A 576,716-nucleotide genomic window follows, 5' to 3' on the forward strand; every position below is an offset into this window, starting at 1 on the left:
TGCCCTGGGGATGGCTGTGGCAGGGCAGTGGGAGCCCAGCCCAGGAACAGGGCTGCTGCAGGAGCCACAGGGAGAGTTGGCAGAGCAGAGGGCAGGGAACACAGCTCCTGTGTGCTCCTGGCAGCTGTGCTTCATCCCAAACAGGGTCCCTGCTGCTGCCTCTGTGGGAGAGAGGGGACAGGAACACCTGGCAGAGGGCACAAAGCAGTGTGCCTGGGGAGGGGAATGGCTGAGGAATGCCAGAACAGGAGGAGGGGTGGTGAGAGGCTTTGCTGTGTCCTGCTGGAGTGTGCTGCTGTGCAGAGAGCCCCGGAAGGCATTTCCAGATGGTTTCCTTTTGGCTGCACAGCCCCCAGCCCACGCTGTTGGAGGCTTCCCATGCCAGAAGCAGAGTGCCAGGGAGCCCCAGGGAGCCACCAGCCCCCCTGTGGGGCAGTGGAGCTCTCTGGAGTGGCCGAGGTGCTGCAGTCCTGTCCTGTGCTGGCACTGTGGGCAGAACCCATGGGGTGCCAGCTTCTGGCCAAGCCCAGCAGAGGGGCTTTGCTGAGGGCTGCATGCGGGTGCCAGGGGGAAACAGGGCGGTTCTGGAGTGCTCCCTGCCAGGGAGGCTGCAGGTCTGCACAGCTCGGCTCTGGGGGGCTGACTCACATCAGTGAGGGGTTTCAACCAGGGCTTGATGAAGCCAAAGTTGTGAAACAACCCAGAGTTTCTAATGGGTGAGGTTGGGCTGTGCTGCTCTGGGCAGGAGTTACTGATCCGTGCTCTGGGTTTATCACACTCTTCTTCTTGTCCTGCTGTGCCGGCCCTGCACAGCCCTGCACGACCCTGTGCAGCTCTGCACGGCCCAGCACGGCCCTGCACAGCTCTGCTCGGCCCTGCACAGATCTGCACGGCCCTGCATGGCTCTGCACAACTCTGCACGGCCCTGTGCAGCTCTGCACGGCCCAGCACGGCCCTGCACAACTCTGCTCGGCCCTGCACAGATCTGCACGGCCCTGCATGGCTCTGCACAACTCTGCACGGCCCTGTGCAGCTCTGCACGGCGCAGCATGGCCCTGCACAGATCTGCACGGCCCAGCATGGCCCAGCCCGGCCTGCACAGCTCTGCATGGCCCTGCACTGCTCTGCACGGCCCAGCATGGCCCTGCACTGCTCTGCACAGATCTGCATGGCCCTGCACAGCTCTGCACAGATCTGCACGGCCCTGCACAGCCCTGCACAGCTCTGCACAGATCTGCACGGCCCTGCACAGCCCTGCACAGCTCTGCACAGATCTGCACGGCCCTGCACAGCTCTGCACAGCTCTGCACAGATCTGCACGGCCCTGCACAGCCCTGCACAGCTCTGCACAGATCTGCACGGCCCTGCACAGCTCTGCACAGCCTGCACAACTCTGCATGGCCCAGCACAGCCCTGCACTGCTCTGCACTGCTGTGCCCGGCCCGGCCCTGCACGGCTGCCTGGGACCCTCAGGGATCTCAGCTTTGCTTCTCCTGCCCCACGAGCACAGGCCGCTGCCACTGCTGCCAGGAGAGGAGTGTGCCCAGTCTCCTGCCCTTTCTCAGAGAAGAACCCTCATTGTTCCACAGCCCTGTTCCTTTCCTAGTAAATAGCAAATGACTCAGAAGCACTTCTGTTACCCCTGATCTGACATTACGGATCAAAATTTCGCCTTTTACTGCATTTCCTGTGTGTGCAGTAACAAGTGAAGAGGGAATTTTTGCTGCCTTGAACGCTGGGAGGAGTGGTAGCTTGCAGAATGTTGTAAACACTTGGCATTGTATCTTCATAGTGATGGTAGTGGCTCTGTAGAAATGTCAATTTCTACTTTCTGTGTGGTTGTAGACTGATGATGTGTTTTGGCAACAAGTGACTCAAAAATGTTTAACCTCATAAACAAGATTGAATTTTTGGAATAATGATTAGTGCTAACTGGATGACCCAACATCACCTATGTGAGATAAACACAAGGATCTTTTTGATGGTTGTAAATTAATGTAAAATGTTTCAGACTGTTACTCTTGATAAGAGAAATAAACCAGTGAACTTTTAGCTGCATTAAATTCTTGGGTAATATTTTTAGTTATCTTTCTGTGCTAAATAATCGTTTTGACAAATTTAATGGTTGTTTAACAAGTTATTGCACATCAGATACACTTTATCCTGGGAACATCTGCTTACCACAGCATTCTGTTTCATGCAATACATTATTAGCCTGCATCTATACACATAAAGATACAGTTCTTCACATATTTAATGGTGCCCATAATTCTGGCAAGTAAAATACCAGAGTTATCCTGATATTAATTCTAAAAATTATTCTAAAAATGTCTCATATATGATGAGCTGGAGTTAGTTAGTCTGTTGTAACAAGCTGCATGAAGACAAGATAAACAACTTAAAGTAACTCCAAAGTGTTTTATTACTTTGTAGATTCATCTGATTATTTCTTCTAAAAAACAAAACCAAAAAACTCCACACAAACAAACAAAAAAAAACCCAACCCCAAACTGCATGGCTTAAAATGAAAAATAATTTAAGAAACCCCCAAACCAAGGAAAACAAGGTGAAAGCCTGTGTTAAGACACAAGTTCCCAGGATGCCTTTAAGATGATACCACAGTGTCATGAAATTCACTGGCTTAATTTCTTGGAATTGCAAAGTAGAATTAGGTTGTAGGAAATTGAAAATAAGTCAGTCTATGATAATTCTAAAACTGCTTTCCTGTTTGTTTTCTTTTTTTAATATTATGTTGAGATTTTTAGGTTTAGCCAGTCTATCAAACTTTTATAAAAGCAATCCCAATATCTTCTCCTGAATTTATTCAAGTGCCTGTTTGACCCTTAGCTTCCTTTGATCACAGTGACAAGAACTGATTTGTATTTCACTGGACATGTCCAGCCAGGCTCATTTGGTGTGGTTTTGAAGACACAACTGTGTCATTAGCTGTTTGCTGGGGAAAGGTGATGCTGGTTTATGTGGCAAGGAGTAAATGGCATACAGGAGTACAGAGGTCCTGGAGGAGTGTGGTGGCTGCAGGCTGATCACACAGAAAACTCTGTTATTTAAGTATTCTCCCTGGTTCTGTGAGTGCTGCCAGTGCTGCATTGCAGTGATGGACACGAGTGCTCAGATACCCCCTGGGACAGAGAATGTCAGGATGAACCATCCTGGGAACTCATGAAATTCTGACTGGGACCTTTGGGTGTTCACATAACAGAAGTAATTAACAGGGAAATATGGAGAGCAGGGTTTGAAGCTTATTTCAATCCAAGGAACCAGAGGAGGTCTGGTGTGGGTGAGCAGGAAAGAACAGCATTATGATAATCCTTTGTAACAGAATGCTGCAAGGATAGTGGCCCACAAGTATTTCTGAATTAAACAAGCTTAAATGCAGATGCTTTTCCACTCATGCATATAGATGGCATCCGGTAAATGCAGTAGATGTGGACTGCAAAACCTGTCACAATAAAAATGTCAGCTCTCTTCCACTCCTCCTGTGGATGCTGCTGCACCCAGACCATGCTGGAGGAGACAAACAAGTGCTTCTTAAGGAACTTGAGCCAAACTTGGGGTTGTTCCTGGCCATCCCTGGAGCCAACCCATCCCACAACACCTCTTGCTGCTGCCCATTGATTTTGCACAAATCTTTTGCTCACAGGCAGATTTTCACTCTCCCTTGTGGAAGTCTGCTTTGAACAGCACATGTGCTGCTGGGAGTTTGGGGAACAGCCAGGAGCAGCAGTGCAAATGGGGACAGCAGGAGTCACAGAGCTCAAGGGACACATTCCACTTAGGAGATAAGTTATCTCATTTTTCTCCAAGTCAGAGCAAATCACGTGTGACATTCTTATGCTACTCTTATTAAGTCACTTTAGGTGTTAAAAAAAAAAAAAAAAGAAGTATCCTTCTCTGTTAAAATATATGTGTGTTAGTAGAGCTTTATCTCTGATTAAGCACATTTTGAAGAGTAAGTTTTTTGAACTCCATGAAGCAAAGCCTGTTTAGCACACAGTGAGGAAAAAAAAGGTCAGGAAAGAAGACCTTGAAATCTTTCTTTCTTATTGGAGATGTGTATAAATACATAATTCATAAAGGAAACTCGCTCATGCTATCTAGCTACTAAACTTGATCTGATGCAGTCCAAGCCCTCCTTTCTTTTCCATTGGGAAATTTATTCCTTAGGCAATGTTGGCTTAAAATCATATGCCATGAAATCTCAGTTTTGTGATGATTCTGAGGATCAGGAAATCAAGGGATCACAGTTTTAAGGAGAGAAAAAGTTACTTTGGAAGCTGAAATATTCCAAAGTAGTCACTTGAGGTGCAATTTGTTACTGAGTAGTTCTTAGTTCAGGTGTTGCCTGCTATGCACACTGCAAAGAGCCCTGAAACTCTCCTGTGCTGGACAAGTTGATGCCTGACAGGAGGAAGCTGTGACAGTGTTCACAGGGGTCCCAGGATGAGGGAAGAGACAAGAAAGTTGACTCCATGTTCAGAAGGTTTGGTTTATTATTTTATGATATATATTATATTAAAACTGTACTAAAAGAATAGAAGAAAGGATTTCATCAGAAGGCTTCTAAGAATAGAAAAGGAATGAATAACAAAGGTTTGTCTCTGACTGAGACAGTCTGGGCAGCTGGACTGGGACTGGCCATTAATTAGAAACAACTAGATGAGACCAATCACAGATCTACTAGTTGCATTCTACACCAGCAGATAATTATTGTTTCCATTTTGTTCCTGAGGCCTCTCAGCTTCTCAGGAGGAAAAAATCCTAAGGAAAGGATTTTTCATAAAACACATCAGTAACAGGAAGCCTCCTCCTCCTCTGTGCCTCAGTGAAATACAGGAGTGGCAGCTGTCACCTGTGGCAAAATGCCAGCTCACCTGGCTCCTGGAGGTGCTGCCCAGAGTAAAACCCAGCCACAGAAAGCAGCTTAGGGCAAGGGAGGGGATGGTGATTTTTGAGAGGTTTAAAGTGGCAATCGAGGAAGCATTCCAGAAAAGTGGGAGTTCGGGATCTCTGTGTCCAGTGCACAAGCCTGTGTGTGCCACAGCACTGCTCATAGATTTTGGGTGGCCCCAGTTTGCTGTTCCTGGTGCAGTGCTGGTGTGAGGGGCTGTGTGGGAAAGCTGAGACCAGTTATTAAAAACAGGAGGACAGAAAAGTGCTCAGGGGCCTGTCTGGCTCACATAGCACGGCTATTGTGCCCTGGCTCCTGTAGGTGCTAATTCTCTCAGCAAACCTACAAAAATAAAACCCTGAAAAGGCTCATCCACGCTGAGAACAGCAACTTCATTCAGTGGGAGAAGGAAGCTTAGCTCTAGGAGCGGAGTGCTCAACACTGCAGGCATTGCTGCCTTCCCCTGGGCTGTGCAGAAAGCCCCGCAGGCAGTGCCCTGCAGTGCTGTGAGAGGGATGCAGCAGTGCTGCAATAAACACATCACAAATGCCTGGCCCAGCCCTGTGCAGGACACAAGTCCAGCGTGGCCATCTGCTCCTGGAGGGGATAAAAGAGCCCCATCTCCCCCAGCAGGATAATTCCTCCTGCTGGGCTGGAGAAACCAAAGCCGATGAAGAAGACAGTCTGGCTTAGGAATGCTCTGGACACATGCTCTGGCATAACTTCATGTGAGATGCTGGAGGCTCATCCCTCCCTCAGACACCTCTCTTCTTGCCTGTCACACCGGGAAGGGGCTCAGATTAGGATGTTTTGGGGGGTTTGAGGAGCTGAGCAGGGAGGCTGTGCTGGTGTTGGGGGAGCTGAGCAGGGAGGCTGTGCTGGTGTTTGGAGGGTTTGGGGAGCTGAGCAGGGAGGCTGTGCTGGTGTTTGGGGAGCTGAGCAGGGAGGCTGTGCTGGTGTTTGGGGGTTTGGGGAGCTGAGCAGGGAGGCTGTGCTGCCTGTGCAGCTCCCTGCGGTGCTGTGCCCTGGCAGCGGGGCTGTGCCCGGGCACCAGAGCAGGGCTTCCCACGAGAGGGCAGCATCAGGGCAGCCTGTGGCCCCAGCAAAGGCAGATCCTGCTGCAATCCCTGCTGGCAAACAGCGGGGGAGGGGTTTGGGGGGTTTCTGCAGCAGTAGCCCTAAAGCCGAGGGTCGGCTGAAACTGGGGCTTTGGTACCTCGGCAGCTCTGGGGCCCCATAGCTGCCTCAGAGCAGTTGTTTTGGAGGGGATGGAGTGATTTTTAAATGACCTTGTATTTTGAGTTAATCTGTTATTACAAAATGCAATTATGGTGCTGCTGGGCCAGGTATTGCTGCCACTTCAGGCTGGGGTGAGAGGAGACCTCCTGAACTGAGTTCTGACCATTGGTAAAGGCTGCTCCCCTGTCTCTTCCAAATTCCTGGTGAGGAAATGTGTGGGTTGGAAGCTGTTGATTTCCAGGCAGAATAAACCTCAAAGGAAGCTGGAGGAAATGGGCCATGGATGTGTAACATCAGTTGCTGTTATTTGCTTTGAGAACAGTGAGTGATTCTGGCACTCTGCCTGGCCCCATCTCTCTGGTGACTCAGTCCTTACAGGTGTCAATAATGGACTTTGAACATTTGTCTCTGCAAATGAAATTGTGAGTGTAGTAGTCAGCTACTGATTCCTCCATTGCTTGGCTGCTCAGCTTGATCACAGTTTGGCTCCTGGACGGTGGTTGGACGGATGATCCTGCAGTAAATGATGTCCAAGGCAGGGCAGAAACACCTCCAAGTGCTGTGTGACTCCTCTTCCTGCCCACAGTGCTCATGCTCCTGCTCCCCTGGGGCAGCTGCCTTCCCTTTGGGGCACAGTGTGAGCTCCAGTGTTCCTCAGCTGCCCAGGCTGGAAGGTGGAGGCATTTAACCAAATCACAACATGGCAAACACAACCTCTGTGTTATAAGAGCCACATTGAAGCCCTGTTGATGATTTTGTAGGTGAGCAAATATTAGCCCTGAGTATCCAGTAACATTTCTGACTGACTCTTGGCCAGCAGGAGCTGCTGCAGCTCTGCATGGGCTGTGGCAGGAGGGTACAACGGGAGCTCACTTGGACTGGAGAGCCCTGGAGCCTTGACTTCATAAAATAAACACAAGGGCTCCACAGTGGTGAGAGATCCTGTGTTTGACTAACACTGTGGTGACCCTCCCTCTAATGCTGGTGAAAATAACATTTTTATCTTAAATGGGTGCTGTAAATATCTTGGGTTCAGATTTGGATTGATCTTAAAAGTGCCAAAATAAAGGGATTTCGATGCTTTCAATGAACTTAGGATTAGAATGTTTTAAATTCCAAAATTTATGTATCTTTTACTTCTAGCATTCAAACCCTGAGTTCATTGAATATTAGTCTGTTGTGAAACCAGATCAATTTTAGACTCCATATACAAAACAAACTACCCCCTTCTCTTCTCCCCTGCAGAAAAGGTGCAAAGCTGTCCTAGATCCAAGCTCCATAAGAAGGTGGAAATATTTGTCAAATGAAACCCTTCTATGAATACTCCTTTAACTGGTAGTGGCAGGAAAGGTTCACAGTCAGTCTTTTAAAGAGCATAGTAAGAATGTTGTTCCTTGGTGAATCCCACATTGGCATGAGTTTAAATAAGCACCTGTTCTTGGGGCTTTTGCAAAAGAGCTGGGAAATTCCAGTTTTGTTCAGCTCGCTTGCTGCATCACTGGACTTTGTTATTTTTGTCACAATCACCTGGTAAACTGGGTAAGCCATAGAGGAACCCTTCAAAAAATGGCTCTGTTTCAGAGCTGACCTGAATTCATCCTGTTCCAGAGGCAGAGTGATCTTATTTTTGCAAGGTTTTAAATTATGTTCTGAGATTTGTCTTCTCCATGAGGTAAATTCCACAGAGTTTGCTTGAGGAGTTGCCCCTCCCTCTCCCCAAGCACTGCTGTTTAGGAATCATACCACTCCAAAGCATCTGGAACGAGAAATACCTCTGCAGCAGATTTATGCTTGGCCAGAGGAAAGCAGAAGGCTTTTAAAGAGTTTGCACAGCTCCTTTCAGCACTAAGAGTTCCCCCCGTGGCAGGGAGCTTTCAGATACCTGTGCCAGCCCTGAACTTGTCACCCAGAGACAGGAGATGTAGAAGGCCCTTTCTGCTTTGTCAGCTGCTGGACTGTCCTGATCTTGCTTCTGCTTAGACTGCCTTGGTTTGCTCTCACTCCCAACTCTGGTTTCAGCAGCTTCTTCAGTCCTGTTTGTGTGGGGAGAGGGCAGAGCACTGAGTCTGTGGCCTCACACACTCCACAGCCCCCATCTTTTATCCTAGAGCCAGGATTTCACACTGATGAAGCCACGGGGTTATGGAAGAGAAAACCTTGGATATGAGCACCTGGGCTAACAGGATCCCAGTAGAAAATGATTGTGGTGTGTTCTTGTCCTGGTTCACTGTGGGCATCTGCTCATGGCACCAGATGTTTCTGAGAATAATTTATTGGTTTGAGGAGAAAGTAAAAGGGAGAAAATGACAACCAGTGTTCCATGCTTGTAACAATCAAGAGGTAATTATTTAAAACTTCTTGCTGCCAAGTTAGGACTGGGTTAGGGAACTACTTCCATGAATGCAGCTAGGCACAGATGAATTGAGGGAACCATGCATCCTCACTGTATCTCCACTAGTGCTCAAGGTGTTGACTCAAGGAAAAATTTGGCCAGCTGCCTTATGATTGATTAGCCACAGAGATGTAAAAGCCAACATGGATGTTCCAAGTATCCAAGGGAAATGTGTACCTACTGCACATGATTTGGTGTGATATTTTATGCAATAAGGAGTGACTTTTCACCATGCTGGGAAGGAGAAATTTTGTAAGGAAGGAGAAATTTTCGTATTCACAAAAGCATTTAAGCAGGTGCTGAAGTGAGCTGGTGAATAGGAATGGATTGCTGTATTGGAGCATTCAGACCAAGACTGGACTCCTTTGTATCCAGAAATCACTGGCTGCTAGCATGGCTGGGCTTTGTCCTGAGTGCTGTGCACAGCCTTTGTCCCTTAGGCAGAAAAAAGGGCAGAAATTACTAATGGGCCAAGGAAAAGATGGGTGAAAACAATGGCACATCTCTGTTGCAGAAAACAAGTGCTGTTCTTGCTCCTGCAGCAGCTGTTTCTGCATGTCTCTCGTAAGGTGGCATTAGTCCAGTGGCTAATGACAGTGACAGCATCCTGCAGCTCCCCTGATGGGGGGAGCCCCCAGTCCCTTCATTAGGGACAGCTGGGAACTGTTTCAAGGAGAAAACAGGAGCAGGCTCAGCAGGATTCTGCCTGTGGGGTGCTTGCTGTTCAGATGGTTGGGTACCACCTCTGGCTTTTACAGCTCGTTCAAGCTCTGCTTTGTCCAGGTGCTCTGAGCCGGGTCTGGGGAGGGACACTGACTGCAGCGATCCCACAACAGCATTCTTGGCTCCAGGATGAGCCAGGAAATCCCAGCCCCATTGCTAGATCCCACCTGTGATCTTTTTCACAGCAGAATCCAGCGGTGAGCCTGTGTCTGCTGTGTCTCCCTGCCCTGTCCTACCGCTCAGAGCCAGGATCTCAGCCCGGCAGCTCCTGCTTTTCCAGAGCAACACCCTCAGGTTGTTTCTTAGCAGCTCTTGCTGGACTGGCATAGAAGCTGATGGGAAGAAGAGCAGCGCCCTCTTCCTCTTGGCTTTCAGAGCTCAGAAATCCCGAGCAGCAGAGGCTTTCCTGCGTGTCCTGCCTTGCTCTCCTCGGTCTCCAGATGTCAGGCTTCTGGAAAGTTAGAGAGGAGCGAGAAAACGGTGTTTGTGTAGTGTGAAATGACTCGCCCTGCTTTAGCCTTAACAAGATCCCTCCTATATATTTAATGACCTGAATGTAAAATTTATGGCTTGGAATGCCCCAGCAGCAGAGGAAGCCTTCAGCACACAAGCTGCCTTTTGCAGGGCAGGAGAAGTGAAATCCCCTGAGGTCTGGGAAGTCTGAGTGATGTAGTTATGGTTGGCACTTTGAATATATGTGTAGACTACTTCAAAATAAATATTTGCAGTTCAACTCTAACATACATCTGGGAGGGTGAGAACTAGCATGTACTAATGTTTCTTCAAATTAATAATTTTGAAAATTTTACACTGAAATAATTTTGCTGTTGCACATAATAAACAGAGGCTGGTGTGGGTACATACTGGGGAAAGAATCACCTGCCCTCTGTGCACACCATTTCCTCCTGTTTTGAAGGGAACCAGCCCTTCTCACGTTTCAGCCTCTTTAAAGAAGGGAAAACAAAGGTAAGGGAGCTCTTGCAAGGCTTGCCACTTTAATCTCTTGTTTCGACATGTGCAGCTTTTGTGTTGCTGAAACTCTCATTCACCTGCTGCCTCTGTGTATGAAGAGAACCAGACAGAAAAATTCACTTCATTCTCCTGGGGGAAGCTGTGCAATGTCTGATTCCTCTCCCTGTGTCATCCGTGCCTGTGCTTTGTGCTTGATGCCACCAGCTTGGGCCCTGCCCAGAACACACACAGGGGAAGGAGCCTGGAGTTGCACCCAGGATAAACACAGAGAGATGCCCTGGGAATAGTTGAGTCCATGGAATGCCTGTGATGGGGCCCAGGAGGTCCTTTCCCTTGGTCAGCACTGGAAACACAGAGGGTGAGTGTGGAGCTACTGGACAAAATGGGTTACCTTGCTCAGGAACCTCAACCTGCCTCTACCTTTGTATGTTAGAGGATTTCTCCAGCTCTATCCATAGTCTTTGTCTAGCTACAAATGATAATTAAGTATATCTTATAATTAAGTAAATCTTCCTGGATTTTTGTATCCAATGTTTTTAGAAAAGACTGGTTTGTAGTCTCTACATTATTCCAGTTATTTTCCTGATTATGCTAGAACTGACCCTTACTAATGCACTGATGGACAGAAAGCTTATTTCAATATATCAATTATTGTGATTTTATTTTCTTAAGCTCTTCACGGTCTTTTCTCTGGAAATGGATTCTCTAAAATTTTCTCTTTGTGCTGAGTAAATTATTCCTTTCAGACCCACTGCCTGCTTCTGTTTCTACTCAATTATACCACTCTGTCCTTTCTTCAGAGTTTTCTGGGGCATCTCTGCGTTTCTTCAGGATATGGCAACTACTAACAAATCACTTCTTTTTAGGGAAAGATGAGAAATCAAAGAAAAGGAGGGGAAAATAAAAAAGGATCGACCCAGTTCCTGGGTTTCCTGCTGCTGCTCTGCTGCTTTTCCCCTCACCGGGAGGGGCGATGGGATGGGGGTGTGAGCCGAGGGTGCAGCTCCTCTTCCCTCACGCTGATCAGCTGCAGGCGGGACTGGAGACTGAGCCGGCTGAAAATGGGGATAGAACCATGCGAGGTAAAGCAAATTGCATCTGAAAGGCAGGGCAGCTGTGGCACTGCCTGCACTGCAGAGTGGCTGAGAGCTTATCAAAGTTGGGCATCCTCCCCCCTCCCTCCAAGGGCAGCCGCGCTGCCTTCCCTGTGCCCAAAGGGCTCGCTGGAGAGGCCAGGGAAAGAAAGCACCGTGTCCCTCTGTCTGCTCCTTACAGTGCCTTGGGCCACCGAGGACTTGGCTGGGCCAGCAGAAAAGCTCTGGGGAAGATGCCCGGGGCACAGGACAGAGCCCATTGCACTCCTGCAGCTCTGCTGGCGGCTGGCAGAGCCAGCAGGTTCCGCTGTCCTGGTGTCCTGCAGTCTGTCCCTGTGCTTGTCCTGGCACCTCGGCTCCCTGCACAGCCAGCCTGCCCTGGAGGGCAGGGCCAGACCCAGGCTGGAGGGGTTTCCTCCAGCACAGCCCTGAGAAACCTCTTTTTGACGGGAATTGATTTTATATGGAGGTGAGGAGGAACATTCCGTGCTGCTCTGGAGGCAGGAAAGAGCAAGAAAAGTGAGTTTGTCCCTTGGAGCTTTTCTTGGGTAGGGACAGTTGTCACACACAGGCTTGTCTAGGGTGAGAGGAAGGGAATTTTTCTGAAATGTGCCCCTATTTAGATACATTGTATAGGAAGGAGGAGAAATACCACCAGCTAATCTGTGCAAACAAATTATTTAACCACTTAACCCCAGGATTTGAACTGTCCAAAACGAGCCCCTCCTTCAGGGTGGATCCTGCACCATTTGAGCAGATGATTTACTACTCCTTCCCCTTTCCTCTTTCTCAGGATTAAAAACCAAGAGAGGAATTAGGCTTTTATCTCGTTTGTTACTCTTGAGTATTTAGCAGATTTTCCTCAGAGCTGCTGGCACAAAGTGCATTTGTAACATACAGCAGGAGTGAAATTGCAGGGCTCAGACGAGATGCTTGTGTGCTGAATGGAAGCAGGGGCTGCAGCCTCGGAGCTGCACTGTGAGGGGGCTTTTCATGCTCCACCTGGGCTTGCAGCTTTACTCTTTGTGAAATAAGCCAGAGCTGACTGGGCATTTGTTAATACATTGGGCAGAGTGCTGCTACTCCATGAAGATTTTATACTAAAAATTGCCTCCTGGTTTCAGTGTCAGCCCTTTTGCTTCCTCCTTGCCTTCAGGAGAGCGTGGTGCAGTCGTATATCTTTATTTAATCAGCTGGAAAAGTGCCAAAGAGCTCCCAAGGTGAAAAATAAGGTGCTTTTATCCTCCTGGCCCTGTGGGCCAGAGTGGAGCAAAGGTTCTGTCGTGTAATGAGCTGAGTCAGCATAGGGAATACAAATTACATCCCCCTTCAGACTGTCAGCCCTGCTAACCTTCTGCCTGCTGACACATTCATGGAGCTGGGCTGGCTTGTGTGTTGTGGCCTTTCTGTGAGGCTGTGAAATAATGTGCTTGGGTTTTATGGCATTCTGACTCATCAGCTGATTTTTTTTCCCCTCCTCTCTCCCTGGTCACATGAGAAGGGGCTGAACATACATGGTCTGTCCTGGCTGCAGAACTCAGATGTGTAAGTTTACTCACAGGGGGTTGCTGTTCTGGCATCAGCCCTGCTCTGTGCCAGCCCCACTCCCCAGGCCAGGAGCAGGAGCTGCAGGGTGCCAGTGGTGTTTTGGTGAGCAGAAAGTGTGAGCCCAGGCTCTGTTGGTGGGGGACAGCAAAGGAGAATCAGTGCCCCAGCCCTGTAAGTGTCCTAGAAGTCTGGCTTGCCATAAATCCTGGACTAAGCTGTGCTTTTCTTGTGCTTTGCCTAGCACATCAAAGGTCTCTCTCAGTTTAACAAGAACCAAACCCATGTGGAGTGTTTACAGATCTGTACTGTCTCTCTGAGACAGAGCTGCATTTTTTCTGCACCTAGTCCGTGCAACAAATTGCTTGGAAAGCAGAAAGTTCAGGGAAGTACCTGCTGCCCTCACCTGCTGTTACAGTGAATGAAACCCCAGTATGCTATGGATCCTGATAAGAAAATTACCTTCTGTAACTGTTACATTAATCAGTGTCTATAGTATGAAACTCTATTAAGTTTGTTAATGTGTATTAGTTCATATGGTACAGTGTAATAGAAAGAGGTATAGGAATTTTACTGGAGACCTTGTTCATGCTTAAATAAAACGAGTTAAAGGACAGCCCAGCCCCAGAAAAAAGGACTTCACTTCTTGGAAGCCTAGAGCTGCCTATGAAGAATAAAGGACACCTCTACTGAACCAAGGTAATGCCAGCATCCTCTACCACAACTCCCTCCCAGCTTTGTCTGGGATCAGAGGTAAGTAACTACAGCAAGACTGGCTCCAGCAACAGCTGGGTCGTTAGGCAAGCAGCACAAAAGCTGTAAAACCACAGCTGCTTTGTCAAGTTTTGCTCTGATTAACAATCAGTGGGGTGTGGGTGTTGGTGATTAGTCCCATTGGGCTGTACCTGGACATTCGATGGGGACAGAAGCCCTGTGTAAAACCACATTTAAGGTGCCCCAATTTGGCCGGGACAGCTTTTGAGACAGTTTTCCTGGGCACTTGAGAGGACAGCGATGACGCAGACTGCTGCGGGCTATCCTGTGATGAGACATGGGCACCCCGGGCACAAGGTACCAACCCTCCCTATGGCCAGCGGGGCTGCATCCCCCAGCCCGGGGGGGAGCGCAGGGTGTCGGGCAGTGTCCCCTGCGCTGTCACCAGCTCTCACCGCTGTGCAGCTCTCACAGCTCGGTGCTCCGCTGCTCTCCGCCGTCCGTGCAGGCTCTGGGAGCCGCGCCGTGCCCGCGGCCAGTGGGGAGGGAGAGCGGGGATGTGTTCCCCGTGTGTTATCCCTGGAGCAGCCCAGCTCCCCCCGCCGGGCGCCGCGCTGTGCGCAGCCCTGGGGCCGCGGTACCTGCCGCCCGCCGCCCGCGTCACCGAGCCCGCCGTATAAAGCGCGGCCGGCCGCGCATCCCCTGCGCCGCTCCCGGGACGCGCAGCTCGCCCAGCCAGCCGCTCACAGAGGCAGCAGAGATGTTTTATTCGGGCATCCTGACAGAGCCGAGCAGGAAAGAAGTGGAGATAAGAGAAGCGGCGTCTCTCCGCCAGCAGAGGAGGATGAAGCAGGCGGTTCAGTTTATCCACAAGGATTCTGCAGATCTCCTCCCTCTGGACGGGCTGAAGAAGCTGGGCACGTCGAAGGATACTGTGAGGCTCTATTGTGTTTATTGGAAGGGGACTTAAGGAGCTGGTAGGGCAGCGTCCCTGTCTTTCTTCACGCTGTTTTTCTGTTAGGAGAAGTTGGTTGCGTGAGGGAACTGATTGTAAAAAATGGGACTTGGGTATGTAAAAGGAAGGGAGTAGAAATATGATGGTAGTTATAGCATGTAAATGGAAGGGAGTAGAAATATGGTAGTTATAACCACAGCTGTTTTCTTCTAGTATGTACTTTTAGATACATGGCATTCAGAAGTAATAGCATTTAATTTTTTTAAATTATTTTTTTAACTTTTGCATGAAAATGGCATTCTGTTTGAAGGACAAAATTCCTCTCTGGTCAGAGTAAGTCAAAATGGCTTCATACAATGCATACATACACACACATGTTGGCCTGTGATCTATATGTATGCACAACACATATTCATAGAGATTCAGTGAAGTATAGTCACTGGTATTTCAAAATATAAAACTCTCATGATCACGCTTCAATAAAGGCCAGTGCATATATGGGGTTTCTTAAACCAAAGAGACATAGTTTTAGGTTTAAAATATTTCCATATGCAGTGATCTATGTGGTCCTGTACTTCGTGTTATTCACCGTGTCTGGGGGCTGGAGAGCATTTCTAAATACTGTGCAAATGTTTCAGCTTTCTCTATTAGAAAGGATACTCCAATGTAACATCCAAAGTTCTGACATAAGGAGAAAAATTTAGAAAACATATCTACCAGGGAAAGCTCCTTTAGGTTTTTGCCCACGTGTTGAAAATATATTGCACCTTGCACAGTATTTGCTTTTCTTCGTATGCTTGATATGGGTTTTATTGAAAACCAAAGTAAATATTTTTATTTTTAGTGTTTTGTTTTGTCAGAGCCTTCTTGCTCAGCTGAGTTAGGCTTGGCTCTGCCTGCCTGAGATAAGTGGAGTGAGTTGGCTGTTCTCTGCAGAGCACATGGAGGTGATTTTTTTTTATATCCAAAGGGTTTTGCAATTGTAGGAAGTGAAGCTCCTGCCCAGGGAAAGGGCAGAGCAGGGGCTCCTTGACACCACCTTGGACACAGAAATGTCCCTCCAGGTGTCCTTCCTGCACCATCCCTGCTGCACCCACAGCCCCTGCAAGGAGGGTCTGCCCGGGGGGCTCTCTCCAGGGATGTGCCAAAGCCCTGGGGAGGGCCACTGATCTCAGAGGCCTCCAAGAACAAAAAGAAGGAGCAATGTGGCAGAGGTGAGATGCCCATCTGGCTGCTGGGGCTGGGGTGAGACCCCAGCTGGTCTGGGCCACCTCACTGCAAAATGCCCTTGGTCCCGATGGCACAGTGGGGACATGTGGCCAGGCTCCCTTGGCCACAGGCTGCTGCCCCATGGGGTGTGCAGGGAGTGCCCAGAGTGAGAGCACTGGCACTGGACTGTTCCCACAGCAGCACAGAGGATCCTGTGGATTTCAGAGACGTGTCCCAGGGGTGTGTTACAGTGAAATGATGCTGCCACACTCACCCCTCACTCAGCCAGGGTGGGAAAGGGCACTGTGAGAGGACACACTGTGTGTCCCCACTACTGTGGCTGCCTGGATGTCACAAGGGCTGTCCCCAGGAGGAGTGGGAGATTCTGCATCTCTGAGACTGGACACCATCCAGAATACGGGACTTCGCTTTGGCATGGCCCCAAATTGAGAGGCCCATGCCCAGAGGGACTGAGCTGCATGATCAGGAGGCCCAGGGCACCAGAGCTCTTGGCCAAGGTGTTTGCATGGCCTCCTTGGATGTGCATGTCCTCCAGAGCAGCAGGTTTCTGTGCTGGAGCTGTGTGGCAGCCGTGGTGACGCGGGCACTCGGGGCTCCTGGCGTGCCCAGCGTTATTAATGCAGGGTTTCCCCTGGGGATCTTCCAGCAGCCTTGGCAGGAGCAGAGACGAGGGAACAGCTCCTCAGAGATGGTGACAGGTGGTGAGAATAGATCCTGTCTGTCACTGTGGCAGCTGGCAGCAAGCACTGCAGCTCTGGGGAGAAATCCTCTTCCTTGTGGCTCTGGTGGGGGGGTGCTGTGCACAGCCAAGCTGCAGCAGGTCAGCGGGGTGGGTGTGCTGGCATCCCCACCTGTGTGCCATCACTCAGCTCTCCTGGTGATGCTGTGCACAGGCAGGTTTGATAAAAGCTTCTTGTGATCATCCATTTCAATGCTCTCATCATTCCCAGTGAATTACTCTGGCTCAGAGAGAACTCCAGCTCCTCGTTCCCTTTATGTACTGCCCTCTGTCCAGTATGACATCAAGCTATAGCAAAGCATACACTGAATTTGGCAAATGTTATGCTGGATGTAGAGAACAGAAATGGCTTTTTTTTGATGACTCTTCCCTCTATTAGTCTCTTTCCTGAAGCCCAAAAACTGGCCTGAGATGGTCTTTAGCTGGGATGGGATGTTTCCTGACAGGGTAACCATGGCCCCCTTCCCAGCCTGGACAGGGTGTGCTGGCTCTTGCAGCTCCTCCTGGTGCTCTGACACTTGTCCCTTGCCCCCAGAGCCCCCAGACCAGTTTGGAGCTGCTTTCTCTGGAACAGCCCTGGGAAGGGGCATTTGACAACCTGGGAAGCAGAGTTATGAATAGTAACAAAAGCAGCAACAGCAACAAAAGCATTTCCCATTTCCATCAGACCTCCCTTGGGCACCCTCAGCACAACCCTGGGTGCCCCGTGGCCCCAGCCCCAGCTCCCCACAGCTGGGGCAGCACTGGATGAACTGCAGCACATTCTGGTGTCCCCAGTCCCCTGCTGTGCACACCCCAGAGCTCGGCATGCCCTGCCTGAAATGCAAAAAGCTGTGATGCTGTGTGCTCTGCCTTGCCCAGGGAGCTCTCTGCTGCCTGGGCACACAGTGGGGCAGGGGCAGCTCTGTCCCCCCTCATCACCCTGAGAGAGGGGCTGACTGCTCAGGATGCTGTCAGGGACATGTGAGTTTGGAAGAAGGGTGGGAAGAAGAGAGAGAAATTGATAATTTCTTGGGATTAGCTCTGTCAATGATTAAAACTCTTCTGTCCCTCCCCCTCTACTGTCTAGGTACAGAAGAAAGGGCAAACCTCCTGAGATGGGTTTGTGGAGGAGGGGAGCTGGTGTCTTCCCTGACTTTCATCTCCACCTCAGTGAAATTGTTGATAGGTCTTGTTATCCCCAGATCTAGAAGCCAAATAGAGGGAAACCTGCCAGAGAAATGCATGCTGCAGGCTGCAGCAATGCACTTGCTTACACATCACAGAGGAACAAAGCTGGGCAGAATTATCTGTGCTTTTGACAGATAGTGGTAAATAAGGTTAGCAATAGACGGTGTCTCCACTTTCTCCTTTTGGTTTCCACTGTGACATTTTTAGGGGATCATAGCTTTTTGCAAATACTGGGGTTGGAAATGGACCCATCTTATGAAAAAAATCCTGATTTGTATTTAAGTAGTGCTGAATGATACTAGGAAAACTTATTTTTTTGCTGACACAATGAAATGTAACATTCTCTACTTTTTTTATAAAACCTTCAACAGTTTTTTGCAATGCAAAGAAATATTGTGTCAGGTGATTTGGGTTCCTTCAAACACTGCCAGGCCCACACTGTGGGGAGAACACAGCTGCCTTCCCCACTGTCAGGAGGAGGTATTCCTCCTCTCCCTCCCTCCCAGCCACGGTCTGCTTGCAGTTTTCCAGCAGAATGTGCATTTGCAAATGTCCCCTGGCACATCATCCATTTACCAAGTACGTATCCATCACTGGAGTCATCTCTGTGACAAACATCCCTCACTCTGGTGCACACAAGAGTCAAGGGAAATCCAAGTTAAAGCAAACTAATTAATAGCCTGAGACAGGATGGTGCTGCAGGGAACCTTTCCAGCCCCCTGCTGCCAGATTATTGCTGTATTGGAGCACAACATAAAGAATATTTGTCTCCTCAGAGGCAGGATTTGCTGTGGTTTTCAGAAGGGCAAGTGTCAACAAAAGACAATCCCATTTGTGCTGGTAACTTGTGACTCCTGAGAGATGGATTTTTTTCCTTTTGGTGATGGATCCCATGTAAGATTCATAAGAACCAGGGCTTGAGAAAACCCATATATGTTACTGATTAACAATCCATAGGAGAACTTGTAGTTAAAAAAATTGGTTGAATTCAATGGTAGATGACAATTAAAACAGCAGTGAGGAGTGTGTTGGAAGTGGAGGCCAGGCAGATCAGAAGAGCACCCAGACTGTCCTGGATGATGGCATTCAGAAATTTCTCTTGGTCCTGCCTGAGTAGGGCTGGGCAAAAGGAGGTGCCCACTGTGTGACAGGCTGTCTTCTGGCCAGCTGGGTGAACCTCATCCGCTTATTTCTAAATCTTTTCTTTTGCTGTTTTTAAATGATGTGAAGAATTAGTGTTCCAACTGTGTTCCTGAGCTGCAGTCAAACCTAAAGGGTGAAAAGGACATTCCATCCACTGTCAGAAAACCCTGGCCTGCATTTTTCTCTGGTGAGGAGCACTGGAGGTGATCACAGTGATCACAGTGCTGACTGCACCTACGGATTCTGTCTCATACCTCGCTTCCAAAGTGATCTGCTTGTCCCCCCCCACAGGGCCCAGTACCAGTGCAGCCAGTGCCTGCCTTTAGTGCAGTTAAGGAATGCTGGTTTCTGCTGTTTGGTCTCCCTGGGAAGGCATCATGTCAGATGTGATTCCCCCCCAGCAGGAGTTACTGCTTAGACTCAGGATGTGCTCTGCAGCAGGTTGGTCAGACACAGCACCTGCAACCCCAAATGGCCATGGGATTTTATTTCAAGCAGGAGGGTGGAAAGGGGGGACACAAGGAGCTGACATGTCCCAGTGCCCCCACTGGTGCTGCTGCAGCTGCCCCAGCCCATCAGCCTGATCCAGCCCCGCTGCCCGCGCTGCGCTCACAGTGCGATCTGAAGCACCAGCGTGGCTGCAGCTACTTTAGGATGATGCCAGGTTGCATCAGACTTCTGGAAGTGGTGTTACTGAACATGCTGTGCACAAGGTGTATGCTGGCAACTCAGGGAGCCACGGCCTGAGGTTTGCAAAGTTATCCCGACTCTGATATTCCCTTGGGATGAGGAGGTTTGCTGGTTCAGATGTCTCTGCAGACGCACAGGCAGGTTTAACATCAATGCAAAAATTCAGGGATAAGCCAGTAAAATGTCTCACCATGGAGAAATTAAAATCAGAAGGAAAGGCGTTAATGGGGAGGGCAGATAAGTCGGGCAGAGAAATGAGCAGATCATCAGGCAGAGTCATTTCACCTCCAGCAGAGTGTGTGCATCCATCTGAGATGAACATTAAACATAAAAAGGCTTTTGGGAAAGAGGTTGGAGGAGATCTTGAGAGGCAACAATGCTTCTCCCAGAGCAAATGGAAAGAACAGAGAGAGCAGTGCTGGGAATTCTGGGAGAATACCTACCTCTCTCAGATGAGCTTACGTCTTTCCTTCCTCTCCCTTTCCTCTTGTGGTATGGCACTCAGGATTGGTCCCATTTTAGCAGCTAAATAAAAGTACAGGGGGAAGAGGCACAGAGGGCAATTTTAGACATTCTTCGTACTAAGGTGGTGTGAATATCATTGGAAAGGTGGTCTGTTACATCCTAATTTTTCACATCATTATGGAATTCCCTTCATCAAGAGATGAAGGCAGTTGTGGTTGAAACACCAGCTTGAAAAGGCTGGACTTGTTTGGATTCCTACATGCAATCAAATCTTGATTTTGAGTTTGGTAAAAGATAAGGCATCCCTCCAAGGTCTCAAAGGTTGATAGTTTGAAAGTATTATTCTCTTTGCAAAACAAAGTTCTTTTCAGTCAAAGACAGGTAAGCCAGAACTAGCTGGGAAGAATAGCTGTAGTCTGGGAATTAGGGAGAGTGAGACTTTAGGAGCTACTTCCCATGACAGCAGTGCTGGCCCATGGGCACCACAGGCAGTCTGGTGGCACAGGCCACTGTGTGGCTTTCCTCTGACTTCAGCCTGCTCTTCTGTGTGTGCTCTCCCTTACAGCAACCACATAACATCCTGCAGAAGCGCCTGATGGAGACAAACTTATCCAAGTTCCGAGGCAGCCGCGGCAGCTGGGCTCCCAAGGATCTCTCATCACAGACCAACAAGCTGAACCAAACCAAACTGGACAGCCTGGGGAAAACTGAGGATGAAGAGCTCATAGTGGTGAGCTGCCAGGTAATCGTCCCTCCACAGACTTTTGGGGTATTTTTGCCGCAGACTTTATTTCCCATGGTCTCAGGCTGTGCTCTTGCTCTCTGTGTTTCCCAGTCAGGTTTGTGCTCCCACAGGACTGTCACAGCTCTGGGGATACACTCCCTCTGCAGCTCCAGGCTGCTGTGGCAGAGATGCCCACCTGGGAATCACAGAGAAAAATGGTGTGATGGGTGTTTTCCCTTGCACATCAGGGCAGAGGGGATAGCTAAGCTGGGGCAGCATGCTGAAATGCTGGGGTATAATTATCCATGGCAAATCCTTGTGCTCACAGCCTGCTTGTTTTCCTCAAGTGCCATCCCTATTTTCTTTGCACAGGGGCAATTTCACATTTCTCTTCCTTAGCCCCATGCTCATTTGTATTTCCCACCCTCCACAGCATTCCCTCCTTCCTGGGCTGCCCCATCTTCTCTCTGCAGGGGCAAATTGTGGAAACCCAGGGCACAAGGAATGTTTCTTTGTCTGCTCTGACCTGCAGGGGAGCACTGACTTTGACTCTCATTCATGGAGAAAGTTTCCTAGATTTCAAGATAGACTAGAATCCACAAAAGTGTGAAATAGATTATAGAGAGTAGTGTAGGTGCATCACTTGGTGAGAAATTTAGGTTTAGGGATTTTTAGTATGTTGTGGATAGAAGCAAGATGGATGGCACAGGGTGTCATCCTGGGTTTCCTCTTCTTGGTTCTTCTCCATGGATTTGGGTGGCATTTTGTAATTGGGCAGAAAAGTCTGCATTGCAGCTCTTTGGGGTCAGTTATTGGGTTAAAAGGGAAAATAATCCAGGTGTCAGTTCTTAATTAGATAGTTTAGTCTTAAAAGACCTTGGAACAAGAGATTGTTGGCCATTTTGTGCTTTGCTAATGAAAAGCTGCCGAACTCACAGTAGTGAGACTGTTTTACTGATAAGAAATAATAAACACCTGAGTCCAAACATGAACTACTGTCTCAAGTGCCTTCAATCCAGACACAGAGAAACTGATACAAATGAGCCAGGAAGGGCTCAGGACCCCACGTGCATCTGAGCATGCAGGGGAGGAGGGATGAGCTGGCATGAGGAGAGTTCCTGGGCACCAGAGCTCCTGGACACTCTGGTGCTCATCCTGCATCCCAACATCATTCCCCATCTCTTCTTGCTCTTGCAGTGTGCGGGGAAGGAGCTGAAGGCCATGGTGGACACCGGCTCACAGCACAACCTCATGTCATCTGCCTGCCTGGACAGGCTAGGGTAAATATCCTGGGTTTCTGCTCTGCAGGAGCAGGGCACCTGGCAGCACAGGCAGTGTCCTGGGGCTGGGGCTCTGCCCATCTCAGTGATGGTCATTCTAGAAGGGCTGGGCAAGCCCCTCACCCTCCTATTACAACCAAATCCTGTCCTAGTTTAAATGGCAGGGAGGTGGAACAGAAGAGGGTGCCACCCTATTCGCCTCTGAGGGAACCCCTTCAGAGGGTTGGATGTATTCATATTTTTTCACTGCCTGCTTGTCACTCAGTGCCTCACAAACCAGCTGAACCTTCCTTCCCCAGCCTTCTGTGCCCCCAGGGCAGCCCAGCTCAGCTCTGCAGGCTCCCATGGCAGGGCAGAGCAGGGACCAGGCTGCTGGACATGCCCCCAGACTGCTGGCCCAGCAATGTATTTACATTTTCCAATGTAAAGAAGATGTGTGCATGCATGTTCTCAGAACTGGGTGTCTGATGCTGCTCTCAGTTACAAATTTCTCCCGGTTAAAGGAAAAGGAAAGGTATTTATGGATTATTAGAGGTGTCTGACAGCCAGTTGCAGCAAAACTCGGTCATCTTTGAAGAACAGGACCAGGCACCAGCTCACAGGATATCAAGGAGGTTTTGGCACTTTATTCCCATGGAGTCATTGCTTTTTGCAGCTAACTTGCAATAATTATGAATAAAAAGAAAATTACACCTGCTCACTGAGCACTTCTGCATGGCCCTGATTGAACGGTGCCTGTTCTCTCCTAACATTAATTACTTATTTGCACAGCAGTGCTGAGTGACTGGAAGGTGGCTGTGCTTAATACAACCTCATCACAACCTGTGGAGCTGCTCAGGCAAGCTCAGGATGGCCACACGATGGCATTTGGAGGCATTCCATGCTCTGGGGCAGTTCTTCTGCTCCCTGTGTTTGTTCCATGTGCCCAGTGCAGTTCTTGCAGCACTGCTCTGCTGCAGCAGCCCTGCCCTTCAAAGAGCACTGAGGAGAGGTCAGAGCCTGTTTCTGCTGCAGGTCTCAGGGTGCCTCAAAGCAGCACTTGTGTGTCTGATGCTCAGGCTCAATTCCCCCTTTCTTTTTCAAAGACTTTTTGTGTCTTGTCATGATGCCAGTCACTCTCTCCCCCTCACCCTGAGGAAAGCAGCAGAGCAGGCTCACAGCTTGCCAGTATGAGAAACCCCCTGTGGAGCTGTAGGAGGAGCAGGAGGCAGCCAAGGAACTCACCAACTTCTGATTGATGTGGTCCTGCTGAGTTTTAAGGCCAGACTCCAAGAAAGCAGCAGAGGGGATCCAGCTCCTTTTCCCTGCTACCCCTCACAGTCCTTGCACCTGTGTTAAATGGTGTGGGCAATGCCCACCTCAGCCCTGGAGCCTCTGAGGAGGCTGGCCCCCAGGACAGATGGACAGACAGACAGACAGAAGCAGTGCTGCAATGCGGCTCAGCAGAAAGGCACCTCAAATAGCTGAAATTCGATCTGGCTTTTATCTGAGGGAGAGATCTGCACCTCAAACAGCCTTTCCATTAGATCCTAGTTCAGTTTAAAAGAGAAACAGAAACTAAATATTTAATTAGTATTGTCAGACTGCTTCAAAGGGTGTAGATAGAAACTGTACCTGAGGTATCTCTGACATCCTTTTTTCTTTGGGCTGAATGTGATTGATCTGTCCCCATTTCCTCAGAACAAAGCACTTAACAAACTAAAAAACACGGACTGGGCCACCCTGGATGTGAGGCATGTTTGGCATGGAGAAAAGGGGACTCAGGGGGTACCTTATTACTTTCTACAACTCCCCAAAAGGAGGCTCAAGTGAGGTAATGAGTGACAGGAGAGAGGAAATGGCTTCATGTTGTGCTGTGTGAGGCTTAATTTGGGTATCAGGAAAAATTTCTTCCCTGCAAGGGTGGTCAGGCCTTGGAACAAAAGCTGCTCAGTGAAGTGGTGGCATCACCATGCCTAGAAGGGTTCAAAATATGTGTGGGTGTGGCATCTGGGGACACAGCTGGACTCGATGACCTTAGAGGTCTGTTCCAGCCTCAGCATTTCTATGATTCCATGGGGACACAGTGTCAGCTCCACTCATGGAAGCTGGAGTGAACTAACCCTCCCTTACACCCACACTGCATTAGAAGCAATTCTGTATTCCCTGAGTCTCAGCAAAATGTAGGGAAAAGATTCCTCTGGTAAAACCCAAAATGCAGCACAGAGCTGTGCTTGGGCAGCATAGTGGGTCATGCTGAGGTCTGCTGGCTGCCTGTAGAGCACCCACACAGAACTTGCCAGGGAAGCAGCTTTCCAACAAGAGCATGGTGAATGAGCAAGCTAAGAGCACTTCAGGTGTAAGCATCCTCCAAACACCATTTGCTCCTTGCTGGAACAGACAAGCCATGGCCATTTGATGTTAGGAGGATTTTCAATGCCCACAGGTTAAAGGAGCACCTGAAAGCACTCCCTGTGGAAGAGGAGATGGTTTCCTTGCCAAACAAGGTGAAAGCCATCGGGCAGATCGAGCGTCTGTCGCTCACGGTGGGAGCGGTGCCTGTGGAATGCGCGGCCCTGGTCGTGGGTGAGTGCACAACCCTCTGCTCCTCCTCCCTGGGCTGGGGTCTGCTTCCTCTCACCCCAGCAGGAAAAACAGAGCTTTAGGAAGATGTTAAAATCCAAACAGAGTAAGTTCTTGTTTGGGTCACCAGAGGGAAGGGGGAGGATGTGTTCACAAGCTTGGCTTTGCAATGCTGATGGAGCAACCACTGCAGGCACATCTGCCTGCCCTCCTGCCCTCCTGCTCTCCTTTGAGTCAGTCCCTTTATAAACAGGGTTTTGTTTAGCAGGGCAACCACGAAGGAAGGATGGAGTCACTGACAAAAAACCCAGGAGGGCATTTTGAATGTATAAATCTGAAATGTCCTGGTTTTTTTTTCAGAAGACAACGACCAACCCTTTTCCTTTGGGCTGCAGACACTGAAGTCTCTGAAGGTAGGAGTTTTCCAGCAGGATGTTGATGGGGGAGCTGGGACCATTCTAACTTGCAGTTTTCCCTCTTACCTAAAGACATTTATTCTCTCCAGTGTGTCATAAACATGGAGAAGCACCACCTCGTTCTGGGGCAGATGGACAGGGAGGAAATCCCGTTTGTGGGCGTTGACAGTGCTGAGGCAGGAGAGCAGTAAGTAGCCTGGGGAGGTGAGCTGCATGTGCATCTCTCAGCCTGCTGGCAGTGCCCCCTGGCAGGGCCACACAGAGCTGCCAGACCCTTTGCTGGAGGTGACTGAGAGGTCAATGGCCCCAGCAGAAATTGTTTGCACCAGCTCATCAGATTTTGAAACGGAGTCCCGTTTTTTGGCACATTTGTCAGCTTTTGCTGCTTTTTTCTCCCAGTAAACATTGTGCATCAAAGCGGGTGTCTGACAAGACATGCGCAGGGGAATGCCTCAGGAAATGTACTTTTTGGAGGTCACCAAAAAGACTCCTTGAGGCTGCTTTGACAGCATTCACAAACAAATCTTTGTCTGGAAAATATTTATGAAGCGAGGCCAACAAACCCACATGAAGGTTTGAGAGAGAGATCCTGCCTGCAGATAATGGTGTTGCCACTTCTCCCCCATTACCCCAGCAGCCCCCCTGCCAGTTCCTCCTGGTGTCCCAGATTTTTCCAGCCTTATCTCACTAAAGAAAGATAAATATGTGCTGCACCTTCTAAATGTGTGGAGCCGTGGTGGCTGGCCCTGCAGGCAAGCAGGCAGGGCTACCCCCCTCCTCCCAGGCACTGCATGGGGCTCTCTCTTGCAGGGTGCTGTGAATAAGAGATGTTTCACTGATTGCTGCTTTGACTCACAGCACCGGCGGGCACCGAGTGCCTGACAGGGCGTTTGCACTTGGGTGCCTTGGCAGGCAGCGCTTGCTGCTCAGCCATAAGCAACCTAAAAAACCTTTGCTTACCGCTTAAGAAAGTGTGTCTGCTGGGCGATGTAGGTCAGCATCTTCTTTAGCTGCCTGTTGCGACCAGCCCGGGGGTTTGGGATGTTCGCAGCCCCGTGCAGCTCAAACCTGCCGTGCTGGGAGCTGCCGGGCTCCAGGCGCCTCGGAGGGAGCGGGCACGGAGCGTCCCTCCCTCCGCTGGTTGTGTCCATGGGGAGGCAGCCGGGATGTAGGGGCTGGTCCATGTCAGGAGCACAGCGCGGGCGTCCCTGCTTCGTGCCCAGGTCACCCACCTGCCGTGTGGCCGGGACAGCTGCTGGCCCTGGGGACAGCGTGTGAGCCCTGGGGACAGCGTGTGAGCCAGGCACACACCGAGGGGGAGCCACAGCCCGCGCTCCGTGTCTCCTTTGGAACACAGATGGACAGACACAGCGTGGCTCTGTCACCACTGCACTGATAAATTATTTCTTAGAACTGCTTTCAAGGCAAAATTATGCTGCCTTTTTTTTTCCCCCCAAAAAATGCACCTGTTTTACTAAATGTCTTTTCCTTCTTGTTTCAGTTTAGAGGCATAAAGAGAAATTGAAACACCATCCCCACGCAGGAGCTTGATATCAAAGAAATCCTGTGCAGCTGTTCCAGATGAAACAGCAACGTGCTGCTTTGAAAACATTTATACTAGGCTACAGCTTGAGTAGAGCTAAATGAAATCCTGTTTGTAGCCAGTAATTTAGAGATATTGTCATGTTCATCTATGGGTTTTGAGAAACAAACGTGTGCTTATTTTCTGGACTTTTCTATATGGTGTCCTCTTTATTACAAACAGTTGGGAAAACCTTATGAATTTCTTCTGATGAGAAAAATACTTTTTATAGTGGCCTCGTATGAGTAATTGTACTTAGCTGTGATTAGAGGCTATCAGAATGAGATTTTTATTAATGATTTTTCCAGGGGCTAAGCATTTATATTCACTTAATTGATATTGCCACATTCAAATGGCCATTACCAGGAAGTTACTCAGAGTAAAATAACAATGTTAATACCACCCAGGAATTATAGCTCATCCTGTTAGCATAGTGTTGTTGCCATGTAATTAGGGATGCAACTGCTGGCTTGATGACAAAGAGCAATTGAAGAATTATTAATGGGTTATAGGCTTCTCTGCAGTGGCATGGCAGAAGCACAGGAACAGGGTCTGGAAGGGCTCCCAGGGTGATCTGCCAGTGTGGGGCTGGCACCAGTGCTGGGGCTTGAGATCCTCTGGGCAAGTCTTGGCTGGCTTCCTGCGGGGGTAGTCAAGTAAATCAATCATTACACTGGGCCAAAAAGCAACAAAGGAGCACAGAAGTGTGCTGTCTGGAAAGCAGCAGTGCCCTTGGCTGCCCCTGCCACCAGGACCTGTGTCACTCCCTGCCCAGCCAGCACCCAGCCTGAAGCCCCTGCAGCGCCCTGGCCACGGCCGGTGCAGGTTATTGACTCCAGCTGCACTTCGGTGCTGCTGCCAGAAATGCCATGTTTTTTATACCTGTCTACAAACTCCTTGGGTTCTTAAGTGCAATCCTTGATGACCCTCAGGGGAGGTGGGAGTTTTTGCCAGGCCAAGCACTTCATTTGGTGTCACTGTCCTGCTGCTTCCCATGCCACACGGTATTGCCTGGGGGAGCCTGGCCTTGCACAAACGCAGCTTTCTATGTTTTCAAAACCTTTTGGGAATGAATTGCTGTCATCTGCTGAAGAGGCATCTCTAAAATTCAGAATAATCTGCTTGTGATGTTGTGCATCTGCTGACAGCCAGTCCTGCTGCAGCTGGATCCTCAAGGGATGCAGTTGTGCTGCTCTGGTAGCTCTGACTTTCCAAAAGCGCTTTGGCCCCGCATCAGCTGCAAGCACCGCCAGCATTCCTGCTTCGGAATCCTCTTGATGGTTCTGGCTGAGAATCAGGAACTTTTGTCATCTCATGGCCTTTGGCAGCCAGGCTCCTGCCAGCTGATCCAGTGTGTGCCCACCCTGCCATCCCATGCCTGCCAGAGCATCTCAGCTGCAGCTTTATCTCCTGCAGTGGGTTTGAACCTCTTTTCGATATTGGGTATATCCAGCAAACCTGAACTATCTGTATTTTGAGCTATTTTCTATTTTGGTGATAAGTTTCAGTGCTTTCTCTACATACAGTATTTTATATAACACAGCTATAAATATATATATATTTACAGGGTTGGGCTGCCCAGGGTAGTCCCACTGATGTGTTGTAGAAATATTTAACTAAATATGAAATATATTTGATTATTTTATATGCTATGAGTTTGGTATTTTGGTACTTTTTTCTTTCTGTGCATATTACTGTGCTAAATGTCAAGATAAATCTAAATAAAGTTACACCATTATCGCTGTTTATTTGTGAGCACTTGAAATCCCAACCTTCTGTGGCCATGGCTCTCCCTCCTGAGGGAGGAATGAGATCTGAGATCCTGCTGTTTCCAGGTTTACCCTTTGGACAGCTGTTTTTGTATTTATGCTGTGTTCAGTTAGCTTATAGAATGGATAGGAGAGTCCTTTGTAAACTCTGGAAAGCTGGAAAAAGGAAGGGGCCAGAACACGAGAGGTGAGGCGTGAGTGACACAGCTATGTGACCACAGGCAGAGGTCAGGGTCTTCCCCAAAGCTTTGAGTCTGGATTTAGGGACACTTGTCTCTGCCTGGATGGTTTCAGGATGCTTCAGCAGTAGTTGAACTCTGTCTTATTATGAGAAATTATCCTTTCACCCATTCCAAGTCCCACAGCAACAACCTTTGGTGGAGCAGCAATATTCCATGCCCAGGGAAATGGGTTCTCCTCCATGCTGGGCTGGCATTTTCTCTGAGCATGGAAAGAAACCAGGCTCCAGCAATAAAATTGAGAAAAAAAATGAGAAGAATCAATGTACAGGCAAAAAAAATGTCTCATGCTTCCTAGAGCTGCTGTAGGATTCTAGATTTATTCGTGGAGCTAGAGAGCAGAGTCACAGCACATGCAAATAGAAAATCATTGGGCAAAATTCCATCCCTTCTGCACAGTGGGGCTAGCCCTGGAGCTGGGGGCCCTCCAGAGGTGGCTCCTGTAAACAGGATAAGGCAGGACAGCTGCTATGGGAAAAGGCATTCACCTCAGTCCAGAGAGATTATAGAACAGGGGAGGTAATATCAGATCTCTGTGTCAAGCACTTGCATGGTCCCAGGGCTAAATGGCACAGCAGCTGAGGGTTGCAGACCAGCTCCACAAGCCCTGGGTGCTGCTCCTGCTCCTCACCAGCACAGATGTGTGCCTGTGCCCCTGTGGCAACCTCTCCCTGGCATGGGTTTGCAGGAAGGCCTTGTAATCAAGAGACCTTGGCAGGAGGTGGGGGCAGAGAAGAGGGCAATGCCTGCAGCCATGTGGGATAAGGAGGACTCAGAAGATAAAGAAACAGCTGTGAGAGGATATTATGAGAAGGCTCTGGGGTGGGAGAGGGTTTTGTTGAATGTTTTATTCAGCTGGTTAATGTCACCATGCAAACATCTCACAGGGGAGGGCAAGCACAATCCCCTTCCCAAGCAGCCTCAGGGAAAGTGAGCCAGCTGCTCCTTGGCCAAAGCACTGTCCCCTGTGCTCATGTGGTCAGCAGAACGTGGTGGCACAGTATGCCTTTGCTCCCTCCAAGACCACATCTTGTCTTTGTTTTGGTCATGCTTAAAGGCAAGACAAAGCACCCAAAGAAGAAGACATTAAACCCCGGTGAGCCCATTGCAGAGCTTCAAAAGCTGCTGGAACATGCAGGATCTTGATGCTTAGGCCCTTGCAATTAAGATGGCCCATGTGAGCAAGGCATCAACACTTGCTGAAAATTTCAGACCTGGAGATGTGATGGAGAGTGGCTGTCAGGCTCCCAACTCACGTCTGTACCTCATTGCAAGTGATGCACCCCAGGGCATGTGGGCAGGCAGCAGCAGAGGAAGAGCACCCTGGGGCTGCAGAGAGGGGGTCACCCCACAACCCCACCTCCTTCCACCACATTTGCTACCTAACTCCTTCTGGGCTGGCCACTCTGCAGTGGAAAGTCAGAGGCCATTGCCAGGAGCAGCCCTAGAGCCATCACTCACATGCACTTTGGTCCTGCTGGGATCCACCAACATTTGCTCATCACCAGCAGAGCAGCTGATTAGATGAGAGCTGCTGGGGTGTCTCTTCACAGTTATCTCCAGGGTAATCTGTTATCTAATAGCTCTCCAGGGAGGTCCTTTTTACAGGCTTTTCTATTACTGATGATGAAGTGATGCTCAACATGGTGTGGAAACAAATCTAATTCTTATGTCTCAGAAGCAAATAGCTTGATGACTTATTTCTATATAAACATATGTCTTGGGGCTGTATATTGCTGGGTTTATTTTGTGGGACAAACATCAGCTGAGGCCCCTATTGCTTTATCACCTGCTGCTTAATAGAAATAGATGGAGGTGAAGTATCAGGTTTCCATTAACTGAAAGTCTGCTGCTTTTCCTAAGCTGAGATTCCTCTTTTTTCTCTTTTCCATGGGCCCTGCACTGCTGGCAGTAGCTCAGCCGAGTGCAGGTCTCCTCCTCCTCATCCTCTGCTAACAACCACATGGCTGATGAGAGGCTACAGGCTCTGGAGATGACACTGCAGGTATCAGTGACATTTCACCAGAGATGGCTTTGCTGCAAAGGCAATTGATTTAATGATTTTGTTACTAGAGCGCTGCTGCAACCACTTCCCCAGGATGAGATTTCATCTCTCCCAAAGTGGGTGAGAAGACAGTCGACAACCTAAAAATATCGGGAGTTTAGGAATAACAGGAAGGCACGGCGCAGGAGAACTAGCTGGGGGGAAAGCTGCAGGGACTTTCTCTCCTCTTTTTGGCTGCTGTAGGATCGATGGACGCCCGGGGCTCGTGGCTGCCCCCGCAGGGAGACGCGGCTGGATCCTCCAGAAAGGCGCCTTGGCTCGCTCAAGGAGAGGTGTGGTGTGAAGTGATGTGCTTATTAAGCCTAAAGCCGCCCAGAACCCAGACACAGGTGGGGGATCTGCAGAAGGTGGGGAGCTTTTAATGCTCTTTCAGCCTGTGGTATTCACATGCCCTCTGAACAGAGAGATTTAGCTTTCTCAGATCTCTCCTGAGAGAAGCTGTGAGAGAAGCAAAGAATGATCAAAACCATCCTTATCTCGTTTGCTGCTCCTGTGTTTGTGCCCATGTGGAATGTGTTCTGGAGATTGTTTACCCAAGGTGATTGCTTGATTGGATTCTGGTGAAGGTTGTTTGGATTCATTGACCAGTTGGATCCACACATGTGTGTGTCAGGACTCCGGCAGAGAGTCAGGGGTTTTCTAGTTAGTTAGTTGAACTATCTACTATCTACTGTCTATCTAGTTAGTAGACAGTTCTCATTAGTGTAACATAGTTCTAGTATAATAAAGTAATTAATTAGCCTTCTGATATCAGGGAGTTCTGTGCATCATTCTTCCTGCCCATCGGGCATCATAGCACCAACATCAGCCCCTTGTGTCTCCACCTGCTCCCCCTGGGCAGTGCCAGGGCCAGCATGGGTTTACTGCTCAGCACCTTCACCTCTCTCAGAGACCAGGAGAAACAACCTCCTTCCTTCAGTGGAGCTGCTGCAGGTGAGGAAAACACTGCCTAACACCTTGAGGTGCCTCTGGGGTTTGACTGTCTGTGGGGTTGGCACAGCCCCTGTGTTGTGGTACCCAGCCAGGGCACAGGGACTGTGCTGGGGCCATGGGCTGCTGTCCCCATGCTCTGGCTGGCAGCAGCCCACCCAGGTGGCTGGTGCCCTCCCTGGGGGCCAGATGCTCATACCAAGGGATGAAGCACTAAGAGAGGACTGTCAGGAAGACTGGGGAAGGAGACCAGGACCCAGCTACCTAAAAACTCTCTCTGCAGTAAGGAGAAGGTAGGATGGTCAAGTCCCTCTGTTACCTGCAACCCAGGGAGGCACAGCTGGCCATGGAATTGTCCAGGTGTTGCCAGCTGGGAAGCATCTCAATGGCAATGCTGGCAAAGGCAACATTGAAAAATACTGTGTAAGGGAAGGAACAATATTGAGATCTGTGACCTCAGTGAGAAAACCAATATATTTAAAAGTGTTGCTATAAACCTCAGTCCTCTGTTCCTCTACAAACAAAATCACATGGGGAGATCAGGAGAGTGATCAGGCACTTGACAGATGCAAAACATACTGAGTCATGGAGAACAGGGGCAAAGAGAAACTGTGCAACACCAGACAGCACTGGCTAATAATTTGAAAATAAAAATGCAATTGGGAGTTAATCACTGGTCTTTCCTAGATCACAAATCAAAAGACCATTTCAAAATCCCTGGGTGGAAGCCCAGGATGAATGAGCTGCAGCCCAGTGACCTGGTTTTATCCAGGCCAGCAAAGATCAGGACACATGAAAATGTTCAGGACTTTGTCACTAGCTTCTTTGATTGTTGGTGGGGAAGTAGAAATACCATAATTGGGCAAAATGGGGCTTGGAGCTGGTGTAAGAGAGAAACTGGGCCTCAACAGTGCAGTTATATGAGAAGTTATAGTGAAGTGGGTCTGGTGTGAGAGATGCCCTGGAAAGGTTGTTCAGCCTTCTGGTTTGGCAGGCTTAGAGAGGAAATCTGTGGATTTCAAGCTCCTACTCACAGAGACCTTCTCTGCTGAAAGCATCGTGATGCTTCTTGGTTTAGACTTCAATGGCATTTTTCAGATTGACTTTTAAGCCTAACAGAAGGGGAAATGGGCTCTTGTTCCTTCAGGAGATGACAGTGTATTTTTAAAAACAAATTATGCATGAGGGCTAATTAACTTGGCATTTACAGCTTAGCATTCTTCTGGTTAAATCTGCTCCAACTGAGACCACGTTTTGTTGCAAGAAAACTTCTGCCTGGCATTTCCTTCCTTCCTTCCTCCTGTCGCTTCGTATGCTGTGACATCAACGTCATGAGCCACATTCCAATGTCCTGTTCAGTGACTTCAAATGAAGGAGTGAGTAGAATAAAGATTTCAGGTTTTGCTGTGTGGGCTGAGACATGTCTCAATGGGGACATCTCTCTTATGGTCCTGGTCAGTGCTCTGACAGCTAGGAAGTGCCTACTGAGCTCACCTGTACGTATCCAGAGAGCATCTGAGCGCAGCGGCAGCTGCAGAAAAGCTACTTGGAGAAAGCTCCAGCACAATGAATCCCTGCAGTCTGTACAAAGGGAGTTAATAGGATGCTCTCATTCACAAATTGTGTTAGAAGACACTGATGACAATGAGTCCACATCAGCTGCTCACCCTGCACTTCTGCTGTCTGTCATCCCAAATCAAGTTAAGGTGATCTCAATGTATCTCTTACTGCTTCAGGAGAAAAACGTGTCCTGCTTGCTGCTGGGGGTCACAGGTAACCAGTGCAGCAGAGGCCAGACAAAGGCACAGCCCATCCCTGGCACTGTGAACTGCCATGTCTGCAGGGAAGTCAGTGGGTCAATCCCAAGGGCCAATCCCCGCTCTGTTGCTATGGAACACAAAAGAACACAGGCGCACACCGCTGCTCCCAAGGTGAAGAGCAAAAAGGGGAGTTTGTTTTCTGACTCCAACATTTATAGTTTTCTAAAACTGACAGTGGATTGGAGGGTGACAGTGCCACCTCTCCAATGACACTGGACAAACTAACCAAATTTCTCCTCTTCTATAAAAGAATGCAAAACAATGTGTTATTTACAGAAAGTGTGTGAAAAAGTTCTCTACAAGAATGTCAACATCAGAAGGCTTAGAAAATATTAAAAAATCAGGGTGACACAGCTCAGGAGAGAAGCTCTCAGGGCTCTGCAGGACAGGATGAAGGGATAACATGCCCCAGCCTTAAGACTGGTTTGTGGGAGGGCTGCATGCCTACATCACCATGTGCTCATGTGAAAACACAAACTTTGAGCTTCTCTCACTCCTTTAGATTCTTTTCTCTTGATTTTTTAAGCCTGAACTGACACATTTTTGTCCAGCAAGGTGGGTTATTTATCTTCCCTATGACTCCCACAATATGAAACTATAAACATAAATGGTGGTGGTGGGAAAACAACCAGATCCAAAGGACACCAACACAAGTCTCAAACAAAGCACTCAGCTGCTGTAAAGCTCAGAAGCTCTAACCAGGGGTCCAGTGTGTTAAACACAATACAAATGGAATGGACTCAGTGTCCAGCTTTTGAGGCTTGTGAGTTAAAATTAGGGCACCTTGGACAATTAATAAAAGGGCAAAAGGAAGGACACGAGGTTTTAGCAAAATTACCTGTGTGCTAAAATAATTCTTAGGAGACTGGTATTAGTAACCAGCTCTCCTGACAGCTCCTTTGCATGGAATATGCTGCCCACCCATCACAGCTGCATTTAGGTGTAGAAGCAGCCTCCCAGGGAGCGCTGCTCAGAATGGAGGGAAGTCTCCAGGTGAGTCCCACTCTATGGGAGGAAAGGCAAGGCTGTGTGTTTGGTAGAATCACCTGCATGCATTCATTGACCTCCTCAGAGATCCTGGCTGCTCATCAGCACGAAGCCACAGGCTGGCCCAAATGGCTTGCAAAGAAAGGCACCCAGCTCTCTCTGAATAAGGCCCCAGGTTTTAATCTTTCAATTGATGCAGAAAATCTCTTTTCTGCCCTTGAGCTGAGAGAAGTGGGTGCTCTTGTCAGGCAGAGAACAACCAGAAGCACATCTCAGAAGCACATGATGTACTGAACTCTCTGGAGACTGCTAATGATGTTTGATTAATTTTCATTATCAGTGTGAGCAAGCTTTGAGCTCTCTCTGCATCTGTCTTATTTAGAGTTGTCTTTTCTTTCTTAGTTAAATAGCAGCTTATACAGACAGTGATCTAATTGTTCCTCAGCACCTGCTTGAAGCCATCCAAGTTAAAGATGGACATTGTGTAATTTGCAGTACATGTGATTTGGTCTTTAAGGCTCAGATCAAATAAAATGGAATAGCAAATGAGGCATTAATTGAGTTAAGTGGAAGGTTCTGTGCAGGCTGATGCTGGGGTTACAGAAATCCTTGGGGTGGACCAACACTGACAATGGAACAAATCAAAATACGTGTGTTGTGGCCACCCAGCAGCAGGATGAACAGCCTTCTTCCAGAGGATAACCTGAACTCAATAACCCACAGAATGCTTTCTGTCTACCAGGGCAACTGGCTTTTGCAGTGGATTTTATTCTGAGTCTTTGCTGTGTTGCAAAACTCTTCAGCCAGGGCCCAGTGAGTTCAGGTGCTGCTGTTAAGTGCCCAGGATGAGCTGTGTGCTGTCACCTGTTACAGGATGCCTGTTACCATCCTCAGGTGCAGTGCAGGGAGCCCCTGTCACTCACACCTCCCAAAACCTGTCCTGGGTAGGGCCATGGCCATGCCAGGACAGAGAACTTCACAGTCACAGAGCTGTTCATGTAGCAGAAAGGGGATAGATAACCCTATCAGCATTCAGCTGCAAGCTCCTCTTGGTTGGGCAGCCCTGGAAGAGCCCTTTTGTGGGTCCTTCGGTGACTCCTAGTAAGGATCTCAGCCATTTTTTGGTTATCAAGTGTAATTTTGATTCCCTCCTAGCCAGATGACAACATGCACCCCTTGAGGCAAATACTGAGCAATTGGGTGTGCTACAGCCAAAGCCACAGACTGAGCTCTTGGTCTATGTATAAAAGATTAGAATCTTTACAGGAAAAAAGCTTAAAAAAAATAATATCATCCTCTACCTCACTATAGCATTATACTGGACTGGCAGGCAGGAAAACTTATCCTACTTTTTTCCATCCAGCTTCAATGCCCTGAACTCATCTTTATGCTCCATACTTCTCATCTGCTCCTGCTCATTTGACTGAAGAACTGCTGGCTTGATCAGTCTCAAGGCTTTGCTCATGGAATGACAGGAGGCACACAGCTTTTGGAGGACTGGCAGGACAAGGCCCACCCCCAAGAAAAGCAGATTGTTTTATCCAGAACATTAGTCCAAACAACTATTTGCCATCTACTACATGAAATCAGGAGTCACTTGAAGTGCTGTTAGATATTAATTCACTTCAGCATGCAAGAAGAAGCAGCACTAATGAAGAAAAGAACATAGTCCTGGAGCCAACCCGCAAGTCATTCCAGATGACACTCCCGAGGAGCAGGGGGCAGCAGGAATGGCAAGCCAAACTCAGCCTTTCTCCCCGTGTCTGGCTGCTGGGGAGCTTAATACCTCTGCTGTGCCCATCAAAACACCATTTGCTATTTCCAACAGATCTCTCCTCCTTGGAAAAAGCTTTTGGCAGTTGAAGGAAGAGGCGTTGTCTGGGTTGAGAGCCAGAGCCTGGGCACGCTGTCGGGCACGATGAGGCAGTCAGGGGGAAGCTGGCAGGAGCTGCTTTGCCGGGTGTTGTCATGGGAACAGAGCAAGTAGGGCAGGAGCTGCTCGGCATCCTCCTCCAAGCGCGGCGGCACAAAATCGATGCTGTTTGCAGCGCCGGCAGAGCCAGCTCGCCCATTGTCTCCAGCAGAGACTGAACCTGAATGAAACCTCTAGCAAAAGGCAGAATCTCCCTTTGTGTGAAAGTGGTGTCACTCCTGATTCGAGTGGAAGGCTTTGGTGCACATTTTAGCGGCCTGTGAATCTGGCATCCATAATGGTCAGTGGCAGCAAAGGGCTGATCTTGGTCAGCAAGAGCATCACCATGGTGGGCTAGCTCAGAATATAAAATATTGCCATAGTGTCAGTGTTTGTGGTCATCTGAAGTATTGGACTCACCTTGCACAATGCTGTCTTTGCACCTTACTTCCTCCGTGCAGGTCTGTGAATGTGGAATTGTTGGAATTTTCTTTATGAGAAATATGTTTTTGTGATACTGTGGTTGCTAGGGACAAACAATGGTAGTGAATGGTTTCCTGGATAAAGAAGAATACAGAGATTCCTGCTCTTTCAATTATTAGGAATATGTATCTAAAAGGAAAAGAATACTGTTAATGTGGCACCACAGAGACCAGTGGAAGTAGAATTAAATTCAATGGGTAAGAAAAGATCTGACAAAGGCTGAAAATGCTAACAGGAAAAAAGAGCAAAATGCAATTCGTTGCCTCCAAGCTTTCATTTTGCTTTGCCCAGGTCTGCTGGCAAAGAAAAGATCCCCTAATTAAAGCAGGCATTGCAGAGTAACTGCATTGCTGCCACTGACCTTGGCCAGCAAGGTGCTGAGTGAACACTCCTCATTTCCTATCCACAGTAAAGTGTGAATGAGGGGCCCGCAGCCTTCCAGGGCTTGCTTGATTCATGCTTTGGAAAAGTGACCAAAATAGCAGGCAGGGAGGAAAATGGAGCCAAAGCATGGAGGGGTTCCCAGTTTGCTTGTTGAGGTCATTGAAAGCCCCCTCTGCTTAGCAACAAGTTTGAGGCAAGTAATGATGAACTTAGACATAAAAATACTTTGCATGGTATCATAATCATGATCTTACCTTGCCTTTAACCTTTCTCTCCCTGGCTCTGGTGTTTCCATGCAGGCTGCAGCAAAGGCTGGAATGAAATGGCTGGCACTGGGTAGAGCACATTCTGGATTCATAGTGACTTTATTTTAGTGATAATCCCTTTGAACATAAAACAGGAAGCATGAATGTATTAAAACAATCCTTGGGGATTACTCTGTATGAGGGAGAAACTGTGGTTCCTTTTTGGGCATGTTTGCCTCTGTGCCTCTAGCAAAAGCTCTCTGGAGTAGAACACGGAGCAGCAAAGTGTGTGGAGCAGCACTGACCTTGTCTCCCCCATGAACAATTCATGCAGGGCATCTGAGGTCTTGCTGGGTCAGGGCTGGCAGAGGCTATTTATAAGTTTTGGATTAAACAAACAAATGCAGAAGCTGTTCTTCGTGCTGCAAGGGATGAAGCCACAGTTGTGGACTCGTAGACCGTGGCTAAAGAGCTGAAGCCCCTGTCTCAGCCACAGGCTGCTGTTCCTTGTATTTGCAGCATGGTCCTTTGCTGAAGGAAGGGGCATGAAGCAGGAATTGCCCTGATAAGAGCATGACATATGTCACTAATTGAAACCATACAGAGAATAGGGCATTCTCCCCATGTATGTATGTGAGGACCCAGCTGCTGCACTGTGTGAGAGCCCTGACTGACCTTGCATTAGCAGAGAGGGACCTTGAACTCTCACAGCCTGCAGAAAAGTCAGGAGTGTATTCACTGAGACAGAAAGATAAAATACATGCACAGCTCTTTCAGCACTTCCCTCCATTTGCTTTATATCATAAATATCAATACAAATATAGAAATACAGAGGTAAACAGCTTGCCCAGCCTGCCCTTTCCATATGCATGCATTTCTGCTGTGAAAGGCTTTATGTAACTCCTGACAGCAGATTGCAAAATAATGCCTCGGTTGTGGAAGGAAGCCACGAGCCATTACATTGCATTACTGTAATGTAATGGGTCCCTGAGATGAGCCAGATTTTGAGAGCTTGCTTTGATTGCAAACCTTGTACCCCATCCAGCCCACTGGCATTGATTTCTCTTTGTTTTCTCCAGAGATCAAAGACCACGAGGCCAGAATAGCAGCTAGACCGGAACTGAGCCACTGGGGTTTTGGCCCCAAACAGAAACTCAGGAGTCAAAACTGTGCTGTTTATTTGAAGGGATGCAATCCCAGTGACAGAACTTCTTCAGATGGATGCTGATGACCAATCTGCTGAAAGGTGAATTTCTCATTAGCCTAGAGAACTGACATTGTAATTAATTTCTTCCTATGTTTCTTTGTTAAGTAAAGGCTGTTGTGACAAGTGCTGCCATCACTTAAATTTTTTAACTGAACTTAGGGAATAGACAAAAAAAGAATCTGCATTTACTTTGTTTTTCTCCTGTGCAAATGTCACACCACTTTCATGTTGGCATTAAGTGCAGAAGTGCTGATTCAATTACTTATTTACATAATCCCCTCAGATTTTTCTTTTATATCACTGTTGATAATGAAAAGATTTTCTCAGCTGGGAAAACAAAGGGAAGCAGGCAAGTTCTGAATGTGAATAGGCTGAAGTGACATAAAAAGATGGTAATTTGCATTAGTAAAAATAATCAGAATGTGAGTGATTGAAATGATGGTAAATAGCATCTATCCCTACCTGCCCTGAGGAACATTCACCCTCTGACAGTCCAGCTGCAGTGTGAGGAGCAGCCCTACACCAAATCTGACACAGCACAGCAGAGTCCAGTGTAATTACCACAGAGCACAGAGGAACATTGCAGACAATACTTTTAAAATACCCACATTCACATGTGAATCAGTGCAGCCCAGTAAGGAGGAGCAGAGGCACAGCTTAGAGCTCTGTTGGCTACAGAGAACGTGTGGCTCTGGGAAGGCTCCTGCAACAGGGAAGGAAATGCAGGAGCTGCACATACAGTGCCTGGAAATATAGAGCTCTTGATAAGCTATTTTTGTGAGATGACTGAGCATGAAAGATGTGGCCCTGGAGCAGCTGCCCTGCCTAGAGAGGCACAGTCTGTGCTGTGTATTTGTTGCACAGCCTCAGTTCTTGTTCCCAAAAGCCCGGCTCAGGCTGTGTCCAGCAGCTCAGGGGGCTGCACCCCCTCCATGGCTGGGGGGACCAGGGCTGCCTCCACCCCAGAGCCTCAGAGGCAGAGCCCTTGAATAACCAAAAACACCTCCAGCAGCTCTTGGGGGCACTTGGTATGTGGGTATTGCTAATGGAGACAAACATGAGAGCGAGCACAAAACTGTCAAACCTGTCATTCGACACAGCACATTGACAGCAAAGCGCAAGGCATAGCTTAGAGAGGCCAGCGTAGAGCTACAACCCTCAAACAAATCTTGTTATTAAAGCAGGGGGTGTGTGGTTTAAAAAGCAAACTGGATGAGAGAGCTCAGCTTCATTAACCTGAAGAGGATTGGTCCTGTAAGGACAGAGTTAGCAGTACAGAGAGCAGTCTGCTGGCACTGAAGCTCAGACTCTGATAATCCAGTGAGAGCTCTCTTGAAGATGAAACACATCTTCAGCCCTTCTGGAAGATCAGCAAGCTGAAAAACAATTATAGTCATGGGAATAATTTAATAATTTCCTTAAAATCAAACTTGTATACGTTTTTTAGCTGTCTTTCCCCTTTTTTAAAACTGCAGTTTTGCTTCTGATACTGGTGTGCTGACAAATACATTAAAAAAATTAATTGAAACAAAACTGAAAAGAATCTGAATGTTAAGACAGAAACTCCCAGTGTTCTTTTCTTAATAATTCTTTTAGGAGCTTTGCTTACCTAATCACTTATTACTGTTTTCTAGAGGAAGAATGGACTCATCCTCTGGAAGAAGTAACCTTTACCTCCTGCAGCACCAAGTGCCTGTGGCTAACAAGGTCCTGTTTAGTTTTTTTAGTTCCTGGCTTTGAGGAAGCTCCAAGACTGGGCTTGAAGGTCCCAAAGGCTGTTCCAGCCACCTAAATAAAAGCACATTTTTTACCTGTGTATCTGAACTCTCTGAATGGGTAAAAAAAAAGTTAGTTTATTAGGCTCTCTTTTCCTACACCAAACTCTTCCAAAGGCAGTGATGCCTCTGAAACTGCTTATTGTTTACTTCAGCTCAAAATGTGTTCTGTGTTTTTCTAAAGATTCAGCATGTTTTTCAACTCAGCAGTCAATCTGCCCATTGTAGGCTATGGCTGTGGGTGGTGGGGAAGACACGGAGCCACCTTCACACTTCAAAACACTTCCATTGCAGATCCAGCCATTAAACAGACAAATTGTTTGGCTCAGGCTGAAAACTGATGTACCCTCATTAAAGTCTGCTGGCAATTTCCCCTGAAATTTAAAGAAAGGTGTTTTGTGTTTCCATAGTAACTCCAGCTCCTTTCCTGAGCTGTCTGATGCACTGCTGGTATTACACAACCTATTGTATGAGGAGGGAGTGAGGAGCAGCATTGCAAAGTCTACTGAATTTAAGGATTATGAAATTACAGCCACTGAGTGGGGGCTGGGGAGGCAGAGGGCAAACAGAGCAGCTTTTGGCCATGTGCAGTTTTGCTACTTGGGAGTTTAGACAGAGAACCATGGAATTGTAGAATGGTTTTGGTTGGAAGGGACCTTAAGGATCCTCCTAGTTCCAATTCCTCTGCCATGGGAAGGGACAGCTTCCACCAGAGCAGGCTGCTCAGAGCCCCACCCAACCTGGCCTTGAACACTGCCAGGGATGGGGCAGTCACATCATCTCTGAACAACCTGTGCCAGCCTCTCTATACCTTCACAGTAAAGAATTCCTTCCTGATATCTCATCTAAGCCTGCTCTCAGTCTGAAGCCATTCCCTTTGTCCTGTCACTGCTCCTGTCAAGAGCCCCTCTCCACTTGGTGTGCAGGCTCCCTTCTGCTACAGGAATGGCTACAGAAAGGCAGGAGGAATGGAAAGGAGGAGAAGGAATAAACAGGCTGAGTCACACTGCCTGCTGCTGTTCCTCTGTGGAGCTCTCAGAGGAGCTGAGATGAGCCCGAGCTGTTCCCCAGGCTGGGCTCAAATCCTTATTCAGCAGTGCCAGGGACAGGCTGGGCCCAGCCCTGGCAGTGCCAGGCGGGTTTGGGGTCCCTACACAAGGAGGGAGCTCACAGATGGCTTCACCTGCCAGCTCCTGGGGAGCACAGCTGGAAATGCTGGGGAGCACAGCTGGAAATGCTGCTTCTCACCAAGGCTGGCTGCCCTCTGCAAGAGGGTGATCACAGCTCTTGGGTGGAAATAATTAATCACTGACAAATGAGGAACATTGCTGGATTTTAATGGTGTCTTCTCAGAGAAACAGCTGTCTGTAAAAGGCATGAAGATTTACACAACTGTGTGTCCAGATGTGTAAAAAGTGGATTATATGCTGCTCACACACTTCATTTTGAGTGGTTCTAATAATCAGTTCTTGGATTAAACCCATTCCAACTGGGCCAAGATCAGGGCAGCTACAGGCCAGTCAGCCCCACCTCTCTTTAAAAAAGGACATGTTGATACTAAAGTGTGTCCAGAGAAGGGTAACAAGGCTCCTGAAAGGCTTCGAAAATGTGTAAATGTGTTTTATGAGGAGTGGCCCAGCTGGGTTTGTTTAGCCTGGAGGAGGCTCAGGGGAGACTCCATTGCTCCCTACACCTGCCTGAGAGGCTGCCGTGAGCTGGGGGCTGCTCTCTCCTGCAGAGAGAGGCAAGGCCTTAAGCTGAGACAGGAGATGTTCGGATTTCACACTGGAAGAAATTCTTTCGCCCTCAGTGCGGTCAGGCACAGGAACAGCTTGCCCGGGGAGGTGGTGGAGTCACCACCCCTGGAGATGTCTAAGGCGTTTGTGGATCTGGCGCTGGGTGACACGGTTTAGTGGTCACAGTGCTGTTTTGGTGCTTGCACTGGATGACCCTGGAAGTCGCTTCCATCCCTGACGATTCCACCATTCCAGGACCATTTCTGTGCCGGCCGGCCCGGAACCATGGTGCGGCGCCGCCGTTCCCGCAGGGCCGGCGCCACGCGCGGACGGCGCCCCACGTGAGGCGGCGGCAGGCGGAAGTGATGGCGGCGGGGGCCCGGCGGCGGTAAAGCGGCCACAGAGCGCCGGGGCCCGACATGGCGGCCCGCGGGGCGCGCCTCTGCTCACTGCTGCTGCTGGCCGCACTGGCGGGGCTGGGCGCCGAGGCCAAGGTGAGCGGGGCTGGGGGGGACGGGTCACGGTGGTGCTCCCGGTACCGGGCCCTCCCTCCGTCCGCCGCCCCCGCCGGGCGCTCGGTTCCCGCGGGTGGTCCCGCCTTCCCGGCCCCACTGCTGCTCCGGGCGGCTGTGGAGGAAGGCCGGAGCAGGTGGTTTCGTGCGGGCGCTGCCCTGCCCCGCTCGGCGGAGCAGCAGGGCCCGCCAGCCCGGCCTCGGCGCCGGCCCCGTTTCTTGCGTTCCCCGTAAGCTCGTAGCCGTTGATGTCGCTTTGCCGTGGTGCCCAGGGACACCGGCACACAAAGCTGCGAGTGGAGATGGAGCTGCTGCTGCCGGGGCTGGGTGGGGCTGAGCTCCGCTCGCTGCCGGCTCAGCCGCGCTGGGTGCGAGCGCTCCGCTCCTGGCCCTCCCTGGTGCCTTCATTGCCGGGGCTGTCCCCGCGGGTCTCTGCGGCGGGCAGGGACACCGGCACTTCGACAGTCACAGCACCGCCTTTGAATTTCTCCCAAACTCCTGTGGATTTTCTCCTTTTTAATGGTAATCAACGGTTTGACTCCTCCGCGGGGAGAGCAGGTTTGGTGTAGAGTGTGGTACGTGGGGTGGATTTACACTGCTCTCCTGAGACCCCCCCTGCCCTGCTGCACCCGGCTCTGGCTCCCTAGCACAGCAAGGACGTGGAGCCAGTTCAGAGGAGACCATGGAAGGGATCACAGGGCTGGGGCACCTCTGCTGTGAGGAAAGGATGAGGGAATTGGGATTGTTTAGTCTGGAGAAGAGGTGACATAATTGCAATACCTGAAATCCTCCCAGTACCTGAAATCTGTAAGGGAGATGGAGAAGAACTGACTGCATGGGCAGGTAGTGTCAGGACAAAGTTTTACACTGAAAGAGGGTAGGGTTAGGTTGGATATCAGGAAGAAAGTCTTCTCTGTGGGAGTGGAGGGGCATTGGCACAGGCTGCCCAGAAGTGTGGATGCCCTAAGCCTGACAGTGTTCCAGGCCAGCTTGGACAGGGCTTTGAGCAGCCTGGTCTAGTGGAAGGTGTCCCTGCCTGTGGCTGGGGAGCTGGAACTGGATGATCCCTTCCAATCCAGAGCTTTCTATGATTCTGTGCTAGTGCAGTCAGGGCTTTCCAACTGACCTGTGCTCAGTGTTACTCTGACTTGGCTGCTCAGTGTAGGAATTCATTACCAGTCCTTGTTCACACATTCTTTTGTAATGCCACCAGAAATTGCCTTGAACTTTAGATAAGCCACATTTATCCTCTGTCTCCTGTTATTTGCTCAAATAGCAAATAACATTAGCATTAGCATTCTTAGCATTCTTTCGTTTCTTTTAAGCTCATCACTGTATCTGACAAGCAGCTGTCCTTGTAAGCTGAGTAGTTGAGTAATCAACATCAGCAATTTCTGCGTGTGTGGTTTTTCTTGGAAAGAGGAATGAGCTTAAACTCCATTTTCCCCCCTCAAGAATGTGTTTCTATCTCAAACAGTAGTGTTACTTGACAAATTGATCTACTTCCTTAGTAATTCTGAAATAATTCTTGTTCTTAAACTTGTAGGAAATCCTGGGTAAGACCGTTCAGAGATACTTGCAAGTTATTTGTGTTAAATAACAGGTCCTATATGAAGAATGCCTTCTGTACCCCTGATAATATAAATTACATAATAAGATAATTTGTTTCTAAGTGTGTTGTTTGCTTCACTTTTAGAACTCTGAGGATGTCCGGTGTAAATGCATCTGCCCTCCTTACAAGGACCACTCAGGCCATATTTACAACAAAAATGTTTCACAGAAAGACTGGTGAGTGTGTGTGGCACATACAAAATGAAAATAAATAAATAATCTTACAGGTTAAAGCCTTGTTCTGTAGAGATTACATATGAATCTCCTGTGGTGGTGCCAGGATAAAGCAGGGTATTTCCATAACTTGCTGGAGCTTTTCTTTCAGAAGGACTCCAGAATTCAGCTCAGAATTCAGTAAGGGATAAGGCTTAAACCCTGTAGTTTTTACCCTGTCTTCTGTTTTGGTTTGCTTGCTTGCATGTTTAATTGTTTATTTAGGCTTTGAAGTAGTAGAAGGGAAGAAAGTGATGTGTTTTGAATGCAGTGACTTGATATGGTGTAAAGGCAAGGGAACACCAACCTGGAACTGGGACTTGGGAGTATTGTCTTTGCTTGCTCTACTCTTGGAAACCATCCCATCATTTAGGAACTATTGTTTCTGGAGTTTTGTGAGGCTCCAGTAGATTTTGCCCTTTCTAGCAACTTGTAGAAGAAAAAATGTTGATATTGATCTTTCTTATATTCTCAGTGACAGCCTTTCTCCTGTACTTAACCAACATATATGATTTCTGCAGTACTTGGGCAGTGTGTTGACACAAGCTGTCAGTCACAGGAACAGCAATTGTACAGATTGTGCCTGGCTTGTATTTTTTGATTTTTGTAGCTTGAATGCTGCATTCTTCCAGAGAGGGAAATATAGCTCTGCTTTCACATAAATGAGACAAACCCTCCAGAGACTGTGAGGTGGCACTCAGCAGCTGCAGCAATGAAGAAGTACAGAGAAGACATAAGAGATGGGCTGGTGTCTGGCTGAGTGTTTGCAGCACTGTAATTTAGCCCAGTACAGTGTTGAGTGCCAGGCTGCTGCTCTCACTTCAGGCCTTGTGTTTCACTACCTGCTGCTGACTGTGCCAGCACTGAGGTAACCAGCAGAAAGGTGAAATAGGATTCTGGTTCTGTCAGTGCTCTGCAGGGACCTGGGGGTCTGAGCTCTGAATAACAGCCTGGGTCAGCAGAAAGACCAGCATTATGTAAGTTGTTGTTGGAAGCAGTTGTCTCATGGCAGCTGGGTTTTAATGCTGTGCCATGGAGAGCCCATAATATTGTCAACCACACTTTTCCACAGGGGACTGACTTACATTTGGTAATCTTTTAAGTCAAATGCTTTTGCTGAAAGCTGAATGTTCTTTATTCGCTGTCTTGGTGCTTAGAGAAACAACCCAACTGACTTCCTTTTTTATTTCCCCCATGTCTGTACCTTGTGATGACAAGAAAAAAGAAATTCAATTCATGAATGTCAAAGAGAGGCTAATCTCCCTTCAGACAGTGAAAGGATGGAATAAGGCTCTTTTGAGTATGGTGAAGAAAGAAGGGGAATTAGTAGCTGAAATTTACTTTTATTCATGATGTCAGTGTCAAATGATCCATTTGTGCTGGATTCATATCCTTGGACTTGTTCTGCTAACAGCTTTAGTACCTTCTCTGAAAAATGAAGACATTGTATTGAGTTAGATCTTAAAACTTGTTTAGCAGCTTATAGGTAGCTGAATTTCTCATTTAAGTGACATAACTGTGCTGTAGTGATTTATTTGTACCTGCAGTTTAGAACAACTGAACTTAAGCAAGCTGAGCTTCTCAGTTCCTGCAGCAGAGTGGAACAGCTCAGCTAAAGCCAGCTCAAAACTGACTGGGCAATTTCTGTGTTTCCTCAGTGATTGTCTCCATGTTGTGGAGCCTATGCCTGTCCCTGGACCTGATGTAGAAGCTTATTGCTTACGTTGTGAGTGCAAATATGAGGAGAGAAGCTCAGTCACAATTAAGGTAAGCAGTGTTATTCTGTTGGCATGTATCAAAGACTTCAGCTGTTTAGTAAATATGTCTATTGTCTTTTAGAGGAATGCTATTTTTAAAGGGAAAACTGTTCTAAGGCAGCCTAAAATATAACTTTTTTTGTGGTAGTTGTTCTCAATCTTGAGCAGTAACAATAGCATCAAACTTTAGTTGAAGAAGTGAACCTGAGACCTTTTATTGAAATCTCCACTTTTGAGATCAGACTTTACACCTTGCTAAAATTCTGAGTGTTCTAAGACATTTTATCAAGCTTTGTGCTTTGTTTTCCTTATTAATTCAGAGGGCCTCTCATTACACAACTGCCTTACTTTCTTACTATAAATTTTCTTTTTCTGTGTTTGTACTAACAGATGTTTTGTGTGTTCTTCACATTCTTGTCCCATTGGAGTCATTGAGGCCTGGACTGCTGTGAATAGACTGCAGAATGTCTTTTTGGTTTTGACAACACAGACTGCTTTATTTTGGGATTTTAGAAGTTAGGTGTTTTCTTTTGCTTGGTGACTGAATTTGGGCCTGTGCTAGACAATGGGAGATCAGTGGGGGATGCCCCACATTTGTCACCTGTTTAATGGCCAGGCTGGACAGTTTTCTTGGTGGAAGTGAGAGTTGTAACACTGAATTGTTTAAAGAGGCATAACCTAAGATTCTTTGCACGGTCTCACTGTTTCAAGCTGCCCTAAACCCTTTTACTACCATGTTGTGGTTAGTTTTCCTGTCTTTCTGGGTTTTAAATCATTTGGTGACACTACCAAAAATCAAACTTTGCCTTTTGGTCTTTGCTTTCTGTTGTGAGACTTGGGGGGAAATGTCACAATCTTGGCATAAACTGTGCTTGCATTATGTAGGTGACAATCATCATATACCTGTCCATTTTGGGCCTGCTTCTTCTGTACATGGTGTACCTCACCCTGGTGGAACCCATCCTGAAGAGGCGCCTCCTTGGACACTCACAGCTCATACAAAGTGATGAAGACATTGGGGTGAGTCCACCAGAGTCTTTGTGCATTTGGTTAGCATGAAAATTGGGATGGTTGGTTGATAATTAATTATTTGGGGTGAGCAGCTTTTTTTGCCAGGCAGTGTAAATGCTTTTCCTGCTGGGAGAGGAAAAGAAAGGTGTGTGATGACTTCTGTGAAACCACTCTATCATTTTTCACTGGGCTGGAAAGCAGTGAGAACTGCTTCAGTTATGCCAGCTCTAGGCACAGATTGTTTTCACAGAGAAGAAACAGTGTAGGAATGGATATAAGAATACAGAAGAGTACAGCTTTTTAGGAGTTAATGATCCAGTCTTGCCAGGGATCATTTTTATGGGAAGTTTCTACTGCATAGATTGCTCTCTACAAAAAGAAAGTATGGGGGTTGCATCTTCTGTTGTTCCAGTTTGAATTTCTTGAGGCTAAAACTTCAAGAAGAAATTGCTATAATGAAGCAGAACAGTAATGGATGCTGAAATAATTTCTTAGTATTACAGCCAGAAATCAGAATGTGACATTATATTCCAACAGGTCAGAAGAGCTTTTTTTGGGAGAAGAAGTAATGACAGGATTTTCTGTCATTACTGGCCATTCCAGTCTCTAGCACTGGGTAATAATCCCATACTTTTGTTGTGAAATCAGGTTACATAAAGCATAGCTGATAAAAACTATTATCTAGGAAAATGTTGAATTTTGAATACTTGATTATCCTCTTAGCAAACAGAAACACCTTTTTAAGTGAAGATGGCTGAAGATTGTCCCCCTGTTTTGAATTTCCCTGTGTGGTACATGTAGACATGTTTCAACTGTCCTTGTATTGACAAAGTAAGATTTTCCCAGTCATCTCTAGAAGGATTTTGGGCTGAGTGTTTGTTGATTTTATTTTTTTTTTTGAAAGGAAGTATTTGAATGACTCTTCCTCTTTGTGCATTCTTGTAGCAAATTGGGCAGCTCCTGCTTGAATTAAGTGAGCTGGTGCTGTATGCTAGATCTCGAACAAATTTATAGCTCAGATAAATTATCTTAATGCCTCCAAATGTGAGTTAGTCTTTTGATTTAGGTGGAAGAAGTGAAATAAGTCCTATGTCAGAGTTCAGGTTAACTGCAGAATGAATTTACCTCAAAGTCTGGGTCCATCTTAAACAATGTTTTGTTTTGCTGTAGCTGTTCTGTGAAAGATAATTTAAGGTCCCTTATGAATTATCCCCATTCTTGCCTTCCCTCTTGCAAGTTCTTGAGATATTCTTGTCACACTTCAAAAATACCATGTTCATGGATTTTGTGGCTGAATTTCAAGGCAGTGTGTTCATTCTTTGTTGTTGCCCACTGGTGGCAGCGGCAAATGATGAGAGTTAAGCCACTTCTGTAGTTCTCTTTCCTCTTAAATTCTTTTTTCCCCTTATTGTCTACATAGAACTTGGCAGTATCTAAGGCCAGTATGATCTAGACTGTCCTGTGTTCTCCCACCATGTGTTTTACAGTAGCAAATCATGTGTTGCTATTATGACTTTTTTTCCCCCCCTGTGAATGAAATGACCTGTCTCCTGTGAAATGCCCATTCTAGGTATATGCAAATATCTTTGGTGAGATGGTAGCTCTTTTGATCAGGGATTGTCTGTTGTTCTCAATGGGAATATTTTTTTCATGCTCATTGTGGCTTTGGGACTTAGAGCAATCATTTTGATAGGTATCATTAATGATAATCTATGTGCAGCTTATAGTTGTCATTGAGCTGCTCTGCACAGAAACATCACAAATCAAGTATCCATTAATGTGAATGTCTTCAAAAGTGTTCTGGAAAAAAAAAAGAATGTGAAATGTAGGGATACAAAAAGACAGTTATTTAATATAGGACATAACTATGTTACTTTTCATTGTGCATATGATGCTTTCTGATGTAGCTTTAGCAGCATGACTTTGTCCAAACAGTTTAATAGCCAAATGAGAAGTTCAGTTCAAACTCTTACTGTTTATGACTTGGCTATATTTGCTAGCAGAAAATAAAGCCTTGCAGGTACTGTTAGAAAACAGAGAAAGTAAATGTTAAACAAGCACTGGGTTCTTTTTGAGCTGTGTCACTTAAACAGCTGTATTGACACTGTGCTTTCAGACAGCTCAGCACAATAGGCTTAGTTTGGTAAACATCAGAATGTGTTGGTTTGATATAGAAGCTGTGCGTGAACATCCTGAACTGCCTGGCAGGAAATGGCCAGGAGCTGGCAGGGAACTGACCCCAGTTCAGTTGTGGGGTGCATTCATCAGTTATGGGGCTGCAAATGGATGCAAGAGTGTTGTGATCCTGCAGCTTACCTAGGCAGCAGGTAATTGGCAGTACAATGAAGTGTGGTCTGTTTGGGAAATCTGTGGAAGTTCCTGTGAAGTACAGTTCAAACAATTCCCAAACCTGCTTGGTCATTGTTACCGGGCAGCTTGTTGGGACATCCCATTTACCTCAAAGAAAGACCAAGGCAAGCCAGCCCCACATCCTGAGGAGTGTGCCAGCCCAGCAGAGCTGGAAGCCGTGAGCAGTGACGGTGGTGTTTTGCCCTTGCAGGACCAGCAGCCCTTCGCCAACGCGCACGACGTGCTGGCGCGCTCGCGCAGCCGCGCCAACGTGCTCAACAAGGTGGAGTACGCGCAGCAGCGCTGGAAGCTGCAGGTGCAGGAGCAGCGCAAGTCCGTCTTCGACCGGCACGTCGTGCTCAGCTAAGGGGGCTCAGGGGAGCAACTCCAGGCATGTGGACTAGTGCAAAGAGCTGACAGAAGTCTTCCTCATCCTGCCAATTCAGAAGTTTTCTTGAATGATTTGTTATTGATTGAAAAAAAAAAAAAAACAAATTAAAGAAGTATTTGAACTTTGAAGGGATGTACTGGAGTGGAAGGAGTTTAAACAGATTAGTTAACCAAAAGCTTAAATCTTTACGTTTTCAAATGGCTTTTACTAACAAAACTGAAAAGAAAACAAACCCTGAGATACCTTGGGTTGCCACTGTGGTACATTATTTACAGTTGTGACTTTATGGTAGTTTTTAACTATATATTTCTCTCTACTATTTATGTGGTTAAAAAGTACCTGGGAACACAGTAATAACTTACAATTCACTAATCACTTTATGTAAAGATCTTTTGTAAATATACTTGGATTTTCTGCTGATTGATGCTAGGTACTGGAAATCAAAGTCTTGCAGTGTAGTTTTGGTCTCAGAGAATGAAACCCTGCTGGCTGTGTTCATTTGGTTTCTTGCACTCGTACTTTCAAGATGCTTGTATGGCAAGTGATGTCTGCAGACTTGAGGCAAAACATAAGTGGACACTGACTCCTGGAGCTGCATATTTCAAGTACTGTGATGTAGATAAATTCAAATGCAGTGCACATTCAAGACAGTGTTGACGTTTTGTTCTATTTTGCTTTAACAGCTTAATATATTGTAGGTGTATGATAGCTCTTATAAAATCTTTCCCTTTCTTTTAATGGGTAAAGTCTCAGGAGTTAGTATATGATGAAATATTTATTACAGAAATCTTCCTGCATTTGTCTGGATTGATGGTGTAAGGCACATACTTTCTCTAGCACCTGTCATCTTGGGAGTTAGGTGTATTTTTTTATCTGTGACTCTGTACTCATCTCTCTTCAGAGGTTATACAGTTGCTGGATGACTAACTTTCATATATCCCCTTTGGAATGTAACAATTAAAGATAAAACTGATTTTTGAAAAATGGATCTGCATTATCAGTTTGTCATCATTTTTGTCCCTCATTATGCTGCATGTAAATTCCATCTATAAAAGTACTTTAAACACACTTCAGAGTAGAAATGTGCACTTCTTCAGTGATTAGGTAAGGAAAGGCTCATCAGATTGTTAATTGAAAGAAGTTTTTAATCCCCAACTCAGATGTAGCTGTGCATATGTAGTTGCATTATTGTGTGACATTTTTCAGTTCACTGGAAGGAGGTGGTCCATGGAAGAAAACTGTTTCTGGGGACAGTTTTGCCTTGCTTAGTCCATGCCTGGGGGCCAGCCAGGTACAGGGCTTTGTTTTCATGCCAGTCCTGTAGGCTTCCAAAACTGAGTTAGCCTGGAGTGATTTAAAGCAGGTGGTGAATTGGTGAATTCACAGAATTCTTTAAATTAAAAAAAATTGCACAAGAATTAACAGGTCAAAAAGAAAAAAATTCAGACTTGGGTTCAGTTTTTGTGTTCAACATGGCCCCAGTGAGTGGGAACTTGTTCAGTTGCTGTTGTTTGGTTACTGGTTATGACACCTAGAATCTACTAAAGAAAAAGAATGCAACTTTTTTGTGGAATACATGCCTTGATTGTTGAGTATCTCCCTGTCCCCCAGTCCTGGAAGTTGTTCCACCTCTTGACTGCCTTTCCTGTGTGGCCTGAAGCTGGTGTGGGAAGGGGGAATTTGGATACAGCACTGTGGCTCACACAGGGGCAGCAGAAGGTGAAGCTTTCTTTCCTTGATGGGTGGCAGTCACAAGAAGCAGGGCTGAATGCATGTCCATCTTTTGCTAGTAAAAGTATTTCTGATCTTACAGTTTTAAGTTAAAGTGGTTTGGGTTTGGATTTTTGTGTGTGGTTATGCTCTGATTGATAGAAGGGCCAAACCATGAGATAGTCCTAAGTGTCAATCCTGTAAAAGGTGGGAATTTTGAAGAAAGGTGTCCTGTTTTATTGCACCTGTGCAATTGGACAGCTATATATGATACGTGTAGCATTTAAGTACATGTATACATTGCATTATAGATTCTGTACTGTTTCTCTTTTTAAGCAAAACTTATGTTGCTGTTGTTGGCTCACGGTTTTCAAATCTTCTCTTATATATATTCACCTTTTATATGGTGTTGCACTCAACACTAAAAGAATTTCCCAAAATTACAGGTGTACTGATTAAATTTAAAGGCATTAAGGTGGCTAATAATATATGTCCTCACCTGTAGTGGAGAGAAATCCATCACAAATTTCTAAATAAATGCTGTGTTTGAAATTTCTGTGTTTAAAATGAAGCTGTGGAAACTAGTTTGCTTATGCCTTGAACGGTGAATGTTTACCTAAATTCTGGCCAATTGTTCTATTCAGATATTGGAGCACAAAATGCCAATAAATGAAAATACTGCTTTATATTTTCATTACTATACTGTAGTAGTCTGCAACAGAAGGCAAACGGGAAGTGAGCAAACCACATTCCTGATTACTTTTTCAGGTAATCTGGATGTGTTCAATAGCAGTTTCAAAATTTCTAGCCCTTAATGCCAAGTTTTGTTGCCATCATAGCTGTGGTGTGGGTGGAAAAGCCCAACCAGAAATGAGCAGATCTAACTGTAAGCTACTTTGCATGTTGTCAATTGACTATAAATTGCAGCAGTCATTGACTCAGTGGAACAAGCTACATAATTCAGGTAAGAGACTTGCATGTTGCTGTATCTAGCCACAGATCTTCACTGAATATCAATGTTCTTGTAAATCACTTCTATCAGCCATTTAGCAGTGCTTAATGAATCCTGTTTAATGTGATCTCTTATTTAATAAGGTGTAAGAAAAATGGAACATTAACATCTTTTTTTTTTTTTTAATATCATTCAGATATTTTCAGGTATTCATCACTCTTTTAGGAGCACATCTTGTTTTCCTGGATTTTACTTTCATCTGAAGATTGGTGAGTCTCTAATCTAAGGGGAAAATGTTCCTAACACTTTGTGCAGGTGTGGAGGCAGCAGGTAACTGTTTTATGTAACCTTGTTAGACAGCAGAAGTGTCAGTACCAAGCAACAAATACGGCAAGTATCTATTTTTGAGGGGTTGTGTTGGTTTTGGTTTCTTCTCTGGAGTGATGTTGTGCCATAATTCTTTTTTTTTTTTTTTTTTTTTTTGCTATGTAGCAGACTTTTCCTCAGTGTTTTTAAGTTGTAGCAGCAGAAAGTTTTTAGGCAATAAGCCAATCTTCTAAGTAGAAAAGGGAAAGTTGACTGTCTACTAATTTCATTTTATGAGGAGTAAAAATATACACATTCACATATGTAAAAATAGATGAGTTTTTTGCCTACGTATTAATGTGAAATGGATGTGTGTCCATGCTTTTAGCCTACCTACAGAAGTACCTGTTTAAGATGCCTAGGACTCCTACTCATGCCTAACAGCTGTAAATGAATTCTTCACTCACAGGATTTCTGTTGTGAAACCTATGTGCATTAGAAAAAGAGACAACTCTGCATACTGAGGCATTTTCATAGAATGTGTTGTAAGAATAGGTCCATACCAATAAATATTCTCTGTGTAAATGTGGCAGGTATTAAGTCAGTAGAAAATATTACATTATCCCCATATCCTTGTGATTGATTTGTGGTATGGAGTTGTGATTGGAACATCTGAAGCTTTGCCAGATTTTTGTGAGTAAGGAATCCAGCAGTTTCTGGTAATCTAGTTTAATGTTCAGCTGTGGTTTCCATTTTAGAGGATGCAATAGAATCTAAGTGCTTTGGACAACAATGTATGGATGTACAAGTGGATGGTGAGTAAGAGCATTTTTGGATCAATTCTGTGTAGGCAAGTATTGGTTGCAATCTGTGAGGGTGGCTCACAGTGATTCTTTAAAAATTAGCTGGTTATTTAAAAGGTATTTAAAGAAGCTATTAGGTAACAGTCATTACATTCTCAGCAGTTAGGCTGATGTTTAGCTTTTTGAATAATGATATTGGGAAGGCACCATAATGCAGCTTCTTATGAACCACTGCAAGAGTATCTGTGTGATAAATGTGTCAGGGTGATTTGAATAGTTAGACCTGCTGTAATGCTGCTCTGAAGGGAGGGAGTGAGAGTAGGTCAGTATGACTTACAGGTTTCCAGCAGGGCCCCAACAGCTATGTCCCATCCCTTCTTTGTATTACTAGGACATGTATTTTTCCTTTAATAAAGTGTTCATTTCGTAAATATGAAATATTTAATATTTAATTTCTAGCAGTAGGATTGTTTTTAGTATTTCGTGTCTGTGTTTAATCTGCAGGTAGGTGGAGAAGGAATGTGAGGACCCAAGGAGGTGTTAGATTTAGTGGAAATTCTCTCATCTCAAAACTTCCTGTAAATCTTTGTATGAGTGGATGTCATACCTGAGAGATGTGGAACTTAAAGATTGAAATCCATTCTCTGCGCTGGTTTTCCATTTTGTTAAGATGATATATTGAATGTGGCATCAAGCTAATAGAGAGAAAAATAATTTGTCTTTGAAGGCTCTTTGGTATGAATAGGAAGTCTTTTACTGGAAGTGTAGATTTAGGTTTTTTCAGAGAGGGGAGGGTAGGGAGTGGGGAGAATGCCAGGGGTGTTGGCCTACTTTATTTGTTGTCTTGTAAGTTTTGGTGGATTTGGAGCAAGCTAGACAAACTAGAGCTATGTGGAATACATATAGCTAGAGTCTCTTAATTCCTAAACCTGAGGTGAAAGGAAGCTGCTTTCTCTTTCCTTTAGGAAACTTTGATGGCTTTATATTAATATCTGCTGTGTGTTAATTTAATCAGTGTGACTGACTTGCACTTTCTTGTACTTTTCAAATGGGATGTTGTCTTGTTCTTCCTGATCTTCCAACATCATTCTGAAATGTCACAAATGCATTATAAAAATATCTTCTGGAAAATGCCAGCAAGGCCTAGAGTTGGTAAGTCCGGGTGAGTTTTCTGTACTGTTCAGTGTGAGCTGTTTAAAGTATTCTGTGGTTATATGTTTCCAGACTAAATGCAGAACCTGATGGATAGCAAAAGCTACTGTAACCTCTTCTGTGCTGAGGCTCAGCACATCCAGCTGGCAAGGCCGTTCTGTGCAGACCCACTGGTCGCATTTCACGTGTACCCAGAAGCACCAAGCCAGGTCCCTTTGGCTGAAGATTTGGCATTCCTGCCTTTCATGTCAGAGCACCTCATCACAGAGACCCTCTACAGCGAGCCCTGCCCCTTTCCCTACCCAGTGCCCCATTCCAGTCTCCACAAGAGTGAGTACTCCTATGGGTCAGCTTTCATCAGGAAGAGGAATGAGAGGGAAAGGCAGCGTGTTAAGTGTGTCAATGAAGGCTACGCCAAGCTGAGGCACCACCTGCCCAAGGAGTACTTGGAGAAACGGCTCAGCAAAGTGGAGACCCTTCGTGCTGCTATAAAATACATCAGGTACCTCCAGTCTGTGCTGTGCACTGACTCCGTGGGGGCAGGAAAAGGTGTCACAGAGCCAAACCAAGCACCCAAAGCCACTAACAGACCAGCCCAGTTTTTGGAGACGATCTGAAGCGTTCCAAAGCCAGCCAAAGGTATCCTGCCTGGGAATGTAGTAGCCACTCTGTCAGTGACGTGTGTGTTTCTGGCACTTCTTGGGAGCAGATCGTGGCACACGTCAGTAGCTGCCCACACAAGAGCTTTAATGTTGCAGATAGTTACTACACTTAGATATGAGAGGGACAACTGGGAAAATCTCAGCTGAATGACTTAAGTTAATTCATGAAAATCAGAACGACTTTCTAAATTTGTCATCAAGCTAAAAATGTGACACCTATGTGTGTGAAGTAGCTGTATGTATCATCATAACCTGCATGCTTTAAAATAAAATCTCTCTACTTATGGGACTGAGATTCTCATTTTCTGTCATGTTATTGGTTTAATCTTACATGCACTTTCTTAAAATATTTGCTCTAATTGACAGTGTTTCTTCTAAAATGCATTTTTAAAGGTTCCAAGGAGAGTTTTTGGATGTCAAAAGAAAGGATAATTTAATTTAAAACAGAAAAATAGAGTAGGGTAGAAGCTCTCTGAAGCACAGTTATTGAATATAGGAAGACCATAAAGTTTTGTGAGTGCTGCTCCATCATTTTCTTATTAGTGAATATTTTAATCACATTGAAAACTTCTTGACATTTCATAATTTCTATTGAAAATTGGATTCTTGTACAGAAGTCAGTGCCCTTTAAAAATTACTAGGACTGCTTAAAAAATACACAGTATAAAGAGGGCTGGCAAGGTTTTGGCCATCAGCATAAAAATTTATGCAAACCTGCAATAAAATTTTTTTTTTACTTTGATAATAGTTGAGGTCTGGAGTGGTCTTCCCCAACCTTCCAGTCTGTGCCTCTGTACTGCTGATGGTTTCATTTAAGTGTTATAAAATAAAACTGTGTGGAGATGATTAAGAGAGTTTAGCTCAAAACCAATAAAGTGTCTTAACATTTACTTTGTGTAAGGGAATCATTGATGCTAAATAATTCTGCTGACAGCATGAGAGCTTGTAGGCTGTCTGTGCAGCAGAATGGACAAAAAAATGGTTACAGACTTCCCAAGTGATGAATTCTACCTAACTGCACTTATCCCACCCTGTTACATTATTTCTGTAGCAGTGAATTAAAGCATGCCTAATAAAAGGCAATAAAGTATTCCAACAACCCCTCCCCCCAAAAAACCACAAACGAAACTAACCAAACGAAAAAATCAACAAATGTCAACTCTGTCTTTCTTTTAAGAAGGATGTGAAAATCAGGGATCTCAGCAGAGATTAACAGGTAGGTTTCTGTGTTATGACATATTGTTGATAGGCACTTTGTAAGAGAGGGGTACAATTCATTAATCTTTCCCCCTTATTGTGAAAGGAGAAAGTTGTAAATTGATTTGACCTTGGTTTGACTCAGCTTCAACCTTTCTGTGCACATTTCAAACATGTTTATTTGTCACACCCTGTGGTGGTGAGCTTTTTAAAAAATTTTCCTTAACCTGAACTGTAACTTCAATGCTGTTTTTTGCCCTGCAATCATAGGCAGAAGCCTAGAGGACACTGAGCTCTCTTAAAATTCCTTCCCTGTGGTGCAGGAGATCCATGGGGAGTTGAAAATAGAGCAATTGTGTGGCAGTCAAATGGTCCTCTCTGAAGTCACGTTCTGCTGGGTTTTAACCAGTCAGGTCAGGATGTCCAGTCCTGGGAGTAACAGCTGTGGCAACCTCCTTAGCAACTGGGAAACACTGGCAGCAAAAGGTTCCCTGTGTCCAACAGGAAAAAGGGTGACATTTCTGCATTTAGACTAAATCCAAATGGTGTATTGTTACCAATAGCAGGTAAGTCTAAAATACTGCTGTGCCTTTGTCAATGCACTGTTGTGTGTAGAAACAGGGGTGTTAAAATGTGCTTTAATGTAGAGGTGATGGTTACCTTTCTTTGTAAAGTATTACTGATTGTATCTTGTTTTGGTTTGTAACAGCAGTTTGTGCAGTCGTGAAATACATTGATATATTGTGCTGATTTCCTGACTTAAATATGAATTTTGTAGCAGTTAATCCACTCTTCTTGCTGGGTTTGCTGTGCTAGTTATCTGAAATTATGTGTCTATCTGGGAGTCTCCATAAAAAAAGACTTTCAGATCATATTTCTTAGATAAGAGACAAAACATCATCTAAACACGAGTGCTTAAACTGCATTTTGTAAAATAAATGAAGCACTTAAATTTTATAGGTTGTTGAGTTTCCATGCAAATGGAATCATAAGTGTTTCTAAGCAATATTTAAAAAGAAAAAGAATAATGGAAGCTTGTCTACTACATCCTTTGAAATTACCAGAGATAGCATCACATCATTGATCTTACTGTGACAGCCTCTGAATAGTTATCACTTGTCACATCTGAGCATCTCATTCTTTCTTGTTGCAAGCCATAATCCTACTGTTAATAAAAAGTGACAGGGCAGCTGAAAGATCAAAATATTTCCTCTTTATACATCATTATAAATAAATAACAGGGAAATGTAATCTAACATCAAGTTCAAAACCTGTCACGTTTACTCAGCTTGTCAACTTCAGCTATAATTTCTATCTCAGCTTGTAAAACAGGGAAGGTTTGGCTGTGTCTGCACAAGAAAGCTTTAGAGGAAGAATGTAAGTGTAAGAAAAGAGAGCTGGAAACAAAGAGGGAAACAAGTGTTGGAGGGAGGTGAAATTTATTATTTTCCTGGGGATTTTCACAGCATTTAAAGTTTCCTTGAGTGTTTCTGCCCTTTTTCCAGGTTAGAATTTGTGTGAGTGAAGATCACTGAAGTCAGTCATATGGGCTTATCTGGCCAAGTGCCAGTCTGAATATTTTGAATTCAGTGTTTTTAAACAAAAATAAATGATTAATCAAAATTACTGTGTTCTTGAGGTACACTGGCCAGCACTTGCTTATTGTCTCTTCTTCCAACAGGTCACGGCCGAGTCCTGCAGGCAGCACCTTTTCCATTTATGGCTCATTTGGAAAGGTCCCTGCCCAGGGGTCACAAGTATTGCAGTGTGAGGCCAGCTTTGGATAAGCTTTCATGTTCCACTGCCATATCCACAGTTAATCCCTGCTGCAGGAGCTCTTTTGTTGTGTACCCTGCCTGGATCACTGAGCACCTCGCCCCCCAGAGGTAAAATCGAGTTCCTGTTTAAGTCGGGGATTTGTTTTTTGTTTATCTAAAAGAATAAACCAGGCTGGTGTGTCAGATTAATAAATTAGCAGCTTGAACATCATTTGAGCTTTCCCACCCCTGCACTGGCAGTTTTTTAGATGTATTCACTAAAGTTATTTGCTGCCTTGGAGATTATGAAGAGCAAAGCCTGAGTAAGCCTCCTATCAAAGAAACATTCCTTTAATATTATTGGGATAAATAAAAGCATCTTGCCTTAGCAGTCATCTTCCATTAAATGTTGCTAATGCTTTGTGACAGGAGATTATTTTCCCAGTTTTGGGCTAGAAGCTGTCATCAACCAGCAGCTTTCCTGTTTACTTCTCTGCTTTGCTGTTCCCTGAATGCTTCAGTGTAAGCCATCAGCTCCAGCACTCTGGAGTGCACCTGTGCTGTGCTCTGTGCTGCAGATGGGTCTTTTCTCCTGATCTGAAGGGTTGCATTGTCTTGCCAGGTAAACAGCAAAGGGGCTGGTACAGGTAATGCTGGCCCAGGGTTCCAGCATCCTCCTGGTTCACTTCCTGTAAACTCCAAAGCAAAAAAATCTGAGTAAAAGCAAGCACTGATGTGCTTTTCCCAAGATCAAGGAATTATCCCAGCACAAGCAAGTTTTCTGTTTCTTCCCACATTATTTGGCCTGTGGGAGTGCTACAAAACGAAGTGGAGTGTTCCAGTTCTTAAACCTTACAAGATTACTTTTTTCATGACCTGCAGAATCTATTTCTTTCCAGGCTGACCCATTTTCTTTTCTTCAAGGTGCCAATGGATCAGCCACTGCCTCCCTTCCCCTGGCCCAGCATGGAAGAACCTGGGGAAATCATGGGGCACAGACAGCAACGTGCCTGTGCTGGCTAGAGGGGAGCAAGATGGATTTTATTACCTTGCTACAGTAAAAGAGGAGATAGAGGTGAGTGATGGTTGCTGTGTGGTAGCTGGGGGCAGTCCTCACACACCACCTGAGTTCAGTGTAGCAGTTTTTGGTTCTTCAGTGTAGCAGTTTTTGGTTCAGTTTTTGATGAGATTAGAGAACAGGCACCAGGACAGCAGGTGCTTGAGCAGCCTTGTGCTGGTGCTGGGCACTGAGCCAGCCTGAGGCAGCCCCAGTGCTGCTGCCAGCGGTGTAGGGGCTGCTGTTGTGTGTAGACACAGAACCATCAACAGCACTGGGAAAGGGTTTGTGTTTTATGTACACATGTCCAGCTTGAGTCAGCCACAGACCAGGCTCAGGGTCTTTCCAGAAAGGGTAGTGAATGCTTTAATTCATTGGTTTGTTAGCACTTCAAACTTAACACAAAAAGGAGATTGTTCTTTCTCAAGAACAGGGAAGTACCTCATCTCATTGTTGATGGAAAGCCTCTTGACAGGCCTTAATATAAAAGAAAATAAAAGTTCCCAACAACCCCCCAAGAAGCAGAGCTAGTAGTGTATGTAATGAGGAAGGACTTGGGCATGAGTGATGAACAGGTCTGAATGGCTTCAGTGTCCCTTGTTCCTTGGCACACACAGCATGGTTTGTGAAATACACTTGTCTATAGCTTTTTCTCTTGGGACAGAAAATACAGATCCTAGTGGCAGTGAATCTGAGCATATGCTTCACTCATCTAGCTTTCAGGTGAGCCTCATGGAGTTTTTCTGGGCTGTCTCAAAGCTGACCTAACACCCCACACCCTAGCTGCTGTTCAGGCTTCTTTTGCCCTAGTCATATAGGCACACAGGATGGTCTCCCAGCAAAAGTTGCATTGCTTGGCACATTGTTGACTGTTTTTCAGTGGAATTGTTATTTTGTTCCTGCTAACAGAGTGAAAGAGGCATGTTCCTGGTAGAGTTTGCCAAACCACTTGTGTCACGTGGAAGGCATGCAGTGTGTGTGCAGAAAACAGCACAGGGTGACATCCTGGACTATGTGAATGGGATGAAGCACTCCTTGCTCCCTGGAGACAGAGTGCTGGCACCCTGGGAGCCAGATAGGGCCAGGTATGGCCCAGGAACTGTTCTCAGAGGCATTGAGACAAGGGATCCCTTACGAGGTAAGAAAAGTGCTGCTCTCTTCCTCCTCTTGTTCCTCTGGAACACCAGTGAGGCTGTCAGGATAAATTCCTGTCAGGGTGCTGCTGCCAGATAAACAACAGGGCACAGACTACAGCCCAGTGTTGCTCCAAGCTTGCAGGAGCTGATGGATATCTGTGTGTAACATCACTAGTGTGACCCTAAGGAAGTTGTGACCCATAAAAATATCATCATCTGTGTCTGTGAGTGTAGCTGGCACAAGGCTGTGGTTGCCATGAGCAGGACTGTGGCCTTCTCATGACAGACACAAGTGAGACAACTTCCAGGAAGCATTCATCTGAGCTTAAATGCTCACATTTGTACCAAATGGTACATCTGGGGGTGATTTTATCAGCCAGACGTAGGAGATTTCAGCAGCTCATTCATTTTTCCTGTGTCTGACAGTCAAGCTCCACTGACTTACCAAAATACTATTCTCAGCAGTACTGCTAAATTTGGCAGCAACAACAGAAATTACTGTCACAGTTTTCTTGTTCCTCTGATGACAAACTGGGAGGAAAGATGCTGCCAGGCCTGTTGTTTAAGTGATGGTGTCCAGGCTGCCCACTGACCTCTGTGACACTGTGGTGAGGTGTTAGAGAAGGGCAAGAATTGATCCTGCCTCTTGACAGGAGTAGAAAGTGCATAAAGCTGCAAAGCCTGATCTGTCTGTGTGCACTGCCCAGGCAGGATAGCTGCTTAAGGCTGCTTGCTGTTTCTCTTAACAGCCTCAGAAGATGAAGAAATTACAGTCCAGTTCTGGAATGACAAGCAAGTGAAACTCCCCCGTGGTGTGGCTCTGTGGATCCCTCCTAGCCTGTGGGAGAGGATTGTGGAGATGATCAACATGCCCTTCACCAGCAGGATGAAGCCCAGACCAAGCCAGGACTCTAACTCTTGTATTTTTCCCTGCAGTCCTAAGGCAGCCCTGATTCCTGTTTGTGCTCTGTGTAGCCTTGCTAAGCACTGCTTGCTCTGCTCTCCCTGCTGGCCACATTTCCATCACCACTGTGCTGGTGGTATCTGCTGTTCATCAGCCTGGGTAAGGTGCATCTGCTGCTGCCATCCCTGTGCTGCTGGCTGGTGGCCTCTTCCCTCCAGGTCTCTGGTCTTTCAGGACAAAGCTGAAGAGGCAGAGTCCAACAGTGAGCTCTCTCCAGGCCTTCTAGAACTGAAATGCACGAAACAAGGAGAAGCTGCAGCTGTGGCAACATCTTCTCTCTCTTCTGATTCAGAGAGGGACCTGAAGCCATCCCCCACTAAGGGTACTGTGGGTGACAGTGTTGTTAACACAGGTTCCAGCTGTCTTGAAAAGCCCAGGGTAAAGAATTCTGCAAGACCTGACGGGGAATACTGGGGAAGAAGCCACCACAAGTCTCATTCCAGTAATTCAGGTACCTTCAAACAGCCCCACAGGGAAGCAGCTGTCAGAGGGAACAAAACCAAAAGTCTTCTGGGCAGGACAGTCACTTTGCCTGGAGATTATTAGTATTAATACTGTAAATTTGCATATCAGACTCTGATATAATTCTTCCCCCTCCCCAGTGTTTCTGCTGCCTCATTTGGCTCTTCTTTTGCCCACTCATCCCATGGAAAATGACCAGAACAATTAATTTCATTTGGAAGCCAGATATTCCTCTCTCTTTCCTGTCATTTTCGTATGCCTTTTATGATGCTAACATATTCATTAATCTGCATAGTTCACCCATTCAGAATAACTTGAAAGAATTCCTTTCAGACCTAAAGTGCATTTTTCTCTCTTCTGAAATGAATGGTTCTTCATTTCAGTTCTGGTTTCACTCTTAGACACAATTTTACTCCTTCCCAGGACCTGGAAGTTGTACAGAGGGCCAGCTGGAATCCAAAGCCATCTGCACTGAGGACATGTCCAGTGTGGCCCCAGCTCAGCAGAGTGCAGTGTTTGAAACCACTGAGCAGACTCCCAGAGGGCAACTCACACTGAAAAAAATCCTAAGAGGCCAAGATTTCAAGCCATCATTGAGGGTAAGATAATCTGTATTAGTTCTGTGGTTATGTAAGCAGGAGGTTTGTTTGAATGGAAAAAATATTCATGTAAATGGTTTGAAACATGGCAAGAAAAAGACATTGTTTGTAACTGCTTCCTGAGGCCATCCACCAGTTTTGTGATAGGTAAGAAAGTTCTCCACTAATGAAACCAAAACAGAAATCCCCAAGCCTTAAGGAAGGGCTGGAGCTACGTGGTAAAATGGAAACAAATGCCATGTGAGCATTCAGTAATGCAGATTTCAATTCAGAAACCTGCCAAATGCCCATTGACATCTACCCAAAGAAGTCCAGTGTTAAATCCATGTAAAAGTGCTGAGCTCTGTCTATCAAATTGTGATAGTCACAATTTCTGTCTCTGAGAGACAAAAGCAGATTCTTTGGTAAACAGTCTTTGCTGAGTTTCTTCTCAGTGGAGACAAGCAGTTTAGACAGCAGATTCCTGCTGTGAAGCTAGGGGGTACAGAGTAAGCAGACTGTGTCACAGCTAGGAACAACACCACTACCCTGCTTTTTAGGCCTGGTTTCCCTCATGCTTTAGAAAAACTTGAAAAAAAAAATAATCAGAACATAAATGCTAAAAAAAGCAAACACAGAAATGAGGAAGAAAAACTTACAGGAAGAAGGAAAAGATGAAAGAGTATGTCAGGATGAACAGAAACAGTGCTCTGCACAAAAGCATCAGAGTAGGATTAATAAATTATATACATGAAATTAAAATATTATCTTTGTACCTTCATGCTCTTGCTACTGTGGGCTGACTGCAAAGTAAAACTTGAAATGTTCTAAACTTGCATGTTTAAAGATGAATCCATTAATAACATGTCTTGGTGAACAGAGAATATACAGGAATACATCTTGTATTCTCACAATTGTACTCATTCATTTTAAGCAGATGCCAACTTATCAACTGTATGGTTCCTACTTTCTATTTCTATTCTACTTTATTGGTTAAATAATCATAGTTACATAACCACACACCTTTGTAATTGATTTCCTAGGAATTTTCAGGCCATTGTGGAGCTCCAGGCAGGCATGCTCCATGTAAGCAGTGTCAGAGCTGTGCACTGAAGTGACATGAGTTGCCTTTTGGTAAAACTAACAGGAAAACAGAATTGTTTTATTCCAGCCCCAGAGCAGCAGCATGAATCACAGTGGTGGGTGCAACGTGGCAATACAGGGTATAATAACAGAATTTCATTCCTGTAAAATAGCCCCTTGGTGATTCAAACCCCGAAGATCTGTTGCTACTCTGAGATAGCTACTGCTACTCTGAGAAGCAGTTTTATCACATGCTGCAGGCTGCATCAGAAGGGGCTTGCAGCAAACAAGTGGAGTGAGAGGACAGGCTTCCCAGAGGTACTCTCTGGGGGGCTGATGTCTCCTCACTGAAGTCAACAAAATCCTCCTGACTTCTGAAGTAGAAAAGTTTTTAATCAAAGCCTAGCAGCTTCTGAAAATCCTTTGGTCTTGCTGTCCAATTGTGTGTTTCAGCAGTAAAGTTTGTGCTAGCCCAGAAAATAGACCAGTATTAAAGCTGTGTGAGGCAGAGGTACAGCCAGCAAAGCAGCAGTTAACAAAGACACTGATGCTTTTCTTAGCCCAGACTTCTGAGGGATTTGTTTTCTGTCCTCTAGGAAGAAGGCTTTGCAGCATCAGAAGAACAAAGCTACAAAGCAGCATCAGATGATAAATGTGAAGCCACTTGTGTTGGAGATGACAAACCTGATGTTACAGACCCTGCCAGAGCTCACTTGCAGCAAAGCAGAGAGAGACATGATCAACCAGAATTCAGTACATGTACAACTGATCAAGGTCAGGGGCTGAAATTTCAGGTAAACTGCTTCTACTCTATCAGTATTATATTTTTTAAACAAATCAAGTTCTGCTTTAGGTACTGTCTCAATAGAATATCTTTATGGATGACTATATAATTTTAATAAGTGAGAAACTGCTTTCACCCACATTAAACTTGAGCATCCTCATTCTTTATTCCAAAGTGCTACAGTAAATTCTTAACTATTTGGACTTGACTTTACAATTCTGAAGAGATCAGATGAGCTAGTAGAAGCACTAAAAGCCTGAACAGATGCACAGCAGGAGTCCAATAAACCTCCCATTTGTCTACAGTTCTCTGAAATTCATCAAAGCAGTTTCTGTTTGTAGAAAGCCAGGAGGAATGAAGAAACAATACAACCTGACAGCTGAAAGATATTTTTTTGGGATTAAAGCACAAGCAAAAGGAGCCTGAGGGTAAAGGGCCTACTACTGTAGATACAAACAACAAAATGATTAGCATTCAAGCCACTGATTTTTATATTCTGAGGAAAATGAATGGAAACCGTGGAAATACTATCAGCTACAGGAAGATGACAGATCACATCACTAATTCTAAACATGGAATCTGATCCTTTGGCAAGGTTAAGCATCCAGGGAGTTTTGTTAGTGGGACTGCTCATGTTTGAAGCTATGCACTTGGCCATAAGCTGCAGTGTGCAGTTAGTTGCTCAGCAGTAAATTGGATAATTTAGGGTACCCCACAGCCCTCAGAAAAGGGGTTTAGCATGGTCTGCAAAGAGACAGAACCTGAATCAATAGCTCATGTGCCTAGACTGAACACCTGACACATATTTCAGCACATTTCTGAGTTGGGGTTCTAAGTAGGGAATTTCATTTGCATTTCATTTCTTTATCAGCCTATCAACAGTACAGATAGGAGAGTGGCTTCTGAGCCAGCTGCTCCAAAATCAGTGCTAGCCTACAGAAGCTAATGTACACCCATATTTACACCACATGGATCATGCTCTCTGGCCAACACTGTGACATGGAAGCTCTCTCTGAGGATGGTACAAAAGAAGCTGTCATCACTAAGGCTTGATCATATATTTTATTTCACTGATTGTATCTTTAATTGTTTAGAGCAGAAGAATCTGGAATTACACAGTCACATAATTGGATTTAAAAGGCACACAATGTACAAATATTCATAAAAATCAATGTACAAAGTGGGCTGCATATAATTGCATTAACTAGAAAACAAATATACAGGCCATAAAAATGGAGTCCCAGAGAGGAAGCTACTATTAAAGTGCTAACAAGAAAAAGATATTTATAGCTCATTACACACATTAAAAAGAGCCTCATGTTTTATTCCTGCTATTGCCAGGAAACAACAAATATCAGAGGACAAAAGTTAAATCAACACTTTGTCCTGCATTGACATCTACTACATGGGTTTGTTCCACCATGTCTTCTGAGATTGCTGTGACAGAATAAATGCCAGGAGAAACTTCAATGTAGAAATCTTTGGAAGGTCTTCTGGGCTTTAAGAAAAAATAAAAAAAGAAAAAAAGCTATGTTATTGGTTAGTTATTCTAGATTTCCCAAAAAAAACCCCCAAAACCCTGTGTTTGGGTAAAAAAACAAAAGCACATTCAGCTGCTATATAAATATACTAAGAGTTTTCTAAATATATGGAAGGCAGTGCAAACAAAACTGTAAAATGTTTCTGTCAGTACAAAAATTAAGTGCCATACTCAAAGTATTCCATCTAATGTTTCAATTGGTGGAAATAATCACTGTGCTGTAATTTACGTCTTACAAAACTGAAATTTACCGACCTAGACAGTTCTGAACATAAGCCTGGGAATTCCTGTCCCTATACCAAAGGTGCTCTCACTAATTATTAGTGTGGTACAGATTCAATGTTTCTCATCTTTTGTGGCTTAGAAGTTCCTGAAATTGATTTGTTGAGGTGTGAGGCTTTGAAAAATAAAACCAGTTTTCTTCTCCTTGAGAAACAGGAGTCTTCAGAGAGCCTGTGGGAAGGCCAAGTGCAAGAATGCCACAATCTGGTTTCTAACTAATTGTGCAAGTCTCTGTATGGCCATTTGACTGCCTATACATATATTATGATTGATTGTGAATGCACCACTGGTTAATCTGCTGTGCCATCAAGGTCTCCAGATCTGTCACAATTTATAACCAGCTTGATTCAAAATGATAAAAGAAATGCTAGCAAATACCTCCACTTAAAACCAAAGTATTCTACACACTTACCCTTTGCTGGCAACTTCGAGCTTGGGTGGGTTCTATAGAATCTTCAGTCTCCTGGAAAGAAAAAGAAAATAATTTTCTAATGAGCCAACAAATCCAGGCCAAGAAGAGGGGAAGCTTTAGGTGCATGAAGTTTTCCCCTCCACAAAAGGATGGATAGGACACTGACTGGTGCCAGAAGAAGTAACTCTGCCTTCCCCCAACTCAACACAGGCTTGGATCAGTCCAGGTGTTTTTATGTCATAAGGTCAACCTACATCCATGAGTGTGAGTGTCACAGACATCAGGTGGATAACAAATGCCCCACAGCAAGGGAAGGAATAATCTTTCATCAAAACCAGAAGTACCTACTTACCTCTTCTTCTGTGGGATCCATCTTTCTTTCTACTGACTTGCCATGGTATTTGCAGAAGTGTTTGATTTCATTCTCTTTGCACTTGTTGGTTGCCATAGCCCCATAGCACTTCTGGACAGCAACAGAAACAGAAAATATCATGTGGGAGGTATCAAACCATACTTGCAGCCACTGCAGATTTACAATTGAAAGCAGAACTACCCAAATACTGATGCTGTGTACTAGTTGGCTGGTTTGTTCTCTGTGGGGGTGAAAACAATGCTTGTACCTCCAAAGGCCACCTGCCTTCTGCTACAGGACTCTCTCAGGCAGGCCTGATTTTGTGTTCCTAACACAATATGTAGGGCAGGGACTCTGACACCTCAGAATTGAATTCATGAAAATGTCAGAAGGAATAAATACTCTGGAACTGCCTGCCTGATCAGGCTGGTCAAGAAAAGCCCTGGTGGAAGAAGGCTTAGTTTGTGGGTCCTTAAGAGGCCATGTATGCAAGCCAGGTGCTCTGCAAGCCAGTCAGTGAAGATGGGTTCTGCAGGCCATGTGCAGCAGCAGTGCTCTAAAAGCAGAACATGCTAAAACTGAAAAATGAGTCAGCAAAGAAGCTGAAGTGTCTTCAAGGCTGGTACCATTTCTACAGCAGTTTTGGGAAGTGTATTTTAGCACACAGCAGCCTTCTTCTGGTTGCACTGCACATGTGCTGGCATCTTCCCCACTGCAAATTAAACTCTTGAGTACAGCTCTGCTGCCATCTGTTGTCACCACAGAACTCCTCCCAAGGTTACCCTTTTGATCACAGGGACCAAAAAGATCCAAAATATCTCTTATTTCACTGGTGTTCCTCTTATCCCTGACTGTCAAGACTAAATGTAACAAAATTAAGGCAAATAGAAATTCCTATTTCCAAATCTACTCCTGTCCTTTATTCCTTGAGCTTGTGCACATATCAACAGAGCTGGTTGCTTGTATTGCAGTTTTTGTGAAGCTACAAAATATAATCAGATGCTCTGACCTGGTGCATAATGCTTCACAGAGCATCTCTTACATGGATGGCACAGAGCAAAGAAATGAAATCCAACTTTTGGTGAGAAATGGGTAAATTTTGATCCCTTAGCAACCCCAAACATCTCGTCTTAAACTACAAATTTGTTTTCATTCAAGTGCCTAAATGGTTGTGTTCGGCTGTAGATTTTTATTTGCACTTTGTAAAATTTGCCCATGAAATTATGGGTCTGACATTTCCCCCCTTTTATGACTCTTTTTCTCCACAGAAATGACTGAAGCAGTATTGTCTTGGCTGATGCATAAATGTGGAAGTCATCCATTGCTTGTTCCAACTTTAATACTCTTAACAGGGCACAAGATAAACCCAAAGAATAATTTAGGTTGGAAGACACCCTTAGCATCGTAGAGTCAAACTGTAAACCTAGCACTGCCAAGTCACTGGTAAGGATGAGCCTTACTACTTCTTGGTTTTGTCTTGCGTAAAACTCTATTCTGCCCCAGTTGTTTTAGGATTAACTGCTTACTGTGTAGGTAGTGCTTTGAAATTATAAAGGAGTTGCTTAAGAGCTAATCACTTGGTGTGTTGGAGTACTGTTTTCTCTAATTTAATTGCAGACATGGGCTCTGTATTAGCCCTGCAGGCAGTGAGCTCCATGCTGAGTTAGCATAACAGATCCCTAAGGGCACAAACTGAATGGAATTCTCAGAGTTTGGTGCAGTAGCTGGGCTGCAGGGCTGTGCTCACAGGGAGGGGCTGGCAGAGGTTGGCTCCAGTCTGCCCACCCAGCAGAGCAGTGACACCTGCCAGCCAGAGAACAGTGGAGCTGTGCACCTGCACGCCAAACCTCTCCATTTCTGCTCAGCACACACAAAGAGCTGAGCCCACGCTCCTTACCCAGTAGCAGCATCCCAAATCCAGTTTGGCCTGGTTTTGTCTGGGATAGAGCAAGTTTTCCTCCTAGCAGTTGGCAGAGTGCTGTGTTTTGGAGTTAGCAGAGTACAGTGTCGATAACAAAGTGGTGTTTTGGTTATTGCTGAGTAGTGCTCACCCTAAACCAAGGACTGTTCTCATGCTCTGCCAGTGGGGAGCTGCACAAAAAGCTGGGAGGGAGCAGGGCTGTGACAGCTGACCCAGGCTAGCCAAAAGAAAATTCCATAGCATAGAATGCCATGTATATAAACAGGGAGAGTTGTCTGAGGGGCTGACTGCTGCCTGGGCACTGGGTGGTGATCAACTGCATCGTGCATTACTTGTTCGTCTTGGGTTTTATTTCTCTCTCCCATTTTCATCACAATTATTACTGTTATTATAATTTGTATTATCATATTTTACTTTGTTTCAATTAATAAACTGTTCTTACCTCGACCCACGAGTTTTATTTTCTCCAGATTCTCCTCCCCATCCTGCCAGGGGAGGAGGACAGGGAGGGAGTGAGCTGTATGGTACTTATTTGCTGGTGGGGTTAAATCACAACAGCAATGCTAAATTCAAAACAAACACAGGACACAAAGCATCTCTGCACTCGAGATTTAAACTCTCCCTTATTTCCAGCACCCAGAATAGGCTATCAGCCAGCAGGAGTGGCTCACTTTCCCCGATAACAACAAAAGGTTACTATGTCACAAGGCCATTTCCCAGCAGAGATACTTTGGAGCACTGGAAACATTCCATACCTTGTGACATAATGTATTTTGTGATGCCACCTGACATTTCTGTCTCTCTAACCATACTGCGTTTCTACCAAGAAATGGAAAAACATTCTGCTAAAATCTGTACCGGGCTACTGGTACTGTCTATAGAAAATGCAGATAGTGGTGTTTACCAGCCAAGGTGGAGCCAGCTCAGCCGGCCAGGACAACACCGCTGAGATGTACCCTGCCATATGATGCTGAATGCCCCAAACTTCTTTATCTCGGCCGGCTCCCCAGGCTCACTGCCTGAGCCCTTGCCATACAACGAGCAAACCTCAAGCCCAATTTTTGCAGTAAAAGTAGCGAGGTCTCTGGCAGGTACATCCTGAGCATTCATTCCCCTTCGGGCGGGTCCGGGGCTGAGCCCTCACCTCGCATTCCTTTGAGACTCCTCTCATCAACTTCACAATCGAAGCGAACGCTGCATTGAGGCGTTCCCGGTCCTGGTCCTGCAACGAGAGACATTCCCGGTCACCGGTGCCGCCGGTCGCTTAGAGCCACAGGGTGGCGGGGCACGGAGCCGCAGAGCCCTCGGGGGCACCGGGCGGCGCGGGTAGCTCAGCACGGCGGTGTTTCCGGGCGGGCCCGCGGCCCGTACGGAGATGGATCTCCGTGATCTCCCGGTCTCTGTCTGTCTCTGTCTGTCTCTGTCTGTATCTGTGCGGGTGCGCGCACGGCACTGACCGGGGCCGGGACCGGGGCCGGGGCCGCGCCCGCCGCGCGCCGCCGCGCCCGCTCCAGCACATCGCGCGCCACCGCCATCCCGCCAAGCGCCGCCGCCGCACTGCGCATGCGCCCCGCCCCGCCCGCCGGGGGGCGCCACCGCCCCGGCCCCGCCCTCAGCCCGGCCCGGGGGCACCGGGGCGGCTCCTGCCGGGATGCGGCCCCGCGGAGGGCTCGGGGGGCTTTGTTTGTCCTCAGGCCCGCGCTTGCCCTGCGGTAACGCAGGAGAGGCGCGTCCGGACAGACTCTCCCGGAAAGGGTCGGTGAGGTCCCCCGGCTGCTGTCCCCCGGATGTCGCCGCTGTGCGACAGCGGGGCAGAGCCCATAAAAGCCGGAGGTACGAGCCCCGCCATGCCCCGTGCGAGCCGGGGTCTCTAGGGAGGGAGCGGCTCTCCCCGCTGCTTTTTGGTTAAAGTTTCACGGTACGAGCTCACGGTGCCGGTAGGGGGCGATGGCCGGCCGTGTGACGCCGTGTGGGTCACAGCCGGGCCGCGCACCCCGGCACCCCTCCCGAAGCAAAGCCCGCCCGCCGGGGCGGTGAGGGAACCGCGCCGCGCTCGGGCCCCGCGAGCAGCACTTGGCAAACAGGCCGGCTCTGCCCGCGGGAGCTGGGTCTGTCCCAGGAGGGCAGCGCCAGGCTACGGGCACCGCTCGGATTTACCGGAGCGGCTCGGGAGGTGGCTGTGGCTACGTGGGAGCAGAGCCACTTGAAGCATTCACTATCCTCGTGTGCACCGAGGTGACAGCAGTAAGGAAAAATGAGCATAAAAACTTTCTTTAAGTCCCATATGGCCAAGGTTAACATGGAGGCCCTGATCCTTCAAGTCCTTCATTCCTGCTGAGAGCTTTGCTAGCTGTAATCTCTTTGACCAGCAGGAAAAAGAATCCTCTCCTAGTTTACATTTTATTGTCATCTCCCAGTTGCTTAAGCAGAGCAGCAGCCAGCCCCCGCAATAAACAAGCTCTTCACAGGCTGCTTGCTCATTAAGACATTGAAAGCCACCATTCAGTGCTCAAATCCAGCTTAATTTTAAGTTTGGTCTCCTGTACTCCAAAGAAAATTAGGCAAGCTGCTGGAGTGCTTGAGGTCTGGGGAACTGAATGCAACATAAAGGGGGGGAGAAAAATAATATTTGATAAAGGCAATGTTAGTGTGTTTGATGTGGTGGAGAAGCAGCCAGAACTGACTGCTTCCTGCTTAATTTAAGTTGAACGTCTTTGCATCATGCCTTGTTAGCAATGGTCTCCTGGAGAGGTGAGTGGGTTTGCTATGTTGCTGCTCTTGTGAAATAGACTTGGAAAGGCCCTCCTGTGTCGTTTTCATAACACTGAGAGAAAATTGCGTTCATTTCTTATTCCTGCCAGGTACTTGTAGCAGTAGCTTGTTGTTCAGGAGGTAAATTATTCCTGTTGTGTTGAAATTTAAACTCCCACCATTTTTTGATGTTTGGTGACACAGAACTCCTTTGCAGCTGAGTAAATACATCTGTCCCAAGAAGGCTGACAGCTGAAATAGCTTTTGCTTTGAAACACACATTCACATCAGAATCCAGATGAGAGTTACCCTTATTTCCTGTACATTCATTCTTTTGAAATATAATGGAGGTTTGTGAAATGCTGGGCATTTCCACCAGATTCCTTGTTGTGTGGGTTGATGGATCAGAATATGCGAAGACAATGTATTTCATTTTGCTGGTGAGGTGGCAAAAGGCAGGAATAGTTTATCTGAGCACTTGGCTCTGGGCTCAGGGAAGTATCCTTGAGTATAGCATTTGCCTGATGCTATTTTGCTTCCATTTCAGTCAAAGGAAAGAAAGTCAGCAAGTGCTTAAAAGTTCCAGAAATTTGTAGTGCTGGAGTTTATGTTTCAAATTGCAGAATACATGCTGCTCTTCATTTTTCTTCTGTACCTAGAATCATTTGGTTAACCTATTGTGAAGTGACTTGTCTCATCAATGCCTACATAACACTTCAAGATCAAGGAGCAGTCTCAGCTGCTAAGAGCTAGCATCTTGCCTCTTCTATATTGTTTTATATCAAACGTTTTGGGTGGGTTTCTCATCTGCCAAACCATCAGAAGCCGTGGACACGTGTGCCAGGGAGGTGGCCCGCACAGACAATGTGCCGTGAAGGGACTTTCTGCCCTCCAGGTACGCGCGATGCCCTGGCTGGGCCGTGCCAGCGAGCGGGACACCTTGGGCTGCGCTGCCCCGGGAGCTGAGCATTGCACATTGCTGCCAGGAGCTGCTCCGGGGGGCTGCATCGGAACCCGGGTACCCGGCACGGAGTTCAGAGGCAACCCGCTCCTCCCTCGGCCTCCACAGGTGCTGTTGGTGCCCAGAAAGGCCCGGGAGCTCCCTGGCTCGCAGCTCCCCGCTGGGGGCCATCCGCCCCGCGCCTGGCGCAGGAAGCGCGCCTCCCGCACTCCTCCTTCCTTCCGCTCTGCCCCGCAAGCGGCTCTGCCCCGAGAGGAGCCCAGCTCTCGGGGTGTTTTAAATAAAAACCGAGCGGTATCGCCCCTCCGGGCTAGGGTGAGGAGGAAGGCTGTCAGTCGGGGGGCTCAGTCCTCTCCTCCTCCTCTGCCCATCGCATCTCCCCGCGGAGCAGCCGGCCCTGCCTGGCTGCTCCTCTCCCTCCCGCCTGTCAGGGACCCGGGTTTGGGGCTGGGGGAGGCGGTGCCCACCCCTCCGCGGGGCCGGGGCAGGGGCGAGCGCTGCCGGCGGGAGAGGTGGCTCGGCAGCCCGGGGCTGCAGCCCGGGCCGGGCTGCGCTGCGCTGCGCTGCGCTGGGGGAGCAGGTTTCTTTGTTGGCTGCCGGGTGACTGGTTCCCATTAATCTCCCGCACTGGTCGTGGCCGTCTCCACTTCCTGCCTTTGCATACTTTTCTCTCCCTCGATCTCAGTCCCTTCCCACCCCCTTCCCTCCCCCCTTTCTTTCCCTCTTCCCAGCTTCTCCAAAAAAGCTACAATCTCCCGGGCTGCGGGACGGGGGCTGCAGGCGGCCGGCGGAGGGAGCGCATCCCCGCGCACCTCGGTAAGGGCCGGGGAGGCGCGCTGCCGGGCGGTGATCGCCTCCGGGGACCCGGGCAGGGGAGCGGGACTGGGGGGGAAAAACGATTGCTTGTGCTCCGGGTGGCCGTCCCTGCGCGCCGAGAGCTTCCCGCGAGCGGGGCGGGCCGGGGATGCGCGGCGGCGGCGGGGGCTCGCCGGGAGCTGCGGCTCTCCGGAGCGCGGAGCTCCCGCAGCAGCGGAGCCGCCGGAGGCCGTGCCGGTGCGGGCCCGCTCTGCCATCCCTGCGGGACCCTGCCCTGCCCTGCCCAGGGGGAGCGCAGATGGGTGGGGGTCCTTGAATACGGGCGGAGCGGGTACTCGCTGCTCCCGCGCTGGTGCCACTGCCGTGCCTCGCGGGACACTGGTGCTTGCGGGGGTGGCGAGGGCAGAGGCACCGCGGGACGGAGCCCGCGGGACCGCTTCGGCCGGAGAGGGGTAGCTCCGGTCCGGCTGGGGAGCCAGCGCGCCGAGCGTGGGGCTCTGAGCTGGGGAGACAGGAGCTGCTGCACTTCTCTCCCAATGCCCACTCGCATCGTCGGTCCGGCCGGCTGCGGTGGTTGTGTGCATGCTGAAAAGTGTAGAGGAGCCACCTGGACTCCGGCGGAAGACTTTAGGATCCCAGGACAGATTTGGCTGAAGAGCTAAGGGAGTTGTGCCGCAGTTCATTTGGTGGGAAAATCAGATGTCCTGATCTTGGCTTGGTACCAAACGTTTGCGTTACTAAGGTCACTGCAATCAAAGAGTAGCGGTTACATATGAGAGAGCCTTCTTGTGTTTACTCCAGTTTTATCACTCAAATGTACTTCGAATTTAGTAGTCAAGCTGAATGAAGCTGGGTGCATAGTATAACTGCATGGAATATGTCAGTAGTAGCATTTTCTACACTCTGTGCTGACTTGGGGAGTAGGTTTTCTTTCATTTTTATGCTGATTAGACTTAACTTCAGGCATACATTAAATAATCCAATAAAATTGGAGCGATCAAAACCCATGGAAGATGAAGGACGAAACTGCTAGTTGTAGTCCGGTTTTTGATGATAGGATGAAGTGAGGCTGATTTGCCTTTAAGACTTAAGGATGTTTTGTTAATACATGACTAATTTACATTGGTGGATGAAAATTTCCATATAGTGGAAGGATAAGTTAACAGGGCAAAGGTAGGATTATCATGCATTTAAAGTGAGGTTTGAGGAAATCATTTATGTTTTCAAAGCACCAAAATTTAACTTTCATTGTGGTGGGAAAGGTTATGCAGGTGACATAGTGGAAATCTGTCCCAGGTTGACATGTAAGAGTAAGATTTATGGGTTTGACCATTTATTTACCTCTTTCTTTAAGATTAGTTATTTAAAATAAAATGCAACATATTTATAGCAATGGTGATGACTTTATTGAGTTATCCAGGAGTACAGTCAAGCACCTTTTAAAATTAGCTTCAGTCTGTCCGCTGTTAAGGGTGACAGGACTGACATGGAACTGATATCTTGCTTCTGGGGTGGAACCAGTTTCCTCATGAGTATGGAGTGAGGAAAGGGGCTTTTGAGAAAGGTTGACAGGGATGGTGGTGCTGGGCTTCACTGGGGCATGGAGGCTGTCCTGCTCCTAGAAGGATGTAGTGTGTGTTCTCCTCTTGTGTGCAGAAATAAGAGAGCCCTGCCTGGCCTGGCTTTCTGCTGCTCCCTTCAGGGTGCTAAACTCCCCCAGCCAGCTTGTGTGGCATAGTCACTGCCCTTCCTGGCACAGGGGGAGAGGTGCCTTCTGTCCTCTCCTACCCCTGCAGCATATTTGTGCTGTGGCTGCCAGGATGTGTTCCAAGAAGCTCAGGATCAAGCATTGCTCTTTCCCTGTAAGCAAATGCCTTCATGTACAGTGTATCTCTTTAAGGAGTGTGTGACCCCTTATTATTGGTGACCCTGTAAACCATTGTGTAATCTGTTGACTGTAACATACCATGCCAATTTATTCTTGGTTGGGAAGTCTTGCCAAGGACTTGATGGAATAGCATGATTTTGTCCACTTTATTGTTTTCATTGTGTTTCATAAACATCTAAGACCCTCTGGGAAGAATCACTGGGGCGGCTGGGCCTCCTTTTTTTAAATTGCTGGTTAAATAAATGTTGCCAGTTTAAAAAAAATTAAAGTGGTATGCAGAATCTCAGAATGCCTGGATCTGCCACATACTCATGTTTAGGAAGCAGGACTATTTTTAGTGTAGGGGCATTTAAAGAAATGATACAAGCCCATTGTGAAGAGGTCACTGTGAAGTACACTGAAGAGCCTGCTTTTAATTGGAAAGTAAACCCAAGGTTCCCACAGCTGAGTAAAGCAAAAGAACCAGATTCATGCTTTTCCTGTTTAACTGAAGAAGGAAAGGATGGGTTTTTTTGTTAGTCTACTGTAGTGGAAGTAAGGATGCCCAAATTCTTGTCATACAACAACAACAAAAATGCTGGTCTTAATGACACCTTCAACTCTCTGATTTCCTCCATCAAGTATGTGCAATGGAGATGTAGGACTGAAAGGCATTTGACACTTTTGAAGAGGGGCTGGGAACTGGCAGCTGAGAATACGGTGTATCCCTCGGGATCTGTGTTTGTGGGAGGTCAAAGTTCCCTTGCAGGAATCCATGGTTGCCATTCTTATCTATACTGAAAGAACAGGGGTAAAACTAGGGAAGAAAAGATAATGTGTGTTGAGAACTCCAGAGATCCAGGTGATCTGGGCTCCTAAATCACTTCTGAATATGGGACTGAGGTTGTCAAATAAATTACTGTGATTTCAGAGATGTCTTTCCTCAGTTCATCTGCCTGAGAAATGGAAGTCCTTGATTTGGATGGCTTAAGAGATTGTGGTTTAGGTCAAAGTTACCACTATGTGCTACAAACATCATGTTGCCTATGAGGTCTTGAGTAACGTTTAATGTAACCCAGGCTCCTGCAGGGCAGAGGACCAACATCTGGACTGATCAGACTTTCAAAATGTATGAAATGATAGCAGAGTTGATTTTTGGTCCAAACTTCATTGCTCTCTTGTTTAGAATAAGTTTAGTTTAGATTATGAATTGGGGGTTTTTCCTTCTTTTTCTTTTTTTCCCCCTGTTGCTGAGTGCCATGTGTGTTAGTTTTGTCTGTGTGCTGTAAAGTGCAACTGTTGCTTTTCAGATTTTTTGGTCTGCAGTTGGGATTTAGTTGGCAGTGCAGACAGAGACAAGTTTGGGGAACTGAATCCAAATATTTACATTCTCAATTTGGCCTAGTTTTTGTGCTTGTAAACATTCTTAGTCAAATTGAACTTTGGTGAGGTTATAAGTGGCTTTGCCAAGCCTTGGATAGTCACACCCTACAAGACCTGAAATTCCCCCTTTTGGGAAGAGTTTTGGATGTTTTTTGGGTGTACATCCATCAGCTGAGAGTTAGTACTCATCATTTTTATCCCTTATTCGACTGCAAAATCTTTTCTGTTTGTTGTTTTTTTCATGTAGAAATGCCTCATGCTGATGAGATGTGTCAAGTTAAGTGTCATGGAGGAGAAGTCCTGCCCACTTATGAGGTCCTGTGCAAATGCCATAAATCCTGCCCGGATTCCAAAAATCCTTGTCTCCTGTGCTGCTCTAGAGCTCTGCCCTGATAGAGAGGGGCCATGGTGGAGATTCCTCTCTCTCTGTAGCTACCTTTTTTGTGGTTCTTGTTGTTTCATTGTGCAGAAGATTTTAAAACTTATTTGAGCAATGGGGATGTTGCTTATGGAGTTTCAGATTTAAATCCTCTTTTAATTCTTGTAGGCTTTGAGCAGCTGTCAGATTTTACTAGAAACTTTTTATTCACTGAGGACTGAGCCTAAAAGATATGTTCTCCATTAGCAGTTGAACTTTCTGAAGTCAACACTACTACAAACTATAGGTCTAGGCATCAGCTGCTACATTAACACTTCATGGCCAACCCACCCTCTTGTGTGGGGATTGTGTATTCCTATTTGGGGCTGTTGCTGATAATCAGAGTTTGCAGTTAGGATAGTTTAGTTGCAGAGAACTGGAGACTATTTTGGGCTAGAGGTGACTGCAGTGAGTTACAGTAAGATTCTTACTCATCAGTTGAGGTCTGGAGCTTGTTCTCAGCCAGCTGAGTCTGGCCTGCCTTAGCTTAATCCACAGTGAACATGTTTAAAGTAATGTAACTTGGAGTGTATTCTCAGATAGTTCAAGCTGTTTGGGGAAATGAATGGTCTAATTCCTACAGCCAGTGCTTTTGCTACGTTCTGATGTGAGCTTCTGACCTTGGAGATGTGCTTGGTAGGTTGAGGAACACAGGACAGGAGTAGGTGTTCACTTTTAATGCCGCCTTCACCCCTTCTTTGAAGACATGTTTGGTGGAGCTGTGTCTGTAGGCTGAGAAGCTGTCAGCTGCTGCAGTGTAGTTGGGAATTCAGTGAACTTGTGCAAGTGGAGAAGTCCTTAAGGACTCAGGGAAAGCACAGTGGGTTTCTGTCGGAAGTGCACCCTGTGTGTGTTCACACACACAGGAACGGGATGTTGTTCCAGTGTGAGTATATCTGTTTCCTAATTGCTCTTTAAAATGAAGATGTAAGAATGCTTAATGTGTTAACATTTAGTGTTAGGACTGGTGCCAGCACAGGAAACCAAGTCTTTGAGTTGAAACTTTTAACATTATTCTCTAACTCCCACATTATTAAAAACAGTCACTGGATAAAGTTTTAAAGCCATAATTCATTTTATCATTTTGATGAGGTTGTGACACTGAATTACTGGTTTGCATTTTTTCCCCTTAGGAAAAAGATTAGTAGTCTTCATGGGACACCTAGTCACAATCACAGGGGACAGATGCTAACTGACTAGCACTGTGCAGAGCACTCTGCTCAGCCTGCTGTTCCAAGTACTGGGGCAGAGACCAAAAATTTTGGGAGGGCTGGCCTGGAAGATCTTGCAACCCTTCTTCAGCTAGAAGCAGATGTTTCAGACACTGACTCTGCTCATTTTTCTGGGAAGTCCTTCAAATTAGGAGATGAATCTGTCTCTTGGCATTTTTCCTTTCAACTTGAGGGAGTACAAATAGTTTTTGCAATATGGGGTGAAATTAATGAGGAATTGTAATGATTTTGATCCTTTGTCCTGATGAAAACTCCTATCACTTGAAGTCACGGGAAAGGGCCTAAAGTCATGTTTCTTTTTATGTGGGCACAAAGAAATGGGATGTATTGATTGACTCACTGTGTGTGAAAGTGCTTCTTATTTGGGCTACTAGGGCTGTAATGGTTGAAATTTCCAGTTTGCCTCATATCTTAATCCTGGCTCCAGGATTACAAAATCCTGTTATCCAGTGTTGTTCAAATAAGCTTTACGAGCCAGGAATATTGTTTTGAAGATATGGCAAATGAGTAAAGTGCCAAATCAGGTTGCAATTCCATACCATAGCTTGCATTTTTACTGCTATATTCCTACTATATTGTTAACTTAATCTTTGAGCAGGACATCACCTGTGCTCACTCAAACCGCATAAGAAATTGCTGACTTGAAAGAAAACTGAGATCAGGATAGGAAAGGAAAAAAGGGATCATAAGGAAGAGGCATAAAATCATCTGCACCTCCCTGAAGGCTCTTTGTGAAGATTACTTAACAATCTCCAAAACCATTAACACAGCATTCAGTTCTCATCAATACAATTCATGCAGCTTTAGGTTGGTGTGCATATTTCTGTTGTAGTTTTATGTATGTATCCATCACCATTTCTCCTGTGGAAATGAGTAAATATCTGGAATAATTTAATTGTAGTATAAGGAAAAACAAGGACATGCACAGGGAGCTCATGCTGTCTCCTTCTTGTCACCTGTCTTGTTTGAAAGCCCTTGGGACACTCGGGCATACTTGCAAGTTTTAATGGCACAATCCTGATTGCCTGGGTTTTGTTATTACTCAGCCTCAGGGTATCTTGCAAGCCTCCCTCCCTGCTTTCACAGGTGCTGTGCTTCAGCTCTTCCCTTCCCAGTGCTAAGGATTGGTGCAGAGGTGTTTCCTGCTGATTGGCCCAGTGTTTATTAGCCTCTGAAGCAGCACTACTCTAGCTGCTGTAGTTGCAGAGCATCTGGCAGAGGTGCTGCTCTTTTTCTCCAGAGGTGTCCTCGGGCCTGGGAAGCAAAGGGGGATGTTGCCAGGTGGCAGAGCTACCTTCTCATCTAGTGCCAAGGTGAGCTGGGGATAATCTTCTTTTGCCTGCTCTGCTTTTCCTGTGGCTGCATAACTTGGATAATGCTCGTAGGTAACTCTCTAGAAAAAAATCCATTCAGGAGAGGTAAGGGCTTGCAGACTCTTGCCATTTTACTGGTAAGTAAGGCTTCATCTAAATATTTGTGCTTTGGGGAAGGTTGTCTTTTCCTTAGTGTTCTGCTTTTCTTTTTTCTCCTTTTAGCCCTTAGCTTCCCTCTGAAAACACTCCAAGCCCAGCAGCTGAGCTGTAATGAACTCTGTGTGTGCCATAATCTCTACTTGCGCTGCTGTTTCCAAGCTGTAGATGGATGTGAGGCTTATATTTTGTTGATGGCACTTCCACTGTGGCTTGGGATTTGTTGAGCCCTAGAAAGGGGATAAATGGTGACAAATTCTTCATCCACTTGAGAGCATTGAGGCTTCTTGTCTGCTACAGACAATCCATGATAGCAGCTACCTGAGCTGCTGGTGACATATTGCTTTGTTTGTCTGTTCTGATATTGACATTTGTATTTAGTGAAATGCCAAGAGAGGTATCAGACTGCTTTGTGCTGTTAAAGAGTATCCCATAAGATTTAATTGTGATTTCAGCTTTAATTTTGTCATTGTTTGCCATTGAGTTGTCTCCCTGTGAGACAGTTATCTGTGAGCTGGCGAAACCAGCAGGGAAGGTTCAGCTAAGGCTCTGTCTCCCAAGCCAAGCAGTGAGAGAACCATGGAGTTTGCAGTGACAGGCACATGCTCCAGAGAAAATAACAGTGGAAGGTAAAGTTGAGACAAATGCACTGTCTGCCTATTCATCTCCAAGAGATTGCATCTGGAGAGGGGGAACACTCTGGGATATATGGCTGAGGGGACATGTGTGTCTTATCTTTTCAGTTGTGTAGATCATTGTATATTGTGATATTTCTGGCAACGGAAAAATGACAGGAGATAATGCCTAGCTTAAAAGCACAGTCTATGAAAAAGATGGGAGAAGTTTCTTGCTGCTCTGAGTGAAGGCAGCTTCTCTTTTGACGGTTAATGGTTCACATTCAATCCATTATCATTTTTTGTAATAGAGAGCATTTTTATGTACAGAGAGCATGAGATTAATCTGACTTATTTTTGGCATATTAGTGTTGACCCAGAACTACTGTGGGTAGACTGATGTGATAAGGAAAGAATCTGGCCTACTCTTAAATCTGCAGAGACAGTAGAATGTTTTGCTCTGTAGAAGTGCAGCTGAGCCACTGGGCTTGGAGGTGTGCTCTGGAAGCAGGATAATTAAGGTAAGTGGCATACTCATGTGAGAAATTCGAATGTGTAATGTAGATCCATGAGCCTATGGATAATGGCTAAAACAGCAGGAATCCAGCCCTGCATAGCCAAGTGCTTTGTCTTGGACTAAAAACTTCCTTTTCCCTTTCCCATGTGCTTTGCAGCAGGACAGGCTGGCAAGCCCATCTGCCTGTCCAGCCCAGACAAACATGTAGTGGGAAGGTCAGCTGGGGTGGAGACCACACAGAGCAGCTGCTTTGGGCCACATGAACTATCCCAGCAGTGTCTGCTCACCTCTTCCTCACCTGGCACTGTAGTTCTGGCTGCAACTTTTCAAATTGTTTTTGAATCTACTTTTTTTTAAAATTAACTTTCACCTCCTAGTTAGGCAAAGAGTAAGGGGCAAGTACATGCTAACTTTTTTTGTGGAGACTTAACCCTAAGTATTGGATAGTCAGTGAGAGATGTTTTGACCCAGGGTTCAGTGACATAAATGAGATTTATATATATATATATATATATATATATATATATATATATAATCTATATATAAAATTTGTTTTCAATACACAATGAAGACTTGCCTTCATACCTTCTTCAAACTGAATGGAGTATTCCTATACTGGGTCTAATGGAAAGATTAATTTCATCTCTAGGTTTTATCATGTGGATTTAAATAACCTGATTGATGAGGGCCTCTGAATCAAACTCAGATTGGTGGTTTTTTAGGAGTGCAAATGACAATAAAAAGCAGGAGCTGAATTCAGATAGTAGCAGAAAGATGGGCTATAGCAACAGAGTAGCATCTTTCATTTGGAATTTCAAAAGCTCTGAACAAAATGGGAACAACTGAATAAAAGAATGCATCTGACTTTGGTAGATGAGGGAAACATCAGTGCAGATGACAAGAAGATAATTCTGGGAGCAGATAAACCCTTTTCTTTTTTTTTAATTTTCAGTGTAAGTCTTAGGAAAATCAGAAATATATTGTGAGGTAAAACATTTTCTTTTGTATTGAAGTACAAGTACCCAGAGTAGTGCTTTTGAGATGACAATATTGATGCTGCCCTTCAGTGCTTCCACCTGCCCCCACAACATAAAATGTGACTCTAAGTGGAATTACTTTTCTTCAAGAGGTGTATGATCAGGTGGTAAGGCTATCAGGAAAATGTAGGCTTTTAATACCATTTCTTTTCTGTGCAATCTCAAATATTTATAATGGACCATATATAGAGATATGGTGTTAATACATTTTTGTTTTCTTGAAAAGGATGAGTTCTTCTTTCTCTACCTATGTCTGATTTTTGAGTCTTAGTTATAACCATTATTTCTGGTTACAAGGAGGCAGTTATTTTGTGTCTGCTATCCCCATGCTCCCCCTCATTATAAACCTGTGCCATTAGGCAAAGATGACTCCTGGTACATCAGTGTGCAGCTCAGGTTTACATCTTATGTAGAGTATATTTGTCATGGTTATTCAAAATATATTAATTTACTCATTTCTTTTCACAAATATTTCAAACAGTGCTTTCTGTATGTGGATTAAATTAGCCATTTTTAAGGGATGGAAATAGAGATTTGCTTTGACACACAAGTTATCACAGCAGATGTTTCATTTATTGCTAAACTTCATTTTGACCAGGGAATGGAGGAATAAAGACCCCTTCTACCTTCACAGTTTCTGATCTTTATTAGTAAGTCCTCAGCTCTCTATAAAGCCTTACTAGGTTAGATTCAAATAGAACAAAAAATGCTCTGGCTTTTTATACAACCCTGCTGAGATTTTCTAAGTCACTTATGATAATTAGAGGCTCATTTTCCATTAAAGTCAGTTTGAACCAAGTACAAAAATCCTCAGTGTGGCTTTGGCCTAATTGTTTAACAATAAAACATCCACATGTTCCTCTTAGAGGGAATTTGGGACCTTCACATTAGGAATGTACAAGCAAAGGCAGCAAGTTATTGTTTCAGTGTTTTCCTTGTATTAAAGATACTTCTATGTGTCAGTATATATCTCTGTTGAAACAGAGAAATACCTCTTTCTTAAAACAATCTGGCCTAAAAATATTTTCTTCTGTTCCCACACTTGGAAGAAGAAAGGTTTACAGGTTTGCTCTGTAATGTTGGTATTTCTGTAATTTTCTTCTTTTGATTTTTAACCACTCTGGGAATAATCACCCATGAGGAAGAACATGTTGATCTATTTCCAAAAGGGAATAATTTATTTTTCATAACAACTAAGTACAATGTCTGTGGAAAGAAAGAAATATGGTAAAGAATTCCTACATAGCAAATCTCTTGTCCAGTTGCTGCTTTTTTGCTCACTCATTCAGAAGTCCTCTAAGTCATTCCATTACCTGGAACCTGTTTCCCTGTGTGTTCAACAGTAAGGCACAATTTAATAATAATAACTGATTTCTCCCCATGTATTCCTGAGTTCTGCACATTAAAGAAGCAAAAGCCACCAGATGTTTGTATTTAGCTGTTTTTTATGACATGTACCTTTGCAGTTTGCTGCATTTCTTTGGGAACCTGGAAAGGTTGTGATGGGCTGAAATTGCCTTTGAAGGGTGGTGGCAATGTTCCTGTAGAGTTTCAGTGAGCCTGAGCAGTGCATGTGGCACGGGGAGCTCTGAAGCTGGGAAGGCTGAAACTCGTGTTTGTTCTGCGCCGACACCTCTGGTGAGCAAAGAGAAGGTGTTGATGTTGGAAGGAGCTGCAGCCCTGCTCCCTTGCCAAGTATGGGGTGAAGCCCTGAAGGGAGGAATAGCAATGATGTGTGACCCAGCAAAGGGTGTTCAAGACTACTCCCTCTGAGTAGCTGGACCCTCTGAGGCACGTGAGGACTCACCGTCTGCCAGCAGGCACTCTTGGGAGAGGCTCAAAGCATCCAGGTTTTATAGACCTGTTAAAGCAGTGCTGTGCAAGATGCTAGTTTTCTGTGATGCAGCAGGATTTCTGACTTTTCTTTTTCTCCTCATATTTCCCATTGTCCAGGAACTGTAGCATCTATCAGGTTACCCTTTCATTTAAGCAAAATGCTACCAATATGCTTACAGTTAAACATGCTACATAAATACCTTATTTTATTGCTTTATTAAATGTGTAACAAATCTGTTTGGCAGGCACCTAATAGGAAATGTTGTATAGGTCTCTCTTGCACATTTACTGAGCTCTAAAGTTTTCAGGTTCGGGTTAAATTGGGTTTTGGATATCACTTTCTTTGAAAAAACTTTTCAAATAACCTTATTTCTTTCTCAGTCCTCTGGATTCTGTAGGAGCTCTACTAGCTTTTTATGTTTGCTGCCTGTTTGAATTGAGTCCCCTGAAGCAAACCTTGCTGCAACTTTTTCAAATTTCACTTTTGTGTAAATGGATTGCATTTGGGTCAAATATTTTTAAGTTACATAAAATACAAAAGGGGGAGAATAAGCAGGTAACAGGAGATTTGTTTACATCCTTAGCTGTGCTTTTGTTTCACTGTATCTTTTTGCAGATGTTTGGTACCACAACCACAGTTTTTCTCCTGTACCTTCTCTTGTGGATGGGATGCAGGCTGGTGAAGTGAACTGCTCTCTTTTCCTCCTTCAGTATTTTTTCTGGTCTTTTTCTACATTCCTGTAGCCATTTCCAGAGCTTGGATCACAAGCTGGGTTAGCTGATCTTTCATGACAGTGCTTTATTTTATTTACCAAAAGTTTCTTTCAGTATCATACTAGATTTGTTGCTGCTCTGGAAACCTCTTTTTACCTTGTGAACTGATGGTGGGAGATAGTTTCATCAGAAGGCCAGGCTGGCTGGCAATTTCTGGCTCAGATGGAGGAAGAAGCAACATTAAAGGGACATAAAGTGCTTTCAACTTGTATGAGAGTGAATGGAGATGATTTAGTGTACTGGCTGCTTGTTTTCCTCAGAGCTAGTCTCTGTCCTAAGGGAGTCCCTCCAGTGGAGTATCCTTGGTTTAGGCAGTTTGTGACCTACCCCTGGCCCCACAGCTGCTCCATCCTCAGGCAGTTTGGGCATGTCTTTACAGTGGGCCAAATGCCAATTGCATATTTGGGACTGAAACCCCATGTGGGTTTCCTTTTTTTTTTTTTTTTTTAAAGCCAGAAAAAGGAATCCTGAAAATGTCTGTTTTTTGTATTTTGCAAAGGATGTTGTTCACAGTAAGGGCAATGGAAGTCTAAACCTTCAACTGCATTAACACACTTGCATTTTGCTGAGGTAACTCAAGTATTTGAGTGCATGCAAACAGCATGATACTGTGTTTCTTAGAAGAGGATCATGAAGTAATCATAAAAACTTCCAACAAGGTGAAAGTGGACTTAGGCCTTTCCAGTGGTTTTGTTTCCCATTTGGAAACCTAATCCATTGATTGTTTTCTCTACTGTGCTTAGTGCAACAGCAAGTGAATTGAAAGCAGGGGCAAGTATCTATTTTCCCCTAGCTGATGCTTAACAAGATCAGATTCTATATCCCTCTGTAAGGCTGAGTGATGCCCAGTTTGTGCCACCTGGGACTGTAGTTGTGAGGAAATCAATGCCTTTGATACACTGGATTTCTGCTCCATTTGTTTAGAAAGCTGGTCCTGGGGGCTTGCTGCAGAGTGAGGATTGTGCTCCTGGCTGGAATTTGCCGTGCCCTTCCTTACTCTAAGACTGAATGTCAGTCTTTTCTGCAGTGCTGTTTGAAAGACCAGTGAAGGAAAGTAGCCTGTACCCTGCTTCTCAGGGTATTTCCTACTCCACCTAATGTAAAAGGGTGAAAATATCCCAGTATGATAGTGTGTTACCCTTGCTTGGAGAAGGACATTTTCCAGCAGCCTTGGAAGCAGAGTGGAATCTGCCTTTGAATAGGACTGTGGCTTTGGCAAAGCAAAGTGTGTGATATGAGACTGGCTTTTGTCTCTAAAGTCCTCTAAAACATTCTGACTAAACAGTTTCTCCTAGGCTACACAGACTGGGAAAGACTCAGTCTGTGGGCAGGAGACCTCCCAAGAGCCTGCTTGGTTCTGTGATTCAGTTCATGGTATCTGTCCCCTGACCAGAGAAGGTGTGTGCCAGTGGTCCAAGTGGACCAGAGAAGGTGTGTGCCTCAAGGAGCTGAGGGCACAATCCTCTTGGACATCACGGTTTTCAAATGAGATCTGGATCAGGTGCTGAGCTCAACACTTGTGCCTGTCTGCCTGAGGAGTTATTGCATCTCTTGGATCTAAGCAATTGTTCAAGGCACCCTGAGCTCACCAAAATGTAATAATGATTGCCCTGCAACATTAAAGTGTCATCTAAAGATAACACAAGACCAGCCTACCAATGCTGTTAAGCAATCACAAACAGAACAGATGAAGTTAGCCACTAAATCAAACCAGGAAAACCCTCCCTTCTACCCTTACCAACCCCTACAAAGATTTGTTGCTTTTGACTTCTCCTTGGAAGATTACCAAATTTGGAAATGGGAGCTATTTCTGACCAGTTTGGCATTGAGAATAGGGTGCTATTTAAATACTTTTATTTTATTTTGCTTTACTGTACGTCTGCCTCCACAAACTTACCCTCTTGCTCTAAATAGATACAACATTTTGTCCTTTGTGCCCTCTATGTTTCTGTGGCTTTGCACTGTTGAATGAGTATTATGTTTTGCTCCAGAAACAGCTGTATTCCAGATGAAGCAATATGTGTGAGTGCTCAGTTTTTACTATTTATTTTTCAAAGGTGTTGCAAGGTTCCTAATTGTTTAATGACTTGAAATTCTTCCTTGAGGAATATGACTTGAAGCAATGTTTAAGTCAATGAAGGCATAAAGATGTTGCCTATATGTATTTTGAAGTCTTTAGCTCATATTTATGTTGGTAATAATACCTAGCTCTGATACAGCAATTTCAATGCAATTCTTCAAAGTGCTTTGCAAGGCTGAAGGGAGCTATTACTAGAGCTAATTAAAAGGTTTTTGATTCAATGAAACATGATTAAAATATGCTGAACATTTTCTGGAATTCATTTGATGCTAGGAGATCTTCCTGAGGAGCCAAAATGGGCTAAAGACCTAACTGAAACAGAAACAAACCCTGCAACTGCATTCTAGGGAAGATTGGACATATCAGCACAACTGGCTGATTGTACAGCATCAAGTCTTTTTGCTTCATTCAAACATGAGATAAAAGCAAGGAATGACACTGTGGATATTATAATGTCCTTGAATAATTTTATCCAGTATCTCCATTTTATAGGTTAAGAAATCAAAGTGGAGGAAAATAAAATTACTTGCGTGACTTGAATTGCCCAATATGCCAAAGATGGAGCTGGGGCTTTGAGTCTTCTGGCCACAAAGCTACCTCTGATGCTTCACCATAGTTTAAGAAGGCATTTGCTTTACCACTTTTGCATAAAACCCATTATTTCCAGAAATTAAAACTCCAAGCAAAGTGAAATGTGTAGATAAGTAGTAATAGTGAATTTCTCCTGGTCAAAGAAAAGGGAAGCTAAGTCTACCAGTAGTGTTAAGTGCTTATGCTGCAAATGAGAACAAAGCATCCAGTGTTTCACTGCTGATATATTGCAGTATGCCTGGAGCTTCTTGGAGTTTGGGAGCGGAAATGGAACTGGAATTAATTTCCTCAGAATTATAGAAAAATAAAATGGATTCCTTCTGTTTATCAGTGTCTCTAACAACATACCTGTTATGACATCATCTAAGAGATGACAAAAGAATAGTGAGATATACCTGTGGCAAGGTGGATTTCAACTAGAAATTGTTGAAGGTAATTGATCCAGACAAGTACTGCTGTGCTGCCTCACTCTTTGTTGAGGTCATTCTGAAGACAACGCTTACCCTGCAGTGCTTTGCTGTTGGGAAGTGAAAAGAAGGTACTGTCCTAGAGTCAGAAAAGGCCTTCCTCCAGCAGCAGGCAGAGATTCAATGCCCCATTTATTGTCTTGACATTTTGTTGTATTGTTCCAGTTTGCAGAGCGGTCTCTAGAGGTTTCTAAAGTATACATGAATAAGAGAGAAATGAACTCTTAGTTTCTTTTGGGAATTTTAGCTTGGAGACAGCCTTGTCTATTTAAACACATCTCTTGCTCCTATTGGCTTTGGCAAGATTCTGGGTGGCACAGTACACTCCTACTTCATCTTCTAATTTTTCTCTATACCTGCCTTTATTGTTTATGCTATGCTGTTTGCTAACAAGTCTTAGTTCTCCTCAGATTTTTTTTTTTTTTTTGCATTGACTGTCCTTTATTACCTTTATTCATATTCCAATGTAGGCTACAGCCACCAGTTGGTGATTGAAGCCAGATTTCTGCCTTTCTACATGCACGAGCCATGCCTGTAAGCAGTATCAAAGATCCCTTTTTGATGTAATAAAAGCAGATATAAGAAGTGGACAGGAAGCAGAGAAATACATGTTGGCTTTAATTCATTTATTGGTAGTTTACTAAAAAGAGGTCAAAGATGTCACCCACTAAAAATTCTCAGAGGTTATGGGGTGACTGGCTATAAGTAGTTCTATGCAGCATTGGTCTTGAAAAATTATGTAAGGGAATCTTCATCACATATGGGAGAGAAGTTATGTTTATATCCCAGAATATAAATGAGATGCTAACTGGAACAGCTTTGTAGTGTGGAATGCCTCTCTTTCCTTCACAGCTTTACACAGTTCAGTGCTTCCCCTTCTTAATGTCCTCATGCCTAAAGAATGCAGACAAATAGCTGGAAAAGGTTTGTCTTAGTGCTGTTGGGTCATTAAGGTTCTTGGCCAAAATATATCCCTGACCTCCCTGGTCAGAGGAAATGTCATCAATGGCAGTGGTTTCACTGAGACTTTAGCTAGTGTCTCAGCTGTTGGGGATGAGGCCTGAGGGTGCTGAAGGGGATAGATCAAAACCTGCTATAACTCTTGGCAAGTGCGTCTCTGGTGAAAACCTTTATGCCTCATTTCATGCAAGGAGAATGCCTGCAGACAGTACAGAGAGGCATTCCTCATGTGTCCATATTTTTGTAAAACTTCAGGACATTTCTCATCAAAATCCTGGTAACAGTGGGTCTGTTGGCCTCTCCAGCTGCAGAAATTCAGCTCTTAGAAGGATCTGGGCATCAATTCATAATTGGTGGGTAATTAACACTGAACTGATTGTATCATAAATTTTGAAGCAAACTGCTTCCAACAAATCTATGTGCATGGACATGAGGCATTTTAATTTTTTCCATAGAGGAGCAATCAGCACAGCTTTCTGTTGTACAGCTCATGCCTCCAGCAAGCTCTCTCTGAACTGGAGCTGCCTGCAGCCTTGCAGCACAAATGGATCTGAGCAGCATGGTCTGAGACAATGCCTATGAAAAACACTGGAAATGTTGTCAGGCTGGAAATGTTGTCAGGCTGGCATCAGGAGGAATGGCAATACCTGAGCAAGGAGAAGCACCAAGAGCCAAATTCTAGGATCTTGAAATCCAGCCAGCAAATTGGAATTCTGTAGAAAGCAATACAAAAATCTTGTGGAATATTCTATATATTTTTTCTTGCTTTACAGACAGCTGTTTCTATATATCTGAATATAATCAAATACTCTGAATAGACCATAGAATCCTTAAGGTTGCAAAAAGCCTCTAAGATCAGTGACTCCAACTGTTAACCCAGCACTGGCAAGTCCACCATTAAACAGTGTCCCTAAGTGCCACATCCACATGGCTTTTAAAAAATCTCCAGGAATGGTGACTCATCCACTTCCCTGGCAGCCTGTTCTAGTGCTTGACACCCTTTTGGTGGAGAACTTTTTCCTTATACCCAAACTTACCCCTGGTGCAAGTTGAGGCTGTTTTCTCTCATCCTGCCTGTTCTGACCTGGGAGAAGAAACCCACCCCCACCTTGCTCCACTCCTCTACAGTCACCCGAAAGGAGGTTGGACCTTCACATCTTCATTAAGAAAGGTCACATCAAAGCACTTTATCCTGTGGAAAGTGGAATACCCTGACTGTATATAACCTGAGCCCTCAGTAGATATTCCTGTGATGCTGGGAATCCTTCCCCATTGTCCCTCTGAGGAATGTGAGTAATTGAGGAACATGTACCTTAAATGCAGATCAATGTGCAAGTCACATCTGTTATTTGACATGCAGTGCTTCACCCTTTCTGATAAAGAACCCATACATGGGGAGTTGACATAATCTTCCTCAAATCATTAGTAACTGATTAGTTTCAGATAAAGTTTATTTTCTTGCCGTTATTGTTGTTCTTAGTCCCAGCCTTTCCTGTTTTGTGACCCTTGTGGGAAGGTTAGGTCTCATGATGGGGCCAGGCTAATTTTGCCATCCAGAAACCTAATGATTTAAACTTCTGGATTCAGTTCCAAATGACCTATGTTCCCATAAGGCTTGTACTCATTGCTGAGCTTTGTTTTATGTATTTTCTTTATTATATTAAAACTTTATGAATGTGGTTGCTGTTATGTACAAGTACCTGCAGAACTGAGTGTCTTTTGGGGAAGCTGAATTTTGGTTTTTTGAGCAAGCCTGCAGTATTGAAACAGAGCAATGCAGACAATGTTAGAGCCCTAAAGTTGTCCTTAGGGGGAGAACATACAGGATCTCTCTTCTTCCTCCAGGTTTCCCTCCTGGAAACCTGGACTACCTGTGGGACTCCCAGGACATTCATTCCAGCCCAGTTTTGCTCTTTATTATCTCATACTGTCCTTGCACATGTTCTCAGAATATGAGAGTGACTTTTGTAGGCATCTGTACCTGAATAACCACTAAAGGCTGAAGGGCAAAGCCTCCTTTTTAACTTCAGGGAAATAAAAAACCCAAACACAATTTCTCCCTGCCAAACCCCCAATTCTCCCTGAAAAAAAAAAAAAAAAAAAAAAAAAAAAAAAAAAAATCCAACAAAGATACCCAGAATAGGCAGTGATACTGCAAGAGCTTTTGGCTGGTTAAAGACAACACTGTTTAGGGGTGGGGTGTGGGTGGAATCAGACAATGCAGGTAGATGATTTAGAAACTAGACAGCTGTATCTAAAATGGTACCTATCCCAAAACAAAGTAATCTGTCTCCAGAAATTCTATCTTGGTTTGCTGGTAGCATATAGCGTAGGATGTCACCTAGGAAGATGCCTATACATTTGTTACTAGTTTGAAAAAAAACCCAGATTTGAAACCTGCCTGTGTAATTTCTCTGTTGATCATATACTTCATTTTTGGCTGTATTAGTTTTGCACATCACTGTGCCACTTTGCAGAACCTGCAGTAACTTCTGAAGTTCATACAGTGCAGCTGGTTCTTGGTGTCTGCTCTTAGTGGAAATTAGCTCTCCTGATTTCTGTCTCTACTTATGAGCAGGAAAGAGAGAAAAAGTTTGTTTATTTGTTTTGTTTGAAAGGATGATATGTAAGGAGGAGGAGTGACTGTCCAAGACCAAAATTAAAACAGCACCAAAACTGGACTCCAGTTTTTTTCCAGTGCCTCCAGCCTGCACTCACAACAGACAGAGAGTAAGGTGAGGCCAGAGTGCTCACAAGGATTGCTACATATCCTGAGGAAAACTCTCTGGTGCAGTTCCAGTTTTGCTGTGGGGCTGTAAGGATGCTCCCTGCCACATGGCATTTAATGCAAATGGCAGAAGCTTTTTTGATCTGGGAATAAAAAAACCTTATTTTAAGATTTTAACTTCAGGCTAGCTCGGGAAGTCTGGATAGTTGAGAACCTTGTTAAGTGTAAATAATTGAATTTATCCATCAGCCCTTTTGTGAGCAGGAAATAGTGTGTTTCTGTGATGCATTATTTCTGTTTGAAGCGAGATGATTGCTTGCAAAGGTGCCTTTCCTGTTCATGCATCTGATTGTATAAGCAGGGATGTTTTGAACTCTGTCTGAACCAGATCAGTATCTTAACCTGGAATTAATCACCAGGAAAACCAGTGACCCAGTTTCCTAAACCTGCTCTGATACAGGTTAGCTGCTGCTTCTTCAGATTTTCCATGGGTTAAAACCAAGGTGTTGAATCCCTCTGAAAAGGTGTTCTGATATTTCTCCTTCCTCCAAAATTCCCCTTGCTTGTCCTAATCATGCTCCAGGGTCTGTCAAGCCAGAGAGGGTGACCAGCAAATGGAAATAGTGTGGGGCGTCTGGCACTCTCAGGGAGTAGAGAGCAAAGGCTGAACCATGAGAAAGGATGAGCCAGGAGCTGAGGGTGACCCCAACACAGGTAGGACACTGCTCCCACTGACCTCAGCAAAATCCCATGGTGCCCAGCTGGGACCAGCTTGGTGACAGTGACAGATGTCACTGGTAGCCCAGTGATCACTGTGTAGATGCAGAGGCCAGAGCTGGGACCAAGCTAAATCCATGCAGCAAATCAGGCCCAGCAAGGATAGAGCTGGGGGTGGTCAAACCTGCAGCATGGCTCAGCCTGAGCTTATCCCAGGCTTCTGGTCCCTTGGGCAGTGGCTTTGGGGATTCAAGTCCCAGGTCTTGCTGGACAGGACATTTAAGGGTTGTTGGTGCACTTGGGGCCCTGACAGCTGCTCTGATGTGGACCAAGCACTGACATAATTAATGGCACATGTTATTTACTATGTAGGAATTTCTTCTGAGACAGCTCAGTGACTAAAGTGCTACTGAGCATGAGTAAGGATCAGTAGAGCTTCCTTTCTGGAGGCCAAATAGTGAGTTATGAGTTTACCCCAGGGCAAGGAAGGGTCTAACATTTCACTTCCTGAAGAGCAGACTGAGAAAGTGGTTGAGTCTTGATGGGCTGGGGCTCCTGCCTGTTGATGTCCCAGGGTAAAGCTGAGGTGGTAAGTTGTATGCTGAAGAGAGGGACATTTTTGTGTTCATGAAGAATTTGGGTGAATGTAATTTTCTCCATATTTCTAGCCTAACTTCATGGCCAGTTTGTCTAATTTTTCTCTGTGTTGGTGAGAAGAAAATGAGCACAGGGAGTGCAGCAAATAAGGTCTGCCTTGAGGGCTTGTGGAAAAAGCTGGCTGAGCAGGTCACTCTCCTGGACTTGCAGCAGTAGGGTGGTGACTCAACACTTGCCTGAAAACACTTGGTGTGGTTCTGATGTCCTTTAAAATGAAGGAATGTGAGTCTGGCCTCAAGCTTGAGAAGCCTGTGGAAAGGCCCATGTTGACTTCAGTGGTCTTGAGAATGAAGCTGTGCAAGGTTTGCATAGAGCTGGCGCCAGATGCGCCTCCCACCCACAGCTCCAGCAATGAACATGTGTGCACAAGGTCGCTGCAATTATGAGAGAGTTCAAAGGAGCTCTACATCCAAGGAGAAATGTTCACAGGCTGATCTGTGCCTCAACAATGTACTTCCACACAGTAACCATCGATAGCAAGGGGCCTCCCCACAGAAGGGAACCTCAGACTCACCCTGTACCCCAGGGCTGAGCTGCACATGTGTTCTCTGGGAGGTGAAGTTACTGCATGTGAGGTTCACAAAATAAACATGCAAGAAAGATGTGCAGCTTGCTTGCTTGCAGTTTGATCTGTAAGAAAGGTCTGTGGTAGCATGTTTTTGCAGTCAACACAGATATTTTTGGGGTGTGAGGCTGAAGTGTAGGCAGCACGTAATGATTCATGTGGAAACAGTAATTGCAGGAGTTGCTATGGAGGGGGTTACAAGAAGAGCTAGTGAATGAGAAGAAGATGTTCTTAACTATCACAGCCTCTTGAGATGAGCCTGATGTGCAGATGAAAATGCTGATAATGTGCACATGAATATGCTGATATTTGCTCCAGGAAAATATTGGAAAGTTTGATGGTGTGAAACCTCTTCCCCTGGGTTGGTGGATCTCATCTAAGTTGTTCTTATTTTCTGTCTCCAGAAGTGCCATTTTTTTGGGTATGAATCCCTCTGGTGGAGCAGGGCAGAGTTGACGTTCATTAGGTAGGATGTGGTGGGTTTTGTCACATCCTTGAATCCCTGTAGGGACACTAGAACTGTGTCAAACCTGGTGGCTGCATCCTGCAAGAAGTAACGGTCAACTTTCACATAGAGAGACAAAGCTATAATTGGAACACCTGATGGTTATCAATATCTCTTGTTTGTGTCATCAGAGGTAGCATTGCTCACATTGGGTCAGGATTTGCTGATCTGACCCTCCAGTTATTCAATTTCCAGACTGGTTTATTTCTCTCCTCTTCATCTTTACACATCCTGTAAGGCTGCCATGTTGTGGTCCAGGGGCTGCTGTGTTTTGCTGGCAAATGAAGCAGACCTTGTTTGCTCTGTATGCAGTTACAGTGACTAAGGAATTTTAAAGTAAGACCTGGAAGTGCTGTCACAATGTGCTCTTACCCAATGTTATTGTGTGGGAGGCAGTGGGTGGTAAATGCAAAAGAAAAAAATCAACAGCTTTTCTTCCTTACTCTTGTCAACTCTGCGAATTTTAATGTAGGATTTTTTTTTGTATTTGGGTTTTTTCCTACCTTCTTTTAAGGCCATAGTTCCTGGAGCTAAGTGACTATCAGAAATCTTTACCTTCTCTGGCTTTTATAGCTGCACAGGAAAGCTGTAAAACATGAGTCCCAGAGGCTCAAGGTCTGTAAACCTAATAGGAGGAGTACCACCTTTATTTATTCCTAAAATTTTGAGATTTATTTAGGTCATCTCACAGCATCTAAGTAAATTATTTCAAGGCATGAAGTACTTAAACCCAGTAAAGTGAATTTTGTCTTATTTTTCACTCTCCACTTGCTGTATGGTGTTGGAGGGAGAGCAGGAGATGGGTCTGTGACTCTGTCCCTCTCCAAGCCAGCTGAGGTGTGACAGGAGAAAATTGTGTCTACCTGGCATGGTCAGAGATTTTGTTCCCTGAAGGGAAAGGAACTGGCACTTTGCTCAGGGCTGGGGTGAAGAGAGAACTTCCATTATTATCTTTTACACTGTGGAGTATTGGTAAGGGATGGACAAAACCACACTTTTTTCTTACTTATTATTTACAGCACTGTTACTTCCCTACTGATGTCACTGGAAATATCTTTAATTGCTGTAACCTCCAAGCATGGCCAGAGGTCAATGAGAAGAGAATCTGGTACTCCAGAATTCCAGCTTTGTGTAAATAAACAAATATTTTGGTAAATCCTTGAGAATGGAAGCTGGGGGCCATGACACAACAAGCAAACCCACCAAAACGATGTTTCTTCTTGTTTGTTTTGTATTTGGTTCTATTAGCAGACTGAGTTTTCCAAGCAGGAGGATTGCACAAACTGTATGCAAGTTGTCTGAAAAGTACCTTCTCTAGAAAGCTGGGGGAAAGGGAAGAGGAGGAAAGCAATAACTTTTCAGAGGCATTCTCTTACTGCATTTTCTTTCATTGAAAAAGAAATGCTGATTCATTCGTTTGAAGCTTTCTCCTGCATCAGGATAGTACAGCCTTATGGCCATGCTCTCTGCTTTGCTCCCCTTTCAGGAACGGCACTGAAGGTGAACAAGGCTTTTTTTCAACCCAGGCACTCTTCTCCTAGAGCATCTGCTTTTCAGAGCAGAGCTTTGCAGGAAATCAAATGTGATTGGGGATTGAAACTTTTTATCTTCCTGCCAGCCACACAGATGAGGCTAATTTGCTTCCAATGTTTTTAATTGGGAAGAAAGCATTTTGAGATTTGATTGGTCCTTGGCATCTTGCACTGCCTATCCAGTTCTATTAGGCAAAATACAAACAGGTTGGAAACACTGAACCATTAAAAAAGTAAATCGATCCAATCTTCCACCAACCCCATGCCTCCAAAACCCTTCCAGGATTTGAAGTTGCACAGAAACTCACCTGTTGATTCTGACAGCATGGCATGTGGGAGGAAGGTTTCCTAGCATCAATGATAACCAAATTGTGTGGGGAGCAGCTAGTCACTCTGCTGTATGATTTTTGGGTGTCCTGTAATTTGACTGCACTGTTGCAGCTTTAAAACTGGGCAGATTCCCAGGCTCCTGTATATATTTAAATAGCTGTATGCTCCTGGTCAGCTTGGGAGCTCAGTGGCTGGTGCGGTGTCTGTATTATTGGGGGCACTTTGAGGACAGGAACAACCATTCACCTTCAGGTGTCTGTGGATGGAGTTTCTTATCAGTTATTTCAGCTCCTGACTAGCAGGTGCAAGCAGATACTTGTTCATCTAAAACTCTGCCTAAGTGAACTGTGCCTTCAAAGCTATGTACCCCACTTAATGAAGCAGCCTCTGTAGAACAGGTGCTATGCTTTTGTAGAGGACTAGCCCAATTTACCTAATTTACCTTGTACTACCTTAAATTTACAAGCTTAAACCTATATTGCCTAATACGTGTTTGCTTTGTTTTAAATACGTTTTACAGGGCATAATTTGTTTCCTTGATGATCTCAGTGTGAAGGTAGTGGTTACAACTCTAAGGCATCAGAGGAGCATTAATCATCTGCAAGTGATAACAATTTGGTTATTCTAAACTGCATCTTTATGATAACCCAGGTATTAGGTAAACTGTTATAACCATGCACTGAGACATTGAGATATTCATGTGACTTTGGGTAAGTCAGTGGTACCATGTTAAAATGAAACTTAGGGTTTGGAAGGTCTTAATCTGTCCATGCTGTCACTGGCTGACTCCTGGCTCTGAGCTCACCTCCAGGTGACCTTTCTAACTGAGGATTGCAGAATCTTTTTCTTCTGATGTCTACCAGTTTTTGTTTTGAGGAAAAGAGGCAGAAAATCGGGACAGTTAAAAATAAGTTAAATATAGCATTGTCAGGAACCAGAATGGCTTTATTTTGCCAGAGGAGAGTCATACTTCACATGTGAATGATCTTCTTTTGACCTAAACTTAAACCATGAGTTCGGGGAACTGCCATTTATAGAATTGGTTAGGTCTGTGATTCACTGTGTGAATAACAGGATGGTCTGAAAGAGAAAACAAAGATCCTTACTTCTCAACAATGAACAGAATAAAGACTATCCAATTCTCTTGGGTTTTCTTTTTGTTACTTGTGCTCTTGTGCTTTTTTGGCTTGGGTTTTTTTTTTTTTTTCCGGAAGAAGAATTGATGGGGTTTCAGAAATAGATTCAATCAGTGCAAATCAGTTCCTATTGTGGCTGGCAGCTGTTCTGTGTTTCAGATGGTGGGCACAGCAACACTTCTTAAGAAAAAATTGCTTGCAAAGAACAGATGAGTCTGAGGTTATGGTTAAGGGACCATAAATGCACCCCCATAAATTACTGCATTATTATATATCAAGAATACTTTTGTAGTCTGTCATTGAAGCAACCGTTGAGTGGGATTCTGCAACGCACACTTGAAAATGGTCCCAGCTCAGCCAAATACTTGAGCATATGCTTGAAAGCTGAGGTTCAACTCAGGTTCTGTGCTGGTCTGGAAGGCTGATGGAATTTTCACAACAGCTCTCATGTGGTGTTTCCTCTGGTGAGAGTGGACAGCAATACTTGTGTACTTCCTGTGCTTGTGAAGTACAATGATCACTCCTTCTTTTGCAAAGTTTATTACCTGTCTGGATCACTGGGAAGGTGGGTGGGTGACATCCACTGGGGTGGTGTTGATCTGGACTGTGAGCTGCTCAAAGCTCACCTGTTGTGAGATATGGAGTTGCATGACACAGGGAGCAAAGTTGACATAGAACAAGCAACTGATGTTAATTGGTGTAGCTGCCTCCCATTAAGGAAGGAAAGCCAAATGAAAAGATTTGATTGGTCAGGATTGAAGATGATTGCTCAGGCTTGACTAATGCTCTTGATTTTCCGTGCTACCATCTTGACTTCTGTAGCACATGGCTATGCCTTAGTCATGATGTCTCACCCTGAATGGGACAAGATGTGGGATTACTGTGCTGGGTATGGATATTCCCATAATGATGCTATTCTTTTCCCTTCACAATATTTTTTATAGTTTCCTTTTATTTATTTATTTATTTTTTTAAGACAGCACTAATCAGAAAGTTACTGTGTCAGGTAAGCAGCTTGTCACATGCAGTTGTAGGGTAGGATATGGGCTTTAACCTCTTGAGCATATCCTGGCTCAGTTTTTGTACAGATTGCTGGGAGACCAAATTCACCATGCTCGTCTATTCCTTCTGTATTGATTCAGAGTTCTAAAGTGAAGATAGTTCAATGCCAAGATAATAAAGAGAAAGCAAGTCTGACAGACATTTTGTCATTTTTGGCAAAAGTAAATAATGAATTTGCAGAGCTGTACAGCCCTGCCTTTGTGTTTGGAGAGTGCACATGATTTACTGCAGGAATCAGTTTGGCATAGCATAGCTGTGCCGATTCAGCAGGACCTACCATTATCTTGTCATGTTTTTTAGCAAATTGACTTTTACAAGGCAGCAATTCAAAAACATGAAAGAGAAATGTGCTAAGCAACCCATCCCTTCTTGTCCCCCCCCATCCAGTGTGTGCTAGCAAATCTGCCACAGCTGTGCCCATGGGCACGAAGATGCTCGGCTCCTCACTCGCTTGCAGGCTTTGGGTGTTCTGTGTGCATGAGCTAGTGTGGGTCTTGCTTTTATTGTTGTGTTCTCAAGCTCCCAAGTTGCTGACTTTTCAGCTAAGTGCAACAGTTCACACATGGCTTTCCGTTGTGCTTCGCTTTACACTTAATAGGATTTTAGCGGTACAGCAGGAATAACAAAAGCACCGTTAGCAACATTTTGTAAATCTCTCTGCTTTCAGCTCTGCTCACCCGCAGCTTGCAGTCTCCCACGGACAGAGAGAAACGGGCAGAAAGCAGAGAGGTTCCCGGGCTTGTCCTGACTAGCACTGCCTTTCACTGCCTCTGAAGACAGTGTTGAGCTAGAGGCATTGCTGGTCAGACCCTGAAGGGCATTTTTGGTGTTTTAAAAGAACCTCTCTATTCTAGTCTTAACACTGAAGTAGCTGTAGACACAGTATTTCTGTATTCTTATATGATTGGCAAATGTAAATGGATTGTGTTTATTTTTAAGGTGTTAATTTAAAATCTGTAAAACTTTCCTACCTTCTGGGAATTTGGGATATTCAGCTCCATCTATGCCTCAGCAAATGCCTTCTATTTAATAACACCTTTGTATATTACCATTGAGAGATGGCTATCTTGGAGACCTAGTCTGTGGATGTGCCCAAGGGTGAAAAAAGAGCAAAAAAAGTAAGACTGAGAGGAGGGGAGATGGGAGAAGGAACATTCTTTGTTTGTGCAGGTTTTTTGAATGGATAATGTGTGGGGTGAAGAGGGGCAGAGGTGCTCCAAGAGCACTCTGAGATAACAAAACAGCTTGTTTAGCTAACGAGGAGGGAAACGACAGCCCTGCTCATCCTTCTGTCTTGCTCTCCTGTGAACTAGCCAGTGCTTAAGCAGCACTCTTCATGCTTGGGGCAGGACTGTGCACAGCTAGTTTTTCTGTTCCTTTGGGTTTTGAGATGACACTGCAGAGCTGGTGGGGATTTCCCTCCAGCTCCTGAGCATAGCAGCTTCTGTCTGGAAGCTGATGTCACTGCCAGCTCCTCGTGTTTTGACAGGTCCTCTGGCACCACTGTGTGCCTGGGTGTCACCACACTCCATGAACCTGCTCCACAAACCCTGTCTCAAGCCACAGTGCTCTTTTTCTTGAAGGCATGACTCTTTCCTCAATAGAACTTTCCTCTGTAGTAAGTTCTTGTTGCCTTTCCTTTCCTCTGCAGAAAATATTTGTTACTCAAAAGATCCATTCTGAGGATTAGCCAGGCACACAGAGATGCCAGTGAGGGAGACCCATCCTGAAGCAGCAGATTTTTGGATCACTCTGCAACCCATCACTTGTGTAGGTTTCCCTTTCTCTCTCAAGTAAGGTCTTAAAATCTTTTGAATGACTCACTCAATAGGAAAAAACTCTACTCTGTACTAATGGTTAATGGGTCTTTCTAGCAGATGTAAAATCCAGTGAAACATATACAGTTTCTTTAGTTTTAAGAGGAACAGATGATTTAATAAGCAGCTATAAATCTCTTGGGAATGTACAGACATAGTCCAAGAGCAAACTTCTGCCAGATTTTTCACTGACTAGACTTATAGCCTATGAGTCATCGCAGTCTGCTCCACTCTCCACCTCGATTGCCTGTTGTTGTTTTGGCTTTTAGGGGTGCTCTGTGCTGCATATGGATTTTTTATCACCTTCTCCTGTTAATGGGCTTGCTCTTTCATCCAGGAGACAGCCTCCAAGCAGTTGACTCTTATTCTCTGTTTCTGCATGACAGTGCATGATGTTTCTTTTCCATTCCCTAGCTCACAGTGTGACTTTAAAATTGTATAAGGAAAATGTTTCTGAGGAATGTATTAATACAGCCTCCTAAATGGGCTTAATAGTGGGAATCTAGTTTAATTAAAAGAGATATAGCCAGTCTCTTCTTAATATAGTAATGCTTTCCTTCCAGCAGTCTGTGGCCATCTTATGGAGGTTAAGAAGTTTATTCTAAGAGTATTTCCAATAGATTCAGTTATTATCAGCTCTTTAGAGATAAGGGAACAGGCAGAAAGCAGAAAGTTGTTTCAGTTGCCTGTGTCTCATGCTGAATTGCAGGGGCTGGTTATATCTTCTAAAGTGTTGAGCTGCTGTTCCAAAAGGATGTAAAATGACACACTGTGTTTTACAAACGTCTTCTACATTGTGCTGGCCTGCTGGCTTTCTGTGAGTGTCTGAGATATCTGGGAAGAGGGGCTGCAAGCTCTTGTTTTATTTTACAGCTGGTTCACAAGCCCTGTGAATTATACTTGGGAGCCACACTAGAGGAGGGCAGGAATTAAAACTACTAAGACTTGCTCCAGGTCACACCCTAATAAACTAGAGATCAAACTAGTGATAAGACAAGACTTTGTGAGAAATATTTAACCATTGTGGAAGCTTTTACAAGACAGGTGCATTGCAGCTTATTTTGAATGCAGCTGGATGGAGGGGATTTTAAAAATGACCCTCAGCATCGTTTTTTGGGTTTTTTTTTTGTTAGTTTTAAATCTCACAATGTAACTACAAAAATCTAAGAAAAATTGTCCAAAATTCTCACTTTGTCAAAATAAACAGTTGGCAGTAAAAATCAGGTTCTAATTCTTTCATGTGTGGCTCAGGACAACATTTGCATTACTTGCTCTCTAGGACCATGTAAATGGTGAGGAAAAATTCTTTTTTCATTTGTAAGGATGATGAGGAAACCCTGTTAATGCTTGACCTTTTTCAGGCTGGAGTGAATATCAAAAATACATAGATGTGAAGCAGGTTAAGAAATTGGAAACAGCTTAGAGGCTGTTTAATGTACAGAATTGCATAATGTGACCAAAAATAGATATTGTTTGAAGTTCATAGTGGAATTACAATTTACTGCATTGTTCCAACACCTTCAGAAAGCCAAACAGGCCTCCTGTTACTAGGCAAAGAAAGCTATCCAAGGTCATATACCTGCATGGTGTCAAAAGCAAGAACAACATTTGACTCCTGTGACTCCTTGTTGGGCCTCTCCACACAGTGCAGGAGGAAGCACAGAGGTTTTCAACACCATGCATATGTGCAAAACCAGCCCTTTCAGCTCTTTCTGGCAAACTGAGAGAGTTGCTTTATGCTTTCAGTAAGCACAGAGCTCTCATGTTTACTGATGGGACTTTCACACGTCAGGAAATCAGCAAACTGGAGACGTAACCAGCGTGTCTGTTCTTGAATGAGGAATTTTCCCCAGAGCAGAGTTGTGATGTGCGCTCTTAATGATTTGCATCTTACAGTTCAGACTTTCCATGAGCTGCTTCCAGCACTGTAGGCACTAACTTGTGTTTGAGTGCACACACACACACCCAGCTGCAAGGGTAACAGCCATAGCTTCCATGTTTAGATCTTGGCATAACTCTGAGTGGGGATGTTCAGTTCCTTTGGCAGCCTGGCTCAGCTGTGGGGTTTAGGTGGAGATGTTGGTGCAGCATTTAGTGCTACCCCAGGTTAGAGGTTAGCTAGAAATTGAGCCTTTTAAGAGAGGTTTTACTTGCCCTTCTTCACTGGCAGCATGATCTTTTGCAAACTTTCTCTTGTGTGGTCTGTGCACACTGAATGGCTGACACTGAGCCTGTGTTGTGGGATTTCACCACTTCTATAGTATGAACAGCAAGCAGCAGCAGTTCCAGGGAGGGAGTTTTGTCCCTTCCCTTAAAACAATGTACATAGCAATGGGGAACATCATGTGATTGCATGGACCTTATCCAGTGTTTTAAAGGGAAAATATCTCTAACAGTGTCCTGGCCTATGTAAACTGTATAGTTTTCCCAGACTTGGAAGAAAAGCACTGGTACTTTCCCAAGTTCCGCCCTTTTCAGCTTGATGTGAAACAAAAAAAGGGTTGATTCTTGCTTTCCTTCTGTCTCTAAAATGGGAAGTAGTTTAATGAAAATAAGAAATTATGCTTTTTCATGTCAAGAGGCAAAATCTTTTCTCTGAACCATCTGTTTTTATGAGAATGAAGCAGAATGTGTACTTTTGTTTTTCTTTAAGTAATAACCTCTACTCTTAGTGGTGAAGAAAAGATATGTAGGTGTGTGATTCTCCAGCAGCCTAAATGTAGATGTTGGGACAGTCCACCCCTGGATATGGGGATATTTTCAGAGATCTCCTAGCTTTGTTTGGAAGAATGCACAGAATTTAAGGAGGAAGGATGACCTTGATTTTAAAACATTCATCTGGACCTTGGATGCTGGGAGTTGAATTTCCAGTGCTGGAACTGGCTTCCTCTGTGGTCTGCAGTGTGATGCTCTGGGAATGTGTGTGCCACACAATGGATTTCAGCACAAAGGGCCCTGGAGCTGACCCCAGGAGGTCTGCACCGCCCTACACTGCAGTGGGGCACTGCGTGGTGCCAGGCCCCCCTTCCCAGAAAAGGCAGCTGCACCAGTTCAAGCACTGCTTTGTGCTGTTGGAGCTGTGCTGCTTCCAGTTCTGGCATTCAAGTGGTTGTGGCTCATTTGAACATCTCTGTACCACACTCCTATTGTAAACCCAGGAAGCACTGAGGTACTGAGAAACAAACACAGAGTTCATAAAATGTTTTTGAACTGTCTGCATGGTCTGGTTTTGGATTTCTTTTGTTTTGCACAAGCTTGTCCTAGTCACTCTAATGTCACTGTGGCAATTGAAACCAGCTAGGAAAAAAGCCTCATTTTGGCTGTTTCCCATACCCAAACTATTTTCCAGAAAACCCCAATTTTGACTGACCCCAACTGCCTTCCAGGTTCTAACTCTGGCCTTGGGGCATGCAGCAGAGCCTGGTGTTTAGAACACTGTTGGTCACACAGAGTTTCCAGAGGGCCAGTGTGCAGACTTGCACACAAAGCCATTGAACTCATTTTTCTGAGCAGCCACTCTGGAGCGACATTTATGCGGCTTTGCAAAGCACCCTGAGGGCCTTGAATGAATGGATCTCTGCATATTCAAAGCAATATTATGTTTATCTCCTCTATCCAAAGTAGAGAAGAAAATGCTTTATTGTCTGTGGCTTGAGATCTGCCTGCTATGATGTTTATGACAGTACAAAAGACAAACTCTTTGTGTCCCTGAGAAAACACGCGCTGCCACCGGCTTTGATTTCCATGGGGTGAAGGTGGTGGGAATAGCACTGGGCCAGTGCTTGCACCATCCATCCTCCCCAGAGATGAGAAGTGGGGCTCACAGGCATCCCCCTATCATGTTAGCAGCACTTCACAGGGTCTCCAGGCCAGCTTGGAAGTTCAAGTCATGACTAAATAAAGGAAGCCAACTGTGATAGCACACAGAGAAGTCATTGCCTTTTGTCCAAAGGAACATCAGGCTGATGTTCCTTTCTTCTTGGAGTTTCTTGGCTCCTAGCATTCTTCACTTTCTTCTTGGAGTTTCTTGGCTCCTAGCATTTGGAAGATAAGATCTGTCCAGTCAAGGGGGGGCTGTATAAACTTCCTGTGAACTTTCATAGTTGATGATCAAAAGGAATCACAAAACATGTTGTCATTATTTATCTATTTATTTGTCTATTTAGAAGTTCAAAGACTGTACAGTGCTATTGGTTGTGATATTTTTTTTCCCTCATGTAAACAAGGTGATATCATACTGGATGCACAGCCTTAGGCCCACATTTTCCATTTTGAGTTTAACTTAAGAGCTGTTTTGCTCTGGAAAGCATCTTTGCAGGGGAAAAATGTGAAAAATGCAACCACTACCCATATTCTGCTTCAGAAGTCATCACTGCAATGTTTTCTGTCCTTGTGTCCCTTGCTTTGCTAAAAGATTCTCTTCCTTCTGTTAGCTTCATCTAGCCAGTATAACAACAGAGACAGTTCCCCAACAGCATCTTTTTCTTTGTCCCACTACCTGGGACAAAGTACAGGGTAGTGGCATGCCTTGACAAGAATTTGAAGAGTTCCCTTCAGCTGGGGATTTGGCTTATATGACCTGTAATACCATTATTCACATGCTCTAAGAAGGATTCTGCCCCTCTGTTCCCATAAAGTCAAAGCTTTGCAGCACTTGCTCGGATTCACACAAGATTTAGTCCTCCCAAAGTTATATTCTTGTGTGTTCTGCTTCAGTGCAATTCCAGGTGTGAGGGGATCTGGTTTTTGCATTGTCTTCTAGTCCCATGTGGAGCATCTTTTGTCACAGGATGTGAACGGGGGCAACAGAAACTTGTCCTTTCACTTCTACTTGAAAGAAACAGTGGTGAAAAGAGACAAATGGAGATTTTGCATTCATGTGGGGTCAAATCAGAAATCCTGTGGTGTTTCAAGCAACTCATTGACATCTCTCCTGATATGGCTGGCTCCCAGAGGAAGCCTGCTTGTCTCATTTGCCTTTCTGCTTGGGGCATAAATCCACCCTTGATGGGGATATACAGACAAGACAAATAAGCTCTCCTGGGGGGCCTCTCCCCCTCCATCAGTTTTGGACCTACAGCTTCCTGTCTCTCCCTTTTGGGCATGCCTGGGAGGCAGCAGAGCCATGCAAGGAAGGGTGTTGACTGGAAGGAAGATGGGATGCAGACAGGGCTGGCTCTGGAAAGTTAAGGAGGAGAAGGACTTATTTACATGAAATTCCCACCTTTCGGTTATCCCTCTGACTTGGCTTTTGCCTTGGCCTGGCGCCATCTGACACAGTTTGCAGCACTGGGATGTTGAGGGCTGGATGAATTGGCTGCCTGGGCCCAGAGCCAGTTTGTATGGTTTGTTTGGCTTTGCACTGCTTTTCTAGCAGGGTGAGCTATAATATGTGTCTCCTGTCATGAATCAGAGCATAGGTATGGATAATTCTCAAACCAGGCATTCACATGAGTTAATTCCACGCTGTTCATGTTTAAAGTTGTTTTATTAAGGAATTATTCAGCTTATTGCTCAGCAAATTTTCAGCATCATTAGTAGGCTTAGAATGAGGGTTGTGTCTCAGTATGACCAAACAGTGTCTTAAAGCTTTAATTGCCAAATAAAAACTCTTTCCACCTCTCTTTTCTAAAATATATGACATTACTAAACCTCCACTTTGGTAAAATATTGTAGCACGTATATTTAAGTGTATTTTAAGTTCTTTTGAAGTCAATGTTTAAGTGCTTTGCTGAATCAGGGCCTAAAATAATAATACCCACAAAGTTAAGCCACTTTATTTTTGAATGAGTGTTTGCACAGTAACTGAGTGCGTGTCAGCTTCTTGTCATGACCCCCAGGTACAGATCTCCCCTCAGTTTCAGTGAATTAGAAACTTTTTCAAATTGCTGTCTTGCACACAGTTGCAGTGTCAGGGTCAGACCCAAGTATGGCAGGCTCTCATTTGCAGAGTGAGATCAAACAGAAATGGGATATAGGGCCATAAAGGGATTGGCAGCATCTCAAAGAGAGCACAGCTATGATTAGTCATTTCCTATATACATACTGTATAAATACTGGGGATATACACACACAGTTTTTTCTTTTCTGGGTTAGTGAAACCAGTACTGTGCTGCAAACCTGATCCTTGCTAGATCATTGAGGAGGTCATGGAAAATTAATTCTCCTGTTAGAAGAGAGTTGTGCATATTCTATAAGTAATGGATCTGCAATGGGGGAAGAAAACAAGTTCATAGCTGACTGATCTTATTTTTTCACCTCTGCAGCCCCCTTGCAACTGGGGAGTTCCTATGTTGAGTCAACTCCTTTGCTATTATTTACAAGGCTACAATCCACTTTTGCGCTCCTTACTGGGATACCACAATCCTAGCAAAACATGCAGTGGGGCGAAATTGAAGTTAACATGCCACTGAAGGCAGAGGAAGGCTTAATCACTTTGGTAGAATGATACCTTAAGGGTCAGAGGTGTTATCCTGTGCCACTTGCTTTGTTGTTGTTTCATGTTCTTACACCATCACGTTGGAGTGTTACCAATAAGGGCCTGTGCTGTGCACTGTTAATTTAAAGAACTCAGTGGTGCTATGGGACTGCTTCAGAGTGTGTGGTGGCTGCTGCCCTGCCTGTCATCACTTTGCCCCACCTGCTAGTCCACAGAATTCCCTATGCAAAAGTATTGACTGCTGGGTCTCTATAAACAGAGCAGAGAACACAGTTTTTGTAGTGCATGTGTGCTTTACATTAAGAGCTGGCTCGGGCTTTTCCCCTTATTTCCATACCTCTGCAAGTCACTGCCTGGTGATGAGGAAGTGCTGCTCTCGAGCTCCCTGCCTCTCCCAGGGTGAGGTCAGCAGGAGCTGCAGGCACTTTCAGCAGTATTGGGTTAAAACCATACTAGGACAGACTAATTAGGTTTCACTTTTGCTGTTGAGTCTTAAACAAGTACATATTTGTTGAGGTCACGGGGAAGATGGTCAGTAAATGTGTGGGGATGACTCAAAGAAGAGCAATAAAATGGCCATCTTCAATGGGAAAGGGGCAAAAGCCCTTGTAGAGTGGAGAAAGTTGTTTGAGGAGTGGAAAAATCCTAAATCATTTTGCAGAAGTGTTTCTCATCTAAAAAATACAAAGGAAAATGTTACTAAAGTTGAAGCAGTGAGTAATTTGAATTTATGCCTACCAGAGACTTGTGCTGCTGTTGTGGCTGGCTCAGTCTGGAGCTCACCTCTGTTGTGTTTTCACCTACTGAAAGTGATAAACTTTCACGAGGAGCAAGTCTGATTTTTGTTTCCTCTCCTGTTGCTGCTGATGGCTGCTTGGAAAGCATTGAGTAAAGGATCTCAGACTGGGCATCTCACGTTTCCCTTTCAGGGAGAGACTCCAGGTGTGCCTGGTGAGGGCTCCTGCTGTGCACTCACCCTGCTCAGTGCATGTCTGCTCCTGTGCCTCACGTGGCTGCTCCATCCCCATCCCGGGGCCAGGCGTGTAGGAAGGAGTGTGCTCAACCAGTCAGAAAGGGGAAGCGTATCTGAAATAAGAAACTCAGCATCAGCTGCATGTGAGTAATGGGCTGTCTGTCTCCTGCAGGGAGCTAAGGGTGCGCACTCTGATGCCTTTTGATGGCAGGGTAGTTGTGATGTTGTAATTAATGCAAAATCAGCTGTTCACCATGTCCTCTGTTTATGACTTCAGAACCTAAATTGTGTTCTGATGTGCTCAAATAAAAGCTCAGTGAGAAAAAAGTAGGATGTGGGAATGGCTCTTGTTTCACTGGGATCAATCTGAGCTACATATGTCCCCTTTTGGTGAGGAACTGATTTGGGGTGTATTGATGGGGCTTAGAATAGAAATGTGCTTGTCTGAGGGCTTCTGTGGTAGTCACCTGCCCAGGGCCAAAGCTTGGGTCATAGTTTTACTACTGTGCCTTGTTCCTACATATTTGTGTATGCATGATATATTTTAACAACTTTACTTGCTTTGCTTGGAATTTTAAACTGTAACAGAGTGTGCACGTAATGCACACAGCAATTTCCATGATTTATGAATGCCAGCTTGCCTGCTCCCCCAGATCCTTGCCATATATGCAGATGTGGTCACAGAATGAAGTGCCACAGAGCCTTGCCATGAATACTGGAGTGAGATGTGATGCAGATGGTTAGAACACACTCCAGTTATGTTACCAGTAATGGGCTCTATAGAAGAGTAGGGCATGATCAGCCATTTCACTTCTGTTTTGTCACTCACATTCCTAGGGTGTTTTTTTATCACTTCTGTGTCTTTGAACAGTCCCCCTGCAGTGATGCAGTGTAAAATGTTACTTTCCTGTGATGAGTTAGCAGTCACACTGTTAGACTCTTTCCCAGTCACACTGCTGAAATTGTGCCCACTTGCAGCATGTGATAAATTTACCGTAGTCATACACCAAAAGAACTTTTCAGGACAAAACCAAGTCATAATTCCTTAATATTTGGCTCTCATGGCTCTGGCTGGGCATTACTGATGTATTCTTAGCAGAACTTAGTGTGAATTTACAAAATTAGCATATGGTGCTTTCATATCTAGGAACTATTTGTTGTGATGTCATTTCAACATCTTCTGGACCCCTGACAGCTTAAGTAGCTGTTTTATGTTTATCTACCTCTGAGTAGTCTGCATGCAGTTTTTGGTAGCAGTGTAAAATGTGCCTCATGTATATGTTTTTGTGTGATGTTCTTGTTAGAGAGAGAGGGGTGGTTTCAGTGTGCATTCTGCTGGGAGCCCTGTCACTCACAAAATGCAGAGTTTTCCAAAGTACAGGCAATAACATGCTCTGGTGTAGTTTATATGTAAGAATGGCTATATGGAGGCAGGTGTTTCCCTGAAACATCTTGGCTATCTCACACAACCATAAGAGTAATAGATTGGAACTCTTTCATCTCCTGATGTAGAAACCTAGTTATGGTGGTTATATCGTATGTTTTCTTGTGTTCAACTCCCAAAATAACATATAAAGGATCTCATATGCTAGTGTTGAGTTTAAAATGCAGGAGTGGAGCATCATAACAGCACAATGAAGTGGTTAATAGGTACAGAAGAAATTGATTTCCTATTTAGCTTGGCATAGGCAGCTTTGCAATTTTCTGTCCGCTAGAGGGACTGCTGCTTATACTGCTCATTGCAGAACACAGACTCATGAAGTCCCTTCAGTATCTTCCAGGAAGTTTTAAAACTTTAAATTACTGACTTCAATTAAATCCTCTCAAGAGTAAGTCTCCAATATATCTCTCAAAGTGTAAAAACCTTGGGCCCAGTACTCTTATTCTGAGTCCAAATATTTTTAAACTGAATTTTCTTAATAAACGTTCTTTCTGTTTTATAAAGTATTTTCTGTTCTCTTGATTTATCAGTCCAGACTTTCCTATATGACGTTGGTGGGGATTAATTTGGATTCTTTTTGTCAAGGAAAAAATGTTGTATGTCTTTATTTATGTTTGGTGTAAGTTTTGTTTTGCAACCATGGTGCCAGTGAATATGGTAAACTAATCAGTTCTTGTATTCTCAAATGTCAGTGAAATGGGTTTCTCCTTTAACTGGGAGATAGCAAGCTTTGGGTAAGCAGCAATTAAGCTTATAGTCACTATGAGAAAACTTCCAGATGTATCTCTGTGTTCTTGTTTAGCTGGGGGATTTTTTTTCTGGGTTTTTTTTTTTTTTTTTTTTTTTTTTGAGCTGAATGTTTCTGACCTGCCCAATTTTCTTCTTAATTACAGAAACATGAAAGAATACAGGAAGTCCTGCATGACCTTATGAATACCTGTGCTAATTAAGTCACTGGCTTGGTACTGGGAGAACAGCAAGGTAAGCAGTCAGGCCATGCCAGCAGAATTTCTTGTAATCTGCATGATTATATTTCAACAAAGCTTCAGTGCTTTCACATATCAAATTCATAAGTAGTCAGGCAAAGAGAAATAGCCTGCAGGTCTGAATGTGATAGATTTACTTTTAGTTCAAAGCTTTGGTGAGTAAGCATCTCTTTTTTTTTTTTCCTTCTGGGAAAAAAAGTACAAGTTTTGTGATCGTTTTCTCTTTTTTAGAAGGCAATATCTCTAATTTCCACAATCAATTCCTGCCCAAATCTCAGCTTCCTGGGCTGACTCTGGGGAGGGGCTGGAGGAGGGGTGGAATGTTTCAAAACTTAGCTGATGAAAAGGCACGCTGTTTTGTGGATGCCTCCCAGAATTGTTTAAATCTGTGTGTGTGTGTGCGCGCGCTTATGAAAAGGGGGGGAGCGAGATCTCCATGACAACTGGCCTGGCCAGTCTGTGTTCTCTGCAATCATTGTAGCTGCAATCAGTGCTGAGAGAGGTCATATGAAGGAGTTATGGGAAGCACAGCAGGTATTAGACACTAAACGACTGGTTTTCTGATTGCCTCAGATAATAACAGAGTTTTGTCTGGGAAATACAAATCTGAGAATGGAGTGGAAAGGGAAATGCTCCAAATTTCAGGTAACAAAAATTGCCTTTTTAATGTTATGTCCTCCCATTGTAAAGTTTGATGATTTTTAATTTTTTTTTAATTGGTGGTGGTGTTTACTCCCAGCCGAGAGAGCCGGAGTGAGCTTGGATTCTCTAACTCTGGGGAATGATGTCATGCAGCAACAGTTGGATTCTATTAGCCAGGGAAAGAGGAAACATCCTGCGTTTTTTGTTTTTGGGGTGGGAGGGGGGGAAGGGAGTTACTTTGGCTCTTTGTTGAATCTTGTGTAAAGGCTACAAGAAGTGTTTTAAAAAGTTTGTGACAAAATAATTCCCAGAAAATACCATTTAGGACCCAGACAGCACCAAAGCTTAAACCCACTGCAATGATTTCTCCTATATGCAAGAAAATTATTATGGAAATGTTACAGAAATCAGAGGACTTTTATTTCATATTGAATGCTCCTATGTTAATCTTTAATGAAAAAAGGAATTAAACCATAATTAAGCAGAGGATTTGGAGCCTCCCTGCACTTGGGATCCTTTAGTAATTGTTTGGAGAATGTGCTGCTATAGAGTTTCTTTTGGGCTGGGCCCTCTCTCAAGCGGCTGCTCATGAATAGATGATGCTGGCAGCATTGTCCTTAATAAGGTTTTCAGTCCTAGACTGTGTATTTCATAGCTGTAGACCAGCCTTTTAGGGAGAAGACAGTGGGGAAAGAAAGCAAAAAAACTCATAATTTCAGCAATTTGAAAAGGACTTTTCTTCCTAGCTTTCCTTTTGCTAAATGCTGTATTAAACACTCGATGCTAGGGCATCATGCATAGCATTTTAAACAGGAAAAATACCTAATGGGTGTACAACTGTTGTACCCTAATGAAAAGACTTAAAAACTCAATATAATCCTACTTTGCCAAACATCACAAAACCACATTGTATCAGCAACCATGATGAATATATTAGGTCACCATTGTGCTGTTTAAATTCCATTTTGGAGATGCTCATTTCTACTTTTATGCTGTTTTGTTCCCTTCAATGTATTTCAGACATGATCCTAAGCTCGATGGAGTCCATGGGAGTTTTCCCGTCAGCTTCAAAGGGCTTGGGATCAGCCTCAGCCTGAGAACTTCCCAGCCTCTGTGTCAGTCTTTTGACTGCAGGAGCAGGCCACAGGCTCTGCCTTTTCTTTCTTGAACTTTCCAAACAGAAGGTCTTTTGTGTTTCTCCAAACAATGCCAGATGCTGCTGACTGGCTTCAGCGTGGCTGCTAATAACACAAGCTGGAGATGATGGTGATGCTGATCTCCACTTTCTCCTCAAACCTTCCTAGAGGGGAAAGAATGGAAATCAGATCCTTCTATCCCACCTCCCTCCCCACAAATGGCTTTTGTTTACAAGTATGTGTGTGTGTGTGTGCAAATTGTTCCTCAATTATAGGGCTGTGCTTCAGAGGGGAGTTCCAAGAAGACTTTAGGGAAAAAACGCTGTCATTTTTGTGACCTTCCCCAGAGCACTCATGCAGGAGCAGCAGGCTGTGTTGGAGCAGAACTGACAGCTGTCATCTGCAAACTGAGGGCTTACCAGCACTGCCTAACACTTTGTGTCCACCTCTTGCCTACCAGCTTGATTCCATAAATAAATAATACTGTTAGCAAATATCAATAGCCTGGTTTGGGGAAAAAAAAAATCATCTCTTGGATGGCTGGGACCAGTTTAATAAGAAATCCTTGTGCTATTTTTGACTAGGAATTAAATATCTGTGGAGCTGGTGTGCTAATTTGAACCATCTCCTTCCTTAAGAAGGAAAACTGTGATTATTTCCCAATTTTAAGGTTCATTTGAGGGGAAAATGCTATTAGTCCCTGAAATTTCTAAGACAGACAAATCTAAGGATTTTCAATGTTAGAACTGCTGCTTTTACGTGCTTTCATTTTACTGATGATTATCCTGGGAATCCTGAGAGATCTCTGCAAGGAGTTCAAACTGGGTTTTCCAAAGGCAGCAGTGGGTTTTTGGTGTGTATCTGTGTGCTGTGATGCAGCAGGAAGCCTGGTGGATCCTCTCCTAGAGTTTCTGGCTGAGTGGCATTTCCTTTAATGGTCTGTGTTGTAGCATTTGCAAGTTACTTTGAAAAGTGATACAAGGCATCATTCCCTGGGTCCTTTAAGAAAATTTCCATATGTTCTAGCATTCTGAATGGTTTCAAATGAAGTTTTCATATGTTATGCTATGTATACCTTACAAGTAGGAGATAATAATAAAAATTATAATATATTTGTAACTACAATTGTAACAAGATTGACCCATTGTTTTTTCATCTATTGAGGGAGTAAGCAATTCAGGAAGGCTGCTGGTATAGCTGGTAAGGCAGCTGGAGTCCTTGCAGGAGTCTGTGCAGGTGTAACAGCTCTGTTTCAACACAGCACCTCTGGACAGGTCCTTAGCTCAGCATTTACAGCTTTCTGTGGTTGTCACGTTATAAATGCATTCATGTCTGCATTTCAGAGACAGTTGCTTTGTGTCGTCCTGCTATAAATCTCCTCACTGGTTCCAGGTGTCCACCATGTTTCTGCCAGTGGCTGAATGCCCATATTCTGTCTGTGGATAGTCAGTGGCTCTGAGCTTTCCAGAGACATTGGTGAGATCCTTTGGTGGGAATAATTGCTTTCTGTCTCACTTTACTTAGCAAGAAAGTGAAGGGACACAGTAGAATTTTTTTCTCTGTTCTTTACTGTCTACAGAGTAATTTTTATTTTCTGAGGTAAGTGTTTTAATTGCTTGTTTCATCTTGCATAGATCCTGTCTTCTGTAACTCCTTGTACACCCTCTACCTATAGGCTGACAGCAGATGTTTGTGTTGTCTATTGAGGTCAATTCCAAGTTAACTGCTTCTCTGATGCATTTGTCTTTATTACTTAGAAATACACTGCTTTGCAAGTGAGCTGAGGCTAGCTAGAAGCATAGGACTGACTTTGTCTGTACAATTCAATACTAGTTTCTGCTCTTATTCCTTTCTCTAGATTACTATAAAGTCCTTTCTATTTTTCTTCTCAGGGAAAGTCTGTGAGACATTGGAAAAACCCTGTAGTTTTCTTTGTTTCTGCTGTTTCTGTTGAAGGTTGATCTTCAGAGCACCTGGTTGTGGACAGATGTACCATTAAATTCTTGAACACGAGATCAGTGTTCTTCATCTGTAACCTTATGCCCATTATAGGTAGAATTAATTAAATGAAAAAAATGGTGCTGCATGTTTGGTAGAGCTGCTCATGGTGATGCTCAAATGTTTCCTGATTTTCTATAAGTTAACTTCAATTCCAGCAGTATGAACAATGAGTTCAGTTGTTTCCTCTCAAGTTCTGTTTTCTGGTCATGAGTATTTCTGGTTATGAGTGACTTCCCAAGGTGTAAAATATGACACACAAAAAGATCTGTTCAGTGCACCTCACACTGGAGATGGGTATGGCTGCCTTTAATTACAGCAAGAGCCTCGACAGGATGGCACTGTCACTCTGCTCTGCAGTGCAGGCTCTCATTAGTGCTAATCAGTGATCTTTCTTCTGGCTGTGCATCTTTGACCCAGTTACTTTGCTGAACTTAGCACAGTTGCTAGTGTGACACAAAGCAGACTCTTGGCACAGCCCTGATCACAGAGCAGGGCAAGATCTGGCAACTTTCACACAAATCCATTATAATTAAGGTTTCCGGTCTGGGATTTAAACTGTTTCTTTCTCTTAAAAGCCTGAGAGGCTTTTAAAAGTATTTTTTCAGGCTGAAAATAGACTCACTGCTAGTAGAAGCCAAGTCCCCAGGTGGTACTAGCTTTAGGCAGACCTGGAAGAAGCAGGTGCTGCTCTTGTTCCTTCATCAGGCTTTGCAAACCTGAGTGCTTTTTGAACAGAGCCTCCCAGTTGTTCCTCATTTTCTTGTGACAACAGAGTCCCCTAAGCAGTTCCAGGAGTGTTGTACGGTTGGCTTTTCTCCAGTGCCAGCTCTTATTCTGAGTTCAAGCCTCATGTAACATTAATTTTCTCTGCCCCCTTGGAGCCAAACTGCTGTAGTCAAGGGGCTGTTCAAAGGAGTCCTGTTTCCCAGCCCTCTCAGAGGCAGGGCTTCATCCTGGAACCCTTTTTGCCCATCCTGTTGTAGTTTGATGACAAGAAGATGAATTGGAGGCTAAAACTTCTGCCAATGGCAAGAGCATGGTCTGGCATCCCCTGTGCAGCTGGCATCCAAAGGATACAAGCCATCAAATTATCTGTGCTCCTGGGCCAGCTGAGCCTGTTGGTTTATGACCAGAACATCCCTCCTGTCTTTAAAGCTTCCTTGAAAGTTAAAAGGTGTCACTAAACATTTACCACATTTATGGGGCGTGCTGAGGACAGTTGGGCAATTTGACAGTCCAGAACCTGTTCCCTACAATGCTGTTTCATGCCTTCTTGGTAGAGAGCAAAAAGCAATTTGAGCTGTAGCAGTATAGAAACATTTGCAGCTGCACAACTCACATTCCTGTGTTTCAGTCTCTCACAGGCTCATGCAGACCTTCTATTATTAGTTTTAAAAGAATAGCTGACAGCTGATTAATTTGAATGGCGTATTCCAGAGAGAGCTGTTTTATGACTGTCAAGAGTAGCAAGCCAAGAAAATATTGACTGAAGTTAAAAAGAGATTTCTGATGTAGAGCACAATCTTGTTTATCCAAAAGATTTGTAGGGGACAAAGCCATCTTCATACCACCCTGCTGTCAACAGGTTCAAGCTCATGCTGGGGGAGGTGAGAAGCTGAACACCCAGCCTGTTTTGCATTCATTCCCTCACAGTTTTCTGGGAGAGTTCCCAGGGGTTTCCTGGCATGCTGTCACAGGGCAGGGGCTGTATTGCAACTCAGCCTTTAAAAACCCACCTAAAAAATAATTTCAAGTGACTCATTCTGGTGCTGGTTTTTGGAGAAAAGTCAAGTTGGTTTCAGGGAGGAAGAGTGAAAATAAAACTACTTTTGGACAATGGATATGCTCTGTGTAATCAGCTGATGCTCTGGATTAGAGCTGCTCTCCTGTGCATCAGACTGGGTTTCACTGCTGTACTGACCCAGCTGCACTCAGGCTCAGGGCAACAGATGGGCTTTTGGGAAGGGTGTGAAGATCTAAGAGCAAACATTGGTTTTTCAGTGGTGTCTGGTCACCCTTTTTGTTTCCTGTGGAAAGCACTGCCCTTGTGTGCCACTTGTGTGCCCAGGCAAGACACTGCTCACAGCCTGGGCAGCTGAGGCACAGTTGCAATGCTCTTGTCCTGACCTTTGGCTTCAGTGGAGAAGGAGAGCCAGTCCTGTCCCTGGAAATGATCCATTTAGGCCTTCTGCCTCCTTCAGCATCAAGCCTCTGCTATAATATTGAAATGTCACTTCCTTTCATGGGTCTGTTCCCCCTGACCTTCCTGTGGGAGACTCTAGTGTGGCAGGAGTTACAAAAGGTCAGAGTGAAGAGAGGCACAGGACAAGAAGGCAAAATCATGCCCTTCTAAATGAGATTTGTTTAATGTAAAGGCTGGATGAAGGCAGAGGTTGAACCAACTGCATTTAGAAACACTGACTTCATGCCCACGTGTTTGGAGCTCTTTTCATGGTGAGGGGGCTGCTATCCAAGCTGGTTGAGCAGAGAACCCATCAGCCAGTTTTACTCTTTTCTGCTCCAATCTCAGTGCACAGTAGAATGTGCTGTCAGATTTTGCGTGCTCTCCTCTCCTCTGAACACATTATCCAGGTTTCTGCTGAAACACATCATGAGCTGAGGTCCCTGCTGTGGTTTATTTACTATTGGCTGACGTGTATGACAGCAGAAAACAAAGGTAGGCATGACTCAGTAAACAAATGTCAGCCTGACTTGGTGCCATGTACTGCAATGGCACAGGATGCCTCCTGGGATCAATCTGCAAGAACTGGGCATTCAAAAAGCAGCCTGAGGTCATCAGCCTGCAGTACCTTATCAGCAGTTCCCAGTGCAGGTCCTGTGCTTGTGACTCTGATAATGGCTGTGCTACCTGTTCTAAATGTGTGGTGAGATCCTCAGGTAGAGGAAGGCAGTGGAATTATGCTAAAGGCTTTCATGATGTTTCTGGAAAATCTGTGTTGTTCTTGTTCTAGGTAGGGCAGGCTCATTGAAAAGTGGCCACTTATCCAGAGACTTCAGGGAGTCAGGGAATGGCTGCTCCAGTCAGGCTGTCAGATGTCCTGAAATCCTGAACAAATTCCTCTTTCTCCACCTCAGTACTTCCATGTACAAAACCAGGCTGCATTAGGTGAATTCTCCTGTGTACCAGCCTCTTGCTGAGCAGTATCAGGTGTGTAATGTCATTTTGGCAGCTGCATTTCTGGTGAGATCTTGGCTACAGCAGCAGTGCCCCTGGGTTGACTTGTCTTCCAAGACCTGGCATCACGAGTCCCTCAAGGTCACAGTGACAGGACAGGCTCCAGAGTGAACTGCCACTGGTTCCTGAGAAGGCTGAGTTTTTACCACCTGTATTGGTGCCAAATGATATGCTGGCTTCTGGAAGCATTAAAGTGTTTACTATTAAAAAATGATTTGTCAGAGAAAAGGAGAAACCTGTTGCTTGCAGTGAGGGAGCAGTCAACTGCTCCTGAGTCTGAGTGGAAAAGGGAAATGCTAGGAAATAGGTGGAGGAACAGGGCAGGAAAAAAAGCCAGCTGATATTGTGAAGGAGTTGAGAGAATGTTAAAACATAATTTATTCTTCTGGCTTTTCTGTGAGGTGAGCAAAGTCAAAACCCAGGCTTCTGGCTCAGCTTATCATTTCAACACTTATCATTGCAAGATTTGCTTATGATCTGATTTAAAAACAAACTTTGTAGATGGGGAATCCTGTAAAAGATTTTTCCACTATCACATTTTGGTGCTCCCAAAACAAAGCAGTCCAGGGCACTTGTGGCAGTGGGTGATACTGGGACCTGCTGGGCTGTTTCACTGCTGAACTGGAGCAGCAGCTCTTGCCTTGAACAGATTGCCCTTGTGACAGTGGCTCGTTAAAGATTGTTCCATCAGTTATGTTTCCATGACAGCCTCAGGTCTGACAAATGTGACAAAGTTGTGTTTTATCAGCACATCCCCTGTGGGCCCTAGTCAGGAAAGCACATGGATAAGGAGAGAAAGTTTTTCTTCCTGCTCTTTGTTACTGACCGACTGCTGTTTGTGTGTGAAGCAGCCAGCCATGACTGGCTACATTTCTCTGTAATTTGCAGTTCCTCCTGTGTGGGGCTGAACCAGTGCTGACTTGATATATTTTCCATTTGTTAAGAAGTTTTATTTGTTGTTTTGGGGACCAAATAAGCTCTAAAGGTCAGATGAAAGTTCTGGAGATCGAAGCAGCAGTGGAGCAGTGCTACAGGGAGGCTTGGGCATTCTTGAATCAAACTGACTTTTTTGCAGAACAGTTACAGAAAATCAGATAGCTATGTTGGCCAGGGTTGAACCTGGGAGGTGAGCAGTCAGACTTGCTCTCTTGCAGTTCATTAAAAAAAAAGAGCAGGAGCATATAATTTATATTCAACTAATATCTCCCTTTGAAATTACTCAGTGAGCACTACAAGATGCAGCAGTCTGCAACCACTTGTTATCTGTAGGTTATCTATTAATATGTTGTAGGCCAAATCACACTCATACATAAAACATGGAGGAAAAAAAGCCTAAAATTATAGACATGGAGAGCTCTCTTTTTATCATGTACCTTATCAATCTTGATTCCTAGAAGGATCTGTAATACCAGTATTTTCCCCTCCTATGCAGGGAAGATAAAAGAAGGGAAATAATAGTTGTATAAATAAGATAATATGACATAACTAATAAAAAGGAGAAGGGCTTTTTGAAGTAGAACATAATTGTAGGTACACAGTTTGTGGGAATTGGGAATGGGGCTGTGGCTGAGCCCCATCCCCAATGGGCTCCAGCTGTGAAAAGCAGGTGAGCAGTGTTGAGGGCAATGAGCCATGGAGTGCTGAGGTGTTACTGACCTGTCACCAAAGGGAACAGAGGGCACACAGGTGCAGTGCATGAACATGAGGGGTGTGAAAGGTTGGGCTGAAGGACAACATCATCTCACCTCAGAAGGCTGCAAGCATCTGAGGTGAGATGATGTTACTCTGTATGGGCAGACACCTGAAGCCCTCTGATGTGGTGAGAGGTAATTGTCTATGGGTTGGAGCTTTCTGATGTTGTATGGTGATACTCTGTGTAGGGTGGCCCTCTCATCTGTGATATGTGCTGTGGTGTATGCTGTCACACATAATTGACCTTTTCTGAATAGAATCAGATCTGCTTAGGAGCATTCAGTCCATCTCTGAGGAGAATTGCAGCCAGGATGGAGCTTTGCTATTATTGGCAGGTATTGGAGCTTTTTTTTTAACTGAAGTGATAGAACCTAGGTCCTTCCATCAGAAGGTCATGAGTTGAATCCTGGTGCTACACTCAGAACACTAAAGAAAAAGGAATCAGGATTTCTTTCAGACAAAGTTTTGTCATGTACAAATAGCAAATTGTAGTTTCTGAGAGAGTGGTGAGACACTGTAGCAAGTTGCCCAGAGAAGATGGTCCAATCCCTGGAAGTGTTCCAGGCCAGGTTGGATGGAACTTTGAGGAACCTGGGATAGTGAAAGCTGTCCCTATCCATGGCAGGGGAGTTGGAGCTAAATGATTTTTAAAGGTCCCCTCTAATCCATACCATGTGATAATTCTATAAACTTTTTGACACACCAAGCACAGTCAGTGGGAAGATGAAAGACCAGGATGCAAATGGATTTGTTCTCAAAGGATGCTGTACACCTCAGCACAGCTGGGTATTTGGTGAGGGAATACCTTTGTTTTACTTTTTTAACAAATTCAAATCTCTATTTTGAGAAAGAGGAAAAAGACTTCTTAAGGACAAGGTGTTGCTTAATGAATGAAGTACTTCTATGCAAGGTTGAAATTCTGTTGTGTTTTTTGGCATTGAAAGTACAAAAGGCAACATTTGAGGACAGTCAATCAAAAGGAGCTGACAACCATTTTATAAGGCATGACCTGTGTATGTAGGCTCTGCTGGCAGCAGTGGTGTGCAGCATTACCAATCATGTTCCATGTTCTTTTGCAGAACTACAGCAAAATGAGGCATTAGGTGACTCATGAAGTTTACTGCAAAGTTTTCTTTGTCTCCTGGTAACAGCCAGTCCCAGCAATGTACCTCTTCCATTGCACCTTTGCAGGGATGGTGTAAGAAGCTGTGTGGGTGACATCACAGCAAACTCCAATTGCCTCAGTGTTTGAAGAGAAACTACTCAAGTGAGACCAACATTTTCAGTTTTGTTTGTGTAGTGTTCACTATGCTAAGCCTTACTGTGTTTCTGAGGTAATGGGTGTAATAATAACTGGGTTAGTAAAGCTCAGGCCTGATAATCACCACTGTTAAACTGAGTAGAATATTGCCTTTTTCTAGATGCAGCTCTTCTAGAGATAGTTAGTGGCTCTTAAGAATCAAAATGTGTCTCTCTTTTGGTTAAAAGGAAAGGTGAATGAATCAATGCATATCAGTTTGCTCACCACTTTCTCCCAGACTTGTTACAAATCTGTGGCTAAAAATGCAGTACTTAGAAAATCTCTCCATCTTGTGTCTCAATGGAAGTTTGCATTTCTGTTGTTTTTCTACAACCAGCACGTTCCTGTTGGCAGTTTGGGTGGGGAAGTGGAAATCCAGAATTGTGGAAAAGTGCTTTGTTTCTCAGCTGGCTGAATCCTACCTTGCAGTTTTCATTCTACCTTGAAAATCTTCCCCCAGAAAAATGAGTCTGAACCCTCGACAGTATTCCTGTAAAAGCAACTGAGTCATTGCATCTGTCAAGCAACTGTCTTAGTGCCTGAAATGAACAGATAGCTAGGAATTTTCTGTAAATCTGTGTTACACTATTCATTATTGTTTCATTTGTGTTTAGTTACACAGGGAGAAAGCAGTCAACATTGCTCTGGAACTGTGGTTTTTTTTTTTGTTTTGGTTTTTTTTTTTTTTTTTTTATTAATGTAGTAGTAGGCAAAACAAAAAATAGTGTGACTCATAAGGAGTAAGATGGAGAATAAAGAGATTTTTCTCTCTTTTTCCCCCTCTTTCCTCATCATCAAAGCCTTCCAACCAATATATTTTTGAAGCAGTTCATGTTTCACGGCTAAGTGTTAAGTTTCCCCCACTTACACTAGCTAGGTGGAACATCTATTTGCAGTTTCATAGCTGAGGCTTTATTATGCATTCAGGTGAATAAACATGACAAATATCTTTGTGAGGGAGTTAACTTGTAATAAATCTGTGGTGTACACAAAGCAGCAGATCAGGTCTCAGCAAAGTGTGTCTGAGTAGATGATTATACAGATTTTTATTCTTTCTCTCTCCCTAGGTAAAAAGGACAATATTCAAAGGGGATGTGCAGGATGCTGTATTCAATTCTCTTCTTAATCTGAAAGCTGCTATGGGTGGGAAGGAAATTGCCTGCATTTCCAGTTGTGGGAAAGACATGTGGACAAATGCCCTGAAGGGCAAGAGGTGTGTAAGGCTGTCAAGAAACAAGGAAAAAAAAGGCATTAAAACTAATTGAATAATTAGATTTTATTCAAGCAGTGATTCATAGAACTTGGTTTTGGCTGTCTTTGGACAGAAACTTTGGAAGAAGCAGTGGCCAAGAGATGATTGAAAATGCACCACAGCTCTCTTGGCGTATTGCCTTCCAAAATAGATGGTGAAGCATCTCAGTGGGGCTATTAGCTGCTGTGTTAAAAATGTTTCTTGGTCACAAACAGAGCTACCCAGAGATGAGTTTTAAAAAGCTACTCTACAGCAGCTCCAGTCAAAGCAGGGTTCATTCTAAATTGTCATCCATGCTGTCAAATGACTGCTCAGTGTCAGTCAAAGAAAGGTGGAAGGTTTGAAGGGATCTTGACTGTTTTATTAGGTGACCAGGTAGATAAAATATGTGAATACAGTGCAAAGGGGATGTGGGAGTGGCTTTGACTTATCAAATGGGAAGCTTTTTACCAGAATGTAAAAGTTTGGTTAATAGTTAACAGATTAATAAATTTTACTTTATAAGAATTCTGTACCTGATAACTTTCTGTACCTGAAATTATGACTATCATAATTTCCTTTGTCTTCATTTAAAGGTTTATGTTAACTGAAGTCTAGTTTCTACTTCTCTATGTATTGTGAAAATCTGATTTGTGGTGTGGTATGAGTATGTCATGATCAACCCAGAGATTTCTGGTGCAATAAGATCTGTGAGAAAAACTAGTATTTAAAAATGACATGTTAAATCACAGATTGGATTGCTGGATCACATCCTTGGGCTGGAGGACAATGTCCCTAATTTCCCTTCCCTTTTTCCAGAAGAGGAAATTGTTCTAGCTCAGAAGTTGATGGAATGTTTTTTGTAATTATTTTAATTGCTTTTACCTTGTTGTAAACGGGCAGCAGATGCTTCTTTCATCTTGCTGTATGTGGAGAAGTATCAATGAAAATGTATTTAGCTCTGCTGCAATATTTGGAGTGATCTTTTTGCCAGAGAACTATTTTAAGAAAACTAGAAAACTGTAGACAATTGCTGCAAAAAGCAGAGACCCTATAGATTGAAATTGGTCATACCAGTGTTGCTGAATCCTAAATTCCTTTTAATTTGAATATCAGAGAGTAATGATTACCTGGAGAACCCTAGGGAGGCTCCTGAAACAGCTCAAAGTTTAGCTGATGTAAATAAGCCTGTACCTCTGTGCCACATATTAGCTGCAGAACATGCAATGACTGGGAAACACTGGTTGCTTTTGGGGGCGTTTGAAGCTGTCAGAGAGCATTACTGTGATTTTACACAGGAGAAATGGAGCTGGGCTGCTGCACAGACAGTCTAGTGGTAACTTGAAGACAGACCTCAAAGTCTGAGACCCCACTTATGCTGTTACTGAGCTAAAAATTTGAGATCCCACTTATGCTGTTACTAAGGAAAGGACCTTTCTGATGCCTTTCCAGCTCAGACTGTTGCAGCTGTGTGTGCACAGTAGGTTTTCTTTTCTTTTAGTCATGTGGTACATAACTGGACTTGCTTCTTCATGTCTCTGGGCAGTTGGATTCTGCTGTATTTTCTCTTTATGGATGATCCTGGTTGAAAAGTCTGCTAATCTCCATTGGACATGACAGAAAAAAATGTTAGGGATATGATTTTGAAACTGAAAAGTGCAGCACTGTAATAAATTGTGGCTCTCTGGTTGAACATGAGGATAAAATTCATTCCAGACCCTGTGTTCAAATGGAACAGTTTATGAATGGAAGCACAGCCCCATGGATTGTATTTCAGCATTAGTCTCTGGTTTGGAATTGTGCTGTTTCCAACACAGACAAGGGTATATATTTTATAAGCTTTCATTCTTCCACTCTTCAGATTGTTCGAGGACAAAATCTCTTGTGCTGGAGTTGGCAGTGGATTATATGCCATAGGAAAAATACTTTAGTTCTTTGAAAATAGCTCTTTGTATTTGGCTGAAGGAGAACTAGCTAATACTTAAGAGATATCACATTTGTATTTTTTTCTGCTTTACCTTAATTTCTTACTAGTCATGTCTTCTGTTCATCCCCTCTGTCCCAGCTCTGATGCCTGTCAGATGGGGACAGCTCTGTCAAGTGACATTACAGCCATGAGTGCTGTCATTTGAAAAATCGGTGTTCAGTGAAGCTGCCGTAGTGTCAGTTAGTATTGGTTGTGTTCAGATGGGCAAGTGGAATACAAAAATGGTGTAGTTATTAAAGAAACAACCAAATCAAGAAAAAACGTGCTTAAGCAGCACCTATTAGGAAACTAGGAGTCTTGGACTGAAGTCTGTGAATGTTCCAGCCCCTGCTGCAGAGAAACAGCAGCTGAGTAATAGATGCTTAAAGATGAAGTCCAAGCCAAAACCTCCTGTCAGTTAACATGCTGTGGTTTCACCCACTGCCTAGAACTGTTTAGTTTTAAACCTTTCAGATGGTTTATGTTACAATGTTGACAGAAACAAAAATGAGATGCAAAAAGAAAAGCTTAGGGAAAAAAGCTCGAGGTGTGATTTTACAGATGTTAACTGGGAATTTAATTTTTTAAAAATGTATTCCTTCTCACTGGGGTATTTAAAGATGCTGAACTCCTGCAACTTTGGCTGAGAAATGTTTATTGATGTCTAGCTATTTCTTCATCTCAACTGACAAGACAGAGTGTTAGTCTTGGTTTTACTGATGAACAAGGAGGTGAAAGACCTTTGTTCAAATAGGATGTTTATTCAGTCTATCAAAACATTAGTTACTTTTTTTTTTAAATAATTGGAAAGAATTAAAGGGAGGACTAAAACAAGGTTCCTTATTTCAAGTAGAAAATTGTGATAGAGCTACAGCAGCTAGTTTGTAACATCAGATGGACTGAATCTTTCAGGTACCCAAATATGAAGGACACATGAAAACAACTGTTCCAGCAAAAAAAACCTCTGGAGATATTCAAACCCCACCTTGGATGAGATCCTGTGGAACCTGCTCTAGATGAACCTGCAGCAGAGGTTTTGGACTGGATGGTTTTCAGGGGTCCTTTTCAGTTCCAGTTATTCTGTGATTCTGTGACTATTATAGCATGCTTGGAAATTGCAAATACAGTATGTTTTCCAGAAAAGGAAAATTCAGGTCAGTGATTTTGATAATGATAAACCAACTCAGAGGGAAAGGACATGTGGAGCCTTGGAGTTTAAAAGATAGATTGTGTTGAGCAGTCTGATAATGCTGAATGCTCTACTGTAGACTCAGAAGTGGCATGTTTTTTCTTTTTGGACTTGTGCTCAGTAGGAGAACCACAGAGAGAAATTTACAATCCAATAGAGCCACTGGAGAATGAATTGATAAGGATGTTAAGACTCTTGTTGAGAGAAAAATATCATGTTGTACAGAGCTTATGAATGAACGACTATCTTGAGACTACTTTCATCCACTATCTCCATAAAAATGTTCGTTAAAAGGAATATGCAGTTAGATTTTATCCCTCTACGCAGCTGAGTTGGTGCTTTTTCAGACTGAAATAAAGGAAATGGCATGACAACATCATCACCTGAAGATGAAGACAGCCCAGGTGGGCTGAAGGCAAGCAAACACAAATTTTAACTGAAAACAATCTCGTCACAGGAACTGGGGACTATACGAAATGGAGAGCAAGGCAAGATTGCTGTTGGGGCAGATCCTTCAAGTCTCTTGTTTAGTATGTAGAAGAAACACCCTTCCTTTCAACTGCTGATTATGACTTAAAATTTTTCTTATTTTCAGTTTTAGTTCAGCTTCTTTTCATAGCCCTTACTGGTGAGAATATGTGTAGGCAACAAAGTGGGAACGGATGTTGCAAGTCTTTTACTGACCCTTTGAAAGCTGTAACACAATTGAGATAAATTAGTAGTACCAGCAGCCTGTGAACTCTTCTCAAGAATGTTCTCTTAAACCAGAGGGTAGCAATCTGGGTCAAATCCATTTGTTAAGTGATGTACTAAATATTTTTTGTTGTTGTTGCCAAAGCGTTAGTTTAAATAGTTATTTGTCTGCATGTTTCTATTTTTTGTTTCTTAATGGAAGCATTAATGTGTATTTTTAAAATGCTTTTCTGCTCATAAACTGTACCCTGAATATTTTCCAAAAGAGTTTTTAATAATAGTTTCTGCTGAAATTAGTTATTGGGGGATTCATGGGCTGTTTGATAGAGGAAGCGTGGGTTTTCTTTGTTGCTTATAGTGCCCAAAGAGAACTTTAATTTTTCACCCCTACAACACCCTCTAACAAGCACCAAAATCCCATGTTTTGCCCAGGGGCTCAGAGAGTACTCAGTGAGACTCAAATTGCTTGGCTAATCTGAACAGGGCTGATGGAACCCTTCAATCAAAGTCAACACTTCTCTTCCCCTTCCCAGTTCCTTGCAGAGAAGAGTATTTCTAATTTAGTCTTTGTTTCTCCTTAGATGGTTGAGTTCCCAGGTGACTGGGTAAGTCAGGCAATAGTAATAATAGAGGTTTTGCACTATGTAGTGCTAGATAAAATAAAATAATCAAAGGTAGATCAACTTTATGTGAAACAAGTAAAACTCTTGACGAAATTAGAACTGAGCAAACACTTTTTACCTTGATTTACCTTGACCTTATCACTGAATTTTTCAGACAGCTTGCTGTCTTAAATCTTCTGTATGATCTGTGGACATCAAAGCAACCTTGTCTAACAGCACAATGATTAATGGGGCTTGGCTGAAGCAGGGTAACTTTGAAGGAAAATATTTAACTGGCAAGAAGCTTTTACTTCTTCCAATAGAAAAAGAAAATTATTTCTTAAAATGTGTTTGCTTCTCCTTAACATGGGTAAAGTACCTTGCTGACAGTGTTTTGAAAGACTTCTGTAATACTTTTAATGATATTGTTATGTTGCTTCCTCATGTGGAATTTTGGCTCTGTTTTTTGTCTATTTTCATTGGGCATTCACTTATGGAATTACTCTGAAAACGTGCTGTATTGAGTGACATACACTGAAAGTCTCCCTCTTTTCTTGTAAGAAACAAGATTCCTTTTGCAACTTGAAAGCCTCTTTGTGTGTGGCAGGAGTGAAATACCTTCTGAGAAACACGAAGCTCAGTAGTTGCTCTCTTGAAGGTGCCTGTGCAGCCAACTCCTGGCTGACTGCTGAGTTTAATACTTTTGTGTTGAATGAATTGTCTGCTTAAAGCAACACTGAACATTAATGCTCATTCTAGCACTTGTGCAGCACTGTGAAATAGACAAGATGCAGAAGAAACAATTCTTCCTTCCCCAGAAATTATGTGTAGGGGAAGGATGGATTGATTAAACTCAGTGTAGTGAAACAAAATGCTGGGTACATCACTGTGCATTGACTCACCTTTAGTTATAGATTTAAATGTTGTACTGTCATGTAAGAGTATGGCCATAGGGGGCATCTGAAAGGACTCCCTGTCAGCAGCCTGTTGAGTTTCAAATATGTTATTCATATGATTCTTTCCTTCCTCCAGCTGTTTCCACAAATTGGAAAGGCTTTATTTCAGTTTATAAATGCCATTTCCCCATTGTTCGTGCCCACAGATATTTTCCATGCCCAACTATCCATCCTCTCAAGAAAAGAAATCCTGACCCTATAAAAGAAGGCATGTGGAATGATCCTTTGAGGAGCAAGTCCAAAATGGCACAATATTGGATTTGCCATCTGCAAAGTTTCAGCAGCTGGTATTCCTCTGTTCTGTATCTGTGGGTGGGGATATGGGGCACAGAGCAGAAAATGAGTGGGGTGTGGTTGCATTTCCAAAGAGCTCTCATTTTTTGTGTTGTGGCTTCAGCTTTCCCATTAAAACTGGAAGGGCCAAACTCCCTTGTGTGAGAACTGAATGGAGTAGTTGCTTCATGTTTTCCTACAGCATGAGGTGAATTTATCACACACACACAGACTCCAAACTTATTGGCCTTTTGATGAAAAGAATGGTCAAAGAGATGAGAAAATGCAATTGTCTGAAAGAACAGAGATAACATAAAATTAAACTGCAGCTTGACCAAAAGCCCTCAAACTTTAAACCATTTTCTCACATATATTTTCTTTAGCACCTCACCTAGCTACCATGAAGAATCAGCCACAGTGAATTTCATGTTTTTCTCACCTTTACATTCCCTAGGATCAGAAAAAAGCTTCTTAATGTGACTTTTGCATCTAAAACATAGAATAAAGAAAACCTGTTGCACATGGATGTTCCACCATGCATTCTTCCTAGGTTAAATAGGAGAACATTTGTCTGGAGAAAATAAGGTAGAAGTTCAGATATTAAGTAATAGGCACACGCTAGAGGAGAGAGGCACTTTTTCCATCAGGAAGCTTTAGGAATTCATGCTCTGTAGGAACCTGTGAATCCTGGTGCATTTATAACACCTACAATTTTCAACACAAATTCAGTTAGAACATCTCAAACCTAAATTGTCAGATGAGTAGCTTGTCACAAGAGGTGTTTGAACTGGATTTATAATCTTACAAATCTTTACCTTTTGGAGTTGCAAAAGGCATTTTTTGTTGCAGCAGGGTGGAATCTTCTGTCAGTCAGCTTTTGTCCGCTGTGCACTGGTACAATTTTATCTGCTTCTACAATACAAATCACCTTCCTGGGACCACAAAAATGTCCATAGGTATTTATCTACCTTTTGGTGCACTAGGACTGAGTTTTAAATGAACTGTGGCCAAGTTTGTGGTACCAACTGGAAACCACATGGAATCTGGCACTGCAGACTTCATGCCAGACAAGTGTTCGGTATCTGTCTTGGATGCTATGATTTGTTCATTAATCAAACACAAGTGGAAATACGTTCACAGGAAGCTGACACTGAAGAGTTTCTGTGTAATAGATTTATTTTTTTTACCTTGAAAACTTATTTGTTTTGTGATGATGGAATTTTTAGTAGGAAAGTGTTGCTTATGTACTCTGTGTGTATACTTTATTCTGCTCAATTTACTGGAGAAGAAGTTTTATTTGTGAAGTTTACTATCAGCAGTACCTCTATTTGTAGCTATTTCTCTATGTGTAGATGTGCATTTTTAAATTCTCTGTTATCTGGTATTAGGAAGATGAGTGTGTGTGCACCTGAACTGAAGGAGGAACAGTGAAAAGAGTAGGAAACAGGAGAGAAGTCTGAACTGTAATTTCCTTTCTGGTATTGCCCTCTATGAGCAGTAGCAAAGGAGTGTCTGAAATCAGAGTTAAGGTGAGAACTGCATAAGCATAAAGTCTATGAAAGCAGAATAGAATTGTAGTGTTCCCTTTCACTAAATGAACTGTGTTATCAGAGAATAAGCTGAGTTGGAAGGGACCCATGAGGAGCATGGAGTCCAGCTCCTGGCCCTGCACAAGACACCACAAAAGTCACACCAGGTGCTTGAGGGCATTGCCCAAGCGCTTCTTGAGCTCAGTCAGGCTCGGTGCTGTGACCATTGCCCTGGGGAGCTGTTCCAGTGCCCAAAGACCTCTTGAGTGAAGAACCTTTTCCTAATATTAAACCTAAACTTCACCTGACACAACTTCAGGCTGTTCCACAGTTGATCATAGCAAAATCTGCTTTGACATTTTTGTTGTGAGTAGACAGGTCCAATTTTGGAGGTCTGGTTGATGCAGAATTATTGTCTACAGTAACCACACTTCAAAAGAAACAATAAAAATATTTTTGTATAGGGAGCAGATCCAAATTGGACTTCTGCTGCATTCAGCTTAAAACCATAGGAAAGAAGACAAGAAAAATTAATTCCAGCTTTAGTGCCAGTGCCATTCTAAAAGCTTGCTCAAATATGGACTCCCATGAGATGGGGAAAGTTTGAGTCAAACACTGCTGTAGGCTCACTCATGTTCCAAGTAAGAGAGCACATGTCTTCAGATAATAGATTTTATACCCTGGTGTTGTTTTGAAGAAGATATTTCCATATGGGTGCTATACCAAATTTTCCCTTCTTGTGTGGAATGCTTTCTGCTTGGCAAAAGGCCAAAACATTCCCTGCAAGGGAGAAGGGGCTGAAATTTTATCTGATCAGAGTGTTAATCTGTGTCCCTTAGGCTTATCTCGTGGCTGTTTCTGTGTTGCAAGGGCAATGCTGCATATGCCTTTTCAATGAGATCATTGCAAAATCAAATTGCTATTAAATTATATTTTACTCACAGTTTTGAACTGAGCTAAAGTAGGAGCACCAGTGCTAAACCTTTGAGTAGGAATGCTGGTGCTGGAGCAGCATTCCAAATGCTGTCTGGATAAAATTAATGATTTCACACAAATATTTCAAGTTAAGGTTACATGTTTCAATACTGTTAAACATAAGTGGTAGCACATTATGGCACTGCAGCCAACCTGCAAACAAGAAAGGGGACCCTATTCCTGCACACACTGGCTACTTGTTATTCCTGGACACATCCAGCTGACTGTAAGGGCACGGGATCACATTTTCTACCTGACATGTTTCTGAGGTTGTGCTCTCCTGTGCCCTCTCTGGCATTACAGATGTTCAGAATTGCATTGCAAGCAGAGAAGTGGGATTTGGGAAGCTTGGGAGCATTCTTCACAGGCCTGTGTGATGAGGGCAGTGCTTGTCTGACAGCCCCTGTGGGTCTCTCTCTCCCCAGTCTGAGAACGAAGCACTTCAGGCTGTAATGCTCCTCTGTGTCAGGTTTACTCCTGCTCTGTGGGCTGTGAAGAAAGATTGTTCCCTCAGCAGAACTCTCCAGCACAGTGGGTCTATTCAAGCCTGCGTCTGGGAAGATAGTTAGTGCCTTCATTTATGAAATTCCTATCATAGAAGTGTGAGTTCTTTGCAACAGCGGCTGGTCTCTTGAGAAGGCTCCAACATGTCATGTACACAGCTGCATGTAAATCATTTTCATAAAAGGAAAGAAAAGAAGCTCTTTCACATCATCAAATACCATCTCCCAGCATGTGAAGGTTTTAAAGATATGTGATACCATTCACAGTTTGTTTGTGGATTTGTTTCTGTTTGCTTCCTTCTAAACCCCTGTGGTTCCCTCCTGCCACTCTGGATGCAGCGCGCATGGGAACAGAGCTAGAGTTTCTGGGGCTGCTGCTCGGTTTTCTATCTCTGCTGGGAAAGGCTGCTGCTGCAGAAATCCTCAGCAGAAACTCCACTGGCAGGAACCACTGTCCAGAGTGGTTTGGTGGCTGCAATCAGCTCCAGTGGGTGGATGGGGAGGTGTTTCCCTGCCTCCTCCTACAAGGAATGTTAAAACAGGTTTAAGTGTTTCCAGTTGTTTCTCTGGCTAGTGGTTGGAGGCCTGATGAAAGGTGATTTATAACACTTTTGCTTGTGGTAGTTTGTTGAAACTTTCCTTTCATGCAGATGGCAAAGGTCAATGCTGTGGGAGCTGAACCCTTTCCTTGGGAAAAGTGCCTCTGCTGATGGCTGTGGATACCTGTGGCTGAGCCATAGGTGGGAAGGCTCTCTCTTCAACTCCCTATCAGCTTGTGATAGCTAGGGAAGAAAGCTTATTTACATGGTTGTTACAAAGCCAGGGGATATCACTGAGGACCATGATATCATTTAATTTTCAATACATCCAATTCTTCATAATTTTTATCTTATAAAAATGTCCTTTCTAGGAAGAAACAGTTCGTCCTCTCTTGGACCTTACTGGCATTTTTTACATTTGTGAAGGGCAACTCTTGAAATTCCTTATGTTTCTTCTACTGGCTTTTCAGTGTAGATTCACACTTTCCTTTTTTTTTTTCTTTTTGGTTTTAGTGTGGAAGAGTGAAATTCCAGCAAGGCTGACTTAGTGAAAACTGAATTAGTGTTGATGGCTGGAGAGAAATGTAACTTGATCTTCTGTCTCCAGTGCTTGAATCAGGAACTGAAATAATTGTTCTAAGACTCTGGTCAAGTTGCCAGAAAATGGAGCAGTGCTTCTGCCAGATGGTCACCGCAGAAGTGCCAGACATTCCTCCCCTCTTTGAGCTTGCAAGTGTGTGTATTTGAGAAGGAAAATACACACAGGCAGCAGGGAACTGAAATGCTGTTCTCCCTGAGATGCTTGCTGAGGTGCAGAGCCATGCTGTGGGCAGCACCCACAGGGATATCAGTGTGTGATGTCTGGTGAAGGGATACAGACACAAAAGCTTGGGCATAGGAGATGTCTCTGTTGAGCAGTGACATTAGTCACTCTGTCACAGGGCTTGACAGACAACATCAGGTAAATCCACCAGAAATGGAGCTGCAGGGCCCATCATACAGCAAGGAGAGCTAGTTCAGTACCTGAAGGAAATGTGGCTCACTGGAAGAGGTGATGTTGCCTGTCAACTGCTGAGCCCAGCTGTGCTGGTTAATGATTGGTGCCTTTAACTGAAACCATGGTGTACTACTACAGCCCTGTCTTGTAGGAGCTGCTGGTGCCATAAATCTTGTTTTTTCCATATTAGAAAGATGGAGATATCTTTGGAGTTATTGAAGTGTCTTGGACTTTTTCTTTCCTGCCCCATTTTTGTTGCTATAGCTACTATAATTTTCATTAACAAAGGGAATAAGTAGTTCGCTGTGCTTAGTTTCTTATTGTCATTCTGCTATATTATTATTCTGCCAATATTCTCTCAGTCATTTCTTCTCTTCTCTTTTTCCTCCAATCTCCCTTAGAACCAATTCTGTAAAGAAACTGCATGAATCTAGAAACTGCAACTCTCCTGCAACCATTGCAGGGCTGTGTGTGTGGGGGGGATGAGGCTTCTACCCATGAATCAGGGACTCAAAAAACTTGAATTTAGATTTGAGTTTGTGTATTGAATGAATAGCTATGCAGACCCTGAGCACTTCTCACTCTCATGGACTTGCACCTGCTTTGCAGGACTACAGCAATTTCTGTCTCATGTCAGTATTACAGATCCATTTTTCTTGAAGTATCTTCAGAAAAATCCCAGGTTTATTCCATGAGGAAGATTTTAGCCATGGAATGAAAACATCCTGGAGCTTGAGGAAAGTTGGGCTGCTTTCTCTGGGGGACACAGAGTGTGTTCCCATTGTGGAGGGGAAGAAGGGGGCTGTATTTCTCTCCCCACTTGGGGTTTCTTATTACCCTTTCATATTTCTAAAAAATCTCTTCACTTTCTTGTTTCCCATGTGTGTTTTTCTCATAGTATGTTAGCTATCCTTCACCTCACCTTTGCTCTACCAGTCTTGAACTCTTCTGATGTTTGCCTGGACCTCACTCCTCCTCTCTGCTTCTTCTTTTGCATGCATCCTGTTTCAGCAACTAGGAGGAAGGTTGGGATTCACTCATTTTTCTGGCTCCATGCTTCTCTCTGATAATTCTTTACTTAGGTTTCTGAGGTGGGAACTTAGGCAGGGCATGGACTGCACCTTTCAGTCAGGCTGCTCACACCTCGTTGCAGTTTATCATCCTGGGAGCACAGGGGATTTGGGTTTGTTTCTTTTGGCTTGGGACATGTAGAGTTTGAAGGAGAGGGAGGTGGTAGCCAAGGTGTTCATAGACATGAAGGGAACCTGAATTGGAAAGCCACTGTGCATGAGAGAGCTGCTCATTGCCTCAAATCAAGCCAGTTTTAAGCCTCCATCTCTGGTACAGCAGTGATGTTTGGATAGATTCCTGAGGTAGTAGGAAAATTAGGAGTACCTTTGAGAAAATGGGCCCTTCAGCCAGATGCCAGAATGTGGGTGCTGGGCTTTACTCTCTGGTACTGAATTTGCAGATCTTACCTCTAAACAGGTTTCCTAGGACTGTGGCTGAAATCCATGTCAGAGCTCCAACACAGCTCAGAGCTTCTGCATCCTGCAGATGTTGCCTTAAGTGCAAGAACATAATTTCTAAATGTAAGCAGAGACCTTCCTGAAAGGTTCCTGCACAAATCCCTAATACAAACAATGGACTTAGTTGCCATCCCATTTGTTGCTGCTGATGCCTGTGTCCAGGTTCACTTCTGGATGTACTTTGGATGCAGGGGAGCTAAGATTCTCTCTAGAGGAATTAAAATCTTTTGTGTGCCTTTCTACAGATTCCCTGGGTAACTGCCAAGAGCTAAAGAGACTGACCCAATGTTGTTCTCATAGCTTTGTACAAGCCAAGACAACTTTGGCCAATGCTTTCCACTTATATCCATGAGGTCTCCAGCCCATACCTCATCGTCCCAGGGTGCCTTTATATCTTCATATTGAGACAGTCCATGCAAATTAATACTTTCTTCACTGGAAGCACTAGCACTTCTAGATGGGTATCATGGACAAGACTTGTTTCTGGGAGATATTGGCTCAGAACAGTCACTAACACACAGTGATCTAACTAGAAGGAGATTCATGGTACCTCCATAGGTCAGCTCTTGACCTTACTGAGATATCCAAAGATGATTGCCCTTCCTCCCATCATGTATCATTGCAACACTTTGCAAGGCCTATAACTGCTAATAATTTTACAATTCTTATTCTAGCAGGGCTCTGAGAGGGAGCCACATGTGTCTGACAGTCAGGAACGGAAGTGTGCTGACAACTCTGGGCACAGCAGCTTGCTCTGTAGGATGGCTGTGACCCATGTTTTGCCTCAGATGATGCTCTAACAAATCAAAACCTACAGCAGCTGCAAAGCCAGGATGTTTCTCAGCTGTCTGGCAGACTTTGTCAGTCAGCCTTGGTGTGAGGGGCATTCAGTCACGGGTGTCAGCTCAACTGAGAAGTTCCTTCTAAGACTTACTAAGACTTTTGTCTTTGTTTGTTCACTCTGTGAATTGCATTGGGATGTTTTTAGGGACTGGTCACACCCTGTGGGAAATACCAAAGGACGTTTTCTCATCTCTATTTCTCATCTCTCTCTATTTTCTCATTTATTGTATCCTTTGTGACACAAGAGATATTAATGAAAAAGAGTCTTTGTTCCTCAAAGCTACCCAACTCTTATTCCTTAGCAAATTTAAAATTTGGTTTTTGTGTCACAAGAAGTAATTCATTATTGTGCAAATGGTGTTGGTGTTGCTATTAGAGCATTATGACTTCACTGAGGAGTAAGGAACAGGTGAGCTCCTGAGACTTAAATGGTTGTTTTTATGCAAAAATCCTGAAGATGAAGGGAAAGAAAAAAGAAAGAATAATACCAAAGAATTGTGATATATCTTGGGCATAGTTTCTAAGTAGACCCTTTCTACCCTGGTATCTCAAATCAAGATATTTAAGCTTGGAATAGTTAATGTATTTTTTCAAACCCAAACCTTTTCCTTAGCCTACACAGGGAAAGACTAATTTCTGGTTCAATAACAGACATATTTTCTGTTCATGCCTCCTTCTCTAAATTTCTTCCTTGACTGTGATGTTGTTTTCCTTCCATTTGGAAGCTGTGATTGCCCTAGGATTGCTAAGGGTAATGGAGGAGCTTAGCCCCAAGTTCTTACCTAGTTCAGGCATCAGGTTTGGACTGCAGTGTATTTCAAGTCAAGTCTGTTCTCTCTACAAGGTACTGCTCATTTCAGTTAAGGGGGCAGGGGAAGAATAGCTTGAGAGAAGATAAATTAAGTAATAAGAAGATAAATTAGGGTGAGGAAGAGAGAATAAAGGTACCAAATAGGAAAGAACGAGAACATCAGAAAAAGGAAAAGCATTTTAGGTGGCAGAAAAACAGGAAAGGAGGGTGAAGGGTGCATGGAGAGCTGTCTTTGCTTTAGGCAGAGTGCTGGGGGGTGGTAACTTCTTTCCCCTCTAGTAAGTGCTGTAACATCTATTTCCCAGTAGTACCAGTTCAGTTCAGTGGGAACTGAACTGCTGAGAGGGTGGTTTGGGCATTGCAAGGGTCAATGGCAGCCAAGTTCACCAGTCCTGCTGGTTATAGTGGGAAGTTTGTGCTAGAATTAAAGTTGCCACCTAGCTGTGAAAGCTTAGCAGAGAGACTCGTCACTGACTTGGTTGAAAACAGGCTGTGGATTATAGGAAGGGAAATTTTGGATGAGACTGTGGAGTTAATCCCAGTCCAGAGATCAGGTATTATATATTTGGAGTCTGGTAGCAATGTTCTCAGGAGTCTCTGCAGGTGCCCTCTCAAGGCAGGAATTGTGAAACATTTTACTGGGCTTTCTAGTTCATCAGAACTGCCGTGGTTCTGGAAGGACATAATTATCTGTTTTACTGGAAGGGAGTAGGCAAACTGCCACAAAGCAGGCTGCAACCCCTAAACAAAAGTTCAACTGTGCTATACCTCTTGACATGTGGGCAAGCTCCCTTAAAGCACTCAGAAAAGCAAATTAATGTGTTAACTTCTTAATGGCTAAAGCCATTCTCTTGCAGCTACTGTTAAGAGAAAAATAAGTAGACACATCAATTGTTATAAATATATTTATGCAAGTTTGTGTTTATTGTATTTTTTCAAAAACATGAGTTTGTTTTAGCAACCTGTAGTTCTTCCCTGTTATGACTTCCTGTTATGCCTCCAAGTCTCTGCCCCTGTGGGGCAGACCAAAGGAGTAGTATTTTCCCATATTTTCCAGATCCCAGATCAGTGGAATTTCAAGGGGAAGGTAATCTGCATGAAAAACTCAATCAGAACTCAAGATCTCAAGTAGATTACAAAGCATAGTGATAATGCCAGGAGAGGGCTTGGGAACCTACATTCAGAGGCTCCCTTTTCAAGTCATCAGACACCACATGTAAACTGTTCTTCTGGGTTCAGTGATATTCACCTTCCACAGAAGGAGAGGAAGGCATCAGTTCTTGGAATGTGCTAACTGATAGACACTGTGTATTAGAAATCAGGAGGTTTTCTTGAAGCTATAAAGCAATTTAAGCATTCTGTGTTGCCTTGACTTTCCAGGGGCTTGCTCCAAGCCTCACTCCTCTACCCACTCCCATTCACAGCTTTTAGTGAAAAAAAACCAAAAACCTTCCACTTTTTCAGTAGTGGGACTGAGAGTGGGTGCTTCCAAAGTGTTGGGATGCTTTAGGAAACTAAGAATAATTTTAAATTGCAGAGGGGAGGAGCAGAGGGTTTACCCCTCCCCTGCTAACACTTGCTGATGGAATTAGACATTCAGGGGTGCTGTACTGTTCATTAGCCCAAAGTGTGATGGCTTTAAAATTTCCAAGCTACAGTTTAATTTCAAAAGTGTAAGTATACCATAAACAGGGGGGAAGATGGTCCATATTCTGTCACTGGAGCTTCTTGCAATTATAAAGATCTCTTAGGAAACATCCACTTTGTAGCAGCCCTTTTTGGTCAGGATACTGAACCCTTGCCTGGCATGAGCAGCAGATCCCATGTTGCCATCACCTAATTTCTCATATTTGCCTGTCATCTTCAGGTTTTGATCATGATAAATGGTTTGTGGAGGTTTCAGGCAACATTGATATAATGATTCTACCATTTGGGCTCATTAAGTTGCCAATTTGAGAGCTATCCTAGTGAAATTAGTAAAACTGGGCCTGGAGAGCAAAGCACAAATTATGTCTAAGGGTTTCAGAGGAAGTCTTTACATTTACAAATAAAACAGAATTCTGCATTTTTCGACCAGGTTTGTTAGATGGTTTATGAGACAATGCAAAATCTGTGTGACATGATTATTCTTGGTTTTTTTTTTTTAACAGTATGTCACAATACTTGAGAGATTTTGGTTTCCATTGCTTTGTGAAGAATAAGTTGCAAATACTGTAATGTGGAATGCTCTCACCCAAGCCCAAGGGATGTGATTCTGACCCTACAATGGTTCAATAAACTTGCAGGCTGTCAGACTCACAAGAAGGCTATAAGATAACTTTCTATATAGCAATAACATTTACTTTAGGTTTTCTCTCCTTAGTTTAGGTTTTCTCTCTTGTTTCTTTGTCTGTTTTTTTTTTTCCCTTATTTTTTGGATGAAATGGATTGGTGGACAGGGAGGTGAATTTTTTGGGGTGATATAAGTCTTTCCTTACAGGCACCTCTGTAAATGGCTGATCACTTTTCTGCCATGTTCATGTTGTTTGCATTTTTTCTGCATATGCTGAGACAATACCAGCATCACCTACATTAAAATATTCATCCAAAATAAGCTTTAAAGGAAAATTGAATAGAAAAGTCAGTTGATATCATAGTCTCAACTGCATAAGAAGGAGCACACTTACATCAGTAAATTGACATATCTTGAGAAATTGTCTTTAGGAACTCAATTTATCTTTAGTTGAAAGCAAACCACTTTTTCTATCTGACATTTAAGGAGGCTTTGGAATGTAATATTTAAATTAAATAAATTTAAATGTTGTTGATGATGATTTTTTTCAAGCTTTGACATACTTTTCTTCCCTCCCTACCCCCTTCTGATTTTGGGTTTGGGAAAAGTGGACTCTCAAAACCAGCAGCACAAAAGCACACTATATTTTTTTAATGTGTCAGGTCAGTCTCCCATCTTTTTGAGGGTCTCTTTGGCTTATTTTTGACTTGAACAAAAAAGCAGATCTTGGAAAATTAATGTTACACATGCATGCTAACAGCTATTGTTCTGCTTATGCTGTGTTTATCTCTCTTGTTTTTCTCACATTAAGAGTTAAAAAGTGATTTAGATTTAGGACAGCAAAAGTATTGAACTGGTGTGTGGAAAACAATAAAAAAACTGCTTACTCTCTGTGGAATGTACAGTCCTAGAAAGCTTGGCCAGCATTAGCAGGCTGCCTTTTTTGTCCCAAGCAATCCCTTTTCCAGTCGGAACAGGCAGTTCTGTAACAGTCCTGTAATCTTGATAATGTAACTCTAACAATAACAATGAGACACTGGAGGAATTTAGGGAGCTTCAGTGTAGAAAAAATGTTACCAACCAGGGGGGAAAAAAAAAATCTCTCTGCTTAATCTGGGAAAATTGATACAACGCAGCAGAGAAGGACAAGTAGACCTGGAGTTTGTGGTCAGCATTATTGACTCTGCCTTTGGAGCTGCAGTCTGCAGATTTTCTGACTGTGTATGTGGCAGAACTGCTTGCAATAAAGTGGTTTAGAGAATGTCCCTTGACTGTGATAGGTCTGTTAGTATAGGGATTTTTGTGTGTTGTCAGCCCCCAGCTTGTTTTGCAGCATCACATTACAGTGGCTTCTCAAGCAGTCTGGACTTCCTGTGGGTTTGAGTAAACAAGAAGTTTCGTAACACTCCTTATTTTTGTATTAGCTGTGTTGTTAATGGTCGTAAAAATTGGTAGTTCTGGTCAGACCCTGGGTGGCAGTGTTGCAAACCATGGTAGATGTTTTAGTTTATAAACTAAGCAGCATCTTAGAAACCACCCAGACTGGTGCCAGCAGAGCCACAGAATCCTTCATAAATGACTCCTGTAGCACCAGGTGGAGTAAATACTGTTTCTTTTCTTTCTCAAGGGACTCTGCTGGCATTTTAGGAATTGTATCACAACATGAAAATACATTCTTCCGTCATTTTGCAAAATATTTCTCAAGGGATTACGATGACAGAAGAAATGGCCACTAAGAGCTGTGCTTTACGCTGAAGAACCATGAGATATAGTCAATGGAGGGGCTAATGACATTCCAATGATATTAGGGATTCCTGCTTTTGCATCCCTTGGATGACATCCTGGCCTTTACTCATATTCATGTCCTCCCTTCAGTCACAGCATGATATGGCTGTTAAGAGAGCAGAATGAAGGCAAAATAAATAATGGTACTGGGCTGTTCCTTTGCCAGTGTGCAGCAATGTCTCAGAAGTGAGACCTATCTTTTGAGCACACAACTTTATACACAGGGCTGAAATTAAGTCCACTGTTTTTGGGATTACCAAATAGTTAAAAAAACAGCTAGGAAGTGATAAAGATTCTTTATATTACCTGAGATTTTAAAAGTGTCCCAAGACAGCTTTACTTAAAGAATCCTGAGGCCAATAGAGAAAACTGCTTGTGATATTTTTATATCACAAGCAAATTTGAAAATTATATTCAAAAATTCATCATTTCACTATTAGAAAATATTTCCATAATAGAGCTGCACTTTAAAGGTGAGAAAGCTTTTTTTATTCCTTGGGATAGCTGTGGTGTGGTCAAACTTCCAGTCACAGCTACAGTGTTTGAAAATATCACACAGTGCTGTTGCTGGCATCTCCACATACTCTGAAGGATGGAAGAGCCACACCAAACCTGTCATCTTTTGTGGACTTAGTATCAAGCTCTGTTCATCAGACAGGCCAGCACCTGAAGCACACACCTACTTCTCATAAGTTATTTCCATTTATAGCACTGGGCTGTGATAAACTTGGCTGTGGATGTGCAATAGCAGCAGTAAAAGGTTTTGTTTTTCAGGCTCATCACTACACTGATTGCATTTTATAGAATGAAAAGCAACCTGGAGTTCTGCCTTTACACAGAACAGTAGTTCAAGGAGTTAATTGTCATTTGGGCTTGCTGAAGCTTAATTGACTTTTCTTCTCACAGATATCCACATTTCTAGGAAGCAGAAATGACCATGACTGCCAACAAGAACAGCAGTGTCAACAGCAGAGCTGGAGGGAGTAAAGTGCCTCAGGACACTCTGGATAGGTAAGTGGAGAACTGCAGGATTTGTAGATTTTGAGTAAAGTCTGTCTGTGTTTGGAGCAAGATGTCTGTTCAAGGGTAAGCAACCTCTATTCTGACAGAAAGGGAGCTTTGCTGGGCTGAGGGAAGTTTTTTTTGTAGGGAGTGAAGGACCCAAGGTATGAAGAACATACCTTATTGAACAATTACTGCTAATGGGCTGGTTATGATGGCAGTGATTGCAAGGAAGGACTGTGTGGAAGGTGCTGTATAGATCTCAGAAGTTTTGAGCTGAATTCCTAAGCCAAGGGATTGCATGCCAGCTTTCCTGCACTGCCAATCTCCAGTTGGTGTTTTGTGTTGGTTTGTGTCACATTCCCTCTGCTGTTTCTGCCTTCACAGACCATGGCCAGACTGTCTCCTGTTGCAGGTCAGGCAGCAGGTGGGAAAGGGCTGAATGTAAAGTACAGGGCTCATCTGTTGCTTTGCTTATTTGTCCTTTCTGTAGCATTAAAATAATTTGCAAAGTAGATTACCTTTGTAATTCATAGTTAGGGGAAAAACTAAACTTTTAAAAATGTACAATCAAAGAAAGATGCAGAAAACCAGCAGCCATTCTGGTTTTTTTTATTAGGTATGTTATGCTATGGTAGAGCTCAGCAGAGGTGGGATCCATATCCTTGTACACTTCCCAGTTTGTGTGTTTGCCATCTCCTAGTACAAAATAGTAAGAAGATAAAATAATGAGGGCCGGGGGCTTAAGGATTTTCTAGAGAGATATTAATATGTAGATATTAATAACAGTTACTTAATGATCTCTGGAGCTCTCAAGTTGTTTATTGCCCTTTCACCTGTGCAGACAGATCCGGGCTCAGAACTTGGGTCTAGACTTTGGCAAACTTTGGACAAGTCTCTCATTTTGAAATAATTTCCATTCTGAATAGCTTAGAAAGTACTGTGGGTTACTAAGTTATTGGATAGTAACTGTCAAATAAACTGTCTTTCCTTATCATCATCTGTTTCGATTAGAATTTGTCAGGAAGAGATTTTTCTAAGTACAAGTAAAAGCCTGAAGCTAAGGACAATCTTTAAGGTGCACTTGCACAACAAGGGATGAGATGAATAGGTGATCATGCACCATTTCTCCATCCATTGTTTTGCCTTATGTAATCTTCACCTGTCTCTGAGAAACCCTGCAAGAGGATGCTATCTGAGCCAACCATGAGCATTCTTCCTTTGAGTCAGACTGTAAATCACTGTTGTAAGGGCTGGCATCATAAAAGTTCAAAGCTTGCAAAACTTATTGTAATCATGTTCAAAGATTCACTTAAACTGAACAGTTTCTGTCTTTATTTATTGTGGGATTTGACTGGGCATTTGGAAACCTGCAAAAGTACTTTATAACCTGTGGTGCCAGAGTTTCAGTTAGTGCTGATACTGGCATAACACAGGTGTAGCAGTCTCCTGGTTGCTAAGATATATTTTTAAGAATTATTTTCTTGTCAGTCTTAGTTTTGGTGGGGTTTATTGTTTCAAGATTGTTCAGTTGATGGTCTTAAAGGTATTTTCCAGTCTCAATTATTCTGTGATTCTAAGATGCAAGGTGTGATTCAGGGATATGGTGACATCAGCTGGTTCAACATTTTGTGATTCCTTATAGGTCAGAAGCAAAGGTCAGTAAAGTCTCTAGAAGTCTTTCTAATTACTTTGGCTGTGATTTAGATCCCTGTAGATCATGGATTTAAATTTTAATAATAAAAATCCTCAGTGGAAAGAAGGTGCCTCCACGTAAACATCCATACTGCTGCATGCTTTGCAGGCATTAAGATTTTTGCAGTAACTAAAATTGCCTTGGTCCTCACCAGAGTGGGAATTAACTGTCATGAATCACCAGAGCCATTTTTCCACCAGAGTTGTTTGGATGGCACTTGAGGAAATGAGGGAAAGACAGAGAACAGGGCAAGGACATTATCTGGGAGGATAACTGTGAATTTCACCTGAGTATCTGGTTGTGGGATTCATGGGTTTCTGCTGTGAGCACAGGAGGGGAAAAAGAACTCTTGGATCTGAAGCAAGTGATGTGTTTTAAACAAAACCACACTAATGCATTTTTTTAAAGGTACCTGAAGTTCATTCACCACTTGTTAAAACCTGAGATTTGTGTGTGTGTGTTAGGAGAGAAAACTTGACTGTGCTCAGAATGGGAAAATTGTAGAATGACAAGGGTGGTTGAAGGTAGAAGCATTTTCACTACAAGACAAGAGTAGATTTATTGTGACTCTTCATCCTAGAAAGGAAATGGAAGGCATTGAAGGGAAGAGGAGTATCTGAAATTATATATAGAACAGAGATGATAAATAGGGAAAAAATACTCTTTCCATTTAAGAACTAATACTAATCCAATGAAACCAGAAGATAACAGGTTCAAAATCAGTTGAAAAGAAGGCATTTTTTTAGCAGCATGTTTTTAAACCATTAAACTTACTCTTATGTGATGCTGCAATCAGACAAATCTATGGAAGAAAAATCTTCCAAAGCCTTTTAGTCACAGAAATAAAATCTCTGAGTCAACAGACTTAAACTGGTTAAGCTGCACTGCACGTTCTTATTCTCTTCTCCAGGCACCTGCTAACTCTCATGGTCAGTGACTGAACCTTGGACCAGGAATGCTTTTTTGGTCCAAGCCAGAGGGAACATTCTGATGTTGTTTGGAACAAGAGTCAGTTACAGGAAGCAAATTGGAGAAATTGCAGAAAAGTTATGCTTACAAAAGGAGACTCTGGCTTTCAGTGAGCTTCCAGAGTACAACTTTAATCCTTCCTTGTGAGTCACTGAGGTGAATGCCAAGGAATGGAAGGATAGGAAAGCACCTTGTGTGTAGCTGGAAGTGACTTCTTAGCAATTCTGGCAGGAAGCAGCTCTATGAAATCTTCTTAATCCTTCCGCAGAGGACAAAGGAGCCCATAGCATGATTGCAGCTAGTGCACAACCACAACCCTGTTGCATCAAATGAGTTTGATTTCACCATAGTTATGAGGATCAATATAACTCTGAGGAAACCTTAGGAGAACAGAAATCACAGAAAGGCATAGTGGTGTTTGTAGCTCTCTCTCCTTACAATGTGGCTTGCTTTCCCTCAGCAAATGATTTAATGTTTATCTGGAGTATTTGGGTTTTATCAGAAACTCTATTTGTTGTTAGTGTTTGTCCAAAACTTGTGTTTTTTCCAGTGCAATCAAAGGTTAATGTAGGAATGGCACTACTGTCTTTGGCTTAAAAATCACCTCTACACTGCACTGTATTAAAACAGGCCAATAGTTGTGTCTATGAAGTCATGCTCTAGTTAGCAAAATGCAGCTTTCAAACTTGTAGGCTGTTTAATATAACAGATACAAGGAGTAAAAAAAAATCCTGAACAAAAGATTTATATATCATTATATCAATATATCATTATATCTTAAAATTGAAGCTCAGTTTGAGATGCTAGATGCAACAAGGACCAGCCCAGAGTTGAAAAATATTTAGAGTTATGTGGCTACATAACTTCTCTAAATAATTCTTAATGTCTTTGCCTCTGGCTAATTTGCCATCTCTTAACTCTGCATCTCCAGGCATTTTATACACTTGAGCCTTCTCAAATGCTGCAGGTAACTGAAGCACAGGAAGGGTTTGTTTTTGGAGGACCCCATTGATTCAGTTTTTTATCAGAGTTTATTGTCTGATGCATAAATAACATCAGATTTTGAAGATACAGACCTCTTCCCGTGTGTTTGTAAGTGGCAGAATTTCTCTCAGCTTGTAAAATTTTCTGTGGTGCAGGGTGTGCCTTATGTATGGGTCCCAACTTGGAGAACAGAAGAGGGCTTCGGAAAGCTCAAAAACATTTTACAAAAACAATTACAGTGAACAAAAATTAAGTTTGCTGCAGATAAATGTTTTACTAGCATGGTGACTTTGGTAGACTATATAGAGGGACTGCTGTGAGAGCAAGAACAAACATTTAAACAAACTTTCAAATTAATCTCTGAGTTTGATTTGGGAAGATAGCCAAGGCAGAAACCAACCCTGATTCCAGTTGTGGAAAAGGATTATGTCTGAGGAAAACTGTTCTCAGAGGCTATGTGTCCAAGGAAAGCTGTGCCACTGGAATCACAGGTGTTTTGACACAGTCTGGATTTTGTGATGTGGATTGTTGTCTTTCCACCCAAGCTCCACAGGAAAGGTGGCGTCCTCACCAGAGGATGTTGGTGGAGGATGTTCTCCAGCTGAGCAATCATGATTTATTGGCACAATAAACTGGGGGCACTGATGTCAGGGGGTGCTATAGCAAGACATCAGAGATTTGTGCAAAAAAAGGATTACATCTGCAATTTGCCACTAGCACCAAGTTAAAAAGTGTCTATTCAAATAAAGCTCATAAAACTTCTTTCTAAATATTTTTAGTTGAATCTTTGAACCAAATACATTCTTACTTATTAAAACTGAACTGTGATATCATGAGTTGGATCTTCTTGCTTGGGAAGAACTGAACTGAGTACCCACAAACCTCTAAATACACGCTTGGGATTTTATCTCTCAGCAGCGTATGAGGACATTCATGATGTCACAGAGTTTGACACTTCCATTAGCCTAACCTGCTGAGATATGTTTGCACTGGCTTTGTTGCTCAGAACTTTTTCCTTCTCCAAAATTTAAGTTAATAGGACAGAAATTTAATAGGTGGAGCTACCTTACCTCCAGTGAGGGCAACAGAGAAGAACCACAGAGTCTGGACTAATGTAACTAGAGACACGCCATGAATGTTTCAGGTGGATTGTTTATAATTTCATAAGTATCAAATAAAAGAATGACTTACATTTCTTGACAAAGTAAGCCTAGGTTACTTACTAGGTCATTTTCTAGGATACCAGAAATACTGTTTTGGGTTGGTTTCTTGTCTCCATCATATACACAGGTCCATGCTCAGCCATTTCACATGCATGTCAAGGTCCTGTGTTTTATTACTGCATTTCTCTCAAGGCAGAAACAATCTTAGAAAAGTCTTAGAAACTAAGAAAACTTCTAGAAAAATCTTAGTTGAAGGAAGACTTTGTGCCTGTGCTTCAGCCTTAAAAACCCGAGATGTGTGATCACTTCCAAAATCAGTCATACTCAAGCCAAGCTCATTCAGTTTTATATCAAATGTATTTATTTATTTTAAAGCGAAATTAATTCTTGGTCCACATTACTAAATCCAACTAAAATACTTTGTTTCCCTTGAAAGGATTATGTGGTTATGGGCTGGGCAGAAATCTAGAAATATTTTGCCTTAGGAATTGACACCTCCAGAATCCTTAAATAAAAGAATGTGTAGATACATCCAGTGCTGGAGTTAAGCAGAGCTCTGCTGTCAGTGCTTGAGTAGGGCTGGCAGTTTTTTTGTTCTCTGGCTTGCCCTTAGACTGCTTTATTTTCTTCCCTTTCTACAGTAAAATTTTCATTTCAAAGATAATCTCAAGTCTTGAGGAAAACTCATCTGTTTAGGGAGAAGAGTCATCTTCAGAGAGGGGGCAGGATGTGTCTCTAAATAAGAGACATCCCTTCATGGATGCAAATGTGGGGCCTTTTGTTTGTGTTATCAGATATGTAACAATATGCCTTTAATTCTTCTTCACTTAATCCTTTTGCTACTCCAAATACAAGGAAAAAATAAACCAAACAAATTAACCAGTGCTCCTCAGCTCTGTGTTGAACTGTAGGCACTGCCCAAATTTATTGTCAGGTCATTCATGCAGATGAGATCCAGTCTGCCTAAATTACCACTGACAATGGATTACCTTGTGACTAATGCAGAAGAGCTGTGTTCACATCCAGGGTGGATGACTCCAGGGGCAGATAGGGGAGGACAACACTGAACAATTCCCTCACCATTAGTTACAGAGCCTTGGGAGGGAGATAACTCTGCATCCACCACAGTGGAGTCCTGCTCCTACTGTATAAAATAATTACCAGTAAGATAAACAAAATGCAATGAATTGCATTCATGTATTTCACGTGAATATGAATTTAAAGACCATGAGATGTATCTTTTTTACATACCCTGAGTTTTCTGATTGGAGAGCATTGAGAAGAATGCAATAACTTGCAAATCAAAAGATGCATCTTCACCTCTGTGTTGCTCTGAAGCAATGAGGTTTTGATCTTATTTGAAATTCTAATGAGTGCAATTTTCCCACTAATTTTGTGTGATTGCCTATGTCTTAGCACATTAATAATAAAGTATTTTCTCATCTCTTACTCTTTTCTTGCTTAGTATGTGGAAGTATTGCTGTGAGTGATAGAAAAGCTGCTTGTTTTCTTTGTGGATGTCTGTATTTCAATTACAGGCTCCATTTTAATTAAAGGTGAAAGGTGTTCTCTGTCTTACACTTAGTACACAGGAACAGGGAAGGCAGCAGGTCTAGAAGTGTTTGCTGGTTGCTTACAACTTTTGACATTTGTGCATGGTTTGGAAGGTTAGTGGATACTGTTTTGTGCATATTTGGGCATGCAAGTTTTATTTGAGGGCTCTGAGGAGGAAGGAATGAGAGCAGCTTGAAAAGGAGAGTCAGTTATGTATGCCCAAAGCAGGAAGCCAAGGCTTTTTTTTTCATTTTTATTTAGGAAAAAAAATAATTGTTGCCCCATCAGTTTTGGAGTGGCCTGAGCTAAAACATCTCCCAGTTTTTTCAGCTAGAGCAGTCATCAGGAACTTGGTTAGAGCAAGAGGCCAGTGGTGTGAGTAAACTCACATGGTCTCAGCATGTCCCAGCCTCTCCCCACTGCCTGGGCTGGGACCTCTCCCTCTGCTGTGGGAGAGCTCCTGGCAGCTGAGCAGGGCTGAAGGCAATGAGGCACTCCACACTGAACTGCTGAGATGGACTTTCCCTGCAAAATTTGCCTACTGCTCAGAAGTACTAGTGAGAACACTTATGAGCTCTTTATGAATTTGTGAGAAAGAAAAAAACAAATCCCCTGTAGAAAATGTTTGTTACTTCAGAAGAGAACCAAGTTTTAATATTTTGACAGTGAGCTTGAGAACAGGAAGAATAGTGATTTAATAAAATTCTAAGACTAAGCAATATGCTCAGTTATTGGAGCTGTGATGAAACATGGCTTTTTAATTTTTTTTTAAACCACTGAGATTTAGAAAACCATACAAATAAACTTCAGCCAAATAATGATGAAAACTGAATAACTATGAAATCTATTAGCAAATATTGTACCCTTCCCTTTACAAGCAGAAACAGCCTGAAACATGCAGCTGACAAATTTTCAGCAGCTCAGTTCCCAGCAGTGCAGAATTTCCTTTGGTTCAGAAAGGAATAAGAGCTGCTGTTTACCCTGTGACACTGGAGGTGCATTTGGGACATGAAGCTCTGGCAGCTCAGCTCTGAACTGGGCCATGGGAGGTGGGAGGGCCATCAAGAACAGAAACATTTGTAGTGGGAAGGAGTGACAGTGCTGGTTCAGATGACCCTGAGGCTGGGAAAGGTTTGAATACAGGCTTTGACTGTTCTGCTGCCGTTATCTGGGCGAGCGGCGGCGGTGCCGCGCTGATTTCCGATGGTCAGGGCGCGATGTTCCCCTCCCTCGCTGGTCACTGCTGGGCACTGACCCCGGCCTGCCAGAGCTGAGCCATGCTCTCTCAAGTCACTCAGCAGGGCTGCAGAAACGCTCTGATGAGCACAGTGCTCTACAGAGAGGAATGGTTTGGGAGATGAGCTGACAGTTTCTAGTTAGATCACCAGATAGAACTGGAGAAGTGGACCTGCTTCTGGATGCATCCTTTGGTCTTCCTCAAACAGTTGATGGTGGGGCGTCTTGCTGTCCCATTTCTGTTGCTGGCTGATTTGTTTCACTTTAATTTTAAAAGTTCATTCAGGAAGAATGCACTTGTCAGTTAAACAAATCACTTTTTCTTAGCTGGAAGTTTTATCAATATCTCCCTCCCATTTGCATAGGTTCCTAGAAAAACACCCCAAGAAACTTCAAAATTTTGATTGGATTTTGATTCATAAAGCTTCAGATCAAGTTGACTTTATTATTACTTAAAGGCTACAGGAATGCAGTGAATTCCTTCCCATTGTAATTTAATTCTCATGACACTTTCAAAGCTTTATGTTTTTATATTAAGCAAATCATAGCTTATCATTAAAATTACCTTTTCTCTTCTATTAAGGTTTATATTTGCCAAAACCACTGGAAACTAAAAAATTAAAAAGAGAAACTAAGAAGCCTTTAAAAACCAGAGTTCTAGATGAGAGATTACACTGAAGAGGCATTTTTAATGCAACTATTGCAGGATGAAGACTGCAATATTGCAATACTGTGCAATATTGCCCTCCTTAGACTAACACTGCAATCCTTAATTGTTTAATCACTATATTCACAATAACGTACTGAGGGGTACAAAGATCTGAAATAAACCTAGATGTTTTTACAGGAAATTATTACAAGAGCTCGAATTTGGAAATGTTTCTGATATCTTTCTTGTGCTTTTACTGCACTGAACTGTAGTGAATAGAAGCAAAGAGGAAGACACATGCTAAAACACACACAGGACTCCCCACCTGTGTTGTGTCAGAGAATCAGCACAAGTTTTATGTGAATTTGTTTTTTGGGTGGCAATAAGAAGTGAGACTGAAGTTCTCAGGGAGTAGGACATAGTAGTCATGTGCATTTTTACATCATAATGCCAATATTTAATTTTTTCTACAATGAAACTCTATTGCTTTCTGGACCAGGGAGATGCTGGTCTATCTTTTCAATCTCACTGAAAAGATCATCAGAGATGCAAGTGATGAGCATTGTAAATGATTTTTCATGTTCTATGAGTATCTGTCCATTTAGGAGCTAAGACACTCATTTCTTTACACTTGAGCTCTTGAAAAGCCACCAATGTGGGAGAACAATTTCCATTCTGTGCCCTAATCAGTCTGAATTTGAATCAGTAGCTTAGAAATGAAAGGGTCTCTGTTGTCTTATCAGTTTCCTGCAGTGTTTGGTTATCCTAGAAAGATATTTTCCACTTGTACAGAGCACACCATTAAAAGAAGACATAGCAGAATTTTTCAAGATTGAATTTGAAAGGAAGATCTGAATGTAATAAGATAGATAATATGTTTCTCCCCTGACTGGAAAAAAAACCCCAACCCATTTGCCTGGGAAAACAAGGCAAGAAGTGCACAGACATAGCACCCTCACAGGCTGCATCCTCTAAATAATATAGCCACTATTCATCAGGCCATATTGTGTGATGAAACTGGGAATTAACTCAGTGCTTGATTCAGTCTCCACACTGAGTATCATCTTCAGTCCTCACACTTGAGGAATGAACATTGACAGCAAATGGTCTTTAAAAGCAAAATGAACTGTAAGCATTTTTTATCAAGCAGGAAAACAGGGCCAATGGAAATACACAGGTAGCATCCATATTGTTAAAATACATACCTGCAAAAATGCTCTTGGGAGACTTTTTCAAATCGTGACTTTTATCACAATTTCCATCATGCACTCTGAAGTTATTTCCATTCTGGCCAGGTCCTGTGTATAGAACTGGCATTGTGTCACAAGGGAATATGTGTCACATTCCCTTGGCACCAGGAACCCTGGAGCTGTTGAGCAGCAGGCATCTGGTAGGATGGGCTTCAGTGCTGAAAGCACAACTAAATATAACCATTGTAACAGATATGATATTCCTAATAACTAAATAACACTGAAAAAATTGATTTATTGAGTCAATCCATAAAATTCTATTGTAGTCAATGGGAATGTCAGCTCCTTTAAGAGCCTGAATGCTTTTTTTGAGAGTCTAAATATCCTGTTTTCATTAACCAGAGAGGAAAATTTTGCCCAGAGCGTCCATATGTTGTTCCTGAAGCTCTTTGTTAAAGCACTATTTTTATAAAGGAAATATTTTATGATTATCATATAATGAGTTTTATTGCCAATATGTGTTAGTATTTTATTGTGAGGGAGCTGTAGGAAATTGCTGAAGTAAATGAGAAGTATTCATTTGTTTTCTTCTCTCAGCTATAGAAAGAAAAAGTTAGGTCTGTAAAACAGGGTCACTTCAACATTGATGATCCCCAATGCTGTGGCTGTAGAGCAAGTACTGTTTTGGCAAACAATTAAGAGCAGCTAATAGATGGAAATGGTATTTTTCATTTTGGATTCCTAGGATAAGCCTATCATGCATCACAATTTCCTAAAAGCAAGCTTTTTCCAGGTAACAACATTTCTATTTGGCTGTAAAAGCAGAATTCAATGCAGTGTCAGTAGCACAGAAAGGCTTTGTGATTCAAATTCTGCTAGCTAAAAGCTCAGAAGGTCCATTTACAGCTAATGCAGGCAGGCAGGTGGGCTGCTGGAACAGGGGACTTCAGTGCTGGGATGGGCGGTGTTGGTGACACTCAGGTGTGGGCAGTGCTGGTTAATCCTCCTGTTGACACTGTGTGGATGTCTCCAGCTGACTCACCTGTTTTATTCTGCAGTGGGACACTCACCCTGACTCACCCTGGCAGCTGGGGCCAGAAGAGGAGCTGTCAGTGCAGATAACCAACAAATGCCCCGCAATGAGACTGCTCTCACACCAGACTGCTGCCCCCTCGATTTGTGCTGGGGTGGGAAGCCACTTTATGTCAACACAGGCAGAGGGGAGATGGCAGACAGCCTGTGGCCATTTGTTGGCTGGGACCTGAAAGGGTTTGAATGTGGATTTTTAACCTCTCCCTTCCTGTCAAACAGTACTGTCACCCATGTGGGCTTCAAGATAGAGGCTGAGCCTGGCAGGCTTGCTGTGTCTCTTTGTGTGTGGTTTGGTTCCTGACACAGCTTCTATGATTTCTTTAGCATCAGGCAGCTGGATTGCCTCACTGCAGAGCTTCAGGAATGAATTGCAAACTGTTGCTTCCTGTAACTTTAAAATAAAACCTCAATTTTTGTGGGCTACCAAGAGCAAACTTCTGGCTTGCCAGATTTCCCACACACCGGTGCCTTCAAAGCCAACACGTGAGACTGCAGAGAAAGGCTTTGCTCCTGTTTTGTTAAACATTAACAGAAGTTTCCTCCCCTTAAGCACACAAAGGGACAGAGGTTTGACAAACCCTCTCAGTGTGTCATTTGCTGCTTGACAAGAGAAGCAGGCAGCGTTCAGGGAGCACAGAGGCTTTGGCAAAGCACGGACTGAGAATTCCTGCATCCCCATTCTGCATCTTTCCAGGAGGGAAGAGCTCCTGAGTAAGTCTGGGTGTGCTGAAGTGATGGCAGTGGTGGGCAGCTGTCTGCTTGTCAGAGGCAGGAGGGGAGGAAACAACACAGCAGAAGGGAAGAGCATGAAGTGCCATAGCACTGAATTCCTTAGTGTCCTTTCCCACAAACAATTTTGCAGGAGATGAACTGTCTACTCACAGGCAGGAACTCAACAGCAACCTTCTGCTTACTGAAAGTAGCTATAGCAGTAGCTTTAATTTCCAGAGTTTGCAGTTTGGTGTAGAAGTGACTTTGTAGGACTAAAGCTCATTTTTAAAGCCCTTCTCTTCCCTTCCTCTCTCTACCTCTCTTGCTCTCAGTCAGAACCTCATCTCTCTAAGGCTAAATGCCTGTTTTTTGTCTTGAGATTCCTTTTTATCCCCTTTAATTCTTAAAGGTTTATTAAGTTTAATTAAGATTATTAAGTTATGCAGCGCTGTTCATATCCATGCTAAGCTGAACTTGTTTTTATTGTATAGAAAGTGCTGGTCCATTGGAGAGAGATCATAGTTGTTTATACTTAGGCTGAATATGCCTTACAATGACTGTACTTTTCAAACTGCTGAGATGAAAACACAGGATTAAATGAGGTACTGCTGGCACACTTTTGTGTGCTGTCTTGGTTTTGATGCCTGGTTTCAGGTTTTGGGTTTTTGTGGTATCTTTTGTTAATATACTTTCTGTGAAATGTGCTTTCTTGGCTATGAGAAAACTTGCATTTTTTTCCCCCCATTGAATAAAGAGCATCAGTCACAGGCTTGTGCTTTTCAGGAAAAAATCAGTATTATGGGTCCAACTCTGTGAGGTTCTGAGGGAACCTCAGAATTTTAATTTAGGGTAATTTAGGGTCAGAATCTGGACTTCAATTTACTGCTTCAAATATTCATTATCTGAGACCCCATGAGCTGCTGGAAGGAGTTTGTTGTTTGCGTTGTGGTTTGTAGGGAGCAAACACTTTCAGAGCTGTTGAGCGTATAAATGTTGCCTGTTGGTTTTTCTTGCTGCTTGATACACAGATGTTGGTATTGCTTCACCTGTACCATAGTTCTGGATGCTTTGCCTGGTGCTGCCTATGTAGCTTCCTGTAGGGATATGAAACTTAGTTTTGTCCTGGAAGTGAAAGGATGTGTGACAGGAAAAATGTCTTCTTGCTTTTAGTTGCTCTAAGTTAATGTTTAGTTGCCCTAAAGTGAGCAAAACTTTCAGTTTACTGTGCAGCATTTATGTTGGAGGGCAGAGGCCACAAAATATTTTCATCCTTAGGGTTACACTATGTACAAATTCTCTCAGAAGAAGTAAAGAGTGAAGTGAATTGTTAATACATATTGGCCTGCTCCTTATAGAACCTAGTGTAAAACTAAATCCACAGTTTTATAAGAAGCCAAGTTCTTGTGAGAATCAAAACTTATAAAGGATATATAAATCCCCCAGCTATTATTCTGATTCCAAATTTAGGCTTGAGATCCCAGAGCTCTTGTAGGTGTGGTGCTGAAATCTGGTCTGGGAGGCTCATTTCAGCTGGATGAGTAATGGACACGTTTAAGTTACCCTTGATCACAGTGAACAAAGTCGTGGGGAGTGTCTTTCCCTGACCTAACTCTGCTCCTGTCGACAGTTATGGGCAGCAAAAGGCAGAGAGAAGCCAATGCCTGAATCTTTTGGAAAGTTTCCTTTAGATCATGTTTCTGAATATTGGTGTGCACAGTACTCCAGCACTGGCTGACTGTTCATTTGTTAATATGCAGTGAAACAGAATTAGGGCCAGATGTAGCCCTCAGTCAAGTTAAATTTGGCCTTATCTGGACTCTTAGAAGAATTGAAAATCACAGCTTGGCCTTTTTCTTTTGCCTTTCTTCCCCTTTTTTCTTCTTTTTTTAAAAATTTATTTTAAATTTTATGTGTATATGCCAACAGATTGGGGAATAAATAGATCAAAGAGTTTTTCAAAGCTCTGTTCAACTAAGGAAAAACCCCAACAACTTTTGGCTGGCCAATTTTTTCATATGATGCTCAATTGTGGGTATGCCCATCACATTTCCTCATTTTCCTGGCTTGTTTAGCTGAAAGTAGAGTGAAGCACACTGTAACCAGTCAGATGTAGTAACCTAATTTAATTTTCACTGCAAATGTTATTTAAATATTTAAACTGTAACTTTGTTTTTCATAAGTGTGCATTTGCACCAGATCAATGCCTTAAATCTTCCTGCACTAACTTTTGCATCAGTTTGGATCTTCAGCAACTTCTCCTTAGCAACACTTCATTTGTGCTAACATAAGGCAGAAGAAAATCTAACACTGGTTAATAGGTTTTTAAAGGAAGTGAATGAAAAGAAATTCCCTCATAAATACAAGTCAAGTATATAACTTCTTAATCTGCACAAAGCCATTGTATTGGCCAAGGCCAAGCCCATCAGCGACGATGGCAGCGCCTCCGGGATGACGTATTTAAAAAGTGAAAAAAGTTACTGTGCAGGAGCTACTGCAGCCAAAGAGGAGAGGAGTGAGACTCTGTGAGAGGAGCAGCCCTGCATGCACCAAGGTCAGTGCAGAAGGAGGGGCAGGAGGTGCTTCAGACATTGGAGCTGAGATACCCCTGCAGCCCATGGTGAGGCAGCTGTGCCCCCACAGCCCATGGAGGACCACGGGGATGCAGAGATCCACCTGCAGCCTGTGGAGGAGCCCATGCCAGAGCAGGTGGATGCCTGAAGGAGGCTGTGACCCCATGGGAAGCCTGTGCTGGAGCAGGCTTCTGGCAGGACCTGTGGACCCGTGGAAAGAGGAGCCCGCTCTGGAGAAGGATTGCTGGCAGGATCTGTGATCTTGGGGTGGACCCACACTGGAACAGCCTCTTCCTGAAGGACTGCACCCTGTGGAAGGGACCCACCCAGAGCAGTTAATGAAGAGCTACAGCTATGGGAAGGACCCACCTTGGAGAATTTTCTGGAGAACTGTCTCCCGTGGGAGACACCACGTGCCGGAGCAAAGGAAGACTGTAACTGTCTCCCACGGGACAGACCCCGTGCCGGAGCAGGGGAGATATGTTCCTGTCTCCAGTGGGAGCAACCCCATTCCAGAGCAGGGGAGATATGTTCCTGTCTCCAGTGGGAGCAACCCCATTCCAGAGCAGGGGAGATATGTTCCTGTCTCCAGTGGGAGCAATCCTATTCCGGAGCAGGGGAAAAATGCTCCTGTCTGCATTGGGAGCAACCCCGTTCTGGAGCAGGGGAAAAATGTTCCTGTCGGCATTGGGAGCAACCCCATTCTGGAGCAAGGGAAAAATGCTCCTGTCTCCAGTGGGAGCAACCCTGTTCTGGAGCAGGGAAAAAATGCTCCTGTCTCCAGTGGGAGCAACATTACTCCGGAGCAGGGAAAAAATGCTCCTGTCTCCAGTGGGAGGGATGCCGTTCCAGAACAAGGGAAGAGTGTAACTGTCTCCATTGGGAGTGATCCTATACTAGAGCAAGGGAAGCTTATAACTGTCTCCAGTGGGAGAGACCCCATTCCAGAGCAGGGGAAAGGTGTAAATGTCTCCAGTGGGAGCAACCCCAGTCCGGAGCAAGGGAAGAGTGCAGTAAGTGTCTCCAGTGAGGGTGATCCCATTGTGGAGCAGGGAAAAAGTGGAACTATCTCCAGTGGGAATGACCCCATCCCGGTGCAGGGGGAGAGTCTGAATGTCTCCAATGGCAGAGACCCCATGCCGGAACAAGGGAAGAGTGTAATAACTGTCTCCAGTGGGAGTGATCCTATTCCAGAGCAGGGGAAGAGTGGGACTGTCTCCACTGGGATCGACCCCATTCCAGAGCAAGGGAAGAGTGTAACATCTGTCTCCAGTGAGAGTGACCCCATTCCAGAGCAGGGGAAGAGTGAGAAGAGTCCTCTCCATGAGGAAGAAGGAGCAGCAGAAACGCCGTATGATGAGCCGACCACAGCCCCCGTTCCCCGTAACTCTGAGCTGCTGCGGCAAAAGAGGTAGAGAAAATGGGGAGTAAAGCTGAGCTCAGGAAGAAAAGGGAGGGGTGGGGGAAAGGTGTTTTTAAGATCTGGGTACATTTCTCATGATGATACTCAGATTTGATTGATAATTAATTTTTTTCCCCAAATGGTGTGATGATAATTGGTAAGGAATATCTTCCTGTCCTTATCTCAACACATGAGCTTTTTATTATATTTTCTGTCCCCTATCCCACTCCCAGGAGAGGGAGTGACAGAGCAGCTTTGGTGGGCACCTGGCATCTGGCCACATTTATGCACACTGGCAAGTATACCAAGGGTCATGTTTGTCACCATAGCTGGAATGTATGTTGTATTCCATAAGGTCAGAGTGACTGAAGAAAATTATGATAAGAGAGGCCAGGGGTATAAACTTTGAAATCTTTCCTCCTTCAGAGACAGGATGCAGATGAGACACGTTGTGTACTCAATTAATAGGTTTTCTTCTCTCTTCCTTGCTTTGGCACCTCCATGAGTCATCCTTTACTTATCAACTGCTCTCTTGTCTTCTGCTTCTCCAGGTGCCAAAAAAAAAATCCTGCACCTGATTTCTTTCTTTCAGTTGTTTATATACAAGAGAGATATTGTGTATGTGGGAGAGATATTACGACTGCTCCTGTCCAGAGTCTGTTATGAATGTTGGGCTACTTCTTAGAAAACAAACCAAAAAAAGTGTAACTTTTGGTAGGAAAACTGTTTTCCCTATTCTCAAAGGTTTCAATTAATGCCAGCGTGTGTGTGAGTAACAGACAAGTTTGAGGTGCAATTGTATAATTCAGTGACTGGAAAGTTCACAGAGGATGGTAATAGCAATTATTATGTTGGAAAAATAGTCTAATTTTGAGACACAGAGGTCTTGGGTGATTGAAGCAAGTGGAAATCCACTCTTCTAAGGGACAAAAGAGAGAGGGCAAAACTTTTAAAATGAAGTTAAAGATGAAGAACAAGGGCACATTTCTCAGCTGTGTCATTCTTTGTACAAATAATGTCCTTCAGGGAACAGATAAGTTTTCCTAGTGTGGAGTGTGCTGGTTTTATGCCAGTACTTCAGCTTTTTGCTTACAGAGGAAGGTTGCAGCAAGCTGAACTGAGCTGTTACAGTTGTCTTGCCAACAGGATGGCACCCAGCTGCTGGTCAGAGATGAGTCAGCCCCTCGGAGGCCTAGCACACTTTGGGTAGAGTTTGAGATCAGGATTAGCTCTTCTTTTCCCCCGCCTCAGATGGTCCATATGACTTGGAACCTCCCTTCCCGGTGCTTGAGCTCCAAGTGCACAGCAGTGAGAGAGGCTGGGGCTGATAGGCTGTGTTTAGACAGGGTGATGTTGAGGTTGCTCTGCATTCACAGAGATAGTGCAGGAGATTCTGTTCTGGTGGTATTTTAAATTTTATTTGATTTTGTTTTGCTTTACTTTTTATTTCCTCTGCAGTTCAGTAACTCCAGAAGCAACACAGATATTCTCAGATCTTTTCAATCCCTTTAGTATTATCCTGTGTGACATATTGTATTTTCTCCAAATATCTCAGGCCTCAGACTTGATGGATTGTGATACTGGTAGTTGAAATGATGACAGAAATTAAGAATCCTGTTTCATAGCAGACAGATGGAAAATGGCTTTTGGTTTTATAATCTGCTCTTCTGGGATGCTTTCTCACTGTGTTAAATAATCTAATTTCCAAAACTGAACAAAAGAAACCTCTACAGAAAGTTCTCACTGGACACTGGCAGCACATTGGGGACCACAGCTAAGCTGGTGGAACTAGAAGGAAAATGTGGATGCTGGTAGGAAAGGCAAATAAAATATTTTCTATTTATTCTGAAACAAACTCCTCTGAGTAGATGAGATTAAGAAAGTTGGTAGAAGATGGGAGTTCTGAATCCTTATTATTTTTCTGTCCCTGATGGATAGTTATACTTGAGTCTATTTGAGGAGGTTTTGCATGACCTAGAAGCTGATTTATATGTGAAGCAGGGAAAGCAGATTTGTCTCTATTCTGGATTAGTGTGTAGCTAAGATTTAGGACTTTTTGACTTCCAGTTCAGATCTTTTCTCTGTGGATACAGAGTATTTCAGTAAAGTATAGAGTGACCCTGTGAGGTTTTCTGACTTGTCAGGGCAGAAGAGGGTGAGCCTATTTCCCAAGAATGTTCCAGACCCAAATTTCAGATTTGGAGGTTGCCAAACCCAGATTGCCCTCAGATATCTTGAAAACTGAGCATCACAATGCATGAAAATAATTTTTAATGCTTCCAAAATTGCATTTGTGTGAGCACAGAAAACGTGGAAAGCTTTGTCAGAATTAGTTCCACAGAGTTTGTTGCTTTGATATTGCAGGGCAGATGAACAAGGCTGTTGAAAAATCACCTGTGCTTTGAAAAAGCAAAGTTTAGAGCCTCTATGTGTACTGGGTTTTTTAATAATCAGCATGTTCAGACATGCTGCTAAAGAACAAGTTTCAAGGAAAGGCAGTTCTTAAATAGACAAATGAAGGTTTGTGCTTTCTGCCTGGTTCAAGAAAATGCCCTCACTTGCTGCATTGCCACTCCCTCTCCTGCAAAACTCCCAAGATCTTAAGATATCAGGTGAGACTAAAATATACAGAGCCAATTCCAGAACAATAACTACAGTGGAGCTGTAATAATGGAAACATCTAGTGCATAAATTATTATTCAGAACATGTTGTGGGAAAAGAGTTACTTGTAGGGATGCTTCCCTTTTTCAACTTCGAATCATGTTTTTAGAGGAGAAAGTGAGAGGTGGTCCTATGAAACCAGGGCAGTTTACATTGGTGGAAAAGAGAGAATGGCTTACTCTGATACTTTTGATCTTGATTTTTGATTTTACCACAGTCAGCTTCTGATTCCTGTGATGGAAAGTACAGCCCAGTCTTGTTGGTATTCTTTGCCTTGGGAAGTTATTTGTGTCTGAACAGAGGAGGTGAAAAAGGCTTAAACGGGGGAATCTTTTAAAGACCATCCTGCCCTTGCCTTGTAACAGAACAGAAGACAGCCATAAATCTGGAGCGGCAGGGAATCAAACCCTCTGAGTCTAGATAATTTCACAATTTCCTGTTATCTTCTTCCCCCTCACTTGGCAAAGACACCTAGTGCATGCTGATTGATGGCATTTTATTTTACAGTCATTCCTCTTGGTCAGATTAGTCTTGCTGTCTTGGCTTTATGGATCCAGGCTAATTCAAGTATTTAGGATCTGACTCATCAACTTTGATTTCTTTGCCCTTGTTTTGTACAGTGGTAGAGCACAGTTGCCACTTCATGTAATTTACTTTGGCAGAATGACTCCTGCATTTCCCTGATGTAAATCAGATCTTTTTGCTTCTGAGCCATGAGAGTACAGCTGAGCAGCACTCAGCTGTGACTGTGTGTACTTCTCTTCAAGAACCAGCTGCAAAGGCCCAGAGCTCTGGGGTGGGGGGTGTTAAACTCAGGAATTCACCACAGCACCCCTGCAAATCCACCCCACAATTGTTATCATTGACTCAGTACCTCTTGGGAGAACAGACACTGGGGCTTTTAAAAACCACACACAGAGACTGATTTTTTTTTTTGTCTGTTTCACAGTCCTATCATTCTGTAGTGAGTTCTGATATTGTTTCAGTTTTTATTTAAATGGAAAGTATCAGAACTCCTTTGTGGTAATCCACTCCTTGGGGGAAAAATTCAGAAGTACAAACAGGAAAATAATTGGTGTTTCTATTTTTGTCCTATCTTTAAAGATTTAGTGATTTGTTGTCCACTTTGATTTTACTGCTCATTCTCTCCAAATGCTGGGACTTTTCCATCCCAGCACAAGTTCATGAGAGTGAGCCTGTTTCAAACAATATTATAATGCAGAATCACTGCTCAGTTTAGAAAGCACAAGTTTTTGTCTTGTTTTTGTCACAATCCCAAAGCCAACAATAACAGGGGGATGCAGATTTTCAGGGATTTTTAGCCAGACTCCTGGCTAAAAAAGGTGAGAGCTCAAAGATTATAAAGGGTCTGGTGCCAGAGGGTTTGTTCTGCTGCTCTGTACCTCACTTTCATTTCCAAGAGAGAGGCAAGATGTGACAAGTTGCACCACTTGTTCCAGCACCAAGTTGAATCAGCTCAAAAATCACCCCTTACTGGTGTGTGCCCAGAACTTGAGTGTGAAAAGTTCATCTCCTTTATTTGCCATAAACCCTTATTTAGATTTAAGATAATTAAATACAATCTGTAATTATCTACTTGAGTTATGGAGAAAAGGAAAATGCTGTGTGCTGTGGGAGTACAGAATATATAGATGGTTTACTGCCAAATAAGAGTTGATTTAAATTCAGTAGTGCAGGAGGTCCCTTTGGTCTCAATGTTCCCATAATCCCTAGCTACAAGAAGTAACAATAAACATAGGTTTTAAAGTCCTTTTCTGCTCCTGGAACAATTAATACACTGAATAACTCAATTTACATTTTTTGATTGAGTATACAAGGCAGCTGTCCAAGCCTAGATGATCATTTATTTTGGAAAAGAAAAAGAACACAAAGGGTCATCAATACATGGGATCCTTGTGGGCCACCCTCGACTAAGCAGCAAAGCTTGGATTCTTAGACTTCAGATCACCTCTTCTGGTGATGGTTGCACATTTTACCCTCATTCTAACCCAGTTAGACCAGCCTGACTCCCTGCATTTGTCCCCTGCTTGCAGCAGTGCCTGGCTGAGTCTTTGCAGCAGTCACTGTCACTGCCTCTGCCTGGCTGTCCCCTCTGGTGAGGAAAGGAAATGGCACATTGTCACAGGAGAGAATGCTGAACCCTCTGTGAAATGACTTGTTCTGTAACTCATCTCCAAGGGCAACCCCACCACTGACTGCTGCTCTTTGACAGCTAAAGGTGGACTTCTCACAGTCCTTTGGAGGAAAGCATAGAGGAAATTTATTAGTAATTCTTGTATAGAGAGAGAAAGTGTGAATTTCTGGAGAAGTGTCCTTCATCATTGCTTCTATCAAAGCCCTTGCGGTGTTTTGGTCTCCTTAAATTACTCTGCCTTTTTATGCCTGAAGAGGCCTGGGGATTGCTGTACTGCAGTGGTGTGTTCAGTTTCTGTTTGTGCAAAAGTATTGATTTGTACTGGGAGCTTTCCCAAGAATGTCTGACAAAGGCAGAAGAGTTTATGTGCTCTGTTTGTTTGCTCTGTGATTTTCTGGCAGCACTGCCCTTGGTGGGGTGTGAAGCTGTACTGTTTTCAAGGAGCTGTGGTTACTGAACCTCTGCAAAGGGCTTGTTCTGTGCAGGTCACAAAAGGAAGGGGACATAAACACCGTTTCTAATTTGAGCTTCTGTTGGTCTCTACGTGTTTTCTCTCCTCTGCCTGGTGAAATCAAGTGGAAGTCTGATATAAATGAATATCATAGTGAGCCATTTCATCTGTTTTCAGCAGTAGCACACCAAGATGTGCATGGTATAGTGAATGGTTCCAACTAGCAGGTGAGCAGGGTGTGCTTCCCTCTCACTTTGCCTGGCTCTGGGAAGGATGGATTCCAGGATCTTCACTCAGAGTGGCTGGCAGATGGTAGCTGAATATTCCATAGTATTCTCTCCTAAAAAAATTTCCAGAGAATTTCAAAGTTATATCCTCATTTACCTATCAGGGCAGCTTTAATGTATGTATTAAAAATGAGTTTTGCTGCCCTTGCAAAGAGAAATTTCTGTTGCTTTTGTTGCAGATCTCCTTAAATATTGGGTAGAGCAACAAGAAGTCTCTAGTGCTGGCCAAAACTACTCATTCCCAAAGTCACAATCCTATAGTCACAGCTGATTCTGATGATACTGCTACCCTCAAACAGGTTAGGTTGTCATGATGAAATGGCATAATGCCCTGAGAAGAACTAGGAATGAGAAAAAAAAAAAACCCTAAATAAAATATTTAGAAAGCAACATTTTTTCTAACAAAAGTGGGGAGCAAGTCCTGAGGAGTAAAGCCAGTGCTGAGATTCTTTGCACCCAACATCAGTGTCACTGGGAAAGGATGGGACCTCATCAAGAGGAGTCTGGAAAACCCAGGGCCTTTTTGTCATCATGTTGCTTGTTCTTCTTTCAGTAAATGGGCTCCCATGTATGAGCATGTTGGAGTGGGAAATTCCCTGGATCAGAGAGCCAAAATCTCTCCTACTATTCTGTATGTGTCAGTTAAAGAAGAGCAGATGGGATTTACAAAACTGAAAAAATGCTGAGTGGCTTCTTCCAGCTTGCCTTTCCTCAGGACAGGATGATCTGTGGGGTCACGCCTGACACTTCAGGAAAGCTAAAACAGTGCTGCAGAGTCTGAGCTGCTTAGCTCAGAGGTCAGAACAGGGCAGTGAGAGTTGGGAGTCCTGTAACTCTTTCAAGGCAAGTCACTTAAGCACCCTCCAGTCACTGTTAAAGCCTGAAATGCAACCCAAGATTTTTCTTAGTGTATATAAAGCGTATATATTGGATAAAGTGTATACTGGATCTTGGATGCAAATGCCTCAATAAATGCACATTCTGATTATCCACCCATACTCTGATTCCCAGGCCACAAACCCAGCTCTAGAGCCACCCTTCTGGTTGCTTCCTGTTATTAAAAGTTACTCATGAAGTTGTGGGAATTTTCTGCACCCATCGCTCCTCTTTCCTGGAGTTGATGTTTGGCATTGGAAGCAGGAAGGAGCTGTGCTTCTGCTCAACTGGATCAAAAGACCAAGCCCTCTAGTTTTAAATACTAATTTTGTATTGCTCACTTTCAGAGTGGCTTCCAGGAATTAAATTTTTCCTCTTCTATAAACAGACAAATGTTAGCACCACATTTTGCAGAAGAAGATTGATGTCCAAAATTGAAGACTTTTTGACTTTTGGGTCAGATAGAGGGTGAGAACTCAGGCACTTTTGGCACCAAGAATGAGCCCTTTTCCATCCCCATAGATTTTCAGTACAAGTTAGCCTTGCTAAAAGGTAGCAGCTCAGTTTTTTCATCTTTTGCCTTGTGATGAGCAGGTTGCAAATTATCTTAAAGGAAGTGTGTCTGTTCTCTTGGTGCAGCTGAGATGCAGCTCCACTGTTATCCACGTCGTCACTGGGCCTGGTGAAAGGAGATGCCTTTACTAGAGACAACAATAGAATATATGAATATTTGAGAGCAGCCCTCAAGAATTACAGTTTTTGTAAATTACGAGTTTTTTCTACACTTGGGTGAGAAAAAGAGAAACTGAAGAGGAGAGACTGAATCAGAATGTGAAGATCAGTTGTATCTACAGTTCAATATTCCTACAGAGCAAGACTGATATTATCAGTTTCCTCTTACTGTGGGAAACTGCTGATTTCTGAAGGAACAAATCACAACAGCAAAGCTGAGTGTGGTCTAGAGAGCTGGAAAGCACCTCTTGGATTCTGTCTGCTCTCCCTGGTGAGCAGCAATGAGTCCCAGCAGAAAGGTGCTTCCAGGATCTGTCACCTGTTTAGAGGACATTGTGGGCTGCTTGGCAGCCTTTGAGACTGCAATGCACACCTGACTTGCCAGGGTTTGGGCACTGCACACCTAGGGCTGTGTGTTGGAAGAATGCCCTTAGGGAACCAGAGCAACTTAGAACGGTGTCTTTTGTGAAATGCTGATATCCTCAAAGACAGAATCCTTGACCAGAATGAAGGGCTTGGTCAAGGGAACTTGTTAAGAAAGCCAAACTTGATTCCATCATCTCTATTTATAGATGATATTTGGGAAGTTTGTGCAATGATATGCATTGTACAGTGCTGCCTCATATAATTCTGTATGTAGAAAACTTCAATTAAAAGCACTTTGCTTTACAATCTTTGTGGAAGGTTGCAAGTTTCCTAATTATTCATCTCTGTCCAGTAATACTGGTTTTAAAGTCTGTGGAGCTATTGTGCCTTCCAGAGAACATTCTTCTAGTGGAAGTAAGTTTCTTAGGGAAAAACCATTTTATTATTTACTGATCAGCTTTTGGACTTGTTTTTCTCCTTCATTCTGTTACTTACCAGCATCCTTTAGAGAATGCATGGTGAAACCTTTGGGACAAAGCTCTGTTCCTCTTTGTTGTTGAATAAGTCCTACAGATTCTCTCTGAATTACTCAAATTTTGAGTGTAATACAGTGTAAAACCAGAATCTGTTTCTTAACTGATGTAACCCAAGTCTTTGAGGGCAAACTCCTGCAGAAAGCCTGGGGCTCTGCAGCCCCAGTCTAGCACAGTGGAAGTGATTGGGAGTTTTGTAACTGAATTTGGGGGTTTCAAGATGAAGCCTTAATTTCAGTTACCTTACTGGGAACCTGGGGCTTAAAATAATGCTCATACCTCTCAAGAAGAAATGTTTTACAACTTCTTCAGGTTATGCAAACCATAATTTCCCCCTTTTCCTCTTTCCCCAATGACTCACCAAACCTTTTCCTGACAGTGGAAAGAGCTGAAAAGATATTTCTTAGACTGTAAGGAGATGAAGGACTATGCCTGTGGTATTTTCAGTGCAGTGTGTCAAAGGCAGAGAGAGGTGTCTGATATCTGATTGTCAGCACGTTCTTCACCTCTGCTGTCCAATTTTACTGACCCTGTCATTTTATATTTTATTCTTGCTATTGCCAGTACAGATCCAGAGTCTAACAGGCAAGTTGTAACATGCTAAACCATTCCACAGGGCTTCTTCTATCCCTATCCTGTAGCTGAATCCTGACAGTGGATTTAGCCAACATGCAGCTTCTGAGGCTGTAGTGGAGGCTGTAGTCTTTTGACATAAAATACTGGCAAATACATTCCACTGGGTAATGCCTGTTTCCTTGAGAAAAATGTCAGTGCAGCTCTGGGATGGCTCTGCATGGCATGAAAGAATTAGGAGAACATGATCTCAAATCTAGGTTAAGGCAGTGTTATGAATAATATGAAAATTGGGCTTTGTGGTAGCAACCTGAAGAAACTGAGATGAGACAGGCTGAAATAATGATCAGGGTGCCCCACTAAGCCTGAGGAGGCTGATTTAGCCTTCATCTTCAGGCACTATAAGGGTATGTTGGCCAAGGTAATTCCAGGTAATCCACTACAAACTGAGCAGCAACAGACAGCAAAAACCACTCAACATCTGTCACCTATTTTTGATCTTCTCAGATCTCTTAAGACACCTGTCTGCAGCCATACAGAATGGCAGGAAATTCAACTTCTAGCATGCAAAGAGCATATTCTGGCATGCATCCTTTCTTGTCCTGCTTTAGGCAGTTTTGTACGACTGCCGTCAAAGATGATGAGATCTCTTCTCCTACAGGCATATTTATCTTTCAAAACAGTAAAGAAATAAAAGTCATCAAGCAGTGACTATTCTGTGACAAATAGATTTGGTTGTTCTCAGGCCTCTGAAAAAAAGAGATCAGTTTCCTTTTGTGATAATTTGATTATTGTATTTTTCTGACTTTTTTCTTTCTATATTTTTGAGCTTTGATTGTGAAGTAGTTGCTGTAGAGAATGGGGATGAAATCTGATAATCTGTTTTGGGGCTGCATTTGAAGGAAAAGAAAATATCTCCTGTGTCAAAGTAAATTTTTCAGAACTCACCCCAGTGCTCTGGATTTTTTTGGATTAATGCACAGAAATTGGCACTTCTGCTGTAGGTATTGGCTGGCTGCTGGGAAGAAAACAATATAGCAGCAGAGATCTTCTGAATCTCTTCTCCCTTTGCTATAGTGCAGACATTTGCTCCCCTGATTTCTTTTGGGCAACGAGTTCTTTCATTTGGATCTTGCCTGAGTACAGGACAGTTGATAAAAAACAGCTTGTTTTCCACAGTCTTCACACAGCAAAAACTTAATAGCAGATGCAAGGCATTACTTATGGGTCTTTCCTCTTTTTCCTGTGCTGTGTGAAACAGAAAGGAGTTAATTCAAGGAGTTGTGATTACTGCTCCTATGATTTGTGTCTATAGATTTTGGCAGGGTGGCAAACCCCCTTTTTGACACAGTTTTGGCTTAATTTCCTTACTGCTGGCTCATCCTTGATGAGCCAAATGATTAATGTGTTATTTAATTTCCTTGTGTCTTTTTGTTCTTAAAAGTCCTTGCAACAGTGTACAAAACCCCAGTAACAATAGCTGATTTTGCAAACCATGGCTAAAATTTGTTCCAAGGGTTTTTTCCAGGGTAACACTGAGATCTTTCTATGTAGTTTATATTCTTCAACACATAGAGTGAGCAGATTAATGTATTTTCTCAGTGTGTAACATTCTTTTGATAAGAAATTACTTCTATTTGATAAGGGGAATTTAATCTGTTGGCCACAGCACCAGATCAAAGACGAACCAGCTCTACTCATCTGCAGGTGGTAGATGCTTTCAAGACAGAGGTTTGCTATGAGAATTTCAGCTGGCTTTGAGTTCAGGAAACTTGGAAAAGCTGGGGGTCAGTCAGAGGTGGGAAAACTTGTTTTGGATGTGCTAAGTGTCTGCTCATGGCCCATCACTGATCCCAGTTAAAGGCTGGCACCTCCCACCCCTGACTCTGTGGCTGAATGGTCACTGGTGTCTTGATGCTTTGAGGGGGTCTTGAAGCAGGTGAAGACCTGCAGCCAGAAGAAAGTTGGCAAATAACTCCAGTTTCCCCAAGGCCTTGATTTTTTATTTTTTTCTGCTTCCAGGTGCCAGTCAGCTACTCCGCCGCCCCTGCTGTCCCCTCAAAGGAGCCCTGCCTACCCCCTCAGTGACAGTGAGGACTCCTCCCGCTCTACTGGGCTCTCCAGAGTCTCCAGCTCCAGGCTGTGCCTCAAGGACTGGAACAGCCGCACGTCTACGCTGCGCAGCACCTCCACGAGCCCGTCGGACACCGACTCGCCGAGCCGCCCCCTCAAAGCCATCAGCGTGGGTGCTCTGGATAAAAGGCTGTCCGTGTTCAAGGCCGACCAAAAGGAGAGCCCAAATGAGGGTCAAGATGGGGAAGCAGTAGGGAGCCATCCACTCACCCGGAGCACTCTGTCCTTGGGCACTGCCACCAAGTTAAGGACCCTCTCCAGCAGCAGGGTGAGCGTCCGCTCGCAGACGCTGGACATCAGGCAGAAGATCACAGAATGGGAGTGCCGCCGGGAGCTGTCCCCCAGGGCCAGCGTGTGTATGGACAAGAGGGATGCTGGGGAGAGGTCGGGCAGTGAGAGCTGCCCCAGCGTGCTGACCTCTCCCTGCAGCGACAAGACATTTGATTTCAAAGGGTTCAGAAGAATGAGCCGAACATTTTCCGAGTGCTCTTACCCGGAAACAGAGGAGGAGGAACTGCTGGACAGGGATTCCTGCCATCGGTTTGACAAGAGACCGGGCAGGAGCGAACCTCCTTCTGCCACTTTCCTTAAGAGCCATGTGAGGAAAGAGTCTTCTGCTGTGCTCAACAGAATCCAGAAGATTGAGCAGGCACTGAAGGAGCAGTCAGGCAGAGGCCTCCCCCAGTTACCGAGTAGCTGCTACAGCGTTGACAAAGGGAGGAAAAAGTCTGGGACTCTGCCTGCTGTGGAGGGACTGAGTGAAACCCCGAGTGATAGCAAAGGCGGGGGTGTTACTTTGGGGAGTGAACCAGAAACCCCTCCCGAGGCTGAGAAAAGCAGTAAAACAAAACAGGGCATAACTGCGAACTCCGGGGGTCCCAAAGCGCTCCTGGAAAGCACACCCAACAGCGCCGTGAATCCCGTCCCCAAGCCCAAACGCACCTTCGAGTACGAGGCAGACAAGTCCCACAAGAGCAAACCAAGCAATGGCCTACCTCCATCTCCCACACCTGCTGCTCCTCCTCCCCTCCCGTCCACGCCCGCGCCCCCCGTGACCAGAAGGCAGAAGAAGGAGTCGCGCTTTCACCGAAAATCCCAGAACAGGTAAAAGGAAATGTATTTGCAGGGAATGCCTCAACAAAGGCAGGAATGATGCATCTGATTCCATGTTCTCAGAAGGCTAATTTATTACTTTATAATGCTATATTATGTTAAAGAATACTATACTATACTAACTAAAGAATATAGAAAGGATACTTACTGAATGCTAAAAGGATAATAAACTCATGACTCTTTCCAGAGTCTCGACACAGCTTGGCCCTGATTGGCCAATGAGTCAAAACAACTCACACTAGAATCCAATGAAACAATCTCCAAACACATTCCACATGACCAAAACACAGGAGAAGCAAATGAGATAAGAATTTTCTTTCTTCTCTGAGGCTTCTCAGCTTCCCAGGAGAAAAATCCTGGGCAAAGGGATTTTTTCAGAGAATGTGAATGCCACAGAAATGTGCTCAGTTGTCCAAATGCATAAATAAGTGGGCTATATTTTTGCAGTAGCAATATTCTAAACTCTCCCTCTAATGCAGTGCTTTTGATGAAAGAAAATCTAGGAATTGCATGCAAGAGAAGTGGTTTTTTTCTGCTGGTCTGCACTGATGGAATGTACTGGTACAATATTTTTGAATGCCTTCAGTTTTGGAGTTCTAACATCTGCATCCCTCAATCCCCCAAAAAGCTCTAAGTTACGTATGGTAAAGATCATCTAATTAATTCTGGCACAAATTCCCTTGGTGGTGATTTTTAATGGACCATAATTTCATTATTGTCTGGTATGGGACCATAGCTGCTCCCTCATAGCCTTTTCTTCCTGTAAAATGTCCCTGCCGAGGTTTTCTACTTCCAAAGTTCATTAGGATAGTAGTTGTGTCAATTTTATGCAATGTAGGTGATTTTATTTAATTCAGTCCTTAGGAATATTATCAACTGTCAAGGATTAATGCTGAGAGAACTGTTTTATCACAGAAAGTCCTCTATGTCTTCCTGAGTTAATGATGGGGAGAGTGTATGGCTACATTTCCCCTGCAGTTTGTGGAGCGTGGCTTGTTTTAATCACATGATTCCTCCTGAGTTTTAGACATGGTAAAACTCATTCTGCTCATTGCTTGGAAAATTGCAGGCACAGTTGTTGCTGAGCATTCAAATTGCAGCATTTTTAATGAATTCACCTGCCTGTGCTTGTGCATGATCCACACCCTCCCTTGATATTTAGTAATGAAATTTGTAAGGAACTGCTAAGCAGCATCTCAGATGCACAACATCCCTTCAGATTCTGCTGCTTGAGGTTGGCTTAATTACTGAAAGTTTTTTAGCACAACCTCACCTGAATTATACTGGGATGAGAAGAGCCTTCAGCTTCTGTCCTTTTCTCAAAGGAGACATCTGCTTCTGAAAGGTCAAACAGCTCTGCTGAGGCAGGTTGTTTCCACATCCCCCCCACCTTTCTGGAAGAAAGTCAAGCTCTGATCAGCAGTGCTTATCTTTTAGTCCTGGCAATAATCTCAGAGGAAGTAAATCTAGTTTTTAAGGAAAATTTGTGAAGTAAAGCTGCCCTCAGTTTCTTCAGCACAGCGTTTGCAATGGGCAGAAGACAAACAGGAATTTTTAAATGATCTGGTGTAAATGATAACCTTTATCGTCAGAAAATGGGCAAGTCATCTAAGAACCACAGTATATGACCACAGTGAGTTTTTGAGATGAAGTTTTGAAGCTCCTTTGCAGAAGAGGTATAATTCTGCTTGTACCTCCTTTTCTACAGATTCAGTCTCCTGTTATAGCAGAGTTAGACAACAGCACAGTTCAGCCAAGGAGCTTCAGGCCTGGGTTAGGGCTAGGGGAAACAAGCCTTCTTAAAAACATTATTTATCAATTTAAGTTATAGAAGATAAATTCTAGGATTAACAGGGTTGTCATGTGCATCTGATAATTTTTGCAAATCAGTTTGACATTTTACTGGGTAGGTATCCATTCATTTGTAACAGCTTTACCCACTGTACTTTAATGATTTCTCTGGACACGTCTTGTTAATCATGATCTAAAAAAGTTCAAACCAACCTCCCAAAAAATCTCAGGTTTGCTGGCTGACTTCAATGCTGAGTTGGAAATCCTTTCTAAAAATTTCACTTTTATTGTCTTTGCTACTGTTCTTCCTTCAGTTAAAGAAAGGATTTACAAGATTTACAAAGCACTAAAGACCATACAAGTCATTTAAGAATGACAGTATTTAGTTGATAGTAATTATTGATATCTCAGTACCTAAGCTGTTCTCATTTTGAGAACAGACATTACTCATTTTGCCTGCAGCTTGTACCTGTGTGTTTCAAACTGAACATACACATGGTTTGCACTTCCTGCAATGGCCTGAGAATGGACTGAGGGTATTTATTTTCCCAATACTTGGGTTGAAAGCACTGCTTTTATTTTTGGTGGCTAATTCAACACTCTACTAACAGTGAGGAAGTCTCTCATGTTTGCCTGCTAGCAGAAAGCCAGGCTGGATCTGGAGAACGTGGTGCCAAGAGTGGCTTTTTCACAGTGGTGTGAGCTGGGTGTTCCCCCACAGCTGGAAATCCTCTGGCACACACACAGTGCAGCAGAGCAGTGTCACAGGATAGACTTGGGACACGTGGACCACAGCTGAGTGTTGGTCCACAAAGCCATTCCTGTCATCCTATACAGTGTCACCACATCATAGTGATGCCTTGCAATCTACAGGAGCTGGGTATTTAACTACTTTAGAAAGTCTCATTTCACACAGCTGTGCCTCCAGTGTGCCAGCATCCTTTGTACTGTGAGTAGCTGTGGAGGAGCAGGTGTCTGGATCTGACTTGCACAGATTGTTTCTGCCACAATCCTGATGTGAATAACTTGGATCTGGATATTCTGAAGATTAGGGAAAGGAAAGCGAGGAGGCTCTTAAACCTGATCCAGCTGTAAGCCTGCTCCAGCAGACAAACAGAAAAGCTCTTCTCAAATGCAGGGTTCTGCCACAGAACCACAGCCACTGTGTTACCTGTAGGGATGCTTGAGCCAATTCGCAGGCCAGTGTGTCTCATGAGGCTCTGTCACTGCTACATGGACAGGCTGTAACATATGCTGCACTCCAGCTGGGAAGAAGAAAAACCAGGGGGGTTGATGGCAGGATGATTTATTGTTAATCTAGGTTGGGGCTCAGTGAGTGGAGTATGGGCACCAGCACAATCCACATAAGCCTTGCAGCACTGTGGGATTATTTATGCTCTGACCTGAACCTGTTTTTCTCACTGCTTCATCCTCAGCAGTAAATCAATCCTATGAATGCCAGCCCCTGTGCTGCTGCCATGGCAAATCACTGCCTCCCACCTTGAGTGTAGTTACTGCCCCAGAGAACAAGGGCTGGGTGAGCTGGAGAGCGGGAAAGCCTTGGGAGAAAAGGTCAAGAACTCTCTAGAACTACTCAGCAGCACTGGGGCAGGTGTGGGTGGGAGGTGGTGAATCACCCTGGGTGGGAGACAAATTGTGTGGGTTCATCTGACCCAGCTGGTCCTGACCTTCCTGCCAGAAAGGCCAAGCCTTCAGCCCTTGAGCCATCAGCCCAAGCTTCTCATGCATCCCAGAGAGCACCAATTTCCTCAGTGCTTTCTCCTTTGCTGCCATGCTTGGCATGGGGTGTGCAAAGGCTGTGGGTGACTGGCACGTGGGTCTCCCTTTGGCATGTGTGCTCTGAGCACTGCACAGGAACATATCCAAAGGTTCAAGACGTGAGTGGTGTTAGACTAAGGGTTACATCTCCCAGAGCAACCAGTGCAGGAATGCTTTTCAGAGACTCTGTCTTTCTTTAGGGACAGAAGGCCACGTGTTTCTGGGGCCTCTGGAAAGAGCAAAGTGATTTCTAATCTGAGGACTGTGTTGCTAACTTATTCTGTAAACTTGGAAAAATAGAATGTATTTTCTTGGTATTTTCTTCCTGTCTGCATAATGGGGAGAACAAAACTTCCAACTTCATTAAGTTGTCATAGATGGCTCTATTAGAGACTGCTGTGAGTACAAGACTTAGTCTCTGCTAAAAGCTAGCCCTTAAAGCATGATGTGAGATTTTTTCAAATTATGGTCCATTTTATTTGTAGATCTTAACATGCAAATAGTCATCTAAATGTTTAAATAAATTTGCATTCTTGTTACTAATTATTATTGTTTCAAACTTTAGAAAATCCTTTGAGTTTGAGGATGCCTCAAGCCTGCATTCCCTGTACCCTCCCTCCCCGACTGAAAATGGAACCGAGAGCCAGCATAAATTTGGATCCAAGAGCACTTTAGAAGAAAATGCCTATGAAGACATTGTAGGTAAGAAGTTGCTGCAGAACATGGGCTCACAGCAGGATGCTGAGTGGCTGTGGGCAGGCCACAGTATTGCTGAACACATGGCCTGTGCAGGAACGTTCAGTGCTGTCAGTAGAGAGAGATGAAATGGAGGCTAAATGGGTTTGATCCCTCAGTGCAGATGGAGCTCTCGGGCTGCATGCAGGAAGTCTTGATTCTTTCAGACTTCACTGGGTAGTATTGGAAACAGACTGTTTGGTCAGCTTTTTGCCAATGCTTTTCAAGAACCAAATCGTTCTCTTTATTGAGGCCTTGGCTTGAAGCCTTGAGTGGTGTAAAAATGTAAAGAACAGGACTCGAGACAGTGTTTACAGAACTATCCAATAGCAAGATTAACCTCAGAGGCCTTGTGTGGTCAGCTGAGCTTTTCAGGACTCCGGTGTGTTCTGCCCCAAAGCAGTTGTTTGTAGCACAATTCCTGGTCTCCTCCAAGTCCCAGTTCCTGGTTAAAGAGGAATTAATTTCCTTTAGCTACACACCATCGGGAATGCACAACAAAAAACACTGTTTTCATTAAGCTTCATAAGAAAAACATGTTTCTTTTGGTCTTAGAAGGAAATGTATGGCCTATACATACATTCTTTTAACATCTAAAAAAAGTTGTTATAATTACTGAAAATTGGGCAGCCCTTCAGAGCGCAGATTTTCCACACAAGTGATGAATATCTGCATTGTTTTTAACTCTTTCAGTGTTAGATTATTACAACAGATACAAAGGGGACTTCATTTTACTTTGGACAATGAATCTTTACATAATGAAAGCTGGAGGGCTCCCAAGACAGTCTGGGACCCTAGAGCACACATCCTCTGCACAGACACTCACAAGCTGGGCCTATTTAGTTTGGTAAAAAGGCACTCTAATAGTGCTTGCAAATGTTTGAGAGGCAAACAAAGCCAATAGAACAAAACTATTCTTGGTCCTATCAGTAGATATAGCAAAGAACAGTGGCCACAAATTGGAGCCTGGGACTCTTTGTCAGGCCCAAATTCTGTCTCTGACTTGTCAACTTCAGTGAAAACAGGAATTTACTCTTTCCATTTACTTCCTCTATGCCATTAAAAACAATGCTTTCAGAACTGAAGCTTTCAATTCCTGCTCAGTGTCTGCTAGTTAAAATGAAAACTTTGTAGATATTGAAAAATTTTTTTCTGTGTAGATCATCCTTACAAGATCATCATCCCTTTCTATGACAGACCACCATGCTATTCACACTTGAAAATGTATTGTGTTAGTTACAGTGCTCATTTTTGCTCAGGATTTGTCAATGTGGCACCAGATTTTAGGTGGTAATGATTCTTTTCCTTGTTTGGTTTGTTAAATATCAAGATAAAATGTACAGGACTAGTAAGAAGCTTTCTTTAAACGAGAAGAATTCTTGGGTTCAGTAAAATGAAATCAAAATGGGCTTTTCCAACTCATGGGTACTATAAACCAGCTCCTTCAAGACTACAGTTTGGGCATTTTGGCAGGGCAGTGGGAAGAGAATGCAAAACTTCAGATCAGTGGACAAACATAGAACTTCATTGTTTTGTACTGCTTTTTAACAACCTCTTTCCAAGCACTTCATTCAATACAGCAGTGAGGGGGGAATACCAAATCAGTGTACTTCTTATAAACTGTCAGGCATGATTAAAGACAAGCCAAAGTGGTTTGATCTCCAGCTTTAAAGAAACGATCGTAGCTTTGTGTATCACCTCTGCATAATTTATACCAGTGGTGCTAGACCCCAGTCTCCAAGTAGCACTTTTGTGCTCATGCAAACCAGGTGTCTGCAAGAGTGAGTTTATTTTACAGATCTACATCTGCTCCAAAGCTATAAAGGGCTCTGTCACTGTGCTTTGAGCTTTCTTTGCAAACAGTTCCCCTAGAGGTGCTGGTGGGTCTTTTTTTCCTGTACCTTATTGAACTTCCTTGCCTGCCTAAAACTTGCAGGCAGTTAAACATTGTTGCTGTAGTAATAAACTTTAATTAAGTGTGTCATGTCCCCCCCCCCCATCCCTTAGAATTAATATTTGTAATGTAAGGAAGTGTCAAAATACAAGAAAAGAAAGCTGTGAATCTTGAGCAATGCTCTAAGCAGTCTAGTGTGAGAGAGACAAAAAATTTGGGTTGGAAGGGACTGTGGAGTCAGCTGGTTCAGTCTCTGCTCAAAGCAGGGTTAATTTCAACTTGAGACGAGGTTGCTTAGGGCTTCATCTGGTTGAGTTTTCTAAATACCATGGGAGGATGGCTTCACTGCCTCCCTGAGCAGCCTTCTCCACTGCTTAGCCTCCACTGTGAAGAATGCTTTCTTGATGGCACAGTGAACAAATTTTTCTTTCCATCCAGTGTGAATTCTCCTTGTTGCTATTTGTGACTGCTGTCCTTCATTCTTTCACCTCCAGGAAGTGTCTGGAGCTGCCTTTTCCATTTGCCTTTCTGGGCAGTGGTAAGCAGCAGCTGGGTTATCCCCCAGCCTTTCCCAGGCTAAACAGCCTCCAGCCATTCAAGTGCTAGGTCTGGAGTCATTGGGTTTTTGTTTTTTTTTTTTTCTTGAGTCACACCCCACACGGCCTCTTCTTGTGGGGCATATGCACACTAAAGCTTTGTCTTCCTTCTGATGCCTTTGCCTTTTCTTTAATAAGCAGGGCAGCAAGGAACTGCTGTGTATAGTTTATCTTATTTTGAGGGCTCACTTAAAAAAAATAGTAAGTTTTAGATATATTGAAATTGAAAAGGATTGTGCTCTGAAAGCCAGTGGCATAATGAACCAGACACTTGTTCAATTTTGTAATATTTCAGTAGACTTTAATAGATGAAATACCTGCATGGTAAGTTCAGGATGGGTTTTGGATTGGAACATAATGATCCATTCTTCATGAATCAAGCAGCCATTGTATAAAGGGGTCCACATTCCTAATATAAATCAGAGCTGTACTCCATGTGGACTTCATTCATCTTCTGTACTAGCACTTCCAGAAATGTGGCACTCATAGTAAACTTAACATTGTTTTGCTTCTTGTGGTTTTGAATGAGCCTTTAATCAGACCAAAATTGATGTGGCTTTCTGAATCCGGCTGGGGAAACCACGCTTGGCTTTGTGTGAATTCAAGAAACTATCATAGCATTAGGAGATGGCTGAGATTGCTGCTTCTGCTGTGTTTGTGCACAACAGTATTTCCTGTCATATGGATCAGAAGGTTCCAGATTTCCAATCTGCTCCCCTAAGTGCAGCTGAGATGTTGGAATATTGTTATTGAAGGTCTTATGTCTCTGAAACATTGTTGACCCAACATCTAGGACAAAGCACTTGTTATCATCATCAAAAAAAGTTGAATAAATAAAGTGAAAGTCAAGGGCATAGTATTAAGTTTGAAATGAGAAAATCTAATAAAACCAGGTGAAAGATACAGCACTCCATTTAGAAATTAAATGCAGTGGAGGAATCCTTTGACAAGATGAGGCTTCTTACCCTGTAACTCCCCAGAGTGCTGTACACAGCAGAACAGGTGGAGATTTCCTCTGAGAGGACATTGCAGGTGTGCAGGAAACCCATTGCTCAACTGGGCTCTGTGTGTTGCCTCTTAGACTGAGAATGTCTAACAGAACATTGCATGACTCCATGTCTGCTTTGGCAGCTGGAGCTGAAGCAGTCTAGACAGAAAGGCAATGCCTCAAAAACGTTGCAGGGGAATCTCTAAATGCAGGATGATTTTCTAAGCGGGATCTTGCTGGGTTCCCATTGGGAGTGTACTGCAATACACTGTCTTAGGGGCAGCTGGCCCTCTTGGGGAGGGTTTCTTATGCACCCTTCTGCTCTCTGGGCCTGTTCAGTGTCATGTTTAGAAGACTTTGAGCCCTTTCAGTAGCTGGACACTTCAATTGACAGATATTTTTTGCACCTTTAACAGGACAACTTAATCACTGCTTCCTGTAGGGGCATATAATATAATTGAACCTTTTTACAGCTGACACCAAAGGTGACTGAGAGGAGAAACAGTGGAGTCATACACAATTGCTTGGCTCATTTTCTCTGTCAGTTTGAGATAATATTGCTTCAGTTTGGGATAACCAGCTTCTTGTTTACCTCTGCATTAAAATAGGACAAGTCACTCCCTTTATCTCTTCTGGTAAGGCAACAGATCTCTCCTAAATCACTTGGTTTGATTTCTTGTGTGAATTTGACACAGTGCATGTCATGTAACTAATGGGATGATTTAGCTGTTCGACTGAACCGTCCTCTGCGTGTGATCAGAGCTGCAGCAATGATGACTGAGGTCAAGCTGGAAAATGTTCCAGCTTGACATTGCTTTCAAATTAGAACATTTGCAAAGTTCTTCCAGTAAATGTGGGAAAAGGTTAGAAAGAGAGCAAGCTGATCTTTCGAGTAAAATCCCATCCTCACACGCCACATTATTGCCTGTCATGCTTTTGTAGCACATTTTAGTCTGTCATATTTTCATCCTGTGACAAATCAGGGAGAAACTGGAATTGCTGGGCTGCTGAAGCAAACTTGGAGAGATTGCAACTCTGCCAGCAGTGCTGTACTAGCTGCTTCTCTGAAGACATTTTGGGTTTTCAGTCAGATGCCAGCAGGTCTCTGGAGCTAGAATTGATGCAAAATGATGGTACAGACAGTGATCATAGAATAATATATTCCTGTCTTGTTCTGCACCCACAGTCTGCCTGTGACAGCCTAAAGAGAATGTGAGATTTTGGAAAATGTAATCAAGTGTCAAGTTTAATAATAGACACTGTAGGGTAATGGCAGCCAGAGGACATTAAATCAAACAGTGTTCATATGGGCCTGTCAAAGGAAGGCCAAATACTTCAGCTGATCCTGTTGACAATCAGCCTGCTGCATTGATGGATTTCAGTTATTTTTAATAATCATCTCGTGCCCTATTTAGATCTCAGTTTTTCTCTGTGGAGTCTATCTCATCACTGTACCATCCACTACAGCTTCTCGTGACAGTCTCTGCCAGCTTTACTGCCTGGCTTTCTAGTCAAACAGAATAAAACATAATAAAAGACCATGAGTCTGCTCTCCCAAGCCCTCTCTCAAATTCAGAGAGTGTGCTGAAGGCAGCAGCAGGGTGGCAGCCCTGAAGTACAGGCAGTTCAGCCAAGCTGCTGCTGTACTGTGCTAACAGTTGCTTATCAGACATTATCATGCACGTGATTTTGGACTGAGTGTAAACAGGTGATTTCTGGGGATGGAGTTTCTTGTTCATTTATCAGCCATATTAATTATTTTCCCTTGTCCTTCATTATGATTGCACTCTCAGCAGTCCCTGCAGAGACAGCAGGGAGCTGGAAGCATCTGCAGTGTTTCTTCTGCTGATTGCAAGGGATGGAGGATTTGAGAAAACACAGGTTGTTGCCTACAGACTCCACGGAGCAAGGCTCAAAAGGCTGACTGCATTTTAGACTTGCCACTCTGCTTGTAGATGCTGTACTGCTGTTCTGAGCTCGTGGTACTGAGTGGATACACTGACTGACAAGCAAGTAATGGTCTGTAACTTGGTACTGCTCAGCCATAGCTTTTCAAAGCAGCTGTAAATGTGTGCTAGCTGTAACTTGAGACTGAAATAGTTCCTCTTTCTGCAGATTCCTGGGGTAAATTCCCCAGCTGAGATGCACAGTTGCAGCATCTCTGACATTGAAAAAGCTCATCTATGTACCAAAGAGCTAAGTTTGGATACTTTATGGGAGTGTAGAGATTTACTGGTTTTCATCCAGTTGATCTGGACGTGCTCATAACCATCCCAATGGCCCAGTTTTCCTCCAGCACTGGTGGTGTGGATCTGTGCTGGTGTAATTTTATGACTGAAATGAATGAGCAGTGCACGTGTACCTCATTTGTGAGGTGATAACTGTTCTGGCCATGCAACTCAGGCCCCTGGGCTTTCAGAGCAGCCAGGAAAAAAGGCAGCAGGCTCTTAGCCTGGGCATCACCCTGTGGATTCAGCATCTCCTCCATGAGTGCTGGTTCCCAATTCAGGCACCCAACTTCACACAAGTTTAGGAGCCCTTTCCTTTACTCTATACCTGCTGTTCTATTCTTCTCCCTTCCTGACAGTGCAACAGGCTGGAGTTATAACCAGCACCCTGTGAATCACTTAATTCCTCTAGATAATAGCTTCTCCCATCTAGAAAGAAATTGTGCATTTCCCTGCTCTGCCATTTATAGAGAAGTGTCTGCCTGCTTTGTTTTTTTTCCTCTCAGCCTTACTGTTCACTCCTTTCTCAGCATGAGACAGGCTTGCTGAGTCTGCCTCTGCTTCCCATTTGCCACGTGGGAGAGGCTGAGCAGAGGAACACTGTGTGCTGCCTCAGGACCCAGTGGGGCTGACTTGCACTCACAGCATGAGGAACTGCAGCCCCTGCAGGAAACTCATCCATGCTTAGGCTCAAGGCACTGCATTCCTCAGGACTTCTCTAAATATCCGTGGTCATTTCATCATTTTTTCTGTTGTTGTTTTTCTTTTCTTTCCCTGATGGACCATTCATTACATGGTCTGTGAGATTCTCTGGAGATAAATGCTGTGTAGATAAATGCCCTGTGTTAACTCAGCACTTTGGTACATAGAATTTGAGAAAATGGGAAACTTGGAAAAAATGCTTATAGAGGGAACTGATCTGGGAGTAGAGATGGTGATTAGAGACAGTATTTACCAAAGACTTACTGTTTGTGATCATATGCATTCTGGGGCTATGATTCAGCTTCCTTTGAAGTCAGTGATAATCTGCTGTTGTCTTGTGTGGCTGCTGGATCAGCCTCATTAAGACAAGCCTGGCCTCTATACTGCATAATGTTTCTCCTTTTGGCTTCCAATAGAGACATCCATATGGTAGAACAATGATCTTTCCTTGCTCTTTCATAGTCAATATGTTTCCCCTTTGCAACAAATCCAAGCACTGCAGCTTGCAAACATTCCTTGCCTGAGACCTGGGAGTGGAGAAGTGGTGCTGCTGAGGAGAAAGCTGTAAACTTCTGAGCCAGCCAATTACATGGAAACTTTTCTCCTTTTTGTGCCGCAGCACAGCAGTAGCAGCCACCACCACAGGTCTCCCCAGGACCTCACTCCCACGTGGGACATGCACCTGCTGGTGACCACCACTTCCCAGGTGTTTCTTCCATGCAAGGGAGTCACTGTGCAGTCAGATGCACTTAAATGCTGCTTTAAGGCACTTCAGGATATTTTTCAGCATTTTTAGTTTACTTGACACCTTTGATTCCTTGTCACTTGTACAGAAACCAGTCTGGCCTGCCTCTTTTTTGCATATCTGGTGTTTTGTGTATCTCCCAGGGACAGCAGATACTAAGAAACAGTGGTTGAAAATTGCTGAGGAGATAGTTTATTTGTCTGTCTCCTGGCTCACAACTTGGACCAAATACTTAGTTGGAAACTCATGTCAGCAAAACCAGGTGTTTTCTGATGGATCAGACTATTTCATTATCAGAGATTTGGTGTAGAGGAAGGTTCTAAAAAAAAAAAGGTGGTGAGGTGTAATTGATCTCAAGGCATTATTTCAACGTGCCAAACTCTGAAATAATTTGGTTTCTTTTAAGCCAATGAGAGAAAGAATAGACACAAGAATTCTTGAACAGCAAGCCAGTCATCTGCAGAAGCTCTCACAGCTCTAGGGGAAAGGGTTAAAATCCCTGTGGTGTCTCCTCTGACCTTCACATTACACTGAAGAGGAATTTGGCCCAAGCTCTCTGTTGGTAGAGACTCTGACTCGGGGAAAAAAGCCTCTGCTCATGGTTCCTTGCTCCTCCCTCTTCTCTCATCCAAGACTTCTCTGGGCCCGTTTCTATACTTAATATGTCAGGTCAACTTTATTTATGTTGAGTTTAACTGGGTTCAAACAATTCTGTTTTGGAAAGAGAATCCCCCTAACGTTTAGAAATGCTTTACATTGTAAAAAAGGGTTTTTTCACCGATGGGCTTGTTTCTTCCTGGGAGTTTGGATATTCTGTAGACCAGTACAGTAACATTTGTTTTCATGTTTGAGCCATGTCTCATGTAGCTGGGTATTTTGAAATCTATTCATCCATTCCAAAATGCTTGCTTGACCTATATTTGACTTGGGCTCACAAGAAATTTCATGACACTACTAGAGCCCAGTCAGCTGTAAGTAACAGCATTTTGCAAATTTTACCCTTTATCATATCTATGATTATCATTTCTACAGCTGTAGAGTCTACAAGTAACAGAATCAGGGTGTGAGATGTATTTTTTCTTCCCACAGGAAGAATCAACCACTTCTATAGCATTACAATTTTTAAAGAATACACATTGTTTAAGTTTTAGCCTGTTCATTGCATTAATCAAAAGGCCTTTTTTCATGTACCCCTTTCCATGTGGCATGAGCACTGGCCACAACTACAGTGCAGCCTCTAGAATCAGATTCCCTCTGGATGAAATAATAAGCTGTGATTGCCAAGTCAAACATTCTTCAAAAGCAGCAGTGATTCAGGCTTCTAATTAGAACAAAGCTAAAACATTCACTCTTGGGCTTATGTTTGACTAAAAATCTTACTATGATGCACTGCCGAAGCAAAACTGTATTTTATTTGTATTGTGAATACGTGAACTTGCTCAGCAAAAGTTCTAGTGGCTGTAATTGATGAACCAAGCAGTCTCATGCTTCCAGGCTCAACAATCAAGTAGAAAGCACAAACTGCTTTTGTTTTCTTTTGTACAATAAGGAAATTTAGTCTGCCTAGAACAACATAGCTGGTAGTCACACAGATTGTGTTAACCCAGGCCTTGCTCTCACTGAAAAAACCTATGCCCCAGCTGTCATCTCATTCAACACTGTGAATATTCACACTGTGAATATTTTCTGTAACACTGGGAAGAATAATGAACCATGCTGCAGCTTTCTGTTCTCAGTTGAATTTCTTATATTAGATAGCTTGTATTGTAATACATATATACTGGGTTTTAAAACATGGGTTTTAAAGTCATCTTTAGGTATAAAACCAAAAGCAAGTTGCTTTAAAAGCTTTTAACTTCCTGCTTGTTTCTGTAAACTCAAGTCTTGAGTTTGAGTAGATCAATTTTTTTTTGAGATGATTTTCTGTTCAAGACCATTGGAAAACTGGAATGACTGTGTTTGAAAAACCTGGGGTTCTAAATCAGTTGCTGATTATCAGCTGTCTGAAGAAATGCATACAAAATGTTAATTTTATTGATGGCACTCATTCACCTTCATACTACTTTGTTCAGTGGGAGGTTAGCAAGTTCAGGAGTTCCCAGAAGATGGTGGGTATTGGATCTCAGTTAAATATGGACTATAAATTTTAGTTCTGGTTTTCAAATGTTAAAATTCACGGGGTCTGCTTTTTAATTTTTCATTTAAGTAATATTTAGTGATTAATTGGTTAAGCCTCTATACATTACTAGCAGGATGAGTTTCCTTCTGGGAGACAGGAATTTGACATAACTTGAAATGAACAGCTGCCTAATTTGAAGACAGGATATATTTTAAAGAACACTGAGGATGCAGGATGGTTGGGACAGAAATTCTCCTTTTGCCTTTTCAATCTTGTCTCTTTGCACTGCTGAGCTGGAGTGTTTATGCTTTCCTTGCCATCACTCAGAAGAAGAGAAAAATGAAGGTTGCATCAAAGAATTGTCTTACTGTGTGTAAGGGTGGTGTGTTGAGCACAGTTATTTGTTGGTCTTCATTTCATCCCCCCGTGAGTGGCTGTTAGGGATTTATAAAATCTACTGATACACTTTCAAGAAGTTAAGTGCCTTCGCTTTTATAAATCAATAAATTTTCCACAGCTGCGGATGCTCAGAAGCACGTCTTGTGAAATCTTCACATTTTATTAAAAAAAAAAAAAAAAAAAAAAAGAAAAAGGGGACAGTAAAAAAATCCAAAGAAACTTGTCTAGCTCAAAGCCAAGTTCTTCTCCAAACACTTCCAGCTGCAGCTAGAGGGATGAGTCATGCTGAAAGCTGAGAAGCCTTTCTAAAAGCCTTGGTTCACATGATTTTTATTTTTTTTTTCTAATTTTACATTCCTGTCTGTTTTTCTTTCCTTAAAAAAAAAAAACCCAAAAAACCCTAACCCAAACGTGCAGGCGAGTCACCCAAGGAAAACCCGTACGAGGATGTGGAGCTGAAAGGCCGTCACGGGGGGCGAAAATCCCATCCGCTGTCCGAGAACTCCCTAGATTCCCTGCACAGGATGTGGACGCCGCAGAACAGGAAATACACGGCACCTCCGCAGGTAAAGGCAGCGGCTGGAAGGGGCAGGATCCCGGCACAGCCCGGCAGCAGCAGCAGCCGCAGCCGCCGGGTGCGGGCGGCTCTGCGGGCTGAGCCGCGGGAGCGCTCCCGGCTCCGAGCGCCTGCTGCTGCCCCGCCTCGCAGCACCCAGCAGAGCCCTTCTTCTGCTCCTTCTGCAGCTGAGTCGGCACCTAAGTTAACTCCTTGTGTGGCTGCACCTCCTAGGGAGTCGCCTCTGCTGCCGGGCAGGGACAGGAGGGGAGAAGGCAGCTGCCGGTTTTGTCCCTGTGTTGTTACACAAGGCCCCTGCTCATGGGGAGTTCGTAGTGTGGCGTGTTTAGTGTAAGAATGCCAGGTAAAAGCCCTGACTAAATACATGAAAAATAAAATAGTCAGAAAAGCCTGAGTGTCTGCAATTAACAAGTGTGCATAAATTGTATTTATAGCATAAAAAGAAAGATGAGGAACTCGACTTTTCCCTTTGTGGTGAATTTTCCAGAGTAAGCTTGGTTTTTTTTTTGTGAACACCATGAAATACCAGGTTGCTTTGTTGTTTATGGGATCACTATGTTCATAAGGAAAAATATAAATCTCAACACAGACTTAATTTTGAGATTCAAAGCACCCTTTTAAAGGAACCTCACTGTGCGCTGAATTAACAGAAAATTCACAGTTGAAGAAAAGGTCACAACAATTTAGATTTTTGTCCTGTAAAGAGACCTAGAAAGAAAACTGAATGCATTTTCTTTCACTTGCTTCGTGTGCATGGAAGCATCACAATCCAAAAAAAGCATCACCAGGATTCTTAGTGTGCTCCCAGCACATCCCCTGTAAACCAGGAGTGACTTCAGCAAAGCTGCTGGAAAAGGAACAAGTGGAGACCAGTAATCAGGCAGAGAAAGGAGAAGCAGGCACTGCAGTCATGAGGATAATAGGGAAATGTCCCTCATAGTGGGATACGGTGCATAACAACTATTTCTGACTCTGTGTGTGCTTACAGGAGTTGTGTAGCATCCAGAGGATCCCTGAGGCTGTGACATTAGGCTGGGAACCATACAGATCCACAGGAAGATACTGGCCAGTGTTCTCTAACAGAGGGTTACCAAAGAATTTACAGCTTTAAGTGCCTTCTTTAAAGTTTTCCAGTAAATAAGAGCACTCTGGTACCCTTTGCAATAGGGCTGGCTTTGTTCTGGCAGCTTCTTTTTGAAATGCTGCTGGGAGTGCCCAGTCCTGCCATAATTGCTCTGTCATTGTGCTGATATTTAAAATGAAGAGACACTAAGAGTGGGTCAGCTTTGGGCCTGGGTAATTCTCCAATGACCAGAAATAGAAAACTCTGAATTTCCTGAAGAATGGTAGCTTTGGCAATGGTTTATCACCCAGTTTTTCCATCATAGCAACAAAGCTGGGGTAGCAACATGACTTTTCAGTCTGGGATGATGATAAACAAGATGGAAGAGATCAGAAGGTCAGCAAGCTTCCAACAGTCATCTCCAAAAAGAATTCCTTTCAATAAAGGATAGACTGCCACCAGTTTTCCAGGAGTGCTAACCTGTGGTATGCAGAGACCTCTGAGACACTGGTGTTGTGGTCATTTTGAATCTCTGTGTCTTTTCCCACTGATTATTTTCAGTGTTTGAAGTCATCAGGTATGAAAGGAATGTTTGATGATGACATTGTATTTGTGATGCAACCCCTCTCCACAGAAACACCTGTGCTTAATCCCAGGTGGGCTGGCACTGCAAGCAGTCAGCTAATAAATGGGACATTTATTGCTGCAGGTTTATAGCTTGTAACAGAGTGTTAGTAAATGCCAAATGACTGATGCTTGACACAATAATACTTTTTCATGCTGGGGAAGCTTCTTTACAGTGTTTTTTTTGGAGAGGAGAAGGAGATACCTGGAGCTGGGCAGAGCTGCTCCTAGGACTGCTCCAAGAGACCCCCAGTTTTTTAATGACAGTTACCTGGTGCTTAATCCTTCAGTGAGATTTTCCCTTTGCCCTGTAGTGATAGCAGTTTCATGTTTTAAAGGGAATTTTTTGGGAATGTAGGGAGAGTTGTAACTGTACCTCTGCTCATTGTCAGGTCTTAAGACTTCTTAACACCATGAAAATAGAACAAGCTTGATTTTTCTCTATTATTTTTATTGGCTAAAATAGCATGAATTTGATATTGTAGTTAATATTACAATAAATTGTGTAATTACTCGTTTTCACTGCTGCAAGTCAGAGGAGTGGACCAGGCCTATTGGGTCAGTGCTCTGCTGTCAGCCAAGCCTTCAAGTTAGATTTTAGGGCTCACAGATCTGATGGGATGTGGGTGCCTGGAAATGTAGCAGGTCAGAAATGGTGTGGTTCTCTTTGAACTGTAAAGTCTTAGAGGCTGACCCCTGTCCCTTCACTGTGACCTTGACACGTATCCTGTGCAGTGGTGGCTCCCCTGGCGTGGCGTCCCTGCGCAGCCACCACTCTGTCACAGGTGGCAGAGTGTGACACCAGGTGCCCCAGGTTCCTGGAATACTGGGGGAAGAGCTCAAGCTGTCCTTGTCCCTGCAGCTGCCCTCGAAGGCCGGCAGCCACTCCCTGCGCGTGGGGAACTGGTCGGAGAGGAAGAGCCACCGCCTGCCGCGGCTGCCCAAGCGGCACAGCCACGATGACATGCTGCTGCTGGCCCAGCTGGGCATCCCCTCGTCCCCCTCCAGCCTCACCGAGGACAGCCTGAGCACGGCCAGCGAGCTGCTGTCCACGCGCCGCGCCAGGAGGATCCCCAAGGTACGGCCGGGGGGGCTCAGCCCCTGCTGAGCAGAGGTCACCGGGCACCGAGAGCTGGGGGGTTGCTGGGCACCTGCTGAGGCTCATCTTCTCTGTGCCAGGCGCGGGATTAGATGCTCAATGTGCTATTTCTTGTTGGGACTCAGATGTTTATTGGTTCTTATCTATATCACAGTCTCACAGAGTGTGAGTTCTGCAGCACCTCACTCTAACAAGCTAAAAAATGGAGCCGTATCTCTCTCTCTCTACAAGGCTTTTTAAGGATAAATTATCCAATTAAGAAATGGCACCTAAATTATTTTTACTTTTAACCCAATAACCAACCACCCATGGCCTGCAATGAGGACTTTTTTATCCAATTGCACCATTGGATAAAAGTCCTTCCCCAAACCCATGAGGAAGAAGGTGAAGAAGAAGGACAAGCCTCTGCCCTAAACCCTCAATTTTGCTTTATATGTATTACTATATTGTAAAACCTTAAACTCTAAGTTTTCCACCATGTGGTTTTACACACTTCTATTCAAATTACACACCCATAATCCCAGTTCTGTCAATCAGTTTTGGAAGCCTTCTCCACGGCCTCAGATCAATTGCAGTGTTGTCTTGGGGGTCAGTGCCTGTCAGTACAGAAAGGCTAAAATTCTCAGTATCCAGGGTTCCAACAGCCAGCCTTTAGCCATCACTGAAAGCTCTTTTTGTACCCTGAAGGAACATTTAGATCAAAATCCCTTCCCTAGAAGTGATAACTTCCAAATTCTTCAAGAGGAGCAAACTAACAACGTCAAACTAATGGCCATCTTCACACAGAATTGATTTTAAGGCAGTTCTGCTTTCCCCACTCTTCTTTAAACTCTGTGGACAGAGTGTATATAGCTTTAAGATTTTGAATGGGTGATGGCCAAGCAATTATTATTTATAATGTGCAGCAACATCTGAAGTGGTTTATTTCCCCATCATTTGTTTCCAGGAAAATAACTAATTGGCCTAATAGGTTTCCCTTCATTTACTCACAACTGACCCCATCCTGATAACCATGCTGTCCTGATGGATTTGAAGTAAAACTTAATTTTTCATTTTTTAAGGAGTTTTTCAGTTCAAAATGGAATGTGAAAAAAACCCCAAGCCACAAGACAAAAACCAAAAAACCAACAATAGAATAGCAACAGAGGGGGGGAGAACTGCCAATGTGCTTCATTTTGGCTTGTGAACAAAGTTGATTTTTACTGTGTATTCAACTCTTTCCTGTTCTTATTAAAGAGCATATTTTAAAGTACTTGGCTATAAATACTTTGAGTAGAGGGAGATTTTTATGTTTCTGTGAATTTGTTGGAAATTCTGTTTAAGGAGGAAATTAATCCTTATTATTTACTGTATTTTTACTTTCTTGGAATATATTGTTATACTTCACCAATGGGCACACATCTCTGGAGGAAATGATAGGGTAGTAACCCTAACAGAGTAACTTACTACCTGATTTTGTGTAAAACTTGAAAAGTTTGGATTTTAATTTTGTACCCTTTTTTTTTTAATTGAAAGGACAGATATTCTCCTTATGTGAAAGTCTGATTTCATCATATGAATGTTCACAATTTTATTGTAAATCTTGGGATAATTTCTGTTTTCTTACTACTTTACCTTTCAGGATCACATGTTCCTGGAGAATATCATTTTTTAAATTGAGATACTGTTAGTTATTAGAGGGAAAACCTAAAAAGGTTTTGTTTCAGTCTGTGCTCTGTTACTGCCCTTTTGCTGTGTCTGTAGCAAATTGCATCCTTTCAGTTTATTTCTCTCTGGAAGCTGAGGTGAAACAGCTTTTGTAAACTGCATTATAGTTCTATGAAGAAATCTGCTGTGGAATTAAATATACTATTCCTGACTTATAAAACATCATGTAGATTAATTGCTACATATTTGTGACTCTCCCATAGTTATAATATCCTGTTTAATGTTGAATTCTTAGTAATGCCAGTTTCTTGCTGAAGACAATAAACACAAGTAATCTCATTAATATTTCTCATCATCTCAGATATTTTTGGGGCAGACAGTCATTATCTGCATTAGCTGGTCTATCATCCATGTTTTGTTTGAATGCATTAATAAAAGTCTTCTGGCAGAAAAATGTTTAGTCTTACTGATTCCTCATTTTCTTATTTTGCAGCTTGTCCAAAGAATCAATTCCATCTACAGTGCAAAAAGGGGGAAAAAGCGACTGAAGAAACTTTCTATGTCCAATATTGAGACAGCATCCCTTCGAGGTATGGTGCAAGTGTCAGGGTTCAGTGAATCCATTTGGATGCTACAGGATTAATCAGTTTCCTTCTTTCCTCCACATCTACCATGGACTCTACTTAGTTTAGAACTTTTTTCTGTGAACAATGATAATTTTCTCTCTGCAAGAGGAGAAAATGGGGATGAGCTAAAAAGAAATGAGATTCTCAGTATTGTGTCTCCTGTTAATGCCATGGTCAGCTTGACTCACCCAGATTCTTCTTTAGTCCACATTTACTGTAAGTTTTGACCAAAATTCACAGTTTTGACCCTGGAGTTCTTGCATGCTTTTTTCCGGCACTCAGAGTGTGTAACTCATCCTGTACTTCAGACTGCTTCTGGAAAAACTGGGGCCAAAAAGGAAATTCAGGCTCTTATGTAGTAAGAATACAATAGTGCTTTAAGCAAGAACCCCTCAGTAACACATCTTGTCATAAGGTTACTTTTGCCTATTAACACTAACTCAGTTTGGTGAGTTGTGGTGATGGGGAATGCTGCCCAGGCAGATAAAGTTCATAAAGCTTACTTTGACTTCTCAAGTGCTGCATAACTTAAATAAAAAAAAAAAAAAAAAAAAAAATTGAAACCTGAAAGCAAGAAGGGAAAGGGTTAAGACCTATTTTCCAAATGCCACTTTTGCAGCTCAGCATAGATGGGGATTCAGTGCAAACAGTTGCTGTAATGGAGAATGAATTTTGCCCTTTCATCAAAATGAAGTTCTTACTCTCAAGCAATATTGAAACTGAATCCAAGGAAAACACAATCCAAGAAGTCATTTAAACTGTTTATTTCAAGATGTTTTAAGCCTGAGGAGAAGTGCATGTGTGTATCACAAGGCTCAGAGATGTGAGATAGGATTTTTCCCAGTTGCAGCGCAGTGAGCTGAGTTTGTTTGCTCTGGTTTTGCATTAACTGATGCCTCTGTGTCCTCTGCAGATGACAACAGCGAGAGTGAGAGTGACTCAGATGACAGGTTTAAAGGTAAGGGATCAGCCTCAGTGACTTCTAGTTAGACCCTGTCCCAGACCCTATCAATGTATGTTTTCCTGCTGCTGCACATTGTTCCTGTCCATGGCCTATATTCTCTATAGTTTCCTAACTCCATTACTGCAGAGCTCCCAAAGTTCCAACACAGGAGCATGAACGTGGAAGGCAAGGACAAAATGGGATATGAAGATCTGACAAGGATTTGGCAACTGTGTCATTTAATGAAGAACAGGACCTTTGATAGATTGGCTTTGCCAGCCACTTCAGAGATGCTGATCTATTCCAGACTGACTACTGGGTGCAGGCTTAGAGGGATGGGACTGGATAAAGGTGCTCCTTTCTTATTCATATGCTGCTTTCAGTGTTTACTGCTCGCTGCTGTTGGAGGCAAGGGTCTGGGTCTGATCCAACGTTGTGGTTCTGAGACTCTTTTATAAGTCTGCAGTCTCCAAATTGTAGAAATTCCTTTATCAGCACCTGCACAAACTCTGCCTGAGCCAGGCCACTAAATTAGTCTCTCTTTTTCCTAAGTCCTCATACAGAAAGAGGTCTATAAAAAAGCTGAAGACAGCAGCAACAGATTTCATTACTAAAAACCCATCATGCTGTTCGTAGGTGAGGGGTAAAAAAGACAAGGGTGTGGAGCTATTATAAGATATGGGGCAATCATCCGTGTCTACCTACTGCAGATGAGACCTGTTTGCTGTACATGCAGCAAAACTTCCTGGAAAACATTGTCTCAGGGAAACAGATTTGTGCCAGATAGGTGGTGGTAAGACCATCCAAAACAGGCTGTAAGCAACAGTGTACAGTGATGTGGGGAAAATGACTCCTTGCTCCTTTGTCTGCCTGTACCAACCCAAAAGCACTTGCAGTTCTGTTTCTCTTTGTGTCAGAAAATAGAGAGGTTGCTTGTTCTCACAGGCCACGAAAGAAGAGACACAGGGCCTGGCCCCTTCTTGTTACTGGGAGGATATTCTGATCTCCCTGGAAACTGGGAGGCTTTCCCCCTGTTGTTGTGGAGCAGAGGGTCTCTAACCAGCTGCTCCTGAGTAACTCTGTGTTTACATTGATGCTCTCGGGGCACCCTGAGCTGAAGTCCCCCCAGTGATGTGTAGCATGACAGAACTCACTGGGTGCCCATCTGCTGGGGTGGTCTCTTTGCTTTCCCCCCAGCGAATGTGAAGCAGTGGCTTGCCTGCAGTGTGGGGCTGCCTCTAGGCAGGAGCAGGCAGGCTGTTCTGGGGATTGACTGCCTCTGTTGTGCAGTCACATCTACACCCACCTGCTTTATCAAAAGAATTGGTAATTTTTCTGTTGAACCAGATGTATGAGGGCTGGTCATCAAGGGCTTTCCCTTAGTGCTTATGACCCCTTGTTTCCCTGTCACAAGGGACAGTCAGCCCCTGGAAGCTGAGGGCAGTGGCACTGAGTAGAACCTGAAGGGTTTGAGGTGTGCTGCTATCAGTTCCTTTGCCATTGCCCAGAGATCCTTCTGTGAAGAACTGGGGAGGAACATGCAGGGAGCTGCTTTTGCTGAGCTGGTTTTGGGTTCTTTTGGTGTAACAGAACTGGTAGTGATGTTAATGACCAGTCCTCCATAGGTATCAAGCAACAAGTCACTGGATCAAGGTACATCTTTGCCTTCCTGAATGACCGTGAATCTAAGATCATCCCCCAACTGAATTAGCACTAACAAAGCAACCCACAGCAGGCAATTGGCACATCTTTCCTTTCCTCCCTGGCCCCCTTCCCTGGAGTTTACTCCATGGCTTGCCTTACGTGGTGTGTGGTAAAAAGCTGAGCTGTGTAGGGACAGGGCACAGAACTGTGTTTCAGTGGGGTAAGCCAGGGCTCACATGTGTCACCCTGGAGGCCCCAGTGCATTTGCACAACCACATAAGGTTTATAATCCAGTCTTATGTGTGAAAAAAAAGCCAGACCTTAGCCAGGGTAGCAGTTATGGACTGTAAATTATTTCAGTGACTGAGTGTGGCATAACTTCAGTACTTGGAGAGAGTTTTGATTTATGGGTGCAATTAGTGAGGGAGACTACACGTTTGCTAACTAGAAGGTTTGCTTTTGAAAGGAGAACATGCTTGGAATAATACTCTGGCAAATTGAAAGTGCTTTGTGAATGGCTGTGGCTTACACAAACACATTACAGTCTCAGGTAATGATCTGTCTCTTTTTCTATTCCCTTTTCTTTTTAAATGGCAGCTCACACCCAGCGCCTGGTGCACATCCAGTCAATGCTGAAGAGGGCTCCAAGCTATCGAACCCTGGAGCTGGAGCTGATTGAGTGGCAGGAGCGGGAGTTATTTGAGTATTTTGTGGTAGTGTCCCTGAAAAAGAAGCCCTCTAAAAACACTTACCTCCCAGAAGTGACATACCAGTTTCCCAAGGTAAAAGAAAAATTCCTATGTGTACAGCTCATTCTAAGATCAGTAAGGTGAATAAATGGAAAAATGCATAGAAATCCACTTCTTAAATGGAGGTTTCAGAACTGTTCCAAACCAATCTGTTGCAAAGCAAAGGGCATAGAGAAGGTAACTGAAAGCTTTCCCTGTTTTCAAATTTATCTTTTCCGGAGCTGGAGAATTTGGCCTGATGGCAGATGCTTTAAACACTGGGTTTAAATTCAGTTTCTAAATATTTCACTTTTTGGCTATATTAGGATTTGTTCCAAAACTCACTGAAGTCAATGGAAAGACTTTTGCTGATCTCTGGCATTTCTCTTGTGCTCTTGCAGCAGAAAGGTATTTGAGCTAGGGCTGTGTTTTAAGTGGCCATCGTACAACAAGGGAGTTTCAGACAATTAAAAAAATGCAAAACCCCAGCAGTGATTATTTCTTTTGTACCAGCACCTTTAAGCCTGTCCTGGAGTCATGCCTCCCTCTGCCAAGCACAACTACAGGACAGTCTGATGTGGCCTGGCTCTCAGAGCTGCTCAGTGTCCCTGAGCAGAGCTGGGAGGGGACACCCAGGGCTGACTGACCCTCGCTGTTCTCCCGGCAGCTGGAGAGGCCGACCAAGCAGATGCGGGAAGCGGAGGAGCGCCTCAAGGCCATCCCACAGTTCTGCTTCCCTGATGCCAAGGACTGGCTCCCTGTCTCTGAGTATAACAGGTGAGTGCTCCAGAGCTGCTCTGCACCATGGAGTGATGCTGGAATGGTGCTGGAGTGCACTGGAACAGCCTCAGCCTCATCAATGCCCAATTAAGGAAGCAGCAGTTTGAGTCTTGGCCACTTTGTGATCAAGCAGCTGTATTTAATTCTTCTTTCTTTTGAAGTTCTGTGTTCTTTTTCTTCCCTGTTCTGCCTGCCTCACAGGCCTGTGTGGCTGAGGGGAAGAGGCTTGAAGGTTCTTCTGAGTGCTAAACTCAAAAGAATGAATGGAAGTATTTAAAATAAATTTTAAAAAGGATGGGGCCCTGCCCACCCTGTGCCCCAGTCATTCACCTCAGAGTGCTTGTCTAACATTGCGGGTTACCCCTATATTTGGTTCAAAATGTTGCAGTCTGAGAACTTTCTTGGAGCTGTGCTCTGTCCTCTCTTCCTTCCATGGGAGATGAATGACTGCAGGAAAAGGGCAAGGAAAAGGAGAGCCAGGCTTGCATTGTCTTTTTCCTTCAAAGTGACCACAAAAAAATGTATTTTTTTTTTTTCCCCTGCACTGATACATGAGAACTGGTTGATCCAAAGGTGCAGAGTAACAGGATAGGCAGAAGGGATGGAATTGTGGAATGATTTGGGTTGGAAGGCACCTTTAAAGGTCATCCAGTCCAACCTTTCTGCCATGAGCAGAGATATCTTCAACTTGATCAGAGCCCTGTCAAGCTTGACCTTGAATGCTTCCAGGGACAGGGCATTCACCACCTCTCTGGACAACCTGTCCCAGTGTTTTACCACCCTCATTGTAAAACATTTCTTCTTTTTATCTAGTCTGAATCTACCCAGTTTTAATTTAAAACCATTACCCTTTGTCCTATTGCTATAGACCCTATTAAAAAGTCTATTCCCATCTTTCTTAGTAGCCCCTTTTAAGTATTGAAAGGCCTCAATAAGGTCTCCCCAGAGACATCTGTAATTATACAAACCCTGGCATTTCAGCACTAGGAATTGTTTTATATAATACCATTTAAAACTGGCAAAGTAGTCAGGAATGTTTCACAGCCCAGGCATGAATTCACAGTTCCATCCCTTTACCTGTGCTGTAATTACAGCCTTAAACTGTTGTTTTGCTGCTCTGTCACAAATGGTATTTGTCCTAGACAGAGATGTAAAATGAGTTGGATTTTAAAAATCTGTGTTGTTTCTGGATTAGAAAATTTTTTCTCTACTCTCAGAGAATATCTGCCTTTATGAATAAAACTCAGTCCAAAGACAGGATTGAACCAAAGATGAAGGAGCACTGGAATATTGCCCTCATATCTGGTCAATATCTGATTGCCCTCAAAGTCTGATTCTCATATTTCTTCTGCAGTCACTGACACTCAGCACCCAGACAGCCGGGTTGTCCCTAAACACACCACTGCCAGAATTTTTCCACAGAGTATGTCCTAATGATGAAGGCCTTCCAGTGGGCAGCATCTCTCCCTTGATGAGTGTCCCTTGCTAAGTGATGCACCTTGTAGCCATGCTGTAGTTCTGCTATAATCTCTGCCATGGGCAATTCCCTTTCTCCTAGTGAGACCTTCTCTTTCATGCTGACTGGGGAGGATGGGAGCCGGCGGTTCGGGTACTGCAGGAGGCTCTTGGTGAGTACATCACCCTCACTTCAGAGGGCAGAATTCTCTTGAAAAGGGTCTCAAAACTACAGTCTGAACTGAAGGTGTCTCTCATGGCTTTTAAAGGAAACGGGGTTTTCTCACTCTGAAATTTGGAAATGTAAGGAGATCAAGTTGAAATAAGAATTTGTAATGGCCATTTTAATCCGATAGATCCCAAGGTTTGTAGCGAATTTCTGAGAATGTGGGAAGTCCCTTGGGTGAGCACTTCATAAATTCTTTATGTTATGTACTTCAAGCACAATCAGAAGTACTACAACACTGGAAACAAAGGCAAAGCTGGTATTTCTAAACATTTGTGAGTAGTGTTTATCTCTTAGGCAGCTGCTTACATCTCAAATGACTCTGCCAGCACTGTGTCATCAGTCTGCAGCTCAGAGCCAAGCAACAGGCTGGTGCCAGCACTGGGAAGTCTGGTTTCTCACACCATTTTCAGTCCCCATGACCAGGGGTGGTCAATAGGTGAGGTGGGGAGCCTACCAGCAGTGTTGTCCCATCACCTGGAAAATCCCTGGACACTTGATAAACTGAGAGCACAGCAGTGTGTGTTTTGAGGGGGAAGAATCTGCTCAGAGGCTTGCAGAGTGTGTTAAGAGAGGTGGAGCAAATGGAAAGAGGGATTCTGGTGTCCATCCTGCACACCTGATGGGATGGCACAAAGCCGAAAGCAGCTGGTTGTCTGTGCCCTGGCCTTGCACCTCTTGGATAGGTTTGGAGCTGTTTGTGAGTGACTGGGTGGGAGGCCAGGGCTCCTGTCATGTTCTCATGGCTGTTGCCCACACTGGGTTGGGGAGCTTATGTGGATATTGGATACTGCAGGAGTCTTTGGCTGACCTCTGTGCCAAATGAATGTCGGCAGCAGTTTGTAAGTAGGTCCCCCCTCTCTAAGAGTAAGGCACACTGCCACTTTCCCTCCCTTCCCTTTCTGGCATGATTTCCCACCTTTTCAGGCAGGGATCACCTGCCTTCAGTAGCTTCCAGCAGAGCACTCCCTGTCACTGGCACAGCACCCTCTGTCCTGCACTGCTGCTTGTGCCTGACCCTGCTCTTCCCCTGCTCTCTGTCCGTGGCAGAGCCCCTGCGTGCAGACAGCAGATGCTGCCTGGGAGGTTTTGCTGTGTGTGGTTCCTGTATTTGTAAGAAGTTTCATTAAGCTAACATAACAGAAAATTTGTTTATCAGTTCTGGGGGCAGTGTTTGCCATAGGTAGCATCACAGGGACTCACTCTGTATAAAACAGTGTGTCACAGTGAGCCACAACAAGGTTGCTGTGTGGGCAGGAAATGTCACTGAAGGATTGTGCTGCAGTAAATCTAGAGCTGGTCAGGGGGTAACTCAGGGATGAGCAAGGAAAGCACCTAGAATTCATCCTTGCTGCTGTAAGTAGGCATAAGAAGATGAAAGGCAGCAGTACAAATCAGTTTTTTTAATGAGCTGTCATTTAAAAGGATAATAAGGTCATATTTGGGAAAAAAATAACAAAACCTCAGAAAATGTTGGTTAGAATAAAATTATGGATTGTTTTCACTCTACTAGGTAAAGGTGATTTGAGACTTTTATCTTTCTGAGAATGTCAGTACATTTCTAATCATGCACAGAGCTTGCCTCTGTGAAATGCCAAATGGTTGATCCTGAACTGTGCTGAGACTGAAATAACCAGTGACAATAAAAAAGATTTATACACAGGAATGTTGAATCAGTTTTTCAATGAAACATTAACATGGGGTTTTTTTACTCATTTAAAGCTCAGTGAAATTCACCCTACATTAAGGACAACATAAAAATAGAACACTGATTTCAGCTGGTGCAAAACATGGCTGAGTATATTAGGAAATACCAGGAACAGAATTAAATCAATAGCGCATGCTTTTATATAATGGTGTTTTGAGACAGCCTTGGAGATTTTTATCCTCCACTGGATAAGGCAAAAATCAATCAAATAGCAAAAAGAAAAAGGCAAAATAAGTAATGCTTTGCTAAATCTATCTAATAATCATAAAGCTAGTTATAAAGCAGATCTGCTGCTGCCACCTTTGGTGATCACTTAATTCAGGCTGCTTATTTTGGGTTCCAAACCCTGGCATAGAGAAGCTGACATGTCCCATCCCACTGGTAGAGCCTCCTCAGCCAAGGAAAGGAAGGAGTCATGTGCTCTTCACCAGCTGTGCCCCTCCTGGGGCAAATCCAGCCATGCCCTTCTGAGGGCAAAACTGGGGCTTAGAAAGAGAGGGGGTTTTGGAAGCTGCAGAGAAACAGCTCAGCATTTCCTCTACCTGTGGAAAAGGCAAAAGTGGCAGAGATCTTTTATTTGGGTGGTGCAACCTCTTCCTGTCCTGCTAGGAGAAATGTGGAATCCGGGTATTTACCTGAAGTGCCTCTTCCATAGGGTTTGGAAGTGTAACTATTTCATGTCTTCTGCAAGGGTTGGTGCATGGTGGACCAGCCTCACTAGTGTGTGCCATGAAACCCCACTAAAATTCTTATAAACTGCTCCACTTTAAGCCAAGCCAACTGCTGTGAGGCTAATTCCTTAGAAAATGTTCCTCAGCTGTCCTGGTGGGAGATGCTCTTGTAATTCCCAGCAAGAGGTGTCTCACACCTTCTGGTGCATTTGGCAGCCTCATTGGCAAAAGCTCCATGGCTGGCTGATCCTGTGAGGATGGCTGGCTGCTCTTCTGCAGGGTCTGCTGTGCAGATTCCTGCATTTAGGAAACAATTGTGTTTTGTCAGCCTTGCTCTCCTTTGGCGTGTTGTGATATGAACAAACTGTTCCACTTTTTTTCCTTCAGATCTCAGATTCTTCCAGATCTTTTCTGGGGTCTGTGTGCCAAAACTACCTCAAGGGATACAGTGACAATTATGTTTTGTTTGTTCTACAAATCCTGTACAGTATCCCCTTTAAATGTATTTATATTGTTTTGTTTCATTTTGGAACAGGATCAGAATGGACTGTAACCTATTGTCCCACAGCAGACAATCTGCATTTCCATAGATAGCATGAAATTTTCCAGTTACATCTTGATACCTCCAAGGCAATTCTGCAACAGCTTTTCTAGTGAGTGCACAAGTCAGCAGCAGAGATGATTTGGGCACCCTTGCAGGGGCTGTTTCATCCTACGCCTCCCTTCCCTCTCACATAAAATTTGATCCTCCAGCACTTTTCCAGGCTAAGACAAGCCAGCCCCAGGAGTCCATGGAGGAGCAGCTGCCTGAATGTGAAGTGTGTACCTGAAAACATGGAAAGCAGTTATTAGGAGGGACAAACCTGAAATCCTGCATTTGCTGGGGACAGGAGAAGGGCACTCATTACAGTGTGAAAGCAACTTTTGTGGGATGCAGACTGTTTATGGAGCTGCAAAAAGCTCATTGGAAAACCCTTTTTCTCCTTGCTCCCTCGCATCCTGCCCTTGCCCAAGCAGTTTGACAGCCCTGTGTACACTGAGTGCTCTGGCACTCAAAGTTCATGTTTTACAGAACAAGAAGTCTTTAAGAAGTGCTTTTGGATTTACAACACCCACAGTTTTCTCATGGTCACAATTTGGATTGGCCCTAACAAGGAATCAAGAGCCTCCATAGAAACCGATTTTAGCCTCCCAGTGTTGGAATTGTTCTGATTCCTGGCACCCCTGAGGAATATCTCTGTTTCTGGATATACTGGCTAGTGCATGTGCTTTGCAAAGGCCACTTCTCCCACACAGCTCAGTGCTATGGCAGATGGGGAGGAGATCTCTGAAGGCTCCATAGAATCCAAGAACATGGACAGGGAGGTGAGATTTGGAAGAGAAAAATGGCAGGCTTAGTTTTTGGAGCAAAAGCCTCTTGTTTTTCCTGCCAAAGATTTTGGAGTGGGCTTTAGTCAGTAATATTCAGATTAAACTCATTATAAAAAAGATTGTCCTGAGCCACGTGTGGACCAGCCTTGATGCAGAGCTTGGCTTCTCCACCTCAGCCAAGTTCTTGTCAGTTTAAGTTCATAATTTTGGGAAACTGTCTTGTTATCATCAAAACTCATTAGCATTTTCATTTTGTGACACTGGACTAAGGGTGAAAATATCCTGGGCTCCACAAAAACAAATTGAAAGGAAATCAATCCCAAAACATCATCCCCTTCATCTCTTTTCTTCCAGGAGCAGTGCAGTGCACAAGGGCAGAGTCACTCAGGTGCCTCTCAGCTGGGCTACTTCAGCATTTTGCTTTCCTGATCTGGACAGATTCTTTGTGTGCAGGAGTGAGTCTTGGATGGACAACATGACTCCAGGACTGTGTAGCCACCTTGCAGAGCACAGACTTCCACTTGGGAGAGCTCCCCTTTGGGAAGGGAAGAGGTTTCACTGGTCCTGAAAGACAGACCCCAGTGTCCCCCAGTGACGAGGGAGGAGTCCAGGCAGGAGTGTCATGTCCTATAGGATGGTCTTGCCCAGGAAAGAAGCAAACTAAAGCACAGTGGGTGTTTTAGATCAGCCTAAAGCGAGGTGTAAACTGATGGCTGAGAGGGGAGGTTGTGTGAAGGGTTGCCAGTGCTATAAATTCGAGAAGTTCTGCCCCTCAAAATGGCTCTGCTCAAGGCTTTTGCTTGCTGCTCTTGCAGCTGACGTGTGTGCATCTGTGAGGCTGTGCTGTTTGCAGGAAAAGCTCTCTGAAATAACAAAAAAGGATGTCCTACACAGTGAGAGCAGGGAGGGAAGAATCCCAGCTCCCACAGACATGTAGCCTTTAAGACAATTGAAAGCAATGATATTTCATAAAGGAGAAACTTGGAGTAAGTGCTAAGCAGTTATTGTTTCTGGTCTTATAGATGACCCAGGAATGTGATGTTTTTACTGGCACTCAGTGAGACAGCTCTTGGCTGGGAGCTGTCCAAGGCTCCTGGCATGGCTTCGGCATTCCTGCAGATTTGACACAATGATTTTAACCAAAATCCCACATGCTTGATATAATCACTCAGTGCCTTTAGAAAGGATTTTATACCTAATATGGACAAAAAAGGGCTCTGCTTTTTCAGAGATGTGACGTGTAGTGAGCAGGTTTGGATCCAGAAATAGACTCATCTGTATTCACTTAGCTTTGGTATTTTTTTTGTGATCTTTATTATAACAGGCAGGCACCTGCTGACTGTCCAAGTCTAGAGTGCAATATTCAGGTTTAAAAAGCACAGCTAGCCCTCAGTTTCTCTTGATTGTCATCTCTGTGGCATGTGAATTTCAAACACTCCATGGGGAAGTTGAGTACCAGTAGAGTCCAACAAGAGACAAAGTGGAGTAGGCAGGGTAGCAGAGTCCAGTATGCTGAGTACCATTTGCTTCCCCAGGATTAATCTTATATAGGATGGTTACAGAGGATGGTCTTCACAGTTTCTCTTGGGGAGGGAGTAAGAGGGATGTGTATAATTGATTCATACTTGCCACAGTTTAAGTTATGTGTGTTTCATGTTTATCAAGAGTTGGTCTGAGGAAGTTCATGGTTTACTCATGCAGCCTGCTTTGTTTAGGTTGTGAGCTCCCTTTCTGTCGGCTGAGGTCCCTTGAGCACCATGGAGTGAGGGAGTGGGGACCTAAAGCCATGGTGCCTCCCTTAATGTTACAATTCTCCTCCTGCAGCACACAGCCCCAGGCTGCCCCCACTCCTTGTGCTGCAGAAGGAGCAGGGCACAGAGATAGCAGAGGCATGAGTTACAGGCCTGGTTCCATGTGCTTTTATGGCTGCAAGCTGGAATGAGGCTGGGATGCAGCTCCAACAGGCTGTGATTTCCAAAGGGGATAAGCTCTATCTGTGCCTTTCAGTTTCCTGCCTTATGGAAGAAATATGATGCTTTTCCAAGAGCAAAGAGATTTGTTGGAGAAGCAAATAGTGAGAGATGTCACATGATGGCCAACTGTGTGGTCAGAGAGAGAAGTGTATTTCCTCATGGCTCCACATGAATGTGTAATTCCCATCTCCTCTTTGCTGTTATCAGCCCAATGGAAAAGGCCCCCGCCTACCTGAAGTTTACTGTGTCATCAGCCGCCTGGGGTGCTTTGACTTGTTTTCTAAGGTAAGGAGATAGTTTTTAATACTGCTTTTTAATTTGATTGTTTACTGAGACACATCTGCAGTGATGAACCAGGCTGGAAGAATTCCTTCCTTTGATGGGAGATAACTATTTTACAGTTGCTGTTTTGGATATTCCATCCCTATTATTTGGTTCATCAAAGAATGTCTTATTACTTCTGTGACTGAGGCAGAAATTGATTCAGAAAACATCTGGGTGTCTGTATGATCTGGCTGACCAAAATTTTTTCCATTGTTTTCTACAGCCGTTCTGTGCTGAGCTGTAATTCTTGGCATCCATAGTTTGGATGATGGGCCAGTACCACTTCTACTCCAACACCCTGTGGAATGATGAGGTTGAGAAAAAAGATTATTTGATATGTGAATTCTATACACTTAAAACTAGTGACAATTTTATTTTTTTCACTCGAGGAGTCTAGGATAAAGCACAGTTGATCTTTTGATTGGCCCAATCAAAAGATCAAAATAAATTTTAATTTATTGTGTTTTAATTTGCCAGAGATTTTCACTTCAGATACGGGAAATCTCTCAGAACTTTCACAGATTTTGCCTGCTAATTTTCATAGGAATAAAGTGGAAGAGAGCATGTAAATCATTGATGTGAAATTAAATCATAGCATTTCTATTGTTCATATGATCTAATATTCATACAGAATATTATTTTTAAAGCAAGTTTTGAGTTTTTCCAGATAAAGCTTTAACATAAGCCTTGTGTGAAGAACAACAATAGGGTTGCAACTAGTTAATTGCAATTTTGCTTCTGATGTCTTTCATAAAGCTCTGAAATCAAGGGTTTGTAACAGTGTCTCTTAGATGTAATATGTATCTAAACACAGATATCTGTGAGTGAAATGGAATGCATTGTTCTGGGAGGATCACCCAGCTCACCCCACTCGTGGTGTGCACAGAACTCATGAGGCTTTTTGTTTGCTATTATGTTTTTATCTAACTTTGATAGTGCTCTATTTTATAAAGGAAGACTTGGGAGAAGGAAAAAAAATTAGGTATCTTTCTTACAACCAAGTATCACTGCAGCTGAGGTATAAGGTCAGACAGCTGGCCCTCAATACAATGAATAGCTGTCTCTGCCTTACAGTGTGAATGATGAAAGACCGTGGGATATTAAATCTTGGATATTATTTATCACAAAAGCAAAAAGATTCCTCTGGTTTAAAATGTTTCTCTTCCTATTTCTGATAACTTTCATTAACTTTGTCTTCCACAAAGCCTTTCCTGCTCACTCACTGTTGTAATACCTGTTGCTGGGACAGACTTGAGAACCACAGATATTTTAACTTCCAGCCAGTTCATTTGGTCATGGTTTCAACAGCTGTTTCTGACCATTTTATCTCTTGGGATCTCTGTTCAACTTTTATTTGGTTCAAATGCTCCTTTTATTTGCGTTGTGAAGGTCTTCGGAGCCAGGCATATGACACACACATGACCCCAAGTCCAGCAACAAAATCATCAAATAGCCAATCCTGTGGCTGCAGGAGCACAACTGAGTGCTGGCAGTGTGCAGGAGCAGCAAGGGACCTGGGGCACAGCCCTGCTTCATTGCTGCTTCCCGCTGGTTTTGTTTGCTGAGGATGGCTGTGCTGCAAATTACATCAAGAGCAAAATCCGTGGCCTCCTTTATGGTTATCTGCCACTTCCAAGGACTGGAATGCAAGTTATGTACATAGGGCCAGCTTTGCTTTAGTAAGGCCTTCATTATGTCACAGGGAGGAAGGGGAAACTATGCACCAGTGAATGCCTCTGCTGGCATTTGGTGTCACCAGCTCTCCTTACAGGTCACCAGCTTGTGCTTAAGTGAATTTTAATGTTCTGCTTCAGTGAAATCATTTCCAAGAGAAACAAGAGAAAATGTCTGGCTCAGGCCCACTAACTCTTGTATGGCCTTTTGCTCTGGAGTGGTGGTTAAAGGATCACCATTGCAGGTCAAACCACCAACTGCTTTGAACCTTGCTTTCTGTCTTTAGCTTTATCATCTATATGCTCAGTCCAATGTGGGAAAGCTTAGCTGTGATCTAATTTATGTTGCCCCATGTGACCAAAGAGAGAAGAACATAATAGTCTCTATCTTTAAGAAGTTCCATCTGCTTATTTCAAGACTAGATTGCCTGTTGTTTCATCAAGAGAAAATGACCTTAATGCAGGCACCAGTGTGAACAGCTGGGTGTGTGTCAGGGGCAGCTCAGGGTCTCCAGCTCAGCACAGACCCTGACCTGACAGCCACTGCTGGAGGAGCATTTCAGGAGCTCTGTCCTGCTGTCTTAGTGGCACCATTGCCTTCTGCCTTTTTCTTGTCCTCTCAGTTGAAATGAAAGAGATGCTCAGTGCAAAGAAAATTTTTCCTTGATATGAATTTCAAGATGTACCACTGAGATGAGATGCTGAGCTGGGCTGTGATCATGGCATTCGTCTTCATCTTTCTCTCCTTCAGCTCACCCCGTTCAGGCATAATCCCAACAATATATGTCATGTTGAGTCTTCTTCCTCTTTTCCAGATTTATTAATTTCCTTGCCTCTATGTTAATAACATTCACAAACGGGCTTCATTTTGTAACAAGAAAGCATGGACTGATGGTAATGAAGAAATACATGGCAGAGGAGACATAAACTTAGATCTGCCATGTGTTTAAGCACACGTGGGTCCAAGGGTGCTTCAAAAGTCTATGTGATGCTGACATGTTCTGTCTCTCTCTCTCACTTATGTCTTACTAATGGACCAGATCCTGGATGAGGTTGAAAGGAGAAGGGGAATATCTGCTGCCCTGGTTTATCCATTTATGAGAAGTCTGATGGAATCTCCTTTTCCTGCACCTGGAAAGACAATCAAAGTCAAAACCTTCCTGCCTGGAGCTGGAAATGAGGTAAAAAGCAATTGCAAACATTAAAAGCCAAAGCCTTACCCTTTACCACTCCAGTATCAAAACAGCAAAAGAAAAGCGGGAGGAGACAAGCAGATCCTGCAGGGCTGTGGGGTAGCAAACCCTCAAAATAAGCAGATCATGAGCTGCACCACTGTGGACATACTAATGCTAGTTCCCATTGATGATTATAAGCCAATTTATGGTTATGTATTTATTAATTTATATTTATTAATAAGTTGTGTGTAAGAAAAACAGCCAACACAAATGTCCCAGTGTGGCTGGCCTAGTGCAGCTCAGAGACTGCAGCATTGCTGGGCTTTATCACAGTGCTAACAGGCCAGTGTGAGTTTCCCATGCTGTCTGTACCTTCAGCACTGAGCACTTCAGCAGTTGCTTGTTATTTCAAACCTTGTTACTGCTGGTCCTGGCCATGGTAGGAGTGACCAGCAGCATTTAAATGGCTCTCTTTGGTAATAAATACCTTTAAACTGGCTCTCAAAGGAAAGTATGTCATGCAAAACTCTTTTGTGTGTGTGTGCACACATACAATAGATGCCACTTCTTTCTATTCCTGACTCAAGTAGCTAGAAGCCTAGCATTAGACAACATGTGCCTTATTGGAGAATGGCAGTATTGATTAAAAGGCTTTTTCAACTTGGGGCTGGCCAGCCATTTACCATGTCAAATTCTGTTCTCTGCATGCCCCTATTTAAGAATAGAGTAGCTCCACTCAGATGGTCAGGCATATACAGGGGATTCATTACTGAAGACAGGAATAGAATTTGTCCCAGTTAGTAAAAGCAGAGAGAAGAAACTCCCCTTTAGGGTTATTTCACCCTCCTTAGGGTTTTTTACAGTTCCTTTGTTATTTTTGCATTAAATTGTATTTTCTCTAAATGGAGCACCTCTGACTTCAATGGAATGGGCCTGTAATATGGTATGAAATGTAAAGGACTCCTTTTATAAGTGACTTGCAAGGCATTTTAAAGTCACATGCATTTTCTTCTGGAGAGGCATAACAGGGAAAAGAGCTGACAATGCTTTTTCTGTGTGAATGTAACTGGGATCCATGATCTGCAGCTTCTCTATCCTCTGCGCAAGCTTCTGAACTCTCCCGGAGAGAAATATTGAGATAATTCCCACAAACAAACAACTCTCTTCTGGCTGAGCTTTGCTCTCTGTTGTGCTAGTACAAACTTGTTATTTAAATGGAATGCACAGGCTTAATTAGGAACAGAATCTTATCCTTCCATTGTGGCTCCTCTTGCCTAAACAAAGATGGTGATTAATTGGGAAGCAGACAGTGTATTTCTTTGTGATGAGCAGACTGAGGCAGCAGGCTTTGCCATGTAGCAGAAAACATCCCTGGTATTTGTAAAAGTTGCCATAACTTGCATTGCATCCTACCCTGCAGCAAGATATTAGTGTTGGCAGGCTTGCAGTAGAATCAGCCCTTCCTGATTTGGCACATACACTTGATTTGAGCTTGCAATCCCAGTGCTAAGGAATGGAAGTGGGTACCTTTGCTGATTGTGAGAGTTAGACAGCATTTCCAAGGAGCCATTCCTGGTACAGTCATTCCACAATTTGTTTCTCACTGCTGTTGTTTGGGGCAGGAGCTGAATGATGGGTGTCTATACATTGTACCATTCCTGTATTTCAGGCTTAAAAAAATCAAATCTATTTGATTTGATACATACTGTTCTAAGAGTGGCTTTCTTTTTATAATTGTGAGTTACTGATCACAAACAATATCACAACTAAACTGATATGAACTTATTTTGTTTACAGTATCCTGTGATCTTGAGCATATCCTTAAAACAGTGTTTGTGAGGAATTCTGTAAGGGCAACTCCAGTTAAAACCTAATCCAATCTGCTTGTGGAATGTGCTGTCACGTGCATGAAAACATAAAACTAGTGTAAAGCAATAAAGTGATGGTGATTTTTGGACATATGGAAAGAAGATGCATGCATGTTCCTGTTAATGTATATTCAGAGATTTCAATACAGCTTCAAGTTGGCCAACTTCTTCCCTTTCCCTTCTGTTTCCTCAAATTCCTCAGTAGTCAATCATTTGCTGTCTTGTGCTTCATATTTTTCTCCTTCTGTTACTCTCTTCTTCATGTTATTTTTCCCTCTTCTTTTTTCTGTCCTCTGTCTTCAAGTTCCACATCTGAACATGTCAATTGCAGAGTAAAAGGAAGATATAATAAAGGAATCAAGGAAAAGGCATTTGAGAAAAGGAAGGAGAGGGCCAGAGGTCATGGATGAAGTATGAAAATTAGACTGTAAAGGGATGTCACAACTCACCTTCTAAGACCTTGTCCTGACTCCCCAGTTAAGTATATATATGTGTGTATGTATCTTTATATGAAAAGAGAAAGGATTTAAACGTTATCTAGTGAATTACACAATATAGGAGAGTGGAAATGAAGTAAATTGGGTTCAGAGTCTTCCTGGCCTTTTAGCTGAGTTCCAGGCTCCTATCTAGATGGTAATATAATTGTTAGCCAAGCTTAGAACCCAATTTACCTTGACTTTATGGCTGTTTCAACCCTGTAAGCTTCCATCTCTAGCGTTTGATTGTTACTTGCTTCATACTCTCAACTCAGCCAAGCTTTACATCCCCTACAGAATGTTTGGAAGGGGGAATCATGCTTCTCTTGGAGATGACAGCAGGCAGTGCACACAGCTGTATTCTGGGAGGAATGGCACGCCAGGAATTGTGCAATACACTGTTTTTCTGTGTCTGCACACGAGGGGCTGGGTCACTGTGTATCCCCTCAGGCACGGCGCAGTGCTGCAGTATAGTAGATATTTTTGCCCCCAACGAAGGAGAGGAATGGTGAGGAGGACTCCATCTTATCAGGAGGCTAATTAATTACATTATTATACTATATTATTCTATATTATATTACACTACATTACATCTAAACTGAATCTGCCAAGCACTCAACTGCACTCTACTGCACAGAATCTCGTAACTGTCACTTGACAGTCCTGACACACACACACCTGGACTTGATTGGTTAGTGAATCAAAACACTCACACCAGAATCCAGTTATCAGTTCCATTCAGGTAAACAATGTTCCATGATGCATTCCACTTGTGAACAACACAGGAGCAGTAAATGAGATAAGAATTGTTTTTTCTTTCTCTGAGGTTCGGAGAATGTGACTCTCAGAAATAGTCTTGGGAAGAATTGTGTCTCTTCTCTGTGAAGAGAAATGTGGCTGCCCTGCAGGGCCGGGCTGGCTGCAGGCCCTGGCAGTGCTGACCCCGCTGTTGTTGGCTGTGTGCAGGTCATCGAGCTGCGGAGGCCCATGGACTCCCGCCTGGAGCACGTGGACTTCGAGTGCCTCTTCAGGTGCCTGAGCGTGCGGCAGATCATCCGCATCTTCGCCTCGCTCCTGCTCGAGCGCCGTGTCATCTTCGTGGCGGACAAGCTCAGGTGAGTGCTGCAGGCACCTGGAGCACACGTGCAGGACGGTGCTGTCTCTGGATGCAAAAGGCTTTAGGAAATGTAATGAATGGTTTTCAGATGTCAGGATCTTCTCACTGGTGGATTTAAATGTCTTTTTACGTCCATGGGTGTTCTGTCTTACTTTCCCACCTGTAAAATGGCGATACAACTTCTCATGTTCTTCACAGCCAGCAAACATTTGCACGGCATTTCGATGCAATGTAGTGCCAGCAATGTTTCTGTCAGGTTTTGGACACAGAACACTCATAAAGAGTAGCAGAAGTTGTCACTGAGGTGCTTTACCTTGTGCTTATGCAGTGCAGGCAGGCAGGGAAGCGGGGCGCTGAGAACTCCCCTGATTTGCTCTGCAATACTGAGACTTTATGTTGGGGCTGTTTCAATTCCTTCCCTACCAAACCCAGCCAGTGGGACTGTTAAACTGCTATCACAGTGCTTCCCAGCTATTTAGGATATTTTTCCTGGTGCTCATGTGTCCTGAAAACATTTCCTTTTGGAAGCTCCATCTTGGGCTCCTTGCTAGAATCTCTGAACACAACTTTTGTTTCCCTGCCCTTTGATTGCAATCTCCCCTCTTTGTTCCTCTGAAGCACAAACTCATCCCAAGGTGTAAGGAGTGAGAGCAACAGGCCACATCTCCCCATGGCCTTTCCCAAGGAAATGGGAGCTCTGTGTAAGCTGCACCCCTGCCCCACAGCAAAGAAACATCCTATTTTTAGATGCTTCTGTAATCCTCACAGAAAAGTTTGGGTAATGTAAAGAAGACATTCTTTTCTGTGGCATGATACACAATAAAAAATGACAGCTAAAAGTAAAGCCTGTCATTTATTAGACTCAGGAACATCCAGCATCTTTTAAAAGGACACCGGAGGCTGTATGGGAGGTTAAAAACACAGATGGATCTACCCAAACAAACTCTGCTAAACATTTTATCAGTCCCGACCTCCTCTGAATGACCGCCAGAAACAATAGCAGCACTTAGTGGCTGCCAGTGTATATAATAGCAAAAATACTTTGCATAGTAAAAAGCTTTACAACCTTTAGGGGAGAATTTCTTAAAGCTGCAGACCCTTCTCAGGTTATAAAGTTACTTCCTTAGCAGTCTTTTTTGTGTCTAGAACAACAGGAACATTTTATTTCGTCCCTTCTCTTGTCAGTAACCCTTGGTTTGAATGACCATTTGGGATGCCTTAATTTCACATAAACCCATGATGAGAATTGTGTAACTAGTCCAGGGTTTCTGCAGTACTTTAGTAGATATATGAATCACACCATGAATTTTGGAGCAGGTAGCTGTAGAAACACCGTTGGTGTGTTCCTTCTGACTTTTCCTACAGCATGTTTACTCACCTCATTCTGTCTGTTTCTCTTTTGCCATTCTTTCAGCACCCACAAGTCTGACAGTAATTCAGATTGACACAGATCTGCATTCCTTCCAATGGCACAGTGATCTGAGTGGAAACTCACAGAAGTGGTACAGCAAAAGTGAGCGCTCTGCTGTGCAGCTGCCAACTGCTGCTCTGCTCTGGAGTTCCCAGTTGCTCCTCTGTAGTGTTCTATGGACCACAGGCAAAGTCCTGCAGGGATGGCTCACTGTGGGAAAGATCCTCAGCCATGAGGGATGAGACAGATGGCAGCCATTCCCTGGGACTTTTCCCTGGGACAGCTGGCCTAGCCAATGTCATATAGTGCCCTGGGCACTGTCCAGGGAAAATCAACTATTAATCCTACTTTGACAGGCTCAAGGTAGCTTGGCATGGAAAACAGTTGTGTTACGATACTGAGGGCTTGTGGTAACTCAGGACTTTATCATTGCAGCCCTGGCTAGAAGTTCAGGATTGCCTGTGCAATTCCCTTTCTCTTGGTAGCTGCCTAGTCCCACAGGCCATGGAGCATGGAATAAGAGTTCTGCTTACAGACAGAGTGCTGCTCACCCTTTTGGCACACAGAAATAGGGCACCAGGAGCAACAGGAACCAGAAATTATAAAGATCCCTTTTGATAAACACATATCCCTACACTGTGCTCTCCTGCAGAAACTGTTCTCCAGTGAACTGTTGTTTCTGTGTCAGAGGGGGTCTTGGGGCCACAACACAGGAGAAAAGAGAGAATTCAGATAGATCTGAGAGGCATGGGAGGTTTTGTGCTTGCTTGTGTAAGAAGGGACAGAACCTTTCTTAAAAGAAGGGCTTATGTTCATATGCTTTACTATATCGAAATGTACCCTTTATTGTATGTCTATACTTGGTTTCATTTGATAAGAGGATGACAAAATCTAATGTGGTAGATAAGGTTCTGCATGCAGACTTGTGGATCTGAGCTGTCCTTCTGACCCTCTGACCTGCTGAGTGCACATGGTGGAAACGTAGCACCTCTTTCTTATCCTTTGTCTGGGATCCCAAACACTCTGGGATGGAGACCACTTCCTGCTCTGTGTGTGCAGCAGCTCTGCTTTGTGCAGTGTGGTCCCTCTCAGCACAGGGATCTAGGAGGTACTGTAAACCAGAAGCTAATAATGAGTCCTTTGACAAGAGCCCGGAGAAAGTGACAGTGGATTTAAATTCAATACTTACTGAGATTTTCATGGTTTAAATAGGGATGAAGCCTAAAATGAAACACTCTGGCTTTGTGCTAGTAACTGTCTTCTTGGAACCTTTGCCTTGTCTGACATGAGTTTTGTTTATGGGCATCCTGGCTGAAACTGGAGTTTACCAGTAATGTGGGAAAAAAAGAGAAGATAAATATCTCACAGGTCCACTCTGTGCCCAAAGAATAAGAGCAGGAAATTAAAATGATTTTACAAGGGTTTGATTTCTGTATGTACCCAAAAACTAGCTTAGAAATAAATGATGTTGGGGTTTAGGATTCAAACAATAAGATGCAGTGGGATTTTGTGGCTGCCTGTTTCCAGCAATAAATGATTTCACACATTATACCAGTCTGGGAAAGTCATGCCTAGTGAAGTGAGATTCATTCAGTAAGTTATTATTTATGATTGTTATAGTGCCCAGAATGTGCCAAAATTGAAAGTCCTTGATCTTTGTAGGAAGAGATTGTTTGTTAACACAGAGAATGATGCTCCCGAGTAGTGAGGAAACAACAGCAAAGTTCTGAATGACAGCACTGTGAGGTTGTCCTGGTTAGATATGTACAGTTAAGTTTGCGTATTTTTCCCCCAGTAAGTTGATTATGTATTTTTTCTGCTTGAAATTGGGTGAATAAATCCCTGCAGCTATTTGCTCACCTTCAAAATTGAATGTGAATCTGCCAGCGACCTTTCAGAATTTTGCTTTCTGTGAACAGTGGAGTAGACAACAAGGAAACAAAATAGTGATAAAGAAACATGGAATAATACTAATACTAATACTATCACAGCTGTTAAAAGGAAAACTTAAGGCTCCAATTCCTTAAAAATCTGCTGAAAGCACAGCTGATGTGATATGCCTCATGCCAACTCTAATCTCTGTCCCACTGGGAACCCCTGTTTATTGCTGTTTATGTTGCCAACATTCTGCCTGTTCACCCCAGCTCTGGAATTGTCCTGTGCCTGCCAGCTGCAAAGGGGGGCTGCTCTAGTGCCATCCTCTGGGGTTTGAGAGGCAGCAGATGCAAAACCAGTGGGGCCTGGGGCTCAGGAACATTGACCTTGCTGCAGGCACAAAGGTAGCAACAGAAAATAAATAGAAAGCAAACATTGGAAGAAAAACATTTCTCTGCTTGTTTTAGTTTTATGCTGGGGAAACAAATTTGTGGACATGTTTGCTGAGGAGGTGATGTATCCATGTGTGGGAGAACAGTCTCTTTGCCTTTCCCCCTGAATGTTTGGAGAGGGGAAGGGAAGGCCCTGAACATAGCAATGACCTTTTGTTATAACCCCCTTTTTTATGCATAAAACCCACACTTGCTGTAATCCACTATATTGGGAAGGACTCTGAGCATATTTTGCTTGCATTTCACATATGGGTCCAGTCCAATGCCAGCCACAGTCAGTGGGAGTATTTGGACGAGTTTTTTTGTTTGGTTTTTTTTTTTTTTTTGCTATGGATCTGAAAAATCCTCCAATATTCTTCCTTTGAAAACTTTTGGGGCTGTGAAATGCTTCTATAGAGCCCTTGAAGACAAAGACAAAACAGCTTCTTATTGTTGTGAATTTTGGTTTTATATGAGATATTTCAGCTACTTCTCAGTGGAGCAGGAGCATGGACCTCAGGGAGAAAACCCTAACCCTGCTCCTCCCCACAGTATTTGAACTGCAGGAAGAATCTCTCTTCAAGCACAACTGTAGAAAATCCAGGCAGATCCCAGACCTGACCAAAGGTTACAGGCTGGAGACAGAAACACTGACTAATACAGGACAGAGCAGAAATATGTAAATAGTGGGGAAGTCATCCCACAGGCATGTCTCTGTTAACTCTGGAGCAAAGGAGGAGCAGAGTGTTCTTGTATTCAAGGGCAAAGGCTTTCAGAACACAGCAGTGTTTCCCTATTCTCATGCACAGACACAGCTCGGGGCTGGCTCTGCTGTGCCCTGGATGTTCAGGGAGTGGTGATGCCTCTCCTCATGTTTGAATCTGTTGTTTTGGGGCCAGGCTAGAAACTGGCAGCAAGACCTGAGAGGTAGCCTGGTCCCCATTTCTTGGTGCCTACCTAAAAAGCATCCTTTAACCTGGCAGCCGAAATCATAGCATGATCTTGTAGCTGAAGTTAAAATATGCAAATTTAAATAAGTGATAAGTGGCAATGTTTTAGTAGTAAATTATTGCTCCTCAGTCCAGTAGCAAGGTCAAGTGGAAAAGCAAGAATAGCTAATTTCTGGGACAGATTAATAAAGTGCAAGCTCATTCTCTATTTCCTTGTTGTTCCTTTTTTATTAACAAAAGCAGGATTTAATTCTTACAAACGAATCATGGCCATGACAGGTCTGAACAGCTTCACCAACTGCCTGGGAAAGCTCCTTTCCCGTAGCTGTCATATTGTAACACTTGTAAAGTCTGCCAACCTGCAGCTTAAAAGGTAAAAACGTGTGTATTAGCACAGAGAAAAGTGTGCTTGGTCAACAGACGTGAACTTTGGCCAGCAATAAACACTTCCTTTACTTTCTCCATCACAAAAACCTCCAGAAAAATAAAGGTGAGAGAAATTTGACAACAAATACATGCCAGAAAAGCTTGTGAGGGAGAATTTACTGCTGTCAGTCTGCCTGGTCTGTATCAATTCTGAGGACAGGCTGCAGTGTCTTGGTAGTCTTTTAATTATCAACTGTGCATTAAAGATGATTGGAGATGAAGACTACTGCACCTGTGGAATGTGAAATAGCTCACAGATCTTCTCTCTAAACCCAGGAGAAGTATGGATGGCTGACATTTCTTCTGGTGTATTTTCATCCAAAGAACTTGAAGTGCTATCTTAATACTGTCAGGATTATTGTGCTTGTCTGATCTGATATGCTGAAGCTAAGCTAGAGAATTTCTTTCACTAATTTCTGCAGTGGAAGGAATGAGCCCTTGTATAATTATCCAATGTAGACAGAATTTATTCTACAGCAAAAACATCCATTTCTCATGTATGTAACCAGAGAGTTTCTGTTTCCTCCACTGAGACCAGACCAGCCTCTGTTCAGGGGGCTAGCAGAGCTGTCTCCCAAGATTCTTGAGAGAAATTTTGCACTTTTCTCCCTCTTCTCGAGAGGTAATTACATTTTGTACCACTTGGATAACTTTCTCCAGCACTTAGATTATGTGATGGCTGATGCCAACAAAGCAGCTGTACATGGATAGTAGGAAAATGTTTGTCAGGCAAAAGGGACAGACCAAGAAACAAAATGAACATTCAAAGTCTCTGGCTTGTTTAATATTCCACAGTCCCAGAGAAAACAACCTAATAGTGACATTTTTAATGTGCAGTAAACTCCATGGGCATTTTTAATATGCCATGTCCCAAGAAGGGTACAGCTTGTATAAGTTTCCTTTTCTTCCTTCCCTCCTCCCCTGCTTTCCAGTGGAATTTATTTATGTCACTCCAGGCTTTGGCTAATGCTCTACAGTGGAAAAACAAAATTTTTCCACTTCCAATTTGTGCAAAAAAATTCTCCCTTCCCCATGAAAGGAAATGGGATACAAAGATGACCCTGCTGCTTGGTAATTTCCCTCTGGATTGCTTATTGGCACAATATGGCAGTAAACTGCAACATCTTCCCAACCTGACTTTTTGCTCCTTGAAAGAGGATATAGATTCCCTCTTTTCAACTTTTAAATGAGATAGATTAGGGGGAGATTGTTCCTTTCCTTGTTGGTTACTGCCTAGAAAAAACTTCATCCTGCTTTACAGCTGTGCTGCTGTTAACAGTGGAGTGATGGCCTGGGAATCTGAAACCCCCAGTGTGAGCAAGGACTGGTGGGAGCAAAGGTCCCAGTGTGCAAAGAACAAGGAGTTAACTCTCCTCTGGAGCACCTGCTCTGAGACACTTTTGTTCTAGATTCATGCTAACAAATTGTCCTGCAGGAAAGGGATTGGATAACTCTGTGGATACAAAGGATAACTTCACACTTGGAAATGTTTGGTTTGTTTTTTCTTGCAACACCTGACAAAGCTTGGGCAGGTTGCTGATGTGTCAAAGCAATGACTTTTTTCCCCAGATCCCTTTTTCTTGAAAAGGCAAGTCCTCATTCTGTAGGGCACTTTGCATGTCTCTTTCTCCAGGGGCTTTCATGTGCCTTGCTTACACACAAGTATTACAGCAGCAAAAAATAATGCCTTTGTTAATACCACATTCCATTTTAATCAACTATTCTCTGCTTTTTTTTAAATTAAATACTTCAAAGCTACTCTCTGAGAGAGGGAGAGCGCTCCTAACAGTGTTCTCTGCTCTGCAGCTCTCAGCTCCATGGGATGTAGCCTTGGTCTTTGCATGAGCCAGGGTTGTGCTCTGCAGGTTATCTGTGGGACCCCAGGTGTTCCCAGAAGGGGGGGCTGGTTCTGAAAATGCAGCTCTTACTGAACTAAAATCTGGAAAATTATGTAATAGTTGGAGATTTTGGCAAAATTTGGATGAAATCCAAAAAGAAAGCCTCTTGTATAGTCAGAATGAACCTGCACTTACTCCTTCTTTTATATGTACTTATGAGTTGTTTCATTATCAAACACTGAAACTGTGAATAACTTTATGCGACTGAAAAATCCACTGGCTTTAAAAAAAAGCACCTCTGAGGGCGCATCATCTTCCATGGTGTCCATCTCTGTGAAGCTGTGGGAACACGTTCAGTGTCAGTGATGGATCCATGCTGGGAGGGTAAAACAGCCCAAACCAGGAGAGGATGTTGCACACTAAAGCTGAAGGGGATGTGGCCAGACAAGAGTTTATCAATGTTGCCCACTCTGTTTTCTGTCAAATACAAGAAGGAGGGACTAGAAAAGGAACCCAGATGATGACACAAAATGTTGGCAAGTCTGCTCCATGAACTGTGCTCATTGACACTGCAGTGAGGCAAACCATGGCTCCGTGAATCAAAGTCAGGGAAAACAATTCCAGAAACAGGGTTATAACCTTTAGTTCATCGTAAAAAAAATCTCCTTCTTGGAATCATCAATAGCACAAAGGCATTGCTGCCTGTGCTCTCCAAATTCACCTTCAGTAGTCACTGGACCTGTCCCAAAATTAAGTGCGTCACTGGTGCCCCACTGATAAGGAGCTGCAGCACTGCTTTTGCCAGACAGGTGAGGACATACTGGGATTCCTTCCTGAGAGGTTTACAAGCTTGGCTGTTCTCCTGCTGCCCTGTAGGAAGCACCACATAAAACATGAAGTGTGACTTGTTACTTGTAAGAGGAGGTTTGGGTTTAGCTCCTTTGCATGGGCCAAAGCTGCCATTTGAGTGGTGTGAAGGTTAAACAGCTTCACTCTTGGAGCTGTAAGCATAGTTAAAGGATTTTGGAAAGGACAATAACTGATAATTGGCCTGATGTGATGTGGAAAATATGCACTTCCTCCTCAGTCTCAGTGCCCCCCTCTCCCTGCCCGTGTTATCACTTGTTTGCGTTCCATGAGATATCACAGAGGTCACTTGCAGCAAATATGTCAGCATTCAAATTAGGGATGTCACTGTGGTTGGACTCTGCCCTTCACCCCTGGCACAAGCAAAGTTTGGTTCTCACTTCTGCATCTCACTTCTGCTTGCCAGGTGAGGGGAGCATGGATGGACCTGGAGGCTAAGGGCACAGCAGTCACCCACCCTAGGAAGTGTTCCCTTGTTGAGCAAGGTTCTTGCTTTGTCCAGCTCCTGTGCAGAGTGAGGGATTTTCACCTGCTTCTGGACTGAGCTGTTAACCTCACTGCTGATAGTACATGAGAATATTTGTTAGGTCTGGGTGAGAGATGTTCCAGCCCATGACAGACAGAGGACATCTGCTCTTTGTGCTTTAGGGAGCTCCTTGCCCTGAGCCATAGGCTGACTGCAGCAATAATTCTTGCAGTGTGTATGATGATTAAGCTGTGAAATGTTCAGAACTAGCTGCTGAATTTGAGATGGGCCAAATGGACCTGCCTCACCATGATCCTCACATGGATTGTATGTGTTCCCATCCATCATCACATTTACACTGGAGAATTCCTAATTTTATCCAAACACTAGGAGCAGAGCCTTCCATTGGTGGGTCTACTGTGCCATCAAGAGAAAAAGCAACCTAAAATATGCACAGATTTGTCTGTGTTTCCTGAAAAGAAAGATATTGGGTACTGCTCAGAGATACAATACTAACTGCATACTGTAGGCCAACTAGTAAAGACCCCAGGTGGTGACTCTTAGTTCACCTCTTATTAAGTGTTTGTTGTATAAAATAAATCACAATGCAAAATATTACTCTGGCTTTTACAGACTAAACTCATGCAATTTTCCATGTAATATGAACCCACTATTTTGATTTTAAACATCTTATTGATTAGTGTAGAGAAATCAGATGTATTAACAGGAAATTTAGCAACTTCAGAACTCTCTTTTAGGTCACACATGCAACCACTCCATCCTAAAGTTCCTGCAGACACCCAGATTTTCACAGATTCACCTGAAGGTCAGATGAGGAGAAGTGCTTGGCAGCAGCAGGAGAGTCCTCCTCCCTGTGTACCCCTGCACAGAGTTGGACCCTTTACAGAAGGATTCTGCCACAGGGAATTGTCAATCCAGGACGTTAAAATCTAATTGTTTGGCTTTAAAAATAAATTATATTCTTAAAATTAAAACATGTATTAATAATACATTAACATGAAACGACAATATTTATTAGCTTCAAAAATTATAGTTTCTAGTTCCAAACCACCTTAGAAAGGCTTGAAGGAACCTCTGTAGTTTGCCCAGCCCCTGAAGGGCTTCTAGAAAAGTAAAAAATTATTCAAATTTCCAAAGCTTCAACATGTCTTGCTGATGAGAGGCAGCCTTTGCAGCAGCCTCTCCCACAGCAGTGAGGGTACTTGTGGTTCAGAAGGTGTTATTATGTCTTGAGGGCTGGTCTGATTAAAACAGAAGTGGGAAAATAAAGGTCTTTGAGGCTTTATTTCAGCAAACTATTTCAGCACAGTGAAAGTAAATTAAAGCTGAAGCTTCTGCTGAAATACTCTGTTGAATCAAAGCCTAAAACAGTAATTTGCCTGTCCCCTCACACTTTAATTGGTGAGGTGAGGCATGACCTGATTGTAACTCCTGCTGCTCTGTAATCATTGGAAATAATTATTTTATTAGTGCCCAGACAATTTACTGTATTAGAATTAATTTGGGTCAAACAAAAATATGTTAAGCCCAAATTCTGGTGTTTGTTTTGGTCATAATCTTTTTCCTCTCAGGGACAGGTAAATGTATTTATTGTGGAGGAAACTTTTCAGTTTGAGAATTATTCCTGATAAAACTGTGGGCTTGTGTCTCTCTGCTTAGCAGCAGTGGCTGAAGTACAGAGCACTGGTTGTATTTGATTTCCATCTGTGCCACCAGTGGGCTTTGAGATTCTGTCACCTTCAGCTGTCCTGGTGTGTGACCTCCCCTCCTGCAGCCCCTCTCAGAATCTCTGGTACTGACAGAGGAGGGGCAATTGGCATCAAACAGCCTCACCTCCTTCCATCTGCCTATAGCAACAGGGAGGAACCAGTTTCACCTTGGGACCTCATCATTTGGCTGCATGTGTGTGGTAGCTTTAGTCATGTTCATATTAAATGGTTTTCCCTGTTCAGCCCAGCCAGTCTTGTCCCTTAATTTTACATCCCAGCCCCTTTGCCCTCAGTTTCCTTTTCACCTGCTTGTCAGGCTCATTTTGTCTCCCTCCCCTCCCAGTTCTACCTCTCAGATCTTAATTTTACCTCCTTGCATTTCGTTCAGCCTTTTCCCCTCCTTCCTTTCCTTTTCTGCTCTTAACTCCCCTCAGGTTCCCAGTGGGAAGAAGATGATCTCTTTCTCCCAGAGGAGCCTTCATTTCTCAGTGTAGCCCAAGGCTACAGAAGGAGGTCTTGCTTAGTGCTAGCAATTTCTTCTGAAGAAATTAGCAGCTAAATAAGGCTCTTTTTAATATGCACAAAAAATATTTTTAAGATGGCTTCTAACATAGCCAAATCAGAGTGAATTTAGACATCACTAGGTAGGAGTCCTCGGCACACAGGGCACTACCTCCTTCACAAAAAAGTGCAGCAAAGATGTTTAATACAAAAAAAAAATGTATCATTTCATTTGGTTTTGGAAACAAACTGATCTGATGTCAAGCAAGGGAAAATTGGATCAGTTATCTCCTGAGATTTCTTACTACCTAAATTATTTTGATTCTATAGATCTTTGTTTAAATTGGAAACCAAAATGGTTATCCAGAGGCAGACACATAAGCTCAAAACCATCACTGAAAACAAGTCAAATATTGAATCCATATAATGTGAAAATAGTGCCTTACAAATGCAAGCAATCCTACAAATAGGGAGGTATCCCACAGCCACCAGGAACTGCAGGCCTTAAAGGTTAGTTCTTGTTCAAAAAGCTGCAAAAATATAAAATTTCTTTGATTTGAGTCAAAAGACAGGAATTGAAGATTTATTTTTCCCGATTAAATATCCTAGCAATGGTAACAGAGAAACAGCAATGAATTGTATAGGAAGAATTTGTATTTGTCATGTCTGATAGTTTTATAATACTGACTGGAAAACTGGAGATGTCCTTTATAGCACCATTACAGCAAATGAACTCTTGGATTCTTATTTTATTCCTCTCTGCCCTTTTAGGTGAGTAGTTGGTGGGTTAACAAAAAATGTATTCTCACAGCACAGAACCCCAGAATGAAGGACAAACCATTGATGTGGGGGCTCAGGGGGCCTCAGGAGCAGAGCACCTGGGGATCAGGGGGAGTCCTGGAGCTGAGCACCCACACTCTGGAGCAGGGAGAAAGCAGTAACATGTCCCCATTGTCTGGAAGCTTTTCCAGGGCCAGGGATCCTCAAGGGCTCACTTCAAAAACTGACGTGCAGGAATGCTGCAGGAGCTCACTGCAGACAGCTGGAGTTTGGAGACTGTCACTTCTGACACTGAGAAGTTTTCATTTATGTCTTGTCCCTGATGCTATTACTTAGTCTTATCAACCTGATTAATAATGTTGCTCTTATTTATTCTTATGCACCCAGAGAAACCTTTATTTTGTCAGAGCCTTAGAGTGCGCTGTATCTGGCACAGCACAGTACTGCTCAGAATTACTGCCAGCACAGCAACAGCAGTGCTGCCTGCACTCCATCTCCACCCATAGTCTATCAGGCTGCCATGGTTTTTACTTCCACTTGCCCTTTACTTGATGCTTTTCAAGTTTTCTACTTTGTCCTTTCCACCTCTGCAGCCTGTATGTGCAGGAGGGGAGATGGGCTTGAGCCCTTGGCCTGTAGCCTCTCCCCAGAGTCCTTTAGAGTGCTCTGCAAACCTCTCAGACTATTTTATCTTGCAGAGTTGTCACAGACCTCTGTCTCTGTCAGAGACTGGAGTTAATCCAGGATCAGGAGAGGCATAGAAGGATCTAGAAGGGAAGTATCAGGGATCTGGTTTTGCTACTCAGTTCATCAGTGGCTCAAGCATAGTAGCTGTCCCAGAAAAGCAGGGCCATGGCCTCTGAGGAGGAGACATACTGGTGTCTAATACCCATGTGAGTCAAGGGATTACACCTGGGAAGGACAGAGCCTCCAGACTCCAGCCTCCAGTCGGAGGAAGCTCTCCTGAGCAGAGGAGGGATGTGTGTCAGGGAGGTAACTCAGTCTCAAAGTGCTTGTGGGCTGCAGCATGAATGTGTCAACAGGGCAGATGAAAGACTTCAGCAAATGTGGGCAGAGCAACATCATTTAAGCAGCAGGGAGAAATGAGGAACATAAAAGGTTGTGGAAAAGTAAACAGTGGAAATACTTTTGTGAATTTACGTTTTTGGCTGTTTCTCAATGTGAGGAAGCAGGAAGCCCAGATTTGGTGAGTTGGTCCCAGTCCAGGGCACGGTCCAGAGCACTGGCACAGCACAGAGCTGGCACCAGCCTGGGGTGACAGAGCTGCTGGGTGGCTTGGCCCTGCATGTGAGGGGTGCCTCCCTCCTCTCCTGGCTGAGGAAGCTTGTCTGTCCCTCAGGGGAGGTAGAGGAAGCAAAGGGATAGTCGTGCTTTCTCCTTCAATGCAAATGTCAGACTGACTGTGGAGGTGCATGCAATAGTGAGGTGGGATCAGGGAACCAAATCAGCAAGTGGTTGTCTATGCTAGAGGCTTAATCCTGGATTTGGGAGATGCTCAGTTTGAGAAGCTCCCTTGGGCCTGTGAGAAGTTCTAGGTGTGGAGGGAGAAGCAGGAAGGAATATGACTGTTGGCTATTGTTAGAAAGAAAAGAGAGTTATCAAGGATATTTGTGGAGTATTTCCATTGGGAGTAGAAGGTGTAACTGAATGTGACTTTAGCAGTTTCAGAGAGTTGGTGACTTGCATTGTGCATCAAGCCACAGTCCTTGAAACACGCACAGCCAGCACTGACATCCCAGCCAGGACAGTGTCCATCCCCTGCCCAACAGCTTGTCCTTCTCAGAGCGTGCTAATTGTGCTGTGATAAGATATGAATACAGCCTAAGTTTGGAGTTATTTGTTGGCTGGCCAACCCAGAAATTGTTACCAGACATTCTCCCTATCTAAAGGACAGAAAAAGTTCTTGTTAAGTCACAGTGATTTGCTTTTTGATGTAGACCTAAACGGTGTTCATAAGCAGTCTGCAGAATTCAGCTGAGTCACAGCTGTGTCTGAAATTCTGGTGCCTCAGCTCTTAGTCCGAGCTTGCATGTCCCCAGCCAGCAACACAACAAGGAAAAGATTCTGTGTGCTATCCTGAGAAAATGATTTGGGAAACAAAATAGCCCAGAGGAACATAAATCAACTCTGAGTGGGAAAGAAGCAATGTCATATTTTGCCTGTAACATGATAAAGGATCTCTTAAAGAGAAATTTGCCTTTAAGAAATGTCTCAATATACTTGTATAATCTTGTATTACTACCTTCACAGGGAGAAGATCAAACACTGAAGGTTTTTTTAATCTAGTGAATAAAAAGGCATAAAGAGAACCAAAACGTTGGCAAATTCCAAATAATTCTTTTACAAGAATAAAAAAACCCTGTGGAAATAAAGAAGTGTTTTCCTGTACAACAACAGCTAGAACATTATGCAGCATTCCTATAAAAATGCACAGACCAAATGGAAAAGCCCACTCTCCAAACCAGCTCTCTGGAGCTGCCCTAGAGTATTAGAAGTGAAAATATTTTGAAAATCTAACTTTGACTATTCTGTTGCTTTACTTTGTGTGCTTCACACACCTTAAAGAAAATAAACCATCTGACCTTACTGCTTAATTCTCATAAACAAGAACAGTTGGATAATGTGTGGGTTGCACATTTTGAAAGGAAAAACTGGAGCATACTTGATTTCCCAGGGTAGGCATTTCTTTTTTTACTTTACTAAACATGCTTCTCATCAATAATATCCCTCTAAAAGGCTCTGAACTGTATTTTGGAGATTTAGGCTGGGGGTTCCTTTACACCCATCACCTCTGAATTTTACCTTACAAACTGTGAAATTTCACTGAAGTGAAAGGTGTGTATCCATTCTAAATATGAATCTTTCCAGCTAGAGCAGAGACACAGGCACTTTGTACAAGCAGTGACAAGTTTGGTGACAGCTGCAGGAGTCCTGCAGAGGGGTGTCCAGGAGGGATGGCAGCAGGAGGTTCTGGGGGCTGGAAGCTTGGAGGGGATGTTTCATGGGGATGAGATGTTCCCAAGGAAAGATTTTCTGAGGCTGAGTTTGAAGAGCTGTGTGCAGAATGCTGAAGTGCAGAGGCCGAGGTGCTGCCAGGGCGGTGCTGTGACTGTCGTGGGGTGCTGGCAGAGGACACCCTCACCAGAGCTGGGTGCTGCCACAGGACACCCCCAGCACAGCTGCTCCCTGGGCTCTGCCTGCCCTGCCCCAGCCGGCTCCCGGGAAAGCTCGGGGGAAGACTCCAGTGTCCTGGGCTGGAGGCTGAAGCCTGCCCAGCGTGGGAATAGCACGCAGAAGAGGCTGCAGGGGCTGATTTACGTCACAGCACTGCGTGTAACCCACCATGTTACAAAAGGGCATTTTACAGAAAGGAAATAAATACTCACTGAAGAGCAGAAGAATGTTTATCTTCCTGCTTTTAGCTTAACATGGCTCTTTTTTAGTTGCTCAGCTAAAATGACTGAATTTGTTGTAGGTGAAAATGCCAGGGAGTCATTGAAGTGATCTTGAGGAAGTGCTGGGGGTCTGTGCCATGTTCCACAGCTCTTCCAAAACACCAGCATGCTTGCTGTGGTAGATGCTTGAAACCAAAATACAAGGCAATGGCAGCATCATTGCTTGTTGTATATAAAAATATAAATTAGAGAAATGCATAATTTTACAAGAATCTTGTGTCAGGCAACATTTGTTATAAACCCATGTGGGATTGTCAGATTTTAAAGGAAGTGTCAATTACAACCAAACCAGCAGACTATTTGCAATAAACCACAAAGATTTGCTCTTCCCCAACAACTTCTCTCTTTGTCCCCTATTCTCATTTTTCTCATGCAGCAAACTTTGAAGGTAAATCACTGATGGGAACAAACAGGTGAAACCTTTTCTCTGGCCTTGGAACAATTCTCAACTGAAGTAAAAATGCTGATGAATGTTATTCTCGTGGAGGTCTGATGCCACCTAAAGTCTCCACTAAGTCTTGCAGTAGAAGAAATGAGCATCTCTCCCCAGCATTTTAAAGCAGTAACAGCTCTGCAGTTATTATTTATAGTTCTTTGTGGCTACATTAAGCACAGCAGAAGTTTGCAATGCAAGAAAATTAGTTCAGTCATGTTGGATCCAAATTTTTCTCATCTCAGCCTGTGAGAGGCAGATGATGTAGCTGTGATATGGAGAGCCTGTCGTTATTCCCCTGATGTTAAAACTCACTAGTGAATGATGTTCCTTAATTTTTAACATTTGGAAACCATGCGACTGCAAAATGGAATCGAATTCAGTAGATGGAAGGGCAACATATGCATGATATTTTCCATTATAATATCAAGCCTGCAGGCGAGACTGGGGGTTGCACGATCGGGACGGACGGAGACGAGAGATCTCTGAAGCCAAGTCGTGGAACTTGCGGTTTATTGCAAAGGGCGTGGGTACAGGGCCCTGCTGGGAGCTGCCAGCTGCAGCTCCGAGCAGGCCCGAGAGAAGAGAGAGGATGAGAGGGTAACAACGTAAAAGGCAAGAGCTAAGAGCATAGAAAAGTAAGAGCAAGAGCAACAGCAAGAGAACAAGAGAGCGAAGTTCCCGTTACAATACAATAAATCATCTTCTGTGTTGAATATTCTGATTCTCGCTAACCAATCTAGTAGAGCATACAAATCCTATAGCATTTACATACAGCCTATAAGAATCACTACATTACCATATTGTGCTACATTTTAAACCCTAAATCTACTCTTCGGACCCCTTCTGCCAAGCTGGCAGGGTCTGCTCTGACCCTTGGACCTGCCTGCTTGCAGAGGGTATTGTTTCATCAAGAGGGGATTACTTTCAGCCGGCCACACCATTGTTTTCCCGTTGTTCAGTAACTAAGGGATGTCAAAGCTTGCTTTAGTTGCTATATTCTCAAAATCTTTTGCCAGGCAATCATATTTGTAAGGCTTTCCTGTTTCATCTTCCCCAACACAAGCCCTAAAGTTTAAGAGCTACCAACCTGTATTTTAGAGTACTCTGCTGAACAGGATCAATACCTTTATCACTGAAGTTGGTTAGAAAGTCCTTCAAAATTTATTATAACAAAAAAGATGCTATTGTCAAAAAACCTTGCAATCTTTGAAAAACGTATTGCTTTTACCAGCTTTCCTTTGGAACAAGTCTTGATTGTTGGGGGCTTTTTATATCTGATTTGGTAGAGTTTTTCTTGAGGATTGTTAACCCAATTTTATTTTACTTTTCATTTTCCTTTGTTCCTGTAGTTAAGAACATTGCTATTATGCTTTATTACTACTGATATGATCGTAACAGCCAAGATCTGAAGTTGCTTTTGGGTTTTAAGAATTGTTCAAAGTGGCTGCTTTTGAGTGCTTTTGGGAACATTGAATCTTGACCTCCAGATCAAACCCTCTGTTATGAAACAAGTGGATTCTAGTTTGAAACAGACAGGTTCTAGTTTTGTACCTTTGGTTTGGGGTCTGCTGTGAACTGCTCCACTGCACAGCACAGAGAGGGTAGGGACTGGAAGGGGACCAAGGCCTGTCTGAAGTCACAAGTGCCAGAGAGGGAGCACCTTGGGCACTTGTATTTCAACAGGCTGAGTTTCTCGGGTGGAAGGTGCTGTGAACCAAGAAAAGGTGCTGTGTACCAAAAAAAGCCTTTGCTGACCTGGTTGTTCCTCTCTCCCCAGCACCCTGTCGAGCTGCTCCCACGCTGTAGTGGCCCTGCTGTACCCCTTCTCCTGGCAGCACACCTTCATTCCTGTCCTGCCCTCGTCCATGATTGACATCGTGTGCTGCCCTACCCCCTTCCTGGTGGGACTGCTCTCCAGCTCTCTGCCCAAACTCAAGGACCTGCCTGTAGAGGAGGTAGGAGCTGGCACCACAATTGTTTGTCTGGAGTACAGCTGGTCTCTCCTAGGAGAGGGCTGCCACTGGGACATAAATCCTCACATGTTTAATTTTTAATCTGCCTCTTTGTTTCTTCTCTGCCTGGTTCTCATTGGCAACTGCCTCTTGGCAAAGCTGCAGCAGTAGCTTTATTCTTCTCTTTTATTCTGCCCCTGTTCCATACCTGGCACCTTGTCAGAGACAAGTGAATATTTACCTGGTCACTAGTAAGGAGGGTGTAAATATGCTGATTTGTTCTGGAACAGGAGGAAGCCATGTGCTATGACATCTCTTAATCCTTATGGAAGTGGTGTGAGAAGCCATAGCCTACAGGAAACAAAACCTTTAAGAATTTTAACTTCTAAGATTTGTTGATATCATATTGGAAATCAAATGAGAATTGCACTTCATCAGCTCTTCCAGTAAAAAACCACAAAAATACTCAAGGACACACTCTTTTTCTGTCTTGCTCCTATTAGTTTCCTGTCATTTTTCTAAGGAATTTTCTTGTGCTCGCTTCCAAGGCCCTGTGTGCCTCTGGCCCAGGTAAATCTCTGCTCCACTTTCCTTCTGCTTTCCTAACATTGCTCTTCCACATCTTCCCAGCTCCATCTCTCAGCTCTGCTGCTTTTTTATCAGGAATATTTCACACCCTTGTTCTTTGGAATCCCTGCTGTCTCCACATTGTTTTCTTTAAACCCCTTTAAACACTTTTCAACTGCATGTTAACAAAAATTGTTAGTTATAACAATTAGATTTAAGAAAAAAAACCCTTTTTAGCTTTTTTGAATGTATTAATCTAGTATGAGATCTGTTGTATCTATGCTAAATTTGACTTGTAGCTCTAAAGAAAACCTTCATGTTGTTTCATAAAGCACACAACCTCTTGTTTCACAGTAGGAATTTGATTCATGTTGAGGCTTGTTCAGCAGATGATATTTTGCTATTAAAAAGCAATGAACAAATGAATGTTTTCTGTATCTTCAGATACATTTCACTGCAGTGTTTTCTTTTCTGTAGGCTTTGATGGTTAACCTGGGATCTGATCGATTCATCAGACAGGTAAATTATAGCTCAGAATGCTGCCATGCAGTCTAGCAAGCTGTTTACTCCTATGGTGTGATTAGGTTTCTTTGATCAGAGGGATTTGGCAGGAATTGTGTGTGCAGAGGGGAAAAAAAAGTTCTCATTTTCTGTTCCACCTGCAAATAAGCACTTCTCAGGTGTGCAGAAGGGATTGAGGCTGTGACTGTCAGAAGGAATCAAGAACTGTATTCACAGTGGAAAGAAAACATCCAAAGACAATAACATCACCTTAGCAAGAAAACTCACACTGTTGGAGGTGAAAAGGACAAAAACAGCAAAGAAAATTCCTGAGTGAGAGCACAAAGGTGGAGAATAGTTTAATGTGACAGGAAAAGCAGAAACCTTATAATCAAGGAGAGATCACCCTCTCCTGACAGTCATGTGGCACTTAATAATTTCAAACCAACAGTCTGCAGGTTACATGAGGAAACTTCTTTGTTTGATTCTCTGGCTGGTGAACAGTGGCTGCAGAGCTAAGGCTCCTGTGCATACTTGGCTTCTGCTGAACAAGCATAAAATAAGATGAAGAGAGCAACAGGGACAAGACCCAGAAAACAAGACAGACTAGAAAACAGTAAAAACAACTGTCAAGGACCAAAGGAGCTGCCTACAACTAACTACAGCAGCTGTGTGTACACCTAGCAAGGCTTCAGATGATGTGTATTTAGTTAAACAGGACTATTTGGACTCTTTGTCATGTAAAGAGCTGATTCCACATTTCTGTGTTTACCTGCTCTTTGGATTATAATTTCTGACATTAATCTTATTAAGAGTGACAAGAAATTTTGTTTAGAAGTATTTGTTAGTTGCACATGGATTCTCATTCTTTTATTTACGTAGCCATGACAGTAGCAGATGCAAATATTTTTCATCTGAGTTCTAAACCTGCTGAAAGTATTTGCTGTAGTTCCTGAATAGATTATTGTGGTTTTAATTTTTTTTTTCCCTCTCTCAGATGGATGATGAAGACACACTATTGCCTAGAAAATTGCAAGCTGCTCTGGAGCAGGCTCTAGAGAGAAAGAATGAACTGATAAATCAGGATTCAGATAGTGATTCAGATGATGGTAAGTTCCTTTGGAAACAGGGACTTGTGTAATAAACAAATGTAGGTAGAATTTTGACTTTCCATGCAGGAGAAACAAAGATGGGACTTGAGGTCTCAAAAATACCTTTGGTGACATCAAAGGTTGTCTCTGAGCACACAGAGAGAATGAGACTGACAGCATCAACAGACAGTGATACCTCACCTGTGGTTTATTTTAATTTCTTTGTGAATGACAAGGACTCCTGTGGGTCCCTCTGAACCTTTGCTCAAACAGAGGTTTGCAGTTAACTTGGCCCTAACTCTATCCAGATAATTCTCCAGGCCTAGGGGTGTGTCTGAGTTTGGAATTGCTCTTGGCACTCAGTATTTCCAGGGGAGAGAAGCAGGTACCACCAGAAAAGAATTTTAGTCCAAGATGGGTTGGGTTGTCTCTGAAGGTTCATATTTCTCTTCAGCAGTGATAAAAACAGCCCAGGGTGAATTGAGATGCCTGTGGTTAAAAGGTATGAAACAGGCCCTTATTGGGTTTTTGGAATTTATTTCTAGTCATATGTATTACATATATAAGACTGTTTGAACATCTCAGAAATGACGAAAACCCAAATTCTACAACAGACACTTTTTGGTCAGTTTTTGGTTCAGACTTATTATCCTGAGGGAAAAATATTTTAATGCTGAGTCATTCAGAAGTTTTTGAAGAGAATTTGCTCAAGAGTGAAAACAGGAGGTTTGATTTTGATGAAACACCCATCAAATGTTTAATTTGCTGAGCTGTTTGCTGAGGATTTGTAATTCTTGCTGACTCTCGGTCACTGAACACCAATTCTGCAGACTGGCACCCGTGGTAATGGCGCTGTCACCCTCTCCATGTGCATCCAGGTGTGCAGGGAGCCGCTGCCACTCCTGCCAGTTGTTAGCGCGGCATCAGGGAACAGGGAGATGCACAGCCTGGCCCTGCGGGGATAATACTGACAGCTCTGGTAGCAGCTGATTTTGGTGTCTTATTGCTGCCTTATTTTGCAGAATGTAACACCCTGAATGGATTAGTGTCTGAGGTTTTTATCCGATTCTTTGTGGAGACAGTTGGCCATTATTCCCTGTTCCTAACCCAGAATGAAAAAGGAGAGCGTGTCTTCCAAAGGGAGGCTTTCCGTAAATCTGTGGCCTCCAAGAGTATCCGCCGCTTCTTGGAAGTTTTCATGGAATCCCAAATGTTCGCTGGCTTCATCCAGGACAGAGAGCTGAGGAAATGCAGGGCTAAAGGTACGGGTGCGTGTCTCCCCTGCGGTGCGGGTTGCGCTGTTCCGCTCGGGTCCCGTGGATTGCGGCAGCTTCCCTGCACCCTGCTGCGCTCACCGGCAAAGCGGAAACCCTCCCTGAAATCCTGCCCGGTTAACCGGAAGGTCGCTGTGAGCAGAGGCTGCCGGGGCGGGAGCCGGGGCCGTGCGCGGGGACCGCGGGATCAGCCGGACAGGGCTCACCCCATCCCTGTCTCCGTCTGCCGCAGGGCTCTTCGAGCAGAGGGTGGAACAGTATTTGGAAGAGCTCCCAGACACGGAACAAAGTGGAGTAAACAAGTTCCTGCGAGGCCTCGGTGAGGAAAATCTTTAGAAGTATTTCTGAAATGAATTTTCATTGTAATGCTGGGTTTTGGTTGTGGTGTTTTTTGTTTTTAATTTGAAAAAGCTCTACCCGAGGTGAACTGAGGTAGTCAAGTGGTTTCAGCGTGATTGGAATTACAAAAAAGAAAACAATGTAAACATAGTTAAAGGTGATAAAACCGGATCTAATGATGGTACTTGTTAACACTTTCATTTTCACTTGGGGCTGGGGGAACCAAACCAAAATCGAGGAGTGAAACAGGAAGGGGTTGTGTTGGAGCAGTCGGTGTTCTGTAACTCAGCTCTGCCTGCTGGTGCTGACTACGAGTTAGACCCATTTACTGTCACTTTGGATTGACTTCTATCTGCTGAAGACTGACGGTGTGCTTCCTTTAGGTAACAAAATGAAGTTCCTTCACAAGAAGAACTAGCTCCTTCCTGCTGAAACACCAACCCAAAACCTATTCATGGCACCGTGCGAGACACCTGCGGCGCGGAGTGCGGAGCAGGAGGAGAGCGGAGCGAGCTGAGGCAGCTCCAGGCGGTGACCCGTGGATGCTGTGTCAGTGTGCCACACGATGGCTCCTCCGTGGTTTTGGGCAGAGTTTGTACATAATGTGCTGTAAGCTTTTGTAACTGATTTTGTAATGAGCGAGAAAACTGTGGTAAATATTTGTATATTCCTGAGAATACCAGGTGCTTGTTTTTTCCTTTAGTATGAGTTGAGTTATGCTTGGTGCAAAAACGAGTAGCTGATTATGTGCAGCTGACTGTCTCAGCAGAACCACTGACTCCAAGGGATGTTTGATGCCTGAACACTGCGGGGTGAATGAGCTCGGGTACGTGGGAGAGGTTGTACGCACAGGCGCTTGTCTGTCTGTCTGTTTCCTTCAAACTGATTTTAAAGGAGAAATAACAAAGTAACTTAATAATAAGGTACTTGGTTCACATTGCAGAACCTCCACTTGGTTTGAACTCTGGTCAGTAAACTCCTTATAACCCACTGTGCACTAAGATGCTAAGCCTGGGGAGATCTCAGCACTCTGACATGCAAGCTGCAGCGAGTAGGTACAGTACAGCCTTTCCTAGTGTATGTATGTATGGATCCTAATAAACTCTGTAAATAGACCTGTTTGTTTATATTCATTGCAAACCTCTGCACTTCCTCATGTGGAGCAGGTACAAATACAGCAACTCACCTGTGATTTTTAAATGAATTTTAATTAAAATGTAAAGTGGTTATTACGAACCTGTCTTTTGTTAGGTTTGCTATTTCACGACACATAGTTTGGGATTTCTTCAGTGTTTTTCACCAGGGCTAAGACAAGGCATTTTACACCTGTTTTTAAAAAAATTTATCCTGACAGAAGCATCTGTTAAAACATTTTTTCATGGGTTAGCAGCAAATGATTTTATCTTTGTATCATTTGCTCCTGACCTATGGTATTTTCAGTTGGCTCTGTGCTGTGTGTGGTGCTCAAGTGTCACATTCTTCCTTGGTCTAGAAACAGAACTCCTGTTAAGGTTCTGTAAGTTTTCCCATAGTGTGAAGAAGAAAATATAAAAAAAAATATATATATAAAGTGCTTCCATATGTTGCAGGTCTGACAGGTAATGAAAATTAGCTGAAGCCTCTTACCTTTGAAGGAATCCCACCACTCTCTGGTTCTCGTCATTCGCAGTGTGACTGCTGTAGTTAGATGGGCTTTGAGGCTTGCGCAGTTCCTAACCTGACAGTGGTTCTGGTTTGCTATCAGCCTCATAGAGCAAATTCGAGGGGCTGTTCACTGAAAAGGTGAAGTCGTTTCCTTCTTCAGTTACCTCCCTCACACTCTGAAATACACAAAAGCTTCTTAAGTGTACGTAAGTACACTTAACTGCCTGTAAAATGCCAGATGCTTTAGCTACAGAAGAAATGTCTCCACAGCTGGTAACTTCCATTAGGTTTACTCTGTGATACACTCCAAGTTCCAGAGTGATTGCTAGATGTAATTCTTGAGAGTGGAAGGAATAACGTCACTTGTACAGGTGGCTTCTGGCCTTTTTATAAACAACAGCTCCTAGTAAACATAGGGGGAAATATGTAATTCCTCTTCAGAAAATGATGGATAAAACTCTATCAGGACATGCTGTGGAGTTACTGCAAAGGCAAGACAAAGCCACGGAATGCCAGTGTACAAGAATGTTGTGCTGTAAAACCCATCTCCTGTGCCAAAGCTGTTTTGCTCCATTTGCACTTTAAAAATTAAAGGAGAAAGCTTTTAAGCATTGTGTCATCTGTCAACGTGTTCCCATTTTTGTAATGTTAATTAGAGGGTACCACTGGGCAAGGTGAGATCACGGCCCAAAAAATCTGTGGGTGCCTTTTTGATCCTCAGACTACAGCTGTGTAAAACAGTCCTTGTGGTATCTGGAGGTCTGTGCTTGGAGGGATCAGATCAACAAAAACCAAGGAGTGCATTATTTTCCCTACTAAATTAGTTGTTAAAACTAATGGTGTTCCTCAGCATGGAGCATTGTAAGTGCACCAGAATATTTCTGAAAATTTCTAAAGAAAAAAATGAAAAATTCTAAAGAAAAATAAATCCAGTGCTGAAGCCTGTGTTTAAAATTGGTAAAGTTTTGTTTAAAATCTAAAAAGTATGAAATCCATTTAAAAAAACCCTAGAAACCAAGCTTAAGAAACAGTAACACTCCAGGATTTCACACTCCAGTGTGGCAAGTAGTTGTGTTTAAGGACGTAGTGTTCATTTTCCCACTATTATGGATGTTTAATAAAGTGACCAAACTTGCAAATATTCCTAAATTCTGTTCAAAACGCCGCTTTTCGCGCCGGGAGCAGACAGGGAGCGGTGCCCGGCTGTGGGCGGGGCCCGGCCCCTCAGAGCTCCGCCCGCCGCTCCCGCCTCAGCGAAGCCTCGCGAGATCTCGGCCCCGCCCCGAGCGCCTTTGCCCGCTCTCGCGAGAGCCGCGCCCTTTCTCTCTCTCGCGCACGCCGGCAAGATGGTGGGAGCTGGGTCCGGTCCGGGAGGGGATGGGACGGGATGGATGGGATCAGGAACGGCACCGGGACCTCGCGCCCGCCGTCCCTCGCTCCCGCGGAGGGACGGGACTGCGGAGTAGCGGAGGGTGGTGGGGAGGCGCTGCTCCGAGCCCGCAGCGGACGGAAGCGGTGCGGGGAAGCCGGTCCGCCATGGCGCCCGGCTGCGCGGGCCCTGGGGCGGGCGCGGGGTTCTCGTGGCGCTCGCTGCCCGCCTCGCTCACTGCCGCTCTCCCGCTTCCCCGCAGCCTTCCAGGCTAAGGAAGACCCGGAAGCTGAGAGGACACGTCAGCCACGGCCACGGCCGCGTGGGTGAGTGGAGAGGCGGCCGCGGCCCCGCTGGGCTTCCCCGGCGCCGAGGGCATGCTGCTGCTCTTCCCGGATCCATAAAAATGGGGCTGTGCATAAAAATGGGTGCAGAGCGGCACCGCCGGCACCGTAGGAATATGGAGCAGTGCTGAAGGCCGCAGCGTGCGGGGGCAGCTGCTGCGGTGATGGGCTGATCAAGTCCTGCTCGTTTTAGATTCCGTGGGTTTATAACTTCAGCACTGCTCAGCCCATCAGTACTGGGCATGTGACATCTTAAACTTACACGGCAGTGCATCTCCGTTTGGACTCCATCCATGCCAACCTTCTCACACCACAAGATAAAACAATTAGGTTGATATTGAAAGTATCTCTAAGTATTGTGTGTAATATTAATGTAACAAGCTTAAAATATTTTTTCTCAGGCAAACACAGGAAGCATCCTGGAGGACGTGGTAATGCCGGTGGTTTGCACCATCACAGGATTAACTTTGATAAATAGTAAGCTAACGTTTTAAATGCATGCTCATGAAGTAGAAGCAACTGACTTTTATATGTGAATAAGTAAAGTTTCCTGCAATCCTATGTCTTTTTTCCTTTAATGGGAAGTGTGGCATTACAGCTGCTGATGTCCCCACTTACCCTAAAATCAAAAACATTTTCACTTGGCATTTTGGAGAGTTCAGTGGAGCATTAGGCAAAGCTGACCAAATTTGCCTATTAGAGCGTGGTCCCTGCTTAGCAGTGCACGCAGAGCAAATTCAGAATGTGCTGCTAAGTCCTGTTGGCTGCACCAGGTAAAGGTGAGGGATGTTGTGATTCCCGAGACTATAGAGTCACATCTGGGCCCTGCCTGTGGTCCTGGTGTGCTGGAGTCCTCGGACAGGAACACTAATCTCTATTCACTGGCTGTGCCCCGCCTGGCTCAGTCAGTCACCGGGTTAGTGACAGCAGTGCCACAACTTCCCGGGCAGGACAGCCCTCCCTGGGTCCCTGGAGGTGAGGCTTCCCTGGAAATACAGCCTCAGACTGAGGTGTGAGCTCAAGGGAGAAGGAACACTTGGAGAGAGTGTAATTGTTCCTTGGTTTGGATACTCATCATTGCACCTAAATTCTACACATATTAATATGAAAAAGGGTATAATGTAATTCACAGGATGTAATGTGTAATGTAATGACATTCTGGATACTCTGAATTTGTAAGATGCTTGTTTCAGTGTTGCTTTAGGGTTCTGCTTGTTCAGGATGAGTTAAATGGTGATCTGATGCGGAATGTGTTTCTGCCACAGTCACCCTGGTTACTTTGGGAAGGTGGGCATGAGGCACTATCACTTGAAGAGGAACCAGAAGTTCTGTCCCACTGTGAACCTGGACAAGCTGTGGACGCTGGTCAGCGAGCAGACCAGGCTCAACTACGCCAAGAACGAGGCCGGCCTGGCCCCGGTCATCGACGTCGTGCGCTCGGTGAGTCCTGCTGGGACTGAGCCCTGGCACTGCTGCCCTCCCTGGAGAGCCTGGGCTGTGCCTGTCCCACTGGGGAAGTGCTGAGCTGCACATAAGCTCCAGTGCTTCCGTGCTCAGAGGCTCACCAGACAGATCTGTGGGCTGTGAGTAGTTACAGAAGCACTTTGGGTGTTACATTTTTCCCTGTAAGAACTTTTTGTCCTACTGGTGTGTGTTTGTGGACAGGCACTGCCCTCCTTTGGGTAGGTGGTGAAGGATGACTGGTTTGAAATGTTCCTGAAGGAACAAAACCATGGTGGAGCTGGTCTCACACCATGTCACCCTCGAGACTAGAGTCACATCTCCACATGTTTGGTTGTCTTGGTGTGCTATAGTTCTCGGACAGGAACACCTGATAGATATTCACTGGCTCTGATGTCCTGTGTCTCAGCCAGTCACCAAATCAGGGACACTGCTCTGCCTCCTTTGGCCACTTAGGACTCACTTCTCACCTCTGGCTTCTTCAGCAGCTGTTTTGTTAATTGTTTTCATGTCATGATTGTCCTTTTAATGTAATGAATTGATTGGATAAGGTCATGGTGATCATGGTTTTGTTTTTAACCGGTGTGTGCTAACAGGCCTGAATGTAGGAGCCTGCAAGCTGATTACAAACACTGAACATCTTTTTTAATCTTTCTAGGGCTACTACAAAGTGCTGGGCAAGGGGAAGCTGCCCAAGCAGCCTGTCATTGTGAAAGCCAAGTTCTTCAGCAGAAGAGCAGAGGAGAAGATCAAAGAAGTTGGTGGTGCCTGTGTGCTTGTGGCATAAAAGTTTTTGTTTTATTCAAATTTTTTGAATAAACAATGCATAAAATGAGCTGGTTTACAGAAGTTTGGGTTGTTCTGATTTTTCTTTTCTGACTTTTCCAGACACAGTTCACACTTAATCTTACCTGCATAATATTTGATCAGTGGTTTGACTGCTTCTCAGTTCATTTTGAAATTGCCTGACTACAGTGTTCAGTACCTGCCATGTGCCTCACCAGTGTGAGGTTCTGCCATGTACCTCATTGTTTTGTCTTTATAGGGTGGCAAAACTGAGTTCTGTATTTGTGCTGCTCTTCTGTTGGTGATCATTTCTACAGCTGTCTGAAAAGAGGACTTGATGTGATTTTGATGGGAATTCTTGAACACTGAAATGACATCCAGGGGAAGTGTGTGGGGATGGTGCCCTGGTCTGTGGGAATGGAACAGCAGGAGTGTGGACAAGGAAATGCAAAGTGACAGCAGTGTACCAGTAACTGTAAATTGACATTTGCAATCTCTGCCCTCCCCAGGCTGGGTATGCAGTTCCCAGCTGTGGGACAGAGTTGGTGCCAGCTAACCTTCCTTAACAGCTGGCAAAGCAGTGTCACAGCTCTAGAACTGCTCTGTGTGCAGTGCTGATGCGGTGGGTTTAAAATGATTACCTGAAATATTCCTTGCTTGGTTGTAACATCAAAGTAGGACTTGTGGTGTCTGCAAGGCTTGGCCCTGTGTGCCAAAGCAGGATTTAATGGTAAAAAATAACTAAATAACAAATAACTAAAGCTAGTGAGCTGGTTCTCAAGTGTCAGACCAAGAGCCTATAAATGCTGTCACTTATTTTATGCTTGCTGCTGAAGTTGGTGCACAGGACCTTTTGGTATGTGTGTGCTAGAATCCTAGTCAGTCAACTTCTAACCTAGTGTTTGTCAGCAATTAAATTTGGAGGGCTTTTGGGGTGAGGTTGTTGTGCATTCCATTTATGAAATAGTTCATCTTAGCCAGTGGTCCTGCTGCTTGTGAATAGCTATGGCATAAATGGGCAGTTTATTCCAGAATACAGAGGAGTTTGGGAGCTGTGTCTCACTGCACTGCCTGCTGGGACTGCTGTTCCCTAATTTGTGATGCTGATGTAGCTCCATCCCTCACTCTCTGGCCCCAGCCATCCAGCCAGTTCTTTATCCAGTGACCCCTCCAGGCCATGGGCAGCCAGTTTCTCCAGGAGAATGTGTGGGAAGTGGTGTCCAAGGCTTTCCTGCAGTCCAGGCAGACAGACAGACAGCTACAGCCTCTTCCTCACCACCGAGGGGCCACCTTGTCAGAGGAGGAGATTGGGTTGCTTAGGCAGGACCTGCCTTCCATGAGCCCACATTGACTGGGTCTGATGTCCTGGCTGTTGCACAAATACCACTTGATGGTGCTTGAGGTGATCTGCACCACGACCTTCCCCAGCACCAAGGTCAGGCCTGTAATTCCCTGGATTTTCTTTCTGGTCCTTGTAGCTCGTTTTATTCATCAGCCTTCTCCTTCTCCAGCTGCCTGACTACTACTGCTCATACCTGCCTCAGAACAAAATTTTAAACACATTTTTTTCACTCTTACTCTTCCTACCAAAAAAATTCTACTCAGTTTTGCATGTTCAAAAGGCATAAATTGAAATTTACAGTAACCTGCTTCTGCTCATCCAGCCCCAGATTTGGCTTGTAAGGTGACAGAGCATTTCCCAGTAGCAGGCTTTATTTGCACTGGTTCTCTGTGCATGGATGCTTTGGGCTGTGGTTTCTCTGTGTCAACATTGTGGTGGTTTCAGACCTCAACTTCCTACTGCAGACATTACATGTTTTTGTAGGTGCAGCTTTGTCTTAGCAACAGGAGCTGCAAGAAATGACAGAGATGAAATGAGGTGAGAGGCTGTGCTGCTTCAGTGACATTTGACCCTGATAGATGGTTGATGAAGATGCACTGTAAAAAGTGAGCTTGTGTAATAGACACTGATAAAATGTTAATTAAACCACAGGTACAGCTGGCACAGCTCATTTCCAAATGGACCTCTGGTTTTGGAATTGGAATCTGAAGTTTTAGTGGTAGGTTTGAATTTATCTAAGTAATTTGTCAGTCAAGTTGGTGGGTATCTACCTAGTTGAATGGGTCTTGGGTATGAAATAGGATGCAGACTTTAACATAGGGTCCATTTTTCTTCTAAAATATTTTAAATACTGAAGACTTCAGGATACAATGCTTAAAAAAACTACTGGTTGGTAGTTTCTGAGACATTCATAATTTTTTTGCATTACAGAATAAAAGCCCAAACCCAGATCTGCTTACTAACCATTTTCACTGGAATCTACCAGAAGACACAATCCCTTAGGAGAAGAGATAGCGCTAAGATTAGAGCTGCTGCTCTTCTGTGCTGGAGAAATCTGGAGATTGAAGCTCATTCCTGTAGCTTCAGTTCCATCCTGCTGGTAGCAGGGCCACCGTGCCAGGGCTATCAGCAGCTCCATGGGACACTGGTCCCAGAAGGTTGGATCACCTGGAAGAGTGGCTCCAGGGGAAATGAGGCTTTATCTGCTTTTTCTCCTCTGATACAACTGGCAGGAGTTGCCCTGTGCAGTCTGTGTCTGATCCACACCTCTGACAGAGCTGAGGATGAAACATGAGCTGCAAAACTCTCAGCTGACCTTGGGGAGCTTAGGCTGGTGGGAGGAACACTGGGAAGCTCAGGTTTGGTCTATAATCTGATCTGTGGTCGTCTTGATAGCTAAAATTTGATTACTGCAAAGTGCTTTTTCTATAAAGAAGATTGTCAGAAGATGCTGTACATTTTTCAAAGCAGCTTTCTGAGATGCATTGCTGGAATGATGGACTTGTGGGTACTATTTTCTTTACACGAAAACTGTAAAATATTTGAGTGAAATTGTAAAAGCAGCCAGAGAATCTCATCATTTTAATTGCACAGTTTCAGTGCTTCTAGCAGGAAGTGTACAGCGTGTGACAATTCAGCTTTGTAAGGAGATCGATAGAACAGATTAGTTCAGTTTTTACAGAAGTTGCAAATACTAGAGAGATAGTGGGAGCATGGTTTGTAAACCTTAAACCACGCTTTCCTGCACAACAATCTGCAAAGATATTCTCCTCTCTAAAGCAGGTATGTGATTTTCAGCTGCAAGGAATTTTTTTCCACAGGGGCTACATGAATGTTTATTCGCTCGTGCATGCCGTGTTGCCCTCTGGTTTGCACTTGAGAGATGGAGTGTTTTGTGAGGTGCAGGGCTTGCCATGAGCCATTTTGTGACTCTTCATGTTTTCAGGGCCAGACTTCAGCCAGCAGGAATGGAGACCCTGGATCTGTTGTGGAATTGTTTGGTGTGCAAATGGGAGCTGCGGAGGAGGGAGCCCAGGATGCTCCCCTGCCTCCACTCCTTCTGTAAGGAATGCCTTCCAGGTTTGATCCAAGGATACAGCTGTGTTCCCACTGAGTATGAAGTTCTCTATGAAGGTAATATTTAAAAATCTCTGGCTTGTGCTCTTTGCAATATAGAATTATAAAAAGAGATACACTGAGAAGCAAGTTTTGAAGCCTATTTTTCTACAACACTACTTTAAATTGATAAATTGGGAGAGAAATATTTGTGTGAGCAGAAAGTGGATTGGGAACAAGTCACTTTTGTCATCTTTTTCATCCAACAGCAGTGTTTTGAAGACAAATGACATAGGCAGCATTTTAACATTTTGTTCAGAATAGGCTGAATGTTTCACTTACCAAGCTGACATTATGTATATTTGATTTTCTTAGCTTAATAAATTAATAAATGCTACAAGATAGCTTCTAGAGCAAATTTTTTTGGCGATCTTTTTGACATGCTGGACCTTTCTGTGGTTCTGGTGATAGTTTTGTTCTTCCTTCACTCCCTCCTTCAGTGACTCCTCACCAACAACACAAAACCACCCAGTTCTTTTGTTTCTAAGAGAGGTAATAATAATTGTTATTACATATGTGTATTCTGAAACTCTTATCTCATTGTGAGTGGTGTTTCTCTGTACCTTAACCCTTGTGGTTGTAACTCACCCTAACAAGCTGAGTAAACTAGTGAGATAAGAAGCATTTCTTGGCTGTGCCTTTTGGAATCTTGGAGTTATTTGTACAGTTCTGGGTTGTGATGTTAATAGAAGATGGGTAACTTTTTAATTTTGGAATAAAACCTCGATGGCAGAATATAGTTTTTGTACTGAAAGTGTCTTAATTGCTGTGAGGAAGCATTCCAGACTCATTACTAATTTATGAGATGAGCAAAGGCATGTAGATAACTTGTATTTTCACAGGCTTTGAACTTTAGCTGAGTAGGAAGCACCATTTATTGTCCCTTCTGTAGCAGATTTTAGAAACATGTAGGAAGAGAAGACACCTTCCCTGAGGTGAGGGTGATCAGAACTGATGAGATGACATAAACCAGACGAGTTCAGGTTTGAGAACAAATGGAATCAGTGTTCAGAGGTCACTATTGAAGGGCTGTCAAACGCAAAGGCTAAAGGAAAGGGCAAAGGAAAAAGGCTGTTCATGTGTAGGGTACTGAGAGAAAAAGATGTCAAGGTAGGAGAAGAAGAGAAAGAGAACAAGGCAGTCATTGCAAGTAATGTCTCCTTAAAAATTTTAATGCTTGGTCATAGTAGCCTAAAGACTGAGGGACCTCTCTATAATACAATACTGTTGAAAAAAGCTCTCCATTAATTTTTATGTATCCTCATTTGACATCTCAGCCATTTCTCTCCTCCTTCTTTCTGCTCACCAAGTGGAAAAGTGAATTTCTCCCACTTGCTGATCTTGGATGAAGTGCAGCTACAGGTTCTCATGAGTTGTTAAAATATTGGATATTTCTTTAGGGTGGATCAGGAATTGTTTGTGTATAGCAAGATGGAATAAATACTAGTTTATTTCTGTATTCCTGAAAGTGTCTCTGTTTACTTATTCATTCTTGTGTAGATAGGGAACTTCTTTGGGAAAGAGCAAGACTAGAGGAAAGAAATAATGAACAGTGATGACCCAATAAATGAAGTGAGACACCAGGTGCAGAGACTCAGGTAATCTATGAGCAAGGAAAGCAGCAAACCCAGAACACCTGTGTCTCTTAATTAAGCCAGTGACTGAAAGTGCAGCCAGCACAGGTCAGGCAGGATAAATTTGTAAACTCTTTGGATGGCATGATGTTAAGTGTTGCTTATCTACAGTGATTGCTGAGTTACGAGCAGTACAATTCCAGTTTCCAGTGTCATCTTTAAGTTTGATCATATGCAGGTGCCAGTGGAAAAGGGTAAGTGCAAGTGCTAAACCATTGCAGCTGAGCAAAATGCAAGATATTGCCTCTAAGAAAAATGTGTTCCTTACTCACTGTGAGTTCCTCAAGCAAAATGTGAGGGTGGGAAAAATGAATGTATTTGCAAGTGAAGTTTTTCTGGCATTTGTCACAAAAAGAGTATTTGAATGTGCAGGTTTCTGTATGATTTACTTCAAGTAGGGCTCTGCTAACATAAAACTCTTTTCTAGTTTGTTGTTTTGTACTGAAGTTGCTGAGAAGCTGGGAGTAAGTGGTCCTGACATTTGATGGGGGCTGTTCTTGGAACTTTTATTCCTGTGTGTGTTTGAGGTGACTCATGAATAAAAGCCCTGAGGTAGCAGCCAGAGCTCCTTGGAGAAGTTGCATAGCCACCAGAATTTATTCAAACTGAGAACTGAGAGGTTGGGAGTAACTGGAGTGGAAAAAGAAGTTGTCTTTGTGAGCTTGACTCCTACATATGCTTTCTCTATGAAGGGAATTTTAAGATTCCCAGTCTTTCTTTTATATTTCTTATTTTTGGTTTGGTGGTTTTTGTTTGGTTGGTTGGTTTTTGGGATTTTTGTTTGTTTTTTTTTTTTTTGTTTTATTTTTTGCAGGCTAGTGTTGCTTTCCTTTTATTTCTTGTCTTCTTGTAACAGAGAATCCACATCCTCCTCCTCTACAGATTTGCATGTTATGTGTTTCTAGCCTGTTTACTGCATGGGTAAAAGAATAATTTTCAAGAGAGGGCTTGAGTAAGGAAAAGAGAATGTTCTCTCATCTCTTGAGAGGGAACTGTCTCAGATTAGGACTTTCCCAGGCTTCTACCTGTGTGAGTTGCCACTCGTGGAACAATGTTGGTTCTTGCTTCCTTGGGTCTATCTCTTTCTCATGAAGTTGTAAATACATTCCAAACCAGATTCATGCAGGTTCCTGTGTTTATCCCTCCTCCCTGAGCTGGAGGTGGGTGACAAAACAAATTACCCCACATCTGCAAATCTTCCTCTCTGTAAGATGTTCAGTGATAGAAGTTGATTTAGTGCTTTAAATATCACCAACTTGTTAATTCCAGAAGAAGTCAAGTGAGGACCAGTGGAGGTGCATTGTTGGGAGAAATTTGGTTTTGCAAGACTGTCTCAGCTAAAGGGTTTGTTGGGTTTTTTTCCTTAAAGAAAAGAAAAATCACAGGTAAATGCTGCTCAATGACATTTAGGACCCCTGAGAACAAGGCAGAACAGAAAAGATGTACTGCAACACCTTATGGAATTCTGCTAACTGATACAAGCCTTGGTATTCTTAAAGTTTTGTGGCCAAGTTGTGTAATTAGCCAAACCTGTAAAGTAAAAGGCTATTAGTAGTTTTTCATTTTTGTAAATTCCTTTCTGAAGTGGTGAATATACTTGTGTGATGTTTTTGTATTGAACTTGTGTGTTGAGCTGTTACTTTCTGCAATTTCATTTTAAAAATCTTCTTTGCTCTTTTGTACTCCTTGAAGTTGGATAGCAAAAATCCTGGAAAATGGCTCCATGATTTCTGCCTATATGCTCTGCATAACTCAAAAACTGTCCATGCTTGTGTGTTGTGTTCACTTAAAGCCAAGAAATGTAACAGGGTCATGTATTGGAGAAGTGCAGAGTGGGGAAAGCCAAACTTTTAAAGAGAGACAATGTGGCTTCAAGTATTGACAGATTTCCACTTGCTGCATTTTATTATTTCCTGGTGAAGGTAAACAGTTTTCTTCAGCTTGTATGGTAGGAGATATATATATTTTTGATATAGTTTTATCTATATATAAATAAAAATAAATAAATATATACACATAGGTAAAAAACTGTGGATCCTTAATTGTGAACACTTGTTAGTGAGGCACATCCAAAAGTCAGAAAGGTGTTGGTCAGAGAGATCTTCAGGGGGTTTATTTAAGGGGAATTATTGAGTTCTAGGACTGCTTTGGCTCTGGCTCATTTTCAGTGTGAAGTTTTGGCACGGGAGTTGTGGAGCACTGGCTTCAGGAGACTCCAGGTGTTGACACACAGTGCCTTAGCTTGTATTCAGCCTGTATTTAAATAATTAAAAATGAACAGACAAAGAAAAACTACCTACAGAGTTCTGTAAACCACAACTTAGTTCCCAGTGAGGCAGTTTAGCTGCCTTGGTAGAGCTGTGGTGTCTCCAGGATACCCAATAACCTTGTTTTGAGGCACTCATTCAAGGCAGGTGATGCAATGCAATGATCTATTCATTCTGAAGGAGAACACCCTTTTGCTTTAATTGGAGCCTCTCAGAACCAAGTGCATGTTTTACCTCTAAAAGCAAAGTAGAAAGATTGTTCTGAAGAGAGAAACTGTTCATAATGTATATATTTAGCCAACTTAAAGTGGGTTTAAAGTTAGCCCTTTGCACTGTCCTGCTTGGCTGCCAGGCCCAAAAGGCAAGTGCAACAATGAGGGGTTTAGTTATATAAATATGAAACTGTGGAGTGGGAGGTTGTCTTCAGAGCTGTTTCCTATAACCATAATTGGGTCTCCCAGGAAATGTAAATTATGCCTGCAGCTTGAGGTGTAGTTAATGCTCTCTGAGAATAATTATTCTGATGGTTGTTGGAAGAAAAAGAGCAGAGGAATAGGTGCAACATGTGGACAGCAAGTACAAATGCAGTGTGTGTAGTAGCTGCACTGTTTGTTCCTTTACGCTAATCCATTCTCATGATAATAATAAGTAAATTATCTGCACTGATTTATTTATGAGGAAATCAGCTTGAGAGTTCTTTCTATTTAACCCTGAGCAGACTGGAAGACCTTGAAACAAAACTGATCTGGGGCTTTCCCTGTACTTGGTGTCCTTGGGTGGTGGAGAGGTTACAGTTGGCATTTCAGAGGTGATTTCTGTAAATGACCCATAGCTCTGTCACTTGGAAATTAGATTGCTGCTGTATAGATGGAGTAAAAACCTTGAAACCACTCAGAAATTCTAGTTCTTTCTGTATTTGTACTTTTACAAAGGGACACTCTAAGTGTTGTTATTGCTGGGTCCAATGCATTGAGGCAGCTTCCATTAACCAAGTGTTGTGGGATGTGAGAGATCTGAGCTGGGGCTTGGACAGGATGAGGCAGAACCTTCTTGTTTTCCTGAAAGCTGATTTTGGATATCCCAGGTGCGGAGTTGGAGTGTCCAGACTGGGCATCGGTGTCTGACTAACGGATCCACTGCCTCTGAAATTCCATTTTTCCCCAACCCTCTGTTGAATTACTCTGGCTGAAGGGAGTGTGAGAGTGGAAATAAACCTGGTGGCTGCTGGAGAAGGGCTGCAAACTAATTCAGCCAGGCAAACATCTGCTGTTTAAGCTTTCCAGGGCTCAGAGGTGCCTGCACATAAACACAGCCAGAATTGCACATCTCTTTCTGGTGCTGGTGCCTTTTGTGGTGATGTTGAAATGCACAGGGCTGCTGGGGATGGAGCTGAAAGGAGCAGTGGGGCCCTGAAAGGATTCAGATTTAGGGCTGCTCCTCCACATCCCTCATGTGCTGGCACCTTTGTAGGAGTCTCTTCAGTACAGTGTGGTCTCCAGAGATTCTTCAGTAGCTGATAGCTCAAATACACTGAGAATATCTTATATGTGGTTTAACCTGCATATAATTCTGAAGTAGGGCTTCATTCTGTGTATCACAATGAAACAGGGCTTAAATCCAGCATTAGGACCCTTGCTAGCCTTTCTAAACAGATGGTCATCTCTTTAGCAGCAAAATGGGATGTCATAAGTAACAATTTCAAGGGCTAAACAGCAGGAGGCACTGAACTTCTAAAATGTAATTTATGCAAATATTCCTCCCTCCTTCCCACCAATTTATTTCCATGCAAAAATAGAATGTGCCAACACCTCTGTCAGCTTTTTGCTACTTTTAGGGGTTTTGATATTAATACTGGCCTCCCTTTAGGCACCACAATTGTACCTGATCTCCTAACAGGTAAACTGTTGTTGGAGCCCTGTAATTCCTTGCTGAGTTGCCTTTCTGATCCAGAAATTGCATCATTCTCCTACGTACAAACAGTGAGTCTCCAGGGCTTCTGACTACTCTTCCCTTCACCCACAGTGCTCTAATCATGATATATTTAAATGAGCTGTCTGCAAAGTGCAGGTTCTTAAAACAGATTAGCAGTGTTGTTTGGAGGCAGTGGCAAGGTAGGAAGGCAAGAAAAATACTGAGGTTGTGGTCTGCAAAAGGTACAGTGGGAGTGAATGGCACTGTGAGACCTGCTGCTGCTGCTGCTGCTGCCTGGATTGGGGAAAGCTCCTCTCTTCCCTTCTGCTCCAGTCTGAGGATTGAGTGAAGAGCCAGGCAAGAAGGACACTGCTGTTCATTTTGACTATGGGATTTTTTATTTGGGAAAAAATGCAACCAAACCAAGCTTTCAGAGGCCTGAATGAATCCTAGAGGAAAGGGCAAGGAAGAAGGCAAGAGGAGAAAAAAAACCTCTGCACCCTGTAGTGACTCAGTGCATCTTTCTTCCCTGCTGGTTTGCCAGAATTCCTGGCCAAAGAAGAGGGAGCAGCCCCAGGGAGAAGTGTAGTGACTTCAGTGTGCACTGCCTGATCCTGGGGAATTCCTGTGTGTGCAGTTCCAACCACCCACCTGTCCCCAAAACCAGGTGAACTCTGTGGGTGGCTCTTTATCCAGAGCACAGGTAAGGGGTTTCCAGGAAAATGTGCCTTACTGGTGGTGTGCCCTCTGAGCACAGGCACAGTGGGATGCTGCTTGTGGCTGTTGGTAAACATGTATGGAATTACTTGCTTAATTTCAGCTTAATTGCTCCACAGTTCATTTTGTATTGTATTTATTATGCCAAGCTAACTTTTGATTCTTTGGGGAATTCTTATTGAAAAAGATGGGGCATTTCCATAGAGCACAGGTTTTCATTAAGTGGAAAAGGTATCAAATAAACCCAATTAGCTGAATAAGTGTGATCTCCAAAGCCACCATGCTCAGGCAATTCCTCTTCTAGCAAGATGCAAATTTGTCTCCTGTGCTTTTATTAAAGTTTTAGGTATAGGATTCAGTATTAGGTGGTTTTGATTAGCCCACCTGTGAGTAGGAAATTACTTCCAATATTGCTGTGGTGTCCCCATTATTTTTCCTCTTAACTATTCTTTTTTTTAAAATTTTAGACTTTTTTTTTAATTAAGCTGATGGCTCTGCATGCCTTCTGTTCATCTCAAGGGAATTTTAGATTTGAAATCATTAAAATTTACAGTTACTTGGATATTTGAGACACACCCTGACATTTACTTAGTTGATGCTGTACTTGGTGGTCTAAAAGCTCTGACCTGTGCAACTTGTGTATCTCTGGAACAACACTGGTTTTAATAGCACAGCTTGGATCTAAAACCTGGGAGAAAATTGTGCTGTGCATCCAGGGCATCACTTTTTGATGTCCCTTAATATTAATCAGCAGTCATGTTATTTACCTTCAAATTGTTGTGTTTCTCAGCACATAGATAAAGGAGGCTTTTGTGCAGAACTGAAATGCATGCATGATTTATGTTTTCTAAGCATGAAAATTATTGAGGTTTTTTTAATTTAAAAACACTATAAAGACTGTCTTGCTCATTATCAAATGAAATGCATTCTAATAATGCTGTATTCTATCCTTCACTGGTTTGTAACAAATTAGCAGAATTTAAACCTCACATGATCCTGCCTGAGGCCACAAGCATTCCATGAAGTATCATTCAATTGGTTTAATTTGATTTAACATTCTGCTCTAACAAATAGTGTTGGAACATAATGAAATAGTTAAGGGAATAAATCTCATGGGACTCCATTTTCTTCAAGGTGGAAAAAGCCCATTCTTTATTCACAGAACTCCTTTTTATAGTTTTACAGACCTCATGTGTGACTCCAATGGTCAGTAGCTTTCTTACCAGTTTCTTTATTGGTTAGTAACAAGTTATGATCCTGTATTGATTGGTCACTCAAACCCCAGGGTGTATGTGCAGGAAAGGTTGTTTGTGAGAAATAGTTTTCCTTTTTCTATCTAATGGTGTAAAACCAGTTTATACAGGGGCTGGTTGTTTTTCACCCAGGAGTAGATTGTTGTGCTTATGAGCTGCTCATACCAGGATTGCTTTCACATGGGAACTTGCAAAGTGCAAGCTTGACTTAGAAGAAATGACAGGCTAGCAGATTTTTGAGGCCTTTTTCTTATAATTTTTCCACTTCATTACAACAAATAGTGACTTCAGTAGTAATCTTTTTTACCTTCTATCACACCGTACTGTGTGATAGAAGGTGTCCATGCTGGGACAAAGCCTTGTGCCTTTATTTCCCCGTCAGCAGCTGCTCCTCCCAGAAATGTTTTGTGCATGCTCACCCATAAATGAGAGTGACTGAGAGAGCCATGCCTTTCTTACTTCAGAAAATCACCTGTTGGCCATTTCCCTCTTGCTCCATTTGCAGGGTGGTTCTGTAGCCTCATCATGGAGGTTTTCTCTCACTGTTAGCCAGATCAAGAGCTGGCAATGCTGTTAGGGGAGAGAGAAACTGGTTCTAAGTCCCCAAGGGCTCCAGGTGGCTCTGTGAAGTCAGGAGCTGGTTTCTCCTGACTGCACTGAGAATTAGAGCACATCCCCTGAGACTTATTGGAGCAGCTGCTGGCAGAGTAGCTATCTTGCTTCCTAGCTTATCAATCAGAGTATCTTTTTACTCCTGCTGCTGTTCCAGCTGTGCCACTTCTACAGGGCTGGCAGGGAAGCTTGAGGAGTGTTTCAGCTCCCAGGAATTAGTGCTGCAATTCACCAGTGCTTGTAGTAAGCACCATTAACGAGGAAGAGGAGGAGGCACTGTCAGTGCAGCACAGCTTGCCTGGCCTCCTCCTGCTCTTGCTCGTCTCCAGAGAACAGAGCTGCTAGCAGGCACCTAAAAGGCTCCTGCTTTGTCATTTGGGAAAGCTTTCAGTGCCACCAATATATGAGAATTGTGTCGTGCTAGGGTGTAACAGGTGAAAATGTGATTAGCTACAAAAATTGTAGGTGATTCAGATACTCTTTCAGCTTCAGTCCTTATAGGAAGGATGCAAAGTGGAGGAGCTGCTAAAAAGACTTCTCCGGCTTTCTGCCACTGTGGGCATCTTTATCAGATAACTTTTAGCACCTTTGTAACTCCTGCCAGCAAACACCCTTGAACAAGGCTCACTTTACATGCCTGATGAGCAGAGCACTGGAAATTGCTTGTGCTGCCCTTTCCCCTGGGTGGCTTGTGGCTGAGTAGCACAGTCCCCTGTGGGCACAGCCTGCTCCTTCTCCTGCCTGCATGACCTCTCAGGGCTGTGGGAAATGCACAGTAAAATGAACACTTTGGGTAGATTGTGGTCTACTACTTGGGCCCCCAAACCACAGTTCTGCTGTAAATGCAACCTTGAAAAATAGAAAGCAATTATGCTTCTGCTTTTATATAAGATTTTTATATAAAAAAGATCTAAACCTCATGGAAGTGGTTCTTAGTAAGGGATATTCTTGAAAGAAGTTGTTCCAGAACTCAGTTTTTCAAAGCATTAGTGCATGGAAATGAACCTGTTCAGACATCATAGTGCTTTTGTCAGAAGCAGAAATGTAGGGATATTTTGGAGTCTGTGTATCCCTGTCAAAGTTACAGTAGCCCAGCTCTGAAACTGAGGACATTCAGAAACAGCATCCTGCCTCTGGGCAGGGACTGCAGGAGCCATTCCCAAGGGACAGGCAATACCAAGCACCTGGAAAACAGGAGAGGCTCTGATAATGGTGTAATGTGAGGAGTAATAGACAGCTTAAGGTTTAATTAGCTCACAGGCCACACTCCATGTGCACAAACCATTTTGAGTTAAGGGAAAAAAGCAGTTGAACAGTAGAATGTTGTCATGGATCTTACTTTAGGTGAGTTTAAACCATTTAGTCATTGAAAATACTGTTGTTAGTGATCATAAACAGATGACTTGGCAAGGTGAACATAGCATGGAAATTCTGTATTTAAGAGAATGTAAAAAACTTAAAGAAATAGATGCACCTTGATAAGGTGAAATAGACTGACACACCACTACTCTCTCTAAAGGACTGTTTTCACATCTACAGTAGTTTGCAGGAATGTGACCAGGAAAACACAGTGTCCCTTTACAAAAAACCCCAAACCAACACAGCCAAATATAATAGAGCTCCTAGGCCAAAGAGTCAAGGAATGAGTATCAGAGGTGCAAAAATGCAGGTGTACAGTTATGGGCAGTGCTTGAACTCTTGGTTCTCAGCCCAGGCAGACACTGAGATTCACCCCAGTTGTGCTCAGTTGTTAATGAGGGTGCAGCCAGGTTCTGCTGCTCGCTTTGCTTTAGGGGGTATCATTTTTTGCCACCTCTAGATTTACCATAATAATTTTCTTTATGAAATTTTTTTATCCTTTCTTTTTTTTTTTGACTTGTGTCTTCTGCCAGCAGCACATCACTCCCCTGTCACTTCACCTGGATTGCATCCTGCACTGTAAGACTGGTACTAAGGAGCATGTGTTCTATGCTTGGGTACACCTCTGGGGGGGTAAAGCTGCTCCAGAACCACAGAAAATCTCAGAAAGCACAAGTAACATCTGTGACAAGGGGGTACAGTCTAAAGTGCAGTTCAGTTTTAATTATCTCCAAGCCAGGTGAGAATTTGGACATGCAGATATCATCAATAAACACAGAAATAAGTCAACTGAAATATGGTGTTTTTCTAGGAGTTTTGTTGCCTTGTTTTTCTTTTCTACCTGCTGAATCAGGTCTAGCCACTTAGGGCCTGAAGGATGCCTCAGTTTCCTGGAACTGCCCATGTGATCCAGAAAAGCTACAATACTGAAGTGTGGTTTATATCATTTCCTGCTTTGCATGGCTGGCGTGCATTGCTTTATTTCTGGTGGTTTTCTTTTTTCTTTTTTTTTTTTTTTTTTTTTTCTGTAAATTCAGGTATCCTTTCCTGCCCTGTGTGCAAACAGACCTGCTTTGCAAGGGATGTAGTTGAGAATTTCCTCCTCAAGGATTTTCCAGTTGGTGATTCAGCTATGGCAAAGGTAAGTGAAAGCCACAAAGTTGTGGCTTGTTGAAACACTGTCAGATGAGCTCTGAAAACAGAGAAAATCTCATTTTGAACAACAAAGGTTCTCTGATAGCTTGCTTAGGCAGCACTGCAATTACTTCATTACCAGAGATGAACATATTGCCTTCATAGTAATTTTAAAGCTTCAGCTGAAGAATGAGTTTTACTCCCTATATTTTAAATAGTCCATTAAAAGTATTGCTACAAATGTATCTGTGATAATCAACATATTAGGGAGGTACTGAATGTCTTGGATTCCTCATTGTCCTCTTAGCTTTCAACTCAAAGTAAGCAATCATGGGATTGTTAGGGTCAGAAGGGATCTTTGGAGGTCATCCAGTCCAACTCCCCACCGAGGCAGGGTCACAGGAGCAGTGACACAGGAACACATTCAGGTGGGTTTGGATGTCTCCAGAGAGGGAGGCTCTGTGATCTCCCTGGGCAGCCCTTCCAGTGCTTTGTAACCTCAGTGTAAAGGATGACACACCTTCATTTTGAGATGGAACTTCCTGTGTTTCAGTTCATGGCCATTGCTCTTCATCCTGTCCCTGGACACCACAGAAAAGTGTCTGGCACCATGCTCTTAGCCCACCTTTGAGATATTTCTAGGCATTATTGAGGTCCCTCTCAGCCTTCTCCCAACTAACCAGGCCCAGCTCCTGCAGCCTCTCCTCACTGGGGAGATGCTCCAGACCCCTCATCCCCTTTGTGGCCCCTGCTGGATCTTCTCCAGTTCTCCTTGTCTCTCTTGAGTTGTGGAGACCAGAACTGAGGAGAATGCTCTGGATGTGGTCTCTCTGGACAGCTCCAGAGGGACAATCCCCCTCTCCTCCTGCCAGCCACAGGAGCTGAGTCTCAGCTTAATTGTTGCACCAACATCACCCTTTAGGTCAGGTGAGCAGTTGCAATTTTCTGATTGTCTGTTATAATGATACAAAAGTCACATCATATTGCAGTTTCCCACTGGGGAATGGGTTCAAAGGGAGGAACTGGATTACTGCTTTTGCCTTGAATTGACATTGTACAGAGGTGGATTTAACTCCAGCTTAATATCCAGTGAACAGGCAGGGCTGCTCTCACAGCTTTGTAGCTGCCACTAGTTTGGGTGGAGAGGAGGAACAGAGAAAGTTGGGTATTGGTAAAGAATAAAGAACATATAACCTAATCCACAGAGTGTTCTGGGGACAGAAAAATAATCAAGGCAAGCAAACTGTATTGACATCTTCAGGTGTACATTGCTTGCAGAGTGCAACCTAAGTTGATCTAAAACAAGAAGGGGTGTATTAACATGCACTCTCCAAAGAGAGGAAGAAAATTCAGAAGATACTGATGAGTTTTTAAAATGCACTTATTATACTGGGACTTCTTAATTACTGTGACTTGCATCATTTACTTTTCCATGAGAATTTGTGTAAAAAGGAAATCAGATGAGAATATCTAATGTCTTCAAAAGCATTAGATTATTTTTTCAAGGCATCCTTAAAAGAAGTTTTTTCTTCTCTGTAATCCCTCAGGAGTCCTAAGAGCAGTTCAGTAATGCAAATTTCTCACTGGAGACAGGAGTATCCTAGAGCAACTTGTGAGCCTTCACAGTTTTCAGCTTCCTTTTTTTAAGTCAAATCATGTAGCTTTGCTTGCTTTCTATCTTTAACCACCACCACCACACTCCAAATGAAAGCCACAGTTTCACCACCAGTGACACCAAAAGGAGAAGCACCAGATCATCCACCTGAGACACATCTGAGCTGCCATCATCGTCTTAATTTTCCTTCTATGCTCAAGTGGGAGTCTGTCAAGGCTTGGAACAAAGTGTATGGAAGCAGCAAGGTGTCTCTCAGTGTGTGAGAGAGTGGAGCATGAAGGATAGGCTGTGCTACATGCCAGCAGCAGCAGTTTCAGAAACACACAGTTCAGAGTCTCCTGCCCAAAAGCCCATTTCCACAGCATAAATAATGCAGCTCTGGGAACTCTCTGCAACTTGAGAGTGATGTTAACACAGTACAGTGTCAATGCACATTGCAGTCAGACTGGCAGCTGAACTGCTGCAGGTAAACCTGAGCTTAAGCAGTTCTGGTTATGGCAGAGAAGGCAGAGCATGCCTCAGCTTTTTCCTGAGCTGGACCTAGGTGGGTACATTTTAGACAAGTCACTTCTTTTCATATAACAATCTTTATTTCCCGAAATAAATATTCTTGCATTTTGGTTATATAAGTTTTATTAAGCTTTTTGATTTAAATTATTGTATGTACCTTTTGGAAAACATTGCTGATAAGCAAATGGCTGAAATAACATATTGGCTTCCACAAACAATTCCCTTTCTAAACAATTAAACACATTTAAAACTTTGCTTTGTTGTCTTAGTGTCAAGAATCGCCCAATCTGTTTGTGCATGAGTATTCAGAAACTCTTCAGTAATGGTTTGATAGGAGACCTGTTGTGAAATGCCAGACCCATGGAAGGAAAGGATAAAATTTAAATTAATTTTAGCAAAACAAAAATTTTTCTTCCTGTGCTGACGTGAGTCAGAGCTTGACTCTCTTGTGTCACAGAATTGAGGTGGATATGGATGTTCCACAAAGTGTTGAAGCTGTGATTTAAAACTGAGACAACCAGCTAAGAACTGCAGTAGTTCTTCCTTCAGGCTTTCTATTTCCTGAGACACCATGAGGAGAAACCCTTCCCTTACACTCACCAGAACCTGCATCAGGGGTTATGAGCTGGGCACAGGCTGCTGTGTCCTTCTCTTCACATTTCCCATCACATAGCTGGGATGCAAATAGTTCAACTCCCAACTGAATTGAAGATCAGCTGATGCCCAGCAGAAAGGACCCTGTAGGAAGTGATTTTTTCATCTATTCCTATTTGCTTGAGTGGCCCTGAGTAGAAGCAATATTGAGGAGATTTGTGTGTGTACATAGCTGTAGTAGATACACTGTAATCTTGAGGGAAATGCTTCAGTTTAATAAAGTGGTGGCAAAGCATTGCTTTTTATGCTTTGATGATGGTAAATTTACATCACTGTGCTCACTCTGCCCATGAGTACCCATTTGTGGCTGTGGTGAGCCAAATACATGAATATTGGGAGTTTTGAAACAAGGTGTTTTATGCCTAAAGCAAATTCTTTTTAGAAGAATTATCATTGTAGCTATCTTGAAATTACTTTTGAGTTCATTCTGGGTACAAGATGTTGAATTACCCATTTCTGTGCTGCTCTGTTCATGTCCCCCCAGTGACATGCCCAGGCAGTATGGCCTGTATAGCAATTCCTAAATTCTTGAATCAATGGAAGGAATACTTAATTAAAGTTTCCAGGTCTTCCTGGGTCTTGTGTTTCCAGTTCACCACATGTGATATCAAGGTACAAACTGAACTAATTTCTGGTCAACTCTTTAGAGGACAGGAACTAAGTTTGTCATTAATAGCATGTGGGTGTCCCCATGTTGTTTTCTACATTGCCTCACCTGTAGGATGTTTTATGTATTTTTCTGGATGTTACACAGCTACAACCAGGCTCTTAAAATTACTTGAATTGCTTTAATCTGAGGACAAAAAATATGAAGCTCACCAACCTGAATGATAGTCTGTTAAGGACAGCAGTTTGTACTGCTGATTTGTCATGCTGTGTGTAATTGCACTTTTTGTTCTTAGAGCTGCTCCATGTGCAAAGAGAAGAGACCTGCCCACAGTCTCTGCACGAGATGCAATAAGTGGTTGTGCAGCTCATGCACAGAGGAACACAGACACGGCCAGGAGCCTGGAGAACACTTCCTCTCTTTATCCCTGAAAGGCTGCACAGGTACTGGGGGCATGCTGGAATTTTCTTTCTTCTCATATCAGTTATTCATCTGCAAAGGGAGCAGTTGCAGGCTCTGTGCCACACACAGCAGGCTCTGTGGGACTCAGAAGGATATGTATGTGTCCACAAGAGAGTAGATGATTTTCCTCCAACTTTAGGGCCATTGCCACAATCAGCACTCCATGGTATTGGAAAAAAGTTTGGATATTCGTGTTTGACAGATAGGATCTTTTCCATGTGCCCTTCCAATCTATGGAGTGATGGGACAGGGTTAGGAGAGCTACAGCAGCAGCAGACTTTGCCCTTGCAGTATTTCTGTCCCAATTTGGGGAATTTCATTGAGGAAGCCATGACAAAGCAATTCCTGTGCATATGGACAAGGTGTGTGAGGGAGCCACAGACAGCTAAAGGCTGTGATCACTACAGGATGTTCCTTTCAATTTGTGCTTGAGCAAGCATCAATTAAGCCCACTGGCAAATATATCTCATCCCTCTACAATGGTGATTTACAGAAAGTATTACCATCTCCTATTATTAGTCTTTATTTTCTTTACTAATAGGTCAGAAATCTGCTGCACAGTCTGCTAACCTAAATTTGTATAAGCAGTTTTTAACTAAAAATAAGAATTTGTGCTGTGTGCTTATTCTTCTTCATAAGGAAGATGAAGGACAGAAAAGGGAATAAAAAAAGACCACTGATTATTTTTATTTTATTTTCGTCTAGGATTTTTCTTGTAGAAGACTTGACTTGCTATAGAAGTTTTTTTAAGTGCTGGGTGGTCATATCAAGCAGGTTTTGAGGCACTTGAGACAAAATAGGCAATTGCTAAATAGAGTGTAAACAAAAGAAGTCCATAAGAATGGTAATAATGAAAAACACAAATTATGTTTAAATGATTTTTGGGTTTTTTCTAGAGAATAACATAAACTGAAGTCCCCCAGTTTCCCCTCAAATGTCCTGATTGGATGGACAATATGTTTTTCTTCTCGAGTTGATGACAAGATAAGGACTGTGGTTTTGAGGCTCCAATTGTTTATAATTTCATGTCACTTTAGCTGAGATTAACATCTCACATTGCTGACAAATACTGGTAAGAAATCAAATATGTGGCTTAGCTGCGGGTCTGTGTGTGCTCTATAAATAAAAAGATGCAGACACATAAAAACATGAGAGAGAATTTTAGTTTAGTACTAAATTCCCTGTGCTGAACACAACACGAATAAGGAGCTTGGTAGTTCAGATATAGACTAGTTAATGGAGAAATTATTTGGAATGTAATTGGTGCTTTTATATTATTTTTATTATTATTAATATATGTTTTATCTATTTATGACAGATATGCCTTCAGAACAGTTCAAAGCAAGCACATTCTGGGATATACTAGAACTCAGACTGTTGTTTGTATTTTTTCCTTCTGGAAATAAGCACACAGCATTGTCAGTCAGGAAGGATTTAATATGCTTGGTGTAGGGTGTTCTGAAAGCAGCACCTTCTTTGTAAGCTCTTGAAACTATTAAGAGGTCTTGCACTTTTAAACTGTTCTCTCTTTTGCCATTTCCCTTGTAAGGGCCAGAAGTAAAATAGCAAAGCACCCTCACCAAACACATTAAATCCTTCCCATTTCTAGTAATTTTAATAAACTATTTCTTGAGCTTTTTTTTGAGAGTCATTGAGAATTATGGAAGTGGAGGCAGAATTCTATTAGCTGAGATTGCTTTTCCAAAATTGACATCAACTGATCAGAGGAGCAGAGATTTAAAGCTTTCTGTTAATTATTCAAGAGATCCACCTGAGATAAAGAAAATATAGGCTGTAGAAAATGGTGACTCAAATGATGAATTATCAGAATTTAGGGCAGCTGAGGTTTCCTTGCTCACCAAGGGAGGTTCTTTTTAAGAAGCTAAAATGGGTAGTTGTGGTTAGGTATTTGCTTCTAGAAAAAAACAAGGTTGTGCCCTTGTTTAGTACCTGATTTCTAAGCATTAAACCTATTTCAAAACTGAAAAGTGTTGCTCTGAGCTGAGTAAAAAGTAGGTCAAGAATGCCATGGCTCAGTGGCAGTTCTCACTGATATGTCAATTGATCCAGGGGATTACTGGTGGCAGAGGCTGTGGGTCTGTGTTGCAGTTAGATAATACTGATTTTATTCTTAGTTTGCATTTGAAATCTGCTTGTCTTTTAACTCTGACATGGTATTTAAAAACCCCAATGAATTCTCTGGGATGATTGCAATCACCCAAAGTCTAAAGAACACTTCAGAGAGAGGGGAAAAAGGGGGAATCATTCTATAGGATTGTACCTTCATGATATTAGCTACATGGACATTAAAGACCACATCTCATTATCATTTTGAGTTTAACATAGAAAACTTGATCTTGAGTTTACACATAAACAGCTTGTATGCTCTGCAGATACTGAACACTTTGAAAGGCTTTTCCAGCCCATAAATTGTCAGAAAGTTATTATGGTTGGTTTTTTTTTCCCCTTTTAAGATGTAAAAGCTGATCACATAGGGGATGATCTTTGACATCCTCCTTGGATATATATTGGTTGTACAACCTTGTTATGTGCTTGTCAGATGCAGCTTTTAATAAAAAGTACATATTTGTAATGTAATCAGAAAAAAAATTTGCTGTCAGGGTGAATTCAGTTTGATCCTTTCTGGTAGAAAATATTGGAGTGGGTTAAAAAAGACCTAATCTAATTTCCTCCTTTATTAATGCTACCTATTAGCATTTGATTCAATAATGACATAAACCAATAGACTTTGCTGAAGAATAAAGCAGGGCACTGCAGTAAATAATTCATAACATTGTAAACTATGTAAGGCTGTTACATAAAGTCTTGGCCTAATCTGTCACAAATTATCCTCTTGCACCTTGTTAAGAAGGTGGAATGAAAGTCAATGGAACTGAAGGAAATAAATCAAGAAATATTTCGAGTAAATAGCAATATAAAAACTGGGCAATTTGACATCTGTTTTTTAGAGAGTGGCATGGATTTTTTCCATATTTGCATTGTCATTGTTAGCCAAGAGATTTTCTGAGCCTTTGTACTCTTCTGTTGTGCATTTTACAATTTGAAAATGGAGCCGGTATAGCTTCCTGCACTCTGTAATTGTGTAATTGCAATAGCTAGCACTTCTGAATCTATGAAAGGCTTCAGTTTGCTACAGGATGGTCTCTGCCCTACGTTGGTTTTTTTAAAAGTATATTGATAAGTAAGAGGTTTGGTGTGGGGAAAATGGAAATATTTCTTCTTATTTCATATGAGCAGATAATGATGCATAAATTATTAATGTCTTTTATATAATTTAAAATTTTTATCAATGTGTGTTATCTAAGAATACTGGTTTTTTTAAATTTCTCACATGTTGGTAAAAAGTAATGGGATAGTGTCTTTGTTGGAGTACTGTGAGGAAGCAGCCTAGCCTTTCTTTGGTGGTAGAGGGTTGGCTTTGCCATGGTTTCTCTTTCTATTTCTGGCATTTTTTGTTTACAGTGTTCCTTCTTTCTAAAACAGTTCTACCATTCAGAAAAAAGGCAAGAATAGATTGTACAGAAATAATCCTTCCACTTTGCATGCCTACTGTCCATTCCTACTCTTTATCCCATTACTCTTTGGAAAAATCCCTTTAATAACAGATTCTAGGGCCTAATATCAGCCCCAGCTGCTAAAGTTTATGAACTGCCTTGCAACAAACACAAATTTGGAAAACAATTGCTCATGTGTCTTTTTAAGAACAAAAGATTTCCTTGCTTCTGCTGTGACTGCAAGTTTATTTAATAGATTTGCCATTCTACATTTTACAGTAGTTTTGTTGAGTGGTTTACCAGACCAGGGAATTTAAAGGTATGAGGCAGGTGCTCCAAATCATTATACTTTAAACTCATGACAGTTTAGAGGATAGTGTGTTTGTTTTGGTGGCTTGTTCCTGGTGTGCTCAGTTTGTAGGATGTGTAAGGAAAAAACACAAACAAACCCAGCCTCAGATAATCAGATGGTTCCAGGTTCAGTGCCTTTAAAAAATGTCGTCGAGACTTTCCATGAAGCTGTGAGGTGGGTTACTCTCTTTCTGAGCTCTCCGTGTGGGTGACAGCCTTGCTTTGCATTCCTCAGCAGCTGAAGATGAAGCAAGGGAGTTTTCCTTGCTCTGTCCACTGCACCCTCCAGAGGCACTGAAGGTGTTTTGTGAGACCTGTGACACCCTCACCTGCCGCAGCTGCCTCCTGTCGGAGCACAAGGAGCACAGGTACCTCACTGCACTGGGGCTCACCAGCACTGGGCACCGGGGCCCCCTGTCAGAGCACAAGGAGCACAGGTACCTCACTGCACTGGGGCTCACCAGCACTGAGCACTCCCGGGGCCCTGTCCCGCCCGGGGCCCTGTCCCGCCCGGGGCCCTGTCCCGCCCGGGGCCCTGTCCCGCCCGGGGCCCTGTCCCGCCCGGGGCCCTGTCCCGCCCGGGGCCCTGTCCCGCCCGGGGCCCTGTCCCGCCCGGGGCCCTGTCCCGCCCGGGGCCCTGTCCCGCCCGGGGCCCTGTCCCGCCCGGGCCCTTGCCAGCTGAAGCTGCAGGCTGCTCTGAATTTAAAAGCCACAGCAAACTCAGCTCAGCTGTCTCAGAGGTGATTTAACACACATCTATCTCACTGCCCTCTCTGCTCTCACCTCTTCGCTCACGGAGATGGAAAACCACGGTGTGACCATTTCCCCTTCTTTCACAGGTTCAGGCATCTTGATGAAGCGCTGCACAATCAGAGAATTATCCTGGAGAATGTCATAACTAAGGTGGAGGAGAAAAAAAATGGGATTCAGGTTTCAGTTAAACAGATTGAAGACAGGTAATTGCTAAGCTGGTTTTTTTTTTTTTTTGATGGAAGTAGGTGATCTGTAAAAATAATATTTTCACTAAGTGTAGGTTAACGGAATTAAATGCAGCTTCTACTTTTTTTTTCTTGGAGGGTAGAAAATAATAGGAAGATTAAAAATATCAAATTCATGTTTAAGTGGTGCTGACAAGTCATGGCATTGTAATACACGATTCCATGCTCTTTGTAAGGCACGTGACAGCTGACTTCAGAGTTGAGATTTCTTTGTATAATCTGTTTCTAAGCTACAATTTGGCAATATTGCAAATTACCTTTATTACAAATAAAGAATTTTTAAGATACCTTATTTCTTCAAGAAACCTCAAAACAAGGCGCAATTTCAGTCAAGATAAATATAAAATGAAAATATTTAATTATTTGAATTGGATTTCAGCTACTGATTATGCATTTAGTAGCTGTTGGATCTCTCTTCTGCATTAATAAAACCATCAATAAAACCAAGAGTATAGATCTATTTATACTGGTTATAATCTAGTATAAACTGGAAGTTTTGGATGTATTTGTTGAAAAAGAACTCAAGACTGGTTTTGGCACGATGTTTGAGAGAATCCATCAACATTAGCCTGTCATATCCGGAGAGGGGTGGTCAGGATTCAGGGAAGTGGGGGAGAACTGATGGGAAATGATGGTACAACTCTCACTGCAGTTCTGTCAGTAGACAGACCAGGTCTTGTAGCAAATAACTGCTGAGCAGTGAATAAATGACACATCAGGGATGCCTACCTCTTACCCATAGGTTGCTTGAAGTAAAACATCTGTACAAAAAGGTGGAAAACCAAATAAAAATGGCCAAGATGGTTCTGATGAATGAAATCGATAAACGAACAAATATCCTCCTTGAACAACTGGAAGTAAGTAAGGCTAGTTGCATTTGATACCTTGGGAAATCAAGCTAAATTAAATTTAATCCCAGTGCCAGAGGAAAGAATATAGACTGCGGGAGCTATTGTCCCGTTCCTTATATTTTCAAATATTTGGGTTTTTTTCTGCAGACTTTGTTGTGGAATCAATGGTTGACAAAGGGCAAAGTGGTAAAATGTTTCTTTGTCATGAGTGAACCACAGTTTCTAATGCATTTACAGAGAATATGTGTGCACCTTTTGAGAACTTAGAAAACAAACCAGATTCTGATTTTAATTTATAGGAGCCCACTAGCAGCACAATTAATCCACTGTTTCAGAAATGATTCTTTGGTCTAGTTTCTGTAACAGAATTTGTGAGTTTTGACTCTTCAGTTTTTGGATGTCCAGTTGAAGTACATGAAATTTTATTTTGAAATGTGCTGAGGAGAAAAATTTCTGATCGGAATTTCCAGTTGAGAAAGTGCCCACATGCAAAATTGATCCAAGCTGTCCAGCTTTCTTGGGGGTTGTGTTGTTCTATTAAACCAGGGCCAGAATGATGCAGATTGTTTGATCCTGGGGAAGTCATTGCTCTTCCTGAATTCAGACTCATCTTCTGAGTTGGATTTGCTTCCTTTCTGTGATGGGTGGTTTAAAGAGACTGTGAAGAACAATATTGCTGCAAATACTGCATAATACAGTGCCAGTGATTGTATCTGTTATGTATGTCTGAAGAATGACAGCCCTTTGCTACTGATTGATGTTTTTAACAGAAAATCACCAATGAGAGGAAGCAGAGGCTGGAGCAGCAACTGCAAGGTGTTGTGATTTTAGGCAGACAGGTAGAACACGTCCAGAACTTCATCAGCTGGGCTGTGTGTAGTAAGAAAACCATCCCATTTCTCTTCAGTAAGGAACTGGTAAGAGCAATGCTTGTTGTGCAGTAATTGTGAGAACTGTTTTAAGGTTCTGATGTTGATCAAATGAAACATTTTTCACCACCTTGAGACTGTGAATAAAATCATTGTCCTTTAATGTGTCCCCAGATTGTGTTTCAGATCCAGCGCTTGCTGGAGACAAACTGTAACACAGACACAGGCCCTCCTCTGAAGATCAGGTTTGCTTGGGATCCCTCCTACTGGACTAAGCAGCTCTCCAATTTGGGTAAGAAAATTATAATAGGCAAATGCCCAAAGCTAAGCTAGACAGATGCAGAAAATACAGTGCCTCCTCTAAAGGGCTCTCCTTTTTTGTTTTAACACCCAGTTCTGAAACTCTTGCTATGTTCTGAAGAAAAGTGAGTGTGGTTGAACTCTCCTGTTTTTCTCTCCATTTATATCTACCCACCAAAAGACCTATGAGCTGTCTGGTGCTTTCATTCTCTTAGTGGCCAAATGAGCTAAGCACTGTTGAGACATTTGCAATTGATAGGCACAAAGGTGGCTTTAAGACACTGTCTGTACAAAAATTACAGTGTTACCTATATAGCAGATGTCCATACTGTGACTTTGTTTCTCAGCAGCCACAGATTTTCCTAGCTGCAACGGGTTTTTACTGTAAATTCAGCTCAGTGGGCTAATCACTGATCTAAGAGACCAGTTCTCTTCCCATTTTAAGGTATTAAAACCTAAAAGGGGTAAAACACTATCAAAAGTATTTTAAAAGCAGGGAGTAATCTCTTGATGGACAAGATCATTTCATAGGTCACTTCTATTTCCAGCTTTTAGAAGTCTCACCTACATAACATAATCTCTTTTATTTTTGTCACTTGCCCCCTGGAAGCTGTTTTTGTACCTCTGCTTATGGATGAGAAGATAAGCTCATGCTTCTGTAAAAACTGGAAGTATAAGCCATATATCCATCAGTTAAGACAAAATAAGGTCATAGTTTCAAAGTGTTTGCTGGGTAATTCAACTGTGAGTTCAACAGGCATCAGTGGGAGTTGGGTGTGAATTGAAATACTAGATAAATATTAGAAAATTTATCTTGAATGGATGTTGGCAGACTCTTTGGATAGACGATTTGAATATCTTTTCCATTTGAAATGTGTACAATGGCCATTTCCTTGTCTACAATTTTTACTGTATACATTTGTGAAAACCACAGGAGGGGAGTAAATGTGCTGGTTTTTTTTCAGGGGGTTTCACAATGGAAGGTGGACACATTACTCACCCAGATGTGCTGCTCTGTGGAAATATTCAAGGGTTACAACCCTCTCTGTACCATGGGCACCACTCCCCAGCCTCCCAACTGGAGAGCAGCCAGCCTCACCAGTTCCCACCTGCGCTCCAGTGCTCTGCCCCTGTGTGCTGCTCCCACTGCCTCAGCATTCCTCACCCAAACAAAGCCCAGCCTTCTTACCAAGACATGAGCCCCCACAAGAGCTTCCACCAGCCTCCTGCCCTTCATCAGCAGCACTTCCCTCTGCAGTACAGCCTGCAGCCCCAGGACAGGGAGCCACGGGCTGCCCCCCAGCCCGTGAAGGTCCCGCAGGCAGGGCTGGAGCAGCAGCCGCGCTCGGAGCTGGAGAATGTGTCTGGGAGGGTGGCAAAGCTCTTCCCACCCCAGCAGCTGCACCAGGGCTGTGCTGGTGTGTCCCACGAGGCTCAGCAGGTTCCCACGAGCCACCCACAGGCTTCTCTGCAGACATCAGCTGTGGGTGTACAGCTGGGCCATGTCCAGAAGATAAAATCCAACCACGTGCTGCAGCCACCCCCGCAGCAGCAGCAGCCCCTGGTGTCCCCCCAGCCAGGGCACGATGAGAGCGCCCACAAGCAGGTCATCCAGCAGAGCCTGGACATCATGCACCACCAGCTGGAGCTGGAGGAGATGAAGAAGGATCTGGAGCTTCTCCTGCAGGCCCAGGGACAGCCCAGCTTGCAGCTGAACCAAGCCAAGCCCCCTCAGCACGTTCAGCAGACTATAGTTGGTCAGATCAACTACATAGTGAGGCAGCCAGCCCCAGCACAGCAACAAGTCCAAGATGAAGCACAAGTATGTTCTCTCAAAGTAATGTCCTACTGCATTTAGTCAGTGTAAGCTCAGAAATTGGACACACCTTTGAGATTTCGTGTGTCTCTCTGAACTTTTTAGTCTGTCTTGTCTGTGCATGCAGCAGAGAGGCTTCATGCCTCATGCAGATTGGGCCAAAATTTTCTGTCAAGTTTGTTTGGTTTTTTTTTGTTTTTTGTTTTTTTTTTTTCAAAATTTTTCTGCATAGCCACCTGGAAACCAAAGATCTGAATCTCTCAATAGGCAAGGTGAGCAGTAATGTGGGAGAATAAAAGAGCCATCGCTCCTCCTTTGTAAATAGGTGACTGGAGGACTGCAGTAGTTGCACTCTGCTTTCTGCTTTTCAACTCCCTTTTTTACTGGAAACATTAAGCCCTGAGTCCTTCAAAAGCATCAGATTCTGCATTATTGTTGAAGAGAGTGAAGACAATTTCTTGGTCTGAGAGTTATTGCCCATTCTTTTTCTGCATGTCATTTAAGATTATCATCATTATCCATGCATGCTGTTGTGCTACAGTTTTGCCAGCAGGGCAAATCTCTTCCCTTTTCCTCTGTTAGGGAGGAGCTTGCTTTTGAAAGAGGGACAGTCCTTGGTGGTGAGCATCCAAACTACAAGGCAGATCAGCTGCAGAATAAAGTGGCTTGGAAATTAATTTAAAATGGTGGAAACGTGGCTCAGACTTGCCATTGTGTTAATTCTGTGGAGCTGCCACCTTGAGTAGTTCTCAAAGTAGATTACCTGCAAGGGCAGACTGCAGCCCTTTGCTGTAGCAGTAAATTTCATCAGGTTTATTTAGCTGGTTTTTTTAAAATAATTCATTAATGTTTGAGAGAAAACTTTCTCCATTTATGTCTCCGCTTAAGGTTGCCTTGAACATCTCTGTTTTAGAGACTTTTTGGGCTTTTCATTATGTCTGTGCTGTGAGTTGATGCACATTTGTTACTGTTTTTCTTCCTGAGATGTTGAAAAGACAAATCCTTATTTGTGATTTGTAGGTCTGTGAGAGCTCCACAGAAGCTGATGCCCAGAAGCCTGTCATTCCTCTTGACAGAAGTGACAGTCCCTCCCTGTCACTATCATTAGATGAAGAAGCCAGTGGCAGGAGCCACTCCCCTGAGAGCACACTGCAGCAATCAACTTTCCATCCAGTGAGAAAGGTATAAAGAGCTTAAAAAAATAAATTTAAAGGCAAAATATGATTTGATAATGTTGAATGTGGCATTGGAGTTTGCAATTGGGTGGAAAAAATTAAAATGCAGTAAAAGTCAGCCAAATGGCTGGTAAGTTTTGGAAAACACTCACAGCCTAACCTTGTGGGTATGTCCCAGTTAAGGTGCCAGCATGAGCAGCTCTTCTAGAGGCTGATGGTGTTCAGGTCTGGCAAGCATGGTTGCTAGACAAGAACTGGCAAATAAATAGATGCCCTATTTCTTCACTGCTTAAATTCTGCTTAGCTTATATGTCTAGGGATTTAATTACTAGGACTTGCTTAGAAACAGTTAATTTGAAAAAAAAAAATAAAGCAGGAGTCAGAGGTGCTGATGAAATCAGGCCTGAGAAGCAGTCTTCAAAAGAGTTGTTCCAGAAACAGCACCATTAATTACTGCTGGAGGCAGGGTGCCTGAAACTCTGCTATACTTCTTCTCATTGTTCATGTATAAGCAGAAAAATGACAATTTCTGCATATCTAGAATATTTTATTACACAATAGAGCCAGGCTTTGATCTTCCCACCTACTGTGACGCTCTGACCATTGAAGAAGCAGCATGAACACAACCAGGAAGGCCAATAGTTATCGCTAGACCCTTGCTGGCTCTGGATATCACCTGTGCTTTTGAAACAGACAATCTGCCTTTTACTTCTCTGTACAGCTTGTTTAAAACACCCCAAGCAACACATCATATTCTGATTTTTCAAATTAGTTTGGTACTTCAGTGCATGACTCATTTTGTGTACCATGTAGAAGACTTTCATAGTATTTTTTCCTTGGAATTTGTCTGTGGAATAATGTGGAAGTACTTGTCTTTCCTTTCTATCCTCAAAAAGCAGATTATTTTTCCTTCTTTTGTATGTGACTTTGTTGATGCAACGTATTCATGATGCAATACCCATCCAGAGACTTGTTGGAGATCCCTTTGGGAGTTGCAGAGATGTGGGCCTGGAAACAGAGCGCGAATCAGATTTAAAAGCCACCAAGAAATCTGTTTTATGGACCTGTAATGGAAGGTTATTCCCAACAGCTCAAGCAAGAAACATCAGAAAGAGGAAAGAAAATGGAGGCAGATGTGCAGGAGAGAGAGGCTAGTATATTCTGATGGGAAAAGCAGGAGTAATAAAGGAGAAAAGGCTGATTTGTTGCTGTAGAAGCTGAGAAGGTGGCAAAAGGAGGATACATCTGGGGAAAAGAAAAAAGCATCTTTTTCTAGTGGAGCTGGGAAGCTTGTGCTCTTGTGCAGAAAGCACAGGGGTGTCTGTTTTTTTGAGGTGCCTGGTACCCCTTCAAGAAGGGACAGTGTTCAACAGCTACAGAACCCCATCTGTGCTTGTATTTCTCTCTTCTAATGAGCTGTTTGGGATGAAGACACCTGGGTGTGTGAAGATACTGACAGCTTTGGCATGGGCAGATTAGAAATGATGAAAGGAAAAAGCACAGCAAGTAAACCCTTAAAATATCTTTTTCATGAATGCTCCTTAAAGATGTCTGAATGCTTTTGCTTTACAATTGGATTAAATCTGAGTTTAAATGGGAAATTGCTTCCTCTTTAAGAACAAGGGAATGTGTCTGTTCGTTCTCATCTGGTTCTCACCTGATTAAATGTTTGCACACTCACCTCCAGACAAAAATTTCTGCATAGATGTTTCTCCATGTGCTCTCACATGGGCAATGTTCAGAACATTTCATCTCTCTCAAGATTGTCTTGGAAGACATGGAGAAAGTCAAGGAGGGCAAGTCTGAAATACCTGACAAATATGGTGGAGAAAATGGCTAGATAAACCTGCTGCCCAAGGAAGAACTGTTCTGTCTTTTGGGGCAAAATTGCTGTTGGACTTCTTGGCCTTGTGTTGCATTTCTGCTGAACTCTGACTAGCCTTCAGCTAGTATTCCTAGTGGAGTACAGAATTCCCTGATTCCCTGTCTGCTGAGATTCTTTCATTAAAGAGAAAGCAGTGTGCACCTGAATTAACTGTTTAGTGATATGGTTGCAAAGATCTGTCGAAAAAGGTCAGAAATAAAAGCTTTCTTTAGCTCAGTGGTTTTCTTTATCTTGGAGTGGGGCAAGGCTTGATGGTTATGTAATTATTAAACCTCTGTGCATTAATTTTGAAATGTGTTTATGGTATGAATTTGATATTATTGACTGATAACTAGATGAATTGTCTGCATACAGAATTATATTTATTTGTAAAGCAGTACAGAGAAGATGCTCTTAATAGTTCATGTTTTAAATAGTTTGGGTTAGTTTTTGCTCATTTTGGAACATTCGTGGTGATATTTTGTCGGTCTTTCTGTCTTCCTGTATATTCCTCTAACTATTCTTTTTCTGTGAATTCAATTTTTTTTGTGTGGAATAAATGTTTCTATGCTTAGCCCATTGATTGTTTGATATAAGTTAAGTGCTGCACTTTGCATAATTCTGGGCTTGATCAGCACCTTTTTAAGAATGCCACACTAGGAATGAAAGCTTTCTGTAGATATGGAAAATGGATATAGTTTTCTCTTTATATTTCTCTGTCAGAATACTTCACTCACACAGCCAGGATCTCTGGTTTGGATTGTGAGTTGTTCTGTCTCCATGCCTGTCAAATACCCAGCCTCTCCTGTAAGAGTGCCAGCAAGACAGAGAACAAATTTCTGAATAACTTTTGTGTTACCTGCACTGCATTTCCAGGAAGTTGTGCCAGACTCTAGCAAACAGATTTTACACAAGCTGTGGAATTGCTAATTTGCAGTGTGAAGGAATGAGTACTCAATTAGTTATAAAAGTTTTGTAGAAAGGGTTACCAACCTCCTGCAACAATATGATTTTGATGTTTTTACACAGTATTATATCAAGTTATTAATTTGTGCACAGGACTAGAGAGGTCACCTATTCTGGAATAAAGGTAAGAATAATAAGTTATTTTGGGCCTAATTGTATTTTCAGGAGTAATAACAGGAATGCAATCTGTTTTGTTTGCATGTACCTAATTGTCATTTCTGGCTGTGATGAGCAGGAGGTCTATAGGCTGCATCTAGCATTTGAAGAAATGTCATGATTACTGTACATCTAGAGCACAAATTTGTAATTTGAGCCTCAGGCACCACTGCAACAGCCACTGGTGTTGATGCTGGGCCAGCTGGACATCTCTCCTCCTCACACTCCAAAAAGTGCACCCTTCTGTACTTAGGAGCAAGACCCTTACCTCTGTTAGTTCATCTTCTGCTTAAAGTGAATCTCTGAATATGTTGTGCACTACCTTAGTGGGTTATCACTGAACAGCTGCACCTGATCCTATATAAATATAGTCCACAGCAGATCCTTAGGGAAGGGCATCAGAAACAGACAAATATACCAAATATACACTGATGGTCCACTATCCCAGATCCTGAAAGCCAGAACTTCAAGGATTTTCTGACTTGGAGGTTGTACCCAGACAATTGTGGATGAGAGCTCTTTATAGACCCCTTGCCTGTGAATTTGTCTAATTCACAACTTTGATTCCATTTTAATCCTAGTGCAGAATACTCCTCAGCATTCTACACCAGATGAGTTTTGCATCACATGAGAAGTTCCTCTGTTTGCTTACCTTAAGTCTCTTGCCTGATACCTTCTAGTTTTTGTGTTAGGAAAAACGGTGAATAATCACTCTGTATTCACCCCATTCATAATATCTGTATTTTGTAGGTATACATTGAATTTTTTCTTGAAAGCTTATTTTTGAAGATTAAAAGGGACTGCTTGTCTCTCTGGAGTTGCATGAAAGATATTCTGTTCTTTGGTCCTTTGTGTGTTTGACCATTTTCCCCATACTTTGTGATTTTGATAAATAATTTTGAGGCAGGGTGACCAAGATTAGTAAAGAAAGTGTAAACATGTGGAAATGGCGTGTAGTGCATTATATTTGTTGTATTCTTTTTGATTCACAACAAGTCCCATCTTTTTAGTTCAAGAGCTCTGTCTCAAGCACCATAAAGTACCTGAAATGGGGAAATCCTAGGGAATATTCCGTGCTATCCAGGGTGCATCTTCAGAGCACTCTGAAAGGCTTCTCTTTTATTCTAAGTATGTGCTCTGGTAGCATTTCATGAAAGACTAATGTGGTGATTGTTCATGGTGGAACTTTTCTGTTTTTTTTCTTGAAAACCTCATGAAATTTGTGTGAAGGGTGCTGGAGAACAGAGTATAGATTTTATTTGATGGTAGCATTGCACAGAGCATGTTGTGATTACTTAGTGACTGAAAGTAATAATAATTTAATATCCAACCCTAGAACTTCAAATCTGAACTTGGGACCAAAATGGATTTCTTGCTGCTATTTTTTCCCCCTTAATAACTATTAATTTTAGAGGAATTAATGATGAAGGAAATAATAGCCTGGAGTTTGGGGTGCTATAAATTTCTCAAGTAACAGAGTATGTTTTTTACTGTACAGAATTGAACTGCTCACGGCACAAATGCCTTCATGCTTGATGCAATTAGGTACATTTCCCAGAATGTTAATTTTACAAAACCCTTTTCCTTTGACCTGAAAAAAGGGAGATAAATAAAACATGATGCTGCTTGCTCCATGCAATCTCTTCCTCCTTCCACTTTAAGCCTGCTCCAGTTTATTCAGACAAATTGCTAAGGAAGATTTGGATTCTTTTTTCCTCGTGAAAGCGGGAAGGAAATCCTTCGGATTCTCTTCTGAAACTGGGAGTGGGAAGCATGTGCAGCCTGTGCTATCAGTGCTGCTGTGTTAAGCAACTGGATTGGAGTAGTACATTTGTTTAACCTTCCAGCATAATGAGCTGCCAGGGGGATTGTTCCACTTAATAGCAGCCGTTCATTACTCTGCATCCATTTGCAGCGTGGTGTTTCTCCCATAGCAAAGAGAATTGGCGCTTCCCAGTTTTAGCTTCCTTTATCAGTGACACTTAATGTCAACAGCCCTGAGGCTTTGCCAAAACAATCCTAACAAATCCTAATCCCACTGTTTCAAGGTAAGTATTTGCTTCTCAGAATTCTTCTGTATTGGTGCTGCATGTTTACCCTGGACCTTTTTGGAATGCGACAGTGATCAAAGAAATATTTGAACTGAACCATATGTTTATTTTGTGTTCTCTGCAGGCACTTTGCATGTTCTTTTTTCTTACTTTTCACTACCATAGCTAAGAAAATTGTGGTAGGAGGTGTTTTGGGGTGGTGATGCTGCTGCCATTATATTATAAGGATCATCAGACCAAAATTAATTATGAGACAATGAGAATTCCATTTATAGTGACACAGATGTAGTTCAATGTGCCAGACTGTACATTAAAATGTCAAAAAGTTCAAAATTAACCAACAGCTGAAGCCACCCTCAGCCCAAGAGCATAACTAATGCTTGTTGTTGTTGTTCAAATGTTGCGATGTAAAAGCAATAGAGCTTTTATAAAACAGATAAATCCTTTAAAGGCGTCCCATTTGCAAAATCTAGCTGAACTGCCAAGGGAAAAGAGAAATTTTTGCTAATGGCAAAAAAAATGATTATTTTAGGGAGTGAATTAATAGTCTATTAATGAGCCTTGTTCCCAGTGCATTGTTCACTTCACACTTGACAGCAGCTCCATGGATCAGGATGGAATGTCTGTTCTTAACTGTGAGTTTTAATATTTTGCACTGAAAGATCATAATGTTGCTTCATCATTAAAATAACCACAAAATTAACTTTTGCCCCAAGGGAAAGACAGATGGTAGTTTGATGGCCTCATTATTCTTTTTAACAAGAGTAAGGTTTTACATTGGCTTATATAATCTAAAAAGATCTCTGAAGAAACTGATGCTCACTAGAAGAGTAAAACGGACATAGCCGCACCATGCAACTGAATTTCACCTTCCTGAAAAGTTCATGTGTGTGCCTCCATATTTTTATTTTTTTTCCTTTAATAGGAGTCATCCCAGTGACTACTCCCAGTAAATAAACTTGTCTCATTGGAGCCAGGAATAAACCTAAATTTCCTTAGGAAGGGGAACATTTCATCTGAGCTGCACACAGAGGGTCGGGTCACACCACATGAGATGATGGCACGAGCTTGTAAACGAGTCAAGGAAGGTGTGGGTAGTGATTGGAGGAGCTGAATGGCCAGAAGGTCTCCAGTTAACTTGGGAGCAAATTTGGGTGGTGTGCCTGCCACATGTTTGCCTCAGCATGGCCATTCCGAATGGAGCAGAGCTGTAGGGTACTTCCTATGGAGTCAGGGATTTGTGCATGCTCCATCCTATGGAGAACCTGACTAAATAAATATTTAGCTACCTCACAAGGGCTTAATTAACACTCACAGTGGGCTTTGAAACAATGGGCAAAGGCAAGGGCTGATTACAGTCTATCTTCAGGTGGAGCATGATTTCTGCTTGTTTGTTTTAGTTTTTTGTGAGTGGTATGGGAGCAATTCACATGTTAATTCTGTCATCTGAAAAAGTCTTGGGATAAAAAGAGTGATGGAATGAAAAGGCAAACATGTACTTGGTAGGTCCCATTTGTCTCTGCAATTGCAGGAACCTGCAGGAACAAGCAAATTGGGGTGGCAAACATTTTTTATCTTTGTGGACTTGAGGATGTATGGCCTTGAAAAGTGGATTCCTTGCTGACCTATGGAGATAACTTTGGTTTGAAACCTCAGCATTCTTAGGAATGCTCTATCAGACAGACTGTATGGCAAGTTTGGGCCTCTGGTGCATTTCCTTATTGGCTGTGGTCTAGTTTCCAGCTCAAATGTAAGGTGGGAAGCACATGTGTGACCAATTCCAGCTGCTTCCAGAAAGTTGTTACAGCTCAGACAGCTTGGATTCAGGGGTGTCCATTGGACTCAAGAGGGGGAGAATGACCAATTCCCTGGCTGCAGGAACCCAGTGTTCCTTGGGGTGCCTTCTACATGGAGGGACTGCTTAGAGCAGGCTCACTGCAGCTCTGTGTGCTGGGATGGCACTAACCTCCCCTGGCTCTGCATGAGAGCTGACCTCTTTCTGTCTCAAATGCAGATGTGTTTTGTCTCCTCAGATTAAGTGGTCACTCTTCAGGCAAAGCTCCCATGGTAGCATCTATTGCAAATTGACAAAGAGGAAATTAAATGGCATCCATGGTTAGGTGGGAATTAGTGTCTGTGGGCAGTGCTTTTTTGGCACAGAGTGCTGTGCATTGCAAGCAGAGGAATTCAAGCCTGGCAGGAGGTAGGATTTACACAGACACATCTGACAGCTCAGGCTAGGCTGCAGTCTTTGCCCCTGTGGGGTTAAGATGGACAATAGTATCAAAATCCCAAATGGAGTATATGTTGAGAAAAATACTAATTAAATTTAGGAAGTGGATCTTATCTCAGATTCTTTTCTGAGTCACAGGCCTCTAGTGGAGAAATAAGTACAACAATGAATTTAAACTCTAATTCAGATGCAATGGACACATTTCTATTGTCTTGCTTTTTATTGAAATGAGTGCTACCTACTCTGTTGCAGTCAGAGGATATAGTCAGTCAAATGGAAAGGGTGAAACACCAATGAACTATGATGAAATCAAGGGAAAGTTGTGTATTCAAGTGACACACATCTGTACATTTCCAAAATTCCTTCTCTTTGCTTCACATGGATGCTACAAGAGTCTTGTTTTCAACAGAATCCCACATTCCAGGGTGTGAGGCAGCTTAGGGAAGTCACCTAGGTGAGTGGGTTTGCTTTGATTTGTGTAGCAGTGTCTCTGTGGGTTTGGCAGTGACAAATCATGAGACAGTAAAAAATGCGTATTGATGCTTTGGTAAATATTTCCTTTCTTTGGAAACTGGACATGTTTTCTCATTAGTACATGTAGGTTATTGCTGCATTTAATCTATGTTGTTTAAAGGGGAAATGCTTTAGGTTTTAATAGAACCAACTCCCTAACTATCATAAAGTTTTCAGCATCATTAACAGGAAAAAATAATTTCATGTACTTAAGTCAGAGTTACATCTTATTTCTTCTGAATCTTCTTTCTGAATGATTGGATGTTCTTTTAAGAAAATGGCAAAATTTCTGATTTGAATCTTATTTCTTCTGGGAAAATTTAATGGAAAATAACAGGGTTTATGTAAAGGATTAATTTGGTACAGTGTTCTACACAGATTCCCCAATCATTGTAGGAGTTAAAAATCAGAACCCCTTGAACTGATCTAAGGAAGACATTTTTTTGTAAGCACCAGAAGAGTAACCCAGTTGTCTCCTTTTTCAGTTTTAATGGTGGAGAATCTAAAGCTTTTGGAAACAGCATAGGATTACAATAGATTCTTACAGCCCTTGTGACACAACTGTTTGATTATGTCAAGCTGAAACTGAGCATCTCATCTATTATAGAAAGAACAGTAGCATTTTGCTGCTGGAAAGCTTATTAATATATTGGATTTTTTCTTATTTTTGCTTTCCCCAGCGTTCAGCATCCCTAAGCTTTGTGGGCTTTCCAAACAGTGCAGAAATGGAATTATCTCCCACAAGGTTACCCAGCTCTGCCGACCCAGAGGTGAAAGGTGCAGCTGCTGTGACACCTGGCCCATCCCCAAATGCCCTCTGTGAGTGTGACACTGCACCAGAGCCCCTGCCCAGCTACAGCCTGGCTCTGGGCAGGGCTCCCAGTGACCCCGGCCCTGGGGCTCCTGCTGCCCTTGCACCTGGTGATGCACTCCAGGGAGGCACTAAATGCAAGGTAGGGATGGCTCAAACTCCTCTGCTCAGAGGGAATCCACTTCCATTTACAGCACGTTATTGTTGGTCAAGCAGTCAAACTACTGTGTCAATTAAAGTTTTCCTTATCTGGTATTTGAAGACTGATTACAAATTATATTCTTAACATGAAAGGAAGGGAAACTCATAATTGAATTCTGCATTTCTTTCTCCCCCTCCCCCTGCAGCTAGAAAATGAAGACTTCAGTGCTGTGGATTGTCTTCTAGAAAACAGCTTGGCTACTGCTGGGCAAGAGGTGGTTAATGAATTAACTCTTTCTATGCAAAAAGTGATGGAAGAACCTATTAATCTTTCAATCAAAAAGTCTCAGCATTGCATTTCTCCTTCTGAACTGCTCAGCAACACTTCTTTCCTGCCTGTGAATGCCAGAATGAGACAACCTAGAAGCAAAGAAGGTACCAGGCTTTTAATTATTTCCTTTAGGTTTTGGGGTTTTTTTTTTTCTTTCTTAGCACTGTGCATTGCAAGCATGGTAAAGCAGTATGCTTATTAATATACTTACATGTAAATGTGCTTTTCCAGCGAGCTTCAAATGCTATCAGAGTACTTAATCCAATGGAAAAGTGTGTTTGATCTCATTTGTGGAGGAAAAACATGGAAATTATATGCTTTGAATTTGTAACATCCCTCATCTGTGAACCAGAAACGAGTGTGACTGTGTGAAGTACCTGGAGTATTAGTTCTCTTAGAAGCACTCCTGTTAATGAGACCTGCAGTTATGACTGCTGAAGAGCTGGTTTGAAGAGTCCAAATTCAATTAAAAAAACCCACATTACTTCCAAAATGTAATGTGCCTTCTGCTAAGTCCTTCACATCAGTAGCATACCAAATTTTTGTTAACACATTGCACAGCATGTGCCTTTGCTTGGCTCTGTCTACTGTGGAACATTCCCTTCAGCCAAGGCCTATTTCCTCAGCCCTAATGGAGAATTAGACTTTACTTAACTCTTTTCATGGGCAAATTGCCAACATCGTTGTGCTACACTCTAAAGCCTCATTCCTGCAAACTCTGAAAGTCAATGGGACTATTCATGCAAGCAAGGGATTGCAGGATCAAGCTGTTATCCCATGACTTATGCCAATATTTGGCCACATTTCTCTATAAAAGATGAATTAATATTTCTCTCTCTGTGCTGTATTTTTATTCAGAGAATTCTAATTAGTACAAAGGAGGCCTAGCCCAGTGAGCCAAGGAAATGTATTTGTCTTCTCTTTGATATCCCATGTCAAACCATGGCAATTATGTCAGAATCATTTGTGTGAATTGTAAGAATCAGGAGCACCCCTAAAAAGCTGTGCCTCAGGCAGGCTGAAGTGTCTTGGGGAGGAGCAGCAATGTGGTATCTGGGGTGGCTTGTGTGACACCACACACAGAGGGAGCCCCAGCATTCAGAATGTCACTGTCCGTAGTGGATGCTACAAATTTGCTGGGTGTAAAATGTGCAAGAGGCTGGGAGAGTGTTGAATTCAGTGCTTTTTCATGAGGAAGGATCAGGAGCCATTCCTCACCTGTCAGTGTTTAGGGGCATGCAGAGAGGGGAGACCTGAGAAGGTACAGTCACCAGTGCACCATAAAACATGAACTCTGCTGCAAAGTAAATGCTAACTCTGCTGGTGGCTCTGGGTAGGACTTGCTGGCTTCAGCAATGCTGTGCTGCCAAGCCTCATTCCTTCTCATAAATGTCTCCAGTGACTCATCCTTTTCTAATAGCAAACCCAAACATTTCAGCCTAATTTAAAACAAAATAATTCTTATCCTAGGCACACAGGATGTGGTAAAAATTGTACAGAGTGTGATCATTTTCCCTCTTACATCCACTTTTCTTATAACTTGCATAAACACCCTTCCCTCCTCTTCTCTTTCCTAGACTAAACAAATCTGATGGCTTCAGCCTCTCCTCATGGGTCAGGCGTTTGATTTTTTTCAAAACCACCTCATTCCTCTGTGCTATTTTGGGTTCTCTGCAATTAAGGAGTGCTGCCCACAGCCAAATGCAGGACTCAGCTGAGGCCTCTGGGATGCCATGCAGAATCAGGCTATCAGCTCCTTGTGTTTTACATTCCTTGCTGCTGGTGATTCCCTGCAGGCTGGCATTCCTCCCTTCTGCAGCAGCAGCATTAGATGGTTGACTGTGTAGAGAACAGCTCACTTTAACCCTTAATTCCTTGCAAGAACATTTTCCTAGCCAGTTGTTTTCCTTTGGGATTACGTTCATCTGACCCTTCATGAGCATAGGGCAGTTATCTCAATTCAGTCCTACTGATTTAGGAGGTTTTTTCCTCTGCACTAAGGTTTTCTTTTAACTGGAAACATTCTCCACAGTGCAACCCCTCTAGTTTGGTGTTTCCCACGAATTTTACAGGCACTGTTGTTTGATGGGCCCAGTTGCTGATGGAAATGTTGGTTAATGTAGGAAGCCAGCACCACTGGAACATGCTCTGCTTTGACAATGAGAGCTGCTCCTTCAGCTCACTGTGCAGTCTCCTTTAGTAATTCTGTCCATGACAGGGCTACCCACCCTTCACCTGAGCAACAATCACAAGTGAAAATGCCTGAGGTTGATGTGAAATACATCTTTCCTTGTTAGTCTTCATTTTACTGTTCCTTGTGGCAGGTACTGTTGACCTGAGCTAGATTTTCTTTTAAAAATCATCTTTTCCTGGCCCTCTCTTATCTTAAATTAACTATGATATTGTGTTTGTTTCTTGTTTGTATTGACTGTGTCAGATTAATTCCTAACAAAAGGTGAGATTATGAAATTTTTCAGTGGATTTGTATTTCTGGGGATGTCCACTGAGACATTTGTCTCTATCCTGCCCCATCTCCCCAGAACTGTGTTATTACTTTTGTTTAATGTCAGTCAAAACTACAGCCATATGCTGATACAGCTAAATAAATAGCAGATAGTTTTGAATTCATGTGTTTGTATGTTCAAGACACTGGAGGGAAAAAGGAATTCTGGTGTAACTTTTGTCCCATGGTGGCAGGTGGGAAACACAATTTGCTTCATGTTTTAAAGTAACTGGAATTATCCAGAAGCTTCCTAGCATGGAACTGGAGACCACAAAGATTTCCTGAGCCCTGGGAGTTCAGACCTCTTTGGGTCTGTTTTTCTCAAGTGAGGGCTGTATGGCAAAGAGGATTACTTATGTTGTTTCCATGTATATGGATGTGTGTGATATGGCTATGTACAAATATAATTCCCAGGGAAAGAAACCATTTCCACAAAATATTTCATATATGCTCCTTCTATTTAGAACAAAAGCTGTGGTTAAAAGTAGAAAAGAAAGACAAAGGCTCTGCACCAGAACAGAAAATAGCATGCACATTTTCTATACATATAGATTAAATTATTCCATATTTCACTTATGATATCATATTAAACACCAGTCAGAAGTACATGAATATTGAAGTACTTTCTACCCTAATCTGCCTGTGATATTATAAATATTTTATTCATTTTCTTATCTTCTGTTCCAGATTCCAATAACTGTGAAAAGGAACATTTTGAAATGGATATGAAAAGCAATCAGAATGTCAGGTAGCAGAGCCTTTTTTTTTTTTTATACAAAAGCACTGGCTGTGAACTTTTATGCATGTATTTGGAAAATTTGTCATAGTTAATGATGATGGGGAACTTAAAAAGATTTCTAGATCCCTTATAGGTATTAGTTCTGAAAGTTGTAAAGTGCTCTCCACCTCGAAAACAGCAATAGAAAAGAAGTGGTGAATTCATGTATTTCTGTGTAATTTTCCAGAATAAATAAACACTTGCAAACTTATCTCACTTGAACAGTTAGAAAGTGTTAAGCCCCAATGAAAACTAAAAGATATAATGGGAACAGGATTAACATTGCCTCAAAAATTTTATAAAATTTGATTTTCAGCTACTGCTGTGATAATATGGTAAAGCTGATGATGTGCTGTGCTCCTGTTGAAACCAGCCACACTGAAAACGATGAAATATAACTTTAATTGTGGTAATTAAGAATACAGAGAGCAGGGCAAAGCTTTAGCACAGGAGTCAATAATGTATTTACACATATGATTAAATTAAAGTGATTGCATTCACATTTCTTAAAGAATTGGTTTGTGAAAAAAAATCAAGATTTTCAGTTTGGCCACCAGAGTCACAGAGTTACAAAGGAAGAGGAGCACAAACAATGGTGCATGAAACTGAGGATAGAGGAGAATATTGTGGAATGTGGATGAATTTAATCATGTGTCCTTTTGACTCCAGAGCTGCCCCAAAGGAGCAGAGGATCCCCTACGTGCGACTGGAACGCCTGAGGATCTCTGCCTCGGAGGTGGGGGAGCTGCCGGTGTTCAAGCTCCAGCCCCAGGACAATGGGCAGGAGGGCAACTTCCTCCTGGTCATTGAGTGTGGCACACGGTCCTCAAGCATGTCTATAAAGGTGAGGGGGATTGTCTTCAGGATTTACCTGCCTTCTGCCCTTTATCCCTTTGGTTTGCAGGCACAGTTTCTGGAATATTGTACAGGAAAAAAGTTGGCTGATTTGTTTGACCCTCAGGTGCTTCTGTGATGGATTGTGGTAAAGATAATACAGCTTTGAGCTTGCTGTGGAGCTCCCTGCAGCTTCCATTTCTGCAAGTTTGTAGTGTTTTCATATACTAAGGAACAACTTGGCTCACCTTTCTGGTTACAAATGCAGGATAAGTAGCTTAAAAATGGCCTGAACATGTATTTGAGTGGTAGGAACTGATCCCAGAAATCACAGTGTAATAGATTTTTAAAAGCTTTGTATTTTGTTGCTGCAATGGAGTCTTGGGTGTGAACTTCTTTCCACAGAAGGCAACATGAATTTCTAGTGGGAAAAAGATTTTTATGTTTGGGGTTTTTTGGGGGTATTGCGGGGGGCTTGAGCTGTTTACCATAAAATTTTCAAGTGAGATTGTAGAATATCCTGTTTCTATCACCTGTGGTGTAGAATCTGCACAGCTCTCTAACAGTGCTACTGCACTGTGCTGTGTGGAGGAAATGAGCCGACCAAGGTGACCTGGGCTGGCCAGCCAGTGGCAAATGCAAAGAGTGTGGACCTCCTGAACCCCAGTAGAGTTCACTGCAGAGAAGCACTTGGAAGCACTTGATGGAAAATTGTTGGTAGTTGTGTCTTCCAAGTACAAGAAGTACTTGATTATCTGCAGATAACCAGTGATGCTTTATGCTGATGTGTGAAAATGATGATTGTGTGATCCCAGATTTTTCTTCCTTCAAGATAAATAAAGGTAGTCCAGCTGAAGAACAGAAGTCCAAAGAGGAGAACTCAGAGGATGGGAGGTTTCTCATCTCCCAGGCTGCAGGACAGACACAGTCTTCATCCGTTGATCAGAAGCTCAGCAATGGCATCTCCTGCATGAAAAAATCTCCAGTTACTCAGGAAGTCAGTCCAATTGAAAATGAGGATTTCTGTGCTGTGTGTCTTAATGGAGGAGAACTGTTGTGCTGTGATCACTGCCCCAAGGTCTTCCATCTCTCGTGCCATGTTCCAGCCCTGCTCAGCTTTCCAGTGTGAGTATGGATGACATTTCACTACTCTGCTGTTCCTGCTCACTGCCTGGGGGCAGAAGATTATCCTCAGGGATTGATGTTTCAGGCTTATGCAAGGGCTGCATTTCTCACTTGCCTTTTTTGATACTTTTTTTTGTCTTACATGCAAAGAACTAGATGAATTATGAAAAATAATTGTTTCCTGTCACTGTGCCCTTTCTGCAGTTAACTGGCCTGTACAGCAAAGGAGGTGGCAGACCTGAGCTTAAAAAACATTCATGTGACTCACTGAAGAAAAATAAAAACCTAACTCTCATGTAGTATCTGAGTGTAGACATCAGCTCTTGGCAGAACAGATACTAGCACAAGGGAAAGGCAATCAGTGAGTTTTTATTCAGTTTGTTAGCAAATTTTATGGGAAATGGAGGATTATCAGGGCTTTTGTGGAAATATTTCAGTCATTGCTTTCCCTAAGATGCATTCTCTTGCAGCTTGTCACAGATAGGTTGTATGCAATGAACCAGAAATAGACACATGTCCACATATCAAACTTAAAAGTGAGACTGAATAATGTGCATTACTGTGGTATGCAAGTCTAAATTTATTATAAAGCATTATTAAGCAGAACCAAAGTCTACTTCATTTGAGCCAAGCTCAAGTCATTGTCTCAGCTGACAAAATTATGTTGTAAGGTATTAATTTTGGGATTCTGGTTTTTCCTTTCTCTTAAAAAAACAGGAATTTTCAGCTCTTGGTTTTTCCCTCTTTTCTCTAGTAGTGGAGTTCTTAGTACATTCTAGTTTCAAAGCAGTGTGAAAACCAAATTTTCCTGTTAGAATAAACTTTAAAGGCAAAGTTAAACTCCGATGAAGTAAATTAATTCCCTTAACTAAAGTTCCGTATTCATAATTCTTGAATATATCTTCATCTGTAGCTATTCAGACCCTGATGTTGTAGAAGGTGCATCACTGCCTTCACAAAATTCTTCAAGAAGTTTCTGAAAATGCATCTACTAGCATGGACACAAATGCCCTTGCAGGATTATGTCTGTTTGGTTTGGGGACCTGTGTTATCATCACACCTTTTCTGATAATGTTGTTTTCTTAACTAAACATGTCAATTATTGTATCAATTGATATAAATATCTCAGTTATCAAAAGGGTCTGGGTTTGTCTTATGAACCAGTTGCTGCCTGTTTTTCTTTGGTGTTTTTTTTTCAAAGCAGAACTTAGTGCAGCTGCATACACTACTGTTAAATTATTTCCAAGACAATTTTGTTGTGTTCTTTTCCTTTGTGTCAGGAAAAGAGCCGTGAATAGAATCTGGAATTATTATACTTTTAAGTGGATTCAGATCCAATGAAGAATATCTAGTACAGATGGCCTGCTATCATAATGCTAGTTAAGGACAAGGCTTTCCAAACAGTGATGTCTGAGATTTGCTGTTTGACAAGGTTGTGGAGGAAATTCCCCAGGAGTTTTTTGGTTTCTCATTTTGCAGAGGAGAATGGGTGTGCTCGCTTTGCCGGAACCCCGCGAAGCCAGAGGTGGAGTATGACTGTGAGAACACACGCTACAGCCACAGCTACAATGCACAGTATGGCCTTGGTGACTGTGACCAGAAGGTGGGAATAATTATATATTCCACCATTGAGAGCAGGCCGTATGATCTCAGTGTGAGGCTTTGCTTTTTCATGAGAGAGATGATGGTTTTCACTTGGCTGCTACTCAAATGTTGCACACAGTAGTAAATACAACAAAACCATCGTTATTGTTTGGTTATATAATTATCTTCTTTCTAGACATTGCTGTTCAATTTAAAAATGTTATAGAAAGATGAAGCAGCCAGATGTGGAATTCTTTTCTTTGAACAAGGTAGTTACACTCAGGAGCAGAGCTTCCACGAATTTGCCTGGTTTGTGACACGGAATCTTTTTCCTTTAAAACTTAGCACCTTCTCAGACATCTACTTGGGCCAGTGCAATGACATTTTTGTGATAAAGACACTTTTTGGACACTTTTAAGTTGGATTGAAATCATCAAACAGTCTTCTTCATATGTCCCATTAGTTCCCTTGAAGATACTGAGGTTCTTAATTAAGTCTAGAGGAAAGCTTATCTCTTGACATACCTATTACTAGTTTTCTCTACCAAATCTTTCATTAAATAATGGCCTTTTCCTAAAGTCCATAGTATTTGGAGAGCACAAATTCAATATAGATGTCATGTGTAGATTGATGATAACTGGACAGGGAGGAGGAGTCCACACAACTGAGTGCAGAAGATGATGCAGCCTATTTCTACTGGATTGGTAAACTGGGCAAAGATTATTGGGATTTGGGTCTCAAATAGTGAAGTCGTTTTTAGAAAACTGAGTTGATTAAAAATTCCATGGTTTGTGGGAAAATGTGGGGTTATAATGTTTATGTGATGCATTTTTTTCTCTAATAAATGAGCCAAACACTGGTATAAGTGTTTTACAAGTTAGTGATGATTAATGCAATACTGCCAACTTATATCCATTCATGCAAACCCATGTGAGCAGTGGGAAACATTGGCCATTTAACTCTTTCCACATTGTTGCTCTTTTCTCCCGGTTGAGACCCAAGGAAGAGATCTGGAACACACAAAGTAAATAATGATAGTGATTAATTCCCAAGAATTTCCAGGAAAATATTTCTTTTCTTGCATTTCTTGACCATCCTTATTTTCCAAGGTATAGCAATGCTATGAGGCAAAACATCCCCCTGACTAGAGTGAAGTGTGCCATTTTGCATCCGAAATTAATTTGAGAATTCTCTTTTTTTTTTTTTTAAGTATGATTGATTAACTAAGGGCAAGAATAAAATTTGAATTAAAATTTATTACAATTTTGGCTTCCACAGAAGTGTGAAAAGCTGGTGCTCTCCCTGTTCTGCAGTAGTATGAGCCTCCCATTCCACGAACCTGTCAGCCCCCTGGTAAGTACTGCATGTGCAGGGATCAGAGAGAATCCAGCGAGCCTCACAAGCTTCTCCTTTGTCTTCTTGAAAGATGTTCATGAGGGTTTTTTCTCAACAGTATTGCTTCCTAGGGAAGAGTGGGTGGTTGCCTCTTCCAGGTGCCTTGAAGGTGTCAGGCCAGAGGCAGTGAAATGTTTGGCTGGTCCTCAGGCCATGTCTGAGTGCCAATTTAAGAAGCTGGTAGAATGGCAAAGGTGAATGAGGGGTTTCTGTGATTAACGGAGTTGACTTGCCACGTACATGGAGAATATTGTACAGCCATGAGAGAGGTCTGCTCTAGAAGCAACCCTGAACTCCATGAGAGTGGTCTGCTCTAGAAGCAACCCTGAACTCCCTCTTTTCTTGTGCTGTGCACACAGAAGGTAAATGTGACTGTGTAGGGAAGGTGTAGAGATATCTGCTTCATCCATCTACTCCACATTTGCAATATTAACTGTCTGCTTTAAGGAAGATGGAGACTTACAATGTTGTAACAGTAGAGCACCATCTGCTAAAAGTTGAAGAGGGGGAAAATAAAGCTTTTATGTGAAGAAGTAGTTCAAATAATGATATAAAACCCATTCTACCTAATAAAGCTTGTAATGAACTTATGGAACAAATTACCTAAGAAGTAGGTTTGGATCCTGAAAGATTTAAGAAGTGGGATATCCTGGTAGCTGATGCCCATTGAAAAAAAGCTTTTATTGAACTTTTAAAAGAGTGCACAGTATACTATTTTGAGTCACTCTTGACAGACTGCTTTCCAGATTATCAGCTGAAAGTACCACAGCACATTCTTTTTGTAATTGCTTGGGGAAAATGTCAGCTAGTTATCAATGTTACATATATTATTGATCATGGTTAAATTTGAGTTATGGTTATCTGGGGATAAACTTTACCAAGTGCAAGCAGCAGAGTAGTCACTGAAGTGTGCTATTTTTAGGATGAATCTTGAAAACAAGTATATTTTAATCAAATCAAAAAGCACCCAGGAAGAAGATGTGCAAGTGTAGGCACTAAAAGATTAGAGCTCTCTACCCTGATGCAAGGACTTCTCTGCAATGACTTCTGTCCAAAATTGCATAGAAGTCACTGGAGAGGAAATGTTTTAATGAAAAATGTCACATACCTGCCTTTTATTCTTATTGCAGGCTCGGCATTATTATCAGATCATCAAAAGGCCAATGGATTTGTCCACCATACGAAGGAAGCTGCAAAAAAAGGACAAGTCCCACTACTGTGCACCTGAGGAACTTGTGACTGACGTGCGTCTCATGTTTTGGAACTGTGCAAAGTTCAATTATGTATGTTTCTAAAATGCATGGGTGGGGGGAGATAAACCAGGGGCTGGCTCTTTCAGTGGCTGTCACACTGGTGCAACTACTGATTCCATGGAAGTCAGACGTAGGATTGCAATAAGCAGAAGTATTAATCAGTTTTATTCTTTAGAAATTGTTTCAGGGTTTTTTTAATGACAGGAACGAAGTTTATATGAAATTATATATGTATGTGAGAACTTGAGATACATATGGATCTAAAAGCTAAAGAGGGACATCTTCAGAGACAACTCTATGGAATGTTGCTGTGTTTGCTGTGAGAAGCCAGTCACAGCCAGCAAACTACCTAGGGAAAATAAAATGCACAGAAATTCCTAAGCAGTGAGGACTGCTGTTCTTTCTAGTTCACTGCATATCTCTACTTCTTAGAGGTGCACAAGTGTGTTCCTTAACAGCAGTATTTTTACTTACACTGGAAATGCAGGGGGACTAATGGGCTGTAGAAAGTGTGCAGAGGCTGGTGGAGATGTAGAAGACAGAGCCAAGGAGAGATGTTGGGGTGGAGGAGTTATTTGGGTTTGATCCTAGATGGTTTCTGTGTGTGGTAGCACTGAATGGTTATTCATTTCCTCACAGCCGGATTCTGAGGTTGCTGAGGCTGGACGATGCCTGGATGAGTTCTTTGAGGACAAACTGAGAGAGATCTATCCAGACAGGCATTTCCCTTCAATGCAGCAGGATGACTCTGATTCTGAAGACGTGGAGAGCCAGAACAGCCCAGTGCCACCCCAGGATTTCCAGTGGCCCTCGTACGGGCAGGAGTGTGTGCAGCCCAAAAGGAAACGGCGCCACGCTGTAAGATTGCAAAAGCAAAAGCACTTGGTTGCCAAGTGGCCTCCCTGCTAAGTCATTTTACAGCTACTGATGGGAAGTTTTGGCAGGGCTTTCTGGGAAAACTGTCAAGCTTCTATCACGGATATGTGATCAGTTCTACATGTTATGTCACGGTCCCTTGAGTGGAATAAAGTGTCAGATGTGTATAAATGTGTTAGCAAGAGCAAATGAAGCCTCTCAGGCTGCACAGTTATCTTCCTAGCAGAAAGCTCTGTCAAGGTTTGTAAAAAGATTAAGCCCTTTAGCTATTCATTGTTTGTTTCCTTTGTACACAGGACAGTGAAAAAACTAAAAGAATGATGTTTCAGCCAGCTAACAGCCTTCCTCAGGTATGACCTCCTCAAGATATGAGATTGGAGGGATCCAGCAGCATGACTGGCAGAGTTAAGGTGTGTGGGAGGAAAGCCAAGCGCTCGGGCTGTTTATTGAAACTCTCCTATTCTGCTGACCATATGCCTTATTTCTAGATCTTGTGGATAGACAACAGATCCAAAATGTTTATGTTTAAATCTGTCAATATCCCATCTGTTAAATCACGTGTATGTTTTGCAATGTTTACACTGAAGTACTAATGTCTTGGTCATAGGTAATGATAAACAATAATAAAAATAACATCCTAATAATACCTCATACTGCAGTACTGTTTCATAATCTGTTCAATGTGGCATCTCTGTTTTATAGAGCACAGGTAACCATGTAATAATCTTGCAGCCTCAGTGTGAATGTTGGCCATGCTTTGTGACAAATACAATGTATAGCCATTAAAGCTGTAATCCTGTTGTCTTATTCAATGATTTTTCTGGGAGCTTGGCTGCTCCAAAGCCTGTGAGATAATGTGATTATCTGATTAGCTGTTTCTTTTGAAGCACATAGTTTTCATTAAATCAGGAAAGAACAAGTGATAGTAATGCTAACACAGGGGCTCTGTGAGAGCTGGTTCTCAGTGCTTGCTGGGTGCTCTGTTTGCAAGGCATAATTCTTCTGGAATCCAATTCATGCTTGGTGAAGCAGTGTGGGATTTCATAGCTCTCAAAGGCAGCATTTTTATACAGCCCAAGGCAGTTGTTTTTCTATAAAGTAGATATTGGAATTCAGCAAATTAACTATGGAGTGAATTACATGGTTCTAGAAGTGCCTATAAAATAACGTCATTAATTTCTGATTTTATTTTTGCTTATTACCTGTAGTTGTGATTACCAGCAGTACTACAAGATGCTAACAATGCTATATATGTAGAAGCTCAAAAATTTCTTTTTTTTTTTTTTTTTTTTGCTAAATTTCACAATGTATCGGTGGAACACAACCAAGAGCAGATTTAGAGTTCACTTGAACAAAAGTTGTGTGTCACTGTAAATCCTGAAGGGTGGGATGGGTAGCAAGGCATCACACCTGAGCAAAGAGTGAAAGTTTGCAAGCTGCTTCCCACCCCTTCCAGCTGCAGGTGAGCCAAGTCTCTGCATGGCCATTGCTTTCCTCGTGTGTGTGAGGGGCATCTTCCCCCTTAGAGCTCTGCCCAGCAGAACAAGCCAGGCTGGGGCCTAGCTCTGACACAGGAGGTTGTTGCAGACCTCAAACACAAATGAAGTTCATTTTAATTAGGTTCCTGTAAATAAAGATGATATTTTCATCATAGTTTATATGGGCTATTTTGTCTAGTAACCATGTATGTTATTTTAGATAACACTTTAAAGGTTTATATATGAAATAGTAATAAGACATGAATGTTGTATTCTACAATGTGTGACTTACTGTTTGCCCTTAACTTTGGTAGTGTGCTAATTTTTGCTTTTCTTTGGAGAAGTGAAAGTCTGGATATTAGAATCAGACTGGCAAACTGTGAGATGAAGGGACAGGCTTTAAATTTTCTAAATGTGAATTCATATGTGTTTGCTTTCTGTCAAATTCCTCAAAACAGTGAGAGTCTTGGCACAGGGCAATGAGTGCAGGTTTGTCACTGAATTAATCACCCTTATCTGTGCTACAGGTATAATTTCTTCTCAGTTCCTCCTCCAAAGAACTATCTTTTACCATTACTAATGCAAAAATGGCACACTTCTTAGACTTCATCTAGGGGCAGTGGTAGAAATGTGAGAGATTAGTGATGGCTTCCTCTTTTCATGGAAGAGCAGAGTCAATGAGAGTCTTCTTCTGTTTCTTAAAGGCTGTAAGGTTATTAACTGTACCATTAGTTTTGGAGAACACCTGTTTAAATAAAATTACTCTGGGGTGTGTTATGCTTTTATTAAAAATAGAAGTTTTCCAGCTTGTCGTTCTAAATAAAACACCTTTTTGGATGTGTCCTGGCAGGACTGAATGACCTGAGCACTCTTAAGGCTAACTTAGATTCTGATTAATGCTCTAAGACTAGTAACAATTGAAAAAAAAAAAAACCTCATAAACCTCATGTCATGTTGGTAAGCAGAACAAAAACTGAAGTCCTACTTATACTTCATATATTTTCAAACATGAATCCATGGCTCAGAAAATTCATGATACAGTGCAGGTTATGGGAACAATACATTTTTCCTGCATAATGAGTTACATGTATAAAGGGAAAATCCTTTCTGTGCTTAAACAGTTGGAAAAGAGATTAATTGCAGTTTCTTAATAGGTCTGTCAAAGAAGAAATGTCAGCTACAGATCTGGCTTTCATTATTATCCCCCAGACAATTCCAAAGACCTGCTTGTTCCAGTATGGTGACAGGAGAACGGCATCACAGTTCATACAAACAGGTGTTTAACCATACACATTAACCAATGACTGCATGTTTATATGTGTAATGTGCATTGCTGAACAATAAAACATGTGAAATGTCCTTTTGCACATCAATCTGAAATTTTTGCTCTCAGTACATCTGATTTCAATTCATGTATGGATTGTATAATATAATTTAACAATCATCAGCTAAATTGCTCATAACTTCTGATAGCAAAACAGAGCAGTTATGAAAGCAGCTATGCTAGCACAGGAGACAGCTTACTGTTTGTGCTAATATTTTCAATACCAAGTAGATATTTTGCCTTTTTGTTTTTCAGTTGCTCTAAGTTATTGAGAAACAAACATGACAAGAACAAGTAGCAAAAAGTTTGTTGGTTAAATGTCTGTACACATAAAGTGCCAAGAAACATGCTACTTATTAGTGAGAGGAAAAAACATATTGTAGTGTGTTAATCTGGGGGAATCAGAAGAGATATTCCAAAACTGAAAATGCCAAAAATTGGAATAATTTACCAAAAAAAAAAAAAGAGAACAAAAATCCTCTATTGGCAAGAAGTCAAGCAGACACTGCAAGTGTTTTTAAAATATTATTGGTTCCTCTCTGTTTGGTTTTTGGGAAAATAAATCAGCACCAACTTTCTGACCTGGGGACCTATTGGCTTGAGGGATAAGGAGTTCTCTCAGGGTTACAGCTATGCTGATCTTCATACATAATTAGGAGATAATTTGTAGTTAGAGATAACTTCTTTTATTGTATAAATAGGAAAGTGTAGCAAATCTTCTGGCATGCAATTCCTTCAAGTGTTAAATACAGGCAATGAACTCTATTATAGACAAAAAGCTAAATATCAGCTGTGTTTCTCTGATTTTATTTAGCTATTAAATGAGATAAGCTGGGGAAATAAAGATAGGCAGTAGTCATAGGCTGAGGAGGATGCACACCTTTTGAAGCTGTATTTGTAGACTAGGAGCAAGAAGAAAGAGAAGTGTTTTTTTTTTTTTGAGAAATGCTGCCCCCCTGTCTGTTCCTGTCTGTTAGTAAATGGATGTGCAACTATGTTTTAGTGTGTAGATGTGTGTTCTCATGAGAGCAGTTTAGTAAACTGGTTGCATTTAGATTAAGGGGACTTTTGTAGAAGCTTCTATTAGGATATGCAAAAGTAGGAAGACAGTATTTGGATGGATTTTTTGGGGAAAAGTGTTTGCTGTGGTGGGAATATTACTGTGGAGATGAGAAATTGCAATGCTCAAATTTGCTGTCACATTTGCTGTCACAATTTGCTGTCCAGTTGCTCCCTTTTCATTCTAAGTGTTTTAAAAAGTTCTAGAAAGATAATTTTTGGATGACTTCTTGCTGTTTAGGGTGGAATTTGTAACAGACTTACTGTAAATTTCAAATCAGAGCTAATGTTTGGATTGTACCTTTAAAATGGTGAGATTTGCACACTGCAGAACTAGCTCATTGCCAAGTCTTGTGCTGACTGCCTGCACCAGGATGAACATTTCTCCTGGCTGAATGAATGAACACAGCACCCTGACAGGGCTTCAGATGTTGAACTCTACTCACAGAAACTCACAGAACTTAATCTGGTTCTATACTGGGCCTAGCAAATGCCAGTGTTTAGAGATCATTAAAAAGCATCAGAAATGGTGATCTCTTCAGTTAATGACACTAAAACAGATAGACTGTTGTGCCAGGATATTTTATGCTGTTACTCCTGGATTGTATGGTAATTTATAAGTTAGTGTTCACTGTAAATACTCACATTTTTGTTATTTACTACACTTTTAATGTTTCTTTCAACTGCACTAAAACAGGCCTAGATTTAAGTCAAGGAAATAGTCTATGCACGTCTATACCACACTGTGTATCCTCTGGTACAGTGCAACACTTCTGAATTTACAGCCCACTGGGCCAAGCTAAGCAGTCCTTTCCTGTGACAGAAGAGCAAATGGAAAACACCCTTAATTTCTAATACTGAAAGTATTAATAGAATTGGATGATCACTATAGAACAAGTGGACAGTGCAAGTGTTCTGTATATCACAGAAATTAAACCAGAACTTTATAGGCTGTTTTATTTTGTGGTATAAATAAAGGAACAATATAGAGCTTAGATAAAGTGGAAATCAATTCTAAATTAATCTTTAAATCCTACCCAAACTCCATCCTGCATCTTGCACATAATTTTGAATACCTCAGGCATCTGCAGTGCAGTCTATTATTAACATATACAGGTGGGCTTTGGCTTATGAAAAATAACACTAAAGAATTCAGTGCTTTAAGCAAACACTGGACACCCCTCTGTTTCTTTTTCCCTGTGGCCTCTGAGGGCTTTAGAAATGTTGGTTGACTGGCTTTCATCCATGTTTGTGATGTACTTATAAATATTTCCCACTTATAACTGTGGAAAACAGCATGACAAAGTAACGGAATGAGCGAGCAGCAGAGATGGAAATTGAATACAGCCCTCAGACCTGGTTGCAGGATTATTATGGAGCAGTGTTAAATGAAAGCATTGTGAGACATCTCAGGTTTGGGATACTAAAACCTTTCATTATGGAAGAGGGGATTTGGCTCTGACAGCATGCTGCAAATGATGCTTGAGCTTAGCACCTCTAGTCCTGGAGCAGTGTCAGGAGTCACACAGAGCTTGTTTTACCTACAGGGCAGTTCTCTTCAGTGAGGGGGAATGGGGCAATGCTCAGTCCACTGCTGCAGACTCACCAGTGCCTCACAGCTCCAGAGCAGCTGCAGTGGCTTGGGCAATGCAGGTACTGCAGCCATAACCTCTGGCTGAGCCAGGTTATCTCAGGCATGATACAAAGAGCGTGGATTTTCTCCAGAGAGTGAACACATGAAGGCCCCCCCAGAGGTAATATCCCATACCATTCAAGAAAGCAGAAAGTCTTAATCTTTATTTTTGATCTTTTAAATACTGCAAAAATCTCTTAATTGGAATGAGCCTGCAGGACAAGAAGTTCCCAACAATGACCTTTTGAGGTGACAGTCTCACTTCCTAGCTCTTGCATCATGTTCAGAGCTCTTTCCAGAGTGCTGTGCTGTGTTGCATCATGCCATCCCCAGGCAGGTGCCATGGGGCGGGGAATCCCTGGGGGCAGGGAGAGACAGCCTGCTCTGGACATGTGCTGGAGAGGTGGGAACACCCTGGAGACCTTCAGCCCCTCAGCTGGGAAAAGTGTTACTGCAGCACACCCTTCATCTGCTGTCTAGATGACTCATATAGTGAAAGGATATTAAATGGAAAGGGAATATGCAATTTCTTCCTTTCACTGGTCCTAATTAGGGCATGCTGTAAATCTGTGAGTATATTTATAGCCACAGAATTCAACCTTTTACTCTGTTTGTGAGAAACCTGCAGAATTAGCCTGATTCTGTGTTTATTGGCTTTTACTGCTTCCAAATAATGCACAATTTACAAATAAATTTACATTGGTTGCCTCACCTCTTCCCAGATGTCAGTATTATAATGCTCTTCTCATTTCGAGTCAAGTGCTCCATTATTAATTCAGCAGTTTGTAATTAAATGATTAACTAATCAAATTTTTTCCTCCTGAGTACCTGTGCAAATGCATTGAAGACTGATTTAACTGGGGTCACTCAGAGATAAATTGAGCCCTAACATTATGAAGTGTGAGAAACAAAGTGGAAGAGGCTCTCTCACTTTTAGCCTTGTTGATGTTTTCTTATAGTTGCAGTGGGGAGAAAAAAAATGCTTCTGGAGATCCAAAAATTACATGGAAATTTGTGTTATTACTTTACCTGCCAAAGCTGAGATTTAGATTTAAAATGTGTGTCTGCATTAGGTGTTTTTTCCTTTTTTAATTTTTTTTTTTACTGTCTCATCATATGGGAAGAAAATGAGAATTTTTTTAATGGCATTGAAGGTGAGTAAACACCAATGGTGATGCTGGGGATGGGGTGGTGGGAGTGAGGGATGGCACTGCAGTCTTTTTGCTGGTTTTGTCAGAGAAGCCAAGTTCTATGTATAACTTTCCTCACTGATTTGAGCAAAGGTGTTTCTGCAGCTGTTATGAAAAGATGAAATTCTTACACAGATGTAAAGGGGTGGGAGGTGAAGATGTTTTTTATTTATCTCTCAGTTATATTTTGCTATTGAATGGGTATTTTCTCAGGTGCCTGGTAAGGATTTAGGTGCTGCTCACTGCCAGAGGTGGTACAGCATGAATGGGTCGGTAAACTTTAATGATGCAGCAAAGCTCAGCTTTTCCTAGTATTTCCTGTACAACGACACAGCCGCTGGGAGCAGGAGAGTCACTGCCCGGGCTAAAGTTCGGTGCTGGGCTGGCCGCAGGGCATCAGCAGTGCTGGTACCTCCAAAGCAAGGCAGCTGGCTCCCTCTGCTGCTCTCAGTACGCTCCGAGTAATTTTAAACAAGGAGAATTCGCCTCCTCCAAGTCCTGCGGGTTCCAGTATCATTGCACCTTCTGGTTTTAATATGGTCTCCTTCCACGGGAGGTAGCTACGGGGCTGTGTGTTCAGCCTAAGCTTAAAATCTGTGCAGACCTTTACAAAGATTAATATATGTATTTATAAGCGAGAATCAAGCTGTAATGTGGCAGCTGAGTTGTAAGCATTTTAGGTAAGACCTCCATAAAACCATAATTACACCCATCTGTTTCCCTTAAGTACCCTATAGAAAACAGTTAGCACTTATATATCTCTCGATAGCTCCCTCTCAATCTGGTGTTATGGGGAAAGAGGGAAGTTAATTTCCCCCTTTATTTTCTTTCTACAAAAAGATGGTGCTTAAATTCAAATTTGTGAGAAAAGCAAGCTGAAAGTGTTTGTCAAAGGAGGTTGATTTGTAGATAGAGAGTGTCAAAGCAACAGTTTTTCTCAAGTCTCTCTAACCCTTATGCACCAATTATGGAAAAGACAGAATAGGCACATATCTAATAAAGTTGTGAGCATAGAAATAGATATTAACAATAAAAACTCCCTCGTAGTATTTCTTAAAAATACAAGCAGTTTCCTCAAAACTTTTGGATATGCAAAGTGCTGGGCAAATAGCTGTAAACTGAATTCTCATTGAGAAGGTGCACAAACTAGCCCTGCCCTTATGGCCTGTCTGTTCTGTAATCATTTGACCAAATTATCCTCACCAGGGGTAAATTAGTGAGCAGTGGTAGAGGGGTGTGAGAGGCCAATTTCCACTGTGTCAGGGCTGATAAACTGACTGTGACACCGATACATTTTATATAGCAAAAAAAGTGAAAATAATTGATTTGAGACATTATTGGGAAGGAAAAAAAAGCCCCAGACTACGAAAAGCTGTCTGCTTGTGGGGTTTTACCACTTACTGATAACCATTTTGGGGACAGTAGAGTTAGGACATTTGAAACTGCACACTTTAAAATACGGTCACTCACAAGGATTTGCCGACTTGGCTACAACCACGTACAGGTAAGCTTCTTATTCCTTTTGTGAAATATCCTCGTGTACCATAGCCCTTGGAAGTCGCTGAGGACTCTCAATGACTCTCATTTGAAGGAACTTGAGACCTTCCACAGCCAAACCACCCTGGGACACTCCAGCTGGAGCGGGATGAGTGCGGGGACCCGGCGGTGCTGTGGCTCCGCAGGGCATGATGAGACCGGGCAGCGCCCCAGGGAGGGGCCTGCCAACCTGGCAATGCCCGGGCAGGGTCTCCTCATCCCGAGCGTGTCCCGGGCCAGGCCCTCCTCATCCCGAGCGTGTCCCGGGCCAGGCCCTCCTCATCCCGAGCATGTCCCAGGCCAGCCCTCCTCATCCCGAGCGTGTCCCGGGCCAGGCCCTCCTCATCCCGAGCAGGCTCCCCTCATCCCGAGTGTGTCTCCCCATGCCGGCTGCCCCTCCTCCCCTCCCGGCCGGTCCCGCGGCACCAGCAGATGGAGCTCCAGGATGCCGATTGCTGAAGGGATGAAAGGATGACCGTGAAATCGCTGTGGAAGGGGCAGGCGACACCTCGGTGCTTTCCTTTGCTGCGCCGATGAACTTGAGCTGGGAGATGAATACGAGAGCTTTTCAGGATCTGAGAAGTCAGGTTGGCTAAAAAAAAAAAAATCATTAAGCACTTGATAGATTGAGAGAACGATTTGGTTTGGGAGGGACCTTAAAGATCTCCCGAGTTTCCATCTCCCACCAGACCAGGCTGTTCACGCCCCATCCAACCTGGCCTTGAAAGGATGGGGCATCCACAGCTTCTCAGGCAACCTGTGCCAAGGCATCACCACCCTCAGAGGTAAGAAATTCTTCTTGATATCCAATCTAAACCTACTCTCAGTTTTAAATCATTCCCCCTTGTCCTGCCATTACACGTTCATGTAATCAGTTCTTCTCTTGTAGCTCCCTTCTGCTATGAGTAGGCCACAGTTAGAGCAACCTTGGAACTCCCTCTTCCCCAGGCTGAACAAACCCAACTCTCTCAGCCTTTCCTCATATGAGAGGTGCTCCATCCCTTTGGTCAGCAAACCAAACTCTCTCAGCCTTTCCTCATATGAGAGGTGCTCCATCCCTTTGGTCAGCAAACCAAACTCTCTCAGCCTTTCCTCATATGAGAGGTGCTCCATCCCTTTGGTGGCTTCCTCTGGGCTGGCTCCAACAGCTCCATGTCCTTGCTGTGCTGGGGAGCCAGAGCTGGGTGCAGCACTGCAGGGGGGGGTCTCACCAGAGCAGAGGGGCAGATCCCCCTCCCTTACCTGCTGCCCACAGTGCTCTGGATGCTGCCCAGAATAGGGTTGGGTTTCTGTCATATCTGGTCTTTCATCCACTCTTTATTGCTGGGTGTCTCTGCCCAAAGCATGCTTCCCAAATTTTACCTGCTGCCAGTGACACTGCAGCTCTTAATTACAAATTATCACTGTCAGGGCTATTGAAGATACTGGCATTCATTAAGCCTATTCTGCATATTGTGTCTATCGAAGTAAAAGCTTCTGTGCATCCACATTTGGGCTTTTACTAGAATCACACTACTGTATGATAAAAGACCAAATTTTCCATCTCAGGGAACCTGTTTCCTCAGGTGTTGCTGGGGCAGGGTGGCTGGTGGTGCTTTATCTTCTGTGTATTTCTTGCCAAACCTATCCAAAACAGAAATAACTCTCTTTAGGCCCAAAGGAGAGAAGCAGGTGTACTCACACCTCACAGGATAAATATTTAGATAAATATCAAGGATATCTAAAGCCCTATCTAAAGCTTTCCCGTGGACTTTCTGTTAGTACACACTTATGCTGGATTCTGTTCAAAGCACAGCTAAGTAGCACAGGGCAGTCAGAGCTTTCTAAATTTCCCTTTCAGATAAAGAAGTTTAGATGTCACATGTCAAAGGTAATCTGACCTCAGGGGTTTCAGCCTAGTCTTTAACAGGCATTTCTCACCCTCAAGAAAATGCCTGGCTTTTGAAACAATGCCTCCTTTCAAGAACTTTGGCTTAATATTGTGGCATGAAGGTCAAGATTGTCTTGTACTGGCTGACAGAAGCACAGCAGCTTTCACAGTGGTTCCTTTCTTCATATGTGTCTTTTACTTGTACTTAACATTTTGAACTAGAAAATGAAGAGAATGGGCAAGTATCATTTTCTGTGTGAGGTTTTGATGTGTTTTGTATTTTAGTCTCACTATTGTTGTCATGTTGTCATAATACTGAATCCTTATTCTCCCAATTGATACCCTTTATTTGACAGGACTGTTTACTTTTGTTGGTCTTAAGTTTCTGGCAAGGTACACAGATAATTTTGACTTGAACCTTTCAGTGGAAGGACACAGAAACAATGCAGTGTGTCTCCTCTGTGCAGGCTACCAATGGAACAAACAAAGAACAGACCTGTACGAGCCAGGTCAGCTCAACCCAGACAAAATGAGGGTGAATTACAGCACAGGCAGGCTGGGAGCAACCACCAGGAGGGCTGGAAAAGGTTCTATCAGAATGGTTATATTCTCAGGCCTCAATAGAGCGTGTAAAAGGAGCCTGCAGGTTGTACATGTGCATTTGAGCACCAGAGGCAGTTAGCCAGCAGACAGCTGGGGCAAATTCCCCTGGGAACAGCGCTGCTTGGGTGAGATTACACATCCTTGTCACCACCCACCCTGCAAGAAGTCCTTCCACTCCTGTCCCAGGTGGCTGTCAGGTGGCTCTGAGATCTGGCTCTTGGCCTGCTTTCCTGGGCTGGGAAAACATGCCAGGAATAATGCACTTGTTTGGCAGCTGTGGATTGGAACATGAATCTGCAATGTGGGGGTCTTAGAGGAGCCCGTGTTGCTCTTTATTCACAAGCCACAGTGGTCAAACAAGCAATTTTTTTTGATGTAGCTGGCATGTTATATGTGACCTCTTCTACTGGAAGTGGCCTTTTCTCAGAGTACCTGAGTCACTCCTGTCACCTCAGGCTACACTTGCTGTGATGTATTTTTTTTCTCAGACTGAAACTGAAGTAATTTAGAAAGGATGCCTGGAAGGACAAGAGAGAGATGGCTTAAGTAGTAGGGCTCTCCCCAAACTCTCAGGGATAGCAAACACTGAGGAATTGAAGTATACTTATAACATTCCTTTTTTCTTTTTTTTTCCTAAGTTGCCTTTTTGCCTGAAAGGCATTGCTTTTTATTAAATAAGCCTTTGCAAAAGCTCTCTTAGCATTGGTACTTGTGGTCACAAGCCAGGAGCAGAATTGGAGGTGGTGTCCCCGATTCACTGTAAAATTGTAAATGGGGATACCTCCCTAAAGCTCACTCCATGTGAGGAAAAAGTCAATACCCCTAAAGAAACAAGAGCAGAAGTGGTGGAATTTTAGTGGGAATGCCATGAAATAGTATGCAAAACAGGGAAAACACCATTTTCTTCCTAAATCACCACAGGAGCCATTTTCACCTGTTTTCAGGTTATTCAAGGGCTGACAAATCATCCCCATGTCTTCATGTCTAGGAATTTAATAATATTTCTTCAGGAAAAAAAAATAGTGTCAATTACCCTGGCATACAAGGAATGCACAATAACCTGCCTGGAGAAATGGATACATCTGTTGCCTGAGTCCCTAAAAGCTCAGCTCCTAAATGGGTGAATATCTGAAATCTAACAGTAAATTTTGGCAAGGTGTCCTATCTGTTTGAATTACAGAGGTTTCAAAGTCCTGTGTAACATGGTGATATGAAGAGTTTGGGATAATATCTTTAAGCCTGGTTTTTTAAACTTCTCTTCTTTAGAGCTAATTCTTTCTGAGGCAAACCTAGGGAATCAGTGGTGGCATTGGTAGGAGATGCCAAGCTCTTAAAAACACAGTGGGAGAGGCCACTGGGGTGAGCCAATTCCAGTCAGTAAGTGCTGGAACTGAATACCCTGAGGTAACTGAGGGATATTGCAGCACCTTCAGATTCCTATTGCATAATGTATAATGAGCAGAATAAAAGCACTTTTTAAAAATAGAACCTTTAAATTTTTTCTTTCCCGTTTTTTTTTTTTTTAACTGGAAAAATCAAATCTATTTCAATCAGGTTCTTCAGGCATTGGCACCTATGAAAGAAAAAATGACATTATTTTTGGCATGGAAAGAATATTGGAAGATTTAGAAGGGAACATGGATAGCTACTCCATGAAAGTAGCTTCTAATGTGTTGATCCCCAGAGGTGCTGCCCCTTGGGCTGCAGGCACAAGCACTGATGTAATGTTTGCTCCCTCTCCAGTGGTGATTAACTTGGGGGAAATAAATGTAATTAGTTGAAGTAGCTTATATGTCATGCTCCTAATGAATGCTATAATTTAAGAATACTACTTAAATTTATTAGAAGCACCTCTCTAAGAGTATTGTTTTGTTGGGTTTTTTCCTAATAATAAATAAATTTATCTGGGTCTTAATCATTCCAATGCCAAGGATTTAGGTCTCTGTTGCAGGCAGCCCATGCAGTAGGTTCTACTGTTCCACTACTGCAGCAGAATTTTGTGAATAAACAAATGATTGAACAAATACATAACACTAGGCATGGATTCCCCTGCAGGATGTCACCCCTGTGTGCAGGGACAGCCTTGTGCCTCCAGTCCTTGTAAACCATGGGTGGATTTCCTGCATGGTTCTGAGTTTATTTACTTGTCAAAGGTGATTTATGTGTCATGGTGTTTGTTTTAAATGAGTCAAAAATTGGAGAGTTAATTTATTTTACAATTAATAAATTGTAAATATCTAGATTTTTCTGGCTTACCAGCTGAAGATTTTGGTATTCTCTCATATTTAACAGTCTGTCTGTTTTCATTATGAATTGAATTTGCAATAAAGTACAGGGTTTAATTTTGATAAAATTATTATTGGGTAATGTGCATTGCTAACTTTCTCTGTTTGCCCATAATAATCCACTTTATCCAAATATTGCAGAAGAGGTCATCTAAGAGTTACTTGACTGGAGTACAGCATGTTGGCAGTATGAAATGACACCTTCTTAAATCAAGAAATAAATAAATCCTTTTACTTCACTGGCACTTCCCCCCCTCTTTCCCAGTAATGTAGCTATGTCCTGGTTATATGGCAGTACAAAAATTCAGATTCCTTGATTAAATCTTCTCCATAATTGTACAGACCTTGATCCCACAAGGCCCTTGTATTCTTCTCATAGAAGCTTTGTTTTGTATTGTATTATTCATTTAAAGATGGTTTGCATTCAGTTTATTTTGATCATCTGAAACCAGTAAACAGTGTCCATGTCAGGGCTTAAGGCACAAAGGTTGGCTGCTGAGTCTGGCTCTCTTGCATAATTGTTCTGGGCTTAAGATTATATACTTAGTGTTCCAGATCTCTGATATTATTCATAATTCTTGAGAAAAAAATGAGTCAACTAATGAAAAGCAAAAATTTTTGAATTATGTACCATTACATCATGCAAAAGCCATGCAGTGAGAAGGTAGGATTGCATCTGAGTGTTTTCTAGCATTGAAAATGTGGCAGATGCATTGTTCCTCAAAAGTAATATGCTCTTCCTGAAATGCATTATTTACCAGAAACATGGGAGTCTGGGGATTTGGGTTGGTGTGGCGGTGATTTTAATTCACCATCTGCCTCCCTAGACCCTAATAGCCTTTCATTTATTTCATATTCACTAGGGCATAGAAAATGCTCAGGGTCTTTATAATATTATGTGGTTTAAAAAGAACCAGATAAAAGAAATGATAACTATTAACTATAGGGGGAATTACAGTGCAAAGTTTTTGAGTGCTTTCCAGGAGGATGTACAAGCTCAGACTTGCCTGATCTATTTCCACCTGTGTCCTTTCACAGGCACTTTTTCTGAGCCATTTGGGAAACTTCCTTATCTGCACATTGCTCTGTAAGGGGTATGTGTGCCATCTGCATATTATTGTAAATTAGAGGATCCATCCATCTACTATCTTAGATGAGCATGGCTTTCCTGCAGGACTTTGTTAAATTGTGTAAATTTAATTTTCATATCCCTTCTGGAATATTGAACAAAACTAATTTTATGACTGTAGGGTTTGAAAGCAGAAGGGGCAGTAAGTTAATATAATTAATCATTGTGTCATTGCTGCAGAATAATGGACTAATTCTCTTCCTAATTTCCAGTTACTTATCATTTGAAATCTCATAGGGAAAACAGCACTGTGTAGAAAGAACAAGGAACAACCAATTAATGTAAGTGTTTTGTTTCATCATCTTAAGCAACTGTAACAGAACTGATGAAACTCTGGTTGTGATTTATTAGTTGCATTTTTTGAGGTTTTTATATACAGTTAGATATTTGCCTGAGCTGCTTCATATGAAAAAAGTAATGAATTTCCCCATATTGACATATTTTTGTGAATCAGATTTGCATTTTTAAAAACCAGTTAAGTACACAGAATAATTAGCTTGAGTTAAAATGAACAAAACAAACCATCTAAAACTCTTTGTTAAAAATTTTAGATATATTTTTATGCCAACTCTGAAAAATTGAACTCCCCTGCAATTATGAAAAATCAACAGTGATCTGCCAGCAGGTCCTAATTTGGGATTCTTAAACTAAATACTTACAATTTGCTTACAGGACTGTTTAGAACATTTATTTTACAGCTGATAATTTTAAATGTGCCTGTCACTCATTTTGGTGTGGGACTATGGAATCTACTAAATCTTTGCAGGTTCAGGTTTAAACTGGCACAACAAAAATGACAATATCTCTGATATCCCCCCGGGTTTGGAATTGGGATGATTTTAGAGAGAATACCAAGAAGGTGAGGGAGAACAAATAGGAATGAAGCACTGGGAAATACTGGATCAGAGATAGAACTAAAGGAGGAGCTGGGGAGAGAAAGCATCCCAGAAATGACTGTGTGGAGCCCATAAACATGCAGCTGAGTGCCAGATGAGGTGATGGAAGGGCAGAGTGGAAATGGAGAGGGAATAGGGAGCTTTGGCATGTGTGAGATAAAGCTCTGTGGGATGGGTAGGACAGGATGTGAATAGAAGAGGAACATGTTTTGGCAGCTTCTGTTGCTGTATAGAGTACAGCATCATTTCTGGCAGCAAGCTGGAAAGCATTTAAAGGCTGAGCTTTCATCTAAAAATTCTCATTAAGTAGAGGCCCAGTAACCCTGTCTAAAAGGTTAAAGCAAAAACACCAAACAAAGCAGCATTTCCCCCACTGTTTTTTATGTAAGTACAGCTAATTGAACTGAACTTGTAGGAAATACTAACTTGAACTTTTTTATTTTTCCTTGAAAAGGAACTGAGCATGAGCTGTTTGTTAGTTTGAAGTTTTACTAATTTGGAACAACTTTAGTCACTGTTGAACCCAAATGAGAACCAAACTGAGTAAGTAACATATTTAACTGTCTAAGTAGATGTTAAAATTCAGGATCAGTTTGTAACAATTCTGTTTTCTGCATTTTTTGCTTTGATCCCATTTTTCAGATATCCTGCCCAGATTTCTCCCAGGCTCCTGCTTTGAGTCAGGTGATGCTGTAGATTGCAGAAGACCTTCTGGGGGGATGAGTTGGAGAGAATTAATGTTGGAGTTGGAGTTTAGACCATGTGAATAGCATTGCTCAGTCCTGGTTTTTTTTTTTTTTTTTTTTGATATTGCTTGATTGCTGCTTCCATCCTCACAACAAGCTTCAGGAAGGGTGCAGAGGAATGACCAACCTGCCTGCCAGACACTAGGGAGAATATCTCTCCATATTGTGCTGTGCTGCAAAGTCAGCTGTCCTCACTGCCTAATTGTCAGGTGAGCACTGCTGCGACAAGCCACTTGGAAAAAACAGGTATTGTGTGGGTTTTCATCTAGAGCTGACATCAGGTGTTTTAAGAAAAAAGCTAAAAGATTCATATAGAAATTGCCATGCAAGAGTTCATGCCAGTTATGTTGTTAGCCAACTTAAATGCTGCAGAAGCAAGCTTTTGGAGTTTGATTTTTGCTTTCCTCTATCTGGAGAACATGGTGTCAAGCACCCATTTTTTATTTTAAGCATAATCTCAAAGACTTGATTGTTCTTTGATCCTAGTGCTGTGCTGAAGGTAGTTCAAAGTTATAAGGAGTTATGTATGCTGTGTCTTAATGAAATGCTTGTCTGAAATTGAACTGATAGCCTGCTGTGAAAAAATCAATTTGCCATCAGCAACTGAATGTACTTGATGCTCAATTTAGTTCACCCAACTATTTCACGTTTGTTCCCTGTAGTAAAACAAAAGGGTCCTGAGAATTAATTACAGTGTTAGCATCTGCTCATGGCAGCTTTACTGATACACTTGGTGGAATAAGATACTTAAGGCAGGAGGGAGATGGAGTGTAAAGTTTTTCCCACTGCCATTTCTTATGCAAATATCTTTTAAAGGATAGGCTCCTCTGGTGTTTCCTGTACTTTTTCTTTTGGCATTAGAGCACTCAGTTGTGTTTAAAACTAGCAAATGCTAATTGCTTCCAGATAATTTGTGTTATGTCACTTTTTCATAGTTTATATTTCCATAATTATTGCTGGCTGTTCAGTGGAGTATTGTTTATTTGAATGTTTGGAATAGCATTTCTTAGTTTAAAGTAAATCCCAAACATTTTGGGGGATCAGTAGATGAATGAGAAGTTGCTCAAGTTGCAGGTTCCTGAGATGTTGAATCTCATGTTAGTAGTTCCAACCTGCTGTGCCAAGCACACTGTAGAGCAGCCTTGAATGCTGGACAAGAATACTTTTGTCTTGTGCAAAGTCTTCTTTAACGGCTTCACCTTTTTTAACCTTAAAAGTTGTCAGTGTGCTCACATGCCAATCTAAACTGAGGTTTTATTGTGCTGAACATAGAAACTGAGCTGCAACACAAGCACACAAAATATCAGTAAATTTAGGATTTTAATATTTGATAATTTTGTATTTTAATTCATATTTAAGTAAATTAATCTTGGTCACTTGGTCTAGGAAATGGATCATGTCTTGTACTTTTTGCCTGGGCCTTTTTTTTTTTTTTTTAGCCTGAACCATCACAAGGTATAAATCATCTTTCTTGGAATGCCTGAGAAAACATGATCTCTGAAATCCAAGAGATTTTCATTATTTGTAAGTTGTCTGCAAGTTCTGTCATGTCAGATTTGAAACGTGTTCATCCACATCGCTGTATTTTGGAGAGGATCATCTTAGATTTTTGTGAGAGGGTGCTTGAAATTTAATCTTTCCTGTATGATTATGATGCCTGTAGTGGTGGTAGAGTTGTCCTGTTTGTACTGGAGAATTTCACTTAATGTAATTATAATAAACCCCCTAAATTTGGTGAAGTAAAACCAGGTTCATTTCAATTGTCTGTCTATTAGGTTGCCGTGTACAAAATGCTTTTAACTTCTTAACTCTTAAGAAGATTGTTGAAGCCATGCCTGACACTGGTCAGGTGTTAATTCCTGGTAATTAATACTAAAACAAAAAGAAAAATATATAAATTAAATATTTAATAAATTAATACTCTTGTAAAACTGCAGTAACATAGTGTGACATTTGATATGCCCACCTGCATATCTTGTTTTTCTATCCTATAAAATTTTAACTGAGGGTTCAAAGAGTTTTTCTCAGCAATGTATTTTGGAGGTATGCCTTATTAGAACATCACATGGCATGAAATTTAAACTCTCTGCATGTAGAACAGTTTTTGAAAGAACCTTTGCTGCTCTTCCAGAGTGAACACATCCTCTAAATATTTTTTTTTAATCTACTTAGCCAACCCATCTTAATCGGGAAAAATGTCCAATATCTTTATAAAAATAAGGTGGTTATTTATTAAAAGTGCTTCTGAGAATGTCTGTGATCTCTTTAGACATGAGCAGATACTCAGGTGAATTGAGAAATAATGGTTTTTATGATTCTTGAACATAGTTCTTATCAAGGAATATGCTTCATGTGTTGCTTGGCAGTATTGAGGGCACAGAAAAAACCTATTCTATCATTCTATAATTTTTATAGTACATGGTAATTGTTACCTTGAAAATACATTTTACTTATTTACATAAGCTGTAAGACTGCCAAAGCAATTTTTTCTATGTGAGCTTTGGTCCACAAGGTGTGTGGAATCTTCTGATCTCCATTCCTTGCATGAGAAATAATTGCCAAAAAGAAGTGGTTTTCTTTTGAATGCTTCAACAAAACAGAAAGGGGAATTTGTGCTTTCAATTTGCTAGGAAGGGAAACAATTAATTTTTTTTTCTTTTTTCTTTGGTGTGGGAAAAGTATTCCTCATAGCCTAATATTTAATACAGCTGGGAGGAAAACTGTAGGTTTTGTACACCACTTAATTTCTCTAGACATTGAAATGTCTTCACCTGGAGAAGCAGCCTATTTTGTGTCTAGCATTTTTCATTAGAGGTACTAATTAGCAACAGATAACAAATGATGCTGTTATGCATTAATACTCAGAAGTGCATCCAGGATGGATGGATCCACATTGGATCCATCACTGAAATTGGGGACACCTGCTCTCAGAGCTCTGGGCAGGATACCAAATGCAGAAATGATATTGAAACAGCATCTATAGAGTACTTAATGTAGTTTTAAACAGATGTTTTCTGGATTTTTTTGAAGTAAGCATCCTTTGTGTGGTTGCCTGCACTGCTTGGGATCAGACTTGATTGTTCAGATTGTGCCAGGTAGAAGCTCCAGTGGAAGGGTGAGGGGACATCGTCTTTACTCATATTTGGTATCAGCAAAATATAGAATATTTTGTTATACTCCTATTTAACGTAGATTAGTTTTCAAGCCAGATAATTGCCCTGATTAATTCCTTACTACACTTGTTTATCTCTGTGGCAAAAAGACCTTTCCTTCAGCTTTAAAAGGTCTTCATTATCTATCTTTCCTTGATTTGTGGTAGCTACATACATCACATTGCAACCCTCCCCTTCATTTATAGTAGCAGAAGGGTTTCAAGTCCCCCTTAAAATACTTTAGGAGTTGAACTTATGTGTGTAGCTAAGAAAAATAAATTCAATAAGGTCCTTCTTTCAAATAATCCTCTCTCTGTTGACCATGGTGGGACATATGGGACACATGCACACGTAACAAAACTCTCCTCTGTTCTCATTTTAGTCCAGCTCATACATTTGCCAGATATTTTTTCTCCTTACATTTTATAGTTATAAAATCAAGCTAAAGTTATTATTTATGAGGTTACAGCACAGCTGCTATTTTTTTTGTGCTCCTGTACTGACCAGAAAACCAACCAAACGGTCTTTTTGTTTGTGGGATGTTTTTGTTTTGGTGTTTCCTTGTTTGTTGGCTGCTTTGCACTGAAACAATATTTTCCTCTGCTTCCTTACCCAAGGCAGAAAAGTCTTGATTTGAACTTGTCTAATTTCTCACTGTTTTAGCATGTAGGTATAGAAAGGTCACAGGGTTGGATTTTTTAGATGATTTCTCTTTTCATGTAATATCTGCAAACCAGAAGTTTAGAGGGAAGGCAGGGAATTATATCAGAACAAGTCTTTAATGAGCCATCACAACAGGTACATATATTTTATTGGAGGCTATTCCATTGCCACAGCCCAATGTTTACTAAAATAAACATTTATGTAAGAGAGTGTTTTTTACCTGCATGTCTTATTTCAGTTATATTAGTTTTTTAGCTATGCAGAACACTTCATATTCTTTGTACAGCAGTCTGTACAAAAATTCTGCAATAGATTGTGCTGCAACTGAAAACCTTTTAGGGGTCTTCCAGCTGAAGAAGTTTGGAAGAAGTGCATTAAAATTGATGGCAGGAAAACTTTAAGGAGGAATATAGGCAGTTGTATTGGATGGAAAAAGTAAAGTAACAGTAAGAATAAACTTTTACTCTTGACATTTCTTTTCAGTAAATAACTATCTTACAACAATGCACATGATTCACATGCCTCTGTTTGTATTCTTAAATTTTGATAGATTTCGGCATGTTATGACGGTTCAAACTGCATGTTGAGGGCCGTGAAAATGAATGACATTTAATTTAGTACCACTGAGTTTTCATTTTCAAGAAATATCTTAAGTAAAATGCACCAATGTGGTATACTCTGGAAGATACTAGGAACAGTTTTCTGTACCCTTTTCCCTCTTTCCAATCCTTGAGAGCCAATCTTTGAGATTATAGATGTTATTTTGAGATTTTTGCATAAAGTAGATAGCTGAGCATGTGTTTGAGTGTACTCAACCATGTTTGTTCCTGGGAACTATTTTATTTAACGTAAAAGAGAAATTGGTACCTTCCCAGTTCATGATAACAAAGTATGGAATTAAGGAATAGATATATTTGATTGTGGCAGAAAACCAAACACAAAAGAACAGCACTGAAAACAAGACAGCAGGGTAAACACAATTTTTAGGGAGAAAGGCATGTTTGGTTGCTTACCTTTTCCTTCTGCTTAATAGAATTACTTCATTTGTGACTTTGCACTAAATTCTGCCTTACTGTCATGTGGAAAAATAATTTTTAATTATAGTGTTACCTTTAGTGCATTTTCAGAGACCCATTGAAATCTGTAATTACTTGCAATTTTATAATTAATTTAAAGTACATAATGACAGTTGTTTACCTATGTAATCTATGTAGTCGTATGTGACTTCATGAAGAATAGAATGCTTTTTTTTTTTTGGCAGGCCTATGTTTAGCTGATGATTTAATTTTTTAATGATAAACCTTAGCTTTTAAAATTGAGATTTTTGTGTGTAAGTACTGAGTGACTGAACTATTTTGCTTGGTATCAGACAGGTTTAAGGCTGGCTTTACATTTAAAGCTAGCTTTATACATGTTATAGGGTTTTCATTATGAAAGCTTTAATACTGAGAATACCAAGTATCAGTACACAGAATACCAAGAGATTTTTCTGCAATCATGTCTAAAGCACTTTCTCTTTTATATTTACTATGGGAAAAGTGTTGAACTGGATGCCATGACTTGCAAATTGATCCCCATCTCAATGGTAAAATCAGTGAATGTTTTATCTGAAAATAAGAAATATTGATGGTTTCTAAATATCAATTCTAACAAGTCTTGGTACAGTGGCCTCCACTTTTCCTCTGAGGTCACAGCACCTTTTGTGATGGTTGCTTGATCCTCTCTAGGCTATTAACAAAGGAAATGTAGAATGAAGATGCCACCTTGTGGGAGAACTAAATGATGCAGTAGATGGTTCAAAATGTTTAACAAATAGATTTTTTGCATTTGTGACTGGCTGCTGGAAATCGAGTTTATTTTTTCTTAAACATTTAGATTTATTTTTGGAGTTTATGCTCGTGAATTCTTTGTGAAGTTTATATAGCATGCTCTGGATTTTTAGGACTTTATGCAGTGTTCTTTGACTCATTCAGTGGTAATGGCCTCTCACAGCTGCTCTATATGGGGAACACAGTTGAGAGAAATGATACTAATACCTCTATTCTTGTATAGATTTTTGAGATTCATTAATTTTGGATTTTGCTTTGGAAGATGCATACTTGCTGTGCTCTCCATGTTTCTTGCATAAGAATCTTATAAACTCTTCAGGGTCACTTAAGCTTGTTTGTGGCATTGTGAATCTTGTAAGGAACACTTTCTGCTTATTTAAGGTACTATGAGCACCATTGTGTTCCTTTGGCTTTGGATTTATTTCTTCCTGGTTTGTCTGCAGGTTTCAGGAGGACTGTTAATGTAGCTGATGTAAATACCTTGGTAGGATTCTTCTTTTCCATGAAATTTGGTTCAGATTAGGCAAAGGCAACTCCTGTCCTCTCCCTTTTTCATGGACAATTGGATTAGTGTGGAAGGGGGGGGGGCTCTGCCGACCAGCTGAGCAAGTCATCCATGGCAATTAATTTCTCCACATCTGGCATCTCAGATTAATTTATAAAGGTATGGTTTTACTATTGGCTAAGAGTTAGAGATAGAACTATTATTTGGTAGCTGGAATGGTAGAGGAATTCCTGACACTTGGTCACAGCTCTGAAATCTTCTTGCTGGTGTGCTGCCCCCATGAGCTGCTGAGAAGGCTGTGGGAGGGTGCAGTAGAACAGTGTGAACTCTGAAGTCTCAGGGCTCTCCTGGGGGCTGAAGAGTAGTGTGGTGGCTTTTATTGGCTGATGTTGACCACAAGAGGTCAGGTGTCAAAAAAAAAATCTATTACAGCATACTGTAAAATATTCCTAGCCTGAAGATCTTTTAGGCTGTTTTGTGTTATGCTGTGAGTTATCTAGATTGGGCACCCTTAGGAAATAATCAATGACATCAGAATCACCCAAGAAGTCCAGCAATAAGTGCCAGATGCAGATTAAATTTTGTGTATGGTTGTGCACAACTTTTAAGCATGCCAAGCTTTAATAATCCCATGCCCCATTATTTCAGTGCTGTTTATATATAATTAAACACTAATGCAAGAAATTAGCATCATGTTTGCTGGTTCAAAATCTATTACTGCAGCTGTCTATTTCTAATGTCCTATAAGAGTGCTTTTGATTTGAATGATTTTTCTCTTTTATGGAAGCTGAGTATTCTGAACTTAATGCTCTGTGCCCTGCTTAGAAATTATAGGGTATACAAAAATTACACCCTGAAAAAAAAATTATACCCCGAAATTCATTCAAACATTTAAAACTTTATTATGTCTTGCAGAGACAGATTTAAGATTACTGAGGTTTCTGGTTGAAGTACTCGAAGCAGAAATCCATACTCCATTAGGTTCTGAAACATTATGTGACCTTAATTTTCCAGGTATTTTGCCCTTCAAGTTGAAGATAGTATCTTAATACTATTTAAGTCTCCTGAAGAGCCTTGTAATATGATAGGATTAGGTTGTGAAACATTTGAACAAAATGAAAGATAAAAAGTGATTTAGGATTTTGTGTTTTTAAAAATGTGTAGCAACATCAAGATATACATCAAAGAAAACATTGAAGTAGGTGATAAAATTTACATTTTTTGGGTGCATTTTCCAGTGAAATTATGTGTACATGAAAGCAATATTGCATATTTCTTGTATGAAGGTCTTTCTTTGCATTTGACTATTTTAGGCAGAGGCATTTCCAGTGATATGAACCTAGGGATTTGTCTTTTATGTTGTGGTGTACTTCACATAAAATTGTACCTGCAGAGCAGATGTAGGATCACATCTCAGGAGATGAAAGAGAATTTCAGAGCTAAATTTACTTTGTGGGGGAAAAAAAAGAAGAATTAGCTTTATAAAATCCTACAGAAAAAGTTAGAGAATAAAATTGTTTTCCTATTAATAAATGCAATTTTTAATTTCAGCAGTAATAAATAAAAGGAAATTAAAATTATCAGCAGCTGGTGGTATGCCCAACTCCATGAGATGTTAGATGTGTACTTAATAAATGACAGCAATGGCTTCTGATATTTTGTCCCTTCTAACATAATCCTTGAGAGCTCCCATGGCTATGCAGTATGACAGAGGCAAAATACATCAATGCCAGAAACCTGGAAAAAAGGAAGAGTATGTAATTGAACTATGAGGGCACTTATTCTGGGTGTGAAATTATATATATATTCATGTGTATATTTGTATATTTTGTAAGTGTGTATCTCAATGGCTATCCGAAATTTTGGGGTTTGGGTTTTTTTCTGGTCTAAAAATCATGTTTTATTCATATGCACCAAAAAACATTAATGGCAGGGTTTTCTGTAACTGTATACAACACTGGATGTTATTATATACTGTAAAACTTAGAGTAGGTTGTCTTACCTAAAGATTTTCATGAATTTTCCCAAAATGTTATTGAGTGGACCATCCTTTTGACAGGCCTGTGTGCTGATAGCTGCCTAGCAGATTCTACAATATTACGATGTGGGTGTCAGCACTGAGTCACATTTTTCAGTCACAGCTTCAGGTTGGGCATTCTAGTTACTGAGCACAGGAAGGAATGTAAAACATAACCCAGCAGGCAACCATTAATTGCATTTTGCTTGTCTGAGCTGCTGTTTGCCTGCTCCAGGCTGCCAAACACTGAGCTTTTCCCACGGATTTCATTAGCTGTTGCCCAGTCCTGGGGGTTTGGGATCCTTCTCTGAGAGCTGCAAGTGCAGTGGTCAGTGCTGGCTACTGAATTGGGTCTCAGTGGCTGGTCCAGTTTTGGTGAAGTCAGAATAAATTCCTTTTGCTGACAAGACTGCCAGTTCTGGTTTTGAAGCCTTGCAGGCTGCCTTGGCACTTGGTGAGTGTGAACATTCACCCTGCATTCCTGCCAAGATAGGACAACTGTGAGTGCAGAAAGGCAGCCAGGAATCTTGAATCAGAGCTGAGAAAAATTATGTCCCCTTTAATCTGTGCTTGTGGGTTTTATTTTGCCAAAAAGTGCAAACTTGACCTCTGATTTGCTAAATTTTACTAACTAGCAACTGCAAGCAATCTAAAAAAGGCTGTTTCAAAGGATTTAAGATTGTATAGTTGTTGATTTTTTTTTTGTTTCATCTAGAAAGCTGTGAAGTTTTGTGTCTTCTTTACTAAAAGTAATTAGCCCAGCCCCCTGAAATGCAAAGAATTAAGGGAGGAAGTTAGGAACATTGAGGAAAGGAAACTGCCCTCAGAATATGAAAAGGTTAAAAACTTATGAAAATTTCCAATCTTCATGGGGTTAAAGAAAGATCTTTGTCAGATTTCTAGAAGTATACACCATAACACATCCACTTACTACTTAGAGTTTTCTTGAGTCATAATTTTTGTAATCCCATTAGTCTTTATGGGATTACAAAAATTGACTTGAGAGATTCATCCTTCCAGCATTCTTCCAGCTTGAGAGAACAAGCTTCAATCTGATGCTGGAAGGATGAATCTGTTTTTGTATCTTGCTCTTAAAAAGAACTAAATAAACTTGTGGCCATTCTGTTTCTGTCATGCAGAATCTCTTCACAGTGTTATGTCACTTGTAATTGTAATCTTGTAATCTCTGTACTTCTGCATGGCAAACCTCTTGGCATTCTCAAACAAATCCATCTTTCCTGTTCTTCACATTCCAGTCACAGATAAAACTGTTTTATCTCATAAAATATTGGGAAAGAATGTTTCTATCTATCATTTTACTAGAGGAGAACAAAACTAACTTTATCTTTGAAGAAACAACATTATCTTGTCCTTTTAATAGAAAGAAGAGATCCTTTGCCTGTGAAAATTAAATCCTCCACAGTTTGTAGTTGCTTTTAAAACTCCTCAGCCTGACAGTGAAATTGTGTAATCTGATAATCGCATGCCTGAGGCTTGTTGTGATTTTTTGGGCAGTAGTATTAGCAGATGCTGTGCTCTGTTGATTTTAGTCACTTAGGGTTTGATCCTGATCCCACTGACCTGAGTGTAAATGTAGTGTGATTACGCTGACTTCACTGGAATTACCATATAGATTTCAGGGTAGCTGCATTTATTTGTAGTTCTGCTGTGGGCTTTTCAGAAGTCACTAGAGAAAAAAAGGCACAGGTGACTTTTCCTCTCTCTTTGTGACAGCTTTCTTAATGCAAAGAGTGTTTGCTGCTGACCAGTTGTTAGATTTGCCATGTATCTGTCTGTGTGTTTATAATGACGACTCAAGGTCTTGGAGCTAAATGCACACACTGGGTGACTTTCCCTTGTCTTACAGCCAGTTTGAGTTGCTTTAAGATTCCTGTGCCTTGTCACTAAAATTTCTCTTTATTCATGAACCTTCTCACTGACTTTATAGGCAGTTTGATATGAATATATTTGAGTGTCTGTGGTTGGATGCAGTAATTTGACATGTTCTAGAAATGGTAAGCGGTTGGTGTTGGTAGGTGGCCATAAATAAAAACTAGTGAAATGTAGGATCTAATCCTGCAGTCATTTTTCCCCCTCTGATGCTGTCAATGGGAGATCTGTCTTTGTAACAGGGACTAAGGCATCAGGATTGTACAGAACAGAAATTGTAACTTGTTCACAGCAGATTTTATAGCACAGATGTCTTCAGTGGCACAGACATGAATGTTTCCTATTTAGTGAAGGCTTTTTCTTAACTCTGGAGGCTTTTCAGACTGGCAAACCAAACTCTCCACAGCAGATCCTTCAGATTTTTTTCTTGTAATACAATAAGGGTAGTTAATTTAATGCTAAAGCTCATGTGCTTTTTTCCTCCTCTATTTTACTGACCAAAGAAATTTAATGGTAATCTTGTGCCCCTTTGTTTCTTGTGGTTCTCAAAATCTCCCATTTCAATATTTTAAAACTCCAAGTAAAAGATGTTAATGGATGAAGGTGTTAGAGATATCTGTGTTAATGACTACTGACTGCTGCTCATAACTGGTGATTAATATTAACCAGCTTATTATTATAATCCCTGATAATAAACTGGTTCACTATATCTTTTATGCATCTTCAGTGTAATTTAGCAATAACACAGAAATTCTAAACAAAATCAAGAGGAGAAAAAAAAGGAGGAGAATGAGAGGTTTTTGAACTGTTTTTTTCCTGGTACAAGGGGGGCTTTTTGGGGACACATGTGAAAGCAGGATTTTAGCTGCGTCCAAGCTTGAAGGACATGCAACACATGGAGGGGAAGGTCACCCCTGTCTTCTGCCTCCTCTCCTTTGTGATTCTGATCTCAGCGGCCACAGAAGAAAGGAAATATGTTGGTCTAGGAGTGAAGGTCTCCAGAAGTGTCTGACCTAAGCCATGGCTTTCTCTTGGCTTGGACTGCCAAGTTCTTGTTTTGTAACTGAGAGCAGGGCTGACCCTGTACTCCAGTGCTTCTGTTCCCTGATCAGGTAAAATCTGATGCAGGTGTTAAAGGGTTGTAGTACTGCATAGGACACACTTGGCTCTGGGAATCTCTAGGAATGTGTTCATGTGCTTTTTAGGAATTCCTAGCCTGCTTTCTAGGAATTCACCTCTCAGCTTTCCAGGCATTTGCACTGTGCTTTCTAGGAAATGCCACCTTCTCCTTTCTACTTACATTTCCTCATCACTTTCCAGGATTATTTCCCCACGTTCTTCTGTGGTTTTGGTTTTTTTCCCCCTTTGCTGCATCACAACAATGTCCCCTCAATATACAGGAATTGCTTATGTGCCTTCTGGAAAGTTCCTCTTTCATTTCCAGGAATTTATTTCTGGTTTTTAGGAATTCTCAGTGTCTGCTTGCTATGAATTTAACCTCCTATGTTTTGTGAATTTCTTTGTGCTCTCTGAGGAATCTCCCCTCTAGGCAGGTATCTGCTCTGTGCTTTACAGGAATTTACATTGCATGTTCTAGAAAATTTTCCTGGTGCTTTCAAGGAATTCCTCTCTGCCTTCTAGAAATTTTCTCTGTGCTGCCTAGATATTTTCTCCTGCAAATTCAAGTAATTTACCCTCTGCTTTCTAAGACACTCTATACGTATTTTGTAGAAATTTCACACAGGTTTTTGAGGAATAAACCCTTTTCTTCCTAAGAATTTCTCACAGGCTTCCTTGGATTTCACCTTTCAATTTCTGGGAATTGCATGCTTTTCATATAAACTGAGGGTAAAAACATACTACTCACAAATGGTTTTGTATTAATTTATTAACTAGTAAGATCAACTATTTGTTTTGGTTTATTCCTCAGGCCTTTTGTGTTGACCCTTTACTTTATGAAAGCTGCAGTGAGGTCCTGGCCCTGTTTTTTCTTTTCTAGGTGCTGCTCTTTTGTAAGTAAAATTGTAGGACAGGGCCTCAGTGTGCATTCAAAGCTCTTGCAGTACTTGTCTTCCTGTACCAATCATTTGCCATGTAATAATATTTTAAAGCTTTAATTGTGATAACTGACGTTATCTTAATTTAGCAGATAAGGAAAATTGTAGCAAGAGGGTGGTGTAACTTCTCAGCTCCCAAAGGAGCTTAGAGAAGATTTAATTTCTAGCTCAATTTAGAAGCAGATATGCCAAGAGTAGAAGAGAACAATCAGTAGGGGTTGAACCCCAGATTTCTGGTTTGCTTTGTTTTTTTTAATCAAGTTCAGGTATTGCAGATGCTAAAAATCATGGAGGAGTTGAAACAAAATAAGATCTAGAATGTCAGATTCTAATATATTGGCCACATAGCTCCCACCTTTCAACACTAGAAAGTTCAAAGTGGGAGTTCCCAGTTCTTATCCCTGATGGACCCAGTGTCTCTTGGCTTGTCCACCTTGACCAGCAACAGCTACAAACATCAATGAGAGCCCTCAGTTTCTTGGATCCCTCACAGCTTTAACTTTGGTCAAAAGCACCTACAAATATCTGTGGGCTGGGAAAGAAAAATAACTTCAAATTGCTCTTTGGTCACATTGTAAATTCACAAAGGAAAAGAAAGCAGAGTATAAATGTAATAGGGAAATGCCTCTAGGTGCTGAAAGCTGTCACATAACAATTCCTTCTCGCTTTCCCTGTTTGTGTCACATGGTATGAAAAAGAGACAGGTATTAATCTGCTCCACTCATACAACTTTAAATTGTATAAAATGTGTTTTTATCATAGTTACCTTGAGTGTTAAGGCAGATAATTTGCTGCTGGAGTGTTTGAGATTTTTATCTATCCATGGGGCAGTCTGCCACACCATTTGCTCATTCTTTAATTGGTTAATTAAATATGCTATAGCTTCTAGTTTCAGAGATTAATAAAAGCTTGCAAAATAATCTGTTATGTACACAGAGATGGGGTAGGCTTTGCCTGGTGTCTGGCCCTATGGTTCTGACACCCACAAGGTCTGAGAAAGACCACATGACTCTCATGAGGGGATCAAAACATCATGAGTAGAAAATCTTAATCAAAAACTAATGTAAAATCTGTATTTTTCTTTTAAATTATTTTTAATATCGGCAGCAATCTGGATTAAAAGAGCTGTAGGCCCCCCTCCCTTACTTATTGCTTTGTTGATTTATTTATTTTGAACTTGTAGTATTTTCTTGAGCCTAGACAAAGGGTTTACAAAGGTGTTTGAAAGTTATGTCTCCTTTTTCTTGAATTGTCATATTGATAATATTAAAGAGAAAACCCCATATCATTTATTGATTTTTTAAAGAAGACTTTACTCCAGTCACAATTTTTTAAATCAAAAATTTTGTTCAGAAGCAAAAGGCAAGATAAATGCAGGATTTTAGCCCTTAATGTTTTCAGAACATCTTCAAGGGGACAAAAAGTTTTCTACATATCATTAAGCTTATCTCTTTTTTTTGTGTTAGTTATCACATTTTTTTCCCTGGTACATTTCAGAGAATCAAGAACTGTAATAACTTTATCATATTACAGTTAAAAATTTCTTAGATAGTAGGATAGTAAGAGTATTAATATTGTCAGGGACTTAAATATGGAAATAGGGTATTAATCACGTTTCATGTAAATTGCAAAACGTAGGCTATTGAGTGAGATTAGAAATTATCTCATGATAAAAGCACTCTATCAGAAAAGAACATTCTCTTAAGTAGTTTTTGTCTCCATGTAAGTATTTTGTACTATTGTTTTCTAATAAGTCATCTGTCATTCAAATAGAAAAGTCCTAGATCTGGGAAATGAGGGGCTAGGATGGAACCAAAGGGCTTAAGGATGTTCAAATGACATCTGAGATTATCTCTGAGGTGCATCAGAGGCAATGGAGCAGAGGAGATTTTGCAGGATGCCAGCTGAAAACCTGCTCCTTGTTTTCTGTGGGAATACAGGTTGTGTGCTCTCTGCTTAAGCCAATGCTCTCCATTTTCTTGCAGCTTGGATCCTTCTTGGAGCTCACTGATGTCTCCCTGTCTGGAACGCCGACACCCTCGTGGTCTCCAGAGACTGAAGCCCCCTTTGCCAGAGGTGAACAGAGCAGTGTTGCTCTTGTCACTACTCAGGGCAGCAGCTCCTCAGCGTGGTGAGCAGGTGCTTGCTGAGGGATGATCCCAAATTTCAGCACTCTGATCCCTGTCCTGCAGGAGTTGAGCCAGTTGGAGGCAGTTTCCTGTGCCTCACTTGCAGCAGCTGTTTGCAATGGTAGAATGAGTCTCTTTTATAAAGGTGGGCAGCTTGATGGTATTCCAAGAGTTAAAGGCTTGTTAATCCCCCAACACTTGCTGGGGTTGCTTCTCCTCTGTTGTCTGCTGTGGAGGAGCTGAGCTCTGGCCTTCTTGCCCGGAAATGTTTAGCTAAGCTTTCCTCCTTTGGTGGATTTTAATTCCCTCTGTGCCTTTTTGTGCAGCTTCTTATTTGAGAAAAGTAGACTTCGAGGAATCACCTGCAAATCAGCCCTCCAGGGGAATTGCAAGAGTACCCAAAGATCCTTGCTTTTGTTATCCCTGTTTTGGCAGCACTGCTGAAGGATGTCCTCATATGATGCCAGTTAGAAGCAAAAGTTCATTTTTATTGGATGCTCCAGATCAACAGCTTCCCAGGTTTATTGAAGTATTTTGAAATCCTCTGAAAATGTGTTGTATACCATTTGCTTTGAAGGAAGAATCTATTATAGTTTTGTACTGTCTGGTGGAAAAAAATGTTGGCTTTTTCCATCTCTGAATGCATCCAGAGATTCTGTAGCTAAAAAAGCTGAAGTATCATTTTTGACTGTATGTTTTTTGTTTTTGCAGATCTGCTGTCCAAACCAGCATGCTGTGTTATGCCAATCCAGTGCCTTGTCAGCGAGGCAGACAGCTGTAGTTAGAATACAAGGCTTTTGTGTTCCACCCAGCCCCTCATCTCTCAGGTTTTATTCCACTTCTTTGAGCAGTGGACACATTTCTGCCAGTCTCAGTATTTTAATTTAATTTGGGCACAGACTATATAAAATTGAACAGATGTCTGAAAGCAGTGAAGAGAAGACCATAAAATGAACCACGTGCTCAGCTCCATTTGAACCAAGAAATGCTGAATTTTTTTTTTTTTGTCCCCATTGCCACAAAAGTCACCTGTGACTTGGAGGTATGTGACAAGAGGATCCATCATAGGGAGAGAAGGTAAGGAGACTGGAATTGGACCTAATTTTCTTTGCTATGTATATTTGAGGTGTGTTTTCAAGACTGGGTTTATCTTCATCTTTTACAGATAATAGTTACAATTATAATGCACTCATTCCTCTAAAGTAAAGATTCTACTTCCCAGTCAATTAAAAAAAATTTTAAAAAAAGGAAAAATCTCTTCCACAGAAAATATTCTTCAACTCTTTCCCCTAAAAGACTACTTGGTTTTATTTTCAAAGGGCATGGAAAGTGCTGGTTTCCAAGAAATTCCTGGAAACACAGAGTGGTAGCTCCATCCAGTAGGCAAGCCAGGAAGTCCAGAGCACAAAATTTCACTGCCTAAAATAATCACCAGAAGATAAGTTGAACAAATTAACCTGAAATACTGAACTTTTAAAAATGCTTTATTTTTGAAGACATTTACCAATATTTTAATCTCAAAGTAATGTAATAAATAAGATTAATTGCATAATTTTTTGAAAAGTTGTCATGATTGTGACATGATAGTGATATTCACATGGGATATCATGCCTCAAGATTGAGCTAATTCTTGCAGAAGGTTTGTCTGCATGAATGTCTCTAGTAGATATATTTTCTTACCACTGCCTAAACTGATAAAGAAATTCATGCTCTTAAGGACTTATTAATCCTACAAATAGCTCAACACACATTAGATTAAGTTTACAGGCTTTAAAGGTGTTGTGTTTTGAAAATAAAGCTTTTGTTTTAGGATTGAGACTTTGCATGTGATGGACAATTCTCTGGTTTTCCTCCCACCCACTTGCACATTGATGTCTTTCAATTGTGGTACCCTTTAGACATAGAAAAGTGTGTAAATGGCAATACCATTATAAAGGTGGCAGGTGAAAAAGTTGAAACTGAAGCTGGATTTGAAGTTGATTGTCTTTAATTTCTCAGTAGTTCACTGCAATTGATGTACAGTCTATTTTCTTATCATTCCTGCCGTAGTTAATATTGATGGAGACATATTTATCCTGTATCATAATCTTCTCTTTCATACTGAAGGCTTTAAAATTGTTCGGTTGAAGACTTTAAAAGCTTTTGTTGGAGGAGTTTGTTACATGTACATCTGAAAAGAGAATTGAAAAAAGCACTGAAACTGAAATTTCAGAATTAAATACATCATCTTGGAATGCAACATAAATGGGTCCACTATCCAGAAGCACTTCTACACATGCATTTCTTTATATTCATATACCTGGTTATAAAGTAACTACCATCCTAACTTAGAATATCTGATAATGCAACCAATTATTTGCCTTTGTGATTTATGTGCAAAATGTGAGTAGGAGGAGGACATGCAAAGTCTCAGCAAGGAAAATGAAGATGTGTACCCATAAATGTGGGTCATTACTGCAAAAGCAGTGTCAAATTATATTGGGCAGTCAGCCCTAGCAATTGAAAATGTCATATCTCTCTAGATCTGTTACTGGCATCTAAACACTGTCCACTTTTAGATCTCCCAGAAGTTTTATGAAAATGCCTGAGATTTCCTTAAATGATGTTCTTTTCAAAGAAAATATGCTTGGGAGTCTGTGGGGTTTTTTCAGTATGATATTCAGAAACTGCCACTTCATTAAAGAGAGTTTTTAAAATGGGTAGAGAGAGTTTTTAGTTATGGGCAGTTTTTGCAATTCCCAAGCCATAGGCATCATATAAGGTGGCTTTGTTTCTTGTTTTTTGTTTTATTTACACAGTGACTACCCACTCACTTTGTCTGGTTTCCTACAGAGCACCTGTGGAATTTCTGGAAATCAGTAAGTAAATGCATGGAAAGCATTTTCTTTTCATTCTGGGAAACTGGGAAGGCACTGGGAAATTTTCTAGGGAGCACTGAATTCCTGAAAGTTGGGACAGAATTCCTAAAAAACAGATGGAGATTTTTCCAAAAAACCACATGGGGGAAATACTTGCAGAGAAATGGGGAATTTCCTGAAAAACAAAGTGGTACAGCCTATAAAGTAGAAGGTAGAAAAAGGAGGAGAGCAGCCAAAGTGAATACTTTCAACAACACACTTAAGATTTCTAGGAAGTTGGTTGTGGATTCCCCAAAAGCACACAAGGAAGTCTTATAAAGCAAAGGGGGAATTCTCAAAAATGTCGTGCGCAGTTATGGGCATGGGGAAAATTGTGGAAAGTGTGGAATACGTGGAAAATTTCCCAGAAAGCTGGGGATATTCCTTGAAAGCAGTGGAATGCACTTCTGCAAAGAATGAGGTAAATTCCTATGATTTGGGGTGTGGATGGGACCTCCTAGAAAGCAGAAGGAGAATTTTCCAAAAATCATGTGGGAATTCGATGAAAAACAGAGAGGAATTCCAGGCAATGACAGGTGGCAGCTCATGATACTTTTGAAAGTGAAGCAGAAAACTTGCACCAAACCCTGCAAGCTGCTGATCCTAACTAAGCCTTACAGCAAATATGAATGAAGACTGAAACATATTGAGTAGAAAATACTGCAAATATTTTTGTTGGAAAAATCAGATTGCTTCTCTGATAGTGAAAGCATTTTTTGAACATATGACTGCAAGGTTTAGATTTGTTTATATTAATAATCAATATAGTAAGAGGTTTTTTTTAAGTAGTTACAGTACTTTTTATGATTATCTGTTTTTTGATGGAATTCATCCATTTGGAAGGAAACTAGAAGGTGGCAGCCTTGGGGTGATAACTGAAGTGAAACACAAGACTGTCAAAAAATAAGCCATTAAAAAACTTCAGGAAAAGAGTAAGTATGTTGTAGATGCGTGATATTCTTTAAATTATTTTTAGCTTTCTTGCTATCTGATGATTCTCCTCTTCCAATAACTGTTTGAGCACCAGGTCATATTAGATACAGAATTTCTCTTTGCAGTTATGGAGATGTTTATTTTAATTTTTCAGGTAGTTCTTTCTGTCTCATTCATTGCCCCTGTGACAGAAACCTAAAGCAGCATAAGTTTTGAAAACATTCAAACTCTTCTGTCCATCTGTGTAATTCAGGGCTCTTATTCTTTCATGAAAGAATAATTGAGCATATATTTGCACATTAGATTGCAAAGTAACCAAATATCTTTGAAGGATATAAGCAATTGTTTCTTAGGTATTTATTTGAGTTTTTATCAATAAAGTAAGGTAGAAATAAGGAACAAAAAAAGTGTTCCATTAACAAATCAGTATGAATACCACAGTGAAAATTTTTGCCTAAAGTTTTGTGGCTGAACTGACAGATAATATTTCAGGACTTTATAATGGCAGCAAGTATTATAAATTCTGCAGTAGGATATGTAAAACAATATCTGCTGTTAGCTGCATGCAGGATTTTTTGCTTGGGGTATTGAATTGTTTGGAAGTCTCATTTGGTTGAAGTATTAGTTTTAATTCCTAGTTGCTGAAAAGTTACATTTTACTTTATTTCAGGGGTTGGTAATCAGGCTTTCTAAAAGCCATTTTTAAAGCATTAAATGGAAGAGGCTTTAAGCTAAATCCATACTTAGCCCTTGATTTAAAATCACTGTAATTTTGTGCATTTTAAAAATGCATATGTTTTGAAAGCTTGAGAGTTTGTTGTAGTAAACACAGTACTGACAATATTTGTGGCTGGTCAGTTGTCCTTTGCCCTCTGTCCATAAAATACTAAGTGCATTGGGGTTCTAGGTCATCACTACTGCTGCAGCACTGCAATTAATGATATATTGTTATTACATTAGAAGAAACTAAACTCAGAGAGAACCAAATTATTACATTCTCCCTTTTAATAATATTAGCAGACATATCTTGTAATGGAGCTGTGTGAGGATGGAGAACTTAAAAAAATGCTTTGTGGTAAAGGGCATTTTACAGAAAATGAGACAGGACACATCATTCAAAGCCTTGCTTCAGCAATAATGATTCTGCACAAAAACTGTAATTACATTCTTCTGTTTCTCCCATATGTTCATTGATTTTGAGTGTTCATACATTTAAAAACAGTTACTGATTGATATTTTATCTATTATTTATTTCATAGGATAAAAATAATCCAGTAAAGAAGAAGTAAAATATACTACATGAATGCATTTTTAGAACTTTATTTTTCTTACACATTCAATATGTGCTGCCATTTTCTTCTACTTCTCTTTCTGCACCAGCTATGACAATAACTGTGTCATTATTTTTTAGCTTGCAACTGCTTTGCATTATAACTTTAACTTAGTTCAGTTGTTATTTGCACAGTGTATTACAGGAGGTAAAAAAGCAGAAATGGATTGCTCCTGATAGTTCCTCACAGCATATGTTACATTTAGGGTTCAGTAAACATCAGAATTTTCATCTAGCACAAGAACAATTGCAATTCTGCACAGTCCATGGCAAAATTAATCTATACAGTCAAAACTTTAGGTTTTGTAGATGGTGAAGGACTTGGAATTCTGTAGTTTTTCTGCAAAGAAATTATTAACTTCTTTGTTACAACATAGCACTTTCAGGAACCCTTCCTTTACCTCTTTTTTCAGAGAGCTATATGGAATTATGGAATAGTGCCTTTTATAAAGCCTTGTTTCTTCTGGGCCCTCATCAAAAGAGCAAAAACCTTTGACTGGTTTGGTATATAAAAATGAATTTCAGGTATGAAAATATGGGCAAATTTGGTAAATACACAAGATACACTCTTACTTTTTTTTTTTTTGTTAGATGGTGTCAGATGATCTGATTTTAAAAGACCAAGCCATTATGTACTTTTGCCTTTCTTACAGGATTGTGGTGAGGAATGATATTTCAAAATTTGAAATTCTTGTGTGACTTCCTGGAAGAAGTGAGGAAGATGGTTTTTGTTAGGCTGCCATTGTTTAGAGTAAAATGCATGGGAACTGCTCATAGGAATTAATCAAAAGATTTTAAAATGTTTCTGTCAGAATATGTTCACTGTAACTGATAATTTATTTCTTACTCTCTCTCGGCAGGTATCTTTCACAGAGATCTAAAAATGGAAAACATTTTTGTTAAAAGCAGTGACATCAATGAAGTAAATGAAGTGGAATTAAACATAAAGGTAAGATGAAAATTGTAGCAGTTCAGCTTCAAGAACCATTTTTAATATCCAGATATTACTGGGAGACCAGATTTTGATACCTATTAGTAGGTTTTGAAATGAGTTACTAAATGGTGTTATTATGGAAAAAAATCATTTGGAATCTAAGAGACACTGTTGAAAAGAGTATTTTCTTTAAAATGGTAAGTACATTTCTTGGTCAATTAAAAAAAAAAATCCTTAAAGTAACCATACCTTGTTCATGCAAATCTACATTTGCAGAGTCCCAAGCCATTAGTTACAGGAAGCAAGCAGATGCTGTGAAATGTAATTAATATTTAAATTAGGAATGTTTTCAATTTAAAGTAAATCTGTTAGTAATTCAGAAAAAAGCCTATTTAGACTGTATCTTGATTGAAATACAAGTATATTATAAGATTCTTTTGATATTAATAAATATTTGCCACCTAAACACGGCGTTCCATATGCTTACATCTTCTTTTGTATTGAAGAAAATATTCTTTGATGTTTTGTTAATTGTGCATCACTAATTTGCTATTTTAGTAGTTGTTACTGTTGAAATGCAGGCATCATCAACTAAATTGTTGGACCAGGAATTTACTATCTGGTATAGAAGACTCTAGGCTGAGAAGCATTTTAGACAATGAAGTGGACAACTCAGTAATTTAGAATGGATAAATCCTGACTGCAAAAATTTGTTTCCTGTTTCTTAGACCTGTGTATTTTTATATAATTATTATATTATGTTATGTTATGTATAATAATTATTATTATATTTTAATATAATTTAATACTCATTTCAAGAAATATACTTGTGTATTTCTCTGTACCCTTCATTATGGCGCAGTGTGTGCCTTTCTTCCTGAAAATGCCAGAGGTAGGTAACACTTTGATAAATTTTCTCTCTTTTCCACAGGTTTTCCATCCTTTTAGTCAACTCATCACTTCCATCAATAGAAACCACCATGGCCAGCTGTTCTTTTTTCATGGCCTTGCTTTATGTACCCATTTGGAACAGCAACTAGCACACTCTGTCATCTCTCCTGCAAGGTGCAAGTATTTTTTCTATGTTCCATCCTGTGAATGAGGTCAGATCTTCCCTCACTTTGCTTGTTCCTCTCATTTTAGAGGAGAATAACTCCTGAGTGACTTTAATGGGAGAAGTGGAAAACACAGAACCAAGTCCCAAAGCTGTTGTGGCCAGCAGCAATAAAGTGACAACAGGAAAGGAGAGGTCCATCACACAATTTGAGATTAAAAAAGCAAAACAAAACAGCTAAAATCAACATGCAAGTGCCTTAGACTATCAGGCTTGAGACAGCTAATGTTACATGTCAGGCTAAGGTTCACACTCTCCTATTTTTGGCTGTGAGAAAATCTTCCTGGATCTTTATGATTTTCTGGTTTTGGGCAGGATATGCAGACAGAATGATGGGACAAGTGCAGATATGTCTTGCTCCTGGTGAGAAAGGTTCTTCCATATGGCACATGAGTACATGGCACAGATGCATACTGGCATGGGGCTGAGATGAAATTTTGTTAATATGTGTAGAAAGACCTTTTTCCAGCCACCTCTCAGTATCAGAACATTCCTTCCTGAACTCACAGATACTGATATCTTCAATGTATGTATTGTCTCACAGGCTTTGATATGAAAAGTAAAACATAAAAGTATGCTGAAGAATATGACTTCTCCATGTCTTACGCTTGAATAAGGCTTTACAAACAGGATAAAACACTATCTTGTTAAAAAAAAAAAACCAAACAGGATTGTTTTCAACCCTTTGAAATGTCCTCTAAATGGACAGTTGATGAGTGGTACATTTTTTGTAAGACTTCTTTTAACTCTTTAAGACTTAAGACTTCTTTTAACTCTTTATCATTCTGGTGGTAACCTCTCTCTGGTGACATAGATCTACGTTGTGACCTCTGATGTGCTGCAGAAAAATATAAGAATCTTCAGCTATACAGTGGGAATAAATAATAACCAATTTTTTTAGACAATTTCCATCCCAAAAATGTGACTACCCCAGAGTATGGGACTGATTAATATTTGATGGTGAAATAGAAGTTGAAAAACCCTCAATGCCACAAAAGCAAGTGATTATGATGTAGCTTGCCCAAAGGACATGCTTTTCAGGGCTTTTCTCTTTTTGATTTAGGCAATGAAAACTTTGCATTCCAAAACATAAAGATTTGTAACCTTTTCTGATTTATACTGCATGCTAGAACATACTTCACTCCAATATTCAACATAACATTCATTTTTTAAATTCAGTGGAGTCATTTCCTCAACAGTTTATACCAGCAAATTGCACAGCTTGCTCATTACAAACCAAAGCAAAAAAGAAATCCTTTTTGGGGGAAGATAATTAGTCCTTCCAACATTCTGATTTATTAAATACTAGTAGCATTAAATATTCTTTAAGTGAGGGGACTATACAGGATAGTTTCCAATTTACCAATCATGACAGAAACATAGACTCTCATCGCTGCAAGGGGCCTTGAGTTATTTGATTTATTTCTCTGTCCAAAGGAAGAAGCAGCTGTACCGAGGTCATTTGTGATGAATATTTGTGCAAAGTGTACTTAAAGACCTCCAGTAATGGAGACCCCATAATCTTCCCAGGCACTCTATTCTGATGCTTCATTATCCTCCTAGAAATTTTTCCTGCTGTCTGCCCTGAACCTTCAGTTTGACAATCAGCTTAAAGTTATACCTGCAGGCCATGATCTAATCACTTTTTTCATTAGAAAGTTTCAGTTAACTCACCTGCAGCCACATAATTGCTCTTGCTGACCTAAGGGAGGTGGTGGAATCCTGTGCGTGAGAAAAGGAAAAGGATGCAACTGCAATTCACATTTTCAGACTATTATTTCCTCCCCTATCCAGCACAGATATCAAGAACAGGTAGGCATCATCCTATTGCCAGCAATCTGTTATTTCACTTCTCTGTCTCTTGTTCCTTACAGAGTCCAGACAACTGCAAAACATGCCTTGACACAGCCTTCCACTTTGACAACAAACAAGTTACCCTTGTTTTCTGAGAAGCATTTTTTATAGACCTGTGCATCGCTCCTGTGATATCTTAAATTATTACATTAAACACAATAATTTGGATTACAAAGTAATTTAAGGGAAACAGTATCAAAATCCTTACTAAAATAGAAATGTGTGACATTTTATGTTCCTCTTGTAACCCCAAAGCCTGTCGGCCTGTGCTGTGTGGAGATTTGCTCCTGACAGGTTCATAATATCTGTTACTCACCTCTTTGTTTTCTTCTAGGTGCCTATTAATTCCAGTATTTTCCTGGGAGTTAATGGGATACTTCTATAATTCTTTGATGCCAGCTTTTTTACTCTCTTACAGATAGATACCGTGATTGCCTTTTTCAGTTTTCAAGTATTTTATCTGCCTTCCACTAATGGTTCTTGAAGAGCTAATAGCTCTGAAAAGTCTTGTCACTTTTTAAGTACTCTGGAATGAATTTTATCGGTTATGGCTGATTTTAAAATTTCCAACTCAAGTACTTGCTAACCTTTCTCTGCTCTGTAAAAGACTGAGGTCTTGCCCCTTTGTCATTGATATTGATTGGACTATCCACTGCTTGCACTTGACATTTTGGTTAAAATTGATGCAAGAAGACATTAAATACATTTGCCTTCTAAGCATCATCAATCAGTTGCATTTTTGGTTGAATACCACGCCAGTGTCTTTATTCACTGTCTTCCCACAACTCATATTCTTATAGATGATTTCATTTTGAGTTACGTCCCTTGCCTAGTTGCTCCTCGTTTTTTCTTTCAGGTTTTGCCCCTCTATGCTTATGTTTTCCTTTTGGTCTTATTTTGATTTTTTGTATCCTTCCTTCTTCTGTGTGAGACTCATGGAAATTCAAAATTTATTCAGACTGGTTTAGTAATAAAGAAAAAGTTATTATTTCTGTTTTGTGTTTGTTTTACTTTTGTTGAATACATCTGAGTTCTTTATAACCAAAGACTTTGTACATGGACAGGTGGATACAGACATAGTTTCACAACCTCCTCTTTTCTAGATTTTCTTAGTTTGACTTTTCTATTCACTTCATTTTCAGGAAATTACTAATTTCCTAAGTTGGTAATTTTATTTTGTGTAGGATGTGTATTTAAGGATATAAATGTATATAATTTTGTAAGTTTTCCTATATGTTAACAGCATGAACTACTGATAGTTTAAAAAGTTGAAAAAAGTAGCCAAAATGATTGATTAAAAATGAGTCCCTACATCAGGTTTGGCCAGTTTGACAATATTATTGGTTAGAATTTCCTTTAAAATCATATTTACCAGTTGTGGTACTATCAAACTATTAAATTAGCCATTTCAAGATCCTTGTCATAATAATTAGATATATGAAGCTTGGTGGCTACCTAAGACATAAAAAAAATCTGAGATCACAGTTCAACAGGCTTTTTTTTTTTTTGATTTGGTGGGACAACACCAAGTAAAATACTCCCTGTCAATCTCCCCTTCCATTGTGTGAAGGGTCTTATATTTTCTTCCTTACTGGGACTAAGTATGTCACCTCCTTTGATTCTGGAATTCAAACCCATACATCTTGCTGTGAACTCAACCACATCTCCCATGATGCAACAGATAAAATCTCACTGAGATGGCCCCAAACCAGGGTCTTATCGACATGGACTGAAATCATATAAAGTGAGTGGTGAATAGGTTCTAATTTCTGAATTTTAATCTAGGACTGAAATAAAAGGTTTTAAAAAATTTTTGAGAGTATTTTGGCACATATTTTGTTAATCATCTGATATGATCAAGTAAACAGAGACTTTGTGTTTTGCAAAACCCTGTGTTCTTATGTGCTACCGTTATGTCTGGTAGAAAACCAAGTTCATGGGGTGTCTTACAGTACTTTAAGTCAGTGTGTTATGAATGCTGCTTTAATAACTTACTGTGGAGAAGAAGAGTACTAAGTTTAATCACACAGCTAATGTCACAATGTCACCACCCCCTTAACAGCTAAATGATAAAAGTGAGGACACATCAGCATGAATTGTTAAGGCCTGTACATTATTCATTTAAACATCTGCTGTTGGTTCCTCTTTACATATGGGAATAAATTATACCACATCAGCACATTCTTCATGCTTTGTGTTTAAGCATTTAAAAGTTTTTTTTTTTCTATTATTAATACTATTTTTTCTGCTTGGTTGGCAGCCCATGAAGTTATCAGTGCTTGTGACTGCAGCCAACAGTGTGACATTTGGAGCACAGGTGTCATTATGTACATGCTGTAAGTAGCTTGTAAAAGTAATATAAAATGTACAGACCCATTTATAATACAAGTACTTACAATTTTGCACTGAAATAAAAAATAAGCCTGTGTGCTAAATCTTCAAAAAGAAAGAACTTCTATAATTGCTTGTATGTAAGCAATAAAAATTTCTATGCAAAATGAGATAAAAGATAGAGTTCAGTTTTAAAAACTGAGTATTTGATTTATGGACCACTAAATAGTCTGAAATAACAGAATATTGCAGTGAAACCCCATATAATCAAACTGACAGTTTAGGCCTCTCTTTTTCATTGTTGTGTGGATCTGTAAAGGAGGATTGAGTAGTTGATTTACAGATTATTGGTAAAATTCTGACATGGATTGCACAAACTGTGCAGTCAGGGTAAAGGCTTTTCTTGTCCACATCTGACTGTGGTAACTCTGGAACTGAGATGTTCCAGGGCTGCCAGGTCTCCCTGTACAGGTAAACTGTGTATCTTGGAAGTTTATTAGTTTACTGGTATAAGAAGAAAAAAAGAAACTTTACATTTGTAAAACTACATGGATATTTGTGTTGAAGTGTTTCATAATTTAAAACATTTATCTTGGCTACAAAGTAATTATTCCTCTCTGAAAAATCTTAACCCGCCTACACTAACTAAAAAATATGAAAAGGTACTCCAGTAATTGAAAATGAATTCTTGTAAAATAAGTAAATTCCTGTGCATATGATGCAACAAAAATGTCACATTTTTTTCTGTTATAATGCATTTGCATGCTTTTTCTCCCCACTTCGTGTTTTTCTTCTCTCAGTTGCCACCAGACAGTGCTCTGATGGCAATGTTTTAGAACACCACATGATTTCATTGGTTATTATTTCTGTTCTGTGATTGATTTCCTTCTGTTGCATACATCTGGGTTCTTTTACAACCTAAGACTTCATACATGGACATGTAGATACAGACACAGTTTCACCACCTCCTCTTTTCTGGATTTTCTTAGTTTGATTTTTCTTTTCACTTTATTTTGGTACCTCAGCTTCTTTTCTGTACAATTAGCTCACTTTTCTTCTTGTGACAGTGCAATGAACTGCTCATAGCTTTATTGCCTTTATTTTTATTCATTTTTTTGTTTCTAAAATCCATGTGTACAATTTATGCTGATACAGATTGAGTTTTATGGCACTTAATGATATTAATGTCTGCATCATAGCACTAGGATTTGTGAAACATAGTAGAGAATGTTACAAAATGTTTGGTAGGACTGGGGTGCTTTGACTGGTTAATAAGAATCCAGAGCTGTGCCTGCAATCAGCACAATTCACAGCTCAGAACTTGTAAAATTCAGAGCAGTGAACTGTGTTGATTATAGCTGGAGCTTAGAACTTCTGACCTTCTTCCTTAATTAGCAATATAAATATTTCTTAAAATTAGCATTTTGTAATCACAACAGTGTCAGAACAAAGTAGCATTAATTCACCCCTTGTTGTGTTGACTACCCAAGAATGAAAACACCGTGTATAAATTAATAGAATGCAATTCACACTCCTTTTTATTGCTTAATTTGAAAACAGTAATACAAAAGCCATAAGATCATCTTCTGATTTTAATTCTGCTTTTGCAAATTGCTTTTCTTCCCACCCTGAATAATGGCTCGTGCTCCTGGTGCTCCTCTAATGGGCTTAGGGATTCTGTTAGGGGCATTATTGCCACCAGCGCCGCTTTGACCCTTCCTGGCTCCAGCCAATGCTTCCCTGCTAAATCCCTGGGTGCCCTGGCTCCCTTGTCCATGCAGGTGGCATATTCCATCTTGGTGCCAGGGCAGTTATTGCCACCACAGGCTGTGTCTGCACCTAGATGAGAACACAAGCCCCGAGGTGACTCTAGAACTCTGTTAATGAACAGAGTTTCCTCTGCACAGTGGGGTAAGGCCAGCCTGGTGGATTTTTATGTGCAATCTAAGGTGTACTCTACACTTCCCATTTAATTTCTATCTTAACACATACTAATAGAAGCATCCACAATAGTAACCAGCAAAAAGAAAATCCATTAAAATACAAAAGTGTGCCAGCACATTGAAGGATTAGGGCAGCAAGAGTTCTGCTGCCTGTCACGCTCCCAGACTGTGGCCTGTGTGCTGCTGTCTAATAGGAAAGGGTCAGGGGATTCTTTTTCCTGGGAAATCTGCACTATTGGATTTCTTCCTCATTCTTCCAGGTGTGCTCTGGCCCCCACAGTAGTTCTCAAAAACCATTGTGCAGCTGAAGAAACCTAAGATGCCTAATAAATTACTTCCTGCATTACAGCAATAAGAAACCTATTAAGAAAGTGTGGTAATTCTTGCTCCTTTCTAAAGGCACAGAAAATTTCTTCACAGATTTTCGAGGTGCCATGTGATATGTTTCACCTACTTAACTTGATTTCTTCAGCTGAAGTTATCTGTTGTCTGTCACTGCCTTAGTCTGGAGAGAATTTAGTCCTATCTGTGCATAGCAGAATAATGGGCATTGTCACCAGCCAATACTTAGGGTATCATGTCCTGAAATGAATGCATTCTGCCCCTTTTCTGTTCCTTAAATTGAGTTCCATGTGGATTTAAGTCCTGAGGGAGATTGGGAAAGAGAACTGGAGGATAAAAGAAAACTTCAATTTTTGTCAAAGACATTTTGAGATTAAAAGTTTTGGGAAAAATGCACCAAAATATTAATTTTATGTTTTACCTTAAAAATTAAAACCATGTGAATGAAACACTGTGTTTTGCTTTGATGTAAAGTGACAGGCATCTTTCACCAGGATGTGACAATTACATTTTTCAGTACTGACTTCTGTGTTTTGGGAATAGAACTAAAAAAATTATTTGCTCCAAATAATTTATTTGATGAAGTTAGCTTCTTTCTTTTTTTGTTTGTTTGTTTTAAATGGTCACAAAAAGGAGTATTAGTTTCTCAAAAGTATTTGCTGAATAATTCTTGCATGTCAGTTGTGCAGGGATAGTATGATGTAAAATCTATTAGGAGTTTAATCTTTGTTAGTTTTGATTGAAAACACAGGCCACATGATATGGTTTTCCATTCCATGTGATTATTAAAACACAGATCAATACTTACTTTCAAAGTATATTCTCTAATAATCATTTAAAGCTGATGTTTCTGGTTAATTCTCCTGCTGGTACATAGTCACAGAAACCCAATACCAAGCGTCTGATGTTGCAACTTCTTTTTTTATAGGAATGCATTTCTTTTTAATTTAATAAGTTTCCTTTTTTCTCATTTAATTGTTTCCACATTGTTAAGAATACAGTCAGTACAAAGGAAGCAGATGACACAAAAAGATTAAATTGAAGATACAGATACCCCATTTATTAAAATATTTTATTCAAAATAACAGAAAATGGATATAGGACAAGAATGCATCTTAGGTATATTTTTATGAACATTTATACTGTTAATATAGGCACTTATTGTAGGTTTTCACATTTTTCTGACATTTCTTTTTTATTAACATATTTCTACTGATAAATAACAGTTGATGAGGCCAAACAAGGCCACAGTCACACTACATAGGTAAAAGCATATCTAAATAGCAAAACAAAGAGTGAAGAATTGAAAATTATGCTTTGTTTCTCCCAGTTTTTCTGCTTTATTTTTTTTGTTCTGAAAAAGATGTCTTTTGGAACAGTAAAATTAAATTCTAGACTTCTGTAATTTTTCTATGAAACAGAGTTACTTTAATTTACTCTTACTCTATGAAGAATAGCATCCTAGACTGAGAATTTAACAAATTTCATAGATTTTAAGAATTTAGAGCTGAGTTATGAACATCAGTAGAGTTGACTTTAAGGATACAAGTGCCTACTATATATGACTAATTTGACTTATACAAAAAAATCTACAGAATAAAAGCCTACAGATTTAAAGTATCTAGTAATTCTTGTAATGCATCCATGATTTGTTTGAATTAAACCCTGTTAAAAGACAGCTCACTGGTACTCCAATGCCCAATTTGAGAGTGGTCTGTTTTGTCCTATGGTCTGTTTCAATTCTTGTGACTATTATTAACCACTAGTCTAAAAACATTGGCCCATGAATTACTGATGGTTCTTATCACTGTGATGTAGTGGTTGTTAGTACAGAAATGTTGAATTGTTTGATGGAAGATATTACTTGGACACAGAATAGAAAGAAATGATAAGTACCCAGTGTGTGCAGTAAACATTATTTCTGAGATAGAAACACTGCACACAATGGCAGCAAGTTAGCCAAGGATTTGGGTGAGTGAATCAAGGAGTAAAATACTCTGTGTGTTCACTTTAATATTTTCTAGCTGGTAATTCAGCTGTTTCTCACTATACCTTTGGCTACTACTTAAAAAATCCATACAACAGCAATTACCTTTTACCTCTGTGGATACCTAATCACAAAGATTAAATCACCTCTTAACCTCATAGCCTTTTTCCTTTAAATCTTACTGAGGGACACATTTTTAGAACTTGAGTCACTTTTGTAGAGTTCTCTGAAGTTTTCCCAGTCCTGCCAACTTTTTGATTTCGGAGTGATCCTATAATACACAGTTTTAGTGAAAAATAGTAGGTATTCATTCACTGATCCTAATTTTCTTGTACCTTTTATAGAAAGCTTGGAAGAAAAGCTTTTGAAAAAATTAGAAGGGAAGACTTCTGCTTTGAAAAATTTGGTCTGGGAAATAGTTACCAAGGCTGGTAAGTACTTAATGCTCTCACAGAATAAGTGTTGACTACATTGCAATGAATTCCACAATTACAATAGTTGTAATATTTTTCTTAGCTTTTAAGTAGTACATGTTTTCTGAAAAGCAAAATTGTTTTTAAAAATAAATTGACATAAATTATATTGTGAACAAATTTCATAGCACTGTAAGAAGAAAGGTCTCTGCTGTATTAAAGCAATCAGTTGAAAATGTGTCTCGTTAGTAGAAATTAGAGGTTTAAAGTTGTGGTTTTCATTCCTAGAAGAATAAGTTTTGAAACTACTTCTGAAAGTTGATGCTGTTCACCAAATCACAGCTAATGAATTGCTTGATTAGCAGTGGATAGCTGAATTTTGAAGAGATGCAATTTCTTTCCCTTGTATTATACCTCTTATTTTAGGCTGTGTTGCCTCAGTGGAACCCAGTAGGTTGGAAAATTTAACAAAATGCCATCTAAACATCATAACACTTGTTAGGGGTCTGATCCAAAGCTCCCAAATCCATTAGCATGTTTTGCTTGTATCCCATGGGCTTCTGACAAACCTATTAACTAAGAGAATCTTTACACTGTATTCCTTGCCCAAACCAACTTTACCTGGTTTTCCACAGGTTTTGACATAATTTGGACATATGGGTTTGGGTCAGGTTTGATTAATTCAATGATAAAACTTTTTAAAATCTTTTTTTAATTAAAAAAAAAAAAAAGGAACCTTGAGCTACAGGGCCATTCTGAAGGCAAGTGAAATGTAGTGCTAGAAGGGAAGCTGGGAGCTCCCAGCTTGCTGGCTGGGCTGCAGATCCTGTCACTGTGAGAATACTGAACTTTCAGCTGTCTCATGGAGCACTTGTGCTATTTTGTAGTTGAAATTAAAGGAGAGGGAATGGACATAGCTGCTACTTAAAGATAACCCATGATAGCAAACCCTAATTTCTTCCCTAGCTGGCTTCTGTACCATTTAGAAACAGAAATGCCTGTGAATCACTGCAAAGTATTCTGCTGTGTGGGAGGATAAATAGCTCTCTCTATTCAAGACTGAGCACTGGTTTTGCTTAACACCTTCCTCTACAAAAGATCCATTCTGGACTAGCCTGCAGCTTTCTTCCTTCCTGCTAATTGAGTAGAGCTGAACAGGAAGCTTTTTTCCCAAGGTTTCATTGCATTCTTGTCTGTGGGAGAATAGCCACAACCAAATGTGTAACTCTACAATGGCCTGGAAAATGAGGCAATTTTCATCCAGCTCTGCCCTGCCATACTATGAGTACTACACTGTCTTTGCTTCATGAAAATGAAGATATAGAAAGCTGCCACCCATGTTATTTCATGACTTCTCACCATGTATATTCATGGAGCTTGAGACTAATTTCCATATGAACATCATTGCATGTAACAAGACCTTCCTGTAGTTCATAGTAAACCATTTCTTCTCTCCATACTACACAACATTTCAGAGACAGTAGATTTTAATTTGCAATAATTTTCTTCTTTTATGAGGTAAGTAGCAGACTGGCTACCTTATCTACAAAATACCTCCAAATGCAACCCTGTATTGGTTGGTTTCCATTTGCGCTGAAATTTGTTGGTTGGTTTACACTTCCACAGTAAATGTGCAACAACTTTAAGTGTAAGTTTCAATGCAGAACTATATTTTGGATTTTTTCATCAAGTTTGAATGGTTTCTAAATGTTGAGGTGTGGTCATCATAGGTTGATGACAGAATTCCCTAATGCCAGGGAATGCACTCAGAGGTCTACAGACATCCTTGGGTCAGAAACCATCAGAAATGAGATCTGGAAATACACTGAAGCCATTTGTACCTCCAGCTGATCTACTTCTAACAGTTTTAACTGCTTCCTTAAGGGAATTTTTTTCTGGGTGAGAAAGTGCTTCAGATAGTGATTTTGGCTTCATGCTTCAGCCTTTCCTATAGGTGATCAGCCAGTATTGTCTGTTACTCAACCCTCTGTGCCTCACAGCAGGCACCAAAAAGGACTTTCATGGTTTGATCCCAACTGGCACCTAAGCACCATGCACCCAACTCACTCCTATAAAAATTTACTCCTCTGCTTCAGTAGGCAGGTGGTGAAGGAGAGTCTTCTCCTGCTCCATACCTTCTACATTCCACCTGCATGTTCCATCCAAAGCCCCCCAGGTTTTATAGGCATTTTCACATATATTACATAATGCAGCTCTAAATGTTGTTCTGTTTCTAGTGAAAACTCTAGGCTTTTAGAGGAGCATAAAAATAAGAAATGGGGACTTCAAGTGACACTCAAAGTGAAAAGTTTCACTAAAGAAATGCTCCTGAAATTATGCTAATAAGGACATGTGTTTCAGAGCTATGGAACACCTGTGGCTCCCTCCTAAGTTCAGCAGGAGTTGCAGATACTCAGGACCATTGAAAACCAGGACAACAGTTTCTACTTCATGCCTCTGCCTTCACAGCCTCTGTGATTTTACAATAGCCAGATGGGGAAGATGAAAGTGCATTATCATGTAGAGAATTCTGTGTGTAAAAAAATTAACCCCTTGGAGCCATGTGACACATGAGCTTCTGCACAGGAGAAAAATGCATTTGGCACCACAGTCTCCCACCAGGAAATCCCTACCATCTGTACCAAAAATTTATGAAGTCACAAGTCATTCTCTATGATTAAAACTGGCATTTCAAACATAGGTGCAGCGATTTTATATTCCAGGGCAATACTTTAACAATAAAAATTTTAATTTAAAAGTTGCCGTGTTCTTGCAGCTAAACAAATCACCTCAAGCTCAATTCAAGTTAGTGGATACCTCTGGAGGTTTATGTGTTGTCAGTTTGAGACCATATAGAGTTTTGGCCAGGGGCTATGCAAAGGGTTGATGATTAATTATTTACCAGAAATAGTAATTAATGCAGTCCTGTTACTAGTTTTGATTATGCTGATCTCTGTACCAGTTAAAACTTCTCCAGACACATTTAACTTCTGACATCTGCTGAAAAGTAAGAGCCAAATAGATGACAGGATAGCAGAACATTTTAAACATGAAGACTATGTTACCACTAAATGGTATTTCTGCACTATCTGCACAGAACATTACATATACAATGAGTATAATATTCGTATTTTTATTACAGTAAATCTAATTTTGCAATAAATATCTTTATGGATACATATGCTTAATTTGATATTATAATTTCCAATTATTTTAAGCTACATTAAAAAAAATCTCTATTGCATTTCCTACCTATATATATTGCATGGATTGTGATATATTTTATCTATAAGAATATTCTACCTCATTTTGTTCACTTCTCACCCTGAGAATTTGATATTTTCTTAGTTGGGTTTTGATGGAAGATGGTGTTTCCTTTCAGATAGTGGGGTGGTTTGGTTTTTTTTCTTCTCCTATGTTTATTTTTATTTTGATCAGAAGAACTTTTGAGCATATTGATTGTAAGTTCTGATTTAGAATTCTGTATTACTGCTGTGATTTTTGGTGGCATTTACAGGTATGTGAGTATGTTTGACTGAAAAGGAAAAACAAGACCCTAAAATATAAAATTTATGTGCACACCATGTGAGATTTCTTGTTCCTTTTCAGATTGATTTTTACAAGGAAGCCAAATGCCTAAAGCTCAAATCCTCTGAATTGTCTGAATTGCAATTTCAATTCAGTAAAATCCTTGTGTATCTATTCTGCAAATTATTTAAGCACATTTCCAAAAGTATGTGAGGACTTGAAAAATTTGCCTCAATGAAGTACTGAGATCCCTAAGGATGCCTAACAATTCTGAGAAGAAATATGCTTAGAGCTCTCACTTCCCCATCTTAAAATTTTCTCAGCTCTCTGGATTTGGATCTTTTTGTGCACTTGAACTTCTATACCCTTGCAGCTCTGGGCAGCTTGGAGCAGAGTCAATTTATTGTTTTTAATTTCATAGTTACATTGGGCTTGTTTTTGGCTTCTAAGACTTCTCTATGCATCAAGACTTTTCTCTGTCCCTCTTGACTTTCCAATAGAATCAGAGGGATTTTTATTATTTTCAGGCATCTTTTCTTCCATTTACTGTGTATCATAACTAATTTGCAGGTTTTTCTGTTTACCTTTACAGAATTTTAGTCAGTGGAATGATTAATATATTCTCATGTACAATTATCATAAATCAAGAATTTCCCAGTTCTGTTTCCTGCTCTTGGTGTCAGCTAATTTTTTTCCCCCTGAAATGACAACTGAATTATTGTCCCCTAAGATATCTGTTTAAAATATTCCAGACTAATGCATTGAACAGTTTTTGCAATGATCACTTCAACCCGTCCTTCTCATTGGTGTTTTAAAATTGGTGAATATATCAGTGAGATAAACAGAATATGGATGCTCATCAGGCTTCAACCTTTGTATGTTACATGTGTTCATGGAGAAAATAATTTATTGCATTCTCCAAGAGTAGCTAGTTATCTCTGCATTTTTTTCTTGAATCCTGCTAAAGTTTGCTTACTAAGAATTGAGTAAAAAAAAAAAAGTTGAAATTGAAAAAAAAAAAGAAGCATAACATCATCTGTCAATTAGTGACCCCCAGGCCTGTTACTCGCAGTTGGCACCAGGTGCTGGTGAATTAAACCCAACAGGTGTTCAAATAAGCCAACACAGATAATAACTTAAATGGTCCCATTTTCTTAAAAACTGTCATGAAATAAACCCCCTCTTCGCTTTCATGGGGTATACAATTATCTGGCACTTTGCAAGGCCTAGCTCTTTTAAAAAGGCCTAATCTCAGCCTCTGATTTTGTGGGTGCAATTCACTGCACACTGCACATTTAACTACATAATTGTTTATGCAAAGGAGGTAGTTAAAATGTGTGTCATCAGCTATGCCCACAGATGTCATAATTGCAGATGTAAATCAGCTTCTGCAGCAAATGAGGTTGTTTTGGACAATCCAAACCCACCTTTCTAATGGCTGGGAGTGTTTATGCCTTGGTCATTTGCTATATAAGTGACTTTTGCTCTCTGTTTCAAACAAAAGAAATGCTTTCTAAATACCAGTCCTCATCTAACAGAATACAAATAGTTTGAAATGAGAATTGTCGGTTCAATGAGATGGATGAAAGAGCCTTAGAAACTGTCTCATATGTGACCTCTTTGCTCTGCTTGATCCACTGCGTGACCTCAGAAAAATAACTATTTTTTCTGTGTTGCAGATTACTAGTCTGTACAGTCTAGATAAACTACCTAGTAACTATATCTTGTTAATTAATATTAGAAAAATATATCCTTGTTGTTAGTGAAGGGCTCCAAGAGTGCCAGAAGATTAATAATATTAATGCCAATTATTATCTCTTAAAAATAAGTAACAAGACAGCTCTAGTTTTCAGAGTTATGTATAAACTTTGCATAGAGCATGTGCTTGCCTTTCTTTCCAAACTTTCAGATATGTAATTGACAGCTTTACTGAATAGCCAAGGTAATAAAACCAAAATTATTTTAGATCATTCTGTGTGATCTGAGACGACAGATGTCTGATCAGTTTAAAAAGAATTGTTCCTTCAGAATCCATAGATTGCTGCACTGCCCATTATAGATTAGGCTCAATCAAATGGGAGCTTTTTCTAGGCACATTAATTTGCTCAGTAACCTAAAGAAACATGGATAGGTACAGAAACAGGGAGAAGCAGGGATAGTGAAAAATCTTGCCCATCCTCTGACTCTTTGGGTTTTGTTTTTATTTTTACAGAAAGAACTAAAATTCCTTTCCCAAAAGCAATAAAAAGTACTCTTTCCCAGAAATGGTCCCTGAGGAAGTAGAGATGGTGATGGCTCTTTTAAGTAGGAAATCATATCAAAATAGAAAAAAAACCCCTCAAAGGTAAGAAATTATGTATGGGGTGAGATCATCTATGTCAGTGCTCTCTCTGAAAATGATGACAGAAAATCCTATTCAGGAAGAATATTCAAGCCTGGCTATTTCTCCCCATGTAACACGAAGCCTGGATACTTCTATTCATTTAGTACCCTTAAAGAATTATCCTTAAGGTTGTGAGAAAAGACATTCCAACATAATCCTGTTAATTCATCATGGCCCTGTTGCCCATGAATATCTTTGATTCCTTGTTGAAAATGCTGATGCCATCTGCCTCTACAGCTGCCCATGGCCGTAAGATCCAGAAATGCACTGTTTAATGGGTAAATAAATATTTTTGTCTTTTCTGTTTTAAAATTATCTCCCACTCTATTCATCAGATGGACCTTATTTCCAGGAGTACAGGATGTAGCAGAAAAGCTCACATTCACTACTGAGTAAAATCTCAGTCATAGCCCTCCTCAGTCACTTTCTCACCAAAGTGGTGACTCCTAGGTTGCTTTCCTGACAGGTGACTCTAACTGCCAGTTGGATCATCCTGAGCATCAGCAACACCTGCTTTGGATTACTTTTCCCTAAGTGCACCATTTTATTTGTTTCCCCTCTCTTGTTTGAACCAGTATTTTCATTAGAGATGTCCAGGGCACTAAGAAACTTGAGTTTCTAACTGTGTATTTAGGAGTGGGATTTCACCTTTAAAAATATCAGACTTCTTTCCTTGTCAGTACTGAATATTATTTGAGTTAGCAGGAGTGTTCAGAGAAAGACACTTTTGAAAGTCAAGAAATTGTCATTATACTGAGGAAGAAGTCTTTTCTTCTCAGCAGGTATAAATCATTATTATAAATATTACTTAAATAACTGATTCTTATCCATTAAAGATCTGTACCAAGGAATATTCAGCTGTTTTGATAGCTTTGTCTTGTTCTCTGAAGTGATAAATCTAATGGCAAAAAGTTGAACTTCATCAAAGAAGAAATACCAAAGGATATTTGGTATTTCTTAATCAGAGATACCAAAGGATATTTTTTTTGGTGAGAGATGAAGATACAAGTCTTCATCTCTTGTTTTTGTAATATGAAGATACCATTTTCTAGTGTATTTGAATATTGTGATGAAGTAATATCTGTCATTTTGATTAAGAAGCCTAGTTAGTGAAGATTAAAATCAAGAAAAAGGTCGTTTACATTTGTTAAAGCAAAAAAAGTCTTGTCTCAAAGATTGGATTTAAAAATTAAAGAGAAGAAGCTTGCCTCTGTGTACTGTAGGAGAGATTTAAAGTTATCTGTTATAATTCTTTTATTTCTTCATGATCTTAGTTTTGCATATTTTATGATATATATATGTTAGAGTAGAATTACATTAGAATATTATTTTGTAATTGTTCTCTGTTATGCTACTTCATTCATTTCTGTATTTTTCCCACCTGTTTGGTGTATTTATAATGTTGTAGTCGTTATTTTTTTAAAATTGCACTGCCCTAAAGGTAGATCAGTATCTCTTGCATAAAGTTCAGAGCAGAATCAGTATTACCAAGGAAAGAAGGGAGAATTTGACATGTTCTTGGTATCTTCCACCCAGAGACTGGGAATAAAAGCCTCCTGAAGTCTGCTGTCTCACTCACAGTCAGACAGAAATCATAGGACATCCATCGACTTTGAACAACTCAAGAGTAAACAGCTATTACTTGTGTCAAAATGAGCAAACTATATAAAGATGGACAAATATATCCTGAAGTGTTTTGTCTCTTTACTTCCCTGAACCCTTTAATCAGAAAGCTTTAGCTTTCCTTTAGCACTGAAGAAAATCTTACAGCAGTGTGAACTCCTAACCTGTAAGAGGACAGCCACTGATTGTATTTTTGTCAGAGTACAAATTATGGAATTGTCTAAAATGTATGTAATTTATTTGTTCTGTACAAATAAACACCATGCCAGGTAGGCAATTTTCTTTCTCAAATCCATTTTGTTGTGTTTTACTTGCTTTTACTTTCTTTACTTTTGTTACAAACATTGGGGGTGGGGGGACCTTTGTGTGATGAGGCCAGAATCTGCAATAAGGATTCCTGATAACTGCATGCTTCACACTCAGAGAATATTCTAGGAAATTGCTTATAAATTTGCTTGAGGCATTTTAACACAAGTGCTTCAGTCCATGGAATTTGTTACTGCTGTTTTAGGTTGCTTTCAATTGCTTATTTTTGAGCAGAACTTATATTAAACTGCACAAATAAGAGATGTTCTTTAAAGCACAATAGAATTCTAGGGTTCTTGCTACTGAAATTCTGATGTGTTGATTAAACTCCAAATAAAACAGGTGTTAGAGTAATGGCCTTTACAAGTTAATTAATCTTCATTTTCAAAGGATGAGCTACCATTTGGCTTAGGTTTGTTATATGTAAGTGTAAATTACAATGTGATTTACTGTTCTAAAGGAAAAGCCACTCTCTAAGGACAGGTCTTGCCAGTAAACCAGCATTGTGGCACATGGTGTGAGCAAATTATGCACACTTTTGGTTGAAAATATTTCCTTAAATATATGTACAATCTGTTTTATTGCTTATTCAAGAATTTTTGCTGAGAATATCAGTTTGAGGAAATACCACCAATTTAAATACCTTCTAATCTCCAAAATAATATTGAAATTCCTCTTACAGTCATTACAGCCTTGATTTTATTTAGGTGTGAAATATTTCTATTACAGGGCCAAAATCTTTACTGTACATATGTGAGCACTTGGAGAGGTTTTATTTACAGTAAACTAAGAAAGAGCTTTTTGACATAATATAATAATGAAAGGGTAATACATCCCTCTCATTTTCACTGTAGAACATATGTATAATCAGGCACCTTTTGGGAGGATTGATCTAGTTTCTGTTTTTCAGATCAGAACAAAGTCAAGCCCGTTGAGGAGAAAAAAGTTATGTTCTACAAAATGCAGTGAGTCTAAGCCACAGATTTCTACATTTTCCTGACAGAATACAGTAAGATTTTCACTATAAGCTGAAAGTTGTCCTTTTTTTTTCCCCTCTTTTTGTTGTGCACCCAATCAGCAACAAAGTCAACTTCACTTATAAGTTCTAATAGTCACACAGTTTTTATCTGATGTGCTTCAAGCCTTTTAGAAAGTCCCAACTGCTTTCTGGTTCTCATGACACCAAGATGGTAGGTCAGAGTGTGACCAGGATAACTAGCTTGTCAGCTGGCAGGTGACACTGCTCATTCCTTTCATTTCCTGAGAGTCACTTGGAGGGCACCTCTGGACTCACAGTCCTACCCAATCACTGCACTTGCACAGCAGCAAACTTGGGGCACAGTGCTGCCCAGCGATGGTATTCTGTTGTCAAGTGCACTTTTTTGGCAGAGAGATGAAATTGTCAGAATCCTAGCAGACATGTTGACATTTTGTACCACCCCTACTCTTTCGAACCAAGGGAGCTTGGAAATGCACTGCTTCACATCAAAGGGTTATGTCTTTTTTACAGCTCTAGCAGAACACAGTAAGTGTAATTTGCCTTTAGAGAGTGAGGTATTTACTTTTCATGGGTACATTCTCCTATCCTGAAGTGTTAAATCATTTCCCACCTCTGTCAGTTTTAAGATATCTTGGTTTAGAGCATAGCTTTTGTGACTGGCTCCTGAACTAACTTTTTATTAATTAACTTTGATCTCACTTGATCTTGTTGTGACTTTCATTTCCTCCACACTCCAGGATTTATTTTGCATGCTATCCTGTTTTGGTTCAGTGCAATTCTGTTCCCACAGCTCCTCATGTTTCTTGCCCCAGACTGGATGTACGCTCAGCATCACCCTGTGTAAGGCTCGCGTATTCCCGGCGTTTTCCTGACATATCAGCGTGCTTTGGTGAGGGGCACTGCAGCTCTCTGGGGCTCACAGGAGAGCAGGCAGCAGCCTGTCAGATCCATGGCTGTGTCCTGTCTCCTGCCCAGAGGTGACTTTTGTCAGGCCAAGAAGGGAATGAGGAATTAGCACACGGGTTGGAAGTATCTTGAAGGTGACCTTGCCAGAATGGGAGCAGTTAGGAGGTGCTAAATGCTTGAGCTTGTGCAGGAGCTGCAGAAGAGGAGAACACCATCTTCCCAGATGCTTGAGAAGAAACTTTCATTCTGTCAGTGACTCCTAGCTCTAAACCTCATTAAACAACATAGACCTTTTACAGTAAGCTCCATGTATTTTTCCTTTTTCTTCCTTATCCCCCTTTTTACCTTTATCCTCTTTTTTTTCACTCCTTTTCAATACCTTCATTTCCTCAGTTGACTTTTTTTTTCATTTGTCAAAAGATTTCTTTTTTTCTTCCACAAATCCCTTTCTTGTTTCTCCTTTTGATGTGGCTTTTCTCTGTGTTTCCCTTTCAACCCTCAGAGCTTATTTTAGTCTCTTCTCTGTATTTGTTACATGGAGGAGTGCTATTGAAAAATTAAAAGTAGATTGCATGGGATTTTCTTATTTCTCTTTTTACTCTAGAGGCCTGTTTCTCTTCCCTGCTATTTCTATGAAGTTTACCATTCCCAAATGCTTCCTTCCTTTTCTTCCAAATTATTTTACTCATCTTTTGCTCTCTTGCTCTGTCCTTCTACTTCACCTTCCCCTTCACTTATTATTGTTTGATATTTAATTTCTCAGGCAGGGTGAGTCTTTGTGGAAGCTTTCTGGATAAACACTCCAATCTGTGCCTCAGCTCTGCTGACAAACTGACTTCCCAACTGTGTCTATACTGGCTTTTCATTCCTTTTTTCCCCCCATTTCAGCCCCAGTAGCAGCAGTGAGGTTTGCAGTATTAAGTGCTACAGCCACATTATAACCACAGCCTTGTATAACCCATTAAAGATCAGGTCTGTATGACATTGTAATTTTAATAGCAGTCGCTGGCAGCCTATCTCTGCTTGTTCTCCTATTATTACAACCACCAGTAGAGCTGTTCTACTGGGAAATTTCAAGTGTAGACAAAGCTTTAATCAACAGTAATCTGATCCTTTAAAAATGCAACACCAATTCATTTATTTCTCATTTCACATATGAAATTTTAATAGGTACAATCACCCTTAAGGATGTTTCAAATATTAACATTATGCACAATTAGAAAACAGAATCTTTTTACTGTATGAAACTATCAGCATCTTTGAACCAAGTAAGTAGTTTTCTGTGCAGACATCGAGTTTACTATCAATCAGAAGCTTATTAACAGCTGTGTTAGTCCTAATTAAGTGCAAAGCAATGGCAGACTTTTTAATTAAGTCTTATTTTCCTAAGAGGAGCCTGATGGGGTTTTTTTTCTCTTTCTCTTCCCCACCTCCATCCTTATTTACTGTGTAAAGTCAGCTTTAAAAATAACTGGGACACAAGATGGGGCCATTGACATGAGGCTGAGGCACCAGGAAATATTTCCTTTATGGAATGGCTATGCTGGGATTATACTGACCATATTTTATTCCTTTAGTTTAGTAAAATAATTCTGATTTTTAAAAAATTTTCTGCAGTGTTTTTCATTTTGTTTTCTTTTTCAGTTCTCCAGTTGTCTGAAGTGTATTCCCTGCATCCTCAGTTTCAAAGAAGTAGAAATTAATTTTAGTGTATAAATTCACATGAGAGAAAGTGGAAATGTGTGACATCATATACACCAAAAAGGTCCTTGTTGCCTGACTAGACCTCTGTGTGTACTACAATGTAGTAAGTACTCAGTTGTTATGAGAAGGAATTGGCCTCACAGGTAAGCTGAAATTTAGAAGTCTCTACAAGCGTTTGATTTTCTTAGTCCTGAGCAATTCCCAGGGGTCTATGTGTACAAGTGAAGGAGGGAGAGAAGAGCCTTGAAAACCCTCTTAATCTGGACTTTCTACACAGCACTCTTTAACCTGGACAACTTCTGTAACCACAAACAATGTCTGGATTGTCACTTTGCTAAGAGGATAAGCAGTGTGTACATGTAAGAGGGCAGAGTAACTTCTCACTGCTCTTGAGAAAGTGTTGTCAAGCATGAATATTTTTCTGTACCATTACAGGTATAAAATGCTTGGCCTGGATGAGCTCACAGTTACACCAAGGACTCTTGTGAAATGCTGACAGTTTTCAAGGGGTGAGGATCTGAGGATCTGTCCTGTACTGTTTAAAGATAGGGTGGATCATCACATGAAATGAATTTCAGGGTTTACTTCTCTAACCGACCCCTGAGCTCCTGGGCTTGCTCTTGCATGTTTTAGGCAACAGACTGTTTTCCCTTGGACAATGTGTTCAGCAGGAAAAACATAATATTTTCCTGTATAAAAGTGCTCCAATGTGCAAGGACAGAAAGATCAAGGCATTAGCCAGCCAGCTTAAAAGGACCTGGAGCCTCAAAGCCATTAAACCTCATGGTGTAGCCTAACTAGGCTTAGCACTATGGGCTCTGAGGAGCAGGAATTGTCATTTTCAAGGGGTTTGCAGAGCACTTGCTGCAACCTGAGCTGGCTTAAGCCTAAGGCACTGATGTAATGTAAGCACTGAGGTCGGTAAAATCATAATAACAGTCGTGGTGGCTTTAAAATGCTCTGGCTCAATTATGGCAGTAAATCCAAATCTAGATATAGCAGCTCTTCAATTATGGGCACACAGGTATGTCATAATTGTCTGTAATAAAGTATGATGGAAATTAAAATGGCAACACTTTACCTCCTGCTTTGTGGAGCAAACCAGTAGATTTTTTTTTCATTTATACTTATTGTGTGGTTTCTGTGCTGTTTCCAGCACAGGTTCTGGGTTTGTATATTTAGAAGGTTCAGTAATCAATACCTGGTAAGTTCTGGTTCATTACAGCTGCAGGGGTTAATGAATGACTATTGTTTATATATTGTCTGATGTTAAAGCTTAATCCATATTTGAGTCTGATGCCAGCTTTGTTTCCAGGAAGAAAGTACTGAGATAATGGCTAGGCATATTTTTAAAGAGAATAGGGTTTTTATAATGGTTATGGATCATTTTTATACTTTGGTTGTCTTGAGTACGTTGGACCTGTGTGCTTCAGGATTGGCCAAGTCTGATTACTTTTTTCCTCTTACTTTAATAAAAAGCAGAATAAGCTCATGGATTTCTTCCTCTTCTTTCCCCCGTCTTTCATCCACTTATATAAGGTTTATATTCATATATGAAATACTAATCTCCTCTGAAGAATAAATTTTAAAAATGCCATTTTACTTGATTCCAATAGCAATGTTAAGGTGGGAGCCTTGATATGCAAACAGGGTTCTCCAAGGTCCTCTGGACAAGGCAGCTGCTTGTAACCAAACCTGTGTTGGCAGCTGTTGTGAGGAGTGCTTGGAAAGAGTTGTCAGACATGGGCATGGGCTGCCCAGGGAGGTGGTGGGGTCACCATCCCTGGAGGTGTTCAAGGAATGACTGGAGGTGACCCTCAGTACCATGGTCTGGTTGACTCAGTGGTGTTGGGTCAGAGGTTGAACTCAGTGATCTTGGAGGTCTTTTCCAGCATAAAAGATTCCATGTTTCTGTAGTGGAGACCTTGGAAATGACTTTTCAAGAACAGATAATACTGTAAGGTTCCTGAAGCTTTTGCCCGTTTTCCATGTAAAATGTCTGCTTTCCAAAGGTGAACGTTTGTTTTGCTAACTCTTGGACTGCCAAGAGCTCTACAGCACTTACCTTGTACCACTCTCCTATGTTTAATGAGGATTTTTTAGCTGTTGGAACTTCTTGGTTTTTCTGCCCAAGTTAAACATATTAATGAGCACTATAAATTACTGTGTTTATTTGATTAACTACTGTTTTCTGTCAAAATTTAAATTAATCTTTAAAAAAAATGTGATAAAGGTGAATTTATTTTTCATGTTGATAATGTGAAGGAGTGCAGCATAGGTTTTCATGATTATGCTTACAATTTCCAACAAATATAGAAAACTATTGTGCAAATACTACCATATCCACATCAGAGCCTGCAAATAAAAATGGTGCTTAAAAAAAATTACTCTCTTTCCATAAGTAGGTGGTTTGCTAATTGTCTATAAAGATACAGGAATAGGGCAGCCATAGGTGGGACTGTTGAAGGCTGTATTAGGGAGATGTTGGAGCATTCTTAGCATTAACTGGGAAATGTTTTATAATAGGTGGCACATTAATACCTACTGTCAAAGAAAAGGAGACTGTGGGGTGAAAGAGAAGGAAGTAGAACCAGCTGCACAAGGGTGACTGCCATTCCAGGTCTCTGATAAAGAAAGGAGACTGCACCTGTGTGGAATGAGGAAAGGCAGCAAGAACATCTTTGAAAGAGATAAAAGGACTCTCATCCCCCTTTTCTCCCTTTATTTATTCAGTGAACTTCAGGCCTTGCAGAAAGCACCTGGCTGACAGCTCTGTACCTTGCAGTCCTTGGTGTATTCCCAGCAGGGTGTACACTGCAGACATCTACAGCACCAGTTCCCCCTTTGCTCTCCTGACAGGAAACGTGGGCTGTGCTTTTATTTCCAAGGTGTGTCCCCCCCCATGGGCCTGTCTGCCCTCCTCTGTAGTGGGGTGGGCACAGGCTGGGGGTGTGCAGGGCTTGGAGACTGGGCTAAAATGAGGTAGCTCATGCTGTTAGTGCTCCAGCCATCATCCCCACCCTTTGGTGGATTTTGCCACCCCTGAGGCAGTGATGTCTAATCCACTCATGAATCAATTATTGAACTGTCGCATTTTTCAGCCTGGCCTATTAAATTAAACTGACATCAGTCTCATCTCACAAAGACATTAGATAGTGATGAATTTCAGGTACTGTTAACCTGGTTTTGAATTGGCCAGCTAGAGACAGACAGATTCATTTTACATTCCAACTGCCAGAACCACTGTCATGTCCTATCTTGCTGTTGTGGCTTTTTGATCAATGGCCTCCCTTGCTAGCTCATGAGAAGGAGCAATTTCACAAAAAGAAAGAGAGCACAAGAAACCCAAAAAGGTCAAAACCTGGATTTATTTTTTCTGTCTTTAGTAGCACAGCGAGGAAGGGGGTGCATATGTAAACAGTGAGATTGGCTGGCTTGTTAAAAAAGCTTTAGTGAAAGAATCATAGAATGGGTTAGGCTGGAATGGACCTTAAAGATCATCCAGTTCTTCCTGCTGTGGGTAGGGACACCTTTTACTAAACCAGGATGCTCTAAGGCCCATCCAACCTGGCCTTGAGCTCCTCCAGGGATGGGGCATCCACAACTTCTCCGGGCAATCTGTGGCAGTGCCTCATCACCCTCACAGTGAGGAAAAAGCCCAATACTGCCCGCAAAGATTTAAAAGGCACTTTGTGGAATTAATGCAGCCCAGATTAGGGAGGTTTACTTTCATGGAAAAATGGAAAAGAAATATTCCATGCTGACAACAGCATTGCTTTATACCTGCAGTGTGCCCACTGTGAACAGGCCCTGCTTGCTCTGTGTTCTACTTCATTCACTGTGTGCACCTGGTAAATAAAATGTGAAAACTTTTTTACTGTGTCCTGGTAAAATGTGGAAGATCCTCAGACTGCTCTGACCTGAACCTGCATGTGTTTGGCTTTGTCTGTATTTGTTCCCTTCATGGATTCTGATTTTATTGGTGACTGAAATAAAACAAAAAAGTTGTTGGTTCACTGCTCTGACAGTTTATTCTCTTTTCTTCCCCCAGGACTTATGGGGAATTTGTGAGTGTGTGCGTGCTTCCTTTTGACTCCTCAATGCAAGATGGAAGTGCTGGAGACCTGTAACAAGGGATGGCCAGAATGGCAGCCTGTGGGTTTGCAGAGTGGGATGCTGACCTGGGCTGGTGCCCTGTAAAGCCTGTGTTTGTGAGTGCCTATCTCTTCAAAGCACTTGTCTTTTTCACTGTGTAAAAAAAAAAACAACAACAAGGAAATGCTGGCAGATATTTCCTGCCTGCTGGAGCTGTGGATTCATTACTATTAATAGAACTCTTAATTGACTATTTGAAAGCAGCTATAAAAATTGATTAGATGCATATGAGGAAATAAACATGGGTCAGTCTGTAGCAGCACAATGATATGAATTTGATGACCTATTAGGACACTTCTGTGTCTAGCAAAGGATTTTTTTAATAAACATTAAACACTTCGCCCAAATTCTGCCCTCTAGCACTTCTCCCAGTCTAATGAATGTATAATGAAAGCAAATATTTGGTATAGCAAAAGAATCCCATTTTTTAAAATCTCATTCCTGTACATTTTTAAGAGGTTAGGTTACTTGACATGTAAAGCATCTATGAATTTTAAGTGAGGCCAGATTAGTAAGGCTCTGTAGTTGGTCTTTCATCTTAATGTGACCAAGAATGTCCTCTAGCTCACTCTATTTACTAAGAAATTAAAAAATAGCAAATTGCACATCATTGCAGGCCATATGTCTGTTCCTCTCCTGGGCTCTGCTCTACAGCAATGTTAATTGACTTCCACAAACCCTCTTCTCCTGAGTTGTGACCACTGCTGATGAAACAATCAACAATACTCCTGAGCAGAGCAGGGAATGAAAAAACAACATAAAGTACAGAATCACATTAAGAATAAATTCATTTCTGCAAAGCGATGATAAAAATTTAATACTGACATATAACCTAGGCTTTCAAAGGTAAAATCTTGTGGAAAGCTCAACAGGATTTTTTTTTTAAAAGCAGGGGTTTCAGTGTGGCCTGAAAGTTGGAGACTTTTAAAAGGCATTTTACACTGAGGAAAAAAACCTCAGTAATATACAAATTATTGACTGTTACACATTTATTTCTGGTTTAGTAGACTTTGAATAAGGCACACAGAATTTTCAAGAAACCTGCAAGAACTGGTAAATAAAGACTATATATTCTTCTATTGGGCAAATAATGTGATAAATCTGGATGTAGAAGATAAATTGAATTAGACTACATTGAACAAAAGTTAAAAGACCGTAAGTTTGTAGTGTATTAATGAGTTTGTTTTTTACATTTTCACTTGGATCTTCAGAGAGCCTCCATTAAACCACAAGCTTTGTCTTTTAAGCTAATACATAATATTTAGCTGAGGATGGATTACTCCATCTCCACATCCCAGTGCTGTGGGGTGTTATGGGACACAGCTGAGTGCAGGACCCAGCTGAAGCCCATTTCCCCCACAGCCTGCAGCAGGTGCAGGTAGTTACCCTGGGCTCCTTGCCCAGCCTATAAAGAGGTGTTAATGAGGTTCCATCTTCTTTGGGCAGTCAAACCTTTGGCTTCAGACCTTCTCAGCTGAGGGCTAAGCAGGGTGCTGGAAGCTGAGATGGGGAGCCCAGGAGATGGGCCAGAGCCTGGCAGGCTGCAGCCCTGGAGATGCCTGCACTTCCCTGCTTGGCTTCAACTCCCTGCCTGCCTGCTGTCCCCAGCATCTGCAGAGTGCTCAGTCCCCTACCAGCCAGGGAAGATCAACCACAGGTAATTTTTGTGACTGTTTCTTCTAATGTCAACCTTGAGGGTGTCTGTGGGGCTGTTTCTCAGTGCACTTCATCTGAAATGAATGCAGAATGTGGAATTTTCCAGTTTCTCTGCAGGCAGGTTTATGCAACCAACTCTTCACTCATTGCCCATGCCAAACTTTCCTTTATTTTTTTTTTTTTTTTGATTTTGCTAGATAACATGGTTAAGTCAGAATTTCCTGCACTTTCCTTCTTGCACTTTGTTCACTTTGTTTTTTTTTTTTTTTTTTTTTTGGAGAACACCTAAAATAGTAGGTCTTGTGGATGTAGAGAAAATACTTCAAATATGAAAACTGAAGAGACTCTGAAGTGAAAGGGCAAATATAATGAAAACTTCATTATCATTAATACCCTGGTCACTTTCTCTAGCAGTTTTGTAATTTTTTTACTCCTCAAAGGAGCCAGTACACAAAAATAGAACATGACTGTGGCAGGCTTATTCCTGATTTCCATTATAATGTTATTTGTTTAGTAGCTATGTAGTTAGAATTTTAATTTTAATTGTCCTTTTTTTTTTTTTCCTAGGCATAGTCCATCTATCTTTTTACTATGACAAGTTATTTTAAACTGCTTAGTATTCAGGGTATTTGCAGTTGCAATGAACAAGTTCATTTAAACACCAAATCAATCAGTATTTTCACTAGAGAGAAATTTTTAAGTACCAATTAAGAATGAAAAAGTGATCTACAGTCTCTAATACAATATTAATGTGCTGAGAGGGGTGATCCCAACTGCATGAGAAAAAACGCAGCTGTGCATATGCTTGTCTTAAGAAAGGGTTTTTTCCTGTCACTTAGAATAATTTAATGAATAAAAAGTGGTTCTTTTACTGCTACTAATGAACGGAAATCCCATCAAATTGCAAGGCATCAACACAAGGACATTACTCTTAAACTAAAAGTGCTGTAGATTATCCCAGTGATAATGGAGGCCATGGGCACTCTGTGGGATGGATGGACTGTTCTTGTGGTGCTGAGCTGGAGTTACCTTTCAGCAGTGCATAGATCACAGGTTAGAGTTATGCTAGGTGCTTAATTCTGTTATCCTCTGTTGAAATATCAACCTATCTGCTCGTAAAGAGACCGTTTAAAAAAAAACATAATTACAGAGGCCGTGGGGAAATCACATCCTTTAGGTTGATCAGGGTGTGCAGTGATGTGCTGAGGGGAGTGGTGGAGTCCTGCTGATGAAGTAGCTCATACCCTTGTTGATGGATCAATTGGACATGTAATGGTGGAAGGATGCTGGCCTGGCTCTGTGTTCTAGTGGCCATGTTCTCCTCTGGTACCCACAGTTTGGGTTTGTGTGCTTTGAAGTAAAGGGAGCAGCACGTGAAAAGGCCTTGGGGGAAGGGGACCTGAGTTTTTTACAGGAATCTGCCTTGGGTGGAGGTACCCTGTTTAGGTGGGGGTTAGATTGCATGGAAAAAGGATTTTACAGGCCTCTAACAACTGGAGGGCAGTTCAGGAGACCTAAAAAAGCAGTAACTGGTGCTTTAACCCAAAGAGGTTTTATCACCTTCACTTAGATAGCTTTGTTTCAGCTCAACACCCACTTGGCTCTTTAGAGTTGATCTGCCAGGAACATTGCTGAACAATAAGGTGACAACCTCATGCTATCAAAATGACATAAAATACATTTTTTTTAAAGTTCTGTTTGAACTATCTTACCATAAAAGTATTTTTAGAGCAGGGCACCTTGGGGGATCGTCTGAAAATGTGAACAGAAAAAATAAAAAGAACCTGAAGTTGAATTGTTGAACCAAAGATTGCCTGGCCTCTCCAAGGATTTCATTAGCAGCTTTCCTGTGAAATAGTTTCAGGAGCCTATTGACAACAATTTTGGTTTTCTTATTCAAGTGACTCTCTTGCATTAATTTGTATAAATGCTTTTTTTGCCCTGAGATATTTCTGTAAGTGTTATCTAAATATATCATTTAAAAGGATGGTTGGCTTAACTATTTTAGGATAGTATCTTTATGAAATACTTTTTTTTAGGACAGCAAAAGATATAGAATCTTTTTTTGATTATCTAGGGGGGAAAGTATTTATTATTCATAAACACAAGAATTTGTGCATATAAAACTAGAGCCATTGAAGTTGGCTCGATATACACAAATTGAAATCACTCCATGTTGTTTTTAAAGTACTTGTATTGCAGTTTTGGCATGAAGAGATTGCAAGTAAAACAGTAAAGCTTCTCCTCCCTTGCTGGTTTATAAATAGTTTATATATTAGGCATTTTGTATGCGTTTTTAAATAAATCATTACTTGTCCTGAAATTCAGGATGCTTTGATCTGTGCATGTTTTCACAAATATGTAGCACCTCTAGGATGACCCCAGTGCCAGCAGCAAACTGTGTGGGAGGGCTTTTCACAGGAATATTCCAATTTTTTTGCAGGTTGGTAGGGAGCAGTGATGTGGTTGTGTGCCACATCACCCTTTCCCTGTGTACCCTGAGTGGGTGTTGTTGGAGATGCCACAAAACCAGGCTGGAAGTTACTGTGCACAGGATGAAAACACCTTTGTGGGATATTGCTGTGATAATCCCAGCCTAGCAAAGTAAAGCTACATCTGAAAGATCCCTTCAAAAGAGAATAGGAAATGCAGTAATTGAGGAAGTGAGTGGAGTCATGTGGGAAAATATTTGTAGCAGATGACTCTTTTCCAGCACTGTGGCTGTTACATTAAAGAGCTAATGTGTAAGTTAGTGCTGCCTGAGGCAGGATTAACTCCTGATGTGTAGGGATTGAAGATTGCTAATGGCCCAGCTAGCATGAAAGCCAGTTTGCCTGGGAAGGTGATTTACTGTACTTCTCTTATCGGGCTGTAGCTTGGTTTGTTTTACTGAGCACCTGGAACTGAGTTTTCACTGTCTGCCCAACTCCTGAGGGGGCACAAGAGCTGTTGCCAAATCTAAGGCAGGGCAGAGCCATTGGTGAGGCCATTTGTGCATGAGAACAAATCAAGGTGTATGACTGACTGCTTTCCTCATCTCTTCTCAGGCTGCTCTGATATCAGAAAAGAGCTTGTGCTACTTCCCTGGACTAGACCCGTAGCCCCTGCCAGTGAGTGAATCCCAAAGAAAATGGCAAATTTGCATGCTCTGGGAATGTGATGCTTGTGTTTAGGTGATCCACTTTGCTGTGCTGAGGCTTTTCAGCACGAGAGAAGGTGTTACCTCCATTGATGGAAGGTGTTAAAATGTTAAATGCTGTGGTGGATAGAGATAATAGCAAGCCCTCTTCCAGGTCTAACCATAGTTCTTGCATTGCTCCTCTGTTCTGGAGGGATGGCTGGGGTCCCTCTGGTGTGCCCCAAGTATTGGATGGAAGTGAATTCCCATGGGAACTTCTTCCCTTGTGCCCCTTTCCAGTTTGGGTGTGAGGAAATGGGCTCGCAGCATTGCTCACACACACAGCAAGGTAGACTTTGTGTGGCTGGGAATTCTCTGGGAACGCTTGCCATGGAGCTTTGTGCTTCTCTTTGGATGCTGTCTTTGTAGGGATTTAGTTTTTTTTATGCATTTCTTCCTCAAATGTGCTACTGAGCTCTTATTTGGTCCTAGCTCCTTCTCTGGAAAACTACTTCAGTGTGCTCTGCTGGGCTGAGAGCACTATTTCTGCAGCTTCTGGCTGATTTCTCACCTCCAGTGTTTTGCTTCTGCTGGTTGAGAGGCAGAGCACTAGAGTGTCCTAGCTGCAGTAGGTTCTGTTGATTTCTATCTCTGTATTGGCAGTTGTGCAGTCAGTCCACTTTCTTGTTAAAGTGCATGATGTTTTAATGCTGCTATGTAACTGCCTCCTGGGATAAAAGGCAATTAAAAAAAAATTAAAAGCAAGAGATGGGGTAAAATAAATAGCTCTTGCTCTTTTTATAAAACACATTAAATGTGGGTGGAAGTGCTCAGCAGTCTTATATTGAGTTTTTTCTTGATTTTTTTTTCTAAATAAGATGTCAACATTTGTACCTAGGAAGAGTATTTCAGCTTTATCTTTTTTTGTGTGCCATCTTTTCATGAATATGCTACCACTCAGCTGTTGCAGAGGTAACAAGACCCATCAGCATCCATCAGTCTGAAGGTGCCCCTGTGATTGCCATTTTAGAGATTCCTGCCTGTTGAGCAGCTTTCAGGCTGAGTGCTGAATGGAATATTTCTTCAGCACATGTGTGCCCAGTGGCTGTGTGAGGAGGCAGAGGGATGAGTTGGTGAGAAAGCCAGGAATTCCTTCAGCAGCACCAGGACATGTTCTCCTCCCAGTGAACATGGATAACCCAATGCTAATGGGTGTTATACACAAGGGAGAGGATACATCCCATTGCATGCTCTGGGAAGTGCAATTCACAGCTTTCCCAAGGCATCTTTAAATTAAATTTTTTGGAGTATCTGTCTTTGGGTTGTCTCATGTGCAGAACTCCCATTGACTCAACAGGCCTTGCTGCACACAGATCAATGGTGGGAGATTTCTCTTTTGTTGTATTTTTCCAAGAGATGTAAAAGAGACAGAGATAAATCACTTTTATTGTTATGATAGACAGGTGCTTGCCTGTGTGTGAGGAAGGGATTCAATATGAGGCGTGCACTTTTGGGTCATGTGAATGACAAAACACTGGGAAAATAAACCAATAAAAAAAAAGGTTAGGAATTCCCTTTCCTTCAATCCAGAAGAGCTCCTCTTTAAGAGTACCCTTGCCTGCTGACAGGGGTCAATCTACCAGGAGAGTAGATTGGTCAGAGGAACTATCAAGACTGGATGTTTAAAATGGCTTACAAGAACATATAGATTTGCTGTGAGAAGAATTATACAAACTAAACCAAAATCCCCATAGCCACAGGACTTGGGTGACAAAGAGGTGTGCCCATAAAAAGGTGGGGTCTGTAGCAGCAGTGTCAGGGCTTTTAGCTTCTTCTTCAGAGGCATCTGGTATTGGGTGTGGTCAGTGATTGCAATGTGGGGTTCAGCTGGGGTTCTGCAGCTGACTAGTTCTCACATTCTGGTTTTATCCAGTAGAATTCAAAGAGCCTGGTTCCTTTTAACTCTGCAGAAGATGAACTTGTGTTATCATAGTTGCGCAGTGTTTGGCCAAATTCCCTGCATTTTGCTTGTGGAATGAAGGAGGCAGCACGTGGATTGTTCTGCTGAAACCAGAAGCATCAGAGTAACACGTGATGCTGGTGCCTGCAATGCCAAACTGCTGCTTTGGGGTCTTACCTTATTTCTTTTTCCTTCTTTAAACACAAGGGAAATTTTGAAATGATAGCTTTTTCTTAAACAGATTTGTGAAATCAGTGGGGGTTAATTAAAAACTAAATTTGGAATCTACAAACATCCAGAAATTATTTACACTGTTGTTAATTTCTTTTTTAATATTCATAAGTGTTTTCTGTTAATTAAGAAGAGAGGGAGAACATGAAGAAAGGCTCAGAACAAAAGCAGACTGCATACCGATTAGGGACTGAGTTCTCAAAGAACTGGACTAAATACATACTGCCAGCACTGAGTGAGGAATTTATATGCAGGGAATATATCCTGCAGCCGAAAAACTGGGCAGACTCTAAACTTACTTTATCAGAATCTGACATGATCCTCTCACCACCATGGCTGCCACTTCCCTGCTTTCTGCCACTGGACATTCTGCAGTCCTAAAGCAGTTTCACAGAGCCATTGAATGGCCAGGGCTGGAAGGGATCTTAAAGATCATCTTGTTCCCACCTGCCTTTGACTAGAGCAGGTTCCTTAGAGCTCCATCCAACCTGGCCTTGAACACGTCCAGGTATGGGGCATCCACAATTTCTTTGGGAAACCAGGCATAGGGGGTGCACCTCCCTCAGTGAAGATCCTTTTCTCACATGTGGAGGTATGTACAGCCTTTTCCACCAGCTGGGACCTCCACCAGCTTTGTTCTTTCTGTTTTTTAGGTACACCGGTTTAACTTCATCCCTGCAGTGTATTTACCTTCAATATTGAAACAACTTCTTACTGTAAATCTTTCTTTGAGGTGTTTTGAATACTGACTTATTGGGCTGAAGTTTTTCCACTCTGTAGGATGTGGGTGAGCTTTAAATAATGTACTTTAGAATATACTTATGAATAAAAGTAGTGTATTTCCCAGCAAGATTTGGGAATCTTGTGTTAGTTGTGAATAGTTGGACTTGATGCCTGTGTGGATTCTCAGTATAGACAAGAGATTTAGCCAATGACCTTAGTTAAAGATGTACTTCATTTAAAATATTGAATATACCTGTGTCTAATCTGGTTGACAAGTAGAAAGCACAAACACCTAGGTCCCTAAAAATGCCCTTTAACCAGGCTGTGTGATTGGCATTCCTGCACTGATGGCTGCTGTCTTGCAGTGCTACCAAGACAGGCTTGTTTTCAGGTTTCACATTCCACCTTCCCTGCCGAACCTCGTGACAATCTTCTAAGAATAAGCTGTGAGGATAATAGAAAGATGGAAGTAAGGAAAACACCACTTTGAAGAAAAAAAAGAAATTAATTGTATTTCTTACTTCAAATCAAATGCTGCAAATTCTTTGTTTGTTTGTGAGTTTTTGTTTTTTGTTTGTTTGCATTTTTTGGTTTTGGTTGTTTTGTGTTTTTTGGAGTTTTTTTTTGCTTGTTTCCTAAGGGTGGAAAATCTGGAATGCTGCTGGGGGAAGAAATAGAATTAAAAGAAAAGATGAGTTCTCCTGTGCTCCAGGGAGGCTGTTGTATGCTCTGAACTCACTGTACATGATATTCTAAGCTGTGACAGTAAGTCAAAAGTTGCAGAAAAATTTATTTTGGCAAAGGTTTATGGAAAAAAATGAAGGATATAGGGAAGTCTGGAGAGTAGAAGCAGACTTCAGACTCTGGCAGTTTGAGCACAAGCTTAGAGACCTGGGTTAGAGATGAGTGAGCTGTATGTACAAATACATTTCTGTGATCTTTTTTGATAGGAAAAAGATCACAAATTATATCAGAAAATACAGGGTCAACTGTAGCAAGAACACCTCGGGGGAGATGGGAGTTGCAGTAATATCAGAAGACATCTGGTAATGGGGCTACAGCAGATATTCTTCCCCCTCAGGGATAACAATGGAACAGTAATTACCAGGAAAGCCAGCAACCTGCAGAGTGCAGGAGTGTCTTGTTTGTAGTTAGAGATGCTGAAGTCTGGAATATATAGGAATCAAAATTTGGTCTCTGAACAACTGAATCTACAGAGGGTGACAGGTGAGAGGGCAAATGGAATGGGGAAGGAAGAGAAGGAAATGAGCACTGGGATAAAGTGTCTTCCACAAAGAGCTAATACACATTAATAAGATTCTTTAAAGGTTCATCAGTTAATGCAACTGTATCTCCCTAACCCAAATTTTATCTAAATCTGAGCCCATGGAAAGGAATAGTCCAGGTATAAATGGGTAGAGTTGTATCAGTCCCCGACATCACTAAAATAAAACAGTGTGGCTGTGCTTTTTATCTTCTCTGTTGTTCTCCCAGCTGCTCTACAAAAATATTATGCTGGTTTAGCTGGTGATTTTTAACCCTTCATGTTGGAATTGCAAAGTGCATTTGCATGGGTTGTTGGTGTGACGATGAAATGAAACTCTGCTATAAGTAATAAGCTGCAATGTAAAAGGAATAAAAAAGACATACACTGTTTGAAGTGACAGTGATTTAAGATGCTTGAAGCTCAGCTTTTCAGTGAGAAATCTGAAAAAAAAAGAGCTTTTGGGACTGTTCAGACACCTCTAAAGATCATCCCTCTCTATGCTATCTCAAGGAGGTCACTTAAAAGCCAGGTTAGGCAAAAAGCTATCTCCCAGCAAGACAGTTAGAAGGGAATGCCTGGAAAAGAAAGTTTGGTATAGGTGTGGCACATGTCTTCTTCAATACTGATTCCAGAGGCTAGAACTTACTGATATGTTTCTGCCCTTGCCCATACTTCTGTCTCTCTTCAGAAGTGAATGTAGTTTCTGCATTCTGCAGGGCTTTTTTGTTGTTATCTGTGCCAATGAGTTCCAGAACCATCTGCAGTGTCAGAGGAAAAACAAATCTAAAGGCTGAGATTTCAGTGGGAAATGGCCTATTCCCTCTTCTCCTGCAGGTGCCCTTGGAGTTGCTCATCCTAGTATCAGTTGCTCTATTTCTCTTAAAAAACCCTTCAAATTGCTTGGTTTCTGCTTTGTGCCAGTGGAGCCCTGTGTGACTTCGATAAGTTCTTATACTGTATTTACATGTAAGCATCAAACATTCTTCTCTTTGAATAAGAGGTGATCAAGTGGTGATGAAAATGTAATTGAAAACAAAATCCTACACAGCTGAATAAATTCTGTCCTTTGCATATTAATGAAGATCTGGTGGAATCAGCAGAAGGTGCAGTGGTGGTGAAGTGTTTGAGTGGGTCTGTCCAGCCCCTGTGTGAGAATTCAAGGAGATGGGAGTTAAGTCACTGCAGAACACAGTTTAAAACACACAGATTAAAAAAAGTCATAGATGTTTTTAAAAGAAATAAAGCAACAGATACTACTTTTCATTTTTTGGCTGTTGACAGAAATTAGCACATACATTTGTCTGTCAAGAGACCACTGGCTGCTCCTTGGTGTAGTGGAAATCTACCAATAAAACAAAGCGTTTCTGTTTCTGAGTGTTAAAACATCAAACACTGAGTAGCTTTGAAATGCATGGTTTTTTTAACTGAGGTCTTTCTAGAAGTAAAATTAACTGCACATCACTATTTAATGCATGAAACCACAATTTACTGTCCTGAGAACTAATTTCAGCTTGCTGCAGATGTAAACTTGCCCTCAATTAATGCGCTACTGGGCCCAATTCAGAGATGGGTAAAGTCAGCAGGTCTTTCCAATTACTTTTATGGATATCAGATGAAGTCTTTAATTAATGCACCACTGAGTGCTCAGGCTCATTTAAAAATTTTTCATTTCTAGATAGAATGCAGATCTTTCAAAATGTCATTGTACTTTAAAGCTGTTCTGCTCTCTTGGATGAGAAGTTATTTACACTTGTGTGACTACATCTGATATATTCCTTCTTTCCTCACACCATAATATGCCTACAGTATGTGTTTTGATATATTATGTGTATCTTTGAATACATAATATATTACCAGATGGTATGTGATTAGCAGGGTACACTAAAGTAGAAAGATGTCTTCTGCCCTGGGTACATGTACACAGTCTGGTGGTGTACATATTTAAAGTGAATATTTCAAGATGTATTTTTAGGAGAGAAAATAATCTGTTGGTATATGCAAAAGTGCAATAAAAGAGCTACCCAGGAAAATTTCATACTTAACATGCTACTGGAAGTATTGGAAAGCTACCTCTGCCTGGCTCATGAGGTCAGCCTGGTGAAATTTTGACTAAAGGGACTTAATGTTCAGATGCCACTGGCATCTTTTTAGTCCCAGGAGCTTAATATTTCAGATTTGGAATATGGAATAGCTGTTCCTAATTTGTGGAGGAGCAAAGAAGTGTTTCTGATGGGTTACCTCCTACTTGGGTGGGAGCATGTGAAAGCCATTGCTTTCTCAAAATAACTAAAAAAAATGCCAGCTTTGGGGTTGAGCTCTGGTCTCAAGAAAAGCTTATGGATTTGTTTCAGACTCCTGAAAAATCAACATTTAAATCAGGAACACTGATACAGCCTTGCCTGAAGTAATGTAATTTGTTGTTACAGTTCAGACTGGTGTTGTGAAGACACCTGAAGTTATGGCCACCTGTACCTTGCATGGATTTTAGTCATCAGAAAATGAATGTCATTGGCCAAACTTTCAGTTCTTAGCAATAAAAATTACACAGTGAAGAGGAATTATAGACATTCCAGAAGTGCACTGTTTATGGGTCGATTCAGGTTTGGAGGTAGGCTTAGGTTGGTAACTGATAGAAAATTCATGCAAGAGCCTTACCTCACATAAATCAATAAGGCTTCCTTGATTGTAATGAGCTAATGCCAATTTATATCACCTGAAGAGCTATTGCCCAGATTTACAGTGTAAGTATAATTACTATGACATAGATTTGCTGTGGTTCACTGAGCTGGCAACCAGCAAGGTTTATAGTATTGTGTCTTTTTGTTCTCACTTAAATTGCCTTTCTAGAGGGTGGCTGGAGTAAGAACCCAGACCAGAGTTTCCGTCCCAATCTGCTGTTTTGATGGTGTTATGTATAAAGTAGAAATCCTTGTGGTGCTTTGGGCTCACACTTACAGGCCCTGTGTGCTCTTGCCATAGCAGGGAAGGGCCTTTCCAACGTGGTGCTTGGCCCAGCAGGAACCTGCTGACTCCCTAGGACCTGCAGGAGACCCCATGCCTTTCAGTGGGGGCTGCTGCAATTTATGTATAATTTTGTTGAAAGACACTGCTTGTCTGGCCACAAGCTTTCCTGGTCTCCAAAGTATCTTAGCACGGGTCTCTCTCTGCCTGGCTAAAGTCTACCATTCAATTTCCATTACTCTTCCCATTTTCTGTTCAAGATGTGTCTTCCCCAGCTGTTAATATCAGTAAAAAAGTCAATCAAGAATTATTAGTAGTAATTAAAGGATGGGTGGCCCATTGTACTGGGTGAGCTTGGTCCCTCCAAGTATAAATTCTGCCCTCAGCTGTGCAAGTGCCCCTGGAGTTACTTGATGCAACCACCGTGATCTCTGGGTGTAACTGAGAGCAGGATGTGGCCCCTGTCTCCAGGAGAGATATTCTTTCAAGATATTGTCAGATGCAGTAAAACTTCTGATTTTAAGTGGTTGAAATACCACATAACTCAGAGAAAATTGTGCAGGAAGGAAAAGAGCTGGAGTGAGTCAGTGAGCAAGTGTTTTGTGCTTGGAAAAGAGAGAAACTTGTTTCCAGGTGCTCTTTATATCACAAATAAGAGGACAATAGTTTCAATTCTAGTATCTAGCAGTCGTTTCCCACAGTATGAATGCTCCCTAAGTTAGCATGGTTTCTGTGCTCCTAGGAGGCCATACACTTAAATAATAAGGGTGCTCCAGGTCACAGCTGAGATGCAATTAACCCTCAGATTGAAGAAATACCTTCCCACCTGCAGGAAGGATTCTCATTTTGAATAGCTTTACATTAGTTTTCCTGTGGGAATTTCACAATATTGGCAGTATTTCTGGAACTAATGTGACAGTGCTAGGCAGAAAGGAGCTTAGCTATAGGTCCTAAGGCTTTCAGTCAGGCTCTGTCTTTGGGCTATTGGGAAAAGATTTTTGCCCTTCTTCAGCTGAGGTGATGCCATGTGTCAAAAGAAGTGCCATGCCTGTATTTAACAAAGGCTGTGTTTGTGTACAGCTGAGATGGGATTTTGGTTGTTTGTTAATTCCTTTTGCTCTCTTGGATGACCTGTAGAACCTGAATATGGTGGCGCTTTAAGCTGACCAAAACTATTCAGATGTTTGAAAATCCAAAAAAAAAAAAATTATTTTCATCTGAGCAATAACCTGATAGAGAAATTCAGTAGGCACACTTATAAGAATCAGAGCCTCTGATTATTCAAAGTCATATAGCTCTGTTTACTAGAAAAAGTTTAGGAGTTTGAAAATAGTCATTTATGGTGAAAAACAATTTAATTTTTTTTAACTTACTGTGCAATTTTCACCCATGATTACCTTGATGTGTGTCTGAATTCCTCTGCCTCTTTCTCATGGAATTGATTGCATGGTCTCTACTGCTGTCCTACAAGGTTTTTAGATAAATTGATATATCCAGACTGATGCTGTTTGTTATTCAATTACTTAAGTGTTCTTTCTTTTTCTTTTAGTTTTTCATAACTCTTACTCTACTGTAAACCCACTTCTGCAGAGGGGCACACATTAAATGAAGGGACATACAATAAAAATAAAACAAAATGGGAAATATTATTGTAGAAGAAACTTGGTTAAGGACAGGATATCCTTTAAGTTTATGAGGTGTGGATGTTTGAGATGTCCAGCATGAGGTTATCCCAGGGAGAAGAGCCTTGTTCACCTGGAGAGTGGGTTTGGGATGATTGGTTTGGTTTGGATATAATGGCTTGGTTTATTGATACTCCTGAAAATTTTTGCATGTGGCCTGTGGAACATCAAAAGCCACGTCTAAAGGAAAAGACTGACTTAAGTTGGTCATTGTGAAATCTTTAGAGGACATGGTCAGTGGACTGAGTCACTGATACATGAGAACAGGACTGCAGTGACTTTGAAGTGCAGGTGATGCAGAGGAAAAAGAGCCTTTGTGCAATCCAGTGTTCTGCATCTCCTGCCTCCCCTGCCTGTGGAGTCTGACCTGTCTGGCTCTCTGGGACTGTGCCTTGCTAAGTGCTGCTGTCACCCACAGGACATGATAGGCAGGGCTGCCAGTGGCTGATGTTATCTGTGAGGAGCAAGATCCTGTAGAACAAAAGGCAACAATATTGAGAGCAGTGAGATGTAGCTGCAGTGATGAGGAGAAAAGTGACAGCTGTAAAAGCATCACAGAGGCAGTCTGGCTCTTCAGGGCTGTGCTTAGGAAGGGATTATTCCTAGTGACCAGTTCCCACTCTGTCAGATAATTCAAAAAGTAGAAGTACTTAGAGGCATAAAAAAACCATAGGAGATACATATTTTAATCACATGAAAGTGAAAAAAATGTCTTAATTTTCTTAAGGGATCATGAGGCAGGTAGAGAAAATTAGAAGTACTTATTTACTTTTGTATTGATTATTAAATGAGCATCAAATTTGGGAAGTGGGGGGATTTGGACCAAATTTTCTAAGGTCCCTTTTAACCTAAATCATTCTCTGATGACCATTTTTGAGGAAAGCAAGAGGCAATGGACTCTTAGTGGATATTTTGGCCTGTAGACCCCCCCCTGCCATATGATACTACTGAGTCCATGATGTTAATAAGAAAAAGAGGATTAGACATCAGTATAGATGGGGGGAAAAAACCCACCAAAATCAAACTCCATGCTTGGGTTGGATGAGGGCTGCATGTTGTCAAGCCAGCACAGCTTGTAAGGTATTGTAAGAAGATTTCTAGAGTTTCCTCTCCTTTCCCTAGTGTAGCTGATGTGGGCCATGGACAGAGACAGCTCATCTGGCTTGTCAGGATATGCTCTGTGGAGGGTAAGTTCAGACTCCAGCTATGAGAAGGTCTCCTAATCACAGCATGGAAACTTCTTTGTTAGGCAGTTTGGCTTTCATACAAAAATTACTGGGGGAAAAGAAAAAAAATTAATGTATAAATTTTCCCTGGATTCAAAACTTGCATTTTGCACTGGCAGCAGATCTTTCTGTTGCACAGATGGAGAGAGGGTCCAATTCATCATGTATTTGTTGAAGGTGATAGGCTAAGAAATGTATGAAGGAATTCAGCTGGGAAATATTGAATTCCTTCTTTAAGGAAGCTACAGCCAACCTTGTTACATTGCTCTGTGACCCCTGTAGTAATGTTACCCCAAATGAAGCCAGTGGTTTCCTACTTTTTGCAAACTAGGGCAACAGATTCTTGAAGTGTTAAAACACTATTCATCTCTTCTTGAGTAAAAGCAGATTAAGAGAAGAGGGTTGGCTCTTTTCTATAATAAACCCACCAACCTGTCCTTGTCCAGAATTTATTTCAATAAAATGCTGTCTTCAAGAGTGGGTAATAAGATTATTTTTGAAAAGTCAGAGGAAGAGAATATAAGCTTGAACACTTTTGTTAGTGCTGCAGTGTGAATTTGTTGCAAGGTTAATAATAGAGTTGTCACTGTCAACAAAGGAAAAAGTCTGACAACAGATGAGAATTTTAAATGGGTTTGAGTTCCTTGCATAATTGTTATTTTAATTACCATGTTCAGGAAAGGCTTCAGAGGTTCCTCAAACACTGCTCATATCCAGATGAGATTTACCAGAGCACCACTCACAAGCTTTCTTTTGAAAAGTCACTTTCTTGTTTTATCATGTTTACAAAAAACTGAAGTGAGAGTTAGCTATGAATCTTCTGTTATTTGAGTTGATGGCAGATGCTAGGAAGGCTTTGCTTTGTGATAGAGTTAAACTCTCTGGGACTGATTACAAAGAAATTCCATTAGCAATATTTAAATGCCATCCTTGAAAGGCACTCAATAATATGTGTGTTGGCGCTGATCAAGAATAGTACCTTTTAAAAATGAAAAAGTAATGTGACTGTTAGTTGAACATAAAAATGTCAAACTGTGGGCAGTCTCTTGTCAATTAAAGAATCTGGGCTATTCCTAATGGGAATAAGGATGAAGGGGCGGAGGGAGAAGTGGGTACTAAAAATTGCAGATGTGCAGAACTACTTAGAGATAATTTGTGCTGGCAAATAACACTGTCAGCCAGTTTGGAAGTAATACAGGCAGCTTGATACCTGTTCTTCCTGAGCCACCTTAGTGATTTCTTTTTCTTAGTATCTTCCTAAATAGCTAGCAAGGCTTTAACAGCAAGCAGGGCTATGGTAATGGTGTGCTGAGTGGAAGTGGATTTGTCCAGATTTAAAGAATGTGCTTGCTGAAGTTCATTGAATGTATTAAAATGGCAAACTTGCTTGTTGCTGAACTGAGGGATACACCTGTGAGAGGGGAAGGAGGATTCTTTAAACTTGGCAGGCTGGTGGAGCTGATGCTCAGGTAGGAGTCAAGGGATGAGATTGTGCATCTTTGTAACCTGTCAGTTCTTGTTAAGGGTATGTCTCCATAAATAAGACACCATAGTCAAGCTTCAAACTTTGCCTCATCTAAAAGTAGCTTCCAAGGAAACCAAAGTCTGGTAGAATTTCACTTGGAGAGAATGCCATACAACAACTCTCTTTATTAGTTCACCTGGGTCTGTTGCTTGCTTTTGGAAAGTCAGTGCCTGATTTTTTAAAATCTTAAATCAGTGTTATTTCCATTATAATTCACACACACATTTCCTCAGCCGTCTTTAAACTAATCTATTTATTTACTGTTCCCTCTTCCTTTGCATGTTTCAAATCCCTCTCACTTTTTAGGGAGTTTCTAGGTATTTGCTCCAAAACTGTCCCACCTAAGATGGGGCTTGTGCAACATCTGCTTCTGTGGTAGTGTCCAGAATGGTCTTGTGATCTAAATGGCAATTGGAATGGAAGCATTAGCATCTCAAGAGTGTGATGTGACCATGGTCATGCAGGTCTGTGCCAGGCCTTGAAGCTGAACATCCAATGTGTTGTCTGAGCCCTAAGACACTCTTTTAAAAAAATAATCTTTATATCTTAATGACCATTTCTGCTTTTCTGTCTAAACAACTATCCAAACTATAACAGATTTTCTTATTCTTCACCCTGGGATCTTTTATTTTATTCTTTCAAATTTCTTTAACTGCTACTTGCAAATTGTTTACCATACTTTTTAACCCAATCGTTTGGATCTTTCTCCTTTCATCAATATTACTCTTTGTGCCTTTTTTTTTTTAATTTGTTTTAATGACTCTCATCCCAACTTCTTAACAGTATTTTATCCATAGATTTGATGGCTTTTCATGTCAGCTTAATATTTTGTTGTCCTTCAGGGCCACCAGTCATTGGCTCACCATTTTTGACATTGCTAATTGTTATACTTTGTTTTATTGCTCTGTCTTTCTATTATGCTTTCCCGATACTTTGCTCAAAGTGCTATAGAAATGACTAAAATATAGTGTCATGTGCCAACTGTAAAGTAAATTAATGGACAATCTTGCTGTGAGGCCAAAACCTGGGATCCTCAAGAACTGTCCTGCAGAAGGCCGGCTAAAATTTGAGCTCTGGTTTCTCTTAGCACCACTACTATCACAATTTCTCAGTGTAAATCCCCAATATTTTTATATTTATATTTTTGCATATGAGCATGTATATTTCCCTGAAAATGCAAGAGGTGGCATGAATCTTGTGTCTTTAAAGGAGCTGTGGATATTCTAATGACATTTTCCCAGTCTTTGGAGGTTTTTAGAGCAGAGGTTGCAAAGTGAGGAGAAGATGGAGCTTGAGCAGACACAGGGCAGGCAGTGGGTGGTGCACATCTCTCTGCCAGATTGGGCTTCTACCCAAGCCTAAGACAATTTTCTCATTTTTGCAAAACCCATGTGATCAGTAAAGTGAGAGTTTTCCACATAGCTGAAGCTTTGGACAGCTTTTAGGAGAACTAAAATGTACCCTGTTAATTTGATGTAGGAATGTGTGAGCCTTTAATTAGGGACTCTCTAATAAGAGCAGCAGCAGACTTCCCCCAGTGCAAATGCTGTGGAGGAAACTTGTTCTCCTGAGTTTGATGAGTGCACTTTTTTTCTTATTACATTTTGTCTTTAAAGAGGGAATAACTGTGTTTATTAAAGTGGTTGTATTTACCCTTAATGCAATGCATTAAGCATCTATTTATTTCTAAGAAGTCTGCTGTAGCAGAGGCTGTGCTTGTAGGAGAGCAGAGCTATTGATTAGACAGTGTCTGAGGCACTTTACTGTCATTACAGTGGGAGCAAGTTTGGAGTGGTGGACTCTGTTTCTACAAGCACTGTGCTATCTGTACATATCTTGTCCACTGCATGCTTAATGATTGCTGTTGGAAGTGATTTTTGCTCTTGCTTGGCATTGGTATTGCTTGAATAGTGGTGCTTCCTCTTCCTTTCCATTTGTTCTGCCAATGGTAATAATTATCCAGCTCTGATTTGACTTTTATTTAATATTGATCTCTCACATATTGTAAATGGAGTCTCAGTATCTGCAAGAAATGGTGCTCCTGGAAGCTCTGAAATTTATTGCAAACAGCTTTCAAACAAGAAAAAAAAATCTTTCAGCACAGATCTTCCAAAAACATTTAGTAAGAAAGGGCTGAGAATTCTGGACACCAATCCATGACTTGAGGAATTTTAGTAATTATTTTGTCTGTGATGTTGCACATATATAAAGACCTATCTACAATTTGTGTGTGTTACAGATTGTAGTGAGAGTACCATTCAACAATCTCTTCTTATTTTATTTTATTTATGTTTTTGAGAAATATGAAATAAACTTTTTTTCCATGAAAAATGAAGTATTTCCTGTATGGCAAACACTGATTTGCTGCTTCTTAACAAACTTAATGTATCTGCTGTGTGGTTTGAGGGCTTTGGTTTTTTTTCTGTTTACTTTTATTTTTTCCTTTGCATGTTTTTTGCATTTGTTTTTGTTCGTTTGGGTTTGTTTTTCGTTTTGCTTTTGTTTGGGTTTTCATTGTTTGTTTTCAGGAGTTTTTTCCTACAAATAAAGTTTGCATTCTTCTCTTTGGAAACCAGGGGCTCTTCAGTTCATTTTTGGGAGACTTCTGCTTTCTTTCCCTTCTTGCTCTGAGCACAGAATGAACAGCAATTGCAAAACCTCTGCTATTCATAAGCATGAGATGAAATGAGTTGGAGAGGTGGGGAAATCAGAAATATAGCACTCCTTTCCATATGTAGGAAGTTTATTTCTCCTTCCTCATACTGGTCAGCAGCATCAGTATCAGAAAATGAAGGCTTAAATACCCTCACCACCTTTTTGAGACAAGTCTGGGTCATTTTGAGCAGTATGGTGTCCTTAAATTCTTCTCAACAGTCTTAGGTTGCTACACCTGGGGAAAGTTTGTAGACAGCAGCAGCAAAAAGGCTCTACAAAGCCTGAAAAGAAGAGCTTTGGGCAGCTTTCTCTAAATTAGAAAATAAAGGGGAAGCTTGAAATTTAAACTGTTTCCTTTTCAATCCTTTATTTGCAAGGTGTATGTGGATTTCTGTCCTGGGAAGGTGCTGTGTGACTTTCTTCCCTTGGAATGCTTGGAGAGTTGGGTGCAAAAGTTCTGTGCAGTCTTTCTAGCAAGGCAAGTGCCAGTGCTTGAGCAGCTGCAACCTTGCAACTGCTATAGCCGAACTGAGGCTTCCTGCAAAATCAAGGCTGATCATAGAATCAGGGTTGTTCTCCTGGAAAAGCCTTTAAGTTTCTGTTGTAGAAAGATAAACATATTTATTTTGTTCTTCAGGGAGTGGAAAAGAAGTGTTTTTGAAGTCAGGAACATTTTAATTAGCAGAAAAAGTAGTTTTATGTTAGACATATTAATATGGGTGGATGTTTTTTCTCAGTTCTAAGTATTTCTTGCAAATTTTTAGCCAAGGCACCTAAAAATTATTTGGTAGAAATTTCAGAATCCAATGGTGGGTGCAGGTTCCTCACAGTGGTTACTGCATAGGTTCAAACACTTCAATGAAAGAAGTGTGAAAGAGGCATTGGAAAATAAAGCAATGAAAAAAACAGAGTCTGGGGAAAAGTAACCCCTGCCTTGTCATTTTATTAACCAGTGCCACGTGTTGAAGCAGTGGAAGATGATGCAACTGCCCAGTAAGCCCAAGGACAGACTCAGTACTTGCTTTTTCTCTTCTGACATTCATTCTTTCACCATGTAAAATTGCCTGCCTTGGACTGAATGTTACTTTAAACCAAACCCTGACTATTTCAGTATGCTTGGGGAATGTAGTAACTGGAAGCAGATTGTAATGATTGAGAATAGCTACTCCCAGCATTTGCATCCCTGTTGTATTCTGGATCTTCATAGTACTAAAAAGCTAATCAAGAAATGGCATGCAAGAGACTAGACAACAAAAAAGTGGTCTTAGACTTGATGTATCTTTTTGATGATTACCATTGCTTATTCTTTTCTTCTTTCTCCTGCTGTGGAAATTGTATTTATTCAAAGTGTTAATGCTCCTTCTCCTTTGTTGATCTTGAGCACCAGGGTAAGGCCAGGCAATTGTGCCACTGCCATGGTGAACAGGACAGGGACAGCTGCTTCCTTCAAGCAGTTGTGGCCATTTCCTTGGCAAATGCAGGGAACTGGGCAATTCTGTCTGCTACTGTTCTCACCAGAACCTTTCACCATTCCCCAAATGATTTTAGAGCCACATTCCTTGATTTAGCCAGCCTGCCATCAGCAGAGGGACCAGAACAAGTAGAAAAGGCTGCTCCATTTTATATAATCTTTCCTAAACTGAAATATCCTTAAGGACTTTGTCCTTGCTTCACTAGGTCTGTACCTATGAGTGTTGGGGGTTTTTTGGTAGCAAAATTCCAAGTTGTGGATGTGTCTGACCAGAGGGAGTGTGGTGTGGGAAAGCCCCGTCCTGGGAGGGTACCTCAGCTCAGGTTGTTGCTGTGCTTAAACACATAGTTAAACTACTAAAATTGAGAGTGCTTACACATTGATTTGCTCCAGTAATATCCATTCAACTCTAACTTGCTTGTTTGCTCTTTCTGTGCCTGGATAGACTGGGAGCCCTCTTGCAGCTGCTGTTTCTCTCCCCGCTCTTTCCCCCACAGGCTGGTGGTCATTTGCCCAGGATGGAGTTGCTGCTGAAACCTTTAAGTGGTCTCCTTTCTTCTAGTTACTCCCCCATTCTCTCACCAAATGTACCCCCAGAGCCAATATTTTTCCTTTTGGAGTGGAAAGCCCTTTTTTTGGGACCTGGCAGCTGCTTCCTGAGCTGCCTGAGGGGCCTGCCCTGCTCTGGAAGGTTCTGTGGAGACACACAAGCTGTCAGTGCCTTGGGGAGGGCACCTTGGGCACAGCATATGGCTGGCAGCCCTTCTGCAGCCACTCAAAAGGTTAAAAGTGCTGGAAACAGCCTGGTTTGGGAGGGAAAGGTGTGCTCTGAGGGAGCAAGGATCTGGTTTTGAGGCCCTTGTGCTGCTGTAGGAGCAGGGTGTGATGGCAGCGGGGCTGTCTGTTAGCAGGGCAGGGATGGGGTGAGGGGACAGGCTGGGCACTGAGTTGTGCCAGGAGAGGAAGAGATCTGTTTGGGAACACAAATATCTGTCCCCTGGCTATGGTATGCCTGGGATGAGGAGTGTCCCAGGAAAGGGGAGAAATCTCCTGAGGACAGCCCCACAGCAGTGCTGCCACTGAAATGCCCTCCAGCTCACTAAGGCAGGCAAATGCTTTGTCACTAGATGGCCTATCCTTGCCATTTCTTAGATTAAGTTTTTCCTTACTGATTTTTCTAAAATATTAAGCTTCTTGCCTTTTCTTTTTTTCTTTTGCTATCATGTTTTTGGAACTGCTTCTCTGCCTTGGGCCTCAGGTAAATGGCAGCAAGTTCCACACTGTAGGTCAGGGAGCAGGCAAAAGAAAGGCTTTCTCCTGGCAGAATTGTATTTTATTCCATGGGGAGACAACATTTCTTTGCAAAACACTCCTCTGACTTTAAAATAATACATAATAACTATAAAATTACCAAATGTCAGGTAAACAAAAAGTTATTAAGAATGACCTTATTAGTTCTATCTGCAATTTGCAGAGCGAGGTAATTGTCAAGCCTCACTGTTATTAGGTTGAAATAATAGTTTGGGGACCATCAACATTAAAATTTCATTATGATGGGACAAAAAGGCTCATGTATAATCAATAGTAAGAATCCATTATTATTGACTTGGAATGAATGAAGCATGAACACATTTGTGCAGATATGAACAGTTAGCAATCTTTTGAATAATAAGGAATTAACACTACACGGATAATGCCATTCTGGGAATTGGACTCAAACTCAAATTGGTACATGTCTCTTTGTTATAAAGTCAGATCCACCCCCCTGGGTAACTTCCATTAGGCATTTTCTCAAAATACTCACTTTCTACAGTTTTGTATTCCTCAGCTCTGGTTCATGAGGGAGGTGGGCATGCAGGCCAGGGTTGTGTTGGAGCATGCTCTGCTTGCTGTGTTTGGGCATCCTGCTGGGAACAGCACTACTTTGGGAGAAGGCACAGTGGGCACAGCTGGCTGGGAGCAAGTTGGAAGGGTACAGTTCCTTTCTGCCATTGTGGGCCTGGCAGAGCCATTTCAAAGAGATGGTGTTGCTGCTTGCATCTCAAGCACCAGGCTGAAACAGGTGAGGGATGGTGAATGCAGAATAGAGAAGTACAGAGCCTGTGCAATGTGCTGGGGATGTGGCCAAAGCTGTGGTTGGGATGTATGGCATTAGTCTGTGTGCTGAGACAAGATGTTCCCAGCATGTTCTGTTCTGTCTCTGAGGGATATGTCACACTGGTACTATTGCTGGGCTCTTTTTTTGCACAGATGAGGTGAACTCAAAATGCACTTCATTATGTGCTAAATCTGATGCATTTCAATCTGATGCATTTTAAAAATTTCAATTTTTTAACCTGACTTTGAATTTCTGCATACTAAGTGCCTTTGAAAAGTGTTATTTAAGGGTATTGTAACCCTCTTCTATACTAACAGCTTCCTCTCAGCCCTGTCTTCTGGCTGTGGGCTACCTGCTCCCTCATGCTGGCTCCCAGCTGCTCTGACATCCAAGGTACTCTGAATCTCCATTGACTTAGACTGCATTTTTACAGGGAAGGAGGTTTGGGTTGCTCCAAACCTGCCTCTGCTGGTGAAGGTCACCAGCCTTCTGGTGAAGGTCACTGCCTCTGCAGTGGAGAAAGTCAAACATGTAGGTTTGGTCCCCAAACTATTATTTCAACTAATAACTTGTGGGTTATGGGTGTCCCCCAGTGCTCCTACTTCCACATCTTTTAAATTCCTAAACATGGAGGAGATTCTGACCTTCTTCTCCAAGTATCAGATGTCCAACCTTAGAAGCACTCCCTACAATTGCTGGTCCTGTCAAAGAGCACCTAGGAACAGAATCTTCTGGAAATATGCCAGTTTTTTTTTTTTTTTCCCCTGTGGCTCCATTCTGCAGCATGCCCTATTTCTAATGGAATTGGAGAAGTCACCTGATGCCTTAAAAAGAAGTAAAGGGATCTTGTGGCTGTGGCACTTGACAGGCTCAAGGAGACTTTCTGGGGAATCTGGGAAATGGGTTTTTTTAGCTACGAAATGGGAACAATTATTATTTCAGTCAGTGGAGAAAGAATTATTATTTATTACTTGTATTGCAATAGCACTAAGGGCTGGTTAGGCTAAATGCCCAGAAATATAGAAAGTTATTTAATGAATTAACTGTATTTTTTTTTCAAAAGCACTCATAGTACTTTGGATGGAAGTGGGAATGAGTGGTGTATGGCAGTGGCACCTGCTGTAAGCCATTAGACTGAGTACAATCATGAAAGAACATGAGTGTTATTTCCTTTCCAATTTACTAACAGTGCATTTCTTCTTCCAATGCTCAACTTCCAGATGCCTTGCAGGGGTAAGAAAGGAAAACAACTGAGAGACAAAGGGCAGTACAGTGAGGCAGAGGGAAAAATCTGACCTAACCCTGGGAGAGAGGGAGGATTATACTGGATCATTTCCAGTGTCCCCTTCTCCAAGAACAGGGCTAGAAGAGGGGGAAAGCCCTTGGCCTTTCCAGAAAGGAAGGCCAAAGATCCAAAAATTGTAGAACATATGGATATATATTCAATTTGGCTTAATACCCTCATCCTTTTTGAAATGATGGGCGTACCTCATTTTTTGTAGTTTCTCCCTGTGAGAGCAGAGGTTATGGACAACCTCAGATGTTTTCAGTGAGAAAGATTGAGAGGAAACCTGAAGAATGGGGACACATTGACAATTTTAGTCCCGCTGATGGCATGAGCCTCTTCTTGTTCTTTTAAATTTTTTTTTTTGCTTGTTTCTCTGTTGACACATCATGTAAGCACTTGATGTTTCCTTTACTTCCCTGAGGATGAAGAATAAGAAATAAACAGATGTGTATAAATTTATCAAAAGAGAGGCAATTTATATATATATATATTTTTTTTTGGTGCTGAGTTTAGTTTTGAAAATGTTCTCCAATTTTTACTATTTTTTTTATGTGAGAGATACATGCAGGGCACATAGAAACATTAAAAAGATTTTACAGAGCACATACCATAAATCAATGAGTAAGTTGTTCAGAACAGCACAACAATGAATATAACTGAGCATATATAAATCTAGGGAGAAGGAAACCGTTTTTTCTAATCTTGTCAAGTCTCCTGCTGATTTATAAAATAGGTGAGTAGCCAGCAAAATCATCAAAGTGTGCCCAGAAATTATACAGTGGTCTAAAAATACAATACTATTGTATTCACAACATAGAGTATTCATCACTGATGTGGTTCCATAATTATAATTGTTAAACATGAGTCCTCTATACCAGATCTGATACTTTATTAGAGTGATTGATCACTACAAAATTTGTCTACAGAGAAAAATCCTATTTTTCTCCAGTGAATTGCATCAACCTATTTTCCTTTTAGTGCTAAAACTAGTTTCAAGTACTCCATTTCAAAGCTGACTTCTTAGCATAACTAAGTTTTCATTCAAGTTGAAAATTTAAAGCCCAAGTCTTTCAAAACTTTTTCATACCTAAAACTAGGAAGTACTACAGACTATAAACTTATGGGTCTTGTCTTCTGCTTCTTTTGGATCTGCTTCCCTGCTATGATGCTTAGATCTCTTTTGGCTTCTGTGTGTTTGTTTCCATCTGTATTTAAGTTTTTCTGATGCCATACATTTAATATTTGGGAAAGGACTTGACATACTTGAATTCACTTCATGGGAAAAACATTCCAGTTCTGCCTTTCTTGCAATCTATTCCTGAAACTTTGAGGCCAATGATAAAGGTATAGTGCTTTCCATAATGAGTAATATTTCAAGTAAAAGCATTTACTTATGGGTCATAATTGTTTTTAAGTAGAATTTATATGGGGAAAATGCAGTGCAATTTACAGTAGTTTAAACCAACCATGAGAATGCTTCATGCTCATAAACTGCATTTCACTTTAAACTGTTACAAATACCCAAGAGACCATGAATTTGCATACATTCATTTTAAACCCTGCTTTTTCTTTCCTTTTTTTTTTTTTGTGTGAGCATGGTGACTTTTTCCTTGCTGAATTGCTGCCTCATGTCTCTGCCCTCATTTTTATTGCTGTAGCATACCTGCCACAAAATAATTGCAAATATGGGCAGGATCTAATTTTATTCCTCTTCCTTCTTACCCATTGGAGAGCATGTAATACTGCTGAAGAGACATAAACAGAAATTTTGGTTCTGTTAAGGCATGAGCATCTGTGAACTCAATAGAAGCCCTTTTTGTGTGACCTCCCCACTAATGCAGCCCTTTGGATTAGAGAGGATTTCTTCTCCTTGGCAATAAAGTAACCTACTCACAGAACTGTTGGTGCTGCTATTTCTACTTCTGGAGAAAAGCCAGAATAATGACAGAAAGTGTAAGTTGTTACTTTTAGGTGGTTTGCTTAGTATGGGGTGAGAAAAGTAACTTTACCAGTTTCATGCAGCCTAGAAGCCTTCATATTCAAAACAAATAATGACCTTATGTTTCTCCCAGCCAGTGTGTTTAAACCCAGACAAAACCAATTGGCTTGTCCAGCTGACACTTTCAAGGATAATTCACATCAAGTAATCATTAAAAGGAGATGGGGCAATGAAATTGATTCAGTCTTACTCTGTTCTAAAGGTTTTGTAGTCACTCCAGTCAAGTTGGCACATTGGATGTCTATCAAAAGAAGAGGTGCGAGCCATTGAGAAATGAGTCTCATCTTTGAAACAAATCTGTTCCATTTTTTTTTTTTTGCCTTGAGTGCAAAAAGCATCTTAAAAGATTTAACTTCTGTATCTTTGTCACTTTTATAGCTCCAAAATGCTAGACAAGTGTTCTTGAATTTTAGTAAAACTCTGAATTTTGAGTGGTGGAAAGAAGATTCTGATGAGAAATACTTCTGCTCCCATCAGCTTCCAAAAATTTTGGTCCTCATTTAAACCTGCTCCAGTCTTTGATCTGGCAGATGGACTGGAAGCCTCTTGGCATCTGATATTAACCTTTTTTTATTTTCAGCCACTGTGAAAATTTTGTGTGAAAACTATCTTACTTGGCTGCTTTCCCTTCTGCTGTTGGAGAGAGCAGGTTATTGTGAGACCTTGACTTTAGTTAGGACCTAGATCTGACTTCAAAACCATGTGGGATAGAGGGAGGGGAAATTTCAAAGCTGAGTTTTCCAGAGCATTTTGATTGCTGAGAATATTGCTAGCCAAATCTTTTTTGTTGTTGTTTATACAGGCTTGTCTTACCTAAAATGTATATAATTCTGTAGTAAATTCTTAGAATAGTGCAGTCTCACAAATATTTCAATTTTTACATCTTTTAGTTACAATTCAGTGAAAAATTATTCTGCCCGTCACAGGTAACGATTTTCCCTGTGATGTTTGAACTTCCATTATGACACTCATTACATCATGTAATATAGAGAGCTCTTGGTAATTACATTTTGATAAATACACATTTCATGTTCATGACATTATACAAAATAACTTGCCTTTAACTCTTCACTTTCTGCCTTGTTTTTATTTCACTGCAGTAGGATTTTACTATTCCTGAGCAGCTTTCTTTTTATGGAATGTATGTAAAAAAAGCAGTTTTGTAACTTATATGTTCATATTTGTCATCTACACAGATCAGTCTTGTGGTTTCACTAGTCAGGAAAAGCATGAATAGGTGCAATTGTACCAAATAATAGTTTTAGTTTATATCCAGTTATAATTTCTTATAGACTTGTAATGGGGGGATTGATTAGACTTGTTAATCTGAGGTATTTTCCAACCTAAATGATTCTATGATCAGAACCTCCTCTTTGCATATCAATTCTATTCAGGAAAACCAGTGTGAGTGGAGTCTGTGTGCTCTAAGCAGGAGAGATTCCCACTGATTGAGACAGGTGTGATGTGGAATCAGCTGAAGCTTAACCTGGTGTTTGCCCATCTCTGGAGAGGGGTGGGCAGCAAAGTTTGTATTCTGTATTTCATCCTTGGGGCATTAAAAGGAGTTAATTCCCCAGCTGAGCACAAGGATAGATAAACCCCTGTATGAGCAGAATCCTTTAAATCCTTGTAAAAGGAGAGGTGAAATAATGCAAATTGCCTCTAGTATTCACTGCTGTTTCCCAGCATTTTCTGCTCATCCAGATCTGTTGAGCTGTTCTATAACAGGCAAGGATTCACATAATGTTTCTCCCCCATTTATTTAGCAGGAAAATATTGTTGTGGCCTCTCAGGTTTTTAAGGTTGTCCCTTTGCTTTTGCTGATTGCCTTCCACTCTCAGATCATTCACAAATGAGGCCTGATACCTCTGTGCTGACAATGAGAAATTCTTGTGTTCAATACCCCCATGTTTGGTTTTGAAATCTTTGTTCCCAGAGAACTGTTTCCCTCAGCTCTGTCCATTAACAGTAGACCACATTGTATCATATTTATTTAAAAGACCATGGGAATATTGTTATCCAAACTAGCAAAATTGGAATACGTTCAATCCAAAGAGATTTTCCTCTCTGCATTCGAGGCATCAAAATTTTTCTTCCATCAAATCATAACAATTGTAATGAATGATATCATAATACTGAGAACTGCTTAAGAGCTTCCACTTTGAAACTGTAATGGGCCATGCAGACAGAAGAGAAAAAAAGGCTAAAAGCATAAATTGAAGATAATCAATGTGAATAGACCTTACCCATTGTGCAGTTTGAATAGGATAAGCACATATTATCTGGCATAATTGGTTCATGTGATTTTCTAATTGAAGAGAAGAAGTAATTAGAGCCTAATTGAAGCAAAGTAACACAATGTCTGTCAGCATTTCTCCTTCTACCACACATTATATTATTACCTGTCATCTTTTACTTTAGTGGGAGTGAAAAAATGAGGAAAAAACACCAATATGGAACCTTTGGAGTTTACCTAGCCAAAGAAAAAGTACAGATAAGACACTAAATAAAAGCAAATAGGGCTGACATTAACTGGGTGCTTCTAAACTAGGAGGGTTCAGTTTGTATAATTAGGAAATGAATTGCATTTGGTAAAATGATATTATAAATCCAGTCTTATTAGAATTAGAAAAAGACTATTTAGAACTTGTTTCATTTAATTCAGGGTTCTGTACTTTCTGTTTTACATTTCTAAGTGAAGAACTTTGCAGTGACAAATAAAATGGTTGCTATTTTTGGCAAAATGGTGGAAAGCATTGTTTCAGCCCTTTCTGCTGGCTTTTTTTTTTTTTTTTTAATGAACTACATTATTTCAAAACTGTCTAATATGAGAACACCAATTGCTTCCAGTGCAGAAAACAGAATGTACTCAGAAGTTGTTTCAGAGTTGCTTTGAATAAAAAGAGGAATTTGCAGGTTTTCTCTGTCTTGGGAACAAAAATATGTTTTAAATATTTTTGATTCCCAGAAGAGAGAAAAGAGCCCGAATTATGAATTAGTTTTCATCACTTTACACCTATAAATTCAGGTGTAACTTAAAAACAAACTTCTTGAGACAATATGCAGTAATTCTTATTAAGGAATAGTGATAGCTTAATGGAGTAAGAGGTTACATAAAGTAAAGAAGGAATAATATTTTTGGTAAAGCAGTGGTAACTAATCTCCAACCCCCTTGTTGCTATCATGTATTTAGTGTTGAGTCACTGCCAGAGGAGCAGTGTAGTGAAAACTAGAGATCAATCACCCTCCTATTGCAAGGCCTCTCAGGTTTCTTGCTAGCCATCCTGACATGAGTTAGTAACCATAAATGTTGGTCACAGATCTGAAAAGTTTTTGGTGGAAGCAGTGAGAACAGCACTGTGAGACAAGCCAGCCTACCATGATTACAACAAAGCAGCCAGCTCACAGCCAGCAGATTCAGGAGGGCTCACTTGGGCATCTTTATAGAGCCTAGAACAATTACAGAGCAGAAAGGCAGAGAGGGATTGGAAAGGATTTTCAAGCTCTTGTCTTTGAGGGGCCTAAATTGATTAAATGGAGTTGAAGTGAGTTTTGCTTTTTTGTGCTGGTGCTGTTTGAGTTTCGAATGATACATTTCCCAGTAATGTATCATTCATTTCCCAGAAGCATTTTACTTGAAAACAAAAATTTTACTTTCATATTTTACATGTGAAAACCATGCTAATCCTGCCTTGGTGCTGAGTAGGTTTGTACTGCCCATCAGAATATGAAATTTTATTGAGGACAGTAAGAGATAGTGGAGGAAAGTCTCAATAGCAAAAAGGGATGAAGGTATGCATCCATACTTGAGAATGTGTAGAATGGGATAGTTTTGCTTGGAGCTAGGCAGGGAAATAAAACAATTGTTTGTTAAAAAAAAAAAGAAATTAATGTCCTCAAAATGTTTTTTGTTGCTGTTCCTAAAAAATATTGGAAAATGTCTCTGTTTTTTGATGAAATCTGATGCAATTCCTAGCCCTGCTTATACCCTTAAAGTAATAATATTGATGGAGAGGCTTTGTGTAGAGTACTTTTATATTTTTTCTCTGTGGTCACAACTTGCTGGTCAGCTGCCTAATATGTCCTGTAAGGGCTAGAAAGTTGTGGCCCATAGGCATTGTCCTCAGTTTGGTGCCTTCTGTAGGGAATTCTGACATTAAAACAAAGATATTGTGGGCCATGAGGGAGAATAATAGTCTGATAATGAGTAAAAGCCAGAGCTGCATAAATTGATTATACCTGAAGTTTTGCCTGCCAAATTTCTAAGACCAAATGTGTTCATTTGGGAAAGCTGACATAACATTATTTTCTTGTGTTTGCCTTTGGTTCACTTCCTATGAGAGGAAAGATTTAAGTTAGCTTTCTAAATTCTTGGAGCAACTTTGTATTTAAATTTGGAACTAAAACTTCAAGAGATTTTTAGTCCATAATGTTCCTTTCACCACATAGCATCCAGAGTCTTCCATCATTGCCACCAGGGCAACCTTTTAGCTTTTCACATGCATTCACTTTCCCACTTTCTGATGTGACATTGTGGGTAGAATCTGTTACCTTCCCATCTGCTGCTGACCACCACTGGGGCCAGGCTCATTCCTGAATGTCATTTACTATTCTGAAATACATGATTAAGAGTGAAGCTGTAAAAGTGCTTTGCTACATTATGTTTCTTTTTTTATGGAGGTGAGAAAGGATTTCATTATTTAAATAAAACACTTCATATGAAAGTAGATATTAAAATAGTAATGCCTCCAGATGCTGGCACTGCCAGAGATGCATCCATTCAATTTATCAGTCCTTTAACATGAGGGCTTTTTTCCCCTGTATTGAGTAACTGTGGTGCATTTTGTTTGCATGGAATAAAAATTGGATGAAATGACATGCTTTGCACAAGCTGATGAACACAAAGGAATTAAATCTGTCACCTGGCTGGGTGGAAATTCCCATTGTGAGAAGCTCTGAGCCAAACATCTGACTCTTGCATCACCTTCTCTTTGCTCTGATGGAAGGCATATGTTATCAGGTGGGTGTGGGACATGGGCTTCCCAACGTGGCCAGCAAACACATCTTGCCAGCTGATATCAATTAGCCTCTCCTGCCTGCCTGCCCCCCCTCCCCACTCTGTGTAGGGCACAGGACCTCCCTGGGGATGAGGAGTTGGAACCATCTTTCTGACAAGCACTCCTGGGGAGGTAAGGATGAGCTCTGCAGGCTCACTGCTCACCCTCAGCCTGCATTCAGCCTGTTCTACTGTGTCTTCCCTTCTGTTGATTAAATTAGTTGGATTAAGCCTGGCACATATGACTGTATGCTGCAGTCATACATCCTGGCTGATTGCAATGCCAATATGTGTGTAGCTAAATTCCCTTTTGCTTTACTTAAGCAGTGTGAAACTTTGACTGAGTTCTATCTTTAATAGCTCTGCAATTTATGTTCATTGACAACGGATGCAAAACAGAATGAAATTCAGATTGTAGTGAGCAGGCTCTCTCAATCTTTGTGCTTAATTAAATGGTTCTTCTCAGGAACACTAAATATGAAAAACTTGTTAGCACAGGAGACGAGGCTACCGATGTATTTTGTAGGCTGTGCACACTGCGAGCGAGGTTCTGATCTTTGTGTACAGTCTCTTTTTGTTTGACAATGCATGTCAATAAGTTTTTACCACCAATGCCTTCGGTTCTCCTTGAGGTTTGGTGTGCTGATGTTGGAATGTGTGCTTACTTTAAATGCATCTCTGCACTGTTGGCCTCAAGCGTGAGTGGAAAAGTGTAGAGATCAAATGGGTGTCATCTGAACATTTTTCATCTCATTCTCACAAAGCCTGAAACTCCATTGTTGAAGACATTAATGTGGAAAGAGTAATCTCCAGCAAAGTCAAAGGCCAAACTGTTTTTATTTTTCAATACAATGAGCCTCATTCATTTGGAAATTGATGGAAAAATTAAATTAAGCATTTGCATGTACTGTAGATTGATGGAGGTCACGTTTCCAGCTTGCTCTACAATTACTTACATTGCAGACATCCTCACGAAGCAGATAAATACTCTAGGTAATACTGCTTAGGGCAGATGTGACAAGGGGAGTTGTTTGAATGAATCCATAATATTTAAGATGTATTTTTTGATTTTAAAAATGCCAAGAAACTAACCTGGGCCCTAGGAGCAGCCTTTTGCCCCCCATAGATTACCTTTTCATGCAGCTGTTTCTTATGCCTAAGAAAGGCTTGGAGGTATTTTTTTGCTTACTCAATTACAAGATGTATAGTTTGACCCTGTTCTTTTTTGTTAATAATTAAAAGGGGAGAGAGTGACAGAACCTAATAACAATGATTGGATTATAAAGATCTTCTTTATGAGTCTTTCCCATCTCTCTCCCAGTGCAAAAATTAAGAGGAAGCAAATAAAATTACCAGGAAACCAAATGGATGAAAAGACAAATGAACAATAGAGTTTCTTTGCATCTCTGAAGTTGTGTGTGTGCTGTGTGTGAAGGAGAAAACTTGCAGGCATATATGTCTATATGACATATATGATTTTCTCTGATTGAGTACTCACCTTGTAAGGCTTGAGAAATATGAATTCTGATAGTATTGCATATTGTTTTTCATGCTGAAATAAGTGCAGTAATTATAAATTATCATGGGTTCTTTGAGGCTTGGGTCAGACCTTTAGGAATACAATTTCAGCCTAGCCTCTAATACACCACCATAAATTATACTGAGGTACAGTCATATATTTAACCCTCTGTAAATGAGAGACTTGTGCTAGACTGTGCGAAAAAAGGAAAGCCAGTGTTTGAAAATCAAGCTCTATCTTATTTTGCAGTAAGGTTCCATTTGTGTTTTATATTGTGGTACAGTAGCAAGTTAAAATACATGCCAACAATTACTTGAAAAAAAATCTCAGTTTTGCCTAAGGTACCATTGTTGAAGAACTATAAAATAGTGAAGTGAGGGAGAAAGAGGAAAGAGTCATAGTGAGGAGACTACTCAATGCAGAATAGAATTCAAAGTAAATGTGTTTACCTGTGTAGATGTGTTAAAAACAACCAGGAGGAAAATGTTTTGGAGTGATAAACCAAGGCTGAAAACAGGATTTTTTCAGCAGTCCTGTCTAGAGAAGGAAAAGTGAAAAAAAAAAGCCTTGAAAACATCAGAGAGTGCTATATGGCTGCAGAACCTAAGGCAAGTGGATGCAGGCAGGCATTACATGAATAGGGAAAGAGAAACATACGAACCTCTTTGAATCTAAGATTTAGGCTGGAACTAATCTAGAATTCTACTGTGCAGGAAAACTATTAGAAGAGATGCTTAAAATGGTGCAAAAAATCCCCTCCCAGCTGCTGACCATTAGCAATATTATTAACAAATGTTCTCAAATAAGATTATTTCTAGTATTTGTATACCTTTGTTCAATTTTGGTTTCCTGACACTAGGACCTATTTTTTGGCCTTGAAAACTTTTCTTCTCCAAATCTGTTACTCATTTATGTAGAGACTGCAGTCACAATTTACATCTTAACCTCTTGTTCAGGTGCAGATTCAGCTGTACATTAGTGATTGTGTAGTATCTTCCAAATTTTCCTTATTCTTGAGGCTCTTCTCCTTTCTAATTTATTAATAGCACTTCTGGACTCTGGATATTAAAAATAAAGCCTGTATTTCAATACTAATTACCTTAATGCCAAACTAAGGGAAATAAAACTTTTTGATTCCAGCTTGCTCTTGCTGTTTGCTTCCTTCAAGCATTTTAAGACCAGATTCTTGGCAGCAGTGTTGTTTAGGATCCATACTTGGCTGAATATGACAATGACACTGAAGGTCTAGACACAACTTGTGCCACACAGTCTGCACATCTACACACTGTTCCCAGATAAATTGTTTTAATAGTGACATAAGTGTGCTCACTGAGAACCAGACTGTTCAGATTGTCTGCAGCTCCAGGAGGAGTAGGGTAAAGATTCTAGGGGGTAAAGGTTTGGGAGGGTGAAGATTTCAGCTCTTAATAGTATGAAGTAAGGTGGTGGAGACCTTAAGCTTTAAAAGCTGAAAGTTTTCTGTGCATGAAGGCAAGGTGATGATGCATTGCCTTGTGTGCCAGTGTCTGCCTAATTAGCATGCATAGTTACTGTAAATGACTCCCCTTCTGCTCCATTTCAGGCCAGTTTGGTGGCCTAGTGGTGCCTCAAAACACCACCAGGGAACATTCAAACAACACCCCATCAGCTAACACTCATGAACTGCCATTTCTGCTACAAGGGAAGGAAACAAAGGTTGCTTAAGAAATAAATAACACAACATTGTAGGTAATGTTGTGCAAATTGATTTTAGCTCTGTCCACTCCCAAGGATTTCCTGGTTTGTCTTCCAAGACTGAAGCAGATGCTTCTTGTGAATGTGTTTCCCTTCCTTGTTTTTTTGAGGGGGAGCCTTTACTTTAAAATGCAAAATTAGGATGATAAATTGTGTCCCAAACTTCATATGAATGAGAGGCTTTAATAAGATTGTTATTGGCTCTTATGGAATGTCTCATACTGCTGTTATTACTGAAATTTGTCTCCTGTACCCCTTGCATTAAGTCCTTAAAGAGAGAGCCTAAAGACTTTGCCAAAAGGTCAGGTGTTTTCTGCAGTGATGGTCTGCAAAACCATAAACTGTAGGAGACAGCAGATTCCTGGATTTGTGTGATCAAATGCATTTGGACTGCTTTGTGGCAACTTCATCTCGTTTCCTCCCTGTGTGTGACAGTGTTCCAGCCCCACAGAGGGCCATGTGTTCAGCTGGACTGTGTAAAACACTGAGTAGCCTGCACTAAAAGCAGCTGGGGATCTGAACTCCTTGATACTTAGCTCCTGCCTTTTGTGAGATTTGGCTTTAATAGCAACTCAAATAAAGAATGCAAGTCTATTGCCTTTGTTGTCTCTGGATATGAAGTCTTGTTGAAGAATTACCTTACACCCTTCTTGTCCTGAGTTATGCTGGAAGGGATAATCTTTTTCAAAGAAAATTGAACAGGAAATGGCCAGAGTCTTCTTTTTCCAAAGTCTTTATTTCTGATATGAGGTTGCATTAACAGCACTTTGTGACTGCTTTTAAAAGTGTGACAATTTTAATGAGTAAATGGAAAGCTGGAGGGAACTGTCTATGAACTTACTTTCAGCTTGTTATTTTATTATATAATCTAAGCTACGTGATTAAAGGCAGTGTGTGTTATTTGCTGTTTAATATTTGGCGGTGGCTCAGAAAAAATCTAGCACAACTTGAAAATACAGTTTTATGGGTTTGTTATTTTCAGAAAGTGACAAAACTTGCATCTCAGAAATTCAGCCTCTGCATTAATGGATGCCTTTTTAGAAGCAGGTGACCTTTGTATGATGTTTCAGAACCTCTAAAAAGGCCAGGGGGACTGATAAGGCATAGAGGGTGTGCTCATAAGTATATAACTAGGCAGTTACAAAATGAACAAAGTCAAAGGGAACATATTTGTAATCATAAATTCTTAAAAGTCAGGGAAAATTTTGGTTTAGATATATGTGAATGAAGAATCGAAGTCACTGCATCTGGATTTATAGCATTTTGTTTAATTATTCCCAACATGTGGAAAAGCTAGACTAATACAAGAATAGTATTGCTAGCATTCTTGAGCCTTTTCCAGACACAAGTCTAGGCAGCACTGATCTTTAGTTTCCTTCAGAGAAATATAACCCTGGAGTCAATTACTCAAAATTTAAACTAATGCAGAAGAGAACAAAATTTGTCCCCCAATGTGAACCAAATGACACTTAAAAATAGCCTAAATTTGGTAAAACCATGCTGTCTTTCATCTCCTGCATTTTGAGCATTACAGTCATAGGGTTTTCTCATATGTTATATGCCACTGGAAATTTATAGCTGGATCGGGCTTTAATTTTGTTATTATTAAACTTAATAAATATCTACAGGTGGCTCTGAATTTGGCCATTCTGTGTTGTTTCTACTTCAGTAGCTGTTTTTCTTTTTTTTTTTTTTTTTTTTAACGGACTGAAAAATAAAAGTCCCAGTTTCCCACTTAGTACTTTTAAGTCTCAAATTATTCTTTCTGTGTTACTGACTGTAGTTTTTCAAATCATTCTCCTCTGTCTTGATCACTTTGTTGCCTTGAAATACAGAAGAGCCAGTGATCTTTTTTTCTCTTTGACTCACATATGGAGGCTCTGGGGACAACAGAGGAAATTATGCTGGCAGCTTAATACAGATCCATCAGTAAGACTTGGTATTGATAGCATGCATGGAATGAGTCTATTAAAAAGTCAAAGAATAGCATTTATGAAAATACAGCACTTACAGCAATATTTTGCCTTAGCATCAACCAAGAAATATATTCATGTAGAGCGACATAACATTCAGTGGAGTGGAAAATAGTTTATGTAAAATTGTCCTGACTATGAAATTGTATCAATAGGCAGGGAAAAAAGGAGATATTTTTAAAGGTAAGAAGCAAAGCTGTTCTGTTGCTTCATGTAAAGGCTTTTGGATGTGATAAAATTACTTTAGACAGCTAAGCAAAAGAGCAAATTCACAGGAATTACCAAAGAAAACAAGTCATAGGCACGGTGAAGAGAGGTTGCATTAAGGTCAGGACCTCATAAATGATCATGACAGAAAATCGTATGCTCTTTTTGTCTGACCTGCATGAAATATCCATGTCTGCCCTAACTCATAAATGATATTAGGTCTGCAGTCTGACTCATTCATAAACCAGTCTCTGATAATCCTCTGATGGATGGTGATGATTCCCAGTGATGAGAAGATATTTACAGTCTGGTGTTTTGGGTGCTCCTCATGCAGATAATCTCTTCCCATGGAAACAGGGGAGTGCAACAAGACCAAGCTGTTCAGTGAATGGGTTTGATTCCTGCCCAAACCTTTCAGCCCCTGGGGGTGTGTGGGGGCCAGAGTGGTCTTTAAAGTCTGAGTTCTCACTGTTCTTCCCAGTGCCATTGGAGCTGTGGCTCTGAGATGCTTGTAAGCTGGTGCCATTGGTCTTTAAGAGCATAGAAAAGAAGATACAGAGTGGTTAATGCAGCCTCAGGCTTAGGCTGTGTGGTTGTCAGCTCTATTCACTTGCTTTTTCCCTTTTGACTGGGCCTGGAGCCAGATCCCCAGACTTTCATCTCTAAAGAGATGGTGCTGGAAGGGCATGGATGCAAGTGTAAAGGATTATGCACTCAATTACTTGTTGCCAGATGGTTTCTGTGAACCACAAAATCCCTTCCAAAAGGAGGGAGGGAAAGGTGGGTGTGGTGTTTTTTTTAAATATTTTTTAATATCAAAGACCATTGCTCTATATCTGTAATTATTAATACAGTGGTCTCCAAAGAGATTTTTATCTTAAAAAAACCCCTCAAACTAACAAAACCTAAAATCATACCTCTACCTTTCTAGCTACTGTTAAAATTCTGTGGTCTACTACAAAAGCTACAACAGTCAGGAAGTTCTGAGTTCCAGCATTATGCAGTTTGCCTGCCCAGTTTTTTACTGGTCTTTACCATGCACAGCTTACAGTAGATAATTTTACTTGGAAATGCTGGCTAGCTCAGTGTGGAGCCAGCTTTCCAGAGCTAAGGATAGGACCCAGTGGTTTTATACCAAAGACATCATTAATCTCTTTGTGTTTAAAAACAAACCCAAAAAGCTCTTTGAACTTGAAACCCATAGCTTTCCTCTCTTTTATGAGCCATATAGATAGGAGGGTTTTCTCCCAATAACCTGTCTATATTCTAAATCTTTCTTTGTTGCATGTACTTTTACGTGTTTTCTGTTATTATAGAACTTTGTAGGATATTTGACCTAGGACTTCTTTGGGTTGGACAAGCATAGAGTCCAAACTATTCCTCAGTAGAGTTAATTTTGCAGTGTTCTGATTGTCTCAGAAGGTTGCATGAAGCTCCAGAAATATCTCTCACATTGGCATTTTCTCTAATTGGCCTATAAGTGGGAAATCAGAGGTGCTCAGTGTGAGTTTAGGTAAGCTATCTGTATATCTTGGAAATCTTTTGTGGCTGCCTTTTATTTCAGTGGTTTTTCCTAAACTTTGCAGTTTCTTATGCTGGCTAAAAGAGGAGAATTACCTGTACAGTCACCAAATGTCTGGGCTAAATGTGAAAAAGGCTTGAGGGATCTGCAATGAGTCTTGCTAAAATGGTGAATATGCTGCAGGGACGTGACAAATAACTTCGTTTTTGATGGAGAAATAGATTGCTCAGCACAACTCTAGTTTTTTTTATTCTGAATTCTGCAGTCTTAATACAGAAATGTTACCCTCCATGAGTTGATCTCTGGGTGCATTAAATAACCAGACTTAGAGGTGGCTATCACATTACACTGAACTGATTTTCTATTCTGGTAGTGGCCAAGTCTTTGAACACCTGGACATAATCTCTGTTTGAAACTGTGCACTGCAGCCACAAGGACTGAATGATTCAGCAGTCAGCTCATTGTTTTAATTTGAGACAATATCCTCATTTGAAACAGAGCTTTATCACACTGCTTTAAATACTGCACACTAGGTATTTCAATCCAAGAAATCTTTTGTGAAAATGTAGTAATTCTTTACTGGCAGCTTCAGCAAAGGGATGGGAAAGTGGACTCATTGTCTGTGCTCACATGGCACCAACTTTCATGTCATAAGAAGTACTATTGTAACCTAAAATCTGCCTCTGGTGAATGCACATTCTTTGCATGCTGCTCCTGGATATGGCTCTATAGTGCAAAGTAATTTTTTATTTTTAGGCATTGAATAGGTTTGTGTGTGTGCATATATATATATATATATATGTATGTATGTATATATGTAATTTCCTCCATTGCACATGCTTTGTGAATCTGACATTATTACATTAATGCAAACATTGTTGTACCTAATGGTGCAAAGAAAATGCAAAGTTCTCTTCCCACTTATCCTCATCAATATGGTCAAACTGAGAGCAATGGCTGGGTTATATGCAAACAACCTAGACTGTCTTTCCCTTCAAAGGTCTCAAGTCAAAGGCAGTTTTAGTGAAGTAGGTGTGCCAGTCAGTAGAGAAAGGGATTTCTTTTGTCTTTGGTGGTTTGGGTTTTTTTTTTTTTTCTTTTTCGAGGTTTTTCACAGGTTAAGGGGGAAACCAAATTGCTTGGTTTGTAGAGGGAGATGAGAAGGAGCAGGTGAAAATATGGAGATGGCAGTTGCTTTGTTTTTCTTGGACAATAAGAGTAAGAGGCCTTCTTACACCCTCAGAAATGATATAATGGGACTGGATTGAAGTATTTAGAGTGAACTTGATACAGCCATCCTTGGGAGCAGGACAAATGCTGTTGCAGGAATCAAGGTGTCTCCACAAATTGATTACATAAAATTTTCTGTAGAAGGGAAGGTGGGATGGAATCAGATCAATAACATTGTTAAGATCTGACTTTGCAGAGTTGCTCAGCGTTCTGAGTTTGCACCAGTCCCACAGAAATCATGTCCTTTGTCTGGTAGTTGGGGCACCTCAGAACATTTTCCTGCTCTCTGCTACTTACAAACCCACAGACTAGTTATGATGACTGCAAGGAACCTTGTTTGGTGATGAATAACCAAGGGTTTGAAATAGTACGGAGAATTATGAAACAACCAGGAGAAAAAGGCTTTTCCTACAGAAAATTTGGTAATTACAACATGTATAAAAAGTTGTCCCCAGAGAAAAGCTAAGACTGATTCACTCTCGCTTTAACCTTCTGTGCTGAGTGCAAAAAAGCTTAAGGTACAAACAGATTGGGAATTAATTGGTGTAATTAACGTTTTGCAACTGTAATGACTTCTAATCAATACTTTATGCAAATAGCTGTATTGATGTGCTGAAAAATGGGTGCTACTTGTATTTGGATGGGAAAAAAAAATGCAACCCACTTTAAAGTCCTAATGAAATTCAAACCTTACAGCTCAGGTAAAGTCCTGACCATGTCTTTTTCAAGGTAAAAGGAAGATCCTTTAGTGACCTACTTAATTAAAGTGGCTCTGATACAGCTGCTGACTAAACTTCATGAAATGAGGTGGCTGGAGGATGAAGCACATCCTCCTGCTGACTGCTCCCTCTGTTAAAACACTGTGTTTTATCACGTTAACAAAGCAAAACAGAGAAACTCTCTGCATCCATCCTGATCCCAGCTTACAGCAGTGAAACCTCTTCCCGGGGTGGGTGTAGTCTGGGGGACTTGGTTCAGATGTCAAAGAAGTGAATGGGATATCAAGAAGCTTTTCAAGGCCTGGAGGAAACAGATAGGTTTTTTTTAGATGAGTGAATAGAATCTGACTACTTTCTCTGTCTCTAGAAATCACCTTTGAATTGTTCCTCGATTTTTTTTTTTTCCTTTCTGAAGTTTTATTTAGAATGGGTAGTTTAGTGGACCACAAAAGGTTAGATAGGAGCTGCCAGTGTTTCCACATTCCAGCCTTCAACTTTATGGTAAACAATACTTTTAACACACCTTATTTGCCAGTGGTTCCATTTCTTTCTTCTTTTAACATGAATTGGAGACTGGGAGGCATAAAAATGCAGTCACTGCCTAAGTCAAATACTTCCTGAATCATCTATTTGAATGAATGATGGAATTAAAAAGAAAAATCTTTGAGCCTTTGTGCTCAGAAGTAGCATGAGTGCCTTTGAAATTATGGTTTGTAAACCTTCAGACATAAGGAGACCTGAAATGTCATGGAATTAGTTCTTTGCCAGAAGAGATGGTCAAGCTTTTATGAATGAACTTCATGATCTTAAGGGTTTTTCCCACCTTGTATGATTCTAAGAAATATATTTCAGGTCTTCAGTTTGGGTGTTAATCTTCTTCCAGGGGACAGGAGGCCGTCAGTGACAGGCATTCCTCAATGCAGACTGAGGACTGTGACAAGTCAGCATTGAGAGATCTTGGAAAATATTGTGTTGGGAAGGCTGTATAAGTGTCTTTTGTGACAAGACTACACTTGACCAACAGAGAAGAAAACAGTGACAGAGTAAATGAGCAAGCATTTTACATATGCAGTGTTGGTCTTGTTCTTAGAGATGGAATAAAAATGTGTTTTGTTATGGTTTTTGTGTTCTCAAAGGAAAACTTACCCTATGCTTAGAAAGCTCAAAGGGCTGCAGGAGTTGGTCAGTAATGTGATGTTGGTTTTGTAAAACTTGCAAGCCCTTTTGGCGAGTCAGAAGGAAGCATTAAACTTTTCAAGAGAGCCTGATAAGCAAACTCCCTTAGTCCTCAGAGAGGAGGAGCTCATGCCAGGTATTGGCCAAAAATAGCTGTTGGGATTTCACACAGTAAGCATGTGTCTCATCAGCATTCTGCAGCACTGCCAAAGCTTGCTACAGCATGAAGGAGAAAGAAACAAAGAAACATAAGGAGAAGGGGGGAAAGGAAGCTAATGAGAAGAAAAATTGCTTTTTAGCTGTTCATTGCAACTATTTTGGTTTCCCAGTGAACCTGAACAGCATCTTAGGTGATAATGTGGGGAAGCTAGCATTTTTGGCACCTGAACAGGACACATTTGCTGTTTGGGCACTCTGGAAAGAGCTAGTTTAAGTGTTTGCTGAACAGTGACAGAATGGAGTTTCTGTACTTTCCAAATGTCTTGCTGAATTGGGACCTAAGTCTGACTCCAGTGGAGAAAGTGCCCCCCAAATTGTGGGTTTTCACCTCAGACTGGACCACACTCCTGTATCAATGAAGGGTTCACACTTCATATGTGCATAAAAATCTTTTTTTAACTGTTCTGGGAGCATAAAACACCTTGAATGGCTGTAAGTGCCACATGGTACAAGACCTTCTTCTTAAATGACAGTCAAATGAATGGTAATTCTGTTTGTATAATCTGGTGGGGTTCTTTTAGCACTGGACAGCATAAAGTGTAGTTGCTTGAGAGAGATGTTCAAAGGAAATTTGAGAAGACTCCTGGTTGGGTTGGCCTTCATGTGATAATTGCTTTCACTGAGTCATTTAGAACAGCAGGTAACTCCTCATCCTCCAGAGCCCCCCTCTCCTTTGCAGCTGACAGGGCTCTCCCTGGTTTGCTGGGGCTGACAGAAATTCTGCTGAAGTCAAGGTGTTAAACTCCAATCCTCAGAAAGATGCCAAGGTGTGTGTGTGTGTCACACTTTTTGAGGATGTAAAGCTGGGAGGTTCAGAAAGTCACTTAGCAGGACATGGGTGGCAGCCACACTGCCATCCCCTTTTTCCAAAGGAAGCAATCCCTGTAAGTTTTTCTCTGTGTAGCTACAGCTTTTTCTATACCTGTTCTCTCACACTTCATGTTCTACCAATAAATTTTGAATTAAGAGATTAGAGGCACAGTGGTCACAAAATATTAAGTTGGGTATTTCATGAAAACAAGCATTGCTAGTGCCCTGCCACAGCCCAAGACCATCTGCCATGCAGTTCTCATCCCATAATGAAGAGTCTTTATGGCCTCTAGGAGAAACTTGTTTGGTACATGACATAAATGTCATGTAGGCAGGATACAAATGTTTGGGAACATTATTTAACCTCCAATTTCCAGAACTGCTTGTCTGCAGATGGTGGAAGTGTTGTGCTGCTTATTGCAGGAAGAATACTTTAATTTTTCTGGCTTTCTTGTGTTGTAAAGGTCCTTCACAGCTACAGCTATGATGTTTGCTATCACACTGTGTCCTTGAGTGATGGTAATACAAGTTCTAAAGTTTTGTCTGCACTTACGGTTTAAGAAGGATCTGACTGAAAGCAAGATTTACAGGTTCTAAAGCATGTATGCAAAAATTCAGTTGCTCAAGGGGCTCTTCTGCTTTGTCCTCAGCACAGCATAAATTGTCAGAAAGATGGGATCCAACTGAAGGCTCTAATGTTTCAGCTTTGTTGAAAGGGAAAGTACAAAAAGCTGAAAAACCTTTTCTGGGGATGCCTTTGATATGGCTAAGGAAGTGGAGACTGCTCTGTATCTACCTGAATTCTACTTCTGAAAAAGATTAAATGAAATAAATCTACCCTTTGTACCTGTAACAGACACAAAACTAAAATCTAGGGAGTCTCTATAGGCTTCAGGAATATTCTTCAGTCCATTTACCAGCTTAACCTCTTATTCATTTTCAGACTTGCTTTGTATTTGGCTGAAAAAAAAAACATGGCTTAAAATCAAAATACTTTAAATACTGTGCCTCAGTAACTTGCTGTGTATGTGTTGTGTGAAACTTCCCTTCCAGAGGATTATGGCCACATGAAGGCAGGCTGGAGTTGCTGCTGGCTTGTGTCATGAAATATCTTTACTTTCTGTAACACTTTTGACCACTGACAAGTGACTCTTTTTTTTTCTGGCATGACTTCTGCTTTATCTTTAATGTAGAAGCGTGTAGCAAGACAGGGCTAGGAGTGGGGCTTCTAAGCCATTTTGGTACTTTTGATGTCTCTAAAACAATGTTGTTTGCCTCCTATTTATTCCTGCAGCACTTATCTGTGCTGTCATCAGAGCCACTCTAGAAATAATAGCCATATTATTGGCATCAACACTTTTCCAAATCAATGAATCCCCTTGAATTCTCTTGGGAGGAGGCAAAAAGGAGGGGAAATAGACCTTTGAAAAGAATTAGCTTGAGACCATAAGGTGAGAGAAACCTGACAAACTGCCCAAACATAGAGTATTTTGTAGCCTCTAGAGGGGTATCAGGCTGGGATGTGGTGCTTATGGGCAGAACCTGGGATTATGAGTGGACATTTAACAAACAGAATAGAGGTTTCTTGTGTTTTGGCACAGGGCTCACAGAAGCAAATCCTGGCAGTTGGCAGAACAAGGTATTTCAGAGAAATTGCACGTGTTTGTGTTCTGTAAACATTTATTTCACTGAGCTGCAAAGCTCAGAGAGAGGAACCAGGCATTGCAATGGAGACAAACATGCAGAAGGAGCAGCATTTGGGAGACATGAAGGCTGATCTCCATTCTAGATTGCTCACAGCTTAAAATCAGGGAAATCCTTCTTTCTACTCTTTTGTTCTGTGGCCTTAAATTGCAATAACAATCATGAAACCTTCAAGGTTCACTTTATGCTGTAGGTTCTTTTATTTGTCTTTAGTTGGGCTCTGGGAAATAATTGTGATTAAATTACTTCTATTCTACAGTGAACCTCTGTCTCCATTTATCTCTAAGATCTCCTGTTTGCACCTGTCTTCCAAAAGTGCCGCTGGACTGAGTGTATTTTTCCTTTCCCCCATTCTGGTAAGTGAGGGTGAGAACAAGCATTTGGCTGAGCTGCTCCAGCCCTTGGTGGGAATTCTGCTGCTGCACAGGACTCCCCTCCCACTCCTACATGTTTGTTGCCTGTGTCAGCCTGATATTTAAAAAAAATCTCAGACCTCGCCCTCCCTCCTCACAACAAGAGTAGTCACTGCATCTTTGAAGAGGTTTCAGTGGCTTGAAGTAGAGTTTTTAAGAAGACTTGGGTTGGTTTGCACCTTACATGATATCAAATGAGGTCAGGCAGTTATGGCAGAATTTAGGACTTTATAAATATTTGGTCATGTAATGAAGCTGTTACTCTATTCCATTAGCTAAAGGTGTGTGGGACAGCTGGCTTCATGATGGTCAGTGTCCAAATGTGCTTTGAAATGTAGAAGTTTATTCAAAGTTTCCATGTGATTGTGCCCATTGCTTTGTTTTACACTGGCAGTTAAAGTCTTGAAATAGCTTAAAAAACAATAATGACAGGCAATATATAAATTTTTTTCTTCCTTTTTAAGTGTTTAGTCAATTATTGCGTGCTTTTCTTTTTATAACAAATATGTGAACAGATCAGAGATGGTAAAATACTAAGATCTGCTTCAGAGAAAAAGAACATTAATATGGTGGACTGGTTTAGAAATGGATATCTTCTGACTGATAATGAAATTAGACAATGCAAATCAAGTGAAAAAGAATTAGAGCTGATGCCTGGCAGGCTAGTTGTTTACAAGATTCTTCTGTGTGCTCTAATGTGGGGAGTATTTTTGCCAAGACTTACTAAATGATGAAATGATACTGCAATTAGAATTAAGACTGGCAGGGATATTTGTTAAAATTCTGCTATTTCTTCTCCAAAACATAATCAATTAAAAAAAAGGCCTTTGAAAATAATGAGAACAAATGAGAAGTCAGGAAGTAGCCAAGTAATCACTTGGCTGGTTCTGTTTAGAGAAACCGGAAAATTCTTCCCAGTCACAATTAAAAATTAAATTACACAAATTACGTCCTCTGTCCTGCAAGTTCATGGGGTGGATGTGTCTGAAAGAGAGAAATAGCTGTAAAACTGCCTACTTCTCTGCAGGAGAGAAGCCAATAAAGGTCAGGTTTAACCTTCCCTGTAACCAAAATCAACATGTTCTGAAAAATTATTAAAAACCCATTTTCTGCTCTAACAATTTGCTATCACCAAGTGAGATCCTCAGAGCTAGCTGATGATTCTAAAACTTATCACAGACCCAATTATATGCTTATAAATATTATTATCAAACTATTGATTTGCATAGCCCGAGCACACAAAACATCAACCTGGATTAATGTCTTGTTGTTCTGGGGATGGTATGAGTAGAATGAAAAAGGCAGATCCCAGTAAATATTGCAGTCTGAAAAGGGTAAGTAGAGCAAAACTCTAAAAAAACCCCGATGGCTGAGGAGAACAGGGATGAGTTGTTAGGTTTGGGTTGGTGTTTGCTTGGTTTCTTTTTCTGTGTGATTGAATACTGAGGCTGAGAGTTCCACTAGTACATAATTCCCTGCTTCCAGGTCACACAGCTTCACTGAAGGACTGAGCAGCCTAGCTGCCAGTAATGAGCTTTGAGATGTCCTCACAAACTCTTCTGAGAAAAACAGTCAATTTTTCTGTAGAACCTACAAGTTTTAGTAATTAGTCCAGAATTTGAAGTCAAGTTCTGGAAAGAAAACAAACAAATGAGCTTACTGCCCCTTGCCCTGTAATTCTTAGGCCTAGAGACCAAAAACTGGAGAAGATTTACCTAACTTCAGAAAACCAGACTTGAACCCAATTGTCTATTGTAAAAATGGGAGTCTAGAACATTTTAAAATGAGACTTCTAAAAAGCTCTTCAATTTCATTGCTACTAAACTTATATGCAAACCTTTTGAGGCTAGGATGACTGGCAACAAGATGGATTATTCCCTTTACATAGTATAATAGCAATTAAATGTACAGTGAAAGCCTTTACAAGATTCTGCCAAAATTTCTGAAATTATATTGAGCCAAACTCGTGCAACTCCATCTGTGTCAGTGTTCCTGCTACATCTAAGCACAGAGAGATGATGAGTCATAAGGAAAAGTGTATTTTCAAGGAAAAAAAGAGGGAAAATGGGTAATTGTAGTACAAATACGAAGGAAGTTTCTGAAATTGAGTTTGACAAAAGACAGTGTTCTCTGATATTTTCCCAGCTGGTTAAAATTTAACTAGTTTCAGGAGACAGTGTACAGAGTTTGGTCAGAACTAGTGTAGGGGAGGGGAAGCTTTTCATAAAGAATTGCTAACAAATGGGATTCAACACTCAAGAGGCTCAGATGGCCTATTAATTCTGCTCCTGGCTTTCTTCCAAAACAACTGTGCTTCTCTTAATTCATGGCTAATTTCTATCAGAGATACCAAGAGACCATTTCTTTTTTCAACAGGAAGCATCCACGTTGCCTAAATGGATTGGTGCGAGGGGCTTTAGCCAGCAGACATTGATTGGCTTCTCTCTGGGGCCCCTGGGCTCTGCTCTGACACAGGCAGCAAATGAAATACGACCTCCTGTAAACGGGCCTGAGCTGCTGGGCCTTTGTGGGATCCGGGAGCTAAGGACCTTTTCAATCCCTTTTAATTAATGAAGTGATTTGACTTGACTGAGATTACACTTGCAAGAATGAATTAAAAAGTAATAAAAAGAAATCTCTCAACAAATATGCAACAGGGAGCAAGGACCAAATTCAGAGCGTATCTGATCCCCACTGTATATCTCATTTCTGTGTGCACTTCAGATCAATACTTTTAAAAGGGAGGCTCTTATTTTCCAAGCACTGACATCTGCATGCTTCATTTTTTTTCCAAGTGCTTTTGTGCAGAAGATTAAAATTATGATGATCTTATATGCTTGGATGATTATTTTAGTCCTTTCTTATCTCTGTTGTGCTAAATCTCTCAATTCTTCAGGATTTTTGACATCTTATCCCAGCCACCTCAGTGTGCTGTACTTTCCTTCTGTGGTATGGCACAGTTTTTAGCTGCACTTTACTCCATACCTGTAAGCAATGGTCACTTTGTAATGGGAATGCATTCACCCAGTGTCACTTCTGATGGCCACACAGTGAGTGTGAATCTGTGCCCAGCCCAATTTAAATGATTCCCATCTCTATTATGTCTGAAATCATGGTTGCATTTCCCCCATCCCTTTCATTGTACTATAAAGTGACATGCCATAGAAATGATCCCAAATTTGCTTGGAGAACATCACATTCTAACTCTTAGGGGCATGTTGTAATTTTGGAGCTCTAACTCACTGTCAATTGCTTTTTTTTCCAGTCTCTTTTGAGTTCAGGTGTGATTTAAGTCAGTGCAAGTCTAGAAAAGCTCCACAGTAATAGTGTGGGGCCATTCTGATGCAAGAGCTGTGGCTTAGACTTCTCCCTGATGTCATGTTTCAGGGTGTCTGAAGTGTCTTTCTCACCAGCTGAGTGGGTGCTTCATTTAAGCAGCTGATTTAAACACTCAAATCAAAGCAGTTGCTGAAATGGAAGGAGATATAGGTTGATGGAATAAATGGATCAAAGCCTCTGAACTTGTCATATCTAGGGGCTTTCGTGTGTATTTAAGTGCACAAATGAGGTTAGCTAAGAAAAGTGCTGGGGAAAACTTCATTCCAAGAGTTACATTTGTATTGTGTTCATGGACGTGCATAAAATACTGTGGGTGAGCACACCACAGTGCAGTGTGACCCACAGAGGGATCTTGGAGCCTTCCACTCTCAGGATTTCCACTGTGAGGGAATTGCAAGGCCATCATGGTAATCAATCCACTTTATTATATTATAGGATGTGCTTGAAGTTCAGTTAACTCCATTTCTTCCTTTTTATCACCACCAGTTGTCTTCTTCTGATACAGCATAGATTTATTCAGTTTTAATTCTTCTTTTGAATATTGTCTATGAGAACCACTCTTTTTTTTTTCTGCTGTAAAAAAGAAATGCTGTCAATATAACATTGAAGTAGAAAACTTACAATTGTCAGATTTCTAAAAATTGATCATTTGACAGACTAGAGCAAAACAGGGGTACAGATGTCATAAAGGCCTTCTGTATGATCCCCTGGGAGCTCATTAAAAAGCAGTTACCCTTAGATGCTGTTAGGTTTTTAGGATGAGAAGGATCTTGACATGTAGAAGAGGAGAATTTAGAGTGGTAAACACTGAGCAGTAATGGAGCAACTGGTTAAATAACAAAGTGTAATCTCTATTACAATGTTACTTTTCAGCTTTTGCAGCTTGTTTAAGATGCTACTTTATTACACAAATTTGTAAGAAATTGCTAATGTAGCTCCTTAATTGCTAATGTAGTGGGTGAATCCTCAGAGAGGTGGTTATCATCTACTTTAATCTGTTATCTATTGCTTAAAAATAAGTGAACTAAAATTAAACCCCCCTGCTCTCTGGAGAAGTTTCCTTACAGATTTAAATTTGGAACTACAATAGTTTTAAATGCATGTGTAGACGTTTATAGTAATTGGAAATTAGCAGTCATCAGTGCATGAATGAACAGCTGTTTTAAAGAATGTGATTTTACTGGCCAGGGATACCTACCTGATACTCTGAAAGAACCACCCATGGCTCATAAAGAGTTAAACCTTCCAGACACGCGGGTTCTTAAGTACATTTTCCTTTGGAACTTCCTCCCGGTACTTTTAAGCCCACACTACCCATCTGGCGAGTACGCTACGGCAAGATTTAGTGACTCTCTTATTTTCACCATCATTCTGCTGCTGCGGCTCGGAACTTGAATTACTGCGGGGAGCGTGCGGCAAACACGGGCACGGCCGCGGTGCGGCTGCGAGCCGGGCCGGGATGGATCCCGCTCCCTCGGCATGTGCGGGGAGGCACCCCAGCCCCTCGGGCTGCCCGAACCCGCACCCACAGTGCTGCGGAGCTGCCCCCGAGGGCGAGCGGGTGATTCCCAGCGGCTCCGGGGCCGGGCGGTGGTGGCGCGGCACCAGGTGGCAGCAGCGCACCGGGGATGCGCGGCCGCGCACCGGGGGATGCGGAGCCGCCCGCGGATGAAGCAGCGAGATGGGCGCGGGCTCCCGGGGGGAAGTTTGATCTTGGATGGAAAGCTTCCCCCGGAGCAATGCCTTTAGTAAGGGCGGTTGGAGTGGTCTTGCTTGTGTGGGAAGTGGTGCAGGAAGGGAAGGCAAAGTAATATATTGATGTCTCAACTTAGAAATGTCCAGGTGTTAGAGCTTTATTAAGCTTCTGCTTATAGCTATGTGGTGGGTTACTAAAAGAAGAAAATCCCCTAGGAGGTGTCTCTGAGGGAGATGGCAAATGGACTGGAGCACAGGAGGATGGGATTTGGCCATGGGTTACAGATATAAACACGTGCACACACATGTTTACTTGCATGTGATGGTGGTTACCTCACTTTGGTTATCTTAATATCCTGGCACCATGAACTTGCAGTAAAATAGACGGGTTCATTTTCTGTAGGTAGATCTGCTGGATTTGGTTTTTAGAAATAGTTTTAATTAACTGGAAAATATCCTTGAGAATGGAGATATCAGGAAGGAGGGGAAAGAAAAAAGAGACTTATTTGTTTGGCAAAATGTAAAGAGGTCACTGTGGTTGGCGGCCACCAGAGATGACAGTGATAGCAGGAAGTTGTCTTAAACTTTGAACACAATCAAGTGGAAAATAGAGGAATGATCCTGGGGAAGGTATGTGAGTGAGCCTCTATTCAAGCACCTTATCAATAGGTAGACAGTTTAGATGTGAGGAAATGACTGTTTAAAATAATGCAGAAGGAAAGATTCGGGAGAAACTCAATGGATGAGTAAAACCTATATTCTTTTCCAAGATTTGGGAGCTGTGGGAGGAAGAGGCCTGTTAGGCACAAGCAAAACTTTATGGAATGGTAAAAACTTTAGTGTGTATGGAATGGGAAAAACTTTAGTGTAATGGAAAGGGAGATTATATGGAAAAGAGAGTTGAAGGATTATGCTGAGAATGAGAAAGGGCCAAGAGACAGCTGAGAGCTGGAAAAGCAGCAGAAAGAATTTGAGAGGGTCACCCTCAAATTTAAAAGTATATTCCATCCTCATCACTACATTAGCAGATGAACTGCTGAGAGCTTGGAGAACCTGGCAGAGTCTGGCATTTGGAAATTAAGTTCCTAGTTGGAAATATGTGTGTATTATTTTCTAATCTGGAAACTTGGGGCTCTGTGACCCATTTACCTTCAGTTTCCCTTAAATCAACTCTTTGGGTGTCATGGGTTTGATATTGTCTCTGGGATTTATTGGTGAGATTTGTGCTGTGCTGCCCTACTCTGGTTCCAGTGTGCACTGTGTTCCCTGGCAGTACTCATTCTTATGATCCCTCCAAAGTCCTATGAGGAGCTGATGACAATATTTCACAAGTTTTCCTCCGTGGGTCCAACAGTGCTTTATGAGAGCCGTCAGCATCCTGATTCTCCCCGTGTAAACAGAGACTCTGTGCCAAGGATTAGAGGGAGATGTGAAAGACAGGTCCATTCAGTCACTCTGTAGCATGATGGTCTGCATGTAGAGAAATCCCTCTTGGAAAATTTCTGGCTCCATGTTTGCCACAAGGTGCACCCAAGGAAAGATGTCCATGCTGTCCCCAGGCTGTGCTCCCCTTTCCTGATGGAGACAGCTCACTGGGCTGTGCAGCTGGGGCCTGGCCTGACACACCCATCTTTTAGATATCTGTGGATTCAGATTATCCATGATTGCTTTGATTGAAAAATTAAAAAAAAAAAAAGGCAATTCAGAAAAGCATAATTTCAGAAAACACTGTATCATCCTAAATGCACTGCTAGGTCACAGTGTTTAATGCAGCACTTACCTGTGGCAGTATTTACATTATATTGCATCTTGCCTGCCTAGTGCCATGTGATCCTCTCAGCACATTCCCCTCTAGTATTGTCTAAATAAATACAAGACGAGTCAGCTATAGAAATTGAGTTATTTTTACTATTTTCATGTAATAACTGTGAGCCCTGCAGGCCTAGTGTTGGCAAAATACCACCGATTTGTCATTTGGAAGCAGAAATTTCTGTATAATTTCCCAAATAGAATTTTGGTCCCCTCTGCTACACTGAATTTGTTATTGTTGCATGTTTTTCCTGGTGTTTCTAATGAGCTGTTAATGAGCTGCTAACTATGTATGTAAATTAAATGGGGTTAGACACTGAAAGGTTATCAGGAAATAAAATGCCATATAATACTTCAAAGTGATATAAAATAAATTAGTGTATTTAATTTTGCTGGCACAAAGCTGATATTTAATAACCTATGACCTCAATTCTTCTAAATGATGTTAATTTAAAACATTTTCAATCTGTACCCCCAGTGACATAGCAAACAAGTTCTTTCATTCCCCCTTCATTAGAAGATATATCTGTAGTGTAGGTGTGGGTTACTCTGTGCCTCAACTGAATGATCAAGTTATTAAAGATAATTTGAGACCAGTGAAGCTTAATGTAAATATTTTTGTTGCGATTTAAAACAGTAGGTTAAGGTTGTGGCTGTGGTGAATGCTCTAGCTGTGGTGATCTTTTGGAAATTATGATGCTGGCAGCTCAGCTGTCTTGCCCGTCATTTGTGGCTGTGTTATAGCACCCCAACAGCAAAGTGTTGTTGAGCAGGATTTTCTCAACACAAAGGTGCTGTGGTGAAGCTGCTTTCACTGAAGGTCTCACCAGCTTGCAAAGAAGGGACAGCACAGCATTTCCTTTAGTGCCACACCAGAAAGATGTTACAGAGCTGGTCAGGTGCAGCTCTGGAGGTTCACTAATGAAGTCAAGATATCTCCTGTAAATATTAGTATCTCCATCAGATGTATTGGTACCCTAGGAAGAGGAGCTGATCTTCTTCTTGTGGGACTGGGCAGACATTAGTTAGGCTGAAAACCCCATGGTTTGATTCAGTTTCACCTGAACCTTGTAGATATGCAATGCAACCAAGCATCAGCTCCGGGCTGTACTGCTCTGAGGGTGGTGGATACTAAAAAATCTCCAGGCTAATTTTTAGTTTGGGCAATTAGGAAACTGAGAAACAGTACCAGAGTGAAAAAATCTAGGGTTCTGCATCACAAAATGTAATTTAGTCATTTGTTTGACAAGTGTAGTTTAGCTTAAATAATGCAGAATAATACTTCAGAGTATGCTAGCAAATGTTCTGCAGTATGTGTTGTGAAATTAATGAGGTTGTGGTAATATGAGATCTCACTACCACACTTTGCCATTAAATGTTTGCTGAAAAGTAGGACAGGGCACAATTCTTTCTGGTGGCTGACTCCTCAAGAAGTCTGGTTATTCTACTAGGAATCTGCATTATCCTTCAGTGTAAACGGGCATTTGCTCCCTCATGTTGAATACTATAGTTATGTACAAAGTGTTGAAATCTGGCTTTTCTTTGTCATGATTTGAATGCTTACATTTTTTTGCAGAATATTATGCTTAGGTTAGTAGCAGCATTTAAACTGTCTTGGAAACCAGAAGAAGTGGTAGACTAAAAGAAAAGCATATATAGTCACGCTGCTTTTACTTTTAATTTCCCAGAGTAGCAGCAGGAATTTCACCATTATTTAGTGCCTCACCTAGCTAAGAAAGGTGAACTTATTCTTAATTTCTGTCAACTTAGAGATCTGGGATAAGATCCTTAACCTTTTCTAGGTCTTACATGGAACTATCCATTGTGTCGTTGTGTGAGACTGAAAAAAAGGCACTTTTGAATTTTTATTTTTTTTTTTTTTGTACTGAGCCATCCTTGCTGAAAATAAGATGTATAATTTATGTTCATTTCCCAGATGATTGACAATTTTGTCCTAAAAGCCTGTAGGGACTTTAATACTCCAGAGTCAGCACTCCAAAGACTAGTAACATAAAGCAGCACTCCACTGCAGACAAACTAATCCTCCAACAATGTTTCATTCAATCAAAAAATGCTGCAGATTGGAGGTGTTGTTGCATGCCTGTGTTTTCAAGAGATTATTGTGTATGAACTGTATTTTCCACTGAATAGTAACAGCAAAACAGCCTACCCATCTAAATGTTTCCCATGACAATTTTGCCCTAAATGAGCAAAGATTGGGAAACAAGCAATTTTTTTTGTTTTAACCCTTCTCCGTTTGAATATGTGAACAAAAGCTGTTTTGAGAAAAAATATTATTTGTGGCTTAAATTCCTGAAGTGAAATTTATTTTAAATTTGTTTTTATCTTTAACTAAATATGAAAAAAATTACTGAGAAATTTTATTATAACACATTTGAATTAATTTTGCTACATGTATGTCTAGATACTCTCCCCATGTATGTGGTCTGTTTTGTAAAACCAATCCCTGATGGGTCTTCTCCAGTACAAGCAGTTTTCTACAAAATTTGCATTTACAAAATGTGCTGTTTTGGACAAAACCTTGTATCTGATGTTGTGATCTTAGTGCCCATATCCTGTTTTTGAGATGCTCAGCTATCAGCCTTTGTGTCTGAAGGCGTTCATGTGTGTCCTGATGATAGAGTCATATTTAAAATATGAATATTCAAAAACCAAGATCTGTCTGTAGACAGAGTGTGTGGCTAAAGCCTCCATGGCTGAGGTGACAGGTCAACTCCCAAATTTGCCATTCCCTTCCTTAAAGGCTTGGGTCTGATCCGAAGGGCTCACAAAGGATGGGAGTGGCACAGCCTTGTGCCAGTCTTAGGACAGTTTGAAAGTTCCTCAAGTCCTCCCCAAAACTCTTTGGTGAAATGCACAAAGATAAGTGATGGCCTAATTGCTGTTGCCATTTTTTTCCATAGCAAAACTCAAGTCCCTTCAAGTTATTGTCAGATGTGGAGGGGACTCACAGACTTGGCTAGGGGTCTGTTTGTGTCCCCCTTTTCAGGCCTGTTTGGGAAAAATGGGTCTGTTCAGGTTTGCCATGGGGAATATCCAGATGTTGGACTGGGTAGCTGTCAGCTGGATGCTTTTCCACAGTCCCACAGTTCAGTCCTAAAAGAAAAACCCCAACAAGGTAGTGAAACCAGCTGAACTGCTAACCCAAAGCCAGGGATGGTTGGTGCCCTGTGAAATCCACATTGCCAGATAATCTAATGACACAGTGACTGGTTTAGTTGTGGGCTGCTCTTTATTTCTGTTCATGTCTTCTTCTCAGCAATTAAATGTTTTGGTTTTAAGGCTCAGAGCCTGTTTTCACAGAGCAGAGATGGAATTTCAGCCTAGATTAAGAAGGCTTTTTCTGTGAGGTGCTGTCAAGCACTGCAACAGTACAAATGGACACTTAGAGCTTATTAAACAGGAAACAGCTCCACAGATGCCCACAATCCCACCTGGCATTTTACATGGCTGAGACTGAAGATCAGGGGATAAAGGTGTGATCATAATGAGAGCTGGGCGGGGGAGGGAAGTGGTGGTGATGGAATGTGTGTACTGGTAGTTGTTTTATGAAGAAAACAAAATGAAAAGGAGGGAGAAGGAAAAAAGAAAAAATAGTGTGTCAGGGGAAGATGTGTGTATTTATGAACCAAAGACTTCTTTCCATAAAGTGAGGGGGGAAAGGGTCCTTTAGCCAAAGGAGGGCATTCCATGCAACCCTCTAAAGGAAAGAGGATTTTTGAACAATGAAAGAAGGGGGGAGTCTGTTTCCTACACTTTAATAATTTTTTTGCTTCTCATAGATAGGAACTGGAACTCCACACTATTAGCCACAAATGGCATTTTGAAATGACTTTTTTTTTTTTTTGGGCAAACCCAAAAGACATTGCTAAGATTTACATTTTCAAATATATGCTGACCTTTTTTTCCTCTTTCTTTTAGTTCATTTGTCATCAGTATGTAATTGAATCAATATATTTCCTGATCAACCCAAAGATTGAATAAGGTCATGGGAAGCCATGTGTGGACATTAAAAATCATTATTTTACTCAAAATGAGCAGAGATGGCATAGACCATTCAGAGTTCCAAATGAAATTCTATTAGATTCTATTACACTTTTACAATTATAGAGACGTTCCAATATTACAAGGGGAAATGAAGTCATAATAAAAAAGCCCAGAGGTGTATTACAAAGAAATGGGCATACTATTTTTCTAGTTAAAAACTTGATGAAAGGAGCTCTGCTACTTTTCAGTTGCTGAGATGTGACCTTGTTCTTAAAAAAAAAAAAAAAAAGGAAAAAAATACCAGGAGCCAGTTTTCTTCTAACCATTTACATTTCTTGTTTCACAGCATGTTTCTAAGGAGGACAGGATGTTTAATCGGATTTCAATTGTAAAAATATTTATAGAAAGATGCAATGAAATAGATCTGATACATTTAAACACAAATCATTTTAGTGGCTGATACTGGAAAAGTACTTTTGGGGAGCTGCTTGCCTGTTTGGGAAGCTGGAAAGATAGGAGCTTTTGCCATGTAAAAGACATGAGTCTGATCATTATATATGCTTTCCCTAACTGTTCCTCTTTACTTCATCTCCTCACCCTCACTAAAATGTTTGGTCAAGCTGCACATCTTGGATTTGAGGCAAACTTCTAGAATTTTTTGGGATACCCAGAATTGGTTTCTGGCAGGGAACCATTCCCATATCTTGGGAATGCAGTGGTGCACTGACCTGCAGCTGAGGATAAGGTTAATGCAGAGTTTTAAAGGCACAGTCAGACTGTCTCATCTTGGTATTCCATGGAGAAGAGTGGAAGAAAACAGCTTGTGGAGTTTGAACTCCTTTCCAGGTCTGCAGGAATGGAGGAGGGTTCATGTGTCTTTCATCTCTTTTTAAAGATTCAAGCAGGCTGCTCTGTACTTAAATTGAGCACATCCAGAGGAGGGCAACAGGGCTGCTGAGGGGCTTGGAACACAAGCCTTGTCTTGTGAAGAATGACTGAGGGAGCAGGGGGTGTTTAGCCTGGAGAAAAGGAGACTCAGGGGTGACCTTATCACTCTCTACAACTCCCTGAAGGGTGGTTGTAGTCAGGTGGGGTTAGTCTCTTTCTCCAAGCAGCAACAGGGAGAACATGAGGACACAGTCTTAGGCTGTGCCAAGGGAAATATAGGTTGAATATTAGGGAAAATTTTTTTGCAGAAAGGGTGATAAAGTATTGGAATGGTTTGCCTGGGGAGGTGGTGGAGTCATCACCCCTGGATGTGTTTAAAAAAAGACTGGATGTGGCACTCGGTGTTTAGTTGAGGTGTTAGGGATGGCTTGGACTTGATCTTGAGGGTCTCTTCCAACCTTGTGATTCATGAATTCTGTGTGTAAATATTGTGGCCTTAGGTGATTAATTTCTCTACCACTGCATCCAAAAAAATAGGGCAAAGTATTGAGATTGTTCAGAGACAAGTTAGTTGAAAAATGAAGCAATGAGATGTTGCCCTGGCTACACAAGGAATAGAGGAAAATGGTGCTGTGTATTCCAATCTCCTAACTGTATGCCAAAAAGTTAGGAAGGAAATAAAAAACTGAGGGATGGAGATGCAGAAATAGCATAGGTCAAACATAAAGGTGGACTCCTACTCCTTCTCTAAGGTTTCTGGAGATCTGCTGAGAACCCAGGATATGCTGGGAAATGCTCTTTGGTGCGTACATGGATGTGTTTACATACAGGATTCTAGACTGACACAGGCTGCAGAAGCATCTCAGTTTCCATGGGGGTATGAGGAGGGAAACAAGGGTCTTCCACACAGCTTTTCTAGTCTGTGAGTCAGATGGCAACTCTGAAGGCATCTATTAAACCCTTGAATAATGTTTATTACCCACCACACTAAATTATAGTTACTTTCAGAAAGAAACTCTGTAGAGATCATCAAGTGGATCATGTGAAGGGGTCAGATGAGAAGCATAATCTCTTCTTTCCAAGGTTTGGGACAGTAGCAGAGCTGCTCTGGAAGAATTCCTAGTCATAAGGTCACCACTTGTTTCCTTTTTGCATGGTTGAAGGCAGAAACTGTGTTACAAGACAGAAAGAGGTACTTGAAGAGGCCCCTGGTAATGCCAAGGAGGCTTGGAACCTTAATCTTCTGTAGGGTTTCCAATGTTACCTTTGACATATTCCTTCACTACTTGAGCTTGTTTCTGTGAGTTATGAAGTCATCTAAGGTCCCTCCAGGTACTTTTCAGACAGTTTACACAGACAATCAATAAATGGTGGATATATTTCCAAAGGTGAGTGAGCTGTGCTGCTGGATGAGTGCTTTCTGAGCACATCTGTGATTCAGCCTTTATTTTAAATCATTGCATAAAAGGAATGAATTTGTAATTTTAGGACATAGATGGCAGGTTTGCTCTTGGCTCTCTTGGAAGCTGCCAAGCATTCTGTTTCAATGTGCAATGAGGGATAAGCTCTCTAAAATGTTCCACTGCTGCCATGAAGGCTTTTTTCCAGACACTTCTCCCAGATGCTTTAGAGTAAATATCATGGAATCCTAGAGTGGTTTGGGCTCAAGGGACCTTGGGGAACATCACATTCCAACCCCACTGCCATGGGCAGGGACAACTTCCACTGGACCAGGCTGCTGAGAGCTTCATCCACCCTGGCCTTGAACACTGCCAGGTATGAGGCATCCACAGATTCTCAAGGCAACTTGTTTCAATGCCTCACCACCCCCACAGTAAAGAATTTCTTCTGTACATCTAATCTAAACCTACTCTCTCATTCTGAAGCCATTCCCCTTCTCCCCCATGTCACTACATGTACTTGTAGAAATTCCTTCTCCAGCTTTCTGGTAAGCTCCCTTCAGGTACTGGAAGGCCACAGTTAGGTCACCTAACCTTTTCTTTTCCAGGCTTGACAAATTCAGTTCTCTCAGCCTTTCCTCATATGAGAGGTGCTCCAGTAGCTGGTGTCTTGGTTCTGGATAAAAATCCTGCATCTGACCTCCTAAAGTGCAAATCTGTTTTTCTTTTCTTTTTTTTAAATTTTTTTTCCCTGTGCAATGGTTATCCTTTTTTTTTTTTTTTTTTTTTACCTGGGGAAGAGACTTCCTAACAGATTGGTGAATTTAAGCACATCTTCAGAACTAATGCAACCCCACAGCTTTCAATCAATTAGCTGCAGAGCATGTTTTAGCAGTAGGGGTGGCTACTGAATATGTGGTAAATAAATACAAATCTAGATTCTTTCATGTCTCTCTTGGAAAAGGTAATTCTGAAAATGTATCTTGTCTTAAAGCCTCCTGCTGGAATAAATGTCTTTTGAACTGGCATGCACCTTACAAGGTCCTGTGCTAGGCCTGTGAAAGGAGTTAGTAGAGAATGCAATGAGAAGGAATAAAAATCTCTTAATGGGTTGTGTAGTCTGTACTGAATTAGGCTGAAGTCACCTCCAAAGCAGGAGACTGATCTTGACTCTTGAGCACAGATTTCTACCTGCTACCTTCAGGTTGTGCAGTGAGATTTGTTTTAGGCCTGCTGTGTAATGAAAATATGTGCAAGTGTCCTAGCAGCTTTTAAATGGGTAAGTAATAATTGATGAAAGAGTCAATTGCTGGAATGACCTCTCTGCACCCTCCCAGCAGTTACTGAGACATTCAAGTGACAGAGATGGGATCAGGCTAGCAAATGGGAACGTGCATTGCTGTCTGCTCTGGATGATTTCCAGTCACTGCAACTATTTTGAACCCAGAACACTGTGCAATAGTTTTGAAAACAAGTGTCTAATGAAAAACTGAATTGAAATGTCATGATTGTTTAGTGGGCTTTTTTACCTATAAATTCTTAGTTTTGCCATTATTCTTACCCTCTCACATTTGTCAGTGTTTTTTTTCTATATGGATAAAATGGAAAAAAACAACTGGAAAAATTAGAGAGGTAACATTTATTTATTTTTTTTTAAGCCAAAACCTTTGTCCAGCTCTAGTTAGTATTCATTCTTCCCAATGTTAACCACAATAAATCATTTTGGCAAGCCCCTTGCAAGAAAACAGGTGAATATTTTGTACCAGTTTCACAGAAGCTGTCTGATTTGAAGGGCAAATTTTGCTTTCCTGTCTTGTACTGCATAGTACCTGCCCTCCTTCATGAAGAGAGCTATTTGAGTCTGACCCTAAATGATTTGTTGAAAGCCAGAAAAGAAGTCAGCATTAGAGTGGAGGAATTTTGGCTTCTAATCCAGAGTTCAAATGACAAAACCATATATCTGATAAAATGAAACTTAAACCTGTGATGCTGCATACCATACAGCACATTTAAAATGCATTTACTTCCCCACCCCAGGAGCTTCAATAGCTCCAAAATAACTTTTAAAAATAAATTGTTTATTGAAAGATTAAGGGCATTTTATTGACTTTGCAGTTATGGCCAATTTCAGTGCATTTTTGTGACAGTATCTAGTCCCAGATAGTCTCTTTGCTACGTGTGATGGTTTTATTATGTGTAAGAAGTCTACCTGCTGTTTATCCTTCCCTTGCTCTCATCCTCACAGTCTCCCAAGTTCCCCAGTGCTTTGTATGTCAAACGATCTCTCTGTCTCAATTCAAATCCCTCCTTAAGAGATGACTTCTGTGCAGATTTCCTATAATGATTCCCCCAAGATATCCATACTGATTTGAGACAGGACTCTCATCTATAGTGGCACGTGTGGTTGATGACACAATTTCTGAACCTCATACTTTTCTGCTCAGAAGAGTTTTGAGAAAATCTTTAAAAAAAAAAAAATCACTTTTTTTTTTTTGTTGTTGTTGTTGTTCACTTGTCTTTTTTTATCACCATGCCTCTGTAAGAAAAAAAAAGCTAATTTTAAAAGCCAGGTGAATAAACAGATCAGATTCTAAATATGCAGAATATATGTTAATTAGTTCACAAAGAGTCTAAACACAAGCAGCTATGTTAAAATCCTGTAGTATCCTCCACATCCAGGTGCATGTAGAGCTCCAGTGAAAGTGAAAGCATCTGTAAACTTTTGCACTTTGGTGGCTCTTGCAGCCTTTCTGTGCTTTCCTTTCCTGTATGTAGCTGAGCATGGAGTGGGGTGCTTTTGCAGCCAGTGTCTCCATTATGAGGAGCAGAGGGAGTCTGCCCCTTGTGAGAGGTTCCCAGCCAGGGAGTTTCTTATGTTCAGTTTTTTAAAGCTAGAATTTATTATTGTGCAGAGTGGTGCCAGTTCTACCTTTGCAGCTGAGCATTTGCACAAACATTAAATTAAAATATTGCTTTCCTTACTTACTTCTTACTTAGCTGATAAATTTCTTCTTTTCCTCCTCTACTGACTTCTGTATTTTCACAAGTGCATTTTTTTAAAAAATCAAAATAATGTGGGCTGGTTCCTTTTTGTGGACAGTGGATGCACAATGAGTTGTGAAAATAAGGGGTGTATTGTGTGGTAGTTTCCCACAAGACTGTATTAAATAGCCTTCTAAAGCACCTGTATGCTGCTAATCTCTGCAAATTAGACAGAATTAGCTGACCTTTTTTCTGATATGACAATTTCTATGTTCAAGGAACTTTCTGGTAATGTTCTACATCAAGTCACAGAAAATGAGGTGGGGGAAAACATTTGGAAATATTTTTCTTCAGTAGTTTCTAAATTGACTTGTGGTTTGGGGATTTTTTTTGTTATTTTGGTTTTTTTTTGTTGTTGATGATGGTTTTTTTAAAATGTTTATTACATTTGTAGAGGAAAAATTGACCAATAATAGTTGTGATGCAAATGGCTCTTTCTCCTAACAGAGACTGGATGGAAATTAAATCCCCAGGAGCCAAATAAACTCTAAGGAGTTCTGTAAAATGACACATTGTTGCAAGGGATTTTGTGACTTATGACCACTGTGCAAGTATGAACCAGCAAGCACTAATAAAAATAGACTTTGTGGAATTGTGGTAATTTTTAATCATAAGCCTAAAATGCTTACAGTATTTCAGTCCACTCATGTTGAATTTTTGACTCATGTCTCTTCTGCTTGGCTTAATGTGCTTTAAAAGTGGAGTAATGGCTTTTTAATTTCAGTCCAGGAGAATTTAGCTTTTGGAGGTGGACTGAAAACATGCAAAGCAAAACAGTTTTTCAAAAAGGAAGTTACCCCCTCCCCCTGCATTTGTTTTGGATCCCTTGAACTGGAAACCTCTGAGATAATAGGTGTATCATGGATATAGATCTATAATCCATGACCTTATTACAAGTGATAAATTAATATTTGCAAACCTAATTGCCTCACTAATGTGCACCCACACCTGTCCTAACTTACTACTTCCATTTTTCAAGCTGCCAGTGAAAGCAGCTGATCACCATCCTCTACTTAAATAAATCTGCATCTAGTGAGTAGAGTGAAGAGCAATATCCTCCTCACACACATTAAAAAAAGGTACCAGATGACATGTGGCTAGAAATAGCATAAAAATAAAAAGTGGTTTAACCTAAAAGCTTTGACCAGAAAGCTGTTGAACCCACAGGCTTCACAGATGTACCACCTTGAAGCTAATGGGCTGGGACCAGTATAAATGAGAGGAAAATCTGGTCATTTGTGCCAAAATACCCAGAACCTCTTTTCTCTTGGGTGCTGGGCTCATTCCCCTGTGACCCCCAGTGTTTCTCCTCCTCCTCTCCATCACATTCTCCCACTCAGCCACAGCCTCTCAGATTCCTGCCTGTGTCTGACTGGGACAAGCTGACATTATCAGTCAGCAGGCACCTGGCCAAGTGGAATTTGAAACAATAAATGCTCCTCTGTCATGTAGCAAGGCATATTTCTGCAGGATATGGTCCTGTTAGTTGTCCTGAGTAAAGCTGAATTGAATCCCTGTGTAGCCTTTTGGAGATGCAGCAGGTTTTGCATAGTCATATCTCTGGCTTCTGTTCTCAACATGGTCTGTAATATTGTGCTTAAAGGGAACAAACAAATATTTTCCTCACTGCTTCTTCTCCTGGATTCTGGAACCAGAAATCCAAAATCCAGTTCTTTTGCATATGATCTAACTACTTCTCTATTCAATGTTTGTTTTCTCTGCTCACCTTAACTTTGTGCACCAAGTATTAATCCCACCTTGCACTTGTTTCCCCAATGTATTTTATTTTATTCAGTGTCCAGAATGCATATTGGTCCCAGTGCACAGGTGCTTGGAACAAAGGGATAAATGGGAATATATTGATTAGGAAACTCAGCTCTAATTTCTCAAATGTCACTGAATAAGAGATCACTCTCATGTGAAGCAAGATGGTCTAGTTTGAATACTTCTAGGATTCTTCTGGAATCCCAGCCTTCTGCTTCAGAAATTATTAGTGACTTGCTAATAAAAGAGCAGGGTAGAATCTCTCCAATGTCTCCAGGCTTCCTTCTCAAAACTTAACATACAGTACTTGAAAAGCAAACAAGTAAACAGACAACCCTTCCCTCTTGTCCTGTTCCCCCCATTACCCTCCCCCAGAAAAAAAACCCCAGGAAATCTTAAACTCCCACAAAACTACCCCCTGCAATATTTCAGCCTTGTGCTACTGTCCTCAAAAATTGAAATACCCTCAGAAAGTCATGGCAGATATGGAATTAGAATTTGTTTGGAAATCAAGTGCAGGGTCACAGTGAAGAGGGTAGGAAATTGTATGAGAATTTCAATAAAGAAGGTGAGTATACTTCCAGAGGCATGTAATGGGCTGATTTAAAATCTGATGTTGACAAAGAGAATAAGATGTGGAAAGTCAGAGCAAGACAGAATCCAGTGTGTCAAAGCCACAGGTGATTCTTAACAGGCAGTAAATTAGCAGAAGGATAGATGTTGCCATTTTTATGGTAATAGAAATGCTTTCAGTTTTTTAGCAGGTTTTTAACTTAAAAAATTAACTGAAGAGCAATGCGAAGAATAGGAAGGTAATTGTGAATTAGGAGCCAAATTATGCCAGGCACAATTGAATAAGTTCTGACTTTTCTTACTGACAGACATGTATATTAATAGTTGGCACTTATTGAACCAAATATGAATATTCATCTTCATTTATATTTCAAGGCCTTTCATTCCTCAAGGACCACAGTGCTTTTGACCAATTTTCATCCACATTACTAAAATGACAGCTTTCACTCCTGGGCCCTGACAGAGGTCTGCAGAATTCATTGGAGGTCCTGGGAGGAGGGAACCAGCTCCCGCTCCCAGCTGTCCACAAACACTCATTAAGAGAGGCAAATATCCAGCAGAATCTCTGTGAGAATTTTTAATCACGCAAAGGCTCTGCTAATTAGGTAGCTGATGGGGCATAGAGAGCACAAGGACGAATTCTTTAAACAAAGGACTAGAAACTTTAAGAGCTTTAATTACTTGGGCACAGAGTTCATTTCAGAACTTGGGAGCAAATTATTCTAATAACAATAAGACCAAGTAGCAGGCCATATTAGTGAGGATTGTGGGGAAAAGTTCAGTCTTCTTGGGCTGTCACAGCTGTGATTGGAGCGTATTGGAAACTGAGGGTATTAATAATAAACTTTATTGTGAGTTGGATTTGATGCAGAAGATTCCCTCTGCTCTTCTTTTCTGCTTTCTCAGGGAGTCTTGCACTGTGTCCTACACCTCAAAATGCTGGCGTAGCTCAAGACTTGGATACTTTTACACAAATGATGAACAATGACTCTTTTCAAAACAAAATCCTCTTTTTTTGTTCAGTGCACCAGACTTTCTCCCAGACCTAACAACTGGGAATGTGTTGCTTTCTTGTAGGCTAGAAGAAAATCCATTTCACTTGGCTGAAAATTATGGGTTTGGGGTTTTTTTGCTTGTTTTGTAAGTGCCTGAATAACATGGCTGGATTGTATGGTTTCTCCCAGGACACAGTTCAGGCTTAAACAATTTCCAGGATCCCTTTCTCCTAGGCTGAATAAGAAAGAGACAGAAAAAGGAAGATGCAGAAGATTGAGGGATCCAAATTAGAAATTGTGCTCTCCTACTAGTTAAGAATAGCACATAGAAAATACTCAGTTCTCTTTCCCTTGGAAAGTGGAAAACAGCTGATGTGCTACTCTTGTTATTGCTGCTGAGAAACCTTAGCAAGCTTTGTGCAATTGAGCACAAGGGGTGCATCCTGCCTGTGTGCTGGATGAGAAGCTGATTTTCCTTGTACAAGATTTGGGGTGATGGGATAGGAAGGAAAGGAGGTATCTGCTGTCTATAGTCTTAGGCATTTTTGCAGTCAGGGTAGGGGGGACCCCTGTCTGGTACACCAGTGTAGATTAGAAATCTTCTGTGAAGATAGATATTGAATGTTCTTCATTTATTTCTGAAGGGATGGTGACTTGTCTGGGGCTACTCTCTGACAAGGAGAAAGCTGATAACTTTTAAAATGTGTTTATATACATGTTAAGAAAACTGTTCTAAGCAGAGGATTGTTTTCCAGTAGATTTAGTGCAAAACACGTACCAGGATTACTCATATGTCAAATGCTAATGGAAACTTTAGTATCCAAGAACAAGTTCTCTATCTATGCTCAGTGCTTCTGGGGAGATGAGCTTGAATATGTCAGTTGAACATGGGTAAAGAGACAGGTGAAAATGTAAGTTGTGATAATTGAGGGCTAAGTATTCTCAGTGAATAAATGATGGACTAGTGTTCAGAGTTGCAGGAATAAATTGGAGAAGAAAGAAAAAAAGCGTATATCTGCACAGAGAATTGGTCTGAGTTAAAGGTTCACAATCAGTTTTGAAGCCTGAACAGATATTCTGCTTGTGTTTGCTGCATGCTTTATCCACTGCAGAGGCAAGGCATTGCTGAAGGAAAATACTACAATCTGTGGCTATAGACAGGCTTTCAGTTTGTGTGGACTTTCCCCACATGAATAAGCAGAGGTCTGAGAGCAGCGATCATAGAGCTGAGTCCTTCCATTAGGAAGTCATTCTGCCCACTGTGGTCTCTCAGCCATTTGTGAGAGCAGCTAGACTAACAAAATGTGGTACTGACAGAAGAGCTTTTCCTTTTCATTCTTGCTTTTTGGTTTTCTCTTATTTCCCAGGAGAGCAGGTTAAGCTGACATGCAGGAGTAATTCTGTCACCTTAGATCCTAATATTTCTGACAGCAGTAAGAGCAGAATAAACAAATAGATGGAAGAGAAAATGTGAGCAGGAGATGGGGAGAGAAAAGTCCCATATAGTAACTTCTTTTAAAACAATCCTTTTGTAATTTTGAAAAGCACTTAAGCTTCAGGTACACTGTGCTGCCATTCTCTCCCTGGATCCTTTGGGGGAGTGGAAATAGTGCAGCTTGATGCTCATTTCATGTGCTGCTCTGTTCTTCTGGCTGTTGCTCTTACTCACTTGCACGTCTGGCCTTGCATATGCAGCACAACAACAGCAATATCACAAGTTTGATTTAATCAAAAAATTGATTTAAACAAAAAAACCCCAACCCTAAATCAAAACTTTATAAAGCCCAGTGTCAAAGAAGACAGTTGAAAGTAATTTTTTTGCATAAAAATATATTTAATCTACTTTCATTGATAAATGAAAGTAGATTAAATATATTTTTAACATTGGTTAACATTTATAACCTCCACTGTTATAAATTTTTTTTAATACTTTGAGGTTAACAAATATACAGAGCAAGGTTTCCACAGTTATGTTGAGGTTTCTTTTTTTTTTTTTTTAAATAAGGAAATATAATTTGTGAAAAAAATGCATGGCCCTGCTGCATCAGCTTAACTGTTATAACTCAGATAAAAAATAAAGCTCCAGTTTTTCAGCAGCTCTTTCATATGACAGATCTCATCACAATTTTTTTTTTTTGTTTTTTTTTTGTAAGAGTAAACTGTGTCTTTTTCTTCTGTGGTTTTTAATTGTAGGTATGAAGTGCCTATTTTGTGTGTTCTGAAACCAAGTCCTTTCAACTTGTACAGAGATCCTGAGCACAAAGAACATGTGTAAGACAAAAAGATATACAAAAACTTTCTCAGCACTGCACCAAAGTTTGAAGTAGGTCCATTTTGGACAGATTGTCAATATCAAGATCCCAAAATGTGAACATTTTTGCACAGAAAGATAGCTGTCTATGCACATTTGTCAACTGTTATGTTCTGTTTTCTATTGGAAAAAGAATCATTCATCATGTTGCAATCACTGTCCAGTGCAAAGCTCATCAAGAGGCCTAACCATTAATTCATATCTGTCCACAGATGTCAACTCTAAAAATGTACACAGTTTGTATGAAAATAATAAAAAATATTCAACAAGTTGAATACAAAAGTCTTTAGAACAACCCTCACATCCTTTTGGGGGATTTTACCCTGTAATGGGAATGTGAAGGAGCTTGACTTCAGAGTTGATACTTGAGGAAAATAATCTTGGAACTGCAGAAAATGCAAATGGCTCTTGAGTGTGGTTTCTTATCTAGAAAGGGAAATAGAAGTGAGAGAGATTTCTACTGATAATGTATTTTGATAGGTTTATGTCAAGTGAAGCTCTGAGAAAGTTTTATGGTGCAAAAATATTGAAATTCTTAATATAGGCAGAAGGGCTGCTTTCATATTCACATCCTTACCCAAAGAGAGGAAAGTAAGTCTTTCCCCTATCTTTCAGCAGTTAAGAGTTAAATGGACCCTTTTCAGGAAAAAGAATGTTGAAATTAGGAATATCAGCAAAGCCATTGTTGGATGGCAGCACTGGGGGAGATCAGCAGGTTTGTATGGATAAGGCAGACCTAATAGATCCCATACTGATTACACGGTTAAGATGCTGATTGAGAAGAACTTTCACCCTAACCGATGGGATAGTCCTATTCTTCTCCTCAGTAGGATTTCCCTCTCTCCATTTGGAGCTGTGGCTGGGCCTTTGACAAATGCTCAATTTAGAGTACTCAGGCTTAAAATGGAGACTTTTAAAAATCTTTAATTGGGGCTAAGTGCTAGTTCGTCATGCAGGCCATTGTTTAGAACAAGGAGGCAGGACTAAAGAGTTAACTGCTTCCAATTGTAAATGCATCAGTGGCAGGCACATTACAAAGCTCTATACAATCCCGTGGAGTAAATGGTGGACAGCTCATCACAATTAGGCATGGTCATAATGAAGAGCCAGAAGAGAGAAAAGGGGGCCATGGGGAAAAACAGACCTCTTACAAATGTTTTTATATGAAGAGAAATTATAGCTAAAAGGGATAGTTAATTAGTTCAAAGAATAGGTGGTAATGTCTTCTTTTTGCAGACAAAGAAAACTTTGAAAGCATGGAAAATGGGTGGGTTTCTAGCTGCTGATCTGGAAAAGGAGAAAACAATTCAAAGCAATACTGTACGTGGGTGTTTCTCAAAAGAGGCTGTGGTGGGAAGTGTGTGATCTGAGTAGTTTGATCTTAGCAGAGACAGTAGGCACTCTTGTGTTTGACAGAGACCCTGCATGTTGCCTTGTTTCCACTGGCATGCATCTGTGTTATTGCAGGTGCTTAGCACAGACAGAGATCCTCATGGTTTGCTTCCAGCTTTGCTCTCCTCTGAGGAAGGCAAGGCCCACCTGGCTTCAGCTGAGAAGAATGTAGGAAAGAGCAAAGCTACAGCCAACCTTGTGGTCTGGCCTCTCTGTGGCTTTCTGGCTAACCAGTCACCTGTAAAAACAATTTGCATTCTGAAATTTGTTATTTGGGGAAGCAGAGAATGGCAGTCATCTGCAGCAGATTGCTAAAGAGCAGTGTAGGTACCAACTCAAGCATTGTGCTGCCCGTGAGATACAGGCTGTGGGACACTATAATGGGAGGTGTAGCTTTTTCCAGCCTCACTGAATTTGTGTGTGGCTCTTCCTAGTATCAGTCCCACTGTGTGCATCTTGGATAAGATGGTTCAGTGCATCATTAATAGAAACACAGTGCACTCCACAAAGATGATTTTGGATAGGTATGTGCAGGCATTTCCCATAAAGCTGATTGAGTTTCTTGCTGCTGGGATCAACTTCTATGGCTTGGCTGTGTATTTCTGTGTTACAGCCCAGATTCTGAGAACTACAGGATAACTGCAATCCTTACATTTTAGTCTGGGATTTTGGAACCAGAGTCATCACTCCACATGACAGCTGTGGAATCAATGTTGGTGTTAGTGCAGTGAATGGCATAAGGTTGTTATTTCTCAACTGTTTCTGCCTGGAGTAGCATGTGTAGCATGCTTTGGGCTCACAAAGAGGAAACCTGTTTCTATGAGAGAGCCTGATTCTCTATTAGTAAGTGGGTGACTTGAGGGACTCCTTTGGTGTCTTTTGTCCCAGGGAAAGAAAAATTGGGATTGCAGTTGTCTCTAATCTGTCACCTGAGTTCTCTCAGAATTTCCCTACTTCTACAACGTCCATCAGTCTCCAAGGATAAGTAATATCCACCTACACGTGCCAGTAGTTGAGGTATTGCTTCAACAACCCGTAGATTCTATTGTGGGTTTTGTGGTCAAAGTGGAGACATGCAAGATAGAATTTTAAAATGCTTCTTTTCCTCCTGTTGAAATCAGTAGTAAGACTTGTGAGGGAGCAAAGTTGGGCCTGGTATTGGCACTTGAAAAAGTTTCATGTAAAATATTTGATTCTTTTCATTAATTGTACATATTTGCTTGTCATGGCTTCATAGAGAAAGCTGTAGCAAAAAGATTGTCTTTCATCATTTTTCTCTGCAGACCTAAAATCAATATTTCTGTGAGTCCCCTTTTCTTTAAATCATCTCTGATAAGGTCTGCTTTAGCATTTGAATATGTGCAAATAGGATGGATTCGTGCCCCCAATTACATTTGTCTTGTACATGAACAGACAGTGTGATTAGAAATTTAAAGGATAAAACCTGTACCAGTGCCTCCATCAGGAGTTATGTAAATAGAAGCCCTTTGAAAATTACATTTCTTTGGCACAAGTTGATGTAGAAGGGAAACCAGAACCACAGAAAACAGATATTCTGCTGAATGATCAGGAATGCAAAAAATACAGATTAGATTCTTCAGGTCTCTTCAAACACTTCTTAAAGGGTTTGTTTGTTTGTTTGTTTTTTTAATGAGAAAAAGAGAAATTTTTCTAATTTATTTTAAGAATGAAAAAAAGTAACATCATCTGTGCTCTTGTTTGTTTAGATTAATACAAGGCTGGATGTAGGGATGTTGAAAGGGAGAATAGAGAACAGAGGATCCTGCTAGAAGGATAACAGACACTCAACATTACTCTGAAAGAAACTTTTGTCTTTATAACACTATTATGCAGATAAAATGTTGGAAGAAGGGCCTCTACGAAAATCTTGAAAGAATTAATAGGGTTTTGTGTCAAATTAAAACACATAGAAACCTAGGGTCAAATAGGAAGTTGGAAGAAAATATTTTTTCCACTCCACCATCTAAAAGTAAGTTGTTTTCATTGCTTGCATATATCCATGCTTATGTGGAGACTAAAATTTCAATAAATTATTCAGTTTCTCTGCAGAAAGCTGTCCTCAACCTGTAAAAAATCTCTCTAACTCTGGTCTTTAGATGGGTACTGAGTCTGTACCAGATCAGTCCATTCCTGTCATTTTACAGAAATACCCATTTTGGAACACTTCATCTCTGAAGTTTGACAGAAGGAAAGCTCTTTCATGCACTACCTAGGAGCTGGGTCAGAGAACTAAACATCTTTAGAAAATTGTTTCTGTGAGATTTTATTTTATTTAACTGTTTGGCTAAGCAGGGAGACAAAGTTGGAGGTGATCCAAGCCCAAGAATATGTAACATAAATTTCCAAGGCACAGGAAGAGCATATTTGAAAAGGAAGAGCAAGAGGTGGGCACAAATAACGAAAAAAATCCAACATTTTTAAAGATCACACTGACAAGGAAAGGTAGCAATTGATGGAGGCCAGGTCTATAATACTTTCTTGAAGTCTTTGCAAAGTTCTAGAGAGTTTTTCTGTCAGTCTGTGAAGCATAAATGAGACATTTTGTAAAGACCCTCAGTCAGTCATCTGGTAGAATCCCAGTGGAAAGACGAGTGGATCAGGAGCAGGACCATGAGGTCTGTGGATAATAAAGTCTCTGCAGAATTGCAGCTCAGCCATGGGCAACTGCAAAGCAGAAATTTCTTCATTACAAAGGTTTGGGTTCTTCTGGAGGGTTATCTGCTAAGAGTGAACAGCAGCCTGACCAACCCTGGATGGTTGATGTGTTCACATTCTTGTTTGTATCAGACTGTGGCTGTAAATCAGACTTTTTCCTGGGCTGCTGTTTACAGAAACAGTGGTGTTCATTTTAAGTTTCAATGTCTGTAAATGCTTGCTAGCATTTAAATGCTAGCATTTAGCTAGAAAATGTTCTTTGTGAACAGGTATTTTTGTCGCATCAAAACCTACCAAAAGTCCCTCAACTGTAAGATTTATTAATAATTGGAAATTTGTTATTTAATCTAGAGTTTAAATGTAGTTACATATGCCAACTTAATGCCACAAAATAGCCTAAGAATATTCTTAAGCAGTATGTCAGCTAAATTTTATTGCAGTTCCATTAGTATTACCATTAGGCAGCTGACTAAAGGTCATAATGAATACTTACTATTTTATATCACCCAGGAGGTGCTAAGTACAGCTGGAGTCTATTTCACTACTTGAACACATATAATAGTCGACAAATTGTCGATCAGTGGATATGTCCATCTTATCAAGGTACTTTGTCTGCCCAAGTATGTAGCAATTCTTCTGGTGTGCATTGCATAATAGATGGAGGTGGAGGTTTTTTTAAATCAAGGGAAGTTCTTATTAAATGGCTGGTTGTTGAAGTCCTGTTTTAAGTACTGCCTATAATTCTGTGCTTGTACTGACATTTCAGTAATGCAGTCAGGGCTTGCATGATTCTTGCTAACCTGTTTAATAAGTGGGGTAACAATTATTGAGATTTCTGGGTGTTCAAGATGATGAAAATTATTCTGTAGATTTTATTTTGTTGCTTTTTTTGGTACTGTTTTTCATGCTTTTCTGACCATGTAATTCCTTCTACTGATGCCAAGTTCTGCTGGAACAGCAAGAAGATTATGCCCTTATTGTAATTCTTTAACAGCTGTTGCAAAATAAGTCTTGGCCCTTAACAAACCAGTTCTGTACTTTTAGTATGGATTTTTTTTAGAATAGTTGGTGGAAAAAAAATCATCAAAATAGATGGTTTGATTAATGTGGTGATTTGAGCTTACTTTTCTCTGCATGATAAATCTCATGCGGAACTGTGTGAGCAGCATGGACTTGGGATCCTTTTAACTGTTGTATATCTGATGTCATTCAACAATTTTATTTGCAATAGGAAAGCCCTGGCTTTAACTAGAAGTACTTAATATTTTAAATTATTGCTTTCTCGTGTTTCAAGTGGATTTTATGAGTACACAGAGCTACACAGGACAAAAGGACAACTTCTTTATGAAATATGAAAAAATATTCCACAATCGTCTTGGTCCTATTTCTTTTCACTACAGAAAGTCTATGAAACTTCAGACTGCATTCAATTTCACATTCATTTTGGCAGCAATAGTACTGTAAAACTGCTCATTTCCTACAGGGCTTTTGCAATATGTATTTTAGCACACACATTCAGCAACGACTGACTTTTGATCTAAAATGAGCTAAAAATACTTTATTATCAAAAATTGCGTGTATGTGAATGAAAGAGAAAGGTTAGCCCTCCACTGTGTTTGGCTTAAATTCTTTTGACATTAACTTGTTCTAAAGAGAATAATTTCCTTTTCTTGATAAACACAAATTTTATTTTCAGCAGCAAATCTTTCCCCTTTAGTCCATTAGCACTAGGCAATCTCTTCCTATTAGTAGCAAATGGCAAGACAAGAAAGGGTTAAATTTTTTTATGGTAAAATACCTCTTTGGCCTTATCAGTCTGAGTAATTAGGTAATTCAGCAGCCACAGTTCATTGAGACTTGATGTTCAAATGCTGCTCTTATCCACATCTCACCCTGGCTGAAGCTGGGAATGTAACTGAGGCCACAAAAGAAATGGGACATCTCAGAAATGTCCCAGATCCCGTGGTTATCACCCAAGTATGGGCTGGACAGGTGGGCCATAGCAGAGCTGCAAGTGGAAATTTTGCCTTGCCATCAAAGGGACCAATGTGTCTTAGACTTCCCTGCCAGAATATCTCAATCTGATGAAACAGTGAAGCTGCAAGGAGATTCTATGGAAATTGAAAAATGCAGACAGAAAAATGGGTATGAAAATTGAGAGATATTTTAAGAGTATACAAGATTTGAAAACTCGAATGTTCTCTACTGTATCAGAGGGAAATAGAAGCCACATTTGTAATAAGTGGCTTTTACTCTCTCTCTATACACTCATCAGTTGACATCTTTGTAAAGTCCTTTCAGACTAGAAGTAATGGAATATAAAAATTCAAAAGAGAAGAAATAATGATTCCTGTTGACAGAATCAAGTACTATGGCTTTTGCAGATGTTTAGGGTAAAAAAAAAAATAGTCCCCCAATATCCACAAACACAAAGAGTTGTGTAGATCATTTACTGGGTGGAAACTTCCAAATTCTTCCTAGTGCAGAAAAAAGCCCTCCCAGATATGATTAAGTAAACCCTTAACTTGCATTTGGACAGAAACATGGTGCTGTGTCCAAATACTGTCTAAGTGCAATGAACAACTTTAAAATCCATTAGTTGCTTAGCTAAAGAAGGTCTTTAAAAAATAACCATTTTGGGTTTAGTTCAAGCAGGCTTAGGTGACCTTAGTGCAAGAGTACTAAAAGACTTTGCTGAGATGATTTCTGGTCAACCTCTTTATTTTTTATTAAAAGGTGATTTTTTTTTTTGCATATTTTAAAACCTAAGTCATAAAATTGTGCTAGTGTACAGAACTGCCAGCAGAATGGTTTAGATTTGTATAAATTAGTCAGCTTGCTATTGATTGCAGGTAAAAGAATGGAAATGTTGATTGTGAATTCAATAAAGAATTACAGAATGGAAGTGAAGTTCACGGCTGTCACACAGTTTTATGATGAAAACACCTTTTTAAACAAACTTTCAGTTTCTTCATGTGGTTGTAAGCCTAATGAATGTACTGTCTAGACAGAGGGTATTTAGGTTTCAAAAAACTCTTGGAGCCACGTTGGAATTAAGAGGTGCAGTAGCACTGTCACAGAAGTATCTAGCAAACAAATTGAAAGTGGCCTCTCTGGCAGATGCCAGAGGAGTTTTCAGTGAAGAGTGCTTACTCTGTGGGATGTTTCCAATGGCATCCTGCTAGGACTGATTCTGCCAGTGTTTGGTGTCATCTTCACTAATGGAACACCAAGCCACAACACGCTGGCCAAGAACATTTTTGGACTAAGATTAGTGGAAAATTCTGAGGGAGGGCATCCTCAAGTTTTTATCACTTTGTGTCACACAGACTGCCTTCTTGGAATAAAATGTATTTTGACACACTCAGGTGTAAGGCTGTACAGAGGAGACAAATATCAACAGGAATGACAACTGCATCCTGTGAAACAGTCACTGACTTAAAAGATTTAGAGGTCACAGTGGCAAGAGCGATGAACTGGAGCTCTTAGGGAAGTGTGCTTAGAAAAGCCAGTGGGATTCCTGGATGTGGCAGTAGTGGGCTGGAAAGTGACTTTTACCTCCAACAACTGAGTGACTGTTTCCCAATCAATACTCTGCTCACTGTTCTCTTACAGACCCTTTGTGTTATCTGGGGAGGCAGCTTGTCTCTGTCATTGCTGTTCATGCTTCTTCAGCTCAATGTTATAGGCAGAATGTTATGAAGCAGAAGAACAGGCACACAAGCAATTTCTCAGATAAAAGCCCCAAAGTACAAAACTTTTTCACCTGAGATGGTCTGTGGTCAAGCCACTAAAGGAAGACTTGTGCTCCTGGAGCTGTTAGTGGTTCCATGCAGCTTTTTTGTATGACTTTTCTGTATGACATCTGTGGTGGTGGGAGAGAAAGTTGTGATCCTTGCTCTTGAGATGCCTTTCCTCTGGGACACCATAGAAATCATGCTCTGATTTCATGATTTAAAGTCATGCCCATCTGCAGAGTAGGGCCAATGCCTCTCCCCAGTCCTGGGGGCAATTTGAGGGTGAGAACATTAATGGCAGTGGGAGGACATTGCAGCAGTGAGCCCCTTGGGGAGAGCTTTGGAGTAAATGAGACAAATGCCTTGTCTAGGGGATATAAAGGAATCTGCTCAGACAAATGTCTTCCTCACAAATGCTGTGCAGAAATATCAGCCAGTCTTAATGAAACCTGACTGCAAGTTTGAAAACTCTTTTTAAATGTTTAAGACTTAATTTTGAATGTCTTGGCATTTGTGTACTTGTAGAGGTGTTTCAGCTCCATTTAAGCGCTGGATATCCACTGGCATTCTAGAATGTATCACTCCTTTATTAAAAATATACTCCCATATACTACGCTGTCTCCAAGTAGCAGTTCTACATTCATGTATTCTTTATCACTTCTAAACCATGTAGTTCTGTGTGAAACATTTAAGTTTAACATTAAGCTGTCCCAAAGTACTGTGGTAGCCATGCACATGGCCAGAGAAGACAAAGGTTAACTGTTTATTAACATATTAATTAATGTTTTAAAACTCAGCAAGTCATTTTAAATGACATAGATACAAAGGCATCTTCATACAGAAGTGTTTTTGTACTAAATATAACTTACTGAAAGACAGTAAGCCTAAGTATGTGGGAAGACCAGAATAAAGCTCAAACTGGTCAAAATAAGCTACATGTTTGTCCCAAAAATTGTTTACTGACAAAAATTTTAATGTTTTTCTTGCTTTTAGGTAGCCAGAGTCTTATTAACTTTTTTTTCCAAATTCTTTGCAAGGTAGTAGCTCAGTTATTTGATAGCTAACTGACAATAATTAGCCCATTATGATGATTAATGCTTATTCAGGACATTTAATTTGCATGCTATAAGCATGGTGAGACAGCTAATTTGAAGTTATGCCAAATACAGTGTTTAGTTTTTATATACAACATTTGTTTGCCTTTCCAAATATAAAATAATTGACAAGAATAATCATAGCTGAGGATATTAGGTCAGCAAGTTTTCATTTCTCCTTTTAATAACAATGATGTGTTACTTAGTGAACCAATTAGCAAGGTAAACTTTACTTGCATTAAAAAATGCGTAAGGCTAAGGAAGAATTTCTAAATTGTAGTTAATGGAATGTCAACAAAGATGCATATTCTGTCATTTTTGCCCAGGTGAGAACCATCTGTCCCAGATAGATAGCATTTCTCCAACTTCTCACAAGGAAGAAGGATACAAGGTCATTTTTATGCACCTTGTAATCAAGATTGACTTTATGAAAGTCAATTAAGCTACTAGGCCTGAGCCATAGTTTCAAAGAAATAGACGGTGAAAGAATAAATGTCTTTAATCATGGTCACTAGAAGCCTTCACTTTTCCCCTCAGGAAATGCCTATATATTCATGTGGAACTTGCATCCTGTTCAGCACATTTGGAGGGGCAAATTTTTCTTGCTGCTTCTGATTGTTTGGCTTTATTGACCCAGACAGCAGAGCACACTTCAAAATGTGATGCTCTTCTCCCAAAACTTCAGTGTCTCTGGGTTTGAAGCTTGTATCTCCTTTAGCATACTTCAGAAGAAAAAGCCAAATGGGGAAACGTGTAGAGGCTCCTAGGAGAAAAAGAATGTCTGCAGTAGTGTCTGGAAAGTGATCTGGAGCCTTTGGAAGATAAGGGGAAAGACAAGTTTCTCTGTGGGAGGAGTTGGGGTTTCCTTCAAAGTCTTCCTTAGGTTTCAGCCTTTGAAGCAGCAGGCATTGTAAAAATCCTCCTTGGGCATCATATAAAAGTAGATAGAACATCTATGTTCATGTACCAGTCCAACCAGTCATCTCTGCTCAATAAATATTTCTGCTTGCTTTCTGCAAAAGGCATTTCTGGCTGTTCTTTGCAGCTAAGCAAATGGCTGGACTGTGGGTCACTGATGAGAAACAAAAGAATCTATCTTTTGTGCAGTGCCAAAATGTATGCTTTTAATTTTTTTTTAATTGTCTATCAGCATCAAATTTTGAATACCTGGCATGAGTTGCAGGATATTTATTCTTGTTCATGCCATTGTTTCCTCAAACTGCTGAGAAAGCAAAGTGTCTGGATGCTTTCTTACTCTGAGGAATAAGAGGAGGAAGAGACAATTGTTCTCCTAGAGGTGATGACAAGACCCCAAGTCTCTGTCATTTGCCCAGGGTCCTTTTAACCTTTTGTTATTTGGAAGGAGCTGGCAGTCTGCACTAATCTGTGTGGAAGATAGTGGGCCTGTGTCTGTCCATTTGACCTCCCCTACCCTGAAATGATCCCAAGCCAGCCAGGTTATACCCAGCCTTTCCTCCAGCACTCCCATGTTCTTGCTGAAGCACAGCCACAGCATTTACCACACTCCTGTAAGGAGCCAATGGATCCTGAATCCATTTGAATCCATTAAAGAGAACAGAGCAGCTCTGCCTGCACGTGGTGAACTAAGGGAGCCCAGGCATGGATGCTGTGCATCCTCAGGGCTTCTGCAGTGCCCCACAGCCATGGCAAGGCTCTTGCCCAGGTGTGGGGCAGGGGTTTGCTGAGAGCTGAGGCTCTTTAATGAGCAGCATGAATGAGGGCTGCTCCCATGGTGAGCCTGGGAAGAATTTGGCCCACAGACAAATGTGGCCCATGCCACACCACTTAGGGCTTTGTCCCCTTTTTGTTTACAACTACAGCCATAGAAAAATGAGAAACTGTTCCCAGTTTTTCAGTAAGAATATGGGGAATCACTGGTTATCCACCACCTACTTAGATCCTCTTTATTTTATTTTTCTATTACATCTCCCAATACTTCATTACCACCTTTGTAACTTAGAGGAGTTCAGGGACCAATTTAAAATCCATTGAAAGAGCTTTTGGCTTTCTGTAGTGGCTCCTGGATCAGGGCCAGGGGGTATAAACTGCTAGTGGCAAGTTTACAACAGTGCTCCCTTTGTGGGTGCCACTGCTGGGGCTTACTGAGGTGGCTGAACACTTTAACAAAAGTGATTTTGCAGATTAACCTGGTGACAAGCTGTGTGTTCTCAGTGGGAACCCTTCCAAATTTTTAAAAACAATTATAGTTCTCTGTCCATGAATGCTGGACTATCTCATTCTGCCAACACAGGGAAGCTTCAGAGAGGATTTTTTGGGCTATGCTCAATCTCCCTCTGTCTTTGTACTCTAACTAACCTAATAAAAGATTAATTTGTTGCTTGCTTTATTATCCCTGTATTCAAACACACACAATGCAGTATTTTGTGAGCTTGCTTCTGAAATAGATTCTAGCAAGGTTAAAAAAAATCAGCTTCCTTGCATTGCATATATACCTACTTAGTACTACACTAGTCATGCATTAAAAATACCTCTGATCTGCTATTGCCAGGGAAAATTAACTGTAAACTGAAAGGAAAAGTGTTGCATTGCACTTCAGTCTCAATCCTACCCTTTCAGTCTTGGATTTATTCACATCAAGAGCAATATAAATACATTAGTCAGTAATTTGGTTTTTACTCATTCACAGGCAAAAATCATCATTTCCTTAATTTGATGAAAACTGTTCTGATGGAAATGCAAATCTCCAGGAAAGGTTCAGACATGGTTAAATTGTCCATTGCATGTTTTTGATCACTTACATGAATTCAAGGACTACCCCACTTGAAGCAAAGCTCTCAGTTAAGCCAAAGAATGAAACCTGTTCCTGGGTGAGCAGCTGCCTAAGAGAAGTACAGTATAAAATTCAACCTGTATTGGTGGTTGGAAAGCAAAGAGGTCGCATTATTAATGAATAAATCAAACTGATGTATCATTGCAGAAAGTTCTTTTTTGAAAAATTTGAAGCAGTGCTTAGTTGAAATGTGTTGAAGCTCAGAGAGTAGGTTCACAGTAGGTTTTCTAATGAAGGATTTTTTGGTTTTTTTTTGTTACATATGGAATCAGTTGCACTTAGGTTTCATTTTTGCTGTTGTTGAAAACTTAGCTTAAACCTGTCCTTGAGAAGCTTGGAAATGCCTGATATATTTGTGCAGCCTTGAATTTACCATGCACAAACAAAAAAAATCCAGCCAAAAAATCTCTGTGGAAGTTGCAGTGATGATTTCCCAGCAACCAGTGGCTTGTGGGCTTGCAAAACATTTTTTTTTTTACTATTTCAGTTGTGATTTGCTACATTCTGCTCTTCTTTTTGCATGACATGTAAAGGTCCCTTGTTGTTTGTGTATCATTGATACAATTCTCCTGCAACCAAAAACAAAGAAGGCAGTAGTGCTTTTAATAGAGGGTGCCTGATTGATAAGCTAGTTGCAGCCAAACCTGCTCTGGCTAATTGTCTTTCAAATGCCCTCATTAATCAAACAGAGGAGTGAGTCTGACAGGAGAGCTGTCACTGTTTTCATGATTTCCTACCACTCACCTCACAGTGTGAGACCTGGCTGGGTACCCAAATCATGGCCTTTAAACAGTTTTAATGCCTGCTCACTGCAGAGCACACCTGGCTTTGGTGGGATGGGGGCCTGCCCAACTCTGAGCCATGATCTATCCCTGGAGACCAATTTAGCAGTTATTTAATGATTCATAGCTTGATGTCTGGAAATGAGTGCTCCACACGATAACATACATAAACAAATTTAATTAGTTTTTGCCTTTTTTGCATAAGTAGCCACCAGTGTATTAAAGCTGCAAACAAAACAGGTAGGCTGCCTGGAAAGTCATTGAAGCTGCTTAACAGCAGATCTTTGTGAAAGGCTGTGGTGCTTTCTTTCATCTACTGATAGTCACTGATGCCTCTTTGGCCAGGTCCTGAAGTTGCTGGCTTTGCTTATGAAGAACAAGGGAAGCAGCTATCCCAACTAACTTTTGCCCAGGTGTTAGAATTACATATCTATAGCAAAAACTGGCAGTCTCTCACCTACTGCCCTTCAAAGCTGCAGAATGTAGTATTTTTTTGAAACTGTTTTTCAAGGATGTGCTTCATATATTTCCTGTTTTGCAATCTATTAGAAATATTATTTCGTAAACATCAACCTGAGTTATTGTTCAGAGATAGGGATTTATATATTTGCATTTTTATTGAACATACATGAAAATATTGCAAAATTATTTCCAGCTGGGCATGATACAAACTAGGGCAGAACACCTAATGCTTAAGAAAGCAAATTGAAAGCTTAAGGGACAGAATATATTTTTAACCTTCTTTTGCAACATTGCATAATTAACACTGGTGATGTATGAAGTATATGGGGGTTTGTTTCTCTGCTGTTAAGTTTTTCATATTCTCTGTGGAGCACAATTCTAGGATTGATAGTCCAGAATAATATCTTGTCATTCTCCTAAGCAATATAAGTAAATACATTTTGCATGAAAAAATGTTGCATTTTGCATATATTCATATTAAGTGAAATTCTTACTTTAATAACATTTCAGGGCTGAAAATGATTCAGCAACACACATTACAAATATTTTATACTGGAGGGTTTCTTTGAACTCCAGACAGCAAAGCAATATAGCTTGTCTTTTTTTTCTTCATCTGGGAATAGCCTCTACCCACCAAGTGGAATATTTACTCCTATGAGAGGTGCCTTTTTCTTTAATAGGGCAGTTTGATCATAAATTTTAGCAGATCTTGGTTTTAGATTGCCAACTGTCTAAACCAGACACCTTGTTTTCCTGAGCACGCAGAGGAAAATCTGAGCATGGAACATGTTGGTTCCAGGAATCCTGCAGTCATCACTTTATAAATGTGCTTGATCTCAGACTTGAACAAGGGGGACCAAGCCATGATTAAAGATGATATCCTGTTATCCAGAAGTGAAATTCTGGCTCCAGCAAGCTCAGTGGAAACTTCATTATTGATCTCAGTGGGGCCAAATTTTATTTTTGTTGAGCTCTTGTGAACTTTGAAAGCAATTTAGATTGGGAAAGAAGGTGGGGACAGGGGACAAATTGCTTTTGACCTTTTTCTTTTGGAAATTTAACAGAGACCATTGGCTCATTTCTGCCAGTACCTCCCAACACCTATCAGAAAATGTATTTTCTCTGAGTCACTATTAATTTTATATCATGGCATTTTATTTTACTATGAGAGACAGAGTTCCAAGTGGTGTGATTTATAGGACATGTATACCTAGGTAGATATTGCCTCATGTTTTCTCCTCTCTATAACCCAAAACAAAGAGCCTTAAAGAGATATATTAAAATCTAGGTACCTGCTCCTAAAATTTGACTGACTTTAACAAAACCAGTAGTGTGTAGGTAAACATTTCCAAAGGCCTGTGATTGATTTTATGAACTCATTCAATGCCTGTGGGTTGTGCTCTGTGGACACTCATAAGGATTTCTGATTAGTGTCATCATGCCCCCTATAAATCTATTTTCTTGGGAGTCTATATCTTGGTAATAAAAACTTGTCCTGCAGTGAAAGGTCTTGGCATAATAGCAGAATTATTGCTATTTTTACTGCATTTGAAAAGCAATTCTTGCACCTTGTCCCCATCCTCTAGAAACAGTCTTTTTTTTTTTTCCTGTGTATAATGCAATCCCAATACATTTGTTTGGTGATTTAATTAGGTAATATTAATCAGTATACACTTCTTTTCTTACACAGATTTTTGTGGACTGAACCAGTCCAACCTTGTCACTGTTATCTGCTTTGTGTTGACCCCTGGCAGACTTAGTCCATAGAGCCCTCACTTGGGAAAATCTGTCAGCTCCTGCCTGAACTCCTGCTCTCTCTTCCAGATTTGGACCCCACCAGATCAGGATGGCTCTTTAAGATACAGTGAGGAATCAAACTTTCTATTTAAGTGCCTTTCCAAGAGCTGTGAGGTGTCGCACCATTTTAAGACTTCATCTGTGGGTTCTTCAGCTGTGACCAGGAGCCCTTTCAGGCCTGATCATCTGAAGTTTTGTATAAGTTGAATGTGGCTCATAGGCCTGTTAAAGAAGCACAGATTTGACAGGATCCACAAAACAGACAATACAACACCTAATGCTTTTGAGCCTGGCCAGAGCCTGCTGCTCAGAGTTAGTGGCCTGCATCAATTGCTGCTGTGCCTGCCCCACAGGGAGGGGCAGTGCTGCCTTCTGTGTAACAGGTGATGGTTTTGCTGTCCAGGTAAAAGGAGAGTTTATTTTTATCCTGACTGGCCTCCTAGTGGCAGTGATTCCCCTCTGCAGCCAGCTCAATAAAACGTTTGCATGGGAAATAAATTTAGTGATTTATGGTTTAGGTCTGTCTATAGAATATTCAGTGTATCTGTTGAGAGAGACACTCTGCTATTCCCTTTTGAGATCAGGCTCTAGTTAAACCTATGCTTTATTTATTTGTGGAACTCTTGTGAATCATGCAAAAAAAGTTGCAAAATGCTTCCCTAAAAGAACTTAGTGTAGCATCTGATTGCAGGTAGTGAAGAGCAAGAGTGTTTAAAACTGCTACAATTCAGGAAGTGGGTAGGAAATTGGAAGATGACAATTCCTGTGTGAGTTAGGCATCTGGAGCCAGCACTATTCCCAGGCTGGCCACGCTGGGATTCTGCTTTTGCCTGAGCAGGAGAGGAGACTCTGCCATGGGGCAGCTGCAGGAAGATCAGAAATCAGATCCCTGATAACCTGGGTGACTGCTGCAGGCACCCTTTGGAGCAAACAGATTGCACTGCAGCAACACGGTGCAGAGTGATCTTGGGGATCAGGGACACTGAAATAACTGGATAGAGTTAAATGAAACTGATTAATTTTTTGGATGGTTTTATTTGGTCGTGTGCCAAAACTTATTTTCTTTTATCTAGCGATATTATTTGTGATATATTAAGAATAAACAAGATTAGAAGGGAGTTTTTATTAATAGTAAAAAAGCTATTTCATCTTACTTTTCCTTTTGCTTTTCTCATGTATAATTTTAACTCTAATTTCAACAGTTTATTAGCTACAGCTTTTTCAGAAAACAAGAAAAAAGCACCAAAAACATACAAAACCAAGTTGGTAATGTAGTACTTATAGGACAATTTTGGGTTTTTTTTGTTGCAGAAATGGTGCTGCTCATTCAGATCTGGTGAGAAGGAGGTGGAAATACATCAGTGGAGAAAAACATGGTAAGTTTGTCATTAAAAGAAAAACATACAGGACTGTCATCTAAGTTAAATGCTGGTGGATCATGGATTAGATTTTATCTGAGAGTTCTTTTAGCTCTTAGGTATAGAGTATATCTGTGAGTACACTACTAATGGTGATTATTGCTGTGATGGATCATCTGCTCAAAAATAATAATTGAAAGGCCCTTCCTGATGTGTAACATCACCTTATCCCATGGGAAAAATGCATAGATGGGAAGAACTCCATTATGAAATGGAGATATACGGAGCAGTTTTTTCTCTCTTTCAATATTTTCCAGTACTTTATTTGTTGGTATGAAGTCTAAAATCTGAAATTTCATATCAAACTTCCACAGAAAAATGTGGTTGTTGGCGAAAGATGCTGATTGGATTTTGGTTTATAATAAGAAGTGCTTTACTGATGGATCCAGAACAGCTATTTGGTGTAAGTCAGCTCTGAGTAGGACATAAGAAACCCAAGAGTTATTACTTCAGCAAAGTCAAACTCATTTTTGCCTTTTATTGTGTGAACTTGCTGTCTTGAGACAATTGAAACAAGGGACAGGATCGTGAAAATCAACTGAAATATTACACAGGAGTTTGGTGTGAAAATTTTCATTTCAAGAAACAGATACTTATAACACTGCTAATTTGTCAGTGATGCTGGCTTTGAGCTCTGGAAATTGTGGGTGAAATTCAGATGTCTTCACCAAGATATCAGAAATGTAGATATCAAAGGCTGGGAAAGTCACCCTAGATTCACTTTACAGTCAATTGAGGAAAAATGGGCACCTTCAGAGAGTGATTCATCTCAGCCTAAAATAGGCAGGTCAGGCACCTTGCCCCCTGGCGATGCCTGTTTCTCTCCACTGGCTGTAGGAAAGCCTACAGTGACAAACTCAGAATTCAGTGTGTGACCTTTCAGTGTCTGAAGCCAGGCAGGATGGATCTCACTGTGTGGTCACAGGGACAGGCTCTGCCAGCTGTGCTTGTGTGAATTCCTGGGCTGCCCCAGTGGGACTGCTTCTGGGGGGAATGGAGAGGGTCTGGCTGAGAAATTCTGAGGATCCTCAAAACCCTGAATGATCCCAAGGATGATTTTTGAGGCTTGTTTACTTTTTAGTTTCACTGGGAGTAGGTAGTTTTATTTTAATTGTGAAAAAAAAAAAAAAAGGCAATCTGGGGGTTTGTGTTTGTTTATCTTTTTTCCCCCTGTGGAACCCTAAAAATGGAGGTATATTTTATTCTGTTGGGTGGTAAAACTTGCTGTGGGGTTTTCTCAAAAGCCAATGGCTGTCTATTATTTGTTGTCACATTTGCCTTCCCCACTTGTAGGGTTGCAGAGTGTAGATAGTGGCTATCCTGTTAATCCAGTAAGCATGGAGGAACTGGGTAGACATTTTTTTGAAGGCTAGCAAGGTAGGCTGGTTTTGGAGGATGTCTGTGAGGCTGAAGATCAGCTACATTTGTAATCAAAATCCTTGCCTACTTAAAATATAATAAAAAAAAGAATTAAAATTTGAGAAGGATATGGGAATGAATAGTGGTGTTGTTTTATGCAACATTTCCTATTAGCAGAGTTAATAGAGGAAATGTTAATACCAAGGATATAATATTATAAAAATATTTAGAGAGAAATTGTATTTTTGTGCAGTTTACAAATTAGAAAAGCAAGATTGCTCAGAAGACCCTTGCTTAAAAGGGAATTGCCCTGAGCACTGAACTGTACTGTGATAGAATATGTTCAGCCTTTTAGGTCACAGGATACTTTTCATGCTGAACTCTTGTAAATACAAACCAGTTTGAACATAACAGGAGCACAAGGGCTTTTTTGCTTCTTCCAGAAATCCCCACAAGTGGGAGGATGGAAAAAGTCCCAATAGTATTTATGGCTTTTATTTTCTGTTGTTCAGAGAACCTGCCAAACATATAATAATTAGAACTTTGTGCTTGAGGTCATACTGGTTCAGTGAATTTATACCTGAGCTGATGTTTTCAGCCACAGAGTGTTCTGAATTTTCTGACAGTCATAGATGGAGTAAAGTGGCTCAATAGTTGTTACACTTGTAACCTGCTGTTATTTGTTTTTTATTTGATTTTTTTCATGTCTTGACAAATACTAAAAATAGGACATAGATTGTTCCAAATCTTGAATGTACCAAGTGACTAAAATAAAAATCTGAGAGATAGAGGAAGGAAGCTTAAATTTTTACAGCTTCTTACATCTTCTCTTGCTCATATGTCTGCAAACAAAGTCCTTTCCTATTTAAGTATTTCCCAGTATAACCTACCACATTGAAGGTTCTATGAGTTAATCTGTAATTTACCAGGAAAACAAGAGGAAAGAGTGCATAGAAAGCAGCCTTCAAACTTTGAGCTGAAATTGTGCACCACCTTCATTAATAGTGGTAGGATCTCTAAACAGACATCAGTGAACCTTTGTAAATTTGAATTTAGCCAAGCATGTTGCATAATACTCTGTATTGCTCTTCAGAGAGCTCAGAGATGAGGCAGTTCTGAGCACGTGCTGGCAGCTGTGTGCATGTTGCTAATCAATCTTGTGTGTACAACTTAGAGGCTGCTTCACCTACATTTACTTTTCATTTAGCCTTTTCAATTACCCATTCAAAAATCTTTGAAGACTGTTCCTCAGTCCTGTAATCTCTCTTCAATGAAAATGAGTGGAGCCACAAAGAGAACTAGAATAGAATTCATTCTCTTCTATGTGAAAGAGAATGGATGAAAGCTTGACTTTAATACAGGTGTGTGATAACACTGCTGCTATAAGGCACCTTTTGACCACATGGCAAACGAGCTGAAATAAATCTGTTCCTTATCATGCAAGGCCTTCCTAATTAATGGGGGAAGTCTTTCCTCAGAAAGATGAAGAAAATTGAGAAGAACTGAGTACACTAATGCTGGGAAAGGGCAAATTTACCTGTACTTCTCAACTTACCACCATTTGCAATCTGGAGGTAGGCAAAAACTGTTGAAATAGGAGCATTGCTTTGAATGCAAGTGAAATTGAGTGAGTGGGATAATTCTTTTAGAGGTAGAGAAAATATTTCTACCTTCACTAAAAATCAGGGATTGTCTTTCCTATATTGGGATGGCTGCAAAGTAATTTTATAGACCTGTTTTTGACTTGGTTCACTTGGACTGTAACTTATTTACTTGACAAATATTTATATGGAAACATGTAGTGGAACATCTTAGCTACACTGATTTTCATCACAGTGGCAGTCTTGATGGCCTTCTCCCAGGACTGCTATAATCACTCAAAATAGTCTATATTTTGAGTTTTACAGAATATCTTCCTGAGTTCAATTTCAGAATAATCACAGTGCTGTTATACTTTGAAAATAATAACTATTTGCATGGGGTTTAAGAGGTGTTTCAGGGCCTGACATCCAGTGAAATTTCTCAGGTTGTTTAAAGGATGGTTTGAGTAACTCTTTCAGAAGCTCAGTTAATGCAAGGGCACAGTAAGTTTTGCCCTCACAGGACTGGTGACATGATTAGCCCATTAAAAATCTGTATCACCAGGCAGATGTTTCTTTGCTATGGATCTTCCAGAAGTTAGAATATTCATCATTTTGAGAAAATACTCATCATTGTTGGATTTACCAGAAAGATCCACCTTTTTTTGGGTGTTATCCCAATGTTCTGGTAATAGAAAAATTGGAAAAAATTCTGTGTTGGTTCAGTGACTGGATGTGATTTTTCCCCCCCTATACATTTCCCATGGGATTTCCTTCCTTGCTCAAGGAAGGATTTATCTCTGTGGGTTATAAATCAAGGAAGAGTTTATCTCTATCAGTTATAGAAAATTATATACCTTCCTATTAAAAGTGTAAGTGTATTCTGGGTGTAGAAATGGAATTCTCAGACTTGACAAGGTTACCCTGAAAAAATGGGCTATGGCATGGCTGCTGACCTAATTACCCTTTCTTTGGTGAGTTCAAACACTTGTTGAGTCATGAGTACCAGGCAGTGACTCGAGCAAACACTGAAAATTTTATTGAAGAAACAAGAAGTGAAAGGGGGGACATGTGGCTGTTTGTGTTAGTTGTTCTAGTCAAGGCAGTATTCAAATGATGGCAGCCTTCTTTCTGAGTCTCATCATTTTCTCTGGGAGTACACTTGCATAAGTGTTTTACTTCAGGAGAAAAGAATGCTTGTTCTCACCTGCCCTGCTTTGGTAGTAGCATGGAAGTCTTGGAAATGCAAGGTCTAACACATAAATGTGGGGCCAAAGCTGGGAGGCTGAGGTGCTGTACAAAACAAATAAATATCACCTTACTGCATAGGTACTAACTGATATATATCATTATTTCTGTGCTTAGCAAATAACCTCTGTGAAATACAGATATTTTTGTCAGTGCACTTGGTTATCTTTAACCAAAGTGGTTTCCAAAACTGCCATTGCCATCTCTAATGGATTGATGTTTTCTGGACAACATCCCTTGAGTGTCTTTAAAGGGAATTCAGTGTGAAGGGTTTCTAGTATTATAAACTTTCCAAACATGTTTTTTTTGTACTTGAAACATGACTTACCTTGGTTTTACTTTCTTTATATAATCCTCCCCATCTCATTGGACTAGTCTTTTGTTTTATGGGAAAAATTTTGGATGCAAAGTCGATTTATTGAAACATTTTTCATTAATGCCATTGTGTAATTTCTGTGTAAGTTTGCTGCTGCAGGGACTGCAAAATTTTGCTCTAAATTACCATGATCTAAAATAAAGGATTCGATAGCTGGAATATAATAGGAATATAATTAGAGAAATGGAAATGGGCAAACAGTGTCAATACAGAACAGAAACCGGGTGTTGGCTGGGAAGAGCAGTAAATCCTTTCAAAATAGAAGTTTAGACATTTAATGACCTCTAACTGCTGTCTAACTGACAAATATAATCTAGGGCTGGGTAGAGCTCTTTCCCACCTTTCCTGTTTGTAATAAGGAAGGATCAATTCCCTCATCCATAAGCACAGTGTGAGTTGTAAAACTTTCAGTGTCCTTGGAGAGGCCCTGGCACTTCAGCATCCAGCTGAGGTGGTGGGGTATAGGTAATCTTGGCACTGAAATGGTCCTATGGCCTTTTCTGCAAAGCAGAAAAACTTCCTTAGGTTACATATGTGGTTTAGAATATTTCTAGTTTGTGAAGTCGAGGAGTCATGACAGCCATTTGTCTATTTTCTGTGTGTGTGGACAGTTTGCTTAGGAGTTTTTCTTTCCAACTACCTCTGAAAGTTCTCTGGAGTAAGAAAATAGAATAATTGGCTCCAAAACTATCATAAGGGTTAGATAGCATATGGGTCAGAAAGCGAACAGACCAGAATCTCAAAAAAATACCCAATTTGAAGACGTTAGAAATAATAATCTAGGCTTACTGAAGTCTGCAATAATTTTATATTTTCAAAATTTGCAAACTAGTATGTCATTCAGACTTTGTTTGGAAAATTATTTTTTAATTTTTTTTCCTTAAGTGATACCATATTTAGCTGAAGTTCTAAATCACTGCGTGCTCTGTGTTTGTCAGCGAAATGCCAAGTGTCCCACTTTGTTCCTAATGGAACTCTTGTACGTGTTTGTGTGTAGCCTGCAGTTTTGCATTCTGTCCAGAGCTGGAAGCTGCTTGCTCTGACAAGGTCAGCTTGGGAAGGAGGCCCCATTCCCTGAATAAGGAAGCCAGGAGGCCAAAGCATTTCATTAGTCAGCCCAGGACTCTCTTATAGAAAAGGAGGGAGAATGAATGCTATGGAATTTAAATAACTATTTCAGCTTTTCTGTAGCTCAGAAAATGTTGCTCTTGGGCAATATTCTGTTAATGATCACTATTGGGCCAGATGTTCAGGACACGTAAATGAGTGTATTTCCATTGACTTCAGTGGAACTAGGCCAGCTTACTCCATCTGAGAACCTGTCCCCTCAGCTTTCTTTCTAAACCAGTCATGATTTTGGGTAAGGAGTTGTAGTATTATCTGTCATAGTTCTGGTTTCCAGCAGAGGAGAAGAAAATTAACATTCTTATTTGCTTCATCAGTGTGAGAACAGATTAAACTGTGACAAAGAATCAAAGTAATTCAAATAATCAAATTTGAGAATGTGAAATGTAACAGACTTGCTTTGTTTTGCAGTGGGTATCTTGTCTGTCAAAACAGAACTTCATAATTTTCTAGATGGCTGCCTAGTTCTCCAAGCTTCTGATGCCACTTTGGCCTGTGGCATGGAATAAATTGAACACATTAACCTGAAAAAGATTTTTGTTCTTTGTCGTTGAGGTTATTTTTTATTTATTAATAAATTAAGGCAGACTCATCCGGGGGCTCCAAGAAATGGGACGAGCTCTGTGAACTGGGTGCATTCCTCCTGCCTTTCTATTCTGCTCCCATTCAGCACTTATAATGGTAATGAAGTCTAATTACAAATGCATGTGACTGCCTGTTGTAATCTGTCAGTGTTTTTCTGAAAAACCTTGTGCCAGTTCAGTATTGGTCATTAGATAATAAGGATTGATAAAACGTAAGGGGCAAAATGTTAAAAATGCTACTATCGATTAGAACGCACCTTAATAATGAAACCATGGGCCTGGGGACGAAAGCCATGGATCATTTTGACAATTCGGCCTTAGATTCTGGATGAGACAGAGTGGGGACAATTAATCCCTCAGAGCCACAAATCACAAATAAAGTAGTTGCAGCTCATTACAACCTGACCTTGCTAAACGGCCTTGAAAACACAAGTGACCTTCCAGTATTTGAAAAGATTACAAAGCTCTATTGAGAAATATATTTCTTATTTATTTATTTATTTATTTTTAATGCTTGGGAACCACATGTCTTCATTTTAACTGATCTTGATGAAAGGAGCTTTTAACTTCACCATCTTTCAGAAACCAGATGGCTAACGTCTCGTGGAACTGATGGTGGTACTGCGGGGCAGTGTTCGGGAAAGATCTCAAAAGTCAAAAGTCTTGATCTGTGCAATTAATCAGTGGAAGTTTGTGCTGCAATAATTTTGAAGAAACAATAGTTTCAGTGAACTATTGAGTGGTTCTAGTTAGGGCTTTTATAAATATTATGGTATTATTGGAGCACTGCATAATTGCAGGAAGACATCTTTGTGCATTACAGTCTAGTCCAACCCTAAAATTTAGGAATATGTTCTGAAAAGTATTTAATGAACATGTTCCCATGTCCCTTCATGTTCCCACCCTAAATGGGAATCAGGAGAGGTCACGTATTTTGCATTTCTGTCCTTCTACATGCGCTGTAGATGCTCTTTGGCTGACTTGAGTCCTTTGTCATGGGCTAGTGCATATGGAAATCTCAAAAAATTGCATCTGAGTTTCTGATGGAATTGTCTACTTTGATTTGATCCTTAATGCTGAGTCAGGCTCATCTTTCTACTGAATGTGATAGGAGATCTCTTTTCAGCTCATTCCTGAGAAGAGGTCTTGACCACAATCCCTGATGTTGTCTTAACTCTGCAATGAATTTTGAGCTCTTGCTGATATCCTTGTGCTTTGGACTAGGCCCATGTGTGACTCTGCTTTCAAAGTACCTGAATGAGGTGTTTCTAAGTGTCCTTACCATGCATGACCTCCAGCCTCACCCCATGCACTGCATCCCTACATTAGATAAATGCAATTCCTTTAAAACCCCTTTGTCTGTAAATACAGAGGCTGGTGGCTTTCTGTGAGGACTTTGCTGTGCTCTGTACTAGAGCTGGGGTCTGCTCTGGTGCAGAGGGCATCATGAAGAATGCTCTACACACAGACCTCGTGGCTGTGGTAAGAGAGTGGTGACTTTCATGATGTCAGTGATAGCTGTAGGCATGGAGGCAACAGCTCCAAGTTTCTAGTTCTTCCATGTTCAGACAAAAGCATCAAACTTCTTATAGTAGTGTGGAACCACTACATTAGAGTATAGATTACTGAGGCATGCCAAATCTGAGAAATGGCACTGGATAGATAATATTTTCTGCAAAAGTGGATTTTTCAAGATAGCTCTAAAATGCAACCTCCTGTAGAGGACGTGTCAAAAAAATCCCAGTTGAATGTACCATGTGCACAGTAATTGCAGTCCCCTGGCTGTGTGGGGGGAGCAGAGCGAAGGCATCTCCATGCTGCTGCTAGAGAACCCACTCTCACAGCACCTGGATTTAGGTTGTTTTACCCTGGCATTACCAGGACTGAGGTTTAGCCATGGTAGAGCTCTCTCCTTGACTCTGGGCTTGGATGGCAGTGCTTTTGGCATTAGGAGTGACAGAGAGAAGTCTGTGTGACATCACTGTGTGTAGTATATTGACACTGGCTCTCCTTTTATTATCTTGAAACAAAATGGTTTAGATGAACAAAAGGGATTCCTTGGAAGCTCCATTCAATTATTTCCCAGTGACAGCCAGGGAAAATCACAGCCTATTCCTTGGATGTAGCAGTTCCTCCTTCTGATCCTTGTGACATTTTCAGCACATCAGTGGCTAAGCAGGGACTCCACAGTTTGAGTTAACACTTCATCTCCTGACATTCCAGCCAACAATTCAAACTGCTTTCCACAGACTTCTCCTCCAGAGGTTCAGCTGTAGTCAAGGTCTCATGAAAGGGATAGTCCTGGCCATGAGCTTGTAGGAACATTGTGGGGTACAACACAACTCAATCACTGGACATAGGATTGGGAAACAAGTGGAATGAAATGACTCCTTGTAAGAGAAAAATCATTCAACCATTTATAAAGTAGATCAGGACACTGTGGGTATTCCAGCATAGAACTGGACAACCAGAGCTACTGCTTTGACATTTCCAGTTTTCCTTTTTTTTTCTGGTGGGAATTTCAACAGCATTTTTGGTAGCATTAAATGTGCTTTAAGAATCAAACCAAAAGTTTCCTTTACCATGCTTACTTAGTAGCTCCACTTAGTGGCTCCTGGGATAACACAGGGCTTCCCTCAGCAGCTGTTCCCTGCTGCTGTGGTGCTCATCCTCCTTCCCTCCATCCTGCTGGATCCTTCAGGCACACAGGCTGGGATCACTACAGCAATGTCAGAGGCTAACAAGTGCACTAATTGCAGAGTGGGAAAGAACACCTGCTGATTCTCAGCTCAGTTATCCTTGTAGCAAACCTTATCTCTGTGAATGTTTCCCTTCCGAGTTCTTGTGTAGCTGTGATTTCCTTTGGAAACTCGTGGGTCATAGGGAGCACTGAATCACAGCAGCTCAGCACGCAGCCTTCCACCTTCATGGATGACACTCCTTCTGCTTGGAATCAGTGGCTGATTCCTCTGCAGGCTTTCTGCCCTTTGAATTCATTTGATTTCTGGCTTTTGGGGATTAATCTATCTCCCCGTGTACTCTATTTACTAGGGAATGTGATTTTCAGGAGATATTAGGCGTGCTTGAAAAATACTTTGGGGGACAAACTCTTCAGAGGGGCAGAGAAATCTGGCTTCAGGAAGGTGAGATGCCAACTGTCCTTTATGCAAAAGCTTGAAGTACTACCCAAAAGTTAAAGTAAAAATAGCTGAAGCAGTGGAGATATTTTGGTGTGGAAGGAGCAGAGAAGTGATTGTCGGTGCATAGGTGTGAACATAAATAAATACTGGCCTTTCAAGGGTGTAATGTCTGTTTTCTCCAAGCAAGGCAAACTCCTAACAGCTGTCCTTAAAAAGTGGTTATTTTGGGGAATGGAGTAAGTGTTGTAGGCGTGCATTTGGCATTTGTGTGTGCACCCTGCCAGTGCTCTAGACATTTCTGCATATGACTTTGTCTAATCCAGGTAATGTTCAGAATACTGGCTATGTAATATATGCAATACTTGGGCATTAGGTTAGCTCTGTAAGTTACTGCAGTGAAAATTAATAACCTTCTCCTTTGTAATTAAGCACTTGTCTCTCGTGTGGCCTGCTGAAGCAGTGAGGTAAGGAGGAGTGGTGATTCCCAGGTCCAACTGTGCAACCATGGAGCTGCTGTCTGGATCACAGAGTCTCAAAGGAGCAGAGGGCTCACAGGAGATATCTTCCCTGGATAGCTATGGACCTTGCTGGGTAGGGGAGAAGCAGAAAGGATTGATACATTAGGAAAAGACACATCCAGCTCTTGCAGGTAGACCTTGGGAACAAAGAGGTGCCTGTTTCTGGGGCATGCATTTGGTATGTACAGAATTTCCAGCATTTAGCTGCAGGTTTTCTCCCCTTCTTATTTGGTAAAGACCACACTGTATCTAGAGAAGGAACCTGCTTTTTAGTTCACTGGTTACAGTTCATGCATATTTATTTCAAGTATCCACATCCAGTGGCCTTTACTACTTAGGAGTCAAATAATGTTTTTCACAAAGCAAGCCAAAGGTGATACTTCAGCTTACTTTAAGTTGGTGTATTGAGTATTGAGCAGCCTATTGGAGTGATGTGATGAACCATATGGACCTCAGACCAGGACTAAATCATGTCAAATATAAGTTCTTGCTTGGGTGCTTCATGTTTTTCTTCTGTAAGTCTATAAATGCATGTACAAGCTCTTTTCTCCCACTTTATACGTACCATAAAAGAAGCTAATAGCATAACAGTTAATGTCACAAGTGACCTATTTTAAAACATTACTTAGAGTCACTTATTTCAGCACTGTCTGTGCTGAAATTTTCTATTTTGGATGCCTGCCTCAGCCCACTTCTGTCTGTTTAAAATGAAAAAAAAATCCTATTCTTTTCAGAAAAAAAGAAGGCAAAGCAAATTTTGCGTGTTCTTATACATGTTTGATCAGCTCCATCACACTCTTCTTTAGCCTTAATCTGAAAGTTTTGTTGGATCATTATCTTTTGCTGTTCCAGTGAAAATCCATTAGGGAAAACACTGAAAAAACTGTTCTTTCACTTGATCAGTAGAGATTTGGTATCTGAATTCCCTGAAATTACTGTCTGTACAGCACACACCAAGCACAATAAATACTGCAGGCATTGAGCAAAATCTTGTCAGGGATCACTTCTCCTAAAATTTTAGGCTATTGTGGCATCAAGCACTGGAAGTTCAAGAATATGCTGACCCAGAGCAGTGCAGCACTTGGTGCTGGGGATGCTGAGGTGGGGAATTCAGCTCCTGTTTCCAAGTACAGCATAGACCATGGAGGCTGAAAGTGAGATGGATGCTCCTGGCTTTTGAGGTTCTCTTTTTACAGCTGCTCAGACTGAGGTGGAGGAAAACCTCCTGAGCTGAGGAGCTGTGAAAGGACTTGGCTAGGATGAGACCTTAAAGGGAGCAAGAAAGAACTTGTCTGGAAGTAGGGAAGCTACCACTGGCATAAGTGATGGCAGAAAAATTGGAGGAGTGTGGATACATACGTTGGGATAGGAAGCAGAAAGAAAATTGGTAGGATTGGAAACCTGAGGGTGATGGGTAGGAGGGAGGCTGGGACTAACAAATAGGCATAAGAAGGGGAATATGTACTCCTAGGGTGAATCTAACAAGCCATAGAAAACTAAACAAAGTTAGAATGGGAAACTCCAACTGGAAGAATTTAGGGGCTGCATTTGCAAAAATATTGGCACAAGGCAAGGACTGGGAGTGGGGGGAAGAAGGTGAGAGAAAAGTCTTTGTAGTGGAAATCAGGAGAAGGCCACCAAAGATAGACCTGAGTGGCAGAGCCAAGATTAGCATGTTGCCCTGTGCTGCAGAATTCCTGGGAAAGCTGCATGCATCCCAGCCCAGCCTCCCTGCAGCCTGCTCCATGTGCAGGCTCTGCCGTTGCTCCTTGAACTCACGTGGCCAAAGCCTCTGCTGTGGACCATGAAGGGCCAGCCCTGTATTTCAGTGTCACTGCCATTACATACAATAGATTTTTTCAGGCTTTCTTTTCTCTCCCTTTCTGTATTTTTTTTAAAGCAACCTATGAAATTATAGATAAAAGGGTACAAAACCACAAATGTTGCAATAAAACCAAGCACTATAAAAAAAAAAAAAAAAAGGAAAAGGAAAAAGAATAATGCTGTCCATGAAGCCTTAATTGGGCCCCCTTGTGTGGACACATTTTGATACTGTCTCTAATTACATGGTCACACACTGCTTTTCCCATGGACCCCTGCATTGTTCTGTGCACTAAGTGGAAGGTGATTGCTGAATGAGTGCAGCTTTAAGTTGTTTTATTCTCTCTGTTGCACGGGCAGTCCCAGGTCTGCCTTACTGCAGGCTGCTCAAGACCAGCACAGAATCACTGATTTGATTTCCTTGTGGGTTTTCCATTGCTGTTTTGAAAACAATAACGTTTATTTTCAAATTGCAGATGTGTGCTAAGGCTCTCTGCTCCCACCTGTGCAAAAGGGGATGCAGGGTGGCTGAGTGTGGTGTGGCAGGGCTGATGTTCTCCTGGCTCCCCATGCTGTGGGTCATGCCAAGGGTTCAAACCTGCTGCTCCTGACTCCAGAAGGCAGCTGATGGGCACAGAGTCTCCTGTGACATGGACCTCTTTCTCAGAACACACAAAAGGAAGGTAGCACACACAGTGAATGCTGTGGGAAGGTGAGCTTGCCTTCAGTGCTGGAGGCCACCTGTAATCTGCTAGGGCAGAACTGCAGAGTCAGCCCAGTGGCCATTCATTACTTTAGTTCTGTGCCTTATTTCTCTCTTTTTCTCCTGGTCTCTGACTAAAGATGGGACATGCAGGGAGTCTTCTTTTACTGATGAGGACAAATTCAGAGTGTGGGTTTGGTATGGATTGTTTGACACCATCTGGGGAAGAGCTGTGCAGCAGACAGGGTCATCATGGACATGTATAGGGTGGGGGCTGAATTAAGGTACTGCAGAGGATCTTAATTATGGCACCTGAAACTTCTGACTTGCTTTGCTTTGCAAACCTAATGTTCTTATAATTTAATTTTGGTTGTACATGTGCTCAATATATATTGCTTCTTCACTTCTGAAAAGATGTTAACAGGCTGCACTCTTCAAATACTTTTATAAAAATTCTGAATTTAGCTTTCTGAACAGGTTTTTGAAATCAATACAGAGAGAGCTGCTAACAGGAGGTAAACTACAAACCACAAACACTTTCAATAGGATAGCTCTTTTTATATAACATTTGATATCATTTTCACAGCATGATCTCTACTTTCATACTGTGATAGCTTTTACCTGGAGTTTAGATGATTCATTTTTGTAGTGGATACTTAACTTTTATATGAGGAAAATGCAAGAGAAGCCAGCACAGCATTAAATGAACTATAGCTGCAGCATTAAATGAACTGCAGAACAGTAATAATGTTGAATGCTCAGATCCTTGCCATCTCACAGGGTTGGATTCATGAAGGCTCTATTGATTCATAAGTGAGGAGATATGGAGCCTGGAATTCTCTCTCAGTTTTTGGCATCTCTAATTCAAATTTTAAGAGTAGGTTGGCACTCAGTGATTGTTTAGTAATTGTTAGAAATTCCTATAGGAATCTGCCTGAAAATTGACTGATCTTCTATTGGTGTGGGTCACAGGGAGCCATGGGGCTGTGTTGTTGCCTTGTCCTCATGTTTTCTTTCCATGAAGTTCTTTAATTTAAAAACCTTAGTTTTACACTGACTTCTGCAGAAATCACTGAGATGAGGAGGAACATTTTTGTTAAATTTTCATGTGTATGATGATTATTCTTTCAAAGAGATCCAGATTTTTGTGGGGTTTATATGGACTGCATGGGACTAATTCTGTTATTTCAGCTTTTCTGGTAAATGATCACAGTTCTTGAGGCTTTCTAGGCTACCCTGCCAAGCTTCTGTTTTCACATGCTTGTGACTTCTTATGAACCATTTTAGAGTGAAGTTCTCTATATATACAGTTTCCAACCTCTTTTCATGTCTACTTATTCCTGAATAATGCAAAAGTGAAAAAAACTAAAACAAATTGTTTTGATACTGCTGAAAAATAGTTCAAAGAAAAAAAAATGGAGTATTTGCTTTATTTCCTCTGTTCAGCCTGTCATCAACCTCTACTCTCTTTCTTCAACTTTCCATCACACTCTCATTCTTCTTTTCCTGTCCAAGAAACCTACATTGGAATACAAAAAAGTGAAATGGCCTGACAGTCACATGATATTAAAAATCTGTCAAACTTGAGACCAGTCATCAGAAATCTCCTCATCAGTGTTTCTGGAGGGAAAGAACAAATCAATTAATAATGTAATAAAAATTTGAGCAGGACTAATTCTTTAAAATTCTATTCAAGATTTTTGTTTGTAATTTAGTTCTTGCTTTAGAAAAAAAAAATAGTAAAGGAAAGCTTTCCTCCTTACTAGAAGCCAGACATCCCTTGCTCATTTCAAAACAAAGAGAACATCTTGTAGGTCTTCTAGTGCTTTTATAAACTGGTTCTATCAAAAAGTATCTTGCAGAACCTGTCTTGCACCTGGTCAAGATGAAGGTGTTTGACCCTTTCTACTCTTGTCACATACCTTGTAAAGTTATTTTGAACTGAATGAGACAATTGTCTGAGCCTGGCAAGCGTTGCCAATAGGTGCTGCAAGTCCTACCCCGGTGTTTCAGGTTGGAAAGGTTTGAAATCACCCTTGGTGATTATCTCCTGTACTTTTCTGTACTGAGCAGCATACTGTGTCTAATCAATATTTCTTCTGCTCCCTGAAGTTCTTAATTCACATGCTCAGAAAACTTCATGTTTTGTATTCCTCGAGGTACACCCTACAAAACCTCAGATGCACACAGGAATGCACATTCAAGGCCCCCTGCTTGCACCCCATCTGTCTGAGCTTATCACTGAGGATTACTGAGTGAGCTTTGCTTTACAACTCGAGTTTTGTGTGTAGAAACTCTCCTCTCTGTTTTGATTCTCCTGCTGGAGCTCAGGACACAGGTTCTACCTTCATCAGGTTTTGCAGTGCATACCTGACTCCCGTGCCTGGCTTTTCCCTCCTCCTCTGTTCAAGAATTGCATATCTGAACTCATTTCTAGGAGCTTAAATTATGCCTAACCTGAAGTAGAATAATGTGATTTCCAGCATCTCCTAAGATAATTTTTATTTCTAATGGGGTAGGGATCCCAGCCAAGGTCACAGCCTGGGCATGCTGGCTGCTGTACAAACATATTATGACAGTCACTCTCCAGAGAAGGAGCTGTAACTCCTAAGCTGATGGCTCACTGTGCTTTAGGGTTTCTGTCCCTGAAGCCAAGTTTCAGTGCATTTGCTGACATTGGTGAAGCAAGGCTGGTTTATACCTGCTGAGGACTCTGCTTAAGAGCTCTGTTAAATGTGAGACTCTCAGATTGACATTTGGTTGTTTAAAACAACAAAAATCTTGAGGATTTTGCTGGTATTTACACTGTAAATTTCTTGAAGTGAAATTGAATCTATTTATGTGAATGTACCTTTTTTTCTAAGCTGTACAAATTCAAAAAGATTCTTCTACATAGCTGAGGCTTGCTGTATGTTTAAAAGATTGTAAGACATGGGGTGAGGGCAGACTTATAGGATAAGGAAATATTGGGTTTTCTGACAACCTTTTGGGAAATGGAGCCAAGTACATATTTCTGCCTCAAGAAGTTGCTATGTGCAGCAGACTTAAGATTACAGCCATTTCATCCCTTCACAGAATCTCCTTTCCAGTCTGGCCCTACTGTACCTCAAAGGGTATCCAAGCTGGGTAGTGCCCAGGACAAGTACCTGGAGATCTCCCCCTGATGTTTTTGCATGAGGAATCCAATGAGAATCAGAGGTGGTCAGAGGAGAATCCCAAAGCTTTCCAATCCTGAAATCCCTACAGTGAGATTTCAGTCACTGGTCTTAAATTTAAACGGGTGAAAGACGCTCCCTGTGAAAATTTAATTTAATTAGAAGTCCTCAAGTGATTAAAACTGTCTTTGATATGGTTTATTAACAGTTTTGATCCCAAAATTAACATTTTGCTACTATAAATTTGGACATCAGTCTCTGACCCCTCCTTTTTTTGTTAGGAAAAAGATCTCTTTTGTATTACATGTAAAGATTCAGGAAATGATAAAATTATGTTATCAATGGAAAAGTTTGCCTTTTGTTTTTTTTTTTTCCCCAGTGTGGACATTAGAACATACAGAGATTATTAATTGATTAAGAACTGTGTCTATTCTTGTAAGACCCTTGTTATGAGGCTTTTAATAGTTACTAATCTCTTAAAAAAAAGAAAAAGGCAGTAGATGACTATCACAACAGGGCCACAGATGAAGTTATTGAAGAGCCAGAGAGTTTGTCTGAATACCAATGGTGAGCCCTAGCACAAGATTTATGCCCAGTGAGAATCTCCATATTCTTACAGTCCCAGGCATCCTGGTGAGATGCTGTAAAGAGGGCCAGGCACAAAGTCAAAATCAGATTAATTTCTTTTCATCTTCAAAAGTAGCATGATGTCAACTTCACCTTGAGCTAAAATTTGTCCTCTGATCTGATAAAATCATTATTTGCCAATAAAATATGGGACAATTCTGCTGCCTGCTGCCCCCAGCCCTGCTGTGCACAGAGGCACTCTGTCTTCAGCTGCAGCTCATGTGGAGCTGCACCTTGGCATGAGAGCAGCTTTGATTGCAGGCAGAAGCTGCTGTGTTACCCCAGATGATAGCTCTGATGAACTGGCTCATAGGTGAGGCCATAAAGGGCTTGACATCACAAATTAAGGGCAGTGTTTCACTCTCCATCTTGGATCTGCTGCTGTTTGCTGATTGCATCCTGGAATTAACTTTGGTTTTACTCACTGGAGTTGTCAATAGGAAGAATAATTGGGCTTCTGTCATCAAGTGAGGCTTAAAAAAAGTGCACCAAGAGCTGATGGTCAGGCTGACTCGCAGTCAGAATTAGAGAAATGATTGTTACAGGTCTTCACCTGTCCACTTGCCTCATGTTTTCAAGTGCAGCCCCTCATCTCATCACAAGGAAAGCCCTCCCTCAGGCAGAAGAGCTGACAGCAACTCTGTAATCTGCTGATTCTGATCCCAACAGCATCCTTTCACCTCATTACACATTTCACTCTTTTGCTTGCTACATCCAGCTGTGATCCAGGTTTACAACCAGACTATGTTTTTACTAAAATTCAGTAACTTTGTCTCTAATCAAGTCCAGTAAAGATGTTTGTATTTTTCTGTATGTAAAACCTGCTTGAAATTGAGCTATATGCAGCAAGTGAAATAAGTGACAGAGGAAAGTAATAGCAAAAATGACCTGAATATGAAATAACCAGTAAACATGCTGGAAAATAAAGACTTTTAACCACTATAAATTACTGCTTAGAGAAAATGCCATTCAAAATTACTTGTAATATTTGTAGTGGGCCTGCATGTAAAGATTTTGTGGCAAAACACATATGTGTTGTTACACATCTAACTGAATGTGTCCCCACATCCCAACTAATACAAGTCAGTATCTCATATAGACAGTGTGTGCCCAAAATAGAGTAGTAGCTGTGAAATATATTATTGTAACTGGTGGTGTTGTTCTATCAGAGGTCGCTGGGCTGTCATTGTGTGTTCTGTTACCTGAATAGCAGGAATTTCTTTGTTTGGCCAAGCTTGCCTTGGAGTCACAGAAACTGCAGCTCAGGAGAATGTCTGGCCAATTCAGCTCCACAATATCCCTTTGTGAACCTCCAGCTGTGAGGCATATCAGGGGCTTGAGCACTGCTGCTGTCTGCTGTGTCCTGAGGTGGCCCCAGGCACTGTCTGTTCAGGCAGTGGATGTGTTCTGGGTCTCAGGGAAACCTGACCACACTCTTTCCTCCTTCCTGTCCTTGTCCTGCCCATCAGTGGCACAGAACCAGCTCTGCAGGTCTCCAGCATCACAAGGCTTTCCAAATAAGAGTTACTCCTTGCTACTTGTACAAGTGCAAGTCAGGCACAGCCATGGTGCACGTTCTGCTTTGTCGTGTTCTAAACCTGCTTTGGCTTCCTGCACTGCTCAGCAGTGGATGTGGGGGAGCAGGCAAGGAGGGATGGGATCTGTGCTGCTGTTCCAGGGGCCAGTCAGTGGGATATTGCCATAAAATCCCAGGTCTAACAGCTGTGCTTTTGCTAGGAGTTACTCATGCCACAATCACTCCCAGTCAACAGGGTTAAATTTTTGGTGAGGTTTTTTTATTTTAATATCCAGTTTTGAAAAGCACCATGAATATTAATAGCAGCTGCTAGTCATTGTGCAAATGCAGCCAGATTGTTTTTCACTCACTTTTACCAGGAATATTTCCAAACTTTAGTTTTCAGAAAAACTCAAACTGCTGCTGCCCAGAGAGATAGGGAATACAACAGAGGATATGACCTTTCTGAATGTTTTCTTATCAGGCAGCATAAGTACTGTATGTCCCACTAAGCTGCTTCAATAGAACCTTGTCAAGTTATCACATTACTCGACATGTTGCTGATAATGAATACATAAAAGCTTTAGATATTGAGCACTCGGAGGAAATAAATAAGATTTGCTGAAAAACTGCTCAACATATATCCCAGGGCCATGTTTGTTTATTTTTTTTTCCATGTGGATTGTGTGCTGCCTTTAGTCCCTTAGATAAATGGAATGATGCAAGAGTTTCAGCTTCTTGAAATGTAAAGTGCAGATGTGAGCAGATAAATGAAGAAAGTAAATGGTCATCTATCTCCATTGTGGAGAACTCAATCACATTGTAACCTTATCAGTCTTGTTCTCCAGAAGTGCCTGATATTTTACTTTTCAGCTACCACATGCTCCTCTAGCTCTGGTTGATATCTGCAATATCTTCTCTTGTCCTGTATTCTTATGAGTGTTGAGGAGGAGTTCATATTCATCTTTGTAATTTTGCCTTAGATCACTTCCACTGACTTTGAGGAATTAAGGCCATGAACCCAAAAAACCCAAATAACCCAAATGCAGTAGATAGAACCAGGATCAAGAGCATTAACCCCTTGTGTCACTGTGGTAGAAAGTGTCATTTAGACTTAGGGGTCAAATAGCTCTTGCTGAGAGGCTGCCCAGAGTTTCTCAGCTGGTCCCTTCCCAGCAGGAAGGGACACACAGGACAGGAAACTCCAGGCACTGTTCAAGAGGAATAGGGACACTTACCCCCTCACTCTATTTTTGAAATGATGCATTGGTGGCTTTGGAATGGATTTGGTTAATTCAGTTCATGTTTTACCTGGGTCTGGAAAGCTGTATGTCCCCCATCTGTCCTGAAGACAGTCTGACACTGGCTGAGATTTCATGTTTGCTTTGTTAACACTCTCCCAGTACAGCTGGGCAATAAGATCTGACAGTGTCGAGATGATTTGTTGCAAATAAGCATCTGAACTTTGGATGCAGTTTTTGATAGCTATCAAGGATTTATTCAACAAGCACTGTTTGTGTGCCTTTGACTGTTGAAGGTAAATTAATGCCTTCTGAATCTGATCTCTGCGTATTCTGACTTGTAAGAGCTGTAAAATTCATGACAGTTATCTTCTTAAATAAATACATAATCAAGTATTTTTAGTAATCTCTGCTTCAAAAACATGCATTCTGTTGCCTAATTCCTGATTCTTCATGTTTAGATTAAATGGATCAACTCCTATAGAGAAGGTGACTTTGAGATTGACTTCAAGTTTACTCATTCAGTAAACTACTATATGCTTAAAGCATAAAATAAGAAGCTATTATCTTTAAAATTACTCCCCAAACACCTGCACTTTACTAAGCTATGAAAAGACAGAAGCTGTTCTTTATTCCCATCCAACACCCCCAATGCTGTCTTTCTCCAGAAGGCTGTGGTTTCATCCTGGGCTGCTCCTGCACACAAAGAGACATCCTTACAGCTGCTCTCTTGGCTGGTGGAGACTTTTCCTCCTTCTTGAAGTCACCTCTTGTATTTGAGTGGTCAGGAGGAGGTGGGAAGTGCTGCGATGGCGCCGTGGCTGTAAGCAATGATATCTAACAATGCCCTGAGGAGCTAGTTAAAAAGTGCCTCTCACACTTGGGAAAGAGCTTTAATGGAGCTGCATTAGAAAGCTGGCAGTTGCTTGTTGGGCATAACACACTTTTTTTTTTTTTTTTTTTTCCTGTAAGGATTATTGGAGCATTTGTTAGGCAGTAATTTGGAAATCATAATAAAACATTTCTAATTTCACTTCCCCCAACAAACAGCTAAAGGATGTGGTGCACAGGAAGCACAGACAGCATGCTGTAGAGCGTGGAATCTTCCTCATGCTTCTAATTGGGAGGGCAGGGGATAGAAGATGTAGCTATTCTTTTCCTAAGTGTCCTTCCCAGAAACAGAATTTTCCAAGGCAGAGGTAGAAAATAACTTGGTAACTTTTCCATTTGCCTTAAACTCTTGGTATGCTTGTGTCAATACATTTTAGTGCTGTTCAAATGGCAAGTTAAATGCTGATGAAGAGTCACAAGTCTAGCAGGTGACTTAAATGCTGTCAGTACTGTGCCTCACAACAGAAACCTTAGTGAAATGGTAACAGATGAATAGAGATTAGATTTTGCACATCTAAAGGGTGGCTGGCAAGAAGGGCTTTTTAGAGGCCATTGCTCAGCAACTCTCTGCAAGCCAGTGTCCTGCACAGTCAGAGAGAAATGAGTAACACTTAAATATAAAGAGAAAAAAAATATTTCTTTTTCCAAACAGTCTCTTTATACTGGCTAACCTGTCTCTTTACCCCATTATGGTCTCCATCATGACTTCTCTCTGGAACTGGAGAAGTAGAAATGTGATCCAAAAGCTGTGCACAAGCTTTTTGTAGCTATGACGGAGCTGATGTTGGATGCCCTTAGGTCCAAAGATTCATCTTGATATTCTTCAGTTAAACTTTAAATGCAGATCTATAATTTAGAAAAAAAGAAAATACCCAAAAAACAAATACCACCACACCATAAACAGTCTCACATCAAAAAATGGAGAAAGTAATGAAGGGGGATGGTTTGCTGAATTTCAACCTTAAGTCATAGTTAAACCTGATCACATATGACTGAAAATGTCAACTGTTATTTTTTGTCTGAGTTTTTGTGGAACTGGCATTCCCACTCATCCAAAATGTCACAGGCCTAAGGATATAGTAATGATGAAAGTGCATTAGAGAGCTCATAAATCTATGGAATGGATTTGCAATTGGAAATCCAGAACACTTAGCTGCATCTGAGCAGAAGCTGAGACACCCAAAAATTTCAGCAAAATTCTCCTTTAAAAAAATTCTCCCAACCCCAAAAAATAAAAGCACCCTATCTTTGGAAGATCTTTTAAAAAAAACAGTGATATGCATATCTCTTTTTTCGATCAGCTAAGAAAACATAGATTTATTACACCTTGTATTCCAAACAATGCAAACTTTCTTCCTTGAGTTTTGTGACCAAGACACAAATTATTTTGTGTTTCCATCTAGTATGCTGACTGGAACAACCCTTGATGAGCTAGGGCTGATGTTGTTCAAGCCAGGATATTAGGGCTGAGATGTAGCAAAATTTGAGTCAGAGCTGAACATGGAAAACTCTGGACAGCCTGATTTTAGCCAAGGAAGACATGAACCCTTACCTTCAAAGGGAGAAACATAAATACCTAAGATTACATCTCTAAAAACCAGTGTGTGGCACAGGGTATAAAATGAAAATCTGACACTGGAAACCCTACAGTTTCTGTCTGATACAAAATGGCTGCTGTAAAGGAGCCTTTTTTTTTTTTAAATTTTAGATTCAGAGCTTTTTAGCAGATTTTGTCGTTCAGATTGCAGTCCATATTTTTCAACACAGAATTCCAAGAAAGTTGGACTAGAAAAACTTAAAATTATTCTCTTTCCCCAGTTTCTTATTATTCTATGTCAAACATAAAAATGAGTCAGTGTTGGATGGATTTATTTGTTCTGGTATTTTCAATATATGCTGTTAAACAGTGGCTGTTAAGCTAACAGTGCAACATGTGACAGAATCCAGGAAAATGGAGAATGAGAAGGAAGTCTGGACAGAAAAGATCAAATGCCTGATTTTATTTTTGAATAGCAGCACACATAAGACATTTCTTTAAGAGACCATTGTGGCAGAGAGGAGGAGGAGGAGAGGAAGATAGAAGGCCCTGGAAGAAAGTGGAATCAAGTTTCTGAAAACTGAAGCCTTTACAAAGAATGTCCTTTAGATACAAATAACGTGCAGGTTTATAAAAGAGAGAAGTGGGTTTAGAATTAGGAACTCAGAATACCAGTGAGCTTCCAACAATGAATCTTAGCAAAGAAAAATACCTGTTGCTGTAGGAGCTCCAGTTGTGCCTTGAAAGCACAATGGAGAAAGGACAGAAGCGAAAAGACAACTATTCTTCTTTCTATTCAGGAAAGGACTGGCTTTCCCTTCTGACAACTGTCATCTCAGTTTGTGCAGTGTAGCCCTTCATGAGAAATGGAAGGATGCTTGATGGTAAACTGTCTTCAAGAAAGAGCAGTTCATTACAAAAAGCTTTAGAATTTGGGCCTCCTTAACAGCCTTTCAGATAAAAGGGACAGACCAGTCTTTCTTACGTGATTTAAGTAAGAGTGTGATCACTGAATAGATCTGCAGGATGGCAACAAGGACAGAGATTTATAGAAGAGCTTTAAGAACAGAGGTTTATAATTAATTAGTCAGCGGTGAATCGGTGGAGCGTTGGGAAGGAGAAGTAAAGGAGAGACCCACAGTGCTGCTTGCAGGTTAGTCTGAAGTGAAAGCTCTTGGGGTGTGGGCCAGACTGACAGAGTTCTGCTAAAAGGAAAGAAAAAGCATTAACCTGTGTTCATGCCTGGATTTAATTCCACAAGACACTGCAGGACCTAAAGCAAACCAGTTGGGACCTAAGGTACATCAAGTAACATTTAACCAGTTGTATGTTCTTTTTATGACTTCTGTTTGTGAGGGAGATAAATGCATGTCCTAGGCAATAAAACATTTCCCCTGATTATAGCAAATGGTGTTTCTTTTCCCTCGTGGGATGTAATAGGAATATCAATGTTTTATATCTCTTATTAAAAAAGCCCAAGTTTGATAAAAAATGAAACACATTTAGTAGAGTTGTTATCCCAGGTAAGGAAAAGTGCCATTATACAGTCACAGAACTGGGAGTGCAGCAGATTCACTTATTGTAAATCCAACAAACTTCTGCACACTGCACCCAAAACCTAGACAAGCCCGGAAAGAAAGGTGAATAGGCTTTTGCACAGACCAATAAATCTCTGAGCAAAGACAGGTGATGCCTTTCATCAAAAGGAAAACATGTCTTGATAAATGCAGGAAATGGATTTTTAAATTGGGACACAGTTTAAGGGGAGGGGATAGAGAGGAAAGCATCTGAGGGAGTAAGAAAACAGAAGAGAAACAGCTCAGAAAAATAATCCTGGGAAGTGTGTCCAATTTTTCTAACATTTTTAATCACTAAGTTCTCCACAGTTGTGTGGGTACCCGTGAAAGTAGAATTTGTCCCCAATAGAGTTTGAATAGTGTGCTGAGCAGATGTTTTATTTCAGAACTGTAAATATGTAAACTGGTTATGCCAAAATATTTTCTTTGATGTGGGATAATAATATCAAACGAAAGGGTGAGACAAGCTTGCCTTTCCCTTCTGTGTAGGGAGCTGCAGTTTTTCATTTAGTTGGATGGCTTCTGGGGGAAGCCTTTCCTAGCCTGCAGTTTTCAGGGACTGAGCTCCTTTTCCTTCCTGTGTTGTGGCAAAGCCAGACTCTCCCAATGTTTGCCTCTTGTCTGGACAGCAAAGACAACTGTGCTTGTGCAGCCAAAAGCCTGCCAGCCTGGGAGTTCACCTTGGAGGAGGAAGCCTCTGCTGTAGGGGAGGTTTCCCAAAGCTCTCCTTCTGGGTGCTTGGGAGCAGGGTCCTCACCTCTGTGCACCTGCAAGTGGAATGCTCTCATCACCAGCCTGCTGTGCTGCAGGTGCTTCTGCCATTTCATTTTGGGTTTCAACAAGCAGACATTTTCAGGAAAAGACAGGGAAGGATTGGCAGTGGGTCTCCAGAAAGACAGCTCCCTAACACCCCAGAAATATTGTCTCTCATTGCAGTAAATAAGAAATTTTCTGTGTGCTTCTAGGGGTGCATGTGCTGCATTTGACAGGTTCTGCATATTCCTGAACTTCCTGATTCTGCCAGCAGACTGGCTCCTGCTGCTGCCCAGGACACTGCTTTCCAAACCTGACTGCCATGTACAGCTCTGAGCAGAGGTTCTGTGTGAAGTCAGGCAGTGTTTTCACAGCTCCCTACTTCTGAATGGAGGGGTTTGAACTGGGATTTCACTACAAAATTATGGCAGAATAGTTCTTGTGAAATGAGATGTGTTGTACTGGGTTTTTTACTTTTTTTTGTAGAATCTCATTTATAGCAGGCATGAAGGAATTTTTTAAATTTTTTTTTTAAGTTTGGTTAGGGGCTGTCTGGGATGAAGAACATGCAAAGGGCTGAGAGCTGGGCTGGTGGCAGCCAGCTCAGATTTGGCATTTCATGATGAGGGTGTCCTTCAGACCTGCTTTGGGAGGAGTCCAGCAGGCTGAAGGAGATCTAAGCTTGCCAGTGCTTTCTCTGCATTGCTTTTTAAGGTCTGGAGTACAATATAATTTTTTAAAAAAATTGAATGTAATCTGTATTTTATGGAATATGCATGAAGTTCAAGGAACAGATTTCAGGCTTTGTACATTGGCATGATTTATTTTATTTCATGTTTTATGTATGCATAGAGTTCAGTGTATTGTGGTTTTACATGCATGCAAGTTTACATTAACTATAAATGTGACCTCAGAGTGTTTATATGCAATGTCCTGAACCTTCTCAAGTTGACAATTACCAGGACATTTCTTGTGCTACACCACAACTGAGAATCACAATTCCTACAAGATAAATTTGTGTATTTTTTTGTTTATCTAGATACACAAACCAGCTAGTTTAGCTTATCTCTTGTCATGTTTTCTGCTATGCCAGCTGGAAATTTTTCATTGGCAAAAGTTGTGTCTTTTCTAAGAAGTCTGTCTTCCATTTTTGTGAAAGTGAATAATTGCTTCCTGAAGATTATTCCCACAAATGTTTATATTCAGTAAAGTTACTTCTGACCTCTAGTTTCATGGGATTTTGCCAGTAAAAAATGGAAAACCTTATGAAACTTGAAAATCCGGCAGAAGAAAGCACAAGAAAAAATTTTAACATCTAGAGATGACATAGGTATGCAGAAGTATGAAGATTCCTATATTATTACCTGCTTGGAGTTTTTCTCAGCTTCATCCCTCTCCTCCAAATGCTAGAACTGAGTTAAATTAAATGTTATCATATTTTTAAAAACACTGTGTTTTAATACATATCATAATTTTCAGGTGATCTAACCTCCTTTTTTAATACTAGTCCCCTAAACTATGACTGTGATAGCCTGCATGCTAAGAGAACACTGGAGGGTAAATGTGTTTTATTGTCCACAGTTTGCAGGTTTTGGTGTTTTTTTAAATTTTTTAAAATATATTTTAAAAGATAACCACATTTACTAGCATTTTTGCAATTTAAATATCTGCAAAAATCTGTGTGACAAAATGCAGCCCCTTTTAGCCTTATTAATTTCCAACAACACCCTTGAAAGTGCTTTGTAAAATATTCACAGAATGAAAGGGGTATAACAGTTTTACATGGTTGCCAAGCCTCTAGAATTCACCAGGATCACTCAGACTCTGGAACTCTGCCTTCCCACTGTGCATGTGTCCATAAATGCCAAAACAAGGCAGGACACTGTGTGTGACACCGGGGCAGTGTCACAGCTATGGAATCAAGTCACATCAGGGACTGGAGGTCGGTGATGCTGTTGCAGCCACACCAGGACAGATAATGTTCCATCTGCAGCCACAGACACCTCACATCCATGATGTGGCACCCTCCCCTGTTGGGATGAGCACAGACAAGCCACAGCATCATTACTTACCTCTTAATAAAATAGTTGCACTCATATTACTCATGCCATCCTGTGGATTAGAAGATTTTACTCTAATTTTTGTTCCTCTGTAAGCAGAGTCAAAGTGCCAGGTAGGAATATCCTCCTGTATAAATCTATTGTATTACATGTCAGTTCTGGTTAGGTTTGCAGAAAAGACATTTCTATTTCAAGAAGTTTACAGAATACTGTAGTGATATTTTTTTCTGTCCCCATTCAGACTCTTTTTAGTTCAAAAGGAAAATAACCCTCATTGCAAAATGTTATCAGAAATTGCACACATTATAATCATCAGTATTGGACTCCCAAGGTATTACATTGACATTTTGCAATTTTATTCAGAAATTACAACTAATCGTGTTATATCTAAACATTTTGCATGTTTATTAAAAATTAAAATATCCGATCATTTTTTTCCTTATAGATTTTTTAAAACATTTATCATTGGACAATGCCCACCAGAATGTTTGGTGTTTTAATGGCAGTGGAACTTTCACTGGCTCCAAGTTCTGGAATACCAATGTGACTAATATTGGAACCACACACATTCAGTGTCATTTAGGATTGCATCATTCCTTTAATTTTTTTTTTAAGTGCATGCAGATATAAATAGCTCCACACAAGGTGTGTACAGTGTACTCTGCCTCACAGTGTCCATCTGCTACAGGATATGTGACTTCTATGGATCAAGCATTGCTTTTTTCAGCCTGGGCTTTTCTTTTTGCCTTGCAATGATTTTATATCAATCTGTGGCTGAAATTCCGGGAATTCAAATGTTAGTGAGAAATGAGAATAAAACTGGATTTTCCTGTATTTCAATGTAACTGGTGACAGAAAGTTATCCACAGGGAGCTGGATGTGCAGATTCAGAGCTGGAAGTGCGTTGGAACAGGGTACTGAGTTGATGTGTTTTCTGGTTTTTAATTTGTGTTGAAAGTTTGACACTGGTAAGCTGAAGCTGCAAACATAAAATATCGGGTTTGACCCACCAGAGTTCCAGCAGGTAACTCACCGAATTTGTGGGCCACCCACTTTAAGGATCAGCTCTACCTGAGAACAGGCAACATTCGTTTTCCAACAGCATTTTCTTTTTTTGTGTTGACTGCATAAAATGAAACACAATTTCCCTGGCAAAGCCCCCGACAGTTGAGACAAACAGAGATAGCTTTTGTATAAGGTTTTGAAATCTTCCTAAAAAATGTAAAGCATCACTGTGTGTCTGTTAGAGCTCCACAGGACAGGGTAAAAAAATTCCTAGAGAAAGGTCATCCTTCTTTAGTGAACTGCACAGGTCCTGGAAGTCGTTCTGCAGGAGCTGACTGCATTGTGCGGCGCCCAATTTGTGGCGTCGCTCTTTGCATCCTGTAGGGTTTTGCACCAAGTTTGTCGCTGGGTGCAGAGAGCCCTGCTGGTGTTGGCCCCACGCTCCAATTGCCCATCAATGCCTGGGTTTTCATGTCCCCTGCATCTGTCCCAAGGGAGGAGCTCGTGGGAACCAGGGGGCAGGTCATTCTCAGCGCCAGGCTCCTGGCTCCCCATCCCGCTCCTGCCAGAAATCTGTCTGAGCCTGAAGCTGGCAAAGTTGAGGAAGCAGCATTAAATGCTCCTCTTTGTTCCAGCCTTCCACTGACAGGAATTTCGCTTGGCAATCCGTATCCTGGCTACCCTTTTCAGGGTCCTTCTATAGCTGCTTCAATAGCTGGGAGGGGCAGGGAGCCGTTTCTGGGGTGATTTCGATCAGAGGTGCATCCTGTAAAACGTGCCCAGGTACTGCCATAATTTCCCTTGACGATTTAAATCTATGTGTGTATATATAGAATGGAGCTTGGCTGGTTTATAATTTAGTTTAAAAATAGAACGTTTAGTTGATGTAATTTTAGAAAAGTATAAAGCCAGAAAAATGGGCAGCGGAATAAGATCTGTGTGTAGGAGCAGTTTGCAGACTTTTTATCATGGTGTATTTTCCTTTATTGCTTTGGATAAGTGCTATAACTCTGAAGTAAAGAGAGAGTAGATATTTTTGAAAACAAAATTTCTTGTTTAGCCTCAGGAACAAATGTGAGAATTGGGCATTTCTTGTCAATTCCCCTTTATTTCCCTTTACAGAATATGCTCTGGACTTAGATGCTGACTTCTGTAGTCAAAATGTGTTAAAGTTTCTGCACAGGACAGATTTTCCTATGGGAAAAAAACACAGTAGCATTTCAATACTGGACAAAAGCTCTGAGGGTGCCAGCCCTGCCTTGGGCATTGGCTAATTCCACTGCCAGGAGGAGTGCTGCTTTAGCCCTTTTCAGCAGGGAGATGATGTCTAGCTCAGCAGGCAAGAGAGCACTGCCTGCAGGAAATTTGCTACAATGCTGAGTACATTGGGGTCTGGGCATTAAAACGGGCCCTCGTGGAGTAGCACTTCCAAACTCTGAGTGATTTTGTTAATTACATTATTATTTGTTTGTATTTCACAAAGGCTGGGTTCTGCTACTGGTGCACTTAGGGCTTTCACCTTGCTGCTGAAGCTGATGTGAGTTCCTTCTGCAAATTGTTGGCTGTTGCATATCTCTGGCTAGGTAAGAGTTTTACCATTCCACATTCTCCAGCGTGTCTATCCAGCAACAAATGGATAATTCCTTACAGCTCCTGTGGCAGGACAAGATCTTGATAAGAGTGTGGAGAAGGAGAAGATGAGACAAATAGAGGGACTTCAATACTGCTAGTGTTGGCAGAGAGAAAATGCCACAGGTATTTTCTGTAAGGCAGAGGTCAGACAAACAGGAGAAGGGCTTAAAGTTTCCATTATGCTGAAGAAGTGCTGCTTGAACTTTGTTGTAGGGGTAATGGAAAAGCCAAGTAGGAAGGAATGTGTCCAGGTGGCAGGGAGTTGACATGTCTGAAGTGACAAGTGAGCAGCAGAGTTAGTGTTTTGATCACTGAGGGTAGGTGGAACCAATTGGGTTTTTTTCTAAAGTTACAGGGAAATGATTTGGAAAATAGTGCATCTCCTGCAACTCCTTTTCCAGCTTAAATCATAAAATGTCAGAGAACAGGTCCTTGTGTTGTACTATTTTCAACATAACTTAAACTCCAGAATATTTGTGTATGTGTCAAGTCCTCATGAGGATTGTGGCAGGATTGTTCAGAATCAAGTACCTTTCGATGTCTTTAATGTTGAAACATTCACCCATCAAGACACGACTGCTGAAATCACCATTTCTCACCATGCTTGATTCTTTTTTAAAAGAACTTTTTCTCCCATGTCCTGCTGCTTTTTCAACTTTTTTTTTTTTTTTTTCTGGTGAATGTTACCTTGTCCTTGCCTCACAAGAGAATTATTTTGTCTGACTCCAAAAACACTCCTTCTCAAAGCTGATCCCATCCCTACTGAGTCCAGGCACTCCAAGGGTCACACTTTGATAAACTATTTCCTTTACTCTGTGCTTGTCAAACATATTGTGCCCAGTCCTGCTGAGTTAAATTCTTGATCCCGTTTGCCCACAGGCTGTGCTATCCTGGATTTTTCTGAGGAAGAAAGCCTGATGCCCAGGATAGGGGGTTTATTTAAAGGATCCCAGGTGTTTAGAAACCAGCAGCTGGGACATTTCTTGCTGCATTACTCACCACTGACTCATGCCTTGTTAAAGACAGAATATAGTTCAAACTCCCTGCAAAGGTTTTAAACCTTTCTGTTGACACGAGTTGGGGGCTCTGGGAATGTCTTTTCCTGTGTCAGAGAGGGGATTTTCCTTCTGCACTGTCACCTGGAGACATGGATCAGGCTGGGAGCCTTGTGACTCTGGGAAGAAAAAGCTTCAGGGGGGCCTGGTGAGAGCTGCAGAACGCTGGGCTGGGCTGGCACTGGCCCCTCCACAGGAGGACCAATCTGCTCCTTCTTGGAGGAAGGAAGGGAGAGAAAGGCATGGGTGTGTTGTCATTGTGTCTACCTACCTGAGTTAGCAAAATGCAGTGACAGAGATATTCCTAAATGGCAATACTTCTATTTCACCAATTTCAAAGGACTTGGTGGGGTGGGGGGGATGGTTCTGCTTTTTAATTCACCAGTACCTGTTTTAGGTTGCTTCTTTTACAAATTCCTTTGCTGGTTGAGAATGGTACCAAAGGTTTTTACATAAAGCAAGCTGTCTTGTAATGTTATTTTTGTTTCTTCTGAGTTATATATTTTAATTCTTAATAAGTGTTTCGAATTAGGATAATTGAAACATATCATCACTTCATATTTGATCCTTGGATTTGAGATGGACCCTGGGGAAAGAGTTTACATCTAGACCTAATGGCATAAACACATCTTTGCTTTAAATGTCAGAAAATAGTTTCATAATTTCTGTTTTAGTGAGTCTTCAGTTATACACACATTTAGCATTTTTTATTTGATCAAAGTTTGTATGTGTGACAATGCAATTGTCTTGTTGCATGCATTCCCATCCTCTTCAATTTTATATCATTTCTGTAGGATCTCATTGAAAGGATTTTTTTTCCTTATCGTTCTTTGGGCTTAGTTTTGCTGTGGCAAATCAGGCTCTGTGCTCTTTTTGTTTCATACCCTGTCATTTAGAATCAGACAACAATAATTCTGGAATTGGAATGTGCTTTCTGTTATCTGGCTGATTTTGATGGATTGTCATGCGTCAGTTTGACTTTGCAGGGGTTGAATGTAGCATTCAAATGTTTTGAGCAGTTAACTGAACAAACATGCAAGGGAAACTAGAGAGAAAGGTCACCAGCACAGTGTTTGGTGAACAAAGCTTTGCAGGGTTTTTTTTTTGTTGTTGTTTGTGGGTTTGTTGGTTGGTTTTTTGTTGTTTTTTTTTTTTTAAACTTGAGAAAAGCTTTGAAATAGTGCATTGTAACACAGTTTGCAGATGGCTGAATTATGTACTGTACACATGGTTAACGATTTATGGGGCCATGAGTTATTTAATCGGGTAATGCATATGCTTGGGACGACAAGCAAGCAGATGAAAACTCTGGATGGAAGAAAATGCTCATCCTTTGAATGACACACATTATATGCTGTGTTATCAGAAAATAACATGACTTTTTCCAGCCAAAAGCTGTCATTCCCAGTGGTCATTGTCTCATCTGAAGACATCAATTAAACATAACACTGTAATAAACAGTGGCTTTCATTTGGGGTGTGCTGGACAAGGGCAAGGCAAAATGGAGAAACCTCAGGGCTCTGGCATTAGGGTCTTGTGTTGCCATTGTTGTGAATTTTAGGGTTTTTTTGCAGAAAAGACACTACTTATGAAAAGGTACTTGGTTTTAATACCTGCTGAAATGGAAAAGTGTTCTTGCTTTAGAGGTTTTAACCCCAATGGATGGGAAGTGGCAAATGGCTGTAATGATGTGTTGCAGCATAGGATATGAAGGGTAAGGATAACCAAGGAAAAAGCCAAGTACTCTTCACAACAGACAGGACTTTTTGAAGTGTTGGCAAAGCACTCAGCACACTGGAGCTCCTGTTTTGGGTTGGGCTGTGTTTGTTACATAAAAACAAAAAACAGAAAAGGAAGGAAGAGTGTCAAGCGTGATGAGGTAGGAAAACAAAGGATCCCGTTAGAGGGAAACAAAGATAAGGTGCAGACGAGGGAAACAAAGCAAGTCTCAGAAAAGAGGTGATGTGAGGATGAATTTTGAACTTCTTGTGCTTGGGAAAAAGCCTTAACCTTCAAAATTGTGTGGAACAGAAAGTGGGGAGTGGAAAGTTAAGATCAGCTCTGACTCTGCTAGAGAGAGGAAGTGGAGGGGAGATCTTATTGCTATCTACAGCTTCCTTGTGAGGGAAAGGAGAGGGGCAGGCACTGATGTCTCCTCTGGGAATGGCCTGAAGTTGTGTCATGGGAGGTTTTGGGTTTTGTCAGGAAAAGGTTCTTCCCCAGAGGGTGTTTGGGCACTGGAGCAGCTCCCCAAGGCAGTGCTCACAGCACCAGCCTGGCAGAGCTCCAAGTGTACACTCAGTCACAGGGTGGGACTCTTGGGATGTCCTGTGCTGGACCAGGAGCTGGACTTTGAAAATTCCTGTGTGGCCCTTCCAACTCAAGGTATTCTATGATGCTGCTACAAAAGGCCCTGCCTTTCGATGTGAGAGTGGTGGACAGGAAGGAGCAGGGTCTTGTCCCACTTACTACATCTCAGTGTCCATCCCAGTAACCAGAGCCACAGATCAGATCAGACAGGGATGACAAGAAGTCCTTTCAGAGTAAAAGCAGAGGCGTTGTGCCACAAAGGCATCCCTCAAGGACATAAAGCATTGTGACAGGCCTGAACCTTTCCATGTGCCCTGGAAGAGTGCTCCAGTGGGCCCTTGAGGGATGATCACACTCAAGAGCCATGGATATAACTAGGCACTCAGCCTTCTGCAAGCTGAGACAGTCTGAATGGCATGTTCTAGATGTGAGTAATGTAGGCAGAGCACTTGTGCTCCTGTGGAAGGCTAGAAAGCTGCACTGAAGTGACTGACTGTCACAGGCAGCGGGATGATGATGTGCTGCCTCTTCAGATAAGGCTGCTCACCCCTCTGCTCAAGGCCCGAGGGCACTGCAGAGTTTCCTGGAGCTGCTGCTCAGAGAAGCTGAGTGTGCCCTGCTGGGTGAGAGGGAGATGAAGGGGAGCAGTGCAGACAGGGGCTGGAGCCTTCTCCGGCTGCAGTGTCCCCCCTCCAAGCTCAGCTTCCTGGGCTCTGCCATGCTCCCTGCACCGTTCTTTGGGTAGCTCTGGCTCCTTTCTGGTCAGATTTTTCTCTGAAAGCTGGAATGCTGTCTGGGAAGAGAGGGAGATGCCCCAGCCTGTCAGACTGGCATTGCTGCATGTGTATTCCTTGAATGGCTGGGCTCTCTTTATGCTCTTTGTAGAGTTGGGATTTTTTTTTTTTAAACTCCTGAGAAAGGATCCAGCTTGAAATTTTCCCTGATTATGAAGATGTGCAAGTTTTCTTTCATGTTTCCAGCATCTGACTTCAAGAAAAGTCCCCTAAGGTTTTCTGGTTACAAATTGGACTTCTGTGAATAATGGTGACTCAAATATTCCAAAGCAATGTTAATATTCCCTATATCCATCAAAGTACTGCAGCTAGGTCCATGCAACTAGCTTCAGAAAGCCACGTGAAAATGCAAATGTTTGCTTTCTCAACCAGAACTGAAAAATACTAAGCATTTCTAAAGGAGAAACAGAACAGTATGTTCTACTTTCCTTATGTATTTTATAAAAAATGCATATATAAAAATGAATATAAATTCTTTTAGGAGAAATTGTTTCATAAAAGAAACATGAGTTTGCTTTGGCAAAGATGCTTATGATTTATGGTTCATTCTGTAAACTTGGCCAAACAATTTCCTTCTCCTTTATGATTGGAGAGCAGAGCTGTCGGGGGCAGGGAGTTACAGGATGGCATCTGTTCTTAGAGCAAGAGAGTTATGTTTATTCATGATTAGTTTATGCAGAAAATGCATCAAAGAGTTTATTTGAATTTTTGATAAATTTGCCTTGTAGAAAAGAAATATTTTTCTTAATTGGACCTTATAGAAAAAATCCCAGTAACGGCATATGCAAATGAGAAATAATCTGAATTTAAAGAGGCTTTTTTTCAGAACCACTAGTGCTCAGAGTAGGGTGAGGCCACTGTCTTTGCACTTTTTAATAAAATTGTGTCTTTTCTTCTCCCCTTCATTTCCATATGCATTTTCCATGGTAGTACAGTAGCAGTTTAACATGTAGCTTCTTCATGTATCTTTACTGAAAGCAGGAGATAAGTTTATCAGTATCATGCTCAGTAGCCTTCTTTCCATGCTTGCTTTTTAGTATTGAATGAGGTTTTATAAAGTGCCACCAACCATGCCAGTTTTCCATATTTTTCACTCTATGTAAATTTTTGCAGAGAGGTAGAGAGAGCAAGTGAAAGATTGACACTGGTATCTCCTGAAATGTTCCCTGGTTTTTTTAAGCAGCTCAATTTTCCTATAGCATTGCCAAAAACCTAACAGATGATGTTTTCAGGATCAGAGACAGGAGATTGAAATGTTGCTAATGTCTGTAGCACTTAAGTCATAGAATTCTGTAAAGAAATGTGCCATGATTGATCTGATTAATCTTTTAGATGGGTGGTGAGAGAGAAAGAAGCTTCTCCACCATGCGGAATTTTGATATTTATATAACTGCTTGTTAGAGGCTGAGCTTGGGTGTCCTTGTAGCATCCTGACACGGGTGACTTGTACTCGGCAATTCCAGCTGAATTGAGTGCTCTGCGTCAGAAAGGGAAAGTTTTCTGTCTGGCTGTAATAGAAACATTTTTTATTCTCTCCCAGGAGCAGATCCTGTGGGATCCTTTGGGGAATGTAAAGCAGAGTGGCACTCAGGCATGTTGTCACTGTGCGGAACCTGTCCCCTTGCTGCAAGAGGGTTCTCTGCCTCTACCCAAATTCAGGGCTTGTGGCCCAAAAGCTTCAGGTTACATGTCATCATTCTCAAGATAAGCTGGAATTTTGGGTGAACACAGATGCTGTAGCTGAGCTGGAGAAACTCTCATGCAACTGGCATTTACCTCCCATCCTGATCTGCAGCAGATTTGTCAGACTGAGCCTTCACTCAGTCTGACAAAGCCAGGAGAGCTGGTGTTTGTGCTGAAGGATTCCAATCCTTCCCCAGCTTCTCGTGGTTGTGCTGATGAGGAGAGCAGGGGCACCTCGTTCTGGTTCACTTTGAAACTCACATGAGCAATTACCTGCTGGTTATCTCATGCAGAATTGGGTCTTAGCAGCCCTGCCTTTCAGCTTCAAAGGTGCAATACTCGATAAGTGGAGCTAAAGACATTTTCCTTTCCATGTCAATTCTTGTAAGTTCTCAGTCTCTCTGGGCAGGAGGCAGAGGGCAGTATTAATGTGTCTGTGTAGAGACACGTGCACACAATTCATTGTTTCTCTAGCAAGGGCACAGAGCTGTAGCAAGGATGTAAAAAAGCTAATACTGCAACCAAGGAGCAGAACTGGTCAGGCATTGTAATAATATAGTTTTATTTTGGGAGGAAACAGACCTGGAAAAAAGATAATTCTGTTTTTCTCTAAACTAGTTAAAGAGCAACAAATTATTTTTTATCAACATTCAGAACATTCAAAGCATCAGATCAAGTCTATTTGGCCTCCTCTCTTTAGGAACCTGCTAAGTGAACACCCAGAACAATGTGCATGAATAACAGGCTTCTATAGGGTTTGTGTTCCAACTGTTATTTGTTCAGTGCCTGTAATGTCACACAGAACTTAAAGAACATTTATTATTACAATTAATTATATCATGTTGCAATAAATAGTTTCCTAAACATACACTTTGTCATGGTGGCCACTGATAGGGAATTTAATTTGAAACTCAGCTCTTGGCTTCTGAAAATCAGCTTTAACTAAATTGTCGCAGTCATTACATGTTGTAAAGCCTCTATATTTCACACTTCATTTTCTATCCAAATGGATGACAGCCTACTTCAAAGGGAAAGAAGTAAACCTGTGGTCAGAGTGTTCACCTGAGCAGCATGCTCTCCCTAGATCCTGTGTCTGGCAGTTGCACGCATTTTGAATTCCTGCAGGTTTACAGTTTAATTGGTCAAAAATCAAAGGGTGTCCAGTTGAACTTGACCTTAGAACAGGGTCAGAGATTGGGGGCAGTGTTTGATGCTCCACCTTTCCTGACATTTCGCTGTTGCACAAAAATGGGAAAGATGTTTCAATGAACTTCCCAGGCTGGAAATGTTAACCCCAAATGTTCAGAGCCTGTGACCATGAAGTTTATATGGAAGAGAGACAGTTTTATAACCCTATTTGTGGGCCTAGTATTGCTAGTTTATAAGCAAAAATAATGTACTAATTTCTACCTTTACAGTCTGTAACATCGACCCAAGTACTCAGATTCTCATCCAGCCCCTGTGAATGGTATCAGTGTATAAGTCTTTGCCAGAATAAATATAAAAATATTTCAAATTCCAGAGGCAGGATCTACATGACCCTCAACATTGTGTTTTTCATGGCCAGTCCAGGAGGACTGGTGATGTTCCTTGTTACACACATATCTGTGGGCAGTGGTCCCTGGGTGCTTCCTCTGATTTTTTTTGTTTATGTGGAGATTATTGAGGGAAATGCTTGCAGACAGAAACTGGGAAGTGTTTGAAAGAAGACCAAAACCAGAGTTGGTATGAATCTGAATGGAAAATTAAGGTTTGTTTGCTACCTCGTTGCTTTGGAAAGTTTGCTTTAAATCACATCTTAAAAAAACCCAAGCATCTTTTGGGTATATTGTGTTTGTGGATCCCTGAGTGAAATGAAGTTGGTGCAACTGAGGACAGGGGCTCCAAACTCTTTCCTCTTTGCTCTCCTCTCTTTCCTACTCCTTTGGGCAGTCTGGTCTAAAGTGAGCAGAAGGGAATCACCAATCCTTGCAGAGGTTTGCAGGAACAGTGGGCTCTGCCCCAGTGTCCTGCTGCCTTTGCTGGTCCTACCAGCTGAGAGGGAATGCAGCAGGAATGTTTGCCAGTGGTGACTCCTAAGGAGGCAGCACTGTGTGATTGTGTTGGCCTGTCTTCATTTCAGCTCATGGAATATTTGTGTCAGCACACAGGGCGTGCAGCTCACAGAAAGGGAGATGCCCTGTTGCTGTTGGAGATGTGTATAATGGCCATACAGATTAAATTTGTATGGGCACCCAAAAACTCTATTCATTGTTACTTTTTTCTTTTTTTTTTCCTTGAATCAAACTCAAGATCTGGGGCTGTGTCACAACAGATAGCAGTGTTTGGGGACCTCAGTGTCATGTGCAAGTAATAAGAACATTGTCACTCTTTTTCTGACCAGAGATTGATAGTTCAATACCTTTCAACTTGACTGGGAAGGTAAGGTGCAAGGACCTCTGCTTTCATCAGGGGACTGATTTGGGCTGGTATTTGTGACATTGGTAATGTGAAAGTACCTGCTTTTAAGAGCATTTGTGTTTGGATCAGACCCATTTGCTTTCTTTTTGGAAAAAATCCCAAAGGACATACAGCTAGATAATCAGAAAATGAGTGTTATGGTAGAAAATAGAATACTTAGTACTGTTAATCATTGTTCATGCTAAAAGCGGGAATGTACATTTTTTTTGAATATGTGCCACAGGAATAAATTTTAAATATCACTTATTTATAGGAAAAAACATGTTAATTAAAAAAATTCTAATTTTCTACTCAAGTCCCTTCTCCTTTGCTCCTCGTTCAGACTATTCATGCAAAACCTCAGGTGCTAGACAATAACAGATGCTGGATAGTCCTTTACTTGTTTCTTGTTCATGTTTTCACCCAACATATTTGGTCATTTTCAAGATATAACTGTGTTATTTGGCATAGCTTTCAAAAATCTAACCAGCTGTGGGATGGAAATTGCACCGTACAAAGTTGTGCTCTCATGTAAGCCCCCATTTCCCACTGGCTGCCCATTTCACAAACAGGTTTGTAAACCTGGCATGGCCCAATGTCATTATTCTGTAGCAGGTGTCAGTTGGGAGTTTTTTTATATTTCAGGATCCCTTGACCTTTCTTTTGGGCACACGTACAGTGTGTTAATGATGAGCAATGTCCACACATCAGCACTAATTCAAACTTGAGCTCTTCCAGAGTTTGAAATATGCATGGATAAAGTCTGTGCAGATGGTCCTGAATTTTAATATATAAAAGTCACACTAAAACAAAGTTAACTTTTAAAATTCTGCAATAAATCACAAAAGGCTGAATATGATCCTCTGGATGTCTTAATTAGATGAATTTCTTTCACTTAATCAGACATTCAAAGTCAAAGGGACAAAAGACACAGCCTTTTTTAGTCACTAAATCCTGAATAATGGCTTAGTGGTCGGAAGAGTTGATCAAATCACTTGCTGCCATTCATGTTTATGTTTGGTTGTACTCTTTTTTTTTTTATTAAGTTGGAAATCACTGTTTTAATTTTTTTATAAGACAGAATCAAGAATACACTTCATCAGGAATCGTGGTGATAGGACCAGGAATAACGGGTTCAAAGTGAAAGAATGGAAATTTAGGTTAGATCTATGGAAGAAATTCTTTGCTGTGAGGGTGGTGAGGCACTGGGAGAGTTTCCCAGAGAAACTGTGGATGCCCCATCCCTGCTCAAGGCCAGGTTGGATGGGGTTTTGAGCAACCTGGTTTAATGGGAGGTGCTCCTTTCCAAGACAAGGGAGCTGGAATTGGATTGTCTTTTAAGGTCCCTTCCAATGCAAACCTTTTTATGATCCTCTAATTCCCAACAGCTGTATTTCCAGGCTTGCTGCCATCCAAGAGTTTGGCACCATGGCCATCTGCACACGAATGCATTTAAGGAGTGGTTAGTTTGCAATCTGACCTTCAAAGAGGGGTAAGTAGCACCAACCAAGATGCTCCCCACAATTTTTAGGGATCCAGCAGTAAAAAGGGCAGGGGTTGAGAACCCTGAGTATCCTCTGGGCTCAGAGAGGGGCACTGCACCCTTTGTGTGCTGTTCAGAGCTCAGCCCCGTGGGTGTCCCAGCTCACACAGAGGCTGCCACACTGGGGCAACCTGACCCCCAAGAACCCCTGGTCACCACAGGCACATGGCACTTGTAAAAACCTTCACATATGGCTAAACTAACAGGATTTTCTAATGAGGAAATCAGCAAATGTCCAACTGCTTCGGGGTTATCTCTGTGCTGAATTCCCACATTTTTTCTCCCAATCCTAAAAATGTTCCATTTTGTTCTAAAAAAGTGATTTGTGCTGGCAACCTCTCCAGATTTTTCTAGCTTTATTGAAAACAGCTGTGACATTTTTGCTGAAGTGGGATGTCTTTGGTTCTGTGTGTTTGGTTTTTTTTGTTTTTTAATTAAGCCAGAGGTAGAGCTGGAGCACAGAAACGTCAGTTGCAACTGTAAACAAAGTTTTTAGAGAACGGGGAGGAAGAGAGAGCCTGAGAGCGAGGATTTACAATGGGGAAGTGTTAGGATTGACTCTAGGTGTCACTGTGAGCTATGCCTGTAATTCCACAGCTCCATTTCCACTTTTATTCAATGACCCCCACTTTCCAGCCTTCTTCCTTCTCTCTGTTTCTCCCATGTCTCCCTCTCTCACTCTGTAACACACACACACGTTCATACAGAGAAGTCTCTGACAAATAATAGCTGGAAGCAAGGAAATTACTGTGATCATTAGAGAACATGGCATTGATACAAATTAATAGATATTTAATAAAAAAATGCTGGTTAACCAAATAGCTATGATGTGTGACATCTCATTTATATTAAGTCCTGGAAAGAAAATGTGTTAAAAAAAACATAGCTAGGCTTTCTTTTTGCTCATTTCAATACTTCTACAGGTAAAAGCAGCAAACAAGATGATCTCCCAGTTTTGTTGATTCATATTGGGCAGGGCTGGATCATTTTAGGCATTACAGGCTTGATTGCTGGCACGAGGGGTTCTGGCAGATTTTGAAACTGTACCCACCCACCCACCCATAAAATCAACCTCTATCTCTTAAAGTTTTCTGTTCACTAATATTCAGTTAACTTCCCAATTTGTAATTTAGAACACTTTCTTATAAGATCCACTTAGAGAATACCAACTAATGACACACAGCAACATCATTAAACACTTTAGTGCCTCTGTGGCAGGTAGCAGACTACAATGCATCCTGCAAAGGGTAGCAGACTACAATGCATCCTGCAAAGTAGCACTTAGAGGCTGTATGAACATATTCTGTCACCTTGCAATCTCTCATAGCATAGCCCTGGGAATGTGCAGGGAGATAACACACAGTGGAATAGAACAAAGTCTGCTGGAGTCACACTCTCCTTAACGTGAGGAATTATCAAGATGCCAAACGCTTCCCGGTTAGGTCCCAAACAGATGAACTTCTGTAAATGAGCAAATTTAAAAGCCTGCTTATCACACATAGGCAGAACGCTGTTTTTGTGGTGCCACTGAGAGTCTGATGTTACTTTTAAGTGACTTTGTGTAGTGATCAGTACTTTGGTCCTAATTAGTAAAAGTAGTTGCTGCCTTAGATTTAAATCATAAACAGAAAAATAGGTCATCTAATATTTTAATTCATCCCTCTGCAAATCTGGAATTATTCCTTGCTGTACATATTCTAACTTTTTTCCTGAATTGCTCTGAATTTCCTAAGCAACAGTTTGCATGACTTCATGGTTTTTGCTTTGGAGTTTGCTTTTACTGTTTTTTTTTTTTTTGGAGATTGCTTTTACTACTGGAATTTACTAGATTTCTTCTGAAGGACAAGAGGAATTTTTAAAGCTGCTTCGTGGAACTCCATCTCCTCTTTGATTTGGGTTCCTCTGACAGTGCTGAATCTTGAAGGTTTGTAGCATCCCATGAGAAAAGGGAAGGCTGCAGAGTACAAATTTTCCTGGTGCATGTTGGTTTTTACTAGATGGAGCTTCTGAACTGTCTCTCCTTGGTTTTCATCCTCGCCTTGTACTGCTCTGCTCATGGAATGTTCAGTATGGTGACGAGTCCGAGATGCACCCTGCCACTAATCTAGTCACTCGTGGCTGCTGTGATTATCCACTCCCTACAAAATTACTCCTGGGCCATGTCATCAGTGCAGCCTCACCTCTGAACAGCCCAGCCCTTTTTTCTTTCTGTTTTGTTTTTTTTCCCCCTTTTTTAATCGGGATTAAGCAGTCAGATGTGATGACACTTCACACGAGAGCAGCTGTTTGAAAACATGCTGTCCTTTCAATCACAGTAAGTGACAGTGTGCACAGTGTGCACTCCGCCGATGCCACGGCTGCCTTTGATGCCTGCTCTGACTTGCTTTAAGATAAATAGTTCAGAGGAAAACTCTTTACAGTAGCAAACTACTTTTGCCAGATGTTTAGCTCTGTATAGTTCTTTTTTTGACTCTTACTTTTTTCTTTTAGAAGGAAAATATACCAGGGATTAAACTGGGGGAGAGTTGAGGTGCCATTTCCTAGGATGAATATTTTTTTACTGGGGACAGGCTTAAATTCCTGTATATTTAGAGCAAAGGAGTGGGTGTGAGGAAATGAGTCTAAGCTCCTTGCTCCCATCTCCATGCCCAGTTTTTCTCTCATGGATATTATAGAGGCCCGAGTGGGAGTTTGGGATTTTTCAGTATGTGGGAGACAGCTAGTGGCAAAAGAAACCTGCAGAGCTGAGTAAACCCCACACAACTGCATCTCTAATTTCCTCCCTCAGGCTGTGCTTTGGGTGATGGGATGGTGGAGATGAGCCCTGCAGGGTGTATGACCAGGAAGGGATGGCAGCACCCAGCTATGGTGGAGCCTTGGAGGGGCTTCCTTTGACCATGGAGCTCCCCAAGGACTGGGCTCTGTGGGCTGCAGCTGGCAGGGGACAGGGAGCAGGGACAGAGCACCTCAGAAGGTCACTCCTGCTCCACCACTGCTCTGTGCAGTCACTCTGGGATCAGGGGGGAACCACAGGGCAGATGCCAAAGGCTGGGCAGTGCTTGCTGTGCCCACACTGAACACTCACTGCCTGCCTGGGACAGGAGGAAAGGTCCCCTTCCATAGCCGTGAGTCCTGAAGGGTCAGGAAAGAGCTGGCACATGTTGCAGGAGGGATGGAAAGGTGGAGAAGATCTCTGCAGGTCTGGTGGAGTCTTGTGTGACTTTTTGTTTGCTGTCTCCAGAGAGGTTAGGGATGAGGAGTGTTTCCAGCAGTGAAAAAGGAGAAGAGGAATCTAAATGGAAAATGTTCTTAGTCATAGCTGAAATTTTCACTAAGTGTTTTTTTTTTTTCCTTTTTTTTTTTTTCTGTAACATTTTCTGGTGCTGACTGCAGTCATGCAGTATTTAAATTCTCTTCATCTCAGATGATTCACTGAAGGTCAGGACTCTTGAAGTAATATTTTCTTACTTATCTTCACCTAATCAATCATGTCATATAGAAAAAGTCCAAGCAGTTGTATCAGTGCTTTAGGACAATGTAACAATATTAGACCAATCAAAATAAACCAGTTGCATATTAGAAATTATTTTAAAGTGAAATGGCAAAAAAAATTACGCACAAACTGCCAAATAAAGCTGAGAAAATAACACTCGTTGGTCATTACATTGTGGAGGAAGTTGTGGTTTTTTTTCTTCTTCTAGGATATTTAACTGCTTGGCTTCTAATATTTCTTTTAATGTTTGCTTTTGCCTGGCAGGAATGTGATAAAATTATGCAAAGCTATGATTCACATAGAACAAATACAGATTGCAAACTATATAATGTTATCCCGGCCTGCTGTTTATAAAGCAATGAATATGCCTGCTAACTCTGTATGCTGATGATTTTTTGCAGCCAGGTTTATAGCTGGATGAATGACCTTTACTTTTTCTAATTATTATTTTACACAAGCAAATAATTTACCTTTATAATCATAAGCAATCATCGAGAGAGACCCTTGGCAGGTGCAGGCATATTGTACTTTTCATATCGTTCAGCAAATAGCCTTTTTCTGGTGCTGATGTGGTTTCTATGCCTTGTGTGTTGCTCCACACAGAAATAGTGTGAATTTAAACTTAAGGCAAATTATCTCAATTGTGCCTCTATGATTTTGAATAAAATCATGGGCTTTCCTCATGGTGCAGTCAAGCCTGTTGAGTAAATGGCCTTACAGTTCCAGTGCAGTCTCTGCTCAAGAGAAAGACTTTTCTCAGCAAAGCAAACAGTGGTGTCAGCCCCACACAGAGTCTTAGGACTTGGAGAAAATCTGATTGTTTCGTGGTCAGTGTGCCCAGAAGGGCACTGTCACCAGTGGCCAGTTGCTGAGCCACAGCCAGTTCAGCAGAAGTTTATAAAAAGGCTGGCTCAGTTTCTTCACCGTTTGAGTCTCCCTGAGCATCTCAAGGGTCAGACACTGTTTTAAAGCACTCACAATAGAGTGGCAGTGCCTGAATTGCTGACAGCATAGCATGCAGTCTTGCTCAAGAAGTGTAGCGTTAGTCTAGAGGCAACATGGGGTAGTTCAGAGGCACCTGAGCTGTTTCAGCAATAACACTGAGCTTTCATGCTTCAGCTCTTTCTGATGCAGCTGCTTGTTTCACAAACAGGTGTCTAAAACTGCTGTGAAAGTCACTTCACCTGCAGACTGAGCAAAAGTCTACTGACTTTTCCTATAATTGTGAAGTGTCAAGTAATAATGTGCACATTTTGTCTCTTGGGAATTGCAACTTGGGAGCCTGTTGTCTGTGAAAATGAGAAGAGACCCATGCTTTGAGGGAGCTGGCAAAGAAACCTGCTGGAGGCTGCCCTTCGTTTCCCTCTCTTTTCCCTCTATCACCAGTTGTGCAGCAGAGGGACTAATTCTGCTGTGTGTGTTACAGGATTTTTCCCATTTCTTTTCCATCTCAGGAACAAATTAATTGGGTGGGTTTTTTGTTGTTTTTTTGTTGGTTTGGTTTGTTTATTTGGGTTATTTTTCCTAGGTGAATTCATAGAAATGCCACAAACCCCATTCCTCCTGCAGAATCTGCCGCTGCTCTGCATTGCTGCATAAGAGTGACTATAATAGCCATGTGACACGTTGACAAGAGTAATTATACCCAGAGGAGTTGGTAATTTATGTTGGGTAGCAGGTGGTATCATTTCCTGGTTAGTCTGTACCCTAACTTGTTATTATCTATGGCCATCAGCAGCTGGAGTGACACCTACAGAGGAGCCCTTGGAGCTCGCAGCAGGAGACAGAGCTCTTCCATTTGGCTGTAGATGGAAGGATTCCCTCCACCCCTCACACTGAGTGAAGCACAACCTTTGATAACGTGGTGGGCAAGGCCAGGCATGACTCATCTCATTGACTCTCCCCTCTTGGGCATGACTTTTTAACAGGTTATGCTTGACAGAGAATGTGTTGCTGCTTTCTTTTGGCCACCATCATTATGCCCCTGACTCACTCATATATAACAGGGCACCTAAAGAGCTGCTGTCCCTAAGGGAAGATTTCTTACCACAATATTTCTTTGGTTTGGCAAGTGACTTCACTGCTCGTTTCTGAGATGAGCACCCCATTGTTTTGGGAGTTGTACACACACCTAATTAGGGGCAGAGTCTTCCTCTGAGCTTTTGCCCTTAGAAGAAAAGAAAGAGAGGCAGATGGAAAACGGATGTGATGCAGAGGTAAGAATAAGTAAATTATCAAAGAAGGTCAGGCCAAGGGTCTGTGACAGAGCAAGGAGTTGATCAGGTTCTTGGAAAGGCCAAATATAATGGCCTCACGACCCACTCATCTGTACTTTCCTTCCCCCCACACCCCCCCTTTTTTTTTTGATCCCCAGGCCTGTTGTGTTGCTTTATTTTCTTTAGAATTCTCATGAACTGTTATATTTCAGCTCAAGCAATTCATCACTGTCCTGAAACAATAGTACAATCTCCTCAGTCTTGTGAAACTCTCTGGACACCTGAGCACATGTTGAAAATCTAGGTCTATAGTCTTTGATCTTTGAGAGTTTTTTCAGCTCCTTCCATTTCCACTTTATACCTTTCTCACCTCATTTCTTCCACTTCTTCAATCCCTAATCCTTGAGATTCTCGCTTTTTCCTTCTTCCTTCCCTTACCAGCCTTGGTAATACTGATTTTTTCCTTGTAACTGGTGTCATGAACTTGTTTTATTTCCTTTCAGATCCCTTTCCCCTGTGTCCTTCTGCTCAGTTTTTAAACATCATCTTCTCAGCTGCCTCAAAATGTAACCACTGTTTACACCACTAACTTATTTTACCAAGCAAACTCAGCATCTGAGGTCCTGCAGGATTTTTCTAAACCTGTTTACTCACCTGGAATCAACTAGCAGAGCCTCCTTGGTCACAGGTCCAGGCCCACATGTGTGATCCTGACTAGAAGGCATTTACAGGAGCTGTCCTGAGTGATTTCTGTGCTGGGAACATCTCCTGTGTAGGGATATCTGAGGTGGCTCCAAGCAAGTGCACTCTCTTGGTGCTGCAGCTCTGCCAGGCACCACATATACATGGCTGGAGTGCTTAAATTACCTTGTAGGTGAGACTAAGGCAACTGCAAAAGCTTTACCCTACCCTTGGATTCTTGACATTTACCTTTTTTAGCTGTCATGATCCTTGAGGTGATCCTTCTTTTAATCCATGGGCCAGAAATATTGCTGAATGGGTTATATATTTCATGAGGGTTTTTGAAGATTTTTTTTTTTTTTAGTAGGAGTGGGATTTTGCAGAGTTTGGGGTTTTTTTTTTTGTTTTTTTTTTGTTTGTTTGTTTGTTTGTTTTTTTACCTTAAAGAAATGATACTCTGTTCAAAGATAATGGCAAAGAGCTCACAGTACTTGTCATGGATACCTTTACTTTTTTCCTTTGCAGTGAGAAAGTAATGTCACCAGAGCATTCACTATATTCCTCTGGCTAGGACACAGAGTGCTTAGTTTAGTATCATCTTTTCTCCTGATGTTAGTTAATTGCCAGTAAATCAGTGGCTGGTACATAATTACCTAGGGCCTGACATCCTGAGTGCTCTGAAAGCATTTTACAGAGTGCCCTAGGACAAGAATATGGGGCACCAATAACTCACTAGGAGCACAAGAAGAATAGTGGCCACTGGGAATTATGCTTCCCCCCTGTAGGAAGACAGCCAGGATGGTGGGGTTCATGTCCCACTCTTAAAAACAGTCTTAGTCTTTGTAATGTCCATGTGTGTTCATGGGATTTTAGTGTCATGTGTCACTGAGTAGAGCCAGGGGAACAATCCATGGCTGGTCATTGCCAGGTTTGCCATGAGGGAGAGGTGGATCCTGTGGATGTGCCTATGCATCTTCAGTTGTGCTGCAGGAAATGGATTTGATACAGAAATATTCATACACAATGGGCTGGACCATCTTTAGGACTGGAGAACTGGTAATGGGTGTTAATTTGGATGAAGTACACAAGGACAAATGTAATTTTTTTTTCCTATAGGCTCATTAAGTGGCACTGCTAAACCAAAAAAAAAAAGAAACCCATAGAGATTTCACAGGACATACCCTGGTGAAATTGCCATGTAAAAACCAAATTTGATCTATTGATGATAAGAAAGTCTAAGGGTAATTTTAGGAATTCCAGGTATAATTCTGGGCATTTGTGTTAAAAACAAAATGTAACATTCAATGAGGAAACATGATTTTTTTTTATCTCAGGAGAATGAAAAAGTTTTCTTGGAGGAAATAACAGAATCTGATTTACTTAGCTTAGCAAAAAAAAACCCATACAGATTTCAGTGACTGAAAAAAAAAGAGGCAGAAAAATAATTAGTAATAGAGGTGGCTGTAAGTAACTGTGGACCCAAATAATAAAAGCCATTTGATGAACATGTGTCTTGAATATCTTGCCCAAAGATTCTCCCTGGTAAGATGGTAGTGGCAAACAATGAGCCAATTTTGAGTTTGCTGCTGCTTCTGGAAGCTCAACTCAGCATCCCAAGAGAAGCCATTCATTTCTGCATTCTAGTACCATAAACAATTTTACCTTAATTTAAGGAATTCATATTTCAGCACTTTTTATTTTCTGGTGGGTTTTTATTTTTTTGGTGGATTGAATAACGATCTTGAATTCTAACACCACTTTAAGAGTTTTCAAGAGTTTTTCTCCCTTCTGAGGTTCCCCAATTTACCAGCAGTAGCTGAATGAGCCATTGGTTCTGTCTCATATTCTGCTCTACTTTTCACATCAGGAGTACTAATTTGTGTCCCAGAGTCAGTGAAGGCAGCCTGAGCACTTACTGATGGTATTGCTCCCCACAGGGACCTCTTGTACTCCACCTAGCTGAATTCAGCTGCTATTTGTTTTTCCAGCTTACATTTTTTAAAATTTGATAAAACCTGAGGGAATTAGCTGCCTAATTCTTGCAGAATTACAATGTGAGTTGAATGAATGATTTCTGCAGACTTGTTTGAAAATCTAAGATTGTTATTCTAATATTATTCCTACTGCTGCATGTGTTTTCAGAGCTAAAAATCTGCAATAAATAAGCTCCTGGGATCACATTAATTACAAGAATATTCACTTACAGAGTCATTTGTAAACACAACTCATACCTGGATTAGGTTGTATAATTTTTTTTTTTAAGTAAGACTGAATATTAAGAAGCTGAACACCCTGGCTTACATAACAGCTACACACCCTAGAGCAGCTGTAATTTCCATAGCACTGAACTTTAAATGGGAGAAGACAAGAGCTCAGACAAAGAACATATTTTGAAGTTTCAGAGGCTGATTCTGTAAATTGGTCAAATAAAGGTGAATGCTATTTATCATAAAGCAGACTAAATTTCTGTCAGGTTTTTCCCCAATTAATGGTTCTTCAACCTTACAAATGAGAATTAGAAGTGTGTATGTCAAGGGAAACATATTCCCTTAACAGAAAGGGAACAGATGCCTAACCTGTAAGTTTGCATATCTCTGTTTTATTGCTGTGGGACTTGCCAGTTCTAGGGTCAAAGCAGAGCCCCAACTAGTGGGAATGGAATGGAAAAGGAAGGCAAAAAGGTAAAAGAAAGAGATGAAATCAATAAGAAAGGGTTCAAAACATGTGTCTGATGAGTTTTTTCTCGCAGATAACATTGCCAAGGAATAAAACTGAGCTGGAGGGTAACATGCTACCTTTCTGTCCAGTCAGTTCACTAGAGAAGACTATATTTGATTCAAAGCTCTGTGGAGACATCTGAGACATGCTGTTTTCCATGATGTGCAAGAAATTCTGAGGGAATTAAAATACTTTTAGTTAGCTAGCTTATGCTGCATTCTTCTCATTAACAAGGGGAATTTTGCAGAATCTGATAGCCTCTGTCTTTGACTTTTCTGCAGATTCCACATCATTTGGTGTGAAAATAGTCCTTGTCTTTTTAAGGGAGGATAAAACAGTGGATAAATTGCCACCATGTGCTAAGAAGCTTTGGGATAAAGCCTTATTCCCCAAATGAGAATTGCTAACAGGAATTCCAAAAGGATTATTACAGCCCTTTGCTTCCCACATTTTTTTGGGTGATCAAATCTTTGCTAGTTCATGTAGCTTATGAGCATTCAAAAAGGCCTGTTGTAAAATGTTCATCACTTAAGTCACATTTTTGCTATCACCTGATAGCATTTTCAGATCTGGAGAGTACAGCAACTTTGCTCTGGGTTTGGTAAGAGGGTGATTGGTTTTACAACTGGAATTGGCACTGGAATTCTTCCCACCAAATTCAGGGTGTTTGGGCAAGCAACCTACTTGAGGTCCCCTGGTGTCACTGCAGAGCCCAAGACACTTGGAAAGCAGCATTCATATTGCCTGTATAAGTACTGATTTCAAGAAGAATTACTTTTGGTGCTCTTCAGAAAATGAGGTTATATTAGACGCTTTCAGAAGGTTGGAGTCAGGAAAGAAAAGTCTGTCACTTCCAGGCAATTCCTTGGAGACCCAGAGGATGGGGGCCAGGGAGTATCCACCACACACAGATCCACTTGCTGGATATAACCTTGATATATCCCTCCTTTATTGAAGAAAATTCACTACCCAGACACTACTTGGCTTATGAATAAATCCAAGACTTATATATCCTTGGAATTTTTTTAAAATTTATTTCTTCTTTTTTTTGTCTCAGTCCTTTATTCTGCACAGAACTCTGCTTCTCAGAGTAAAAGGTTAATGATCTTTGGGTCTGGGCTGACCCAGGATCACAGCAGCAGCTTTTTTTTCCTCGACTGCAGCAGGAGGTGAATTCAGGGCCTGTTTGAAAACCTGGCTTTACATGCAGCTCAGGTTTAGACAGGGGAACCTTGTGTAGTGCAAGTCCTCTGTGAAATTAGGTGACTCTGTGTTGAAAGAGGCAATTTTTTGATTAAAAGAAAAAAAAAATCTGATAAAAGCATGTGTTTGTTTTTGGAGAACAGCACGACAACGTGTATCGTTTTTATCTGTCAACAGCCATCACCTTGTCAGAGTTGGGCTGCTGTTGATTTATTACAACCTGTGTGAATGTATAATTGGTAGGCTGGTCCTCAGATCTGTGAAGGAGAGGCACAAATTTGGAAGCCAGATGTCCCATGGTAATGCACTAAAAGAGAGAGATAATCACCAAAGAGCTGAGGAGCCCTTCGACTCATTACTCTTACATCCTCTCTTAGCCTTAAGATTTATCAGTGTTTGTAATGAAAGCATCTAAAATGGAAACAACTTATTAACTTCTCTAAAGGCACCATCTTCCACTCCCCACAAATAAATCTTTTATCAGGATCTGCACTGCAGGAGTCCCAGCCTTTTAGTCTGAAATTGGGGGGAATTCACTGAGGAACACTAGCAATGCTGTCCCAACGCCCAGAATGACCTTGACAAAGAGAAAAGACTTTGGAGGTGGAAATTTCCTGGCAAAATAACGCATGCAAGGAAGTGTTACTTTCACTAAGGAGTTTCAGGGATGATTCTTGGAGCTCTTTCATCAGGACTGTTTCCCTGCCAGCACTGAAGGTGGGCAGACTGTGCCTGCAGAGGTGTGGTTTGCCCTTGACCTGTGTATGGCTCAGCTCAGTCCAGGCATCAAAGACCACTGGATCTGAAAAATGTATCCTGCCAGAGGGAGGACAGGGCTGTAGCTCTAGCAGAGCTGGTCTCCAGCTGAGCCAAAGGAAGGCTCCATTTTAAATATTGACTTGTGCTTTTAATTTGCTATTAGTCCAGTGGGTTTCAGAGCACTTGGGTTTCATGAGGAGGCCGTGGTTCTCCAGAGCTGATGCCATTAAAGATACCTCATTCCTGGTGTTGGAATTCTGGTTGGCAGAAGGCAGGTTATTGGAAATCTTTTGGGGACTGCAGAGGACTTCTATGGGGGGAACATTTCTGTTGGACAGCAAGGTGGGGACAGAAAGGCAGAGCTGTAAAGCCCCTGTGTGAATTATCATTTGTCTTTTCCCTCTGATTCAGTCCTGATCTGGAGAGAGGGAGAGTGATATGTCATTAAAGGAGTCTTAGTGGGTTCACAGACCAGGTGATGTACATCCTCTATTTGCCTCAGACAACCACATGTACATCTTTCTAATGTGATTAGGCCGTCATACAGGGCACAGATCAATTTATTATTCTGCCTGAGAGCACCATGTTCCCCTTTAAAAAATTGTTACTCCTGAAGTTGGCAATTACTTTAAAATAAATTTACCAAAGACAAAATTGTGCCTCTTGGGTCAGTAAATGACTTCCCTGTTTTTTCTTCAAGAGACAAGGTGTTTATTAAAGACCTCCTTAGTTTACTGTGTTGGGTTTTTCACTTTGAATAATTGTCCAATTAAATATAATTTGGAAGTCCATGCTAACCTACTGCTTGCATTGTATAAGTAAGAATATCTCTGAAAGATGTGCATTAATAAATCCCACTGAGCCCTATCTCTTTTAAAAAATGGTTTCCTTTGTTTAATTTTAGAATTCTTTCACAGGGCTCTAAGCCTCACATTTGGAAATGCCGCTGTTTTCACACAAATAATTTATACAGTCCATTCTTTCGGATTCTGTAGAAAACATTTTTATCATTCATTGTAAGATAGCTTATTTTAAAAATTATTTTTAACCTATTGTTTAGGTTTGGAACATGTTTTGCAGTTTAAAACTTTACAGATTCTATTTTGTGTGTCTGTGTGTGTATCTAGGGATTTCTATTCCTAATTTGCAAGGGAGAAATAATATGAAGTTAAGTGGATAAAAGAAAAGTAATTAAACGTAGCAATTGGATGAAATTCTAGAAACCCAAGATGGAATTGATCAATAAGAGATATGTAGAAGGATAAAGAAAAATTATGTTTCCTGATATAAAATGTTCCACAGAGATGTAGCCTGAGCATGAGGCTGGCAGCAGGACCTCTCACTTTGACTCAAGCACAAAGAACATTGATGTTTCTTTATCTTGTAGGATCTAAGTCACTCCAACTTGTTTTCTCCTGTGGATATAAGACTTATATTCCTAATAGGAATATAATGGGTATTGATTAGCTAATCAATGTAATTTTTAAAGACTTTTTAGAACTGGGGAAATAACAAAGCATATGGGGGAAAACTGTATCTTATTTTGCAACTTGTAAAAAAACTGCCACAAAATTAATTTAAAAAACATTAGCTGTTGTAATTACCCTTATAATTGTAATTATGATTGCTCTTACTGTACTAAAAATGTATTCCTGTTTTGCTATAGGTAGGGAAAGCCATACACTAAATTGAAATTAGGACTGAAATTAGCTGTGTACTGTGTCCTTTATATTCTGGTTGGCTTCATCCTCTAGTGAAACAGAAGAAGCTGGAAAGCTTATTTGCCTTTCCTAGTCTATCAGTGCACAGAACACCTAATTAATGTTGAGGTCAGTAACACAATCTGCTCCTCCTGGAGAGTTAAGATCCAACAACTATCCAGACACAAGAGTAAACTCCAGCCAAGTGTTTTCAGCCCAAATGGATCAGAAGTTTATTGGTACTGCCCTCTTCACTGTAACACCATCCATGGGCAGGAGGGTGCATATAAACACCTGTAGAAATCTGAAGGACATCATTCAGTTCCTGCTGAGATGGGTGGCTGGCTAACTTCACTGGAATAGTGGTGAAGAGTGGTGGACATTTTTTATCCATTGTTTTGGTAATGCAATTCTTTAGAAAGAGTGTTTGCAGATAAAATAGCTTGGCTGCATCATGGAATCAGGAAAATTTGGGATATCAGGAGGCCAGAGGAAAGGCCAGGCAGCAGACTTCAAAGGAGGTGGATTCCATGCCTGAAAAGTCCCATTATACACCTTTTTCTCCCTTTAACTACCCATGATGCCTATTCCCAAATTGGTTGTGGCATTCTAGAGCTGAAAAACAACCTGGTCTTGGCTGGACATTGTGACAAAATTTGCCTTGCTCTGAACAAGGGGCCAGTAATCAGTTGCTCTTATCCAAGCAGTACAGAGCAGTTTTGAGAATGGGCAATAGGACAAAAAGCAGAATTTGAAAAAGCAGTTCTTTTTTTGAGAAGGATCTATAGTAGAGCCAACATGGTAGAGAAGTAACACAATAAGTAAAATTATCTCAAAATCAAGAGTAAAATGTTAGAGCTTCCACAAATTTTTTAGAAACCCAGAAACATAGAGACAAAAGGGCTAGCCATACCTTTTTCACCTTCTTTAATGTGTGCTTACCTGTACAGAATCCCAATCATCCATATTCTGTCTTGGAATGATGGATTGATTACTTTAACTGCACTTGCCATGCAGCTGGAGCCTAAGTATACTCTTACTTCTGCAAGAGTTGTTTCATTTTCCAGAAATAATTTTTTATGCTGATTCAGTAGAAAGCAAACCAAACAGAGCTCCCCCAAAACCAAGCAGAAGGATTGGCTTAAACCATGCTCTGATTACTTTTTGAAAGATGGAAGACTGACACTTTTGGAACAAAACCCTTTCCTGACAGGCACAAGCAGCGATGGCACCCATTAAAAACATCCATATCAAACAGAACCTGCAAGATTTTCCTGCATCCCTGCAGTGCTCTGCATCTCAAAGACCTGGTTTACATCTAGGGAAAAACATTGTAGCAAGAAGCTTGTTGAAATTATGCAATTTTCTGAAATAGTACTGTGGTGACAAATCAGAAAATTCAAACAATTTTTTATCAATATTTTCCAGCCAGCTCTTATTTGCTCTCTCTCTCTCATGAGCAACTTTACAGAATGCAGTGCTTAGTTCATGGTTACTCAGTTAATCACCAAAACCTGCCTTTCTTCTCCATTTTCCACATAAGTATCTACTTCACAGGCTTAGTGATTAGTCTGGGGTTTGCAAGAGTACATAAGCAAGACACCATATCTCTCTTCATGCTGGAAAAGTCCTGCTTGAGCTGTTCTTACATTAATAAGTTTATCCAGGTTCTCCAAGTAAGCTTAGGTGGATTCTGAGAGTACTCCTGTGAGCTGAGCAGCAAGTTCCTTGCTGGCAGCAGAAAGCACTTACTGTGTTTCATGTCAGTGAGATGCACCAAGCAGTGCCTGAGGAGTGGCAGCAGAGTCCTAGCATGGATCTTTGGGGTTGAGGGCTGGGCCATTGTAAATTGCTATTATTGACTGTAGATCTTCACTGTCCTTCCATGTGTGGGGTATCACAGAGGTGTGTGGGAGCTCATAATGCCCAGCAGAACTTCTCTCAGTGCCAGGGAGAAAGGAGCTGGAGTACAGTCTAATGCACCACTTACTTCTCCACTTCAGTGGGTATCAGCTCTTCAGCACCACTGTTGTGCCAAGCAGATAAGCAATTTGTTTCTGGAGACAAGGCAGGTACTTGAAATCCTGAAGATGTGTGTGGTGATAATTGTTAGTTTTTAATGACTGGGCCAGCTGACAACTTATAAAATTCTTCAGTTTCTGAATTAGCACAGGCTGAGCCAGTCTAGGAGAGCTTAATGAAGAAGTGAACAGAGATAAAATTTCAGTTGTTGCCCCTTCAATTTTCAGATCCATTTATATAAGGCACTGATATAATGTTAAGTTTGATTAAAATTCAAATGATTTTATAATAAATTTAACTTCAAGTACAGACAGTGATTAGTAATCAACAGATGCAGCAGTTTGCACAGCAAAGGGCCAAATGGATGATTAAGTGATCAGAGCATCTGATGTGAGGGAGAGCTGAGATTGCTGAACCTAAAGAAGAGAAGGCTCAAGAGGATTTTCCCAAAGTGCATAAAAACCTGATGAGGGGGTGTAAAGGTGACAGAGACACACTCTTCTCATGGTGCCGAATGATAGGAAAAAACCCAATGTGCATGAATAGAAATACAAGAAAATCCATTTTCACATCAAAAGAGAACCTCTTACTGTGAGGATGGTCAGCCTCTGGCACAGGTTGCTGAGTTTCTATCCTTGGAGATGCTCAAACCCCAGCTGGAAACAGCCCTGAGTAATGTGCTCTAGTTGATTCTGCTGTGAGCAAAGCAGGAGCAGACTAGGCAGTCTCTAGAGGCAGCTTCCAGCCTGTTCTGTTATTCTCTTTCCTATCAAAGGTCAAGTTTCTGGTGTGTAATTCAGTACTATCTGAAACTGACTGGTGTCTTTACATCAGTTTCAATGATCGTGGTTCAGGTCAAGCATGAGATGAAAAATAAACAATATTAGCAGAGATAAAAACTCAGACTTGGGAGCAGAAGAAGCAGATGTACCAATAAAAGTAAATGAACAGTCACTGAAAAGATAGCTGTGAAAAAGTCCAAAAAGAGATATCAAAAGTGATGCCAGAGAGGAGCAGAGCTATATTTCTGCTTATAGTGCATCTCTGTTATGACAAAAAAAAGCTGGATTCTGGACCTCTACCTATCCAATCTTCTTGGCCTCTTTGGTTTCTTCAATACCAGCCTCCATGCTGAACAACACTTCTACTTTGCAGCTGGCCAAGAGCACAAGTTTTCAAATGTGGATTGTTTAAAGAAATTAAGTCTATCTGGTAGCATGCTTTTAACCATTTCTAGATTTTCAGTCCAGTGTCCATTTTAATCTCTTAAATTACAGCTAATGTTAAAAAAGGAAGCTGAAGTTCCTCTTTTATTCAGATTTACAGTTCATTTAACAAAGCAGCTGAAAATGTATTTACCATGAATAGAGTAATTGAAGGATCTGAAGCACAATTTTTATAAGGAGCAGCTGAAGGACCTGGGGTTATTTAGTCGTGAGTGAAGAGGGTCAGGGGACACCTTATTACTCTCTACAACTTCCTGAAATGAGATTGTAGACAGGTGGGTTTGGTTTTTTCCTCCTCATAACAAGCAGTAGGACAAGAGGAAAGGGCCTCATGTTGTGCCAGGGAAAGCTTAGATTGATATTAGAAGAAATTTCTTCACTGAAAGGGTGTTCAGGCACTGGAGCAGGCACCTAGGGAGGTGGTACAGACACCATCCCTGAAAGTCTTCAAAAAAACCAGGTAGATGAGAGGCTTAGGGACATGGTTTAGTGGTAGACCTGGCAGAGCTAGGCTAATGTTGGACTTGATGCTTTTGGAGATCTTTTCCAGCCTTAGTGACACTGTGATTTCATGATTACCATTGTGCTTAGCTCTAGACACTTTTTAAAATTGAGGATATCAAACTTTGACCTGATGCTACAGTCTAGTCCCAGTTACTAAGATTTTTTTTAGGATGAAGACTGTCTTGAACTTCTTTCAGAGCTTATAGGTGACCTTCTTTTGTTTCCTTTTCATGAATGTGCTGGTGGGTATGAGGGTGGCTTTATGGATTTTCTTCCTTCTGAGGTCACATGGTTTATGATATATGTTAATAGAAGAAGTCATTGGTCTATCTTCTAAATTGTGTTGCCTTTTAAGTATAGATGATGAAACCATGAAAAATAACTCACTCTTTTATATAGACTTCTACTCTTGGACACATGTTCTTCTAAGAACTACCTATGAAGAGTGAAGACATTGGTCTCTTATTTCTAATTTATGGAAGGTTTATGAATCATGTGCAGCGTTAATTTCTTTCTCACAAAAATGCTTCTGGGAGTGTTTTGCTTCACTGGGGCAGCAGAAACTGTGGATTACTGTTCTTCAAGAGAAGGTGAAAGACTTGGATAATGTGTGGTGGTATTTCAGCCTGTTGAATGGTTTAGGAAGTGAAATTAGTCAGCCAAATGCAGCATTTGTAGGCAGTCAGCACCTGTATGTTCCCTGCCTTGCTGTGCTACCTGCACTAAGATTTTTTATCATTACGCTCATAATACTTCTGCTGTCAGCTCATGGGCTGGAAATGAGAGACAGATATGTCAATGGTTAAGAACTGTCAACATGATAGGGCAGTGGAAGTGGTTGAAATGGCTCTTTGTTGCATGAGGGGAAGTCTTGCCAGTAGAGATTAAGGAAGTATTGAATAATCTTGTAAGACATGGAGCAATGAAACAGTTGTGTCTTCCTATGTTTAAGCACTAATTGGGTTTGGAAGTAATGCAGAGAGAACTTAATCTTTAAAAGGAGACCCTGTGTGCCTTGACTTGTTTTGTTGTAGGACAAAAGCTGGGAGCTGATGAGAGTAGTTTAAGTTAGAGGTCAGGGCTGGCACAGGAATGAATGGGTATTAATAAAATGGCCTGTAAATAAGATGATTTTTAATCCTCAGAACAGCCTTAGTGAGATTGACTGCCACAAATAACTGAAGCAATTTTAAGATGAAACTGGTAAATTTGAGAAAGGGTTTTCATCATACCCATTGCTGTGAGAGAGAAAAGGGCACTCCCTGGCTTAGGGGGTCACTCACAGCCACAAGCTCCTACATCCAGGGCTGTTGGTGTGTTTCCTTCAAAATCTGATTTTTTACACTTTGTTCCAAACTAGTGGTCTCCTGCTACCATCTGTCACCTGCACCAGGACTAAATTGTGTCTTACTTTGTAAGACATAGAACGTGTGATTTGAAAGTTAATGCAGTATTTGTTCAGCGTATTTGCATTTTTGTGCTTGATGCTAGTAGAAGATACAGCCCTAGATTCCTCCTCTGTGGGCTATGATTCACCTTCATTATAAATATTTCACATCAGCTTCATGCTTAATGATGCTGTTGGAAGCAAGAACATCTGGATTCTTTTACCAGGTGCTATAGCTGGATCTTACAAGTTGTATGCATTGCTTTTACTGTCTCTATTAAAAATTAAAACAGGGGGAATATGCCTAAATTCTTCTGAAGAGCCAATCTTGAAATTACTCTATTAGATTATTGTATAATTCCCACTACTGCGATATTTGAATAACGCCCTACAATATTCATGTGTACTTAGAGGAAATGATGTACTGAGGAGATAAAGGATGTGTTCAAGGTTATATAAGTCTGAGGTGAGAGAAAGCCTGATTGTGCCTCTACACATGTCTGAGCAGTGCACTGTCTATTGGGCTATTAGAAAGGGTGCCAAGTTCCCAGTGAAAATACTATTTTGACCTCAGGCTCTGGTCATTTGGCTCTTAGGGAATCATAATTTTGGTTCTCAAGGTTCCTTTTGGTATTTTTGTGAATCCAAAAGACGTGGCTTCCTGCCTAACTACACCTTTCCTGTTTTTCATACCCATCTCCTGGCTCTTTTTTAAAGTGCTATGCTATGAGCAGCGTGGTGCCTGTCACAGAAATATTTACAAGTGCTGTTTGGGGTGCTTTGTCTGCCCTCAGTGCTCCTGAGGACCTTCTGAGCAGTGACTACCTTGAGCCTTCACAGAAAGGGGGAGCACACAAGTGATGCAGGGCTTAGTGCTAGACTGCTGGGAGAGCTCTGACTAAAAGCATCATGTCTTTGGGTGGATATTTGTGGGAAGTATTATTCTGAGATCTCCCCCAAGCTCTGTCCATATGGATATCAGAATTATTTTCTGAAATGATGTCATTTGAGGCCAATATAAAATCTGGTTGTCAAAAAAGTTTCAATTTTTTCCACATCTTCCATTTTATGTTGTTCAAAACTCACTTTAAACTACTGAAAATATAGTTTCTGATGTCTGAAGGTGTAATTAAAAAACATTGACAGCCTGCTGCTGACAATCTTGTTTTCTAAAATTTTATGTGGTTAAACTAATGACCCAGAACTTTCCACTGACACCATAAAAGTGACATGAATTCTATGTGGTGGAGGCTGAAGGCTGGGGCAGAGAGCTTTGCAGGGGGTGTTGAGAGCCACTGGAGAAATTGGACTCATTACAGCTGTGATGGTATTAGGAGGGGATGGTAATCAGATGGTGGTGGGTTTATTATGCTAGCCTTGGTTTGCTGGTATGCTCTGCTGATAGGTGTAGCTCAAATCCTTTAACACAAAACAAAGTCTTTTAAACCCTGCTCTTTCAGCAATTCATTTAACAAGGAGAAGTGCTTTGAAATTAGTCCTTGGATATCGTGTCTTCAATTTAAGTCCTCAGTGCAGTTAGCACTTAATATATCCCTTTCAGAAACAGATTGTCACTGCAAAGTGTCTGTACACAGTCTGTCTAATTCATCCACAGAGGTCCCACTGCATTTCAATTGTGTCTTTTTTGTTGCTTTTAGGAGCAAAGCTTGGGTTGCTGCACATTCTTGCCACCTTTTTCCACTTCACTGAAATCATTCACTTGATTTAAAAAACCCTACACAACTAAATTGATTCAGTAAATCCCTTTTTCATGTACAGTAAGTGGTTTGGTGTAAGGCACAGAAATCTTTCTACTTTTACACTTCCTTTCATTTCATACAATTGTCCTTAGAAAAAGTAAGTCTATAAATGATAAAAAAAAAAATACAAAGTGGAGCCAAGTTAGAAGGAAAAAGTTTTAACTAGCTTTTTTGTCAAGCTTCAAACAATGCTTTCTCTGATTCTGACTTTCTCTTTCTGACCAGTGTCTGTTTACAGTCACTCATCATTAACTATACGTATTTATCAGGGTTTGCAGCCACTGCTGGCCTGTTTGATACTCCCCTTTTTAAACAAAAACACCCTCAGAAATTGATACGGTAGCCAAAATGATATTCATAAAAAATTTAAGAAAGAGCTCTCAGCATTAAAAAAAAAAAAGAAAAAAAAAAGAAATTTTTTTTTGAAGGAGCTGAAAAGAAAAAGGTCTTGGAATTACAAGCAGTTAGACTTGGTTTTTTTGCGTAATGACTCCTGGTATCCCACTGTGAGAAGACTTTCCCCAGCTTCTCGTCTGCATTCTTCCTCGTTCCCTGCGGGAGAATGAGTTGGATTTGTCTGCCATATTCACAGCAATCGAGGTGATCCAGGTTGAAAGAAAATCAATAAGATGTGTCCATTTATGCCTCACAAAGGAAGAAAGGTCTAAAGAACAGACATGGGACGTGATTCAAGCACTAGAGACTTAATAAGACTTCTACTTGTGTTTGAAGGGGATGGTAATTTATATTTTACTTTGAACTTTTTTTATGCTTCATAACTATTGGGATTCGGGCTGACATGGGAAGCAAGGAAAAGAAGGTTTGATGCTGTCTTAGAAGACCTAACCCATTTGGGAAGGCCATGCTCAAAAGTTCAAAAAATTTTGTTTTAGAAAAGATTAAAGAGACATCATATCATCGTACTGATTTATCGCTATTGATAAAACTGGTTTAAAGTATTTTGGATTGGGGTACAATAAAAAAAAAAAAAGTCTTTCTTCGAGAACAGCTGCAAGTTTCTCATTATTGGCTGTCTTTTCTGTGTGTTTGATATAATTTTGCTCAGAAATAGAGGAGCAGCCATAATAGGTACCCTGGTGCCACTTGAATCTTTGTCAGGGCAGCTCCCCAAAAGTGGTTGTTGTTCTGCTCGATGTCTGTCACGTCGGCCACCAGGGTCCTGCTGTCCCAAGGGTGTGCTCTGTCACAGCCCTCGGCAAAAATACTCCCTGCTTTAGCCTAGGTTGTTTTTCCAAGCCAATCTGGTGGTGTGCTTGTGCAAGTGAGATGTAAGCACACTCTTATTCAGCAGGAATTAGGACCGGTGGGAGTTTCAGAAACAAAACCCAAAAAATTTAAAATAAACCAAGGCAGGCTGCAGGCATTGGGTCTCGGTGTTGCAATCTCTCTTTTTTGTTGTAAAAAGACAAAAGTGGAAGCAAACCTTCCTACCAAAGGAGTAAATGGCCTCAAAACTGATGTCTCAGCAAGGCATGGAATAAAAGCTTGATGATCTATGAGGTAGTGTGATTGCAAGGTGGAAGAGGAATTATTCTTTCTTTTTCTGCTCTTCCAAATATCTTGGCTATGCGTTCCCATCAAAATGAAGGCTGACGCTGAATAGGTCTCAGATGGAAGATCTGAAGTGGAGATGGTGTATCCAAGGAAAAAATTCACCTTTTGGAGTCTTGACTATTCTTCCTCAGTAGCCCTTCAAGAAAGTTTCAATTATAAGAGATAGTTCCAAGAAGAAAATTGTGCTTAGTGCATTACATAGGATAAAGTTAAAGATGTAAAGAGGATAGAGACAGATTTAGAGCCATACTTTAAAGGTATGCAGAGGTTTATCATTACTAAAACTACCATTTTTTTTCCAAATCAGCCCCTTTTCACTGAATCTTTGGCAGATTTTTTCAGTTTTATCCAACTCTGAGTCTTTTCAAAATATATTGAAAAGTGAGTTTGAGAGACATTCAGACTATTAATGGATTTTTTTAAGGCTTAATTGGTATCAAACAAGATTTTAGTGAATACAGCCAAGTGTGCCCATTGCATTGTTAAATGAGCAAAGCTAGCATTTAACTGAGATAGACTCTCACCACTGTCCTTCATTTTCAAGAACTGTACTTAAACAGGGTGAGATCAGAATATCAAAGCAGTCCATGTAATGTGCACTTTTTTTTTTGAGGTTTCCTTCATATGTATTTCAACACAGTGCTGGCCACGAATAAAACAATTAATAAAGAAGTAGAGGTGTGAACAAAGCAATTGTGTAATAGTGAATGAAAATCTACCTGGGCCAGGATGCATTGCCTGAAAAGGAAATGTAAAAAAAAATCCCAGCAAACTGGAAAGGGATTGGATGGAGGAGCTGACCAGGCCAACACACAGAAGTGAGATTTTGCAGTTTACAGGCAGCCCTTTTGCCTTAGAGGATCCTGGAAGTGTTTTGGTGTCTCATTTACATAACAAAGGAGGTACAAAATCAGCTTTTTGCATCCAGGGGACTACACAAGCCTGAGATGGGGAGAGGTGTTGAGAGCACATTGCTCTCCAGGCCCCTGGCAGAAAATGCTCCATCTCTGTGAGGTGTTGCAAGGCCACTTTGGGCTGGCAAGATGCTGCTCTCAGACGCCTGTTGCCTCTTTGGCTAGCACCAAACAAATGCAAATAGCTGTTCTGCTTCTTCAGAAAGTCCCACCAGACAGAACCTAGTTTCTTGGCACCTTGTCCTGCTCTGCCTTTCATTTCCCAGGGGATGAAGTGGATTCCTCTGACACAAAGCCCCAGTGACAGTGAGTGGGAGCCTGAGGTTATTTCTATTGCATTTTCTATTTCTATTTCTGTGCTGCCCTTTCCGGAGCTCTTGGCTAAAGTGTTGTAGGTTTGCTGGACCACCCTTGCTTGCTGTGCTGCTTTTCACTTTTCCTGCTGCAGCTGGCCTTGATTTCCACACAGCAAACTCATTGTAAAGAGGAGCTAACTTGAGGTGTGAATAAGTAACCAAAGAAAGTGATGATTTGGGGTCTACAAATTGTGTATTTCTGTGGGCTGTTAGCAGGTAGGCAAAATCTCAGCAGTCCTACCTGTGAGACATGCAGACATTTTTGTCTGAACCTGTCTCTGGGAGGAGGGAAAGACTCCTGAAGAGGCATTAGAGGAGATTTGCACCAGAAAGGGGAGTGGTGCCACCATTTTAGTATTATTGGTAGAAGCCAGGAATCTGGAAGCTCCACTATAGTTCTACAAACAGATTTAAGTGTATTGTTGGCTCTGGGTATTTCATTTTTTGTTAATAATATTGAGAGGGAGGAAACAGCAGTACTCTGAGAGGACAAAAAGATCTGTGCTACAGCAAGGTTCAGGCAAGGCTGGTGCTTTGCTTGGAGATGGAAAAGCACCTTCCCTTAACAGTGCACAGCCCCTGTAAAGAGCCAGCCAGCAGTGGTCTCAGCTCTCAGGGATTGCACTGCATTTGCTCCCAAATGCCTCTCCTTCCCAAAAGTTTACCAGAGGAATGGGGTAGGTAGGACAATATCAAGGTTGTAGCATCCCCAGGTGATGCCAGCCCAGTCTGTAAGGATGCCCCTGAGAAGATGCTCCAAGTGATTTTAAATTTGAATCAGATATTTTGGTGCAATGCAGGGTTCACCATGCTGAAGTCCTGCTCCTCAGACAGAGCTCCCCATTGGCACTACCAATGCAAAAAGGAAGCATAGAAACATGTTCAAGAAAGCATGCACACAAGGAAAAGCAGGTTCATTGCCTGCCCAGGCATTCTCAGCTTCCAGTGGAAGCTGGCTTCCCTTCCCTGGGAAAAACCTTGCAGAGTATTCACCCAGGAAGGCAGCTGTAGGACTGGGTCTTGATGGTGATCCCTGGCTAGGTCATTCTGAGGAAATATTCTGAAGAAAAACCCAATGTTTGGGTTTCATTGATGTATTTCTTGGTTTGGTGCAGCATTTCTTCCTAAAAGTTGCAAAAACTTTACTGAATAAAGACGAATAGGAGACATAAAAAAAACCTTAAAAAACCCCTGGCCCCAAACCCCCCAAATGTGAACTGAGCTCAGTTCTCCTTCGCAGAGAAATTGTGAGAATTATTATTCTTTATTAAAAATAAATTCTCATTGGAATGCAAATTTTGATTTTGATTATCTGTCACGGCCTGCTTTGAAGTTTTTCAGACAAAAATAAATATCTCCATAACAGAGAGGATTATAGTAGTCTTGTTTAGAATCATCTGGCTAAGAGTGACATCTAATCTCAGAATATATAAGGTTTTGAGGCCACAGAGACTTTGAAAAAGCTTGACTCTCTTATGTTTTGTAAATTTTCTATAAATGGTTTAATAAGGTTTTTAGTTCAGCCCCCAAAAAACAAGAACTAAAACATTTCCATCAGCCATATTGTTGAAGAAATATAAAAGAGACATAATTCAATTTAAATAAAGCTGTAGCTAGGTTATATCATCCTTATCTCAGTAAAAAGTATTTTCTTTTACAATCCCAAATAAATAAATAAATATCTGTGACTCGGCTTTGAAGGCTTCGCTTGGATAAATCAGGTTTTGGCAGCTCTGTAATTCATGAAACAATACCTCTAGCTCCACTGGAATGGGAGTGGGATGTTTCAAGCTTTATGATTCTCTTCAATTCTGGAGCGTTAATGGGGCTATTTGTAAAGAAAGAAATATAATGAGTTATCACAAAGCACAGCAAGGACTCTAGAAAGGGGCAGCCTCCCATCCATCACCCATTCTAGCGTATTCACACAAGAACAGGGCCAGAAATCTTGTGAGGACGATGGGGAATTTTGCTTTTACTCTAACCTGACTTTCACAAATTGTGATGGGCCTGGAACATTATTTTCTTTACAAAATGACCCCAACCCGATCCTAAATTCAAAGTGTGAGAGTGTGTGACACAGGTTTTTGTGGAGATTTTTTTCCTACGTTCCTCTACTTTATGCTTGGAGAAGACATTTTCTTAATTAAGATTTATTTATGAAAATAAAAGTATTATATTATTTTGATCTGATATAGTGGCTAATTCAGGATGCTGACATTGCCATAATTCTGTGGCACCTTCTGGTAGGGCTATTAGTAAAGTTACCTGTCATTTCCCTTCCTTTCTCCTCTATTTTGGAAGTTTATTACTAAGCCTTGAAAAGTTCTTATGGGTTCACACTGCCATATGAGTCGGGAACTTGAGAGCAATTTTATTTTGAACCTTTTAAACAAAAGGAAAACCTACACTGAGCTGTGATTTTGGTTTTTTTTTTTTATATATAATTTTAAGTGACAGAAAAACCAAACAGAACCAAAGTCTTATCTGGTGTGTGCTGTGATGTATCTGCAGTCCTGCTCTCTCTCATCACACTCAGAATCCCTTAATGAACCCAAAGAAGGTTTTGAGTGAATATGGTTTTTAAGAAGGACTGAAGGTTTTGCCCCAAAGATAATGAGATAATTAATGTATTTCATAGTGTAGTTCAGAGACAGGGAAGAGCTCAGGGTAATGAAATGAAACACGCATACCAAAACAAAGGGCACAGCAGGAAATAGTCTGAAGAACATGATAATCAATTTTCACATTATAAGCTTTTACATCTCTCCTTCCATATATCCCATTATAACAGGGCCTGTTGCTTATTAAAAAGGAAATTGAGATGTCACTAACTGTGGAAGAGCAGATCCTCAGGCTGTAGAAATCAGTCTACTCCACTGAAGTCAGTCGTGCCAGCTTTGGATCTGACTCAGGATCTTTTTGGTGTGATAAATCAGTTTTAATCTGCAACCTAGAAGTTTCACTCTTAAAATTTTATGTGCTTTGAACATTGGAAGACTAAGGGGGGATTTTTTGAGTATTACAATGCAGATGTTCTTACTAACAGCAGAATATTTAGGAAGACCAGAAAGAGTGTCCTGCCTTCTTCTGATGCTCAAGGAGCAATGCTGGAGTGGGACCCCCCCAGAGCACCTTATTTACATTCTCTGCACTTCCCATAGGGGCATTCCTTCAGTAGTGCATTTCCAGAGCCTAGGGTGTCTGGGTTGGTACCATCTGGCAGACATTGGCAAGGGAAGAAAGACATCAAAATTCTCTCAGCTTGCCTGTGGGAGAAATTGTCTGTTATATACAAGGGGGTACACGAGGGAGATCTTGTTTTTGCAGCTGAAGTGTTTTTTCCATCTGAGCATGGTAAGAACTTGTGAATTTCTTGCAGAGTCCAATGTCCTAATTATATGCACTAAGCCCTTTGTAGAAAACGTAGCTCAAAGACTTTTACTGCAGCACCTCTCTGTGTGAGAGTCTCTGAGCTGATGCCCCTTCTCCCTGCCTCAGCAGCTTCTCCCCAGGTGACACCAGGAAGCAGAGGGAGGCATTAAACCACTTACAGCAATCCAAAGGTGTCCTGAAGAGTTTTAACATTTCAGTGAGGCACACCTGAAATGTGACCCTGTGCAGTGGTATCTGGGTTGTCTCCTTCTAACCTTGCTTGGTTGTCCTCCCAGGATTCACACCAACTTTGTCCTTCCTTTTCTGTAGCGCAACAGGCACAGCCAAACCATTGTAAAAGTTCTCTGTGACTCCAGGGCTTGTAGGACAGTGCTGAGGCTTTTGCTGCCCAGGGTGTGATTAGGTGGCATGCTCATTGATCTCCTGTCTCACAGAATTTCTGCAGAGCCACAATCCTGACCAGTATATTTTTCAGTGATGAGTCCCGTGTGTTCTCCAATGAGAGAATTATTTTGAAACCTGGGCTTTATGGGATTATGCTCTCATACACTATACAGGTATATCAACCTATACATGAGGGATGGCTTATATGCTTTGCCTCGTTGCTATCCCCTTAACAATAATGAAAATAGTCTCAGCTGGCTTTCATCAGGTTCATGGCTTCACAGAAGTGAGGAAATTCACACGTGAACTGAAAGGTTACGGCGAAGCATTGAGCATGCTGCACCATTTTGGGACAGCAATTTTACCATGTGCCATGAGACCAAGAGTGTGATAAAAACCAATGGGAAACACTTGGTTTCACAGCATCATGAAAGCACTGTGGCCTGTAGAGTTGCTGGCAACAAAGTGCTCTGAATGATTCTGTGTTTGGAACTCTGCAGAAGGATATGACCTCTCTTCCATGGCCACCAAGGATGCTGCTCTGGATGGGTGGGATGAACCAAACTGGCTCTTCCTCCCTTAGAGCTGCAGCATGAGAACTCATCTGCCTTCTTGCTAGTGCCAAAAGGCTACAGTTTGCAAAACTGAGAAATTATACAGGTTCTGAGCCTGTGGAGTATTGTACTCCATGTAGCTCATGCTACCAGTCTTCCTGCAGCACCCTTTTATTTTTCCTTCAGGAAAAAGAGCATTGAATTTCTAGTGGCAATCACCAAATTATTATAGTCCATCTTTCCCTTCACAATAAACAATGCATGCTGGAGGATTTTTGTAGTTTTGCTGCTGATGCCATACTCAGTATGACCAGGTAAGAGCAAATGTAACTCTAACTCTTAACTATTTTAGGGGCTTTCTTGCCCACAGCATCTCATTGACCATTTTTCCTATCAAGGTGAGGAGGATCTTAGTCTTCTTACAGTATTGAAAGGGACCCAGAACAAAAGTGGATTCTCTCCTGTGTCAGAAGAAATGGGGGTGGCTCTGTTTGCCAGCAAGCAGCCTTTTAGAAATAAAGTTATGGAAGGTCTAAAATGCTCCTATCTGCAGAGGCAGAAAAGTGAGGCCATATGCTGAGCCACCTGGCTCTACAGAGGAGCTGCCTGTAAAGCCCCATGGCCAATGAAAGGAGATTGTTCAGGTGGCTTTGAGGAGGCAGCCAGGATTGCTTTATACATTTCTCAGGCAGTGGAAGCATATTAAGCCTGCTGAAGAGAGATTTCCAAGTCAACTTGGAATTTCCAAGTTCCACTTGTGTATGTGGGTGCATACATATATATATATATATATATATGGTGCAACTTCTCACCCTGCCCCTTGCCTTGGGAAAAGAAGTTTTTCTCCTTTTGCAAGTTTCAAGGTGCTTTCAGGGCCATAGAGAAAAACCTCATGGGATAAGAAATGTAGACATTAAATGAGGATATTCCACTTCCTTTGATTTATGGGGACTGAAATGTGACTTCTAGCTGCAGCCAAAATTCTGAGGCAATTGCATAGTACAGAGAGGAATAAGAAAGTGCCTGAGCTCTTTGACCAAATGCTGAAGGATTGAAGCTTCTTGGAGATGCTGTGTAGGAGCTGAGTCTGAATTGTTTGGGCTTTTTCCTTTCAGACTTTGATTGTCAGGGTTTTGAATCTGGCCTGGGTTGTAGCCCTTATGTTGTCTCTGCAGAGATCACAGCAACGCTCCCAAAGCCATCTCAAACAGCCCTTGGGGGAATGTCCTGCTCTTTGGTGCTTTTCCAAACAATGCACAGCCACTGAAATGGCTTTTTTCCCCTGTTCCTTGCAATGTGCCTCTGTCCCCTCCCACGGTGTGACAGATGAGTGTGTCTGAAGAGGTGTTTTAGAGGTGTGGGTGGGTCACTGAACCCTGGGCTCCGGCAGAGAATAGCCCTCAGAGGCTGGGCACTGCTCTGGCTTGCTAGGGACCAGGGGAGTCCTGACACACACCAGGCTCAGACACAGCTCCACATCAAGGCCTTGCCATCTCCTGAAATCTCAATTCATGATCTAGACAAGCAGCACTTAAAAAGTCTCATATATATAACCTGGGGAGGATTTCAGCCTGGTCACCTGTGAGTGCTCATTCCTTGCCCTTAACTGCTCCTCAAAGGGGCAAAAGCTCTCAGAAGCACCTCTGACTGCTGGAGAGATGCTGCTGCCTCTCCCCAGCTGTATGTGTACACACAGAGAGCACACAAAATAACCAGTGGGATGCTGTGGTGCAGTCACAAAGCAGAACTAGGAAATGCTTTTCAGGAGGCAAAGAGAGGTTAGAAGGAGGAGCAATGCATGGAGATGGTTCCTGAGACAGGGACAGTTTTCACCATTCAAGGAGAGGCCAAATTGTTCTTCCTGTGGCAGCAAAGGCTGCACCTTTCTTGCAGTTTTGGGAGAAGCAGTGGTACCACTCAGCCTTCAGAGGAAGGAGGTCAGCTAGGAAAAGCTTAGTCAGGGTGCAGGAGGGGAAAAAAATCCATCTGTCTGAGTGGCCTTAGTAGGGTCTGGGGACCTGACACTCTGTCAGACTAATTCTTGGCACAGGGCTGGTGTTGCCAAGAGCTCCGTTTTCCTTCTGTCTATTGTTGCCAGGAGGATAGAGGAGAGATAAGGGCTGAGCAGGGCTCTGTGTAAATGGCCCTTCCTTAGCTCTTTCAGTTCAGCTTTCACTGACTGAGGCCCCCAAAGTACTTAGCATGAGGAAAGTTTTCAAAAGCGTGAGTAATTTAGGAGATTAAAAGGCATTTTCGAAAGTGTGGACTTTTCAAAGTGCCTAATTTCCAGCGACTTTCAGGGAGGTTTGGGAATCTTAAATCATCGGGCTGCCTCAGTGAATGGCACTGTTGATTGCAGTGTAATGCATCATCAGCTGGGATCCTGCTTGTGTCAGAGGTCAGTGCTGAGTGACTCTCAGGAGGGTGTACAAATCCCCATGGCTGAGCAATCCAGGGAATCCAGCCCCTTCCCAGAGGTGGCTTTGAGAGCACAGAGCTCTTCTGAGTTTCTGGGCTAATTGCACGGGGATGCTGTGGGAGGAGTTCACTTAGGCTCCCTTTTAAACTGTGGTTTCATCAGGTTTTAGAGACAGATGCTGGATCAAGTTTTGCTCTGTCCAATTTGTGACCTTTCCCCCCTTATTTTGTTGCATATAACTTTCACTCATGTCTTCTGTTTTGTAGTGGGAGGTTCTCCATATCTACGATTTTTTTTTATTAACTTATAGAGATGTAATTTAATGTATGAAAACTCTCTGTGCAAAAATCACAGGTTTCCTGTGCTTGCCTTTGGTCTTGGAAAGGGTCATGTGAAGGACTAACTCAAGCTCCTTGCTGAACTGCAGGCTCACAGAGGGAGAGAAGAACAAGTTTAGGAGTGAGAAGGGCTCAACATTTGCCTTTGGATGCGTGTCTTAGGGCTTCAGAGCTCTTTAGACTCCCAAGTGGAGCAACTTCGAAGTTCAAAGCGGTGTGATTTTTGGCAGGTTTTTTCCCTAAGACTTCTTCAGGGCATGAAATATTCTGCCCTCAGTGCATGTACATAACTCTCATTGGCCTTAAAAGAAGTTACATGCCTACATCAAAGGAAGGATTTACCCCATAATGATTCATCGTGAGCCTGACAGGCAAACACAACAGTGGAGAGCTCACAAGCCAGAGCTCCTGAGCTATGGGGACGGCAGAGTTCAGATCTCTGCCAATCAGCCACATTGCTGCTCTGATTTTCAGCAGTTTTTGATTTTTTAAATTGTTTTAGTGAGGATCAAACCACGTGTCATCCATCTGGTAGAAGAAGTGGCAGGGCTCGAGCAGAGGAGATAGCCTCTTCAACATCTATGTGGGAGTAAACCAGGGTCAAATTAAACTGTGGTGGTTTTTTTTTGCCTGGAAAGTGCGTGTCCCTATCCCTGGTGCTACACTGGAGACACAGAGCAACAATATTTTAAAGCAAATTAAAAAATACCTTTTTATTAAATGTGATTGCAGAAAGTCCTGGGAAGGAATGTGTTAATGACTGGTGATTGAATGCAGTGGTTTGCAAGCTCTAAGCAGCTTTAGTGTCTCCTACCACAGCCCTGATTTAAAATTCATAAATGCTAATCCTCCATAATTTACGGTTTAAAAAGCAGCCCCACTCACAGGCCCTGTGGCTACAGCTCTGTCAGAGTAATTATGCCGCCAAGCTGAAATTGGACTACTAACTGAGATATTAAACAGGGTAGGAAATCCTCTTCCCTGGCAGCCTACCCAATTATTCCAAATAAGCAAACAGATTAGTGAGTAATTTTCCAGTTAAATCTGGTGATTGGTGCCAGAATTGTATGTTAAATATTCAGAAGTAAATAGATTAAAGATGAAATGTCCCCTTTTCTCAAGCTTAATTTAGTGTGTATATTAAAACTTTTTAGGGGGGAAAAAAAAAATCTCCATTGAAGTGCAATCCATTTGCTTTGAAAACAGAACCTTTCCTGGCTTGTTTGCACTTGGGGCAGCGCGTTCATTAGCTGGGGCACGCTGTGCCCAGGGAACCTCGTGCCACATTAGCCACAGTATCAGTCCTGCTGCTCCTTTATCCCTCACCTTGGAGGAGCCCTCCTGGGTGGCAGCACTGTGAGACTGCAGGTGGCCCTGCTGGGGACCGCGGGGACAGGGTCCCACCAGGGCGCTGGGACACGGAGCTGCCCGTCCCCATGGGCAGGACAGCGAAGGGTTTGGAGGGATGAACAGTAAATATGGGCATTTCTCACTCATTCTGAGCTTGTTTCTAAATTCAGCTGGAATTTCCCTGCTGATCTGCCCAGGCTGAGTTTTTTTTACCTTTCCAAACACTCCTTGTAATGCAGTGTTTGGCTGGGACACAAAGTAGAGGGAAGATGGGGCAAAAGGAAGGAAGACATGGACTGGATGCCCAGCAGACACAGGCAAGAGGCAGGGGAGGATGTGGGCAGCCCAGGAGCTGCTCAGGAACACAGGCAGCAGATCTGTCCCTCTGCTGCACTCCCACCACAGGCTCTGCATGGTCACCTCAAGGAACTGTGCCCTAACTGGAGAGTCAGGCAGCCTTCAGCAGCTGAAGGGATCTGCTCTGGAGAAGCTGAGCTGACACCTGAACCACTGCAGCAAGTGGCTGTGGCTTGTGGCACCTCTCAGCAAGCAGGAGCAGCACCTCTCCCCAGAAGGGCTGCCATGGTAGCTGCTGCACTGACCTGGTTGTTCGCTGCAGGGACTATGATGGCAGACCCTGGGAGGACCAGGTGGTGCACGCTGCATTTTAGGACTCCAAAATTCTTTCTTGAAGTGAGTCTGAAGGAAATGATTTGGCATTCATGGATTAAAGCAAGGACTTGAATTGCTGGAAACACACATGTACATTTCAATATGCAAGAGCACTACAGGGAAGGGAGATGCATTTGAGGAACTGGAATTGTTTTAGCACCTGGTCAAATTTGCTTTGAAGTTGTTTCAAGGATCTCAAACACTATGAACAATGTTTTATGCCATTTCTAGTGGGTTTTCTTTCCAGTTGCTAAAAGCTTGTGGTGCTGAGGAAGTGAGCAGTCCTCTTAGTTGGCAAGTGAAGAGGAAGGAGCAGCACCTGCTTATCAAGAGGTTGAAGTGTACAGGAGTCTTTGGGTCAAAGAGCTTCAGACCCTCAGTTATGACTTGGTCTCTTGGGCAGGTGAGAGGACCAGTTCATTCTTAGGTCTGAGTTAAACATTTTCAATGTTTTAAATCCTAATACATTCTCTGGAGTGAGACATGCAGAGTTTTTATGAGGTGTCCAGCATTGACTGCCATGCAATACACGAGGTACAGCATCTCCATCCTTCCTGAGAAGTTCCAGGCTTTGGTGATGGGTCTGGGTCCCTAAGCAGAATAACTTGTTCACAAAAAAGCCAGCAGATGTTAGGTTTGACAGGGGATTTAGATCAGCCTCCTCTCATACCTGGGCACAGGGGGCTGAAGGAGGCAGAAGCTTCCTAGCCACTGGCCCACAGATTTGCTTTTCCACTAGGAAGTGCAAAAGCTGCAAGTAGGTAATGCTGAACACATGCCTAGAAAGGATTAGCTGAACTCCTGCACATCCCAGAGGCTTTTCCTTCTGCTGCATCCTCCCTGGAGAGGCTTTTTCACCTCAGCCCTCTGCTGGAATGTGCCTTAAAGGCATAATCAAGCTCATAAAAATTAAGTGGTGTGCAATCGTTCAAACAAAACAAAACAAAAGGACCCTAACTACATTTTATTCAAGAAATTCTCCAGAATCAATCCATTTGTGTTTTTATTAAGGTCAGAACTCACAGCACAGTTTCCCTTTCTGTGTTTCATGGGGCTGTAGGGGCTTTTGTTAAGGTTTGGGTGTTTTCCGCACCGCTACACACGATGACATTTTGGCTTTAAATTGAGTAGAGTTAAAGTCAAAACTACAATTTATTTTATTTTTTAGCTTGTGAACATCCTTTGGATCAAATCTAAAGGCTTACCTGTTCAAAGCTGGAATGGATTGATAAATATGAAGGGATCCAGGATGAGGACAGAGCCCTGTGAATGCCAGGTAGTCAGTTACGTGGCACTGGTTTTCTAACAATGTACAATTTCTACCTCTCTGATAAGTTCTCTCAGTAGTGCTAAAGATGGGGTTTTCTTGATTATTCTTATACTAATGGCAACAAAATGGGGGAATTTGTGGCATCCTGTCTGCACAGATCCTTTCCACACTGCCAGAAGGGTTCAGCAAGCGCTGCACATTTCAGACCTTCCCTGTGCTGAGGGGGAGTTGTGAGTGTCACTGCTTCAAAGTGCTCCAAATGTCAGTGCATTCCAAGCATCTCATGTCTCCTGCCTGCTGCCCTGTCCCTCTAACCCAGGGATTTGACAGTTTTTCTAAGGATGACAGAAGTCACTCGAAGGATGACATTGACAACCAGGTTTGGCAGTTGGGTCCCTCTTGGCAGAGGCCCTGTGAGTCTCCTGCACAGTAAAACAAAATGTTTTCAGTTGGTTCCTGATCCTTTGAAATCTTCTCTGGATGTGTATTGCTTTCAGCTTTCCTGTTAGATCATAGTGGCCAGCCTGGGTTTATGTACATTTGGTTAATCGTTCTGAGGTTGTGGAAGGCCATCACATGGGAGCTGGAAGGTAAGTGAATGTGAAGGGAATCTGGAGACAAAATTTGACATGATGGAGAGGTCAAGGATCCATTCACCAACTGTAATTCCTGCCTCTGTGAGTGCCACTTTCTGAATACTCTGAGCAGTCTGGATTCATCTTACTGGTTTTGCCCATTTTATTCACCTAACATTTAGCAAGTGAAGAATTTATTATTAGTCCTTGGTTTTGTTTATTCATGACTCCCAGAAGCACAGTGTTTGGTGGCTGTAACCAGTGAATTCTCAGGAGTAAAAACACTGATATTTCTGTCCTTAGAGTTGCCTGTATGCACTCCTTTTTAAAAAAACTAAAATCTTTCTCATATGCTTCCTCAATGATAACCTGCTACAGCGAGTTTCAAAGGTTAATTATACATTTTGCTCAAAGCTACTTCATTGGCAGGGTCCTCAGGATGAGGGTTACTGACCCTTTTAAGCCAGTGAACTAAAGCAAACAGCAAAACAACCCACTGAGGCTGTTGGCTTTGTGGGTGGCTATTTGTCTTTCTTGGCTCCTTTTCATCAGGACAACCTTACTGCATCAAGCTTCCTTTCAAGAAGGTGACCAGACAGTCTCTGCTGGCATCATGGAAACAGAGATGAAGGCAGTGCTTTCCTTCTAGCTTATCCTGAGTGCCAATATTTTGGTTTTGAGAAGAGGTTGTGCCAGGATCACCTTTCCCTGCTGCTGGGGACCCCTCTGGTTCTCCCCTGGGTGGGCTCAGCTGAGGTTCAGGAATTGCTGGGGGGCAGGCCTGGACTCCATGGGGCCAGTTCTGTCCACTAATGCATTCTCTCTGTGCTGTGTTTTAAATGTTTGTAAATGTGAATGGAAGTAGAAATCATTTTGGAAACTTGGAATAAAATGCCATGAAAAAAGAGTTCCTTAAAGGAATGAAGAGCATGGAATTTAATCTGTGTTTGTAGCATTTAATCTTAAAACCCTGCTATCTTATGTATTTTATGTATCAGTTTCCCTGAAGAAAGCAGATAAGGGCATCCAGTGCTTCAGCAGCTCCTGCCAGTGACAGTGAACCTGAAATGGAACCTTCACGTGGCTGTAAATAAAATACAGGTGGCCAGGACACACTCTCTTCAGCTAAGGTGTGCCAGTGGCACTGTGAGGGTTTTAAGGGAGCCTTCAGGAGGTGGGATCTGCAAGGGTTTCCAGTTTCTAAATTTTCCACTTCCAAACTGGTTCTGTGCTTACAGGAGAAAAAGGTTTCTAGAGCAGCTTTTCTGAACACGTGGCCAGTCCCAGCCAGGCTCTCTTACTAACATCCATGATGTAAAAGATCATTCAAGAGATGAACTGATGTTTGTCACACTGAAGAGACCAGCTTCATATTTCTCCTTGAAATAGTCCTCTGGAGCACTGCTGTGTCTGAAGGCTGATGAGGACAGGTTCCAGGCTCGTGTTTGTCCCATTTAAGACATCCCACTATCCACCCAGGAAAAGAAACCAGCTGGTAGTTCTCAATTACCACATAAAATTTATAAGGAGAGATGATATCTCTTAAATAACTGGGTCCCAGACCATTTAGGGCACTCCAGACTTCAATCAGTGCCTTGAAATGTATCTATAAGCAAATAGAGCCAGGAGTGTTTTGTGCTATTAGGCCACTTCAGCAAATCACTTAAGCATTACTTAACACATGCCAAGTCTTCTGCACCCAAGGCAAATTCTGAATATGATAAACTCTTTGTCCATAAAATGTCCCCCTCTGGATAATGCAGCACCACTTTATGGCTAAGGGTGATTGTGCGTCTGTCTGTCTGTCTGTCTGTCTGTCTGTCTCAATGGGAAAAAAAAACCTGATAGTAGAGCGGTTGTGCTGTACCTGCATTGTTTGTGTGATTGGTCTGCTAAATGCATAAATCTTAAATGATAGAATTTTGTAATATCCAGTATAACAACTGGCAAGTGTTGGACATTTATTTTCACAAGTGAGGGAGTGACCCATAACTCACATCCATCACAGTATATGAAAGCCCAGCTCACTGTACTACAGCAAGCAAGGAAATCATTCATACACAGGATGTTATTCACTTCAACCTTTCCCCTTTTCTGAAGGCAGTCAGGATCTATATGTCTGCTGCTGCATGCTCTGTGTGCTGGCATAGATGTATGATGGCATCACAAAAACTGGAAGGGGAAGAAATGAGATAGGAACAGAAAGGGGTGTGGGCAAATGTTGTCTGAGCTGATAGAAATTTAAGTGGTCAGGCTTGTCAAGGAGAAGGAAAACTGAAGGGCTGGAGAGTGACTGAGATTAGAAGTGACTTTTGGAGAAATGGGAGCTGAGATAATACATTCCAGTTCAGAAAAACATGGGTGGTGGCACAGGGTGAGCATGGGAGAGCTGGACATTAAAACAGTGCATAAAATGGAACTGTATTTGATGTAAGAACAACAAAATATGTATCATCCTTTCAATTCTGGTCTGGTTCCTCTGTCATTATTCCCAAATTTAATGCTGTGCTTTTCAACAGAACCTGTATCCTATAGCAATTTCTGTGAAAAATCCCCTTCACAAAATGGCCAGAGAAGCTGAAGAGAAACATTAATATTGGGACTTCATCAGTTCTTGGCACCTACCTGCTTTCACCAGGCTTGCACACCCACTGTGCTCTCTGCAGAAAGTCTGTGCTGTGGGAATGGTAAAATTAGCTTTAATTAGTTGTACACTGACCACAGCAAGCTACCCACAGAGGCTGTGGTCTGACAGTTCTCTGCTAGAAACGGTGCACAGCAAGATGAGCTCTGTCACAAATTTCTGAACAGGGGAGGCAAAGGAGAAGGTTTGGTTATTTCCCAAGTGCAATGATTTCATGAGCTTGCCAAGGGACATAGAGGAATCATGTGCTAGAAGGAAGAAATGTCTTTGGATTTCCCAGCCCCCAATTTAGCAGTGCAGCTGTGAGATACACTTCCTTTGTACTTGCATCCAGTTGTAGCAGGGTTGCCTTTCCACGGTTTGTACTTGGATAGGTGGTTTGGGAGATCCCCTGGGAGATGGAGGAAAAGAAGGCTGCAAATTCAGGAAGCTTAAGTAGGAGAGAAAAAGTTTCTTGGTAGGCAAGTTGAAAGCTGCTGGCTTGCTTTTAAGAATAATCATTCTCCAGCTTCTGACAGGGCTTAGTTCTAGGTTTCACTCTCCACTCAGGTCCTAGCCTGTGGCACAGGTTACAGGTAATAACCCAGCACAGCTCAGACACAAGGGATCTCATGTGCCACACAGCAGGAGCAGGGGGAGCCCAGATATTCCTGACCTTGATGCTGAGGCAATTTTTTTGTCTCAGGACAGACTTCCTTTGCAGAGAGTGTAACCCTTTTGTCATCTGCACCATGCTCCCCTTTGTCATTGCACTGCTGGACTCACATCCTTGAACTTAGAGCACAAAAACCCCTCTGGTTTTTTAACTGATGGTTTGTTTGTTTTTCCTCTTTGGTCGATGCTGGGATCAGTGATGTCAACTTGTTCTATTTGCTTTGACAGGAAAATGTTTTCAGAGTTCATTAGGATGGCATCAATTCTAACATTTGGCACACGAACGTTTGATGACCTTCATGTGGGGGAAGAAATATGTAGGCAAAACTTCCATTAGTTTGAAAAAACACTTCCACTCCACACCATTCCAATTCACAAGTTTTGTGCAGTCCCTGTTTGTGACCTGGCAGTGGGCTCCAAACTGGAGACTGGAGCTGTTTGGAAGCACTTCAGACAAAGTCAGGGCAGGGGCTGCAGTTGGATACAGCCCTGCCCTCACCTGTAGGGCAGGTGCTGCCAGCAGCCAGGCTCCTTGCTGCTGCTTGGCTCAGCTGGGAGAGGCAGGGCAGTGGAAAGGCAATGGCATCTATGCCTCCAAATGCACAACTCTGCTAATGCTCTCCTGATGGTTCCCCGCAGCGAGAGTGCGGTCTTGGCCACAAGGGTCCCAGGATGAGGGAAGAGACGAGAAAGTTGACTCCATGTATCAGAAAGCTTGATTTATTATTTTATGATAGATAATATATTAAAACTATACTAAAAGAATAGAAGAAAGGATTTCACTAGAAGGCTAAGCTAAGAATAGAAAAGGAATGAATAACAAAGGCTTGTCTCTGACCGAGACCGGCCGGACAGGTGATCTGTGATTGGCCATTAATTGGAAACAACCAGATGAGGCCAATCCCAGATTCCCCCTGTTGCATTCCACAGCAGCAGATAAGAATTGTTTACAGTTTGTTCCTGAGGCCTCTCAGTTTCTCAGGAGGGGAAAAATCCTAAGGAAAGGATTTTTCATAGAACATGTCGGTGACAGTGAGAGGATTTCGTTTGGCCACTTTGGGCTCGTTTTCACCAATTTCAGGGCTCATTAAAAGAGCTGGACTGGCTGGCATTGCAGCAGCTGAGCTCTGGGCTTATGCACAGGAAAGGAAGAGCAGGTGTTGGCTCTTCCCTCCTTGGGGCCACCTGCCTTGTGCCAACAGAGCCTCTGAGCGGGAGGGAAGGAAAATGCTCGTGGCTCCCATGGCCTCTGACAGTGAGGGGCCAAGTAACAGAGAGCAATTCTGCAGTGAAGAAACCCCCTCAATAGTAGCTGGCCTGAGCCCACCAAATTATCCTCACTGACCACCACAAGAGTTGCTGACAGCCATTGGCTGTCAGCCAATGGGTTTAGCGAAGAGCAGGTAGGAAGTGAGAGCCCATTTTTTGGCCATCATTTGTCCTTTGAGCCTTCCCTCTGCCTTACAGCTGTGTAAGTCCTGCCAAACTGTTCTGCTTCTCCTAGTGCCTGTCTCCAGCCCCTTCCTCTGACCTATCTTAGCTCTTATTTCCTTTTTTTTAGGATTCACTGTGTCTTTATGTTTTTCTCTCATATCCTGTAATCAAGTGAAAGGTGGCTCTGTGGACAGAGGGGATTTGTACTCAGCCTTTGTTTGCTCTTTCCTGGCAGAGCTTCCTGCTGTAAGAAAAGCCAAATGCTGCCCATATGTTGCTGTGCTCCCCTAAATTACTGAGGGTGAACATTTACGGCTGTTCTCAGTGTTACTTTCTCCATACTTTTCTAAATGATACGTTTTCACAAGCAATTACTGAGATAGGCAGTCAGGACTGGTTTTTGAGGTGTGCCACTTAGTGGCCTACACACAAAAATGGGAGACAGGAGGAGGATGGCAGAGACTTAATACCATGCCTTGCTTAAGAGAATGTCCTTCAGGTGAGCAGAGCCCTGCACCTTGTAAAAGTATGACTTTAATTTTGCCTTTCAAATATGAGCTAAGCAGGTCTGTCAACACATACTGTGTTCTTCCTTGTCAAACCATTTCACTTAGTCTGTCAGCTGTAAACAGCTTAAGAGGCATGTCATTCCAGCATTATTATAGCACTTTTAGATTTGTTTTTAGATTGGCTCTGTATCTGCTCCTGCAAAAGGTGTAGATACAGAGATGACACGGGTTATTTATTGTGTTACTACAAAATGCTGCTTGCTGTTTTGTGGTAAGCACTGAGTAACTCCATTTCAAATAATGGGCACTGCTGAGTAATAATCCTGTAGTGCCATGGTAATACCATTGCCATACTTTGTGACATCAGTTGTGTCAGTAGAGCAGAGTGCTTTCTTCACTGAGGGTCTCTACGCCCTTGCACTTCATTTGAAGTTTCTTTTTCTTTCTTTTTTTTTTTTTTTTTATTCCCCAGGAGATCAGGGAAACAGAATTAAGACATGTGGAGAAAGAACTCTGATCAACAGACTCTGTACTTTTGTTTTTTTTAAAAAAAGTTGCTTTACCTATTCAAATAAGCAGTGTTTAAGCTGTTGATGACAGCTTAACTACTTCATGCCAGAATGTTTTGACAAGTGATTTTCAGTGTTTTGGTTTCTCAGGATTTTGATAACCCCCAAAAAACATGAACTGAATCTATATGTCACATGTTTAATTTAGAGATGCATGTATTATGTTGCAAAAGCAATAAGGATGGAGTTAAAGGACAGGGTGATACACTCCATATTTATGATCATCATCTTCTTCACTGTGTCATTACAAGAGAAAAAATGTTCAGAAATACAGAGTATGCAAAGCACTCAAACTTTTTTTGCCAACCCGTCTGGATTGTGGTTTGTGCAAATTGTTGGTGCAATTTCCCTGTGGCTCCACTGCAATGCACAGAGCTGAAGCTGTTCCCAGTGCAGGGAGCCTGAGCTGCTGCCCTGGTGCCTGGCTGCTGCCGTGTGTCTGCTGTCCCCACGTTGGCTCCCTGGCCATGGACAGTGGCACAATGGGATTTAATGCTGCCTGAATTCTGAGCAACAGGGAAGGACAAAGGTGGATCCAGAAATGGACCTTTCTGCCCAGAAATGCATGATTTTCTGGCTGTGCACATTCCTTGGTATTGTCATCAGAAATAACACGGATGTGTAAACTGATCTTCACTTTAACACCAAACTGGAGTGTGGACCAAAGGTTTAAAGCAAAATTTGTTTCATCTCTGTTTTGGGAACTGGGTGTTGTCCAGTTTTGGATTGCTTCTTTTTCTCTGCCTCCATTAAAGCAGAAAAAAGATGGGGTACCCCCTGTAGCTTCCTGGGCTCCTAAACAAGAAGCAGGGGAAAACACAAGGAGAGAATTGCTTTTGTGAAGCTTCTAGGCTACATAACATATCTTGCCCAAAAAAGGCTCACAATTCAACATCATACCTCAAAACCTTTTGAATATTACCCAGTATCTGTTTATTGGTGCTTCTGTCATGAGTGCTTGATAGAACTAGAACCACTGAAATTTAGAATTAGAATATTATGATTAAACATATTAGAAGTATTGAAAAATCTTCCTTTAACTTATTCAGCAACTATATTGCTATCCTATTTCTACATCAAAATGCCACTTATTTGATTTTGTGAAAGAGCTCTTGCCATCAGTACTAGGCAGCATATGTCCTTAATAAAGTAGAAGGAGCTATTTTATTTTACAAATTCTTACATCAACTTAAAACCTGTCTGTATAAATTCTTATTTTATAGTAATGCTGTATAGGTACAAAGGAAACCCCATGCATTCTAAATAAAAGTTGACATTTAGTATTTCCTGAAGTTGATTTTTTTTCTCCTAAACAAATGGTATTTTGAATATTTTTCACAAAAAATCCCCAACCCCACCCCCCCCAAAAAATCCACAAAAAAAACCCAAACCAAAATCCCAAACATAACCCAAAAATTGTAGATGCTTCATCTAATTGTGAATTTGTGCTTTTTAAATATTAAAATGCCCTCTAAATTGAAAAATCTAATTTCAGTTAATCAAAGTGCTGATAATGGAGATCATAGGTGGCTTTTCCAACATTCCAGGGTCAGAGACCCTGGCCAGAGGGTCAGGTGTGATTTGCTTAATCCATCCTTAGGTGCTTCAACTTTCTTCTGATACTGGACAAGTAGCATCTTTCTGATCATTTGGGAGTTTTAGCAAGTATTTATTGTCTGATTGATAGTCTTAGATTTGGCAGATACAGTGGTGTCTGCATCCTGCTGCTTTGGGGAGGTGGGAGGCAGGAGCAGGCACCTTTTGTTTGGCTTCCCCCTAATGGAGAGGGGAAAATGGGAGGAGACCTGACAGCTCTTGACAGTGAGAGGGAGATGGAGTTGCCTGTTTCAGGAAAAAAATAGCCTCTTCTGCAAGAATGAGGGGCTAGGAAGACAAAAAATAAGCATTTTCAATATATAACAAACAAAATTATCTGCCAAAAGGGCAAGATAATTATCCTAATGTGATTTTTGACCAAGATAAATTCACATTATTTTATAAACTGGGTAACAATTTGAATCTTATGCAAAACCTAGGAAATAAATCTAAAAAATATGATAATGTAATAAAACTGAAATTATTAGCAGTCCAAGTGGCATACTTGAGGCAGTAAAGCCTTTTAAGTTCCAATGGAAAACAGGCCAGTAAACCTGGAGTAAGTTACTCCACTTTAATCACTTGATAAATAGCTACAATGTTTGGAAGAATTGATAGTGTCATTACAGCAACATCCCTTTTTATAAACAGCCTGGTGCTGATTTGATTCTAATTGCTGCCAGAGGAGCAGTATCAAAGCAGTGCTGCTCCAGCAGTGTAACCTGTGGGGTGAGCAGGAGCTGAAAGGAGCTGCCTGGAATTGAAGGAAGCCCAGGTTTTTCAAAGGCACCAGCTCTAATTCTGGGAGGGATGGAGGAGGGCTGAGCAAATTTGGTGCTGGGAGAAACTACAGAGGAAATGCTTAACGAAGGGAAAGCGTGGAGTTGACAAAACAGGCTCCTCTGAGTGCACAAAATAGTGGGAAACCAGTGGGAGAAACTGAGAGGTTTGAACGCGAGCTTGCGTTTGATTTCTCGTCACAAAGAATTCTCCTGCTGGGCCAGTGGGGCCCCACTGCCAAGCTGCAGCTCTGGCCTCCCTGGTTTCAGGCACCAAAGGCTTAATTTTTAAGACATTCTTGATAATTACTTATTTGTGGGCACTGTGTCCACCTTTTGCCCGTGAATGCACCAGAAAAATTAAGATTGATTTTGCAAAATGCATCTTTAGCAATTCTCTGGTTTTGCTAAATTTTACCCTTCTTGAGTATGGAGTAGGTATCAGCATTGTACTGCTGGCTGCTATGATGGTTGGGGGCAGTAAATCTACATTTATGTGGAAAAAAACCCAGAACACATGCTTCTAGGCTGGGTCTTCTTCATAAAACTAACAAGAAGTTGTCTTATTTTGGGAATGGTAGGAAGACAAGCAGGGCTCCATAAGGAGAGAAGAGGAGGAACACGTTTAATAGTTCTGTCATGTTAGCAACAAACCCCAGAATAAATAGAAATGCCAAGGGGAGAGGTATTTATCTTTTTAAACAAATCATGTGATAAGCTTTTCCCATAGATTGGGGACTAAGTGATATATGTAAAATAGCTTATTGAAGAAAAAAATTGCATCAAGTGGGAGTGAATGGCTCAAGAGATTAGTGATGGGATAATAGCTTTTCTCCATTTAAGTGGTAGGCCAGTTCAAATCAATTCCAGGTCTCCAGAGACTGGAAGGTGTTGCTATCCTATGACTCCTCCGCAGTTATTTGAAATGATCTTGTGGTCTCAATCCCATCCTTAGTTGCCAGAAAATTATCCCCAACCCAATCAGCACTGAATTGCTTTGAGCTGACTGTTGCATCCTCCCCATAAAGATGCACAAAGCTGTGTGTGGGAATGGCAGCTGTTTTATTTAGCACCACGTTGCTGGTCAGAAATATTTTGTCTCCCATGGAAAGGACAGATTGCACAGCAGAAGAGACAACTCGGAATATGATGCCATGAAAAATCATTCTTGAAATAAACACCATGGTTCGTTGGTTTAACGTGGATTTCTTGGGAAGACAGGGCTACTTTTGGACACTTCCAGCTACTTCCTCACTTGCACCCAGAGCCTGCTTGTTTGCCTGCAAAGGCTGTGTCATGACTTTCCCCTGAGATGTAAATCACAGAGCAGAGCCACAACTTGGATAACAGACAGTGGTCATTAGGAGCAACTGGAAAATTCAAACTGGTGGTGTGCCCTCCAGATTTTTTTTGAAGCATCTATTTAGTGTGTGAAGCTGGACCAGTGAAGGGATATTAGGGACATGCCAATGAATGGCAGCTCAGAATCTAGACTATCAGTTCTATTCTGTAACATTATAACAACTAAAATAGCAGTCATTGATTATTCTGCCTAATGCAAAGATTAAGCAAACAAGCAAGAAGCAATTCTCATCCAGATGGGGATGATTTGGAGCTTTTAGTGGCTTTAACAGTAGGTCTAGAGCTAGTGAACCACAGCAGAATTCTTATTATCCAGTGTACCAAGGAAAAAAGAGACCTGGGGTTATTAGAGAAGAATCTCAGCAGTTTTGTGTGTATAACTGCTTGGAAAAAAACAAACAGGATATTATGACAATGTAAAGGAGTTGGAGAATTGAAATCACATGGCTACAGTCACATTTTCTATAAAACTGGTGTGGTACAGAATCACTTGCAGGAGAAATTTTACTTTTGCCTTAACGCGGACAGCTGTAGGTTTAAGAACGCTTATCAGGGTGGAAGGCTAAAGGGGTTAAGGAAATAAGGCATGACAGAGGTGACCTATGGGAACCTTCATTATTATATGGAGCCTTGATGAGTGAAATGAGAGGAATTGCTCTCCACCATGAAAGGCTGAAATGTCGAGGGAGCAACTGCAAATTAATCTATTAAGAATAAGTAGGAGGCTGAACAGTGTGACTCAAAGGATGGAAATATATGGAATAAACTGCAGTGTAAAATCACAATGATTTCTAGACCCAGTTTTAAAGACATCCATCTATGATTTTCCCAGTGAAACAGGGATTTCTCTGTGTGTGTATATGAGAGGCAAAGTTTAAGCAGATTAAATTGGTCTCTTTCTTTTCAGGTACTCCCAATATTTGTAATGACCAGGCCTGAATAACAAGTTGTGTTCTGATTTGTGTGGCTTTAACCAGAACAATGTGTCAGGAATTTTTCTGATTTTTTTTTTTATTTTATAAGACATACAAATAAAATGCCTCACAGGCAGTTTTCTGTGTGAAGGTTTTCCTGTTTTGCTGTGACATTTTAAACTGAATTTAGTGATTGTAAAAGGTACTATGTGATGACATTGTGTAACTGAAAGCCTCTTTTTATTGACAGTTCATGAACACTCAAGGCTGGAGAAATTTCTCTGTGTCGGACTGCAGAGTTACACCCCCCCCAGCCTGAAGGAATGAACTTCCAGGAGGAAAAATGGTCCATATCACTGAGTCCAATTTGATGTTAAATGTCACGGCATGGCTGTTTTTAAAGAGCTCATATCTGAAGGATGTGGAGACAGGCATGAAAATTTACCCAACTGCCAGGACCATGCATGTTATTTTCTCTGTTCCCCAGCTGTAGCTACAACTTTCTGGAGTGTCAATGCCTTGTCCACTAGTGGCTGGAGTGAGGCTTGACCCAGGTTACCCAGTGAATTTTGGTGGAGCTGATCCAGCAGCATGTCCCCAGCTCCCCTTGTGGTCCTTGGGAGGTGAGGCTCTGTTTGCTCAGTGCCAATCTTTAGGCCTCAATGTTAATCCTTTCACAAAGCTCATGTAGTTTCAGAGCTCTACCTTTCCCGGCTTATTATAGCCCAGGAAGATGAGATGTGACTATGCTGAGATACAACCCCCAGTGATGGCACTTTATAATACTGTAGAACTGGAGGATTGCTATTGTAGGCAGAGAAAAAGGCAATAAAGCAGCATTGATATCCTGCCTGCCCTCTTACAGGAGTTATTGAATCAAACCTACCAGAACTGCCAGACAAACAATTTGCAGCTGCAGTCTGAAGCCTGACAATGACATAGAATCAAAAAGAAATAGTTGGAGTGCATGGGCTTGTGAACTCCTCTGCGACCCACCACAGCAGGCTCCCCAGGATTGTTCTCCTCTTTCTGGTCCTTTGCCTGTACAATTCCTCCTCTTTGCCTTCCTTTTCCTCTCTCCCATTTTCTCTCCTACATCTTGCCATTTTCAGCTTTTCACACCTTTTCCCCTTCCTTTTCTTTCTCTCTCTCATTGCCTCACTATTTCCTTCTGTTGCCTCTAATCTTGCTTGTTTTTACTTTGTGAGTTCAAGTGCTCTCCTGTGTTTCTCGTGTCTCCATTTCCCCAATTCTTTCTTGGTTTTGATTAATTTGGTTCCCACCCTCCCCAGTTTCCCATAGTCTTTCATATCCTCCCTTCCTTGCTGTACCTCTTTTTTCTGTTTAGTTTCTCTTTTCATTTTATTGTTGAAACCCATTTTTTCTTCTTTTTCCTGCTAGTTCTACTACCTTCATTTTTCTTGAGCCACATTTAGCCAGTGGCTGAGCTCTGTGCTGCTCTTGCCCCTCAGATTGTGAGGATTTAAACATTTCCTGTGCACTAGGATTTCCAAAGTGCCAATCCAGCTCAGCTAAGTGGAACTGATGTGGTTTGGCTCCAACATCTATGTAGAGGGATATTGAAAAAGCCATCATAAAAGTAGCACTGACCAGTGCTCTTGGGCTCCTTACCCTACTCTTGGAGTTGGGTTCAAAGCTTATCAAATTCATGGGTTATGGATCAAACCTGCAAGTCACAACAGCCTATCAGATTTCTGTTCTTTATTTCCATAGAAATCCCAGTGCTCTCAGTTTCCTCCAGTGTTTGCTTTGGCTCAGGACATTGCTTGGTTTGGGGTTTTTATCAGAATAATTATTCTAAAGTACATATAATATATGTAGGTGTCAATGAAAAGGGACCATACTACAAAATATTCAAACTCACATATATATAAAATAATTCCTGGTTTTTTGATGCCCATAAAAGTTATCTAGTGTTTTGGGAAGTCTTTTGTCATTCCCTTTCTTCTCTCCTAACCAGTATCTAACCATTAGCCTTCTAAACTTTAGATGTTTGGTCTTCTAAATGGGCAGCAGGACTGTTGATAGTACACAAATCCTACTCTTTTTTTTTTTTTCTTTTTTTTTTCTTTTTTTACTCATCCTAAGTTACAAACTCAGCTTTTGGGAGTATTTTCAGTTACTTCAATGTAGAAACATTTTGGTTTGTTGTTCTTCATGACAATATTTGGGGAGAGCTTATAGCATCCTTCCAGTGCTCAAATAGGTGCTTACAAGAAGGGTGAGAAGGGATTTTTCCCAGTGGCAGAGAGTGATAGGACAAGGGGGAATAGCTTCAAACTCTACTATAAAGAGAGTAGGTCTAGGTTAGATATTAGGAAGAAATTCTTTACTATGGAAGCAGTGAAGCACTGGAACAATTTGCCCAGAGGAGTTGTGGATGTCCCACCCCTGGAGGTGACCAAGGTTGCACAGGATTCTGAGTAACCTGGTCTAGTGACCTTTAAGGTCCCTTCCACCTCAGGTTGTGATGCACTGAGTATTACCCCACTTCCTTTCAAAAGGAGGTGGGTCTTGCTGGTCATTTATATGTTCTGTGAGAGCCCCACCATAAGGTGACCTCTTGAGAGGGGGCTGCTGCCAATGCCAATTTCCCTCCTCTTCCCTGGAAGGCTCTGGAGCTGTCTGAGAAAGGAATTGGGGGCTCACCATCCCACTGGTGACCATGAGCAGGCCCAGGAACCAGCCAAGCCCTGATGTTGTTGACATGACAACACCTTTCCTTCTGTAAAATTATGTCTAATAGGAGCATGAGACAAACCCCTCCTTTCTCTTCTCTCTTGTCTGCCTCCTTCTGGCTTTCCAGCTACTGCTCCTGTGAAGTTCAGTGCCAGTGACAATTGGAGAAAAACAGTTCCTGGCTAATCCAACCCTTTCTGCTCTGATTGGATTTTTCTCCTTGTGTCTGCTTCTTTATTTGATTTAAAACCTTCAACTCCTTGAAGGTTTTCCATTAAGATTTGGAGCACAGTTTGGAGTGGGGGGAGCAGTCAGAGCATTACTTAAAAAGTGCCAGTTTATTTTTAGCTAATGGAAGAGGGGGGGCTGATTGGATTAGGCCAGTGATGTGAGTACCTGGTGCAGGCTGCTATCAACACATCAACAGTGGAAGGGTTAAGTAGGCTTTCTTTCACTTTCTCTCACCCCTTTTGCCCTCTCCTGCTTTGCCTTTCCTCACCCAGTAAGTGACACTTGCAGCAGCAGCAGTGCAAATTCTTGGCCATGCTCTAGCACTGGTCAATGCAGGAGCAAATCCTGCAGTCCCTCCTGCTGCTCTGCATTTGCCACCTGGCAGCAGCGGATGCTCAGGAAGAGCAAGGGGTAAACTTTTAAAGCTTCAGCCTGGGTTTTAGCCATGTGATGGCTATTAAAGCAATTGGGAGCCAGGTGGCTAAAATCCAGTGCAATTCTTTGTAATGGTACCCCTGAGAGTGCCCATCTCCTTTTAGCTCTGCTATTGATTAGGCAATTCTTGACTTTGAGAAACAAAATTGGTGCGTGCATCGAGGTTCTTTTCCTCAATTTGGCCTGGCTTGAAAAGAATCGTTCACCCTTGGCCATTAATGTGAGCAGCTTTAAGCTTTGGTAAATTTCAGTGTGATTTCAGTTTTCTGTCCCCCTTCTCTGTGGAGGGCTGTTGTTTATTCATCTTTGCCAGGACATCTCCAGAGTGTTTGGTCTTTACCCTCATCTCCCACATTGATCCTGTTATCTTGTCCAGTGTGACTGTCCAAGCTCAGTAAAATGCTGGGGGCTTTGTTTAATGGCTGCACACAGTGCACAGCAGGCAGGATTGAGGCCAAGGGCTACCTGGTTTTCAGGAGGTGCAGTGCATTTTATGAGGTGCAGACCATGTCATATTCTAGCTTGTGGTCCAGCCCCTGCCTCTGAATGGGTGTGGAGCTCTTAGAGAGAACACATAAACCTTGAGCAAGTTGCTCCTAAATTCAGAAACAATGAATATTTGATGATTTCTAGGGTCTGAAAGGCCACACAAAGGCACATGAATGCACACTTATATTTGTGAGAAGGTGAAAATAATTGTGTAAAAAAAATACAGGAGTCAGTTCCCCAAGCCTCTTATGTTTTGCATTTCCCTTCCATTATATTCCCCATTCCTCCTTATTTTTCTAAGGTGTAGGAAGATTTTTCAGCGTGTTGTGTCATTATTTGTGGAGAGACAGGACAGATTCTGCATGAGTATGTGTCCCTTGCTTTGGGAGTTTAATGCATTGCAGTAATTTATGTGGGTTTTTGCATCTGTTAATTTGGGGGTTCTAGAGCATTCTTGTGAACTAAGAACTGCCACAAGTGACTGGCATTGGATAGCTTTTTCCTGCAATAAAAGTGGAAGGTGGGCTGGACCTAGATGGCAAAAAGCTCTCAAGCCAGTCCAGTGCTTCAGCAGCCAGGTAAATCTGTGTGAAGGCTCTAGAGCCTGCTGCTGCATCCCTTTTCTCAGTGCTTCCCATCTCCTCCTTGTAGCCCCCTTACTGCTCTCAGTAACCAGGCCAGAGAAGGTGGAATTTAATATTTCTGTGTTGCCAGAAGACCTTTGTTGGGATGTTTGGGTGTGGGGGGCCGGGGGGGGGTGTAAAAAATGGAATTTGAGATGTAAAGGAAATTCAGAAATAGTGGCTTCAGAAAAGCAACAGTTTCTTATTCCTGTTCCTGATCAAACTGGGAGAAAGCAGCTCCTCAGGTGTCAGTAAACTTAGGAAGTCCATCACCCCCTTGCCAAAGAATGTTGATTTAGGAGCCCCAGGAGCAGTTTGATAAGACATCCCTGTCTGTGTTGAGCTGGGAGGTTGTCAAAGCCCAAAACATTCTGCTTGAACAAGCTGCTGTATTCCAATGAGGAGTTGTTCCATCTGAAAATTCCCAGTCAGTTCTACTGAAAATTCAGCTCATCACGATCTTAGTTTGAAACATCTTGCCAAGATTACATGGACAGCATTACTGTAGAACTGAGGAGCTCCAAGAAAAGGAAAAGTGTGCACCGCCTCTCCTATTCCACTCAAGTTCAATGAAAGTTTTCTGAAAGGATTTTTTTAGAAATCCTAGCAGAATGGCAAATTCCAAAATCTGGTAAAAAATATCTATATATACGCATATATAAATATAATGAAATGATACAGAGCACAAATAGTGCAGAAACATGAATATTGAAAGCTCCAAGGCAGATTGCAGAAGGCTGTGTGAAAATACGTGCACCTTTGGTAGTGGAGGCCTTGCCAAACTAATTAATGAAGCATATGCAAACGTTCTACTTTGCAAACATACTTTGTGTTTCATTAGATTCTCAGAAATCAGCAGAGGGAATCTGAAGGAAAAGGTATTTGATCTTTAAATTTTTGTTGTTGCAGGAAAACACATCCCTATGTTGTTTTACATTCACAGCTGATGTTATGTCACAAAGTCTGATATTTGTAAAAAGCTTTATATTTGTATTAAAACCTCCTCTGTTTTATTTGAGGTTTCTCAGCCACACATCTGAAACTGGTGGTTTTCCACAATTTTTTTGAGTAGAAGCATCTTCTGTGCATAAAACCAAACCAGATATTCCCCATGCAGGTAGCTCTTAGCACAAGGGAGGTACTGCAGACATGAAAATGCTGAAGGGCAGGAGGGGAGCTCCTTCTCCCAGAGTTCACTGAGTGGGCTCATGATCTGTGACTCTCACTCTCTTCTGCCAAGTTATTTCTGTTTTACAGACCAAGACAGAGGGCCAAAGGGGTTGGGAGAACAGAGCTGTGCTTTGATGGGGAGAGAGGAGAATGTGCTGTCTTCAAATGGTTTCTGCTTCTTTTGAGTGGTGCTGTCCTTTTGAGCCAAATCACCAGAGGGTTTTCCAGACCGGGGAAAGCAGCAGGGATCAGTAGTGAAAGGAAGGAATTAATACCAAATTTGGTTCTACCTGCAGTGTAATCCTGTTTATTTGCAAAGGACAAACATGGTTCCATTGCCTTCCCTGAACACAGGAAATATTCTGTGGTTAATGTATTTGCTATCAGAACGTAAGCATCCCTGAGCCAACTTTCTTGTCTGTACCTGCCTGTTATTTTTGGGTTTGTTTTTTCCCCCAGCCTAAGTGGGTCTGAAATCCTTTGTCCTGCCTGTTTCAGCCTTGCAATGCCAGTTTGGAAGGCAGCCTTTGGATCAATTGCTGCTTAACATGTCTTGTGATCTCTTTGTTTTGGTTAAGGGCTCCGGTTGCTTCATTTCTTAAAGGACCTTACTTTTTCCTATGTCTTAAATAATGGGCTGTAAATGTGTCCAAAGATGTAAGAATGGCTTCATTAACTCCTTCACAGGAAAACGTTTAAGTATGTAAAGTATTAATTACAATATAAAAGTGAGAAACAGTTGTGTCCTGATATCCTTTAGCTAAGATAAAACATTGCTGCTTCCCCTGACCTCCGTAGAGCAGCACCATTTCATGTCTAGAGAAGCTGTTGTCTATTAGCAATCAGTAGTGTTGGCTCTGGACCATTGTTTTTCTTTCCCTTGCTCCCTATTGAAGCAGTTTTGGTCCACACGTTCAAACACAGGCTGGGGAGAATTTATTTATTTATTTATTTATTTTAGTCCTCTGTATAGAAAATCTTGCAAGTAGGCATCACCCATCTAAAGAACTGAAGTGATTTTAAGTGACCAAAAGCTGCTCTTTTTGCCAGTTTTTTCTCCCTAGGCAGCAAAGTTCCTCACTAACCTTTTTGGCATCATTTCATGGCATCAAAGAAATGAGTGAGTCACAACCACTCTGCTCAAACTGGTTTCCTACCCTCCAATCTCAATGTACCTCCCAGACTGGGATGTTTCTTGATATTTCTCTCAGCAGTTCTCCCCAGAAACCACAAACTATAGGTCCCAGATTGATCCATAAAACTGAAGAGTTTTTCTAGAAACGCTGGAGGAACACGCCTGGGACTCCTCACCCCCTAAGATGAGGAGCAAATGTACCAAGCTGTGTCAAACACTCGTGGCTTGGTTTTGCCAGGGGATAGTAGGTGGCTTTGTGCCTTCCAGCATTCCAGGGTTCCTCAAACCCTGGGAAGAGGAATGCTAAAGCAAGGTGACAAGGCTGAGATACCAGACTAGTCCTGAGGCATCCAGCCCAAAGGATGGGAGGCAGAGCCTGTGGAAGGAGTGTGTATAAGAGAGGTGTGGTAGCTCACAGCCTTTGTGCCATCCTGTGTGTACATTTCCTTTCAGAGGGCCCAGGAGCTTCAGCTCAGCGTAGCAGGGCGCTCTGGGAGGCATCCATGAAAATGTCATCCCTGAAGCATGAGGGATGTGTTTGAATGACACATTGCAGTTCTCAGTGGGGGAGTTTTAGTTTGTTTTCCTGTGGAATAGAATACCTGAGTACAGAATTAAATCAGCATTTGGAAAACATTCTGTCCCTCTCTACGCTGATTTTCCAGAGCTGCTTTTCACTGCATGCCTAGAAGGTCCCATTCAATTAGGAAATGTAGAAGTGCATGTACACGGTTTAAAGCAGTGCATGGGAGGCTGTTCTATTTTCGAGCTCTTAAAAAATGTGACCACAGAGGATATCAACACAGATTTGTGGGATCATCTTAGAAAAGGTTGACTATAAAGTTTTGTTTGCAAATACATATGCCATCAAAACTTGATTTAGCAATGCTGTTTACCATTTGATCAGATAAAAGAATATTAGCTCTTAAAAATGAGACACAAACTGAATTCCCTCTTCAATGCAGTATATAACAATTCCATATTTCTCTGGGCTCATATAGCTCTTTTTTGTCATCCAAACAGACACATGCAGAAGTTGCTTTTGAGCCCCTTCCCATGACAGTAGTTTAAAACAGCAGAGGTCCACGTGTAAAGAAGGTTTGAAATGCCTTGTGGTGATTTTTGCTCTTGTGGTTTTTGTGGCCCTGCCTGCAGCTCTTCCCCTGCTCTGCTGCTGGAATTACTGCCCAGCAGCCAGGCAGGGACCTCTGATGCTGTGCCCTGATGTGGGGAGGCAAAGCCACAGGCTGCTCTGCAAGGGCTGGTAGTGAGTAGCTGGGACAGCAGTACCTTGAACCTGCACAGCCACATGCCCAGGGGACTGTCATCATCAGGACTGCAGCTTTGTTACCAAACAGGGACCCAGTTCAAATCAGAATAAACCTCTCATTTCTTATTGTCTGGTGTATTGCAACGGAATAACCCCAAGCTTGATCCAAAGTTCACTCCACTGGGGTTTTTCTTTTGGCTGCCCTGGGCTCTGAAAGAAACCAAATAAACAGCCTGTGAGCAAAATTGTATGGAATGATCAACGTGCAACTGTCCTGCTGTGTTTGCTTCATGCCATCAGTCATTATGAAACCTGCATAATTCTGGGGCAGGACAGCAATTTCCACACAGCAAATTGCAGATTGTGTTTGCCAACCCACAAAAACCATCGCAATATTTGCTTTGAAACTTCACACTGCTATCAAGGACAAATTCACTTTATCTCTACAAATGGACCCCTCGAGAAAACTTAGATTACACATGCAAGGAAGAACAGGTAGAACTTGGCTCTGGGCACGAGAGAAATAAATCTGGATTCCTTCTGTGGTGGAAATAGGGAACAAGTAAGCACAAAGCTGGGGAGATACACAACTGGCAAGTTCCAGGGAGAAAATGTCAATGCAATTGAGATATTGGCTCTCTGGCTCCCCAAATTTGTACCTTGATCTCCTTTCTACCCAGGTCCTTTGGAAAATCTGCTTTTCTGCAGGTTTCTCATGAAGCACAGCATCCCCCAGTGCACCTCTGTACTTCTGCAGATCAAATTTATCAATTTATCCGTGGTGTGAGTGAACTTACCACTGCCAGAAACAGCCCCATTTTTTTAAGTTAGAACCATCAAAAAAACTAGTTTGTGTGCTTTATTTTTTTTATTTGGGTTATCAAAGGAATTTAAAAGGTTATGCTATTATTCAGCATTGCAGACATCACTGAGTTTGGTCTCAGTTTTAGGTGGAAAGGTTTTTTTACATTCCACCACCTATCTTGATGGATTCTGTGTGTGCCAGAGGCAGCGGTCTTAACCCTGGATCAAAACCTAATCTCTCCTGCTTTTGTAAAACCTTTCCCTCTAATTCTGTCTCTAGCAAATTATATTCTGTTCTTTGCCCTTGAATAATTTTAAAATGTATAGAATAAAGTGTGAGTGTGGGGGTTCTGTTCCATTGAGTGATACCTGGTAATCAAAATACTGCATTCATATCTTGCTGCAATGATCTCATTCCTACTGGGACAGCACTCCTGTGAGCACAGGCCCGTGTTGTGTTCATCCTGTTACAACCAGATAAACTCATAATGTAGACAGATAAGAGCTATACTCATTAATCTATTAATTGCCTATTGTCAGTTGTCAATATGTTGTGCTTGATGGGAAGCAGGAAGATTAGCTTGTATTGTGAGGATGTCATTTTGTGCTCTGTATCACTGTTATTTTATTTTGATGTGTGCCATGCTAGGAAATTGCATTCAAGCTTGTGGCGTCTCACCTGAACAGAGTAGAGCTCGCTGCTCTTTGGGTTCCTGGAACCAGAAAAGTGCCATGCCCCAAAGAAAAAGCTTTTCTTCAATCAGGGGACCCTGAAAGAGCTGTGACTGTGTTGAGTAACACGTTTTTTTTATGATGGGCATTCAGGACACTCTTAAAATCAACACAGCCTGAGATACACTGATTTCCTGGGGAAGCTGAAACTCTGTGGGGACTTCATTGTTCGCTGGAAATTTGAGACTGATTTTGTCTGTGACTGGAGCTGCTGGAGCAAGATTTTATTATAATTGTGTGACCTTTAATACACCACGAAGAGGTTTCAACTTCTCTATTTTTCTAGCCTATAACAAATCAAATGTTTTACTATAATGTACAGTCACCAAGTTTACACCTTAAGAAGGGTGATTTTCAAGGGCTTATCTCTACAAAGAACAGTGGAGCAGAGACAGTTTGAAAAAAAAAAAAAAAGAAAGAAAAAAGAAGGGAGAGGAACATCATAGAAGCACTTTTATAGACCTATTTGAATCCCAGCTTTAAGTCATTTATATCACGGCCAAAAAGCCCATCCATGTGTGCATTTAATAATGACGGCCAATTCTGAACGAAGACTGGAAATTTTCCTCTCCGTGGCACGAAGGAAAAAAACCCCTCACTGTTTCTGAGTTGGTAACTTGACCTGTTTGAATTATTTTATTACTTGTGAGACTGTCAGCCAGCATTTAAACTCTGAGGACAGATCTGGGAATTGGTTTCTGTGGAGCTACCATGGTAAGGAGCAGCTGATGACTGGGCATTTTCTAGGCACGCTTGGGCAGCTCTGTCTGACAAATATCAGCTCATCTGTGGGGCAGGGAGTTTGGTGCCATCCATGCACAGTTCTTAAGGACACAGGCAGATTTTCCCTATTATCCAGGACATCTACTAGGTAGTATATGCCTTAAGAACACACCTTTCTTAATTTTTACCGTGACAGAAGAAAGTATTTTACTACCTCAGGGCAGCCAAGATGTGACCCCTCTGGCTGCAATCACCCCAACAATGGATATAGGAATCCATTGGAATAGGAATTCCATAGGAAATTGCAGGATCCAGAACTCTGTTATGATTATCAAGGTTGGTGACATAGACCAGTGTTTAAACAGATGTATTTTCTCATGATGTGTGTATGGCACAGGGTTTTATTTCAGATTTCCAAGGGGATAAAAAGCATAGCTGAAATGCATGTGGGTCTTTTAACATCCAAAGAAATTCTGTTTTCTCTACCCATTTTACTCTTCTGGACTTCTTTCATTCTTTGAAACATCAAGGAGAAAAATATATTTAAATTAAATGAAATTACATGAAGGAAGAATGAAAGAAAAAAAAAAAATCTTCCTTTTCACTGAAAATGTGCCAAACCCCTTTAAACTGAGGAAATTACTTTTCTCAAATATCATTAATGTTTTAACTTATTTTTTGGAAAGCCAGAGGCATTACAGTTTTACTCTTTCTCATCTCTTCTAACCTTCTCCAGAAGAGAAGGCATTTTGGAACCTGACACAAGAGCAGAAGGTAAAGTAGGAAAACCAGAAAAAGAATGAAGAAGAAAATCTCTGGCTAGCATTCAGATATCTGTATTCACTGGACACCAGTCAGATATTTGTATTCAGAACCTCAAAGGTAGCAAATGATAGAAAGGTGTGAATGGAAGTTTAATGCTTTGAAAACTTATTTAAGAGTAAATGTGATCCATTTAAATGCCTCCAAAATAGAAAAATTCAAAAAGATGGAATTTTTTTACATCTTTCCATTTCAACAAACTATTTTGCTTTTACATGAATATGGCTGAACTCAGGGTACCCTACAGATAAAATGCATGTCATATCCTTCCCTTAAGTATTTCTTCACTGATGGGGACTGAGCTGCAGAGATTAAAAGCCTCACTTCTGGTCCCACAGCAAACACGTGGCAGAGTCTTGAAATGGAGCCAGCTGTCCCAAGTTTGAGATGAGCCCCTAAGCCAAAATCTCTCTTCCCTATCATCCTTTGTTTCTTTTTCTTTCCAGAACCTCCTCTAAGCATTTTTTCTGTTTTGTTCATGGAGATCAGTGGTCTCAGCTTGTTTCAAGCACCCTAGAATTTGACCCTTTATGGTTTTTTTCCTTTGTACATTTCCTATATATTGAGTTGCCAGCTTTGCATTTCCCCTTGCTCCCAGATCCCTCCCTACTGTGCAGGAGGTGACAGCTTCAGGACCACAATGTTTTGTCATTTTTGACCTGCAGGATAGTGCACACCCCTTTTTAGCCCATGTCCCATTGTAAGTCATCCCCTTTTGATCCAGTCTCCATCCCCTTTTATTGACCAGCTCCCCTATTTCCACTAAATGTTTCAACCCTGCTGCCTGCTCCCTTTGTGCTTTGTTTAATTCACAATATTTCTGCAGCAGAACTGAGTCTGCCATCAGTTTGTTTAGGGAGCAGAAGACAAAGCCAGGCTGGTGCTGGTGCTGATGAATAGGTCACTGGTGACAGCAGCCTGTGCTGCAGAAGTCAGCCCCCACTGACACTGTTTTCAGTCCACTTGAATGGAAGCTCCTGGGAGCCTTTCTTTCAAGAGCCCAGGGGTGAGGGAGGCAGGAAAAGGCAAAGAAAAGGAACAGAATAATTAGAGCAATGACGCCCCAGCTTTCTCAGTTGTGTGTGCATTGGCTAATCCAAATGAGCAGTACCTTGGGCACCTGTGGACATGGCAGGTGAGGAGGTTGCTCCCTTTTCCCACTGTGGCCTCTGCAGTGGGGCACAGTGACTTGCTCTGTCTCTGGGTTTTCTCTCTGTTTTTAGGTTAGGTGCTGTCACCTTGGGAAACGAGACCTTCATAAGGCCTTACCCTTATTGAGGGAGGTGTAGCAATGACCAGGAAGGGAATTGATGCTGGTCTGGGCCTTCCAAGGAAGATAAAATCCAGTGCTACAGCTCTGGCTTCTCCCAAATGAGCTGAAACTACCTCTGTGGTGACTCACTGCAAAGCCAGGATAAGAGGGAGAGGTGCTGGGAATGCACATGGCAAGCCCCATTTTCCAGTGCTTCTGGAACCCACATCACTCAAATTGAGATTGATTCTAATGATAAAATTTGGGGGTTTTTCTATGCAAATGAAGTCCATTTTGTTTGTACACAATTGGAAACAGCAGCCTTCTTTGTCAGAGGATTTTGAGGCTCAAACTGCAGGGCAAAACCGTTTGAGTTATAGGTACAGGAAATGATGGGTGTAAGCAAGGACAGCATTGGTTGAATGGGCAAGACTGGTGAAACAGCACTTTATTAATCAGAAAGCCAGTTTCTCAAAATGTGGTAGGCAATAGTCTAAACAGGCTTGCAAGAAACATCCAGAAATTTCAACAGAAATGCAAAAGAAGAGGTGGAAACTGAAACATTTAAAATCTAACCTTTAAATGTAAAGTAATAAATTTTCTTGAAGACTTTCAGACATTTAAATCTTTGTTCACAGATGAAATAGCATAAATACTTGGGGGAGATGGGCTTTTCCAATTCAAATAGGAAATGCATTTTATGAAAAAAAAAATTAAAATACTGGATCTAATTTTAACATAGACAAAGAGGGTGAGAAACACCAATGCAGGAGTAAAGGGGCCAACCTAAATTTGCTTCTGTTTCTGAATTACATGTAACTAAAAGTGGTCAGAAGTGGTAGAAAATACCACTGAGATTTTTTTTCTGAATATTTCTGATTGGTCAGAAGAAAACCTAATCACACAGAATATACAAGTGTGTGTGCATATTTCTTTTATACTCTGCTCCAAGTTTTGCATAGGCTGTTTGCTTTAGGGAGTTAATTTTCAAATAACTTTTTTCACATTCTGCAAAACTTTTGAGGTCTCATAGTAAATTTCATGTAGCTGACCTGTATGGCAAGACGCTTTTTATTTAGTTTGTATTTATGAAGAATACTGTCTGCTTGTTTTACTCAGTAGAAGTCTATTTCTGCTAGCAAAACATTCAAAGACTGTGATGACAGGGATGCCAACAATCACAAGAGGGAAGGCACTAAATTTTGGAATGTAGAATAACTTCCAAATCAGGTGGTTTTGAGAAATTACTAATGCTGTGATGCCAGCTGTAAATGGAGTTTAAAAATGATCATTGCTAGGATGAGTTGGTTTCTCTTTGAGCCTCCTTTTCTCCAGGCTGAACATTCCCAGCTTGCTCAGCTGCTCCTCACAGGACTTGTGCTCCAAACCCTTCCCCAGCTTCATTGCTCTTTTTTGGACTCTCTCCAGCCCCTGAATGCCTTTCTTGTAGGGAGGGACTGAGACTGAACACAGGGATGTTTATTTAGAAATTGCTTCAGGGAATCTAACCCGGGTCTTAATTGCTCTCTGTGATCTGTTATAGCTTTCCCAGCTCCTGTGATTTATCCAAGCTAGTGGGATTTTTGGGGAGTAGATTAATTTTTGAGAAATTATTCTACTTAAATGGTTTCAAGCTCTTGAAGGTATCAGACATATGTTTGTATAGTTTGGTACAAAATCTTCTGCTTTTAGGTTCAAAAACAGATTAGAAAATGTGTAAAATTGTGGTCTAGTGGGAGTGAAATGTTCCAAAGTTGTTGAAGCAATATATTTGCTCAAAATGATCAAATTGAGTAGCCTTCTAGTTTTTAGTGTTCATAAATAAAATGATTTAAAAATCTAAGATTTTCAAAGTGGTTTTAATGCAGATTTGGGACTGGAAAAATACAGAACCTCAAAAAAAATTCTGAGGGAGAAAAAACTGTTTCTGTTGATTTCTCATTATTTATACCACTATTTTTATTATAGAATATTACCATTCTGATTTGTGGTATTTTACACTTCTTTACATTGCAGTAAGGCAAACACAACTTTATAAACAAGGATAAGAATGCAGAATCTCATGTAGAATTAGGACCCAGTGATATAATAGGAATAACTGAAAAAAACCCCAAATGTTTTTATATATTCTCCAACATTTTATAGTCTTCTGGTTTTATCAGACTGAGAGTTTTATGACCATTTAATTTCACATAGGAAACATTTTTTCTTATGTCAGAATCCTCAAAATCCTTGTTTGGAAAGGAGGAAATCTGGACTGCACTCATGAACTGGCAACTAACCCAGAATTTTCACAAAATGATCAGTACTGAACATTTGAAGAAAAAGTTTATTTACATGTGAAATATGAAGGCAACTTGAAAGTCTGTCTCTAAGAGCCCTTTTTGCTGCTGGCATATCACCTACACAGTGAAAATTACTACTCTGCTGTCGGCAGGGATTAACACTCACTCCCTCCACTTTGAAATATGCTTTTTGAAGTGTCCTACCAAATTAGGATACCTTGCAAGAAAACTTGGGAAAAATATTCTATTGCAGATGATGATTTTGAATTCCAGGCACTTTAGCTTAAAATCCTTGATTCTGATTTCACAGTGTAATGATTATTATGTTTTCCACCCCCCCGTGGCAGCTCATTGTGCTGGTAATCACATTGCAGCAGTGTGAGTTTGTAGGAGTATGTGCATAGCAAAGTTTGGAGCTCCAGGACCTTGATGAGGCTCCACTGTTCACAAATATCACCAATAAATAATTTCCTAAAAGTTCTGATCTTTTTAGCTGGTGCCCTTCTGACACATAGTGCATTCAAATCAGGTTGATTGCCTCTCCAGAAAGGGTTCCCATGGCAGTGTAAGGATGATGGGTGCTTCACCCTTTACCAGGGCATTCCTGTCTCTTCCAGGTTCTGATTGGGGTGGAATATAACATTTTGTAGGGGTTAGACTCAGTTGGTGGGCTCAACACAGCCCTGAGAGAGAACAGGCACCAGCTTTGTCTGCACAGTGTTGATGTCCAGGGACAGCTCAGCAGAGAAGCTTGACTGGATCTTTTTTGAAGGACAGCACTACCCCATTGCTTTCATGCAACTTACCCATCCTGCCCTCTTAATTTATATTCACAGAAGCCTCTTTTTTCATATTACAGTGGTGAAGGAACCCTAAGACAGCACTTCCCTACCCAGCAAAACAGCTGAAACATTGCATCTGATTTTAGAAGTAACTTGTCAGGCAGGAGTGAGGAGAAACCAATGCCCCAGGTCCTGCAGCACTGAGCACAGACCTCCCTTAAATGTTCTGTAGATCTGCAGGGGTGGCTAAAAGCAAGAAAGTTCTGTAAGGAAGCTATTAACAGCATGATGGGCAAAGCAGTGTGTTCTAGAGGAATCTGCTGACCTAAAGGAGCAAAGATGAGGTTCTGCTGAAATTTCAAAGCAATGAACTAAGGTGAGAATTCCTCTGGAAAACTGCATCTGTGCTTAACTGAGGGTATGTGGATGCACAGCTCCACAGCTGTAAAATATCCCAGGTACTGTGAGCATTCAGCAAACACACTTTATTACCCCAAATCTACATTTACAGGTATGCAGTAAAACTTAAGCATTAAACCAACCCCATCAAGTTGTTTTACAGAGCTCCAGAAGTGAGATTACCTTACGAGTTCCTCCACCCATCTGCACAGCCCTGAGCTTCTTCCACTAGAGTTGATTTAGAAATGTTGGCAATCCCAGTCATATTTAAACAGAGTTTCATGGCTTTCAGGTGACTGGAGCATTCTTTGTGGCTGAAAATAAAATTTGCAGAAGTTAATTTTCTTAAATGCACGCCCAGTGTGAGCTGGTGTCTCATAGCAGAAAGTTACAATGCAGTAAGAGAAATAATTGCTTCTGCTGCCCCCTTGATTTTTCAGTAAGAGAAGCACAGCTGTGCTGAATATGAGAGGCAGCATTGCCACCAAGAACTGGACAAGTAGGGAGCTGCCAGTTATGCACAATTTTTGCTGAAGCGTAATAAAAGTACTCTGCCAGCTTCTGGTATGTATCACAGCACTATTTTGTAAAAACAAGAAGTTGTTATTTTCATTTATCACAGTAGTTCAGGTGTGTTTTGGTCTTCCTCTGTCCTTGTCATCCTCTCAGTTTGCTGACTCCATTTAATTTCATTACAAAATTTGAAGAGGTTAGTACTTTTGTGTCACTCTCGAGTACTTCTGAAGGCTGCAGGAGTTTACTTTCTGCATTTTCAGTTCATTGAGCTGCAGAGAGATGTTCTTTCTCATCTAAAACTCATCATTTCCTTACCATTGGAGAAAAAAAAAGGTACATTTAGGAAATTAGTGTGTGGCTTTTTCAATTTGTTCCACATACAACTGCTCATCAACAGTACAGAAGCAAGGAATTGGCACACAGCTACGAGTGTGTGCTCAAATTAAAAGTGTGCTCTGCACATTTAGTCTGGTGCTGTGCAGAGATTACAGGAGGAAAATACTTTTATCAGGAAACTAAAAGCACATTAATGCCAGGGAAAGCTGTTGACACCTCCTACCTTCTTGGTAAGGCAGTAAATGAGGAAAGAAGCCACAGCAGAGTCACTGTGTGCAGGTTGTGCTTGGAGGGACTCCCCTCAGTCCTGAACTCTTGGCTGGCATTAATGGCCACAACTCTGGTGTCCCCACTCACCCCCTCCTGTTTTAAGGGCAGTGAAGTGTGAGCAGTAGCCTCACAAAACATCTATTGGATGGTGTTTGAAGAAAAACTCATTTGTTAATTGTAATAATATGGGGAATCATAGAATTGTTAAAATTGGAAAAGACCTTTAAGGTCATCAAGTCCAAGAGTTGAAGCCCAGGAAGGTGAAGAATGAAGATGCAAAGTAAAAGCCTGACATTTCCCACCCAGATCCTCCAGTGATGATGGCTGGCTGTGGAGCAGGCCTTGGTTCTGAGCCAGGGAGGATTGATTTGTAATTACCATATGATAGTTAGAAATTCAAGGTGATTTCTGAGCTTTTGTAGCAGGTGGCAAACAAAATGTTTTAACTTCTTTCAAATTTTTAGGATGGTGAGGAGATTATTTTCTCATCGAATTTTTAGCCTGGGAAAGAGAGCAAAAAAAATTGAACCTAAGGAAATTATTTCACTTTATGTATTCTGAGGGTAAGTTTTCCATTCTGACTCTGTGTTTCACCTCATTCTCTAAAATTTAAAAGGCAATTTTCACTTTTTTTCTGCTTTAAAAATACTCTGTGCTCTGCTTTCAAATATGGCCATGGTTAGCTTTTGTGCCACCCAGTGCCAGAATCTCTCAGAGAAATGTGCTCGTTCTAGAATAAGATGTGCATTTCTTTATTTTAGGCTACCATATAAACCATGAACAAAATCTCTTCCTGCCTTTCTTGCACCCCCAAAAGAGGGGATCTGGGAGTTACAGCCTATTGTGGCTCCTTCACTTATGCAAAGAGGTCATGGATGATGGAGTCTGGAATACAAAAGGTGTAGGGCGCTCTGCATCTGCGAGGAGAGGATCAAAACAAATCTCCTTTATCTAATGCTGAACCTATTACTGAATCAAACACAGGGATGTGAAGGGTCCAAGTGTGTTTCAATAATCTGTGTTACAAACAGACTGTAATCTGCACAATTAAGCTCCTTGGAGCTGGCAGGATTTTGTGCAGTTGGCAGTTTTCCCCTTGAGTAAAGGTCAGAAAGAGGGGAGTGAATTAAGCAATGAGTAACTTTTTAAAGGTATTCTGTAATTCTGTTGAACGTTAGAAATATTTTCTTCATTGTGCTGGTGTCTTTAGGGAAGAGTGAGTTGTGTGTCCTAATTTAAAAGCCTGCTTCTTCTGAGAGTAGGGGCAGGCTGCACAATAAACCAAGGAGGCAAAGGGAATAGGAAACCTCCCTGTGCGTGGGACCTGAGCTGCCAGCCTGTGTCCGACTGTGGCACGCCCTGGGGAGCTCTGCTCGTGTGAATGTCACCTTAGAGGTGCCCTTAACACCTATCCCTGTTTTCTAGGTTCAGGGAGAAATGCCTGAGACTTGCTTACTCCATCCTGGGTGGATGTCCTGCTACCCAGACCGTGATTTCTCCTTACAAATGTGATTCTCTGTCCTGCAGGGAGGTAGAGTGTGGGCAGTTCCACCCAGATGGGTGGTGCAGGGTTTCTCTCAGCCTCTTTTCTTGATTACAATGATGAGAAAGTGTTTTCATTTAAATAGGAAAATGCTTGAATGCTTTTCTTGTCCCTTGCCCTCCTCTTGGCAGCCAAAGGCACGATTGGGGCACTGAGTTTATCACAGGCCAAGGGGGGAATTCTCTTAGGAGCCTCTTGTTGAAATGTTGGCAAGACATCACTGAGCAGCTCTAAAGATCTCGGGAAGCCCCAAATGTCTCTGAATTTTCCCACCACCAGTTCTGAATGCAGTTGCCTCTTTGGCTCTGCAAACTTTGGGAGAACATCAAGGTATGTCCTCACAGCCTCCATAGTGTGCTCATCAGCACAGGAGCAGCCCTGCAGGACGGGGAGGAAAGCTGATTGGAAAGGGAAACCACCCACGTACTAATCTTTTTGTTTCCCATAGCTTTTCGGGTTTTTTCTTCCCCTTTTCTCCTCCACAAAATAAACTCAAGGGAAAGGCATTAATTGCCAGAATCTTTTCTGGGAGAGTGAGCTGGAGAAGCTGCTCTGCCTTTGCTGCACACAGATTCTCAGATCCTTCAAAAGCCTCTGTCCAGCTGCCTCGCTCTCGCTGCCGCTGTGTGGTGCGGTCTGACTTCCTTCATCTTTTGTGTGTTGCCACTACAGTGTAAAATCAGGGAGAAACAATTTTCCTCCACTTACACTTCATCATTTTGGGGCAAAATAATTCTGCTGCCACTTACTCGAATAGATGCTTGCAGAATCGTGGAGGGAGGCAGGAGAGGAGAGGTGGGATTTTTCTTCTCTGTGTATGGAAATCAAATATGGCCTGACCAAAGCCTCCTTTTCTTCCTGTCCTCCTCACCCCCTGCCTCTTTTATCTTTTCTATTTCTATTTAGGTGTTAAGTGTTTACTAAACACCATTTCAAACCACAGCTTAGCTTAGTATTTTTACCAAAACCGTAATAGAAAAATATTTTCCCTGCATTGTTAAAATGCAACTCAATTCCTGCTCAGTTACCCACACTGTAAACAAGAATGTGCATTTGCTGTTGATATACAGAATATATTTTTTTGTTAAATCAGAGAATGGTTTAAGAATTAAACTAGCAACAAGATGAGGAAAAAACCCTCAGAGCTGTAATCAAACATCCATTCCAACAGCTGAAACATGTTATTACATCTTTCAGCTGATTTATCGTACCCAAAGAGATTTCATAATCATTCTCAGTATTAAAACAAGGGGAATGGAGGCACATTTCAATAACAATGATTGTTGTTTGGAGAATGCCAATCATGTCTAGGAGTGTTATTTACATCAGACAATATGTAGATATTGTGCCTCCAAGCCTGTTCCTGTTCGGTTTTGTTCTTTGACTTACACAAATGAATGCTAAGAAATGTTGACAAGGAGGTTCAATAGCTAAATACAATAACCAGGGTCCTGCTGACTTCCTTTGGGGAGGAGAGGAATCTTTACCACCAGTGTAATGCAAGCTGATGTAGAGATAAATGCAGCTATAAATGTCTGAGCTGTCCTTGGTGTGAAAGGTGGGGAGAGATGCAATCCGTGTACCAATTTTAATTTGTACTCACACATTAGCTACAGCTAATTCGAGAACAATTAAAAGGCAGGAATGAGAAAAGCAGATGTGGAGCAGTGGAATGTATTGCAGAGAAGCTGGCTTCACTATGTGTTATTTTCTAACACGCAGTTTTATTTTTGCTGGAGTCTGTCACAAATCCTAAAATACCATTACAGAGTTAGCAGATGGTTCCCAAGTATTCATACCTGATAAAGCCTCCTGGGTGATCAAGCACTGAAAAATCAATATATTTTTCAACTTTCAATGGCTAGCTATTCAGTTTCATTACATCTTGCTATTCCTCCATGGCTACTGTGATATGGACACTTACTTCACCATTGCATTAAGCTCTAATCTCCGGGCCAGCTGATAGAGGCAGTTAATGAATAGCTGGAGTACCACCTCGGTATGCTTCACAATTCTTCTGATCTCAGTAGGATGTTTCGAGTACTGTGATCTTGTGCTTAGTAACACCCCAGTTCTTCCCCCTCTTTTTTTTTTCCACACATGCACAGACACCCCTCTCCAGCTGTCACCTTGCCGAGCTTTGAAAGGAAAATGCAGTAAATACACATTTTAGCAGGAATATTTTGCTGTGACATTTGACTCTTCTAAATAAAGAATATCAGCGAGTTGCACTAAGTGGGATCCGTGCCCTCTGGGTGACCACAGGAGCCATATTCTTAAATCTATCATTTTCAATAAAGCAGTAACTACACACAGGTCTTTAAAAAGTCCTGCTTTGGTCTCCAGATTATCTACATCCCCCACAAAATAGCTATGCTCTCTGACTGACGGGTAATGCTTTCTTTAATTTTTTCTTTTCCCTTCTCCTAACTTAAACCTCTAGCATGGGAAAGTTGTTTGCCCGTAAACAACAAAGTGTGAGTCAGCTTTGTAATTATTACAGATACCTGAGTATTGGTCTTTGTCATGCATTTTGGACTTCCTTGGGGTAGATTTCTAACGTGGGGCATCTCTTCATGCTTCGATTTGCATGGAAAAGTAAGTGTGAGTTAAATGCTAGTGAATGCATTAAGTATGTGCCTGCACATGGCCACCCTCATAAACTGATATCCTATTTTTTAAAATTCTCCATTAGTGTTAAATATTTCACTGAATTTTACCGTTGCAATTTAAATGAGGTTGTTGTGAGGGTTTATTGTCATTGTTTTTACACATCAGTCCAAGTCCAGTGACACAGACCAGGCTCATTTTACATGCACCCAGGCACCATGACATCAGTAAGCCTGGGGCATGCAGAAAACCTATTGAGCCTGATTAAGGCATGTCTTAAATTTCAGACATAGGTCTTAATTCAGTCAAAAGTGCAGGAGAGGAGAACCTCTTTGTTGAAAATGGAAGCATAAATACAAACCACATGAATATTTCCCCTTTTTGAACCACACCAAGGGCAAGAGCGAGCCTGTGTGTGCCATGGCTGCGCGGAGGAGGTGGCTGCTCGTTAGGAAGAGCCCTTTCCATGCTCAGCGTTTGTGCCAGGTGGCTCCCAGGCCGTGCTGGCCCCCATGGCCCCCTTGCTCCCAGAGCAGTTAACCCAGCAGTGGGAGGAGGCCGGGGCTGCAGGCTGGCACAGGATCCACGTGCCCGAGCAGCCGGGGCTGGGCGCTGCCCACAGCGGCGCGCTCTCCTTTGATGGTGCCCTCTGTGATGTCTGAAATCAGGAGCTGGCTGCCGCGCGTTTCATGTGTCGAATCCTGTCCAGGGAAATGCCACGGGGCCAAACTCAGCAGGGTGTCCTACGGCTCGGTTCCTTGCTTTCGCCGTGGAAAAAGGGGCTTTAGAATTTTTTTTTTTTTTAGGTTGGTGGGAATTGGTGGTTGAAGTCATTATAAATTTTTGTCTGTTCTTGATTTGGGCTGCAGGCATTCAACCTGTGCTGCCTGACCGCAGGAGCCAAATAACTTTGGAGAAAAAGACCTGTGTCGTCTGCAGGCAGTTTTATTAACATCTGAAGCACACAATTGTGCCATGTAGGACCCGAGTCCACGCTAGAGCCCTTTCATTACCCTGCTACACGGCTGGATTTATGCTGGTGGAAGTCCTGGCTAAAAAAGCTTTTGTACAATGATTAATTGACCTTAACAAGTTTAAGGATGCTTATTTGCACACAGTTACGAAGTGTTGCAATATGTCACAAATGAGAGCGGCTTCTATTATAAACATAATGGCATAAACAGTGAAAGCTGGTTATATTTCCTTAAAAGTTCATTGCGGGGAAATGGGGAAGCTTGAGAAGCTAAACAAATCCAGGCAATAATGGAAATGTAGCATGAAATTACTTCTGTAAACAACAGCCATTCATTATTTGAACATTTTTCATAAGAGAGTCAGCAGACGAGCGTTGATGTTAAAGGGTGTGTATGGAGGGGGAGGAGGAAGCAGGGAGATTATGAATTTCGAAAGAAATCTTCTAGGGTTATATAGACAGACGTACATCTGTTAAGAAAAAAAAAAAAAGAGGAGGCATGTAAAGCACTGATTGATCCCTGAATATTAACAATCGATGCCATTTTCTTCATTAACTTCTGAGTGGAGCACAAAGAAAGGTATATTTGATTTAAGGGAAAGAGAAGGGAGCACTATTTAATGTTGATTTGGTGTAGTGAATAACCCCAGAGAGAAATGTAAATACCAGGCTGCAATAACATGACAGCACACTAATCATATTTACAAACGATATTAAATCTGTCCATTGTGCTTGCCTGGCTGCGGATTGGCCCGACTGTAATTGTCACTGTAACCAGCGCTGGCTTGTGGGAGAATTTAACTGCAGTGATATAAGGTGAGTGCTAGGCTTATTATTACTTTATTATTACCCGGTTTATGTTTATTAAAACAATTTGTCATGCAGAACAGGAATGGGAGAATGGGAACATTAAATCGTGCTGTACTCAACCTGAAGAAATGAGTTACAATAAAATTAATGGCAGGCAGGCCACAGCTGACACTTGTAGCCGTGTGGAGCAGCTACACACTGGTTCGTTTCATTTGCTGATCGTTTCTTGTTAGGGTCACGCCATTAAACTTACATATTGAGAACTACTGAAAATCCGAGGCAATGAAGGTAAAGTTTATGAAGCAAAAGTGGGGTTTTTTTTCTGCTGCTAATGCATTCCTTTCAATTATTACAGAAATCAGGAATGCAGATTGAAAGTTTAAATCATACTGAGTTATTAAAGGCGTGTGTTGGAGTGAATGTCCTTCAATTTTACAGAGGCTTAGAGAGCTGAGAAAGAGCTGAGTTTAGGCTAAAGTGAGACCATTCTCTAAAGGCTTTGAGCAAAGAGAACAGCGAGAATAGTGGTCATGAAAGGTCTCATAACAAGTTTAATAAAAGCTGCTTTATTTTCTTTCCCTGGAACTCAAGGGGTCCTTATTTGATATCTTCAAATTTATTTCAGCCCAAATCTTCATTATTTTAAAGTAGAGGCAGGAGGCAATGACCATGGGAATAGCATTGAGCCTCTTGGAATTCAGCAAAGAGGCACAGTGACACAAACCCCTCTTGTGACACAATTACGGAAGAAATTAAAAGTGTCAGGCTCTATGTACTTTAGCTGCATAGAAGAAATCTGGCCTCCTGATGAAACATCTTTGTACATGAAAAAGTAATACCCTGCCCTTGTTTCCCATTATACAACAATGTTAAGGAGTCTTCTGGGGTGATTATTAGGGATTTGGTGAAGCACAATAAATGCTGAAGATTAAATCTGAGCACTAGCAATTAGTATTGGGGGAGGAAGAGCCCTTTTTTTTTTTTTCCCTTTTTCAAAGTATTTATTAATGAAGCTATTTAAAGAAAACCCAGCCAACTGCTGCAGTTAGGAAATGTGAACCTTTCATTTCTATCAGTTTTATACTTGTGCAAGTCCTACAAAGTCCATGGGGTTATTCTTGATTTATACCAGTGTGAGAAAGTAGAAGATCAGGCTGTCTCTGTGGGATTTTTTTCCCTCATTTTCCTTTTTTTAAACTAAGATAGTTTTTTAAGTCTTGGAGAAAGCCTTCAAAGGGTGTATTGAGCCACATGTTCTCTGCCTGTGTCCCCAGTCACAAAGTCTGGGCCAAGCATCCAAGAGTTCAGCATCCAACCACTATAACAGAACACTGGAATGAGAGCTGAACCCAGGAAAATCCAGTTTGTTGAAGTGAATGAAGATATTTTAAAGACATTCTTTTAGAAATCTGTCTTGTCCTTTTGGTTTTTCAGTGAGGGGAACGGCAGATGATTGACTCAGAAAAGTAACTTCATGTTTAGCCTCAGTGGTGAAGCTGCTGCAATCACAAAGGCTGTTCCAAACCCAGGAAAAAGATATGGCACAAAAAAATCCCTTATCTCCTCATCACAAACTGATCACCTCCTTGAAATAACAGCCACTTCTCTGAGAGCACCAGCAGGTTCATTTCTGAGGATAAAAGGAGAGCCCAAAGGCCCTGGCTCCTGGATTATTTTCCCTGCTGAGGTCTAGTGCAATAAGAGCAATCCACTGCGGTGGCAAGCACTCCTGGTGGACCTGGGTCTTGGAAACTCCGTGGCTCTTGGAGTGGCTCCTGCCTGACTTTTTGTCATGGTGCTGCAGGTGCAAAGAATAGAGAAGTGGTTTAGGGAAAGAGGAAAACCACTGAGGGGGTAATTGTTTCTGTGACATGGGGCTCTGTGGCTGGTGGCCTCCTCTGAGGGCCAAAGTGAAGATGTGAGGAGGCAGAGATCAGGGGTCTTGGATGCTCTAAATCTGAACAGCCAGCAGTGATCCAGCCTGCTGTGCTGGGAGGTGCAGTGGGACCATGGCAGACAGCAGATGCCCACGTATTGCTGGCTTTAAGTCCTTTCCTGCGCCCTCTTTTACATTCATTGAAAGGAAAATGCATTTTATTAAAACATATTGACCTCTTTCCCTTTCCAAATAGAATTTTAAATGCTGCAGCAAAGCTCTGACCCGGTATTTTTAAAAGCAGGATTTTAACATAATCTTCCATCTTAATTTGGGGGGGCTGGGGTGTAACACTGAGCAAACTTTGGGAGGAACCAGTTGGGCCTTTTTTCCCTTCTGTGTGAAGCTCATGAACTCTGAGTAACACAAACACTGTGAGTGTCTTGCTGAATTGCTGTGCTTATTATACGTGCAAACACCCCTTTGACATGAAGGACAAGGATAAAGTAGAGAATTTGGAGTCATATTTATCACTTGGATTATTAATAATAATAACATTTGGCATCTTTACAGCACTTTCCATTTTCAAAATGCTGCATAAACATTAACTAAATGGTAGTTAAGTGTGCATAAATGATATTCAGAGCCATTACCCTCTACTCACCGTGGGTCTGCACTGAAATGTGTGTGCTGCTGCTTGTTGGAAAATCTTTATGCTCATGTGAAGTATCAGTTTTTCCTGGAAGAACCACACTGACCATTTTTCATTTTGTTCCACATTCACCCGAAGCCTTTTGTCCATATTAGGGATTAATGGTCTGCAAAATTTCAGTTTATTGGGGAAAAAGAAGTTGTTGATTTTACTTACAGGAGCATAAAAACAAATAAAAATAAAGTAGAGAGCTCAGAAAGCAAACCACTACTCCTATTTTATTTTTTTTTTTTTAATCACATCTTAGTTTGATTCCTTACCATGGCCAAGCATTTTATGCTCTGTTTCCTGACTGTGGAGTCTGCTTCTGCTCCACCACATACATTTGAATGCTGGATGCTCCTAGGGCTGCATGCTGTGGACCAATCCAGCCATTCAGAACCACCTGATATACATGTGCCTGTATCAGCATTGCCAAAAAAAGGTTCTACTTCTTGTCCATTGAATAGGGAATGCTCAGGATCCTTCACAATCCATTGTTTTCAAAGAAGATATCTGTACTTTCCTTATCCCTCCCCCCAGCTTGCCACTTTTTTTTTTCTGTAGCCACATTAGTTTGCATTGCACTAATGCTTTCTTTTTTTATGGCTTTGGTGCCTTTGTGCCTTTTCAGTTAAACAGAAAGTGGGGAAGATTTTAGGAGCATCATGCCTCTCAGTAGCTATGGCAAGTCTGTACCTGAAAACAATTTACTGTGTAACCCCATCAAAGAGGAGTGGAAATCAAGGGAAATGTCAAACAGCAGCTTTCAGGCTGTATTGCATCAACGTAATCCAGGAGCAAGCAAATAATTCCACTGTCACTTAATTAAAAGTTTTAATACCTTATGTCTTTGACCTTGTTCTTTAGCTGAAGACATAAAAGCAAAATGGGTTTCTGCCTTAATCTCACTTCGTGCCATTGCCCTCTGATGAGAGAATCCTCCTGGTACCTCTGATGTGTCATTGAAGTGAAGGGAAGGGCTATGCACACTGCTTGCTCCCATCTTCTGCACGGAGCCTACCTTGACAAGGTTCCTCTTGCTATCTTTAGTCTTCTCCCTGGAGCATCTGGCACATCAGGGCAAGAGGGATCTCAGCCCCACAGCTTCATCTGGGCCTGTTAACTGTAACTACTGATGTCGTTTACAAGGATAAACCCTTAAAGCCAGGCCAAGGTAGACGAGGAAAGAACACTGGAGTAATTCCCTTTGGACAGCAGAGATTGGTGTTCAAGTTATTGAAAATCTGTGTAACTCATTTTCTCTTTTGTCATACTTAAAAAATCCATGAAGTTTGACTGAGTGCAAACAATAAGCTTTTATAGTTGCTGCCCTTGTTCATAAATGTGTAATCTTCTGGGACCATCAGAAAAGCTTTGGTACAGCAAATTAAAACTCTCTAAACTTTCCTGTGTCTCCTTGGACGTTTTGTAGACCTGCAAATAGCACGCAGTAATCAATAGAATGCCTCTCTAATACTTGAAGGCAAACTGGCAGCTCCTGAGTCAGGGAGCACAGTGCAGCTGCCTCACAGCTAGACACAGCCCCTGCCAGGGGCACGGAGGAGCAGTGTCCCTTGGCTGGCACAGGGATGTCAGGAGGGACCAGTTGTGTCCGTGCTCTCACTTCCAAGGCTCTCAGGTACTTTGTGTCCCATCACCAACCCTCTCATTTCAGCAGCACTGTCAGGGAGCTGTGCCCAAGTCCAAGCTGGTCTGTGGGTCGCAGTGTTTTGTGATCTCCTGTTCCTTGCACGTGTCCATATGTGCACTCTTCCCTAACGAGCCAATTATCCCGCAGCCGGCAGGGTGAGTTGCATATTCCCTCTCTCCTCATTGTTTTAGCACAGTTTAACAATATTCTCTTACTGCATCCTTTATTTTATCTCTGAGAGAACTGTGTTATTTTTATTTGTGGCAAGGCATATGGTATTCAATTACAGAGCATTTGCTCTTTCATATCTTGTCAGTGAGTAACCTTATCAGTTGAACAGCTTCGGTGAGGAATATTCAGCAGGGGCCAGAGAGGGCGAGAATCACGGGCGTGTTTTTTGCCTATTGCCAAACATTTGCATTCTCTCCCCACTTAGTGAGGATTATACCTGAGTCCAAAATGACTTTGTAACCACTGGCAAGCAGCAGCTGTGGGGAGGGGTGCCTGGTGGTTTAGGGTTTTCTACCTCTGCTTAGCTCTGTCTTGTTATTCGAGCCGTGACTGCTCCCTGTGAGTGGGGAAGGGATTCCTGCAGTCGCTCATGCAAATTGGATGTGTGCAGCAATTTGGGTGGGCAGTGCTGCTGCCTGGGTGCCCAGCTGTGCTGGTGAGGCACCTAAAGATGCTGCAAGCACAGCTGGGCCAGTGTCCAACCACATTCCAACTGCAGAAAGAACTCGGGCAAACGGTCCCCATGTGCTTCTGACCCCTGGGATAAGGTGGCAACCTCCTCATCTGTGGAGCCAAACAGTCTAATGCTCGGCTGAGATGAAGAGAAAAATGGAGGGAAGTTTGTATGCAAAGAATTTCCTGTAACTTCAGTCCATATCTAATGGCTGCTTATTTTTATAATAAGGAGTGCTCTTTCCTCAAGCCTGGCCAGCTCCAAAGCCCATTTACATCAACATTAAAGCTTGCCACTGACCTGGTGGCCTTTGGATCAGGCCCATAGCCTCCTGATCTTCTTCCATATTACTGGCACACCTTTACCTTAGGTCTTGATTTCTGTGGAGCTCTTTAGGTCAAGCTCTATCTCATTGATGTGCCCAGGCTTAAATTGATTCAGAGAGAAACTGACTGTTCTTCTAAAGAGGTGGTATATTTTCTTAAGCAGCTTCTATTTTTAGATAAAACACCTTGAGGCAGCAGGCAGCCTTGGTACCTAGCTGGCAGGAGTTGCAGTGTGCTTTGTGACAAAGCCCTTTGGGGCACACCACCTGGCACCTGGAATTGTACCCAAGGATACCCCACCACCTCCAGCAGCAGGCTGGTATCAGGAAAAACATCAGATTTTTTCGTTCCAGAATTGAAGAAAGAAATAACAGGGTTCAAACTTGATTTGAGTTTTCAGTTGGGTGGGTCCTAATAGTTAGAAGTGCCTATCTTGTGTTTCCAATGGAGACTTTGTTGCTTGGATGAAAACTTTAGGCTGGTTGTCCTGAACACTCTGTGTGTAATTATAAGATTGCTTGAACTGTTTGGACAGACTTCTTTAGCATCTTTTTGGGAGCTTGTGTGCACAGCTTCTGGAATCCCAAGCTGGCCCTCTGCCAGGGGTGAGCTCAACAGAAAAAGCACTGCAATTCATTTCTTCCTTTCTTCTCTCTTCTGGCTTCTCCCTTTTTTCTCCTGTAAGCACTGTTGGGTGTGGAAGCACTCAGCTGAATGCAATACAGATACAGGTGAGGAGAAAGGGAGTCATCCTAGCCACAAACAATATTTTACAGTGCAAAACCAAGACCTCCTTGCACAACCCCTGTGCTGTGAGGCAGTTGTAGGGTCAGGGACAGGTGTGGGGCCTTGGTGTGGTCCCATGGTAGGTAATGTTTGGTTCCCAAAGGGCAATTAATTTAAAATTGAGAAACTGTTGGACTCATTGCTTATGGCTGAGTTATAATTTGCCTTGGCTTTTCTGAAAGCCAATAATTTCTCTGACGTCAGGGAGGATTAAACAAACACCTGCATTCACAATTATGCATAAGTAATGAAATATTTTGTCCTTTGGCCAAAACCCAGAGGACTCTCATGGGGGCTAAGGAGTAACATCCACTCAAGGCCAACTCTTCAGTAGATGTTCACAGCAACATTTCGTGTCCAAGACATTTGCTATTGGCCATTGGCAGAAAAAAGGCACCTACCTGTACTCTTCTTTTTTTTTTTGTTGCTTATTAAATTAGTCTAAATAAAGAAGGATAAAAAAAAAAAAACCTAGTAGAGTGAACACTAATGCTGATGACAGGTTTCTCTCTGACCTTGTGAGATGGAGTCATGGCTTAAAGTGCCTGTATGAGCCAAAGGGTTGGGGCTGTTTAGTTGGGCAGTGCCATCACTTGATTATTCTGTGAGAAATTTCAGAAATGCAGTTGCTTTATGAGCCCGACTTCTATGATGATAAATTTCCAAAAGCAAAAATGTGAATTTAAATTATTCGTATTCATGTGAGCGTGGTAGAGATTTTTGGAATTGCTGCGGCAAGTTATGGATGATGCATGAAATGAAAAAATCCCTGCCCAGTGCACAAGGAATACAAAAAGGGTTCTGCAGCCAGCACTGTGCTGCACTCTGCTACAGAGGGTTGTGTGCTCTCTGAAGAGAGGGGTTTGTATTTTTTGAAAAGCACCCAGCCTTCAGCACATGCACAAAAGTAAACAAAAGACAGAATGAAAGAAAAAATAAAAAGGGAAATACCCCCTGACATCCCAGAGCACCTATGGTGTAAGACTGGAGCTTTTTCCCTACATCTGCCTTTGCAGCACCCCAGAGCTGCCAAGTTCTGCATGTGTGGGGCAGATTCTCCTCACCTCAGGACAGCTGTTCATAAATACATATTTTTTGTTGCAGAAAGAATTGGGCAAACCTCTCCCAAGTCTGTCTTGAGCATCTCTCCCTGGCCCAAGGATGGCATGAGACAAACTGGGAAAAAAAAAAAAGTCTTATCTGGGATAACATGATCACATCCACAGTCCCTCACATAAAATAGTGTCTCGTGTGCTTCTGGTCTGAGGCTGATCATGTAAAACAGTGGGTATCCAAAAAAAAAAAAAAAAACTCTGAAAAATACCTGCAGATAAATTTATCAAAATTTAATTCTAGCATTAGGATTTGCCCAATCTTCTAGTCTTCAGGAAACTGGAGTGCTTGTTTTTTCTGGGGCTGCACTCAGCATTACTGTCTTCCAGATCTGAATCTACAGTAACTTATTTATTTAAGTGATTGATCTCCTAAGTTAAATAGTTTATATCTGCAAACACTGACTGGGATCTGACTTTATCTTTCAAATTTAACTTATTTTCTAATTGTCTAATGAGCTCTTTTATGTGTGCATGTATTCTTACCTGAACACTAGTAGGTGCCAAAATCCTTAACTCTTTCCAATCTGCTGAAGCATCTTCTGATGTTCTTTAATATCTGCTGCATTGTGCTTATTCAGTAATTTTTACAAAGTCTTAAGACATCTGAGTTTTCTGTTTCAGACAGAGCCTGTATGGGCCTTCCCATCCCACAACTTCAAATATTAGTGTGCTATAAAGGGATAGAGGGACCAGATGATCAATTTAGGTCCCTTCTGACTGGAACTATTCTATTCTGTCCTAATTCAGAGCGTGGCCACCATGACATCAAATAACATTTAGATTTTGCTTTTAGTGTTGGGTACTTGGTACAAATGATGTGTGTGGTGTTTGCTGTCTGTTCCTGAATGTCAATGTGTGTTTTCAGAACGTGCTAATTCTTCTCTAATCTTGCAATGCAGTTTGTTGAAAGCCTCCTGCTGTGTAAATAGATTAAGACATCTGACCAAAACCTCTGTTTTATCTTAACCTTTGCCTTCACTCTACCTTTGGTTTCCAGTATTCTGTTTATTAAAATACTTTTGGTTTTTTTTTTTTCCCTTCCTCTTGTATGTTGAGCCCAGGATGATTCATTTAGGAAGGGTCACTGCCTTCTCAACACTCACACCTCTTTGCTGAACACAAGTGTGTTTCCCTGCTCAGTGCAAACAGACCTGGTCATTCCTCACCTAAGAACAAAATAGAATTAACAGACTTCATTTGTGTTTCGAGGGGCATTAATGGAAGTACCATCCCAGTCTTAAAACCCCAGGTTTCTCCATGTCTTGAGCTAGAGGGGTACTGTTGAGATTTTAATGAATAGAAAAATCCACAGTGTTACAAACACAAGAGTGTAGTCAGGCTGAGGTCCGTGAGCAGTGAGCACTAGCAAGCAGCTACTCATATATTACATTTATAATTGATTGCACATTGTTCTTTTACTGCTTGCTGATGTTTTCTTTTAGGAAAAAAACCCAACAAAACAGATTCTAGTAATTCTGCAAATGTTCGTGCTCTTTCCCACAACTTTGCTTTGACCTGTCTTTTCTATCTCAATGTTCTGTCCATCTGCTCAAGCTTCCTATCTCTGTGGATCAAGAGCACTTCTCTGATTAATGATGCTGTCTGGAACTGCTTTTATAGCCTCTTCTGGCACAGCATGCAGTAATGTGGTTCTATGAGCCCATGTAAAAGGTTTTTGAAGCTGCTACAGCAAGGGAGCCAGACCAGGAGGTCAAAAGCAGCACCTCATCCCTATTGCACCATGATCTACCAAGTCTGCCAGCTTTAGACACCTTCTTTCCTCTCACTGAGCACTCACAGTTTGTGATTTTCTCTTGGTGTTTCAGGGTGAGCTTTCCCATCACTCTTGCTTTGTGTTTCCCAGGAAATCAGCCTGCTGGGCAGGGATGTGTCATGGACAGAGAGACTTCCTTCAGGTCTCAGGGGCTGGAAGTGCTGGGGAAGGTGCTACCCTCACCTTGGCAGGTGGTGACACCTCTGGTGTCTGCAGGGTGGGCTGCTGCAGTGCTGGCTTGGTCTGCTCAGCCTGGCTCCAGTGCAGAGACTTTGCTGTGTGTTTGGAGAGGTGGCACCAACTCTGATGGCACCCTGCACGCCTTCTCTGCTCTGTCCTACCAGCTGTGTCCAGATGTGAAGTGTTCAACTGGGCTAATTTGCTTCGTGTTTGCTCGTGGTCTGTCATGTTGCTGCTGGTAGTGTGACACCAGGCAGGGCTCTGGCTGTGGCACAGCCAGCATGTGTTGGCTCCAGGGCTGCTGCCTTCCTTCACATCCTCTGAAAGCTCTCTGTCCTCTCTTGGCACCTCCCAGAGTGTGGGTCCAGCAAAGCAGCCACGCCACAGCAGCATCCATGTTTACATGGGTCTCCCCAGTAAACATATATATTCATTATATATGTCCCTCTATTCATTAGCCTCTGTGCCCTCTAAGTGCTTCCTTAAAAAGGGAAAAATATCTCCTGGAGATGTTTTGGACCCATTTTCTGTAGGAGTAATTTGCCTGTAGCTCTGCCCACCACATGTGTCTCAGCATGGTTTGCACTGTGTTCTTAAAGCACTCAGAGCTCTTGAGGATTATTTAGGAGAGCAGTCATCTCACAGCAATGCATTTCTATAGGCTGATGAAAACCCCAGCCATGAAATAGTTAATCAAAAAGTCTCCAATTAGAAACTGAATATATTTTGCAAAAAGTTACATTTGTTCTTCTCAGTGAGAAGAAAAAAAAATAAGCAATTCAAATCATTTTTTGAAGTTCCATTCCTTCATTCATTAGGAGACTTAACTTGCAAAATCCTAATTAAAAAGAACATTTTGTGTTAATGAAAATGTTCTAATTTTTTTTTACCTTATGAAGTTAGTTAATTTTTTCCCATAGCATTTGGAAAAAGAGGTCTCCTTAATGGCTTTGTTCAAGTTTATATTATTTGATTGCAAAATTTGTGAGACAAAAGAGAGCTAAACTCATTCTGTGGTGCCCTCCAGTTAACTGTTCAGTTGAAAAATGACCTTCATAACTAAGTCCCTTGCCTTTTCATCAATATCAAGGAGTTACAACTCTAACCTACAGTTGAGGAGGTGGCTTCAGTCTGGTAAACCATCAGAAATTGCATGAGCACCCCGTGGAGTGCAGATATTTATAGATATCTAAGAGGACTAGAGATAACTAAATAATTTGAATCTGAATTCTCAAACAGCCTAGGGCTTTTCTGCTGGCTTTCAAATCCAGCATCCTCTTGCATGACTTTTAGCCATTAAAAGCAGAGGTTTATTTCAGTATCTAATAATTCTGCGTCAGACACAGTAACACCGCAAGTCAGAGAGCACAGGAGGTGCACACAGGTTCCTACCACGGTACAACAGTGAGAAAGACAGCACTCTTTAGATGTCTTTAAATCAGCAGCACTACCTATGAGGTTTTGTTAACTGTGAAACACATTCATTTATGCAGCCTTAAGATTCAAGGCCGAGCTCTCTGCTGGTGTAAATCAGGGTGGCCGTAAGTCAGTCGTGCTGAGCAGAGATACCCTCACAGATGGCCCCACCATTAAGGAATTCTGCACCTTTGGTTTTGTTGCCTTCATTTTGCCACTAATCCATCTCTGTAGGGGTGGATTTTAATATTCCAAATCTCTTCATAGGCAGAAATCGCTACAGAAAATCTCTACATCCTCCCAGAAATACAGATGGGGGGTGTAGAAATACTTTGGACTTGCTCCAAGAACTGGAAAAATATTTATTGGAGTGTCAGGGAATCACAGAAGCACACAGGTAGGAAGGGTCCTCCAGAGGTGGAACAGTCTCCCCTCCCACATGGAGCATGTCTGGTGAGAGCAGGTTCTTCAGGGCTGTGTCCAGTGGGGCTTTCACTGCCTCCAAGGACAGACGCCCCACAGTGCCTCTGCCCCTCCTGCTCCTGTGGTTTCCACCTTGACAAAGCTTTTTGGAACATCCAGTCGAGTTTTCCCAAGCTGTAGCTCATGTCCATAGCCCTTTGTGGCATTGCTGTGCAGTTTCAAGGAGAGTCTGACTCCATTGTTTGGTACCATCTCGCTAGGTAGAGAAAAAACGTCTCTGTTTCGCTTTCTCTTCTTTGAATCGAGCAGACCCATTGCTTCAGCTGCTCCTCACCTCATCTTTTCCCAGCTCTCCAGTCACACTGGTGGCCTCTGCTTTGCTTGCTCCTGTTTATTTTTGGTGTAGTGGAGGCCAGGACTGGACACCAGGTTCCAGGTTCAGCCTGGACCGTGCTGACTGAGAGGGGAATCACCACCTCTGTTCCTGCTGGCTCCATCCCTGCAGCACGGGCCAGAGCACAGCTGGCTGCTCTGTGCAGCCCTGTGGCCACCAGCTGTGTTAGCTGCTCACTCCCCTCTGCAGGCTGCCCACCATGCCTCCAGCTAATCCTTCTGGAAAGTGTATTCATTTCCATCCCTTTGGCCCCCAGCCTGCACTGGTGCATGGGCTTCTTCCATTCCACCTGCAGGAATTCTTGGGATTTGGCACTGATTCCAGTAAAATGTATCTTCTACTTTGAGCTAAGAGCTATTGTTGGAGGTGCTTTTACTAAGGACAGGCAAAAAGCCCTCTTCAGCCCTTTCTGTCAGTGCTGAGATCTGCTAATATTTAAAAGTGAGCACCTTCCTGCCATACTTCCTGCTTATTATTTGCTTTTTCCTGGTGCTTTAGTGGCCGGCTTTCACCCCCACTGCTGCCTGTAAAACGAAGTGCTGCAGAGGCACGCTCAGATTTTCAAAGAGGACAGGCAAACCAAGCTTGGGTCAGAGCAATACATCTGCAGATCAGGCTTCAGGTGCAAAGTGTCAGGAGAGCACTGGAGACTCCTCTCCATCGACCTACCCAGGGAAAGAATTACACTATAAAGCTGAGACTCATTTAAGGTAATGATCAAATCTGAGGAAATGGCAATCTGTATGCAGACACTCCACAAGCCGAAAAAGAAGCTGAATTCATGGGTGAATTATTTGCTGCCAATTATTCTCTCAGCTCCAATATTGAGTTTTAAATATTTAGTTAGATCCACTTCCAATCTAGAATTTTGCTTTCCATTTAACATCATGACTGACTATATCTATTTATGTGCATACCACATATGTTATTTCATTACATCTCCTTTGAATGCACTTGAACAATGTTGTGAATGACCTACCTCCTTTTTTTGGTAGGCTTTTGGACAAGGTGTAAGACTTTTCCCAGTGGGTTTTGGTAGTTGTCTGAGTACCTCTTTGATCTGAAAGTGACCCTGCCTTGTTGAAATGTGGGCTTGGCTAACTTGGTGGCAGGACTCTTGGAGAATTACAAGATGGCTGTAAAGATGCACTAACCCTTTTCAGGGCCTAAATTAAGCTTTAAATCAAAGCTAACTAGAATGCCACCAAAGCTTTTCCATTAAGACTGGCTTACACACCCTTGCACTGTGATGCACAGAAAACATCATAAATTTTGAACCCAGACTGAAACCCTGAAGCTCTTGTCTTTACTTTCAAAGTTCATGAAATGCTTTTTCACTAGCAGTGAGCAAGCCAGTGTTTGTGTGAATTGCTTTCTGAGTGTGAAGGCAGATGCTGACCTAGAAGGCAGCTGGCACTGGACAATTATCACCAGAAACTGAATTTTAGTTATCAGAGTGAAGGAAGTGCCATCATTTTAAGACAAAAAACCCTGCAAGCATCCAAGGGGTCACTTTCTGTTAGAATAAGCTCTTCTTTGTGATTGATGCCCACAGAGTGTGGCACCTTGAGGACAGGCCATCACTGCCTGTTTCCTTATATAGCAATTTATATACTGTTGTACTTAAAAGCAAGGACTTCTGTGGTTTGTAAACCAAATATGTGGAAAAAATAGATTTTTCTTTTATCCAGTCTATTTTATTCTTCACTGAAGGTAGTGAGTGGTGTGGAGCTTCACAAGCAATGAAGTAAGACCAATCTCTCTCTGAACATAATAAAGGTTTTTCACCCAGAGGGTGTTTGGGCACTGGAGCAGCTCCCAGGGCAGTGCTCACAGCACCAGCCTGGCAGAGCTCAGGAGTGCTTGGACAATGCTCCCAGGCACAGGGGGGGACTCCTGGGATGTCCTGTGCAGGGCCAGCAGCTGGGCTCCATCATCCTTGTTGGTCCCTCCCAACTCAGAATATTCTGGGATTCTGTGATAAGATCTGCCTGGTCATAAATGAACACTAGAGCAGGGTGTGAGGAGGGAGGAAGGCTTACAGCTATCAGCAGCCTGGGGCAGTATCTGCATGTGAGCTCTGGCACCAGATCACAGTGGCTTTTCAGGATGAAACTGGCCAAGGAGCTGAGAAAAGAGTCAGAGCTGGCATTTTCAGAGGAAGGGAGAGGGATTTAGCCAGGCCCCCAAGCAAGGTGGGTGAGGATAGGGCAGCACATCTGAGCTCCCAGAGGATAAGGGGGCCTGACTCACTAGAAAAGGCTTATCAATAACTGCTGAGATTTGGGGCAGAATTCCCTGGAACTCCATGCACTCCCGTTCAGAACCATGGGTGTTAAGGCATCCTTGTGAAACACCATGGTGAAACACCATAAGCCTTTATCCATTGCCTCTATCAGTCCATCCCACTGCCAACGGCTGGCTTTAAAGCCAGGGCAGGAGGGGAAAGAATTGCTAACGCTCCAAGGAACAGCTTGTCAGCTTGAGGGCCTCGTGTGTGCCAGCTGGATTCATGCTCAAGTCTGGATTTGATCCACTAATGAAACATCATCCTCCAAAAACTACTGGCTGAAGGTGGCAGACCTCTGGAGACCTGCAGGGTTGATTGGAAAGTTGACTCTCTGTTAACCATATGCTCGTGTGTATGTCAGTTATGAAAATGAGTCAGTTTTTCAAGATTTCAATTAAAAATAAAAAAAAAAAATTAGGAAAAGCTTTGGCAAAATACCTGCAATTTTCCCTTCCCGTTGTCATCCCTTGGTGTAATGGAAACAGTTTTGTTGATTTGAATGGGCTCTAGGGCTTTAATCCTGTCTTGGCTTTGCCAAGGCCAATGTATTGCCTCCTGTGGCTCCTGCATTTAGTGAAATGGTTAAGAGTGGAAGAATGTGACATTTTAGGAAAAAAAGCTGATGGAATCTGTGAATTTTCTGAAAAGTCTGGGGTCAGTTCCTATGTGATGACAGTTCTGGACTGAAGCAGGCATAATACTTTTTCCTTCCAGCTGGGTGGAAAGAAGGATTTCCATTGAAGAGACATAGTTCAAAATCCATTACTCTGCCCCTAATGTAATACAGAAGTGTGTCTCAGCAGCAAGCTGGTTTCTGAGCTGGGGAATAGAGGAAGAGTTTTTCCCTGGAACTCACAGGGCAGTGAGGCTGTGCATGGGGTAGCCTCAAGAAGATCCCTCCTGCAGCAGACTTGCAAATGGATTCACCCTTTCCTCCCTCGGTTCTCTGCTCTTTGCTCATATAAATGTTTAAATAATTGTTTTTCAGAGCTCTGGGAAGCCTTTATCCATTGCCTCTATCAGAACCTGTTCTATTAGCTGAGAAACTTTCTACCATTGTAGCAGCTTTTCACCACTTTCTATTTCATTAGCATTCATTTTCTTTAGACATATGACAGACTACCCACTGGAAATGTAGGCATCTGGGAACAGAAAGCTAAAAGCTGAGGTTTGCTTCAGTGCTTGCCAGCCCACAGAATTGTATTACCTAACCTACCTTTACCTAAATCACAGAAAAATGACAAACCTTTTGATGCCTGTAAAAAACCCCCTGAAACAGAGTTAAACTGCAAGCTTGACTGATGCAAACTGACATAAAGCATCACAATGGCCTGCATCAGAGACAGAGGCTTTCTCCAGCTCCAGTTTAGTTGCATTCTTGCAGAGTGCATTTCTGATTGGTTTACCATAGCTCTTGTAAAAAGATTTGGGTCTGGAGTTCAAGCTCAAATCTCCACCAGTAATGGGCAAGCTGATGGCATTATTCCCACTGCTGGAAATGGGGAATGCAAATTTTAGGAGCAGCACATCTGTTCTCTTGGCTAACCAGGTCTGAGTTCTACAGGAATGACCACATCAGCAACCTTGGTGTCACAACTGGAGGGACACAAATCAACAGGGCCGTGTGTGCTGATGTTGAGGAATTTGGACATCTGAGCTGCAGCTTCACACAGACCTGGCTTCTGCTCATGGGAAGTCTGTTCCAAGGTCCTAGAACCAAAAGGTTTCTCAGACGAAGGACTGTGGTGGGAGGCAGGGCTGGTCCCACTGTCAGATAATGCAAAAAGAAAGAGCTTTAGGGTGGTTTTGGTAGAAAATGGTCCAAGGAAGAGTGAGGTGCATTCCTGTAGCTGGACAACTCAAGTGGCTCTTGCTTCTGCTGCAAGAAACCCCCATGAAAGTGGATCACTGAGTCTTTAGTGATTTTTGGGAGAGAATCATACAGATTGCTTTTGTTCATGCTGTTCATCAAAGAAATAATCAGTTTGGGGAATTTTTGTGGTAATGTCTTGTTACCTAAGCAGGCAAGGGAGGAGAAGAAACACAGCAGAGTGAGTGGCCCCAGTCACTGTCAGTAAGGTTGAGGTTTCAAGCTTGCTGGCTAGATGGAGGAAATGGCCTGTCCCCATGCTGCTCCATTAGGAGAGGTAAATGGACATCCCTTGTGGTCAGTTGTCAGCTCTTTTGGTTTTCTTTCTCTTACAAAAACCCAGGAGGGAAACCAAAGTAGAAGTTGCACAGTCCCATATTAACCTGAAGTCTTCTGTTCTGTGACATGTTACAGGCTGTCAGAGGGTGTCATTTGTCAGCTGTGCACCCTGGACATTCCCTCTCACACATGGGTGGAAATTGCATTGCCTGAATGCAAACTCTTCAGGAACCCTCTGAGATGTCAGTCTTGGGTGTGTTTTGTTTTTCACACCTTGCCCTGATGAAGTACAGGGACTTTCAGAGTGCAGTGTCTGATATCAGCCCCTTAGGACAGCAACCCAGCACCACACCCTCTGTCTTAAACAAGAGTATGCAAAGTTTTTGACCCAAAACTGGCAATTTGTCAATGGTTTAACACACCTGGAGTGATGTCCCAGACACTTCTTTAGTACATGCTATTTTTGACAGCACAAACTTTGAATTATTAACACCCAATTTTATTTACCCAGTAAAGTTTTAGTCTATTCATCAGAACTTCATACATGACATTTTCACAGAGAAACATGCACAGAACTCTATGATACTACATTGCATAGAGTGTTTTAATTTTCCAGTTGTTGGCATATTCTTTTGTCCATAGCTTTGTTGTTGTCCTACATGACCCATTCAGGTGATTTATTCCTGTTCACAGAGAACTGTAGCTCCTATGAGCAACTCTTCAGCATTTCATAGGGGGACACTGCCTACCTCTTTTATCCAGCCCCATCCATGGCTGTCCAGCCTCTCTTGCAGAGAGCTCTAAGCTTGTTAATACCCTGTGAATACTAATGGATGTGTTAGCTGGTACTATAGTCAGCTTTCTGGTGGAAATCTAAACCCATTTCCTGTTTAGTTTTGCATGGCATACTGAAGGAAAGAGTATCCCCGAGTTCTTTTTGTCTTAATTGTGTCCCTTCAGCTGGCTAGCATTTTATTCTGCAGATGCTCAAGCTGTCCTTTGCTGTATGCAGATGCATCAGGATCTTGTTTCAGGTAGCCCTAGACCAAATAAATTTAACTTAATTAGCATTAGAACTTCCAAGTCAGGGGACTACATCAGACACTTAAATCTGATGCTATTCAGGAAAGCAGAGATGATTTACCAAATGATAAAAGGAAACATGTGCTCTTAAAATAGGATATTCTTTCCTGAACTGGGCCTATTTTCAGGACTGAACTTATTTTCAGGATAAGAAGGTCTCTTTTTAATCTCTTTTTAATGCTGTATCTGAAAAATGATTTTATTAACCTCTAGTTACTAAGGAATAATAACTCTGTGGTCTGTTGCTCTTCTGCAAAGAAGGAGTACAATGTGCTAGACAGAGCGACAGAAGTCTGGGTTTAAGTATTTATCTAATAGTTTTTGGACACCGGTATTTTAACCACTATTTATGTTATGCTCCTCATCAGGTTGTTAAAACATGACACGTGATATTGAAAAATTTTGGGCACCTTTGTCAAACTTTACGTGTGCCAGAATGTCCCACGTCTAGAGACCTTCTTTATCCCAAGCCCCAAGCAATGCAGTGAAATCTGAACATCACAGCCATTAAAATCTATGCAATGTGTCTGTACAGCAAGAGGGTCAAATATAAAATAGCCACCAGAAGCTGTGGAAGAATATTCCCTTACCTAATGTCTGGGACACTCCCATTGTTGGAAAACTAAAATGGCAGAGCAATTCCATGGCAATGTAGTCCAATGCTCACTGGAAAATGGGAGCCCTGACAGTATCTACACAGCAAACTGCCTCAGATAAAGCAAGGGCAAATGAGTTTTTACTACTCAGAAGAAATATTGTGGAGTTGCAGTGATTAGCTCTCTAAAAATAGCTAGTTATTGCTCAGCAGCAGCTGGGAAAGCAAGGAGAATTTTCCGAATTATTAAGCAAAGAGAGAGAAAACAGAGGGGAAAATATTTATTCCATGGCACAAATTAGTGGCAGGGCCATGTTTCAGGGGTGCTCTGCAGTTTTCCTCACCCGTCTCAAAGGGATGAGCGGGAGCCGGCGGGACACGTGTCCTGCATCCTGCTGCTCCCTTGTTCCACAAGGAACAAGGACACACTTATGGACACAGGATTGGCAAAAGGCTGCCCCACAGGGCCTGCAAATACCCTGTGAGATGCCTCCAGTCAGCATCTGGACATCAGTGTGGCCGTGGCTTTGGGCATTTGTGCAGGAGCAGCCTCTGCAGGCTTCCCAGAGAGCCCAGAGTGGGGCTGGACATCTCCCACTGGGAATGGCAGCAGCTCCTTCTGGCAGCCTGCAAGAATTCAGCAGGGAGTGGAGAGGCACAGCCCTGCACAGGAGCGCCATAGCTTCCATCAGTTGCTCCCAGAGACACAGTGACCATCCCTATGGATGCTATAGGGTCAGGAGGTGACCTCCTGTAAGTGCTTCCTTCTGCATAGGGCCAAGACTCTGTCTCACTTGGAGACTCATTCCCTCATATCCTAACCCTCCATGTTGAGCAGAAATGGAGATAGGCCTGAACAGGCTGCAGGTTGGTTTAAAAATACCTAACCTGGATTTAAGGTCTGGCTCAGAAAGGTGTTTGAATTTTTGCTTTTAAGAAAGTGAGCTGGCATACCATAATTCTGGTATCATTTCCTAAGAGCTGGCCACCATGAGAGAGAGGATACTGTGTTAATTGGGTTTGCTGTTTGATCTAACATGGCAGTTCTTCTGCCTTTAGCAGCAAAGGAGGAATCAGCTTCTTAGGTTTCCACTGCCTGTTTATTCAGCCTGTTGACATTGTCTCCATCATCCGCTGTCCCATGATTTTGTTTCAAAAGAAGGGCAGGGCTGTGGTTACAGAGAGGCAGGAATCTGTTCATCTGTGATCTCTTAGGAGGTTTATGATGTCATGTGGCAGTGTGTGGCTTCGGTTCAGCCCTCTGTGTCTTGACCCAGTCCCTAAAAAATTGATGGGAGTCTTCTCTGTGATATGAAAAAGCCCAGCTCTTTGGCTTGATTCAGAGCAGGGGGAGTTATTCCATCCATCTCAAATGGATATGGCCTGCAACTTCAAACTGGGCAATGGCAGCTCTTAAACACTTTACAATGGTGTTGTGAGGCTTAATTAATTGAAAGGAATTAATGGAAAGGAATTTAAATGGAAGGGGAGACGTAAGTGAATAATTTGATTGAGGGGAAATATCTTTTAGTGCAATTTTGAACTAAAAGGGTCTGAAATGCATTCATGCTGCTGAAAAATGCTGAAGGGTTAAAATGACCTAATTCAACATCAACTAACACACTCCAGTATACATTAAAGCAAGTAGATTATTTTTTAAACAGTGCTATCCTGCTAAGTGATGCACTGTGCTCAATGATAGACTGGTTAAAGCCGTAAATGTCATTGTTAAAATGAGTATCTTTAACAGCTAATATCTATTAAAATGAAGCACTTAGGCACCAGAAAGACAGTTTTAAACTGTTAGGTTCCCTAAATTATTTTTGTACGATCAAAATGAGACTCTTAGGGATTAGGTGGCAGATTGGGTTAACATATTACTTTTTTTTGGATGAGAGATGTGCCATCAAATCCTGCTTAAAAATACAAATGAGCTGGGACTGCTATTCTTCAGGTGATCCAGCATGTGTGTTTCTAAAATATATTTTAATACCATTGATTGTGATTTGCAGAAGAAGTACATAAGGACTTTGCCTGCTGCTACCATGATTTGAGTAAAGATAGATTAGGGCTTGGGTTCACAATCTGGATTTTTCTTTTGATGAGCTGACAAAGGGATTTTATCCTTTTTATAGCTCCATTTTCTTACAACAACATCTTGGTACAGAGCTACAGCCAGTGTTGTGAAGGGTTAAACTCAGCACATGAGGAAAAGGCTTGTCAAAGCAAGTGTGTTCATGCAGTAAAAATGAGGGAAAAGTAGGTGCCCACCAGTACCTGCAGGTGAGGGGAAAGTGAGCTGCAAAGAAGCAGGTTCCAGAATATTTGAATTGAAACTCCCCAACTGGCTTGTCACCACGTGTTTGCTCTAACTCATCTGAAATTGCAGTTTGGACCCCAGGCCTGTGTGTAACCTTGCACTTGAAAAGTTGTGCATTTATCCTAAAAAGCAGGGATGTTCCTACTTCTTCTTCCTTTCTTCTCTGTTATTAAGTACCCATAGGTGAGGTAGGCAGCCCCCAGCATTTGTTCTCCTTCACGAAGATGAGAGAATAATTCATATATATTTCCTCCTTGAGTAATTCCTTAGTTCACAAGACCCCAAAAAGCTTACCTTGAGACACACCAACTGTTAAGAAATTTATGGAAAGGTTTTCTGCATGGGTTGATCACAAATCCTTAAACCATTCCATGGATGTGGTGTTATATGTGGCAGGACTCATTTTTTTTTTGTAGTGTAACCTTCCTTTTTTGGTGCACGTATCACACTTCTGCTGTTTTGTCTTTTGGTACAGATGGAGGGTGTCACCAAAAAAAAAAAAAAAAAAAAGTGTTCTGCTTCATTACCATAAAGAATTCTTTGTTTTCATGAATTCTTGGTTTTAGTGAGGATTTTTGTTTTTAAAGACAAGCTAAAAACAGCTTATTTTGTACAGTAGAACCTTAGCAAAGGGGGAGTGTCAGAACACAACTGGTGTCCTGCTCTTCCCAGCAGCAGCTCTTTGTCTCCCAGTGCTGCACAAACATGCTAAGAGGGGTTACTCTTGTTTTGGAATGAAGTGATCCAGAATTTTCTTTTGTGCTTCTTTCTCCAGGATTGTGTAGGTGCCAGCAATATGATGAGTAGGTAACATCTTGACTTGCAGAACCAGATTTTAGAGAAGAGCAGGGACTAATAGCAAGGTTGGCTTAACCAAAATTTGTTCTAACTCTTGCTTTCCGTAACAATCTCATTTATAACCTTCTTAAACACTTGCATGCCAGATGATGGGTAACTGCTTTGCTGCATTCTGCCAAAGACCAGTGCAATGTGGCTCTGATGTTCTTTGTATGAAGCTCTGCTGAAAGGAAGGAATCCAACCTTCTGCAGGGACTCTTCATAGGAAAAAGCTAAACAAGAATATATGAACCAAGAAAATTCTGCCACAGACCTGTTAAATATACTTGTGGTTACTGTTTCAGAGTAAAAATTAATTATTTCAGGAAAATGTGACAAAGCATAGGGGCAACTCACTGCACTGTTGCCCTTTTTTTTTCTGGCATGGGAAAGCTGGAGAATAGAAAATGTGAGGTTGTGTCTTTCCATGCATTGAAAGACAAGGTTGTTTGCTGAATTAAAAATAACTGCCAGCATAGCAGAGGCACTTCTGGGTATCTCCAAACAAATGAACATAGTGACAGTGTATTGCACTAATTTAAATTGTAAGAATAAATTATTTTCCTATAAATGCTGCATCAAATGATACATTTAGACACAACTTGGCAGTATCTTAGAGCTCTGAATCAGTGGCAGCCCACACTGCAGTTTCTTTTAAGCACCCATTTTAGTATGTCAGAATAAGTTTTCTGGCTAATATAAAATTATTTGTATTTCACATCCTTAATTGATGCTTTTAATTACTCTTCATATAGTTTAATAGTTTTCATATAGAAAACTGCTTTCTGTGCAGTAAGCCGAATTTCCAATCTGCAGCAAAACTTGCTTGAGTCAGGTTTTTGCCAGGCTCTGTGTACCAGCCCCAAATACTAAATTATGTTGCCTCACTTACAATAATCAAGGGAATGATTGTGAAGGCAAAGTTTGTAGTAAGAAAACCAAATTAGGAGAGGAAAACAACATCACTTAAGAGAAATATTTAGCATGAACTAATCTTTTTGGTCTTTGTCCACGTACAGTAAGGACTGTTTAACCATGGAGTATAATTACTTAAAATGCACTGTAGTTTATCCTGTGCAGATTAGTCTTCTGCTTTATTAGACTGCTAAAAGGCCAGTCTTCAAAGAATAAGCAAATTAAAGCTCTGTCTTGCTGTTTACAATGCTGGGGTCAGATCCCTGATATCCACCAGGATTAATGTGAAGCAGCCATGAGCCCCATTTAGTTAATCCAAGAGTTAATGTCTATTTAAATTTACAAGAGTCTTTTCAGTGCCTCTCGTGGTTGCTCATCAGGCTGTTGCAGAGTCAGGTATCTCCCCTGTGCCAGCTCCCTTTACTCACCAAAAAATCCCCATGTGACTTCATCAGGAGCAGGACTGGCCCTGCTGAACCAGCAGAGTGCTGGCTGGGTGCCCTGTGTGGTATTTTCCACATGGGTCCCAGGATGAGGGAAGAGACGAGAAAGTTGACTCCATGTATCAGAAGGCTTGATTTATTATTATATGATAGATAATATATTAAAACTATACTAAAAGAATAGAGAAAAGGATTTCACTACAAGGCTAAGCTAAGAATAGAAAAGGAATGAATAACAAAGGCTTGTCTCTGACCGAGACCGGCCGGACAGGTGATCTGTGATTGGCTCTTAATTGGAAACAACCAGATGAGGCCAATCCCAGATTCCCCCTGTTGCATTCCACAGCAGCAGATAAGAATTGTTTACATTTGTTCCTGAGGCCTCTCAGCTTCTCAGGAGGGGAAAAATCCTAAGGAAAGGATTTTTCATAGAACATGTCGGTGACATTCTGTCATATTTTATGGTATTGCACTTCCAGAGGGAGCTCAAGCTGCTTTAGTCCTTCTGCACAGGGATGAGGCCAAAGCTGCTCTCCTGAAGCAGGGTAATAGAGGGCAGGGAGCATCAGAGTGCTGTGGAGGGCTTGGCAGGCTGGAGCCCACTGGCATTTGCATGAATGACTCGTTCTGCTTCCTTCAGAAGAAGGTTCCCCACACCTCCTTTTCCCTGGCATGTCATAGGCATTTCCTCCCTTTCCCTTCTGTTTCTCCTCTGCTCCATGACAAGCAGACTCCATCACCCTGTCTAAGGGAGAAGAATGGTTTAAGTGAGTTCTTCCCACAGAGCTAGGATTGTCCTCAGGTCCTGCTGGTACAAAGTGTAAAACTCCCCCCCTTGCTAAGATGTGTGAGCCCTTCAGGCTGTCCCCTGTGGCTTTTCTGCCAACCATTGGGGTCAGCCCGAGCTGGGAGGTGTCCACCCACTTTGCAGTTTTCACTTCAAAAATCACATTTTGTGATTTTTGTCCCAGGGCTGTAATGGAGTCTGGGGAGAGGTTCTAGAACTCCAGGTTCTGGAAACAAGAGATGTCATGAAAGAATGTAATTCTTTAAAGTGTGAATCATTAGAAGTGCTCAAGGAGCTCAGAAGACAGAGACTAAAGGGAGGAAGCTGTTGTGTTACTATTGTTTCAAAATGTAATAACTTTAAAGGCAGTTTCATGGTTTTTTTGTGGAATCTTGGGTGACTCTTTTGGACCCTGTGTGTTTGGTGAGACTGTGTTTTGAAAAGTCCAGACCTGTTCAGATGATTGTGTGGATTCATTTCAGCTGCTATGTGCAAAATCCCTTCCTGCTCAGGCTTTTTCACAATATTACCTCTTATTCTTGGCCAGGCCAAATATACAGTGAAAATGGCCTTTGTTTCTTTATTGCAATGCTTAAACTTCCTGTCCAATCCAAAGAAGTACAGGAAAATAAACAAACAAAAAAAGGGATCAAATTTAAATTCACAGCATGCTTGCAGCTTTGGGTCTGATGTCTCTGCATTGCACTTTGAAATGTAAAAAGCATGATTCCTGCCCAGATGGGGGGTATGGCCAAGAGGGGAACCAAGACAGGGATACTCTGCTTTCTATCTCCTGCACAGATTTTATTGCGTGTTTGCTCTTTGCTGTTGTTTTCTTTAGTCTGAAATAAAGATAAACTAGACAGAGAGCAAAGTGGCCAGGCGCCACTGCACAATTATAATTAATTCACTGTTAATGTTTCAGACATTGTAACAGAGTACATTGGAATTGCTGGGGCGGGCTGAGATTAGTGTGAGCTCTTCGTGTACCAACTACAGGAGAGTCACATTAAATACCCACTCCAATTAATGTTTCCAGAAGGAGCACCAAAGGGAATAGTAGGGCTTGCCAGTGACAGAAAAGTTGGTTTGTACTTCTGCTTTCCGAATTCCTGTTGTGTTCTTGCCTCCAAAGTGAGGATTTGAGAACATATTGAGCCATGACCTCAGAGCAGAATGTGCTCAGCCCATTTCCAAAACTTGCTTCACCATTTCATAGGATCCCCTTGGAAAGGAGGATGCAGCTAAGCTCAGACTAAAATCTGGGTATCTGCAGGCACAGGAACATTCATGATCTGATCAGGTCTGCAGAAGCTGTGGGAGTCAAAGGCTACATTTGTCAAGAACAAAACGGCTCAAGAAGCCAAAAGACCAGGTTCTGCAGTTTTTCAGCCAAATTATAAAAAGCAAAGCTGGTTTCTTCCCAAAATTTGAAATATCCAGGATCTACTAAACTGAAGAGCACTTACTGTAAAGAAGAGGCCTCAACCATTAGATTATTCTAAAAGTTAGATGAAATAAGTAGCTTTTGTACCTCCAAAAATATCTCTGTTCATAATTTTTTCTGCTGCCAGTATTCCCCGTGGGAGAGGAAAATTGTGATTGGATACACAATGATAGTGGTATTTATGTGATAATTGTGATTGGATACACAAGGAAAGTTAGTGGTATTTATTACAAACCTTCTTAATTTAAAGTAAGTCTTGCTGTGGGTATTGAGTCAGATTTTTCAGGCTGAGTTTCCAGTCCTGTGTGTCTGGCTGTGTGTCTCTCCAGCTCTGTGTTTAACCTCTGTGTCTGAGGTGTAAAAAAGCCCTCTGTATGTTGGGTCTGAAGGCAGCTGAAAGTCTGCCTCTGCTGGCTGGGTGTTGCCATTTAATATAGTTTATTCTAGATCATCATTTATACAAGGTCACAAAATCCACATTAAATTTCTGGTGAAACCTGGTCCGCTGTAGAACATTATTAGAGGACTTATTAGTACTACATTTTTCACCATGGATATAGCCTGAATATCCTAATTTATGACCATCTGGTCTTCAGTCAAGAACAGCCTATATGACCAAAATGCAGCTTACCCTAGGTCAGCTAATAAAGACTTAAAGAAGAGGACACAGTCCTCTGTAAAAAGTCTTAAACACCTCCCAGGGAACTTTGAGAGGAGGGGGTGCCCTTCCCCTCCCCCTGGTACAACACACCCAGCAGGGCCAGTCATTGTATTGTTTATTCAGTGGTGTTTGGTAATGGTAACGTTCATTTCATTTAGGATTTGATTTGTTTACGAACTAATAAATCTGATTTATAAAAAGTGCGTGTGGTTCACTAATTACTGCACATATGGCGTTTTCATTTTGTAAAACTGGCATTTGCTTTCTATTATGATTACGTCTCTGTTCACCAGTGCTAATTAGTTTGATTAGACAGATAACTTTAACCATTATTAGGACTAGATTAGGAGAACTTTGCATGCAGGGGAATGCAGGGAGGAAGAGTTCATCACCAGTGAAGATAGGTCAGCAACACAGAGATTGCTCCTCATTAAATATTTTAAAATTAGTTTTTGTTTTGTTTGCCACGTAGAAGAACTGAGAAGCATTCACATTTAGCTACTTACAAAAATCCAATTAAACACAGTTGTTTAGCATGAATTTGTTAATCAGAGTTAATCTTTCCAATGAATGCATAATTTGGAATCTGTGTCTAAAATGTTCATTTAAGGATAAGCATATTACAGACAAATAAAATATAAAATGAGATTCTCTCCCTTGGAATTGACTCTCAATATGGAGCAATATTGACTGGTTTGAGTTGATTCTCCTGCATGCTGAGGGACAGAAGTGAAATTGGATAAAGACTAAGGAATGCCACATGAAAGCCAATGCCACCTGGGGTAGGCCCTGATTTTCCCAAGAGCCTCTGAAAATTGTGGAATAGTGTCATCTGAACTCTTCAGAATGCAAATAAAGAAAGAGAAACTCCTATTTATTACCCATTTTAGGATTAAAAAAATTATTCAGGGCTGCAGAAGTTTGATATTATTTTATTTCCTCAAATGGATCCTCTATCCTAAAAATGAGAGGCAAGTTTTCTTTACCAATATATTAGAAATTATCTTAGTGCACTGAGAGAGTAAGTGGGATGTGAAATGCCTCCTTTAGCAAGGAGACTGATACCCAAATGAGGTAACTGTGGATGCTTGTTTCTTTAAGATGGCCACTCATTTGACTTTGGATGATTCCCCTGCATTCATCCAGTTTCTGGGTAATTAATTAATCATTAGGTTTGGTAGCAGAATGAGGATGGTGCCCTGCTTTGGATGCAGTCCTGCTGCATCTACTGGGTGTGCTCATCTGCCAGTGCCACTTCTGAGTGGCTCTTTTGGTTTTTGGGGTTCTTTTTGTCTTCAAAGCAACTTATATGGGAACAGAAAAGTTCTTTCCCATCTGAAGAGAATTGTGGGAATATTGAAAAAGACATAAATCTGCTACTGAAGGGCGAGCACACAGAGAAGCAGTAAAGTAGATTGTTGTGGTATTTACTCTCTCCTTGGCTCTTCTGGAGGATGCCTCCTGCCATGCCTTTCAAAGAAAACCCCAGACAATTTAAATGTCAAAGTCTCAAATTTCAACATGCATCATTATTGTTGGAAGCATTTGCTCCAGGAAAAGTTTCAAAATTGCCATTTCTATATCTTAAAAGAATGTGAACAGGATGGCCAGATTCTGAGATGGTATAAATTGGCAGAGGTTCGTTATTTCAATGTGGTTATCCTGCTTTACACCAACTGAAAATCTGGCCCTGGAGAATGAATATTTATGCCATGCCAGAGAGGTTTGAAAACCCTTTTTTTAAAATGAGAATGAATAAAGAAAGAGCTGGGATATGCTCTGTGCTGATGAACCCAGAGCCAAATGTGACCTCCCCTTGACCTTTTATGCATTTAAGTTGAAAAAGGCCATTTTGATACATTCCACTGGAGCTTAAAATGCCTGTATTTCAATTCCAAAGGTCAAGCTCTCTTCTCAGTGTACTGTATGACCCAGCCTTGGCTGCTCCCCATTGATGTTGCCTGACTGTACTTCTGATTTGCCATTGACTGTTTACTGTTTTCCTAGCTAATGTAAGTGAAAGAGATAATTCAAATGATTTTGAGATCTCTGTCACTTCTGATTCTGATTATGTCCCCTGTGCTTGGTGCAGTGGTAGTGGCTCCAAACTCATTAAGTCTCCAGGAAATTTCAGATTACTGTGTTAACTACACCTTAGTCACTGTATTTGTCTTTGATTTATCCATTTATAAATTCCACTCAAGCATTTTTGAAGCTTCCTTTTACCACTATGTCTAATATCACTGAACTAAGTCATTTTTCTTCACCCCTTCTGTTTTCTTTTCCCTTTTGAGGGTTTTGGATACTTTTTATTTTTTTTTTTTCAAATTCCCAAAGGGAAAGGGAATTATTTCCAGGAAATTATGTTTCATGCATGTCTTAAAGTAAATCTCCACATCTTCAATGGATGTAAACACAACCCTACTGGGATGAAGGGACAGGAGCTGGCACTGTTTCGAATCTTCCTGAAACTTTGCACCGCTGGAGCTATGTCAATTTACACCATCAGTGGTCTGGTCCAAATTAAAAAAGTAGTCAGAGTTTTGTGGCTAACAAGTCACATGTCTGGCTACCTTCCTCTGGACTTGAAACAGCCATTAAAGTGGATGGTTCCCAAAAAAGGGAATAAATGCAGTCCCATCAAGCCTCGATAATAATTTCTCTAGATAGAATTGCAAAGTAGTCATTGTCTCTAATAATCTCTCCAATTACTTTATAGAATAATAGTTTATTATAAAATCTGTTTTAGCAGACTATTTTTATCCTCTCCCCTTGAAAATTAAGTTGAACGCTTAAGAACTGTAGAACACTTTTGCAAAACCAAGGGATTGCTCCTACCTAAGGGCACAACCAACCAGAAGGATCTTTTACCAGGTTGTAATTTGTGTCAATGAACACAGCTTAGTGAGTCTTGATGATGAACAGCTTGCTAAGGGCCCTGACCCCCTGCTCCTGTTGGGCTGTGCCTTACTGCACAGTCCTCAACTCACCAGGACCAGGATGTTCTTGTCCCACCCCTTGGCCATGTCTAGGTTTCCCTCCAGTGATCAAATGAGAGGGAATCCAGTCCAACTGGAAAGATAAGGTGCAGACTCCTTCCAGTGTGAGGAGAATTGATAAGGAGCAGATCAATAGCTAATCCCCTTCAGTGGGCAGCAAGGCCCTCCGTCTCAGCAGTGGGACATCCCCTCCTTCTCCCCTCCTGCTAAATTGCAAAATTTCTCTAGTGGAAAGAGTGTCACGCTGCACTTGGGTGGTAGAAACCACACAGAGATAAAACTGGGGGGGTGATAGGTATACATGTATTGAACAAAGCAGTGTATTTGCCTTTGATTTTGTCCTTGGAAGGGGTTTGGTGACAGTTTCACCACGGTGGTACATACCCAGGATACCAAATCTGGTCTGAAATGGAAAATGTTGGCAATAATTTAGTCATCATAATAATATTTGGCAAAATTTAAAGCAACTGGAATTGCTGGGAAGTGTCAGGCAGCATGAGTGGCTGGCAATGCTACCAGCTGCAATTATAATGAAAACCTAATAGGCTCTTGACCATGGAAAACCCTTTGGACAGGCACATCTACACACAGCTCATGTAAGCAAGTGGAATTCTGAAAAACCCAGTATAGATGCAATAACATGCACTCTCAGAGCACTTGTCTTTAGTACTTTTTTCTGGTTCAGCTATTTGTTCAGCTATGAGATAAAAACAGACTCACCTTACATTTGTACCTGCCAAGTAGCATTGAAAGGACTATTTGTAATCACAATTCATTCCTGGAACTTGGAGAGTAAATATCATTGAACAAATTGTATGTCTGGCTCTCCATGTCTCCATCCATGTCTCTGCTTTCTCTGGAAGGATTCACCTGCTGGCTTTTCACTCTGCCCAGTTTCTGGAGCTCCAGAAGTCTCTGGTGGCAGCAAGCAGCCTGAATTGCCTTCCTGAGAACTTTCCATCTATTTTATTTGAGGTGTCTCCCAGGCTTCCTCTCCCAGACCCTGGACTCTCTTATAGGGTCGTGACTCCATCTGCTTCAGCTTTTCTGAAAGGAACAGAAGAAAATATAAGTGATTTTGAAAATATAAGTAATTTCTTTGTGAGCTGAGATGAATTTTTCTTGATATTTTGGTAGAAACATCAGCATAAGCACCACTGAAAGCTTGGTGGGAAACAGGTTAACACAAGTGCTTTTTCACAACTGCTGCTCCCAGTGCAGGTACTTGGTACAGAAATCAGGTTAAGCAAGATAAAAGTTCACTTCCCACAACTGTCCCCAAATTAATTGTGAAAGGAAGAGGTCAGATGATGAGGGGAGGGAGGGAGGGAGGGAGGGATGGAGGGAGGAAGGGAGGGAGCAAGGAAGGAAGGAAGGAAGGAGGAGGAAGGAAGGAAGGAAGGAAGGAAGGAAGGAAGGAAGGAAGGAAGGAAAAAAAAATATCTTGTCCCTTGAATTAGGCAAGCTACTTTTCTGAACCTTGCTTTGGGCTTTGGTGAAAGAAGCTGATATGGGTTTTAGTCATTGTTTAATTGAGGGGAGTTGTTTAACTTGTGTTATATTTTTCCCTTAAAAAGGCAAAAGACTCTTCCTTGGATTGACTTGTTATTACTTTATAGCAGCAGCCCTATTGTGTGGCATGTTTCAGAAAATACATTTGTGGAAGGAATGATGGGATGTTAACCCTGCAATACTCAGGCTGGGCTCAGAGATCCAGGGCTGCTCCTTTGTGCCAAGGCCCACTTTTGAGAAAGAGGAGCTCATAGGGCCATGACAGACAGTTGATTCTGGTAATGCAAAAGGAGAAAAGATACTTTAGGAATACGAGTAATTTCTCTCAGGCCACACAGCAAATGTGCAGCAAAAAAAAAAAAATTGCATTAAAAGTAAAAATGCATAGGAATGCAGATAATTCTGAATGGGAGGATGTAGCATCCTTCTTTCCTCTGAACAACCTGTAGTGGGAGAATAGATGATATTTGGGGGCTAAGAGGGGTTTTTGCCTCTCACAATCTTGCCCTGTGTATTATTTTTTCCTCTCCTACTTTGACGTTGTGTTCCAGGCAGTTTTCATTCTGCCCTTCACAAATTGTGTTGTGTGCACTGAGTCATGGGCTTGTGTTTTCAGAAAGGTTGTCAGTCACAGCTATTCTCGTGCAGCAATGATAGGATTAGCTCTGTTTTTTACTGTAAAGTATTAATTTAACTGAAGTTTGAACACAGTGAAGAAAGAACTATCAGGGGGTGAATGTGCCAGCTTGAAAGCAGAGATGCTATGTGGTATGAGTGGTTGCCTTCCTTTGGGATTGTGGGAAAGGATGGCAAGGAAAAGCAACCCCACATGTGAGAGATCCTCAGGCACTGACATTCATGGGAATATTTTAGTAGCCCTTATTCCAACCAGTGCCTGGGGAGGTCATGAGCACAGGGCCCTCCACAGCCCTGTTGTCTCAGGAACCTGGTCCTGGCATTCCCAGCCTCACAACCCGTGCCTGGATCTCCTCAGCAGGCTCACTTTAGTCTGGGTGGGGGGTCTGGTTTGTGGGTGTCCCCAGAGCTTTCTCCCAGCAGCTGTCACACACATACCTGCAGTGGTGAGGCTACCAAAAAACAGAGAGAAAAGGTGGAGCTCCCCAAGGGAGCCGTGAGTGCCAAATCTTGATGTGTCTCAGTGCTGCCTTCTTCTTCCACTCTCTCCCCTGTGCCTGAAATTTGATTGGTAATCGACCAATATGGGCTGAAGAAGTGGTGTCAGCCTGAGTTGTGAATTGACCTGCTTTTGTCAGTTTGTCACAGTTTTATTGCTGTTTTAGCACAGTGCTTCTGTCACCTGGAGAAACGCCCGGCAGGCTGATGTCCTCAGGAACAGCTTCCAAGTGCAGAGGGGCCAGGGGTTCCCTTTCTCTTCAACAAACTTCACATTTTCCTTCTAGTCAAAGAGCAACCTAAAGCCAAAACAACCTGCAGGTGCACTGTGCTTACCCCATCTCCAGTACTGCCTGGAATTCAATAACATTGCTCAATAACATTGCCCTGAGAGTAAGATAAAAATTCTGTCCTCAACTAAAAGTGACCATATTAGGTTCATCTCTATGCAATTGTTAAGTTTATTAAAGGAGCAACAGACTGGATTCTTTAAATCAAAATATTTCAAATGTAGGAAATGAGGGATAAGAGAGAATTGCAGGCCTTTCATGAAAGACTCATCTTAAAAGGTAATTTAGCTTTCTGCACAGCAGCAAATAGATCTGACAGTTCACCCAAAACCTAGCTGAAAAGATGTGTGTTTATACCTCTTATTTACACTGAGATTTCAAAATAAGCTTTTTGAGCAAGCTGTGATCTTTTATTTGGTTTCCTTAAGCTGAGAGTATTGCAGTGTCAGACTCTGTTTTCTTAATTGATTATAACTTTTTTTCATAACTCCTATTGCAAAGCTCATGATGAGTGAATAATGTGCTGCCCAGAATTTGGCTTCAAGTTCCTTTTTCGTATCTTTGTTTCTGACACAAATATCTCTGCTGTTGCTTTGGATAAATGAGTCCTTTCCAGTGGCCTAGGGTGCTTGAAAATAGTCATGATCCAGACAGCATGTCTGAGTGACCCTACAAATAGCAAACATGGGAATGCAGCTCAGCATGCATAAGCAACCCTACAATAATAACTTTGTGTGTGCAGTCCAGCAGGTGGGAACAATCCAGAACTAGGTTGGTACAAGAGCTGCTGAAAGTGTTATGGAAGTAACAGGTCTGAGTGACTTCAGTTTTCTTAGGTTTACACCTGAAAAGTCACTATTATTATTATTATTATTATTATTATTATTATTATTATTATTATTATTATTATTATTATTATTATTATTATTATTATATTATTATTATATTAATATGGAGCAGTTGCCATTACCTAGCTTTGCAGGCTTGTGTTATTTTTCATCAACAACATCCAGTCTGTTGTTTTTCTGGAAGCTGTTCCTCCTATCTCCCCAGCTCAGCTCCCAACTCTTACCCATGTCTAAGTCATCTTGCACCTCGCTGCTCCTCCAGCTGCTCTGCTCTCATCATGGAATCAGTTTGCAAGCAAGAGCCTCAACCCCTGAGTATCCTCATCAACCCTCGACGTTATCAGTGTCACTCCTGGAAAGGGATAAAGCTCAGAGCGTGCGAGACTAAAAATGACCAAAATGTTATTGTTGTTTCAAAATGTTATCCTCATATGCTCAGGAAACAGATCAGGTGGTAGAATTGGCTTTGCAAAAATACCTGCTTGAGTAGGGAGAGTGGGGTGGGAGCGGGGGGAGAAGCCAAAGCCTTTCTGTTCCCAAGAGGATGCGGTGTTAATCCGCTGGGAGGAGGGTGGCGATGGCGATGCCGAGGGCGGGCTGGTCCCCGCGGGGCCGGGGCGGACATCTAGCGGTGGCACGGCTGCTTACAGGGGCTGCTGGGGATGCGAACTCTTCCTGGCAGCATCCTCAGCCTCAGCCGCATCCCGGCTCCCAGCCCGCTCCCCATCCCGCGCACCTTCCTGGCGGGAGGGAGAGCCGAGCCTCCTCGGGAAAGTGGCAAGGAAATTTCCTTGATATCCTCATCATTATTTCCTTCATATACTGTATTTCCATCACTGTACTGTAGTGTCTGATTATTTTTTTTTTTTTAAACAAATTTAAGCAGATATTTTTATTGCGCAACAGCTCATTTCCCAAAGGATTACAGAGGGCTGCTGCCACCAGCTGTGTCACCTTCCGGAGGTGACCTGCCTTTAACAGCCCTCCCTGAAGGACTTCCTCAGCCTCCTTGAGGGGCCAGTCTCTTGAGGGTGTATGCAAAAACATTGCTGAGAATTGGTGTAGAACACTTAGCATTATGAAACACTCGGTGTCCCCAGAAGCCTCAAGCTCAGGAACACCTAGAGCGGGCCCAAAGGAGGCTGAGCAATAATGGCACACCGTGGGGCAGTGCTGGCTTGGATTGTCCCCTGCTCTTATTGAATCCCCAGGTTGCAGGGCAAACATTCCACAAATCTTAGGTTTCCTTCCGTCCACCCCCTCTTGCACCAAACTGTGTATTTAAGGCATCCTTCCTCGTGCCTCTTTCTGTCTGTCTGTCTGCCTTTCTCAAAATAAAAGGCAGGACCTATCCAGTCAGATGCAGTGAAACAAGAAAATGCTCAGATATTTTAATACCCTGGAGCTACCCCTCAGCAGATAAAATGACTAAAAATGAAATTTAAAGCACATCTGATTTACCTGTTGTTTGTGTGACTCAAATACCTATGTTTAATTTTGTCTATGGATTGGAAAAAGTTAATTTCAAGCCTTGTTTCTCTTGCTAGCAGCAACAACCTTTTAAACTGAGTATTACTGGTGAACCATATAGAGCTGGTTAAAAAAAAATGCTTTTCAGTTCCACCATGCAGTTGTTCGGACGACAATTATGGCAGCTGAAGTTTAATCATAGTGTTTGATAGCTCATTTTCTCAATGTCAACACGAGGCACTGTTAAAAAAAATGAATTCTTTCATTTGATAAGCTGGCTCCAGAGCACTGGGCTCATTCAATAGGAAAACTCTTTCACAGGGCTGCAGCATGCATGGTTTTTTCTCTTTCCTTTTTTTTTTCCTTTCCTTTTTTTTTTTTTTTCCTCCTTTTTTTTTTATTTTTTTTTCCCCTGAAAGCCACCCAAGAAGAGATTAATCACAAGGGGGAAACTCAGCTTCACCCTCTAGCTGCAGGTCGCAATTTTTATTTGTATGGAATTGGCTTTTGGAAAGCTGAAGGCTGCCTGAGGGCAGGGACCTGATATAAGAAGAACCTGAGAATGAAGCAGCAGGGATTGATTAGCCTACTTCATATCCCACACTCCATAAGCACACTCCAACCGCAATCTAACACACCGCTGAGCTGAATAGACAAGAGAAATTGGATTCCTTCCTAATATTTAACCTTCAAGTCAGCTCCAACAGTTGTTGATATGTTGTTCTACCAGCAAGTAACAGTCGCTTTTTTATTCCAGCACCCACCCACACAGATATATATACAGTTTTATAAGTTATATGCTATATATTTACATATTTTCCATTTTCAATCTGTTTCAGAGCATGGTTTACCTAATCCATTTCAGTAAAAGTTTCAGGGAAGAACAAACTGACCAAACAATTATGCATAAAGCTGTAGCGAGGGAAGGGAGGGAAAGAGAAATAAAAAAGTAGAAAAAACTCATTGTCTGTTTCATGTCTTTCAAGGTCTTTTCACACAGTCGTTTTTATTTTACCTGTAATTTTCCCAGTTCATTAATTGCAGGAATAGTCAGGATTGTATCTAGTGATGTGGATGCTGCTGCCATCCTGGAGGTTTCATTTTAGATTTTTCTGAGTCGATGAGGAATCTGCAATTTGGGGAAGATTTGCAAACCTGACAGAAGGCCAGGTGAGACCTGGGCTGTTCAGTGGGGCACGAGACTCTCCTTGGGGCTGCCCAGGACAGGAGAGCCCGAGGGAGCAGCCACAGCCCCTGGGCCATTCTGCATCCTGTTCTGCACAGCCTCAGAACCTGATGCAGAATGCCTCATGTGAAAATGGTGATTTCAGTGGGGCCTCTGGGGGGGCTGGCTCTCAGAGGAGGGCTCTGGGAGAGGGGTTCTCTTAGGAAAGGCTGGATCTGGGGGACAACCCCTGGTCTGCAGACATGTCCGCCCCACTTTGCTGAGGTCAGACATGCTGAGCAGCCCCTGGCAAACTCCTGGGGTCACTGAGAGGCTCCCTGGAGTCTTGCTGAGCTCCCCAGGCTGGGGTTGTGGAGGTGCACACAGCCCAAGCTCCCCATGGCCTCCCTTCCAAGCCCCCAGGAGGGCTGAGCTGCCACCCAGACTCTGCTGTGACCCCACGAGCTCGTGGGTACATGAGGTGTGACACACTCCCCATGGGGTTCTCCAGAGGGGAGTTTTCTAAAAACATCTGTCCTAGGGAAGGCTCGCATCTCTGATTCTTCATTCATCTTTGGAATGAACAGAAAATGAGAAATTGGATTTTTCCCCAAATGGTCATTTGGATCCGTGCTTAGCTGCATTTGTGCTTAGCTCCTTTCTGAGAAACTGAAGTGCCTTTTCAGGGACTCCTGAGAAGGGCTGTGCCAGGAGCAGGGACTCTTCTTGTGTTGTTTGGCTGTCACAGGGTGAGGACACATAGGTGAGAAACACTGGCTTGTCCATCCCACTTGCTACTATGGCCAGAGACTATTCCAAATTTTTCTTTACTCTCTGTAGAAAGAGCCAGTGAGCAGGGATTGTGAAGCCTTCTCACACTGTGTAACCAGCCTAGATCCTCTAGAATTGGGCTCTGTCATTTTGCAGCTCATTGTGAAAAAAGGTTGTCTTAATAATACAGTCTATTGGGAGAACATGCTGCTGGAACTGCTGCAAGCAAAGTGAAATTTTCATGTAAACATCTTCAAATATTTTTATGACCCATCAGCTTGAGTTTTATAAGTCAATGTATGAGTGAATACACAAAGCTTCTCTCTTTGTTTGCATATCCTGCCTCTACTGAGTTTTAAATGTTCATGCTATGTGGACAAAATCCAACTCTACATCTGTTTATGGCATATGTAGGCAGCATCATCTCCAAGATTTATTTTTTTTTTCATGTCTAGTTGAGCTCAGTAGCTTTGTGAAAAAGAACCCTCAAGACTTGAGCTAGCTTCCCTGTACCCTGACTGTGATTTCCCTTACAGGCTTGGGACCCTCTGGATTTCTTGACATGTTCAAAATAGGACAGCAGAAGCAATTATCCCCCCCTAAGAAAAGGGACACACATGACACACTTTCCCCCCAGTGATGGCTCTGATGATAATTCTGTCCATGTCCCCTGATCACAAGTGATTGGACTTTCCAGCCTGTGGATCTGGAGACCTTAACTCAAGAATAAAGCCATGTCCTGGAAAAAAGTAATAGAAGTGAAACAATAAGGGCTATTCAGTGACTTAGGTTGGCATTAATGAGGGCATGGATGAGTCTGCTGGTTATGCTCTTGCTTCCCAGGGGATCCTGGATAAATCATGGAATTATAGCATGGTTTGGGTTGGAAAGGACCTGAAACATCATCTCATTCCAACCCCCTGCCATGGGCAGCAACATCTTCCCCTATCCTAGGTTGCTCAGAGCCCCATCCCACCTGGCCTTGGACACTCCCAGGGATGGGGCACCCACAGCTTCTCTGGGCATAGAGTGCCAGTGCCTCACCCCCCTCACAGTAAAGAATTTCCTCCTGATATCTTGATCCCACAAGCCTCTCATAAGACAGCACTTCCTTCTGTGTGATTTCAGCCCTTAGTCTACAAAATCTATGGATCTGTCTATCCCAAGTGTCTATCCCAGGTCTTATCTCTCTATGGTTTGAACTGATGCTTTAACACAAAACTTTACCCTAATTTTTTTTTTTTTACCACTGGTAGGGACATACTGGAACTATTATACAAAGCCAGGGCTTGCTCACCAATTTGATTATTTCTGTTACTGATTAAGAAAGAAAAGGAGTGCAGGAAAGGCAAAATGGGTTTTAAAATATTTTTGTGACACAGCATTTGACAAGTGACAGAGCACTGCAGCTTTAATGATAGAAAATAGAGATTTAGCAGCCTCAAAAAAATTGTGGGAACAAGCTGATTGGATCATGATGTTTGTAAAATGATCATTATGTTTCATTTTTATAGGGCTGGGGTGCTTTCATGGGATATAAAGTGTTTGGTTGAAAGGAAGCACTGTGACTATATCCTAAGAAGTTACTTTGATATAGTTATATATTTTCATTTGTTGGGATTTTTGCTTTGTCTGAAATTTTGACTGTTCTGATCTGGGACTTTGCTGAGGAATTAAAGCTGTGGCCTTTCATCTGCTCCAGTGCTATGGGCTGCTCTTCACAGGGGCAGTGATGGCAATAAACAAAGCAATTCCCTTCCCTGTGCACTGGAAGAAGCTTTGCTGTTGCACTGGCTTTTTGAATGCCCTCATTTTGTGTGTGTGTGTGCACATTTTATATGTCACTGTGTCTCTGCCTTGGTTCTGCACATTCACAGCAGTCTGCTGCTACCAGTAATTCCCTGGGCTGTGTTAGCCATACCTGCCAAGTAATTTGGGATCCTTCCCCTGCGAGCATGCTTTCCTGATGGCAAGTGCCTAAGACTGCAGGTTATAAAGAAAAGCCATTTTTTTTTAAGCAGAAACATAAAAATGTGTTTGTGTGGTGATCCCAGCACATCCCAGCACGCTGGCAGTGGGGGGGGAGTGAGAGTGCTCCATGTGGGCAGCAGAAAGAGAGTTCCTTCTGAACTGCTTGAGAGACATTTTAAACATCTCCCCCTTTTGATCTATATTGCTATTAAGGTGCTGGTTGCAAATTTTGTGACTAATAGTCTCGCCTGATATTTCTAACAACTTAATGAGCACTGTGACAAATGTAAAGAGCGTTTCAGTAACACAAGTTTCCAGTTTGTATTAAAATGGAAGAAGGCCTTCAGTAAGACATAGCTCCTGCTGGGCTGTGTGCTGTAAAACCTCATTTTGAGCCCGTGCCTGTACACAGGAGCTCAGAGCCCAAACAGGCCAGAAGGATTTCTGTCTTCATTTTTATAAATGAGAAACTGAGGCAAACGAGTCATGAAGTGCCGTGTCCAGATTGCACGGGGACGGTGTAATAGAGCCAGAAAATCTATGGTGCTATCTTCCTGTCAAAGAGATGTGTTGCTTTCCTGACCTTACTGTTATGGAAACCTTGTCTGAGGTGAGTAGCCTTTCAAGAGTGGCATGCCAGACTGTATTTCTTTTTCCCCAAAATAAATTTGTCCGTGCCACTAGAAGCTCACCAGTAATCAGGAAATATTGCTTTCCAAAGAGACAAGATGCTTATCAGGTGGCAGGGCTGCATAGGGTGCTGGGTTACAAGAGGTGAGGGTGGGCAAGCAGCAGCTCCTGCCCTTGGAAAAGCCCCTTTTTGGTCACTGTGAATCCCCTGTGCCATCACTCGCCCAGCACCAGCCAAAATTCCTCTGCTTGCCATCCCCTGCACTGCTTGTGCCTATTTTAAGCCCTGCTGTCACTGCTAGTAAGCAATGAAATTGTTGTATTCACAGTATTGCCTGAATTAAGCACATCTAATCATGTCCTGGAAAAAAAAAAAAAAAAAAAAAGTAAAGTATAAAAGGAGGCTTAGGTCAAATTTACCACAGGAAGATATAAAAAATGAATGCAAGTAGAGGGGAAATGAGAAATGCATAAGAAAGAAAAGTAATAGCAATTAGATGAAGTGACAAAAGTGCTGGGTTTAGCTGAAGGAAGCCTTATCTGAAGCAACATCCAACTGTTGGCCTTAATCCCATCAACACCCAGCCCCTAATGCTGCTAAAACCCCATAATGTGGCTGAGCCCTGTCAAACACAGGCTACAGCTTGGCCAGGGCAGCCTTCCTCTGCTGGTAATAAAATGCTCTACAAAGTAATTCAGTCATTCTAAGGCACTCCATTCATGGTTTTGCAAAAATTGCCACTCTCTTCTGGGTTTCAGACTAACGTGAGAGGATTTAAGCATGAAAAACCATAACCATGAAGGAAAACAGAAACAGGAAATAATGAGGAAAACTCTGTGTAAAGCAGGAGAATCCTCCAGGTGCTCTGGTCAGAGCATGTTTTATTAGACATGATTATGTTCTGTGCTGTTTGTTCAATCCCAGCATCACCTCCATCCTCCTTTTCCTCAGCTGCTCTGCAGTCACTGTCACTTCACGTCATGCACAATGGAAATAGACACATATTTATTCACCCTGACCCAAAAGGAAGTTTTGTGGCACCTGTCTCTGTATCCACTGGCTGCTGTTCCTTGTGTTATGCCAACATTCAGAGGCAGCACGTGAGCAATGTCCTGACTCCAGCAAAGGGTGGGTTTGTCAGGCACAGCCTGTCACTCCTGCTGTCCCCAACGTGTGCCCTGCTGGCTGGCACCATGGCAAATTTGGCCTTTTTGCTGCACACCTTACCCAAGGATAGGCACCCTCTTCTCTTTTGTTTCATCACACCCACTGCTTCATTCTTCCTTTTGGGTTTTCCATCTCTCCATGGAATCCTTTCTTCAAAGGTTCTGTTTCCTTATGGGACCTTTTGGTCTTCTCCATCTGTATCCTCATCCACACAGATTCCCACTATGATTTACTCTTCCTTTATTGGTTCCTCTTATTTTTACCCTATTTTTTAGCACCTACCTATTCACAGATGCTTCATTCTCTCCTTTTCCTACAACCCTATCCCACAGATGATGCACACTACTTGACCCACAACATCTTTATTTAGTTTGAATTCAATAGTTCTTCCCAAGGAAAGCAACCTCAAAACATCCACTGCTTTTTTCACGCTGATTTTTTTTCTTTTTTGTAAGTTCTCTTGCCAAAACACATCTTTTTGATGGGCTCAATTTCTTTACACCTCTTTCCAGCCAAACAAGCATAATTTTCCCTTTGAGAAGAACAGTTTCCTTCTCTCATTCCAACTGACTTCTGGTTGCTGATGAAATCTGAAAGTAAGCTGTGCTGGACAGCAGGACATCTCTTTTATCAGACACACAGATTGTGTTCCTTTGCATGTTATGCTTAAGAATGTAACCTACTAGAGGGATCTTTGGACCATGTGCCAAATAATGGCTACATTACACCACAATTACACACCCACACTTTGAAGAAAATGCTGTTTCTGTTGTGACACTGTTTTCATCCAGTCTAATGGGTTTTATTCCCTAGGAAAGTAAAAGATCAGAATGCTTCTATTAACCTTGCTCTCCTAAATGTTTGAGTAGTTAAATTCTAGGTCATTATATTGATTCACAAGGCAACAAGTAAATTCTGTGGATGGTAAGCATTTGCCAGTTGACTAGGCTTTATCCAATTCCATCTTGCTCCTGCAGCAGCATAATATTTCCATTGCAGTCAGCTTATGGGTGCAAATGATCCCATCTGCATCTTGATTTATTCCTTACATAGTTGGAAATATGCAGTGTCAAGTTTTCAGTGAATTTTGCTAGGTCCTAATGAGGATTCAATGTAACAGGATTTTTTCCAGCTTCAGTCTTGTAGAAAAAAGTTTTTCTGCATATCTGTCTTTTCAAATCAAAAAAGATACAGTGTGCTGGTGTATAGTATATTTTACTTCCAATAAAGTTTTAGGCTATGCTAAAGAAAAAGAGAACTGTGCACTTCAGTCTTACCACTCACACCACTGTGGTATTGACAAGAAGCAGAAAAGGATGGTTGGGAAGATGAGGATTAACTCCTGGGTCTGGCTGAGAAGATGGAAAGAAAGGGTTTTAAAGCCTGTTCACTCTCTTGAAACAGAAGATCAGTAAAAAAGAAAGGGTCAATAGCAGAATTTAGGGCTCAAAAAGGCTGCCCCGAGTTGCTCAGTGCACAACAGCCCATATATTTAAGTGGTTTGCTAGACTGGTGTTGCTAGAACATATTGTTTTCTTCCCTAAACCCTTTCTTTTCTTGGCTTATATGCCTTGGAGAGGAAGTGAGCAGCACCTTTCCTTTATGGCACTGAAAGGCTCTCTCTGGATGGATGGATAGGAACCACAGCAGCTTTTTTTGTGGTGGCAGAGTCTGTCCCTGACCACATTATTCACTCATCCAGGCGTTTGTCAGTCCAGGTGTTTCAGAACTGGTCCTGCTGCTTGTTTAAGAGTGAGGTGCCAAAAGGTGCAGGGCTGTTATGGAAAGAGATGCACTCGGTTGTGGAGCTAAAATCAGATTGTCACTGATCTAAAACCCCAACACTGCGGTCCATCACACCAGAACGTGCCAATGGCTCCTGTAAAGTTGGTAATCCCTGTGCTTATGCAGTGTTATGTAGTAATGCTCCTGCCCAGCATAAGCATGGAGATTTGGTTATTATGTAGAAGAGTTATAATAAGAAATATGACTGCAAAAGCAAAGCAGTCAGTTGAAATTGGTCTATAATTAAATGCTTAGAAAATTCTGTGCTTAGCTCATTTTAAAATCAAGTGCTTCTTTGTAGCAATTTCCTTTCTTTAATTACAATTTCCTGTCTAGTTTGACATTTACAATGCAATCTTGGGGGACATGTTTGTGATTTATTATTCTTGCTCCTATCAGGATATCACTCGGCAGAAATGAGTTTATAAAATAAGAGCTCAAATTATTATGGCCTTTGACCAATAAAGCTGGCTCATAATTTCAGGCCTGAGAAAAGATTAACATTTTTGACAATCAAATGCAGAATTACCAATGGGGGACAATTTTGAAAACTATTTCAATTTTCTGAAACATTGTACATTTTTAATAAGGAATGTATAACTGGTTCTGTGTCGGAGCACAGGCTTAAGAGTAGAAAGAGCAATTGTAAAGCAAACCTGAAGAGAAGACTTGAACATCTAACATTGTTTAGCCCCTTCTGAATGAAATTGAAACTGCTAAATCAACACTACTTGAAAATTACCTAATGGAAGAGATTTAAAATCTCAGACAAGTTCACAGCAATGCACTCTCCCTCTCCTTCAGCATTCCTGACTCCTTAGGCTAATTTGTCTGGAGAAGCCAGGAGAAAATTTTCTGGTTTTGGTTGGTTTTATTTTTTTCCAATCTTACTGAATAAATTTTTTTCTTGGTTATTATTTTTCTTTTGGGGTTTCATTTAGAGAAACAGATGCCCCTGCTAAACTGCATAAACATGATCTATTCAGCTGTCACTGCTTTTCCAATGACTTTCTTTGTCCCTGATTCAGGAAAATGTCATTGTTCAGGACAACACAGAAGTCAAAATGAATTCTCCGTGACTCGTGCAAATGTTCAAAGTTAAATGTGAACTTGTCTGTAACACAAAGTAGGCACCCTGCCTTGTGTGCTGGGAAGAGTGAGTTCTCAAAAGCTCCATCCAAAGTGGTAGGTGTGTTTTTAGTGTTAATTTGATGTAATGTCAAAATGGATGGCCTATAAAATTATATTGAAGCAGAGAGAAATGGTATTGGCAGGGAAGAAAAGCTGTGTCTTTGGAGATCTTTAAAACAGCTCGTGTACACATTGCTAGGAGGTGCAAATGCTTAGCACCTCTCAAAGTCAGGCTGCTTTTATTTAGATGCCAGCATGTAGAGTTAAGAGCCTATTTTTAAGTACTGTGAATTAAAATCATTATTTTAAAGAATCTGTCCTCCCTCATGCCCGAGGAGATGAGAAAATGTGGTATTAGTTACTTTGTTTTAGTAAGGCAAAAGTGAGAAAGTGGCAGGGCTCTGACTCCAAGTAGTTCCAGGGGTAAGGGCAGGGCTGGGAGTCCTGCCACAGCATTTCCTGGGCCAGCCTCAGCTGCCTGCACCCTGCTCATTAGTTGGGAACACATCAAGTTCCTGTCCTCTCCAAGCATTATTCCATGGGATGCATTTTACTTCAGGGGTGGCCTTAAGTGAATGCTCCAACATCCCTTTTCTAGGGCACCTGTCTGCAGTTTGAATGGGGAGGAAGTAATGTGGAAATTGGATGCAGCCATGAAGAGGGGGTCATGAGCACCTGCACTGCTCCCCTGGGCAGGAGACCTGGCAGGAATGAGGGGCTGCTGTCTTCCCAGAGACAAGACTCCAGGCAAGTCCATGGGCTGGTTAAAACACGTAGCTCTGAGGTGGGGAGAAGGAAGGTTAAACCCATGGAACTGCATGATTTGCTTAAAAAAAATTCCTGAGCAGTTCTGAAAAACAACACGGTAGCAGGAGCCAATACTTGCTAGAAAGGAGGAAAGTTCAGTGAGTAATGAGACCAACATGTCTTCATCATCCAGTGTCAAAACAGAAAGGAATTTTGATGGCTGGGCATGTTTGACTTTGGGCTGGGACCAGTAATCATAACTGGAGAACCGTTTTTCCAGCTATTTCCATTGCTTAATTATTTTCTTACAGAGTTACCTCAGAAAGGACAAGGATTTGTTAACCTGTCATCCTTGCATCTTGATATTGAGATAGAAAATAATCAAGAATTCCATTACTATCTAGTCTGGAAAGGCACGTGTTATGAACTCAAATACCTTCTGGCTATAAAAAGGTTTCATGCAATCATAAAACTGCAGAGTTTACATAGGAGCTGCACATGCCAGCACACACCTGCCAAAAGTCTCTCTTCAAACTCTGAGACATAATAGGTCATGCTCTGTCTCCTCTCATTAGACCCTGGCCAGGAGGCCAGTGCTGGCAGCTCAGCCCAAAGGCCTTTCTAAACATCTAGAAAAGTTTTCCCCATTGAGCGGGATTTGCGTACGAAATCCTCAGTGCGTTCTAATTTGACTTGAATTCCTAAACTGAAAGAATTAAATTACCTCTCCAAAAATCCTCTCCCTTTTCTTTAAGGATTATGTTATACTCTTTAATTCTGGGCTGAGTGAATTCCCATGCAGGAAGAAAAAACATACTTATGAGACGAGGCTCCTGAGCTGATGAGGATCAGCAGAGCATCGCTGGTGTCATGAAGCCATGCAAGTTTATACGTGCTGATTACTTGGCCCTTCACATCACAAGGCTTTCCTTGAGCTCTGTGTTTTGACTCTCTCAAATCTTTCCATCCACATATGGATTATATATATTTTTTACTTCTGCACAGATGTTTTAGGCCATGGATAGAAGCAGTCTTTTGGGTGCTGGCAGGATTCCTCAGTGCTAATGTTATTCTTTTAAAAGTCAGACCAGTTACAGTTCCAGGCACAGCCAGTGAAAAATACAGCAGCACTACCCCAGAGAGAAAGAGGAAGATCATTTTCCTGAATGATGATTCCCCCTTGGCATCACCACTGTAACAAGACTGCCATAGATAAATGTGTAATAATTTTGTTGTCCTGAGACATAAATGACAGTTTTTTGGTTGTAGCAAACTCTTCTGCTTGACTTCACTGCAGTTGTAGGTGTCCTGATAGACTGAATTCATAAATAGTTGTAGACTTCTCTTCCATTCTTACCAACTACCTGTCATGTAGCACCTAGAATTTCTGCTGCTGAAAAAGAAATGGTGCAAATATCTCAAGGTACTGATTCCTTTTGGGTATCAATGTTCCCCTGTCTGTGAGAAACAAAGTAAAAACAGTTTGGTGGGAAAACAGGCATTCTGCTGCTGTTTCAGCCTTAGCCTAGGATGCCTTCAGCAGATGTACTGTATTAGGAGACCAAGATTTTCAACACAGGGTACTTTGAAAATCCTCTCCTAAGTTTTTTCTATATGGACTTATTTGAAAATGGCCTTGTTTTACAGAATATGAAGAAACCAGCACTCCTCATTATTTACACCTGGATCTTCAGGATTAGGCCTTCTCTTCCAAGTGGAACCTTAAAAATTCATATGAAGGCATACTCTGTGATCCGAGAACTCAGGCTTTGCTTGTGTTCTCAACAGTAGAACAAGCCACATCATCTTGCCTGGACACAACATTGATTAATTCCAACTCCTGAAGAGAATCAAAGCATCAAACATTACCCTCTCAGGGTAATGTCTCTTGGGTGTGAGCCCAAAACCAGAGCTGGTCCTTTTCTGCCATTGATCACACATGAAATGCATCTCATCTGACTCTCCTTGAAATCCGTGGGGGTTCTGTCATTAAGTCAACAGAAAGCCCAGGGTTTATTATTTGTAATGTATTTCTTATTTGTTCAACCCGAGCACTCCTTTTGGTGTTTTCTGGGGAAGCAGAAAGTTCAAGAGCCAACCTGGTTCCAAAGTTTTTTTCCATGGATTCCAGCAGCTTCTGATTCCAACACCAGTTGGAGTTCAGGACTAGGTTCAGCATCCCTGCTTCTCTGTTTTGACTCTGCTCAGCAATGAAGAAATGCAGGAAAGGGATGGTGTGCAGCAAACAGCAGCACTCCAGCTCTGTGAATTTCTGCACGTTTTGCTATTTCCTAATGTTTGTTTGGATTTCACATTCTGCCCAGGCAAAATTAATTGCTTGCACATTTCTGAAAATTTAGTCCAATGATCTCTTTTTCTATTTCCTGGGGTATGTATGCTTTGGGCTGCCAAAAATAACTCCGAGAGACAGGTTACATGGAAGCTGGGATTATCCATGGAAAGTAATAGTAGCACTCTCATGCAAGAAGAATGAGCAGGCTGCCGATTGTAATATGTTTAAAGGGTCAGCAGAAATCTATAAGTGGTCAAGAAACAAGACAAACATCAGCCACCAGTCTGATGGGAAAAGCAACATCCATTAAGTCCATTAAATTTAACATTGGAATCAATGTTTAAACCACAAGAAGTAATTAGTGTAATTCATATTACAGACCTTTGGATTTTTGAAACCAGGTTTAATTATATTGAAAAATGACAGCTTCATTTTCCTTCTCTGGGTAGGTTACTACCATGTTCCCGATGCTTTTATTAGGGCTGGGTGCCGATATCAGGTTTTTAATGACATTAAGCAAAGTAGTGTTTCAGCCATTTGAGGAACAATAAATCAGGTTAGATTCCTTTTGAATGGAGACAACACAGATCAAGTGGCTTTTAAATCATTTTTCTTCATCACTGAGAAGTGGAGCTGTTCACTGGAAACAGCAGCCCATGGGAAAAAAACGCAGGTTGCAGAGTGTGGAGTGATATTTGGATTCTCTGGCTCCCTTTGCCTGCATCGATGGACAATTCATGAGCTACTGCTAAGCTCTGGAAAGGTATCTCTCTAATCCTTTGCCAATACAAACTCCACATAACTTTTACAAGGTCTTTTATTAGCAGTCTCAGATTTGAAAAAAGATGGAGTGATACTGCATCCTCTGGACTTAAAGCCTTTTAATATTGACAAAGACGTTGAAAGGACAGTAAACGGCCATGAATATGCACAAAAAAAATCCTAATTTTCAGAATATTTTCACTGCTGGATTTGAGGAAAGTAAAATATTTATCTTATTTCTGTCTTCTTGATGTGCTTCTACAGACTTGGCTCTTCTTTCTTGAGCTACATTCTTTTCCTGGTTCTGTTTAATTTGGGATCTTTTCTTTCCCGGCCAAATTTTTGTAGAGCTATCAGTGAATGTAAAGCTCATGGAAAACCAGTGGTGGCTTCTCTTTTGGCTTCCATTAGTGCAAAAAATAATGTAAATCATTGGCTTTAAAATAAGTGCCTCTTGGCCTGGAACTGTTTCCTGGTTCCACCCTGTACTTGGGATAAAGGAAAGAATTTCATATCACTGAGCAATGCAGAGAAATGGGAATGTTCATGCACAGCCTGAGTTTATAAGTAAAGGTGCTGAAGCCACAAGAGCTCTGCCATTCTGCTTCTGTGTACCTGCAGAGCAATCCAAAGTGTCTGAGTCGGGAAAGTGTGACTGAATCTTGTGTAGGAAACCATCAAGGAGTGGGATAATGACTTGAAATTTCTTGGTCTGTGGTCATTCATTTAAACTGATAACAAAAGTAAAGTGAGAAATCTAGGTAGATTTAAATTTTTTGAAAATATGAAGCATCCAGCTGCTCCCTACATCAGAGGAAATGAATTTCAAGAGATGAAAATTATGTGATACTTCCTCACAATAGGAATAGACACCACAAGGGTTTGGGTCTGGCTGTTCCCTTCCAAACTGTGGAGGCCCAGTCGTGGTGTTTACAGGTTTGTCCTCACCACAGTGCAAGGCAAGGATATGGTGGAGCAGTGACATCCCAAGGAATGGTCTCCCAGGTCTTGGAAAATAAAAGATGAACCCAGGAAATCCAATAGGTATTGCTGCAAAGAGGAGGATGAGCCATGTGCAGGAGAGGCACCATCAACAAGCCTCAGTGATGCTGCTGCAGAAGGCAAAGGAAAGTAGTGCAGCAGTAGAAAGAAATGGAGGCAGATGTGGTAAAATGCATGATCATTTTGTCAGCTCTTTGGGTGAAAAGCCTGTTTAAACTGGTAGAGAACAAAGCTCAGTGTCTAGGACTGAGCAGTACTGAAGGTCCTTGCACCAACAAGTGAAGGCAGCAATCCTCTGCAGCACTCAGGAGCATTTTTCTGACTGTGGGGATTACGAGTGCAGGTACAAGATCTCTTTATAGGGCCTGGGAAAAAGAAAGAGGGAAGGAGAAGATTCCAGACCTGTAAAGAGATTTCCAGCATAGATTAGTCTTTGGGCATGTTGATACTGTATGGGGAGATGTACACTCACCGTGCTCGTGCTATTCACTGAAAAAAATCCTTCTCATGAGGGATTATTAGCTCAGGCTTGGTGCCAGTGCAATCACATGGCTTCTGTCAGATTGGAGCGTGGGCAGAGCTTGCTCATGGCTGTTTGCAATATGTGGTGTAAACATACCCAAAGAGTAATAGCAGGTGGTAGCAGAGGAGGTGCACAGAAAGGAAAACTTGGAACAAAAGATGCTGAGCTTCATTTGCCGTGTGATGAGCCAAATTCATCATTGGTGTAACGCCCTGAAGTCAGTGGAGTTATAATAATAGAATTAGTCCAAGGAATCATATCCATCCCTGGCACTCCATGCAATGCCTTTGATCTGATGGGGCATAAGTCATGGCAGCATCTTGCCTGCTGAACTCACAACATGATGCCTCCAGGGTGAAACATCAGGAAAAAAACTCACAATGGCACTGGGAAGTCATGAACTAAATTTTAAATGTACATTTCAGTTTGAAATCCTGGCAGAGTAGTTCTTTTCTTCCTGCATATTTGTCCCAAATGGTAACAATATAATGAAATCTCTGGCCACATATTCAGCACTCAAAATGGGATTAATTTCTTTCTGTTTGGCTAGTACAAATAGCTGCACATGAAGAGTTTATGCAATAGCAGAGGGGGTTATTTTGTCTTGGCAATGGTTTTGTCTGGAGAAATGGAAGAAACTGAGGTAACCTGAATATTGTATTTAGCTTTCTTCATCCGTGGTAGAAAAACCAGCATTTCATTTGGCACCCCCTACTTATTAAAGTGGTTTTTTGCATTGCTTCCCAGCTTTAGCTCTGCAACTCCCAAGCAGGCCAAACACAATTCCTTTCACCTCACTCCTCCTTCCTAAAAGAAAAACTCCAAGAAAAAGCTAACACAAAAGCCAGGAAAACAAACCAAATATGCCCCAAGAGTCAAGCACGTTTCTCTCTCTTTTTCTTTTTTGAGTAAATGCACTCAGAAGTTGTTAAACCATCCTCAGCTGGTGTAAGTTTACCTGTCTTGAGTGAGTTCAGTGAGTTCTCAATTTACAGTAGCTGAGTCTGGCCCTTGTTTGTAAAGAGTTTAAATAATACAGGATCAGCCACCCTTCAGGACTTTGTATTCTCTCTGACCCTGGGATTTGTGGTCTAGGAGGCTGAACTGGAAGTGGTAAGTGCCAAGGAATGGGTGCTCAGGGACTTCTCTGCTGAGCAGCTGCTTTGCAGAAGGGCTTTTACCCTTTGTGCTACCCAAAAGCACATTTTTGGTGTTGTTCCATAAGAGGCATAAGCTACTCTCCTTCTCTGCACCTCCACTCCCTCTCAGTGGCCCTGTGGTGAAGAGGGATGCTGCAGATGGCAGCTTTGCTGTAAGAAAGGATACCTGTGCTTGACATCCCACTCCTATGGGAACAGAGCTGGGCTTGGCACTGGGGCTGGCCCTGTGCCCTTGGCAGAACAGCCTCTGCAAGGCCACAGCCAGAGCTCCTTGGAAACATGGATTCTACAGGTATGTTCCCTGTGGGCTACTCTCCACACATTCTTGAACCTCTCGTACAGCCTCAGCAAAGCTGGCTGAGGGAGAAGTCTCCAAGCTATTTAATTCCTGCAAATGTGTGGAAAAATACGGAGGCAAAGAAGAAAGGAGGCAAAAGTCATACACACTCAGCTCTTTGTAACCAAGGGACCTAGAGACCACTTACATGTCTAATCACAAAGGAATGAAGAAAAAAACTTTTTGTTATCCTTTTTACTTCTGTTTATAAACTATCTGCTCAAGCAGTTTTAAAAAGCACTGAGGTGCAATTGAACACGTAATGTATCAGATACAAGTAGTTAGGTTTTTTTCCTGCTCTTGAAATTTTTCTCAGCAGATCAGAGTGTGGTTCTATGCTTGTAAATATTTTGTGAACATTTTTTTCCCTATTTCTTCAATCCCACTGGGAAGTAATTTGATGCAAGTATCCCACACTGAGCAGCATGGACTCACCACCACTGGGCAGATGGGTTATGTGTTTGGATGAGCAAGAAGGCAAATGCATCTGGCTCAAATGTCATCTCTGAATTTCAAAATCCTTTTCCACTCACATCATTCATATATGAGACTTGGAAATGCATTTTGAGCAATTTATTGTTATTCTGATTTGTATTAGAGTTGTGTGGAGTGATCCCAGAGAAGACAGGGCCCAATGTGCTTAATTAATTAAGGTGTAGACCTTGATAGATGCAATCTATTGGAGTTTATAACTGAGACAGGTAAGAGAAAAGGAGGAAATGGAAGCACAAAGGGGTAAAAGGACTTGGTCAAGGTCACATCTGTGTAAGTAAAACTTGATCACTGGACTGTTCTTGGCGAGTAAATATGAAAGGAGAGCAGTCGGCTAAAGCATAAAACCTATATTCACTATAAAACCTGAATGAAAATAATCAATAGTATTCACCCACTGTGTCCCAGATGCCTGAATCAATTTGATAACAAACAGTTTGTTCCCTTTTTCTTAGTTATTTGTAGAGAAGTGGCTTGATTGCCAGTGTGCCTAATTCCAGACATATGCGAATTCCCTAACGGTAATGGAGCTGCACTCCTGCAT

At 41.7% G+C, this 576,716-nt stretch overlaps 8 protein-coding genes and 2 non-coding genes across 20 annotated transcripts; 9 read left to right on the top strand and 1 right to left on the bottom strand.

Annotated features, from left to right (window-relative positions):
• The first annotated feature begins 14,256 nt into the window (after positions 1–14,256).
• Positions 14,257–28,288, top strand: NRIP3 (nuclear receptor interacting protein 3). Of its 2 annotated transcripts, none has more exons than XM_009102494.4 (7): positions 14,257–14,522; positions 20,546–20,722; positions 21,902–21,984; positions 24,410–24,549; positions 24,907–24,959; positions 25,052–25,149; positions 26,464–28,288. In XM_009102494.4, exons 1-7 carry the CDS (start codon positions 14,349–14,351, stop codon positions 26,474–26,476), a joined length of 738 nt encoding a protein of 245 aa, XP_009100742.2. In that variant the 5' UTR covers positions 14,257–14,348; the 3' UTR covers positions 26,477–28,288. The 2 variants fall into 2 exon arrangements, with proteins under 2 accessions (XP_009100742.2, XP_050831335.1); XM_050975378.1 differs by having other exon boundaries at positions 24,910–24,959.
• A 14,139-nt stretch (positions 28,289–42,427) lies between these two features.
• On the top strand, positions 42,428–50,928 carry TMEM9B (TMEM9 domain family member B). Its single transcript, XM_030240627.2, has 5 exons — positions 42,428–42,590; positions 44,305–44,396; positions 46,091–46,199; positions 47,075–47,209; positions 49,761–50,928. Exons 1-5 carry the CDS (start codon positions 42,516–42,518, stop codon positions 49,914–49,916), a joined length of 567 nt encoding a protein of 188 aa, XP_030096487.2. The 5' UTR covers positions 42,428–42,515; the 3' UTR covers positions 49,917–50,928.
• Positions 50,929–51,062: 134 nt separating this feature from the next.
• On the top strand, positions 51,063–57,463 carry ASCL3 (achaete-scute family bHLH transcription factor 3). Its single transcript, XM_030240215.2, has one exon. It carries the CDS (start codon positions 54,941–54,943, stop codon positions 55,478–55,480), a length of 540 nt encoding a protein of 179 aa, XP_030096075.1. The 5' UTR covers positions 51,063–54,940; the 3' UTR covers positions 55,481–57,463.
• Positions 57,464–57,607: 144 nt separating this feature from the next.
• C5H11orf16 (chromosome 5 C11orf16 homolog) lies at positions 57,608–70,188 on the top strand. The gene is made up of 7 exons (XM_030240214.2): positions 57,608–58,608; positions 59,404–59,554; positions 60,446–60,674; positions 61,422–62,087; positions 62,522–62,697; positions 64,356–64,553; positions 68,398–70,188. Exons 1-7 carry the CDS (start codon positions 58,442–58,444, stop codon positions 68,401–68,403), a joined length of 1,593 nt encoding a protein of 530 aa, XP_030096074.2. The 5' UTR covers positions 57,608–58,441; the 3' UTR covers positions 68,404–70,188.
• AKIP1 (A-kinase interacting protein 1) lies at positions 65,591–70,586 on the bottom strand. Its single transcript, XM_050975380.1, has 5 exons — positions 70,508–70,586; positions 70,195–70,272; positions 67,130–67,240; positions 66,778–66,828; positions 65,591–66,041 (listed from the first exon to the last, which is right to left on the bottom strand). The coding sequence occupies exons 1-5, from the start codon at positions 70,583–70,585 to the stop codon at positions 65,898–65,900; spliced, it is 462 nt and encodes a 153-aa protein (XP_050831337.1). The 5' UTR covers position 70,586; the 3' UTR covers positions 65,591–65,897.
• Positions 70,587–73,059: 2,473 nt separating this feature from the next.
• DENND2B (DENN domain containing 2B) lies at positions 73,060–226,240 on the top strand. Of its 10 annotated transcripts, none has more exons than XM_050975355.1 (23): positions 73,060–73,077; positions 73,494–73,578; positions 109,619–109,706; positions 110,285–110,356; positions 139,278–139,382; positions 165,247–166,461; positions 170,606–170,742; positions 180,864–181,012; positions 183,573–183,788; positions 185,950–186,046; positions 186,996–187,040; positions 189,267–189,451; positions 190,065–190,174; positions 191,736–191,805; positions 197,789–197,866; positions 200,619–200,759; positions 204,064–204,212; positions 221,179–221,356; positions 222,398–222,439; positions 223,419–223,530; positions 224,535–224,774; positions 225,019–225,105; positions 225,509–226,240. In XM_050975355.1, the coding sequence occupies exons 5-23, from the start codon at positions 139,303–139,305 to the stop codon at positions 225,541–225,543; spliced, it is 3,366 nt and encodes a 1,121-aa protein (XP_050831312.1). In that variant the 5' UTR covers positions 73,060–73,077; positions 73,494–73,578; positions 109,619–109,706; positions 110,285–110,356; positions 139,278–139,302; the 3' UTR covers positions 225,544–226,240. The 10 variants fall into 10 exon arrangements, with proteins under 10 accessions (XP_050831312.1, XP_030096368.1, XP_018763459.2 ...); XM_030240508.2 differs by lacking the exon at positions 73,060–73,077 and adding an exon at positions 107,241–107,427 and having other exon boundaries at positions 73,263–73,578; XM_050975356.1 differs by lacking the exons at positions 73,060–73,077; positions 73,494–73,578 and adding exons at positions 79,671–79,791; positions 107,241–107,427.
• Positions 226,241–228,017: 1,777 nt separating this feature from the next.
• Positions 228,018–230,778, top strand: RPL27A (ribosomal protein L27a). Its single transcript, XM_009102247.4, has 5 exons — positions 228,018–228,118; positions 228,401–228,464; positions 228,884–228,959; positions 229,748–229,922; positions 230,602–230,778. Exons 1-5 carry the CDS (start codon positions 228,116–228,118, stop codon positions 230,728–230,730), a joined length of 447 nt encoding a protein of 148 aa, XP_009100495.1. The 5' UTR covers positions 228,018–228,115; the 3' UTR covers positions 230,731–230,778.
• Positions 229,280–229,411, top strand: LOC115485506 (small nucleolar RNA SNORA3/SNORA45 family). The gene has a single exon (XR_003946283.2). It is a non-coding gene; the product is annotated as a small nucleolar RNA SNORA3/SNORA45 family (small nucleolar RNA).
• On the top strand, positions 230,245–230,376 carry LOC115485507 (small nucleolar RNA SNORA3/SNORA45 family). The gene has a single exon (XR_003946284.1). It is a non-coding gene; the product is annotated as a small nucleolar RNA SNORA3/SNORA45 family (small nucleolar RNA).
• A 2,970-nt stretch (positions 230,779–233,748) lies between the features above and the next one.
• On the top strand, positions 233,749–278,878 carry TRIM66 (tripartite motif containing 66). The gene is made up of 20 exons (XM_050975381.1): positions 233,749–234,204; positions 244,977–245,080; positions 248,755–248,902; positions 253,023–253,155; positions 253,627–253,743; positions 254,528–254,642; positions 255,407–255,553; positions 255,680–255,797; positions 256,771–257,627; positions 258,642–258,803; positions 267,260–267,532; positions 267,738–267,966; positions 271,053–271,113; positions 271,813–271,987; positions 272,810–273,102; positions 274,582–274,705; positions 275,965–276,039; positions 277,212–277,364; positions 277,974–278,192; positions 278,507–278,878. The coding sequence occupies exons 1-20, from the start codon at positions 233,985–233,987 to the stop codon at positions 278,564–278,566; spliced, it is 3,783 nt and encodes a 1,260-aa protein (XP_050831338.1). The 5' UTR covers positions 233,749–233,984; the 3' UTR covers positions 278,567–278,878.
• The last annotated feature ends 297,838 nt before the right edge of the window (positions 278,879–576,716 follow it).

Source organism: Serinus canaria, chromosome 5 (assembly GCF_022539315.1).
Source record: "Serinus canaria isolate serCan28SL12 chromosome 5, serCan2020, whole genome shotgun sequence".
NCBI classification, from domain to species: Eukaryota; Metazoa; Chordata; class Aves; order Passeriformes; family Fringillidae; genus Serinus; species Serinus canaria.

Coding starts and splice junctions, on each gene's coding strand:
- NRIP3 (XM_009102494.4), top strand. CDS start 14,349: ATGTTTTATTCGGGCATCCTGACAGAGCCGAGCAGGAAAGAAGTGGAG. Junction 20,723..21,901: donor TCATAGTGGTGAGCTGCCAG/GTAATCGTCCCT, acceptor TTGCTCTTGCAG/TGTGCGGGGAAGGAGCTGAA. Junction 24,960..25,051: donor AGACACTGAAGTCTCTGAAG/GTAGGAGTTTTC, acceptor TATTCTCTCCAG/TGTGTCATAAACATGGAGAA.
- TMEM9B (XM_030240627.2), top strand. CDS start 42,516: ATGGCGGCCCGCGGGGCGCGCCTCTGCTCACTGCTGCTGCTGGCCGCA. Junction 44,397..46,090: donor AATGTTTCACAGAAAGACTG/GTGAGTGTGTGT, acceptor GTGTTTCCTCAG/TGATTGTCTCCATGTTGTGG. Junction 47,210..49,760: donor AAAGTGATGAAGACATTGGG/GTGAGTCCACCA, acceptor TTGCCCTTGCAG/GACCAGCAGCCCTTCGCCAA.
- ASCL3 (XM_030240215.2), top strand. CDS start 54,941: ATGCAGAACCTGATGGATAGCAAAAGCTACTGTAACCTCTTCTGTGCT.
- C5H11orf16 (XM_030240214.2), top strand. CDS start 58,442: ATGGCTCATTTGGAAAGGTCCCTGCCCAGGGGTCACAAGTATTGCAGT. Junction 59,555..60,445: donor CAGTAAAAGAGGAGATAGAG/GTGAGTGATGGT, acceptor TCCTGCTAACAG/AGTGAAAGAGGCATGTTCCT. Junction 60,675..61,421: donor GACAAGGGATCCCTTACGAG/GTAAGAAAAGTG, acceptor TTCTCTTAACAG/CCTCAGAAGATGAAGAAATT.
- AKIP1 (XM_050975380.1), bottom strand. CDS start 70,585: ATGGCGGTGGCGCGCGATGTGCTGGAGCGGGCGCGGCGGCGCGCGGCG. Junction 70,273..70,507: donor CGGCCCCGGTCCCGGCCCCG/GTCAGTGCCGTG, acceptor CTCTCGTTGCAG/GACCAGGACCGGGAACGCCT. Junction 67,241..70,194: donor GAGTCTCAAAGGAATGCGAG/GTGAGGGCTCAG, acceptor GTTGCTGTCCAG/AAGTGCTATGGGGCTATGGC.
- DENND2B (XM_050975355.1), top strand. CDS start 139,303: ATGACCATGACTGCCAACAAGAACAGCAGTGTCAACAGCAGAGCTGGA. Junction 139,383..165,246: donor CCTCAGGACACTCTGGATAG/GTAAGTGGAGAA, acceptor TTCTGCTTCCAG/GTGCCAGTCAGCTACTCCGC. Junction 187,041..189,266: donor CTCAGATGACAGGTTTAAAG/GTAAGGGATCAG, acceptor TTTAAATGGCAG/CTCACACCCAGCGCCTGGTG.
- RPL27A (XM_009102247.4), top strand. Junction 228,465..228,883: donor CCACGGCCACGGCCGCGTGG/GTGAGTGGAGAG, acceptor ATTTTTTCTCAG/GCAAACACAGGAAGCATCCT. Junction 229,923..230,601: donor TCATCGACGTCGTGCGCTCG/GTGAGTCCTGCT, acceptor TAATCTTTCTAG/GGCTACTACAAAGTGCTGGG.
- TRIM66 (XM_050975381.1), top strand. CDS start 233,985: ATGAGCCATTTTGTGACTCTTCATGTTTTCAGGGCCAGACTTCAGCCA. Junction 253,744..254,527: donor GTTAAACAGATTGAAGACAG/GTAATTGCTAAG, acceptor TCTTACCCATAG/GTTGCTTGAAGTAAAACATC. Junction 254,643..255,406: donor TCCTCCTTGAACAACTGGAA/GTAAGTAAGGCT, acceptor TGTTTTTAACAG/AAAATCACCAATGAGAGGAA.